The sequence below is a fragment of the Canis aureus genome, chromosome 4 (genome assembly GCF_053574225.1).
Source record: "Canis aureus isolate CA01 chromosome 4, VMU_Caureus_v.1.0, whole genome shotgun sequence".
In the NCBI taxonomy this organism is placed as follows: domain Eukaryota; kingdom Metazoa; phylum Chordata; class Mammalia; order Carnivora; family Canidae; genus Canis; species Canis aureus.
The window spans coordinates 63,913,666-64,490,381 of record NC_135614.1 but is presented as its reverse complement, the minus strand read 5'-3'; the positions used below and the strand labels follow the sequence as shown (position 1 = coordinate 64,490,381).

The 576,716-nt window shown below is 36.9% G+C and overlaps 6 protein-coding genes, 2 long non-coding RNA genes and 3 pseudogenes across 12 annotated transcripts; 4 read left to right on the top strand and 7 right to left on the bottom strand.

Moving 5' to 3' along the window:
- Positions 1–122,315: 122,315 nt before the first annotated feature.
- Positions 122,316–175,454, bottom strand: LOC144312876 (uncharacterized). The gene is made up of 3 exons (XR_013378519.1): positions 174,558–175,454; positions 149,965–150,073; positions 122,316–122,424 (listed from the first exon to the last, which is right to left on the bottom strand). It is a non-coding gene; the product is annotated as an uncharacterized LOC144312876 (long non-coding RNA).
- Positions 174,888–333,043, top strand: ITGA1 (integrin subunit alpha 1). The gene is made up of 29 exons (XM_077896008.1): positions 174,888–175,583; positions 228,336–228,456; positions 243,574–243,686; positions 246,313–246,401; positions 246,506–246,617; positions 247,231–247,358; positions 261,125–261,273; positions 264,989–265,139; positions 279,719–279,884; positions 283,999–284,072; positions 284,738–284,882; positions 290,079–290,221; positions 293,517–293,660; positions 294,936–295,193; positions 297,350–297,480; positions 299,852–300,018; positions 301,650–301,786; positions 303,237–303,347; positions 305,137–305,346; positions 307,321–307,401; positions 312,412–312,488; positions 314,595–314,684; positions 316,029–316,131; positions 319,485–319,598; positions 321,628–321,732; positions 321,895–321,999; positions 323,125–323,217; positions 325,341–325,457; positions 330,564–333,043. The coding sequence occupies exons 1-29, from the start codon at positions 175,523–175,525 to the stop codon at positions 330,606–330,608; spliced, it is 3,540 nt and encodes a 1,179-aa protein (XP_077752134.1). The 5' UTR covers positions 174,888–175,522; the 3' UTR covers positions 330,609–333,043.
- On the bottom strand, positions 183,620–213,380 carry LOC144312874 (uncharacterized). 2 transcript variants are annotated; one of them, XR_013378517.1, is made up of 2 exons: positions 213,298–213,380; positions 183,620–186,957 (listed from the first exon to the last, which is right to left on the bottom strand). It is a non-coding gene; the product is annotated as an uncharacterized LOC144312874 (long non-coding RNA). The 2 variants fall into 2 exon arrangements; XR_013378516.1 differs by lacking the exon at positions 213,298–213,380 and adding an exon at positions 187,163–187,420.
- PELO (pelota mRNA surveillance and ribosome rescue factor) lies at positions 187,340–189,189 on the top strand. Its single transcript, XM_077896009.1, has 2 exons — positions 187,340–188,278; positions 188,576–189,189. The coding sequence occupies exons 1-2, from the start codon at positions 187,553–187,555 to the stop codon at positions 189,005–189,007; spliced, it is 1,158 nt and encodes a 385-aa protein (XP_077752135.1). The 5' UTR covers positions 187,340–187,552; the 3' UTR covers positions 189,008–189,189.
- LOC144313107 (U2 spliceosomal RNA) lies at positions 298,884–299,020 on the bottom strand (annotated as a pseudogene).
- A 16,273-nt stretch (positions 333,044–349,316) lies between the features above and the next one.
- On the bottom strand, positions 349,317–349,916 carry LOC144311917 (large ribosomal subunit protein eL42-like). The gene is made up of 2 exons (XM_077894320.1): positions 349,697–349,916; positions 349,317–349,506 (listed from the first exon to the last, which is right to left on the bottom strand). Exons 1-2 carry the CDS (start codon positions 349,913–349,915, stop codon positions 349,381–349,383), a joined length of 345 nt encoding a protein of 114 aa, XP_077750446.1. The 5' UTR covers position 349,916; the 3' UTR covers positions 349,317–349,380.
- Positions 349,917–355,970: 6,054 nt separating this feature from the next.
- ITGA2 (integrin subunit alpha 2) lies at positions 355,971–458,343 on the top strand. The gene is made up of 30 exons (XM_077896003.1): positions 355,971–356,165; positions 382,657–382,777; positions 397,240–397,349; positions 399,813–399,904; positions 402,831–402,945; positions 403,115–403,242; positions 406,050–406,198; positions 410,986–411,136; positions 411,421–411,586; positions 413,614–413,690; positions 415,906–416,044; positions 417,530–417,675; positions 419,531–419,674; positions 426,153–426,356; positions 427,076–427,212; positions 429,836–429,975; positions 433,323–433,474; positions 435,205–435,315; positions 435,880–435,962; positions 436,370–436,511; positions 437,663–437,755; positions 438,369–438,445; positions 438,533–438,616; positions 442,065–442,167; positions 443,942–444,052; positions 445,045–445,149; positions 447,336–447,449; positions 450,892–450,981; positions 453,631–453,747; positions 454,436–458,343. Exons 1-30 carry the CDS (start codon positions 356,108–356,110, stop codon positions 454,514–454,516), a joined length of 3,540 nt encoding a protein of 1,179 aa, XP_077752129.1. The 5' UTR covers positions 355,971–356,107; the 3' UTR covers positions 454,517–458,343.
- On the bottom strand, positions 379,585–381,190 carry LOC144311916 (glyceraldehyde-3-phosphate dehydrogenase pseudogene; annotated as a pseudogene).
- Positions 458,344–460,971: 2,628 nt separating the features above from the next.
- Positions 460,972–470,958, bottom strand: MOCS2 (molybdenum cofactor synthesis 2). Of its 4 annotated transcripts, none has more exons than XM_077896007.1 (7): positions 470,641–470,958; positions 468,973–469,094; positions 467,409–467,562; positions 464,717–464,844; positions 464,006–464,156; positions 463,026–463,095; positions 460,972–461,088 (listed from the first exon to the last, which is right to left on the bottom strand). In XM_077896007.1, exons 3-7 carry the CDS (start codon positions 467,513–467,515, stop codon positions 461,023–461,025), a joined length of 522 nt encoding a protein of 173 aa, XP_077752133.1. In that variant the 5' UTR covers positions 467,516–467,562; positions 468,973–469,094; positions 470,641–470,958; the 3' UTR covers positions 460,972–461,022. The 4 variants fall into 4 exon arrangements, with proteins under 4 accessions (XP_077752133.1, XP_077752130.1, XP_077752132.1 ...); XM_077896004.1 differs by having other exon boundaries at positions 463,026–463,149; positions 470,641–470,947; XM_077896006.1 differs by having other exon boundaries at positions 463,026–463,149; positions 467,418–467,562; positions 470,641–470,937.
- An 18,737-nt stretch (positions 470,959–489,695) lies between these two features.
- Positions 489,696–489,948, bottom strand: MYOCOS (myocilin opposite strand). Its single transcript, XM_077894319.1, has one exon. The coding sequence runs from the start codon at positions 489,946–489,948 to the stop codon at positions 489,712–489,714; it is 237 nt and encodes a 78-aa protein (XP_077750445.1). The 3' UTR covers positions 489,696–489,711.
- A 36,297-nt stretch (positions 489,949–526,245) lies between these two features.
- LOC144311914 (SUMO-activating enzyme subunit 1-like) lies at positions 526,246–527,246 on the top strand (annotated as a pseudogene).
- The last annotated feature ends 49,470 nt before the right edge of the window (positions 527,247–576,716 follow it).

Below are 576,716 nucleotides of genomic sequence, written 5' to 3'. Positions count from 1 at the left end.
TCATGTGCCTCGTGCTAGAGGAAATAGATTCTCATCCAAAGGTAAATAATATGAAAGGCTCAAATGGGTAAGTATTATATACTGAGATTTCCACACCAATACATACGTGAGCCTGCCAAAATTTAGCTCCTTTTCTTTGGGAACTTGAGTTCCCCAACTTAGGGCATCAGATAGATTACAGGACTTTACAATGAAAAGGCAGAGTTTTAGTGGTAAACACGAGTATCTAAAATAGAGATTATAATGCACGAAGGACAGATGCTATATAAAAAGAAGGGACTAAAAGCAAAAAGGAGCTCATGGAGCTCAATGTAAAGAAGTTATAGCAACTGTCCTTTGGTCCTAGCATGGGCTGCTGGAGTCTCTGGGTCAAGAAAAGGGTTAAAAAAAAAAATGCCAGCCTTCTGCAGACCACTCCTTATGCTTTGTGATACCCAGAAGGATGCACTGGCAGCCTTATTACACCAAACACATTTTGTCCAGGCAATGACTAACCACCAACAAGTGGCAGGCACTCAGCCACTATGCAAAAAGCCTTATCTCTTTCTTTCTTGCTAAGAAAACCCCAGTTCAGTTTGTATGATGATGTAATCAGCCCCATGGATAAATCATTTTTAGTAGGTCTATTCTCTTTTCCCTGAAGATTTGTGCAGGAATATATGTATAACCTAACTATACTCAGTTAAACTAATGAGAAAGTTGACTGGATATACAGGGTAATGGATGTCATGAGAATACATTCTTTTTTCTATTTTTACCTTCACTCTTGTTTTCTACCCAGGATGCTGCTATAGGAAATTATGATGCTTAGAGCTCTGGCTACCACTGTGACCATGGGTGGACTGCTGTTATGCTGATCCACTGAATTGGAAAGAGTACAAAGACAGAAATAACCTGAGTCACTGTAACATCACTGAGCTGTTGCAACCAACTTGTATCACCAGACCTCTAATCACTTACGATAATTTAATGTCACTATTGTCTAGCCATTATTGTTAAAGCATTCTATTACCTAAAACGAAATTTAATCCTTACAGTTACATAACAGTGGTGCTGGAAGTTCAGGTAAAGTAGCATAAGTTATTGTTGTGAATGGGGGTATTCTGGTTTGGGCAAAGAATAAGGTTGTTGCAAGCCAACTCCTCAGAAAATAATTGACAGAATTGGGTGTGTTATTATTCTTAATGAGTCAGGAATACTGCCTTCTAACACCAGAATGCAATTTCAAGTCTGTTAGAGGAAACTAAGTGTTACGGCAACCTATGGACATGGACTCTGTAATAAGCAAAGTAGCAGTGATAGGACACAAGGGAGGCCCAGGTATAAGATGAAATCTGCCACTCTAATAAGTAATCCACCATTATCTACTGACAGATTCAACTGGAGATAAAGTCAACAAGTTGTTCCCCAGGCCAAACTAAATTTTAGTGAACTAAATTTTCTCAGGTCAAAGGATTTACCAAGATGAAAAAGCCTCCACAGACTTCTCATATTTCAGCCTTAGAAATAATAGGAACAAAAAGAAAAAAACAACAATAGCTACTGCTATTTGTTGAACAACTAGTATTTGCCAAACATTATATTAATTATCTTGATTAACCATAATAATAACCATAATAATAGTTACTACCCAGGAAAACACCAGGCAGATAATAGGTCTTTAGTAAACCTATGTTAATTGTAAAAATGAATATATGAATAAATGACATAACTCTTATTAACTCCATTTAACAGATGAGAAAATTAAGACTCAGAAAAATAAAGCAAATTACTCAGGACTACAGAGATAGCAAGTGGAAAGACTAAAATTTAAGATCACGTCTTCCTAATCCCCAAAGTCATACCCTTAAGAATCTGGTCCATAGTGTTGTTTCCAAGGTGTTTAGTGGATGACTAATTTTTACATTTAAAAGTACTCAGTGCACTTATCTTGTTGTGGGGTTTCCTGGGTTTGTGTTAGATGTCTGATCTCTGAGGGACTGAGCACTCAGTTACCTGGGTTATGGATGACTGAATATTGGACATTATTTTCTTGATATATTCTTCTTTCTTCTACCTAGATGGAAGTGGCTTCTTACATGGCATGGTCTCCAAGAGAGGTATTAAGTAGGAAGTGCCTTCTGCCAGAATGATGGACATTGGTTACCTGGATATCATAGTCAACTGAGCATGGCTTTGTCCATAGAAATTCTATAAATTAGAGTCTCAAATTGGAAGCAAGAGTCCACCAGTCCCAATTCCTTAGACAGAAAATGTCTCTCTGTTCCATACCTCTAATCATGGCCAATAGAGGTAAGATTATAGTTTTGTGGGCACTGATTTGTCCCCTAATATCCTGTAGCTTGGATGGGTTCTCACAACTAGAGTTAACATCAACTCTGGCCTGAAAGTCCGTTTCAGAGGGGTTGACGCTGTTATGTGCAAGGTCACCTGGGCTTCATTTTACTCTAAGATACTTATTGGGAGTACCTACTTATGAGTAGCTCTTATAAATGAGTGATACCTTTCACTGGGAAATAACTGAGATGTGTAACACACAAATAATAATCTATCTCCTTAATGTGAAATGCATTTAATATAATTGCTGATAACTTTGTACAATCATACAATCTTTGATATTTGAAATACATAAATTTTCTTCCCAATGGGATATCTCTAGAAATGCCTTATTGCTGTCTGAGAAAAAAATCATATTCATCATAAAAATAACAATTTTTATTAGTTATTAATGGTTAATCGGTAATTAATTCTAATTAAAAATAAAACACTATTAATGGTGACCAATAACTCACTATTAACTATTGGTATGAAAAGTTCTAATAAATAATAATTCTTACCTACTTAATATGAAATGCATATAATTGATAACAAATGTTTTCTGGAACAATCATGTGGTCATAAATCTCTTTAAGGTATAAACTGCTTAACACATAATAGTACGTCTTCATAAAATTATTAGTTTATTTTTAAAGGAAAATTCTATCAAATAGTAAACACTGAGTCACTTTTCACTGAGTGAAAGCTCTGTGTGTCTTGAGTTTACTTATTAGATTAGTGCTACATTTTGGTCTTTTATCTACCTAAAGACTGAAGACTCCTTTGATTCAGAATAGCTGAGAACAGAGAATTTGATAACAATTTCCAACTCTGTAAAGTTATGTAGTAGCTTGACCCATTTATTCATCACAGGTTGAAGAATTACTCTCTTTCAACTGACCTGAATTTATGTAATGATACTGATTGAATGATCAGAAATGCTTTTATTTTAAATTAAACAAATATTTATTGAGAACTTTCTATGTACCAGACACTGTACCAGATCCTAGACATATAAGGATAAATCACAGATCCTGGTATGGAGACAAAGGTGTGATGTTTAGTAGCAGATATATTTTTAAGTGTTTTTTTAAATTAAGTACAAAGTTCATACAGAAAAATGCAAAACTCATATAGATTGATGAATTTTTACAAAATGAAGAAACTAATATAAATAGCACCTGGAACACAAAATGGATCACTTCAGGACTAAATACATCTCTCATGTTTCCTTTCACTCATTGTACCGTCAAGGGTAAACACTACTCCCACTTTTCACACCTTAAATTTGTTTTACCTCATTTTAAACTTTATATAAGTAAAATCATATACTATATGTGTTTAACATTTTGCTTTTTAGACTCAACGCATCCTTGCATGTAGTTGTAATTCAGTTATTCTTACTGCTATATGGTATTTCATTAAATTAATATACCACAGGTGATTTATATATTTTACTGTAGACAGAAATTGTTTTATTTTCAAGTATAGGGTCATTATGAATTGTAAAACTTTGAAATTCTTGTTTGTGTCTTTTTATGAACATCTTATACATTTTGAGGGAATATATATATATATATATATATATATATATATATATAATCAAAGTAGACTTACTGGATCATAAAGTCCACACATGCTTAGCTTTAGTAAATACTACCAAAAATTTCTCCAAAGTAAGTGTATCAATTCACAATCCACCAATAACTTACAGGAGTTCCACTAACTTCAGATCCTCAACAATACTTAACATTGATTATTTCCATGTTAGGCATTCTGGTATATAGCAGCATCTTAAGATTTAATTTGCATTTTTCTGGTAATTAATGATGTCAAGGACTTTTTAATATGTTAATGGATCATTTTCTTTCATAAGCACTTGCTCAAATTCTTTGCCCATGTATCCCTCCTTCCCCACATTATTCCTACTGACTTTTAGGAGTTCTTTATATTCTGTGGATATAAACCTTGCATCAATATATTCTTCTCATACACTCTCAATTTGGTAGCTTGCTTTTTCACTCTCTTGTGACTTATCATAATAAATTACTAAGAACTTCTTAATTTTATAAATACTCCAATTTTTCAAAACTTATTTTATAATTAGTACTCTTAAGTCTTATTTAATATATATTTGTCTATTCCTAAGGTCTGGAAGACATTTTCTCTTCTAAAAGTTTTATCATTAAATTTTTTTTTATTTAGATCTGGAATGAATTTTGAATAGTTTAAGGTCAATATTTATTTATGTAGCATTGTATTCAGGGTCCAAACATTATTTCTTGAAAATATCATTTTTTTCTCTCTGCTCAGTCACCTTCAGCATAAACTAGATGCTTAATTTATGGGTGTGTTTCTACCCTCCTTATTTGTTCCATTTGTCTATTCATCTAACCTTACGTCAAGTAGTGTTAATTAACAGTTAATTCCTGTAACTTTACAATTGTTTTCTTTACTGAACTATAATTGACCTACAATATTATATTAATTTCACGTGTGCAATATAGTGATTTGGTATTTGTATACATTATGAAATGATCAAAATGATAGGTCTGGTTACTATCTGTCAAATACAAAGTTATTACAATATTATTGACTATATTCCCTATGCTGAACATTATATCCCCATGACTTACTTATTTTGTAACTGAAAGGCTATACCTCCTAACCCCCTTTACGTATTTCACCTGTTCCCAAACCTCCCTCCTCTCTGGAACCTACTAGTTTCTTCTCTATGACTATGAATCTATTTCTATTTTGTTTTGTTTGTTCATTTTTTTTTAATTCTACATATAAGTGAAATTATATGGTAGTTGTCCCTCTATGACTTAGTTCATTTAGCAGAATACTCTCTAGGTCCATCTATGTTGTCACAAATGGCAAGATTTCATTCTTTTTTATGGCTACATAATATTCCATTGGATATGTAAACCACATCTTTATGCATTCCTCTATCAATGTATACTTAAGATTTTTCATGGCTTAGCTATTGTAAATGATGTTGCAATGAACACAGGGGTGCCTATATCTTTCCAAATTAGTGTTTTGCTGGATCACATGGTAGTTCTATTCACAATAATTCTTAGTCTGGTGGTGTAAGGTATAGAATTCAAGCTTTGTTATTCTTCTTCAAGGTTTCCTCAGTTCTTCTTGGCATATTATATAGCAGAGATTTTTCTTTAAATACTCTGACAGCAGGGTAGAGGGATTAATTAACTGCTTTTAGGTTACATGAAGGTGACACAAAGGTGTAATTTGAGATGGGCCTTGAAGGTTGAGTAGCATTGTGATAGATGTGAATAAAAAAATATATATAAATGCATGACTGAATTTAAAGAAATTTATATTGCAGAGAGAATTTTCATTCATTTTCAAATAATATTTCCTAACAGATTTTGCCCTGTGGACCTCCTCTAATATTACCCAAACTTAAAATTAGAATCCAAATGAACATTACAAATATGTCAAATAATATATTCTGCAAATGTGAGAAAGAAATATTTCCTCTGACTTCACCATTGTTTTTTAGAATTGATAGTTATTGGACACTTATGGCTACTAATTTCCTAAAATTGAAATAATCTAGAAAATTGTGGGTGAACTAGCAGTAACTTTAGAGTAGGAGAACATATTTTATTCAACCCTGCACTCTCCTTGGTTTGCTTAGAAATGGAGGAAGTGATCATTGAGTGTGAAAGATGAAGAGCCTATAGTGGACAGTTTGTTCCTACTTACACACAAAAAAAGTTTAGCAAATACAGGTAAGATTACAAAACACCAAATCTGAGATTTCAGATTATTTCTAGATGGGATGACAAATCAGGAGAAATAAGATAATGAGAAAAACTTCTACTGGGAAATATGCAGTAAACATGATCCTATTGTTAGAACTTGTTTTATAATCTTAACCAGTCCTCATGTATAGGTCCTAAATAGAAAGTCATTAGATTCTGATTTGGGCTTTGATTTGGGCTCTTTTAGACCATTTGTCCAAGCCCTGATTTACATGATAGTTCTTATCCAAGAGAGCTTTCTAGGAGTTGGTAGGAAGGTGATCAGTATATTATCTACCATTCATTCAATAGACATTTCAATTATCTACAGCTCGGGGATTAGAAGACTACTAAAATGCACATCAAGCCCTGCACAATTTAAAAAGCCTCAGAAGGTCTACTAAGAGCTTTGGAGAGAAAAGTTCAGACATATGTATAAATCTGAAAGTTGAAGTTTTTTGTAATACCTACACTATTCAGAATGTATTCAACTTTTGTAAATAAAAGTTCTAAAACTTTTACTAGCCTGATCATAAATTATATGATTTATTTAAAGTCATTCCATTTTAAATATACTATAAATGAGGGATTGAAGAAAGTAATTTAATATACTATATAGTTAAAAACTGGAACAAGGTTGTTATAAGCATTTTGAACAGTAAAAAATGAAAACCTTTCCATGTTATTTATTTAAAAGAAGCCTGTGTCACTGGATAAATCACAGTTTAGATAACAGGCGTGTTCATGTACAAAACTAACATTTATAGATGATACTGACATTTTTTAGCATAGGACTAGAACCATACTTAATTATGGCAAATTTAATTATCTTTAAAGTTTGAATTCCATTTTTATGATAAAAATATTAATTAAAAAACATAAAGCAGATTCCAAGCGCAGAAAATATGCACAATAACAAAAAAAAACGTTCCTCAGAGTGATTTTCCACATCACAAAAATTCTGTATTTTAATGTTCTGCTATAACTCTGCTGAAATGTTCTTTAAAAGGCTGATTAGTTGGTGAAGCAGTGAAGAGATCACATATACACTGTCCAGTTAGAAACAGAACTTTCCATATTATAGATATATTTTAAAGGTAAAAGCATGTGCACGCTCACACAGCTCCACTTTGCTAGAATTATTAAATAGCTTTCTCAACATATTCATATGCTGAATAAGCTTTCAAAAGCTAAAAAGAATTTCTAGAAATCAAAGAAATTACTTATATGGGCTTTGTCTCTTTAAGGAAGAAGTTTAAATACTAGAGTTTTGGAGACTTGTCATAGATTCATTTTATAAATAATACAGTAGCATGGTATTAGGCATTGACTATTTAAAAATGAATACAGCATAGTTTCTACCTTCAAAAACTCTCAAGTAAGTAAGATAAGTAGAGATAAATTACTAGGCCAAGCGGCAAATGCTTTAACTGAACATAAACCAAATTGTGCAGCAACAGATACAGAATCACTAATTCAGCTTGAAGAATTCAAAGAACGCGTCCCAGAGAAATGTCAGTTGAGCTGTAGTCTCAAGCATAAATAGTATTTGCAAAATAAAGAAGAGAGGTGATAATTTCTGGTTCATGATGGAGTCTTGAGGATATAAGTTTGCTTCACTTCCCTCCCAAGAGCAGTAAAATGATTTTTAAAATTCAGCAGGCCAGAAATTTTTATGTATTTGTGAATGGTGGAAAGTTATTCCACTTATATTTAGAAATAACATAGAATAAAGGAAACAATGTTAGGGGCCATTCTCAGCAGAAGACTTCTTAAGTAGGTTCTACCCTGGACTGACCTAGAAAATATCCACAAGTATGATGCAAAAAATTTGTTGTTGGGCATCAAGGATGGTAATTATTAAAGAAGTATTTAGACAAGGCCTAGGTTAGGCACCCATTCTCTTCTGCCAACAGAGAAATTGACTGCAGTATTTATTCTATTGGGAAATAGGAAGTAGTGATCTCGCTGTGGGTACCTGACTGATGAGAGACAGAGCAGAGCCTAAGATAACTTCAGACTTCTGTATTGTACCCAGAGGAATAAAAGGAAAGAAACACCCAATTAGGAGTCAAAATCTATAAGGTACTTTAACCCCAGAGACAAGGTATCCTTACTGCGAACTAGCCTACCTCTTAACAGTAACCATGAGCTTCATAAAATCTACCTTCTCTTTGGGAGAATGGTATTTTAGGTACAAAGATTTCCCAACTAATACTCTGCTAATTAGCAATCTCTTCTAACATTATTTTCTTTTAAATTGAAAATAACAAAGAAAAAATGAATGGGGGATTCCTGGGTGGCACAGTGGTTTAGCGCCAGCCTTTGGCCCAGGGTGCCATCCTGGAGACCCGGGATCGAATCCCACGTCAGGCTCCCGGTGCATGGTGCCTCTCTCTCTCTCTCTCTCTCTGTGTGACTATCATAAAAAAATAAAAATAAAATAAAATAAAATAAAAATGAATGGAAAGAACATAAAAAGAAAAGAAAAAAGAACAACAAATTTACAAATCACATCTGAGGAGAAGTCAATAAATGAAAGAAATGAACAAACAAATTCACTCACTCCAGAGGAAATAGATTTAATATGAGGAGATAATAACTTAAGACACATTTTTAACTGCTATCCTCAAAGAGATGTGAAAGGATAATATATCCAAAAAGAACCACAGGCTGAAAAGGAAACCACCAGAGGAAAGGAAAGCTTCCTAAACATTTTTTTTAATGATATTTTTTAAAGGGGCTTTTTAGCTTGGACACATTGAAAAATACTACAGAAAATAAATCTAATTCATGCTAAATGACTCTAAAAAAGAGAGTGATGGACTTTTTTTATACATAAATTCTCAAGAGATAATAAAAGAAGACATAAACAAAAAATAGTTTAGAAGTTGGAAAAGTCCATAAATGAGTTTTGACAGATTTAAAAGATCTGACACCTACACAAACAATATGGAGAACCCAGAAGCAACTCTTTTGCCCTACAGAGCCCCCAGAAACTCAGGAATTAACAGCAAAATCAGGTTGAAGGTGAAGCTTAAAAATGGGCATTGGACGTCAACGTAAACAGCAGGTAAAAAATCTCAGACTTTCAACCCTATGCAGCTGTGAGATTTTCCCTGCCTCTCTCGTTAGTGAAAGGGAATAAAGGGAAAAGGAAAGAAAATGAGTGGAAATATGAGAGAGGGTGACAGAACATGAGAGACTCCTAACTCTGGGAAACGAGCAAGGAGTGGTGGAAAGGGAAGTGGGCAGGGGGTTGGGGTGACTGGTTGAGGGGCACTGAGGGGGGTACTTGATGGGATGAGCACTGGGTGTTATGCTATATGTTGGCAAATTGCACTCTAATAAAAAGAAATGTAAAAAAAAAAAAACAAAGTTTTGAGTTTATCCACCCTACAAGGATAAAGCAGAGGAATTCTTACTGAATGAATATTTAATCTACTCAAAAAAAAAAAAAATATTCCCAGGAAATGAGGCAATCCAGGTTGCTACCAGAGAGGTCAAATAGTGATAGTTGTCTCAGTATGTCCATTCCGTCCTTTCCAGCGACTAGGCTAAAAGCAAGGGTTCCCAATCAAACAAACAGAATGGGATACCTATTTTACTTGGTATGCAGACGCCTCCAAAAGGCTTCAAGATTCCAAAATAGCTGCATCGAAAGATCCATTGCAAAAGGCTAACGCAAATTGAAAGACACAAGAACTATCTACAAAAAGACTTGAAGGATGACAGATTATACTTTCCCCTCTAGGCTTCTTGAGTGAGTACTCACTGATGATGAGAGAACAGAGGCTAGCTGAGGAAAAATCACAAGCAGACACCCCACAATCGACCCCTTCCCCCCACCCAGACACCCAGGTGGGATATGTGTGACATTCCTCAGGTACTCCTGGCTACCCTAAAACAAAGGGAGAAGAAAAACAAATAGTTAACTTACAGAGATTATAGTCCTATAAACACGAGTTTCCCTCAGTTTACAAAATGTCTTAGTGATTTACAAGAAAAAAAAAAGCGTTCTCATCAATAACCTAACTTCCAGAAGGAAATGCCTAACAATCTTTTTTTTTATAATAAATTTATTTTTTATTGGTGTTCAATTTACCAACATACAGAATAACACCCAGTGCTCATCCTGTCAAGTGCCCCCATCAGTGCCCATCACCCATTCACCCCCATCCCCCGCCCTCCTCCCCTTCCACCACCCCTAGTTCATTTCCCAGAGTTAGGAGTCTTCATGTTCTGTCTCCCTTTCTGATATTTCCCACACATTTCTTCTCCCTTCCCTTATATTCCCTTTCACTATTATTTATATTCCCCAAATGAATGAGAACATATAATGTTTGTCCTTCTCCGATCGACTTATTTCACTCAGCATAATACCCTCCAGTTCCATCCACGTTGAAGCAAATGGTGGGTATTTGTCATTTCTAATAGCTGAGTAATATTCCATTGTATACATAGACCACATCTTCTTTATCCATTCATCTTTTGATGGACGCCGAGGCTCCTTCCACAGTTTGGCTATTGTGGACATTGCTGCTATAAACATCGGGGTGCAGGTGTCCCGGTGTTTCACTGCATCTGTATCTTTGGGGTAAATCCCCAACAGTGCAATTGCTGGGCCGTAGGGCAGTTTGGTAGGGTGGCAGGATACAAAATCAATGGCCAGAAATCAGTGGCATTTCTATACACTAACAATGAGACTGAAGAAAGAGAAATTAAGGAGTCAATCCCATTTACAATTGCACCCAAAAGCATAAGATACCTAGGAATAAACCTAACCAAACAGGTAAAGGATCTATACCCTAAAAACTATAGAACACTTCTGAAAGAAACTGAGGAAGACACAAAGAGATGGAAAAATATTCCATGCTCATGGATTGGCAGAATTAATATTGTGAAAATGTCAATGTTACCCAGGGCAATTTACATGTTTAATGCAATCCCTATCAAAATACCATGGACTTTCTTCAGAAAGTTAGAACAAATTATTTTAAGATTTGTGTGGAATCAGAAAAGACCCCGAATAGCCAGGGGAATTTTCAAAAAGAAAACCATATCTGGGGGCATCACAATGCCAGATCTCAGGTTGTACTACAAAGCTGTGGTCATCAAGACAGTGTGGTTCTGGCACGCTTAACAATCTTAATGCTTTACTAGAGGGAAAAACAACCTTACCTTGACAATGGCAAGGCCTCCAAAATCTTGTAGGTCCTCTTCAGCATGCAAAAATTCTTTTGAAAACCTCCCTTTTCAGTACCTCCCCCAAGTCCAAAGTACATAATCACAACCCCAGGGCAGCAGCTCTTCCTGCCCAGGCGTCCTGTCCCCACCATTTTGCATCAGAGACCTCTCAAGAATTCTTCCTTGGTCTTGTGCACTGGATCTCACCCCACCAAACCTCACCTGTGTTCCGAAACTACATCACTCCCAGTCTACTGATCCTCTCTCTGAATTGCCTTTCCACTCTGAAGAGGCCACAAGACCAGAAGCAAAAGTCTACGCAGTGACTGAACTTAGACTACAGTATCTCCAAGGCCAGAAGCCTAGAACAACACTTGGGTCTCCCCCATGGATGTAGGGGTCCATTATATCAACACTTTGGCCCACAGAAATTGGTGTCTCCTTTGCAACCAACCAACACACACACACACACAAGGCTGTCCTGTGAGGTTCTGTACAACATCCTTTTCACCAACTGGTATGGCCCCATATCTACCCTCAAAGGAGGGCCCGCCCCAGGGAAGGGAAGGGAAGGGAAGGGAAGGGAAGGGAAGGGAAGGGAAGGGAAGGGAAGGGAAGGGAAGGGAAGGTGTCACGGCGTTCCTGACCGGTTATCTGTCCTTTTTCTCTCCCTCAGGCATATATTGCCTCCGGTTTGTCTCACTTCGTCTCTCAGAACTTGGCTTGGCCTTCTGCGGGCCTGTGCACTCAGGTTGTCATTCCGGCTTCCGTTCAGGCCGGGAGCAACCATCTGCTCGGCACCAAAGGATGGCCGGACTGGAAAGGGTGCTGCACCCCAGCTGCGGCTAGATGTGGCCGGACGGAAAAGCGGGCTGCGCTGCCTCCGTGGATGAGTCTGTTCGCACAACTGAGTCCAAGATGGAGCCGACCTTGTCCTCGTTCTGAGAGCTCCAGCCACTCAGAGATTTGCATTTTTCTCGTGGTCATTTTTTTTATTCTTTACCCTATGACAGCTGCCTGTCTTCTGCCGCATTTTGCGGTTCTCCACAGGAGACTGCCACTTCGTGAAGTGTGAAACAGCGTCCTGTGTGTACCACCCAGATTGTCTTTTGACATCATTTGTTAACAGTTTTGGTGACTGACGGATTCTTTTTTTTTTTCCCCCAAAGATTCTAATTTATCTATTCATGAGAGACACACAGAAAGAGGCAGAGACACAGGCAGAGGGAGAAGCAGGCTCCACGCAGGGAGCCCGATGCTGGACTCGATCCCGGGACTCTGGGGTCACGCCCTGGGCCGAAGGGGGCGCTAAGCCGCTGAGCCACCCGGGCTGCCCTGACTAATGGATTCTAAAGCTGATTGCTCGGGCTGTGAGACAACTAGAGGCACAGGCGAGGCGCCTGCTGAATCACCCGCAAGCGTCAAGGCTCCTCTTGTCCGTATCTTCCCGGGGTTGTCGGTTAAGTCGTTGTCGGGTCTGGGCTCCACCCTTTTGTGCAGCTCTATGATCCAAGCAAACTAATATATTATTATATTATATTATATTATATTATATTATATTATATCATATCATATCATATCATATCATATCATATATCATATCATATATTTTATGATTGTAGGTACACGTATACATAGTTCCCAGAAAGGTTCTGGGATTTCAGAAATGTTCTAGGATTTATTAAAACTCCCAAAAAAAGCTTCTGCATCCCAGAAAGATTCAGGGGCTTATTAAAATTCCCAAAAAGGGGGATCCCTGGGTGGCTCAGCGGTTTAGCGCCTGCCTTTGGCCCAGGGCGCGATCTTGGAGGCCCAGGATTGAGTCCCTGCGTCGGGCTCCCAGCATGGAGCCTGCTTCTCCCTCCTCCTGTGTCTCTGCCTCTCTCTCTCTCTCTCTGTCTATCATAAATAGATAAAAATAAATAAATCTTTTTTAAAAATTCCCAGAAAGGTTCTGGAGTTCGAGAAACGGGAGTTCGAGAAATGCTCTAGTGTGGTCATATGGGAAGTCAACAATGGGTAACAGCCACTATGGGACTCACAACGTAGAAATTTCATGTCGCTCCTTCCTTTCCAAAGCCAGACTTTGTGAATTTAGTTCTGCGGTGCCCATTGGTTATCAATGACTTCTCTCCCAGGGATAGTTGTCGCCTTCTTGTTTGTCTTGTCTTGTGTCTGAGACCTTGGCTTTCTGCTGCCTGGGGCCTGAAGTTTGTCAGTTCTTGCCTACACAGGCAGCTTAACTATGAGGTTGGTGGTACAAAATTATTGCCAGACAGAAATGTGGGTTGCACTCCATTTGTGCCTAGGATCCTATGGACTGTTGTCAGCTATCTGGAAAATTGGCTTTCTTTTGATTGTCTTTGAGAATGGCTCTCGATCTTGGGAAGATGCACCCTTTTTTAAGGATACTTCTTTCATCCAGGGCGTCATTCAGTACCGCCCAGTTCTCCTCCGTTTACAGTTAGTTAAAGGTCACACGACTAGGCCTGGGCAATAGGCTGTGGGTGGAAGAGACATGAATTCCAAGGTAAAGCATAGAAAAGAAGAGGCAAGACCACCCTAGCTCTTCTGATGCATCAACTAAGAAGGCCCACAGATTCGGGGTGATCCATTACAATCGTACTATGTATAGGGAGAGGCAGGTGTGGGGAGACAGAGAAAGGGAGGAGGCCTTCTCATGTGTAACTAGTTGCTCTGGATAGTTATTTTGTCTGATAACCGACTTTGCATGAATAAGAAGTCACCTGCCATGGTAAGCAACTTATTTGGAGGCTTGTCTAAGACAGCAACAGAATCTAGCCTCTTCTGATATAATAGCTAATTGTGTAAAATGATCTGCATGACCAATTTTTAAATAAATAAATTCCCCCTCAGTACTGGGTGAAGGCCAACAAGGCCATTTCCAGTTATGTGAAGTTTATTTGGCCAAGCTAAACTAATGTTAAAATACTAGTGAATTGAATCTACACAAATTCTAAAACACAATCTCAAAATAAGATTTTAGAAAGCCTCATACATTCATTATAACCCTCTACAGTATGTCAATCAAAACATTTAATACTATTTTTTGCCAACATTTAACAAAGGAGGAAATGATCAGGATTTTTAATTTTCTGAAACATTTCTTATAAAGGATGAAAATTTCCTTCATAAAGAAGAGAATACAGAATAAGGGTGACATTTGTCATATTGAATAGCATTACAGGGTTTGCTTCTGGGCAAATTCCAAGTTTGGACTAGGAGCCTATTTGGTGCTAATAGCAGAGTAAAAGCCTAGCAGAAGCCTGTAACTTTTTACACAGGGTTTCTAAATGCCTACCATTTCATCATACTGTGTAGTATATGCTAAGTTTCTCTTCAGTAATGCTCATAATAGGAAGGTAAAAGTCAAAGGCCAGGGTTGGGTGGAGAGGTGATCCCCGGCCATCAGATATCTTACTATCAATTCCAGTTTCCTTAAGGGGTTTAAAACTGACATTCTGTTCAAAGGTTTAAGCATTTATGACAGCTTTGGGCAGGAGAAAGTAGACTTTCTGCTCTAATATTATAATAGCTCTTGTGTTGTAGTGAGATGTACTCACATGAAATCTGGATCTAGTGGGATATAATTCCCAGCGTGGCGACTTTACAATGACTATGTCTAGCCTTACCAGACTTATGATACATGGTTTTCAATATTTAGAAATAATATTTTCCCCATCTTTCACAGTGATGGCTTTATTTTTTTGTTTCTTTTGTTTTAAATGAAAGCAAGTATAGTTGCCTTTCTGAAATGTCTTAACACTGCTTAAGGAATTGGTGAATGGTGAAGGTCTGAATATGAAGATAATAAACATGTTTATATATTCTAAAATGTTATTTTTTTATTCTAAAAGAGTTATTCTGAATTTTCATTAAAATATAAGACTCTTTATAAATAGATTGAATACAATATACCTACTTAATTATTTGCATTTGCTTTCATGGAGTTTTATTATTTTAAATACAAATTATTATATACTTAGAGCTATGTTTCTGCTTTGATTTAATAATTATAAGCAAGAGACAGGCATTTAATGATGTCATATTTTATGATTAAATCTGTACTTCCCTGATAAATATCAAAGCTAAAAAGGAGAGCAGATATTTATAGAATTATAGCTAATCTTAAAGGTTTATATATATAAATATGATACCAGTTGGGAAAATTTAACTTTCTCCAGTAACTGGTGTAACCTGCAAGAATAAAGTAGTGTTAAATTATAAACCCTTGTCTGATAGTCTGTTAAATCTGTATGGTTTATAATCACAGAAATGTTTGCAAGACAGAACGAATAAACAAAAAGCAAGTAAGAAATAATGTCATTATAGAAAGCTGTACCTGTAAGTTATAAGATGAATTAGTTCCGGAAATCTAATATACAGCATGGTGATTATAGTTAATAATACTATATTACCATATAATATACATAAAATTTGCTAAAGGAGTAGATCTTGAGTGTTCTCAACAACAGGAAGAAAAAAAGGAAGAGAAAAAAGAGAGAAAGGCAAAAGAAAGAAAGAAAGAAAGAAAGAAAGAAAGAAAGAAAGAAAGAAAGAAAGAAGAAAGAAAGAAAGCTATGAAGTAATAGAAGTGTGGTTAACTTGACTGTAGTAATTATTTCACAATGTATACATATATTAAATCTTGAGATTTTACACCTATAAAAATTAATGTTGTATATGTGCTTTTGTGAATCATACATCAATAAAGCTGGAAAAATTAAACTGAAATAAAAGAAGGTATGTATATCATGAACATTTATAAGTTTCATTTGTTTTGAAAAGTAAATTCCTTTTTTTTAAAGATTTTATTCTTATAAAAGAATAAAATGAGAGATACACAGAGAGAGGCAGAGACACAGGCAGAGGGAGAAGCAGACTCCATGCAGGGAACCCCACGTGGGACTCAATCCGGGGTCTCCAGGATTACGCCCTAAATCAAAGGCAGGGATCAATTCCAGATCCCGGGATCACGCCCTGCCTTCAGCTCAGGATGTAATCCTGGAGACCCCGGATTGGGTGCCACATCAGGCTCCCTGCTGGAAGCATGGAGCCTGCTTCTCCCTCTGCCTGTGTCTCTGCCTCTCTCTCTCTCTCTCTGTATGTGTCTCTCAAGAATAAATAAATAAAATCTTTAAAAAAAAAGTTTTTATTTAATAAGCTTAAAAAATGGTCATCTGTTTAAATCAGGCTATTTGACAGGACAGTCAGTATAACCATTGTAAAGGTGTTTACTAGAAGTAAATATATTTGAATAAATGCATACAGTGACTATATCAAATCAGGAAATTGAAAGCAGAACAGAAAGAAAGATGTGGCTCATAAAAAGTGCAAAAATTATTATAAGCCACTTTTTCAAGCATTTAACTAGTTCCGAGACACTAGGCAAAACTCTTTATGAAAATCATCATTTAATCCTTACCCTGTGAATAAGGTACTAGTAATCATATTTTACAGCTGATATTTATAAAGCGCAATGCATTTTTTAAAATAATATATGTTACTTGTTTCTCATCATCATACTATAAAGCAGGTGCAATCACTTCATGAGGAATCTGAGAGCCATTTAGCCAGTTCATTTACCCACAATTGCTACTCTCCAAACAGAGGACTTTGCACCAACATCTCACATTGTTATTTCCATCAAATAAAAAATAATTCAAGAGCTGAAATCCTGGTGACCAAATAGGTCCCTGTGATTACTCATCATATTGAATTTAGTGGTAATTCAGCTTCTAGTCCACAGGACTTAAATTGCTTTTTTTTTTTTCTTGAGTCCAGTTACTATGTGATAATATAAAAAAATCATTAGTCAATAAGTGAGAAAATACAGATTTGCATCTAATAATCTCTAGCGAAATACACTAATTAAGGAAGCAGTATAGGGGGATGCCTGAGTGGCTCAGCAGTTTAGTGCCTGCCTTTGGCCGGAGGCATGATCCTGGAGTCCCTGGATTGAGTCCCTGCATGGAGCCTGCCTGGTCTCTGCCTCTCTCTCAGTCTGTGTCTCTCATGAATAAATAATTAAATCTTAAAAAAAAAAAAAAGAAAAGAAAAGGAAGCAGTATAGGGATCAAGAGCCTGAGCTCCAGGGTCAGAATCCCAGTCTGTGTGACCTTAGGAGTAACTTACTTGGCTGAATTTCAGTTTTAATAATACCTATATCATAGGGTTCCTACAAGGATTAAAAGGATTAGTCTATTCAAAGAACTTAGAACAGTGCTTAGCCCAAGCAGTTTCTTAGTAATTCTTAAGCACCATGCAAGTAGGTGGACATATCAATACATGTGCTCAGCTTCTGCTCTCAAGGATATTAGTACGAAGGATTGAGTTATAAAACAATTTCTTGAAACTGAGTGGTTAAAAGTACTAGTGCTTCAAAGACACCATGAAGAAAATGAAAAGATAATCCACAGACTGGGAGAAAATATTTCAAATCATATACCTGATGAAAGGTTTGTATTTAGAATATGTAAAGAACTCTGGCAACTTTATAATAAGAAGACAAACAGCTCATAAAATGAGCAAAGGTTTAAAGAGATATCTTACCAAAGAATGCCTAATAAGAACATGAAAATAGGGATGCCTGAGCATCTACCTTCAGCTCAGGGCATGATCCCGGGGTGCAGGATCAACTCCCTCGTTGGGCACCTTGCAGAGAGCCTGCTTCTCCCTCTGCCAGTGTCTCTGCCTCTCTCTCTGTCTCTCTCTGTGTGCCTCTCATGAACAAATAAGTAAAATCTTTTTTAAAAACATGAAAATAATGTTCAACAACATTATCCATTAAGGAAATGAATATTTAAACATACTACTTCACACTACTAAAAGAGTTATAATTAAAAGACAGACTAAAAACTATTGTCAAGGATGCAAAAACTGAAATTGTCATGCATTTCTTGTGGAAATATAAAATTATGCAGCCATTTTGCAAAAAACAATTTGAGGGATCCCTGGGTGGCGCAGCGGTTTGGCGCCTGCCTTTGGCTCAGGGCGTGATCCTGGAGACCCGGGATCGAATCCCACATCGGGCTCCTGGTGCATGGAGCCTGCTTCTCCCTCTGCCTGTGTCTCTGCCTCTCTTTCTCTCTCTGTGACTATCATAAATAAATAAAAATTTAAAAAAAAAAAACAATTTGACAGTTTCTTACAAAGTTAAACATAAACTTACCATATAACCCAACAATTCAAATCCTAGGTATCTATCCAAGAGAAATGAAAACTCATATCAACTCAAAGTTTGTATGTAAATGTTCATAGCAGTATTATTCACAGTAGCGTCAAAGTGGAAATAAATGTCCATCATCTGGTGAGTTGATAAAAAAAATGTGGTATACTTATTAATGGGATACTCTACAGCAATAAAAAAGAATGAACTACTCATACACACTACAACATGAGTGAACACTAAAAAATATTAAGTAAAAGAAGAGAGATGCAAAAAGCTTCATCTTGAATATGAAGTACAGAGGAGAGAAGTCAAATATGTAGAGACAGAAAGAGATCAGTCTAGACTGGGGGTATGTCCAGAAATTGGCAAAAAATGTAACAAAGAATTTTGGTGGGGGAGGATGGTAGAAACATTCTAAGCTGCATTGCAGTGATTATTGCACCTCTCTATAATCTACTAAAAATCATTGAATTGTATACTTACAATGTGTGAAGGTAAGGTATGCCACATAAACACAAAAATCTGTAAGAAATGTGCAAAGTTATATGTAGGTTAGAAAAAGTAGGATATTTAGAAAAGCATTGAAGCATATCATCTCACCCTATCAGGCTTTTTGCACAGGATGGTACCAGCACTGATAGTACAAGTGACCAAGAATCAGCAGCTGGATTGGAAGAAGGAAATCTAGTCAAGGAGACAGCATGAGCAACGGCATGAGGATTGGAAATGAATGTCCTAAGACACATGGATTTTGAGGCCAGAGATAAACCAGAGACCAGAGAAATCACCAGAATATGGTGTGAAATGCTAACTATTGGGAGTTTGCATCTTGGAATGTTAGGTGAACAGAGGGATAATGAAGTTATTTTTCTTTTCTTTGTATTAAGTTTGAAAGTGGATATATTAATAATGAGACCAAAGAAAGCCAACTCTGCCTTCAAATGACCCTCATGTTGGAAAGGTTAGTGCTATACTAAGGACTCAAACACATACTGTCTGCAGCCAAGGTACTTGTATATCCTAATCACAAATTAATAAAGAGCTGAGGCCTTATCCTTAGCTTATATGACTTTATTTTTTTGTGTTGCAAGAACTACCAAATCAAAACAGCATTATTTATATACTAAAACGTGAGAAATGACTACCAATATGTTGACATTATAATAATTTTTTATAGGTATTTGGAAAATCTTGGTGAATATAGTAATGGTCTTTCAAATAACACTTTCTTGCTGCATTTATTACCTAGAGTAATAATTCAAAATTTTTTTGAGATATGCCAAAAATAACTCCCTAAGTAGAGGCCTTTGGGACATTTTCCCTGGCCCTATTATTTCACCAAAGACCTTGTAAGAACTGACAGACCACCAAGAATCTTGGAGAATATTTGTTTTTACTATTGTTGCTGTGTTTCTAGTTCCCCAAAATATATCTGTCAAATAAATATGGTCCCCTCAGTGCAGTGGATTTTTGTTGGATACATGTTTAAATTAGAATGTATAAGAAATTTTCTGCCTTCTTCCTAATAAGATGAAAGTACTTTTGAAAAGGCATAAGGTGACTGATACATTTACTTCAGTAATACAATAAATAAGTCTTGATCATCTTCTGTGTACCACCTCTCAAGCCTCCCATGAGATCCTAGTATGATAAATAAAAACGATCCCTAAGACTTGGCCCATCAGTCTGTTTCCCTACTGGAGTTTAGCTGCAGTAAAAGGAGTCAGGAAATGGAAGGACTGACACTAAACTATGGCAAAATGTGGTAAGACACTCAGTGCCATGGACCTGAATTCTAGAAGTGTGTCATAGAGTGTCAAATGCAGGAAGGACTAATTTTACTTAGAGTAGGTCAAAGAGGGCATCAAGGAATAGATGCTATTTGAGTTGGGCCTTAAGTAATTAAGACCCTGGAGATAGGGAATAAAGGCAGAACACATATGCCTGCAGTCACTGTATATTTGGCACAGAAGTCATTCTCAAGAAGCAGTAATGATATATTCTCCCTAAAACTTCTTTCAAAGACCCTCCACGTTGTAACAGTTTCTGTCACTCCCATCCTTCCCCCTTGACACTCATCTTTATGCACACATTTTCAACTTCGTTACTGTACGCACTAGACTCTGAAGACTTTCTCTGAGCTCAGGAACACATTAGGCCTACAACCACAATGAGCAGGAATGCCAACTCAGTCCCACCAATAGCCCTCAACCCTAAGCTGAATTCCACTTGAGGGATAGAAGCTCAGTCATCCGCAGAACCTATTCATTAATGGATTCTGTATATTGACTTCCTTCCTCTTCCTCTCCTCCTTCCCTATACTCCTACCAGTGCTTCCTTTGATCATCACCTGTTTGAGTTACCAATCCTCATGTAACAAATTACCTCAGAATATAGTGGCTTAAAATAACAACCATTTTGTTTTGCACACAATTTTGTAGATCAGAAATTCAAGCAGGACCCCATTGGATGGTTCTTCGGTTTTGACTGAGCCCAATCAGTAGTCAGCTCATGGATTGGCTGGTCTATGGTAACTGAGATGGTTCCACTTACATGCTTGATGAATTGGCAGGGATGACTGAAAGGCTGGACTTAGCAGAGACTGTCAACTAAAATGCCAACTTTCGGTCTCTCCAACATCATGGTCTCCGGATATTCAGGCTTCTTACCTGACATTATAGGGCTCCCAGAGGGAGTGCTCCAAGATTCAGCTAGTGGAAGCTGACAATCTCTTAATATCTGGGCTCAGAAATTTACACAGAGTTACATCTGCAATATTGAGTTGACAAAGAAAACACCCTGATTCCAGAGGGCAGGACATGGACCACATCTAGAAATGATAAGGCAACAAAAATTCTAGGACAGCACAACCTGAAACATGACTGTTTGAATTATGCAGTGTATTAAGTACTAGTGTTCACAATTCACCTAATAGTCATATACTATCCTGTTTGAAAGCATGTGGGCAAGCAAGCATGGAGATGGAAATTATACACCTCTCAGAGAAATCCTGCTCAGTGGGGGAGATCCTACTCCTTTATAATCCCACGCCAACTCTCTTGAGGAGAAAATCCACACCTGTTTCCTAATGCACCCATTAGCATGCCAGCACCTTGCCCCAACCATGGGCCAGGCACGTCCTCAGGTCATTTTTCTCACGAGTCAACTGGTAGCCTTAAAAAACTCAATTCTCATTTCTACCTCAACTGTGCAGCTGACCTTATCATCTCATCTTGGGGAAGCCATTTGTCTTAGCTTATGATTGCTATCAGGTGAGTTATCTAGGGTGTGGGGAAATGGATGGGAGTATAGGCAGATTTGTTCAGAGCTTGCCTAGGCAGGGCTCAGCTAAGTTAGATTGTTTCAAATATGTAATAATATTTTAACTTGATTTTTGTTTTTTTTTTTCCTTCTTGTGTTTTTACATGAAGGAAGAGTGACTTCACACAAAGGGATTTAAGGCTGGCAGAGGCCTCATGCTATGTCTTATTGGGGGTATTGTTAATATCACTTGAGTGAAAATTGTCAATAGCTTCACTCTAGATTCCTAAAGATCTAGGAATTCTGTGTTTTGTTTCTAAGTCATTAGCTAAGTAAGTGTCTTCTAGAAAATAAGTCTTAGACAATTAAGTTTCTTATAACACATTTCTTCTAATCCTGCTATCCATCTCACAGGGTTGTGAAAAGATTAAATGAAGTAAGATAAGAAGTGACGTGAAAACCAGAAGGCACCTTTTCTTGAGAGCAAAGATCAATGCTGTGCCTGAGTCATACTAAATATGCAGTAGCTATTTGTTGAAATGAATAAATGCATTGTCATTAGTTCTGCAAAAACAAAATAATAGTAGCTTGTGAAATTATACAGAGAAGATGCTTTGATCTCATAGAATAAAAACCAGCAAGTAATTAGAACCAGTAAGAAGTATTATCAATTGTCCTAAAATCACAAGTTCAAAGAAATTGCGACTATACCACTTAGAAAAATACAAAGAATCCTTGCATAGTACGTTTCAAAGAAGGAAAATTTTGGTTGCATTGGAAAGAGGAAGTAGTGAGGAGAGAGAATTTTTCTGTGAACCAGATGGATTATTTTTTAGCTCTTAGGAAATACTGTAGCCAGCCACCATAAAAGCCTCTGGCTGAGATGTTTAAAGGTGAGCAGTTCCAGCCTTCAACCAGGCAGTCTGGGGGAGGGGTGAGTCACTGTGCAAAAAGAACAGGGAGTCATGTGGTCCAACTGTAAAATAGAAAAATTGCATGTAATTATTTTACAAGCAGAGTGCGATGATGTGAAAGGAAGAACTAATGATGATGCACTCAGCTTGTTAGAGGCTTTTCCTTCTGGGGAGCTCAAGGTTACAAGAAGTGCTGCTCACTGGAATTTTTTTCTTCCCTTCCCCTGGATACATAATGCTACAATAAAGCCTGCACACAGGGGGTTAATGCTGCAAGGATGTTTTTAAATAATTTCTGTGACCAAAGCCGGAGATACAAGCCTAGCAATAATTCTCCCTGACTTCAAGCATCCTGTATTGATTGATTAATTATTCCACCAATGAACTAACAGGTATTGACCTTATCTGGTTGAGTAGCATTTAGCCAAAAGTCAGTAATCTACATCGATCACTTAATGGAACATCAAAGCTCAGCATTCTGACAGGTTTGTGTCATTCAGCAAAAATCTGTCTATGTTTTGCTGATACCTTGACCTTTTGTATCAAGCAGTCTTTTTACAGAAAACGAAAAGCAATGACAAAATTAAATCTTGGAAATAATGTTTTGTTATGTAAAAGGAATCTCTTCTTGGAATACTGCAAATAGCTTCTTTTAAGATCTCATTGAGGGGTTTCTTTGCAAATTGAAAAGCTGTTTTCTGCATACTTGCAATGGATGGTATTCTGCTGAAGCGTGAAATTATCAAAACAACGAACTCTGAGATAATTAACACTATAGCAAAGCTTCACAGAGATAACACTGAATAAGTCAGATTCTCTAGGGAGAGGCTCATGTGAAGAAAACTTGGGCCAGTGAATCAGAATGGGCAGGATGGGGTACTATCTGCCCTTGCCCATTCTGAGTTCCAGAATCCTGATTCAAATACTTAGACAAATGCATTGATCCAATCAAATATCTATATATCTACCCCAAAGATGAGAAGTTTGTTATAAAAACAGAAGGATCGGTTGATAATATCTAAACCCACTTTTACAGTGAGAATTATATACTTTGATATCATATCTATGAACAATGATTATGACGATAGAGTCTTAGTACAGTTCCATTTCTTCCTCTCTAAGGAATTAGTTATGAAACCAACAAGCATGGCTCAGGCAGTGGTCTCTAGGATAGCTCCTCTTGAATCTTCTGTGACTCCAGTACTAATGTTGTCCCACTAGGCCTGGCTATATAAGGATGCCCACTTTTTGCTTCAGAAGCCTTATTTTTAATTATTGCTCATGCACTTAAGTATAGTTACTGAGTACTAAGGTTTGCCATCTAGGAAGATTCTGCTACCTTCTAATATGTTAAGATGGTAGTATCTTCCCAGACAGGGCTGTATCACAGTGCAATATACTCTTTCTGCATCTCTGCTTCTAGAGGCTGCTTTCCGTCTGGAGCATTCAGCTTCTAATACTGCTATGGTCCTTGCTAAGTAGTGAGCCTACTGGGTTTAAAGCTTTTTTAAAGGAAGCAGCTATTCTGCTTGGAGTCTCACTTAAAATGCTTCTCACAATTGACAAGCGCCATTTTAATTCATCAGTTGCAGTGCTCAATATCCCTTTCTGTTTGTATTTGAAGACAAGCCATGCACAGTGGCTCCACTGCAGTTTGATAAGCTTGATTTGTGCCCATGACTTACTAATTAGCTAAACCTTAGAATTTCCCTTTACCCATAATGTTTTTCAATGAGTGTTGACTATTTTCCACAACTAAGCTAATAAGTAGTATCTATCATAAAATGGTAAACAGATTTCAGCCTGAGTTCTTATCTTTCCAGTCTTCTGTTTTCATTACTCTGCAAAAAAATAATAGTAGCTTTAAAATTATACAGAAAAGATGCTTTGATCTCATAGAATAAAAACCAGCAAGTAATTAGAACCAGTTAAGCAATTAACTTTAGCAAGAAGTATTATCAATTGCACCAGACTCATAAGTTTGAAGTTCTATTTATTATTTCTGTATCACTCAGTCATGTGTCATCTATTTATTCTATTTATCTGTTCAATTTATTATTTCTGTGACACTAAGTCCTGTGTCATCAGTGTCATTATCAACAAAATACAGGAGTTAGAATAAATTTAAGTTCCAATCTATCACAGTTTATTATGCTTTTTTGAATATTAATAACTTATTTCAAAATATGTTGATAGGAAAGTTCACCAAAAGAGAAATCTAATATACTGAAGTATATTTTCTCTAAGCTAAAATGATATCAGAAAAGCTATGAATAGGAAAAACACTGCCCTAACCTTAAATGACCACATGGAGTGATTTGATTGATTACTATATAAAGTTCAATGCCTTTTGAACTGAAAGTTGGTTTCATTGAGAATATAACCTAATGGGCACAGCTCATGTGTCAGAATCATAAAGAAAAAGAAAAAGAGAAGGGGTAAGACATCTAGGATCTCTGAAGAAGGAAAGAGAACTCAGACTTTCATGTGGGCCTCATGTTCTTTTGTGATTCATCAACAATGACAAGGTTCAGAAAATTATTAAAAATCTTAAATGGATAGTTCTTACATTATATTTATGTCCCCTTTAAATATGAAATGATTAAATCAAGATGGCTAGAAAAAGCGTCCATCTTTTGTTATGATTTTGTAGAGTGTATGATGTATTTTGTCTAAAAATAGTTTTTTCTTTTGGCCAAGGCACACATATTAATACTGTTGACTGACTTTTTAGTCACTTGTTTGGATCTTATGTTGATTTTGTATAAACTGGGGAATTTTGTCTCCTTATGTATTTTGCTCCACAATATAAACCAGTGAATTGAATTTATATTATTGCTTATTTATCTTCACTAATATGCATAGGACCCCTATATGCTAAATGGAAGATACATCATTCTCCCAGAGAAATAAAGATAAAATTTATTTTTTCAAAAGCACTAACCAAAAAAAAAAAAAAAAATAGTACTAACCCTTGAATTTCATAATTTGAATAAGAAAAGCATGTATCTTCTTGACAAAACAAATTGGCAGAATAAACAGCCATAAAATTGGGTTGAACTTGCTTCAGGCAGCTTGGGAAACAAGTGAATTAAACATAGTCAGCCGAACTAAATTAGATCAACTCCTACTAATTGTTAAATTTCTACGAGTTCATTCATTAAGGAGAATGAGGAAAAAGGAATCTAAATACATGAAGTTCATTGAAGAAAATACACACTTTTGCCTAACACAAGAGACATTACTTGAGTTCAGGATCTCCCAAATGTTTTGGTATCAGGACACTTTTATACTCTTAATAATTATTGAGGACTCCAAAGAGCTTTGTTTTATGTGGGTTCTCTCAACGGATATATATATATATTTAAAGATGTTATTTATTAATGAGAGACACAGAGAGAGAGACAGAGAGAGAGAAAGAGGCAGAGGGAAAAGCAGGCTCCATGCAGGGAGCCCGACGCGGGACTCGATCCCGGGTCTCCAGGATCAGGCCCTGGGCTGAAGGCAGCACTAAACCGCTGAGGCACCTGGGCTGCCTACTGAATGGATATTTACCACATTAAAAATTAAAACTGAAACATTTAAAGAAATTATGCATTAGCTTAATTTTAAATGATAAACATTTTACATGTAATTTTTTTAAGAAACATAATTATACTTTTCAAAAAAAATAATGAAAAGAATGTTTTACCTTTTTTTCAAATTTAATGTGTCTAACCTGAAGATAGCTGGAATCTAACTTTACATTTAATCTGCTGCAGGATGTTATTTTGGTTGAAGTAAGTGACGAAAATCAGATCTCACAAGGATTTGTAGTTGGAAAAGGGAGAAGTATTTTAATAGATTTTTCACATAATTGTCTATGTTCTTTCTTAGTACTATAGCAAAACTCAATGAGTGGTAGTTTCCTAAAGATTCATTGTTATGTGGACTCTGTAATCATATTATTGAACTTTTTTGTACCTAATTCCATTAAAATTCTTTATCATCCATATGGAATTTTTTATTATGTATGGCATTTTGTATGAAATTTTTACACATAAGTGATTTTTAATAGACCTTATCTTTTGGAACAATTTGAGGTTCACAGGAGAATTAAGCAAAAAACTGTGTTCCCATTTACAGTTGACCCTTGAACAAGATGAGTTTGAGCTGCTCGGGTCCAATTATATGAGAGTGTTTTCAGTAAATACAGTACTATAAATGTATCTTCTCTTCCTTATGATTTTCTGAATAACATTTTCTTTTCTCTAGCTTACTTTGTTGTAAGAATGCAGTATATAATATATATGACACCCAAAATATATGTCAAGTAAGTGATTATGTTATCAAGAAGGCAGTCAGTCAACAGCAGGAGTAGTTAAGTTTTGGAGGAGTCGAGAGTTATACACAGATTTTCAAATGCTCAGGGCTTCAGCACCCCTAACCCATATTTTGTTCAAATCATCTGTATGTCCTGCCCTAAACAATCATAGTGTCCCCAACTATCAACATCCTGCACCAGAGTAGTATGTGTTACAATCGATGTACTCACATTGTCACATCATTATCATGCAAAGTCCATCATTTACATTAAGGTTTATTCTTGGTGTTCTACATTTTACATTTTGACAAACAGTGACATGAATCTACCAGTATAGTATCCTACAAAGTAGTTTCATTGTCCTGAAAATCCCCTTTGCTCTGCCTATTCATCCCCCTCCCCTACAACCTCTGACAACCACTGATCTTTTTACTGTCTTCATAAGTTTTGCCTTTTCCAGAATGCTATAAAATTGGAATCATATTATTTATAGCCTTTTCAGATTGATTTATTTCACGTAGTAATATGCATTTGAGTCCCTCCATGTCTTTTAATGTCCTGATAGCTCATTTCTTTTTATCGTTAGATAGTATCCCATTGCGTAGACGGACCATAGCTTATTTATCCATTCACCTACTGAAGGACATCTTAGTTGCCTCCCAAGTTTTGGCAACTAGGAAAAAAGCTGCTGTAAATATCCAAATGCAGCCTTTTATGTGAACAAAAATTTTCAACTACTTTGGGTTAATACCATGAAGAGCAATTACTAAATCAAAGGGTAACTAACAGGAGCGCCTGGGTGGTGCAGTCATTTAAATGACTGATTCTTGGTTTCCACAGATCAGGTAGTGATCTCAGGGTCCTGAGAACAAGCCCTGTGTTGGGCTTTGTGCTCAGCATGGTGTCTGTTTAAGATTCTCTCTCTCATTCTGCCCCTTCAGTCTGTGTGCACCCTCTCCCTCTCTCAAAAATACATTTTTAAAAAGAACAACAAAAACAGGGGTACCTGGGTGGCTTAGTCAGGTAAGTGTCTGCCTTGGGCTCAGGTCATGATCTGAGGATCCTGGGATAGAGCCCCACATCCATCTCTCTGCTCAGCAGGGAGTCTGCTTCTCCCTTTTCCTCTGCCTCTACCCCCAACTCATGCTCGCTCACTTTCTCTCTCTCAAATGAATAAAAATCTTTTTTGAAAAAAAGGACAACAAAAACAAAACACAAAAAACAAAGCATAATTAAACATTGGTCAGTTCTGTAAGGAACTGCCATATTGTCTTCCAGAGTGGCTGCACCATTTCACATTCCCACAGTTACGAATGAGAGTTCCTGTTGCTTCACATCCTTGCCAATATTTGTGAGTGCTTTGGATTTTCATCAACATAATATGTGTGTAGAGGTATCTGATTACTTTAATTTGCAATTCCGTACTGGCATGTGACATAAGCATCTTTTCATATACTTACTTACCATCTCTATATACTCTTTAATGAGGTGCATACATGATTTTTTACATCATGAATTTGTAAGTTAGAGGATATTGGCTCCCTGAGCCATACAGATCTTCCAAATATTGACACATTTCATTATATCAGTTTCATCAGATAAATTTTCACATACTGTCAAGCTCATTCTGACAAATATAAGGCACTCAAAATTCTAGTTTCCTTTCAATGTTCATATTTTATCATTGGCAACATATACCATCAGTTATTTCCTCTAATAGGATCATCTAATTCACTTTCTGGAAAGTATATGTCAGATACTTAAATCTAAATAACCATAGTCTGTCATTAATCCTTTAGACTAAAAATAGTGCTTTGGGGAGGAAATAAACCATCTAGTTGAGCTCTCTTCCCCACTAACTGTAAAAATGCTTTTCCTTGAGACAACCATCATATTTCTATATGCAGCAAAACCTGTTTTACACATACTTCCCACTTTGGCATATAGAGTATTAAAAAGACACATGGCCAATGGTCAAAATTCAATAAAATTAATTTTTACACTTCATCATTTGTAAGTTGAAATTTTTTTCTCTAATTGTGAGTGTATGGCAATGAAAACTATACTGACAATAGTATAGTTTTATGTAAATGCTTTGGTTTTGTACTAAGGAGCCATTTTACCCACTCAATTTTGTGCCATGCCACAGTGAAAGGTAAATAATATATTGGTATTATTATACAAATAGTTTTGAATTTTGGACCCACTTCCCCCCAAAAAATCTTAAGAGCCCCTAGAGTTTCATGAACAAGCCTTAAAAAACTGCAGCAGTATGTTTTTACCTGCTGGGTTCAGGAGTCTTGAGGAATTACTAAAATTTGTTCATCCTCATTCCAGACAAATGTACCTATACAAAAAACTTTGTATATGGTTTTAGGGGCTCATGGACAACTCAGAGCCATTTATGGACAATTAGATATAATTAATGAGCCCTACTTAACACACATGTCTTATATCAGTTGCCTATGTAGAATTTTCTATCACAAAACTCTGAGAAATATAAGTGCCTATTTTCAAATTTGAGATTCTAGTGTTCAGGAATCATGTGCTACACACAATGTCGTAAATAATTAAAGGGAAATCATTTAAATAATAATAATGATGTTTCTATAACCAAAGTTTACAAATGCAATTTATAAAAATCCCTAGTTCTGTCTCATTAATGTCTTCACTATTAGAAGAACTAAAATTATTTATAAAGATTGTTTAAATTTCGATGTGCTTGACCTTAAATGAACTGGCTAGATGTTTATTTTTTGGTGACTTCGGGCTTTTTTGTTTTTTGTTTTTTCCCACCATACTCACAGACAAGGAGTATAAATAAGGTTTTTCTAAATATGAGCTCATTGGTGCCAATGAAATCAGAAGAGTATCCTGGTTTATACACAACTTCAACTCAGTTTCAAAGATAATCACAGAAGAATAGCCACACTGATGCTGTACCCCTGGATCCACTGATATAGTAGACCATTATTGGTATCTGCAATTTTTAAAAACTGTCAGTTTGGTACTATTTTTCTCAGACATATAGACACACATACTCACACATTAATAGATGCATTTTCTGGGGAAAGGGAAAGTAGCCTTTTAGTACCTCATTGCACATAAACTGGGCTTTATGTACAGAAAGTTACTTTACATGGATAATAAACCTTACGTAAAACAGTTATTTCTGGCAGCTAATTTACCTTTATAGTTTATAGAGGTGCCTTCTTCATAATGGTACCTTCTGATTCTACTTTCCCTGAGTTCAGCAATCAGTGTCAATTACTGCTGTTTCCATAGAAACAAGACAACTAACGATTTTAAAATCTTCATTCATGGACTAGTTTTACAAATAATATAGAGTTTGGAATGACTGCTTACTAAAGACATATTGCTTGAAACAGATGCCAATAAATTTAACCCTTCAAATGATCTTTAAAGTTTTTTGTGTAGCTTTCAATAATCGTAGACCCATATATTTAAATATAGTAATCCATAGATCAAACACTAAGAAGGGATTAAGTGAACCTCCCCTGAAGGGATGTTGAATGAATTACATAATATGGAGACAGCTGTTGGGCAGTCATGAAAACTGACTTGTTAGTGCATATTGGCTTCAGTTTGTCAGGAGCTTATTTATTTTTACCAGTGCTAAAGAAAATCCAAATTTTCCTTAAAAAAATGATATTTAGAAAAACTTTATACACTCCTCCAAAAATTAGAGAAACACCATAACGTTAAATTAATATTATTAATTACATAGCTTTAAAATGCATTCATGTTGTCAAAGATCAACAATTGGCATCACTGCTTAATAACATGAATTAATTAATTAATACTAAGTAATTGCTTAGTATGCTGTCTTAGAACTTTCTATATTTGTAATATAAATTTAATGTGTGGAACTCTTTTGGTAATTATTTTCTTTATGCATGTTATACCTATACATAGATAATGTATTCACAATTCATTTATAGTTCTTATTTATTAATTTAGTAATTAAAATACAATCACTAAGAGCAACACAAATCAGAGATCCATCAATTAGTGTGTGTCATTAAAGCTAGGATTATTTTTCAGCTCTAGAATTTCCTTCAAACTATTACCAGTTTCTAATTTTGTTTTGTTGGCATTGCTTCACATTGTTGAGATTACAGCAAAGTGTGAGGTTTTCATATCACCTTTTCCATTAATGTGATATAGCAACAGAGCACTAATTTCATGTCAAACCGTTCAAGGAACTATGTAAGGTACACTAGCAAGGAGAAAGAGTACTTGTTTCCTGATTCTTTGAACGCCATATACATCTTGACTTAACTGTAAAGTTTCATATTCCTCTTCTTAAGCACATGTTACCTCTCTCCTTTCAGAACCAAATGTACTGGGGGTCCTCGGAAGTGCACCTCACACTTTGTTGCAGGATATAATTTACAGTCAAAAAGGATGCTTTATCTGTGACACTAAAGTTAATCCAAATCTCATTTACCCTTAGAGCAGATTATGCCTTTACTTGTAGTTTTGGTTTTGAGTGTTTGCATGGCCGTTATATGCCTGGGTGGGGTTACTTGTCCCACATTTGTTAATGTCAGAAGTTTGCCATAGATGGAGTTCACTTATGTAGCATTTCAAACACAAGTTTAAAGAAAAAAAAAAAAAAAAAAACAGCAGGGCCCAGCTGAAATATTTACTTTCAATACAACCAAGCTGCAGGCATAAAACACAATAGTAAAATATACAATAGAACCAAGTAAAAGGCCTTTATAACAGATCTTTGTCATAACATCAGCTACTGTTTTTCTCAATTGACATCATATAGATCTCAGTTAATGAAAAGAGACATGGAGCATATTGCATCAAATAGATGCTAGACAGGAAACAGAAAGTGGATCATGAATCTGGGCGCCCTAGCTAAAGCAGTCAAACCTCTGAATAGCAAAAGGACTAATGTGTTTTTAGCTGTCCTCCCTTCCAGCCATAAGCCCAAGAGCAACATTGAAAGCACTTTGTTTTCTAGGCTGCTCACCAACCCCCTACCCACCTCACCCACCATGAAAGCAAGTCCGTAAGGATCAAAAACATTTCCTTTTAAATGAATCATAGCAATCCAATAAAGATGCAACACACAGATTATGTTCAAATCAATGATGGAACCACAGCCAGTATCAGCAGGCCTCAAGGAACAAAAATTGCTCACAGTCAGGAGGGTGTCCGTCCAATAATGAGCTGTGAAACTAAACACAGAGCACATGCTATGGTCTGGGCAAAATCCCTCAAGCTGCTACTGTTCTGGCTTCTTTCAGCAGCTTTAGGGTGTTGTAGCATTGTTCTCTTTCTTACCATCCCCCGATGGGCCATGATGGCTTGGCTTAGTTTAGCCTTCTGAAGGGAGCCTTCAATGACAGGGTTATAACTGGGAAGCACAAGCAGACAACTACTATGCTACTATCTAGTGACAAATGTTCACATAAGTAGGGAACAGGACTGACTTAAAAGTGAATTACTATGAATGATTATTTAGAATCCTGAAAAATGAATATAAAAAAAGTTTTTAAACATTCAGTTATTAATATTGCCAATAATTACCTGTCAGTTTTTTAATTGCTGCTCATTGCAAATATTTGAGGGGGAAGAAGATATTTATCTATTTGAAAGGGTTGAACTTCTTTTTTTCTGGATATCTACCACAATCTTTCATTCTTTTAAAGTATTTTAATAGCATCAACCAATCCGCAGAGCTCTCTAGTTTCCTTATACATCTCTTCTCTGGCACTTGCTATTGTTCTTTTCATGTAACATGTAACACTGAAGGCTTATTTTAATATTGGCATGGCAAGGAGACAATGATAACACTAGGATCAGTTTGTTAAGGTAAGAATGAAGAGAAAAAGATGATCAAGGATCTGAAAAATCACAGAACATGTTTCAGAAGACTCAAGTTTTCATTCCAGAGGTACACTTACTAAACTTCAGACAAGCCATTTATCCTCCCAGAGCTTTAGTTTCTTCATCAGCCACATCTTTTCAGCTTTAAATTTTTATTTTTAGATCTAAGAGTGTGCTTTCAATGAAGAGAATCACAATCCTGAGTCTTTCACATTTAATCAAAAGAAAGTTTATGGCCTTCAGACCCTTTTAAGAGCATTTCATGTCTAATATAAAGATTTGACAAAAGTTGGTCTACCATGGACTATTTTTCTTCTTTCCTATTAAGGAAATTTTTACAAATATGAGCTACATTATTTAATCCATTACCTGCTAATAGCTTCCTTTATGATTAGCTTAAAGGTCTAAAATAATAACTAATGATCAGCTGGCTCATTAGAAAACTATCTGCTTCTGAGGATACTTCTACTTTTTTTCTAATTTTCAGCTCATTGTATTGCATGTTCATATTCCCAAGGTTTACTGGTTTCTGTGAAAAGTCAGGGCATATGGCCCAGTTATCTTCTCCAAGAGGATAGAACTAGTTTATTCCAAATAGGAAGAACTTATCAGATCTAGACAGATCTCTAAAACACCTGCAAGATAATTTGGATTCACAGCAGTAATAAAATAGCAAACAAATTTCCCTCTCCTAAAAATGAGAAATTATTGTATTTCATTGAGCAGATCTTTCCTTATCTGATTTGTTTTAAAAATGATAAATATGTTTCCATAAATCTGAAGGCAACCCAGGAGTCACCATCTACCTAATTGAATCAGAGCTTATATGATTCAAAGAGATAAGAACACATTAAACAAAAGAGGGTATTTTACATTGCAAAAGTGGATATAAAATTCACCTTTGAAAAATACAGGGTGAAACAAAATACTCAAAACAGATGAAGTATCAAAATTGAAGTGTAATTAGTGGAAACTGTCTCCATTTATGAATAAAACCCTGCTCAAAATCTGTTTTACTTTTGCAAATATTCTGACCAGTTTTATTATGATTTCCTTGTACATTTACCTGTTGATCACTCAGTTCTTTGCAGTTTATAATGAAGTCTTTGTCAGTAGACTTTCCTTTTTGTTCATGACCTTAGTGTTTCCATTTCCAACTATTAAACGTTTCATGGCTTTGATTTTCATCTTTTCAGGAAAAAAAAAATCCTCTTTGAGCTACACACTTATTTTTCAATACTTACCATCAGAGTTTAGCCTGCTTCCTCTTTCATTTTGCTCTCTTCTTAGGTTCTGCCCTCTTCTCCCTTATGGCTGCCCTCTAACTGAGACCTGCTTCATTTCCTCTGAACTCTTTGTCATTATTTTTTATTTTCTACTTTCTCTTCAGTTCTTCTTAAAGTAAGACTAGCTCCTCTGACCACTTCTGGACAAATGTTCTACTTCTGACTCTCTATTCCTGCCACATGGCAAGAGGAAATCTGAAAACTTACGGTGACTTTAAAGAAAAGAACTTGGTCTCTCTAGACAAGCAAAAAAATGAGTTTCAAATTGATTTTTATGAACAATGACACTAATACCATTTGGAATCAAGGATCTTTGACACAATCTCTTAAGATATAAAAACACAATCTATCTTTGGCATCAGAGTGGCAGGTAATTGTTTCATTTCATATCTGGAGACTTTTCAAAACAAAATGAAAATATTTCTTCTGAGATGGCTTAAGTGAAATCGGTGAATCTTTTTCAGTTTAAAAATATGTTCATATATCTCTTTAATTTAATGTAAATAAGGGGAAGAAAAAATAATGAGTTGAAAAAACGAAGTCTGAACAAACTAAGACATACGTGATTTATTGAAAAAGAAATTACCTCTGGATAGCCAGAAAAAGCTTTTGAAAATATAGATAATATCATAATACACCCCAGATCAAAATTCTCTAAGGACTTCCTCTCATATTTAAAATAAAATCCAAACTTCTTGTTACCATCTACTCAGTCCTACATTATCTGGTCCTTGCTAGTATCTTCAACCTATTTCTTCACTCTTTCCACCCCATAATCCAAACCTTGCTCCCTAGTGATTCCACTGGAGATTCACATGCATCTTTTAGTTTCTTGAGCAAGCTCATTTCCACCTTAGTATGGTAGCACTTCTTGTTCCTTTTTCTGGAATGCTCTACCTCCAAATCTACTCAAGGCTTTCTTCCTCCTATTAGTATATGACCTCTTCACAACACCTTCCCCAGTCTTTCTATTTAAAAAAAAAAAAAAATCACTTTTCCCTACTATTGTCCCCTTTTATGCCTCATTTTCTCCTAAAACACTATAAAAAATAGTGCTTTGGGGGCACCTGGGTGGCTCAGTGGATGAGCGTCTGCCTTTAGCTCAGATCATGATTCCCAGGACCTGGGATCAAGTCCTGCATCAGGTTCCCTGGAGGGAGCATGCTTCTCCCTCTGCCTATGTCTCTGCCTTCTCTCTGTGTCTCTCATGAATAAATAAATTAAATCTTTTAAAAAAATCATTTAAAAAATAGTACCTAGCACAAAATATATTATCAAAAATTATTTGTTAAATAAATGGATGGGACTAATATGTTTGTTTTAAGAGTAAGACAAAATAGTGTACACAGAGTTCTTAGTACAGTCCCTGGCACAAAATAAATGCTCAGAAATTATCTTCTACGATTACAACTTATGAAATCTATTTTTTCCCATCAGATAACTAAATTTCTCTAGCAGTGACTATGCATTTCTGTTTGCTTGCATGTTTTTCTGTTTTGTTCTTTTGTTTTTGTTTTTGTTTTGTTTTTGTTTTGTTTTTTGCTTACCACTCTATTATCAGAATCTAAGACCGTTCCCAGCTTATAAGAAGTACCCACTAAAGCTTTCTGGTCGAATGGATGGAAAGAATATTATATGCAAGGCAACACCTTAACATAGTTACTAATAAAAACAACAGTGAAGATTTGAATAATACTCCCAGCTCAAAAACCTAATGTATGAAATTAAGCAAGTATTTAAATTCCCTTTGTTCAATTATCTTTGTTGAGAACCTACTATACACAAAACTTGATGCTAAATGCAGCAGAAACAGCAAAGACAAATAGCAATAGATGCAGCCTCCACAAAGCTTGAGATAAGGCTAAGAAAACCTTACCTGGTGTATAAATGAGAAAGTGTGGTTAGACAAAAATAGCACAATTTTAAATTTGGATGCCTTGGAGAATTGCAGTATATCAATAACTAAATGGAGAAATAAAAATGAAACAAGTAAATATGGAGCTATAGTGTAAACAAGAGAGAAATGATTTAAAGTCCATTGATCATTTTTAGTTTTATGGTTTAATTAAGACACATCTATAGTTTTAACAATTTTTGGATGCAGTTATATCACATAGCAAGAAAAGTAGCCATGCCATTTTCATTAACTATTGTCTCCAAGACTGTGTGTAACACCTTCACCAAAATCTTCTAAATAATCAAGTTTAATAACAAATTTCCAGATAATAAAAAATACAAAGATGAAGTATTTTAACTAAAATTCTAAAGACACAATCCACAATATGAGACAAAAATATATGAAAAATAATGATTTTAGGGCACCAAGAATAAAATCTTCATGCAGACATCATAACCTACTTAAAGCCAGAGAGAAGAATTTTAAAGCACTTTTTGTATGTTTTCTTTTTAAAAGCCTGCTACATCAGTTTATAGCACAATAATGAATCCTAGTTTTCAAAATGTATGTGCTGAATTCGTGATTTTGAAGCAAACTACATCTGCAAAATTATTCCAGAAGCATGCACCAAATCTTCCCTTCAACTACAATAAAAACAAATAATTTTGTCTTATACTTACCAGTCTTTTCTAAATGTGCAAAAGCTTGAGGAAGCTTTTTTACATTAATTATCTACTCTTAAAAACAGGAATTACCTTCTCATGAAATAAGGATAAATTAACTTTTTAAACTGCTTTTATTAAAACGAGCTTTCACATCAATTACTACAATAGTTTCTTTTAACTAGTTCTCTTTGAATTATCATATTACATTATGTTCATGCAATAAATATGACATAATTCATAAATGTATTCACAGGACCTAAATTGGAAACTTCTGTAATTAGTTTGGAATTGATGGGTTTTTTTGTAGATAAAGAGCTAACTTGGAGTGCCTCACTCTCTACAGTTTAAGTTTAGTGGTGAATTAAAGGCATTAATATAAAATAGCTCTTTTACCTTGAAAAAAGGGAATTGCGCATTTCTACATACTTCGTTTACAGATATCTCTTACATCTGATATTAAACTTAAATAATCAGTTCTGCCGAAAAATGCACTAGAAAAACTAAAAATATGTCCTAAATTTAACACCAACTTTGAGGTACAAAAGTCTTATTCTAATGTGAATCAACAAGGTAGTGAATGAAAGAGTGTGCAAATCATCAGTACCACTCAGATGGCCAAGGGATTTCAGGTACTGCTAGTTTCATACTCATGGGGTAGGCCACTAGTTTAAAATACTTGAATTTGAATAAACTCTACATTATCTGAACTTTGCCAAGAATTTACTGTACTAACACAGAGGAAAATATTTTGATGGGAATAACTCATTTAAAAAAAATGACAACACCTGCAGGCTCACTTAGGAACCAATGCATTAATAAAAAATAAAGATTTACAAATATACCAGCAAATGAAAATAATCGGGTTGTTCTAAATGAGAGAACCACCTCCTTGCTAGGTAGGTATGGCTGATGTTTGCAAAAGCAGAATAGTGTCTCAATAGACCAAAGAACATGGTGGACCTCCTCATTAACCTGCAATTCCTCTTTGACAATGGTTCTTCTGGTCTCATAAATAACACAGAACAGAAAGAACTTGAGTATGAATACTGAACATTTTAGTATATATTTTATGACTCATTTGGAAGTACATATTGTCAGAATACTAAAATGCTTCATGTCAAACTACATTTTTAATGGAATTACTCCATTTTTAGTTATGATCTGATTATCTCTCACAGAACTTTAATTGAATGTTGCAAGAAAATTAAAGAAAATGAATTGACAACATTGTAATTCAAATCCCAGAATTCTATTTGTAGAAAATATTTCAGTAATGAATATAACCAGCATGTTAAATAAGTATGCTGTGGAACTATCATCAAAATGCCTTTAATTCTTTCTCTAATCATTTCTTTAAACTTTTCTCTGTGTCCCTGTAAAAATACTCATGAAGGTGTGTAAATTTTCTACTCACTCTTAGGTAATAGACAATCCTACAATTGATTTCTGTTGAAAATAGACTCAAGTCAGAAATTAGATTTTTCATCTCTCTGCAAAAATTAAAAAAAAAAAAAAAAAAAACTAACAAACTAACCTCAATTTGAACTTCTCTTCTGAAGGTTGAAACCTGAAGTGTGAGAGGGATTCCTGGTTGCCGCCTTCTGTCATCTCCCTACTTGCTGTCTCACCCTTGCCTCCAACTACTTTTGCACTCCTTCTAGGATGAAAAGTGGGAAAATTTAGAGAGATAAGGATAGCAGAGATCTTGCTGGGCTTGATAAGTCCTTTCTTTCCAGTTTGGAAGATGTTTAGAGTTAATCCAATGGTGAGCTTTCAAGTCTTCTTGGAGGTTCTCTGTTAAAATTCTCTTACATTCCCTTTGACTAAAATTGATGCTTCCTTAGATCCTGGGCATCCAGGAAATCCAGCCTCCTTATGATGAGACTTCCATGCCTCTTGCAGACTTTATGGAGGAAAGTCCAGGTTGATTTCTTCCTAGTTGTCTATGTAGTGTGGCCCACATCTGCATGGGGAACACTCATGCATTCTTTGACTCAACAAATTCTTAGACTATTTTTTTTTATGATAGTCACAGAGAGAGAGAGAGAGAGGCAGAGACACAGGCAGAGGGAGAAGCAGGCTCCATGCACCAGGAGCCCAATGTGGGATTCGATCCTGGGTCTCCAGGATCGCGCCCTGGGCCAAAGGCAGGCGCCAAACCGCTGCGCCACCCAGGGATCCTCTTAGACTATTAACGCTACACCGACTGTCCTGGTTTTTTCCAACAAAGTAGCTAAGTCAGCCCTTCCCTTGCTTTTTTATTTTCCAGGAAGACATCATCCTCTGTGTCCCCAGTTTTTCAGAAGCCCCTCAAAGCCCTTCTCTTTAAGGTTGGAGTTAGTATAACTCCACCCTGTCCTTACCTAAAGATGGGTCAGAAGTCTCACAGTACCACAACTGCTCTAAACTAAAGAAAATATACTTACTAGTTTTCCTTTTCACAAAATTCTGTCTGCCCCCCTCCTTTGAAAGACTTTTGAAAAAAAAAAAAAAGAAAGACTTTTGATCTTGCTAAGAGACTTAAGAGTTATGAAACAGAATCTCTCTTTGTTCTTTTTGTAAACTCTGCATATGTGGGTGGAGGGTAAAAAGGGATCTTGTCTCACAACACTTAGGTATCTCGATATCTGTCACACTGTGACCTGAAATGAAACTGAAGCTACTCCATATTGTGAGTTATAGTAGTAGCTTTGTTATTCCATACATGGGCAAATGGAAAAAAATAAACAGGAGAATAATAAACTCTGGTATGTTTATTAAACAACTAGAGCTGAATGCAGCTGCCCACTTTAGACAGGGCATGGATTTCTAGTTTGCCACAGTCACCACTACTTCTTCTTGTGCCCCAAGGCTGTGGCTAAAAATCAGTTGCTGTACTTGTGCTATTTTTCCCACATTAGACCTGTTTCAGGCTTTTAAGCACAAACCTGTCCCCTAAAAGTTTGAAATTTGCAACCTGTGGTGTAACATATTCCTAGATGAAGATATGTCTGTACTGGTTGTCAGACATTTTTCTGTGGAAGGATTCTTTAAAACCTAGACTTCTAGTGTGATGAGAGACTTTGACTGTGAGCCTCTTCTCACTGATCTAGCTACTAAATTGTGTAATTTCTGTCAGCAAACACCAGGCCCGTGTATGAATTACTTTCTGTGTGCTCCAAACTGTGTAACTCTAGACTATCTGTGTCAACAAAATTCTATCCATGAAGACTTTGATAGTGGTCTAAAAATGACAGTGTGGGCCTGGGTAACAATAAGAATTTAGCCTTTCCTTCCTCATACAGTTTTCCTAGCAACCTGAGCCTCTCCCCATCTTTTGCTGAATATTGCCACTAGAATAGAAAGGTCTCTAAAGAACTTTGGAAATACACCTTGCAGTATATACTTTTGTAATTTGAGATTGGATCACTTCTATATTGTAGAAGACAAAATCCATGTCCTTTGGGCAGACTCTATACAAAGGTCCATTTCAGCATTTGCAGACTTTGAAAGATTAGGCTGGATTGATCTGTTTGCAGTGCAATACCTCAAGCTCACCAGGGATAAAATTTCATAGATGAAAACCAAATCAAATCAATTTTTAGCTGTTCCTTAGCTAATCTTGCAAATAGCAAGTTTTTCATACTCTTTTAGTTCCCTCAGTGACTTTTGAGATTTTTGTATGCGAAGGTAGAAGAAAAGTAAAACGATTCCATAATCATGATTCAAAATGAAGCCCATTTCCTTCCCAACATGAGAAAAGAGGTTGGGGGAGATAGAAAGAGGGCAGTAAAGATGCAACAATGTTTCCCCTCCTTTTGTGTGAGCATTAGATGGTATTTAAAATGGTGTACACATGGTATAAGTTACAGAGTTTTCCAAGTGATAGCAATAGTTAGAACCAAAAGACTTAGCACAAAGTTTACGATAAAGTAAGATGATTGTCTAACTGTACTATTTTAATGATTAGTATAGCCTGTTCCTCAACTGGTGGAGAAAATATTAGTCTCATAACCTGATACAGCATAGGTCAAAAAACTGAGAGTTTTAAAACCACTGAAAGGGTTTCTGACTTCATCAATATTCCTTTAACCTTTGCTGGGAAAGCAACATGATTCATCACAATCTAGAGAGTTTCCATTACAATCAGCCTTTACCCTGAGACTTCAGACTCCTGGAATTTCTCTCCTATTAATTTGAAATAAACTTTGCTGATGAGAGAGATAATAAAGAGAATCTGTATTTGCTATTGTAATCACAAATTCATCTTGGTCTATAAATTCCTGACTCAAATATCAACTGTTTGCAGTAGCCTTCCATTGGTCAAACTACATTGTGTTAATATAGTTTGTCAGTGTGTCTACAAATACAAAATGTATGTTCAGCCCCATTTTACTTAAAAACAGTAAATAAATTTAAGCTCTAATTAATGGTGTATGTGTGGAAGTGCTTAAGGGTAAAGTCTGAAACTTACTTTTAAGAATATAAAAAAAAAACAAGGTGGATTGATGGATAACTGGAGGGATTTTGAATATGAATATATATATGATAAAGCAAATATAGCATAGTGTTAATTACAGAATCTAATTAGTGGGTATCTAGATGTACAATGTATTATTATTTAAACATTCTGTATATTTAAAAATTATAATAAAAATGTTAAAGGTTCCCTTAAGATATGATTAAAATATTTAACAACTGGAGTAGTATGGGGACTGACCAATCTGAACAAATGCTGGCATTTTAAACTGGCAGGGATAGGCCAGTTATCTGCATCAAATCACTCCTAGTATTAGTTCTGAAAACTAGGAACATGAGGGATACAAGAGATAGAAGATACTAGGCCCTGACCTCTGAGAGCTGACACTTTTATTGAGCTAAAGGTTTATACAGTAGTGTGGTCAAAAATAAAATTACCACAACATGAATATATTAGGGTTCTTCAGAGAGGCAGAACCAGTAGGATATATTTAGATATATTTACATGAGGCGATTTATTATAGATATTAACTCATGAGATGATGGATACCAAGATTTCCCAAAGTCTGTTGTCCACAAGCTAAAGAACTAGGAAAGCCAGTGGTGTAATTCAATCCAAGTCCAAAGGCCTAAGAATGAAGGGGTTAATGATGTTAAGTCTGACTTGAATCCAAAAGCTGAGAACCAGGAGCGCTAATGTCCAAGAACAGGAAGAGACGGACGCCCTAGCTGAGAGAGAAAATTCTCCCTTCCTCCACCTTTTTGATCTACCCAGGTTCTCAACAGATTGGATAATGCCACCTGCAGGTTGAAGACAATCTTCTTTGCTCAGTCTACTGATTCAAATGCTCATCTCTTACAGAGACATTCTCATGGACATACCCAGAAACAAATTTACTATCTACTGGGCATCCTTTAAATCATTCAAGTTAACAAATAAAATTAATCATCATAATGAGAAAATAAATTTTTAATTGATTTATCTTTCCTCTTGAGCCCCTAATTATTGGTAGCAGAATAGAAACAACTTTTGTCAGGTTCTTGACTTTATTATGGTCTGATTATTTAAATAGTTCCTTTAGGATGGTAAAGATTTAAAAAATACAAACAAACAAAATTTCTCAGTGTTCTATCTAGCTACTCTACAAAATTATTATATCTGAATGTATATGCCAAAGAGAGGGAGGTATGTGTTTCCTACCACCTCACAACAGAGAGAACAAGAGAGTCTGTGTCTGTGCACTGCCCTCTGGTCTCCAGTGCTGCCTGCTTTATTTGCATTTACATCTGAATTCCACAACTATGATAGCTCATAGTCTCTGCTCTGCTTGTTCAGGGTTCCAGAAAGTTTCCTGTGCCAATGAGCTCCACCTTGGCTTTCAGCTGCCCCTCAAACCCTGCAGTAGAGCTTGTAATCCTTGGTTTCACCTATACACATGGGAACCAACCACTGCCCAGCAAAATCCAACTTCAGGGCCTCCTCTTTCCTAAGCAAATGACACTGCTGAGTTTCCTTTCGTGAGAGGTAATGCACTGACACCTTCGTTGGTAGAATACTCTGTGCAGAGACCTCCCTTCAGTGGCCCTCCCTCTCCCAGCACATATCCCCTTCTGTGGTCTTTAGCCAGCCTCTGAGGACTTGGGAGGGTGAGGAGGACAGGTATTAGAGCCATGTGCTTTATTACCTCCTTCAGTATTTTTTTTTCCAAGAAAGCAAATTATACAAATTTCCTATCACTGCTTTAACAGATTATCACAAACCTATTGGCTCAAAACAATACCCATTAATTATCTCACAGTTACATAGATCAGAAGTCAGGGCACAGTGTGGCTCAGTGGTGGGGTCTGCTTAGAGTCTTAAAAGGACTTGATCAAAGTTTCTTTCTGGAGGCTCTAGAGAAAAATTTACTTCTAGACTCTTTCAGGTTATTGCATAAATTCAGTTCCTTGTCATGGTAAAACTGAGGTCCCAATTTCCTTGCTGGCTGTCAGCAAGAACAGGTCTTTGCTTCCATAGGCTGCCTGTGTTCCTGCTCATGTGTTGTCCCTTCAGCAACAACAGTGACTTTTCTCTCATGCTGCACATCTCTTCCCCTTCTGCTGCATTTTTCCACCTTCCTCTTTTTCTAGTCAGGGAAAGTTCTCTGCCTTTAAAGGTTCATGTGATGAAATTGAACCCGCTTATATAATCCAGGATAATCTCCTTATTTTCAGGTGGGCATATATTCATATTTCCAGGGATTAGTGTTTGGATGGCTTTGTCAGCTATTCTACCTACTATAGAGGGTTGTTAATGAGTTTCCTCTTCCTATATGGACCTTTCTTAGGTAAAACACTCTGATCTTATTAAATAAATCTACAATTTATATATTACATGAAAGCCAAACAAATTGGTATAACAGGTTTGACCTATTGTACAGAGGAGAAAATTGAGGCTCACAGAATTTGATTGCTCTGCTTTCACACTCTGAATATTTACAGTGTACAGTGATAAGTCGCATAAACAAAATGCGGGCTCCCCCCCACCCCCACCCTGTAGCACCACATTCTCCTTGTTTCAACTTGTGGAATATCTCTCTCTTTTTTTTTTTTTTTTAAGTTCTGATGACATTCCAGAGAAAGTCCCTAGGAACCAGGATATCTATTTTTAACACCTAGATCAATTTAGTTATGCAACATGTGCTTATAGCAGTCACTAACTTTTTAGGCTAACCATTTACCTGTGGTCTTAAGGTATTTAGGGACCCAGACATATACCCTGTCTATGATAGGCATAAAGATCAAAAAGTAAAGAGAAGTGAAGAGTCTTTGTAGTGAAAGCAGGAAAGTTTGTCACAAATCCAACTATTTGCTTCCTGAGTTTCCTCTTTCTTTAAGAGAGAGGTGTGCTAACAACCAAGAGGCTGAATTCTGGAGCATAAGTTCTAGTTTATATAATTCATCTTCTAACCTATTTTACAATATTAGAGGAGTCAGGCAATATGTAGAAAAATGTGATCGATTTAGACAGTATAGCAAAACATGCCATTTGGTCGCATTTATCATAATAGGGATTTAAAAGGATACTCATGAGCTATTTAGAACCTATGAGTTAGTTGAGCAGAAAAAGTGGTTTTGCATAAAATCTACCCTTAAATCGTTTAGTGCCTTGATGCATCATCAAAAGCATTTTTTTTTATCTGCAAGAGTCATAACAATTAACTTCTCAGAAGAACAATTTCACCACTTCTTAAACAGCTTGTAGGGGTCAACAGGAACACCTTTATTCTAAATCCCAATCCCTTTGAAACATCTCTGCATTTTTCTCCTGTGTGACAGGAAAATGGAACCTGCTTGGGCACCTCCCACTTCCTTTATAACAGTCTCCAGCTATAGTGTATTAACAGACTCTCTAGTACTCTCTCCAGCAGAAGAGAAAAGCCTACAGCCAATTTTGAGAAAAGAACACTGAACACAGAGCAAGAACAAAGGGGTCAGCTTTGTGCAGTGGGGCTGGTCCACACATTTGGACCTACTGGAACCAGATCTGGCCTCGTGCTCACAAGGGATCTGTCCTTTCATGGAAGTATACAGTGGAAAGTGATTCACATCTCCTACACACTGCCCGCTTGACATCAGAACAACAGACTGAGATATCTTAATGGGTCATGAAACAGTGTTCTTCTGTGAGCATAGGAGATTGACACCCACAATGAACAGACTTCTGAACACCAAGCAGTCAGCCAGACCTCTCCTAAAATGCAGAGACCCTTCTAATGGAACTCTCAAACCAATAAAGACTATGTCAACATCCTGCTTCAGAATCCGTGTGTCATATTATGAACCAGGGCTACAGAAGATACTGATGGCACATGAGAATTTTCACTGGAGTACCTCATCACAGCTACCATAACATAATCTTTGCTGACTGCTTTATAGCTCTTGTCACAATATATTAAAATTACTTTAATAACTGTAATAAGTTAATCTTTACATGTCTTATCTCAATTAATCCATACAGTAACCTGAAGAAAGAAGCATCATGATTGTCCTATGTTATAGATGAGGAAACTGAGCAGAGGTGAGATTAGGTCATTCCCCCTAGATCACACAGCAGCTGCTACTCCAGGTCTGACTCCAGAGCTTAGCCTTTAAATCCTATACCAATACTACCTGCAATGGCCTGCCTTTCCTGCTGGACATCAAGCTCCCTGAAGGCATAGGCTGCTTATTATACATCCCTGTATTTCCTTTTTTTTAATTTTTTTAAATTTATTTTATTTATGATAGTCACAGAGAGAGAGAGAGAGAGAGAGAGAGAGAGGCAGAGACACAGGCAGAGGGAGAAGCAGCCTCCATGCACCGGGAGCCTGACGTGGGACTCAATCCAGGGTCTCCAGGATCACGCCCTGGGCCAAAGGCAGGTGCCAAACTGCTGCGCCACGCAGGGATCCCTACATCCCTGTACTTCCTGATGACTAACATACATCAGCTGCTTAGACAATGATAAATAAAAGTGACATTAATCGTCTACATCTTGTCCAGTACACTCCACTGATACTACTAGCTAATATATACTTTATTTCATGTCATGGACAAAAAATTCATTCCTAGGAAAACAGATTAAGGAGCAGGAAGGGGGAATCTCTTCAAGTGGCCTGTAGCACTCCTTGAATTGGCTATAGTACTGATTACTTGTCCTTACTAAGCTATTGGAGACTATACTGACAAAGTTCCTTTGACTCAGTATTATTCTATTATATATATCATAAAAGTTATTAAACTATAATTTATTCACTTTTATACCAAAATAGTTAAGACCTACATAATCATTATCTAATAAATATTACAGTACTCTGTTTTTTTACCCAACTTAGAGATGAATTTTGAAAAAATAATCAAATTTAGAAGTATATACAGGAAAAGATCAAATCCCTCATATAGTCTCTCAGTTGGGTTTTCCTCTCAGAAGTAATAAGTGTAAACAATTGAGTATGTATCTTGCTTTGCATTTGTCTACAACTTTTCTCCCAAATAAATGATTTTGGGTAAGCTGTTCCTAGATCTGGTACACTGGAACTAGAGTAAGCCCTGTAACAAAATAAGAAAGAGGATGGAGGCTCAGCAAAGGTTGCTTGTAAAATAAGTAACTAGGTAGATGTTTGGGACTTATGCTCCCACCCACCACCCTCATCATTTATTTTCTATCCTATGAGATTCCCAGTTTCCCACAAATGTTGGTCATCTCCAGGGTTCGTGTAAGCTTCTATTAGGAAATTAGGAGCAGATTTATTCACTTATATATTCAATCTCTGGTACATCCTCCCGTCTCAGTTGTTGTGTGGGAAGTAACAGTGAGATTAATTTTATGTGAATGAATCCATAGTTTCAGAATTCAAACCAATCCTAAGAACTGTTCTACCTTGGGGGATCACATGGTACTTGTTTTCTAAACCTATGCTAATCTTGAACATATTTTTTCTACCTCTTTAAAAGTTTTTATTTTAATTCCAGTTAGTTAACATACAGTGTCATATTAGTTTCAGGTGTACGATATAGTGATTTAACCACTCCATACATAGTCTTGGACATCTTAACAATAGACTAGTATTTTCTGAGAAGACTATTCCATACTACAATTAGCTATTTCCCTTTTAGTAAAGGAAATTTAGGCTTTCCCTATTCTTTTGCTATTAGAAACACTACTATAATACATTTTCTATAAAGGTAGCTGGACTTACTACAGAAAAAAAGTGTGAGGTGTGTACAAAAATACCCACAAAATGTAACTCCAATGGGTTGCCTAGTTGCATTCCCACCAGAATTCATATGCTGAAACCAAATAAGATGGTGTTAGGAGATGGGGCCTTTGGGAGCTAAATAAGTTTAGATGAGGTCATGAAGGTAGAGCCCCCCAATGATGGGATTGGTGTCCTTATAAGAAAGAAGGAAACTAGAGTTCTCTCTCTCCCTCTCCCTCCCTCTCTCTCTCTCTCTCTCTCTCTCTTTGACACATGAGGATACAGCAAGAAAACATCCTTCTGCAAACCAGGAAGAGAGCTTTTGCCAGGAACCAACTGGACTGACACCTTGATCTTGGCTTTTCCAGACTCTAGAACTGTGAGGAATGAATTTCTGTTAAGTCACTTAGTGTAAAGTATTTTAGTTTTAGCAGCCTGATCTAAGAAGTGAATCTCTCCTTAAAAAGATAATCTCTGAAGCTATTCTGAAATGTCTACTTATTTTGAATAATTTTCCAAGTGTATAAAATATTATATATGTTTGTCTAATGCTATGTACTTCATTGTGTTTCTTGCTTTGTATTACCACTTAATCTTATGACATCTCAATCCATTATCTTTTAAAAAATTATTTTAAAGGTTGTCTATAGCATCACATGTATGCACCAAAATTTGTTACACATTACTCTATTTGGCCATTTGCATGGTTTCAAATTTTCAGTTATAAATGGTCAAATGATTATTATATAAAACACATTAATGAAGCAGGTAATGTTATAATGAAGATTTTATAGAGACCCTGAGCCACAGGAAGGCTAAGAAGCTTGCTAAATTGAAGTATATAGAATAAAGAAAAAGAGGAAAGAACAGTAATTGTTTTTTCACACGTTATTTACCCTTTCTGCCTCAATTATATTACTACCTTACCTCCTTATTACTACAAGTTATTAGGATCAAATTTTAAAAAGTTGAAATTATTTTGAAAAAATATTATCATGCAAATAAAAATAGTACTTATAATGTCCAGATATTAAGACAGAAATGCAGGTGAAACTCTACTCTGGGAAGAGGATCAAATATAATGTAACTGTTACTTAACCAATTTCTGTTTTGTGGCAGTTTGCCTAAAGATGAGAAAAATGTGTCTATCATATGAAAAAAGAAAAAAACAAACAAACACAAAAACTTGTATTGGGTTGTCAGAAAATTGACTATTCTTACTCTAATTTCATACTCCCTAGTAATTCTTTTTTGCATGTGAGTTGATTCCCTGGAAAAAATTGTGTTCTAGAGCTCTTATCTAATTAATTAACAGTTAATTGTGAATGAATATAAATTCATGTTTATATCAATGTCAGTGAGCTCTATGATTTTTAAATCTATTTGAGTCATTTATGAAAGGTAAATCTAAGGCTTTATTTATATAGAATTTTTTTTTAAATTTTATTTATGTATTCAAGAGAGACACAGAGAGAGAGAGGCAGAGACATAGGCAGAGGGAAAAGAGGGCTCCATGCAGGACGCCCGATGTGGGATTCGATCCCAGGTCTCCAGGATAATGTGCTGAGCCAAAGGCAGACACTTAACCGCTGACCCACCCAGGCATCCCTCATATGGAACTTAAATATGAGAACACAAACTACCAAAAACATGTTTCTTGAAATAAAAAAGAATTACTGTGGAATTAACATACAGTGAAATTTCTTGCCTAATACTAGCAGTAATACTAGGTCATACCTATGGTTGCCAACCATGGACACTATTGTCTGGTAAATTAAAATAAACAGAATAAAAAGAAAAGGGAAGGAGAAATATATAAGTATAAAAAAATGAGCAGCAAGGATTACTAAGGAGGTAGATACATGAATGAGATGTAAAAAAAAAAGCAGCAAGTAACATTTAATGTAACAAGGATTATATGTTTACCTGTTTTTCAGTAAAGATTTCAAGAAAAATGTCATTTTGGATTCAAAATTATAAAGCCTCATAATAAACTTCATAATATCTCTATAACAAGTGAGTCATGATCAGTAGTAGATCTTACACTTTATAATCAATTTCTTAACCCCATCTACCATAGCCATGATAGATCTTTCCTCAATTCTAAGGGTCCTTAGTAGGAAAACAAGTTGGCTTAAAAGTTGTTAACTCCTACCCATTCCCCAAAATGATGGTGTAGTTAGTTCTCCCTCTGAGGCCAAACATCCCACCTCCCATAAGTTGATTCTAACTCCTTATCCCAATTTCCACCCCATCTCAATCATCATTTTCCAAATCAGAAAATTATAAGAAATCAAAGCATTTCTTATATATGAAATCTCTACATGTAATTTTTTTTTTAGTTCCAAGGTATAGAAATTTTCAAACTAGCTTAGAAGTAAAATAGGTAAATAATTGGCTCATGTACTGAAAATCCAAAGGTTATTCTTAAACAAGAGACTGGAACCAGCAGTTCCAAGATCACAAAAACTGTTACTCTCTTTTTCTTTGCTCTCCTATCAGTGGTATTCACTTCATCCTCAGACTCCAAAGAGTCCTGGCAGTAGTTTGAGGCTCTGCTCTGATAATAGCCAGGTCACACCAATTCCAAACCATGCATGCTCATACCATATCAATCATGGAAAGAGGGAAAACATTTATGTTCCAGAATATCAGTAAATATTTCCTTGTGTCTCATGAACTCTGATTGGGTTGTTGCCAGCCTTTGAACTGGCCAGAAGAATGGGATTTGCTGATTAAGTTCAGTCATTTAGACCCAAAGCTGTAAGTAGGAGCAGAATGAGTGCTACTCAAAACAGGTGGCTATTATTAGGAGACATTCAGTGTCCCAAACCAAAATTGGCTCTTATTACATAAGACGGGGGTTGGAGGCCAGGCAACAATAGTAGCAACAATACCACAAATGCCTATTATATCTGCTGTGCATGACGTTTTAGAATAGGGAAGACAGGCAGGAGATAAAAGGTAATAATAACATGATGGCACATAAGACCCAGACGTGGTTGTAAGGTTGGTAAAATAAAAAAAGGATCCAGGAAGAATTCAGTCATACTACCTCACACATCAACAAATATAACTCAGGAAAAGTATTCTAACTTTCACTTTCTGGGTTGCATGTACCTATGAGAAATGTGTAATGCCATTTTCCTCATCATTACTGAAGTTAATTTTGAAAGAACACTTATTAAAAGTTACAAAAATTGGAAGAAAGATATGATCTTCAGAAAACATTTCAAATACATTAATATAGCAGCAAACCTTGTAAAAAGCAGATAGTAATACATAATGTAGACATTCTTAGTCTTTGAAGCGTGAGGGGAAAAAACATTCAGACCCACTCTAAATGGAATATGAATTTATTGTAGGAGGCAGATTTTAACGCTACTTTGAGTGAGCTGTTATAGTCTATTATGTCAGCTCTCGCACCTCCCATGGCACAGCTTTGTCACTGCACAGCCGTTCAAAATATGAAAAATCACAGACCTCAAAATGTTTAGATATCTGTGGTTTGTTGGCAGTGCATTAGAAGAAAACATATTTAATAAGACCAGAAAATCCAACAAAAGTCAGTAATTCTCTGAATCAGAGAACAGCAATGCTTTCCCCGCAGGGGAGCAGGTAGAGAGAGAGAGAGGTTGGCATCTCACCAATCAACCCTTAGGCTCAGGTGCCCCCAGGAATTGACTTAACAACAGTTTCTATCTATTACACTGCTCAGCTCTTTTCCTTCCTTGCAAACTGGCAATCTAACCTAAGGGCCAGAAAGGTTCATGATACAAGCATATAGGACTCAGCCTGCTGCCTCAGGGAAGGCTGACACAAGGGATTATGGGCTAAAAAATATGTGACACTGACTGCAAAAGATATCTCAACTAATTCAATTATCTAATTGACAATCATGAAATATATTTTTGTACAACATATGGTGATACATAACGGGAATATAAGCCACAGATAATAAAGTTTAGTGAAAGATGGTGGCAAAACCACTATGCGATGCAATCTAGATTTGTCATTGAGAATTGAAACATGGGCTCAGTCTATGGGATCACAAAGAAAGAAGTCAGTCCAGAATGGCCAGGTCTAGGATCAAAGAGAGGAAGTGGTACAAAAAATGAGGGACTTTGGAAAATACATCATGATGAGCATAAATTCAAGTTGAATACTTAAAGCATGCATATTCAAGACTCTGTAATTAGTTAATGTAAATAGGTAATTCCTAAAAGTGCATTTTCAAATCTCTATTCAAATAACCAAAACCTCTTAGGTATTTTATCTGGAGCAATCATTTGTCCCAGTCGGCCCGAAACAGCACTGATACATACTGGCTATTATATAGCAGATTTATTAATGGTGTCCCTTTCCATCCTCAAAATGGTATTCTATATAGCAACTTATTTTAAGAAAATATCAGTGGGATCTTGTTACTAGATTAAAGTAATTAAAGTAAAATTTGACTAGAGATTAAAGTAAATTTGACTAGAAGCCTCTCCCTTCTCTCACAGAATCATGGACTTTGGAAGCCCAAATTGCTCCCTGAGATTTTGACAAATTCCAGGGTCTTACATTAATCCAAATTTCTGGGCTTCCATAACCAAGCATTCTCTCTCTGGGATATCCTCATGACTCTGGGCAGAAAACTTATCCCTTCCAATTCCACAAAAAATACACTCCCACAATTAACATTGATATCCTTTATTAGTCACTTCAAGTGGAATACAGAATGGAATGTGTAACACTCATTGCCCAGAAAACTAATTTTATCTGTGAAGTGTGTATCTATCTTCTAATGAAAATGTTTCAGGAGATTTCTTCTTACCTGTCCAGTCTCACATTTTTCCAAATCATCCCCCTTCCCCATTTCCCCCTTTCTTTTTTTTTTTTTTCTTTCTTTTCTTCCAAGGAGTCAACTTAACCATTTTTCTCTTTGTTTTATTATTTTTTAAGATTTTTAAAGTTTATTCATGAGAGACAGAGAGAGAGAGAGAGAGAGAGAGGCAGAGACACAGGCAGAGGGAGAACAAGCTCTATGCAGGGAGCCTGACGCAGGACTCAATCCTGGGCCTCCAGGATCAGCCCCTGGGCTGAAGGCAGCACTAAACCGCTGAGCCACCCAGGCTGCCCTCTCTTTGTTTTAAATACTTTCAACATGATGTCTTAAAATCTGCTAATATCTATTCTCTCCTACCACAAGAGGACAGAGGCATTTCTCTCTAAATGCAGGTCTAGTGCCCATGGGAGTTGAGGCAGAAGAATGGCAGAAATGAACAGGAAATTAGAGGTAATATGTCTTGGCAATGACTGGGACAAGACATAGCATAGAAACCCAGAGAAACATGGAGCTCCTATTCTTATAGAGTCTTTTAAAAATAATTATCATAAATACCTACCTAAGATTCTTCTGCTCTTGATTTTTCTTTCCAAATAGATTTCCCTGCTGGAAAATTTTCTATTTTCTTTTCATTGCTGATTATTAAATTGTTTTCTTTTACATAAAATATTATTCCATATGTTTGAGTATGATACAGTCTTTCTTAAGATCTAATTATTTTATGTGCTTTTACTTACTTGTATCTATTGTTCTGAAAAAGAATTCATGACAGCTTCTCAATAAACAAACAATAAGATACTATATGCAGAAGGGAACTATAGAGGAAGGAAAAAAGTTTGATTAGTACATTTATTTAAAAATGCATTTAATGAACACATCTATATGCACTTGCTGGGCTGCACATTTGATTCAGTGCTTCCTAGAAATAAAAGCAAAAAATGATATAAAACTGAAAAACTTCGTGATATCCAGAAGAATTAAAACAACAACAGATGACTTCCTTCTTACTAAATCATAAAAAGAACTTTCTGGTGAATTTTCATTAGAAGGATACTCAGAGATGTAAGGAACCACTTCCTTGTTAATGTCCCTTTAAGAACTTTAAGTAAGTTTCCTTTCTTCCTAGCAAGTTAAAGGCCATATGCCCAATGTTTTTGATTGAAAACATTTTTAGAATAGGGTAACATTACAAAGTAAAAATATGTAACATTCTGATAGCTTGATACAAATTTTTTTATAAATGTATTTTTTATTGGTGTTCAATTTGTCAAGAGTGCCCCATCAAGTGCCCCCCTCAGTGCCCGTCACCCAGGACCCCACCCCCCCGCCCACCTCCCCTTCCAGCACCCCTAGTTCGTTTCCCAGAGTTAGGAGTCTTTCATGTTCTGTCTCCCTTTCTGATATTTCCCACTTATTTTTTCTCCTTTCTCCTTTATTCCCTTTCACTATTTTTTATATTCTTCAAATGAATGAGACCATATAATACCCACCATTTGCTTCGACGTGGATGGAACTGGAGGGTATTTTATTTTGATGAGTGAAACAAAATTTTTTTAAAGGATTTCATTTATTTATTCATGAGAGACACACAGAGAAAGAGGCAGAGACACAGGCAGAGAGAGAAGCAGGCTCCATGCAGGGAGCCTGGTGTGGGACTCGATCCCGGGACTCCAGGATCAGGCCCTGGGCTGCAGGCGGCACTAAACCGCTGAGCCACCCGGGTGCCCTCCTTGATACAAATTTTGTAAAGCATCTACAACATTTGGTGGTTTGCATAGCTTTCAGTCAATTCTCCTTGTGATTATAATTTCTCAAAACCAAGATTTCGATAGGAATTGAACAGCAAAGAATTCAAAATTATATTCTTTAGATAAAACTTATAGTGTGAATATGATATACTGCTGATTAAGGGCAAATCTATGTTTTTTGACAATCAGCTGAGCAGGTTCCTATGGCATTGAAATAGCCCAATCAAGACTTGTTGCTGAATAGATGGCTACCCTATGTACACATACAGGTGGATCAAGAAACTCCTATTGGCAGAGCAAAGAATTCCTCAAAACACAGTTCTGGGTCTGTTCCAACAAACTGAAAATAAGCAATCAAGACCCAAGAATTCTGTGCCATAGAGCATGGAATAATATAGCACCAATAGAAGTCCTACTTGAGCAATATATTTCCCCACTGTATTCTAGTTCTAGTTTGCAAAATGGGCTGTATGGTATTTGATCTGCTGAATAGAATTTGGTGGTCACAGGCTATTAAATATTAGGTGACATTTGCTGAAAACGGCAATTTAGGTTTTGAAACAGATTATCTTGAACCATTCACTATAACAATAGCTAACAGAACTTTCTTGAAGCTATTCATTACTCAGTATAGAAGATTTAGTTTCTATTTTCTCAGAATGCCATGAGAGAAAAAATAAGATTTTTTTTTTGAAAAGCTGAACAATCCCTTAAAGAAGTGGAAGATCTATGCTTGAAATACAGAGAGGTATCAGTTCTATTCCACTGGCGACACGCACAGTAGGAGAGGCACAAAAAGCCACAACCTAGAGGCAAGGATCTGGGTTTTGGCTGGAGTTCTGGTTGCAGTTCTACTTTTTACAGTATGTGATCCCAGTCCATCTCTCAACCTCTTTGAATCTTTGTTCTTCTTCTATAAAATACAGAGAAGGAAAGATACAGATTAGCAGTTCTCAAGTATTTTAGAAACAGAATTTCTTCAAATAAAACTTATCGGGAGGAGGGGCAAGATGTCTGAAGAGTAGGGTCCCCAAATCACCTGTCCCCACCAAATTACCTAAAAAACCTTCAAATTATCCTGAAAATCTACGAATTTGGCCTGAGGTTTAAAGAGAGAACACCTGGAATGCAACAGTGAGAAGAGTTCGCGCTTCTATCAAGGTAGGAAGACGGGGAAAAAGAAGTAAAGAAACAAAGGCCTCCAAGGGGGAGGGGCCCCGCGAGGAGCCGGGCTGAGGCCGGGGCGAGTGTCCCCAGGACAGGAGAGCCCCGTCCCGGAGACGCAGGAGCTGCACCGACCTTCCCGGGCGGAAAGGGGCTCGCAGGGAGGTGGAGCAGGACCCAGGAGGGCGGGGATGCCTCGGGCTACCTGGGACACTAACAGACACCTGCGCCCCGGGAGATGCGCCGAGCTCCCTAAGGGCTGCAGCGCACGGCGGGACCCGGAGAAGTTCGGAGGGGCTCGGGCAGAGGAAGAGGCTCCATGTGGAGGGGGCTGCGCGGCCCCGGGAGCAGCTCGGAGGGGCTTGGGTGGCGGCTCCGCGGAGGGGGCTGCACGGCCCTGGGAGCAGCTCGGGGGGCTTTGGCAGAGGCAGAGGCTCCGTGCGGAGGGGGCTGCGCGGCTCCGGGAGCAGCTGGGGGCGTGGGACGGCTCGGGCCGCGGCTCCGCGGAGGGGGCTGCCCGGCCGGGAGTGCGAATCCAACAGCGCAGACCCGGAGCACAGGGCGCCGGGACACAGCCCAGGATCCGGCCTCCCCTGGGACAGGCAGAGGCCGGGAGGGCCGAGGACAGCAAGGATGCTCCTGCCCCAGCTGAGCAGATCAGCGGCCCCGCCCCGAGCCTCCAGGCCCTGCAGATCGAGAGCTCCATAGTTACTGCGGGGGCTGAATCCAGGGCTCCAGAGCTGGCCCCGCCACTGCGGTTGTTCCTCCTGGGGCCTCACGCCAGGCAGGGGGCAGACCAGCTCCCCCAAGTGCTGACACCTGAAAATCAGCACAACAGGCTCCCCACCCCCCCAGAAGACCAGCTAGACGGACAAGTTCCAGGGGAAGTCAAGGGACTTAAAGTATACAGAATCAGAAGATACTCCTCCGTGTTTTTTTTTTTTTTTTTGGTTGTTTGTTTATTTTGTTCTGTTTTGTTTTGTTTTTGATTTTTTATTTATTTCCTTCCCCCACCCTTATTTTCCTTTCTTCCTTTTTATTTCTCTTTTTCTTCTTTTTTTCTTTTTTCTTCCTTTTTTTCTTTTTCTCTTTTCTTTCCTTCCTTCTCTCCTCTCTTTTTCTCCTTTTCCCAATACAACTTGCTTTTGGCCACTCTGCACTGAGCAAAATGACTAGAAGGAAAACCTCACCTCAAAAGAAAGAATCAGAAACAGTCCTCTCTCCCACAGAGTTACAAAATCTGGATTACAATCCAATGTCAGAAAGCCAATTCAGAAGCACTATTATACAGCTACTGGTGGCTCTAGAAAAAAGCATAAAGGACTCAAGAGACTTCATGACTGCAGAATTTAGATCCAATCAGGCAGAAATTAAAAATCAATTGAATGAGATGCAATCCAAATAGAAGTCCTAACGACGAGGGTTAATGAGGTGGAAGAACGAGTGAGTGACATAGAAAACAAGTTGATGGCAAAGAGAGAAACTGAGGAAAAAAGAGACAGACAATTAAAAGACCATGAAGACAGATTAAGGGAAATAAACGACAGCCTGAGGAAGAAAAACCTACGTTTAATTGGGGTTCCCGAGGGCACCGAAAGGGCCAGAGGGCCAGAATACGTATTTGAACAAATCATAGCTGAAAACTTTCCTAATCTGGGAAGGGAAACAGGCATTCAGATCCAGGAAATAGAGAGATCCCCCTCCCCCCAAATCAATAAAAACCGTCCAACACCTCGACATTTACTAGTGAAGCTTGCAAATTCCAAAGATAAAGAGAAGATCCTTAAAGCAGCAAGAGGCAAGAAATCCCTGACTTCTATGGGGAGGAATATTAGGGTAACAGCAGACCTCTCCACAGAGACCTGGCAGGCCAGAAAGGGCTGGCAGGATATATTCAGGGTCCTAAATGAGAAGAACATGCAACCAAGAATACTTTATCCAGCAAGGCTCTCATTCAAAATGGAAGGAGAGATAAAGAGCTTCCAAGACAGGCAGGAACTGAAAGAATATGTGACCTCCAAACCAGCTCTGCAAGAAATTTTAAGGGGGACTCTTTAAAATTCCCCTTTAAGAAGAAGTTCAGTGGAACAATCCACAAAAACAAGGACTGAATAGATATCATGGTGACACTAAACTCGTATCTCTCAATAGTAACTCTGAATGTGAACGGGCTTAATGACCCCATCAAAAGGCGCAGGGTTTCAGACTGGATAAAAAAGCAGGACCCATCTATTTGCTGTCTACAAGAGACTCATTTTAGATAGAAGGACACCTACAGCCTGAAAATAAAAGGTTGGAGAACCATTTACCATTCGAATGGTCCTTAAAAGAAAGCAGGGGTAGCCATCCTTATATCAGATAAACTAAAATTTACCCCAAAGACTGTAGTGAGAGATGAAGAGGGACACTATATCATACTTAAAGGATCTGTCCAACAAGAGGACTTAACAATCCTCAATATATATGCCCCGAATGTGGGAGCTGCCAAATATATATATCAATTAATAACCAAAGTGAAGAAATACTTAGATAATAATACACTTATACTTGGTGACTTCAATCTAGCTCTTTCTACCCTCGATAGGTCTTCTAAGCACAACATCTCCAAAGAAACGAGAGCTTTAAAATGGTCTTTTTTTTATTATTATTATTTATGATAGTCACACAGAGAGAGAGAGAGAGGCAGAGACACAGGCAGAGGGACAAGGAGGCTCCATGCACCGGGAGCCCGACGTGGGATTCGATCCGGGGTCTCCAGGATCGCGCCCTGGGCCAAAGGCAGGCGATAAACCACTGCGCCACCCAGATCCCTGAAACGAGAGCTTTAAATGATACGCTGGACCAGATGGATTTCACAGATATCTACAGAACTTTACATCCAAACTTAACTGAAGACACATTCTTCTCAAGTGCACATGGAACTTTCTCCAGAATAGACCACATACTGGGTCACAAATCGGGTCTGAACCGATACCAAAAGATTGGGATCGTCCCCTGCATATTCTCAGACCGTAATGCCTTGAAATTAGAACTAAATCACAACAAGAAGTTTGAAAGGACCTCAAACACGTGGAGGTTAAGGACCGTCCTACTAAAAGATGAAAGGATCAACCAGGAAATTAAGGAAGAATTAAAAAGATTCATGGAAACTAATGAGAACGAAGATACAACCATTCAAAATCTTTGGGATGCAGCAAAAGCAGTCCTAAGGGGGAAATACATCGCAATACAAGCATCCATTCAAAAACTGGAAAGAACTCAAATACAAAAGCTAACCTTACACATAAAGGAGCTAGAGAAAAAACAGCAAATAGATCCTACACCTAGGAGAAGAAGAGAGTTAATAAAGATTCGAGCAGAACTCAATGAAATCGAGACCAGAAGAACTGTGGAACAGATCAACAGAACCAGGAGTTAGTAAGATAGATAAACCATTAGCCAACCTTATTAAAAAGAAGAGAGAGAAGACTCAAATTAATAAAATCATGAATGAGAAAGGAGAGATCACTACCAACACCAAGGAAATACAAACCATTTTAAAAACATATTATGAACAGCTATACGCCAATAAATTAGGCAATCTAGAAGAAATGGACGCATTCCTGGAAAGCCACAAACTACCAAAACTGGAACAGGAAGAAATAGAAAACCTGAACAGGCCAATAACCAGGGAGGAAATTGAAGCAGTCATCAAAAACCTCCCAAGACACAAGAGTCCAGGGCCAGATGGCTTCCCTGGGGAATTCTATCAAACGTTTAAAGAAGAAACCATACCTATTCTCCTAAAGCTGTTTGGAAAGATAGAAAGAGATGGAGTACTTCCAAATTCATTCTATGAGGCCAGCATCACCTTAATTCCAAAACCAGACAAAGACCCCACCAAAAAGGAGAATTACAGACCAATATCCCTGATGAACATGGATGTAAAAATTCTCAACAAGATACTAGCCAATAGGATCCAACAATACATTAAGAAAATTATTCGCCATGACCAAGTAGGATTTATCCCCGGGACACAAGGCTGGTTCAACACCCATAAAACAATCAATGTGATTCATCATATCAGCAAGAGAAAAACCAAGAACCATATGATCCTCTCATTAGATGCAGAGAAAGAATTTGACCAAATACAGCATCCATTCCTGATCAAAACTCTTCAGAGTGTAGGCCTAGAGGGAACATTCCTCAACATCTTAAAAGCCATCTACGAAAAGCCCACAGCAAATATCATTCTCAATGGGGAAGCACTGGGAGCCTTTCCCCTAAGATCAGGAACAAGACAGGGATGTCCACTCTCACCACTGCTATTCAACATAGTACTGGAAGTCCTAGCCTCAGCAATCAGACAACAAAAAGACATTAAAGGCATTCAAATTGGCAAAGAAGAAGTCAAACTCTCCCTCTTCGCCGATGACATGATACTCTACATAGAAAACCCAAAAGTCTCCACCCCAAGATTGCTAGAACTCATACAGCAATTTGGTAGCGTGGCAGGATACAAAATCAATGCCCAGAAATCAATGGCATTTCTATACACTAACAATGAGACTGAAGAAAGAGAAATTAAGGAGTCAATCCCATTTACAATTGCACCCAAAAGCATAAGATACCTAGGAATAAACCTAACCAAACAGGTAAAGGATCTATACCCTAAAAACTATAGAACACTTCTGAAAGAAATTGAGGAAGACACAAAGAGATGGAAAAATATTCCATGCTCATAGATTGGCAGAATTAATATTGTGAAAATGTCAATGTTACCCAGGGCAATATACACGTTTAATGCAATCCCTATCAAAATACCATGGACTTTCTTCAGAGAGTTAGAACAAATTATTTTAAGATTTGTGTGGAATCAGAAAAGACCCCGAATAGCCAGGGGAATTTTAAAAAAGAAAACCATATCTGGGGGCATCACAATGCCAGATCTCAGGTTGTACTACAAAGCTGTTTTCATCAAGACAGTGTGGGACTGGCACAAAAACAGACACATGGATCAGTGGAACAGAATAGAGAACCCAGAAGTGGACCCTGAACTTTATGGTCAACTAATATTCAATAAAGGAGGAAAGACTATCCATTGGAAGAAAGACAGTCTCTTCAATAAATGGTGCTGGGAAAATTGGACATCCACATGCAGAACAATGAAACTAGACCACTCTCTTTCACCATACACAAAGATAAACTCAAAATGGATGAAAGATCTAAATGTGAGACAAGATTCCATCAAAATCCTAGAGGAGAACACAGGCAACACCCTTTTTGAACTCAGCCGCAGTAACTTCTTGCAAGATACATCCACGAAGGCAAAAGAAACAAAAGCAAAAATGAACTATTGGGACTTCATCAAGATAAGAAGCTTTTGCACAGCAAAGGATACAGTCAAGAAAACTAAAAGACAACCTACAGAATGAGAGAAGATAGTTGCAAATGACATATCAGACAAAGGGCTAGTTTCCAAGATCTATAAAGAATTATTAAACTCAACACCAAAGAAACAAACAATCCAATCATGAAATGGGCAAAAGACATGAAGAGAAATCTCACAGAGGAAGACATAGACATGGCCAACACGGACATGAGAAAGTGCTCCGCATCACTTGCCATCAGGGAAATACAAATCAAAACCACAATGAGATACCACCTCACACCAGTGAGAATGGGGAAAATTAACAAGGCAGGAAACAACAAATGTTGGAGAGGATGCGGAGAAAAGGGAACCCTCTTACACTGTTGGTGGGAATGTGAACTGGTGCAGCCACTCTGGAAAACTGTGTGGAGGTTCCTCAAAGAGTTAAAAATAGACCTGCCCTACGACCCAGCAATTGCACTGTTGGGGATTTACCCCAAAGATACAGATGCAATGAAACGCCGGGACACCTGCACCCTGATGTTTATAGCAGCAATGGCCACCTTAGCCAAACTGGAAGGAGCCTCGGTGTCCATCGAAAGATGAATGAATAAAGAAGATGTGGTCTGTGTATACAATGGAATATTACTCAGCCATTAGAAACGACAAATACCCACCATTTGCTTCAACGTGGATGGAACTGGAGGGTATTATGCTGAGTGAAATAAGTCAATCGGAGAAGGACAAACATTAAATGTTCTCATTCATTTGGGGAAAATAAATAATAGTGAAAGGGAATATAAGGGAAGGGAGAAGAAATGTGTGGGAAATATCAGAAAGGGAGACAGAACATAAAGACTCCTAACTCTGGGAAACGAACTAGGGGTGGTGGAAGGGGAGGAGGGCGGGAGGTGGGGGTGAATGGGTGATGGGCACTGGGGAGGGCACTTGACAGGATGAGCACTGGGTGTTATTCTGTATGTTGGTAAATTGAACACCAATAAAAATAAATTTATTAAAAAAAACAAATAAAACTTATTACTCCATTATGTAATATAGGTAATTGCATCAATATACCTTAATCAGAATTTTTATCAGAATTTTGAAGCAGTTTTTCTTTTTCAAAATTAATCTGTTTTCAATCAATTTAGAGTAATTAATATGCATAATATACATTCATCAAAGGAGAGCAGTATGAACTGTATATAAGATGTATCATATTCTCACCCATATACAGAATATACCAACAAAGTATATATTTTTCATTAATTAGTTGTATATACAATCTGTGGAATTTTATGGATGTGAGGAAAGCTACCAAATTGGAGTTTCTAAGTTCTCAACGGGGGAATTGTTAATCCAGAGTTCCTTCATTTGTATATTTTTATTTTAATGAAAACCATTTTCTTCAGTATTATTTATGAATAAACTTAATTGTAAAACACTTGCATTATTTTAATGCCATACAGATCAATATATATATATATATAAAGCCGTTCTCAGGACACAAAAATTCAGCTTATTTTTCATTAACATTGACATATGCTAGACAATGAAGCTATGCATGCATGTGATTCCCACATATTTCACTGGCAAATGTTTCCCTCTGAACCAAAGTAGATCTTTCAAATGCAATTGGAGCTGCCATAGGCAAGGAGTCTATTTTTTTGTTGTTGTTCTAATAAAACTTTATAAAGAAAAAAAAAAAACAGATGGTAGACTGCATTTGGTCTATGAGCCCTAGGACTCTATTTAAATAACTCAGCAATTTCAATTCTTTAGTTAGAAAGAGCTGACATTCCCATGTTAATGCTGTTTGAATCAAGTATTTCCATCCTGCACAATCATAAGAAAGCACACTTTTCCCCATTCAGTGCACATTTATAGATTTCAAATAAAGCTTTGAAGTAGAATTCCTCTTTCACATCTCTTTTAAGATTATATTTTCTAAAAAAAAAAAAAAAAAAAAGATTATATTTTCTAGGGGATCCCTGGGTCACTCAGTGGTTTAGCGCCTGCCATTGGTTCAGGGCGTGATTCTGGGGTCCTGGGATGGAGTCCCGCACCGGGATCCCTGCATGGAGCCTGCTTCTCCCTCTGCCTCTCTCTCTCTGTGTCTCTCATGAATGAATGAATGAATGAATGAATGAATAAATAAAATCTTTAAAAAAAACTATTTTTTAAAAAATTATATTTTCTAGCTAGTTACCTTTCATTTCATAAAAAAATAAAATTCTTACTTGAAAAATCAACCCAAGTTTTAGACTGTGTAATATACTATTCAGTCTATGCTTATCCAAAGTGCAAATTTTAAAATTTCATTTCTCACTTTTATTCTCATAAATAGGAAGGGTGAAGGCAAATCTATTACCTAGAGAAGCAGCAGGTCCACATAGAATGGAATCAAAATGGAATAAAAATTTTTCAGAAAAAAACATATAGTTAAGTGATAAACTTACCGAGATATGTGACCTTTACCAGCATTATAACTGGTATATGTAAAACAGATATGTGGCAAAACTCCTCATTTTATATGGAAAAATCACTTCTTCATTTGTTCTGCAGGGAAGTAGCTAAAGCAAAACAATTCCTTCAGCAATATAATTAGGAAAGGAAAAAAAAAAAAAAGAGAGAGAAAAAACAACTATAAAGGTAAATACTCCCATCTTGTGGCTGCTGTTGAAATAACATGTTTTAAATGAGGATTGGCTACTGTAGAGCATTTAATTTAAGAAAACAAAATCATCACTGCTTTATTGATCCTTCCTAAGTGTCAGGTACCATATTAGGTACTGTATGTAAACTATTTTATTTCATATTCACAACATAAAATTGAATGTTCCGTTTACATCTTGCAATAAATCTTGTAATTTTATAATATGAAAGTTACTCCTCCAATTCTACTTTTTTATTTCACTGATAAGAACAATTCATAGGCATTGATTAGTCATTTATCCTAACAGAACTTGGACCTCTTGCTTCACAGTGCTATGCTAAAATACTCTACCCATTCCCTCTTGTATTACGTTATTCTCAGGCAAATGTGAATGGAAAATACAAACAGACTTCAAGCTTAACACCATAATCATCATGATCATCAATTTATTTTTTATCAAAATAAAGAGTATGAATTTCATTTTTTTCTCATAGTTGGATAGTTAAAATGGATCTCTTATGAGGAAAAAAGATGTTACTTTTAATGACCTAATCCTGGATCAGGTCAAAATACTACTTGCAATTGGTCAAAGGTCACTGAAGAACTTCCAGAAGAAAAAACAAGTACAGCTGTTCTTCAGACAAATGACAGAAGAGAAAGCATAACATGAAATTCTATGACTAGAAATATAGTTTATTAACAAACTAATTTTATAGAAGGAATTATGAAACCTCCATGACATGGAGCCCATTTCACTGTATCATCTAATTCTAGCAAAACCAATGAGGGACACAAAGAGACAGAGACAAACAGTCAGAGAGACAAAGAAAAAGAGAGACAGAGATAGAGACACTCATTATATCCATATGTCTTTGAAAAAAAAGTAACATTATCTTGAACTGTTCCATAATGAGTATTTGTTAGTTTTAATCCACAGGCTTCCCAGTTGATGCAGTTGAACTGAAAACAAAGTTAGGAGTTATCCATTTTAGAGACCCTGCTTATTGGTTACTGGTTTGGAGGCCTCTACCTTAATTTATGGCAATGAGCAAGCTTAATAAGGATTTTCATTTTTAAAAGCTTTCTTAAGCTTGGAAAAGATAAGATTGGTCAGATAAAGCCATCTATCATAATCACTGTTGTGTGGTTATTTTCAGCCTATTGACAATGTACAGATTTTATTTTATGCAAGGAGTGGGGAACAGTTGCTCTCCCACACCCTTTGCCCCATCCCACAGTCATCTAATACAAACGATCAGATCTATGAAAACTAAGGGGAACTTTCTTCCATAAACTGACACAAGATGGAAGGATGGAGCTCTCTGATATATTTCCATATTAGTAGGAATGCATACCTTTTCTTATTTTAACTAATTTGAATAAGGTAAAATAAATATTTAAGTTAATTATGAAACTGATAGGACCTCTGTTCTTACTTTTAAAAAAAGGGCAAGAATGATACTAATGTCACGTACTAAATCTTATGTGATGATTTGGTTTTTAAGTTAATTTAGTGTTAAAAAATATACCTTAAATCTATCTAAGTAGTTTAATCTTTTTATATTAAAAACACTATAGCGTGGTGGAGTAAAAATAAAAAACACTTTAAACATTAGGGCAGGGCACCTGGGTGGCTCAATGGTTGAGCATCTGCCTTTGGCTCAGGTCATGATCCCAGGGTCTTTAGATCCAGTCCTGCATCAGGAGCCCGTGGGGAGCCTGCTTCTCCCTCTGCCTATGTCTCTCCCTCTCTCTCTCTGTGTCTCTCATGAAAAAAATAAATAAAATATTTAAAAAATAAATAAACCTCAGGGCAGAGTTTCTAGCCCAGCAAAATATGGGTTTGTTCTTCAAATGTATGCAATATTGTATCCCATACCAAAACAAATAATTGATTCATCTTCATATTTTTAAAATAAGCCCAAATGTTTAAAATGATCTTTTATTCTTCCATATTTTAAATGTGTAACAATCAACTACTCAGACTATCTATATATATCTGTTAATATATAAGACTATAGTATTATACATACATAGTTTTCTGTGTTCTAGCCCTCCAAAATTACCATTTATGACTTCTGAAATAAGTTATATCTAGAGACTAGCACTGCAAGTTGAGCATACCTTAGAAATTGTATTTTGCCACTCTTAGCCAATAAGCAGAAGATCATGTGTTCTGTATAAATTAGCTGCTCACTGGAGGGAGGAATGTCTCAGTAACAAAGTACACTAGGTATAATAGTCTTCACAGCCTGAAGGAGCCCCTGAGGTCATATCTTCAACATCTGTATGCATGATTTAGCACTTGAGCTACTGTTAAAATTGAGATACCAAGCTGGGATATGTACAATGACCAAATTAGCGCACCACTGCTTCTTGCTACTGTCAAATTCCACAAGGCTTTCTTTCTCCTGAATTATGTCATTAACTCCTTCCACTAAGAATAGCAATCGAATAAAATGGAAACATAAGCAGATAGTATCAAATCTGCAAGTACAGTCTAGATAAAGTTCTCTAAAATAATAGGATACCTATAGAACAGTTTGAAAACAGTGTGTAGAGAGTGGCCAAGATTAGACTTATAGAGGATTTATCCATTAATGAAACCTGTGGATTCTTGCTCACCCTCAGGGGAGAAAGAGAATGCTCCTTAATTCCCAATTTTTCATACACGTTGGAAGAAGACTGAGAGGCAGAAAATATGTAATAATTCTCTTAAGGCATCCCTCAGGGTCATTCCTCTAGAGAAGAACATTCCTTTTTCTAGTTTAAATTTTTTTTTTAATTTTTTATTTATTTATGATAGGCACACAGTGAGAGAGAGAGAGGCAGAGACACAGGCAGAGGGAGAAGCAGGCTCCATGCACCGGGAGCCCGACGTGGGACTCGATCCCGGGTCTCCAGGATCGCGCCCTGGGCCAACGGCAGGCGCCAAACCGCTGTGCCACCCAGGGATCCCCCTTTTTCTAGTTTAATATAAACTCTACACACCCAGGCCCTGTAATCCTGACAGTGCTTCAGGCTGCAAGCAAAGGAGGAAGAGACATCACAGCACATTTAGGACAAGAATAGCCAGGATGGAATATGTGGCTGCATGTATTTGCAGAATACCAGTGTCCTCAGAAATACCATGCTTTCTCTTTGAAAGCACTGAGTTGCCAGCATTCTAGATTCATTCCTTTAATTGAAAAGCCAGTACTTCTTGACTTTCAGGAATCCTTATTAAAAGGCCCTGTGCAGGGTAAAACCCCTCCACAGTTAACACTTAAATAAGGATAGTTGACCCTTTGGTGAAAAGTAGTTGAAGGAGAGGATAGTTAGTTGATGATTACCTAGCAGGAGAAAGACAGCAAATGGAGAAAGCATGAGTTTTGTAAAAACGTATTTTGTCTAGAATCTAATCTAATTTTTCCTAGGGTTGATAGGCACCCTGCTTTAATTCAAAATATCTGCTTTTGATGGCTTATTCAGGAGTAAATAGCTAGGATTTGTGCCTCTCAAAATAAACACAAAGGCTGTGGGAAATATCTCACATCCTTCCTAATTCACAGGCACAGGATCTGTTTTGCATTTGGAAAAACCTATATTCTGATCTCTATCACTAAAACTTCTACTAACCTGGTTCTCAGGAATAGCACATAATGCGGATATTTTATTACAAAAGAGAAGTGTATCAAAAAGCAAGGGAGAAGTTACTGACAGATCTGATCTCTTGATTCCTACTATACAACTCTTTGCCTCCATTTTATTAAGAGAGTTCTTAAGTATATTTTCATTCATTGGTAAACCTTTGTTCTCTAAGATTAATATATCACAAAACATAGCCTAGTTGCCTGTGTTCTGGTCAACTTTTCTGTCTTCTGTAAATGTGGGAAGAGATTATTTGAAGGAATAGAAATACCAGTCTGGAAAGATGCACTCAAAAGGAGAAGCTAAGACATCACTCTAGATTCCCTGTCTCTAAGGCTCAGCTTCTAGCTTTGCCTTAGCTCCCAGTGACAACATAGTTACACCATCCTTAAAGTTGTACCCTCTAGGAAAAACTTGACTTCAGCCAATTTCAAGGAGATAATCTATCAGTCCTAATCAGGACCATAATTCTCTCTTTGAGCCTCAAATTGAGACCAACCATTGGTGAAGTCAATGTCTTTAATATGAGGAAGAAAAAGTGCTTTCGTTGATTGAAGTATAAACTTCTTTCGCTGTTAGCATCTTTGCTGTCCTATTGTTGGAAGTCCTGTCTCACTCTTCTAGTAAAACCACTAAACTGATTTTAACATATCAACTTCCTTCATCTGATGCAAATATATTTATAGACATATATATTAAAATTCAAGTATTTTTCTTTTCCACTTTAGATTAAAATAATTCTCTATTTTTAACAGACTGAAGTAGTTCCTTTCTGTCCCTTTTGGTTAATCATGGACTATATTTTTTAGGTTAAGAATGAAGGCCGTAGATATGCATAGTGCATTGTATACAGTGTTAAATTTCTGAAACATTTTTAATAAGCTGTTCATATTAGGGAAGAAGTGCTGCACACTTCATAGTTCAAAGTGTTTTGTAGATTCTTACCAAAAGATAAACCAGAAAATAAGAAACAGATACTGAGCATTAGAGTGAGTTGATAAATATCTCTTCAATTAATATAAAAAGTATGTATCATATTCTTTTCATCCTAGCTGTGTGATGCTAAATTTGCTACATTTGAAGTTGTGGGTTCCTCCTTACAAAAGCAACCCTCTAGGCTTTGGTGCTCATTTTTGTTTACATTTGGCAAATAGTGTCTTCCTGCTTTTAGGAAAGGAAGGCTTAAGGAGGCTTATGACCACCTACACATCAAATAGTTGCTACAGACATCTTCCTTCTTAAATACAAGTTAGATATGTATGTAATAATTAGAAAGTTGAACTAAAATGGTCAGAACAAAATACAGGAGACCAGACCAATCGACTCTTACCTATTTGAAAGCTCTCTTGAAGTGTTTGTGAAATCAAAACTACAGCTGAATTACCACTTCCTTCCCATAAAACTATGTTGGCTATAAAAGCTTGGCTTACCTCCAACAGAGGATGTTTAGTGGACCAGTCCCAGAAAAACATAGTGAGCAAGCTCTGAACTTCATTCTCAAAGAATCCTGAAAGCCAGAGAGCAACCAAATGAGACCTCTTAAAGCTTAAAATGATTTTAAATGTGTATAGATTTATATAAACATTTAATTTGCAATCATACATATAAGCATTATATAGGAGTAATTTCTTATAAAGTTTGATAACTCTATGCTGAAAATATGTTAAAACTTTTAATTAATTCTTTGATCTTCTGCTCTTAAGTTCAATTCACCCTTTAAATATCTCACAGCTAGTAGGTACTTTCTAAGCCAAGACCTAAAACTTATCTATGTAGGTCTCTTGGGTCTCCATGGACAAATGTTCTAGAAGAAGGAAAACAAATGAAATCAGACATTGTTGCAGACCAATGAGCCAACTAAGTCTAAGAAAGAAGGCTGCTACCAGACTTTTACTTTTCCTTTAAACAATAAGATTGCCATCATTCAAACTTTGCACATTTAATTTTAATTTAAAAATTAAACCAGGAAAGTATGCCTGTGGTAGTTGCAGGCATTTCTATTAGTCCTGACAGAAAAAAAGAGGTCTAAGAAAATCTGAATAAATGAAAAAACTCAGTCAAACATGAATCTAAGAAGCTCTGAGCCTAGTGGCAGAAGAATTCCAGAAAGATCAGTAGCAACATCTAAAATCTTTTTATTCTCAATCAACAAGTTCATCCTACACCAATTTAATGAATTCTAAAACCTACAGTTATTTGGATTCAGTCCTAAGATGAAAAACTATCATGCAAACAAAGTGTTTTTCTCATTAATCTCATAGAAGAATATCAAACATAGCAGTCTAAAATGGACTACTTCCAATCCATCTGGAGTGATCAGACCATGGGAAGGATTTCAGTAATACAGTGAAGACCAGAAATTAAAGCTGTGTCAAAAAACATAGTCATATCAGAGGAGGAAGGAAGCCTCCTTCCTCCATACCTTTCCTGTCCACCCACTTCCTTACCCCATGACCTCAAATAATCCCCAAATCTGGGAAACATTAGTAGAGCTTCTCCAGCTGACCTCATCCCCATCCCAACTGTCCCCAGTAGGTGAAGAAAGTGTCTGAGATAGCAAATGCCAAGGTTTGGTAAGAAGGGTAATATTCATTTTCATCACAGAGATATTCTATATGAAATAAAGAGACCATTGATGGAGTCCTGTATAAATGTCTTAAAAGCATAGAACAATATCCTGGGTGAGGAAGTGATAAATAATAAGGCATTCTGACCACACCTGTTACTCGTTAAGAGACAGAAGCCTCTTGGACACCATTAATACTTTCAGCATCTGCCAGAGGAAATAGAGGGCTTTGTAAAAGACAAGATGTTTTTGGAAGGTGGCAGTAGGACTGAGCAGATGTGTGTCTATTCATTGATTATACTACAGTGAAATTTAATGAATAGAGGTTTAATAATTAAAACTCAGGCATAAACAACATACATCAAATACAACTTATCTAAGAAACTGAAGAGATTCAATTCAACTCAGAGAGACTTGGTTCCAGTACCCACTCTGCAATTAACACTGTAATTAAAAGTTCTTTCCTAACCATTGGGACAGCCTTCAGAGTTTCTATAAAAATGAGAATTCTTATAGATAGTTTTCAGAATTTTGGATTAAGGGGAAAAATTAACACTATAAACAGAAGTCAGTCCTTCCTTCACGAGATGATAGAGAAGTAAGTTGCTTGAAGGATTTATAGTAGTGACATGGATGGCCTTGGGCACTTTTGCAAGGCTCACAGTCTAAGGGGCAAAAGCAGCAGCTCAAGGACAAGCCCCCACATTTCCTCAGACCTAACAAGCTGCTCCAGGAATGGTCTCACAGTGCTTAGAAATGGGTGGAAAGGAATCAGCGAAACTATAGACCACTAGAAACACAGAAAATTGTATTTTTTTCTATTCTTACCTCTCTCTATCAGCAATGACTGCTATTTCCAAAATAAAGCACTGCACTGGGAAAAAAACCCACAAAACTGGGGTTCTTCCATCATCATAAATCTGCACCTACAGAATCCAGCTCTAACCCTGGTTTGAGTGTGAAAAAAAGGAAAATCAGTACTGAAGTGAATTAATTTCTTCATTAGAAAATCATTTGGTTTGAGTCTTCAGAGTCCAAGTTTCTGGGAGAAAATTAGGAGGAGCTTTATTCTTTAGAACTACTAAGAAATAATTTAAACCAATACTACTCAGCTACTATCTTGCTCTGGATACATCTCTAGTGGCTTTGCAGTGTGACTGACTTATTTCCAGAATCTGGCTGGACACTGAGGGGAAATGATTTGATAACTACTGAACTTTTTTTATTAAGATCAAGTGTTCTCTCATGGTACTTACCCCTCTCTTGGTGATCTGATTTTTTTTTCCCTATCTCAAAAGCTAAGCTTGAAGTATAACTCTTGAATACAGCTTTGCTATTTCAAATAGCAACCACAAGATAGCAGAATAACTTAATTTGAGCTCCATCTGGTTAGGTAATAGATTCTAAAACTGATTAAAGCAAATCAGGAAACATGTGAGGAATATGATTATGATGCAGTCCTGGGCAATATAAATTATATAAAATAAACTATTTTAAAAATAATTCTAGGAATTGAATGTATAAATATATTATTTCTAATAATCAAAAAGGAATATTATATAAAACTTTATAAATTACACAAAGTGAATACTTATTAATATAATCATGGTCATTAATATTAGAACCTCACTTTCAAGTCATTACAGATGAAAATGATACATATGTATATATGTAAATCTGTGTGTTTCTAAATGATTCCCAGCCCTTATTATTTTGAATATGTCTTTAAAATTTGTAGTTTAATTATAGAATGAACATTTTTAAAAAGGAAGAGAATATTGTGTTAAGGTTTTTTTTTTATTAACTACTTCAGCAATAAAATATTCTCTAAGAATATTTAAATAGAATAAAATATCTCATCTTAATAGTCATGGATGATTCTTCACAAAACTGTACTATAAACATGTCTCAAGAATCCTAGCCAGTCCCTGGAGATTCACAGAGCTTCCTTCACATCTCTCCAAGAGCAGAGCCTGAGAAAACAGATGGGTCTTCCTCTGTGCCCCTGAGGCCAGCAGTCCCAGCCTCTGGGAATAGTCAAGGGAAGAGTTTCAGGGCCAAGGGCCCCTCTCAAAAAATCTCCTTCTTCCTTTTACCCAGATTCAAAGTGAGACTATAATTCATGATCGCTGGATATGTTGCCTCTCAATAAGTTACTTAATAGCCCACCAGGATCAGTATAAAAGAAGAAAATGAAAAGATATATGTGGGGAAGGAGGCAAACCACTTATGGGACACATTTGTTAGCAGAAATCAAATACTTTATAAGATATATTGGTGCTCTATGCTATAATTAGGGAATGAAGTAAAATAAGTATCAAATCAAACAGTTTAGCCTTGGTTGATGCTAATAAAGGAGAGACACTAAACTGTAAGTATGCCTGTAAAAATGAATGCTTAATAACCACAGTTGGAGATAAAAGTATGAAAAAGGCACATTCTGGTGGGAAATAATGCAAAATATTTCTTAGTCTAAAGATTTTTGAAAATGATTTTTGAGAATGAGTAAATCTCAACACATTTATTAGGAACAAAGTAATAATTCAATAAATAAATGCAGGAATGACTATACTCATCTTCATTTCTATTTCTGTCTCCAAAAAGAGCTGATTTCCCCAAAATTAAACAAGAAGAGTTACAGAATCACAGTTGGGAGTGAGGCACCAAAAGATCTCATTCTGTTTTTAGTATTACATTTTATGAATACGTTATTCCTCAGATATACACTGACACAAATTGCCTTCAATTTTCAACTCATAATTATGAAAATTGATAAATATCATGATTATTCAAATATTTATAACAACTGTCTTCCTTCATAACTCTCCTTTCCTTTCCTACACAAATCGAGCATGAGAGATGAAATTAGTTTCTCTTAAGCATATATCTTTTCTTCACAACATAGAAAAAGATGAAAAATCACCGAAAAAAATGTTGGGCCTCTTTGTCCTTGATTCCTCTCCTAAAGCCATATTATATTTTCAGCTAAAATCTGATGAACCTCAAATTTTATCTCCATGTCAGACTGTTCTACTGACACCTATATTTCTATGTTTACCTGCCTCATGCACACGTCAGCCTAGATGGTCTAGATACTCCAGAACTTTAAGGAGCAAATGAATTTATGTTCTTACCAAAGCATTTCCTTTTCTTCATTAATTCCTTTATCATTTACTGACATGCATTGGGTTCTTTATTCTCATACTCTCTGCCATTGCTTTAATTTAGGACTTTATCTCTCTTGCTTAGGATACTGCAACAACTTTTCAAATTACCTTGCTGCTTCCAATATTGAATCTTTTTAATTTTCTACCAAAGAACTTTCTGAAAAATAAATCCAAAGAAGTTCTCCATCTACTTAAAACTCTTAATGGTTCCCCTCTAGGAGAAAGCCAAAACTTCTTAGGATTGCATACAAAGCCTTGAAGTTAAGGCTTCACATCTAACCCCTTCCCTTTCCACTCCTTACCTTTTTAATGTATTAATCACCTTGTGTTTTAGGAATTCAGAAATACATGTAGTTTTCCAGTAAGTTACAATAAGCCTCTAGGTCACTGCCCAAACTCTACATGCTCTTTAGGTATAAATACCATCTTAAGACTTCCGGGTAAATTCTTCCTTCCTACTTTAACATCTAGATCTCTAAAGATTTCTTGCTCTGCAATATTTTTCTAAAGTTACCCACTCAGATTTAATTGCTCTGTCCTTTGTGTAGATTGTATCTAGAAAAGAATTCTAATATGTATGTATAACATTTTATTTTAAAATAAAATAAAATGAGAATGTCTTAGAATGTCTTTAGAATGTCTTCTCTACTAGACTTTGAAATCTTTATAACAGAGAAACATGTTCTTTTTTACCCTTGTATTCACAAAGCTATAGAGAATGTCTGGTGTGAAAGAAGCATTACAAATTAAATTTAAAAGTAGTTAAGAATGGAATTAAAATTATATAAATGTTAAAGTTATTTAAGTATTATATTGAAGTTATATAAATGAATATAAATTATATAAATGCTTTATAAATTTCAATAAAAAACATGAACACCTGAGTGGATAAAGTAGTCCTTGGCAGGTTTTAGGCCAGAAAGTGAAAAAGGTCTTAGATTTTCAAGGGAACTCTAAGTACTCTTCCCTTAACTTTATAGGAGCAAGACCAAACTGCTTTTAAGTTTTGAAGGGCTAGATGTATTTCCTATGATGGGAACTGTGTCTTCATTTTCTTACTGGGTTGTTGATATTTTTAACAATTTGTAGGAGGTCATCTTTATGTTTGGGGACAATTACTTCTTTGTTCATAATATTAAATGTAAATATTTTTCCCAGTTTCTCTTGTAACTTTGCCTTCTGGTGGTTTTTTGGTTTTTTGTTTTTTGGGTTTTTTTTGTTTTGTTTTTGTTTTGTTTTTGTTTTTTGTTTTTTGTTTTTTTGAAATCTTCATTGTAAAATAAAACACACACATTACTCAAAATAATCAAATTGAATTTTTAAAATTATATAATTTTATATAAATTTATAAATGTTATAATATTATATATATTTTTAAGTCATCATTCTAGATACAAATATCTAAGGGTTACAAATACAAATACATGATGTTCAATACTTAAGGATCTAAGGGAAGTCCCAAGATGTGTATGTAAATAAAAATATAGCAAGATAGGAAGCAATATTGCTGCAGGAAATTGGGAACAGAAGTTTTTTTTTTTTTCTAAGAAAACAGGACTAGAAAAATCTCATAGGGAAGAGAAAATGAATATGAGAATTAAGAGAATCATGAAGCCAAAATCTAGACTGAAGTGCACAGGCTTTAATTAGAATAAATCAGGATCCTCAAAGCTTTGTAAGCATGAAAGTGAATGTTCAGACCAAGGCTTCAAAATGATTAATTTGATAGAAGTAAGAGAATTTGAATCAATGCAAGCTGGATACAGAGAGGCCATTTAGAGAATTATAGTAATATTCCAGACAAACTCTTCTGAAGGACTTGGTATTTGAATCTCAGAAATGGAGTTGCAGGTGGAAAAGCAAAGAAGTAATATACTTAGGATGTTTGCAAGATAGGATCAATGAAACATAGCAAATGATTTCATTCAGGGCCTAAGAGATACCCAAGAATGATTACAAGTCTTAAGTCAAAAAAAATAAAAGCATAGTGGTACCATTAATAGAAGGGGAATACATGAAGAAGAACTTTGAAAGGGAAGATTACTTCTGTTTCTGTCACATACTTGGAGACAGTGGTTCACCAAGAAGGGGATGTTCAGTAAGCAACTGAAAAGCTATCTAAAAATTCAGAGAAAGATTGTTCCTGAAAGTAAATATTTGTTCCTTCATCTAAGGAAGATATTTAAAGACACAAGAATGAGTAATAAATAAATAAATAAATAAATAAATAAATAAATAAATAAAATTAAAATTAAAAAATTAAAAAAAAAAGAATGAGTACTAATAAGAAGGGATAAAATGTAGGAAAAGAAGAGGTTGAGAAGGAAGGTTGGGGACAACTTACATACAGAAAACTAGAGGAAGAAAAGAACCCAAAAAATCAGAAAACAAGAAAACAATCATGACATCAGGATCATTGAAATGGAGGAAAAGCAAAGTATAAATATAAAGAAACTATTGACAAGACTTAATGACATTGAGGTTGAGGTATTAAAGTTGTGCTATCCACTAGGATAGCCTTTAGCAAACTAGACCTATTTACATTTAGATTAAATTAAATTTAAATGTAGTTTCTCAGTTACATTAGTCACATTTCAAGTGTTTGACACCCTATGTGGCAAGTGGCTTCCATAAGAAAAAAAATTAGTGTAAATATAGAACAAACCTATCATGGCAGAAAGTTCTTTTAGACACTCCTAGGTTGAGGAATAGAAAGACTGGAAAAAAAGTCTAAATGGAAGTGGTCTTTGAAGGCATTTAAGGGCATTGGCTTTATAGTTAGATCAGTTAATTCCTCCCTGTTCCATTTACTATCTATGTATCCTTCCATAAATCACTTAATCTCTTTATACCCAGTTTCTAGCACATACCCCCAGAGTTTTTTTCTAAGGGACCATATAGTACTATGCATGTATTTTACCACAATTCCTGGACCACAGTAAGTCCTCAATAAGGCAGAAATAATAACAGCAGCATCAATAGTAGAATGAAGAAGGGATGGAAGCCTGACTGCTAAAGATTACAAAAAATATAGGTGGTCTAATATATGGCTGCAGCAGACCTAGACCAGACCTTAATAAGACAGAAGGTAGTAGGAAGAAAGATTATGCAAGTAACAGTTTAGGAGGAGTTCTTTAAAAATAAGTGCCCTAGAGGATGCATGAGCATAAGGGATGGTATAGAGAAAACATGAAGAGGAAACAGGAAGAAAGCTGAAAGGATGTGTTAGCATTGATCTATACTTTCTAATTGTCGAAGGAGTCATTGTCAGAGATAATCTCACATAGCAGTGTAGAGATTAACTAAAGGAACTTTTATTGGGGAAGGGGAAGAGGAAATCAAAATAGAAGCAGAAGGGGATCCCTGGGTGGCGCAGCGGTTTAGCGCCTGCCTTTGGCCCAGGGCGCGATCCTGGAGACCCGGGATCGAATCCCACGTCAGGCTCCCGGTGCATGGAGCCTGCTTCTCCCTCTGCCTGTGTCTCTGCGCCTCTCTCTCTCTGTGTGTGTAACTATCATAAATAAATAAAAATTAAAAAAAAAAATAGAAGCAGAAGGTGTTTCCCTTCCTGTTATTGGAGCAAGGGTTGGTTTTATTTCTAAAATCCAAGTTCATTGATAGTTGCTGCGTGAGGTCCTATTTTGAAAAAGATTATGAAGCTGTATCTAAAACTCATTGGGGAAGAGTGCATGAATAAAGAGCACTTTTGCATGGACACAGAAATGTCACCTGAAAGTTAACACTGCATGTGAACTGGGTATAATTGGTTTCAGGAGGCTAAATTGTCATAACCAGAAAGAACGGTCCTTGACTTTTCTACCCCTGAAGGTCTCCTGCTTCTGGGACACATGGAGTAGAAGAGCTTAGATTCTGCCCCTGGAGAACTGTACTCTAGAGTCTCATGTCCATGTAACCAACAGGCCATGCCCTATTCCTTCCTTCACCAAACACAAAGTTTCCCAAGTGCTCATTCCCCACCCTTTTAGATGAGACCTTCCCAATGGTCACAATGCAAAATTAATCCCCATTTGCTCTCCAAGTCTCCCTGAGACACCTCTAGCCTCCACCTTGGTGAATGTTAACATTCTTTCCACATACCATTCACAGCCACTTGAACCTTGAAAGACAGAGAGTTACAGGCCCTATATGCTAATTCATTTTTATATGAACTTTGAGTATCTACCAATCATCAGCCAATGTATTTGGCATTGGTGATAAAATGAATAAGATTTCAATCTTATTGACTTTAGTCAATTAAGGTCTTGCACATAGTAGGCACACAATGATTTCTTTAGTGTGTACATAGATTAAGAAAAATAATGAAGGTTTTAACTATATAAAAGGGATATTAATTTCAGTCAGTATGCACTCTTTCACATATGTTATACTTAAAAACTTCCTAGAATGACAGTGACTATGCTCATTATTAAATATGTCAGAATAACTTAGTTATAAGATAGATGTATTTGATTAGATAAAAATGTATGAATTTTGCAGATTCCCTTAATATTTTTAGTCATAGTCCAGTAGCCTCCATACTTGAAAAAAAAAAAAAAGAATATTGCTCATGCCTTATTTCCCAATCAATTAAAATCCCAGTATAGTTGTTCATGTCCTATCCCCTTCTTGACATCCCAAACAAAAATACTGAATTTTGGAAGAGATGCAAATTCCTGGATTAGGTCAAGTTTTGCCAAAAATATAGTGGCCAGACATTACCACATGTTTAGCTGTTCACCTTTAATATTTTTCTGCCTTAAATTGAATCATTTATGACAAGTTTACAGAGAATTCAGAGAAATATGGGAGAATCTGTTTAAATGATCCTGTTCAGTAGGAAAAAGAACTGGAATGAGACCTTTTCTCCTTTTACCCGAAGTATGGCTAATCCTTAAGGTTTTATTCTCCATGATCAAATGACTTTGAAAAATTAAAGAGTTTGGGAAGTGAAACAAGGAGTGTTTAAGCTAAAACAGAGACCTCTCAGAAGTTCACTGAGCCATTCCAAAAAAACAGGGCAATGTGAAGTTGAAAGAAGTCTTACTCTTTAAATCTCAGTGTGTTGTACAGGAGCTATGAGGCTATTGGAGCCCAATAGAGTCTTTCATTTCTTACTGAAGCAAAATGTTTCTATGTAGATATAAGAGGTCTATAAATCAACCCAGCCTTCCAAATCAGTGCCTCAACTCTCTCTTTCTCTCTCTCTCTCTCTCTGTTTATATACACTAAGCATATACTTCCTGTGACCACTTCAAAAGAAATATAACTTTCTTAAATATTATTTAAGTGCAGCTCCATGGCTGTGAAAGAGAGAAAGTATAACTGACTTTGAATCTTTTACTACACGGGTGGAGAAAGAAGGAAGGAGTGATTGAAATGTTACGCTGACCAGTCTAGGAAATGGGTAATAACTTGTGATTAAATGCAGATGTTAACCTGAAAAATTCAGTCAATCACAGATATTAAACATGCCTGGAAGCTATAAAAAAGCAGAGAGTAAGCCAATGAATAACCTTTCATTGAAGTACTGTAGTGACACACAATTCACACTGGAAAAAAAAAGGTCTAAATTTAAATTACTTCAACTTTTCCATCTTGTATGAATGTTTATGTACAAATGAACAGACCATTACATGGACTAGTAACTAGGGAACACTGGCAAATTGAATAAATCAAAATCAGAATAGAAAGAACCATGAATGGCAGGTGTATAAGTAACACTTGGAAAGGAACAAGCTAAAAAAAAAAAAAAAAAAAAAAAAAAGGAAAGGAACAAGCTGAAAAATATTCCATTTGAATAAACGTAAACCACACTAGAAACATTATAGATAGGTTTAAAATTCAGAATACCTATTATAGCTAAAGATAGTACAATAGTATAAAAAGCATATTATAATTTGCAATAAGTGACATTTCATACCTAATGAACTAGGCATTTCGTAGCTAATGCTCCCCAGCCTAGCACTGGACTTGGCACATAATTGACACTCAATAAATGTTAGTTCTGATTTATTGTTAGTAGTGTTCCTCAAAATAAAAATCCACATGTTATAATAATAAGAGAATTTCAAATAGAAGTCAAATAAGTAAGCATAATTGTAATTATTTTATACACACACACACACACATACATATTACCAGCAGCCACCACTGTTTGCCATGTCTAGTACCAACCTAATATTGTTGAAAAGCACCTATATTTCAATTGGAGCTCCAATGAGTCTCTCATTCATCATTTCCAGCTGCTGATTTATCACTTTTAGCAGCAAGTTCTTCAAAGCTTAATTTTAAATGCAGTCAGGAGTTTGGTGATAGAATAGAATAATCTCAGGTTATCAAGTGGCTTTTTTGAAAACATAACTAAACTTTCCTACCGTATTTGCTTTCCAAAGCAGCTTTAAAGATGCACTCTATAGCAAAATGTAGGAATGTCCTATATCCATACAACAACAACAAAAAATATGTCCTGAGAGTCACAATGATGGTCAAATTCCATTAGGAATATTGGGAGAGATTGCATAGTTTTGAATAGTAAACAAGCAAAATTAAAGATTTGGATGTTAAAGAAACCACAACCACGGAGACTGAAAACTAAATTTTGGTGCCACTCATCCAATTGTTCATGTTTTTCTCCACCAGATTAAAGGATTGACACAGTGTTGTTGGTCTATAGGGAGAGTTTTGTTGAAAGACAAAGGGAAAGGATTAGGGTTAAGGTCAGGGTTAGGATGGAATTCGTGAAAAAACAAACAACTGACTGACCACGTAACCCAATATAGAAAATAGCCAGGAGGAGGTTTGTAAATGGAATAAAATGGAGTGAAAGGGTAAGAGTCTTGAGGAACAAGAGCAGTGGCTGTGTATGAGTATGTAGAGTATGTCAGGTCAGATTCTCTTACCATGAACCATGTGAAGCATGAACCACTAATCTACAGAGTCTTTCTGTGGTAGAAAGGGAGAGATAGAGAATATGAAAGTTGAAAAATCACCTCAAGTTTCATAGATACAGTCCTTAATAGTAATCAAAGAGGAAAATTCCAATGAATGTTGCAAATACAGATTCCATCAAATGTCATTTCTTGCCCATATTAGTTTTCATAGAATCCCACATTTTAATAGAAGAGTATATCACAAGACAACTGCTCTACAAAGCAGAGGTGAAAAACAGCTGGAAAACTAATCCCACAGGAAATGCCCTGTGTTGAACTGGGAAAATATGAATACCAGAGAGCAAAGATAGCCATCATCACAACTGGAGCCATTGTACAAATGTTGAAGTTTTATTTTTTTTTAAAGACTTTATTTATTTATTCATGAGAGACACAGAGAGAGAGAGGCAGAGACACAGTCAGAGGAAGAAGCAGGGAGCCTGACATGGGACTCGATCCCAAGTCTCCAGGATCACGCCCTGGGCCAAAGGCAGGTGCTCAACTGCTGAGCCACCCAGGAGTCCCTCAAATGTTGAAGTTTTATTTTCTCACTTGGGGATATATATCCATAAACATGGAAATATAAGTAAATATGTTCAATTAGAGAGAGACTATTTTCATATTTTTCTTCCTTTTTATTCCCCTCACGAATGCTCCAAAATGAAAATAGAATTAAACTTATCTTCTGTAATCCAATTTAAGTTTAAAATATGATTGGATATATCCAAGAATGAAATAATGAGCATATTTTAGGCTAAAAACAGTCTGTAATCTCTTAAGAATTTAGTGAAATGCATCTCTCATCAATTGTGGTTTACCCAAGCATCTTTGCCTGAAGATCTTTCTGATGAGGTGAGTCATTTTGTTTATTACCAACAGGCATTTTCAAAAGAACCACTTTTCTTGATTCATTAGTATTCTGTCTTGGTCACAAGATATATCTCTATGTTCCTTCAATTTACAAAATTTTGTGGAGCTTATTTTTAATCTTGAGATTTCTTTACCTGAAAGCAATGATTTGAAGGAATGCACTTGGATGCACCATAGCATAATTAAGATAATACCAATGAAATAGTCTGTAAATATGTGCAAACTAGACTACAAACTCAGCAGATACTTGTACACCACAAATGCTTTTCATTCAGGAAAATAAACATCATTAAAGCCAGGAAAAATTAATCACTTATAATTCTAGTCTCTACAAGGGCGCCTGATTCATAAAGGAGGTCAATAAAGATTCATTGACCAACAGAGTGAATAGGTGAATGACTGAAAAATAACTTAGGATTTAAAAGTGGATTCAGTTGAAGGATTAAAATGCATACATCATTTAATTTGATTTACTCGAGAACAGGGGGTGGGGTACAGTGAAGGTGCTAGATGATGATTTGTGGTCTTGTCCAAGACTACTAACTCAGGAGAAGATACAAAGTAAAACTCAAAACATTCAATTATGTTTCTACATGTCTTTTTAAAAACTTTTTATTTTGAAATAATTGTAGACTCACAAGCAGGTATAAGATAATACACAGGGATTCTGTGGACCCTTTACCTAGTGTCCTCCAGTGGTTACATCTTGTATAACTATAATACAAAACTTATGACCAAGAAAGTAACACTAATACTACTCATCAACCTTATAAATCTATGCACTTATAAAATTACGTACTGATTTGTATGTGTATGTGTATCTAGTTCCATGCAGTTTTATCACATATGTAGATTTATGTGATCTACTTAGATGTCTTTTATTATTTTAAATTCAGTTTTGTTTTATTTCAAAGAAATTTCTGCCAGAGAGTAGGTGAAGTGGGCCTTAAATGGAAATCAGGGAATCTACTACAGGACCTAGAAATATGAGTAAACCTAAAAGAAAAAATTAGGCTAGACTGTATGCAGCAGTATAAATTGAGGGAAATTCACACAGGAAGAAAATTTTGTGCCTAGAATTACATACATACATAAGAAGCTAGTAAGGGTCACATGAAGGAATCAAGTAAACGGCAGAGTACAAAAGAGAATAGGCACAAAAATCTACTATGAAAAAGGTGAAAGAGATAGGAACATATTCAGATGTTAATCAACATGGGAAGATATTCACGGAAAGATTGTAAGACAATGAAAAATATATATACATATATATGTGTGTTTTCTTTATGTTTTCCAAGCTCATCATCTTCCTTATCCTTTTTTTTTACTATTTATGATAGTCACACACAGAGAGAGGCAGAGACACAGGCACAGGGAGAAGCAGGCTCTACGCACCAGGAGCCCAACGCGGGACTCGATCCCAGGTCTCCAGGATCACCCGCTGGGTCAAAGGCAGGCGCCAAACCGCTGCGCCACCCAGAGATCACCTCATCTTCCTTATCCTCATAGTCCCTACTAATTTCACACCACGTTCATTATTATTAAAGACTTAGCAAAACCAGTGAGCATATTAAAATAATTAAGCATGGCATTTCATAACTATTCAAGGTATGAGTTCTATCTTTTTAAAGTTATTCGGGGATCCCTGGGTGGCGCAGCGATTTAGTGCCTGCCTTTGGCCCAGGGTGCGATCCTGGAGATCCAGGATCAAGTCCCACGTCAGGCTCCCTGCATGGAGCCTGCTTCTCTCTCTGCCTGTGTCTCTGCCTCTCTCTCTCTCTCTCTCTATGTCTATCATGAATAAATAAATAAAATCTTGAAAAAATAAAGTTATTCTTTCACACACATGCCCACACATACATACACACAAATTTGGAACTGACATCTACTTCTATAGGTAGAACAATAAACATATCATGTGTCAATGTCCTAAAATTACTGATGTCTTTTTTTAAGTTTTTATTTTAATTCCAGCTAATTAACATAGTATTACATTGATTTCGGGTATACAATATAGTGATTCAGTACTTCCCTAGATCATCTTGTGCTCATCATGGCAAGTGTACTCCTTAATCCCCATCACCTGTTTAACCAAATCACCAACCCCCTCCCCTCTGGTAACTAAACATCAGTTTGTTCTCTATAATTAAAAATATCTCCTCTCTCTCTCTCTCTCTCTCATTATTTTCCTTTTGCTTGTTTTGTTTCTTAAACACCACCTTTGAGTAAAATCATATGGTATGTCTTTATCTAACTTTACTTAAAATTATAATCTCTAGCTCCATCCATATCATTGCAAATGGCAAGAGTTTATTCTTTTTATAACTGAATAATAATAATGATAAATAATTTATGACTAATAATACATATTATGTATAATAATATACATAATATATTGTGTATATATAGCACATCTTTATCCATTCATCAGTTGATGGACATTTGAGCTGCTTGCATAGCTTGACTACTGTAAATCATGCTGCCATAAACATAGGAGTACATGTATCCCTTTGAATTAGTGTTTTTGTAGTTTTGAGTAATACCCAGTAGAGCAATTGCTGGATAATAAGGTAGTTCTATTTTAACTTTTTGAGGAAATGTTTTACTGTTTTCCACAGTGGCTGCACCAGTTTGCATTCCCAAGAGTGCATGAATGTTTCTTTTTCTCCACATCCTTGCCAACCCTTGTTATTTCTTGTGTTGTTGATTTTAGCCGTTCTGAAAGATATCTTATTGTAGTTTTGATTTGCATTTCCTTGATGATAAGTGATGATGAGCATCTTTTCATGTGTCTGTTGACTATCTATAGATCTTCTTTGGAGAAATGTTTGTTCATGTCCTCCACCCATTTTTAATTGGATTATTTGTTTTTTGGGGTGTTGAGTTTTGTAACTTCTTTATATATTTTATAACATATTTCTTTATCAAATATGTTATTTGCAAATATTTTCCCCCATTCCTTAGTTTTCCTTTTAGTTTTGTTGTTTCCTTCTCTCTGAAGAAGCTTTTTATTTTGATGTAGTCCTAATAGCTTATTTTTGCTTTTATTTCCCCTGGCCTCAGAAGACACATCCAGAAAGATGTTAGTATGGACAATGTCAAGAAGTTACTGTCTTGAATTCTAAAATTTTTATGCTTTCAGGTCTTTGATCCATTTTGAATTTGTTCTTGTATATGGTATAATAAATTTGTCCAGTTTCATTCTTCTGCATGTTGCTGTCCAGTTTTTCCAGCACCATTTGCTGAAGAGACTGTCTTTTTCCCATTGGCTATTCTTTCCTGCTTTGTCAAAGATTAACTGACCATGTAATTGTGGGTTCATTTCTGGATTTTCTATTCTATTCTATTCTATTCTATTCTATTCTATTCTATTCTATTCTATTCTAATCTATACATCTGTTTTTGTGCCAGTACTATACTATTTTACTAAGTCTTATTAGTCTCTCTTTATTTTCACATGCTCCAGAGGTAATAACGACCCCCCCACACCCCACCAGAATAGGCTACAAGAATTGGAAAAAGGGTATGTGATAGAAAAACACTCCAAAATACACTTGTTCCTTATACTATCATTGAATGTAAATATTAGTGATATCTCCTTATATTTTGGGTGCTTGAAGCCATGCCATTCCCTAGAATTTTTGTAATGTTTAGATATTCTGACTTCCTCTTCAATCTTGCATACTTGCTGTATAAGAACTTTGATATTCCTTCCTGGAAATTCTGTTCACTTTCTGCCCTTACCCAATCTTTCATGGCAACCGATATAAAGCATTTATTAACATTTTATCAATTTCTGCATTTTTTCTTTAAATTTCTTTCCCCTTTTTAAAATAGCTCTATCAACTCATAGTTCTGATCTCCAACCATATTTATAATTAACTATTCACATTCTTGAGGGATTAAGCATACAAATTCTTTGGAAGCTAGTACATAGTGCTCTCTTTATATTCCTAATTGAGCTATGAATAAAGAATTCTTATAAAAACAAGATTTGGCCCTGAGTTTAAAAGAAACCAAGATAGACAAAATGGTATTCAAAGAGTGAGTCACTAATTATAGTAATAATAATAATATATTGATATTCTGTTAATAATTTTGGCTCTCCTGATCCTACACACAAAGGAATTACACCTATGTATGTATAGCATTAAACTTTGAACAGATAAGAAAAAGAGAGGGAAATTGACACTAAAAGAAGATGCCATTCAGATAATATAGGAGAAATCAAAGCAAATCATAAAAATTGATTTAAAAAGTATACTGGAAAAAAAAAGTATACTGGACTCCTGATGTGTTTTTATGGTTTAAGACAGGTGAATCTAGAATAAAATGGTTTGTAGCAAAGTTTAATTAAACATTAAAACAGTCTGGTGGTTAAGTAAGCATGGAAGAAGGTGAAAAGATCTTACATGCTCTTGCCCAAATTTCATTAAACCTATGAAGCAAAGATTAGAAAAGGCTTTAAATGACATCCATTAGCCTGATAAAGTAGTCAGAATGTCTGCTGAAACCCAGAGCAATAAAGAGGGGAAAATTTTTAATTAAAAAATGTCAGAATAACAAAAAAAATGTCAGAACTCCAATCCTATTTTCTACATGGACTTAAAATTTAATTCACATCAGGCAGAAATTTTGTTAAATAAACTGGCCCATAATCAGAAAAAGTTCCCGGGGATCTAATATAGATAAATTTAAATCTACCTTTAAAAATGTTTGTACAGCCCTCGGTGCCAGCACTATGGAATCAGTTGGGGTTGAAGATGTAGCTGACTGCTAATGACTGCATTCCAGGCAAACATGGGGAGGGATAGGGGATCTGTTGGCTCAATAACAAAATTTTGCAGTCAAAGGACAAAAAGTAATTTAAAAAATCAGAAGCTTCAAATAAGTAATTTTAAAATGTTCTAAGAAATGAAAAGTAGAAGCAATTTTTTTTCATAGTAATAAGAGAATGTGAGAAAAAGACTAGTTAGAAAATAGACTATATAGAGTGGAATGGGTAGAAAAAAGGAAATATATTTTGTATCGGGAGTCCCCAACCCTGCTTTCAGGCTTAGTAACTCACCTGAAGGATCCACAGGACTTGGAAAAACTGTTATACTCACGGTTATAATTTGTTATAGCAAAAAGTTACAGATTAAAATGAGTAAAAGAAAAGGCACATGGGATGAAGTCCAGGAGAAACCAGATTCAAGTTTCCTGGTGTCCCCTCTCAGTGCACACAGTTGCATTTAGTTATGCCAAGAGCAATGTGTAATAACACATGTGAAGTATCACTCAGGGAAGATCACCTGAGCCTTCTTTCTAGGGGTTTTACTGAAGGTCAATCACATAGGCATGCAACACCTGTAGACTCACCTCAGCTCTTAGACCTCAGCCCCACAGAGCCAAAACAGAAGTTCACCATTCCTTATGACACTAATAAAGTTGCTTTTTTCAGACTAGAATGTTGTGATGCCCTGATCGTAACATGCTTCTTCCCTTTCCTCAGCTTCAAATGTAAATTCATCACTGGGCTCACTTCTAATAATCTCAGTGTTTCCTGCCTCGGGCTTCGCAACACCAGCCTTACAAAATAGTGTTTGCTTAGGCGGTAACTTGGACTTTACCTGATTTTTGATTACGACAGCGATGGCTATAGCTATAAGGTATAATTTTACTGTCTTATTTAAATTTTATGAATTTGAATGTTTTTTACACTAACTTTCCCCAATAAAGTCCCCTATGAAACCAAAAAAAAAAAAAATCACATTTGTTAGTATAAACTCTCTGATCAAATTGGTACTGTATGGCCTAACACTCCAAGCATACAAAAAATGCTCTTATCAGGAAGAATAGGACTCAGAGCTCCACTTTTAGGAACTCTTCAAGGGCCATTTTTGAAAACTGGCCATTCGTGGAAATATGAAGGGTTTGAGCAACTCATACCTGAAGAGTTAACCCTTTCCTGCAAAGATAAAATTTAAAAATATCAGTGATTTAGAATGGACACAAAGCAAATATAAATGAATACATTGAAAAACCGATTCAAGGAAATCACCCCAATTTAGTACAAAGTGACAAAGATAAATGTAAAGGCATGAAAGATAGAATAGGAAGGTCCAGTGGCTCACTAGGAAGGGTTGCATTAGGAAGAAATAGAATGAAAGGCTTTTATTCAAAAATATGTGGAATCTCAGGGCACCTGGGTGGCTTAGTTGGTTAAGTCACTGCCTTCAGCTCAGGTCATGATCCCAGGGTCCTGGGATGGAGCCCTGTGTCATAGGGCTCCCTGCTCAGCAGGGAATCTGTTTCTCCCTCTCCCTCTAACCCTCTGCCCACCTGTACACACTCACACTTTTTCTCTCTCTCAAATAAATAATAAATAATTTTCTAAAAAATGTGGAATCTTGAAGGAACACACCAAATCATCAGCTGGATTAGAAAATCAAGTCCATATCCAGACCCACCTAAATGCACCTGCAGACTATCAAATAAAAACCTTTAAACTCATCCCAAAAAATGAGATTCATTATCCTAGAAAGCAAGATAAAAAAATAATTATAAGACATATTTTTCAGCAGTGAATATCAGCTAAGGATAGAATTTTAGAGAAGCAGTAATTTTATCTTAAAAGCTACCTGTTGGTAGCTTTCACTATTGGTAGCTTTTAAGAATTTCCCAGTCTGAGAATTTATTTATCCATTCAGTGACTCAGGTTACTCACTTATAAGATGAAAGTAAAAAACAATAATGCTTACTTTATAAAATAAAATCTGGACATTTTCAAATATACATAGGTAAAGAGCTTATGTTTGGTAGGCCTTTGTTAAATAAACACTAAAATAGGTGATTTAACAAGAAGGAAATTGAAACCAGAAGGAAAAAAATGCAAGGAATTAAGGCTTTTTTGTTTGTTGGTAAATATGAAACTATTGGCTATAAAATATGTTAATAATGAAATGTGAGGCAATGTTAAAACATCTTGGAATTAAAATATCAGATAACTATAGTATAAGATAAATCAGAATAAATAGTTCTGAGATACTTGTATTATACAGATAGTATATAAAAGGGAGGAGGGGTAAAGATTCAGTTAAATATACAAATTAAAATTTATGATAAGCCACTATTTCAAATATTAAATGAAATGGATAAGCTACAAACCAGTAGATGACAGGAAAAGAAAGAAATTCTATCAATCAAAATTAAAACAAAAAAGGAACAAACTAAGGGGAAAAAAGGAGGGGAAGAAGTGTTCTACAATTACACAGTTGAATTAATTGTATTGAAAATATCCAAATAAATAAGTATCCATACAAATATTCAAAAAGGCAGTAATTTCAGACTATGAATTATATCCTCTAAAAATAGAATATCAAATGATTACAAATAAAATCTAGTTATATGCTGCTACTGAGTAAGTTTACATGACCCAGTTTGCACAAGACCATTATGAATTTCACCTATCATGCTGCCATATTAGGCCATCTCCTTTAGTCTCAAAAGTCCTGGTTCAGATGATAAATTGCACACTAAAAACATTATACAGTGTAAGTTGAAAATAAGTAGACAAAATAATAAACTGGACAAATATTTACCAAAATAATGCTGATATAAAAATACTGATAACAAAATGAAATTGAAGATAAAAATCACTAATAACCATGGAGGAACAGCTCATAAAACTAAAAGGAACAATTCACCAAGTATATTAGCAATCATATAGTTGTAAGCCTTCTACAACATTGTTCTAATATAATAGATATTATATTATATCTATAATTTATAGATAATTATAAATTATAAATTATAGATAATTATATAGATATATAGGTAATTATATAGATATATATCTATATATAGATAATTATAAATTATAATATATATAATTTATAATTATAATTATATTATAATAGATAAAACAAAAACTGACAGAAGTACAACCAAAATGGACAGGGTAGTAATAATGGTGGGAGTTTGTAATACCCTTCTGAAAAACTAATGGATAAATCAGAGGAAATACCAAGAGAATTTGGACAAGAAAATTAACAATCTTGATTTTTACATAAAATAAACATTATTTTTTTCTTTTTTTTTAAATAAACATTATTAAGTGTACTTGGAATGTTTACAGAAATCACCCTTGTATTACCATAAATGTCCTTCCCAATTTTGCTCTCTTGAGGCTGCTTGTGCCTCCAGTTCTGTCCATCCCAAACCCCACCTGGCTGTGCCAAAAGCTGAAGAAGGAAACACTTTGATATATCTGTAGTCTATTTGTGGTTGGAAAGCTCTATTTGATAAATCCCAAAGAATCAATTCTACATCATTTGTGTTCTCTGCCCAATATGCAACTAAGTCAGAAAGCACCAATGCAATGTATATGTATATAAAGTCACGTGAACAAAATGCATCAAAAAGAAAACTGCAGTGGAAATTGTGAAATGTTTAAACTGAATAATGATAGAAATCTGTTTTGAAATTCATATGATGGGATTAATATATCAAGAAATAACTATTGTCTTAATGTGTTTTTTAAAATATAAAATTTTAAATAAATGAATTACACATAAAAGAGCTAGAAAAAGAAGTAAATGAGGAAGACAGTGATAAAGATGAGAGCAGAAATTAATAATATAAAAAGCAGCTGAACAAAAGAATAGTAATGATTATAAAACAAAAGCAGATCTCTGAAAAGACTAATAAACTACAAAAAACATGTAAAAGAGCAACCAGAAATGGGACACACACACACACATATACACACATTCTTATGTGTGTATGGATTAAGGTTCTTCTTTATCCTTTGAAAGGAGAAGGTTCGATAAATTGTGGTACATTAATAGGATGGAATAATATGCAGAAAACTAAATAAATGGATTAGACCTGTAAATATCATGAGTAGATCGTCATAACATAACATAATGAAAAGAAAAAATTGCAGTGTTATCTATGATATGGTATTAAGTAAATATAAAAAAACATAAAACTATTGTTTATCAATATATATATATGCAGTAAAAGTATAATCACACAGATTGATTAGATTGACTAGATTGACATCTAATTCATGATAATATTTTCCCTGGAGACAGGAGAGACAGAGAGAAGAAAGGGGATTTCAGAGTAGGAAAATGGAGCTTCCACTTATTTATAGTGTTCTGTTTCTTTTGTTTTAAAAACCTGAGGCAATTAGGACAAATCTCTTTTTTTATTGTTGCTTTTCTTTTACATTATGTATGGGAGCTCAGTTTGTAAGGTATTAGGTTTCCTGTCTAGGATTCAAATACTTCTCCATTAACTATTCTGGTAAGGAAATATTACTAGAAACATGGGAACCAGATATATTTCTGAGATAAATATGGTGATCTTGAGTATCTCCAATATTCCCTACACTGAATTTGCAGGTTCTCATCAATCTCCTACAGCAGTGGTTCTCAATTCTATTAGACCCAATGTTCCACTGTCTTTTAAACAGACAATTGTGTAATGCGACTCTAAAATAAAATTGTTAAAAAACATAGCCTACCTTTGTGCAGTTTTTGTAAATCAATGTAAAACTTAACTGTAAACTGAGGAATAAATAAAAAATAATTTAAAATGAAACGATATATTTAAATACGTAAATGCTCAGGCACTATTATACCTAAAGAGATAAGGAAGTATTCAGTTACTTAAATCAATTAAGTTATAAAATAGATTGATGTACATGCACACAATATAATTGCAAATGTTATGCAATACCATCTAATAACATAAGCGGTGTTATTTTTTTAAGATTTATTTATTTATTTATTTATTTATTTATTTATTTATTTATTCATGAGAGACACAGAGAGAGACAGAGAGAGGCAGAGACACAGGCAGAGGAAGGAGCAGGCTCCATGCAGGGAACCCGACATGGGACTCGATACCAGGTCTCCAGGATCACGTCTTGGGCTGAAGTGGGCGCTAAACCACTGAGCCACCGGGGCTGCCTAGTAGTGTTATTTTCTAAAATGAATAATATTTCTTGGTAAAGTCCTGAACAAAATATTAGACAATCTTCTCTCAATGTATACAGCATTGACATTCTTGGGAAATTGGGTGTATACTGTAAACTCCGAGTTCTAAGCATAGATCAGCAGTTCTCACATGTTAATATGCAACAGAAGTCTTGATAAAACACAGATTTCTTGTTTCCATCCCTGAAAGTTTTATTCGTTAGGTCTAGAGTGGGGCCCAAAAATATGCATTAAATCAAGTTATCAGATAATACTGGTGCTGTTGGTCTGGAGGCCAGACTTCCAGAACTGCAACTTAGAAAATTTTTAATGTGCTTTTTCACATACATGGAATGCTTTATAGAACATTTGAAAGACACGTGTAATCATTTTCTCTTTGGTATGACTGCCCCACTAGTATCACTGGCATCCAGTCACTAAATGCCAGGGTAGTTAGCCTTCCCACATAATAGTTCAGGGTTCCAAGCACAAGTCTTTAAAGAGAGAGCACACAGAAGCTATCAATCTCCTTTTTGAAACTCATTAATTCCACATTAGTGCCCTAGTCAGTATATTTTAAACTATCTCAAACCTCTGTAGCCTCTCTGTGATTCTGATTTAGAGGATTGAGACACATGGCATTAACCTAAAGTATGAATATTTTGTATCCCTTTGTATCAGAGCTGCTTCTTTCTTTTTCTTTTCTTTTCTTTTCTTTTTTTTTCATCTAGAAGAATTCAGCTGAATCACGCATGTGGTTCACAAAAACAAACATAGGAAAAACAATTGGCAATTTTAAATCAGTTAGATGTTCAGAGAATTGTCTGTTCTTTGAACAAAGAAAAATCTTTGGTTTTTTACTGTTTATCTTTAATCATGTTCTACGCAATCCCAAGTATGAGCTCATCACTTGTGAATACAAAACTATGATGTAAATCTTCTTAGTTTTGGGGGAATCTTGTGAACTAACCAATATATTAATAATTTTATGAAAAATGGAATGTTAAAACATATCTACTTTTTTTGGTGAAACAGCAGATAAATTTTTAAGCCAAACCCAAATGAGGCACTTTCCAGAAAGTCACAAACTGTAATTATAATTTTATAATGGAATTTTATCTGTGCCAATTGGAGCTTGGAAGGAAATGGTGTCAAGTTACTTGTCTCTTTGTGCAGATCATGTTACAATGCTTCTAAAAAACTAATCCAATATTCAGTGTGTGTTGTACAGTAACATCTATAGTGAGAAACAGGGAAGAAAGGCTGAGCTGGTAAAATGTAATGTCCTGTTTCATGAGGTCAGCCAACAGGAATTGTAACAGCTAATATACTAGACAGTGGGAATGCAGTAAAGGGTTTTTTCTCTTCTTTCCCAGGAGAAAAAATAAATACAAAGGCAGTCGTTTTGAAATCTAGAAAAATCACAGCTGGTAACCCAAAATAAACCATCCTTAATCCTCAGATTCTGTCATTTGATCTATGATCTCCTTGAAAGTACAGCTAAAGTAGTACATTAACTTTATAAGGGGTGGCATTCTGATCTGCACCAGGGGATCCCAATTAGAAGTAACTTGCTATTTGGATTAAGATTACTGTACATCTTTAAAGTTTAATATCACTTATAACTATTTAATATAAATGATTCCTATCCATATACATCCTCTTTCAACAACTTGAATTTTATCATTATCTTCACCTTATCAAATAAACCTTTGTAAAGCATAACCTGGATGCTTCCCTGAATTATAGATTTCACTCCTTTACATGCCCAGCACATATGTGGCAGTTCACTTTTTTCGCCCTACTTAAAAAGGTTCCACTTCAACTCATCGTCTTGCCTGATGAAGTGGGAACGAGATGTATGTAGACTTTTTCAAAATCATTGCACAATCAACCAACTTTTCTTCAAAGCTATGTCAACTGCTCTTGTTGCCTTATTCCTATTTGGAAGCAAAAGGATAACAAAGAAAATGAGGGACCAAAAGACACATATGTCCAGGCTTTCGTATTACTAACAGCCTCGTAATAACTGATCAGGCATTTTATTCATAGGAATGTCGGCCATATAGTGAATAAGTGTGTCCAGTGATTGTGGCCTCAATCAAGTGAAATTGACAAGGTAAAGAGCAAATAGTAGAACTAAACCATCTCCACTGCCATCCTGTACCTGTTCTGAGCAACATCTGAAAATTCTTTTTAGCATTCCTATATATTTTACCAGTTAAATGAACATCATTAAAAGTCTGCCTCTTCTAAAGTATTGATGGAAGCTTACAGACAACATTATAAACTTGTTTTAATAAAATATTCTTTTTGTAATAGTAGTATAAAATTATTTGGCACTTTCTGCATACCAGGCACTGTTCTAAGTATTTCACATACCCAAATGCATTTGAGCCTTACCACATCCTGTGAGGTAAACACAGTTACACACTCATGTTCATGTTATGGTACAGATGAAAGAACTGAAGTACATAGAGGCCAAGTAACTTACCCACGCTTACAAAAGCAGTAAACAGCAGGGTTCGAACTCAGGAAGTATTGATTCCAGGTTTATGCTCCCAACTACTAAGGTATGCTGCCTATCTGGCCACCAGAGGTCAGCTTCCCTGAAGGAATCAATATCAACTAAGGTGTGGTACTTCCGCAAGGGAAAGCAGAGGAGGGTTTCTGGGAGTACCATGTGTTTTTAGCATCATAGTTCTATACATAAGGAGAACACTGGTAACAAATGAAAGAACACAAATATCCCGTGATTGAGAGATTTCTTATGCGTAGCTTTTCTGGGGTTTGTTTGTACTAGAAAGAAGCATAAAAGATTCCCCAGCCTGGGTGGCTCAGCAGTTTAGCGCCGCCTTCGGCCCAGGGCGTGATCCTGAAGACTGAGGATCGAGTCCCATGTTGGGCTCCCTGCATGGAGCCTGCTTTGCTTCTCCCTCTGCCTGTGTCTCTGTCTCTCTCTCTGTCTCTCATGAATAAATAAATAAAATCTTAAAAAAAAAAAAAAAGGAGATTCCCCCAGAGTATTAAAGACTTAAAGGCATTATGGGGTGCCCATGTATAAGAGGACTAGAGCTATACATATCATTATTCTGCTGCTCCTGAAGTTAATTCTCCAAACTGCATTAAACATCTGTTATGTATAAGACTAGACTAACAGAGGGGTACAAAGATGAGTGCTGTTTGGAGGCTGGAATGAATGAGCCTTGTTATCAAACCCACCTTGTAGAGCAATGGTTCTTAAACTTTGCCACATATTATAACTCCCTAGGAAGTTCCAATGAAAAATTTCAATGACCCAAACCAGTAAATTAAGAATCTCTAAGGTAGGATCCAGACATGGAGATTTTTTAATACTCCCCGATGATTCCAGTGTGAAACCAAGGTTGAGAATACTGAGAACTACTGCTGTAGGGAATCTACTGTGTCAGGACCTAAATGCCTTTAGTAACAGAGTCTCTCTTGCCTTTACATTTTCTTTTTTCTTTTCCTTTCCTCAACAGATAGATAATAGGCTGTAGTTTCCTTCTTGTATTTATTTAACCCATTTAGATTGCCTTTATCTGGAGCACTTCTTTGCTTCTAACTCAAAATAGGCAGCAGGGGGAATGGTATGGGAGTGGGGGTGGTCATTGCTATGTGCTTTATAGTTCAGAAGCTGAGAAATTCAATGGGAAGCAGTGTAGTATTGTGAAAATCCCTAGGCTCTAAAGAGATACATCTCATCTTACATCTCAGTTCTTCTGCTACATATTATGACCTCAGAGAAGTCGCTTTTAACTCTTGTGGTCTTGCTTTCCCTTTTTGTAAAAAGGGATGATGCCTGTTTGTGAGAGCTGAGCTACCTATTTATGTAAAGTGCCTGGTCTAGAGTAGGTACTCAATGAATATCATCTTCTACTCTAACATTATTATCTTGCTAATTAGAATAAATTCTGACCCTTGTTGAGGCCTTCTTTGCTAGGTTCTTCTTCCAACAGTCATGTTGTGTGATGAAGCCCAAGGGCTATTTTCCTCCATTCAGACAGAAATCTTTGAAGCTCTCTATTTCCTTTAGCAGCAATTTCCCACACTTGCCGGCTGAAGTCACATCTTGGCTTCATACTAACAGTTTTCAATTCTTCAGATTCTTTTGTCTCTTTTTTTTCCTCTCATCCTCAGACTTCCACTTTAAAAGTGGTCTTTGCTCTGAAGATCTTTCCATATACTTCCTTCCTGTTAGTTTTCTCTTCCCTGTGCTGAATCTCACTTTATCCTCTTACCATGCTTTCAAATACATAAAATGGACACTAAACCTCTTTATTCCACCTTTTTACTTCAGCTTTTACTTTTAAGATTAAGGCTATAAACCCAATGAATATTTCATGTAGAACACTTCTCATCCTTTATTTGCCAAGGTAGATGTAATAACCAGCAAAAAAGCCGTAATAAAATAAACTCAATAAAGATAAATTATAACATATTAAGAGACCCAAATTTATGACTGCTTGGTGAGTCAGAATGTTCTAGAAGATTTGTAAGCTCCCTTTTAATCTGACATTTCTTAATCTCTTTTCTCAGTGCTGGTTAGTATCATTCTTTGCACCTAACCTTTGCTGGCTTCCTTTTTTAAAAAATAAATGAGCATTTCTTATTCTTTATTCTAAGGACTATCCTTTCACTTTTATAGATTGTAGAATAGACTGAGAGTGGTGATTCACTGTGTCCTTCTTAGAGTTTTCTAAATATCACAGCCTTGGCCCCAGAGCTGCTTCATTTCATTTCCTATTTTGCCCACAAGTCTAGCCTAAGAATAGCTGAAAAAATCCCTATTACACATGGCTTCCTTTCAATTCATAGAGCAGAGTCCTATTTGGGAAGTTTGACTTAAACCTGTTGCCTTCCTCTTTTCACCAACCCAGTCATTCACTAAGGAGATGCCAAATGGGATTTGTGAGTGTTGTGGGTGCCAGACAGAAAGCAATGAGCTCATTTTCTCTCTTTTAAAGAAAGCCACATCAAACTACCTAATGCTATCTGGGTCATCCTTCTTCTACTTTCTAATTTAACCATCTTTTCCTGTTTTCTCTATGTTTTAATGTAGTTTGCAACCTTTCTCTGACTATTTATATCTCTGCTTCTTATCCATTGGTGTTTCTGCTAAGTTAGCTTTTCATCATAGGCTGTGAGTTAACATCTTGTAGATGATTATTTTCAAGTAATCTTTCTGTGTTATGCATCCTATAACCTAAAAATTCAAAAATCTTCTGAATTTTACTCCATGCTTTTTGGTCTTTTTCTCTTCCACTGGAAGACTGAAACATGTACATCACATCTTACTTTCTATGTATCTCCCTATCTATCTCCATATAATACACAGACACATATATATGAGGGGGAAGGGACTGAGGGAGCCTAAAAGCAGACTATCTTTGATGGAATGCCTGTTGCCATTGGTAGCTGTGAACCTTTCAATACGTGGTAGTTCTGTCAGTGTTCCTTAAACTCTTAAAAACTGTATTTCTTCACTAGTGGGTAATTTAAATTACTCTTAGTAAAGTCTGGGTAATATTGGTAAGGTATAATTTCTAAGACCCAGAGATTAATTTCCCAAGATTACCAGTCCTCCCCAGAGATTTTATAAGAAACACTACCCCTAAGACACACCTTTTGCTAAATGTATTTTTTATATCCTTGTACCACCACATTTTAAAGTAATAAAGATGCATACAATTTAAATATTCTATAATTCAGGCTTTTCACTAAATGCACTATATTTGTAAGTATAAATTTGGATTAACTTCACATTAAAGAAATGAATGGGAAATGTTATATGACTTTGATGATTACTATTGAAATATAATCATATAAATATTCCTCCATCCCATTGGAATTAGCCAAAGTACTATTTTTAATGTATGTACTTCCTGTTCTCATAGACTCTACATGTTTAAATAATTTAAACTAAATAAAAACAAATGTTTTTTGTATAGTCACAAAAATTTGACTCAGCATTCTCATGACAATAATGCCATTTTATACATTTTTAATCTTTCATTTCTACTAACCTGACTCATGATTTTACTAACAAGTTTTAAAGTTATTTTGATAGATTTTTATTACTATTGGTGAAACTAAGCCATAAATTTTATTTTGCATATACAATATTTATTTCTTAAGTAACATTCAAGTATATATTAAAATATGATAATGCCTGTGAACCCTATGGAGTTGGAGACCATTTATTCTCTTTCAAAGTTCAGTATGTACAATTCCAAGAGGACGTAAATTAAAGTAACTATTGGCCACTAATATTAATGAAGAGATTAGTTCTAGATACGTAAGAATCTTTTTTTTTAAAAGAAATTTGGCTAATAGTCTATAGTGAAATTGACTACAACTTCTCATTTCTTTTAAGAATTACACTAGTGGGGCAGACCCAGTGGTGCAGCAGTTTAGCGCGGCCTGCAGCCCAGGGTGTGATCTTGGAGACCCTGGATGGAGTCCCGCCTCGGGCTCTCTGCATGGGGCCTGCTTCTCCCTCTGCCTGTGTCTCTGCCTCTCTCTCTCTGTGTGTCTCTATGAATAAATAAATAAAAATCTTAAAAAAAAAAAAAAGAATTACACTAGTGTTTCACTAAGATGTTACTCTTGTTGAAAAAAAAGAATTACACTAGTGTTTCACTAAGATGTTACTCTTGTTGAGATGTTACTCTTGTTACTCACTGAGATGTTACTTTGGCCTTATTTTTCACTCTGCAAACTCAAACCTGGTAGGTCAAAGTATCTACATTCCAGGAAGATGACAAAGTAAGCTGTTACATAAATTCATGGACCATGTTTTAATAATAAAATAGTTCTTTTAGATTCTTTCATTGTCACAATCACTGGCAGAACCAATGTGGTATAGAAATTTTTAAACTTAGAGCCAATGTTTTATTTCAAAGAAATTTGGGAGTACGTGTCAAGTAACTAAACTATTCATATCCTTTGACTTAGTGTTTTTCTCTTAAGGCCCTATTTTTAAGTATTAAAATATTAGGTAATATTAAAACTAAGCTCTTTGCACAAAGATAGCCATTGGCATACTATTTATATTATAAACATCTGCAAAAATTCAACTGGTATGGCAAAATATTATGTCGTCCTAAAATGTGATATAAGGCCTAAAATCAAGGTCCAATATTATGTACTTCCTTGACATCTGGTGAAACCAGGAGGACCTCAAATGGTCACACAGCAAGTTTCCCTTCCCTCTCTGCTCCCACAGATAAGGTGTCCTCCCCGAGCAACCCTCTTCATTAAGGAAACCAAGGCCAGTTCCTGCTTAGCCCTGAGCAGTGAGTTTCAGTTCCTTGCCAGCCAATAGAATTATTCAAACAAGCCAGCCACTCCTGCAGAAGCCAGAAGGCAACCTACCCTCTTAATACTACAATGCCTGTTTCGCATAGCTCCTGGTTGTTCATTCCGTTCTTGAGTGAAACCCTCATATGGCCTTGTGAGATGCAGTGTCCTCTTCCATCAGGCTGTGAGTTTAAATGACTAATAAACATTGTCAGTCTCATCTCTCCAGTGTTGTCTTTGTTCAGCCATCCCCATAACCCTAGCTTGGAAATCTCTCCTTTACCAGGGGATGAATAGGAGGGGATCAAAACAAAATTTACATACATGAAGAATTTTTAGTTACAGGGGAAAAGAACAAGTTATAATAATATCTGGGAATGCAACACCAAAAATGTGCACAAAATACAAACCCAACTTCATTATTTAAAAAAATCTTTTTAAAGGACTAGAAGGAAACAACTAACATGTTAATAGTATTTTCCTTTCCATAGTGAAATTCTGTTTTTTTTCTACTAGTTTTATTTATCAATTATCTAACATTCAACATATAAAACATTTTAAATTAAAAAAAAAAACAAAAACATTTTAAATTAAGTAGTCCTATTTTTCCTTAACTACAAAAACTTGAACAAATGGTTAAACTTTCTTTATCCATTTTGTCCTCCAAGAAGGGGTATAATAGCACCTTCCAGAGTCATTACTAGACTCACTTCAAAATATTTTGAGTTATTTTGACTCAGCGTTCATTTTGTAAATTCTAATGTATAATAGATAAAGATTTCTACCTAGATTATGTTAGATAACAAAAGGTATTTTTGTTGTTAATTATCATAGTAATAAGCCAAATTCTTTCCTTTAAAAACAAATTTGAGTTGTTAAGTACACAGAGACAATTTCTGGTCTTTAGGCTCTGCTAGCTCTACAAAATATCCCATAGTTAAGTGAGTTGAATTCAGCTTTCCTCTCCTCTCCCACCTATTAAATTTTATCCTCTAGATGTCCAAGGCCTCCAGATCTCTCTCAGACAAACCACAAAGAGCCTCTCTCAATGATGTGGTTATTTTTTCTCCCTCTTCGTTCCCATTCCTTAACAAAATGTAAATTTTTTTCAAGTCTCAGTATATTCTCCTTTCTGCTTTTTAGGTAACAGTCAGAAAACTGTCTAAACCATCTTCATAGTGGGTTAAAATCTGTCAGTGGTTTATCTATCTCTGCAGGATATATGTATTTCAATAATGCCTTCTTACAACCTTAACCCAAAGAACAGACTCAAATGAGAGTAACTTATTTTATTCTAAAATGTCAGTCTATTATGTTCCTGATTACCTAATGTGAGGGATATATGGCACCAAAGTGATCAATGCAGCAAATAATTAAAGGTATCACAAAACTCCTATCCTGTTCATGGCCAAGGAATTACAAAGCCTCTCCAGGAGAAAAATCAGGATAAAAGTCTGAAACAAAGGGTGTGTCCAGGATTGGCCCACAACCTGCCTGAGGCTGACTGTAGTAAGAGGCCAAAGTGGTCAGACTTTTTAAATTATTACTATAAGTTATGTTTGCTGAGTAAATTTAGGAAAACAGACTGGGGAGGAGAGCCAAAAACAAAAACCTTCTGTGTGAATTTAGTCCTATACAAAACTATACCCTTATAAATAAATGTAATTTATATTCTCATTTTCATTTTTACTTGTTATGATGCCTTCATCTTGATGGTTGTTTGAAAGCCACATTTTTCAGGGAAGTTGCAATTGCTTCAGAACTCGAGCATCCACTGTGATTACACACTGCAGGGTCGAAAGCTGAAGCACTGAAAGCCCTTTTGAATGTTATGGGCAATGCTATTTCTCCCTTTTGTGACCAGAATTCAGGTGCTTGTATTCTGCCATAATTATTACTTGACATTTAGAATGGGCTGGGTTTATTTTTTTAAACTACTGATCATCAAAAGACTGCGTCAATGATAATTTTGAACATCTTAGGAGGCCTGTTTCCATCTAAACTGTTTGATCTTCTGTAATTATAGGTTAATACTCTATTTTGAAAGGCCTTGGCAACTATCATTCAAGGCATTCACAGATGTACGTGATGCATCATACAGGACAGCTCAGTTCTGGAAGAGCAAGGCTAATAATGATAGATAGTAAGTCAGAATATGGCTTGATTGATAATAAGATGTAGAGTAAAATTAAGTGAGTCAGGAGAAACAAACAACTTCTGGAAACTGTTCTGAAGTAAGCTACCACTAAACCACTAAGCTGTTTCTTTGACTTAAAAATAAAAATAAATGAATAAATAAACTTAAAAAATAAAAAGACGTCTCAGATCTGAGGGAAGTACCTGCTATCAGATATCAATTCTTTTCTGATTTTCTCTCCTGAATGGATGTTTGCTTTCATCCAGAGCTTAGAAATTATTTCCTTTCTATCTGGCATTATTGCTGTGGGCTGGGAACAGAGTCTCTTTCCCACCTGGACATCACCTACTATAACTTATGTAGGCAAAGAATCCAGTGGTATTTTTTTTTATTTTTTTATTTATTTATGATAGTCACAGAGAGAGAGAGAGAAAGAGAGAGAGGCAGAGATATAGGCAGAGGGAGAAGCAGGCTCCATGCACCGGGAGCCCGACGTGGGATTCGATCCTGGGTCTCCAGGATCGCGCCCTGGGCCAAAGGCAGGCGCCAAACCGCTGCACCACCCAGGGATCCCTCCAGTGGTATTTTAAAGAATATTTTGTCTGTGGACACCTGGGTAGCTCAGCGGTTAGGCATCTGCCTTCGGCCCAGGACATGATCCTGGGGTCCCGGATTGGGTCCCGCATCAGGATCCCTGCAAGGAGCCTGCTCCCTCTGCCTGTATCTCTCTCTGTGCTTCTCATAAATAAATAAATAAAATCTTTAAAAAAAAAGAATATTTTGTCTGATTTTCTTTTGTAAAATATTAGGGAAAATATCTAAAAATCCACAGAAACAATTTTGAAGGCATGCAAATATTTAATTCTATGACTTAAAAACAGCTCCAAGGAACAAGGCCAACCTCAAGATAACCTATATAATCTGATTAAGAGGGACCAGTCGTTCTCCTGACCCTTCATTTTCTTGTTCAAAACCCCAAACTCACCACTTTGCTCTCCACAAAAAGGCTTTCTACAGTTGTGTCCCAAATATTAGTGACATAAGTTTTATCAGCAGGTGGTTTGAGGATAATTACATAATAGGTACCACTGAGTTGGACTTTCAACTTAAAATAGAAGCTTAGAAAGAAGGAGAGAGTCCTGGATAAGGAAAATTATTGGGTCCCTATGGGTAAAAGAGATTTACTTTATTATTAACTTTGAAAAAATATCAATATCTTTTGTACAAGTTCAGAAATACACATTAAACCACACACAGAGGCAAACATTCTTGACATTAATTCGAGATATTTCTTCTTCACTAAGTTCATTTCTATTGGATCATATCAGCCTCTAATTATGAACTCACATTAAAATCTAGCTCTAAGCACAACACGTATTAAGGCACAAATACCTGTTACTTTTTCTCAGTCTCAGAAACTGGGACTAAATGTTAAAATTTTATCAGAGCCAGAAATAAGTCAACTTAGACTCATGCATTAACAAACCTTAACCAATTAATTTGAATATTTTTCCTTTTCTTTTCCCCCTTCATTTTCTTAGATCTGCAATGGCTTTAGAATTTGGTTTTGCTTCATCCGGTATATGCAGGTGCATCTATCTGAGTATTTCCTGAGGAAGCAACTGATAACATCCTTTTGCTACAACATCAGTTGTTAAATATTCTTATAAAGATTATCAGTACTGCCATATATTTTTGAGGCATACAAGCCCTAGAGAAACTTTAAGTCTCTATACACATGAATTTATTAGTTTCTCTTAAATTACTTAAATTCTAATTTATTCAGATGACAGAGCAACTAACTAAATCTAGAGGAAAAGCCATCAATAGAACCACATGTAAAATTTGAGTATTAATTGCAAATCCAAACTTTCACAAATCTCAAAAAATAACTCTAGCTCATGCTCATTATGGAAATCCTACATTTTTCTCACACCTCTGCACTTTGAGTTATCTTTAAGACTGAACATGGAAGTACTCAAATACCAGAGGCATGACTCTTTCATGTTATTTATGGCCTGACCGGGGCAGGAAGTATCAAAAACCTCATGAGGATTCCCTTTCTTGTGTTATTTTCAGCATCATGTTTCATGTTTTTAGAAGCCAACATAGTTTGAAGGTTGTTCTCAATGAACCTGAATCTTTTTTAAAAGCAAATCCTAACAGTCTTCATGGTTGTATTCTTTAAATTTTGTAAAAGCTAGGAGGAATATATCCCAGAAAGCTATTCCCTGACCTGCAATCTAGAGTCAATAAAAAGCAAGAGGTTCCCATATATTTAAAAGGTTTAATCTAAATCTTACTCAAAATAATCACAGTTATCTTATGTATGAATAATCCCAAGGACCCAAGTTGGATACCTAGCATACAACTCAATATCCTAATCACTGTTCCTGTCTGGCTAATAGCATGTTTCTTTGATTTCATTAAAAATAGCAAGTCATAAAGTTTCTAGTGAATAGAAGCTATGAAAGAGTAGAACCAAGTTTTACTATCCAAAATCATAAAGGCACAACAATAACTTAGCAAAAGAATAAGATAGAGTAATTCTAACCAAGACCACCACTAACATATATCTCCCCCTCCGGAGGGTTGTAATGAAAAAGGCATGTCTACCAGGAAAGACACATTGGTAAAAAGATGCCCTGCCTATAAGAAAGGCATTTTCATCCTAAGAAACATGATGTGGTGGGTATAATACAGTATTCTGTAGAATTCTACCCCAACCACCATCTTTAATACTACCTTCATACCCAACTACATAACCATAAAGCAGGATTTGCCTTTTATATGGAGCCCCGACTATTGTCATGGTTCACATACCCAGAATCTAAAACAAGTCAGCAAGTGCTGGATTTAAAAATTTGAGTCATTTTAAGTCTTCCATTTTATGTTTATTAGGAGGTAGAAACTCTAAAGTTGCTTTCTATTGGTCAGATCAGCATACTCTTATTCTTCTAAAGTAGGAAGCAATAGAAAGGCAAAAAGTAGGAAAGAAATAGAATAGCTCTTGTGTATGTAGGATTAGTGGAGGCTAAATGAATTTTAAGTGCCAAATACCACTTTTTAAAGCATATTAAATTTCATAAACTGTATACAAGTTTGATAAACAAAAAAAAATCTGCTGTGGGCTTTTCGTAGATGGCTTTTAAGATGTCGAGAAATGTTCCCTCTATCCCTACACTCTGAAGAGTTTTGATCAGGAATGGATGCTGTATTCTGTCAAATGCTTTCTCTGCATCTAATGAGAGGATCATATGGTTCTTGGTTTTTCTCTTGCTGATATGATGAATCACATTGATTGTTTTACGAGTGTTGAACCAGCCTTGTGTCCCGGGGATAAATCCTACTTGGTCATGGTGAATATTTTTCTTAATATACTGTTGGATCCTATTGGCTAGTATCTTGTTGAGAATTTTTGCATCCATATTCATCAGGGATATTGGTCTGTAATTCTCCTTTTTGGTGGGGTCTTTGTCTGGTTTTGGAATAAGGTGATGCTGGCCTCATAGAATGAATTTGGAAGTACTCCATCTCTTTCTATCTTTCCAAACAGCTTGAGTAGAATAGGTATGGTTTCTTCTTTAAACGTTTGATAGAATTTCCCTGGGAAGCCATCTGGCCCTGGACTTTTGTGTTGGGAGGTTTTTGATGACTGCTTCAATTTCCTCCCTGGTTATCGGCCTGTTCAGGTTTTCTATTTCTTCCTGTTCCAGTTTTGGTAGTTTGTGGCTTTCCAGGAATGCGTCCATTTCTTCTAGATTGCCTAATTTATTGGCATATAGCTGTTCATAATATGTTTTTAAAATGGTTTGTATTTCCTTGGTGTTGGTAGTGATCTCTCCTTTCTCATTCATGATTTTATTAATTTGAGTCTTCTCTCTCTTCTTTTTAATAAGGTTGGCTAATGGTTTATCTATCTTACTAATTCTTTCAAAGAACCAACTCCTGGTTCTGTTGATCTGTTCTACAGTTCTTCTGGTCTCGATTTCGTTGAGTTCTGCTCGAATCTTTATTAACTCTCTTCTTCTGCTGGGTGTAGGATCTATCTGCTGTTTTTTCTCTAGCTCCTTTAGGTGTAAGGTTAGCTTTTGTATTTGAGTTCTTTCCAGTTTTTGAATGGATGCTTGTATTGCGATGTATTTCCCCCTTAGGACTGCTTTTGCTGCATCCCAAAGATTTTGAACGGTTGTATCTTCATTCTCATTAGTTTGCATGAATCTTTTTAATTCTTCCTTAATTTCCTGGTTGATCCTTTCATCTTTTAGCAGGATGGTCCTTAACCTCCACGTGTTTGAGGTCCTTCCAATATCGTTCTCAATGGGGAAGCACTGGGAGCCTTTCCCCTAAGATCAGGAACAAGACAGGGATGTCCACTCTCACCACTGCTATTTAACATAGTACTGGCCTCAGCAATCAGACAAAAAAAAGACATTAAAGGCATTCAAATTGGCAAAGAAGAAGTCAAACTCTCCCTCTTTGCCAATGACATGATACCCTACATAGAAAACCCAAAAGCCTCCACCGCAAGATTGCTAGAATTCATACAGCAATTTGGTAGCATGGCAGGATACAAAATCAATGCCCAGAAATCAATGGCATTTCTATACACTAACAATGAGACTGAAGAAAGAGAAATTAAGGAGTCAATCCCATTTACAAATGCACCCAAAAGCATAAGATACCTAGGAATAAACCTAACCAAACAGGTAAAGGATCTATACCCTAAAAACTATAGAACACTTCTGAAAGAAATTGAGGAAGACACAAAGAGATGGAAAAATATTCCATGCTCATGGATTGGCAGAATTAATATTGTGAAAATGTCAATGTTACCCAAGGCAATTTACACGTTTAATGCAATCCCTATCAAAATACCATGGACTTTCTTCAGAGAGTTAGAACAAATTATTTTAAGATTTGCGTGGAATCAGAAAAGACCCCGAATAGCCAGCGGAATTTTATAAAGAAAACCATATCTGGGGGCATCACAATGCCAGATCTAAGGTTGTACTACAAAGCTGTGGTCATCAAGACAGTGTGGTACTGGCACAAAAACAGACACATAGATCAATGGAACAGAATAGAGAACCCAGAAGTGGACCCTGAACTTTATGGTCAACTAATATTCGATAAAGGAGGAAAGACTATCCATTGGAAGAAAGACAGTCTCTTCAATAAATGGTGCTGGGAAAATTGGACATCCACATGCAGAACAATGAAACTAGACCACTCTCTTTCACCATACACAAAGATAAACTCAAAATGGATGAAAGATCTAAATGTGAGACAAGATTCCATCAAAATCCTAGAGGAGAACACAGGCAACACCCTTTTTGAACTCAGCCACAGTAACTTCTTGCAAGATATATCCACAAAGGCAAAAGAAACAAAAGCAAAAATGAACTATTGGGACTTCATCAAGATAAGAAGCTTTTGCACAGCAAAGGATACAGTCAAGAAAACTAAAAGACAGCCTACAGAATGGGAGAAGATAGTTGCAAATGACATATCAGACAAAGGGCTAGTTTCCAAGATCTATAAAGAACTTCTTAAACTCAACACCAAAGAAACAAACAATCCAATCATGAAATGGGCAAAAGACATGAAGAGAAATCTCACAGAGGAAGACATAGACATGGCCAACATGCACATGAGAAAATGCTCCGCATCACTTGCCATCAGGGAAATACAAATCAAAACCACAATGAGATACCACCTCACACCAGTGAGAATGGGGAAAATTAACAAGGCAGGAAACCACAAATGTTGGAGAGGATGCGGAGAAAAGGGAACCCTCTTACACTGTTGGTGGGAATGTGAACTGGTGCAGCCACTCTGGAAAACTGTGTGGAGGTTCCTCAAAGAGTTAAAAATAGACCTGCCCTACGACCCAGCAATTGCACTGTTGGGGATTTGCCCCAAAGATACAGATGCAGTGAAACCCTGGGACACCTGCACCCTAATGTTTATAGCAGCAATGGCCACAATAGCCAACCTGGAAGGAGCCTCGGTGTCCATCGAAAGATGAATGAATAAAGAAGATGTGGTTTATGTATACAATGGAATATTACTCAGCCATTAGAAATGACAAATACCCACCATTTGCTTCAACGTGGGTGGAACTGGAGGGTATTATGCTGAGTGAAATAAGTCGATCGGAGAAGGACAAACATTAAATGTTCTCATTCATTTGGGGAAAATAAATAATAGTGAAAGGGAATATAAGGGAAGGGAGAAGAAATGTGTGGGAAATATCACAGAAAGGGAGACAGAACATAAAGACTCCTAACTCTGGGAAACAAACTAGGGGTGGTGGAAGGGGAGGAAGGCGGGGGTGGGGGTGAATGGGTGACGGGCACTGAGGGGGGCACTTGACAGGATGAGCACTGGGTGTTATTCTGTATGTTGGTAAATTGAACACCAATAAAAAATTAATTTATTAAAAAAATAAAAATAATAATAAAAAAACAAAAAAAATCTCTTACAAAGTGACCTGATGTTTGTCAAAATTTAGGATGTATGGCTTTCTTAAAAAATGGAGACAAATATCTTTGCCACAGACATTACTGATTACAGAATCTCACTGAGTTATGTAAGAATTCCATACAGCTGTAATCCAGCAAGAGTTATCATTCTCTTTGCTCTGTTCTCTGTTCTAACTTAGGTCATTGACTGGGTAGTTAGACTACAATTAAATGTTGAAAGGCATGTAAGCAGTTGTGTCAGATCTCTCCAAAAATAGGTTGACAGATGCAATGGTTCACTGCATTAGAGAATACATTATTTTATGACCAGAATGCACGTGGAAAAGATTTAAAACAACTCCTAGCATGCTGTGCTCTTAGCTTGCTTGTGAGTTGGTCTATTGTTTATGATTAGAGGGAAAATAATGCCTAACACACACAAGCGACCAAGATCATTTTGTTTCAAGAGCATCTCTCCCATATATTATATGGGATATTATATCCTAGCAATACTGAAGTTGACAACAATGCTGCAGAAAAACTTGAAGACATTTTTTCATATATTTCATCTTTAATATCAGTATAGCATAAGAGGGAATAAACCTCAATTCTAGACCTAGGTTTAGCAAATGATAGCCCACAGGCCAAATTAAGCCCATAGCCTATTTATACTAATAAAGCTTTATTAGAACACATACATAATCTATATGCCATTTTCACACTGCAACAGTCAATCTGGATTCAGAGACAATATGGCCCACAAATGCCAAAATATTTACCATCTGGTTCTTTACCAAAAAATGTTGGTGGATCCCTGTTTTAGATGCAGTTTGTTATTTATTATATCTGTGTGATATTTAGCAAGCTACCTGACCTACCTAATTCCTCCAGAAAATTAAAGCTACTGTCTTCATTCAGCTTTTGTATGGGTCACATGAGATAAAGCCAATGAAGCACTTATCCCAGGACTGGATGTGTAGTGAACTAGTATTACAAAGATGATGAAGAATCAATCTTGATTCTTTCAACATGTTGAACTCCATCAAAGAAGCTTTAGATAATATTTTGCATAGCAGCTACTGGCAATTAAATAAGGGTGAGGAGGAATCTTTAAAATCTTTGGTGTGTTTAGCCAGGAGGCAAAAGGCAGGAGCAGATGGGACATGTGGGAACAGAGGTATGTGTAATAGTGCTAGACTGAGATTTTTGTTGTTGTTGTTCTTCCTGAGTCACAAAATCATCCCTGTGACTTTTGTTTGTTACAATGTATCCTGAACAACACAGTACCAAGAAAGAGTACCCCAAACTGCCCATTTAAGAGTGTTTGTAAAGCTTTAGTGGTACAGATAGTGTTCATTACTAATGCCACTATAAAGTAGGAGAGAGTGGACAAATACTAGAAAGACACAGTTGTTTTATGATGGAAAGGGCATACAGGTATTTTTTTATCTTAAAACAAAAACTAAAACTATCATCCTAAACCAAAAACCACCTTTAATACAAATAGGAATTGCTCAACACATCCTCCTACACAAACAAATATCTCTGTGGTTCTCAAATAGGTTTTTCCCCACCCCTACCCCTGGCCCCCAGGGGCCATTTGGCTAAATCTGTAGATAATTTTGGCTGTCACAGCTGGGAGGATGGGAGACGTTACTGACATGTAGGCTGCTAAACATCCTACAGCACCCCCATCCCTCCCTCATACATACACATATATATACACACACACAAAGAATTATCCAGTCATAAGTGTCTTTAGTGCCAAGGTTGAGAAAACTTGATCTAACTGAAGTCATATAAAAAGAAACAGAAGCAGAAAGCTCATAGCAAAATAACCAGTCTATAACACCTGGGAAGTCCTCTAAAATGGACTCAAAATGGCTTGATTAAATTTAAAGTAGCTATTCTTACTCCTTATCTTAATCTCTAATACAAGAATGGTCAGTTCACACATTAAATCTCTCTTTACTGACTCACTTCTATGTGTTAAGCAGTGTGATAAACACCAAGGATAAATTAGGCATAGGGCTTATACTATATAGCAGGGGGCATTATTTATAAAATCAGTGTCTAGAATTATATTTACACTTCTTGTTTTTATTCTTTATTCAGTGTGTCATTATTTTGGACTTACCATATCCTAGATAGTGGACTGAATGCTGCTAAGGAAAATATAGAAGGTACATTCTCTATGAAGCTTATTAATAACTTATATGATGTGAAAAGTGTTACAGGGTGCTTTGGTGGCACAGGAAATTAGTCTTTGGGAATCGAGGGAGGTTGCCCAGAAGATGTGACATCTAAGTAAGAACTAAAAAATGCATATAAATTGGACAGGCTAGAAAAGTGGAGAATTAGGCAAGGGTGGGAGTGTGTGAGATAAGACAGTGTACCTGAAACATTAAGAGGTGAGCCTGACAGGTGAGCAGGGTCATGTTATAATGAAATTTATATCAGGTTTATATTTGAACTTTACTCTAAGGACATTTAGAGATATTGACAGGTGTTAGAGTGACATGATTTGGTGTGAACTCTGGCAAAGTCATTCTAAAAAAGAATAAAAGAGGGGGGCACTTGATGGAATGAGCACTGGGTGTTGTGCTGTACGTTGGCAAATCGAACTCCAATAAAAAATATACAAAAAAAGAAAAAATAAAAGACAATAAAAAGAAAAACGTTGGACACTGTAGATGAAAGGAAACTGTGTAATCCTAAATACAAGCAGTTGCATTAATTCAGTTAAACGAAGATTGTGACCTCGAGTAAGGTGATGAGAGAGGAAGGTGGAGATCACTAGACTTGAGGGGTGCTTAGGAGGTAAAATGGATAAGAATTGATTATTGCTTTAGATATAGTGAGTGAGGGCAGAATTTAAAGATAATGTCAGGGATCCCTGGGTGGTGCAGCGGTTTGGCGCCTGCCTTTGGCCCAGGGCGCGATCCTGGAGACCCGGGATCAAATCCCACGTCGGGCTCCCGGTGCATGGAGCCTGCTTCTCCCTCTGCCTGTGTCTCTGCCTCTCTCTCTCTCACTGTGTGCCTATCATAAATAAAAAAAAAAAATACAGATAATGTCATTTTTCTTTCATAGGCAAATGAGTAAATGGTTGCACAAGATCCCAAGTATAATGGGGGGACATATTCTGAAGTCACTGTAAGACAGATGTTTGAGAGGAGTTTGAATAAATATATGTGTCCTGTCCCCTTGTTTCTCTCCCCTCTCAGTCCAAGTTCAAATCTATACCTGTCCATTAGTATTTAACTATTTGGCATAGATGAGAAGTGGAAAAAGAGAACAAGCTAGCTTACACAACTACAAATGCATTGTATTCAATCTTTGCCTTAGGCCTAGCCCAGAAGTAGGATCAAGCTACATAGAACCAGGGGAATTGAGAAGGAGCTATGAAACTGGCTCAAGAAAAACATCTGATCTGTTGTAACAGGAGTTCTTCTATTATTCAAGAAGAAAAAATTATGTAAAAAGGTGTTTTATTGTTTACATTTATATATGATATTTAATTATACATAGCATACCATATGGCATTCCAGTGGCTGGTTGCAGAATGGCATTTTAGCTCATAATTTTAGAAAGTTCCCAGGGTTATGTTTCAAGACGTTTCATCTAAGATAGAGGTATATTCTGAGATTTACAGTTCACTACTTCAGAACTTCCTCTAGACAGATTCATATTGATCCACTAATGACTTTTTTACAGAAAGGTGGAATGGGAAAACCTTAAAAAAAAAAAAAAAAAAAAAAAAAAAAAAAAAAAACAGACGCCTGGGTTGCTCAGTGATTGAGTGTCTGCCTTTGGCTCGGGCGTGATCCTGGATTCCTGGGATCGAGTCCCGCATTGAGCTCCTTGCATGTAGCCTGCTTCTCCTCCCTCTGCCTGGGTCTCTGCCTCTCTTTCTGTGCCTCCCATGAATGAATAAATAAAATCTTGATTAAAGAAAAGGTGATGGCATGTCTGAGTGGCTCAATCAGTTAAATGCTGGTCTTTTGATTTGGGCTCAGGCTGTGATCTCAGGGTCGTGAGATGGAGCCCCACTGGTTCTGCACTCAGCGTGGAGTCTGCTTAAGATTCTCTCCCTCTCCCTCCACCTCTCCCTCCTATGCATGCCTTTTATCTCAAAGAAAGGAAGGAAGAAAGGAAGGAAGGAAACCCAATTATGTATTCCCTTAAAATAATAATAGCTCATAGTTGGGCACAGGGATAGCATGACATATTCTTAAAATCCTTCCTCCAAAACAAGAGATATAATGGCAATACCATCCTCTTAATATCCAGTTATAGAACCCTATCAAATAAAGGACATGAGGTTTAGTCCTCAGGTTTAGCATCGTTTAGTTTCTGGTGAAACTATGAGGCTTATGATAATTAACATTTTGATTTTGGAGTATGTCTAAAGTCTTTAGTTTATCTATCTAGGGTTTTGTCTTGGACTATCTTATTTTCTCACATCTAGCAAACTGTTTTTTTTCCTAGTGGCAGATTATCTGCTAGTAACTCAGCATTTTCTCCCTTGTATAGTCTCAATTTTTTTGAAATTTAAATTCAATTAATTATAGTGTATTATTAGTGTCAGAGGTAGAGTTTAGTGATTCATCAATTGCACACAACACCCAGTGCTCATTACCTCAAGTACTCTCCTTAATGTCCATTACCCAGTTACCTTATCCCCCTACCCACCATCCCTCCAGCAGCCCTCAGTTTGTTTCCTATAGTTAAGAGTCTCTTACGGTTTATCTCCCTCTGATTTCATCTTATTTTCCCTCCCTTCCCCTATGATTCTGTTTTGTTTCTTAAAATTCACATGAGTGCAATCATATAATCGTCTTTCTCTGAGTGACTTATTTTGCTTAGTATAATACCTTAATCAGAAGTCCCAGAAACCTGGGAACTATATTTCCAAGACTCCCTGCCAGCAGTTTCCATCTTAGACATTTAGGAGGAGAAAAAGAGGAGGGGGAAAAAAAGGAAGCAGAAGCCATATTTTTGGTCCTCTGGAGGCTGGAGTATAAGGCCCATGGACTTCAACAGACATGAGATTATAGCAAGCCTCTATTTCCCTGAAAACCACCCTTTTTGGTGCTAGAGACAGCTGTGATAATTGTCAGCAAGTTCTTGCAATTTCTTCAATTTCCTGACTTCCTAAAAGCAGCAAACCTGAGGTAACTTCTCCTCCTGCCTTTATAAGCACCTGATTTCTATTTTGAATGCCTTCATGCTTGAAATTCACAATGACTTCTGTTTTCCTGACTAATAAATTTCCTATTTAAAACAATGGGAGAGAGAGTATAACATGGTGATTAACAGCATGGGCAGGCTGTCTGGCTTGCTTGTTTCCTTCTTTCCTTCCCTCCCTCCCTCCCTCCCTCCCTCCCTCCCTCCCTCCCTCCCTCCCTCCCTCCCTCCCTCCCTCCCTCCCTTCCTTCCTTCCTTCCTTCCTTCCTTCCTTCCTTCCTTCCTTCCTTCCTTCCTTCTTCCTGAGTTTTTCCATCAGAAACTTTATTTTGCAGTGAATCAAAAGACATTTGGGATTGGTTAAGAGTAAGTAACTATTTATATAAGGGGAGAAATGTCACAAACAACTTTATTAGCAGTAATGGTGAAGATATTCAGTCTTTCACAGGCAAAAGGAAACATGACATTTTTTAAAAGTCACTTTTTCTTACAACATGGACATTTTGACAAAGATATAGGTGAATTACTGCCAGATTCTACTTAAAATGCCAACACCCAAGAATTGTTTGCTGCGTATTTCAGTGTGACTTCTATGCAAGTAACATTCTTCTTTGGAATGTCAGACTTAAGTCTTCATTCAGTGCTTGGAAAAACAAAAAAAATTACAGGAAGTTTCAAGGGAATCGGGGCAGAAAACATGATGATTCTCTGCCATTTAATTTTACTTTCCACTCTCAAATTCCCATTCTAAAAAGCAAAACATAAGTGAGATTTTGTGTTTTCCCATCAACATTTATCATCTTTGCACATCAAGAAAAACTGCAAAATGTGAAGGCAAATGGCTTACAAAGAGAGCTGAACAAAATCACTTATTTAAAAAGACCATGGTACATTTTGTGGTTTGGGTTTGCTAGTGTTCATTTCCTCCCTAAACATCATTTTCAACTAATCTTCTTGCATATTCTGTAAAGGGATTTTTTTTCAAAGAAGAAAAAAGGTATTAAGAATCAAAACACCAAGAAGTAATCGTTTTTTTAAAAATCAAATTATAATTGACATACAATATCCTGTTAGTTTCAGGTGTATATCATAATGATTTGATATTTTTATGTGTTACAAAATAATCTCCACAATAAGTCTAGTTACCATCTGTTACTATACAAAGTTATTATAATATTATTGCCTATATTTCTTGTGCTGTACAGTATATCATCATGACTTATTATTCTTATAACTGAAAGTTTATGTCTTTTAATCTCCTTTACCTCTTTCACTCTCCCACCCCCCTCATCTCTCTGCACTCTGGTAACCAATAGTTTACTTCCTATACCTATGATCCTTTTTCTGAAGAAGCAAACTGTATTTCTTGCTATTTGGTTATTTATTTTTATTCTTCTTTCAAAATAAATGAAAGATAATCTAACATATTAGATTTGCCTGCCTTTTTTTCTTTTTTTGCTCTGTTTTTTTCTTTTTCTTTTTTTTTTTTTTTAACTGGACTCTATGCCCAGCGTGAGGTTTGAACTCACATCCCTGAGATGATCAAGAATCACACACTCTAGTGGCTGAGCCAGCCAGATGCCCCTGCCCGCTTGTTTTTATTTATTTATTTATTTTTATTTATTTATTTTTTGCCTGCTTGTTTTTAAATAAAAGTTGTAGTTGTTGAATTTTATACTTGTTTGGACTAAGAGGCTTGATATATTTTTTGTGTCTATTGTTTCTAAAATAGCTTATTCAACTTGAAACAGATCATACTTATTAACTTGGAACAGATATTCATTACTCACAAGATTCAAGAAATGGTTATAATTACAGCTCTGGGTTAGATACAAATATGAATAAGTCATAATGCTTGAGCTACAAAAGCAGAGTTTGTCAATCTGAGCATGTCCCATGTTTCCTATGCCTTTTCTTCAGCAGTCTGGAGGAAAAGATACACCTAAGGATGAGAAATAAATTTCCTGGCCTAAAGTTGCATATATGTAAAGAAAGGGAACAAAAAAAGCATTGGACCCTTCAAAGCTTTAGAAGGTTCCCACAAAATTCATACTGTTTGATGCAGCAGCAAGAATGACTTATTAGAGGTAGTTAGCAAAACACTGGACATCCTGTCAGATCTTTCTTGTTGGCAGAGTTCACTACAAACCTCACAAGAATGCATACTATTTACTCAGGAGATGTCTGGTGTTTCCCTAGGAGTCACTGCCTGACTGGTCTGAAATGTTCATTTCCTCCTGCTACACAAGCCAGAAGCAGATGGCTTATTCTTCCATACAGTTCACCTGGGAGGATGCAGCAGCCAAGGACCTTGGCCTTCATTACTGATGAACAATTCCAGGACTGAACACTGCCCTTGTTATTTTTATCTTCACATTTTACTTAATCCATTACCTTCAGGACCATTGAAGTACATACTATGGGTTAAAATAGCAATGTGTGCTATTCTGGGAGTTTCTCCAAGGTTCCCCAGACATTTTCATGCAAAGCTGGTGGAGAATTTTAATTCACCTGGATCAGAGGAAGGCCTGCCACCTTCCAAATATTACCTTTCAATGGGGCTTTTCCTGCATCCCAACCTAAAACTGCTAACTCAGCATTTCCTATCCTTTCTTGCTCTATTTTATTTTCCTTTATAATACTTATTGCTTTCTAGCAGGTTATATGTCTTTTTTGTTATTGACTATTTTTGTCCACTAGAATGTAAGTGGTACATGGATGTTCTGTGTCTGTATCCTCAGCACCTAGACAAGTAAGTGCCTGCCTATAAGATTCTCCATAACATATCTGTTCAAGGACTCTTATAAATAATCTTATACTGAAAACCACTGTGGATGTATAACATATTGTTCATGAAAAAGAATAAATAACACCGTGAACCTTTTTCACGAACATATTTGGTTGAGGCAGTGGTATGGTGTAATTGTCAACTACATTGCCTATGAACTCAGATTGTTGAGTTCAAATTCCAGTTGTATGACTACGTGCTATTTACCTTATCTAAACTTGTGTTTTCTTTCTGTGAAATGATGGTGAGGATGCTATTAGGGCTTTCCCTGCAAGGTTGTTGTAAAGATTAAATGAAATACAGTTGACTTTTGAACAACATGGGTGTTGGGGGTGCAAACCCCCATGCAGCTGAAAATCCATATAAAATTTTGACTCCCTCAAAACTTAATCACTAATAGCCTACTATTGCCTGGAAGCCTTAGGATAATATACACAGTCAATTAACACCTATTTTGTATGATATATATATTGTATACTGTATTCTTACAATAAAGGAAATGAGAAAAGATCGTGTTATTAAGAAAATCATAAGAAAAAGAAAATACATTTATGATACTGTACTTACTGAAAAAACATCCGCATATAGACAGGGAGTGTAGCCCTAGGGATAGCCACTGGGCAGGCCCCCAGGTGATACCAGTGGCTTGGAGGCACAATGCAGCTGGAGGTGTACCACCAAACAGTGGCAGTCCACAGCTGCAGCTAAACATGAATGCAGCCTAGGGGCTAGGGCATAGCCACAGGGAGGGGCCTGACCTGGTGCAGGCTCCAGGCCTGCAGATGACTGGAGGTGGGGTACAATGTCAGAGTGCAGGGGCACAGGGCTCCTTGCACAGCACCATCCTTGCCCTTAGGGCACACTGTTCCACTTCAGCTCAGTCTCCTGCACACCAGTCCTAGATGCTGGATCCAAGGGGCACAAGGGATGGCTGCAGCTCTGACCTATTCCAGGGCCCCCAGGGGCTGCTGATAGCCTTGGTGGACCACCCCCAAGTACCCAGACAGCAGCAGCATGACCTCTGTGCCAGTCACCTTCAATTCGGTCCAGTGGAGACTGGGGTGAGCAGCTGTAAATAAATGCTTTGTGGCTTTTGCTGTCAACTCTTAAAACAAACAAAAATTGTATATAATTGGACCCGCACAGTTCAAACTGATATTGTTCAAGAGTCAACTGTACACATTGTGTGTATGATAGTATTTCTACCACATCTGCTTATTTCCACTTAATGCAATCTTAGTATGTGGCCAGGATGTATTTACAATAGCTTCTTCATTTCTGTAGGTCAAGTATTTTACTAGGTAATCTGTGAATCGTTACAGTGAGTGACGGCCTCCTATTCCTCATGTTTATCTCAATTGCCAGACTAACCTGTACATTCTGGGATCAATGATCAAACAGACAGTCTCTCTCTCATGGTGTCCTTTATAGATTCAGAAAAGAGTATACTTTCTTTCTAGTAACCACCTCTCCCAAGCCACCCCAACCCTGAAAAAAAAAAAAAAAAAGAACTAGAGTTATAGAATCTCATAAACAAAAGAAATTGCTTTTAGGTTTCATTGAGGTGAGGCCTCTCTCTCACCAACTACTGTTCTTCCTCCTTCTACCCTCAAGCTGGATCCCTTCCAAAATCTCTCTGAAAAGGTGGTCATGCAACTTCTGCTTCATTTCTTGCAGCTCCCCTCTAGCCCTTTACAAAAGAGTGCATCTCATATATGCCCAGAAACTGTTCTTCTAAGTCCTTTGCCCACACTGAATTAAATCTAGCCACTGGCTTAGTTCTGACCTCCAGAATTACCCAGAGTAAGATGGCTCTACTTACCATATTGTGCTCATATTTGACGACAACCTGGATTTCTCTTCCCTGGTTAAACGTCCCTCGTCCTTATGACTATTCTTCATATAGCCAGGTTTCCAGGTCCTTCTTCTTGTTGTCCACTTCCTTTAATTTTTTTTCACTCCAATTATGATCCCCATGACATGCCTCCCACAGGACTAAGTGTGGCATGACCTGTACTGTGCCCTGGAATTTGATCATCGAGGATATGAAAAATCAACTTCTTTAAAAGATATATGGGCTTATACACACAGTTTTAGAAATTACATCACACTCTTATCTCAGAGCAAGTTTGCGGTTGAGTAAAATCTCAAAGTCTATTTTATGAGCCACTATTAAGTCAGGTTTGTGGCTTCTTTATAAAGAGACCACTATTAAGTCAGGTTTGTGGCTTCTTTATAAAGTCAGCCAAACTGACTTGGGTCAGTACTCTGTTTCCTTCTGGTGGTCCAGAGATGTGCTGGACTCACACATGATTATCTTCTGACAAGCTTTGTACTAAGCTCCAGCCACAAGATTGCTTATTAGGAGCCCAAGGTATAGGTTTGGTGTCAGGAAGAGACAAACCTGAAATACATCTGAAGGAACTAAAAGGAAAGGTCTAAGTTAGCACAAAGAACTTATTAAGAATTATTCATAATCCTATGGTAATTTAAAACATTTTATCATTTAGAAATATAAAGTTCAAAACCTATTATGTCTGGTTGTTCTTACCCTCAAGCCCGTGATGTGTATGTACTTCAGGAAGCCAATGACCTTTTTCAAAAGCATACAAAATTTAGTGCAAATATGTGTTATTGATGTTTTCTGGGGAGAGTATCCATAGATTTCATCACACTCATAAAGGGGCCCAAAGCCAAAAAGAGATTAAGAAGCACTATCAACCCCCTATTTTAGAAAGGGCATATTTGAGCCCTGGGGTGTTAAGAAAATTGTCCAGGGTCACATAACTAATAGATAGTAGAGTCTGAACTATAATTAAGGTCCTTAAAATCCCATCTCAAGCTCTCTTCATTGCCACATGCAATTGCAGGAAAGCATTACTAAGTAGAAGAAAAAAATATGTATGTGTATTTGTATGTATGTATGTATGTAAGTAAATGAATGTGTATTTAATATATGTGTTTTAAATGTCTTAAAACATGCTGCTATATTATATTATTTCATATTTATATTCAAATATCAGTGAAAGGATCTTAGGCATTGCTAATTGACCACAGACATAGCTAAAAACATGGCAACTGACACAGGGTAGGAAATAATGTCTTCTCATAGATGCCATGTAATAGCCTTCTTTGTGCTTTGCAACTGATGGCTTGGACATTGTAAACTTCAAAGTAAAATCTGTGCTTCAAAAGATCAAAGGAATTCATACCAAAAGAGTATAAAAATAATCAGCTTTGTTTCACTTATATATATGGCAGACAGGACTGGGAACTATGAAAATAGATGTCACATTGTTCTAAGTTAAGGGCGGGTGCCTTTTCTACTGTGGAGGAGTGAATAACAATCCTGTTGTATTTGCAATTTACTAATTTAACAAATGCTATTCAAACAAGAGGGTAAATTTTGTATTTCTTAGTTTTATTTTTATTCTAGTTTCAGTTGTTTTTTTTTTTTAGTTTTTTTTTAGTTTCAGTTTTTAAATCATGTATCAAGTTCCATTGTAAACCTCATGTTTCTGTTACCTACTTTGAAAAGCTTAAGCACCAGTAATAGTCTCTAATGGCAACTTAAGACATGTTGGACTTCAAAATACTAAGTTGCAATATCATGTTAGAAAAAAAAAAACACTTCAGAAATGAATCAGAGAAATAAATAATCTTTTATTTGGGAAGGAGTGGGTAGATATTTGTAGCCTCATTTCATTAATGGAGAGACTGATACCTAAGAAAATAATATCACTTAATTTACAAAGATTTCAATGAAAATTAATATCAATAACAATATGGAAATTCAACCAGGTTGAAGCCCAGAAGTATGATAATTCTAACAATGCTAGCCCTTGGTCTTTCAGGATTTACCTGAAAAAAGGTATAAATAGAAATAATAATATCATTAGCACATATCTTATCTTAGTCTATTATTATTTTTGTGAGGTCAAAATTATCCAAGTCCTCAAAATGGGCTTCATTTTCAAAGGTATGTTCACCACAAATAGTTATTTTTTAAATCCTATTGATGTTGACTTGCACATATGTTCAAAGTTTCTGAAACATGAATGATCTTAGATCATATGGAGAATCACAGATTATCAGCATTGGAAAGAATGTAAGAGATTGATCATCCAAACCAAGGACTTCCATTTTTACAGATGTGGCAGTTGAAATGCCAAGCAATTTCCATCACAGGAGAAGTAACTTAAAGTCACTTTAGGAGTGACCTCTCTATCACTCCCAGTAATTTGTTTGTTGAATTTGTGCTTCTTGTCCCCTTAACCTAAGATCTATAGAAAAAGCTTCATCAGAATTTAAACTACAGCTGCCCCTGGTCACTCACCCTCCAGGTTTCAGGACACAGCAGGCAAGGAAATAAGTCATCATCCTGCAGGGGTATCTTATCCAAATCAACAAGAGCTGCTGTTACACAACGAGGGCGGGAAAGAATGTGTTTGTCACCCAGTCATCCTGGTCATCTCTTAGTATTCTCTTGTGCAATTGTGATGATAAATAGACAAGTGTATCAGCAATAGCCTGAAAGGAGCATGGTGATCTGGGTTCAGACCTTTCAGGAAGGAGAGTCTGGGTTACCAGTTAATCCACCAAGACCAGCAGAGATGAGAGCCAGGGATAAGGGGAATCTAGAATGAATAGTAGAAAGGGAAAAGGTTTCAGTTGGATCACTGCAATGGTGGAGATATCAATCAGAATCTCAAAGGAGGTATTCCCAAAATTCATATGAACCAGATGTATCTGAGGAGTTCAAGGGGTAGACTACAATGAAATATCTAGATCGTTCTTCAGGACTGAAACACTTGTTTCTCCAATTTCTGACACTGCAAGCCAAGTCTGCTCCAGATACTGCCCTGAAAGGAAGAGACCCAACTTGCTCAATGTAATTCCTCCTTCTCAAAAGCAGCACACATTCAATAAGTGGTTTGCAGAGGAGTATAAAGACCTCATTGCCTCTAACCCAAGTCAGAACTGTCCTGCAGAGTCATCCCAGTTCAGGTGCCACAGTGGATTGACTGAGGCCTTTGCTGAGACTTCATTGCAGTCCAATTTCTTCCTCTTCCCTCACCACTTCTTTATTTCTGCTGATTCTGACTCCACATGCCCTAAATTTCCTTTCTAGGGAAACTAACTTTCAAAAGTCACTGACCCACTACTAAGTCTAGTAGTTAGTATTAGAGAAGACGAAATACAAGTTTTATGATGCCCAGGCAAACCAATTTCTCTTTATATTGTCTCTATTGAATTTGAAATCTGGACTTTTGCACTCATGCATACAAAACTATACATAGTATAATTTTATCAGAAGTCTGTGTAACCTGAATATCTCAGACATATATGTATGCTTAACACATTGCTGACCACTTCTTTTTTTTTATAAATTTATTTTTTATTGGTGTTCAATTTGCCAACATATAGAATAACACCTAGTGCTCATCCCATCAAGTGCCCCCTCAGTGCCCATCATCCAGTCACCCTCACCCCCCGCCCACCTCCCCTTCCACCACCCCTAGTTTGTTTCCCAGAGTTAGGAGTCTCTCATGTTCTGTCTCCCTTTCTGATATTTCCCACTCACTTTTTCTCCTTTCCCCTTTATTCCCTTTCACTATTTTTTATATTCCCCAAATGAATGAGACCATATAATGTTTGTCCTTCTCCGATTGACTTACTTCACTCAGCATAATACCCTCCAGTTCCATCCACGTCAAAGCAAATGGTGGGTATTTGTTGTTTCTAATGGCTGAGTAATATTCCATTGTATACATAGACCACATCTTCTTTATCCATTCGTCTTTCGATGGACACCGAGGCTCCTTCCATAGTTTGGCTATGGTGGACATTGCTGCTATAAACATCGGGGTGCAGGTGTCCCGGCGTTTCACTGCATCTGTATCTTTGGGGTAAATCCCCAGCAGTGCAATTGCTGGGTCATATGGCAGATCTATTTTTAACTCTTTGAGGAGGGTATTATGCTGAGTGAAATAAGTCAATCGGAGAAGGACAAACATTATATGGTCTCATTCATTTGGGGAATATAAAAATAGTGAAAGGGATAAAGGGGAAAGGAGAAAAAATGAGTGGGAAATATCAGAAAGGGAGACAGAACATGAGAGACTTCTAACTCTGCTGACCACTTCTAATGGAATAGTGCAATAGAGGATCCTATGCATTGAGATGAGATGTTGTTGGGAGAGAAGCAGCAAGTAGTTAGGGACATCTGCATGGAAAAAATGACCATATGTAGATTTAAATAACACCCATTCGAATGATGGAAATTTGATTGAAATTAACATAGTCAAAGGATCTACTTTTGAGTAAATTTATCTAGAAACATTCAGGTAGACTGCTTAATTTCCTAAGGAATGTGTTTATGCCTATGTTCAGTTAAAATATATATGTACATGCACACACAAATACATACTACACAGCAAAATATCTCAAGCATTTGTTTCACTTACTCTAAACAACAAAAATGTGTCTTAATCTAACATAGGAATCAAGGTATCTGAGATGTTAGAGGTTTACTTTTTTAAGCATTTCCTGTCATAAAGTTCCTCTACCTAATATTTTAAAACATTTACATTTGATACTTAGTTGAGCAGTGTTCTTCAAGAGTTTTGATAATATGGTAACCACTGAAAATAACAATTGATCTTGTTTTACTTGTTTTAATGAGATATAAGAACAAAGTGGGATATTTTTTAGTAAACAATAATAATTCCAACCCCTCTGGTTAAAAACTTTCCGCTTCTTCATCCTACATTTTTTTTATACTCAATGGTAAGACCTTGGTCACATTGGACAATTAATAAGTGTTTGAGAACTTATTTAGAAATGATTGATATTTTTCTTTTCCCACATCTTCTCTTGCAAAAAGATCTGTTAAATTTAGACAGATGAACTGGGTGAAATTTAGAGATGAATGCAAAGAAAAATTAAGCTATTAGTTCTTTTTAAGATAGGAAATTAAAACAATTGAAATATTTTCTCTTTCATTCACAGAATAAGTCAGGATTCTGAGGGTCCCAGACACGGCAGCACATGGATGGAGACAAGATATAGCAGACTGAGAAATCCAAACAGTTTAATCCTGTATATTAGTCCATACAGACACATGCTTCTTCTCCTGCATGGGTAAGCCTCTTGCCCCTGACCAAAATCACTATAAGATAACAAGTTAAACTAGAATAGAGCCTGGTAATATATAGAAATGAGAGGAAAAGGGATAGAATGATAGAATGCAGTCTCTTATAATCATAAACATGCAGCCTGTAATACTTTTAAATTTTAACGTAAGTCAATGGAGCTCACCATCAACTGCATAATATGAATACCTGAATAAGAATATTACAAAAAGATAGATATAAGTTTTCCACTTAGTGCTTCTTTAGGGTACAAGTGTGAGCAAAGTATCTGTCATATACATACATATATATATATATATATATATATATATATATATATATATATATGTATATATTTGGGGTAATTTATCAACAGGAAATGGAATGGGAAGGCTGAAGAAAAAAGTGCAAGTATAGACAACAAAGCCCTTAAAGAATTGACTGAGTGCAATGGTTAATCTTCTTTTTTTTTTTTAAGATTTGATTTATTTATTCATGAGAGACCCAGAGAGAGAGAAAGAGAGAGAGAGAGAGAGAGAGGCAGAGACACAGGCAGAGGCAGAAGCAGGCTCCATGCAGGGAGCCTGACATGGAACTCGATCCCGGGTCTTCAGAATCACACCCTGGGCCTAAGGCGGCGCTAAACCGCTGAGCCACCCGGGCTACCCTGCAATGGTTAATTTTATTTGTCAATTTGACTGGTCCATGCTGTACCACATATTTGATTAAACATTATTCTAAGTGTGGTATAATTATAAAGTGTATTAAATACTTAATTATATATATCCTATTGGTTCTGTCTCTATGGAGAACCCTGACTAATACACTAAAGGAACAGGAAGGACTACATTGTACCCCATTATTCCCTCTCTCTTCAGAAAAGTTTAGTTGTGCACCTGAATAGTATGAGCTGGAACACAATGTACCATGTCAGACAAGGGACACTTTCCCAGAAATGAAGTAGAAGAAAAACCCAAAGCCAGAAGTTTGCTCTGAATATATACATATCCAGTTTCTACAACACTGTGGTAGAAACAACATCGGTGCTTAGTATTATAACATTTCTAGACCACTCACTGCTTGCTGTTTAACCCCAGCCATCAACAGCTTCCAGCAAAACTTCCTGTTGTTTCATTTGTCAGATGCAGTCTGATAAGAGCAAGGTGAGGAGTCAGGGTGGGCCACACTCTGCTTCTCATTTCTCATAAATAGGAATCCATCTGCGTACAGCATGCAGTGGTATATAAAACAAACCACAATGAAGGAGTTGTAGCAATCTTTTAACCTTCTGTATTTTGCAGAGTTCTCTCACCATATTTTGGAGTCAAGACAATAAATATTCGTTTCTTCTTTGTCTGCTCCTCTGTTCCAACTAGCCTGTAGGTCCTGGACCTTTAAGATAACATGGGCCTGTATGTAAGAGGTAGCACACCTGGGTTCTTGATCAGATTTAACAACATCTGTAATTGTAGAAATAGAACATTAAATAAAAGGAAGTTCATAAACAATGGGACCCTGGAAGGCAGCCAGGCCCTCAGTCTTGAAAAAAGTGCTTACCACAGCTTAATACTAATAGCTGGACACAGGTGGAGGACAAAGCTACCCAGCCATTCTGAAAGTTCAACTTGAGGGATGTATTCAGATTTTTCAGAAATTTCTGTGTCTTCCTGGGGAAAAAAAAACACGCATATTCTTTTCAAAAAGTGTAATAGACTACAGCTTAACAAATGAGTTCCAGCTGTTTAAAATTAGATTACTAAAATAATTCCATATAAGAATATTCCCTAGGAATATATCATTTTCATTAAGTTGGGATCTGGATGACTCATTCATTTAAGGTGCTAGTCTCCAAATTGAAGCCTAAGATAGTTAATAAGTATTAATAAGCATGCTGTTTGTAACAATCCTGTCTCCATTACTTAAATTGCCCATACTAAAAAAAAAAAAAAAAAAAAAATGCCATTTTTAAAAACAAAGTGCTTGAATCACCACCCAGAAGACACTAATCACACTAAAACTGTTTGACCCAGGGGAAAGCAACAGAATATAAACTTGAAGAATTCTGCACTGGGATGCAGAAAACATGAGTGATGATCTCTGTTTTACCACTTGTCAGTCACATGAATTTGGGCAACTTTCTTTTTTTTTAATATTTTTTTCTTTATTTATTTATGATAGTCACAGAGAGAGAGAGAGAGGCAGAGACACAGGCAGAGGGAGAAGCAGGCTCCATGCACCGGGAGCCCGACGTGGGATTCGATCCGGAGTCTCCAGGATCGCGCCCTGGGCCAAAGGCAGGCGCCAAACCGCTGCGCCACCCAGGGATCCCTGGGCAACTTTCTTTACCTTAGTTGTCCAACTATGATATGGAGATAGTGTTTATAATGATAAACTTGCTTGAAGCCCACTGTAGCTGAATAATTCCATGACTTTTCTGCTATAAATTGTGTTTTTAATACATGTCTAAAAATTGTATTTTTTAAGGTTTTTATTTATTTATTCATGGGAGACACAGAGAGAGAGAGAGAGGCAGAGACACAGGCAGAGGGAGAAGCAGGCTCCATGCAGGGAGCCCGATGTGGGACTCGATTCCAGGTCTCTAGGATCACGCCCTGGGCTGAAGGCGGCACTAAACCGCTAAGCCACCAGGGCTGCCCTAAAAATTGTATTTTTAATATATGCCTAAAAATCAAACATAGGCACGTGTAACTTGGCCCCTTAAATTGGTGGAAGTTTCCTCCATGATGTGCCTTATATTTCTTCCTAGGCCTTCTTAATCCTCCTTAATGTGAAAAAGTGACAAGGTCTTTTTTGGATTTTCTTTTCCTGGTCTTAGAGTGTGTTCTTATGGAGATGTTGCCCCTTTAATTACTAAACCCACCACTCTTGTTTCTTTCACCTATCAGTTCATATTATGATAATTCATATGAATTTAGAAGATTATTCAAACATTGAATATTCTGTAAGTTCTACTTATTTGTCAGAAAGTTTACAAAATGATGCAAATGTTACATATTAAATACTAGTAGTTAGACATTCAGTACATAAAAACATCATAATATATTTACAATGCATATAGCCCCTCCTGAGCAGAGTGACTAAAAGCAATTTCTTCTTTAAAAATAAAATGCCATTGTCAAATAACTTAGGACCCTACAACCTAAAGACTCTAGACTCTAGAACAATTCCATATATAGTCCTCCATATAGTCCTTTGTGCGAGTTTTTTTGTCCCTGTTTATCCTAGAAAGCAAACAAACAAAAAACCCTCCATCATCTAAGACCATGCTTTTGAAACAGCAACAAGTAAATGCACATAGATACATGTTGACAAATAAAGGGTGATTCAAGCCAAATAATAAGCCTGATGCATTTTCCTGGAATATCTTTTGAAGATCAAAATGAAAGTTTGTCTGATTTTCTAAAATAATAGGATACAAAACAATTCTCAAATTTCCTATATGCTTCTTGAGAAGATACTCCCCAAACCAGCTCCCCTACACTCTGAAGATATTTATTCTTACTCCTCTCCCATTTAGGAACACTTCAATGGAAGCATTTGAGGTAATTAGACCTAAGGAAATCTAAAAGTATCTCTTCTTTGAAATACAAAATGAACAATGTAGTAGAAAATACACATACCATTTTCTACAACAATATAGATAACTTGCATTCTAAGTTGGTATCTAAGTATATATTCTGAAATCCTTGGAAGTCTTTTTAGCATCAACAGTGTCACTGCCTGCAAGTAGAAATAGTTTTCAGAGGGAAGGGAATAAGAAAAATATAACAAGGAATTTACTCCCTGCCCCATCCTCACTCTCTGTCTTCTCATACAAGAACTAGCTTTCTCTAAAAACTATTTTGTTCACAGAATGTCATAGAAGGTCTGGTTTCCCTTTCACTCATCTCTTTCATATCAGTAAAGCTTAGGTCACAGACTTAACATGTCCTGTTCTTTGTTTGGAAAACAGTTCTGGAACACTAGGTATAGAGAGCAGAGAGGATTCCAGAGACCAGAGCCAGCTTCACTCTGAGTCAGAGACTACGGAAAAGACTGTGGGAAAAAGAGCTGGCCTCCAGGGACTTCCTGATCTGACTGCTCTTCGAAGTCACTCCTTTATCCCTGCAAGAAGGAGGGGGCTGAACCCTGTTCCCACCAGAGAATATCAACCACAAACCTCTTGGACAAGGACATGCACATACTCCACCCTGCCAAAGACAAAGGACAGTTTTCAAAGGGACAGATATAGCAGGTCACCAACAAATCAATCTACATGTTGTTTTTTACAGGGACAATAGCTTATGTTTTGTTAAATTAAAAAACTATCACATGCTTATTATACAAAATTCAGACAGCATATAAAAGCACAAGGAACAAAGTATAAGAAAATCATGTGAAATAGATATATGATTCTCTGATAATCTACTATGTGCCTGGCATTTTATAAAATGTATTAGTACTAATAAAGACACAGAGGCTGCTCTCAAGGAATTTATAACCTTATGGAAACTTTGCACTTGAGGCAGTCTCAAATAGGATGGCAAAAGAGATCACTGGATGTACAGATTTAAGCACTCAAGGTGATTGTTGGGTCCACAGAGTGTTGGCTGAATGCCAATGAAGAGGGGGCACTCTGGGCAGTTTCTCTTATTCCTCTCCAGGAGGACAAAGACTTATAGAAGGCCATGCTGAGAACAGAGGGCACACCAGGGCCTGTCGTATCTTTTTTTTTTTTTTTTTAATGACATTGAAGAAGCACTGACTCTGAGTTCAAAAAATAGCTCTGCCACACATAGTAATGTGGCCAACCCCTCTTAAAATGTCTTAGCTCGTATTTTAAAACAAGCTTAGTAATGTCCACCTCAACACTGTGGTAGTATGTTAAGCCATTTATCTTCATAACAGCTCTATGAAGTAGCTACTTGATTGACACCATTCTGTGTAGGAAACCGAGACACAGAAAATCTGTGTAACTGGCCCAAGATCACCTACATAGTAAGTGGTAGAGCCTGGATTTGAACGCAGGCAGCCAAGCTCCCGAGTACATGCTCTAGGCTCTGTAGTGGTTAGTCACTACTGCCTTTTTCATCTCCCCTGAATTAAGTGAAAGCCTAATAGCTGCCATTTAAATAATAATCTGGTGAAGAAGGAGGGAGTGATTTTTTAGAGCCTGGGGAACTGACACCAAAGACTATGCTTTATAAAGTCTTAGATATTATAAAAATAATAATAGTTGATTGTCTTATCAGCTGAAAAGCATTATAGCAAGTAGTAGAAGAGAGAGGGGGGTATGTGTGTATATAAATGGTCTCATGTAATCCTCACAATAATCTGTCACTTATGATTTATTCTCATCATTCTCATCATCTCTTGCAGCTGGGGCTCTGAGGCTTTAAGCAACTTTCTGAAATCACAAAGCTAATTTACAGTAATGCTGAAATTAGTATTAAGATCTGTCTGACCAGACACTCAACTCTTTAAATGAAATTTATTGAGTCAAAATGGTATGTAGATACTATGAAAAAGAAAAAATAGAGAAAATAAATGAAAAAATCATAGATTATCTCCCCTACAGTGTGAAATAGTGGCTAAGAGAGACACCAGGATGCCCGGGTGCTGATCCTAAATCAGTCACTACTGAATGAACTCCACTACAATAAGCAAATCACTCAGTGTCTGGGCTTTGGCTTCTTCATTGATCAGGTGAGCAGGGTGTAATAGGTTACTAGTTCGTAATCTCTTGGTGATCATAAACCACTTTCATGCGTTCAGTGAGCTCTCCCTCCCGAAAAATGCATATAGATACATAAGACAGAAAGCTTTGCATAAAATTCAGCTATGAAATTGTATTATGTTTAAGTGTCAAACTGAAATGTAATATCCATGAGGGCAAGGGACTGGTCCTTTTCATGTCTATATCCCCAGTTACTATAACAGTACTTGGCTCCCTCAAACTATCAATTGAATGTATAAATAGATGAGGACTCCTAGTCTCCTTGAAATCAACCCATATTAACCCCAGACTAAGAACCTTGGATTGAATTATTTTTAAGGCCTTTATTTTGGTTCTGAAAGATCTAAAGTTGAATCACATGAAATTCTCAATTCTCTGTTGCTTCTGACCAATAAAAATGGCAATTTCATGTCCTTCAACCTAACATATTAATTTAAAATTTTATTCACTCACCTAGTGACTATCTGTATGTTTTTGATATCTAGTGCTGTTTTAGTTCTAATCCTGTTGATCTGTGACAGCTGTTAGTCACCTTGCATCTACCACACAATGAAACCCAGGCAAGCAGATAAATATGTTACATTTCCTGCTTCTTGTGAACTGACTGTGAATGCCCATCTCTCTTTTAGGTACAATTCTTTTATACCTTAACTTTCAGTTTCTCCTTATATTACATTATTTGAAATTTATCAATACTTCTATAAATGCTTCCTTTAAGAGGTAGCAGCTACCTCTTACTCTTATAAGTCAGACTTCTGGAATAATTGTTAAAACAGAAGAAGTGTGTTCAACCAGAAGCAAAGCTTTTAAAAATGCTTGCCAAGTATAAACCTTGGGTTAATTAGAGTGTAAAATAGCTATTTCATTGTGCAGCTTCTGTGTTTGATCATAAAACATCCCAGCTAGCATTTATTCAGCATTATAGGTATCCTTTAACATCTAGTGTCCATTATTCAAGCATTGTGCATTGTGAATTTGAAAAGCCTCTGGAAATACTCTACTTTTGAAGACTCTTAGTATTAAATTTTTTAAATGCCTGAAACAAGTAGAATACACTTTTATGAGTTAACTTGATGCAGCTTAACTACTGTGGCAATATTTCTGAAATATGCTATGCATATGTTGCCTAACTCAGTCTTAACTATTACATACAGTGGCAATGATATTTGCAATTTTATTTGCATTTGTGAGGAAAGCAAAATGACAGTATATGGAAGTTCTATTGTGTGGTAAGGCCACTCCTTCCTCTTCTTAACCATAAAGATTTAATGAGTGGTATTTCAATGAGATTTCTACCAGCCTTCAGCTAAGCTGCCTCTTTTTCTTCTCTAAAAGAATGTTTCCATTAAGATGGGTTGAGGTCAGTTCAGGTAGAATTAAGATTAAAAAATAAACTAGAAAAACTTCCTGTGGAAAGGGTAAAAACTAAGAGAAGCCCAGTGCATAGCAATGTCAGCCAAATAAAGGGAACAGAAATAATGATATAGATATAGTTATAGTTATTATAACATTCAGTGTGTATTTCCCTAAACCATTCCTGCTGTCTGCTATATTTGTTATGAAGTCCAAAGTGGGGAAAAATTAGTAGAAGGTTTTTTTTTTTTTCTTACTTTACTAGTTGCATTTTTTAAATATTTGGCTTGCTCATTGCTAGTTGGAGTTGTCCAAAAAATGATAGAATTGGATGAAAGAAATGAACATCTGAATCCTAAAGCAACTCAAATTCCTGAATGGGGCGTGTGTGTGTGTGTGTGTGTGTGTGTGTGTGTAAGAGAGGGGGCATAAAACAAAATCAAAAAGGTAGGCAAAAAAAATTAAAATTAAATACATTGATTCCTCAGTTGAACTAATAATACTGAAATTATCACTTTTGAAAAGGTACTTAATAAAAAGGAAAAGGAAACCAAAGAGATTGACTCTTCCAACCCAGAATTACCAAACTTTGTAGTCCTTTAATTCTCTATAGACACTCCCCTCTCATTCAGTCATGGAAAAGCAAACCTGAATATATTTTCTAGAAAGTGGATTTTTATAAACAGCCCATATAACTCTTCACATGAACTCTTACTGAAAATAATATTATAACCATATAGACTCAAGCATCCATACTCAGGGAACTTTTAGAGAGAATGAGATGATTGGGGGTGGGGGGGGAATGAGAATCAGATCTACTTGTGAAGTATACTTATAAGAAAAACAATAGGGAGAAACTTGAAACTCCTGATGATGATAAAAGTTTGAGAATTCTTTATTAATTTTAGTTATTCTATCTTTATTCAGATGAAGTAAGTATCTATATCCAGCAAAAGTAAATCCAAATATTCTATTCAGAATTTAATGCTATATTTCCCCAATGAAATGTCTTTCATAGTAAATAAGAGGGTTCAGATTGTCAAATTATTTACAACTTTTACAGGTTTTGTGTTATCAAGTATCTAGTAAACAAGTGGCCCAGAATTCCTTTCTAACCTGTACTACTTCTCTCTGATCTCCTTTGAAAATTCCGGAGAAACATAATGAAATCAATTATTTTCTCTTTGAGCATATTAACTTTGAAAAAATAAAGAGAAGAGGGAAGAGAAAAATGGTAGATAGATTTTTTTTCTCCTCTTGGAGAAAGCCACAAGTACCATGAAGTTCTGCTTTTCTGAAGTTTTGTGTGAGAAGGGAGAGAGGGAAAGAGTTTGCAAAAATCCAACAATTGCAGAATCAGAAGCCAGAGCCAGAACCCAATCTGGGACAGTAATGTCCCTCCTCATTATCTTATCTCCAATGTGAAAGGAAGCAGAAGCAAAGGCCAGGGTCCTTTCCTAATCAGTAGCCAGAAAACCAGTTATAAAGGAAAAAAAAAAAAAAACACAATTACCCTGAAGGAAGATTTTTTTTTAAAGATAATGCATTGAGAGAAAGGTTACTGATCAGTATTCTTTACTTACAGTTTACATTTAAAAATAAAAGTAGCAAAAGTATCAAAGAAAGGAAAAGGAAAGGATACTAAAACCTAAGAAACAATCACATGGGCAAAAAATATATTTATTCCTCTACTGAACTAATAAAAAAGTGAAATTTCAAGGAGATACTAAATAAAAGGTAAAAGAAAACACAGAAATACAAAGATATAAAGAAAAAACCACTATTGAATCTTTTTCTCACAGTCAGATGGGAAAAAAAAAACTATAAAGAGGAAAACTATAAAGTCTCACAACAATGAAACAGCAACATAATCCTCAACTTGAAACTGCAAAACTCCATCAGAGAGAGCATGTCAGATAATACGAGAATGAGGTCTTCACTGGTTGACTGCAGTTGCTCCAGGTTCACCATTCCTTAGGGACTTACAGGAAAAACTTACTTCTTTCCCTCAGATCCATGATAATCAAGGTAAGCAAAGTATTTGCCAAAATAGTGAGCAAAAGAGCCACTAACAGAAGTTTTCTGATTTAGAGCGCCTTAGAATCACCTGGGACCTGGTTGAGAATTCTGATTCCCATAATCCTTCACTAGGAATGCGATTTCATTATCTGAGAATGAGGCCCAAGGATCCACATTTTTATTTAGCATCTAGAGTAACTCTAAAGCACCTTGCGAAGCACTGCATTGAAATTGCGGTATCAGATAAAGGGCTAGTTTCCAAGATCTATAAAGAACTTCTTAAACTCAACAGCAAAGAAGCAAACAATCCAATCGTGAAATGGGCAAAAGACATGAACAGAAATCTCACAGAGGAAGACATAGACATGGCCAACATGCACATGAGGAAATGCTCCGCATCACTTGCCATCAGGGAAATATAAATCAACACCACAATGAGATACCACCTCACACCAGTGAGAATGGGGAAAATTAACAAAGCAGGAAGCCACAAATGTTGGAGAGGATGTGGAGAAAAGGGAACCCTCCTGCCCTGCAGGTGGGAATGTGAACTGGTGCAGCCACTCTGGAAAACTGTGGAGGTTCCTCAAAGAGTTAAAAATAGATCTGCCCTAGACCCAGCAATTGCACTGCTGGGGATTTACCCCAAAGATACAGATGCAGTGAAACGCTGGGACACCTGCACCCCAATGTTTATAGCAGCAATGGCCACAATAGCCAAACTGTGGAAGGAGCCTCGGTGTCCATCGAAAGATGAATGGATAAAGAAGATGTGGTCTATGTATACAATGGAATATTACTCAGCCATTAGAAATGACAAATACCCACCATTTGCTTCAATGTGGATGGAACTGGAGGGTATTATGCTGAGTGAAGTAAGTCAATCGGAGAAGGACAAACATTATATGGTCTCATTCATTTGGGGAATATAAAAAATAGTGAAAGGGAATAAAGGGGAAAGGAGAAAAAGTGAGTGGGAAATATCAGAAAGGGAGACAGAACATGGGAGACTCCTAACTCTGGGAAACGAACTAGGAGTGGTGGAAGGGGAGGTGGACAGGGGGTTAGGGGTGACTGGGTGAAGGGCACTGAGGGGGGCACTTGACAGGATGAACACTGCGTGTTATTCTATATGTTGGCAAATTGAACACCAATAAAGCTAGGCATGCCTATGTGTTCAGTCAAAAAAAAAAAAAAAAAAAGAATTCCTCTGCTCATTTGCTGTCTATGTAGGTTGCCTTGGTGAATGTGAAACATCTTGGTTACCCCCTCCTCTAAAAAAGGGGCAGGCACAAGTTTTGTTGCTTGTGTTTGGGAAAAGGATAAAATTCAAGGTGTTTCCAGCAAACTTTGCAACTATCAGCAAGCCCTTTCCTTGTTAAAGCCAGAAATTTTGCTAAATTCATCAGACTCTTGTCTTCAAAGATCCAAAGAAATACTATATTTGAAAACCATTTTCAGATTATTTCTTAAGATCCTAAAAAAAAGGCAATCTATGTAAATATACATTTTTAGTAAGTACATGTTTTAGAAGGGAAGTATATGCTACTTGTCCAAATCACCAGATTGCATTTTAAATACATTTATTGACTTAATTTGAATGGAAATTGTTAGAAATAGGATTTTAAAAGTTATCTACAAAAATTAAGATCATACAGATACAAAAAAAAATGGAAATCCTATATGTCATTTCTGAGAGCTCTCATCTTTCTAAATTTTCTTACTGTTCTATAACCTCAGAGTTGGCTCGTAAAACTCCCCTGAAGTACAATGGGGTGCTTACAGGCACTTATATGTGTGAGAATCTTGGTACATTACAGACTGCAAATCAAACCTCCTAGAAAACTGTCTTGCTTTACTGCTTGGAATAGATTGTCCCTTTCAAAATGGGTTTCATGAGTTACTTTGCTCCTCCAACAGAGTTGAGATGTATTAATTCCTCAGGCAAATCTACATTTTTAATGATCAAAAGTGATTTTATTATAATCACTCTTCCCATGTATGTTTAATTGTGAATCAGTTTTTTTATTTTACTATTCTATGATCCATTGAGTACTCAGAGATAGATATTTTCTATAAAATAAAATGTAAAGTATTATTAGACTAATAAAGTCTATTTTTATGGCCACAATAGCCTACCCACGATTTCAATCTTGGTCTAATATACGATGTGTTACATTTTTTTATGTTGTTGTTGGAGCCTGAGTCACATTAATCACTTTTGTGGGAAACTGAAGCTTATATTTATAGTTCTTTATGCTATGTAAAATTTCTCTTCTCTCTCTCTCTCTCTTTTTTTTTTTTTTTTTTCCAATTCATAGTAACTATAGCAACTGTTTGGCCTGGATATTCTGAGAGTCCTAAATTAAATTCTTCTGTTGTCAGACTCTATTTCATAATGCCAAGCCACCAATGACCAATTATTCTTTGGAAAATATAATTACAAAGTCAATATATGCTTTAAAAACGACTGATTTAATTTGAACATCTCAGAGGGACCATCTGCCCCACCTACCCCTCTCCCACTCTTGGGATCTGTTAGGATGCTGACTTGTTGAGGATGGCATTGATGTTAGCTCTCAAGGCCTTGGGATGCTTTTACTCTGTAAATTATATCATCTGTTTCCTGCTTCAGCAAGAAAGAGGAGATTTCCTGCTGAATAGACTGTACCTTTGTTTTAAAGCTTTCTTATCTCTTGGGCATGTGTCTGCTGCTGTTCTCCCAGTAATTTTTCTAACTGTGACCTGGTCTTGACCTCTGGTTTTCACCTATTCTCTTGTTCTCTTAAAAAAAATATATATATATATATTTATTTATTTATTTATTTATTCACGAGAGACACAGAGAGAGGCAGTGAGAGAAGAAGGCATAGAGAGAAGAAGGCTCCCTGCAGGGAGCCCGATGAGGGACTCAATCCCAAGGATCCTGGGACGATAACCTGAGCCAAGACAGACGCTCAACCACTGAGCCATCCAGGCACCCCTCTCTTGTACCTCTTATTCAGCTAGTCTCCTGTTTTTGATCATCAGTTGTGTTTGACCCCATTATTCTGGTTCTACTAATCCAAGCTTATAGCATCCCTACCTGTGACTCAGCCCCATCACTTGCTTTCAAATTTGCCTCCACCCTAACCCCCACCCATTCCTTTCTTTATAGGCCCTACGCTAACTTGGGTTTCTCTCCCCTGCCACTTTCCCAATATTCTCCTGATAAGCTGGTTCCCTGACCATTAAAACTACTAGTAACAGAAGCAGAGATCCACTATAAGTCTTCTAAGAGAAATATATGTAAACCTGGCAGGAATGTTGACAGCAAACTTTGAGAAAAATCAGAGTTCAGCTTTAAAAACCAGGACACCTGGTTGACTAAGCAGTTGAGCGTCTGTCTTTGGCCCAGGGAGTGATCCTGGAGTCCTGGGATCGAGTCCCACATTGGGCTTCCTGCATGGAGCCTGCTTCTCCCTCTGCCTTTGTCTCTCCCTCTCTCTCTCTGTGTCACTCATGAAAAAATAAATAAAATCTTTAAAAAATAAAATAAATAAAATAAAAACCAGGACTACACGCATGAACAAATTGAGGGGTTTTTTTGTTTGTTCGTTTGTTTTTTGTTTTGTTTGTTTTTTTACCAGTTTAATTGTTTGATTTATTCTTTAGGAAAAATAAATATCAAGTTAGTAAAAGGATGGTAAAATTAATTAGTTAGCTGACTTATGGATTTGTTTTAAATCAATTTTGTGCAGGCATTTTGATTGAAATAGTCAAATTTGTTTGTACATATGTTTCTGTCTCAAAAATACATATAGCATAACTGAGAGTCTGATATAAAAGGTTTTTTTAAACTATTAAGTGTTAGATAAAATTATCAGCCAGCAGTAATCCAGGTATTTTCCAACTTTTCTAATTATAAATACATTCCTATGTTCAGTTATTTTATTGCTGTTTCATTTCCTAACAATATCTAGCGTAACCTGCATTTCTTGCAAAAAAAAAAAGAAAGACTACTTCCACCCCCCATTACTTTGCATACTCCCGTAGTTTTCTACCAGCTGTCTGCCAAAACAAAAAGTGACAAAATAGAGGAGAAGATGCCATTTCCAATGAAATAAACCACTCATAACAATGAGGAAGCAAATTACACTGAGAATAAATGAAGGAAAAAAATCAATCACCTTGCCTTGCTAATAGTCTGCTGAATACACTGGTTTCCTTTGAAATATGTGTTTTTGGATTGGGCTTTCTCTGGAGGGCTAGAAATATTGTTTGAGGAATTACTAATATATAGGTGGGGATTGAAGTCATGAGGTTTGAGGTATTTCTAAGAGACACTCTATAAGACATTTAAAAAATCCATATTGAATGAGTGAGAGAGAAATTTGGAATAAGCAGAGCCTTTCACGATCTCTCTAAAGTCAAGGCCAACACTTGAAGTCAAAAGGTCTGTCTCTAGCACACGCATGCACACACATACACACACACACACGTGAATTATCAACCATTTGAATTACTTACACACATAAAAAATGGCAGATTTATGCAAGACTATTAAGGAAAAAGGAAAAGTCAAGCCATCATAAACATGGGTGGAGTTAGGAGTAAGAATTTATTAAAATCCCTGTGGTAATTGTGATTGAAATTTTTGGACAACATAAAGAACCAAAAATAAATATTCTTGAATTTTATGGATTTTTTTATATGCTCTGTGGATACCACCCTCCCCCCTGCACACACAACACTGTACAACTATGTTCTTAGCTATACATAGATGTTTAATGGCCTTAGCCCTTAGTAAAATTATAATATGGTTAAAACATACCCTGGCACTTTAGAAATATAGAATTGAAACTACTTAGAAGTCATTTAGTCTAAAATATTAATTTTACAGATGAGCAAACAATATGAAACAATATCTCAAATCCCACACTGACCATTCCTTCCTCAAATCCTGTGACATTTTCTTGTTGATGACAATAAGCAACTTGTCTTTTGGGATTTTCCTCAGGGTAAAGGCTACATCTGCATGTGATTTGTATATGTTCCTCTAAGCTGAAGTGTTAGCTAATTTTAAAGTCCTGATTTGGTTTTCATAATGGCAAATGCCAAAGGTTCTCATTTTCCTCATGAATTTACTGGCATTAATTATACTAGGTATTGGACTAGGTACTTGATTTCTATCATCTCATTTCGTCCTTAGAACAATCTTATATATTGGGTATTCTTTTATAAGAAGAAAATGAAGTTGAGAAAATAGATATTATGGCCCTGGTAATATACTCAGTACATAATAAAAATCAAGATTTAAACCCAGGTCCATCTAATTACAAGCTTTTTCTGTGGTTCTTCCATCACTGGATTCTATTACCAGGTTCCAGGAATAATAGAGGGGGAAGCAGAGAAACAAAGTAAGTCAGAGTCAATACACAGAGTGCTCAAGGAGGAAACACCATAGGAGCCAACCTGGCACTGCTGCATGGTGAGTTTTCACCGTTAGGAGAATGATAGGTGATGTTGTGCCAGCACTAATGAACACATGCTTGATAGGAAGAATGGAAAAACACTACGATAAACTTTCATGATGTAATCACCAGGTTCAGTTTTACCAAAGAGTTCGGTGGCCTACTTCATCAACGTGATGGATAGAACAAAATATCCTGCCACATAGTTCCTCTAGTGATCCTGAAAAATAATAAATATTAATTTGGGATATTGCCTTATTGGAATGATATATCCTAATTTGAGTATTAAATCCAGCATGGATTTTTGTAACAAATTTCAAACCCCATAAGATTAGGAAATGTTGTCTACAAGTTGTTGGGGACAGCTGGAAAGAAATGACATTTTGGGCTTGAGCAACTTCTTTGATACTCCCTTACTTCCAGGAGTCTTGAGAATGGATTCCACCTTAATAAATACCAGTTGTCAACTTTACACAGAATCTGGAAAGTAATTAAGAATAGCTAGGATCAGATCCAATGAGTTATTTTAGTTTTGGTAGGAGTTTTGAATTTCAGTTTGCCAACATTCAAAAATATACCTTGGAATATGACCAAGAAAAGGAATGATGTTTGCCCCTTAGCCTTTCCACTGAACTCAAGAATCCAAATCTCTGTGAGAACATCATGCCAGCTGACATGCTAAATTCTGTCACTCCCTGGCTTAGAACCCTTCAATAGTTGCCCATGGCATTTAGAATAAAATTCAGAACTCTTAAACACAAACGTTATGCCTCTTCCTTATTGCCTCCTCTCCTTTATTTTTAGTCACTCCATTCATTCTACTGTCCAGTCATAGTCAGTTTCTTTCTAAATTCTGTCTCTTCTCCAAGCCTTAGCTCCTGCTATTCCCTCTTGCTAGAACAGTCCCTGCTTAAATGTTCCCCTTCCCCCATATTCTCTCTATTACACATATAGCCACCACTGGCTGGCTATGTACCACTTCATCTCAGTTCTCACTGTGACATCACTTTCTTAAGAGCTCCTCACTAAAAAAAAAAAAAAAAAAAAAAAAAAGCTCTTCATTAATTCTCCAAATCTGGGTTAAATGCCACCCATAAAGCCCCCATTTACCTCTGTATTTATAATATTTTATTATAATTTCTTATGATATGCTTTCTTTTGCCAACTTGGCTGTAAATTCTATGATGGCAAAGATGCATTACCAAAAATCAGATATTTGTTGGGTGTCCATTCTATGCTAGACATTGGGATACTGTGGCAAACTAGATGTGTAAGCTTGTATGTCTGCCTTGCCCAACATTGCATCCTAACATAAGAACATGCTTTTTCTCTCAGGAAAGATGTATTTACAACACAAATTGCTCATGAAATACCATGAATATTTTCATTCCTTGCATATATAGGATGCAGGACAATTTCTAGGTAATGAAATCTTGCTCTTTCAAGGTGGAATCAAAGTGGTCCAGAAGGCAACTATTAGAGACTGTGCCCTGCCTCAGCTAGATTAGGTAGTGCCAATGGTGGAATACTTTTGGGGGGTCTTTGGAATACTATCTCTCAAGCCCTGTGCTAGAAATATGAAAGATATTGCCCTTTCCTCCTAAAGCCAAGATGTATCAAAATACTCAGAGCATGAATTCTAGTGGTATTGATGACATTTCTTTTTTGATTAATAATGAAATTATTTACCAACACTATGTCATCATGAGGTTATTTTCCTGTATGTTAACAAGAACACTGGTATGGGATATACATGCCAAACAATCAGTAAAATTACAAACGAAGCAGTCTAGGAATATCAACTACAGAAGGCTGCCATTTCTACCAATAAGTTTAAATTGTGCTGAAGATTCCCAGTTTAGACTCCATCTCTAGCCTTATAGCACCTGGACTAACATAGGCATCTCACTAATTATTCAAATACAGTGATATGTAATTCAGGTCATTAGTGAGAATGAAGTGAGGTGATAAATTAGTCCCTCAATATTCTGAACTTTGAAAGCCCTTTCTCTCCCTGGTATAATTTCTGTTGCCTTATCAATTAAGAAAATATTTTATTTGTCATAGACATATTGAAGTAAGAAAAGTTATTACCATGTAGATGATTGACTCCCTAATTTTTTGTTAAAGTAACTGCAATTCATATATGTAAGAGTATTTACCCATTGAGCACATTATACTATTTGACATTTTCCCCTCAATCTAAGGACCACTGGTAAAGTGGAAGAGGTTGGGAAAGAGGGAGAGTTACAGAGAAGGTCAAGAAAGAAAATAGTGAATGTTTTATATCAGATGCTTGAGATGAGAATGAATGAGACTACCTTAGAGATAGCTTGGAGAAAGATGCCTGTTAGTCTCAAGTCCATAAGAAAGAAATATGTAATTTACTAAGAGAAGAATTTTGGACTTTTAAATATGCATGTTAAGTTTCTTTTCTTTCCTAAGTCTTTAAAAATTATTATGTAGGGGGTGCCTGGTTGGTTCAGTCCATTAAGCGTCAGACTCAGTTTCAACTCAGATCCTGATCTCATGGGTTGTGAGATTGAGCCAGTGCATCCGAGGTCTACTTGGATATCCTCTCCCTCTGCCCTTCCCCACACTCACTGTCTTCCTCTCTAAAATGGATAAATAAATCTTAAGAAAAACTAAAATATAGAAGAAGAAGTATTGATGCTACCAGGTAGGTATAAGCCTGGTTACTGACTGAATAGAACATAGGACATGACAGACTAAGTATCTGCAGGGATGAAGCCTTAACGAAAGTTAGTCAGGTCACTCTGCAGAACCTTTGAGGGTTCAGGGGTAGGGCCACTGGGCATCAGGTTAGGCAAGGCCATTGGAGAGACACCAGGCTGAAAGCAAGGGGATTATTCAAAGTCTGTACCCTAAACAGAGGGATCTGTCAAATAAGCAATTATTAATTATTAATTATTATAGAAAAGCCAAAAGTTGTCTGAGAAAGGAACTTAGAATAGCAATGTTTCTTATTTACATAATCACAACACTGCTAAAACATGGCTGTTTACTATAAAGCATGTGATAAAACTATTAGGAAGCTGAAGAGAATGAAGCTGATGTGCGGTGATGACAGGCAGTGCTAGGAAGGATGAAATTCTTAAGCACTACAACAGGAAGTCAATAAACCATACATAAAACTGATATGTCAGTTAGGAATATAAATATAGAAGAAGTAGCAGGGGCAAAAAGTTAAAAGTTGTTGCTTCTGGAGCATGGAATAGTGAGTGGCGTAAGAGAAAGGATCCAGCTTTTCATTTAGAAGCTTTTATTTTTTTATAATAAATTTATTTTTTATTGGTGTTCAATTTGCCAACTTACAGAATAACACCCAGTGCTCATCCCGTCAAGTACCCCCCTCAATGCCCATCACCCATTCACCCCCACCCCCCACCCTCCTCCCCTTCCATCACCCCTAGTTCGTTTCCCAGAGTTAGGAGTCTTTATGTTCTGTCTCCCTTTCTGATATTTCCCACACACTTCTTCTCTCTTCCCTTATATTCCCTTTCACTATTATTTATATTGAGAACATACACTGTTTGTCCTTCTCCGATTGACTTACTTCACTCAGCATAATACCCTCCAGTTCCATCCACGTTGAAGCAAATGGTGGGTATTTGTCATTTCTAATAGCTGAGTAATATTCCATTGTATTTATGTAAACCACATCTTCTTTATCCACTCATCTTTCGTTGGACACCGAGGCTCCTTCCACAGTTTGGCTATCGTGGCCATTGCTGCTATAAACATCGGGGTGCAGGTGTCTCGGCGTTTCATTGCATCTGTATCTTTGGGGTAAATCCCCAACAGTGCAATTGCTGGGTCGTAGGGCAGGTATATTTTTAACTGTTTGAGGAACCTCCACACAGTTTTCCAGAGTGGCTGCACCAGTTCACATTCCCACCAACATTGTGGTTTTGATTTGTATTTCCCTGATGGCAGGTGATGCAGAGCATTTCCTCATGTGCATGTTGGCCATGTCTGTCTTCCTCTGTGAGATTTCTCTTCATGTCTTTTGCCCATTTCATGATTGGATTGTTTGTTTCTTTGTTGTTGAGTTTAAGAAGTTCTTTATAGATCTTGGAAACTAGCCCTTTATCTGATATGTCATTTGCAAATATCTTCTCCCATTCTGTAGGTTGTCTTTTGGTTTTGTTGACTGTATCCTTTGCTGTGCAAAAGCTTCTTATCTTGATGAAGTCCCAATAGTTCATTAGCTTCACATGATTTCTTAAACTATGTGCATTTATTACTTGGAAAAAAACATAAAAATTTAACTAAAACAAAAAGAAATGAAATGAAAAAGAAAAAAGCAAGAAGTGCCTTGGATTGCCAAGATATTAGAGATATTCACCTGGAAGAAACATTGATTCCACATCTTTGTGTACCCAGGATGTCAGAATCCATTGGTGTGCATATAGAAGATATGTAATCATGTCTGTGTCAGGATATAATTAGAGTCACCATGATAGTTTTACAGCTCAAGAAGATAGTACAAAAATTTAGGATACAAAGTGTTATACTTTAACTCTTCTCAACCTCCACACAATGCTAAAGGGTTCTTTACAAGTCCTGTTCCTGTCTTGTTGACTGTTCTATTTCCAGTGCCCAGCATGGTGCCTGGTTAACATGGGTTCCTGAGGAGTAGTTGAAAGTATACAGGAAAATGTACTGAGACTGCAGAAATAGTAGTTAATAAGCTACAGCTGAATTAATTGGAAGGCATAGGGAGGAAGAGAGGAAGGAAGTTACAAGAAAGACTCAAGTTGTAAAAGGCCGAATATAACTGGTAGCCATGCCAAATTTTCTTCCTTTTAAGGAACCCAGACCAGGGTAAAGTTAAGGTCAAACCTAACTTCCCCTTCCCTAAAGGGGATTGAGAATAAGGTTAATTCAAGGTGATATTTCTGTTAATTTAACTTGCTTGGTAAATAAACACTTTGCATATGATGGGTTTGCAGCTTATGAACTATGAGGGCAATTCCATATCCCACATATGTCATTCTGGTTGCTCTTTTAAAATGCAGAAAAGTAGTAAAGTATTTATCATTCAAATTGGATAGTTGAAAAAAATGTATAAAAATCTATGTTGCATAAGACACAGCCAATCAGGGGTGCCTGCGTGGCTCAGTGGTTGAGCATCTGCCTTTGGCACAGGTCGTGATCCCAGGGTCCTGGAACCCAGTTCCCTATCAGGCTCCATGCAGGAAGCCTGCTTCTCCCTCTGCCTATGTCTCTGTCTCTCTCTGTGTGTCTCTCATGAATAGATGATTAAAATCTTAAAAAAAGAGAAAGACACAGCCAATCAAATTCAAAATATAATTTTGAAAAAGAGCAGTGGTCTTTTAAGTAAGAATACAGATTTCATGTTTAAGAACATATATTAGTTTGCTGGGTCTGCCATTACAAACCTCCACAAAAAGGGGGGGGGGAGGCTTAAACAACAGAAATTTATCGTTCCATATCCCAGAAGATGTATGGGACCTTATGTACCAAGACTAGTAAACCAAGTATCTTTTATCTTGATGAAAGTATTAAAAGCCAGGAAAAGTGTAAAATTTTGAATCAAGTGCATTAAGAAAGGAAAAGAGTCCAACAGCAGAGAATTCAGTTCATACATACAAATAACACAAAAATCAAAGAGGAGGTCCAAAAACTAATACATTGGACAAAATTAAAAAGCTAAAGCACTGAAGATCCAGTGGGAAGAGAACAGAACAGGATGAGCAAGCAAGTCAGAGAGCCTAGGAAGAAATACTTTAGTGTCAAGCTATTGCCTGCTATTGTCCTATATGTGCTATGGCATGAGGTATGGGCAGATTACGTAGAATTATAAGGAATTATAAGCCTTATAATTCTAAGACTAAGGGGCATAACAGTAATAACTTTATAATTTAACTATAAGATTTTTTATTTTCATATCAGCGTAATGTTTGAAATGTTTACTATAAAGCTGTATCTGAAGTTAACTTATGCCTTGTGATAAAAACAAGAAAGCAAGAATCACAATTTGCATGTTCTGTGTCCCAGGAAAACTTTGTGTGTTTCCATATAGGAGGAAAGCCAGACCTAAGGCATCACGACCCTTATTCACCAACATCTCTCAAATTTCACTACACTTTGAACTACATATAATCCTGTCCCCACATGAACATCAGGTTATTACAGATTTATGATGCACCAATTAGAAGTCATATCCAAATGAAGATTGCACTTCAAAGCCATCTTCCGAAGGAGCTGTTTTATTTCACAATAGTTCAGTATAGTTGAGCAGATCCTACTTTGTTATTTATATCAAAAATAGTATTCCAGGGGTAAATCTTATTCTATGAAGTACTCAGGTATCCCAGAAATGTCTCATGACTTTATTTTCTTTAAATTTAATTAATTCAAACTTGAATACCTTCCTGTAAGGGTTGATATGAATATCAGTATTAGTTATTATTGGAGGTTTCTTCTCATACCATTCCTTACTGACTTCCACAATCATATGTGAACTTAGAAATCCTACATACAATCCTATTTCTAGGCTTTCTCAAGTCTTTGGGACATCCTGATCACCATATTATTCTTATCGAAACACTCATGGTCTCTTAATATCCAATATCTCTTTGTTTTCACTAGGCAGAAGAATTTTCTAGAATCACCAATACCCATCACCCAGTCTCCATATGCACACTGTGAAACTGCCCCTTCTTCTGATGTCAGGAAGAACCTGGTCAATAATTTGTGCCACTTTTAATGAAATAGATCATAGGTCCCAACTCCCAGAAAAATCTGAACTTTTCATCCATTCACCAGTCTGGGGTTACTTTTTACTTTGAGTCCTTCTAGTTCCTTCTCCTACCTCTTTATCACCAGTACCCTTTAATATCATTAAGTAGTACATGCTTTTAAAACACAAATATACCAAAGCTAGAAAGAGTTCGTGTACAGAATACCTTGCTCAGTGAAGAAACAAAAAGTACCCTTAGAACAAAAGAACAAAAAGAACCTGTCCACTTTCTGGGAACTGGGAAGGAAAAAATATACCTAGAAGTAAGCACAAATTCATCTCTCAAGAAATCGTCACTACAATTTCCAATGTCCATTAAGAAAGTAACATTATTACATTATAGTTATATTTCATTTATTTTAATAAAGTAGTGATAATATTACTACACAACCACCATGGAGTGTTCCTAGGACCATATTAGGGTCCCCAAATGCAATTCTGAAACAAGAAGTTGAATAAAGTATCTGAACAATGCTAGTGCTATCATTGAATTTAATTCTCAAGAGCTATTGTACAAAAGGGAAAATTGTTGATTCAAGAACAAGTTACTTTCAAGTAGTTGAAGTTGTCATGAATTACTTATTCGTGAACTACTTAAGTTGTTTCAGTCATAAATAGAATTCCTTTTCCTATCTCTTAGTTTTTACCTGAAATTTCATTTTCTCTGTTCAGCCTCTCAATGCCTGCACTTCTTCTACCACTACTCTTAGCCCTCAAAACTGATTATACAATCGATGAATGATTTTTACATTCCCAGGACAGGTAGCAGCATGGCCTGAAGTTGGGCATATGGGCTATGGTATAGAAGAATTAGAGAAAAGGAAACTACAAAACATTGTTGAAAGTAATTAAAGAAGATATTTTAAAAATGGAAACACATCCTGTGTTGATGAATTGTAAGGCTTTATATTAAGATGTTAAGACCAGTATTTCCCAGTTGATCTACAAATGCAATACCAATCCTATGAAAATTCTAACTGCTTTTTTTTTGAAGGAATGAACAAAATGATCCTAAAATTAATATGGAAAGGCAAGGGATCCAGAATAGCCAAACCAATCTGAAAAATAACACAAATGGAGGAGTTTTGAGAAATTTCCTGATTTCTAAACATAGTACAAAGCTACATTAATCAAGATAGTATGATAAAACAAAAAAATAGACCAGTGGAACAGAATTAAATGTTCAGAAATAAACCTTGCCCGTATGGTCAATTAATTTTCAATAAGAATGCCAAGACCATTCACTGGGGGAGAAATAGTCTTTTCAACAAATAGTACTGAGAGAATTGGATATCCACATTTAAAAGAATGAAGTTGGACCTCACACCACATATAAAAATTAGCTCAAATGAATCATAGGCCTAAACAAAAGAGTTAAAACTATAAAACTCTTAGAATAAAACATGTAAATCTGCATGATCTTGGATTAGCAATTTCTTAGATGTAACACTAAAAACCCAACAACCAAAAGAAAAATAAATAAATTTGGGATGCTTGGGTGGCTCAGCGTCTTGGGTGGTTGAGCATCTGCCTTTGGCTCAGGGCATGATCCATGTTTCTGAAATGAAGTCCCAAATCAGGCTACTCAAAAGGAGCCTGCTTCTCCCTCTGATGATGTCTCTGCCTCTCTTCTGCTTCTCATGGATAAGTAAATAAAAACTTAAAAAAAGGAAAAGAAAAATAGATAAATTTGTCTTCATCAAAATCACAAACTTTTGTGCTTCAAAAGACTTATCAAGATAGTGAAAAGTCAACTCATCAAATGGGAGAAAATAATTGTAAATCATATACATGATATGAGACTAGTATCCAAAATATATGAAGAACTCTTACAACTCAACAGTAAAAAGACAACTCAATTTTAAAATGAGCCAAAGACTTAATAGATATTTCTCCAGAGAAAATAGACAAATGACCAATAAGCACATGATAAGGTGTTCACCATCATTAGTCATTAGGAAATTATAAATCAAAACCATAATGAGATACTATGTTATACACACTAGGATGGCTATAATCAAAAAGGTAATGATAATGATCTTTTGAGGAGTTTATTGAGACCTTTAGGTGCAGATAAAAACAGATTCAGAAGATAATAAAGAGGGATCCCTGGGTGGCGCAGCGGTTTAGCGCCTGCCTTTGGCCCAGGGCACGATCCTGGAGACCCGGGATTGAGTCCCACGTCGGGCTCCAGGTGCATGGAGCCTGCTTCTCCCTCTGCCTGTGTCTCTGCCTCTCTCTCTGTGACTATTCTAAATAAATAAAAATTTTAAAAAAAGAAGATAATAAAGAATCAAAGGATCTCTGGATCATCATTAGTCTTACAAAGAATCTTTAGGACATTCCAGGACCAGGACTTTGTACCCAGACATAAAAGTGTGAACTATGCATTCTATTAGCCTGTCTGTGGCTTTGATAGTTCCCAGCTCTGGGTTGTGCAGCCAGTGAAGCAGCTGCCTAGAGAAGCACTTGACAGACGGTCACTAGGAAAGGATTATGAGCCAAAATCCAAAGTACAACTTCTATCTTTAACTTCATTTTAGAAAAGGGAAGAGGGTGGAGTTGGAATGTATGGAAATAATCTTGCCTCTGTATGGACTGCACTCAGCATACTTAATTTCAATGTAAAGAAATGTACTAATATCTACTTAGAGTCCATTCTCTGATCATTTTTATGTTAAATATTTTAAAATATACAAGATCAGGAAATCATAGAAAACATTTAACATTGCTTTATCATTCTCTTATTTATTCAAAAATGTTTGTTATAGTTGTTTGGCTATTTTTGCTCTCCTCATTACAATATTTATTTCATCAAATAGATGTTCATCACTTTCCATTCCTGAAAGGCACTAGTGTAGTTTGTGCTCTTGTGCTCTGACCTTTGAAATAATTCATAATTGAACTAGTGAATGCTGTTCCCTCATTTTCCAACCTCAAAGCTAGCAAATAAGTGCTAGAATAGTCCATGACCTATAAGAAAGAATGCTAAAAAGCGTATAATTATTAGAGGATGGTACTGTTTTCTGCAAAGCAACTAGACACTGAATGTCTTGTTTTAGAGAAAATAAATAATAGGAATAAAAAATGATCCTTTATAAATTTTCTTATAATCCATTACTAAAGTTATACTTTAACTGAATCAGAAAACAGCTCATAATTTTTCAATTTGAATACATTCCTACTATTTGCTTGATAATCTGCTCAATATAGAGATTCAGAAGTTACTAAGCATCTCACAGCTTAGTGGTGAAAATAGATGTATAAATAAATACATTTAAATTCCTTTTAATCACTGTAACAATGGAACCATACACACAATATGGAGAAGGGAGTGTTTAATTCTGTAGAAATGTCAAGGAAATCTCCACAATGTCAGATTTCTTAATGACAGGCTCAGATAGTACCATGACTCTACCTTTGATAGCAGTTATAGCACAGATGCAACTCTCCATTTATTCAGTGATCATTTGATTAATGCCTATCTCCTCCATTAATATGTAAGTTCCACTTGGGCAGAGTATATCTGTTCTTGTCCACTATTAAATTCTCAACATCCAGGATACTTTGTACAAAAGGCTATTTTTTAGTACCTCTTAAATATTGATGAGTATACACAGGAAAAATATTCCTAAGGGAATACATTAGGATACCTGACTTGGCCATTGGAAACAGATTAGGAGTTTTACAAGCATAAAGAGGACATTGGAGGCAAAAGTACAGCAGTATGGGCAAAGAGATGAAGGCATGTGTGCTTGATGCTGAGATGTAAAATCTGAGACGGGATTTGGAGGAACATGTGAGAGAGGGCAAAAAAAAAAATGTGTACCCACATACTCACACATATATATGGTAAACTCACATAACCCAGTCACACGTAGTTACACTCATATATATACCCTTACACCCACTTATAAACATACTTATATAATATACAGTTTTTATTTGAGATATGTTTTAGCTGGCAATGAGTGAATCTAGAAGAAGGGCAAGAAATAGCAAAAACTGATCAAATATGTTAGATTAATTAGCTACTGGGTGACGAGCATTAAAAACTTTTTTTCAAAAAAGGCACAAAATTAAAATTCCAAATAACAATAATGAGGTGATGGAGGTGGAGGGATATTTAATGAATAATTAAGGACCCCTTATGATAGAAAGGATAGAAATATTGCAGAGTCACAAACTTTTAAAGATTGTCTTGTAATTGAATATGCATCCTCAAATTAGAAGTGCAAAGTAATTCAATATAAATTCAGTCATGAGCCAGAAGAGATTTGGCTAAGTTGGACCACTATCACAGAACAGCAAGTTTTCTCTAGATATGAAATTTCTCAAGGACAAAGTAGTGGTTGGATCATCCTTAATGAAACACTGGACTACCCATAGACTGACAATTTTTTTTTTTTTGTCAGAAGATAAGAAGCTTCAAGGGAGTGAATTTCTGTCTTTACCAATGAATATGAAGTTGGCCCTGGATTGCTGTAATTGACAATGTATTCTTTGCAAGGACTGTCACTGTAGATGCTACTATGGAATCTGTCATAGAGATTTCTTCAGGAAATGGGAATTCCCCTCTAGACCCAAAGTTCACAGCTCTTGGATCCTCTTTCAAAGCCATCTATCAAGGCATAGTTCAGCCCTTGGAATCGTAGATTGGGAGTGAACCATCTGCCACTGCACTAAGGGTCCCTCCCATTATCCTGAAATTTCCTCAGTAAAGTCAGCCCAAAATAGGTCTATCAGAGCTGTCCTACCCCCTGACCCATATCAACTGACCTAATATTTCTCTTATTGAAGCCTAACCTCAATGGTGCCAGGATGGCATCTATCCCTGCCTATGCCGTGCCACAGAGGGAAGAAAAGCACAAACTGGTTTCTGTCCAGGCTCAGGGAGACTCTCCCTGATGGCACTGCTGGCCTCATCTCATCCGAGGCAATAAGGGGGAAACTGAACATTTTGAAGGAAGCATTCTAAAGCATGGACTCTCTGTGGCCCAGGGTTCCTTCTTTCCCAAGTCTAAGGACAGTAGTGTGCAATGGAGACAGTGCTACAAGAATAATATTTAGCAATGAATTAAATCCAAGTTCCAAATTCTGATTGGGCTGAATGCCCCCAAGGCCCAAGTCTCAGATTTACAAGGACACTAGTTAGTATGTTCCTCCTTGAGGCCCAGTGGATATGAGATGGCATACAAGGCCAAAGTTTGGCTATAAAAAGAAAAAGAAGAGACTTCATCAAATTCACTGTTCCTATTTTTCATTATCATAGAATGTTGATTATTTCATTATTCATGTCCAAGATTCTACTGAATATAAGATAATTATTACCACATCAATAGCTACTTTTTACTTACTTTGCCTTTAAGAAATTTACAGGAAGATTTAATTAAGAAGACTTGACAAGGCAATATATTTCTAAGAAGCTGTTGCATGCTACAAATGGCAACATGAGGTCAAATACCAATGATTTTATCCTCAAATGAACTATAATAACTTCCCTGAAATGTACTCCTTGGAATTTTCAATTGTTATAAAATGGAATTTATCATTAGGGAAAGAAACTAACACAGTGTTTTGGACTAGAATAAAAATCAGAAAACTCTAAATTATTTTTTTTCTAAATTATTTTTAAATACAAATAAATACAAACAAGGTAAGAGAAGAGAGCTAACATCCTACACTCACAACCAGGCATTAAGATGACTAAAACTCGTCCAGCTACCTTGTCAGCTTGATGTGGCAGGTTCTGTTTGCTCTCCAATTATGATGACTCATACATACCTTGTTTCTGTTTCTATGTCTCCTTTGCTATTATCCAAATAACACTTTCTATAGGTTTTAAATTTAAACTCAAAGAAGGAGGGAATAGTATACTCTATTAAAAAGAGATCTGACATTGGAGTGAGAAAATTCTAAATGATCCTGCTTTTAGACATTATTTCCAGTAAACTGAACTTCAATTTACTCAACTAAAAATGGGTATATGGTATATTAATCTTTATCATGAAGAGTTGTTGTGCACCTTAAGCATAACTATGTTAAACTTTTGTCATAGTACTTCGCATAAGTCAAGATCACAGTGTATAGTATCACTTATTTTTATCACTATTTTTTGGGTCTGGTATTCTTGGCTAAATATCATCTATACAAGAGGTGAGTACCTTATGCCTGGATATCTCACAGATTATTAGCAACTTTTGGGCCAATTTAGGCCTGTCAACTGTGGCCAGAGTGATAGGGTAATAAGATGCACTGTGCTAGCAATGACTAACTGGGCTACTTAACAGAGTTCTGGAGAGTTTCAGATGTTATCCTAAAGTGGGTTGGCACTGCCTTGCAGTTTCGCTAGTTCAGTACAGCATCTCCCAAAAGACAACTGGTAGCAGGTTTGCCAAGTTCCACTTACTCCTTTGTAAAGGGTCTCAACAGAGTGTATGGTTTCCAGTTTACATTATTTCAAATTAAATGTTTTTAATGTAAATCATCCAACCTTGCCCTTTATCTTTTGAAAAAAAAATTCATTAATGGACTAAATCCCATGAATGACAGAGCATCTCTTGCCAAGTCTGGCTCTAAACTGATAAATCTGAGCTCTGGAGGAAAACTAAAACATTTGAGGTTTTGTGGTCATTTACCCATGACCAAACTTAACTTCCTATTTTGGAGAGAAAAAATTAATATTAATCCTCATTTGAAAATCCCCAAAGATTTTTCAGATACAAGTCTTCAAACCAGAAGCTGGGGAAAAAAAAAAAAAGCATAAATAAGTGAAAACATGTGAGAATCGTTTCCTTTAAAATGTACATTAACTTTTTAAGTTCAAGTAAAGGTCATTTGACCAAGTCAAAAGCTTTGTACCTCATGTACAAATACCTCTAAGGGCTGTGATTAGAAGTTCTTGATTTCCAGCTTATGCATACAATATTGTAACGGTATTCATTGCCTGTAAAAGATGTATCAAACAACAAAGGTAATCTGAAAGCCCTTAGAATCCCAGGGCATAGTCATTAGTATAAACAACCCCCAAATATTTCCAAGTAGGTTAGGAAGGACAGTTCACCTATGGTGAAACTCATCTGAATGGTATGTATAGTGATGTCCTCTCACTTCCTCTCCTCTGTAATAGTAGTAAGACAGGAACCATTCTCTCGAACTGTACTCACCAATAGAGCTGTCTACAATAATGTAAATTTCTGGATAGCCCAGGTGGCTTAGTGATTTAGCACCACCTTCCGCCCAGGGTGTGATCTTGGAGACTCGAGATCAAGTCCCACGTCAGGCTCCTGTCATGGAGCCTGCTTCTCCCTCTGCCTGTGTCTTTGCCTCTCTCTCTTTCTCTCTCTCTCTCTCTGTCTCTCTCTCTCTCTCTTTCTCTGTGTCTCTCATGAATAAATAAAAAAAAATCTTAAAAAAATATAATGTAAATTTCCCCATTCTGCAGTGTCCAATACCATAGCCACCAGCTACACAGGAGTAATTTAAATATGGCTGGGACTGAGGAACTGAATTTTTAATTTTATTTATTTTTAATTGACTTTAAATTTAGATAGCTACATGTAAATTAACAGTGGCTACCACAATTATCAGTGCAGGTCTACATAATAGGAATATACTACTCCTTGAACAAATATCTATAATAATAATAGCAAGTAGTAACAATAATAATAAATACCTAATATCGTTAAGCACTTAGGGCTTTACACGTTTATTCCTCACAGAGCCACCTCCTGTATCACCCATGCCCTGGGTGTTGATAGACTTGCTCTTGATAAGATGCTATCCTAATAACTAGAAGCAATGATTCTGTGTTAAATATAATGACAAGCATTGGACCCAGGAGAATAAAGCATACCATTTAGTAGAAGTACTGATGGATGAGCTCAGTGGAATATCATGATCCAATAGATTATAGATGATGTTGATGTGGGTCCCAGTCCTGGCTTTAATGATCTTGGCATCCTCTGAAAGGAGGAAAGAAAATTAGCAATTGACAATAAACTTTAAGGAATCCACTGTATTCTAATCATAAGCTGTTGGGGTTCAGATAGGAATATTTGCAAGTAGAGAAGAGTTTGTCTGTGGTGAGTTTGGAGTCATACTTGACTCCTCTCGTTCTTTCACACCACACATCTGATCTCTTCAACAAATACTATTATCTCTATCTTTAAAACATATCCAGAATCTAACCACCTTTCATCACCTCCATATAGGTCTGAGCCACCATCCTTTCACACCTAGATTATTGCAGTTGCCTTGTCACCACTCATTTCCCTTCCATACATGCCCCATTTTACTCTCATCTCAGAAAAGCATAGATTTTTTAAAAAAATAATCAAAATCTTCCACTGGCTTTCATCTCTGAATAAAAGACAAATTTTCTAAATGGCCTGTAAATCCCTACATTACTTGATCTCTTCTTTTACTGCACTCAGCTTCAGTCAATCCACTCCAAACAGACTGGATTTTTGAACATCACAGGGATGCTCCTTGCTCAGGGTCCTTGTACTCTAACTTTCTTACCCTGGATTCCCACACAGACTTTCTTCCCATCTTTGCTCTTTAGTCATCTTCACAGTGAAGCCTTTTCTGATTACCTTATCTTAAATTTTTGCTCTCCACCACGGCCACTACTATGCACTTTTTTCTCTATTTATGCTTCACTTTTCTTCATAAATCTTATCACTATCTAATATACTATTTTTAGTATTTTATGTATTTCATATTTCTTTCTGTTAATGTAGCTTCTTTAAGGTGGAAATTTTCAGGGCACCTGGGTGGCTCAGTGATTGAACATCTGCCTTTGGCTCAGGTTTTGATGCTGGAGTCCTGGGATCAGTCCCCCATCAGACTCCCTGCAGGTAGCCTGCTTCTCTCTCTGCCTATGTCTCTGCCTCTCTTCTTGTGTCCCTTATGAATAAATAAATAAAATCTTTTTTTAAAAAAAAGGTGGAAAAAATAAATAAATAAATAAATAAATAAATAAATAAATAAATATAGGTGGAAATTTTCTCCAGTTTTGTTCACTGCTATATTCTCAGCACATAGAAAATGTCCTAGTAGGCAGTAGCCACTGAAATAAATTAGTAAAATGAATTAATGGAGATTTCTGGATGAAGACTTGATTATAGATAAATTTGACAAATCTCTAAAAGTTTATTGTTGGAACACAGTTTGCATGCATTGAAACTATTTCACTTGTCTTCAAATGTCTGTTTTCTTAGTTTCAATTAACAGAAAGTAGCCCACAGCTATATTTTATTTTTAAAAAAATTCTCTCCAGCTAAGACCTTACTTGGCCACATTTGAAAAATGTAGATGCATGGAATGTTACAGCTCAGAGGGGCCCTAGAGAACTTACTCTAGTGTCCTAAAGTATGTTCCCACAATGGCTAGATCAACATTTCCCACTATAAAATTGAATAATGCAATTTTTTTCCCAATTTGTAGAAACAAAGTCAATAGAGAAAATATTCTCAAATAAATTTGTTTCTTACGATTTCTCTTAAGATATTGGTGCCACAGTCACTTAACTAACAAGTACCAACAGATGTTAAAAGTCAATAAGCAAGAAGCAAACAGATAAAAATATAAAAACCCAGAAACAGTCATTGCAAAAGCTTGATTTATCATGGCTATGTGCAAATGGTTGTGATTATATTTTTCTCCTGTCATAATTTCTACTAGTACAATTTCTCCTCTTTTGATAAATTAAAAATCAACTAGAATTTTAATTGCAGTTTCTCTAATATCAAACAAATTTGAGAACTTGTGATCTAGTCTAGCAGATCCACAGATTCAGCGATTTACACACAAGAGAAATGACTTGCCTGAAGTCACACAGTGACAAAAATAGGTACTTGATAAACCTTTTCTGATTGCCTCTTTCTTCTTTATTCCAACTCTCAAGGATTCAAGCTACTTTTTTTTTAAGTTTTCAAAATATACTTTATTATGTAGGGAACATCTACTCAAAAATCTGTCTGTTGAGTAGGGCAGAGGTTCCCTGGCATGCAACTCCCTTTCTATCCCCAAACAAGCCCATTTTTCTCATCACTATTAAAAAAAAAAAAAAAGAAAAAAAAAAAAAAGAAAAGAAAAGAAAAAAGAATAAGAAAGAAAGTTATTAAACTACTTGAAAATATAAAAAGAAAAGGAAATTTTTACCTCATCTTCTTCCAGACATAGTAACAAGCTAGAGACCTATGGACAGCCCCCAAATAGGTATTTCCTTGAATAATTTCCACTGAAGAATTGGAAGGGGGGGCAGCCAACATACAAAAATGAGATTATTTTTAATCTTTAAATATTCTGAATTCCTGACTTCTTTTAAAACACTGGAGAATATTGCTACACTAAGCCCATATTCTTGAATAACAATTATGAAATCTACATAGCACTAGTCCCTTTATACAAACTGGAGTTTCCTGTTCACCCCAGTTCTCTCCACCCTCTCACCAACACAGGTCAGCTTTCATTTATCATCTAATTCAATCTGAGTTTTTCATTTATTACAGCAAAATATTTCTATCTCCATGTCACCACCAAAAATTAGGAAAAAACTGAGACATAATGAATTCAAGGAAAGAAATTAGAAGAATCACATTTATTTTGAGGAAGAATATTCCTATATGTTTTAATAGGCACATGATGTGTATCTGTGTGAAAACAACTTGATAAATTTCTTTCATACTCTAGTACATGGCCTTGTTTGAGTTTGTGATATCTGTTTTATAGTCATGATTACTAACTCACTTCATAGATAGTAACTGAAACCCACTAGCTTCCTGTTTGCTTTTTCTTCTGAAGAGTATTTATTACTAAGACTTCTAACCCATAGTAGACATATGTGTCATACCTAATGTCTCAGAAACTTCCTTGGTCACCACTACGCTCCTTGTAAACACACACAAACATCCATAAACTACATGTTCAATAAAATAGCTCTAAGCTGTCCTTTGCAGAGAACTAGTCATTCTTGGGGACATTCCTGGGCACTTAACCTGAGGGTACTAGAACTTGGATTAGCCTTCGAGCCATGAATTAGTCTTAGTTTTCACTAAGACAACCAGACATACTCTCTTTCAAATGTTTGGTTTTTAAAAGATTTTTATTTTTATATTTGTAAAATCTCAATATTTTAGTTTTATGAGATTGGCTGGATAATAATAGAATAGAAGAAACAGCCAGAGAGAAACAGAGAAGTAAGATGAGACCATGTAGGCCTTTAAGAAAAGGTATTAGTATTCCCTAAAACTTTTTCTCTGGCCAAGTGATTGTTTTCTTTCTGAGTATATATATTAGCCCAAATTAGATTATGTTTTGTAATCAAAAGAGCCTCATTTACTTGTTCTACATCTTAGGGAACTGTCTTATGCAAGCAACTACTCCTGACTTAATGGCCTCTTGTTCCACATAGTGTTCTATAGCAGGTCTTATGACCAGAAATCCACAACGGTAGGCTTCATGAGTCCCTGAATGATAAGAGTTAGAATATAGCCCAATAAATGAGCAAAAGAAGCCAAAGTAATAAAAAAATGGTTTAATTAGTTTCTCAAATACAAAAGGTTTTTTCTTAATTGACCCAGTGCTACTAACTGATCAATTTTGACCAAATAGTGAGAACTCAGTGTTGGCATTTAAAGAATGGTTAATGACATTTTTTTTTCAGGGCTCATATCAAATTCTGAATTTTTAGGTTAACATCATCCATGGTGATTTTTCAGATACATTTTTGTAGTTTATGTTGTGTTTGCCCAGTTGGGTCACAAACTTAAATATTTTATTCATTTTAAGATTTATATACACATCTCCAAAATTCTAGGGTTTGTGTGTCACCTTGTTGAGAGAAGGTCACTACAGTGTCTTTAGTTACTGTGGATATTGAGGCATGTAGGTACACCAGATTTGTGATTATCTAGAAAGATCCTGAGGTTTATCTTCCAAGGATTTCTGCCATAACTTAAAGTGTGTTTCAAATTATTGTAACTTAAGAACTTCCTCTGGAATTGAACCTTCATTTACACTAACATATCTGCAAATCTGGGCAATAAATGACTCTAGAAAATTTAGAGCATATTAAAAAAAAAAAGACATTGATCTCCATTTACTCAACTCAAAACCCTGCTTTGAATCTTACTTTTTACTTTTTTACTTTCTTAGAGAAAAGTAGATTTGTCTTTATCTCATTTGGAATTTCCTTACAAATTAAGTTCAATTTGTCTTGTTATCTTCTACTATCACTTGAGAAACCACCGTACCATGATTGCTGAGAGTCTGACAAGTTGGTTCTCATAAATCTCCTTAACTGCAAAAATTCCGTGATATCGACATATAGTTTAAATTCTCTTCAAAAATGTTTTCACCTCTTATCCAGCTGACTGCACAAAAAATAAACACATTGAAAAAATAAACAAATTGTGCATATTTTGCTTGTAATTCCTGCAAACACTGGAAAGGTATTGTCATGAGTATAAAAACTATAACATGGGTCATTTCCTTTGTAATTGTATGAAATGAACCCAACTCGGAAAACTCACAGCAATACTTGCCTAATGAATGTGGACATTAGGCATACTAATATCCTTTTGGAACATGAATAAACCTATGAAAGCTTCTTTGATCTGTTTCACCACATCTCTTTATCACCTCTTTTAATCATCATCTCTTTGTTCAAACCTGTCAGCTTTTTGCTGGCAAATATTTATTTCATTATCCTATTCTTAAATTATTGCTAAAAATTTCAGACAGTCTGCACAGGGAGTCAGGTGGCCACAGTTGATCTGCCTTAGAATATTTCCTTCCAACCTCTAGCTCCTCTTATTTCCCACAAGCTTTTGTGGGCCAGTTTCTTGCATGCTGAAATTCTTACTCACCACAGTATAATGTCACCAACCTCACCTCACCCAAAATAGAAGTGACAGACAAAAGTGATACCTCATATGCCAGCATGGCTGGTATGTTGCTATGTGTGATCTAGGAATTCTGATTTCTCTATATTTTTTCTGGCTCATGACATGGCCCTCACCAAAACTATGTTATAATGTAGAAATTTATCTTATATGTTGGATCCTTACTTAATTTTTACGATTTTTCCTGTCTCTAGTGTAAATCATGTTTAATTTTCATCTTGTGAATTTCTTTACTATTTTATCTTTTGTTCTTTACTATTCCTTGAGTTCCCCTAACTACTGGCCCCAGCTCAAGAGGCATAGTTTGTAATTCCTATAATCCACTTTTGGAGGCTCTATGGAGAAGACCTGGAATGGACTTTAAGATTCTAAAGAGCAAAGATAAAGCAAATGTCAATTGACTTTTCTGTTTCCAAGATACCCCAAATCAGCAGTGTTTCTGGATTAACAGGAAATGATCTCATTTATCACCTTTAAGGCTTACTTTGTCAGCCAAAGAACAGAGATCTGACCAATTTCCTGGTATGGCTTTATAGGCATTGATTCCACAACTGAAATATAATCCTTATTCATTAATGATGAACTTGCTATGCCTTAGTAAACAAAATTATTCTCAAATATGGTACTCCAGAAAATGCAAGCAATTTGGTTCTATAATCAGTTTGTTCAAATATATCCTAAGAAAAGAAAGACAAATTTTATTGTACTTATACAAATACTGCATTATTATTAATATGGTAGAGAGAGGGAGAAAGAGAGAGAAAATGTAAAAAAAAAAAAAACCTTATTTCTGAATTCTGAAGGTCAGGGAGAAAAAAAAACTATTTGAAGAATGTTCTACTAAATTAATGGTTAAAAAGTATTAAGAATAAAGAGAAAGGACGTTCAACCTAGGTTATGTCTTTCTTCATCATATACAGATGGGTTTCTCAGGTCTCAGCTTGTATGCATCAGCCTAGAGGTTTAAGCTTCTAAGAAGTTTTAACTGACCTTCTGGACTGGGTTAAGTGTCCATCATGTGTGCTTTTATTGCACTGTTTTCTCCTGATTATATCCATTAGAACATTATTTTTAAAAACAAAAGTTGAAAATGTCTTAAGTCATTTCTAATGACTAATGGACTAATCGAAGAGGATGTGTACTTGATTTTGTGCAATAAAATGTAGTAATTCTTAAAAGATTTTATTTATTTATTTATTTATTTATTTATTTATTTAAAGAGAGAAAGCAGAGGGAGGGGCAGAGAGGGAGAGAGAGAATATCAAGCAGATTCCACGCTGAGCGCAGAGCCTGATGTTAGATTCAATCTCAGGACCTTGAGATCATTACCTGAGCAGAAACCAAGAATTGGATACTTATTACACTGAATCACCCAAGTGCCCCTAAAAGGTAGTAATTAAAAATGATGATGTCAGTATTTATTCAATGACATGAAAATATGTTCATAAAAAAGAAATCACATAGTGAAATTACATAAGGAAAAATAGATTATATGAACATGGTATTCATAGCATGATCCCAGTTTTATAAATATCCATGTACACACATAGGCATCAAAATCAGTCTTAAAGGCTCTAAACATTGCTAACCAGTTATCACTTAGTGGCAAGACTATGTACTATTTTATTTTTATTTACTGTCTAATTTATATACTTTACTATTGTCTAATTTTTTAATATTTATTTATTGTCTAATTTACACAGATTTCTTTTTTCATAAGGAGCACAATAAATGTGATTAAATTAAACATTTCCTGAGAAAAGATTGGTAATTTAAACAACAAAGCATGATGACATTCAATAAAAGCACATAAAGATGCTTTACTACCTATCACTCTAGGTGTAGCACAGCTTTAAAATGGAATACCACAAGATTTGTTTCTTCTGCTCATAATAATGCAATGTCTTTCCCTTCCCCCTTACTTCTTGAGAAAGCTAGATTAAAGGTAATCCTCATAAACAGACATTTTAAATTGAACCCACACATTCTCAAAATATGAATTTCATCCTCCATTTCTAAAGATCAGACATGGCTTTTATCGTGTGAACACTTCACATTAGTGTTTTGAATTCTGTCTGGCATGATGCTGAACTCTGAGCACCACTCAGTTTTACCTGGCTAATTGTTCCACAGTTTCAGTTTATGTATCACAAACAAGAAATTGGAAACAAATTGGTTCATGGATTTTCTTAATTAAATCTTAGGCATTCCATGTAACGATCAAATTCATTTATACAATTTTATTTTGTCAAGTTATAAAAAGCCATTTAGGTACAAATCTGAGCACTGATGGGGGCAGTTGAGGGAATGAGCACTGGGTGTTATGCTATATGTTGGCAAATCGAACTCCAATAAAAAAATAAACAAAAAAATAGATATAAATCTGAGATTTAAAAAAATGTATCCTAACGAAGCTTGGGGCTCCATATTTAGATAAATACAAAAGAAGAGAAGCCACAGTTTGAAAGAGAAACTAGTATTTTTATATAAGTACTAATACTGCCCCCCCAAAAATCTATTATGAAGGGAGAGAGATTATATAACTATATTCTTGCTATTCTTGTGGTTTAAAGATCGTTTAAGTCTTAGATACATGTAATTATGACTTTAAAGTTACTTTTTATAATGTAGAATATAGTGTCAGATTCTGAATAAAATGATGCTACTAATCATGGATGTAAATGACTTGAATCTCTTAGCAGTCCCCTCCTCTCCCTACACAAATAGCTCATGGTACTCAGGGCATGCTTTTGCTAATCCTTGGCATCTCTAGACCCATTTGGTAGAAATGAAGGAAATAAAAGGAAATTGCCCTTTAATTTTCTTATCCCAACATTCTCCTTTATACATCCTCCATGTATTCATGCCATGGTTCATTCTTACTTTATATCCACCTCTGCAAATAACTTACCTTTAATGCAACTTACTCCTGGATATATTTTTTCCGATACCACTTTTGTTCCATATCCACACACGTTCAGCAGTCTTCTTGACCAAAAGTGTGTATATTTGTGCAGGAGTGGGTAAGGAAAAATTTGTGGCACAAAAAGATTTTATTTGATTTAAGTTTTCTTTTAACTTTGCTTTTCATATTAACTTAGGTGATTACCTATGTGAACTTTGCAAGGCTGTCTTTATTCAAAAGCCACACTAAATCTCATTTTCTCAGACAGATCTTTTCTGACTATCCAAATAAAAGCAGCCACTCCATTATAATTATCTGTGTAATATTTATTACTATGTGATGTTTTCTTGTTTATTAATGTATTGTTTATTGTTTATCTCCTTCTAACAAATGCTAAGCTTCATGATGGCAGAGACTGTGTCTATCTTATTTACTATCTAAAAATGACTTGGTGTTCAATTTACTAACATACAGAATAACAACCAATAAAAAATAAATTTAAAAAATCTTTAAAATAATAATAAATAAATAAAGCTATTATGCAAATGGAATAAAAAAATAAAAATGACTTGGGATGTAGTAGGTGCTCAATAAATTCTGAAGATTAAATGAATGAATAGATGGATGGATGGATGGATTTGTATACAAACCTTCCTACCTGATAGCAGCAGTCACTTAGCTAATAGAATAATTTTCAGCGAATATAGCACATAAAGTTAAATAATCTTAAATCTGTACCCAAACTTGCCCTACAATTGTGGACTCAGTCAAAAACAAGAGGAGAATATATATGATTAATAATTTTTAGTAACTTCTGGTCCAAAAACCAAAACTACATCATAACATTAATATGTTACAGTAGATATTACATCTATAGAAGACAGTAGATATATTCACCAACAGCATGTAAAGTCTTGGTTCAAATATAAAATTTAATAAAATAACAACAAAATGTGACTTGAGTAAGCTGTTAGGTTAAAATGTGTTGTTGTTCTCTCACTAAGAAGGTCCACTGTTAAATGACAGCTCATTCTAGTAGAACTTATGTTAGAAGGCAATGATTAAATGAAATAGGATGATGGGTCTTAATTCTGATTCGTAGAAAGTGATTAACTCTGCATCTAGACTATGAATACAGAACTTTTAAAAAATAAAGCCATTCTTGGCATGTATGAAATACTAGTCTCTGTGCCTGAATAGTTAATTAAAAACTCTTAATTTATTTATTTGATATCAATATAGCATATATATTAAAAGATATTTGATTTCGTATAAATCTAGCTCTATAGAATGATCCAAATAATAAGCAACACATTCAGTAACTGCCAGTTATTTAGTGTCACACTGCATTTTAACAAAAGCTATTATATCCTGTGTGACAGGAAAATGGGCGGAGGACCTGATAAATCAAACTTCCAGAAATCCTTGTTTACAAGGCTGACTTTTTTGTGTTACTGTGTGGCTGTCCAAAAGTTTTTCAGCAGGTCATGGCTTTTTTCTAGAAAAATTATCTTTACAAAACACGTTGATAAGTCTTTCCATTTTTATATAACAAAACATCTGAAATATACACACACACGTACCACTCTTACAGGTTCTGGAGTAGAGAAAAAACTTATAGTAAGTGACAAATATTTTTATAATGTTTTATAATGCTTGGCATATAGTAGGTGCTTTATAAATATTTATTAAGCCACTGAATCAAGAAATTAAAGCACAGGCTTCTCATATATTCTCTGCTAAATTCTGAAGACCTCTTATAAGCTCCTGAATAATAAATATCTTTTTAAACATATGTGGTAGGTCCTACTGATAAACAGATTTAAAGGCTTTATTGAGATACATAATCAGTTTTAAATTTGCAAACTAAATTTAAATAAGGAAACCATTCTACCACCATCCTCTCTCTGTCACCAGCAGATTTTTGCCCTGATCCACTGACTTGCTCTGTGTTCTTCTATGTAATTTAGCTTCTTATCAGCCTTTTCAAGATAAAACAAAAGCATAGATTTTTATTCTCCTTGCCCATCCCCAGATTTTTCACAATTGAAACTGTAGCTCCAGATTCCTATTCCTGCATGTGAACATTTCATGACCCCACTTGTTCAGCTACTTAGAAAACACACTCATTGTTTTCTCCAGTATTTTGTGCTATGAGATAGCAGGTAGTGGGGCCATTAGGTAGCATGTGTTCTTTCTCACTTCCCTTGATTTGTCCAGACCTCCCTCCAACATGTCCCCACCCTTACTCTCTATGTCCCTAACCTTTTTCCTACTCCAGCACTTAAAAGAAGACCTCACAGTTTGTGTTGATACATGAGCTAATAAAAAATCTGAATTTAAAGACAAGAGGGTTGGGGCATCTGGGTGGCTCAGTAGTTGAGCCTCTGCCTTTGCCTCAGGTCGTGATTGAGTCCTGCTTTACACTCCCTGCTAGGAACCTGCTTTTCCCTCTGTTTGTGTCTCTGCCTCTCTCTGTGTGTCTCACATGAATAAATAAATAAAATCTTTTAAAAAATAAATAAAATAAAGACAAGAGGGTTTCAGCTGAGATTTTGTGATCCTTCCCTATGTAAATCTTGATAGACAAGATGATTTTTGATACATCAAGCCATCAAGCAGCAGAATCTCAAGGGTGGCTAATTCAATAGCAGTACAATCTAGTATCCTTATTTCCTTATTTGTATGTTTCAAAATTTCTTTTAAAGCATTTTCTTCTTGTAGTTCCCTCTTCAACTTCATCACTATATTTCTGACATAAGGGAAAGACTACAGAAGGACATTTTTTCAGTAATAACAATGATAGTATTGGTTATAATTGTCTTCATATTTGTGTGTGTTTTTTTATAAATTTATTTTTTATTGGTGTTCAATTTGCCAACATATAGAATAACACCCAGTGAATTGTCTTCATATTTTGAAAATATTTAATTCTTCAAGGGTCTCATTGGATTAATAGTGTCATTCAGTAGAATGTATCAGTTAATTCCATGTGTTGGTTATAATTTTCTCCCTGACTTGAAGTTAACTTGAAGTTAAACAACCTTTAAAACATGGGAAAATAAGATTCTTTAATAATATTTAATTATTTTCATATTAGTTCATGTTTACATGATACCTAACAGATGCATTTTTAAGGGTGATTCCAGTGTCTTTTGGCAAGAAGTTTTCTTTCCTAAAATGAGAATCAGAGCTGCACACAAATGTAACACAGGAAAGTTTATTTCAAATATATTTTTTACCACATTGAGGAGTGTATATGGTCTGAACCTCCAGTGTTAAACAAGACTGAATATTGAATTTGGTTTCAAAACATTTTTATTTTATAGAAACAATATTTCAGAGTTTTTGGACAAGGGCCCTTCTAGTCTATGTAGTTTCATCTAACTGGAATATGCCTGCTGGTGCTTTGAGCACAGCCAGAATCCCTGGGAGCCTCTGAGGAATGCTATCAGTCTCAAGATATGGGACAATATGACAATCAATGTCCTAATCTGATTAAAGTTAGCTGAGAGGGCTGTAGCCCATCAGAGCAAATCAACTCTGTATAAGGACCCCCAGGATCTCTGCTTCAAGATTATGGCCCTGACTTCAATTCTCATGAATTAACTCTGAGACATGGAAAGCCTAAAATTATAGGGACCTATTAGAAAATTCATCACCCCAAAACCCCACCACCAATAATTCGGATCCTAGGGCTTGAGAGCAGGGGCAGAAGGAGGCCTTGCATGCTCTAGTCAGGTGGCCCTACAGATAATCCATTGTCCCAGCCTTTGAGGAAGAAGTGCTCACTTAAGTAAGAGCACAACGCTGTAAGAGGTCAATTCACCTAGAAAGCTAGGCAGCCAGACTAAGAAAATGAAACATTGGAGATGGTGGTTGGTTATTCTCCATTTGCTACCCACCCCAGTTCTACTCTTTGTGCTTTTCCACTCTTCTATGTGTCCCAGGGGAGACTGACCCCTATGGATGGCACTATCCGTGTCCCTTGGCCCATTAGAGGGTTAGGCTTAAAGGAGCCTCTGGCAGGAGAGAGCATGAGAAGGGAGAAAGTAGGTGTTTCTTGGTGTCCTTTCTAGCTACCTCTCACCTAGGCTCTGTCTTCACCCCTACTCCACACCACTGGCTGCCTCCTTCTATAAGGGCAGCTTCTGTTGGATACTCTCTCCCTTCTAAGACTTTTGGTAATGTCATCTCCTTCCTTTGGACCTAGAGGCCTAAAAGCGGAAATAGTTCACGACCCCACATGCCTTGTTGGTTCCCCCAGCCCTAACTACATCTCTGTAAACAGTTATCTGTATTTGAACTCCCTGCTGGCTGTAAGTTCTATTATCTGCTGGGTCATGGCTGACAGAGTGGGAGATAAATACATGCATACATACACATATGTATATACATATATAGACATATATATACTTACATATGTGATAGAAAGGCCTTATTCCTAGTGAGGAACCCTTGATTTCTACAGAAAATAACCAGACTACAGAAACCTTCCTTTGAAGGAGGTAAGAAATGGAAGTAAGGGAAAGGAAAGGAGAGAGGCAATCTCTTCTTTGCCTTAGTACAATTTTTTTTTTTTTAGTTCTTGATGTCTGATGTGTGTTTAAAACTACAACTTAAGAGAATCTACAAAAAATATTATTGCAAATATTACACTGAAAGATAAAATGTTGCCTGCTTTCTCACTAATTATATATACTTTTAAAATTTAGAACAAAATTATATAAAAATTAGAAACACTGCAACACTACTATTGAAATTTTACAGAAAGTTTTAGCTTTTACAGAGAGGAAAAAAACAAAACAATAATAATGGTTGGAAAAAAGAAACTAATTTAGTTTTACTGATTTAGGAAGGTTCCCTAGCATAAGGTCAACATGTGAAAAATCCTAAGATAAACATACATACATATATATAAAAAAGACATATATATTCACACACACCTACATAAGAAGAAAAACTGAAATGAAAATATCAGTTACACTCATATACAAAAACATCAATATCAAATATCTGGAAATTATGTAATAAAAATAAGAAAGACCTTGAAATTGGAAAATCAGAAAATTACTGAGAGAAACTCAATAACTAATCAGTCTGCCTTTGGTTCAGGGCATGATCCTGGAGTTTCAGAATCGAGTCCCACATCAGGCTCCCTTCATGGAGCATGCTTCTCCCTCTGCCTATGTCCCTGCCTCTCCCTGTGTGTCTCTCATGAAAAATAAAAAAATAAAAATCTTAAAAAAAAAAAAAGAAATATTGGCATGTTTAAAAATCACTAAGTTCTTTGTTGAAACTCTTCTTTATCACTCTTGGTTTCAAGGTTTATCATCTCAAGTTTTATTTTATAGCTGAATATGTTCCAAAGTTTGCTTTATTTTATAAAAAGCTTTTGAGATAATCAGTTCCCACATTATCAGTAAGAGCCGAAAAACATCATCACTGCTACTATTGTCATTTCTTGAGGTTTTTAAATGCCACTTTTCATTCCAAAAACTTATAACTTGATGTGCACAATGAACAGGAAACAGATGTGTCCCAGAGATTTATTTGAATATTTTTTGTGTATTTACTACAAACAGACAAGAATTAAAATACCAGCTTAACATAAAGTAAATTCTCTAAAAATTCTTTTAAAAATGTTCCCAGATTGTGGGTACACAGAATTAAAAAAAAAAAAAAAAAAAACCTCCAGAGTTAGGTATCAATTTTGGCAATTCCATCTATTGTATGGCTCTGGACTCCTGAAAACTAAAGTAAATTACAGATACCTACCCGACCTTCCTAATTGGGAAATTATGAAAACCAAATATAATAAATAAATGAAATAATTCTCAGTAATTATAAAATGTCATATAAATGACACTTAAGATCTTTTTTAATGAATATTTATAATAGGTAATAACTCCTTAGACTCATTTTTTATTTTTATTTTTTTAAAGATTTATTTATTTGGGGAGTAGCAGAGGGAGAGAGAGAAAATCTCAAGCAGACTTCCTGTTGGGCGTCCTGTGATCATGACCTGAGACTAAAGCTTTGCAAAGATAGAAGATAATATTGCTTAGATGCCTATGAATCTATATAATGTAAAGTCAATTTAAAAAGCAAAAGATTAAAATATTGCAAAGAGCCACATATAACTAGATAGATGAGCATTCTTAACCTCAATGTGTGCTTCTGCATAGACCTGTGTCATATTGTGAATGATTTGCATGTGTATATGTATGTTTGTGTGTATTTATGTGTGTCCGCTTACTTGTGCATTCACAGTTGTACATGTGTTTTAAACATTAGGATACAACTAGACTTGCTTAATTTACTGACTTGATTAGTCTTTGAGTGAAGAACAATCAAGACTTCCCTTTTTTTTAACCATTGTAAGAAAATCCCTTAAAACTCCTATAGAATACAGAGTTAGTTCAAGTCTCTATTTCATTCTGTCAACTTTGATTCCATCTAATGTTTTTTAAATAAGAGTCGGAATAATTCTTAAAATATGCAACAGGGGTTAATGAGAGATCACTAGAAGTTGCTTCTTCGTTGAGATTTTATTGCCAGTATTTCTTCCTATGTTCAATTTTAGGACATCAAACCTTATTAAAATAGTTAAAAGCACAGATTCAATGACAGGAGTGGGAGCAAATGGAAGAACATTTCTCTGTAATGCTCATCTTGCCCATGGTCATATGTTGATTTCTAGAGATCTTTCCCACTGAATATACTCTGTGCTATTTGTTTTTCTCATCTACTTTATACAAGTGCCTTAAAGTTTTGTGATCAACAGAGATAATCTGGGTCAATTTTATATTGTTTAATACATTGTCCTAATTAATAGATATTATTGAATCAGCACTTCAACAAATAGTAAACCAATTACTAACATTTAAACAAACTATTTTGAAGAAGGCTGGTAGTTTTTCTGTTTGTTATCACTGTCCACATAATACTCCATGTTGCTCTCTAGAACTTTTACACGCAACAAATTGAGAAGAAAGAATGTATTAATTTTCATTTGTCTTGCATCTCTATGCATTGCAGCCAAATTACTGCAAAATATTTCATTTTTTTCTGCAAAATATTTTAGACTACAATTTGTAATCAAGATATTTTGCTCTCAAATCTCTACACATTACCAGAAAGTATAGCAAGCAGTGATTGTGAATCACTGATTATTCCTCATACTCCAGTGTAGATACGTAGCCTAAATGGTTTTACCAAAAGTTAAAGACGATACTACTCTTCAGACAAATACCCACCATTTGCTTCAATTTGGATGGAACTGGAGGGTATTATGCTGAGTGAAGTAAGTCCATCGGAGAAGGACAAATATTATATGTTCTCATTCATTTGGGGAATATAAATAATAGTGAAAGGGAATATAAGGGAAGGGAGAAGAAGGTGTGGGAAATATCAGAAAGGGAGACAGAACATAAAGATTCCTAACTCTGGGAAATGAACTAGAGGTGGTGGAAGGGGAGGAGGGAGGGGGGTGAGGGTGAATGGGTGACGGGCACTGAGGGGGGCACTTGACGGGATGAGCACTGGGTGTTATTCTGTATGTTGGCAAATTGAACACCAATAAAAAATAAATTTATTATAAAAAAAACAGTATCTTTCATGGAATAAAATTTTTTAATTTTAATGAAACTCAAAAAAAAGAAACTACTCTTCATTAATTCTACTACTGTACATGTAGACTAGACTTCTTAATCTCTTATTAGCACAGTATTATTTTTTAATATTATTTTCATTATTACATAAAATTCACTCTTTTAAAGTATACAGTTCCACTGGTTTCTGATATATTCACAGAGTTGAGAAACTACCACTACCATCTAATTTTAGAACATATTCATCATCCTAAAAAAAAAATCTCTTTCATATTAGCCGTCATTTTTGGTTCTCCTGTTCCTCCAGGCCCTGGAAACTACTAATCTACTTTTCTTTCTTTACGTGTTTGCCTCTTCGAGACATCTCAATATAAATGAAATCACACAATATGTGCAGTATGCAGCCTTTTGTGTCTATATTCTCTTAATTTGAGTGTTCTTGAAATTCACTTAGGCTGAATCATGTGTTAGTAGTTTATTCCTTTTTATGGCTGAGTAATATTCCCATGTATGGATATAGCACATTTTATTTATCCATTTAGCAATCAGTGAACATTTGAGTTGTTTCCATTGTTTTATTATTCTGAATACTGCTACTATGAGCATTTGTGTACAAGTTTTTGTGTGGAAATATGTTTTCAGATCCTTGGGTACACACACACACACACACACACACACACACCAAGGAGTGGCATTGCTGAGTCATAAGGTAACTTTGTGTTTAATGTTTTTTGAAGAAATACATATTTTCTAACCTGGCTTCACCATTTTACAACCTATGAGAGTGTTACTTTTTCCACATCCTTGCTAACACTTGTTACTGTCATAGTCATCCTAATGAGAGTGAAGTAATTACGGGTTTGGTTTACATTTTTCAGTAACTGAGGTTTAGCATCTTTTCATGTGTTTATTGGCTATGTTTCTCTCTTCTTAATATAAATGTGTATATAGGGGATCCCTGGGTGGCTCAGCGGTTTGGCGCCTGCCTTTGGCCCAGGGCCCGATCCTGGAGTCCCAGATTGAGTCCTCCGTCCAGCTTCCGGCATGGAGCCTGCTTCTCCCTCTGCCTGTGTCTCTGCCTCTCTCTCTCTATTTCTATCATTAAAATATATATATATATATATATATATATATATATATATATATATATATATAAAACTTTGTTTTTAGGTGAATTGATTCTTGCCTTTTTTTTATTGTTGAGTTCTTTATGTATTCTGGGTACTAGATCTTTATCAGATTTATGATTGGCAAATATTTTCTCCCATCATGTAGGTTGTCTTTTTACATTCTTGATAATGTCATTTGAAGTTTTAAAAAAAGTTTTAAAATGCAATAAGATCTAATCTATTTATCTTTTTTTTGTCTTTTATTACTTGTGCTATTGATGTCCACGTTTTTCTGTGGATATACGTTTTCAGTTCTCTTGGGTACATACACATACACACATACACATACCAAGGAGTGGCACAGCTGAGTCATATGGTAACTTTATGTTTAAGTTTTTTGAAGAAATACCTATTTCTAAGAAACCATTGCCTAAATCAAGGTCATAAAAATTTACTACTATATTTCTACTGTGTGATTTATATTTTTAGCTCTTACATTTAAGTTTCTGATCTCTTTTCAGTTAATTTCAGAAAACTTCCTTAATTCCTCCATTACTGCCTTTGTTGTTGTTAAAGATATTTTATAGCATACCATGATAATTCCTTTGTGTTTTCTTTTACTTTTTTTAAGTTAATATCTTCATGGTTTCCTGGTGATTACAATTAGCATCTTAACTTAACAATCTAGTTAAAGTTAATTTCAACAGTATACAAAAACTTTGCTCCAGTATAGTCCCCCTCCCCTTCTTTTGTTATACAAATTCCACCTTACTAACTATAAGCCCATCAACATAATAATTATTGCTCTCACATAGTTATCTTTAAAATATGATAAAAGAAAAGAAACAGAATGTATATGTATTTTCTTCCACAGTTACATATTTAATTATCTTTACTGGTGTTCTTTGTTTTTTCAAGTAAATTTGAGTTACAGTCTAGTATCTTTTCACTTCAGAATGAAGGACTCCTTTAGTGTATCTTGTAGGGTAGTTCTGCTAGCAATGACTTATCTCAGTATTTCTAAATTTGAGTATATCTAAATTTCTTTTTTGAAGGATAGTCTTGCTGGATATGGTTAATATCCTTTTCTTTCAACAATTAGAATATATCCTCCTACTCTATTCTGATCTTCATGATTTCTGAAGAAAAGTCATCAGTAAATATTATTGAGAGTCCCTTGTATATGATGAGTCCTTTTCTCTTACTTTCATTATTCTTTTTTTCTCTTTGGCTTCTGAAAGTTTACTATGATGAGTCAAGGTGTGAAACTCTTTGGATTTATCTTAGAGTTACTAAGCTTTTTGGATATGAATATTAATAGTTTTCACCAAATTTGGAAAGGTTTCAGACATTATTTCTGCAAATATGCTTTTTGGTCCTTTTGTTGTCTCTTCTCTGGAACTTCCATCATGCATATATTGGTGCACTTGATGGTGTCCCACAGGTCTCTGAACTTCTGTTTATTTTTCTCAAAGAATTAGGTAGTTTTTTTTTAATTCAGCTGTCTTTCTTGATTTAAAAAAAATTGCAACTCTTTGTTTAATTTCAGAGTTTTAAAAAGTTCATTTTGACAGTTTTTACCAATGTTGCCATGACTTTTATGGAGGAATGGATATTTGGAGGTGCAGTACTTAATTCATAATTCCAGAAATGTTTTTCCTATTGACAGGTATGTTGTACTCATGGGTAGTCATATGTGGGTTGACTCAAACCACCCCTAAGCCAACGCAATAACTGGCTATGGTTAATGATCCTGATACGGATGATATATTCTGCTTACTCAACAACTTGTAGGTCGATGAACGATAGGGAGGCACCGACTAGGCTCCTGTGCAACTACTATGTGCTAGCAAATGAAGTACTGCTCTAAGTGATTGGGCTTGTCAGAATGCTTTCCATCCTTGTCTTTGTAGTAGCTCTGGGTCCAGTTTGTCCACCTCAAGCTGCTTCTCTCTATTCTTACATCCTTTATGACTCTTTTTCACCTAAGGAATTCAACAACTTTCTATAGCTTCTGTGAAAATGAAAACTCATTCTTCTGGTCATATATTCTTACATTTTTCTTTTCTTCTCAGCATGAATTAAATTAAAAAACAAACAACAACAACAACAACAAAAAGTCGTTTCCAGGGGGAAAAAAAGAGGAGAGGGAAACACTGAATCATCTTTTTGTATATTGAGACTCAAAAGAAATGTAATACCATAAAAAGTTTCCTTTTTTATGTTTCTTATTTTTTGTGACTGGAATTCCCCCTGAGATATATAGTTGCTTAATTAATATTATCATTTTTATTAGCCTTGCTAATACACTAATATTAGAATTACTTGTCCTATTTACTTTTTATGGATCAGATTAATAGCTCCATAGTAGATATTTTAAACATTTCTCTTGTTCCCTGGTAGCACATTTGAGCCCACATGAAATAAAAATTCAGGCAGATCCTGGTATCTATGGCCTTAGTTTTCAATTTTCCCAGCCTCTGGTTCAAATCTTGCTGCAGAGTGCTTCCATCTGCATTGCCAAATCACACCTCACTTTTCATTCTCACTTTACCTGGCAGTTTTAGTGGGCTTTTGACTCCCAATCACTGGCTCTATCTTCTTAGTTGCCCAGTACTTTCCTTTTCTGGAGACAGATCACTTAATTACGGGTCTTTCATGAAAAGCCCCAGGATCTCCTCCTTGAGTGCAGGGCCTTTCAAATCAGTCCTTACCCTATAGAACAAAAACTTGAATAATTGACTGTCTTGGTATAGATTATGTTCTAGTAGAGCAGATGAAAAATAGCCACATAATTTGTACAACAAGCTATTTAAGTGTTATTTCAGAGCCAAATAATACACTTCCTTTCTCTTGACTTATTTATTTTTTATTAACTACAAAAGAGTATTTCCCCACATATATATTTAGTGACCCAGTACTACTACTATAAGCAATCTTCTTGGTTTAGTTACTAATAATTATTTATATAATATTTTTTTAAGTCTTGAGATTTTATAGCCCACCTACTTGCTTTAACTCTTTACAAGCAGGTTAAAGGAAAATAATTAAATCAACCTGCTAAAATAATCCTAGAATTGCCTAATAGCTTAAAAAATAATTAACTCACATTGCAAATTAAGGCATCAAGCAATGCATCTGAAATGTTACTGCTCATCTGTGATGGTTATTGTGAGTCAGAGTGCCATGACTTAAATATTCTTGCCAGGGCACCACCCTGGTACTCCATCCCACCCTGCAGCCCTAGTGTGTCACTCATGTTGAAGTCTGCCAGTAAGTTCTAGGAGTTTCCTACAGTATTAAGAACTGTCCTTCACCAGGATTCTAAATTCATTTTTTTTCCCTAAGTACCAATTGCCCAAATGTCTTTGGACCAGGTTTCTGGCATAGACCTAGTTCAGGAAATAGGGTGGGAGGAACACCTATTTTATATTTTAAGTGAAAAAACATTCACACAAGAACATTATGTAATAACAACAACAAAAAAAAGTTTGTTTGGTGGTGAAGTTTAAGCTCTACATTATTGACTTTGTTTTGGTCATAGAAAAAGCAATCACGGGTTCTCAAGTTGAAGTAACAACACTAATATGGTAATTCCACTAGACTGCTTAATTTAAGAGGCTTGAAATGAAACGTGTCAATGTTATAATTGGGAACAAACCTGCTTATTTTCTCTTCCTAGTACCAAATGAAAGAAATTAATGTGCAGCAGATTTTCAGTAGAAAAACAAATGTTTTGCCCATTTTTGCCTCTGCAGAACATAGCCCTGGAGTCCAGTACACAGCAGGAACTTAAGAATTATTCAACTGTGTTGCCTGGATGGCTCAGTTGCTTAAGCTTCTGACTCTTGATTTTTGTTCAGATCATGATCTCAGGGTCCTGAGATTGAGGCCATGTAGGGGCTCCAGGCTCAGCAGGAAGTTGGCTTGATACTCTCCCTCTCCCTCTGCCCATCCCCCCACTCATGCTCTCTCATACTCTCTCTCTCAAACAAATAAATAAGTTCTTTAAAACAAATAAAAATAATAAATAAATAAAAATTATTCAGCTAAGTTTATAACTGCCCATTTGAGTTACCTCTGTGAATTAGCCTCACTGTCTTGGAGAGCAACTGTCTGACTATATACAAAGTAAAATTCAAAAATCTGAATCTTAATGAAATCTTAACAAAAGCAGCTCTAGACATTACTACCTAGCCTTAACACCTCAGAGTGCAGGAGAGGGGAAGAAAGCACAATTTAATGCTATACTAAAATGTATTTTAAACCTCATATTTAACTTTTTTAAAACACTGTTTTACATTTTTCTTATAAGACTCTCTTATTTTAACATGAAACAATTTTAAACATACTTATTATTGAATAAAACCGACACTGCCCTTCTACTCAGGTGAAAGTGCCTTATTTATCCTGTGTCTTTGAGAACCCATGATCTAACTACCAAAGAACCCTGGCCTTCACCAGAAGCAGAACTCTAGACATTTTCCTATTCCCAACTTCTTCTTGAAATGTTCTTTTCTTGTTAAAAAAAAAATCCCGTTGACATCTAGCTAATTTGAAAAGTGAATCCTTGTTGATGTCATAATGGGTTCTGATGTCTTAATGTACCCATTTTGTTGGAATATCTTCAAGATAATTCCCAAATACAAAGTTAGGATTCCAGGAGAGGATTCCAGAAATAATAACAAGAGTTGATAGAGATGATTTTGGCCAAACACCAGAATTTTCTTTTGATGCCCATCAAATGACATCACTTCCTTTTTCTTTCTTTCTTTTTTTTTTTTACCACAACAAATGGAAATTTATTTCTTGAATGCAAGGAGAGTTCAACATGAGAAAAAAAAATAATCAGTGAACAGAATGAAAGACAAAAACTGTATGTTCACTGATGGATTTTGTGTGTGTGTGTGTGTGTGTGTGTGTGTGTGTGTGTGTGTTTTATTTTTTTTTTATTATTTATTGGAGTTCAATTTGCCAACATATAGCATATCACCCAGTGCTCATCCCGTCAAGTGCCCCACACTTCCTATGGCCCACCACACACCTGCCTTATATTCTCACTGTCTAATTCTAATTCTTCTACAACTGGGAAGAAGAATGATTCATTTCTATTTAATCTAGTCACTTTGCTAAATGCTTCATAGGCTTGTCTCATTTATTTTTTTTAAAGATTTTATTTATTTATTCATGAGAGACACAAAGAGAGAGAGAGAGAGAGAGAGAGAGAGGCAGAGACACAAGAGAAGCAGGCTCCAAGCGGGGAGCCCGATGTGGGACTGGATCCCGGGACTACAGGATCACACCCCCTGCTGAAGGCAGGCGCTAAACCATTGAGCCACCCAGGGATCCCGGCTTATCTCATTTAATTCTCACAATAGTCTTCAAAGAGAGGCAGTATTTTTATGCCTATTTTATGTTTGAAAAAAGGAAGGCTCACTGAAACTGTATAGCTTTTCCTAGATCACACAGCTGCCACAGGGTGGTTCCTGGGCATGAATCCAAGGAATTTAACCCAAGAACCTATTTACTCCATTAATTATACTCTTAATATATTAGATTACCTTTCAGGAAAACACTTTGTGCGAAATGTATGTTTTTATTTTTGAGATATTAACCAGTAATCTGAATTACTTTTGCCTCATTTTATAGACTCTATATTCTAAATTCTTCATCAGTTTAGTCTCTAACCTCTCAAGGTACTTCTGCTTTTCATTGAATGTTCCCAAACTGTTGAAGAGATCTGATCAGATTAGATCTCCTGTAAAATAGAAGAGGACAGCATACAATGTCTAGAGCTTAGCATTTTCTGTCCAGTGACCCCATGTAATGACTAGTTTGTGACCCTAGTTTTTATCTTCTCTAAGCCTCAGTTTACTCAATAATATGATTTCCTTTCAGGATAATATTGATTAAGAGAATAGTTTGCATGACATTAATTTATGTTTAGATTTGTTGAATGAAGTTCAGAAAATGAGCACTGATTTTAAATTTAATTCTCCAACAATAGCTATTTTCTATCTCTATATTTGCATTTATGTGAAATGAGGAAGATTAATAAATATTGCCATAATATTCATAAAACATATAGAAGTTAACTTTAACCACAACACCGGTAGTGCTGGTTATCACTATTAGTTTGCAAATCCTAAAGAAGATTTTCAAAACTTTAAATTCAAAATATTTATTTATTAATCCTCAAAGAGAAAGCTAAAGTTTTCAGTAATTATAACCTTGGTCATATTATAAGTATGTTTTAACCCTACTTTATTTCAATAAGATATAATTTTACAATTCCTTATTTCATTTATAATTAAGTAATATTATAATTTTCTAGAGCCACATATAGGATATGTATATAGGTATATACACATACATATATACACATATGTTTGTATATATATTTCATAATATATATGTATACATATATATGTACACATACATATAATACAGTATTGTATTACACTGAGCAATTTGAAGAGATACTTTAAGAAAAGTATCATGATTTTTAAATGAGTAAGCATTAACCAGTTAATCAGTATTTGACTATTGTGCAAAGGCCCATGGGCCATACCAAGACGCATAAGACATAACTGAGACTGTAGACAGGGAGATGAGATGTACAGATTACCTGTCAGATCTTTCCCAGGAAAAGGAATAGCAGGAGGCAGGACGATGATACAGGTTAATGAAGATGGGATGCAAAGCCAAATTGGGATATGAAATCACTGAATGCAGGCAAAGGAGCCTAAATCATGTCTGATGGGTTTGAACTGTGATCCAATATGAGATTTTTCTAGAGATTTATTTGTGCAATTTTTAAAGTACGATTAAGGGGGATCCCTGGGTGGCGCAGCGGTTTGGCGCCTGCCTTTGGCCCAGGGCGCGATCCTGGAGACCTGGGATCAAATCCCACATCGGGCTCCCGGTACATGGAGCCTGCTTCTCCCTCTGTCTAGGTCTCTGCCTCTCTCTCTCTCTCTCTCTGTGACTATCATAAATAAATAAAAATTAAAAAAATTAAAGTACGACTAAGAAATGAAAATATGAAAGCTAGAAATAGGGAATAACAGTGTTTTCAATATATTTATTAGGTAATCACTTCATACACATAAATTAGAAGAGGAATTCCTTAGCCAACGGGTCATTGTTACTGAGATTTGATGGTCTTTCTTCAACCTCCCAGAGCTGCCCATCCTATTTTTGATCTTCATTACATTTCTTTAGCTTTTGTCTTTTCCAGCTTTTAGGCCTTGCAATAATCATCTGTTTAGTAGCAATCTATTCAATCATCCCCATCGGCTTCTTCCTTCCCTTCTCCTGGGTTACCTATACTATGTCACCTGTATTGTGTTCCAGGCAGAGTCCTCCTTTGGGTGGCAGTCTTGTCCTGCCTAGCCCTAGTCCTGCTAGATAGAGATAATTAGTTGTTGCTTTGAATTGAACTGAATTGAATAGATTGGATTCCCCCCACCACCCATAAACACAAATCCACTCATCCACTTCTTCCCTTTCTTTGAAATTCTCAAAATCATTAAGACGCAGCTGCTTTAAACAAACAAACAATGAAGCTAACATGTGAATGTGGTTCTTGACTCAGAGAGGTTGTTACATCTCACCCAAAAAGAAACAGAAGCAGTGCAAATTCTTAAATGCCTTTTCTGGCCTGGGTCTCCCAGGATGGGGTAACTAACCATCTCCAGAATCTTGACCCATCCACTTAACTTCTCAAAATTTAGTTACTTAGAGAGTGGGAGTGGGGGAGGAAGGAGTAACATGAACATGATTTAATGGATTCTTATAAAAGTCTGTAACAAGAAGAAATAAAACAATGTCCCGAGTTCTTTATTAGCTTCAATTCCCAGCGTACAAACATCCTAATTCAACTTAAACAAAATAGCCCACACACATACCATTTCTAAGGAGACTGGCTTCCAACCTTCCTTAACCTCTCTTCCCTCTTGCATTTATCTTTCTCCTTCTTTTTCTTTCTTCCCATTCTTGTTTCTTTCTCCTTTTCTCTCACAGTCTTCCCAAGGAAAAGTTTAGCTGCAACCACCGTTTAACCCAAATCACCTTACAGGAAGCAAAGGCTCCATAAGTGAAAGCAAAATCTGTAGGGGCCTGTCAGAGTGGATGCCCCTCTCCACACACACACACACACACACACACACACACACACACACACACACACGGTGCCAGACAACAGCGGCACAGCGAAGTTCAAGTGTCTGCAGGAGAGGGAGGTGGGAATACCAGATGTGTTCGCTTTCAGACACAATCTTAATTTCTCCTGCGCAATCGGACCCAGCCTGCCCTTAAGGGCAAGGGCCCCGGCACTTTCCAAGTGCCCTCCCTGCCCAGACCCACGGATAAGTAAGTAGGGTGAAGGCGGGGCCGCTGGGCCGGCGACACCCTCCAGAAGGTCCAGCCCTGGCCCGCGTCCCTCCCACCTTAGGACGCCGACACGGAGAGCGGGATCACCCTCTCAATGAAAGGCAGATGTCCCTTTAAGGTCTGCTTTGCAGCCCAGCCCGTGGACTTTAGCCTAAACACGAACCCGCGAAGCTGGCTTTATTTGTCCATGTCTCGGACAGAGCCTGGGAGGCTGCCAGTGGGATTTCAGAGACCGAGCGCGGGAAGGGGCGGGCGATGGGGCAGTGAGTCGGGGATATGAAAAGCGTGGAGAGAACCTAGAGGCATTTGTCGAAAACACAGGAAATTCGCTCTCGGGCTGCTGGACGCCGTGACCGCCCGGGCCGAGACGGAGACCTCCCGCGGCAGAGGGGCCCGGAGCGCGCGGCCCCCGAGCGCCGTCCCGCCGCGTCCCGCCCCCGAGCCCGCGCCCCGCGCTGCCCGGCTCCGCGGCTCCCCGGCCATGGCCCCCCGACGCCGCGCCGGCCCAGGGGTCGCTGTCGCCTGCTGCTGGCTCCTCACCGGTGAGCGACCCTGCGTTTCTCCGAGCATCTGGGGGCGGGGGCGGGGGCTGCTCGTGGGGAGGGAGACGCGGGCGCTGCGGCCCCGGAGGTGGACCGAGCGCTGGTCCGCTCGGGACGCTCCGGGTGGTCCGGGCAGCTCTGAGCGCGGACCCGCGTTTCTGCGTTTTTTTTTGGTTACGAGTTTTGGTGTGTTACAAAACCTTCCCCCGCAATGGTAGGAGGGACACAGCGCTGGAAACTTTACAGAGTAGAAATGCTTTTACAATTAAAGTTGTTTTTGCAGTGTACATCGTATTTTAGGACTTTGCTGAAAGACATTTCCCCACTTTTCTTTTCTTTTTTTTTTAGAGGGAGGTAACTAGAGGGCCCGGATTTATATGCCAAGTTCCTACCTTCAGATTACTCAACAGTGGACATTATTGCATTTTCTTGCTGTCAAGTATTCAAAGATCTTTTCTGCTGTAGAACGAGGAAAGAAAGGAATGCAAGGCAAAATTGCTTTTCTTGTCTTGAAATGATGTTTCTATATAAGGAGGAGGGACATTTTGAAATTGAGAAAGGGGTAGTCACAGAGCATACTATTTTTTTAGATGCAAAATACACTATTGTTACTTGTGGATGAAAATTACTTAAAAATACACACTGGAAATGCAAAGTTATATCCAGTTTAGGAAAAGGTTGAATCATAGCATTTTCAAGATTTTCCAGATAATTAACCCATGGTCATATTTTGAAATGGTGAAAGAAAAAGGCAGATTGGCGAAGCTTTGTGCAAAAGAAAGTGACCTGACTAATGGTTAGGCTAATGGCTGGGTGTAGCATATCATCAATATTCCAGTGTTCAGTGTCCTTACTCCTGGCATGCTTATTGGTACTAGTTAATTTAGCATTTTGGCGTTTAAAACGGGTGATCCAGGCAGTTTACTCTGATTTAGATGCCCAAGCATAGTTACCTCTTATGAAGATTACTGAGAAATGAATTATTAGCAAGCAAAACATTTTTTCACAGTATGAAGAGAGTTAATTATGAGCTATTGACTTTTCATCCAGACATTTTCCACTACTTAGGAAGTGTCCAGTAATCCAAACAGTAGTAACTTCTGAACAGCTTTACAGCCAGCGGATGGTTTAACTTACCAGCAACCGTCACCGCCCTTTACACTTATTTGACCTATAATGGATGCCTCTTCAGTTCAGACGTTTTGAAGGTTGTTTGTGTTTTGTTGTTGTTGTACAAAATCTGAAGTTTTACAACTATTCAAGTTGTACCTTTTTCATTTTAGCAAATAAGCAGTCACTAGTACAGAAAGGATCAAATGCAGTTTGCATATCCTCTAAATAGACAAGAATGAAACTCAAAAAAATAGAGGTTAAGAGTTACAATTATATATATTTTTAGGTTTAACTACTTTATATACCCATAACAGTCACACTTGCATACTGTGAGTTTTCTGCAATTGTTGGCATAATATGTCTTGCTAAATGCAAAAGGGGGCTTAAAAATAATGCATAGATATTTCTAAACTATAACATTTAATTCCCTTTTGTGTGATGTGTGTGTGTGTTATTCAGTCATACTGAAATTTAGAATTTACTGTGTCACAACCGATATGTTCCTCATATGCGCTACATTTCTGCCCCTTTCACGACATAAGGATTTGAAATTTGACTTCTTCCTCTCCTTTGTTGGTTTTCAATTCAGTCATCATATTGTCAGATTTCCTGGAAACTTCTCAATTCATAGAATCCACACCTAACTTGGGGTCTTATCACCATACTCACTCTTTACCGTAGAGAGCTCTTCTTCCTGCCAGTCTTAACCCAACCCCTAATCTATCTTCTTAATAACTAATTTTCATTATATCCTAGTCTTTTTAGTAAAACAAACAAAAACAGTGTCTTCAGATGAAACCCAAAATTCTCTATTGAGGGCTCTGGGTTTGCCCTAGTCCAGCACTCTCCTTCTCCTCCTGCACCTATGTCAGTTTCCTATTTCTGTTGTATCAAATTGCAGATTTATTGGCTTAAACAAGACAAGTATATTATGTTACAATTTTGTAAGTTAGAAGTATCACTGGGCTAAAATCAAGGTGTGGACAGAGCTGTGTGTCTTCTGAAGGCTATGGGGAGGATCCATTTCCTTGCCTTTTCCAGCCTCTAGAGGCCACCTGCTTTCCTTAGCTTGTGGCTCCATCCATTTTCAAAGCCAGCAGAATAGCATCTTCAAATCCTCCCCTCTGACTCTGCTTCATCATCCATTTCCTTCTCTGACTCTGACCCTATTGCCTCTTTCTAATAAGGATCCTTCTAATTACATTGGACCTACTTGGATAATACAGGATAATCTCCTCATCTTGAGATCCTTAATTTAACCACATGTGCCAAGTCCCTTTTGCCATATAAGGTAACATATTCACAGGTTCTAGGGATCAGGACATGACATCTTTGGAAGACCATTATTCTGCCTACCAAAACCCTGAAATGAAAACTCCCCCATGATATCCAGTCACATTTCTTTACTTTCTACATAATCCTCATGCTCATTTTGCTTCTGTGAATATACTCTTGTTTTATATATCTAGAAAAGAACTCCACCCTTCCTTTCCACCACCCCCTACCATCTCTCTGGCCTTCAAAGCTGGGTTTGTATCACAACAAATCACACCCTCTCAATAAGCTTCCCACTGGATTAAGAATTGTGTTGTATTCACTTTTAACAATATTTTTAAATGATTGGTCAACAAAGATTATTTTATGTATGTCAAAGTCCCAGAAAATAAAAAAAACTAGTGACACAAAGGATTTAACTGAAGAAAGTTTAGTAAAGAGACTGTTTACAGAGGTGTTTGAAGAACTGACAAAAGATGGTGGCGCACCTAAGGACAAACAATAGTGAGAAGAAACATCTGAATCAACAGTAGGAAGAGAAGCCATTACCACTCTTAGGCCTGAGGAGGTAGCAATGTCAGGTTGACTGGGAACTCTAGCTATGGGAGAGGGGCTGTTGGGTAGGAGCTGGGACATAGGAAGAGGAATGCAGCTAGAGCCAAAATTGAAACCCAGACAGGAGGAAGCAGGAAAAATAAATACCCCTTCTTTTCCTCCCACCCTCTAATGTCTTAACCCAGCCCACTCATTGGCCAAGTCCAAATGGCAGAATTAAATCTCCTGGGAAATAGGGTTAAGACATACAATAACAGGAAAAAAAAAAAAAAAAACACAACGTAATCCTGAAAGGCACATATTTATTGGGAACATATTATGTGTGAGATCTTGTGCCAAAACTTTGCATGCATTATTTCACTTTAATCTAAAAAAAAAAAAGGACAATTTTAGAATGGTTATCCATATATTAGAGGTGAAGAAACCAAAATGATAAGAGATTAATTTGTCTAAAGTGTGATGACTAGTAAATGGCAAAGCCTGTGCTCAGCTTAGATCTCTGATCTCAAATATCATTCTGTGAAATAATATGCCATATAGTCTATCAAAATGCTAGTCCATTTCTTTCTTGCTCAACTCTCTGAATGTTAGAGCCACATATAATTGTCTAAAAGACTTTGATAAGGACCTAATTAATGATGTGTCTGATATTTTCATGACTTTTTGGTATATAATGAAATTAGTTGATGTCCCACCCTACATTAATCATAACTCAAAATAAGACTGTTTCTCTGGATATTAAGAATATACAGAATTGAATTATATGTCTCTCTTCCCTAGAAACATTTTAGTTAGCCTAAAAGCAAGGTGTCTTCCTTTGTGACTTTTTTCAGTTAGGATTTCCTATTCAAAATGAAGTCTAGGAGCACCTGTGTGGCTCAGTAGGTTAAGCATCTGCCTTTGGCTCAGGTCATGATCCCAGCACCCAAAAACACCACAAAACAAAATGAAGTCCAGTGAGGTGATGGCTGAATATGGAAATCAGACACTTACCGATGACAAAAAAATGACTTCCAGGGGCATACAATGGACTGTCAGAATTACTGAAGATGGTGAAACTCTTTAGTCATTATGATATTTGTAAAGGTAGCAGTAAATTTATAGGATGTTTGTTTAATAAATAGGCACTGAGAGTAGCAATGAAATATGTATGTTTAACTAGTGCCTGTTTTTCTTCCCTGCTGTTGTGATGCTGTTTTGATGTGTAAACTCTTGTGCCACAGCTTATAACTGTTGAGTTTACTTCCTTAAAAGGATGCTCCTCTGCCCATGCTCTTCCACCTCCAACCCAACAAACTTCCTATTAGATTTAGAACTTGCTTAATTTTCATATGCCCCTTAAAATATCTTATAAAGTAGCTCATGTTTAAAACATATCCAGAAAATTGGGGATCAAAATGCTTTTATTTACCTACACAATCCTTCTGTTGTATGAAACACAAAATAGTGTATTTGAATTCATTTTTAAAAATTGAGATGAAAGATATTTGGAATTGTTGCCACAATACTAAAATCAGAATACATTGCCTATACAGAGTGGTCTGTGACTGGAGAATTGTATTCATTCTCAAAGCAAGTACAGAAGAGTATCAAGAGATGTAAATGAGCTGAATATATTCCTGTCAAGATTACTGAGTTTCTTTTAGCTCTTCTGTTGTACCAGCTCTGCTGAAGTCTCCAGGCCTTTGCATAAGCAGTTACTCACACTTCTTGCTTACCCTCAAGTCCCCACAAGAGCATCATTTCCAAGAAACCCACTGGGATAAATTGGTCCTCCTCCCCCAGAAATATGTAAGTCCCTACCATGTTTGCTTTTATACCACATGATATGGTAATTAAATATCTAACTTCTGTCTTTCCAGCTTGCTATATGCTCTGTGAGGGTAGAGTTTATTATCCTTAGTATCTAAGCATAATAGGCACTTGAAAATTTGTTATTGAATGAATCCCAAAAGATATAGACAAACTCATAAAATACTTAAGAAATCAGATTGTCTCTTCTAACTGTATCCTCACCTAGAAAATATAAATATATATATATATTAGATATGCATATGCATATCTAATTGAATGAAAGACACCATCAATTGAATAATGCATCATTATTTTATTCACTCCTAAGGAAAAAAAGTGCTGCCAATCCAATTATAACTGTTAGATTGTTAGATACCTCCTAGTTTCAGAGATATTAAAAAGTGGGAAAATGTGTATCTGAAAGTTACAAACATAGCATACTACTATAAATCTACCTGCTAATTTTCTATCATATTTCTTTGTATTTTAAAAACCTGCATCATAAAATTTCAAACATACTTCTAGATACAAATGACACTCTTTTGGATACAACGATATGAATGAACATTGTCCCTCTCCTTGGTTTTTTTTCTGTCTCATGCAGGGGATAATTGCTCCTCTGTCATCAGCAGCCTCACTAGATCCCAAGAATGAGATACTCTGAATACTCTGCCTCAGAAGAAATGTGACAATAAAGTAATCAAAATGTTCCAGTTGCACAGGATCAATGACTAGTTTTGGCAAACCCTAAATTTATGTCGTAAATGGTGATTAGTGCTAGAGTTATACAGATATAAACGGACCTAGTTTTTACCGAAAGTCTTCAATTTAAAAGGAAACAATTTAAAAGGAAAATGAAAAAGTCAACTAAGTTTCTTTTTTTTAAGATTTTATTTATTCATGAGAAACACAGAGAGAGGCAGAGACATAGGCAGAGGGAGAAGCAGGCTCCCCGTGGGGAGCATGATGCAGGACTTGATCCCATAACCCTAGAATCATGACCTGAGCCAAAGGCAGATGCTCAACCACTGAGCCATCCAGGCACCCCAAAAGTCAATTAAGTCTTAAAAGGAAATTAAATATAGCACTGGTTGGTACTAAGAATTCACTTGATGTGCAAAAACATTAATATTGTTTTATCTGAATAGATTTCTATAAAAAACAAATGAGAAAGCTAATTTTTAAAATCACTATAATTAAAATAAATAAATAAATAATAAAATAAAATCACTATAATTCAAATAACTCAGATAAAAATAATAACTCATATTAAAAGTGACATATAAACTCATATAAAAGTGTTTTTTATATAAATTATATGAGATCTGCTGAAATAAATACAAATTCTTAAATTTGAGTAGGATACCTAGATCACATTAGAATGTCCAATGATTACAATAAATGGATTGCATATTTTATTATAAATCCTATAGTCTTAATATGAATTAAAAATTACAATATACTTTCAAAATTATTTTGCTGGCTATAACCTTACTTTGCCTTATACTAAAATTCGAAAACACATGGGTATTAATCAGTCCTTCAAATTACACATTTTATTGTAATATTATTGGTAAAATGATCCTGTATAGGGATACACACAAACAGAAACACACCCAATGCATGCACACTTTTTTTTTTTCATTTCCTTAAACATCGTTTACGTTAGCAGTAACTTACTTAACTTCTAAAATATCCGTTCTTTTCCATTTTTATTCATTATGATGATAGGCTACTCTTGGCTAATTGCACATTTCTATCCTTCATTGCCAGATCATGCTGCCTGAATCTTGACATGATTCAAAGGGGTAAAAGAAATCTACAAAAGCCCTTCCAGCTCCATGATTTTGGGTTTGTGAATTCCATATTGAAAGATTCTAAAAACAGGAAGCGTTTAGTTTTCCCTCATTTACTATCAAAACAGCTAACCTGCATAGCTTAATCATTGTATTTATATCCTTAGTTATTGCAGGGAATGAAAAGGTCTTCTCCTAATCAAGAAGCACCTTTCATTGTTTTTTTTTTAATTTATTTTATTTAATTAATTTATTTATTTATTCTTTTCATAAATTTATTTTTTATTGGTGTTAATTTGCCAACATATAGAATAACACCCAGTGCTCATCCCATCAAGTGCCCCCCTCAGTGCCCGTCACCCAGTCACCCCCACCCCCGCCCACCTCCCCTTCCTCCACCCCTAGTTCATTTCCCAGATTTAGGAGTCTCTCATGTTCTGTCTCCCTCCCTGACACTTTTGTTGATAAGATTTTGTTTATTTGATAGGAGGTTTTTTATTGTTTTGCGACAATTGCAAGTAAGTATTTTTAATCACAGGAACCTTAGATAGTAACAGTACAAGTTCCTTCAAAACAAAAACAACAACTTTCCCTTTTCCCTTCTCCCCTTTTCCCTGAATTAGCTGCATAGTTCTTCCAGTTGTCCACTTAGCTTTACTTATGGAGGTCACATGGGCATCTTTGTACAATGTGAGGTTAGCACATTCTCTTTACATAAATGATTGCATCTGTATTAGATATTCATAATCACAGCTCTGGCTTATTTTGCAAAGTTCATTTTCTAAACAGGCATAATAAAACTGTCATTATACATTATTTACAACATTTTAAGATCTTTTCCTTAGTAAGATGTGTTTAAAATAATTATTTTTCTCATCCAAGCATGGGTATCTCAAAAATTGAAATAGGTTTTTAGAAACTCACTGTAAAAGTAATCTGCTCTTTAAAATTTCAGTAATTTTATAAAACAGTGTTTTCCTAATTCTAAGATGCCTGTGATAGACAAGTTAAAAACTTTGCATTAAAGGAGAACTAACGATTACGCATTCTTTCATATAATAACTATGCTTATATATCCAACAGTTGCTGTACTGGGTTTCAGGAATACAGACAAATAAAATGTAGTCTCTGGCCTTAAGAGGCTCACAGTCTGAAAAAGACAACAGACAAGCAAAGAAAAAATGATGGGAGGAGCTTCCAACATGCTCTAAGCAGAGGAAAAAAAAATATTAGTATGTGTTGCAAGAAATTTAACTCTTGCAAAAAAAAAATACTAGAGAAAGAATATTTATACATCCCCTACTGTGTGCTAAGCCAGGGTATTCAAACAAGATTTCCATTTTTCTGGAGCCCGTACCCCTACTGCTGTCATACAAACCATTTCTATATAATAGGAAGAATTGTATTCCAGTTCACCAATGAGGTACATGAATTCATGCACTAGGGCTGACCTAAGGTTTCCCTGGAGAAGAGATGCCAGTATAAATAATGGTACCAAACAGATTATCCATCAGTCAACTTTATTGAATCAGTTATTTTTCTAAGGCTGAATAATTATGTTCATGTTAAAGTGAGTCCTTTCCCCTTGCTTTGTCTGATCCAGATTTCTAGCTTCAGGTCAGGCATTCTTAGAGATACACCACAGTATCTCACATGTTTATAGAACTCTACAGTTTACAAAGTATCATAATCTCATTAGAACCTTATAAGGGTTCTACAGTTTACAAAGTATCATAATCTCATTAGAACCTTATAAGGGTTATCAAATGAGAGTGGAAGGGCAAATAATCTAATTTACAACGTAGAATGAAAAGTTCAGGTTTGTAGATGTTAGGGGGCTTATCTAAAGTTGCTATAATCTAGCTAGAAAGATCAAGACTCATGACTGCTGACTCTTGGTGTGCAATTATTAAACTTGGTATTGATCTTTTACCACTGCAGTGGGCCTAAGGAACAATCAAATTCAAAAGGTACTATGAAAAATTGAAAGTAAATGTGATAGGCTCATATTATGAGTAGTGTTTTACTTTTTTAAAAATATTTTTACATCATAATGAGACAATTTTAATTATTGAATTCAATATTCTTAAGTAAAAGGAACAGCATTTCTAAGAGACTAAGGGCTGCCAAAAGTTAGAGTAAAAACAATTGACAGGGTAAGAATTACAGTCCAGGATGTTTGACTTCTAGCCCAGTTCTCTTTTTGAGACACTGAAATTATATCAAATAAATATTCTTAATTCTAGAGAGATTAATATAAATAAAATAGGAAAATATAAAGCTACTGATATAAATTCTATTTTCAGAGAGCCAGTAAGTAAATATAAAATTATAATTTAAAGTAACAGCTAAATCATGTTTTTTTTTCCTCATGATTTTGTGTATTTTGGTAAAGAATGAAAATGCTGCATACTGCTATTACATAACTGCTATAACTACAGCAGTTTTAAAATAGGATTACTTCTTACATACCATTATTAAGTGAACCATAGCTGATTACAAAATCATGACTTAAGAACTCTGTGATGATGTTCATATAGCTGCCACACTTTACACCTGATTCACTAAGCTTATCGTTGATACGTAAGTGCCTACTATGTGCAAAGGACTTTTCAAGATTCAGTGGAAGAATGAGGGTGAATCCACCAAGAGCTGAATACGAAAGAAAAAACTAATATTCCAATTAATATAATGCATGATTTCAAATGTGAGATAATATTTAAGCTAGTGCTTAAAAAGAAGTAGGATTTATGTCCTACTCTCACAAGAGTGAGAGGCAGTGACATTTTAAGCAGAGAGAATGGCAGAGTTAAGGGCAACAAGTAGACAGTTCCCAGGATATACGGGGAACAAAGATTACTCCTGTGGAATATAGGATGCTGGAGGGCCCAAGTGGAAAATAATGTTTGTAAGGCAAAATCATGGAGGCCTTGAATGCTAGAGAATTGAATTTTAATTAGTAGGGAATGAGAACTCCAAATAACTCCAAATAAAAATGTAATTAGTCTGGAAACAGTAAGTTACCACACAAAATCTGGGAGAAAACATCTGATTGTTCAACAGTAAGTTACAATTACTAAAAAATCGTTCCATTTCAGATCAAATAGTAATTCTATGAAAAATTTTGTAGTATGTTCAATCACTGAAGCCCATTTATGTTTAAAAAGACAGCTTAGGGGGATCCCTGGGTGGCTCAGCAGTTTAGCGCCTCCCGTAGGCCCAGGGCGTGATCCTGGAGACCCAGGATCAAGTGCCACATCAGGCTCCCTGCATGAAGCCTGCTTCTCTCTCTGCCTCTCTCTCTCTGTCATGAATAAATAAATAAAGTCTTAAAAAAAAAAAAAAAAGACAGCTCAAAGTAGTTTACCCTATGATTTAAATAAACTTTTTAAAAGAACCACAGAATTAACAGTTAATGGGGGTTTCCCACAGGTTTTAAAGTGTAGAAATATGTGCATAGTTTTCTAAAGTAGAATACTGGATTCTTCTCAAGGATTGTAATGGTGACCTAGACTGGACGGAAGGAAAACTATGTTGAATGGAGGAATATAAAGATTTTTTTAAAAGTAATGAAAGCAAGAAAGGGACTGTGCTTTTCAGATCCTCTGTTAGTTCCTAAACTGTGTGTCTTTAACTAGTAAAAGTGACAAGAAGTGGCAGTGAATGACAGCACATAATTTGTGATTGCAGAGATGATTTTGAGCATCCGTAATATAGTTTGCAGCACTGGATAGAGGAGAGGGTGTGGAGTTAAGCAGGTCTGAATTTAAAAGCTGGTTATGTGCTCTTGAATTCATTTATTTCCCCGTAATTCATTTTCTAATCCACAAAATGAGGATAACAAATATTTACAGAAGAGGATTAGAAGAGTATAGGAAAGTACCTGGTGAATATTCAATAAATGATAGCTCTTCAATAAAAACTTAACCCTTGTTAAGATCCTACTGTATGCCTGCCATATCTGAATCTGTGGTTTTTAATCTTTGTCAGGCTTTGCAGAGAGGTAAATTCTACTTTAAAAAAAAGTGATCAAAAAAAAAATAAATAAATAAATAAAAAGTGATCAAGGAGCAACTCAAAGTATTTCTCTTCCCTAGTTATTAGTAAATGTCCTTTGGAGAAGCAACCCATCTTTACGCTTTAGTGCAATCAGTTCCTTACTCAAAAGTTACTGGGTTTTCTTGGAAGTGGAAGAAGGGGGCTTTTTCTATTCAGTGATCTTGTTAAGAGGCAATCCTCACTTTTCAACCTCTCGCCACCATAAAACGCCAAGAGATTTACAGATTTTCTTTAAATCCTGTTGGTCCTAGTAAATCAGACGTTCCCCACTTCCAGTACCCTCAGCTCTCAGCTAGACGTTAGCAGTGAGGGTCAGGCCCTAAGCTTTTGCGACCCAACCCCCAACCTAAGTATTTCACAGGCTACTGAGCTGCGTGAAGCGGAGACTGCCAATTTTGGATTCTGGGATTCCCAGGACACCAGGGCAAGCAACTGAGCGGTCCACCCAGGGGTAAATTCCCCAGACGGTTTCTTGTGTCTCTGGGGCCAGCGCTTTAACGTCTGGGGAAGTCGGTCGGTGCAGACACGGTGACTAAGCGCGGCAAACAGCTGGGCAGATTGCTCGGAGCCCAGACCCATCGAGACCCGTCGTTGTTAGAAACCGGTTCTGGAAATAGCAACTCCAGCAGGTGGGCAGCGTTGGGGTGCGGATAAGGCGAAAGCACGTTTTAGAACTTTGGGAGCAAGTGTGCACTTCTGAGAATTCCTTTTACTTCTAGTTAAGGTTTGAAACCGGATTTAGCCCAAGGGGAGAGAAGGTAAACAGCGGCAACTTCACGCATCTGGAAAAAACAACAACAACAACAAAAAACCAGTTTGCATTCACATAGTCCCCAGAGTCTGCACAAACAGGTTCGGTATTAACATAAAAGACCCGCCGCCGCCGCCTCCGAGCGCTTCCCCCCGCGGGTTTCCTCCGAACGCGCCTCGCGACGGCGACGACTACGCCTGCGCCCCGGGGGCCTGCGACCCCTCGACCCCGCCTACCCCGTGGGGACGTAAGACGTGCGCCGAGGGGCGGGCTGCGCGCTGCGCATGCGCTCTGCTGGCGGCCGCCCTGGGTCCGCGCTGGCGGCTGGAGCCTCGGAGAAGCCGGCTGCTCTGTCTCTCGCGGGGTCCGGCGCGGCGCGCGCGGAGACCAGGAAAAGAAGGGCCAGCGTAAGTGTTCCCGTCGGCCGCTTGAGTCAGAACTAGAGCATTTCCTTCCCGCCGGGCTAGTGCCTGCGGGGACGCGGGCCCCGCCCCCTCCCCGGCCCAGACCCGCTTTCCCCTCCCTGCCCCCCTCCCACTGGGGACCTCCTCGTGGCCTCGCGTTCTGCCTGTGAACACCGCCCCCCAACCCCACCCCCACCCCCACCCCCACCCGCCGCCGGCGTCATGAAGCTCGTGAGGAAGGACATTGAGAAAGACAATGCGGGCCAGGTGACCCTCGTCCCCGAGGAACCTGAGGATATGTGGCACACCTACAATCTAGTGCAGGTGGGCGACAGCTTGCGTGCCTCCACCATCCGCAAGGTGCAGACCGAGTCCTCCACGGGCAGCGTAGGGAGCAACCGGGTGCGCACTACGCTCACTCTCTGCGTGGAGGCCATCGATTTTGACTCTCAAGCCTGCCAGCTGCGGGTTAAGGGGACCAACATCCAAGAAAATGAGTATGTCAAGATGGGGGCTTACCACACCATCGAGCTGGAGCCCAACCGCCAGTTCACCCTGGCCAAGAAACAGTGGGACAGTGTGGTTCTGGAGCGCATTGAGCAGGCCTGTGACCCGGCCTGGAGTGCAGATGTGGCGGCTGTGGTCATGCAGGAAGGCCTCGCCCATATCTGCTTAGTCACTCCCAGCATGACCCTCACTCGGGCCAAGGTGGAGGTGAACATCCCTAGAAAACGGAAAGGCAACTGTTCGCAGCATGACCGGGCCCTGGAGCGATTCTATGAACAGGTGGTCCAGGCTATCCAGCGCCACATAAACTTCGATGTAGTGAAGTGCATCCTGGTGGCCAGCCCAGGATTTGTGAGGGAGCAGTTCTGCGACTACATGTTTCAACAAGCAGTGAAGACCGACAACAAACTGCTCCTGGAAAACCGGTCCAAGTTCCTTCAGGTAAAAAGTCTTCTCCAAGGATAATTAAGAGTGGGCAGAGGGATTTGTATAAAACTCCTCTTTAAGTTTTAGAACCGGGAAAAGTACAAGAGGACAAGGGGTTCACCGGACTGTGATTGTAAATGAGACAATGAAATGAAAAGAGAGTTGTTAAAAGGCCTTGTGTATCTAGTAAACTTTGCTTAAGTCCTCAAACCTATAAAGCCTCAGTTGTGCTTTTGGCTCTAGGTCATCGCAGGCTGATTAATGGGTACTCTCAGAGATTCTTTTGTCTAACTTTCATAATTATGATTCTAGGTACATGCCTCCTCTGGACACAAGTACTCCCTGAAAGAGGCCCTTTGTGACCCTTCTGTAGCTAGCCGCCTTTCAGACACTAAAGCTGCTGGGGAAGTAAAAGCCTTGGATGACTTCTATAAAATGTTACAACATGAACCTGACCGAGCTTTTTATGGACTCAAGCAGGTGGAGAAAGCCAATGAGGCTATGGCAATTGATACATTGCTCATCAGCGATGAGCTTTTCAGGCACCAGGATGTTGCTACCCGGAGCCGGTATGTGAAGTTGGTGGACAGTGTGAAAGAGAATGCAGGCACGGTTAGGATATTCTCTAGTCTTCATGTATCGGGAGAACAGCTCAGTCAGTTGACTGGAGTAGCTGCCATTCTCCGCTTCCCCGTCCCTGAACTCTCTGATCAAGAGGATGATTCTAGTTCTGAAGAAGATTAATGATTGGACCTTATAATTGAGACAAGCTGTGTCTCTGTTGTTACATTTTCTTAGCATCCTGACAAAAAGCTGCAAGGCACTTTGTGGTTCTTACAGTGATTTCTCATGTATTTGGGCACACTAGGTATCTTGTGATTGGCAGGATATGTGTTAAAACTAAACAATAAATTAAAATGAAATAATCTCCATCTACTACCATCTGTATTAATTAGAATAATTTTTGAAGAAATTATGAGTTATTTGCAGAGCTTGAAAACATATCTTGTATTTAATAAAAAAAAAATGGCTGTATATTCTTTGGGATAGATCATAAAATCCCAAATGTCATACTTTGAATAAGTTTTCCTTAGAAAAAGCTGTTTAATACTTCATTATCCTAATAAGTTTACATTATTTTAATTCTACATAGTGTTCTTGCACTGTTTAAGATCCCTTTACTCCATTTCTTCACTTTTTTTTTTTAATTTGCTATTTTAAAGGATGGCCAAATGATAGACTTTTCTAGAAGACAAATTTAAAATGTCCAAAGAGACTTGTTAAATCAGTCATGTTACAAGTAAACTCTTGGTAGGTTTTTTTTTTTTTTTTCCTACTATTAATCTTACTTGCTTTAGAGGACCCCTTAATCAGTTATTTTTAGATATAGACTTTTGATCTAGAGATTCTCAAGATAAGCTATTTGAGGTATCTTTATTTTTAAAATGCAGTTAAGATACATGATTTGCTTGTTGTGTGACTAGTGCTAAAGCTGAAAATATTCATTTCTGGGCTCCATTTATTTGCACTGCCACACTATGTATTATTTGGCTTATCCTAGATATATGTAGTGCTATCTTATATTTCTATGTGGCATTAGTTTGTGCTTGCACATTCTTATTGGACTCTCTACACCTTATTTTAAGATGTGAGAAGGTCTACTGAGAAAGTTTGATTAAGTTACATCATTAGTAGCATGTGGTAGTTGACTTGTACTCCAGTACTCTTTACTGTAATGAGGGAGTTTCTGCTAATACCTGAGTTTAAAATATTTTCATTCGGTATTTTGGATGTGCATTTTAAGGGGTAGGGAGGGATCCTTAGAATGGAATTGCATCCTTACTTTTTACAGACCTCAGTTTAGCAAAAGAATTAGGAAAGGCGTTATGAAGAAAGAGTGATAATCAGTTTGTAACACATTGGTACCTACTTCGAGTATAAATACTAAGTAAACTTTTGCTAATCCTTTCTGTTTCTGGGCATTTCTCCTGGGATAAGTGCCAGGTCTGGGGATTATTTTTTATAAATTTAACTAATCTGAGTTTATTTTAATCTGTAATTAGAAATAGACACTTCCATATACTTTAAAATCACATTTTTACATATCTACCTCTTAATCTAAAAATAGATTGTCATTTTATTATAAGTCCATGAATATTTAACTTTAAAATACTATGAAAAACATGTTATTAAATTATTTGGTAGGAGTATAGAAATGAAACTGAGATTCTTGACATTAGAACCTGATTGATAATGATTTGTATTCTCAGTAAGAATTTGGAGAGTTGGGGCATATATTACTCTCATAACTTATGCAGTACTGGTTATTCCTAGATCTGTTATCTACTGTGATAGAAACAAGGAGAAATAAAACCTATGCATAAATCTGACCAATACATTTTAGGTCATAGGTTCTCAAATTTAGCTGCTTGTTAGCCTGATCTTGCGAGCTTTGGAAATTCATTACCCAGACTAGATCCCAGACTCAGTAACCTTTCACCCTAGAGATGGTTTTTTATAGCTCCTCAGGTGATTCCATTAGGTATCAAGACAGAACTACTGATTCAGGTCTCACTATTCAAAAGTGTGGTCCATGGACCACCAGCAAGACTATGGATTGAGACCTTGAGAGTTTGACAGAAACTAGAATCCAGGACCTATCATGGACCTTCTTGAATGTCAGTCTGTATCCTAACATCTCCAGTTGATTACTGTGCATAATAAAATCTAATAAACATAGATGATAGTTATTCTCCCTGTACTAGTAAAAGTCTCTGGCTGGGGTTGCCAGTCATAGAGAAAAACATTTGAGTTTCAAGGTCTTTCAAGAGAGTTCATTGACCAAAATTCAGCTTAACTATAAAACTTCTTGAAATAAAAGTGTATTTTTTTGGCTATAAGGTAGTCAAAATATCTTCAAGAATTCCTGGTTTTAAAAAGTTGCATTATGGGGGTGTCAGGGTAGCTCAGTTGGTTAAGCATTGTGATTTTGGCTCAGTCACAATCTCAGGGTCATGAGATTGAGACCCAAGTCCAACTCCCTGGACCCTGCTTAAATTCTTTCTCACCCTCTGCGCTTCCCTGCCCTACCACCACTCTCAAAAAAAAAAAAAAAAAAAAAGGAGGATGCCTGCAGGACATCCGAAATAGTCTTCTACCTGTTTCTGTATGCTCGCTTCCTTACTCTCAAGGTTTTTGCTAAAAATTCATCTCAGTGAGATCTTCCAAGCCAGTCTTTTTTTTTTTTAAATAACTTCTGCAAGATTTCCTTCTGAGCCCTTCGTTGTCTCAATTTTTTTTATATGTATTTCATTTCAGTGTTTTACTTATCTGTCTAGAATGTAAAGTCAATAAGGGCAGAGACTATTGTCTGTTAGGTTCATTGCTATATCCTTAATGTTAAAAAAAAAAAAAACACTGGCAAACAGTAGATGCTCAAAATATTGGGGGGCGGGGGAGTTAAATGAATGACTGAATGAATTCTTTCAGTCCTTAATAAGGTTCCCTAGTTAATTGTTCACACAGGCCTGAAGTTCAGGAAAAAGCAGTTGGCTGAGGTTAATGATAAAGAGTTGTCAACATATAAGTAAACCTGAAATCAGAGAAAAAATGGCCTAGCAAGAATTAGTAAAGCTATGAAAAAAGGCCAGGCACAGAAGCACGGGGAAACCTATTTAATCTCTTTAAATGTTCCTTGACTCTATTATCTACTAAAATCATTTAAAGTAGAGATGCTCCTATATTAAAGTAATTAATATGGTCAGATAACTTTTTCCCCTACAGAGCTCTACAGTGTTCTAGAGATATACAAGTAGAAGAGCCAAAGTGTTGATTGCATAGAAGTTGAGTTTTAAAAGTTCCTAAGATGGGGACACCTGGGTGGCTCAGAGGTTGAGTGTCTGTCTGCCTTTGGCTCCAGGCATAATCCCAGGTCTGGGGATCAAGTTCCACATTCCGCTCCCTGCAAGGAGCCTGCTTTTTCTTCTTCCTACATCTGTGTCTGCCTCTCACCTTGTGCCTTTCATGAATGAATAAATAATATGTTTTTTCTTTTTTAAAAAAAAGTTCCTAAGATAAAAAATTTCTAACTTTAAGGACAAAAACCAAATTACTTTTGAATATGGTTTAAGTGAGTCTCAGTATACATAAATATTTACAAATTTAGTATATCAAAGTTTCAGTTAAAAAAAAGGATATATTCGGGGGGTGATGATTCAGTTTGCTAGGACACTTTTTCAGGATTTCCATAGCACAGAAATTATTAGCAAGTTCTGTCTCATTCAAGTCAGGTTTATAGCCATGTTACTGCTATTGGACCCTTAGTTCTTGGGCTCCCTGTCCTAATGTGACATCTTTGATTTCCCTAAGCACATTTCCTCTTTTACTCCCTAAAGAACCACAAGTACCACAATTATGCATGAATTTTGCAATGTTTTATTTATATTTATTTTAAAAATTGAATTTTGGTCAGCCCATAATTTTATTGATACTGAAAGTGAATGAGTGTCCAAGTAGTAACCTTAGTGAGGACTTGAAGAGCAACTAGAAAAAGAATCACAGGTTCAGATAAAGTTTTTAACACCCTAAATAAAATAGTTGTCTTCATACTGATGTCAGCATCTTTAAGGTTTGTGTGGAGGTTCAATTTATGTATTCTAGAAGATGTAGTATTTTAGACAAGTGCTATTCAAGATAATCTTGTGTTATATGCACTGCTAATCAACTTAAAAGTTTAATGCAAAAGTGTCACTGAAAAGTCCTAATGATTTCTAAAGGAGTTTGAGACCTGAGTATAATACTTGTGTGTATTATGGATGCCTTATTTAGAAAAGATTCAAAAGTCAACAATGCAGATGGTTAAGATGTTGTGCTGTTAGATTCATAGTAATGGTCTTGGAACTTAGCAAGCACAGTCTGAGTCACTTAATATAGTCATCAAGTAGCAGGTAAACTTCACTAAAAAGAAAAATAAATTGGCCAAATTCTTTTTTTTTTTTTTTTTTTAAGATTTTATTTATTTACTCATGAGAGACAGAGAGAGGCAGAGACATAGGCAGAGGGAGAAGCAGGCTCCCTGCGGGGAGCCCAGTGCAGGACTTGATCCTAGGACCCCGGGATCACTACCTGAGCCAAAGGCAGACACTCAACCACTGAGCCATCCAGGTGCCCCAAAGTGGCCGAATTCAATAAGGAACTAGTTAGATTAGGAAAATTATAAAACACATTAACAAAAGATACTTGTTAAGCTGAAGTAGAGATGATAACATTTTTAGAGAGTATTTGATTTAGTAACACCATCTGTATTCTCATCCATATTTTAGAGTGTTATTTATAGATTTCTGAGTGTAATAATTTATAAGATAACCCATTTATTTTGCAGTATTTCTCTATTTTAAGAAACATTTCAGTATATTCTGTTGTGATAAATAACACTGAGAAAGAGATTGGGATGTTGTGAACTTATTCATTTAAATTGAGGTAAAAGTAATGCATTTACTCAAGGAAAATCCACTCTTGCGTGCAATACTTTAGTTGCAAACAAATTTGAGCCTGTCGTTTTTGCTCTTAACAGTGAATATTTTAATTCTATAAGAAGCAGCATCAATATAGGCAAGGTATTATATTTCTAGTGCCAGTCACTAAAGATTGTGACATTTATGATAAATTGTGGGAACTTGAAGTACTGCCTTCTTTTAAGTTGCCTTTCTTTAGTGGTTAACATTACCCGCCTTAAAATCCCATCATTTAGAATACTAGTATGATGGAAATGTGCCTATTTTCTATACTGAAGGACAGTTAAGGGTGCCACATTTGGTTCAGAACAGCCAAGACTGAGGCGGCGCAGTATCTGGCAGGCTGCAAACATGAGAGAAAAATGCCTTTGCAGACACATTGCCAGGCCACGCACAGGGCTGCCTCTACTGTCCCAAATCCAGGAACAGACAACATATGACAATAAAAGTAACTACATACTTACTGAGGGCCAGATCTATGGTAAAGTACGTTAGAATGAATTATTTAATTTTTTGAAGATTCCTGCAAGAAAGGTTTTTGTCATTACTATTTTCAAATTAGAAAACAAATTTAGAAGAGGTTAAATCATTTGTCCCAAATTATGTAGCTAGTGGGTGTGATGAGGTGCCTACTCAAGCTATACCCTAAAAAATGTAGGAATGCCAGTTCATTCCTCAGTTTTCTGTTTGGAGTAGGTCACATGTGCCTAGAAATAGAAGAATTATTTGATAACACTGAATTTATATAATCAAGCCAAAGTTTAAGCAATTCATTTTATATGTTTTTATTTACCTACCTACCACTATTATTTTTCATCTGTTTGTGAGTCTCAGGAGCTCATACCTCTGGCACTCTATCTAGAATATGAGAAGTCAAAAGTGTATGGAAAATGTCCCAAGGCTATGTAATTTAACCAAGCCCCTCAAGCCTTAGTTAACCTCTATTATTATTTCACACCCAGTTTTAGCAAGCTTGTTTAAAAAAAATTTTTTAACCTACTATGTTAATTCATCCATTATTTCAACAAACATTTATGTATTTACTAAGCATCTTCAGTAGCAGAAACTAGGCTACTCTTGTGTATACAAAAATGAATTGAGAATTTTTTCCCTGCCTTGATCAGCAAATTAAATATCAGGGAGAGATGATCACAAGTGTCCAAGCTGATGGCAGTCACAGTAGTCAGAAATGAGAGCCGACAGCTCAGGTGAATTCTGAAGCACCATCAAAAGAAGAAAGTCTAGGATGTAGAGTGCTTCACTGGGGTCTGAGGACATTACTGTGTTATAGTAACTGATGTTAACACTGAGGAAAAGATTGAATTACACTCTGTATTCTGTTTTTAAAAAATCAAGGAAATACAATGTCTTTCAAGACTATTTTCCTCCAAAACTATTAAAAGATAGTGGTACTTAAAGAAATCTATGGCTGTGTCATACCTAGAATGACAGTTCCAGATAGCAAGTGTTTTACTAAACCGTAATAGTCTCAACAATAAAACTCAACTGTTGAAAGATGAATTCTTGTTAAGGAAAAAACCCCAGTAGATTTTAGTTGTTAAATTTATCAGACAAAGATGGGAGGTCCTGTGAGTTCAAGTCTAAGTTCCAGAAGTTTTATGTCTGGAATTTTTCATCAAGTTCTAGTATAAACATTGACTAGAACTTTTTGTTTGACACTCTTGTGAAAAATTGCTCTATGAATATAAAGCATGTTTTAATCTTGTGTTTCACCTCATTGATCCTGTGACCATAATTTATAGTTTTTTCCTCTTCTCCAAATGTACTGTTGACAATGATAGGAGTCCCTTTTTTTAGAGGGAGAGGTTCGAGATGGAGGAGAGGAAGATTGAAAATACATTGCAGTACAAACCTCTGAATCATTTAGAATCATGAAAGTTTGGTATTGTAAGGAACCTTTTGTGTCATCTGACCTACTCACTTCATAGTATAGATGTAAGCTTGAGGCCTAGAGAGGGTTGGTGACTTGTTCAAAGTCACATGAACAGGAGCTTTTCATAGGGTCCACATTCCTGTTTGATCTATCCTGTTCCAATTTCTTCCCCATTTTCTCGTCACCAATGCATATTGGGAGGTGGTTATGGTTGAGAAGCAAAGAGCAAAGTAGGATCTTAGAATGCTTTAAACTCTCATTATTAAATAATTCATCTTGGGGCAAAGCAACTTCTTTCTCAGCAGCATCACTGAGACCCAAATTTAGCTTTGAAGTTCAGTTGTTCATTCCTTTGAGGAGTATTCACCTTCTGCTAGAAAAAGACTCTGCCTCCTACCTTTTTTCTTCTGAGAAGCATTTCATTCTTCTGACAACCATTTACCAAGTGCCTACTATATGCCAGGCACTCTGCCAGCCCCTAGCAATATAAGGTGAGTAGAAAAGATTGCAGTCCCTTCCTCATAGGGAAAGCCAGTCTAGGATGGGGAACAGACAGTAAACAAAGTAAACAAGCTATGATGGCACTGCAATTGGTGCAGGAATAAGAAATGTAATAGAATAAGGACTCAGAGGGTGCTCTTCACTCAGCCTGAGGAGGTGCTATCGGAACTTAAACTGATAAATTCCAGAAGCCCACACTGATCTGCCATTATTTTTCAGAGAGATGAAGCAAAGGGAACTGAGCCCCTTGAATTTATTTGGCGCCTTTTTCTTCTCTGTAGTGGTCCCTGCAATCCCTAAGCTTTCTAGATGTTAAATATTTACAGGAAAAAGTCAACAAACCTAAGAAGAAACATCATGGAGAAAGGAGATCGCCTTCTACCCTCAAAACTGAGTAGAAAAGGCACAAGTGGAATGGGAAATACGGAGCTGGGACCGTGACTGAAATGACTTTGTGATCCTGGAGCCTTTATAGTTTCCACATTTTTGTTATCTCCTGCATCTCTGTCATGACTAACAGCAAAACAGTCCAGAAAAGACAGTGTTGCTTTTTTCAGGACAGCAAAGAAGGGGATGGTGAGAGGGGGAGCATGGGACATTATGTCCTACTCTATAGCCATTCTTGGAAGAGAGAATGTCTAAGAGAAGATTATGGCAGCTACCCCAGGGAAAGGAAAGCCAACTGCTGGGCCGGCTGTCAAAAAAGAAGTGACAGGGAGCTCTCTTGGGCCTGGGGGAGGTAGGGGGAAGGCCCAGTGGGTGGACAGTAGGAAGACCTGCTAGAGTCTTTCCTCTCTATTCATCATTTTATCCTCTGTAAAATTCAAGGAAACACCCTTGATAAATAATAACTTCTTTCTTAAGTAGCCTGCTTCACTAAATGGCAACATGGCTGGGATGTGGTGGAAGGAAAGGAAATTTTCTGCAGAAGAGAGAAAACAATATAAGAGGAGGAATGTCTCTGGGAACAGTGCTCTGACCCTTTGTGTCTCAGTGGTATTCTTAACTGAGTGAAAGGAAATGGAATAACATGTGGAATGTGGAGAAGTAGGAAGAGCTGAGGCAAAATTAGCTGCCTCATTAAGTGTCATATATTTTTTTTTAAATTTGTATCATTGAAATTCAGATACTAAATTTCTCACTCTGGGCCTATCTCCTTGCCTAGAAGTTCAGAAAGCATAATAAGTCTTAGATTTTTTTCTTGTCCTTCCCGAAATCATCTTCACCTTTATCTGGGACTCATATTTGCCCTACGTCACAGTAAAATATAGTGGGAAATGGGGTGAATAGATAAGAAATACAGAAAAAGACAAGACCTCTTTGCTTTAAAAAAATTTTTTTTTAATTTATTTATCCATGAGAGACACACAGAGAGAGGCAGAGACAGAAGGAGAGGGAGAAGCAGGCTCCCTGCGGGGAGCCCAATATAGGACTGGATCCCAGGACTCCCGGGATCTCGCCCTGCAGCTGAAGGCAGAGGCTCAACCACTGGGCCACCCAGGCGTCCCAAGACAAGACCTTTTGATGATGGTTTGTTATGGATTTAAAGCTCCTAGATTTGCATTTGATGCATGTGTTGACATATATCCTTCTGGATGAATTAGAAACTTTAATTGTCAGAATCACAAGTGCAGTACAACCAGATTTTATACTTGAGACTGTGGAAAGGATGTTACATACCAAAAATTACAATGTGATTTGCATGCTATTTGCTACAGTTACTGAAGATCATGTATAAGCATTTGCAAAAACATTGCATTTGTGAATAACCAAAATGAATCACAGCAGAAGAAATCATTTGGCCATTTTCAGATGACTCTGTGGCAATGGCAGGGCAAACATGAGAATTGGCCTGTGAGTCAGGAGATCAGGATGTACCCAGGCCCTACCACTAGGATATGTGACTTGAGGAAATCATTTTATTCTTTTGAGTCTCTGCTTTTTCATCAATAGAATGAGAAAAGACAGGCGGCCCTTGATTTCTTAGTTGCTCAGATCTCTGATTCTAAGTGGTACAGTAGCAACAACTGCTTGTTATTTTTAAAAGATGTATCTTTCCAGCAAAATAAATCTTCAGTGATTTTCAGGTTTAAAAAGAATCTATTTTGCACCATATCCCAAAAGCTGCCAAATTTTGGGTTTGGCTGACTGCTAAAGAGAGCAGCCCGCTAGGAGCAAATTCCAGAGCTCAGGGTCATTTATTTGGAATGCTTTGCCAAATACTCCCATATTTTCAAAGTTGTTGGGGCCTTTAAACTTGAGCATCAGGGGAGAAACAGTTTCAATAGGTGCACGAAAATTTTGAAGTTAAATATTTTTGAATCGTTTGCAATGTTCTAATGGCATACCAAGTTTCATAGTCCTGCCACTTTTCTCCTTGTTATTTTCCTTCCCTATCAACTATTTGCTGTCCCAAAGAATTGGACAATGAGAAAACACAGGTCTTATTTCTTCTGGAATGTTCTTTCAGTTTGGCCAGTGAGTCTCAAACCAGACTGCACATTAAAATCAATGAGGGAGTTTTAAAATTACACTGCTAACTGGGTTCCCACCACAACACAATTAAGTCAGAACACTTGGGAGAGGAGCCCAGGCATGTTTATGTTTAGAAAGCTCCCCAGGGGTTTCTTATCTGCACCCAGGTTAAACTATGACATGTCATCACCAAGCCAGTTGGCTTTAATATATGTTCTCTGGCCACAATGCCAGTCAGCTGTCTGGACGAGAAAAAGAGATGGAGCATAGAAAAAAAAAATGTGAAATTGCAGATTAACTATCTCTGCTACTGAAAAAGCCACTTCAAGGATGCCTGTGTGGCTCAGTGGTTGAGCACCTGCCTTTGGCCCAGGGCATGATCCTAGAGTCCCAGGATCAAGTCTCACATAGGGCTCCCTGCAAGGAGCCTGTTTCTCCCTTTGCCTATATCTCGGCCTCTCTCTCTCTCTCTCTCTCTGTATCTCTCATGAATAAATAAATAAAATATTTTTAAAAAGTAAAAAAGCCACTTCAAAAAGTTGATGAGGGGAATTTATGTCTTTAGCTTTAGTGGCTTGGTATGGGATTTTTCTGTATCTTTATGTATTGACTTGCTATATTAAATCCACAGGACTACTACTGACCAATTTGTGAATATTTATTGATGCCTTTTACATGTGTATATGTTGCTAGATACAGTAGGAGAGGGTACAAAAAAGTTGAGAACTTGATTCCCAGTTCTTGAAGGATGGAGTGTCTAAATCTTGGGATGCAAGAATTGTGTCAGAACCAAGAAGGAAAAATCATATATTGTACAGAGAGTAAAGCTAAAACTGTTGATAACAGGAAAATAGCACAATTGGCTAGACTCACTTGGGAAGATGACTTTTAAGTATGGGCCACCTTTTTTTGTTTCTGATTGATTGATTTTTTTTTTTTTTTTTTTTTTTTTTTGAGAGAGAGGGAGAGCGCAGTGGGAGAGGCAGAGAGAGAAAGAGAGGTGATCAGACGCACTATTGAGTGAGGAGCCCAATGAGGGACTCAATCCCAGGATCTTGAGATCATGACTTGAGCTGAAATCAAGAGTCAGCTGCCTAACTGAACCAGGGTATGGGCCACCTTCTGAATATCTTCTTTCACTCAGATGGCAGGCAGCAGTGGTAAGAACATTGACCCTGAACTTGAAAATTTTTACTACCATAAATGAGCTCCCACATGAGGCTCAGACAGGAAGAGAAAGAGGAAGCCACTGTCAAATCCCTGCTACAGAAATGATCTGTGTAGGACAACACAGCTGAGGAAATTGCCATCCCCAGATGGCTACCACCAATTCACTGGACTTAAAACTCAACCAGAGCTTCTGAGAACAATCTCTAGTGGACAGGAATCACATATGGGTGGTCCCAAGGTCGCATTCCACAATCTGTGAATCAGAAGGCAGGAAAAAGGACCATTGTATATTTCTATCCCTATCTCCTATGTACTCTGGAATTGTACCCCTTCCCTCAACTAGGAAGAGTGTGGAGAGTCAAAACAACAATAACAAAATAACCACTAATCATTGCAGAACAGTGAAAGTAGGAGAACAAACATTTACTAAAACCCTTACCAAGGTAGCTACAATACTGGTGGTACGGATACAGGCCCTCAGCCAGACTGGCATCGTTCACATCCTAACTTACCCACTTGCTGGTGCTGAGCCCATGCTGCATCCCATGTCAGTCTGACATCAGGGCCTGAGGCCCCATCACTAGTTCACTTAGTCCATTTGGGAAATGTTTAACTCCTGTTCTTCCGCAGAACAAAGATGCCAATTTGATTGGAAAATCTTAGCATCTTTTTAGGCTTCCTATCTGCTTGGGAAAAAAATCACCTAATCATATAACTTAGTAGTATAATTGACACATTTTTTTCCCTTTTTCTTACCTTCTCTTCTTAAAAAATAACCCTGAATCTTGACTTCAGTTTTCTCCTGGGCTCCTGATATTGGAATGGAAGTCTGATTTACCAGCAAACATTTAAGAACCAGACTTACTGGTAGATTTAAAAACGTGAATCATTTAAATACTCAAAATCAATCTCTCTAAATTTTCAGCCTGAGGAATTCTCAACAAGAGATTCAGTATCAGTCCTGAAGTATGATGGAAATGCAAGAGACTTAGAGGATGCTTGGCTTCTCTAGTCTCCCGTCTTCTTGAGGTTGCCTCAGGACACTTACACCTCTTTGTTTTTCCCTGGTTAATATTCAGTTCTGGAAGGAAATGAAATCCAGGAAAGAAAAAGGTGATACTTCACCTCCCCACTCCCAGCACACATGTGTCCTTAGCCTAAACATTGTTTTTCAACGCATCTGTCAAAATTCCAGCATGAAAGAGGAGGAGTTAGCAAGTACATCCAGATTTCACATTGGGCACCAAATGCTAAGGAGAGTAGGCCACAGAAATTTAAAAGAACAAGGTCCATCAGGTTTTTTACTCTCCTACAGTTAAATCTAAATGTGGAGCTGAGCTAAAAATTAAAAATATAAAGCATGCAACAGGTGTTCCTCTTACACCTGTCTAAGGTTTGTAGATTTAGAAAATAGAACAGTGAATAGGTACATACTTTTTCTAAAAAGTTATTCTTTGTTTATCTGAAATTGAAACTTAACTGGGTATCCAACAACCTTGCGCTCTGTTTAGCACTTCTGGTCATAGTGGCTTGAGTAGGAGAGATCTGTGTTTGGGTGGATGTTGGGAGAAGCACCGGTGAGCGTATTCCTGTCCTGGACTGGTTTTTGCCCTAGTTTTAGAGCTTTGTTGGAAGGATGGGGAAGGCCTGGTCTCTTCTCCTGTGTTTGGTAAACACCTATCTAAGACTTTCAACAACAGCTTTGAATGTAAGTACATGTCTACTTAGTAGTCATCTTTTCCAGATGATTCTTATTTCCTAAAATAACAAGATCATCACTTTTCTCAATTAAGGCACCTGAGACTGTTACTTCAAGGAGGTACATCAGTGTAAGACATCTTTACAGCAGTAATATTAATGATGCAGTCTGATAATATGAGATTCTCCTACAAAGTAAATTGCTGATTACAAGTGGGCTTATACTCTTAACAAATTAAGGAGGATTCATTGAAAATTTATCGCTAGACAGAAACTGAGTCACAAAATCTTTGTAAAAGCAGGAACAGCATATTATAGGGAGACAATGGCAATGGGTAAAAGATCCAAGGTTTATTATCTCTAATACTGACTACTTCAGTGACCAAGTCCAGTTTCCTCACTGGCAAACTAAGTGACAACCTAATAGGGTTTTTTGAAAATTAAGTGAGATTACTGACACTTTTTTTATAATGCTTGGTCCATAGCAAATGCTCAAGACATTTTACCTGCTTTATATGGGGCATCTAAAATTTATCTCCTTGGGATTCAATAAATATCAATGAACACTATACACGATTTCAGTTCCAGAAAGAAATCAATCTGCCAGCAGAATCAAAAACAGATACCCTTTTTTTCAATAAAGACAATTTATATGAAAAATGAAAATTAATGATGTCTTACAGACAGTTGAACATATCAGCCATGCATAGATGGGAACTTACATCATGAAGTTAGTGTTTATTTCTATTAATCTTAAAGAATTCTTCCTGAACCATGGCATAAAGTTTTGATGTTGCCTTCCACCCGACTTAAACAGACTAGAAACTGTCATTCATAGGGAAGGATAGAGAATGGGGGAGGGGTAGCTATTGAATGAACTGTTCTATGAATTAGGTAAGCAATTAAGAACTGAAAGAGAGTTGAGTAGTTCCATCCTCAGCCACCCTGCCATTCTTCTCTTAGGGACCAGGGTCCTGGCTGTGAGCAAGAAAGGACCATGTGGCCATGTTCCATGTGGAGGGACAAGTCTCAGGACCTATTGCCTTTAATACCATTAGCTAGAGTCTTAAAGGTGTAACACTCCTAGAGAGATAGCAAAGCTCTTTTCTAATGCTCCATATTTCTGAAAAGTGTTTACTCACTTGCAGGTGTTTTCACTTTTATTCTGAATCACAGGAAAAAATAATAAATATCTGTATTATCACTGGCTATAGCAGATGAGGGTTTTCTTCAAAGTAACATTTTCAAGTAGTATCACCTAGCATTCAGATTCTCTGGATGGAATTGGCACCCTTAAGCAAAAAGATTAGAAGTACTTGAGGTGAGGGGCACCCAGGTAGGTCCGTTGGTTAAGCGTCCAGCTCTTAATTTTGGCGCAAGTTGTAATCTCAAACATATCCCTGCATGAGGCTTCATGCTCAATGCAGAGTCGGGTTGATTCCCTTTCTCCTTCTGCTCCTCCACTCAGCTCTGACACATACATACATACATACATACATACATACATACATACATAAATAAATAAAATATTTTAAAGAAATAAGTACTTGGCCTGATAATCTTGTGTCAGTTTGGAATCAGTTTAGAACAGTTTAAAATCTCTCAAACCTAACACATTCTAGAGCTTTAAATACTACTCACTAACAATCCACATCTGTGGAATTTTTTCCATTAAACCCTTAGTCTGATTCAAACCTAATAAGATGCTAATCTTTGCGAAACTTGTTTTCCCTTACTTGGCTCTCTTATTTTTATAAAAGTCAGTCATAGTTTAACACACCAGAATTGCTTCATGTGGAAGAAGGTTAGAATTGCTGTGGGCTTGGTTTCAGGAGAACTAGGTCCAAACCTGGATTCCGCAACTAAGTGATTTTGTGACCTTGGACATCACTAAGCTATCAGGAGCCTCATCTATAAAGTGAGGATAATACCATTTGGAAATGTGGGGACAAATAAATTATGGAAACTTCATGTAAGCACTCAGCTCACATAGGAGGTGTTTGATAAATGTTGAATATGTGGCCTATTATAAGGGATTGAATAGCAAGCTTTGTTAGAGCTGTTTCTTTAATTAAATACAAAATGAATGTTAAAGTTTTTATGTCCTGACCAAATAGAGATTATCGTCCTCTCAAAGAAACTAAAAGTTTCTTAAGTTTCTGGTTTGAGAAAGCAGATATCATTCTAGGTTAATAATAGAAATCTGCAGAAATATGAAATTGTGCAATTGTGCAAAGATTAAAAGCAGTGCAAAGTCAGAATAACATTTTACCTTATTTCTTGCTTTTGATTTGTTTAACTATAGGAGATTAAACTGGTACAAACATGAATATCTAAAATATTTATAAATATGTATTTTCACATGCAGATTATAATATACATATTATAAAAAGCTGTTTCAGCTTTATTTGTAGCAGAGATCAGCAACCTTTTTTTCTGTAAGGGGTCAAGATTGTAAATTTTTTCAGCATTGCAGGAAACAAAGTCTCTTTAGTGATTAGTTAATTCTGCCACTGTAGTGCAAAAGCAGCCATAGATAACAGTAAGCTAAAGGACATGGCTGTGTTCCAGTAAAACTTTATTTTCAAAAATCGGTGATGTGTGGCATTTGGCTCAGAGGACAGTTTGCTGACCCCTGGCCTAGAGCATAATATAGAGTGTATTTTCTAATTAAACATAATTAAGGTAACTTATTGATGGGAAAAATTTTATGAATTTACATTCATAAGTTAATAATCAGCAATTGTATAAAAATAAGCTAAGTAAATGCAAGTGCATTCCTTTAACATCATAACTTGCTAAGTTTAAAAAAATAATGTAGTTTTCCAAGTATTAGGTAAATTACATGGTAAATCAGCTTACATTTCACTAGTACTTCTTGAAGTTCTAACATAGAACCATGTGTATATGCACAATAGGCTTTATTATTTTTCTGTGTTAGACAAGTTTCAAAATTGGACTCAAACCCATTATTACGTGAATGTCCAGGACAGGATTTCCTTCTGCTGCACAAGAATATTTTGTGAATTTCCTGGGAAGTGCATTCAACAGTGGCTTACCTGACAGCATCACAGCCATTGTGTTCTAAGGAATTTCCTGCAGGGATTAAATCTGTTTGGCTTTGGCCTTGGTGTTTTCTAACTATCTCCAAAAATCACCTTAAACAATGTCTTTCGGGAATGTTTTTGTGTGATTCCTTCCTCCAGGAAGAAATTGAAAGTAATGAAATGCCTAGATTGTTGGAGAATTTTGAGAATTAGAGAAGGCCACTGCATCTCTTTTTGCAATAATGTAAGAAACCAGCTCAATCCTCAGTGTCTTAACAAAGCGTCCAGCATTTACATGTACATTAGAAGGGCATCTAATCACTCACCATTTAGAGATTCCAATTCTAATTTTATAAATTTGAATTCTCTTGTATATTGAGAATTTCTAGGAATCAGAACTTCTATTACACCAGAGTAATAACAGGATAAATACAATTAGCTGTCAAAAAAACCCAAAATATAAATGGCTCACCACTGACTTTATTTCTTCCTTCTATCTCAATCCAGTGTGGGTTTGAATGGTCCCACTCCACCTTGTACAATGCCATCAGGAACACATACCTCTAAGAACACAGTGGAAGGGAAGAGAGAGGTTTAGGTAGGGAACAGCACCATTTTGGCTGGTGGAGACACACTATTCCTGTTGCTCAGCACTCATTGACCAGAAATGGCCCACATGGCTCCCACCTAAGTGCAGGGAAGGCTAGCAGAGATGGAGGATAATAGGGACGTTTGGTGGTAATTGGTGAGCCCTGCCACAGAAAAAAACAATTAGAGCATTGGGTTTTGAGCTGAGTCCAAAAATCAAAAAGATAAGAAATTTATAATATTATTTCAGCTTCATTCACTTGGTTGTGACAAGAACATACGCTGATAAGATATTTGCTACAGTCTTATGGTTTCCCTTGTTTAAAGTAGTTGTGTTTCAAATTCTCTGTCGTTTAACTTAATGAACAGAGGAAACTCTTGTCTAACTATACAATCCTTAACATCTATATCATGAAATATATCCCTTTGCATTGATAGCCTACTTACTAAGTGTATGTGTGTATGTGTGTGTGTGTGGCTTGTTCCAATTACACTCACTGCAGAAAAAAAATTCTATATCAGTATGTACTGAATAAATAAGTGTTGGTTGATAAATAGATAAACTCTATTTGTCTACACTGGTATACACTGGTGAATTTGAAGACTTGTGTTCAGTAAACTTTGGTAGCATTCAGTAACATGAAGACGACAAGTGACTGACTTTATTGTGCATTTCTAGACTGCCTAGGATTTTAGTTTGGATCAGTGTTCTTCAAAGTATGTTCAATGGACTAAACTGGAAAGTCTGTTGTGGTGTCCAGGAGCCTACATTCACAAACTTATGTGTTTATGCTGCTTTTCTCCCTCCCCCATTCTAAGTGAAAATGGCCCTATTGAAACTTTCAAAAGAAAAATTAAGTTATTCTGTTTAGGTATGTGTAGCTGTAATCAAATTAGCTCATACATAGTTGGTAAATAGGACAATGGTATCACTACAACACATGTCACTATAGTGCAGTTTCCCCACCACCTCAAATGTTTATGCCACCAAGCACTGGCACCTGAATGCCAAGAACACTAGAAGTCGGACATAGCAAGCATGGACTAATACAATCTGTGCATAGTCTGTTCTCCTTCCATTCTTCTTCTTGGCTTACTTTTGCCATATGTGTGATTTCTTGGAAGGACCTATTAATGGTCGGCCCCACACTCAGTTCATTTTCCCCTTGTTCCCATAACTTTACAAACTTAACATTTTCTTACTCCCCTCCATTGAAGCCCTTATATTTATCATAGCATTTATTTGTTAGAAATATAACACGCCTTTAAAATCATGCTAGTATTTTTATCTGGGTTGTTACTGGTTTTGTTTGTACTTTGGTTAAAAAGTCGTGAGGATTTTGAGTAGGCTGCTCCAGATACATTTTTACCACAATCTCTATTATTTTATCATGAGACTTTGTAGAAAACATGGGGTTGTTTTTAGGAATGGCTATGTCACATTATAATAGACATGCCTGTATTCTTACAACTTCGATTGCATACATCTTGTGGAATAGAAGAATGTTAACAAAATTTGCTCTGGGCCTATTTGAGAAGTTTCCATATGGAGGCAGTTTTCCAGTCTTTTATCCTTTATATTTTAGAGTGATTTAGAGTTTCCAAATGGTATTCACATAGAAAATTTCATTTCAATCCCAGAACAATAACACAGGGATCATTATTAGCATTCTACTTGACAGACTTGGAAATTGAGGCTCAGAAGAGAGAAATGTTTTGCCTAAAGTAGAATGGTCACAAAATTTTGGCTCTAATTAGTTGTTATATTCAAAGAAACATATTTTGAGCACCTGTTTTATGCAAGGCACTGGAGATACAGGTATAAATAAGATGAAACCTAGCCCTCCTCTAGTGGCTTTCTCCCCTCTTCCTCCCTTTGACGTACGGACTGTTTTTAGCTTGGGCTAAGTGGGACCAAGCAATTTACTCCATCCCAGAGAGGCAACAACCTTGTTCGTTTCTCGTTGGCAGCTCTAGATGTACAACATAGTATTTATATATTTGTATTTAACCATTTTAAACAATCATACATTTTTAAAAAACATTTTAAAAACTATTATAGAAAGTACAGAGTTGTTTAAAATACAGAGATATTAATAAAGAGGATAAATATTTTTAAGACCAGTTCAGGGACGCCTGGGTGGCTCAGAGGTAAGCACCTGCCTTTGACTCAGGGCATGATCCTGGAATCCCGGGATCGAGTCCCACGTTGGGGTCCTTGCATGGAGCCTGCTTTTCTCTCTGTGTGTGTCTCTCATGAATAAATAAATAAATATTTTTTTAAAAAAAGAAAGACCAGTTCAAACTATTTTTGATAAATAAAGTATTAGAGAAGACAATTATTTTCAAAATTAATAAAAGGCCTATATGTAATAATACAATACTACCAGTTTCATTACTTGATTAATGATATTTAGTCACAAATAAGCATTTAACTGTATGCATTTATAGTGAGTGACACATGGCTATTTAATTCTCTCTGACACCCCAGTCTTTTCTTGTTGTAAGAAAACAGAGCTCACATATCTCCAGAGATCTCTTCTACTTGTAGTTTTGATCCCATGACCCTGCTTAGGCATAACCCACAACCGGTTAAATGTTTATTTACTTGGTCAATGTTTAGCCTGTGGTTGGGCATTTATATCCCAATGGGAACTGAGAAAGCGATACAGAATGGTGAAATAAGGCAAAGGAAGAAAAATAATTGGAAACCAGGAGAAAACATGGGAAAAGGAAGGGGAAATGATGAATAGTGCCTTTCTTATTTCTTTTTCATTTCTCTTGCATGCTTAGAAAATAGAATACACTTTTGTATGTCTGTAGTAGCTTTACAAAGAAATTAAACAGATCGTCAGGACTTGCCGATTTATTTCAGAAATATACAAAATATCATTAACATGTTCTACACTTCCCAGATAGATGGTTTGTCAGATGTTTGAAGAAAATGTACCTGACCTTGAGTGCTGTATTTGCTTTATATTTTCATGCTTAATGGTCTGTGACCTAATTTCCTTTAGCCTTGACCATGCTTTGTTCTATGGGTTAAAAAAAATATATACATATATACACATACACACAACTATAAATCATGTATCAAAATACATTTGAATATGTACCTGAATCATCCAAATTTTAACACCTTAGCCTTATTTTTGTTCCTTTTGTCTCCCATTAAAGGTAAAATAGCTGAGAAAATTGTTCTCTCTTAATGGGCTGATAAGTAACCAAGTAAAACATACTGTACTTTTACCTAATGCAATGGCAGGAATCCCAATTTACAGAATGTCCAATTACACGATCCTATATCGGTCACCAAGAAAAAAGTATGAATATTTTATTACCTTACATAGGAAAAATAAGGATGGAAGATTACTTAGGAAACTGAATAAAAGGTACATAGGAACTTTATGTATTGTTACAATGGCATGTGAATCTACAAGTACTTCAAAATAAAAGGTTTAATTTAAAGTATATTGTATGTTTAGGGTGAGTAATTGAGATGCTTTGTATTTCGTTTCTTATGGTAAAGTGTATATAAAATTAAATTTACAATTTAATCATTTTATTTTTTTAAGATTTTATTTATTAGAGAGAACAAGCAAGGGGTAGGGCAAAAGGAGAGGGAGAGAGTAGACTCCCCTCTGACTGCAGAGCCCCACACAGGCTGGATTCCAGGACCGTGAGATCATGACCTGAACCAAAGTCAGACATTTAACTGACTGAGCCATACAGGTACCTCTACCATTTAACCATTTTGAAGTTAGAATTCACTGGCATTAAGTACATCCACAATGTTGTGCAACTGTTAACCACTATCTATCCAGTTTGAGAACTTTCTCACCACCCCAAATAGAAATCCCATATACATGAAGCAATAACTCCCTATTCTTCCCTCCCCTCAGGCCTTGGAAACCACAAATCTTGTTGATTCATGTAGTAATGTATGTTGGTAGTTCATTCCTTTTTATGGCTGAATAATATTTTATTTTATGGATATATCATATTTTGTGTATCCATTCATCAGTTGGTAGACATTTGGATTATTTCCACTTTTTGGCTGTCATGAATAGTACTGCTATGAACAATCGTGTACAAGTTTTTGTGTAAACCTACCCTTGGAGTATTATACTTGGAGGTGGAATTGTTGGGCCATATGGTAGATCTATGGTTAATTTTTCAAGGAACTGCCAAACTCTTTTCCATAGCAGCTATTCCATGTTATGTTTCCATCAGCAATATATGAGGGTTCTGATTACTATAAATCCCTGCCAAAACTTATTTTCTATTTTGTATTTTCGTATTATAACCATTCTGCTGGGTGTAAGTGGTATCCCATTGTGTTTTTGGTTTGCTTTTCCCTAATAATTAATGATGTTGAGCATATTTTTATGTGTATATTGGCCACTTGCATAAATTATTTAGAGAAATGTCTATTAAAGTCTTTTGCCCATTTTTAATTGGGTTGTTTGTCTCTTTGTTGTTGAATTGCTCCTTATTTTTAAAGGAAATGGACCCAAAGGGGCATCAGTTGTGCTGAAAATGTTCCTTTTCCGAATTTGGATGACAGTTACATGAGTGTGTTGCTTTGTGCCCTTTACATTTGTAAAAAATGAGGATGTGTGCCCTTTTCTGAATGTATTTGTTTCCTAGGACTACTGTAACAAATTACCATAAACATACTGGCTTAAATAAAAACAGACATTTTGGCTAGTATCAAAAGGACAAGAGATAATAAAGTTTGGTGAGAAAAAAAAATAAAGTTTGGTGAGAAGTGGAAGAAGTGGAGAAAAGAGAACTTGTGCAGTGTTGGTGGGAATGTAAATTGGTACAGTCAGTATAAAAAACAGTATGGAGTTTCCTCCAGAAATTAAAAATAGAACTACCATATGATCCAGCAATTCTACCTCTGGGAATATAGCCAGAGAAAATGAAAACACGATGTCAGATATCTGTACCCCCATGTTCAGATTAATGTAGCAGCATTATCTATAATAGCCAAGAAATGGAAGCAACCTGTGTCCATTGACAAAGGAATGGGTAAAGATGTCACACACACACACTCTGAAGTATTTTTCAGCTATAGAAAAAGAAAGAAATTCTGCTATTTGTGACAACATGTATGAACCTAAAGGGCATACTAAGTCAGTGAAATAAGTCAGATTAAGGAAGACAAATACTGTAGGCTCTCACATGTGGAATATTAAATAAAACAAAATCTAACTCATAGAAAAGAGTTGAGATTTGTGGTTACTAGGGGTAGGGAGTGGGGGAGAAAGGATTAGATGAAGATGGTCAAAAGGTGCAAACTTCCACTTATAAGTACTGGAGATGTAATGTACAACATAATGATTATACCTAACACTGCTGTAGGGTGTATATGAAAATTGTTAAGAGAGTAAATCAAATCCTATGAATTCTCATCACAATAAAAACATTTTTTTCTTTTCTCTCTCCCTCTGTTTCATTCTCTCTGTGTCCATATATTTATATAACGAATGTTAACTAAATCTGTACCCGTTTCAAAGTCAAATCATTATGCTATGCAGCTTAAATGTATACAGTGCTATATGTCAATCCTATGTCAATAAAACTGGAAAGGAAAAAAAAATAAGAACAAAAACCCAGAAATTTATTCTCTCACAGTTCTGGAAGCCAGAAGTCCAAAATAAGTTATTCTCCCTCTGAAGGATTTAGGGAAGAATCTTTCCTTGCCTTTTCTAGTTTCTGGTAGCTCCTAGAATTTCTTGGCATTTTATAACTTGTAAACACATTTCTTTAGTCTCTACTTGTCTTCACATAGTCTTCTACTCTGTGTTTCTGGTTCTAGGTGTCCCAAATTTCTCTCTCCTTTCTTTTATGAGGATACCAATCAGTGAATTTTATGCCCACTGTAAATACAAGATGATCTCATCTCAAGATCTTAACCTAATTACATCTGCCCAGAATCCTCCTTCCAAATAAGGTCACATTCACAGACACCAGGGATTGGGACTACAGACATGTTTTTGAGGGGACACAATTCATCCCTCTATACTGAATGTATGTCATACTTAAAAAAAAAATTTAAGTCTTTATTTGACAGAGCACAAGCAGGGGGAGCAGCAGGCAGAGGATGACTGACTGACTGACTGAATGAATGAATGAATGAATGAATGAATAAATAAGTGCCTAGGGGGCTCAGTTGGTTAAGCATCTGCCTTTGGGTCAGATCATGATCCCAGGGTCCTGGGATGAAGCCCCATATCAAACTCCATGCTCAGGAGGGAACATGCTTCTCCCTCTGTTTGCTGCTCCCCCTGCTTGTGCTCTCTCTCTATTAAATAAATAAATAAATACAGAAATACAGAATTTTAAAAATGTCTTTAAGAAAAGAAGTGATAAAAAAAAGAAAAGAAGTGGTAAATAAATTTTTTTAATGTGGTAATCTGAGTTTTGTGACAAAAGATCTATAGGTTAGGGAGAGAAAGATTCATACAAACTTGCCACCCTATAAAGGAGAATTTTTTTTAAGATTATTTATTTATTTATTCATGAGAGACACAGAAAGAGAGGCAGAGACACAGGCAGAGGGAGGAGAAGTAGGCTTCATGCAAGGAGCCCGATGCGGGACTCAATCCCAGGACTCTGGGATCAGGCCCTGAGCCAAAGACAGACACTCAATCCCTAAGCCACTCAGGCGTCCCTAAAGGAGAAATTCTTAATCAGTTTTTGAAAACTGTCTTTACAAATTATGATTCTGAAAAGAACTTTTCAAATAAGGTTTTCAAACATTTATGTGTTTTTTTTTCTTTTTTTGAGAGAAAGCTAATGAGAACAGTACCATATTCATATATGGAGAGAATACCTTTTAAGATACTAAAGAATTTTGTTTTTTTCAGTATTGCCAAATACAGGACTCTATTAAAATGTCCAGAAGACATACTGTTACACAAGATGATACACTCTTGGGGGTTTTGTTATTTTTTGTTTGTTTTTGCTTTTGTCAATTATGAATAATTAAATGATTGCCTTTGTTAAAATTTCGGCCTTGGATCATTGTGATCCTCAACTTTGGTCTGGTTTGCAATTGGCTGAGGATTCTGGTCATAAAAGGCATATTATCCTAACACAGCCCCAGCACCTTTGTATTTTAGTATGACATGTAGCTTATGACCAACTTTGTTGGGGTCTCACTTCATGCATCAGTTAAATAAGTATGTAAATGAAGTAATACTTTCTTCTTAAGAATGACATTTGACCCAATATAGTAAAAGTTATTTGAGTTTCAAAAAAAAAAAAAAAAACTGATATAAGTGGTAGTAGTTCTGTGAAAAGGCTGTTTTAGTATAGAACATAAAAATTTAAGAATTCAGACAATAGGGATCCCTGGGTGGTGCAGCGGTTTGGCGCCTGCCTTTGGCCCAGGGCGCGATCCTGGAGACCTGGGATCGAATCCCACGTCGGGCTCCCGGTGCATGGAGCCTGCTTCTCCCTCTGCCTGTGTCTCTGCCTCTCTCTCTCTCTGTGTGACTATCATAAATAAATAAAAATTAAAAAAAAAAAAAAAGAATTCAGACAATAGCTTATTCAGAAGACTAAAAGCTTCTTAGAAGCCTATTTTCTGGACCCTCATGCTATTCTGCAATTTTTCTTTTTTCCCCTCTTTTTGGATAGTACTATCTGTTAAGAAATAGATGACAAAGCTTTGATTCATCACCTTCTCAAATTATCTCCACTATATAAAACATGTCTTCAAAGGTAAATATTGGTAGCTTTTATGTGCCTAGTTGTATGAACTTTTTGAATAAGTCCTAATTATTCACCAGGAGTCTATCTTTTAAAAAAACAAAATCCATTTTTTTCTGCGCTTTCTTTGATGTGTATTAAAAAAATAATAACAGTCATTTTTAGGTTGATTGGAGTTCATCAAGAAAATCATTACTTGGTACAAAGTTAAAAATTAAGGAAATCCAATTTTTAAATTTTTTCACAAAGTTCTTTTTATATATTTAAAGTAGTAAAAGGCCACGTATTTTATAAAGTGTCCACATAAATTATATTACTGGTCTTTCATCATAGTATAGAATAGTAGTTGCACTCAAGATTTGAAGGAAAAATATGCTTCAGGGTTTGGCTGGGAAATAACTGACATACAACAGAATCACTCACCCTCATAGTTTTTCCCTGTAGGCGCCAGTCAGAGTGTCAGTCTGTGGAGGGGCAAGCTGGTGCCTCATTCAGCTCTGCCTTCCTAGTAAGATCAGCCTGACACAAAGCTGCAATTATTCTGTAGTGACATCACCACCATCCTGCCCTTTTGCCTGTATTTAAATGAATTATTCTTACGTTGCATAATGGAAGATTTCAACTTTGACTCTGAACGGGCAACAAAATTCAGTGTGAGTTCTGTGTCATGTTTTCATCTGTCTTTATTTTTAACTTCTGGTGGAGCCTCAAGCACAGACCTAAAGTACTGAAAGCATTTTTCTAATGTGAAATGTAGAGTCTTCCCAGGGATTACCCAAATTAAGTCCCAAGATATCTATTCCCTATTCTCTTTTTTTTTAGATAGCACAGACCTGGGACTCCTGGGTGGCTCATTTGGTTAAACGTCCCTTGACTTTGGCTCAGGTCATGATCTCAGGGTTGTGAGATTGAGTCTGGCATCAGGCACTGCGCTCAGCACTAGGGTCTCCTTGTCCCTTCTCCCTCTGTTCTTCTCCCTCCCCACTGTTCTTGCTCTCTCTCTCTCACTCTCTCAAATAAATAAATAAATAAATAAATAAATAAATAAATAAATAAAATCTTGGCACAGACTTTCTCAATGATTAAATAAGAAAGAAAGAAAAAACAAAACTAGGATTGTAGGATTTATAAAATTGGCATACAAAGGAGTCATATTATAATAAATAATTATGGTCCCTGAGATTTTTTTTTCTTTTTTAACCTCATAAGGTTAATTATTTTATTATGCTTTACATCTCACAAGTAACTAAAGCTCTTTGAAGGCATGGCTAATGTTTATTTTGCATTTTAATCACTCATAGCTCTTCCACACTACCTTGCACATGATAGGTGTGTGCTGAGTGAATGTCACACATGCAGAATGTTGTCACATATAGACATTTATATACATATTTGTAACCTACATACAAAACGGACCAGTCACTTTGTCTCTCTTACTCTTTTTGAAGTTTTTAATGGCTTTTTGGGGGAAAATAAGAAGGAAGCATTGAGTCAGGTCATGGAAGCCATCTGTTTCTCTTAGCTACTCTGCTTCATGCTTCTTTCCCAGCCTTCCCCCAGCCACATTGGAGCAATGAAGCTTAAGGGGGACCACTAACTGGACTAGACAGTATCTCATTTCCCTTCTGTATGTTAGAATTCTCTCTTTCCTCCTTCTGGATTTCATTCTCACACTATAAACTACCTTCTTGGCAAGAATGAAGGCTGTGTCTGTTATGGAGTGTCCTGTTCCATGAACTTCACCACCTGGATAGGGGCCTGTGAAAGGTATAAACCTGATATCAGAGAGTTGATTACTTGGATTGGTCCCCTTCGAGTTAATCAGCTGTGGCCAGGAGAGTGAGACACTAGGTAGTTCATTTTAAATCTGATGCTCATTCTCAAACCAGTCAGCTGTAGTCTGGATGTCAGTGTCACTTAAAAACATGGCAGCACCTTGAAACCCTTAGTTAGAGTAAGATAGTTGCCAAAAGAAGGTAGTTACTGGCTCCTGATCAAATGGAAGGGCCAATTTAGATAATAGATAAGGTGTCTCATACTTAGTATAATATTTTATGATTTATCACTATAGCAGTCGAATATTAGGAAGTCATAATTCATTTTGTGTAGTTTGACCAAGGATCAAATAGATTTTTCTTGCAGGAAATACAATAAATAAACACCACCTACAGTATGTTAGAATAGAGAATGAACACTATCACTAGAAACCTGGAAGCACAATTAAATACAAATATTATAGATATTGAAAAGACCTTTTCTGTTCTAACAGAAATACCTAAAACTAGACAGAGATATATAGATAGAGAGAGAGAGAGAGAGAGAGATAGATTAGAGATAGAGATAGAGATAGAGATAGATAGAGATAGGGAGATCCCTGGGTGGCTCAGGGGTTTAGCTCCTACCTTTGGCCCAGGGCGTGGTCCTGGAGTCCCAGGATCCAGTCCCACATCAGGCTCTCTGAATGGGGCCTGCTTCTCCCTCTGCCTGTGTCTCTGCCACACTCTCTCTCTCTCTATGGGTCTCTCATGAATAAATAAATAAAATCTTTTTTTAAAAAGAGATAGAGATATCTCCCCCCTCTCACAAATCCCATTGCTCAAAGAATTTAGTTTTGATTGGTTTGGGTTGTTCTTCCTAAACTTTTTGTTTTGGTAAACCATCAAAACTTTAAAATTGCAGTGTTAACTATGTTCAGTATCACTAGATGGAAAAGACTATCTTTGAAAAGACAGTAAAATGGCCTTTCATTAGGATGAGCTACTACATAGAACCCTCTAGATCCTATTTCCTTATAAAAAAAGTGTATCCAGTCTAATGCCAATTATCTTTACATTTTTATAAGGCATAAATTTTCTTTAACTCTAAGGTCTTAAAAATCTCCATGTAACATTCTGTAATGTATCATGGGCTCCCTTCTGAGGAAATGTGGTATTAGATTCCATTGATCTCAATGGGTGTGGCCTTTATTGTTGCTATTGATTTGGTTGTGTTAATTTCTGCCTCTTTAATGCTCCAAATAATAATTTAAGATTAGAGAGTTGCAAGAATACACAGAATGATGAGAAATGATGAAGTCAGCAAGCTTTCCAAAGTTGCAGTACTTGAGAAAAATAGTCAAATACGCATTCTCATTCATCTGCCATAGTCCTGCTCTATCCTGTTTAACCCTGCTGATAGGTGAACAACTCCTTGGAATTTTTCCTTCTATCTTTATATGTTTACATTTTCAGAAGTAATGTTCAATACACCTCTGGCATGCTGGACAGTTCTAAATTGAATGATGACCTTTTTCTTTTACATCTTCCTTGAGTGCCTAGTGTTTGTGAAATAAAGATGGCCAGTGGAAAGTCAGTGTTACTTGACTTACTTCCATATTTCTTAGTTAAACCTATCCCAGAGTAAGGAATTATGAGTTCCTGGAGCAGCACCTGTGTCTCTTTCTTAATATAACTCTCAATTCCATGATTTGGTTTGTCTGCAGTTGTCTCAAGAGGCAGACAAAGCCATATACATAGCATAGTCCTAGAAACTAGACTGTGGACAAGTACTGGAAAGGAAATAATGACAATTCTAGCAGTCAGTTCCTTTTCAGACAAATGTATTTGTTAAGCAAATTGTGAACTGTGGCAAATCATAGTATTAATCTCATTTCTAAAATCTTTTATTTCTTTTGCCCTTCAAGTTGACCCCCAGTGATGTCCACCAGAGTATGAGTGTAAGATGCAGCTGCCATAGCAAACCGTCCTGGTCAGATCTCCACCATGCCCTTTTTTACCTTGCCTGCCTCTGAAATTATTGTATCTCCCCTTATCCTGATCATGCATCTTTATATCTTCTTTTACTGACCCGCACCTCTTACTCTCATGTCATTGATAGTGAAGGGATTGTAGAAAATAGGAAATGGGTAAAGATAATTAAGATGATATATTCAAATTATTTTATTTTGTGTCTCCTTGCAGCTCCTAGAAACAAGAATAGCATTGTGTTTGTTCTAATTTTGTGTTTAGATATGAAATTTTAAAAATTAAAATGTAAAAGAATTAGAAAAGATATATCATGTCAACACATCTTCAACCATAATGATAATTATACAAAAAATGTATATGTTCTTTTTCCTCATGAAATACTTTAAACTTATAAGAAAATTAAAGGAATAACAACAAACATAGATGTGCCTAGTACCCAGATTTGCAAAATCTAAACATTGTCCCATAATTGTTTATTTTTCATAAGAAATAAAACATTATTAAGATTTTCTAGGAAGCCAAATAATGAACAAATCTCTTCCTCATTGAGCTAGAACTAATTGATGACCAAGAATCAGAATGGAGCAGGGCAGATGAATGAAATTCCCACTATTCTCCCTTAGATAATGCTGACTTATCTTCCACCTCCAACTCAGAGTCTGACACTAGAGAAATAGAGCAAAGCATTGTGTTTTTTGTTTTTTTTTTTTTCCTGTAAGCAGGCTCACTTCTGAGAGAAAATGAATAAGGGAAGACTGGGCTACCCATATAAGCTTCTCTTTCCAAACTCACCAATCACTTAAGTGTGAATGGAGACAGGCATAGATACAGACAAGGAGGATTATAGCTTACAGAGCTCTCTCCCATCAGGAATGGGAAGTAAGCATTTTCCTCTAGAAACATATAAAGTTAAAACCACGTTTTTATTTCCTTTTGGATCCTATTCTCTTCCTTCTTATCCACTCCCCCGCCCCCACTCCGTCCACAGGTAATCTCTACCTGAATTTCAAGATCCTTGTAAATAACGAATACTTGGTCACCAGAATTGTGATTCTAAGTACCAGCATGCTTCCATTTAAGGAAAATATTGGCTGCCAATTCTTGGGGATCTTGATTATAACATCTGTATTTACTTCAATTACCAGAGACTCTAGAAGACTAATGGAAAGAATGTAAAAGATGATACTGCTAGATAGGAATAGAGTTTGAATCCAAGGATGTTACTGCTCAACTAATGTTCTAAGTGCTGAAAGATCATCATGGTCTCAGCAACAACAATTATAGCTAAGAAAACAAAATTTAGAGCTATCTTAAAACAGAAAAGAAAGCATCATTAAGTTATCTCTTTTCCCTGAAAAGAAAACAAGCATTCTACTGACCCTTGCCTTCTGAAATATTTCAACATTCCAGGCTACTGAGATTTTTCTTCATCTCTTATAAACAAACCCCAGTGTCCTTTAAAATACTTTCTGGTTTACTTTACGATTTTTTCAGATGAATAAGTTATTTGCACTTGACTTCCATTATTTTTCTCTTGATAAACTGAACAAGTTTTAAATTGAGGTGAGGTACAAGAAGCCTTTTGAATAAAGAGAATGTGTGCTAGTGAATGATAAAATGAAAACTCACTATAATAATTAGCTAAGAAGGGAAATAAATATTATGAAAAATCATTTTAGTCTAAGTGATAGTATATTATTAGGGACATCTAGAAAAATTAGCCTATTACATGGTATACTAGAATCACTAAGACATCTCTTAGTCTATGCAATTTGAAATTGCCAATTAAAACTACTGGATAACTCTAGGACAAGCAATTGTTTTCTTTTTTTAATATTTTTATTTATTTATTCATGAGAGACACACAAAGAGAGAGGTAGAGACATAGCAGAGAGAGAAGCAGGTTCCATGCAGGGAGCCTGATGTGAGACTTAATCCCGGGACTCCAGGATGTCGCCATGGGCCGAAGGCAGGCGCTTAACCACTGAGCCACCCAGGGGTCCCAAGCAATTGTTTTCTTATAGACTTTTTTTTTTTGATTGGGATATACTGTTGGGGTTTTGCATTGTATTTTATTTTGTTACTTAGCTTTATGAAGCCCTTAATTTATTAATGTTAATGATTGACCACTTGTGTATTAAATCAGAAAATATTTAGATAGCCTTATTCCATCAAAAGAGAAATGTTATAAATCTGTATACTTTGCCTCCTGCTTCAGAGCAATATGGCAAATAAAAAATATGATACCTTAAGGCAAGTTAAAGCTAATACCCCTTTGTAGTCCATGGCAAAACAAAATATAGGTAGACTTCATTTTATATGTTGATTGTGTTCTGAAAACCATGCATAAAAATCAAGACGTAAAAAAAAAAAAAATCAAGACGTTTTTAAAAGTCCAGGCATACTTAGTCCTTGAAAAAATATAGTTGATTCAAAATGCCAGTAATTACTTTCCAATCAAAATAATCACAATTTAACTGATTTTTTTTCACGTTGGAATTTTTCCATTCATTTCTATTTTATTTTTCATTACACGTAAGTGTGTTTTCATTTAAACAATTTTAGCTTCAAACTACGAATTGTACAATTAAGAGAGAATGACTTTTGGCTCTATTTTTTATATTTATGTATTTATTTTAGGGAAAGGGGGGGCATAGGGGTAGGGAGGGAGAGACTTAAGCAGACTTCTCAAGGAATCTGATGCGGGGCTCCATTTCAGGACCCTGAGATCATGATCTGAGCCAAAACCAGGAGTTGATGTTTAACTGACGACACCACCCAGGTGCCCCACTTTTGGCTCTTTTTATACCATTTGTACATTAGGTAACTGGATAATCTTTTGCATGTATTCGAGACTCTATTGTTTTAATCTCAGAGTCATATCTTACCCAGGTACCAAATGCATTGTATTCATAGATGCCTGAGAAGAAAAACCTGAATAAGAAGTTCTACCTGTATTTATAAATTTTTTCCAATGAATTGTATTACTTTACGTATAACTTCTTCTCTGTGATATACCTGAGCCAGTAACACATTGCCTGTCCTAAGGTTATTTTTGCTAATGTGCACAAGAGGTAGTTTCATGGATCAGGAAAACAAAGAGGTAGTATACACAGTGATATGAATTATTTTAAATTTCCTAATTTCCTTTGGAGTTATTAAATATACAAACAAAAAATAAATATAATTCACAGTCCCCAGTGAAGCAATAGAAGTATCTGAAGTAGTAATCATATCTCACACCCTCCTCTGACATGTTTATGGATTTCAAAATCCAATACCCAAGCTATCCAGAAAAATTGTCCTATTGAATCTGTAGGAGAATCAGTAACAGAACCTGTTAGTGCCTGGAATTGGAAATTGCCAGTTAAAGCCATTAGGTAAATTGAAAACCATTTATTTTACAGTGCGTACTACCTCTTTGCTTTCCTGGCCCTCAAAAGTTCCTGTTATGCATACTAACAAAAATAACCTAAAACTGACAATGTCTTACTATCTCAACAAGAAGAAATTATATGTAAATTAATAAAATCTACTGAAAAGTTTTTGTTGACAAAAGTACAACTTTTATTTACTCTTTTACACATCCAAAGACTTTGTATCTCACATTTCTGTGTAAATACTTGAATAGGATGCAACCCTGATCTGTTCTGAAGTGTAATATGCCTTTCCCCATGCAGTACTCCATGCTGTGTAGTCACAGAAATTAATGAGTTCAGCTCCCAGGATGCCAGGGCAGCTGGAGAACAGAGTTCTGTGCTCACGTTGCTTGCACAAACACATGAGTTGTGTTTCCCACAATGGGGTCCAGGGCCCCCTGAGGTTCTACAGCTTTTTTATCCTGTAAAACACAGAGCCAGAAGATGATGCTGATAGGGTGGAGGCGTTGGGAGACCGAGACTGTTTAAGAATTTCAAGAGAAGGGACAGCCTGAGAGGAGCTTGGCAGAGCAGGCAATTATTTGTGGTGGGAGGATATGGGAAAAGAGCAGATGTCTGTAGATACTACAAAGGAAAATAAACACTGTGGAAGAACAAACTTATGTAGAAAAATTTTAAAGGGGGATTTTTAACAAAGGATGTTTGGGAAACACTCCATTGGAGTTTAATATTCTGGGCAGCACTTACAAAAGGGTATAAGTTCTTACAGCCAGAATGACCTTTATATGAGAAATCTCAATTTCTCAGTTTATTCCATCCTGTTTCATTTAACAAACTTGTATTAAACACCTACTATGTGCCAAGAAATAGACCTCCTTGCCCCCTTCCCACTAGTCATATACAGATATACACATAAACACACACTCACTTTGAAGTTCAAATACCGTGTGTATTAACTGGAGGCCCACAGGGCATTAGCACTAAAGTCAAAACAATTCACTTACTACAGCATGCTGCAGTTAAAAAGCAACCTCCCAGGATGAAACTTGGAAAATGCTTGAACATGGAGGTGTTTATTTGGATTGGCTGTTCTGGACTTGCTGATAGAGGTAGATATCATGCTGACATATTACATCATTTCTGATGAAAGAACTCTGAATGGTGGGATTGATGGAGCAGACTTTCCTCTTACATAACTGTATAGGGAAGTTTCAATTGCTTGGAGACAATGAGTTGGATATGGTATTTTTTCCCAGAAAATATAGATTCCTATATTTGAGATTATGATACCATTTCCAAACACTATTGTTTATTCTACATCAAGGCTCAAAGCTCTAATGTTTGTTTTATTGTTTTTTTTTTCTGTTGTCTTCACCATGGGAATTCTTTGTCTCATCCTTTTCAAGATTGCAGTGCTATAAAAATAATCATTTCAGACTTCAAATCAACTAGAATTATATAGTGTGATATTTTTGGATAGATCTAGTTACACTATTAATCAAATTTTATCTTTTTTAAAAAATATTTTTATTTATTTATTAGAGAGAGAGCACAAAAAAATGGGGAGAGGGCAGGGGAAAAGGAAGAGGGAGAGAAACAGACTCCCTGCTGATGTGCTTAAGCCCAAGACCCTGAGATCATGACCTGAGCTGAAACCAACAGTCAGATGTTCAACCGACTGAGCCACCAGGGTACCCCTCAATTTTTATCTTTTAAGGTAATTATGTCCACCAAAATTGATATCCAACTCACTTAGCCATCAAGAGTAATTGAACTAATTAAAATTTCACATTTATAGCATTGATATTATAAAGATACTTCATTATACATTAAAAGTGAGTAAAAGGGCTTTCACTTCCACCAAATCTTATCATTAAAATGTTTTTCTTCTAACTCCCTGAAGTCTCTCAAAGTTGAATATATTTTATTTGAATTTAAGGAGAAGGTAAAGAAAATTTGAAGTGACATAAAATACCTAATGTATCACATCATTAGTTATAGTGAGCATTTACAACTTGAGGAGTTTATATTCATTTGAACAGGAGTGGATGAACTCTTTCCATCAAGAGGCTTCTGCACAACAAGAAATATGAGGCACCAGGATGTACCAGCATTCAGGTTGGGGGAGCATGGGGGCTCTGCAGCTTTGTATTACAGAGGCTGCACTGCCTAGATATTTTCTCTGATTCTCAGGTGGGCTTAAGACTGTGGCTCAGTTAGTATGACCTGCGTATAGAAGAAGAGTCACTTCAGGCTTAACCTGTCCTTGCAATAGACTTGTAATCTTTGAAGTAGGTTAGAGGAGAGTAGATTGTCATTGAAGTAAGAGAAGCCCTGACTTGCTATTGACTGAGAACCTGGATGGTACCATAAATATTCACCACCTGTTGAGGGACTGAAATGAGAATCCAAGATATTTAAGTGGAAGGACATGAGTCACCTGCACTTCTTTTCCTTGGCCAGTTCTTTCACCTGGAAGGCCTGGTTCCCTCATCTTAGATTTTCTTTACACATGTCATTGCAGCCAGGTTTAGAAACAGGAAATTTTCTATGGAAATGAGTCCATTAACCCACTGTCCTGTCCCACTGATATAACATCTGTATCATTTTTTGAGATACAAATGGTCATTAGGATGGGGGTGGGGGATCCTCTTCCAAAAGAAATCTCTACTGCCAGATGGTAAACTGATTCTTTGGATTCTACTTATGAGCACAGCTAACTCATTTATTGATTATTCTTTATTGCTACATGCATAAGTTGTATTTCTCACAGCAATTAATACCTATGAAGCATTTGTAAGCTCATTTTAAATATGATAATCTGAGGCCCATAGAAGTTAAATCACTACTGTATTTTTTTCCCAGCTAGGCTATTAGATCTTGAAAACAGACTTTTTAAATGATTTTTTATGCCTATAGCTCTAAGACCTAGCATATATTCAACCCAAAGTAAAGCTTCAATTAATATATGTGGAGTAGTTGAATAAATGTGAATGATTACATATATGATATAAGTAAAAGGGCTCTACTTAAGCCTAAGTTCATATATCTCTAAAGATTACCATCTTTCCATACAATCAAAGAATTTGCTTTAAAAACCATTAACTATAGGGGTGCCTGGGTGGTCAGTTGGTGGGGCGTCTGACTCTTGGTTTCGGCTCAGGTCATGATTTCAGGATCCTGGGTTTGAGTCTCCCATTGAGCTCTGAGTCGGGCTTCACACTCTATGCAGAGTCTGCCTCAGATTCTTTTTCCCTCCCCGCTCACATTCACACTCTCTCTCTCTCTCAAATAAATAAATCTTTAAAAATAAATAAAAATAAAAATCATTAACTATAATAACAGTTACTATTTCCTATCTTAATATTATGCCATTTCACTCTTTATAAATAATGAATATATTAATTCTGTGATTTCTCCTATGTCCAGATTGGATAAATGTGTAGGAAGTTGTTGAAAGAAAACAATAGCATTTTAATATCTATCCCAAGTTACCATTTATTTGATATCCTTTTTACTTGGGCTTAGACTTTTAAATATTCAAAATTCCACTGGCTATTAAGTGCTTCAATCTGGATATTACTAAATCAGAATTTCTGGGCCACCCTGTGAAAGACAGACTTTCTTCATTAAAAAGCAAAAAAATCAAACAGGCTGCAGTGACTTTTCTTGGAACTCAGAGGATGTGTGGAGGAAGGAAGGTTTTCTTTGACAGGAGAATCAGTGCTCACAGGAGATGCCGAGACTTTGCCCCCTTCATTCAGCTTTTCCTGCCATCCTACCATCAGCTACTCCGAAGCTACAAGATGATTAAGAGCTCTCATAGGCCATTTGAGGATTCCATTGACCTGGGTTATTATTTTTATTTTTATTAGTCAGACCACCTCAATGGCACTGTTGTCACGGAAGTCTATGATTTGACCTCGGAAGCCCAGTGCTGAATTCCCTCTCTGCCACTCACATAGCCTAACATTAGGCCAATCACTTAACCCCTCTAAGCTCCAGTTTCCTAACATACAAGAAGAGAATAGTGGCTGCCCAACCGCCACAGTTTGTTGCCTAGTTCAACACCCTTTTTATATGAATATGTTTATAAGTGGCAAATGATTTTTAAAGATTTATTGAGTTATTTATTTGAGAGAAAGAGAGTGAGGGGAGGGACAGAAGGAGAGGGAGAGAGAGAAAATCTTGAAGCCAACTCTCTGCTGTACCTTGGAGTTGACAGCCACAGTGGGGCTCAATCCCAGAAATCCAAGATCATCACCTGAGCTGAAATCAAGAGTCAGCTGCTTAACTGATGGAGCCAGTCAGGTGCCCCATGGCAAAATGTTTATGAGCAGAAAATACTATACAATTTTAGGTTATTTCTCCCTCTCTTTATCTCTCTCTCTCATTTAGTTGTCTTACAAGTCAAATTCCATACTGAGGCAAATAAATCATCAAAATTATCTCTTTCTATAAGAAATACCCTTCAGTACCAACAATCCCATCTTCCTCCTCAGTTTTTAGCCCTTAAATATATAACACATATAGTCATATTTGAAAGAGAGCAAGCCTTTCCATTTCTTTTCTACCTGAACATGAATGTTTTGGCTGAAACCTCTCATGATGCATGATGCTTTATCTAGAGCTCTGGAGCCATGACTTCTCTCCTTACTCCACTCATCTCCCCCTTTCGCATTTCCCTAGCCCTGGCCACCCTAGAAGGGCCTCCTCCCCAATTTTGCTTCTCAGATTTAATTACATAGACTAATAGTAGTGTCACGTTCTACTAGCACTTTTCAGATTTAGGGTAAGATGTAGAAATCAAATGTTTGGGAATCCTGGGGAAATGTGGGAAAATTTCTCTGCTTTCCTGAGCTTCTTTCTCTTCATTTGCACAGTGATGATAATGACACTATTTGATTATAGTGTTGGGCAAATTATATGGGAAAGAGCATGTGAAGAGTAACACATAGTTAAGTGTGCTGTTATTTCTTTTTTTTTATTTTTTTAAGATCTTTATTTATTTATGATAGTCAGAGAGAGAGAGAGAGAGAGAGATAGAGATAGAGATAGAGAGAGAGAGAGAGAGAGAGATTGAGAGACAGACATAGGCAGGGGGAGAAGCAGGCTCCATGCACCGGGAGCCCGACGTGGGATTCGATCCCAGGTCTCCAGGATCGCGCCCTGGGCCAAAGGCAGGCGCCAAACCGCTGCGCCACCCAGGGATCCCTGTGCTGTTATTTCTAAGGAAAAAATCCCTCTTTTGCTGGTACATGTGAAATCACAACTTTACTTTGACATCTGACTATTGTCTATGGTTTATTTCCCTTCATTTTCATCCTGTATGTCCCTTTAAGCCACCTTAGCTTTGTTTTTATTTTTGTTTTTTTACTTTGATGGAGAATAAGTATTATTTTTGCTTTACCTCTGGTACATAAAGTTCCAAGACAACTTAGTATAACAAAATGAACATCAAACTCAAAGTTACAAGAAGCTGCTTTCACTGTTTGTGCACTCCATTAAATCAAAAGAACAAGATGTAAACTATTTTTTTTTATGTCATCTCCTGTGCTCCAGGCTCCTTGGTGCTTTAGCAAACATGAAAGAGACTGATTTACAATCACTTTGGGCAAATTGCCTGTAGAATTCTGAGGACAGGAAATGAAAAAAAAAAGTGCAGCACACCCCCCGGACATTCCACATAACATGTGGAATAAACAAGCCTAAAAAGGAAACCAAAAGCTCTTGGTCTTATATTGAGGAGTATCATGAATGGTCTTTGAGAGAACATATACTAAAGACAATAAAGGGCTGGAAAAATAATTCAAGAGCAGTGAACTTGAATCTGATTAGTGGTAATCCCTTTCCCCTTTAGTCTAAAAGATGGTGAGTACTTTTAATTTAGGTAAATTATGTTATCTGCATCAACATTATGAAAGAGGGCTACCATATTACAGACTTACACCTCTCAAATCTTAACAGTAATTGGACTTCCTGGGGATTTTCGTGGGATGGAGATACTGATTCAGGAAATCTGAGTGGAACCTGAGATTCTGGATTCCTCATAGGCTCTGGGTGATGCAGATGCTAGTGGTCTGCAGACCAATTGTTTTCATGTATCTTCTTCAACAAAATCATTGGTGATGGTATTCTGGTCCTTATCTATCGAATAGTCATTTTCAACTTGGACAATTTTGGTCCCAAGGGAAATTGTCAGTATCTGGAGACATTTTTGATCTTTATAATTCAGGGAGTACTACTGGCATCATGTGGACAGACCAGAGATGCTGTATAATACACAGTACAGACTTTCATAACAAATAATTTTCTGGCTCAAAGTGTCAATAACACTAGAGTTGAGAAATCCTGTTGTAGACATAATACTTTGTGTATATCTCATATTAAAAATAATCTGTTGAAAGTTTTCAAAAAAATAAATAAAGAAGCTGTGAGAAAAGGGTAGGAGCATGTAGTATTTAGTTTAGAGGAGAGAGAACAGTGTTTAAAACTGTCTTCAAATATATGAAAGGCAATTATGCAAAAGATGGTAACCAGCTGTTCTCCATCCCACTTGAAGTAGGAGCAGGAAATATACATAAATGGACCTATGCTAACCATTCTTTTTCTGCATCTTCCACACCAGCCAGGAAAATCTCTCTATGATTTTGCAACCATATTTGTTTGTCCCATCCTGTGTCTTATTACTTGTAGAGACTCTCCCAAATCCTTGGGACATGCTATCTTCTTACTGCCAAGTTGAATCTCTCCCTCCCTTTAAAAACCTAACTTGAAAATTTCCATCTTCATTGTCTTTCTTAACTAAAATGAAATAATTGGCAGTTCATCTGTAACTTCAATTGGTACACTTTCTCCTTCATTATATTTGTTCTACAAATATGTTATTGCCCATCTGTGTACAAGGAGCTTTGCTAGCTTTTGAGAAGGGATAAGAAAGATGAGTAAGAGAGTCCCTGCTTTTAAGAATTTTCCAAACTGGGGGAAAAAGTCACACACAGATAATTATAATGTAAATAAAAGTCTTAAAAATTATTTCTATGAGAGATATTCAAAAAACAAAGGAGGAGAGTTTAGTAGTTTAAAAATTATTTTCAGTTGGAAAGATCAAGGAAGACTTTATAAATAGGTATACATAGTATCTTTTTTCATAAATAAATATACATAAATATCTTTTTTTAAGAACAAAATTTTTCTCTGAATTAGGTACAATCCTGTGCAACAAAGAAACAAAAATGTTAAAATTGAAGATAATGAATTAGAGCATAGAATGAATTTCAGTCTGGATTTAGACTATATTTATGGAAGAGTTTATAATGAGTAAGGAAAGAGATTTTTTTCAGGATATGTATAGCTGTATCATGGTTTTAACAAAGGACAGTGAATTTACTCACCTCTGAAGGTACCTTATGATGCTTGTAATTTTACAGGGGGAATGCTCTTTGGGAAGAATTCTTAGTTACATCTAGGAGAGGAATGCTTTGTAACTTCACAAGTATACTTTAAAAACTAGTACCAAACGTGGAATTTAGCGCCATCCATTTGACAGAATTTGGCACCCTTCTGAACCCTTTTAGGAGAGAGTCTCACTTGTACAAGGTTTTCATTACCTAAAGAAAGGTAATTGAAGAAAATTGAAGAGAATTAATCCTCATTGAATATCTAGTATATGTCAAGCGCTGAGTAAACTCTTTAGATGTGTCATCTGATTGTCAACAGCAACCGTGAGGTTATCACCACCAACAGTATAAGGAAGTTCTAGTGTATTAGTATAAGTTTCTGTCCACTGCATGATTGAGAGGGAAGCCGACCAAATCTCAGGCCTGATTAGGAAGCCATTTCTGGGTAGAGGCAATCAGCTTGCATTCCCTTTGGAAGTAGCAAGGAGAAAGCTTCCTCTCCTGAAGATTTAAATGGTGATTCTTGCATGCTTCATAGTCAAAACAGGAAACTGAAGTTGTTTACATTTCATTAGTGCCATGATTTGCTGTAGGGCTCACTATTGGAAAGCTATCTGTAACCATAGTAGGCATATACAGCGTGTTTCTGCTACCTTGCTCTCTCTCACCTTCTGAAGTCATAAGCTCTAGGAATGATACAGCTACTAAATCATTATAGGATTTTGTTTGAATATTAATATTTGTATTCTTCAGTCATTATATTGATTTTCAGTCAGTAATACAATTAATATCATAGACCTTTCTTGCAGTTCTCGTTTTTTGAGCATCATTACTCTTTTTAACAAGAGCAGTTTTAAATCATGCCTTCCATAATTCTAAACATGATGGAATCTTAGTTAACTCTGTGTAACTGGACCTTGTTTTCCTTCTTAAAGTTGTTCTAGGCTTCTGCGTATCATTCAATGTTGATGTGAAAAATTCAATGACTTTCAGTGGCCCCGTGGAAGACATGTTTGGATACACTGTTCAACAATATGAAAATGAAGAAGGAAAATGGTAAGCCAGTCGATTGTGTTGCATCGTTGTTTAGTCTTCTTACAAGATGATGCAAAATATTATTTGGTTACAGTTTGTTTTATGAATGAGACTTCAATGGAATGAATCATGTGTGGTAGAAAATGCAGTCTAATCATTTGGAAATGGAAAATGACAGAGTAAAAAAAGGAAAATTCTTTGGCAGTACTAAAGGAAGTGGTTAGTGATTTCTGTTGAAGCCTGTGTTGACCTCAGGGAAGGTCTATGTCCAAAATAGTCATTGTTCTGTGATTATGTTATTCTGGCAAAAGTTCTTTAATTGTTCTTATTTTAGAATAGCTGAAATTCAGCTGAAAGACTGGAGACAGATGAGATACTGTGTTGCTAATATCACTTCCATAAGATATTATTAGGCTTACGTTATTGGTAATTTACTGATCTAAGTTTGCTTTACTGTTTATAATGAACCTTACTGAATTCCCTTTATACACTTTTAAACCCTTTAATAATGATTCTGTTTACTGCAGGTATTATTTTTAAAGCATATTTAATGTGTTGAAACTTACACAAAATTAATATTAAAGCTCTTTATATTTAACATAATTTTTAGTACTTCTTTTTTATTGAAAAAAAAGAACAAGAATTTGTTAAACTTTGCTTCAGTTTAATAACTTAAATAAAACTAAACTATTCTAGTAATTAAAATAAACAAAAAAGGGATTTATGCCTCCTAGGAAAACCGTAATTTATCACTCTACTATGTTTCACAAATGAGAAGAATTGGACTTTCTGATGTTTCACTTTGCCCTTTTTTTAAAACTTTTTTTAAAGATTTTATTTATTTATTCATGAGAGACACATTGAGAGAGAGAAAGAGCCCAGAGACACAGGCAGAGGGAGAAGCACGCTCCATGCAGGAAGCCTGACATGGGACTCAATCCTGGGTCTCCAGGATCAGGCCTTGGGCTGAAGGCGGCGCTAAACCGCTGAGCCACCTAGGCTGCCCTCACTTTACCTTTTAGACTTAATTTGATCATAATCCAAAATAATTAAATTTAAGAATTTCAGTTCTTGGGGTACCTGGGTGGCTCAGTGGTTGAGTGTCTGCCTTAGGCTCGGGACCCTGGGTTCGAGTCCCACATCAGGCTCCCTACAGGGAGCCTGCTTCTCCCTCTGCCTATGTCTCTGCCTCTGTGTGTGTGTGTGTCTCTCATGAATAAAAAAAAATAAAAATCTTTAAAAAATAAAAAATAATTTTTTGCGTACAAATTTTATCCAAGGTACAAACTAGAATTTGTGGAGGTATTTCACTCTCTACTCTCCTTACAAATATCTTAGATGAGAATTCTAATAATAGAGTATGAGTGTTATATATTTTGTCCTTCAAACCTATGTTCTCACTTACCACCCCACCCCCACCCCATTTAAGGCTAAACAGGTGAAGTTATCCCTCTAGATACCAGTTTTATTCTTTTAGGCATTATGCCTGTAATTCAAGAAACTCTGCCTCTCAGAGAATAATGTGTGCCCCAAGCATAAACTATAATAAACTGAAACTCAATGGAGTTTCTAGAAGTCTCAGTCGACTAAGCATCCAACTCTTGATTTAGGCTTAGGTCATGATCTCAGGGTTGTGGGATTGAGCCCTGCGTGGAAACCTGAGTTGGGCTCTGCAATGGATACGGAGCCAGCTAGGAATTCACTCTCCCTCTACTCCTCCCCGCTCCCTCTCTTTAAAAAAGAAAAATTGCTTAAACTGAAACTCACTATGTATTTTTCCTGAAAAGCTAAATTTCTAAGTAAAAAATATATATATATGAAAGTTTTCAGTAATTACTATTAGTCACATAGTTTTAAAGAAAAATATAATAAATAACAACCCTTAAAGACTTAACCTATTTAGAATGAACTTAAGAGAATCAGATGTTTTTAACCTATTTTATGAAAGTCTGATTTTCATTTTCTAATGTGGACAAACCCTTCAAGCTTCCTCTCTCATCCAGTCCAGTCTCTCTGATTTTAGACAAATCTGGTATCAGCAGTCCTTAATTATCTAAATGAATCTTAGTTGAGTAATAAAGAGTTTTTCTTTCCCCTCAGGAGCCATAGTACACATATGTGATCTCTTCAGTTTCTTTCTGTCCCTTATTATAAGCCCATCCTATTGTGAGTTTCCTGCCCTCTAAATTCTCTAATTAATATCTTTCAAGATATATTAAGGTGAAGAAATGAGAAAATGAGAAATCAAGTCTTTTTCTTTTAAAGATTTTATGTATTCATGAGAGGCACACACACACACACAGAGAGAGAGAGAGAGAGAGAGAGGCAGAGACACAGGCAGAGGGAGAAGCAGGCTCCATGCAGGGATCACAACGTGGGCTGAAGGCTGCGCTAAACTGCTGAGCCACCCGGGCTGCCCAAGAGAAATCAAGTCTTAATGAAGTGCTAATGTCATGATGAATTTCCTTCCCAAAGCCACTTTATCTTTGAAGAAGGTGAATGTGTAGGTGAGAAAATAAAGATAGCCAGACCAACATTTGGAAAGAAACAAAAGTGCACAGAGTAGATAGGAAGAATATGGTTGAAAAAAAAAAAAGTTGCTAATGGTCTGTCTGAATGACCCTACACTGAATTGAACTTTAAGCAGACCATTCAGGATTCTGTACACTTGTGTGAGATAACGTTAATAATAAGATATTAAACTTTTTATGTTAGAGATTGTGCCTTATACATTTTGCTTCACTTACAAAATATAGCCTAGTTGTCCGTGTACAAATGTTTATTGGTGAGTTATTTAGAATTTTTCCTTAACCGTAACATAAATGTGGGCCAATTGAGTAGATATTTGTTGTGTCTAGCATTATTATGCTAAACTCTATGGGAGATATAAGACAAATACAAAACCTTATAATCTAGTAGAAGGTATTTATGAAATAATTGAAGATAATGCAAACTGGTGCAGCCACTCTGGGAAAAAGTATGGAGGTCCCTCAAAAAGCTAAAAATAGAACTACCCTCCAACCTGGGAATTTCTCTACTAGGTATTCGCCCAAAGGATACAAAAATACTGATTCAAAGGGGCACATGCTCTCCATCTGATGTTTGTAATAGCAACAGTCAATGAGAGCCAAATTATGGAAAGAGCCCGAATGTCCATCTATATATAGAGAGAGAGCCCAAATGTCCATATATATAATGGAATATTACTCAGCCATCAAAAGGAATGAAATCTTGCCATTTGCAACAACATGGATGGATCTAGAATATATTATGCTAAATGAAATTAGAGAAAGACAAATACCATATGATTTCACTAATATGTGGAATTTAAGAAATGAAACAGATGAACATAAGTGAAATTAAAAGAAAAAGAGAGAGAGAGAGAGGCAAACCATAAGAGCCTCTTAGAAACTATACCAAACAATCTGAAGGTTGCTGGAGGGGAGGTGGACAGGGAATGGGTTAAATGGGTGATGGTATTGAAGAAGGCACTTGTGATGAGTGCAACATTATATGTCAGTGATGAATCATTGAATTCTACTCCTGAAAATAGTGTTACACTATACATCAACTAAGATTTAAATAAAAACTTGAAATATTAAAAAAAAGAATAGTGCTAATCAGTATAATATAGACTATAGATTCAGTGAGAGTTAACAGAAAAAGGAATTTATTTTTGGCTCTTGAGCTGAATCTTGAAAGATATTCAATTGGGCAGCCCAGGTGGCTCAGCAGTTTAGTGCCGCCTTCAGCCCAGGGTGTGATCCTGAAGACCCGGGATTGTGTCCCACATCGGGCTCCCTGCATGGAGCCTGCTTCTCCCTCTGCCTGTGTCTCTGCCTCTCTCTCTCTCTCTCTCTCTCTCCCTCTCATGAATAAATAAATAAAATCTTTAAAAAAATAAAAAAATAAAAAGAATGAAAGGTATTTATTAAGAAGAAAAAAAGAATGCCATTCCAGCCTGGAAAGCCACATAAGCAAGGGCATAGATTTGAGAAGTGAGTGTGCTAGTAAGCAAATAGGACTGACACAGGAATGGTATAGGAGAAAACATAATGTCAGACCTTAGAACCAGACAAAGGAGCTCGGACCTAAGTCGAGGGCATTTAGAACCATTATAGGTCGTTTTTATGAACCTTAGTTTAGGAAATTACATAAAGATTGGATTAGAGAGAAAAAAGTACCTGAAAACTGGGGAATCGATAGGTAAACAAGAACAGCCATCTGATACTTAAGAAATGAGGTCCCAGGCTCGATTAGAGAGAACTTGAATGAAAGAAAAGTGTATCCATGATAAATTTATTTTTTTGAGGTTCTTTTTAAAATTTTATATATTTTTTATTGGAGATCAATTTGCCAACATATAGCATAACACCCAGTGCTCATCCTGCCAAGTGCCCCCCTCAGTGCCCATCACCCAGTCACCCCAATCCCCCACCCACCTCCCCTTCCACTACCCTTGTTCATTTCCCAGAGTTAGGTGTCTCTCATGTTTTGTCATCCTCACTGATATTTTCACTCATTTTCTTTCCTTTCTCTTTATTCCCTTTCACTAATTTTTATATTCCCTAAATGAATGAGACCATATAATGTTTGTCTTTCTCTGATTGACTTATTTCACTAAGCATAATACCCTCCAATTCCACCCACGTCTAAGCATATGGTGGGTATTTGTCGTTTCTAATGGCTGAGTAATATTCCATTGTATACATAGACCACATCTTCTTTATCCATTCATCTTTCGATGGACACCGAGGCTCCTTCCACAGTTTGGCTATTGTGGACATTGCTGCTAGATACATCGGGGTGCAGGTGTTCCGGCATTTCACTGCATCTGTATATTTGGGGTAAATCCCCAGCAGTGCAATTGCTGGGTCGTAGGGCAGATTTTTTTTTTTTTTAATTTATGATAGTCACACACACAGAGAGAGAGAGAGAGAGAGAGGCAGAGACACAGGCAGAGGGAGAAGCAGGCTCCATGCACCGGGAGCCCGTCGTGGGATTCGATCCCGGGTCTCCAGGATCACGCCCTGGGCCAAAGGCAGGCGCTAAACCACTGCGCCACCCAGGGATCCTGGCAGATCTATTTTTAACTCCAGGATAAATTTAGGTGAATCATTAAGGTTTAGTGGAAGTTTGGAAAGGCCAAATGGAGGTGGGGAGGAGTCAAATACATTTTAAATTTTCTTTTTTTTTTTTTTTTCCATTTCAAAATTTCTACATTGGATTTTTGGAAAATGGGTAGCCATTCAGAGACAAATTTACAGGAAAGGAAAATAAGTTTTACCAGGAAGTTTTTAAGTATGGTTTTAGACAGCTTGAGTAATGTCTGGATAGTTGGAAACCTGAAATGGAATACAGATAAAAGGGAGAAGTTAATACATTAGTGGAAATGTTTAGAGAGTGAGAACTGGTTTTGGTTTCCACTTGTAACCCTGTGCATTGCCCAGAAATTCGCACTAGGCCTTAAACATAAATAATATACATTCAAAGATTATTTGTTGGCTGAACAAATAATCTAGTTTAACTCCCTGTTATCATTAATGAAAAACATTTGTTCACTGTTGGTGGGAATGAAAATTGATGCAGCCACTTTGGAAAGGGGCAAGTATAGAGGTTCCTCAGAAAATTAAAACTAGAACCACCATATGATCTAGCATCCCATGTCTGGGTAAATATCCAAAGTAGTGGGAATCAGAATCTTGAAGAGATAGCTGCACTCCCATGTTCACTGCAACATTATTCACAATAAGCAAGACTTGAAAGCAATCTAAATGTCCACTGATGGATGAACAGATTTTAAAAATGGGTCACACACATACAATCAAATATTATCCAGCCTTAAAAAAGAAGATCTTGCCATTTGAGACAACATGGATGAACCTGGAGGCCATTTTGCTGCATGAGATAAGCCAGATACAGAAACAATTCTACATGATCTCACTCATATAAGAAATCTAAAATAATCAAAGTCATAGAATGTAGAAAGTAGAGTGATGACTACCATGGGCTGGGGGAAGGGAAAACAAGGAAGTATTAATCAAAGGCTATAAAGCTTTAGTTATGCAAGTTGAATGAGTACTGGAGATTTACCATACAGCATAGTGCCTGTAGTTAACAATACTGTATTGTATATTTAAAAATTTACTAAGAAAGTAGATCTTATGTTAAGTGTTCTTATCATGAAGTAATAATAATGATAATAACTAAAGAGGTTTGGAGGAAACTTTTAGAGGCAACAGATAGGTTTATGGCATAGACTGTGGTGATGGTTTTACAGGTGCATGCTTATCTCCAAACTCATCAAGTTGTATACACTGTGTACAACTTTTAATATCAATCATAATTCAATAAAGTATTTTTTGCTTTTTGTAAGTGACTTCCAAAGACAAATGTTAACTACGCAGGACCAGAGCTGAAAATAGAAGTCGTGTCTCTCCACTCTGTTACTTTTTTTCTTAATTAGAACTATGTTAAAAAATAAATGCTGATAACTGTCTTTGCAGCTTTCAACTTTACATATTAGTGTACATGTGAAAATTTGTGAGCATTTGAATGCATAAGGATGTCAGATAATTTAATTCCATTTTGACATTCCATATTTATAATGATTTTATATAAAAGGTGTGAAAAGTCAGAACAGCAAAAGCAATGTGGCCAACTGAATTTAAAAGTAAGCAAACTGGGAAGCCTGGGTGGCTCAGCAGTTTAGCGCTGCCTTCAGCCCAGGGCCTGATCCTGGAGACCTGGGATCAAGTCCCACGTCAGGTTCCCTGTGTGGAGCCTGCTTCTTTCTCTGTTATGTCTCTGCCTTTCTCTCTCTCTCTCTTTCTCTCTCTCTCTGTCTCTCATGAATAAGTAAATAAAATCTTTAAAATAAATAAATAAATAAATAAATAAATAAATAAATAAATAAATGTAAGCAAACTACAAAAATCTAAACGTCCAAACCTTTAAAGATGGCATCATAGCAGCATATTGTTCTAAAGAGGTCCAGGCACTTGTAATGTAAAATAAATTTTATAAACATGTTTGGATATTCTGTGTTTATAAAATCAAATAGTCCATTAAGAAATGGACTACGGAGTAATTGACATATCCGGGAGAACATGGATTTTGTTACTCAGTTTTTCTCCAGAGTTGGGCACCTTTATAAATCATATTTGCTACTCAGCTTTTGGAAACCCATCAACCTCAGATTTTTAAAAAATCACCCTGACCCATACTACATCTTGGCTAAAGACTGCCTAAAGAAGTACTTGTTGGTCCACTACAAGTGCAATCTGTGCATTTGAAAAGGATTACTTTCATTCTTTGGAAAGAATTAGAAGTTAACAGAAAAGGTGGCCTTATGCCCCCCTTTACTTTTCAGAAGTTTACGGTGAAGTGCAACTTACTTTATATCTCTGGCTCAGAAACCACATGTTTTCTCAGGAGTACAACACATTATACCTCTGATTAAGATCAGCCGTTGTTCATTATGGCTAGCATGAGCTGAAATATCCAAGTAATTGCACTGTGGTTTGGAAAAATTCACAAAGAACACAATTAGTTTAGTAATTTTTCTTTGAAGAGAAGAAACTTAAATGTGCTCAGCATTACACAAGCTTTCCAGATTTAGTGGTAATCACCAGTATGGCAAAGTTTCTGCCAAATGGGAAAATATGAGATTCTCAAGGCTTTCCATTCTGCGGCTCCTTTGCCTCATTCTTTTTAATATGTGCATCAACCCTTTTAAAAAAAATATTTTTATTTACTTGTTCATGGGAGACACAGAGAGAGAGGCAGAGACACAGGCAGAGGGAGAAGCAGGCTTCCCACAGGGAGCCTGATGTGAGACTCAATCCCAGGACCCTGGGATCACGATCTGAGCCAAAGGCAGACACTCAGCCACTGAGCCACCCAGGCGTCCCAGTGCATCAACCCTTTTAACTGCTGTTTCCCAAGCCAATCTTGGGGGCTTCAGTGACTTCAGTGGGCCTGCCTTTTGTAGGTTTCATGATGCAGATGCCTCCCTAGTCAATCCTCCACCTAATATATATATCAAAATATGTTGGCTTCACACCTTTTCCCTAGAGGATCCTGCTTTATGCCAAGTAAGGTTTACTAGCAAACTCATGTGATTGATGCTCTGTTTCCAATGATGTATGTTTTAAGTAAAGGCTATTCAAGCTTGGGGTAAAAAGACTTTTCAAAGGTTCTATCATATATTCTCTTACAATCTTAATATAATATTTATTTTCCATTGTGTATAATATCTTTTGAAGTTGAAATTTCCTCCTTACTAAACTTGTCATTTCTTTGGCTCACCTCATTTCCACCCCTATACCTTGCATGACTGAAAGCACTGAAGCTAATGGAGCCACTATAAAACTTCATTCTCCAAGATGACCAAACACTCCATTCATTAAAAAAAAAAAAAAAAAAAAAAAAAGGCTGGCGGGTGTACTTGGCATCTGATAATGACTTTGGCTTGGACATCAGAAAGAGTTAGGTGAAAAGAGTGTTCATGAAGTGATATAAATATGAGAAAACAATCTCTAGAAAAATATCTTTTATAGAGGAAAAAACATAAATACGAAGCAGAGAAGTAACAGACCAGCTACTCTTCAAATAAGTAAAATAATGGTCATAGTGACAAGAATGACTATTATGAATAGCAAACATTTCTCAGGTTACTAAATTTTATTATGACTGGAGCTTTTTTCCATGGAAAAGAACAGTATAGAATTAACTTTTAGAATGAGTGAATGAGAATCAGAATTAGTCATTTTAGAATGAATGTAGAGAGAATCATAATTAGCCATTATAGAATGAATGTAGAAAAAAATATTTCTTTCACCTTGATGATCTTGGAGTTCATCGGGTATTTCTCTAGAGATCAGTAATGAGATCTAGAAGATTCTTTAATCCTCTTAATCTGCACACAAATCATTGCAATAATGCCATCGAAAAAGCCAAAATCTAATAGAAATAAAATGTAATGAGGTAAAGGAAACTTGCATTACAATTTGAAACAACAATAACCCATAGTTCGTGACATAATGTGCCTTGGCTCTTCATAGTGACCCTGTGGGTTTAGGTAGATATGATTGTTACCATCCTCATTTTCTAGACAGGAAACTGGGACTCAGAGAATGAACTGCCAAAGGTTTAATACAGCAAGTATGCGTCAGGGCCAGGACGTGGAACACCAGCCTTCTGACTTTCAGCCAATTCTGTCCTGTAACAACAAGGATTCTCTGGAACCTTGACCTGTGGAAATGCCTCCTGTGTCACTCAAAGGCATATATAGCATTTGGTTTATGCAAAATATTCAGCCTCTAAGATGGGAAAAAAGACTTCACGATTAGGACCTTTTTAGCTGGTCACATGAGTCATGAATTCCCAGGACTGTCTTATTCAGATTCTTAGAGTATTAGATGCAATCATTAATTCATTCACTTAGTAAATACAGAATACCTATTTTGTTTCTGCCTATTTTGTTATAGGCATTAAGGGTATATGAGTGAAACGAAATAGATGAAAACTCCTGCTAATGTGAAGGTTGTATTTTACTGGGAAAGGAGAGAACAAAAAATAAATAAACGTAATAAACAGGTAGGTTATATCAAATGTCAGGATGTGATAAGTTTCTGAGAAAAAATAGAGCAAGATAATGGGGATTGAGAATGCTGGAGATTCCTGAAATTCCATAAACACTATGCTGATACTTTTCTAGGATCTTGTTATTTTTATGCAACTTGGGAAAAGTGAGACCTACTCAGATTAAGTGGTAAATATATGTACTTTCAGAGCTGCAAGCTTGATGTCAAAACAAATAGCTCCTAGGAAAATACACAAAATCATCTTAGATCATATTCCTGCTAACTGATTCTTTACCACTCATCACAACTCTCATGCTCCCTGTCTTGACCCTGGCCTGCTAAACTACCACTTTCTGAGCTCTCACACCTCAGGGCTTACTTATCCAGAATACACATTAGGCCATGGTTCCAGTTGCTATTTCAGGTTATTTCCAGTGATCACCATACAGTAGGGGTTTCTATTGCCCTAGAAATCAAATATAAACTACAGAGCCTTTCCTTTAAAGTCTGCTGTGTGCCACTCAACCTTCCTGCTCCAATTTACAGAAGCTCTACACTGTGTTCCCAACACCTGTACCGCCTCATCATCCTCATTTTCAGCACTTGCTCTTCTGTTTCCACTTTTTTCCTAGGATATCCACTATCTCTCTTCTCTCCTGTTTTAGAATTCACAATAACTTTACTATTAACATGCCATTCAGAACTTACTTTTCATCAATTATCCTAAATTCTCCCCAGTTAGTGGTACATGTTTTCTAAACTAATAAGTATTCTTCTACACACTTACAATTGGTCTATTTGGATGATGGAATCTTAAAATTGGAAGGATCTTTGGAGGCCTAGCTCACATCTACAGCAGTAACAACCTCCAAAACATCCCTGACCTCATTTTGGACTGAGGGCTGCCTCACTGGCCTATGTATGCCCTGTCGGATTAAATCTTCATTAAATCTCCACAAGCCCACCACTCAACTGCCTCTCTACCTAAATCTCATGAGATGACTATTGATACTATTTTCAAAGAAGGAAGGAAGGAAGTTGAGAAAGGAAAGAGGGGAGGAACAGGGGCAGGCAGAGGGAGGGGCCCTAGATGAAAACTTTATCCTCCCTTCTTGTTTCAGTTAGCTCTTGATATATAGCAAATCATCTCAAAATCTAGTGAGTCAAAACAGTATTTTTTATTATTTCTCAAGATTTTGAGGGTTGGATTGGTGTTCCCCTGCTACATGGGGAACTGCACGAATACTCATCTGGTACCTCACTTGAGGCTGGAGGGTCTAAGATAGTTTAACTCACATGCCTGGCAGTTCATGCAGTTGGCTCAGCATTGCTTCTCCTCCACGTGGCCTGTCGTCTTCCATCAGGCTAGATTGGGCTACATCACAGCATGTGATCTCAGATTTCCAAAAAGGATGAAATGGAATCTGTAATGCTTTTTTTTTTTAATTTTTGAAGCATAGTTGACATACAATGTTACATTAGCTCCAGGTGTACAGTGTATTGATTTGACAATTCTACACATTACTCAAGCCTCAGGAGTCACAGTGCCATTTCTGCTGCCTTCTATTTATCAATTAAGTCCCAGTTTCAACAGGAGGAAAAACAGATTTTGCCTTGGTGAAGGACATTGAAGGACAAGTTCACATTACAAAGAATGCAAAAAATTCCAAAGCATCTACTACAGTTTCTAACCTCTGTAAACTGGGTCATCCAGATTAAGGAATCAGCCTAGGGAATCAGTGGCCTTTCCTCACGTCTAAGGCAAATTTGTCCTTCTCGATCCATCCCGTCGATCAGCTCATGGGTTCTACTCTCTCTTCTGTATAATATTTACCTTTCTCTTGTTACTAGTTCTTTCTTAACATCATTTATCCAATACAGATGCTTTCCATAATAAATTTAAACTTACCTCAAACCGTTAATGGTTTGCCTGAAAAAAACAAAAGGCCCACACACAATGCCATGGCCCATCTCCTTCATTCTTAGCCAAACTTATATATATACATATATATATATATATATTTTACTACCTTTCTGTAAACTATCTTAACTATAATATCTATAAGTATTTACTTATTTATTTATTTATTGAAGTTTGATTTGCAAACATACAGTATGCAGTGCTCATCCTGTCAAGTGCCCTCCTCAGTGCCTGTCACCCAATTACCCCATCCCCCTGCCTGCCTCCCAAACTTCTTGAAGTCTGCTCATGGCTCCCATTTTTTTATATTCTTCCCTCTTTGGCTTTTGAGATACTACTGTTTCCTGATTCTCTCTCCTTCTTTGGACACTCCTACCAGTTTTCTTCCTTTGCTCATTAAAATCTTAAGTGTTACTTTTTCCTTCAGCTCTCTTCTTACTTTGTACCTTCTTCAGGCAGTAGTATTTACTCTTAGGGCCTTAGCCATGCTTGAAGCATGCTCATATATGTTCCACATGGTTTCTGAGATGATCAGCAGCAAGGCTGAGCCCAGAGGCCTACCGAAGTAACCCATTATCAGTGCACTCTATTGGCCTTTCTTCCATCCCTCTATCACTTTTCCCACCTCCACATTTGTGCGTGCTTGAAATTGCCTCCCCTAAATCTACCTGCAACCAAAGTTCTTGTCTAGGGTCTGCTTTTGGGGAAACCCAAACTAAGACAGCTTATATTCTATTTGTAGAATTGGTTCTCCCTTCCTCTCCACTTCTTAAATTCAGATCCTCCTCTCTCATCTAGGTCTAGAAACTGTTACCTTCACTATCTGAGTCTAATTTGCCCCTTTCCCCAATTTATTCGTGACACTGCAAGAAAATAAGTTTCATAAAGCATTTGATCATATCATATCCCTCTTTAAAAGCATTGGTGGTTCTCGACTCTCCCCTCCCTAAAAATCTGAAATTCTTATATTGGACTATAGGAAAATTCATAATCTGGACCCTGTTTAGCTTGACAGGCTCGATTTCTACTCCAGCTACCCTGAGCTACTTGAACTTATTAAAAGAGTTGTTTCTTCTTGCTTCTTAGACCTTGGTGAAGTTGCACCAAGTTCTGACCTGTTTGGTATTATAATAGTCCTTTTATAGTTCTGCTTCCCCCCTAAGTTTTAAGCCACCTAAAAAAATTGTGGTTTATTCATTTCATATTCCCAGGGCCTGCTGTACATGCTGGGCTTGTAGAATGTTCTTACTAAACATTAATCAATCTATCCAGCCTCCACTTAAATACTTTCCATAATAGTAGGCTCACTACCTTTCTGTAAACTATCTTAACTATAGAACCAATTTAATCAATCACAGTACAAAATTCTTCGAAAACGTTGAGGAAAGAATAATAACCATAAATTCCTTAATATAATTTGTTTTTTGATGAACTCTCATTTAATCTAAGTTTTGCATAGATATACTGGTTCTGTTTTACAAATGAAGAAACTAAGGCAGAGGGTAAGTAACTTGTCCTAAATCATACAACTAAGTAAGTGACAAAACCGTGATTTGAATGCATGAAGTCTGGCTCCAAAGTTCATGTTATATTTGATGGAAAGAATTAAATTACTTAGTATAAAAAGCACTTAGGACAGTATATGGCATAAGGTATAGATTTAATAAGTGCCAGCTATTATTGTCATTGCCATTATGATGAGTACATTCAATATAATTTGGTATCGTTCACTTTGAATTGTCATAGGTTTTCACTAAATGAGGGAGATTTTTGTTTGAATTAGATCATAAATAATTTTTAATACCACCATCCAATCGTATTAACTATTGTTTTTTATGACTGCAATATTCTTTTTTTTTGACTGCAATATTCTATAGAATGGCCCTGCAATAATTAGTTCTTGCTGTTGACTATATTTCTTTTAATTTTTCATATTATATATAACACTATGGGCATTATTTTTATGCATTAAGCTTTTTCTCTTAAATTAGGCCATTTTTTTTAGGATGGATTTCCAGAAATAAGAGTTATGTATTAAAAAGTCTAAACATTTTTATGGTTATTTATGCATATCAAAAATGACTTTACAAGGGCATTATGTCATAGCTATGTTTTAGGGAGTCTGTTCAACAATTCAATACTTGTAATTGTTATAAAACCTTCACATTAATACTAGCTTTACCCAAAGAATTTACACAAAATAAATCCCATCCCTTTTCAATATGACAGATTTTCAAATATTTAGATTTTTAAAATTTTCTTTCTTTTTTAAATATTTTACTTAAATACAATTTTATATATATATTTTTAATATATGCCTTCAACACCTTCATTCCAATGGAACCTCTCAGCGTCATTCAGATTTTTTTCCTTTTCTAAACATCCCCAACTTTCCCTCAAGCATCTCTGGTCTGACAAAAGTATCAGGTGCTTAACCATCTGAGTCATAATTCCTAAATACATTCCGTTGTGCCTATGTCCCTCTTAATTTGGAGATTACAGACATGGCCTGTAGTCTAGAGCACACAGGGTCACTTTCCTTGACCAGGGCATCTCTTTCCAGCAGTGCAGCCTAAGGACACATTAGCATTTTATGTACTAAAAAACACTGTTGGCTCATGTTTACTTGCTATCAGCAAATCCCCCATGTCTTTTTTTACATGAACTCCTATTAAGTCAGGTTGCCCACATCCTGATGTCAGTAATAGTATTCAAATAGAAGTTTTTTTTTTTACATAGGTCCATATTAAATTTTAACTGGTTTATTAAGTTTCTTGTTCCAGAATGTTGAGATACTTCTGATTTCCCAAATATATTGATTAATTTGATACATTCCTTTATGCTTTCTGCGTCTTCACAAAAGTCATAAACAAAGATATAGGCTAAGACAATCCCAATAAGTACAGTCTTATGGTACAAAATTCAAGTCCTTTGGTTGACAGTAATCAGCATCTTTGTATATAAGTTTTCAGCCAGCAGTAAATCAATAGCTGTGAATCCACCCAAATGCCTTAACACTCAACCACATTCATCCACCTTATTCCCAAAGATATCACAGGGGACCTTGTTAAATGGCTTCCTAGGACTAAAATAAGTCATGACTATATTTTTCATTAATTATTATTAAACTCATTCTATAATTCTGTCTAAAAAGATATTAAGTGATTTTAACCTGGGTCTCATGAATATCCCTATTTTCTAAGTGCTTACAAACTAGTCTATACTAAGATTAAATCTTATGATAATAAAATGTTTATGTTTGCTAACTTTTCTATGCAATTATCAGTTCCTCATAGGAAAAAATCATTTATACTTCCATGTGTTTTGTAAACTAACACAGCAGGCTTAACCAATAATTATTATTTCAGCCCCCAAGTAAAAAATATAATAAAGAAATGTTTAATACAATAAATAAAATATTCTGAAATCCTCTATATATTTTATGGCTCTTTAATGCAAATCAATCTGCAATTTGAAGATACTCAGCTTATTTTGAATAACATTCCATTACTAACAGAGAGGGACTGTCTGATGATGTCTACTGTTATTGCCTTAGAACTAGTCATAAAATAACTAAAATAAAATGTTTCCTTTTCTTCAAAAGTGTTAATTGAGTTATTTAACTTCCAGGGTGCTAATTGGTTCCCCTTTAGTTGGTCAACCCAAGAACAAAACTGGAGATGTCTATAAGTGTCCAGTTGGGAGAGGCAAACCATTACCTTGCATAAAGTTGGATCTACCAGGTATGTAAAATCAAAATGTTAAAGTCTAATCCTAAATTATACTCAGTATTCTCATTAAAAATAAATCTTAACTCAAAAAAATATTACAAGAATCTATAAACATTCTTCAGTTCTTACCATCCATGTTCACATAAAATAACATTTTGATTCTGTCTGCCCTTTATTTGCTTCAGAATTCAGGATAAAATATCCATAGATTTAGAAATAAAAAACCTTTCCAAATAACCCCACCCATTACATTGCCTCCACAAAATTTAACTGTTTATTTTTTTTTAAAGAATTTACCACAGGAGGGATCCCTGGGTGGCGCAGCGGTTTGGTGCCTGCCTTTGGCCCAGGGCGCGATCCTGGAGACCCGGGATCGAATCCCATATCAGGCTCCCGGTGCATGGAGCCTGCTTCTCCCTCGGCCTATGTCTCTGCCTCTCTCTCTCTCTCTCTCTCTCTCTCTCTGCGACTATCATAAATAAATAAAAATTAAAAAAAAAAGAATTTACCACAGGAATTGTAATACAAGAATTCTTTTAAAGAGAATAGCACAAGGTAAACTTTGATAGAAATGAATCTGTTTGATAGAAATATCACTAATATTAGAATATGACTAGAAAATTCCTACTAGAACTATCCAATAATTAGAATCCTATTGGTCTTCTATACAGTATTAAATACCATTAAATTAACATATACTTTATAGGTTTATTTCAAATGTATTTTTCAGTTCTCTGTTTTTCAATTTCCTATTTGTTTATTATGAACATTTTTCCTTTATGTTTATGGGCATAGTTACAATAGCTGCTTTAATATCCTTGCCTGATAATTACAACATCTGGAGTATCTCAGCATCACTTTCCATTTATTACCTTTCTCTTGAGGTTGAGTCACATTTTCCTGTTTTATCTTGTGTTTAGTAATTTTGGATTGTATCCTGGATTATACTTTTGAGTTACAAGCATGAAGATTCTAGATCTTTTATGTGTCTTTGAATAGTCTTAACTTTTTGTTTTAGGAGACAGTTTACTTGGCTGAACTCAATTTCCAAACTTCAGTAGGAAGCAGTTAAAATCTCTATTCACTTCTTCTGGTTGTAGCTGAGCTGTTTGAAGTTTACTCTGCACATATACAGTTCAAGTCCTTCAGATATTTGGACAGAATATACATGTATATGTTAGAACTCTCTTTTTGTGGCTCTACTTTCCAAGATATACCCCCTCACTTTGTAGATGCTATCATTACCCCAATTTCTATCCTTTGTTTCTTTAGAACAGTTAAGACTTTGAGTTTTATTTCAAATTTAGCCACTGATGAAGGCCCTCCCTTGGGAGAAAACAAACATGTAGACAGGAAATTCACCCAATACTAATCTCCTCTTACAAGTACAGACTTTCCCCGTGCCCCCAGTTTCTGTTTTTGGTTGCTTTCTAGGGTCTTCAGATGGTTGTTTCATTTTTTTCTCCTTTCCCTAGAGTTATGGTTGTTATTTGCAAAAGACTTGCTCTGATAGGAGCTACTCTTTCATTATTGGAAACTTTAATAGCATTTTAACATTAGCAAGGAGATTTTTAACTATACCAACAACAGTGAAGTTTCTTCTGCTATAGTCCCTAGTGTCCCAAGAATGCTCATTCTGGATCAACCCTAGTACAAAAAATCTAATCCAGATTATTCAAGACCAGTGTAGATAATAGCCCAGTTCCAGGTGCTTTCAAGGAAAACCAGACTAAATTCTGGGACCAAGACCATTGCTCAAACTAGGAAGGCAGCATGACCATTCAGGAATCTCTGCTTCCATTCCCCACTTTAAGCTATAGATGGTCTTAAGGTAGGAAAAACTTCTGGGCATGAACAGTGAGATAAATCTTTGAACCTGAGATTTGCCACTTTCAAATATTTTATCACTCTGCTAAGCAGAGTTTAGAAGATTTGGATTTTTCCTGTCCAATCTTTTTTTGCTCTTTCCAATATAAATAACTAGAACTTCTTGCCAATTTTGCCAGGTTGGCATGCTTCAAGACCCAGTGTTCCTACCTGGAATATCAAGTGGCGTCCCTTCATTGTATTTCTTATATCCAAACTTCCTGACCACTGCTCAGTCTTCCTCCAGTTTTCTTTGCTAGCCTCATGATGTCCCCATGATGGTGAAAATAATGGTCAAAAACGTATATTTGAGAAGGTTTTTTTTTTTTTTTCCTGCTCTACTGCTCATTTTCCCTCCTATCAGAAATCATCTTTTATCATTGGCCACTTATAACATATAGATATAACATGCAAGGTATGTGTGTAAGTTTATATTATACCTATAATATTATGAGAGTAAATGTTTTGTTTTAGTTAGAAAAAAATGTGTGAAAGGCTATCCCACATTCTCTCATTGCCCCAATAGTTCTGCATTCTTTTACAGTTCAGCAAAACTATTTGAGACAGTTATCCAGACAAAGTTTCTGGGACATAAGCCAAGTTTTCAGCCTTAGCTTATTCATTATATCCTTTAATAATACTTTGAAGACTATTTAGTTGAATCATAGGAAGAATGTGCTATGATATGAGCAAAGCAAATAGAATGTCTTAATGAGAAGACACTTAATTTTACTTCATTTTCCACCCTTATAAAGTTTTGTTCTATTTTTAGTTAATACATCAATTCCCAATGTCACGGAAGTAAAGGAGAACATGACATTTGGATCAACTTTAGTCACCAACCCAAATGGAGGGTTTCTGGTAAGAAAGCAAAGAGTTGATTAATGAACCAGGAATGCTATCATTATGTCTTTATAAAATCTGTTCTATAATTTTTAATCTTATGGTTTTTAATTTTTTAAAAGGCATGTGGCCCCTTATATGCATATAGATGTGGACATTTGCATTACACAACTGGAATCTGTTCTGATGTCAGCCCCACATTTCAAGTCGTGAACTCCATTGCTCCTGTACGAGGTACACATTTTATGCAATGTTCTTACATGCTTGAAAAGTGTAAGCAATGAATGAGACATATGTATACACAGGAGCATACCAAAAAGCTTGAAGTATTGTGTCAGCTACCAGCATTACCAATTTAGGTAAATGTTTGCTTTGCCAATATATAACCAAACCGTACTGCTATTTTTGGAGTTGATATTAGTGTAAATAACCTTTAACAGAGTCTTGTTTAAACATCATCACTAAAGCTGTCACATTGTTTTTATTTAAAGAGTGAGTCTCTTTGAAGAGAGTAATCTCATTTGAAGTACACATAGAATGAGAATAGTTACATAAAATTCATATTGAGAAAATTTCCAAAGATAACTCATACAATGTCGATTAAAATTAAGTAGAGATGAGTTTTACTTGATAAGAATTTCAAACCAATTGCTATGGAATGCAACAGTATTTATCACCTTTATTTTTCTAAAACTGTTTTCTGATTATAAAAGCAATGTGTCCACTATGTGGACTATCAGCTTATCTTTTAAAACGAGCTTATTTCAGCCATGAAGACACTTCATACACCTTCGTACTGTCTAAAAAGATAAATTCAAATGTGCGCAATTGACTCCTTTTATTATAGAATGCAGTACCCAGCTGGACATAGTCATAGTGCTGGATGGCTCCAACAGTATTTACCCTTGGGAAAGTGTTACAGCTTTTTTAAATGACCTTCTTGAAAGAATGGATATTGGTCCCAAACAGACACAGGTATGTGACTAAGCATTTTGATTTCTGTTGTTCTAAAGATAAAAATGCATAGATTTTTAATAATAAAAATATTCTGAAAATAAACTAACCAATAAAGCTAATATTCAGGATGAATGTTATATTCTATATCCCTGCTTTTCTCCTGATGAAAAAGACATTACTGGAAGATCCTGTTATTTTCTAAATAGAAAATATTATGAAAGCTGCCATTTCTAATGCTCTTGGAAAATATCCCCTACAAATCTCTGTAAAATCATAATTGATTCTTACTTATAAGGTAACTGTAGCTACCTCTGATAATATCAGAGAAGGGTTTCAGAATCTGTGGAAACTAATCTCACAACCCAAAGAACACCTAACATTACAATCTCCTTTCTCATACTATACAGAGTAAATTTGTGAGTGACCACAAAATATCACTTAAAATCCATTTTTTTCTCATATTTAAGAATTTCTTTTTCTTAATGAGGTTTCACTTCATTTAATGGCAATAAAGGCGATGTGTTTAGAAATAGGTACTCATGGGGAGAAATTTCTAAAAAAACAACTATTCGACTTAACTGTAGCTAAAACATGGGGCATGTGCTCAACTTGTTCTGCTGCAATTTTGATGTTTCTATCCACTAGAACTGTAATTAATTTTCTATTTCTATAGTGAAAGTCCTAATAGAGGAGCTATTCTCCCAGCCACCAGCAGAACTCTAGCCTGCGGGGTGAGATATATGGAGTCCTAGGTCTTTCTTAAAAGGAACAATTACTCTATTCAGAGGAATGGGCTCAACCCTTAGGGTGCAGATGCTACTAGCAAATGCGAGGGAAATGAGGCAGAAGAGTCAGGTCACATTTACTCAGTTCCAGGACCCCATTCCACAGAGGAGAAAATTTCAGAATGCAACCCTGCACACAGTCATTTGTGATATCTGCTGATTTCACCGGAGACAATCTTCTTCGTAGGGAGAAGCTCCCTAAATGGCTGAATTTTTCTGTCACATTTTGCCTGTATAATTCATTGTGGAATCTAGTCATACTTCTTAATTCATTTACTCAAATATTTTTCCTGAGGGTTTACAGTGTACCAGGCTCTGTGCTAGGGCTGGGATAATTGTAGACAATATGACAGACACCGCCACTGCCCTCATAGGGCTTCTGATAATGAGATGTTTCTCCAAAAGTAGCTCACAGAATTTCTTTTTCCAAATCCCTGAGGTGCTTGTGCGATGCCCCAGATTTTCAGAATCAGAGTCTCTCAAAGTAGAGCTATAGAGCCTACATTTTAAGTAAGCAAGCTACACGATTCTTAAACATGGTAAAGTTTCAGAAACACAGGACTAATGCATTATTGTATAATGATGTGTATGTGTGTCTGCTGCATCTCTAGATATAGACTTTGTATCACCTTTTTAATCCTTTTTAGTAGCCAGCCAGTGCTTTGACATGACATAGTGGGCCCTTAATAAGACTCTGTGGAATAAATGTGTATGTCATAATTGATGCTTTTAAAAATCTTTCTCTGATAGGTGGACACTTAATGAGACACTATTTCTACAACTGGCATTTTAATATTCTTTTAAGTATATTACTTTATACTCTGGGCTTTAGTGTTTAGTATTTTCTAATCTTTTTCTATTTTGGCTTAAGTTGTATTCATGACTATTTTGTAAGTAATTCTCTAAATGAAATGGATCAGAAAGGACATATTTACTAAACCATCAATTTTGCTAAACTGTATTTAACAGGGTTTTAAATGTTTACATGCGTAACATGTAACATTTAAACAAGTTAAATGTAACGCATTTAAACTCCCTTTAAAATTTGACCTTCTTTGGATTCAGAATGGAAATTTATTCATAGAAATTTTGGAAAAATACTTCCTCTTCAAAGAAAATGTGTATGGTTGTCTTTCATGTGGTATTACAGTAATTCTCTCCAAAAACATAAACAATTTATTTTAACAACCATTTTTTTCCCTGACTGGTTGTAACAATTTAAATAAGTTTGGTTTTTTTGTCTTTTTCTTTTTGCTTGTTTTCAATTAGAGCACCCAGTTCTGCCCTAAGATTGGCAGAATTTCCTTCTGGAATTTTTCCTCCCAAGTATTTATCCTTGCTGCCTTCATTCCTGAAAGGGGGATATATAAACATAAATTGTGAGAGAGACTACAGATAGGAAGCTAAGAGCTGGATGGGAAACTCAGAGTCCTCAACCACATCAAGGGCATAAAGGTATTAAGAATGGAGTTAAGAGGATTTATGAAGATTTCTCTGTAAAAAGAGCCTAGTGAGAAAGGCTTCAGTGGGATCATACAGTGAGCTTGGTGTGTCCACTGAGGTTGGGACACACAGTTGACTAGAGTCTGACTCCTGCCCGAAATACCTAACCGGCCAGATAACAGCTAACCAGCTCCTGACAGGCAATCAGATGAGAGGAAGCCACAGTCGAATTGGCCTGCAGGCCCAGGGTCAGTCGTCAGTACAAAGAATGTGTATGTTTACGAATTATCACAGAATCATGCTAGGTCCTGTCCATGGACTTCCCTTAAGGTGAGCAGAGGCTTCTGCACAGAAAGTCAGAAGACATCCCTGATATCCAGGGACAGCAATAGTGAAATGTATTCACCCAGACAAGGTTGCAGGTAAAGGGACATCTGCAGAGAATCCACAAGAAGGCTGTTAGCACTGGATCCATCTCAAGATAGCACCAGTCAAGTAAGAATTCCTGTATCCTTTATTCATCTTCCCTCCCCCTGTCCCTGTGGAGGTCAGAAACTACAGTTAACAAGCAAGGGAAGATAAGAAGATAAGTAAAGAAACAAAGAAAGAAACAACTAGTTGTTCCCCTTTCTCAACTGCATGCTTCTCACCCACTGTAAGCCTTACTTAGTAAGGGAAGGAGAGAAGATTTAACTGTAAATCAACTTTGATATTTTGTCTTCTTGATTTTGTTTTAATTTAAGTTGAACCCCATGAAATTGTTGCTGTATGATAATTTTGTTGACCTACAAATACAGCAGTTTCTGTGGTACAACCTAAATTCAAATACATTTGACCCTAGGACAATGTGAAGGTTAGAGACAATGACTTTCTGAAGAGTTAAAAATCTGCATATAACTTTTGATTCCCTGAGAACTTAACTACTCATAGCCTGCTGTTGACTGGAAGCCCTTCCAATAACATAAGCAGTGGATTATCATATATTGTATATGTTATACATGTTATATACTGTATTCTTACAATAAAGTAATCTAGAAAAAAGAAAAGGTTATTAGTAAAATCATAAGCAAGAGAAAACACATCTGTATACTACATTGTATTTACCAAGAAAAAAAAAAAAAAAGTCATGTTATCAGTGGACTGACCCACACAGTTCAAATTTGTGTTGCCTAAAGGTCAATTTTATTGGTCTCTCTTTTTTTTAACAGATCTTTCAAAACAAAGAATAAGACCTTTATCTTTCTATCCAAGGGGAATGGAAAAACTTCACACTAAATAAGTTTTAAAGAGATCATTGGGCCCCAAAAAATTTACATTATGACTATACCGCATGAGTTCTTGTTTACTATATTAATTACAGTTATACACCTAGTAACAACAAGTAAAAATCGAATATGATGGCCTATTCTCTGCAGTCGTAGATTTGTCATTCAGTAACTGCACGTATTGGAAGATAGTTGCAAAGATGTGAGAGTAACTATCAACACAACAAAGAAAAAACCTTCGAAAGGAAGGAAGGGGGGAAGGAAGGAAAACAAAAAAGCTTGCATTAAGAATGAACTTGTGTAAAAGATATGTCTGGACAGGGCACCTTCTCCATTCCATTTACATTTGGGACCCAAAAAGCAGTGACAAGTGCTTCGAGGAACTTGGGAAATCAAAGAGTTGAGAGCTTCTTGGTGGGTCTGGGCACTCAGGTCTTACAACATTTTTGACATCCACTAGTTAACACGAGAAATGTCACTGGTGAACAGTAGTTCACCAATCTTGTGTCCTCTGTGAGAAGGTAATATCACTCCTTTGTAAGGATGTGGAAATTTGCATCCATGACATCATCTTCAGAAGTTAGGGATGTAACTTGAACCTGCCTAATTTGCCCTTACTGAAGTGCTGAGGTTCTATGATCCATGAAATGATCCAAATTCTCCCTGAGCACATTCACCTTCTCATCCTTCCCAGCTTTGATATTTGACCATGTGACACATTCACGCGTTCAGGCAAACCATGGGAGCTACATGTGTTCCTTAAATCTGAACCTTAACATCATGGTAGGTTCCTATCAAGAGCTCTGAAGCTGTAAGATAGGATTTTTGTGACAATTTTAACTAGTGTAAATTGATTGCATTAAATCGTGGGATTTTTTTTAACCATAGTCTGCCCATGTGTGGAGATGAATAAACGTATGTCTTAATGTAAAAAAAAAAAAAAAAAAAAAAAGAATGAACTTGTGATGAGCACAGAATGATGTATAGAAATGTTGAATCACACCATATTATACATCTGAAACTACTATAACACTGTATGTTAATTAAGTGTAACTAAAATTTAAAAAACTTTGAAAAAATAAGTTTTCTGTATGACAATTAGTATACATTAAGAGAATGCAACACAATTACAAAAAGATCAACTCCAAATAGTTATTCAAAATTTCTTCCATGTTCCTGTGTGGTCCCATTAAGACTTTTGAAAACATAGTGAAAAAATTTTTGTAAACCATTTTTTTTACCCAAGACAGAGTAAAGGCTGTAAAATTGCCTTTTAAAAAAACCACCTATAAAAAAAAAACCTGAAACACTCTGAGCTTGCCATAAAAGATATGATGGTATAAACATTATGGAGGTCTTATTGATCCTCAATACCTAAACATAACATTGCTTTTAATAATAAATGAGAATGATATAAATATGCCAAATACAAGTGCATTACCCTAAATAAAACCAGTAAATTGTGAGGCTTGATATAAAAGTGAAATATACTAATGGAACAATGTCTAGATTGTTGCTATCAAGAGTGTAGAATAACATTAAACCAGCCAAAATGAAAGAGAGAAATTAATTAAATTTTAGGAATATTATTTATCTTTCTTTTTACTGCACATTTTATGGTTATTTCCCTAGAAGCCTTAAATATTAGGCCCGATTCATTGTTTTGAAGTCTGAAAAGAAGCCTGACTGCACCTTGCAGCCATATCCTTGTCAATCAGGCTATAGTTTCTGACAGTGGTATTGTGAATGAGGTGAATCTTCTCTATCAATAGCTACCCGTTCTCCATTTTCCCCCCTTCCTCCATCCATAACTCACCTGAGTTATCCTTCCAAGGTAAAGTTCAGACCATAGCATTTCCCTGGATAAAAGAAATCTCCTATCTTTGCCTGCTGAATAAGATCCAAGCTCTCCAGGGGACTATGTGGCATTTCTCACCTGGCACCAGTCATTCCCACTGCCCCCTGCCTCCCTGGTGCCCTAGCCTCCCCTGGCCTTCCCTGAACACATCATCTGTGTCTGCATGAGCCCCCCTGCCCAGAGTGCCCTTCTCTACCCCAGGCCCTAGGTGCTAGGTATACTTCATAGACTTACCTCCAATGTCACTTGCTCTGGCACTTTCCATGATCTTTCCACCCCTGCTTCCCATGAACAGTTCTTTCCCTTCCCATGTTTCCATACCTTTTGCTCACCCTTCACTTATTGCTCTCATCATTGGTAGCACTACTTTTTGTATCACGTATCTGCCTCTCCTAGCAGACTACAAACTCTACTTTGACAGCATTGTACCTTAATCCTTTTATTTATGGGATACAATTTAGAGTTTTATGTCTTTCCAACCACAGAGGAGATGAATTATTTGGTTTGGAAAAATGTCATTACTGGGATTTTTCTCCTTGTGTTAAAAATCATTGTTGTGGGGCACCTGGGTGGCTCAGTGGTTGAGTGTCTGCCTTTGGCTCAGGTTGTGATCCCGGAGTCCTGGGATCAAATCCTGCATTGGGTTCTCTGCAGCAGGCCTGCTTCTCCTTCTGCCTATTGTCTCTGTCTCTCTCTGTGTGTCTCTCATGAATAAATTTAAAAAAATAAAATCTTTAAAAAAATCATTGTTGTAATAACCTCCTTCTTTCACTCTACTTCATGAAATCATTGAGTTAGAAGTATGTGTTTGTGGGACTCCCCCGAGACATCCCCTTCACATTAGGTTTCAGGCTTTGCAGGTGTTCCCTCCCTGGCTCCATTCACCTCTCTTCCTGATTTTTCCCATAGTCTTCTCTTTCCTCAGAACTTTACTTTCACTCTCCTATCCTTGCATTTTTGAATTTGGATCAGCTTCATTGCAGCAGTATCTAAGAGGGCAGTTAAATATATCCCTTTCCCGGGACCTATATTTATCATCATTTAACTTTATATTTCTGAGGACTCATTTCATCTGAAAGCCAGGCTCATCTATGTCCCTCTCCATAGTGACAAAAGGTTAAGCCTGGTTTCAGCTAACATTGCATCAGAATGACCCATGCTGACAGTTCAATTGGACTGCAATCTATATTATTACCACATTCATACTCTGACTTCTAATTACATTAGAAGCACATTATAGGGTAGGGCTTTTGTACCATAGTTTGGTAAAAGGAAATATAAAACTGGCCAGACACAAAGCCTGAGCTCTTTTCACGTTAAGCAATTGTGCATCTTACACAGAAAACTTCATTATTTTATAATAGCTATTTTGCATATTTCTCTTTCTTAAACTTCTTTGTCATGCTGTTGCGACTTGAAGTTTCATGAGAGAAAAATCAGAATGCCTTCCTTTCGGTGATTTCTTTTCTATTTCTCACATTCACTTTCCTTCTCTTTCTTCTCTATTCCCCAGAAGAAATGAAACCGCTTAGATAACTAATTCATTGTAATTTGGCAGATACATATGAAATATCTTACTGATCAAGTATTATGCTAGATGTCATGGGCAATTTAAAAATTACAAAAACTAAAACTTTGTCCCTGAACCTAAAAGACTTCCAACTTAGAAATGAAGTAAAATCTTATATTTGGATAACTGCAGTACATGATATTGTATCATGAATATATCAAAGGTGAATGAGGCAAAAACAATTAATTGATATTTACAAGTAGGTAAGTCAGTATTATAAGGCAATTTTGTCCAAACTGTGTTGCTTGAGATGTTGAATATGTTTCTCCCAAAAAATATTCCCTTAAATAAGAATAAAATATACCAGGTCTTCCAATTCATGATTCACAATGCATGCTGTCATATTAGAGATTCTGAGAGCACTTTCATTTTTTAAAAAAGATGTATTTATTATTTTAGAGAGGAGGGGATGGGCCTGAGGGAAAGAGAGAATCTCAAGCAGACTCCCAGCTGAGTGTAGAGCGCAAAGCAGGGCTCAATCTCACAGCCCCCAAATCAGGACCCAGCTGAAATCAAGAGTCCATCACCCAACTGACTGAGCCACCCAGGTGCCCCTCTGAGAGCACTTTCAAGAGAATTTGCTTATGAGACGGAGTAGAGCAAATAAGGACAAGAGTAACAAAAAAGCCTTGGTCTTTTGCATTTGAAATTTGTAGCTTTTTTCTTTTATCTTTTATCTTTTTCTTTTTTAGTTAATATAAATAGCAGTGGGAGAAAAAAAGGCAGACAGAAGAGATAAAGGCAGAAAGACAGAGAGGATGTGGAAGGGGGTCCCGCTGTAAAGATAAATGTTAACTTTGTGTTATTCATCATTTTCCAAGATTACTTGACCATGGAACTCTTTAAAAATCATACCTAGTAACACACAAAAGGATGATAGTACTCCCTAGGAAAGGAGTAAGGGAATATTAGTTTGTGGCTTAGCTGAAGAAGGATTATAAATCTCATGTTTAAATGGAGGGTTTGAATAAGTGTTACAAACCTCTGGCTCATGTAAAAGAATCCTCAGGCATTTGTGTTCCTGATTTATGCCATAGCCTGAATCTTAGTTCTCTTTGGCCTTAGAATATAATTACATACCTATATCTTTTGTTCTACTTACTCAGGAAGTACAAACTGTATCTTTCTAGAAAGTAAAGGCTTCCTTTCCAGTTGCCTCTGAAAAGTGACTGAAGTTCTACTTGTGATTCATCTATCCCTTGTGAGTGTTGTTACTATCTTCCTGTACTGTGTTACGGATGCCATAAGCTACTCTTTTTTCATTTTCTTTTAAAGAGAACCTACATCTAACCTGTTGCTTCTTTTAGCTGTCATCCCTGTCTGTTTATTTCCATTCAGCAAACATGCCGAGAACTTATCCATCTCCATTACTCCTCAACAGTGTTCTACTTAATTTCTACCCTCTGGATCTTGTATCATTCCAACAATGGAAGCAACTGGCTGCTTCAAGTCACATATGATGATTATTGGCTGTTTTTATTTTTCTCAGTTCCTAGAATGATTTCAATTCCTCCTCATTTTTGACATATTTTCCAAGTTCCAGACAGCATTGCTTTTTCCCATTCTACATTTGTAACTGATTGTTCTTTACCTGAGTATCTCACTCAGAAGGCTGCATCTTCCTCCCTCCATGAGGCCTTTCAACATAAGACAATAAATATATTTGTGCTTCTTTTCTCCAGCCTCCTTACAATTTGTATTTATCACTTGGCTCACTTTTTATCTTGTTATTTAATCATCACCCTTACTTGGTTCTGTTGCATTTGCATATACACACAGTGTGCTAGAATGAATCTGTTTTACTTGCCTTAAATTATACACTAAGCTAGGACTGACTCTGTTTTTATTCACTAGGTCTTATCAATAGTCAGCAAAGCATTACTTATGTTTGTTTTGGGATTTGACCATTTTCCTGTGATGAAAATCAATAAATGGCACCCCTTTCTGGAGAAGACACAGCAAGCCTTATTCTGTCTGGTTCCTAAGGAAATATGCAGCCCAGTATCAGCCAGGGGCCTACACTGAGTGTCACTTCCCTGAGATCTAAGTTTCTACTGCCCAGTCTTCTCATTTCCCACACTACTTTATGTCTTTTTCTGCTTATCATTATTTCTCTGCTATCTCCATATTCTACTTGCTTATGTGAAATGTTACAGTCATTTAGTAAGAATGTATGAGGGTCAACTCTAAGCAAAGCAAAACAGTGGCATGGGATAAGAGAATACCAAAAGCTATGACATAGTCCATGCTCTTTACCCCTCCTTGGCCCTCTAGAACATATAATTTAGTTGGAGAGATAAAGCATGCATACAAAGCAGTTGAGAAGAGTGCAGTACTCACAGGAGCAAAATAGACAAGTTTGCCTCAAAACTTAGAGAAGGGGAAGATCAGTATGCGCTACATTGGCTAGGTGGGGAAATTTTTGCAGAGAAAGTGAAACTTATCTCCTGGAATGGGTAGAATGTATCTTTGTTGGAGGGATGAGAAAGGGTAGGGGCAACATTTGAACTGGGGAATCCTAAAGATGAAGGAGAACAAATAAGATACAGTCAGGCTTTGAGTAACTGCAAGTCAGGGGAAGAAAACTGAATTTTATCCTATAGGTCTAGTATTTCCAGGAGCACCTTGAAGATCTATCTGTTTTCTATCTTAATTAGAATAAAAATTATCTTCTAAAGTGTACTGTGTATTTCAAAGTCATTGATATACTAAGCAGTGGAGAGCCATTAGAGATTTTTGAACAAGTTATATGATGAAAGAATTTCAAGATAGTAAATCTTTCATTAATATGTAGAAGAAGCTGAGGAGAATGGAAATAGGAGGGAGAGCAAGAGCAGAGAGACCAACTATTGCCACAGTCCAGGTTCAAGGCAGTGAAATCTGGCCTGAGCCAATGAAGAAATGCAGAAAGAGGGATAATAGCTCACATGAAAAGAAGTAGAATATATGCCAGTTAAACAAGGCTGCTTTGTGCCATCATATTTGACATTTGTGATGTACTTTACATACCTTATAAAACCTTCTATGAAAATATTGGGTTACTTGGACACTAGGAATAGCAGAAAAATTGTATCCTCTTGCAAAGTCCAAAATCAGTGCTTTGAAGCTTCTCTTTCTCTCCCTTAGGTCTGGTTTCCCAGATACAAACCCTGAGAAAATGAGCCAAGTGATAGTGATTTACTAAGGGAGTGCTTTTAGAGAAAATAGTAAGATATTTGGAGAAGCAAAACAGTAGCAACTGAGGACAAGCAAGGGTGTGATTTCAGGGTAAATCAAGACTCAGGCTGATCTGGAAGGGGAGCTCCCAGTTGAGTCAATGTGCTGGTCTTTCACTGCCTGCACTGAAGCGTCGCCTATGGAACATGGTAATAGGCAAGGAGGGAGAAAACTCCTGGGCACTCCTGGCTTTTTGAGCCCCTGGGGCAAAACACTTCTAGCAGTCCAAGGACAGTCAGTCATCTGAAGAGATGCTCAGGTGGAGTTAGAAGCAAAGTATAAAGAAAGCAACTGGCATTTGTAAATTCTCTAGAGAATAAACTTAAGAAAGCGATATATATGTTAAGTCGATAGAGAAAGAGAGAAAGATATAAAGCACTGATTTTTTTACTTACCAAGGGCTAAAATTTTTCTATCCCTAGTGTTCAGATAATCCATAGTTTATAGAAGGTTTTATAAGATATGTAAAGCATGTTGCAAATATCAAATGTTATGGCACAAAGCAGCCTTGTTTAATTGGGATAAATTCTACCTCTTTTCCTGTGAACTCCTCCCCATGTATCAGTGTGATACTCTCTTTTTCCTGAGCAGTTAATGGCTTATGACAGTTAATGGCTTATGACCATTTGCTCTCAAGTGGGAGCAAAGTGCACTTGTTGGTAAAAAGGAGTAGGACTGTTGGGCTGTGTTATGTGCAACCACATTAGAGATTCATGGCCATAACTTTAAAGTGAGACCAGTCTACAAGTTGTGTGATTTCTGTCTAAAAACATTTAGTGTCACAGAAGCACACAAAGAAAAGGGAGATATTTGGATTTAACCAGATTTGGAAGTTAGCCAAGCGAGTTAATGGAGGGGAAAAATGGTTAAAGGAGTTAAAGTTTGCAAGTAAATGATTATGGTGATGGACCATGGGATCTAGGCTAGGTTAAAAAAAAAAAAAAAAGTAGGATCTCTGAATTAATAGGAAGTCTTGATATGGTGAAGGAATTGATGAATTAAATATACTAGGTAAATGAGCTGAAGTTAATGGGCATACAGAAGAACACTTGAATGGAGTTGGAGGTGCTGCAGTTTTTCCAGTTGACAAGGTCAAGGATAAGACCTTGAGAGTGAATAACAGGTGAGCTATAGGAAAAGATTATGAAGGGCAGCCCCGGTGGCCCAGCAGTTTATCACCGCCTTCGGCCCAGGGTGTGATCTTGGAGATCTGGGATCAAGTCCCACATCGGGCTCCCTGCATGGAGCCTGCTTCTCCCTCTGCCTGTGTCTCTGCCTCTCTCTCTCTCTCTGTCTCTCGTGAATAGATAAAATCTTAAAAAAAAAAAAGAGGAAAAGATTATGAAGATGAGGAAGTCAAAGAAACAAGAGACTAGACCGTTCAATAGATTATCCAAATAAGAGACTAGGGTGTTCAGTAGATTCACCCAAGTAGTAAAATGTAAATGTCCAAGAATAATGACAGGAATGACAGTTCTCAGAATTCTTTGGTCTCCTGCTTAGTCAAATAAAAACAAAGGGAAATAAAAACAAACAACTCCATAAGATGTCCTAAATGGATGAGCAATTAACTTTCACAACAATATTTATTCATCTTGATACCTAAAAATAGGCATAATGTTTAAGTGCCAACATCATTTTACCTTTATTTACAGTGAATATTTATATAAACAAAGACAGTATCAAACCTTCATGGTTTCCCTTAATAATTATTTAGTGTCTCCCTGGATTATTAATTAAAAGCTATAAAGGTCATTGGGAAAATAATTTTAAATCTATGTAGAGAGTAATAGATAACTATCCATTTCATTATAATTCAAGGAAATAACTTGAACTGGAGTTATTGGTATGTCCCCATTCATTTATTATTTTTTGCATAATTAGTTCATTGTAGTCTACTTTATTTCCAAAGGGACTTCTGGTCATCTTTATTCCAATTATAACAGTGCATAGTCTTGGTACTTATGGTGACAAATATTCAGTGAAAGATATATTCTTAGAAGAACAGGGCACAAATTGAGCAGATTGCATGTTCACTCAGCTTATTATGTACTTTATCTTACACTTGTATATGATCTCTAGTTGTTTCTTATTTATCCTATACCTAACTAAGCAACTCTAAGGAAGAATTAATATGTTCTATTTCTATTTTTAAAATATAATTTTTTTGCTTTGCTTTATTATATTCTCCAGTCCCTGAAGATTAGGTAGCTAACTCATTAAATTCATCAAGTAGCAATGAAATGGTAGCAGCATTTAGCAGAAACTAGCAGGATGAGGTGACAGAGAATGCAGGGACTTTAGGAAGTTGTATTTTTGTAGAGAAGAAATAGAGTGATGGAAAGAGCTGTGGGATAAGGGATTCACATTTTAGACTAGACCCTCATCTGCCCCTTCACTATGAGGAGTAAACTTAAATTACTCATTTATAAAATGTGATACTATAATCTGAATAAATTAGGAAAAAAAGTTTTTATAAAGCATTAAAAATATAGGATACAGGATGCTTGGTGGCTCAGTGGTTGAGTACCTACCTGTCTTTAGCTCAGGTCGTGATCCTGGGGTCCTGTGATCGAGTTCCACATCAGGTTCACTGCAGAGAGCCTGCTTCTTCCTCTGCCTATGTCTTTGCCTCTCTCTGTGCATCTCTCATGAATAAATACAATCTTTTAAAAATACATATTTATATAAGGCACTATTCTTATTTAAGTATGGTGGCATAATTGCTCCAAGATGTCTAATGTCCTCTATTTTTAAAAAAGATTTTAATTATTTAACATTATCCTGTCTGTGCTAAAGACAGAGTGAAAGGAGGGAGGCAAAAAAGGGAAGACAGAGAACATGAAAAGGGGGGGTGGGGAGAAGGGCTGGCATAAGAGAAATGAAGCTATGCCTGAACTAGATACAGCCTGAAGCAAAAGTGTGCTCCCCCAGAAACATGCCCCACTTATTACTCATCCAGCCTCATCTTGTTTCACTTCCCCTCACAGCCTGGTCCAGGCTCACTGACTTCTTTTTGGTTCTCAGGACATCCCTGCTTTTTGCTCATCTCAGCTTCTTTACACACAGATTCCCCTTGTGTGGATCCTGTCCTCCCACTCAATCTTTATCCAGGACAGATCTCCACCCTCCTTGAACCTTTCAGCCTCAACTTGAATATCACTCTTAAGAGGCTTTCTCTGAGCCCCCATTTTGAAGTAGAGCCTTAGGTCCTACTTGCTAAACAGCTTTTCCATTACAGCCCTCTCCACAGTTGAACATGCATTGGAAGGATCATGTGTTCAATCTCTCTCTCTCTCTCTCTCTCTCTCTCTCTCTCTACTAGTTAGAAGCTCCATGAAGGCAGAGAGCATGTCAGTGTGTTGCACTTTCTACCCTCCAAGGCCTGCCAGAGTCATTAAGTAGAAACTGGTGAAGAGATAAACCAATCACTTGAGAAATTTAATAAGAGTATTGTCATTCTTATTCTTTGGGCTACAAATATCCACAAGTGGAAATGGTTATTGCTGTCAGAATAGAAAGATTTGTGTGCTGATGAATTTTTTAACTCATCTGAAAGACAAAAACGTATATCTGATCCACACGTTTAAGAAAACTGAAAACCAAACATTGCTAGATGGTTAACTCACAGTGGCTTGGTATTTCAGGTTGGAATTGTACAGTATGGAGAAAATGTAACCCATGAGTTCAACCTTAATAAGTACTCATCAACAGAAGAAGTACTTGTTGCAGCAAATCAAATAATTCAGAGAGGTGGCCGCCAGACTATGACAGCCCTTGGAATAGACACAGCCAGGTATGTGGATTAAAAAAATAAACCAAAGTAAAAGACTATGAAAAAATAACTGCTCACAATCAAGCCTTCTGGAGTGTTGATTGAACATTTACCTTGACAATATTTAACTGTCTTTTTAAAAAATCTTTTTTAAAACTAGGTCCCACTGGCTAACTAATAGTTATAGGATCAAGTTTTTCTACAATATGGTCTCCCCTCACTTCTTATCTTTCCTCTTATTCCAAAGGTTGAAATGATGGAAATGATGGAAAGTCAGTCACAAAAATTACTGTAGTCTTCTCTATCATATTCCTTATTACTAAGACATAATATTAGTGAATATTTTTCCCTTTGTTCTTTGTTTACAGCTTCTAGGAATCTCATTTTTTAAAAAAGGATTAATATTCATTTATTTCTACTCAATATATATTTATATCTTAGTATGTTCATAACTTTACAGTACCTGATATAGGGTTATTGAAGCTCTCAAGATTTTTTAAGAGGCTAAATTCAATACTGCTGTATTTGAAATCATTTGAAAGCCTAATCAATTGCAAAGATTAAAAGAAGTTGTAAGAACATCATCATTTTTTTGCTTTTTCTTCCTTTTTCCAAATTCCCTCTTAATTACATCCCTTCCTTATTCTTACACTTCCATGGAGAACACATAATCCACTCTGGTTGAATTTGATTCTACGAGAAACTAAGAACTATTCTTTGATTACAGTGTGGAACAATTTTTTTTTCTGTTTTTTTTCCCCAACTGCACTCAACCCTTATCTCCTGCTATTTTCTTCCTGAGTTGCCTTTAAAGCTAGTAAGGTTCTGAACAAAAACTAAACAATACCAAAATCTTGAGAAATCTAGTAAGTAGTTGGATTAAGGATCCTTCTGTTAAGTGTCTTCAACTTCTCAACTGACTTTATTTTACTTTATTTTTATTTATTTATTTATGAATGATAGTCACACACACAGAGAGAGAGAGAGACAGAGACACAGGCAGAGGGAGAAGCAGGCTCCATGCACCGGGAGCCCGACGTGGGATTCGATTCGATCCCGGGTCTCCAGGATCGCTCCCTGGGCCAAAGGCAGGCGCCAAACCGCTGCGCCACCCAGGGATCCCTCAACTGACTTTAAAGAGCTAACTATCCATGCTCTCATCTTACCTGCCTGCTAAGATCAGTATTTTATGGGGGTTAAAATAATTAATATGGATATTAAAGAATGAGTTGGATATTTAAAAATTTAAAATTTCATGTGCAGCATTAGATTCATAAGTGTTAGAGAAGCATGTGGTTCTAGTTATATGGGGCTCAAGAGAAAATAACCACAAACAGATGGGGTAATTTTACATTTACCTGCCTGTAGGATCACCAATTTGCATGCACAAAGAGTGCACATATTGAGGTGTAGTGAATGTACCCTCTTAAATAATTGCTAAGTGTGATTGCACAAAGTAAATCAAAGTGTTCTTTGAAAGCTCTGAGGCTGTAGGGAGCTGTGTATTTTCCACAGGCAACCACTTAAGAATGAATATTCGTCTTTGAAAACCAACTGAAGAAATATTCTGGCTGCTTTGCTCTTGCATAAATACACTCTAAATACCATGACCCTATATGGTTTTTGCCTACATGTTTCACAAAGGGCCTAGCTGTAGAACGCACAGTTTATTGAGTTTTGTATATAAATACAACTCCGTAATGGTATTACTAAGTATCCTCCTTGTACATTAGTTTTTCACATTAAAGCATATTTTTAATTGCTCTTTATTCCTTTTAGGCAGGGACAGTTACAAACAATATTTTTAATTTGTTAGAATCCTTGACTTCTATTTTCATTGGATGATAGTATTTGGGGTAAAGGGCAATTTGCTGAAGATATTTGAAACAGAAAAAGTGTGCTCGGAAGTTCTGCCAGTGGCTACTCTTACATTATATAAAACCAACCCTTGTTTAGATCTACCAGATTTTCTTTAAGAAATGTCTTTCAGGATGCCTGGGTGGCTCAGTGGTTAAGCGTCTGCCTTCGGCTCAGTGTATGATCCCAGAGTCCCAGAGTCCCGGCATTGAGCCCCACATCAGTTCCCTGCATGGAGCCTGCCTCTCCCTCTGCCTGTGTCTTTGCCTCTGTGTGTGTGTGTGTCTCTCATGAATAAATAAATAAATAAAATCTTAAAAAAAATAAATGTCTTTTAATCATCTCCATCAGTTGAGGTTCATTCAATAAGGGATTTAGGAAGTTTTGGTGATCCTGTAAGGATCAAGTCTTATATAATATCCATGTCTAAACTTCATTTAAAGACTAGCCTTTAACATCTGTTTTCACCTTTGTTTGTGCATATAAAGAAGTCAGAAAATCTATCTGTATAGTGTAGAAGGCAGAGATACACAGCTCCCTAGTGATCATTTTTTAATAGCTTCTTTATTTTGAAAATTTTAAGAAAAATCAAAAAAATAGTACAACAAAATCCTGTGTACTCAACCAAACAAATCAACAATTGTTAACATCTTGTCATACTGGATTCAGTCCTTTTAAAGGAAAATAATCACAGATGAAATCTCTTTGTCCATATCACTAGGATCTTCTCTCCCGTTCACAAGATGCCTACTATTGTGCACTTACTGTGTATCTACAGTAAAACTAGTATGTATTGTGAAAATCCTTTGAAAGTTTAGCTTAAGAAAAAAAAATTTTAACATATCCCAAACTAGGGCTATCTGTCCTCTTAACCAAATAAAACTATTGAAATGGACCATTCACTATAATGAATGCTACATTTTATGCCAAAATCTAAAAAATATTATATGAAATCCTTTCAATGTTTCATTCCTAAGTAAAATTTACTTGACTCCAGAGGGGAAAGTGAATTGAGTGAAAGAAAATAATAGAGGAGAAATGTGCCTCTGTGTGTGTGTGTGTGTGTGTGTGTGTGTGTGTGTAGAAGCACAAAACAAATAAAAATTGTTAATTTCCCCTCTCTTCCATCTCTTTCCATAAATGCTTTTTGAATTAAATAAAAAATTCCTTTCTTTGCAGTTAGGTTATAGAATTTTCCCTTTCTCTCCATGCCACTTTCTTCCACTCCAGCCCCAGGAGCCTATGTCCTAAAACCTCATTCAGACCAAATGTTTCATACCTACTCCATCTGCTCTTAATCCCCAAAGCCCTGCTCTGTCACTGACTCAGATCACAGTGATCTGCAGTCTTTTATTACTACGTCTGATTTTCCCCCATACCCAAGAACACTCTCAAATACTATCAGCCATACAAAATTCTCCTCAGCTTAGAAGATTTCCATACTCTTCTATAAATGTCAGACTAGATGTGGTGGAAGTGATTATAAAGTAAAAGCTTCTGCCAAAAGCAGATAAAAGGAGTGTTTATAGAGAAAGGAGTGGCAGAGAGAGTATTTAAGATATGACCTTTTCTAGGTCTGATGTGTGTGCTCCAGTCACACCTTCCCTGAGAAGTTTTTAAAGAATGAAATACTGCTGCCCTTTGTAGATGGGAGATGTGATGATTAGCAAAATGGTGACCTCTTCATCATCTGGGAGAAATCTAAAACTATTACAAATAGCGATCATTATGCCTCCCAGCTTGAATGATGGTTGTCAATGTTGATCTTGGAAGGACAACACTGGTCTAACTAAGTTGACAGTGTTTTTCTTTTGTTTATTGCTTTGCCTAACCTTGGGGTGGTGTTTTATTTGCTTTTTTTTCCTTGTGATCACTTCAGGAAGGAAGCTTTCACTGAAGCCCGGGGTGCCCGAAGGGGAGTTAAAAAAGTCATGGTAATTGTGACTGATGGGGAGTCCCATGACAACCATCTACTGAATAAAGTCATCCAAGACTGTGAGGATGAAAACATTCAGCGGTTTTCCATAGCTGTAAGTACATGGTTAACATGGTTTTCAAACTCTGGTGCAGAGACAAGAGATGTGTACATATCATGGTTATTTTATTAAATTTACACAAACAATGTTGAAAAGGAAAAACTTCTCCATTTGAAGGTAAACTCTGTGGGGGTAGGATTGGGTCGTGCTCCCTTTGTATCCTAGGGAAGAAAGGACAATAAAAGAGACAGAAGTAGGAGAGGAAAAGGAAGAAAAGAAAAGGAGGAGAAGAGGATGCCCCAGCAAGGGGAAGAATGCTGGAGGGATATAGGGAGGAATGGAGGAAGGGAAGAAAAGAGTGAGAGAAGGAAGGAGAAAGTAGAAGGTAGGAATAAAAAGGAAGGGAGGGAAGAAAGGGGAAAACTGAAGGTATGCTAGAAATAAATTCATTGCCTGGAGAATAGTCCAAGCTGATAGAGGGGTAGAAGACCTTAATTTTGTCTCGTCCCAGGAATTCAGCTAGATAGCTATCAAAGCATTCTGAATACCTGCAAACTCAACCAAAGATGTAAGAAAAGTATAGCTGCAACTCTCAAATAGAAGAGCGATCACTTTCTGCAAGAATAACAAGATGGAAAAACTCACCTCAAAAAAGAGAACAAGAGGCAGTACTGACTGCCAGGGACTTATTCAGTATGGGTATAAGTAAGACATTGAACCTAGAGTTCAGAATAATAATTATAAAGATACTAGCTGGGCTTGAAAAAAGCATAGAAGACACTAGAGAATCCCTTTCTGGAGAAATAAAGGACTAAAATCTAATCAAGTTGAAATTAAAAAAGGCTATTAGTGAGATGCAATAAAAATGGAGGCTCTTACTGCTAGGATAAATGAGGCAGAAGAGAGAATTAGTGATATAGAGGACAAAATGACAGAGAATAAAGAAGCTGAGAAAAAGAGAAATAAACAACTACTGAATCACAAATGAAGAATTTGAGAGGTAAATGATACCATAAAAAGAAACAATATTAGAGTTGGGATCCCAGAAGAAGAGGAAAGTGGGTGAGGGAGGGGCAGAGGGTATATTGGACCAAATTATAGCAGAGAATTCCCTAATCTGAGGAAAGAAACATATAATTCTAGAAAGCACATAGAAACCCCTCTCAAAATCAATAAAAAAAAAATAGATCAACACCTCAACATATAATAGTGAAGCTTACAAATCTCAGAGACAAAGAGAAAATCCTGAAAGCAGCTCAGGACAAGAGGTCCATAACCTGCAAGGGTAGAAACATTAGACTGGCAGCAGTCCTATCCGCAAAGACCTGGCAGGCAGAAAGGACTGGCATGACATATTCAGGTGCTAAATGAGAAAAATACGCAGCCAAGAATACTGTATCCAGCCAGGCTGTCATTCAAAATTGAAGGAGAGAGAAAAAGCTTCCAGGACAAACAGAAACTAAAAGCATTTGTGGTCACTAAGCCAGCCCTAGGGGATCCTTTAAGTGAAGAGAGAGCCCAAAAGTAACATAGATCAGAAAGAACAGAAACAATATACAGAAACAGTGACTTTTAAGATTTAATACAGAAGGTAATAATGGAACAAAATTCATCTTTAAATAGTTTCTCTGAATGTAAAAGGGCTAAATGACCCCAAAAAGACACAGGATATCAGATTGGATAAAAAGGCAAGACCCATTGATATGCTGTGTGGAAGAGACCCATTTTAGACCCAAAGACACCTCCAGATTAAAAGTGAGGGGATGGAAAACCATTTATCATGCTAATGAACATCAAAAGAAAGCTGGAGTGACAATCCTTATATCAGACAAATTAGATTTTAAAGTGAAGACTAATAAAAGATGAGAAAGGACACTATATAATAATAAAAGGATCTATCAATAAGAAGAGTAACAATTGTAAATATTTATGTCCCTAACATGGGAGCAGCCAATTATATAAACCAATTGGCAACAAAATTACAGAAACACGCTGATAATAATATAATAATAGTAGGGAACTTTAACACACCAATCACTGAAATGTATGGATCAGATCATCTAAGCAGAAGATCAATAAGGAAACAAGAGCTTTGAATAACACACTGGACCAGATGGACTTCACAAATCTATTCAGAGCATTCCATACTAAAGCAACAGAATACACACTCTCCTTGAGTGCACATAGCACATTCTCCAGAATAGATCACATACTGGGTCACAAATCAGGTCTCAACAACTGCCAAAAGATTGGGATCATTCCCTGCATATTCTCAGATCAGAATGCTTGGATACTTGAACTCAATCACAAGAAGAAATTTGAAAAAACTCAAATACATGGAAGCTAAAGAGCATCCTACTAAAGAAGGAATAGGTCAACCAGGAAATTAAAGAGGAATTTTTAAAAATTCATGGAAACAAATGAAAATGAAAACACATCTGTTCAAGATTTGGGGAATGCAGCAAAAGTGGTCCTAAGAGGGAAGTATACAGCAATATAAGCCTTTTTCAAGAAACAGGAAAGATCTCAAATATATAACCTAATCTTACACCTGAAGAAGCTGGAGAAAGAACAGCAAATAAAGCCTAAACCCAGCAGAAGAGATTTAATACAGATTAGAGCAGAAATCAATGAAATATAAACCAAAAGAGCAGTAGAACAGATCACAAAACTAGGAGCTGGTTCTTTGAAAGAATTAATAACATTGATAAACTCCTGGCCAGATGTATCAAAAAGAGAAAGGACCCAAACAAATAATATCATGAATGAAAGAGGAGAGATCACAACCAACACTGAAGAAATACAAACAATTATAAGAGCAACTATATGCCAACAAATTAGGCAATCTGGAAGAAATGGATGCATTCCTGGAGACGTATAAACTAACAAAATTGAAACAGGAAGAAAAAGAAAACCTAAATAGAGCCATAACCAGCAAAGAAATTGAAGTAGTAATCAAAAATCTCCCAACAAACAAGAGTCCAGGGCCAGATGGCTTCCCAGGGGAATTCTACCAAACATTTAAAGAAGAATTAATATCTATTCTTCTGAAGTTGTTTCAAAAAATAAAACTGAAAGGAAAACTTCCAAACTCTTTCTTTGAGGTCAACATTACCTTAATCCCAAAACCAGACAGAGACCCCACCAAAAAGGAGAATTACAGACCAATATCCCTGATGAACATGGATGCAAAAATTCTCACCAAGATACTAGCCAATAGGATCCAAGAGTATATTTAAAGGGTTATTCACCATGACCAAATGGGATTTATTCCTGTGCTGCAAGGATGGTTTAACACCTGCAAATCAGTCAATGTGATACACTACATTAATAAAAGAAAGGACAAGCACCACATGATTCTCTCAATAGATGCAGAAAAAGCATTTGACAAAGTACATCATTATTTCTTGATTAAAACTCTTCACTGTGTAGGGATAAAAGGAACATGCCTCAATATCCTAAAAAAAAAACATATACAAAAAGCCCACAGCAAATATCATTGTCAGTGGGAAAAATTGAGAGCTTTTCCCCTGAGGTCAGGAACACAGCAGTGATGTCCACTATCACCAGGGTTGTTCACCATAGTACTAGAATTCCTAGCCTCAGCAATCAGACAACACAAAGAAATAAAAGGCATCCAAATTGGCAAAGAAGAAGGCAAACTCTCACTCTTCACAGATGACATGATATTCTATGTTGAAAACCCAAAAGACTCCACCCTAAAATTGCTAGAACTCATACAAGAATTCAGCAAAGTGTCAGGATATAAAATCAATGCACAGTAATCAGTTGCATTTCTATTCGTTAACAATGAGACAGGAGAAAGAGAAATTAAGGAGTCAATCCCATTTACAATGGATGAAAAAAATAAGATACCTAGGAATAAACCTAACCAAGGAGGCAAAATATCTATACTCAGAAAGCTATAGAACACTCATGAAACAAATTGAGTAAGACACAAAGAAATGGAAAAATGTTATATTCTCATGGATTGGAAGAACAAATATTGTTAAAATTTCTGTTCTACCTAGAACAATCTATACATTCAATGCCATCCCTATCAAAATATCATCAACCTTTTTCACAGAGCTATAACAAATAATCCTAAAATTTGTAGGGAACCAGAAAAGACCCTGAATAGCCAAAGGAATGTTGAAAAAGAAAACCAAAGCTGGTGGTATCACAATCCTGGACTTCAAGTTCTATTACAAAGCTGTAAACATCAAGACAGTATAATACTGGCACATAGATCAATGGAACAGAATAGAGAACCCAGAAATGGACCCTCAACTCTACGGCCACTAATCTTCAACAAAGCAGGAAAGAATATCCAATGGAAAAAGACTCTTCAACAAATGGTGTTGGGAAAACTGGACAGCCACATGCAGAAGAATGAAACTGGACCATTTCCTTACACCATACACAAAAATAGACTCAAAATGGATGAAAGGCCTAAATGTGAGAACAAATCCATCAAAATCCTAGAGGAGAACACAGGCAGCAATCTCTGTGACTTTGGCCACAGCAACTTCTTGCTAGGCACTTCTCCAAAGGCAAAGGAAACAAAGGCAAAAATGAACTATTAGGACTTCATCAAAATAAAAAGCGTTTGCACAACAAAGGAAACAGTCAACGAAACCAAAAGACAGAATGGGAGGAGATATTTGCAAATGTCTTATCATATAAAGGGCCAGTATCCAAAACCTATAAAGAACTTATCAAACTCAACACCCAAAGAACAAATAATCCAATCAAGAAATGGGCAGAAGATATGAATGGACATTTCTCCGAAGAAGACATACAAATGGCCAACAGACACGTGAAAAGATGCTCAACATCACTCAGCATCAGGGAAATACAAATCAAAACCACAATGAGATACCACCTCACACCAATCAGAATGGCTAAAATTAACCACTCAGGAAACAACAAATTGTGAGGATACAGAGAAAGGTGAACCCTTTTATGCTATTGGTGGGAATGCAAGCTGGTGCAGCCACTCTGGAAAACAGTAGGGAGGTTCCTCTAAAAGTTGAAAATAGAGCTACCCTATGACTCAGCAATTGCAGTGCTAGGGATTTACCCCAGAGATACAAATGTAGTGATCTGAAGGGGCACCTGCATCCCAATTTATAACAGCAATGTCCACAATAACCAAACTATGGAAAGAGCCCAGATGTCCATTGACAGACGAATAGATAAAGAAGATGTGATATATATTACATATGTATATATATGTAACAAATAGATAAAGATGTTATATATAATATATATTATATATATATGTAACACAATGGAATACTACTCAGCTACCAACAAAAAAAGAAATCTTGCACTTGCAAAGACATGGATGGCACTAGAGTATATTATGCTAAGTGAAATATATCAATAAGAGAAAGATAATCATATGATTCTACTTATATATAGAGTTTAAGAAACAAAACAGAAAATCATAGGGGAAGAGAGGAAAACAAGACAAAAACCAAAGAAGGAGAAAAACCATAGGAGACTCTTAATCATAGGAAACACACTGAGGGTTGCTAGAGAGGAGGAGGGTTGGGGGACGGGGTAACTGGGTGATGGACATTAAGGAGAGCACGTGGCGTAATGAGCACTGTGTTATATAAGACTGATGAATCAGGGATCCCTGGGTGGCGCAGCGGTTTGGCGCCTGCCTTTGGCCTAGGGCGTGATCCTGGAGACCCGGGATCGAATCCCATGTCGGGCTCCCGGTGCATGGAGCCTGCTTCTCCCTCTGCCTATGTCTCTGCCTCTCTCTCTCTCTCTCTCTGTGACTATCATAAATAAATAAAAAAAAAAAAGATTTAAAAAAAAAAAAAAAAGACTGATGAATCAATCACTGCCCTCTACCTCTGAAACTAATGATTTTTGTTAATTAATTGAATTTAAATGAAAACAAATAAAGTAAATACTTTTCATACTAATTAATAATTCTTCCCACAATTTGGGAAGGTAGAAAATCAGGACATGACTTACAATAATCTACTAAAAGTGAATAGTGGTATTACCATACCTATAACTCTTTGAGCTGCAGAAAAGAAACAAAAGGTCACCTCATTTTTTGTCTATTCTGGACAGTCTATACTGAGACTTAGGAGTAAAGTCCCTCCAATGGCAAGACTTCTTATGTGATTCTATAGAATATGGGTGCTCCTCTGTGCAAGTCACTTCTTGGCATTACCAGTAGAATGGGGAGAACTCAGAAGACATATCCTTGCTTATGTGGTCCATGCAGAGCCATTTCCTCCCTACTTCATAGCTGCTAACACTGCAGCCAAAGTGAAGCAACCAGAAGCTATAAAATGTTTTCTGTAATTGCATTTAAACTGGACAAGAAGGGAGAAATTATCAGAAAAGAAGAAATTTCCTTTAGTTCCAAGGAAAAACCTAGCCTGCTATTGATGATGGAGAAGATATTACAAAGTACTTTAACTTTTTGTGAACAAATCTGTATCAATATAAAAGCAATCTGTTATTAATAACATTTGTCTCTCACAATCCAAAAAGAGAGAGAAAGAGAGAGAGACTGTCAGAGTGCTTTTTACCCCTTATTAGTGATTTTTTTTTTCTAAATCCATCTTACTACCTCCATGAGCTGAGATGACTCAATTTCGTGGTGCCACCCCATGGAGCATTCAGAAAAAGAGAAATAAAAATTCCATCTTTCAAATGGAAATATGGAGAATAATTTAAATTATCATGCATAAAGCACTCTGTAATGTACAATAGTTTTTTCTGTGTTCTAGATTTTTTTTTTTTTGTCCTTTGTGGCGTCCCAAAGAGAGCAGGGCAACTTTCATTTTCCCATTTATGAATGAGGAAACCAAGGGACAGCAGGCTCCACGGCTATAGGCCACATGACCAAGGCTGCAGACCCCCTTGACTGACCATATGTACCACTGCTCTGGGCTGTTCTTCCTCACACCCTAATCTCTCTTTCTTGCTGCTCCAGATCTCTGGAAGGTGCTGCAAGACTATCCTAACATGTTTTCCCTCAATTCCCCAGACTCCCAAATTCTCTCCAGCCCCTGTACCAGAGCAAAAAGACCCAGTAGAGACACTAAGCATGTCCCATCATGCCGTAACCTTAAACAACAACAGACACATGGGCACTTTCCAAAAGTGAGAAGAAGGCGGTGGGGGGAGGGTAGAGAAGAGTATATTTTTGGAACTAGAAAGACCTTCGTTCAAATTCTGCCTTTGTGACAGTAGATAAGTGCTTAATACTCCAAGCTTCAGCATCTTTATTTATAAGTAAGGGTAAATATTGTTTCTCTCTTTCTCTTTCTGTTTCTCTTTCTTTTCTCTCAGATAAAAAATCAGTGAGAAGGTAACTATAAACATCTAGCACAATAGCAGGCTAGGCAACCAATAAATATTTTTCTTAAGGGTCTTTAACTAGAGTAGTTTACAACCGTGAAATAATAAAATTCATGGTACCTCAGAGCTAGAAGGAATCTTAGAGATTCTTAGGAATCTTAGAGCAATTGTGTTGCCGCCTTGCACAAAAACCTTCAGAGATTCCCCCTGGACTATCAAACCTTATCTCAGATACAACTGTGTCCAGCCTTCCTTTCTAGTTGTTTGCTCTCATTTCCATAGCATGTGCCCTTCGCCCAGGAGGAGGGAGTCTTAATACAAACTGACTTTTTAAATAAGTCAGGAAGCAAAAATTTCAGAACTATAAGAGTTTAGCCTAAATTGTTTTTCAATAGAATCTCTCTTTTTCATTGTAAGTATCAGATATTACCCATAGTGGTTTTTCAGCATCTCATCAGTGAGATTTCCTCCTTTCCATTCAAAAGTATGAACAGTGAAGGACACCCCACACCCTTGTAACAATGAAAGAAGAAGATTCATCCCTGATAAACTCCCAGAACACAATTTTTTTTAAAAAATTTTATTTATTTATTCATGAGAGACACACAGAAAAAGAGAGGCAGAAATACAGACAGAGGGAGAAACAGACTTCATCCAGGGAGCCGGATGTGGGACTCAATCCTGGGACCCCAGGATCATGCCCTGAGCCAAAGGCAGACTGAACCACCAACCCACCCAGGTGTCCCCCCAGAACACAAAATTGATTCACTGCTTCCCAGGGGCAAGGTGACTCTACCTATTTTATAACCAAGATGACTTTCTTATAAGACAGAACAAAATGTTCTTTTGTTTTCTTTTCCAATTTTAATTTAAATTCTAGTTAGTTAACAAACAGTGCAATATTGGTTTCAAGAGTAGAATTCTGTGATTCATCATTTACATATAACACCCAGTGCTCATCACAAGTGCCCTACTTAATCACCATCACCCATCTAGCCCATCCCACCTACATCCCTCTATCACCCCTTAGTGTGTTCTCTATCTTTAAAAGCCTCTTATGGTTTGTTTCCCTCTTTCTTTTCCCCCCCCTCATATGTTCATATGTTTTTTTTCTTTAATTCCACACATGAGTGAAATCATGTAGTATTTTTCTCTGATTTATTTCATTTACCATAATACACTTTAGCTCTATCTACATTGTTGCGAATTGCAAGTTTCATTCTTTTTGATGGCTGAGTAATACTCTATTATGTATATATAATCTAATATATATTATTATACATATAATATAATCTTGTATATATATATTTATACATCATCATTTTCCCCATTGAATTTTACCTAATATATTTATACATCATATATATATATATATATATATATATATCTTTATTTATGTCATCTTCTTTATCCAAAGAGGTTAGTATCCAAAATCTATAAAGAACTTATCAACTAAACACCCAAAACACAAATAATCCAGTTAATAAATGAGCAAAAGACATGAATACTTCCCCAAAGAAGACTTCCAGATGGCTAACAGACACATGAAAAGATGCTAAATTTCACTCATCATCAGAGAAATACAAATCCAAACCATGATGAGATACCATCTCGCAGCTGTCAGAATGGATAAAATTAACAACGCAAGAAACAACAGGTGTTGGCAAGGTTGCAGGGAAAGGGGAACCCTCTTGCACCATTGATGGGAGTGCAAATTCTGGAGAACAGTATGGAGGTTCCTCAAAAGTTAAAAATAGAACTACCTATGATCCAGCAATTGCACTACTAGGTATTTACCCAAAAGATACGGAAATACAGGTTCAAAGGGGTACATGCAGCATTATCAACAATAGTCAAATTATGCAGACAGCCCAAATATCCAGCAATGTCCTTTTTTATTTGGGATACAGATATGAAAAATAAAAACACCTCATTATTTCTGTCTTTTCCCTTGTTAGTTCTTTTTTTTTTCCCTTGTTAGTTCTATAAATTATCTCTTGCCTATTACTATTAATCCATTATTACTTCTCCTTACAATAATAGTTACTATAACTATTTTGATCTCTTTTGTGGTTGAGAATAATTCCATAGATCCTGGCTTCGCTCAGCAATACTGGCCACAGTTATCTCTATGGCTGGTCTTTTCAATTGCGTAAGCCAATGTATGCCCAGTTTGTCCCAGACAATTGGATATCAGAAGTGCTATCATTTGTTCAGCTTCCCCCCAGAGAATATAGTCTGGCTTTCCAGGTGCCACTGAGCAGGCAATGATCTGAATAAACCATCAGCAGCATTAACAACATTAAAAATAAACCAGTGGAAAGCAGATACTGTATCTATCAATGAATGACTTCTTAATTTTAAGTAAAGCTTATAACATTTTTACATGATATCTAGCTACATATTTAGTATTTCTTGTCCTTAAGTCACTATGTTTCCCTTGGTTGGATCCCTAGTTGATAATTCATACTTTGCCTCCCATCTGGTCAAAAAGGGTTCTCATAATTACATTAGTTTTCCTGGAGAATCATAAAATCATGAGCTCCTTTCTTATTTTAATCAATGAATTGTCAAATTGCTCTTCAAAAATGTTATAAATAATGTCTAGAAAAATTTCACTTCAGCAAGAATTTCTATTTTCCCAATTCATATTTCTTTTCCCCAGTGAAACTTTCATTTTTTAGTTTGTGCCAAACTGGGAAATAAGGCAGTTATTTTATTTTATTTCTTCTCCTTGTACATTCACACAGAAAGGCTTTAGACATTTCTGAAGCTCCATTCATGCTTCACATGGATAAAATATACCTGAGGCTCTACCTGTATTACCACTTGGGCTCTTCCTCCTAATCCTTTTTTTTTTTTTTAACCTACCAATTGATCTTGAAAACCACAAAGATGTGTTTTGGGGAAGACAATGCCCCCCCCCAAAAAAATTGACCATTGAAAAGTTAAGCACTCTGTGGTAAAACTGCAAACATGACCCATTAAACTCTCAGATTTGGTGAGGATCCTAAGCTGGTATGATTCTGTATGGTCTATACTTTGTCACTTGAGGATGCTACACACTGCCAGCAGGAGCCTGTTCTACATTCATATTCTAATCTAAAATGATAATGGCTGGGATTATAATGACTGTGAAATATGTATCATCTACAGCATTCAAATGAAAATAAGAGAAGTTAGAAAGTATCTTAACATTTCATTCATTTGCACACAAAAAGCACCGTAGTACATGTAAATGAATTGTACACTTAACATTTGATACATCTGCCTCAAGGGAGCTTCAATTCTGAATGTCTACTTCAGGTAAATATTACCAATATCAAATGCCTGGTCTTGACATATTTGTATAAAGTAAAACAGAAGTAATTTATAAGTGTTATTTTGTATTTTTTCTCATTCATAGAAAATAATGTTTCCACAAGCACCAGATCCTTGGGTGAAGAATCAAAATACTTTCCTACATTTTTTTTATTCCGTAATACAAAATAGTTCAAGATGGATGCAAGTCACAGTACTTCCTGGGAATTTTTTCCTCTTATATTTTCTTCCAAATATATACTCTCATGTTCCATTTATATGTTTTATTTTTATTATTTAAGTACATCACTTGGGCATTTTCCCCCATTGAATTTTACCTAATTGTCTCTTGTCTGTCACACAGTGTACTAAATGTCTAATAACATTACATCACAACTAAGAACCTCAACCATGCATGGTCTAAGCATCTTTACAATTTGAATGTGAATTTTCAAATGCATCACTTTATAAGTGAAATGGAAGTTAACATGACAACATGATGGTGAATCTAGAATGTGTTCAATAGGGACTAAGGAGGAAGGATGGTAACTTTCCAGATGAGGGTGTCATATAACTTCTAGGATGAATTAGGTAAAACAATGGGGACTCAGAGGGCTTCACATGATGTAGAATTTGTGTGAATCTAAAAGAAATCCATGTGTAGCAAAATTGCTGACCGAAGAATCTAGCAGTGTGTGAGAAGAATACCAGGTATAGAGGGAGGTGTTGAGCAAGACCCCAGTGATCCTGAAACCAACACAAAGGTGTGATGGAGGCTCTAGGGGCTGGAGACTTTCATCTACCCTTCTCCATGCTTTCTCTGGAGCATGTCCTTTGAGATGTGGGAAGACCATCTTAATTGTTTTTAAGTACAAGAGACAATTGTTCCATGTCATAAGAACAAGTGACCCTTGGGTTTCCCTCCCTGTCTGAACAGTTCTCTACATTCATTTCCGTTAGTTCTCTTCCCCATCAAATAGCTAAAGTGAAAAAAGCACCAGTGGCCTCTGTTCAAATATAAACCATTTCTAATGGTTGGAATTTATTTTTCAGACAAATAGACAGGATCTGAGTTTTTGTGTTCTGGTGTAATTTTGCAAACTCCTGGTCTTGACCTTCCCACCCAAATCTGGGCAAATAGTAGAGAGTTAGGTTCAAAAATAAAAAAGCTACCGAAATAGTATACCGATTTCCTTAGAGCCAGCTCTTGTTTTCCTAAATTTCGCACTTTTTCAAAGCAGCACAAAGTTCTTCACAAACTTTAGGGCAGTTGTGTCTCATGAACACATTTTGTAGGTAGACACAGAGGTAAAGAGCAGACAAGGACCTCAATGAAGACCTGTATGTGCAGATATGTGATATTGCTCAGGACCTCTCCTAGGTATTCTGTGGGAAAGGGATGAGGGCGTGAGTCAAGCAAGGAGAAGAAACCACGAATAAATCCCCCAGCGCCTTCTCACTAGGAAGGAAAACTCCAGAACTGCCTTACTAGCTGGGACACAACTCTTCTGCTCACATTAATATTTAGTGTACATTTTAATGATTCAGTTACTAATCTAAGCCCTTGTATTTTATGATACAAATAAACAAGTGTATGGTAGATCATAAACAGCAACACCTAAAACAGTAATTTTAGATTTTTTCCTAACTGTAAGTGGAAAGTTGTACCCTTCTTAATAAAACTCTCTGACATAAAAAAAAAAAAAAATACATGCAGCTGCCTAGAACTGAAGGAGAGTGGGGTTGGATATGGGTGCTCAGAAGAGAGAGGCAGGGGATCCATGGCCAGAAGACCCAGTGAGGACAGGACTGACTAGCGCCTCCCCCTTTGCCCGCCCACCCATGTGTCTGGGACCCACACAGTGCACAATGCTGAACTGTGGTTGGGAACTCTTGCAGATCTATGTTGCAACAGGACTTTGAAGGCACCATAGAGTCCCAGTTTAATGATGCCAGACAAATCTATGCATATGATTTAAAAATGGAAAATGAAGCTAGAAATTTCTGGTATCTTTGTGGTCACCAAATGTTCTGATTTTTCTTGTCCCTAGGGAGTAGGATATTATAAAATTCAAGCAATAGCACAGAGCTTGGGATCTTACCTTTATTTTTTGGATTCCAGGAGCACAGAATTGAATTAATGATCCTTAGTTCAGGAGACCCCATCATTTGTGAAAGCGTGACCCACTTTATAAGTTTCTATGTTTATTATTGTATTTATACAAGTACATGTATTTTAAGTATGCACTATAAGCATCTATGGGCCTGACCACATTCACCACCTGGTGTCCTTTACCTGATACACATCAGCCCAAATCCTATACTCATCTCTTGCTCTCCTTTTCTAATCTCTTGGTATCTATACGTATCTAAAACAAAAAAAATTCTAGGGATGCCTGGGTGGCTCAGTGGTTAACTGTCTGCCTTTGGCTCAGGGCCTGATCCTGGGGTCCTGAGATCGAGTCCCACATTAGGCTCCTTGCAGGGAGTCTGCTTCCTCCTCTGCCTATGTCTCTGCCTCTCTCTCTGTGTGTCTCTCAGGAATAAATAAATAAAATCTTTAAAAAATAAAAATTAAAAATATAGTAACACATACAGTGAAATGCAAGATTTCAATGTGAAAATTATGTACAAGGTTTAGATAATTGCATACACGCATGTAACTGACACCTCCATCAGAATATAGAACATTTCCATCACCCCCAGGAAGTTCCTGAACTTTCATTTTTCTAATACTCACTTCTGTAGTAACTAATGTTATGACTTATACCACCATAGCTTAAGTTGCCTATTCTGTTTTATGTAAATTAAATTATACAGTATTACTCTTTTGTGTTTAACTTTTCACTCAACATAACGATTACCCATGATATTTTGTGCCTTAGTAATTCATTTTTTTATTATACATTGCATGAATCTACCACAATTTGTTCCATACTTTACTGTTTGTAGACATTTGGACTCTATCCAGTTTGGGTGCATCCATCCAGTGGGATCCTACTAGCAATAAAAACACTGAACTTCTGATACATGAGGCAACATGAATGACTCTCAGAAGTATTAGGCAAAGTGAAAGGTGTCAGACACAACAGGCTACGTGCTATATGGTTTCATAAATATAACATTCTTGAAAAAGCAAAGCCTTAAGAACAGAAAATATATCAGTGGTTGTAAGGGTTAGGAGAAGGAAGGGATTGACTACAAAGGGGCAAGAAAGAACACTGATAGAAATGTTCTACATCTTGAAGTGGTAGTAACATCTGTGTGGGTTTGTCAAAACTCAGAATTGTATATCTAAAAAGGGTGGGTTTCACCGTATATAAATTATATCTCAATAAACCTTACTTTAAAAAATAAAATAGATGTTTGAGAAAATCTGCTAAGAAATCTAAATAACTGCGGTTAACCATAATAGATAATTCCTGCCTCTCCCTTTTCTCTAAAAAGTCTTGAGCATTTGGTTTCAAACAGGAATATCCTGATTATCTGTTTTCTAGATTGCCAAATTAGATTACTATTTAGTTTAATATCTGTTTAAAAAAATGTGTAATGGGACTGGGCTCTTGGTAAGATTATCAAGAAGAACTTCCTATTCAAGATCAAGTAACTCATGCTAATTGCTTTTGCCAGCAAATGGTGGTGGCATGGGCTGGAATAATGCCAAAGACATTCAGAAACTATAACATTACTTTTGAACTGTCAGGCTTTAGAGATAGAGCTGTTCATAAAGAGGGACACAGAATGCAGGAGAAGAAACTTTCACAAACATACAAGATTGCCCTTTATATTTTCCTACACTAATTACAGTATGTAACAGTTAATATTAGGGAATCTACATAATCTGAAGATTGTTCTTCCAAGAATGTGGAAATACATAAAAATTGCATTGTATTAAGGTATTATACACTCTCCTGTTTATTGACAAAAATTCTTGAGATCCTTATTTAACACATAGAATTTAAGTATATTCTTGCCATTTTGTCATGTCTTAGATTCTTGGGAGCTATAACAGAGGAAATCTAAGCACTGAAAAATTTGTGGAAGAAATAAAATCAATTGCAAGTGAACCCACTGAGAAGCATTTCTTCAATGTCTCTGATGAATTGGCTCTAGTCACTATTGTTGAAGCTCTGGGAGAAAGAATATTTGCCTTGGAAGGTAGGACGAGTTCTTATAAGTCTGCATGTTTTCTCTACAACTTAAAGTCAATGTAATGGGTTTTTGGTATTTATTACTACTACACGGCTCATGCACTTTTAGTGTGTACAATAGCCAGCATGGAACAATGCCCTTTAATGTAAATCTGTCCCTGAGATGGCTATCTTACACAACACTGACTCTGTTGGCAGCTCTCTCTGTAAGGATGTAAGGACTGGGGGAAGGCAATGGTCAGTGTAGACTCACCAGAACAAAAATGTGCCCACGCGATTTAGCCTTTTTCTGTGACACAGGTTTAGAAAATGGAGACATAGCTCAAGTTTTCTTTTTTAATTTGTTATTATTATTATTATTATTATTATTATTATTATTATTTTGGGCTTCTATGGAACTGTTCTTGTTTGCAGTCACTTCGTTGTTCATTTATTTTCTTCTATTTTGCTTCTTGCCCACTTTAAAGGTCTTCATGGAACTCTGCCTCAACTCTCATGGCAGCTTCACTATATTTGTCTAAGTCATAATTCTTTTTTGTAGATTTTTTCTTCAATTTTGTAATGGTGATCGGCTACTGAGGATAGTGAGTCATGGCATTCCTTCCTCTGCCTTTGGTAGATGTCAAGTAACAAATTACTTTGAAACTAGCCCTTGCCTTGCAAAAAAATGTCTTTAGAATTGTTATGCCAGAAAAACTGAAAAGGCCTCTTTCTTCATGTTCTCTGATAACTGGAGCCTAAGAGAACATGTCTCTTTCCCTCTTTCCAGAGAGTTCTGCACTTATGCCTCATTTGAATCCAGTGGACCCTATCCTTGTGAGGACACACAGAAGGACAGTTGTTTTCACATTTAAACGTAGGAGTTTAAAAGCATCTTCTCAGTCACCGTGATATGACCTGATAATGGAAAACAGAAAGATAAAATGAGAAACAGACATAAGTAAAACAAGTACACCATTTTGACTGAGTATCAAATGATGAGGAAAATGCATAAAAGTGACTGACAACAGAATGTTAAAATATATAGAAAGGAAAGAAATTATTTTAGAGTAGTGGCTTTTAAGCTTTATTTGACAGTGACCCATGATAATAAATATATTATGCCTCACAACTAAAGGGGAGTAAAATAGGCCATCCCAAAATATGTCACTTTGGCATATAGATTATTTTGAGCTAAAGGCAATCAAGACCCAGCAGACTCAGGAAATACTTTTACCTCTTCCTTAAATACCTAAAAGAATTTACAGAGCAGCTGGCCCAGAAAACGAGCTATAACCAACGATAACTTTTTAATCTTAAAGACCTATCTGCATGGCATAGCAAACTTCTAATTGCCAAACATCTGTTCTTATATCCTATAAACTTCCCTCCTCCCTTTGAAGCCCCCGGTCCTTATGTCGGGATGGCGTATAAGTTTCAATTGCCCCCACTTGTCCTTCAATCTCATATTTGGGGGAGGAGAGCTCTCATATGAAGTTAAATTTGTTTTAATTTCCTCCTGCTAATCTGTTTTAGGTCAGTTTACTTATTAAACCAGCCAAGGAACCTGGAAGGGAAGAAGAGAAAATTTTTTCACTTCTGTATGACCCCATAACCCTTATTATGTACAAAGCACTCTGATAATTTCTCATTTTCATTCTGTCTTCTCTTTCAATTAAAAAAATGCTGGTGGTGACTTACCTTGCTGTAAGTGACAGATTTAGTTTAGATTTGATGAGCATTTTAAGTCCATGCACACTTCCATTTCTCTCCTTCCCTTTTGCCTGGCTGCTTTTCCCCTGCACCTTTAGAACCTGAACACTTGAATTACTTATCCCTCTGGAGTCACAGCTGCTTCTGAAGAACTTAACTATCCTACATTTTGTGCACAAGTCACTTTTAAGTGGCTTTGCTCTCACAGCAGCTATCCCAGTGTCATTTACTAATAGGCCAGACTGTACGCTTTGCTGGCCTCAAGGAAATATACAAAGATTTCCAAGTCATTGTGCACTCTTAATGTTTAATAATGTGATATGTTATGTCAATAGTGTGATATGATAGAAACAATCTCTAAAGACCATTTAAATGAAATGACTTAGTTACATTAGATAGTTAAGCATGATACAATACAGTTTCCATTTTAAACCTCCCCTAAGTAAACAAATAAATATAACCTTGTAGAACTTGTAGAAATGAAGCCTTTATCAGCTGTTGGGGAAAGAGGAGCCCAATTTGCCTTAAATGAAATTTTTGTGTTACTCCTAAACTAACCACACCATGAGTTACACGTTACACGTTGTTACACGTTGGAATGCCCAGACACTAAAAAGACGTCTGTGTATTTAAAAGCAAAATTATTTTTTAAATATCCTCAGATTAAAATGTCTCCTGCATCTTTACTGGTAAACTTTCAGGCCTAACCAAACTCAGTGCTTTGACTAGCCTTTTTCGGGTTTTTTTGTTTTTTTGTTTTTCTCATAATGAAAGCAGAAAGGGCTTCACTTTCTTGTTCCTTGGGAAGTGGTCACTTCTTATCAACATTTATATTTAGATGGTAAATAGGAACAATTATGAAATTCCTGCTTGCCACGGTCAGCGCCACCTAGTGACGAGAACAGGCCGTGAACTTACCCAATCAAAAGAAGAGTCTGTCTTCCTTTCCCAGCAAATGGGAGAAATGCTGAGATTTCTAACCAGACGCTGAGCAGTGGGGAGAGTGATTATCTCAGTACTCATGAACGGTCTGGGGAGGAGTTAACAGCAAGAAGTTTAGAGATGTACAAGGAGCTATTACCATGAGGACAATTTAGGCAGACTATCACGTAGCTCCCTAAGCAGAACCCCAGAAGATTCTAGAAATAGGCAGCAGGTCTTTGCTGCTGCGCTCTTAAAATTGGCCTTGCAAAGATAATTTTAAAAAGACACCATAAAGCATTGTGGATTTAAAACCTCAAAGTTAAAGTACACCTCAGTCATTTAAATTAGATGATAATTCATATGTGAGGTTAAAATGATATATTTGAATTCTTGATTGATATCCTCATTTAACCTAGTCCTAAAAGAAGGCAACCACAGATATATTTGTTAATAAATTTATAACAGTAAATAACTAGTAAATGAGTTTGATTTCACAAATTTAATTATTATCATGCCTCAATAGGCATGACTGACTCCTAAAATTATGCACTATTTTTAACTTATTTGCAAAGCCAAATAAATCAGTAACTCCCAACTGAAAGCAAATGAATCAACATTCTCTCAATCCCCTTAGGAGGTTGTGGCTTTGGGTTGGTGAATATTTTGAGAATAGCACATTTTCCATGGAATGCTCTGGATTGTCTCTGTATTTCAGTAAAGGGCCTAAAAGTGAGTATAGAATCTTGCCCATAGAAATCCTCATTAGAACTGTTCATATTCATGGAGCTCTTGGAAAGATAAAAAGACTTAATGGTTGCTATTGAACCTCATACAGACCATTGACTTTAAAAATGGGTACAGATTCTATTAAAAAAATACGATTAAAAAATTTTTTCTTAAATATGACCTAGAGACCATCCAAAAGTCTCTTCCCAATCTGTGACTGATACCTACCACCAGAAATTAGAGCAAATACAAACCCAGAATCCCTGCACCCTTTATCAAATAATGGTATTCTGAGGGGATCTATAGCTGGAAATATAGGTGAGGCTGGTAGAAACAAGAGACCTCTTTAAATGTGTGAATAAAATTTGTTTAGCCCTGGAACATAACAGGTAAGTTTAGCCCAGTGTCTGAGCAGGATTCCCATGGTGTGAAGGGAAGACAGGTGTCCAACTTCAGTACTTTCAACTTTAATTCTGTGGATCCAAAGTGCCATATCATCCATGGGCATGATGGAATATAAGATCAGAAGCATGAATGGAGATTTCTCAACTTCTCCAGCAAGGATGGGGAAGCCATCAGTCAAGAATTTAGTCATGGCCTTCTGCTAATCTTCTCTTTCCTCCACCCAGCCCTACCTAGGAATTTTGGGTTGAGAAATGTGTAGCTGAACACAACTCAAAAGAAGTTGGAAGTTCTGGTTGGTTAAAAGCCCAGACTCTAATTAGCCTGTCTTCTCCAAGTCAACCGTGTGCTAATAGGCATTTATCTTTCTGTTATAGCTACAGCTGACCAGTCAGCAGCTTCGTTTGAAATGGAAATGTCTCAGACGGGCTTCAGTGCTCATTATTCACAGGTACATTGACCAATTGGTAGAAAATGAAGTTTCTTTTTTTTTTTAAGGTTTTCACTCCCAAAAGCAATGCCCAAGCATCAACATTATAAATGCAACTAGCAGTTTATGGCTTGAGCCGTTATTCTGACCGTGATGACTTTCTAATCCAAATAGGAAAATGGCATCTCACAAATTTACTAGGAAAACAACTTATTTCACACAGTTCACTATATTGTACTAATAATTGTGAATCAAACATTTTGAGGTCTGCCCAATGTAATTATACATCTGGCTAAATGAAATACTTAAAATAGTTGCTAATGATATGGAATGTATCTTTTTCCCAATTTCAGTGTTTTCAAATATCTTGCTAGAATTCCATGTTCAAGACCTAGGATTCTTGGCACCCAGAATTAAGCAGAAAGACAAGATTAGGAAATATATCATTTGTGGTTGGTGAAAGAAAATGCATCAGAATTCATGCAAAGGAATATTGACATTTCAATGGGCTATTGTACTGTATAACTTAGGGCAAGTTACTTACTCTGCCAAGTTACTGTCGTGTTATTTTGAAAATTATAGGAGTTAATATATGTAAAGCACTTTAAATAGAATTTATCATATTGTTAATGCTACATTCTTACTATTTTGTTAAACATCATTTGTTTTCTTTATTTGGTTATAAGGACTGGGTCATGCTTGGAGCAGTAGGAGCCTATGATTGGAATGGAACTGTCGTCATGCAAAAGGCTAATCAAATCATAATCCCCCACAACACAACCTTTAATGTTGAGTCTACCAAAAAGAATGAACCTCTTGCTTCTTATTTAGGTAAAGTTTGGATGTAATCGATAGAAAATTATTATGTTTTTATTTTTGGTTTTGTTTTTATTTTTAGCATTGTTTGCTTTTGTTTTTTATTTTTAGCATTATTTGCTTATATTTATATAGACTTACTTATAACCATGTAACTCACTTCCAAGAGTTAGACATTTTATGGACCCATGCAAGTTCCTAAGCAGACTTAGTTTCTGAGCAGTAATCAGAATAATAGAACATGGAGGTCACACTCTCTCAAAAGGGCTCTCTAGTGCAAGAATGATTTAGGCTGATATGTGCACATTTTGAGGTCTCTTTGTGTCTGATATTCTCATTAACTTCAAGAAGAGCTTTGTACCTGGTGGACAGGAAATGATGATAAAAAAGAGAAACCTTGATTCAGCTAATATTGTCAAGATTAGACTCCCATTTTCTCTAAAATATTCTATATCATAAGTTTCTTTCTATGGGTCCTAATTTTGGAAGAGAAAATTTTAATTTGTCTTGTCATATAGCTTCTTTAATAGTTCCATTAAATCAGACAAATATTGAGGTGTAATGTCATCTTATTTTTCAAAGACTTGTCTGGAATGACAAAGTATATGTCAGGTATCACCTTATTCTCAATCTGTACCCAGCTGCCTAGGAGATAGCAGGGAACTATTCTATCACTAAATGATCCTTTAAACAATTAGGAGGGCCTAGGATGAAAAAAAAAAAAAAAAAAAAAAACTCAGGCTATAGTTTCCCAACTCTTTAGTCACTCAGCAAATATTTGACCAATACCTATTTTACCCCAGGCATTGTTCTTGGTGCTGGGGGTGCAGTGGTAAAGAAAACAAATACCTTTCATTGTTCATATTTTACTATGTTAGCATTCCTTTACGGGATCTTTCTGTCCTGGAGGCAAGTCTTTTTTCTCTCTATTCAAGTTACTTTCTATTTTACAAGAAAGGTAAGAGGTCTTTACTAGTAGATCCACACATCTCCTGTCTTAAAACTGTAGAGGCGGCAGGACTTAAGAAAAATGAAAGGCCTGAAGGTTTTAGATAATTAAAAATATGTCTGTAATAAATAAATAAATAAATAAAAATAAAAAATAAAAATAAAAATAAAAATATGTCTGTAAGCAGCAAATATAATGTGAGTGCTCAAACCCCTTAATACAAGTTGAACTGCATTTATGGAAGCTAGTTTATTTCTTATAAAAGTCCTATTACATTCTGCTGTGGTCAAAGAGCAACTAGAGTATTCCATTATTCTAAACATCACACATTACAAAAGAAAATGCCAAACTAGGATTATCTAAAGGATACCGATCTGGAAACAATTTCTTTCTCCCCTTCCCCACCCCCTGCAAAATTTGAAGAAATTGATGGTTAGGAAACAAAATGTACACTGAATATCTTTTAAATATTTGGAGGATTATGCTATAACATAAAGAGGTTGGGCTTAAGATTCATATACATTTAAAAGAGATCTTAGCATATAGTAAACATCCAACTTTCCAAGTTAAGATATTAAGGAATAGAAGAATGTCATAGCTACCTATGACAGATCTGGACTAGAATCTAGATCTCTTGATTCTTACTCCAGTGTTCATTTCAAAATTAAAGACATTTACAAATTAAAGATATAGCATGAAGTCCACAAAGATGTGTGTGACATTTTAAGAAGTTCACAAATTTGGGGGCACCTGGGTTGATTAAGCATCCAACTCTTGGTTTCAGCTCAAGGTCCTGGAATTGAGTCCTAAATCAGGTTTCATGCTCAGTTCCGAGTCTGCTTCAGATTCTCCCTCCCTCTTGCTCTCCCTCTCCCTCTCAAACGACCCCATCCCTACCTTACATTCTGGTGTACACTCTAAAATAAATAAAATCTTTTTAAAAAACCTCACACATTTTGATAACACTATAGTTCTTTTAGTATTCTGAGTTATTATGTGATAAAATTCCTTAAAACCGAATAGTTTTAAGAATCCTAAATCTATTCCCTGAAAGCTTGGATTCATGGTTGCTTAAAGCAGGCTTAGTGAATTTAAAACTTAAAGATACTACTGTGAGCAAGAAAAAACTAAGAACCTTCATTCTTAACCACAGTATTTATAACATATGATTTCTTTCCGCCCAGAAAAGGAAATTTGAGGTATATTGTCCACAATGTGCTTAAATGATTTTATATCTTAGAAATAATTTCATTAGCTTAATCACACATTAGCACATAGGATATTTTGCCAACATAAAGTTTACAGTCGAATTCTTTTAAAACAAAAAAGCACACAGAAAGAGGCCAGAGAAGAAAAATAGCTTTATACCCCAAATATTATTCCAAATCTGAAATGGGGTTTTCAAAATATCTGCTTGTGTGATTTAAAAATTAAGAAGAGTTTGAATGCGTTAGTCTGAAATCTGTGTGGACTGCAAGTTGTTAGGCTGTGGAAAGTCTTATGGAGGGAACAAAGTGAGAGGTAGATGCTGTTTTAAAAAAAAAAATCTCATACTAATCAGTAATTATGAGAAAGAAGTAGAAATAGAAGCTGTTGAAGCTGTCAGGGGACAGCCGCTCACCCATCTTTCCACTAGGATAATATGCATTTAGCAAGTGGTTTTGATGGTGAGAACATGTTTGAAGTCTCGTTCTCTGCCTCCTCCACCCACGGCCTGCCCCTTTCTAATCATGCCAGACATATTCAAGAGAAAAAGTAAAGATATGAGACAAATGCATGAAATCAAAGCAGAACATACCTATTTCCCATTACCTCACCAGATCGTAGCACTTTCCCCAAGGAGTAAATTATGAAAGCTGACAGGATCTATTTCTAAATCCATGCAGCAGACTATGCTATGAATTTTCCTTTCTCTTCAATTTTGTACTTTTTTTCTCTTCAGAAAGCAAGATTAAAATTGGATGTTTATAATTATTTTCCTTTCAAGAAAATTAGATGTTACATGGCCTTCTTTCTCTCTCCCTCTTCATTGTCTTTAGACACCTGAGCTTTAACCAGCAACTACCTCACGGGTAGGTACTGTCTTTCTGAAGACTTCAGTTAATAGCTGTAGTTACCAAGTTCAAATTATTGAAATTAATTAACCAAATAATGATACAACCCCAAGCCTCAAACATAATTTGAAACTTTTTTTAAAAGTTCTTTTATCAGTTGGCATTCATAGCTTTGTAAGTTAAAAAAAAATTAAAGTATACTAACACTCTTAGGCCTATCCCGTCTTAATATTTTTTAGTAGAGTGACATAAAATAAAACAGCTTTGTTTTTCAGATTCTCCTTTTTTATTTTATTTATGTATAAACATGACCTTAAAGCTTTTATTTTTTAAGCAATATTGTGGTTCGTAACATCAGCACTTGTTTAGTAAAATTTCTTGTTTGAAAAAGAATAGTTTACAATTTATTATGTGCAATTTTTTTAGAAGCTCAAAGAAAGATGAAGAAATGACAATGTGAGAAAAATATTCATGAAGGAAAAATGCCTGAGGAATTGTGTGCCTTTAGCACTTGTGAGAATCAAACATGTTTTAGTACAAAAACCTCTGCTCCTTTACAAAAATGTAAGAAAGTGAAAACTATAAACTTGTAGTAAAACACTTGGAAAAAAAATTTCAAAATAATCTTTTTCTTAGTAAGAAATACTAGTCTGTGCTATTTGGAAAAATAATCTGCCTCTGCTCCGCTGATGGGCAGATCTGGTTACTAGAACATTTCTTCCTTCTGTAGAGTTGAAATGTGCACATGGCAATTTTTATTCATTGATTGAGCTTTGTTCTCTATGGACACAAAGAATAAATTTAATTCTTCACGTAAAAATTAAGAATTATCTGACACAAAAAATGAAAGCCCAATTAAAAAGAGGAATGTCAAAGCTCACTTTTTAAATTTAAATTCCAATTAGTTAACATATAGTATATATTAGTTTCAGATGTACAGTATAGTGATTCAGCACTTCCTTACATCACCTGGTTCTCATCACAAGTGCCCTCCTTAATGCCTATCACCTGTTTCACCCATCACCCCATCTACTTCCTTTTAACCAAACAAATGCAAATTAAATTCACAGCAAAATATTATTGTTAGATTATGTTTAACATCTATTAGAACATTCACAAAGTTAAATAACAGTAATGATACCCAATGTTTGGGGGGAATTTGATGAAATTAGTCTGTCCTTTGGCTGTTCGTAGAATAAATTAGTACAAATGTTCTGGAAACAATTTGCTAGACACTGAAGGAATTGAAAATTTGATCCAGTAATTTTTCCTTGAATTTTATCACCATAAAAATCCAAAAGAAGGAAAAAAATTAAATGTTCAAGGATGTCTTTGCAGGCTTAGGTATAATAACAAAAAATTTAAAACCACCTAAAAAATCCTTCCATATTATTGGGGAATGGTCCTTTGGTAGAAATGTAATGCCCTTATGCCTTAACTTAGAGAAATAAACGTCAGCTACTTAAAATTACTACTTAAAAATCTACAGCAGCAAGGGTATCTGGGTGGCTTAGTCGATTAAGTATCTGATTCTTGATTTCAGCTCAGGTCATGATCTTAGGGTTGAGAGATCAAGCCCTGTGTGGGGCTCAATGCTAGGCATGGAGCCTGCTTAAGATTCTCTCTCTCCCTTTCCCTCTGCTCTTCCCCCTGCCTCAGGAGCAGGCTCGCACCTTAGCTTTCAAATAAATAAATAAATATATATATAGATAAATAGATAATAAATAAATAATCTAGAGCAGCAACACAGAAAAGGCTTACATTTCCTGTGATTCGAACTATATAAAATTATTTTTATCATATAAAATAATAAAATAAATTAATAATTATCAAAATTATCAGTCTTTATAATATGTCCAGATAAAGTACAATTGATTTATTACAAAGTGGTGAATTGGGATTATGAGGGATTTTTTTGTGGAGTTTTTTTTTTCCTTCTTCTGTCATCACTGTTACATCATTTTTGCCTTTAAACAATGAAAAACAGGGGTGGGGAAGTGGACAAAGCAGTCGCAATAGATAATCAGAAAGCATGCTAAAAGCTTCTACCAAGACAAACTTAAATTAATATTTTCAAAAACAAGATAAATCTATATAAAGACATAAAAAATAATTCTCACTGTCACTTAAAATGGTTCTTAATTTATTCTGTACAGATTTTAAGGGGTCAGGTAGTACATCTGACATCTGGCATCTCTCTTTTGTTAGGCTACACAGTGAACTCTGCCACTGTTTCTGGAGCTGTGCTGTACATTGCTGGACAGCCACGGTATAATCATACAGGCCAGGTTGTCATCTACAGGATGGACGATGGAGACATCAAGATTCTCCAGACGCTCAGTGGAGAACAGGTAAGCTTGAAAATTATTGTTTTAAATTAATCCATTTATACTCTCTGCAGATTTAAATGAATCATCTATTGTCCTAAACTTTGAAAGAAAAAATTCTCTCATAGTCAATATCAACTTTATTAAACAGGGCTCCATGTTAGCTTCCTTGTGGGGATGTAAAATGCCTGCATCTTTGGCCTCAGGAATATTTCAGTTACATGGAAGTGGAGATAAGATGTATAGATGATTATATAGATACAGATATACAAATATATACATAAAAAAATATCTAAAACATCAAGAGGCTTGAAAATGCCAGTGGCATATACAGTAAACTCAGAAGATGGGAAGATTTTTTAAGCTAGAATTGGTGCCAAAAGTCTCAATACAAGATAAGATTTGTGCTAGTCTAGAAGGAAAAATAGACTGGATAGGTAGAAAAAGCAGAAGAGCCAGTTAAAAAGATAATGTGAACCCCAATTGTGTAAGGCTTCAAACGGCAAACTAAAGAAATTGGATTTTCTCCTGGTGGTCATGGGAAGTTATAACATGTAAAATCCAAACATTCTCATTAGGTGATACTGAGAAATATTGAGAAATACTAAAAAGAGTTTAAGAAATTATACATGCAATATGCAAACATAAATATATGTAAATACTTTTAAACTGAAACATCTATGCTGTTGGTTAGTATTGTGTTGCAATCATTAGGGCTTCACTACATATCCCAGCTCATCAGACTGCCCCTCTACACTCCTCCCATCACTGACTACTCCAAAAGGCGGGGAAGCATCAGCCTTCATCCCCTGCAGGTGTACTCACAGCGGCCCAACAGAACAGCTTGGGTGAGAGGAGACAGATACATTGGGCAAGTACAGAGCTGTCCTCTCTTTAACGCCCCACAGGAGCCAATACCTTTCATAACAACACCATAGATATTAGCTTCCAGGGCTCCATTAGCTTAAGGACATGCAGTAGTCAGAGTCATCCTGATAAGCTTACACTGTGTTATCTCAATCACGTATTTATAGTTCCCCACAGCCTAAATGCAGTGTCCCAATGAGACATTATTTTTACCACTCTCAATATTGCTTAGTAATATAATTGAAATCCTTTCCCCATAGATGTCCAGAGGAACAGAGTTAGAGTGAACCAAAAGTAGGAGTCTCATATATAAAAATTATCATATATATAAAATAATAAAACCTGGTGAAAGAGTTTTATTAGCCCTTTGCCCACATTTGTAATCAGAAAATGCATCAACAATTTTTAAAAGGCTATTGCTGTAGCAAGGATAAGGTGAGGAGAGCCTAAAATAATGTATCACCAATAAAAATGGAAAAGGAAGGAGTATAGTAGACATAAATACCGAGGAACTGACAAGATTGTAAAATGAAGCATTTTGTATGACATCTTAGGTCTGATATCACTCTATTAATTGTCTACAAGACAGGAAGTGAAAATTTTGTGAAAATTGCTCATGAAAGTTACAAATGATTTAAATTATGAATAATTTAAGTTTCAAGCCTGGTAATCTGGGAGAAAGGTGGCACCATTATTAGAATGTCATCAACTCCAGCAGTGTAGATATTTTTTTTAATGGTATTTGGTTTTGCATGTTTCCTGTAACAGTAAGCACAAATTCAAATGGTTATGGGTGCCAGGAAGGTAAAGTAAATAAATAAAGCTACTGCACAGAAAACAACAGGAAATGGTGGGAACCATGGCCTGGACAGCTCATGAGCCACCTAAACATTTAGTGCCCACTCAGCTCCAGATAGCTATTGTCATGGGAGCATGAAGTCCCAAGATTGCTAGATCTTACAGCATTTTATTTATGTTTGTAATTAATTCAACTTAAAAAAAAAACTTTTAAACCCTTCATAACCTATGAGGAAAGAACATTCGAAAGTCAGTGTCTAGCAGTTGTCTAAGTGTCTAGCAATGTCTAGGAATGTAGAACTGGAGCCTTGAGAGGAGGATAGAATGAAATTTGCAACTTTCAGTAATAGAAATGTTTGGAAGGATTACCCATCTAGGAGAGGAGAAGGGGGGGAAAGTTCAGGTCTTAGTTTAGGGGATGCCAAAATCTAGGGCATGGGAGGAGGAAAAGGAGCTAGCAGAGATGAAAGCAAAGAATGGCCTATGATATTATGGCAGAATCAGGAGAGCAAAATTAAAATCATGGAAGCCAAGACAGGAAGTTTCAATAAGAGAATTATCAAAAGCATCAAATATTAAACATAGGTCAATATTTGGTAAGGTTATTGCATTTAGATAATGAAGTGTTAGTCTCCTGCATTTCTCTAAAATGCGTCCATATCTTTAAAAGAAAAAAAACATTGCTGCAAGGGGATGGTCTCCCTGCAATCCTTTTATATTTTTCTATCTTCCACAGATGCTAAGACAAGACTTAGCCTTTTTTTTTTTTTTGTCTCTTAGCACTGATAGGTTTTTTTAATTTAAATTCAATAAGCCAACATATAGTACATCATTAGTTTCAGAGGTAGAGGTCAGTGATTTATCAGTTTGCATATAACACCCAGTGCTCATCATATCACATCCCCTCCTTAATGCTTATCACCCAGTTGCCCCAAACTCCTACCCCGCTCCTCTCCAGCAACCTTCAGTTTGTGTCCTATGACTAAGAGTCTCTTACGGTTTGTCTCCCTCTCTGATCTCTTTCCATTCTGTTTTCCCTCCCTTCCCCTATGATCCTCTGCGCTGTTTCTTACATTCCACATATGAGTAAAGGCATATGATAATTGTCTTTCTGACTGATTTATTTCACTCACATAAGACTTAGCCATTTTGTTGAGTAAACTTCGAAGTCTACAAGGTGAAATACACTGTACCAGTATTCCAAGACAAATCAATTCTTCATATTGTATTTTATTTCATATTTTCATACTATGGTATATAAACATATATTGAAGCCAACCTAGAATGCCTATTATTGTTCAATCTCATTTTATTTCCCTAAAAAAAATCATGGTGGCATTCATTATCCTTTCTGCTTTTTGAAGAAGTAAGAGATGCTAGGATGAAATCTAAAGGAAGCCATTTCTCTTACTTTCAAGCTGCAGAATCTGGGACAGCTGCTCATCCTGAAGGATGGGTCTGATTATTAGCCTCCCACAAAAGCCAATAAAGAGCTCTCAGGTAGAATCCATTTCTATATTTTATTTCTATTTCTATATCTATCTGAATCTCAATTACTCTTCTAGATTAGTATAAGTAAAAGAAATGCAGGCTTTTAGCTATCTTGAGAATTTCTGATGTTCATCAGATTATTTTGTTTTGTTTTGTACCCTAGATCGGTTCCTATTTTGGCAGTGTTTTAACAACAATTGACATTGATAAAGATTCTAACACTGACATTCTTCTGGTCGGGGCTCCCATGTACATGGGAACGGAGAAAGAGGAACAAGGAAAAGTGTATGTGTATGCTCTGAATCAGGTAATGGTACCTCTGGGCCTAGTAGAATGTTGAGAGTATCTCTTCCTTTCTTTCAATTTCAAATAAATAATGCAGTTCCAATTTGGTACTCACTTTAGAAAAAGGAGCAAAGAATCTTTCAGGACCTCTTTACCCCCACCAACTCCTCAGTTTCTAAATGAACATTTTAGAATTCTAATAAGGTAGTTCAAGCCGTTAGGCATTCTCTGCTTGGAAATGTGAAATATTTTTTTTAGCATAAAATATAAAGATAAATATAAATCTGTTTAAAATGCTAAATAAACTCACAGGGCAGCCATTCATACCTCTGGCCTAGGGGTGTTGGGAATATTAGCAGTTAAAATGCATTAACTGTCAAAAACAGGTAAAGCTGGGAAAGCAGAGACTGAAATAGTAAACTATATGTCGGTGACACCAGACAGTTTCAGCAAACTACTACAGTCTTTGGAATACTTCATTGGGCTGGAGTGAGATTTTGTTTTCAACTCCTGACCTTAGACATCATTTATTAGGTGAAATAATTTTTGATCTTCATTAGAAGAGTTTTGGGTTTGGGGGTTGGTGTTTTGGGCAGTTTGGGGGGTTTGTTTTGTTTTGTTGTTGTTTACAGAAAAGTCAATATTCATCTGGTTAGCTTTTTAAATTCTTAGAGTCTGTCCAATTAATTGTTTTAATCCATAAGTTGCATATCTTTCTTCCTATCATTTTGTTCCCTTTTTCCCATCAATATTTTTTGGTCCTGTGCTTTTTTTCCCTTTTTTTCTAGAAAATGTGTTCCTGACCATCATTACTAATACTTTCTGTTCCTTATTGAGTTTTTTGTTTTGCTTTGTTTTGTTTTCACTCTATATAGCTTTGGGGAAAGTTTGCTTTTTGAAAAAAAGTCAATTTCCTCTTTGCCCTATAGGGGAGACTATATAGAGACTTTCCAAAGAAGCAAATTTTGGATGAAGGAAAGAGAGAGACCTGAATTGAGGATTTAAAAATTCAGTTATTCGGCTTTAAAAACATACTGTGAGTTATATACTCACTTGGTTGCATTAAAAAGAGAATCCATTAAAATCCTCAATATGTCTTCCTCCCCATACTTCTGCAATCTGTTCTTTAAAATCTTTATCTTTGCTCTCAGAAAGCACCCTTTTTAAGAAATTTTACAAACTTTACCATTGATATACAAATGGTTTTTAATAGCACTGATTTAGCATGTACTTAAAAATTTCACTGTGCTGCAGTAATGATAGAAATCCATAAGTATCCTGTTTATCTTTCTTCCAGACAAGGTTTGAATATCAAATGAGCCTGGAACCCATTAAGCAGACTTGCTGCTCATCTCTAAAGCATAATTCATGCACAAAAGAAAACAAAAATGAGCCATGTGGGGCTCGTTTCGGAACAGCTATTGCTGCTGTGAGAGACCTCAATCTTGATGGATTTGATGACATTGTGATTGGAGCTCCCCTGGAAGATGATCATGGGGGAGCTGTGTACATTTATCACGGGAGTGGCAAGACTATAAGGAAAGAGTATGCACAAGTAAGAAGTTAAACCTACACATTCCTACCCTTAAATGATAAGTGGGTTCAATGCTAGGCTCGCTTCTTGTCTTCATGAATTAATTGATTTTTTTCCTCTATCTCTCTTGGGAAACTAGATTTAATTCTCTTTTAAGTTTTCTTTACAGAAGCATTATTTTGTATTTTATCCTTTTATCTAGTTTCTTTTTTCTGTTATTTGCCATGTCATCATGATCTGAGCTCTCAGAATAGTAAAAAAAACAAAAACAAAAAAAACAAAAAAACACTTTTTAACAATGTTATCTGACCTTGCATTGTGGCTGGTGCTAAACAGAGGATACCTGTTTCTGAATAAGAGAACAATAACAGTATTTAGTCAATAAAGAATATGAGATTATTGTTTTTATATTCAATATCCACGTTGTTATAATGAAGTTGCATTACATTTATATTTATGAATTAAATTGGTATATTTTTGTCAAATGAATTTGGGTTCCTGAGGTTTATAATTCTTTCACAACTAACCCCTCTTGGAAAAAAAATCTGAATAACTAAGCTTAACCTGCAGGGGATTTCTGTTGTTGTTTAACATTTATTGTCAGTTAATGTTTCTAAACCATAAATGTAATTTTTTCCTACATGAGAAAAATATCTATCCGTTCACAAAAGTGTTTAATGTACCATAAAAGTAGGAGAGTTTAAAGGAATTCTTCTAATGTAATTGTCTGTTTTTAAGTAACCATAAGTAGTTAGGCATTGAACTACTTATATAACATGAAAAGAAAGAGTACCAATTATTTCTTTTTATATTTGACTTCTTTTTGTACTGTGGTCAACAGAATTCTCAAAATCCATTCATGTATTGTGAAATCATGCTTAATTTTTCATAAAGTCATAATGACATTAGTGAAACAATAAAGTAAAGGACATATTTCAGTAACAGCACTTCCATCCATTTAGTAAATTATTTGTTTTCAAATAATTCAAAAATCTTCATGGCATTGCTTAACTGAAAACAGGCAATATTTACCATGGGAGTGTGATGGAATCAAGAATTGAAGGGAAGAGTTTCTTTTCTTTTTTTTTAAGATTTTATTTATTTATTCATGAGCGACACACAGAGAGAGAGAGAGAGAGAGGCAGAGACACACAGGCAGAGGGAGAAACAGGCTCCATGCAGGGAGCCCGACGTGGGACTCGATCCTGGTCTCCAGGATCACGCCCTGGGACAAAGGCGGCACTAAACCACTGAGCCACCTAGGCTGCCCAAGGGAAGAGTTTCTTTCTTATGTTCTATCACTTTATTCCTTCACTATTAATCCTGATGATTTAGTGAAACGGCATTTTCACTGTAGAAAAAAGAGAATATTTAAATCATTAATAATAAAATAGATTGTCTTAAGAAATGTTTATGCATGGAAAATGTTTCCATTTGATTGCCTTGTTTGGCTTCTTAATTTATAGTTTTTAAGTGAAGAACAGGAGGATTAGAAGACCCCAAGTTTAGGGAAGGTCTGTCAGTCCCATCTCCTTGCCATCAGGTCCTATTAAAATATTACCAGCTGGAACCAAAGCCAAATCAGGAAGTATGAATATTAAACACATTATGTTTGGGTATATGCGCAAATCAGTCTTGGAGAACTCCACATTCATTCTTGCCTTTTGAGTTTAGAGTGCCCTTGACTTTTAGCAAAGATCATATACTGGAAAATGTATTTGGTGGAATGTTCTATTTATAACCAGCCATCAAATTCAGTGAGCCCCCAACTGACCCCTAGGACAAACTTCCACTCCCTCTCTTGCTTGTCTGATGTGTTTTCAAGGTTCCAGCATCTTTAAATATCTTGGTATTATGGGATTGAGTGGGAACCAGAAAGGAGAGCCAATTACTCACAATGTTTTCCTTGAGCATTAGACAAGATGACGTTATAAAATTTTTTTCCCTCTCTCTGGTGTCAGTAACCCTGAAATTATTTTGTCTGTACTATAAAAAGAATAAGCTTTGGTAACATCTGAGTAATTCATCTTGTCACCACATGAGGGGCTTCTTAGGCAGATTTCCAAAATATCTTTAATTCTAATTTTGTGTTAACCAATCCAAGTTCTCAGATTTATTTAAAACTGTTTTTGAAGAGACACTTCTGGCATAAAAACTCTCTGTTGGGACTTTCACAGCGTATTCCATCAGGTGGAGATGGCAAGACACTAAAATTTTTTGGCCAGTCTATCCATGGAGAAATGGATTTAAATGGTGATGGTCTGACTGATGTGACTATTGGGGGCCTTGGTGGTGCTGCCCTCTTCTGGTATGTATTTTAATAACATCCAATTAATCTGAATATTTCACAAATAGTTCCAGAGCTCAGAGGATGATTGGAGCCCGTATTATACCAAATATCTGTTTTCTTTTGTACCCCATTATTTTTTCATGCCCCATTATTTAGATAGAAGCTACATAGTTTAAGAATCTGGAGGAGTAAATAAGTCTTAAAATTGAGAAACCATATTAAATAACAAGTAGAGCCAACTCTTAATTTGGGGTATTTATTATGTGCTTGGCACTAAGATAGGTATTCTGTTTTAGATGACAGCATAAGGTAGAAGAGGGCCCCATAGAGAACAAGAAAACATCCCTAACTTTGAGTTGTTCACAAGCTTTTAGGGGTAATTGACTCTTTCCTCATTTACTTAATATGGATAATTAGACAATTGTGCATTATTGTCTGTATTTATATTGTTGGCCAAGCATAGAAGCATCTTCAGTAATATCTATGGTCAGCCTTTAAAATGTCTGCATCTCAAATTAATTTCATTTAATTGTAAAATTCTAATCAATGATCAGATATATAAATACCATTCTACTTTTAACTTGTTAATAAAATAATGTATTAATAATATTAATAATTCCAGTTTTAACTAGTTAGGAAGCCCAACTTCAAAAAAGCATTCTATTTGGGAAAAAAAGAGTGACTAAAATATCAAGGATATGAATTTTGTGTGATAATTTTTTTAAATGTTACAAACTTAATTAAGAAATATAATGAAAGAGGGGGACACCTGAGTGACTCAGTCAGTTAAGCATCTGACTCTTGATTTCGGCTCAGGTAATGATCTCATGGTTGTGAGATGAAGCCCCATGTCTGGCTCCTTACTCAGCATGGAGTCCGCTTGAGATTTTCTTTTGCTCTCCCTCTGCCCCTCCCCCTGCTCACTCACTTTCTCTCCAAAGGAAAAAAAAGAAAGATGAAAAAGAAATATAATGAAAGGATTTAATATATTAAAAATATATTTATGCCATGTGCTTTGGTGAAAAGTCCACGTATTGATTCTTCCAAATCAAGCATTGACTTAAAGTAATTTAGATGGAAACAAACCTCAAAGGTCTTTTTCTAGAAGGAATTTATCTAGAAAAGTAGTAAAGATAGAGACCTGAAAGTAGATGACTTTGTCATAATTTAAGACAATTAATTGCAATTATAATTACAATTGATAACATTGTAAATAGCATTGTGTGGTGGCAGATGGTAACTGCACTTATTGTGGTGAACATAGCATAATGAATACCATTATTGAATCACTGTTACACACCTGAAACTAATATGTCAACTATACTGAAACTTAAAAATTTGAAAAAAAAATTAAAAATTAAAAATAGAGATAATGTTTAAAATGTTTAAGACATAATGTTTAAAAACTTATTGTCAAATAAAAATTGTACACTAAACTGTGCACAGAAAATAGCCATTATATTAAAAAAATGTTTTAGCCATATAATAGGGAGAAAAAAACTGTAAGGTGGTGCCTAGGATACTACACTTGATCTTAGCCAAAAGGCCGAGAAGCGATAGGGTGGTGCCTAGGAAAGGAGAATTCTGGGCAGCAGGTAGCTGTGACTTTGGGGAGGGCACGCCCAGAAGCAGGCCTCCAAACAGAAGTCACCAGTGTCAGCCAGAAAGGATACATTTAGTCTTTGTTTAAACTGTTAATCCTGGATTAATTTATTATGATAACCTTAATTTAAAAATATTTAGCATATTGACTCTCATAATAAAAATATATACAGGGCAGCCCGGGTGGCTTGGCGGTTTGGCACCCCCTTCAGCCTAGGGTGTAATCCTGGAGACCCAGGATCGAGTCCTGTGTGGGGCTCCCTGCATGGAGCCTACTTCTCCCTCTGCCTGTGTCTCTGCCTCTCTCTCTCTCTCTCTCTCTCTCTGACTCTCATGAATGAATGAATAAAATCTTTAAATATATATATATATATATATATATATATATATATATATATATACACATACATACGTACATACATAAGGGCAATTTATACTCTCCGGTTTTGTTTCAAAGTTTTCTTACAAAGCTCGGAAGACTTATTTATGGCTGACATGGGGCTCAATCCCAGGACCCTGCTCAATGGGGAATCTACTTCTCTCTCTTCTTCTGCCCCTCCCCTCCAGCTCATGCACACACACATGCACTTTCTCGCAAATAAATAAAATCTTTAAAAATAATTTTAAAAATAAATGTTTTTTAAAAGTCACCAAAGAAATGGAATCCTGAGAGCCCAACTATACACAAAGGAGAATCCCCATCAGTGCATTCCCATTGCATTCCCATATTGATGGCATTCATTAAATGTGAAAAGGTGTGAATAATCATCATTGTGTATGTTTGTAGGTCCCGAGATGTGGCTGTAGTTAAAGTGACTATGAATTTTGAACCCAATAAAGTGAATATCCAAAAGAAAAACTGCCGTGTGGAAGGAAAGGAAACAGTATGCATAAATGCTACAGTGTGTTTTGATGTGAAATTAAAGTCCAAAGAAGACACAATTTACATAGCTGGTAAGTGTCATATGTATACCAAGTACTTCGGGGCAGGAGGACAATACACATGAGGAAACTCAGGAAGATACTGTATTTTCCCCCTTGATAGGGATCTGCATCTCACATTTGCCCCTGTGTACATGTTGAACCTTGAAAAAAAATCTACTAAAGAAAGAATATGTTATGGAACCCAATAAATTCTGGAGCAGAAACTGTAATGCTTATATGCAATGGCTCTCCCATTTACCACAAACAACCAGGTGCTAAAAACAACAACAATAATAATAATAATACAATTAAGAAGTAGAATTTGAAAATTGGGCTCCAAAAGAGCCCAGTTTTCCTTCCCATAGGTTTTCACAAACCCTCTCTTGCTTCTCCTACCCTATTTGGTAAGACTGGTATCGCAAAGGACCTGAATGTTTTGCCACCCCTACTTCCTGAGATCTCTTTGCTCAACTCAGAAGATAACCCTGGTTTTTGAGATTCGGACATGTCCCATGTGTACGCTCTCAGGCACAGTCTGAGTATCTCCTCCTACCTACATGTACACTATCTAAGGTGGTTTTTTAATGATATTGAAATATGTTGGAGTCAAGACTGTGGAGGCCATTGGCTGCAAAAGAGTAGTTTACTCTATAAAACAAACGTAAGTAGAATATGAAAAATCATTAATCCTTAAAATCTATTTTTCTTAGTTTTCTCTACACATGCATACTTAGGCTCTGCAATAGCCCTCTGACTAGAAGATGAATTAGGTATAGAAATGTAAAATGAGCTACATTTTCATATACAGCATTATTTCAGTCTCATTTAATTTTTATAAAGTAACTAAGTGATAAAACTAAGTAGGATTGGGGATCCCTAGGTGGCTCAGCGGTTTGGCGCGCGCCTTTGGCCCAGGGCGTGATCCTGCCGTCCCGGGATCGAGTCCCGTGTCAGGCTCCCGGCGTGGAGCCTGCTTCTCCCTCTGCCTGTGTCTCTGCCTCTCTCTCTCTCTCTCTCTCTCTATGTCTATCGTGAATAAATTAAAAAAAAAAAATCTAAAAAAAAAAAAAACTAAGGATTGTTGCCTTTTTAGAGAGTGTAAGGTTTAACTTGTTTTTTTTTTAATTTTGGTATGCCTATTTTATTAAATTCATTTATTAAGCTTATTTTATTATGTGTTTGAACAGTCTGAAGTGACTTTTTCATAAAATAGGCAAAAATACATTCATGTATATTTTTGTGTCTATTGAAATATAATCAATATTCTAAATAGGACTTCAACATTACTAAACTAAAAAATATAATTTAAGTGAAAACCCAATAAATACATGCATGGTCAGAAAATTCATTTACATGTAGGTGTACATGCATATGAGTGTGTGGGTGTGCATATGTACATATACATTATAAGTGTGATTAAACATTAAAGGCATAGTGAACTCAGAAAGTGATTCTGAGATTGTCTTTATGGTTATCCTACAGGTTATCATAAAGGTTATCTTTATGACTAGGACTACCATTGTACTACAGTAGTGTGGATAGCTGAGTAATAGAAACTGTTATTGATTTACTGCTCAAGAGCTTTTTCTATAATGCTAATTTGATGAACTAGACCATATGAAAATTAGTGCAAGTAAATATTTCTGTCATTTTATTTCCAGATATGCAGTACCGTGTCACACTAGATTCACTAAGACAGATATCACGAAGCTTTTTCTCTGGAACTCAAGAAAGAAAGATTCAAAGAAACATCACAGTTGAAGAATCAGAATGCACTAAGCTTTCCTTCTACATGTTGGCAAGTAAATCATATATGTTATAACTGCTTTATTCCAAATCAAGAATAAAGCATAGATGTCTTATTTCAAGTCATTCATGATATTATTTCAAAATGCACATCACAAAGCAAACTTCATCTTAGTCACTTTTATCAGAAAATCACAGGCCTGATCTTCTAATTTCCAAATGCATTTCATAAAACTATCTTTCATCTTCCCTGTGTGTTATCAGTCATCCGTATATTATGGAATAGTAGAAAGCACAGTATACTAGTTTATAAGATACCTTCTGCCTTCATTCATTCATTCATTCATTCAGTTTTTACAGTCATTCATTTATTCTTTTAAACTGAAAACATCATTTAACTTTTGTGGGCCTTATCTGTCAAATGTGGATAAGTGGTTACATGCCCTGAGAGCAAACTGTTGGCCCATGTGATTTCTGGGGTCCCTTCTTGTCCACTGTGCTATATATATTTCACTCTTTAAATTGAAGGGGAAGAAATCAAGTATTTTCTATCATCCATAAGCTTTGTGCTTATATAACTTGTATAAAATTTGAAAGGGCATGTAACCAGATGTGCCAGATGTGCCACTGCCTCCAACCTGCTAGAAATCACTGTAGTGTATATTTGTCCAAAATGTAGACTCTAGCTATGTGTAGGCACTTGGTATTAAAAGGAATTAACTAGTTTCAAAATTTCCAAATTCTTTTTGGATTTTAATAGATACATTAACATTTGTTCTGGAGTCAGCCAGGATGGAATTTGTCTCAAAACTTCCCCACATTCCAAGTGATTTTAACCAAGTTGTTTAGTCTCTTAGAGGCTGAATTTTTCATCTGTAAAATAATGACTATAATAGTTACTCATCTTGGAGGACTGTTGAAATACTTCTCAATAATGTGTGTAAAGCTCATAATTCTGGACATGCCATAAGGGATGGCTGTTACTGGTGATAGTATGAAACAACATTGATTACATTCATATCACATATCATTTTGCATTATAAAATTCTTGCAACTCAAGGCATATATTATACTAATGAAATCTAACTCAATTTAAAGAAAGTTTGCTTTTTTGAAATTGGGAGACTTTCCTAGAAGTATTACATGGCAGTGGTTGGCTCAACGTCTCAAGAGAAAAGATACTGTTATACAAGCAGCCCAGAGTAGAATATCCTGACATGGCAAAGTATGGCACATCCTATTACTCCAGCAGGGCCCCGGAGAAACTGGAAGTGAATCAACTGATCATACTCTGAAGCCTCTGCATTCCAGCAGTGTCCCCTATCAAGGCAGAAGGCAGTCTCTCTCCAGTGAAGCAAAAGCCTGATGATCATATGTCAGATCAGGTGCACAAGAATGTTCCAGTAAGCCTGAACCACAGAGGCAGATGGAAGCCATAACAAGGTCAGAACATCCAGGAAATATAATACCAATGATAAAATATGTTATGTTTCAACCTGTAGGACAAGCATGACTTTCGGGATTCTGTAAGGATAACTTTGGATTTTAATCTTACCGATCCAGAAAATGGGCCTGTTCTTGATGATTCTCTACCAAATTCAGTACATGAATATGTAAGTCAGATTTTTTTTTAATTCAGATAACCTATATGTGAACATATTGGGAGAAAATAAAGCCCTGAAACACATACACACACACACACACACACACACACACACACACACAACCTTAAATCAATTTTTTTAAAAAAACAATGAAATTCTAGAGTTTTCTCAACTCTTCTGTTTCCTATTATTGGAGGGAACTCTTCAATTTCCTATTGTTGGAGGGAACTTATAAATAACAACTGTTTTTATGTCTCCTAAATTTAGGACCAGTTGAAAGAAAGACATGGGTTGGCCTACTGGAACTCCCTTTTATTACTAATGAACACTGGGTTCCAGGGCACAGCTTAGACATATTGAGTGTATCCTACTGAACAAGACTTAGACCACAGATAACCAAGTATGTCATCAGCAGTGCTCATCAGGTCATTTTCAGGGGGGCCTACATCATAAAACTTGCAGAATAGAGATATAGAGCTTCCCATGGTCACACTGCTGCCCTAAGAGCAGAAGAGGTGGGAAGGGACTGATCCTCCTTCCAAATTCACAAAGTTCAATGTCCCACCCCTGAGAAAGAGTGAGCAAGTAGAATGATGGAGTGGAGGAATTGTTAGAGATGGGCAATTAGTTTTCCCCATACACATATCCTTCATTCTGTCTTTCTTCCTTTCAAGTATATTTATTGGGCGTCTTAAACATATAGGCTTTGTGGTTTATGGTCTAACCTAGGAAGCAGATATTAGGTAGGAATTAAAGCGTGTACCCTGGAGGAGAACTTAATTGTTTTATGGGAACTTCTGCCTAGGTAGAGAGTCAGGGGGGCATTCCCCTGAAATTGTGACATTTAAGTATTCTCAGGAGTGGAGGGAGCAATGTTTCATGCACAGGGAATATGTGTAAAGGTTCTGAGGCATTAAGGGACTAAATTAAACTCTCTAATGTGGCTGACACTGAAGAGCAAGGTGGGAAGGTGATATGGGATGAGGCGGAGGCACAGGCAGGAACCAGATCATTCCAGCCTTTGTGCTAGTGTGCAGGTATTTTGAAGAGCAATGGAATGCTATTGATGGCCTTAATTGGTTCAGTGATACTGGTTTATATTTTCTAAGGATTACTCTGGCTGCAATGTGGAGAATAATTAGAGGAACAATGATTGGAACAAGAGTGGGTGCAGGAGATCACTTAGGAAGCTATTGCATTAGTTCAGGGAGGAAATGAGGATAGCTAGACTAGAAGTGATGGTGAAAATGGAGAGGCAAGAAGATAGTTGAGAGATTCTTAGAAAAGAAGTGGAATAGACAGCTCTTAATGAAGGTTTAGATAAGGGAGTAGGACTTCATGAGAAGAGAAATCAAGGAAAACTCCTAGTTATGTGGCTTCACCACTTTCTACCCTCTGAGCTCTAATACATTCCTAAGTATTTGATTCTTTTCAAAAGAAAATCTCATAATTGGAGTTGAGTGTTAAAGTGTTCTCTCATAGATTTTGATCTTAGAGTACTTGACTTGATTTTTTTGAAACTGTTCTACTCTGGCACACTAAAGCCAGTGAAAAACATCTGTGAAAATTGTGCATTCTTTAAAAGGCTGGAAGAATTTATACCCAGAAGTTTATTATTTTCCCTATAAATTACGGGAATAAATCTAAAATTCCTTAAGATTTCTGCAGTGGAATCTGTTCTCTTTATGAGTTGCTTAACTTAGTTTGGCAATATGTCATTTCACAAAGCGGGTTAATAAGTAATTTTCAATCATGTTTAACTAAATTTTGAAAAAATGTTTTCCTATGGCCATTTCAGATTCCCTTTGCCAAAGATTGTGGAAACAAGGAAAAATGTATCTCGGACCTCGCCCTGAAAGTATCCACCACAGAAAAAGGCCTGCTTATTGTCAGGTCCCATAACGATAAGTTCAATGTTAGTCTCACGGTCAAAAACAAAAAGGACAGCGCCTATAACACCAGAACCATAGTGCACTATTCTCCAAATCTAATTTTTTCAGGAATTGAGGTAAATTTTTAGCTTTAATATTTATTAATTCTAGTAGTAATCATTTCTTGAGTCTCCTTTTCCTGCTACTCAACTAATTGTTTTTATTGGGTTTAGAACAATAGAGAACATTTTGTACAAATTATTAGTATTCACTAATGGTGAAAGTACCAAACTTTTTAAAAAGGTTCTGTTTTGATGAATGTCTTTAGAGATTTGTGACTTTTCTTAGATTTAGTATGAGGAAAGAATCACCGATGTATCAAAATCATATGTTTCATAGAAGCATTACACAGCTGAAATTGAGACAAAATCAAAGAAATATTAAAACATAAAGTCAAGACAGTGGAACAGAGGTGCAGAGAGAGTATTGCATGTATGGAACAAAAAATATGTTTACATAAAGAAACATTAAGATATCATTTCTCATTTTCTATGTAAAACCCTTACATTGGCCAGAGAGGTATTAAATTACAAAGTCTCATTGTCAAAACAGAATTCTTTTTTATTTTGGCAATAACATATAGTTGCATAAGATGCTGTATCAGGAATAATTAGTACTTCCAAATTTGAACGTTGCTTTCTAATTCAGGTCTCTGAATGAATCTGCTTTATTTACAATTCTATCTATAAATATCCGAATTAATAATATGTATGATTCATATTTAAAACAATACCCTTATTAATATAATATTAAAACTCTATTGTCTAGTTTTCTAATTTCTGTAAATTCAGACTTTCAGTGACATTTCTCTCTATTTATTAGGATATTGCTTAAGGACATGATGACTAACAGAGGCTTAAAAGAAATGTCCTCCATTACTACCACGTATTTTAGATCCAGTAAAAAATGTTCATTATAAATCTAAATGTTCAAAGTGATTCTGGAAAAATATTATCACTGAATTTTTCTCTGGAAAGGGAACTATATTAAAAATCATTGCTGGGATGCCTGGGTGGCTCAGTTGAGCATCTGCCTTTGGCTCAGGGCGTGATCCTAGAGTCCCAGGATCGAGTCTCACATTGAGCTTCCCACATGGAGCCTGCTTCTCCCTCTGCCTATGTCTCTGCCTCTGTGTGTGTATGTATCTCATGAATAAATAAATAAAATCTTAAAAAAAATATTGCCAGTATCCTCTTCAACTAAGTTCATGGCCTTGGTAGAGAGGCAGAAGTATAAAAATCAACAGTGCATCTCCTCTATTTCTATTAACAATTGAAACAGTAATAATAATGACGTCTTTTCCTGAGTCATATGATGTTCCAGGCTCTGTTCTAAGCATTCCACTTACTCAATTCTCATTAAGGAAATAGGTGTTATTGTACTATAGAGATTCTAAGCTAAACCCTTTCTGTCACATTTTAACCTTTCTGTAACTGCATTTTACAACTGATATGTTTACTTAACTGGCAGCATTTTCCCTCTCTTATTGGTACACAAAATAATGGAGAGTCTCAGATTCAGTGGCATTTTCAATTTGATGAAATAAAGTATGACTAGCCTCACTGGGCAGAAAATCAGGCTCAGAGAAGTGAGGAGTCTTGACAAGAAGATTGCTTAGAGTGACAGAGTCAGAATTTAACTCCTGGTGGCCTCATCAGAACTCATGCTCTTACCACCGGGCTAAACTCTTCTCATGGCAACCACTCACTGTGGGCTTCCACGTGGCAGTCTAGTATGTGTGAATTATTTCATCCAGCCACCTAATCAGTTTATGATTAATGGCACATTGCTGTTAGAACATCCATTGTACAGTGTTCCACTAGACAAGATATGTGATGTGCTCTGCCCTTCAGTCTCCCTTAAGGAATGTTTTTGTATTTTCCATGGAGGGTCAGACAGGTGATCCCAGAATGCTATGACTCCCCCAACTAAGTTGAGAGACAAATCTTAGTAAGGCAGAGTCCAAGACATGGCTGGGAAAACTCTGGAAAACCAAGCTCAAGCATTTCACCTGTGTGTCTGCTCTAATTCTGTTTACTTTTTCTTCAAAGGCTATCCAAAAAGACAGTTGTGAATCCAATCATAATCTCACATGTAAAGTTGGATATCCTTTCCTGAGAAGAGGAGAAGAGGTAAGATTATAAAACATCCATGTGGCAATTGGGTATGAAAAATGCTATGCTCAAAGTTAAATATATAAATCCTTCTAATGGAAAAAAATAAATAAATAAATAAATAAAATCCTTCTAATGGTATTTTAGGGTGATGTAGATGAAGAAGGTTGATTTCAAAATTTTGAAATACTGGAATCAAAAGCCGATTATTGCAGGAGTCAAACTAAAATGCTGAGACAAAATTAAAAATCTATACTTGATAATTTATCAATTTATCTGATTGTAGTAGGCTTCTCTGGCCTGTAGAGAAAACAAATCTTCCAAGCAGATTGGTTTAGAACTTTGTATAGAAACTCTTTTTTCACTTCTCCTTCTAAAATAATATCCTTATTGAGATATAATTCACATACCATAAGATTCACTTATTTAAACTGTACAATTCAGTGGGTTTTTGTATATTCACCAAATAGTGGATTGTACAGTCATCACCACAATCAATCTCAGAACATTTTAACATCCCCAAAAGAAACTCAGCCCACATTACCAGTTACTTCTCTTTTTTCCCCTTTAGTCCCTCCCCAGCCTCAGGCAACCAATAATCTACTTTCTTTCTTTAAGAATCTACTTATTCTGGACATTTCATATAAATAGAGTCATATAATCTGTGGTCTTTTTGTAACAAGCTTTTTTCATTTAGCATAATGTTTTTTTAAAGGTCATCAGTAGTTCCCTTTTATCTCCAAATAAAATTCCATTTTGTGGATGTATCATATTTTATTTATTCACCTATCAGGTGACGGGCATTTGTGTTGTTTCCGCTTTTTGGCTACTATGAATAATACTATGAATATCTGTGTACAGGTTTTGGTGTGGGCATATTTTCCATTCTCTTATGGTGGAATTCCTGGGCTATATAACTACGTATAACATTTTGGGAAGCTGCAAAACTTCCTTCCAAAGTGACTGCACCATTTTTCATTCTTACCAGTCTTTCTTCACATTGTTACTGTCTTTTTTATTATAGCCATCCTCGTGGGTGTGAAATAATATCTCATTGTGATATTGATTTGCATTTCCTTAATGGCTAATGATTTGCATAATCTTTTCATGTGCCTACTGACCATGTGTATATCTTCTTTTCAGATCCTTTACCTATTTTTTAATTGGGATGTCTTTTTTTTTATTATTGAATTGTGAGAGCTCTTCATATATTCTGCTTTCAAGTCACTTATTATATATGATTTGCAAATATTCCCATTCCACCTTTTCACTTTCTTGATGATGTCCTTTGAAACATAAAAGTGCTTACTTTGATGAAGTTCAGTTAATCTATTTATTCTTTTTCATTCATGCTTTGCCAACTGAAGGTCACAAGATTCACTTCTATATTTCCTTCCAAGAGCTGGATAGTTTTAGCTGTTACATTTGGGTTTATAATCCATTTTGATGAACTTTTGTGTATTGTGTAAGAAGAAAGGGTCCAATTTCATTCTTTCTGTGTGGATATCCAGCAGCCCTACACCATCTGTCAAAAAGGTTTTCATTCCCCCATTGAATTGTCTTGGCACTTTTTTTTGAAAGTCAGTTGAGCATAAACATATGGGTTTTTTCTTGACTCTTAATTGTAATCCATTGATGTATATGTCTATCTTTATGTCAGCACACACTTTTGATTATTGTAGCTTTTTTGAAAGTTTTGCAATCTGAAAATGTAAGTCTTTCAACTGTGTTTTCTTTTTCAAAATCGTTTAGCTCCTCGGGTCCCCTGTATCTTTATTTGTATTTTAGGGTCAGCTTGTCATTTTCTAAAAAAAAAAAAAAAAAAAAAAAAAAAAACTGGGAGTTTGATAGGGATCACATTGAATCTGCAGATCAATTTGGGGAGTATTACCACCTTAAAGATATTAAGTCTTTGATCTGTGACCATAGGGTGTCTTTTTATTTATTTAGATTTTCTTTAATTATTTTCAAAAATGTTTTGTGTTTTTCAGAATACAAATTTTACACTTTCTTTGTTAAATGTATTCCTATGTATTCATTCTTTTTTAATGCTATTTTATTTTTATTTAATTTTTTGAAAGAGAGAGAGCACGCTCATGTGCACAAACTCATGGGGGAAGGGGCAGATGGAGAGGGAGAGAGAGAGAGAGAGAGAGAATCTTGGGCAGGTTCCACATTCAGTGCAGAGCCAAACTTGGGACTCAATCCCATAACCCTGAGATCATGACCTAAGCTGAAATCAAGAGTCTGATGCTTAACTGACTGTGCCACTCAGGAGCCCCTTTTAATGCTATTTAGATGAAACTCTTAAATTTATCTTCAGATTGTTTATTGCTAGTGTATAGAAATACAAATGATGTTTTAATATTGATCTCTTTCCTGAAATCTTGCTGAAATTATTTATTAGTTCTAATAGTTCTTTAGAGGATTCCTTAGGATATTCTATATACAAGATCATGTCATCTGCAAATAGATGCATCCTTCCCAAGGCAATGCCTTTTATTTCTTTTTCTTGCCCAAATGCCCTCGCTAGAACCTACAATAGTAGCTGAACAGAAGTGAGGGAGTGCTTTCATGTATTCTTAAAACCAGTATTTGTTTCCATGAAAAACAAAGAATAGTTATCTCATTTAATGATAAACAACATATTAGCCTATATTTTCATTGAAGGTTGCTTTTCAGTATGAATATTTGCTCCTCTATTCATATTGAGTTAATGAGAGAAATATTTAGTCAATCAAAGTGAGATAAGAAGATACTTTATTTACTTACTTGAAAAGATAGAAATACTATCCCAAATATTTATTTCAACTTCTTTACATTATGATATTTTATAATATAAGACTTCAAAATAGATCTTTGTCATCTTAATCCCACATCCTAAAAAGTTGATAAACACTGGGTTGGATATCTGGAAATGGCAGAGTCACATATCTATAATGAAGTCTTCTGGCTCCTCATTTTGCAAATGAGAATTCAGAAAGGCCTTTTCCCTTAATACATGTGGCATGACTACTAGTGACTGTAGTGACTGAAGAAACTATGAATGACAATAATTATCACTCAATTGAATAAACCATTTTAGCTATGAAACTAACTAGATATACCAATCTACTTTTGGAACCTCATTATTAAGCCCATTTCTTGACTATCTCAAATGAAATTTATTGTAAGATTGCATTTCTTCCTTAATTATCTATAAAACACACATAATATTTGAAAAAAACCATAATTCCTCTATTTTGACATGGAAATAGTGAATGTCAACTCAAGTCCACACCTTCCTCTGACCATTTTAATTAACCATGTAATTATCTTCACTTCATAAAGAATAATGATACAGTCCGTGTTACATTTCAACCATGTAGAGATACTAAGTCCAATCTTAATTATTTTTAACCACTTTTTTTTCTTTCTTTTGCAATTCCTTGCTGCTTAGGGTAAAAGCTTAAATCATAGCATCTCACACCATCAATAGAGAGATGGGAAGATAATTTACTAAGGATTTTTGCATGTGCTTTACACTTAGAATATATTTTGACTTCAAGATCTAGATTCATAGCATTTCAGGATCAGGTCAATATGGAATAGGCACCTTCTTCAGTCCCACTCTCTGCTAGATACTCTCTGCTAGTATCTTCCCAAGGTCTGAAAGCTCATCAGAAAAGCCAAGACTTATATATCCAGGCCAGTCAGGAAACTAAGGAAAGACAGGAAACAAGGCACCTACTGAGACTGGCAACTTGACCTTTGTAAACTATTGTAGTTCAAACCCACCCAGTAAATATCCTATTAGAATTATGATTACTATTTCAAACCAAGAAAGACGCTACAGATCAGCAGATTCTTAAGAAAAATGTGGTTTTTTTAATGTAACTCAAAATATATGTGGAAAAAGAAAATACAAAAGAAAATTCCACACATAATATGGTATAACCTTGCAAATGTCATGACACCTGAATTCTAGTCATCCCTTCTGTGAATGGGCCTAAATTCATTAAAAGAACTTTAAATATCAAATTCTGTCTTATCTGGCACTTAATCCCAAAGGTAAAATTTTAGGTAGTTTCTATTAATTGTGCATTTTGAGCCATCTATGTAGCTGGCCAAATTCTAAAACATCCTAGTTAGCACAAACTAGGTTTAGTTCCCAGAATAGGAAATACAACTTTCCAAAGATTATCATGAGTCTTGGGCTAGGACTATGCTGAGGACCTATTTCTTCAAATAAGGACCTATTTCAAATAAGGACCTATTTCAAATAAGGACCTATTGGGCTAGGACTATGCTGAGGACCTATTTCTCCAGTTTCTGGCCTGCCTATTGGTGTTTATGAAGATTTCTGGATTATATAGTTTATCTGCTCAAGCATAGTTTTTAAAAATAAGTTATGTGTATCAGAGTGTTAATATAACAAAAACATTTTTCAGGTTTTCTTAGGTATTGTAAACAAAACTTACTGCATTATTATTAATATTATTATAATTACTCTTTATTATAAATAAGCTTTTTATTTTTTTATTTTGTTTTTATTCCTGAAAGGCCAAAAACTTTCTTATATTATCAAATTAATGGAACCAAGTAGGTTTTCCCATATTTTATAATGAACATGTATAGATGGTTACTGATACTTGAAGTTTACATATAAAAGAGGCTTTAAGTATGATAATTTCATAATTACATTGTTTATTATTGTGATATGTAGATTATGGTAATATACATAGGATGTACCTTCATGGTAATAGTTTATATAATACAAATTATTCTTATTAATATAATTTGAATAAAGTTTTGAAACTCAATATTAATATGCAAAAAATATTACATAGTCATATTTAAAAGTACACGTATATTATATCTTATTCTGTTTTTGAGATGTGATTAGGTTTTATTTTGTAAGCTAATATTTCTTAAATAACTTTGCAGTTTCAGTCTAGGCAATATCATTAAAATAATTAAGCATTTTGATCAAAGTAAACATTCTACTTCTTTATCTGTTACTAAACTAAAAATATTTTTATTTCATAGGTTACTTTCAAAATATTATTTCAGTTTAATACATCTTATCTCATGGAAAATGTGGTCATTCATTTAAGTGCAACAAGGTCGGTTGATATGTATGCATGAGTGTATGTGTATGTAAGCAATTAAGTATATAATTTCATGTATTTAGAATATTTTGCTTTATGGACTTACTGGAATTTCTTACAGCTTTTATGAATCAGTAAAAGTAAAAGGCAATGAACCCCTTTACACCACAAAAACATCCTTATGAATAACTAAAACTAAAGAAATTTTTATTTAATAGAATTAAGGCACCTCCCAAACAAGATTAAACCATTGGTTCTAAGAGCTGTAAAGCATGTTGTAATCACACATCACTTATATCTGCCAAATTGCACTTACATTTATTTAAAATTTTACAGGATTGCTAATTTAACTTTTACTGGCTGCGCATCAAAGTCAACTGAATCATCAGATGAATTTAAAGTTTTATGATGCCCTTTTGTAGTTTAATACATTTTATCCAAGTCAGTCAGAGCTTCTGAAAGATATAGAATACCCAGACTAAAAATAACAAAAGACTAATAAGGAAATTGAAATAGTGTCTTAACTTTCTTCTAAGTGTAATAATCCACTGGACAATAAACTCCTTGAGATATCTTTGTTGCCTTATCCCCCAGTAAATAACATGGTGCCTTGCATCTAATAATCACTGAACAAATGTAGGATGAATGGATAAATGAGAAAATAAATTAATGGGTAAATGAGTTCCGTATGCTCAATTTAATCCAGCTCAATAAATATTTATTTGACATCTACTACAGACGAGATATTACATTAGTCATTATAGGGAATATAAAAATTAATAAGGACATGAACTTCCTGGAGTAAACATTACAGTAGGGGGCTTAAGACTAATGTATAAATTATTATAACATAAGGTACAACAAGGAAAATTCATTAGAGGAATATAAACTATGTATGAGACTTAATAGAGGTTGAAATTATATCTACATGGCAATGAGCCCCCAAGAAAACTTTATCAAGGAGATTATAATTGACAAGGACCTTAAAGGTGTTAGAAATTCATAGAGAGGTTGAAAAATAGAATTAGATGGTGCATCTATAGCAAAATCTCAGTCATACAAATATCTATAACCCAAAGCAGGGTGCTGCTTTCACTATCCTCCAGCTCACAGCGAACCACTTAGTACACTTGGGAACAGCAGAATCATTAAAAGGTCCTTATATCCCATTCTGTGAGACCAAATTGCTAAATGCTTGGTCACTTGGTGGAGAGGGTGTGTGATAAAAATAACGAAAGCTAGCACTCATTATTTCCTACATCTAGGCATAATGTTAAAGGCACTTTACATGTGTTAGAATCATCATTTATTTAACACTTAATGATAAACCCCCATTTTATAGATGAAGAAACCAAGGCACAGAAAAATTAAATAACTTTCCCAAAGTATGTTAATGTTCTAGACCAATCCCATGCATGCTGGCCCCAGAGCCAGTGTTGGTAAGTGTTATATCCTTCACATGTGCTTTTTTTTTAAACACATGGAAGTATGATATGCCAATGCATATATAAACATGTATGCACTTACATATCATTAAAATGACAATTTCAATCAAGGGAATAAATAAATGTTTAACAAATAACATTAGCACTAAACAATAGCATGGAAAAACAAGAAGACCAGAAACTTAATATTGACTTTCTGCCACATAACCCCAGTCACATCTTTTTGTGAGGTCCTCATCCATGAGGAATAAATAAGAATCACTACCTGATTTGTGTTAAAAACACAAATTCCTAGGTGCTAACTCAAATCTACTAAATCTGTATTTCAAGGATAGAAAGCCAGTAATCTCTGTATTTAACAATTGGCCCAAGGTTACTTATCCATAATCCTCATAGAAGTTTGAGAAACCTTGGACTAAATTACTGTGATTTTCAACCCTAACTGCAATTCAGAATCAATTTGGGAAATTTAATAATATCTATCTCTGACCTCCCTCCTCATCCCGATTTAAAAACAAAAACAACAAAACAAACCAAAAAAACCACAAAAATAAGAATTCTAGTCTTTTATGCTTTCATTTAATTGCTCAGATAAGCTTCTCTTTCAAATGCTCAGAAATGTCTCTAAATAATCAATGGTTTCATGATTTGTCTGAACATGCTGTGTATTTTCTAGTGACAGTGAAGAACCTCCTGAAGCCCTTTCTGATAATGAAGTAAACATTTCTATCCCAGTAAAATATGAAGTTGGACTTCAGTTTTACAGGTAGGAGGAAACTGCATTTTTATGTTGACGCCTTTTTACAAACCCAGTGCTTCTCAAAGTGTGGTCACTGGCCAAGGGCGCCAGAAGCACCTAAGAACTTAGGCAAATTCTTGGCCCCACTCCAATCTACTGAATCAGGAACTCTGAGGCCCGGAAATTGGCCTACAAGTTAAATAAGCGCTGTGAGTAATTTTCATGCACTCTAAAGTCTGAGACCCAGCATGCTAAATAATCTTAAATGTGAGGTGCTGATTATCCTGGATTGCATTAGCAGTCCAGCCTAAACTCATAAATGCAAGCTGCAGACCTAGAAGGAATATTTTACAAATGGCAGTGTTCTTAGAGGTCACCAGCATATTTCTCAGCCATCATTTCTCATTGATGAGGGTTGTTTATTTCTTGCATTATTCATAAACTGTCCTTTCCCTTATGATCTATCCAAACACAAATCATATTGGCAATGTTATCCACTATAAATTTCCTTGCTTAAGCAAGACTCCAAGCTTTTGCTAAAAAAAAAAAAAAAAAAAAAAAAAAAAAGTGCAATGTATACAAAAAGCATAAGAATCAGAGGCAAGTTTAGTCTAAAAATCTTATCATTTTATTAATTTATTTCCTATAGCACTTTGTTTTTTCTGATAACAAACAACAAAAATGAGAGGATTATAGGGTATATACAGATACAGAGTATATCTGTACAGATATCTATACAGATTCTGTGTATATTACTTAGCCTCCAAATTCTATTCACTGTTTTCTATCTTGCCATTATCCACTTCTCTTGGTACAATGGCTTTTTCCAAGAACTTTTCATTTTATTAAAATCAAATTTTGGCAAACACCTATATATTTTTATTATTCATTTCACCAAGTTCATCCAATGAACATGGAGAAGTTGTATGTGAAAGCTTGAATTTTTAAGTTTAGCAGTAAATATAGGCCTTTAATATGAAAAGGTTAGCAATTTTTTAAAAATCTATTTGAAATTCAGCACTTCTAAAAATACCGAGTTTAAGCTTCATTATTCACAAAATGTAAATGACATTAGTGAATTAATGGGAAATTTTCACTTGGTTATAATGAAACTTTTATTTTAAAATATATGTATTTTGGCATTTTAAGGCTAAATAAGCATCAGGGACTTATTGAGCTAAATTATATAATCTTTCTCACCCTCCTCAAAGATTTAATTGTAAATCTCAGGGTAAAAGAATTTTCCTCTGATTTGAAATCTCTACATGTACTTTTTGTGGAATTACCTGGTATAAAGAAAGAAAAGGAGTAAAGTCAAATAAAAGTTAAACTTTGTTATGGTTTGTTTTTCTTGTTCCAATTAATTCTAAGCTCTGCAAGTGAATACCATATTTCAATTGCGGCCAATGAGACTGTCCCTGAAGTTATTAATTCTACTGAGGACATTGGAGATGAAATTAATATCTTCTACTTGGTAAGAAACTAACTGTAAATTAGTATTGTCAAGGAGTAATTTATAAGTTTATAAATTAAAGTATTAAGAGATACTTAGGAACATGTTGATTCAATAGTTAATCCTATGTTCCAGAATTTTTTTATAATTTCATTATTTTGAAGTAATTTTATTTAAAGAAGTATTTACAATTATACTTGAAACAATATTGAAAACCTAAGTCTCTAATTCCTTCCTAAGACATGCTTAGAATGAATCCCTAGAAAAAATAAACCTGTAAAACCAAAGAAGCACTACCTATAAGCCTATAGACTTTATTTACATTATTTTTTCAGTATGAATGAGAAAAGCACTTTTAAAAAATAATTATGACTCTTTCAGGAACTAATAACTTCAAATGCCTTGCTAATATTTTCCTTTACTCAGCAATATGTATCTCAGATATTTACTCAGATATTTACTCAGGTATTTACTCATATTTACTCAGAAATATGTATCTCATTCTACTCATTGCTACCTTCCATATATATCATACTATAACTTATGTTCCTCCTACCTCATCCTTAAGTGATGTTTCCTGTTACAACATCTAGTTTTCTCTTTGAATTCCTCATAATGAACTTTTCCTAACCATATAGCAAACAATTATGGAATTGAACCAGACTTTCATTTTAGGTAATGCCTATTTACAGACACAGACTTGGGTTAATATTACTCAAGTAAATGAGGGTCCGATTCAAATGATGGGCTTAAATGTATATTCAGAAGTATGAAATAATGCAACATTATTATGGGTGAAAATAGTCTCAATCTCTTTGGGAATTGCCAACAGTGGAAAAAGAAGTTCTCTTACAAAGTGAAATAAATGTATGCTCTCAAGATTCATTCCATTGTTTTTATCTGTACTCCTTGCTAAAATTTCTATGACAAGCATGAATGCCAATCACTTCATTACTGAGATAAATTTTTGAAATTTAGGCTGTCAAGTTCTTCTGGCTCCATTTGCTTTTCCCAGATTAAAGAATTCAGCAAAACATAAGGAGGGAGAGAGGGGAGGGGAGGGAGGGAGGAGGGAGGAGGAAGGAAAGGAAGGAAGGAAGGAAGGAAGGAAGGAAGGAAGGAAGGGAGGGAGGGAGGGAGGGAGGGAGGAAGGAAGGAAGGAAGGAAGGAAGGAAGGAAGGAAGGAAGGGAGGAAGAAATTAATTTTGAATATTATAAATCTTCATATGTTGTTACTAAGGTCCAAACTTGAAACAGGTACTCTCAAACTATTATAAATAATGTTAATATAAATAATACTGTTAAAAATATCTCTGACCATAACCTTTTGTATCTTATTATTTTGCTGGTATAAAATCTGAAATTGGAGTAATGAAATTGAAAAACCATGTGAACATTTTCTTAGGTGAGACTCATTGAATGAATTTACTGCTAGAAATGTACCATAGAAAATTATAGGTAATACAAAGATTTATTCTCAGAGATATTCTATTTTTTTAGTTAGTTAGTTAGTTTATTTATTTATTTATTTATTTATTTATTTATTTATTTATTTATTTTTCATCTTTACAGCCATCATGGGGCTCCAACTCACTACCCAAAAATCAAGAGTCATATGCTCTTCTGAATGAGCCAACCAGGCACCCCTAGCTTATACTGTTCAGTGTCATTTATAGTAGTTTTAAAATTGAAACCTAGGCACAATTGAAAAGTTAACCATATAAAATTGCTTAATAAATGATCAGATATTAATCAATGGAGAGACTGCTAAAGAGGGCGCATTTTAGATTTAAAAAAAGACCTTAATTCTGCTATTTACTAGCTCTGTGATCTTGGAAATTCTTTATTCTCATTCTAACCTTGTTTCCTTATAGGTTATATAGGTATATTAAGAGAATCTACCTTATTGGGCTGTTAACAGGATTAAAGGCAATAATACAAATAAGAAAATTAGCACAGTGTATAGAATATAGTAAGTGTTGAACATAAATAAATATTGATATTGTGGTTACTAGTAAGCCACTAATGAAAGTCATATTCTCAAAGAATTTCTCAGTTTATGGGGAAACACCATAGCAATACATTTTACAGGTGAGGTGCCAAATTTTGTATTTTATATGATGCAGATTTTATAATATATGCAAACAGGTAAGTTGTATGCTAAAGTGTTACCAGTGTGGTAGAATTATAGAACACTTACTTCTTGTTTATTTTCAGTATTTTTCCAATGTTTCAGTAAAGAACCTTGTTTTTAATCAGAAAAAAATAAATGTTAATTAGAGATTACATGATTTTTTACTATTTAGTAAGAAACATGGAATTAGACTGGGAGGCCATGGCAGGCAAGTTTAAGGCATATTACAATAAGAAGTGGCAAGAGTCTAGGAGCATGATTAAGAGGCCAGGCACAGCTGGTCAGGAATTCCTAGAATTCCAAGATTAAAGGATGCATTTAGTGTTTGGCAACCACAGGGAATGCTTCAAATCTGTGTAACTCTCATTCCAGAAGACTCAGTTAGATCAGTTGAATTTTCTGGCATCTGTAGATTAAGGAGGTCCCTACTCACCTAAGAATTCAGCCCAGGGAGGGTGTGAAGGCCATGGCACCTGGCTGCTCCAATTCGATTGCACCTCTAATACCTGTGGAGACTTTTGAATAGTAAATTCAGCTTCCTGCTGAATTTCATCCTGCCTAGGTTTCCTTCCCTATGAGATACACTCACCTCTGGTGGCATGATGTGATAGTAAGTGGGAATTGTAGTTTAGTGGATAAAAGCAGATGGGCATCAAGAGGAGAGTCAATGTGACTCTCATCCAATTAGATTATCAATCATTATTGACACAGTAGCCCTAGCTGGAGTTAGGATAGTGAAGGGAAGAAGATAGATATCTGGTTTGCCTGTGCAGAGTGATAGAAGATCTCAGGTAACTGGGCTGAGAAATGATTTGTGGGCCTAAGGGGTTATGGCAAACTGGTTGAGGCAAACAAAATATGATCACCTGTTCTGAGTGGATCAAGTAAATGTCCTCCCTCCTTCCCAAGACTAGTATGTCCAAAAAGATATAAGCATAGTAAATTGACACAAAATTTTAATTCTGATATTCCTTAATCCCAGTCCTATTTTGGGAGTGGGAGGATGAAGGAACAATATACATTGTAGCTGATACATATGGCCACTATTAAACACCCCTATTTTTTGCTTTTGTAATTGTGCCAGGTCTCTGTCCAGCCCCATAAACTGTCTGCATTCACTTTCAGATTCAAAATATTACACAACTTAATTTATCAATTAAGAACAGATGTCCTACCTAATACAGAAAGGATGCTGTTGGAAGAGGAAGAGGGAATTACCTTTTAAATTTTTTTCCTGTAGATTAGAAAGAGTGGACATTTTCCAATGCCAGAACTTAAGCTGTCAATTTCATTTCCCAACTTGACCTCAGATGGTTATCCTGTGCTATACCCAAGTGGATGGTCATCTTCTAATGTAAGTCATGTGTGCCTTGGAATTACATCATTATTGCTATTTTTTCCAATTTGTATTTAAAGCCTTTTGTTCCGCATGCCGCTTGTGATAAAAGAGCTTTACCAAAGTGACCTGGAGAAGCATTTAGAAAATTTTAAATAATAACTTCCACTGGCTACTTGGTAGATGTGTTAGCTTCCTACAACTGCTATGGTAATAAATTATCCCAAGTGGGTGGCTAGAAACAACAGAATTTATTCTTTAACAGTCCTGGAGGCCAGAGTCTACAATCCGTGTCAACAATGTTCATTCCCCCTGTGAGGAGGCTCACAGGGACATCTGTTCCATGCCTCTCTCTTAGCTTCTGGTGGCTACTATCAGCCCTTGGCATGCCGTAGCTTCTGGCAACATAACTGCAGTCTCTGCCTCTGTCTTCACATGCCTGTCTTCCTTGTGTTTCTGTGTCTTTGCCTCTTTTTTTATAGCACATTCATCAGTGAATTTGAGAGCCCATCCTAAGTCCAGGACAACCTCATCTGGAGATCCTTAATTACATATGAATGACCCTGTTTCCTTTTACTTTATCTATATGTCTGAGAGGGAGAGAAAGAGAGAGCACAGGAGCAGGGCAGAGGGAGAAGCAGACTCCCCGCCGATCAGGGAGCCTGACTCAGGGCTTGATCCTAGAACCTGGACATCATGACCTGAGCTGAAGGCAGACACTTAACTAACTGAGCAACCCAGGTGTCCCGAAATGACCCTGTTTCCAAACAAGGTCATATTCGCAGGTTCCAGGTCCTTGGACTTGGGCATGTCTTTTTGGAATACTGTTCAATCCACTAGAGTAGACTTTAGACAACTACTTGTTGACTGATGCCTTAAAATGTTTGTTACAGCTTTAATTTGAGGTGATCAAACAGCTCTATAAGGAGACTTCTTAGTTGCTCCTAAGCACACACACACACACAGCTGCACATAAAACAGTCCAGTACTATTTTTTCACGTATCCCAAATAATAGCAGTATCACACCCACTTTGTACCTATAATTTTGAATGAGTCAGTGTGGTAAATTGTTATGGTTCAGTCTCTCAGACATAGAAAATCACAACAAATATCGAAGTAATATATGCATATCATCAGCATTTGACAATCTGTCTTCTCTTTAGAGATTTTTTAAGTTAATATATTCTCAGAAGTCAAGAATATTTGCTGTTAGAAGAGGAACAGTGACAGTTGGATTATAATATTTAAATGTCTCCCTAAAAGCAAAGAAAAATTAAACCTCTACCATTGCTCTCTAATCCAAAAAAGCAGGTTTGTGAGGATGTAGAAAGACTGTACTTTTCCTATTGTGCTTTTCCTATTACTTGTGAACTTTATCCTTATTACCTTCTATCAAGGATGTAGAGTGTCTTGATACATTATCTTATTAGAGTAAGTCTAGTAAAACCACCCAAGAATGAGCTGTCTTATTAACATGGCATTTTAACATTTATAGAACTGCCTACTTACATCTTCCTCCCACAAAGACCATGTATCTTACCCTTGATGTTTAGAGACTCCTAAAATATTATTGGATGGGTACATAAATACAGATGAAAGCCCCTCTTTTTTTTTTTTGCTTGTTTCACAAACCATCATATAAGCCATCATATTGAGTAATAAATGCTAACCCCTTTTTTTTTTCAGTATAGTTTTAATTTCTTTTCTCTTTCTGTGTTATGGGAAATTACAACTAATGTTTGATGAAAACAATAAAATAATGAGTGTATTACTGACTCAATATTAAGTTCCACTAGCATCCTTACTTTTTTATAACAACCTCACTGATATCTATGACAATTTAAAAGTAGCATGCTAACAGTAATGATTATCTGGGAGTGAGTGTATATGACTGCCACAGAATGGCTTCTTCCATATCGCACACTCCCAAAGATGGATCTATCATCTGTGACAATAGCTGTCACTCACAGATTCACGTTGTTACACAAGTCATTTTTCCCTCTGACATCTGGCATTGTCTGATAAAAAAATATTTTCATTTCTTAGAATGCAAACTGCAGACCCAGTAGTCTTCAGGACCCTCTTGGTGTCAACTCTGGGAAGAAAACAATTATATCCAAATCTGAAGATCTCAAACGAGGCACAATTCCGGTAAATTCAGATAACCAAGACAAGTGCTAGTTTTATCTCATGTTTTTTAACTGAATATATTCACTATAAACCTAAAAATAGCTATCTTATAGAATATTTTAATATGGTATCTTTTTATCAAATGGCAAAGATATTAATATATACTTCTGAACATTTAAACAGGACTGCAGTACATGTAAATTTGCTACCATTACATGTAATTTGATTCCTTCTGACATGAGCCAAATCAATGTTTCACTTATCGTATGGAAACCAACTTTTATAAAAGTAAGTGATTGCATTTTTCTCTGCAATTATTGAATTATTGAATTCAAATTATTGAATTTGTTCATTACTTAGTATATGCAAAACAGAATGCCTTTGTAGAAAGAACTAGAAGTATAAGAAAATATGGTCTAAGTCCTAGCTCTACTTAACCAACTATTTGGGTCTCATCTTGTTTGTTAGTAACTAAGTTATCTCCAAGGTCCCCTTCCAGATGTATACTTTTTTTTGTCTCTCTTATTCTTTTTTTTTTTTTTGCACCTCTAGAAATAAACACTGATACAGTATAAAAGTTTATATTTATCTTAATACTGTAGAAATCAGTTAAGAGACAAAGAACTGTAGAGAGACAATGCTTGACTCCTTGACACCATTATTAGCAAATAGAGCTAACCTGTATTATGGACTCATTGTATTAGATCAGACTTTATATACATATATATACATCCTATATATAGGATGTATATATACACACATCCTATATATAGGATGTATATGTACACACACATTTATATATACTATATATACACATGCATTTATATATACTATATTTATATATATACACACATATAAAATAGGAAGATTATTTTTTTAGCCCCTAATAGTCAAATCTGTCTGACAACAAGTTACTTTAAAACTTAATCCTTTGTATTTTATATGACTTCTTTCTCTCTTAGAAGTGTTTGGTTAATTATATGAGATTTCCATTTTTTAGGTTTGATCATATGAAAGTTGCTATTTTTATAAGTCACAGACTGTTGGATATTGGCAATTTCATGTATAATGTGTAATCCTACACAAGCTCCTATATAAAGTTCATTACTAGAGTGTACCTAGCTATATGAAAGGGAGGCAGGGTTTGAGGTTTATTTTTGCTAATGATAAATCTGAAGGAAATGATTTAGAAAATTGTTCCGTTCTATAACAAGGATCTAAGTGACAATTTGAGTGGAGAAAAGAGGGATGGGTCATCATTTGAAACCACCAGTTCCATTAGAATGTTAACAAAACCAGTGTTTTTAAATCTCTCAGGTAAATCCGAATTTTAAAAATTGTACTACTCACACATGACTAGCTCTCACTGTGATTAGCATAATATATTGAAAATATATCCTGTTTTCTTTTCAGGCACGTTTTTCCAGCTTAAATCTTACTGTAAGAGCAGACCTTCAAAGTGAAAATACATCCCTGATTTTAAGTACTGGCAATCAAAAAAGAGAAGTAAGTGCAGCTCTAAGTTTTGAAAAACATTATACATTTCACTCTGAATTTTGTGACATAATGTATTATAATTGCTTATAGAACCTAAAGCAATGACTAGCTAGTCACTAAGTAACAGACACTTTTTGCTTCAAATTATACTTAATTAGCTTCGAGTGTGATTTCAGTTTTCTTTGTAAGAAACTGGGAAAAATCATGATATTTACAATTAACATGTGATGTTTGACTTTACTGCTTGTAACTATCACAATAAATTGATGTTTTTACTTTTACCTTGATAACAAATGATGCATTTGTGATTTTCCTCCTTAAAAAACTGACATTATAAAATGCAGTTGACATCTGAAGAGCAGACTTGAAAAACACTTTACAGAAAATGACTGTACCCTGTACAGAAATAAATGTAAATTTTGAAAGGTTTCCTTCATTTAGTCATTGGGAAATCTGAAGCAAAAATGAAATATTACTCCCTCATACAAATGCTTGCTTCAGTCCTTGGTAAAAATAAAATGATTTGAGATCTTTTCTCCTGTTTTATTACAAAATAAAGCCAGAGACTTATTATAGATGTGGATTATATAAGCATTTCTCCTCTTATCATGCGGAGGCTTAAATATCCCATGTGGATAGTATGACTTATATAATTTTTTTTTGGAAGCTACCTAACATTCAGGTGTTGTTTAAAAATTTCTTATTTCAAATTAATACTTATTTCAAATAATTCCAATGTTTTTGACCCCTGGTAAGTATTAACCTTTAAATAATATATTCATATAATGTTTACTTACATTTTAAAGAGCACTGATAGATGCAAAGTTGTTCCACATGCAGAGAAGCCAAAATTTTACCAGTAAGCACCCCTCCTCCCCCAAAATGAGAATATATTATATTGGAAAAGAGTACCTTTGATTCCTAGATACGTTTTGTTGAAATGCTATAATTAGCTTTATTTTCCCTAAATGTTAGTGTAAAATTCCCCATGGAATTATTATTCAGCATCTTACCATAAAGGAAAATTATACCTACATTGTTAAAATTACTAAAAGTGATCATTTTGTAATTGCGTGATCTTAGAGAAGTCACTGATCTCATCCAGATTTCAGTTTCTGTATCTGTAAGTTCAGGGAATTGTTTCAGTTGTATTTAAAATCTGTCTTGAAAGATCTTACTCTGTATGATGTACACTCATGCCAGCTCTGTGTTCCCAGAGCATCAGCAGTGACCCACACAGAGCGATCTGAGTTTGTATCATTATCCAACATTTGTAAATATCTCCCCTGTTCATTTTCTTTCTTACCTCCAATCTTCCCTCTAGCTTTAGGAATTGAGATGTTCCCTGTTACAAGCAAATACAAAAACTTGAGCTATCATCAGTCATTGATATCTAAACTGAATTAGTTTTTTTTCTCAGAAACCTAGGGATGGGACACAAGGCAGACAAGTTTCACTGTGATTTGGATGCCATGCTGAGTAGCTAGAACACCAAAAGCTGTTTACTTCAAAGTTTCGCTTCAGTTAAGACATAATTTATAGACTAAAGTCGATTGGCAGAGACAGTGTGTTATGATAAAAAGTATATGGGAGTGAATATATGCACAAAAATTCATGTTATCTGTACACTTGAGATTTGTGCATTTTACTATATGAAAATCATATGTAAATTTGTAGACAAAAAATAAAGCACATTAAAATTAGAATTAGAAAAAGACCTACTCAGGTTTTTATGTCAACAACCTGTGGTAATGCTCCAGCCTAAACTTTAATCATCATGATAATGCAGTAAAGTCCATCAATAAATCTTTAAAATATATAATACTCTTGGTTCTTACTGAGTTAAATTCACCTCTGCTCCTGAGCATTCTGATTCATAGATGGTTTATTCTTTATGTATACATTTTTAGAGCACACAATTATAAATATTTGGGGTAATAATAAATTTGACATGCTTAGAGATTTTGAATAGATGGAGGGCATTTTTAAATATAAACTCATTTTTTTCTCTGTATGTAGTAATCAGATTAAGTACATTGTTTGCTAGAAAATTATAGCCTGCAAGAACTCAACATACCAGGAGTTATAACAGGTGTTTATCAATATTAACAGTCTTGTTTAATAAATTTCAGTTTGCCATTCAAATATCCAAAGATGGGCTGCCAGGCAGAGTGCCATTATGGGTCATCCTGTTGAGTGCCTTTGCTGGATTATTGCTATTAATGCTGCTTATATTAGCACTGTGGAAGGTAAGAACCAAAGTTCCTTTGACTTCCTATTTCAACTATCAACAGCAAATTGGTGACATAAATTATTATTTATCCATGCTGTGTAATATAGTAGTATACACCCATTAAAAATATTGAAGTGGTGACCAAGACAAAAGAAAAAATGTGTATCTCAAACGTTGTGCACAACTTAATCTCAGTTTTATAAAAGAAAAAATAAATCAACAAATCCAAAAATCATGATGAGTCTCTCTGGATGTTAGGATTGTAAAAGACCTTTATATGTCTATTACCTTGAGAATTATAAAGAGAACTAAGACAATAGCATTTATACTAAATTTAATAAAGAATAAAATCCCATTGAAAAGTTGAATTTAATGTTTTTCTAATGAAACATCAAATTGGTGTTTATACTAACATAATACCACTCTGTGTTTTACCAAGTTGTTTTATTGAATAGCTAAACTTTGTTAAACCAAGTTGTGGTTACATATTTATTTTTCCAATACCAGAGCAGCAGAATTCTCTTTTAATCAAATAGTTTCAATAAAAAATTTCTGTCCCACAAAATTGCCAACTATTCCTATCCTTTTTGACTCTCTTACAGTAACTAACTTTCTTTGGGGAGGGGTGGATTACACTCATAGAGGATGATAAACAAAGCCAAGTTAAAGATGTAGGTCAGTAGCACTTAGTTCAGTAAATAGCTTTCTCCAGCAAAGTCTCTAAGACAGAATTCCTTGCTTTCTCAAACCTCCAGCTCCTCCTCTCACTTTACAGGATTATCAATGCTGTGTGTGTAATACCTGGTTTTGCCACAACGTGGTACCCAAGACCTGGCTTAGTGGGGTTGAGGCTGTGCTTGAAGTAAAGAATGGTTTCTTCACTTATCTGCACCTCTATTACAGAGAGCATTTTATTGTTGATTTCTTCCAGTGTGCTCTTCTATTCTGAGCACTGCACTTGCCCATATAGTTTTAGGAGGGAAAAGGAAAGCCAGACCTGGTACTCAGATAGGTTTTCTCTGGTGGCATATCTCTGCTTAAAACAAATATGGTTTATTCCACTGGTTTTTTGGTCACCAGCCTGAAGGAGCATAAAGGTAAAAACAAACACATTCTTCCATCCAGTAAATGTTTTGTTGATACATTCTGCTGGCTTCTTGGATCTCTTCTGGCCCAGGAAGGAAGGTCATTTAGCAACGTTTGGACTGCTCTGACCATCTGACCAGGAGAGGTGGTTAGTTCAACCACTTCAGTGAGAGACCCAGCAATCAGAACTGTGACTTTACAGTAGACAGGAAGAGAATTAGAACAGACTGCGGGCCTTCCGCATATAAGAACTATTTAAACTTTTCCACTTTAATGTTAACATCAACCTTCTGAGAAAGACATGGCCCTGAGCCTCATTTTGTTAATGAGGACACTGACATGTACAAGAGTTAAATATGTTCCCTGAAGCCACATGATTTATCAGGTTCAGAGCAAGGACCTAAATCCAGACCATTTTACTTCGGTGCCAACACCGTTAATGAAACCCTTACTTTGTGTTCTCTCTTCCTTTTATTTGCTCTTGCTTTCCTTACAACCTTTCCAACTATGTATTTTAACTGTATCTCATATTTGATGACATTAAAACAAAGAGTAGTTAAGTAACTCCCAAGATTACCAGCTAGTAAAGGACTGGATGCAAGAGACGATCTGTCAGCGAAGCCCATCCGTTTTCAGTATCTCCCACTGCTAGAGGCTATGGGCAGTGCTCTTTATTCTGGAACTCCAGGAATTGGGTTTTGTTCAAGAGGTTCATGAACTTTCTGAAATGTATAAGAATATTTTGTTTTGGAATGAGAGTCCCTGATTGGATTCAGACTTTCAGCAGCTCCATTATACTAAAAAAGAATTAATTGCCCCTCCTCCTGCTTCAAATCCATGTTGAACTTCCCTGAAGCATGCATGTATTTGGTCTGCAATAGACTCAAAAGAGCTACTCTCATCCCCAGGGATCTTTTTAAACTAATTTGACCTGGAGCAGAAACCTCAGGACTATCCTTTCTTCTTGCTTCTTCCAAATCTGACCACTTTGGAAATTCATTGGAACTTTCAGGCTCCATACAGGGGACAGGCCAGATTCTTCCTGGAGCTATGAGTCTATTTCAAAAAACACAGTCTTTATATAATTTATCCTTGCAGTACACATGGTAGAAATTAAAGTTTTTCAAAATCTTAGTAGTAGCTTAATATACTTACTATTGAAGAGAGAAGGCTTGGGATGCCTGGGTGGCTCAGTGGTTGAGTGGCTGTTGTTTGGCTCAGGTCGTGCCCCCGGTATCCTGGGATTGAATCCCACACTGGGCTCCCCACAGGGAGCCTGCTTCTCCTTCTGCCTATGTTCCTGCCTCTCTCTCTCACTCTCTCTCTCTCTCTCTCTGTCTCTCTGTGTGTCTCATGAATAAATAAATAAAATCTTTAAAAAGAAGAAGGAAGAAGGGAGAAAAGAAGAAGAAGAAGAAGAAGAAGAAGAAGAAGAAGAAGAAGAAGAAGAAGAAGAAGAAGAAGAAGGAGGAGGAGGAGGAGGAGAGAAGAAGAAGAAGGGAGAAGGCTTTTAGGGGGCACAGGTTTAAATAGATTGAGAAACATGTTCTGGAATATAGTACCACACATTGAGGGAGAAGTCCAGTCAGGCCAATATAACCAAGAGAATGGAATGAGACTCAGCCCACAGAGGAACTCTAAGAAAGCAGAACATTTTTCTCTCTTAACTTGATTTCATACTGATGCCTAAAGTTCCATCTCTGATGATTTATTTACTAATCTTAAAGCTTTATTCTTCATCCAATATGTATATCCTTGGTTGACGTGGATGGGGAATAACACCACCATTTTTTAGTCTTTTATATATTAGTTAAATTTATTCATTCAACATTTATTCCATATTATAGTCAGTAAGCACATAATTTCTACCAGGTACTGTTAAATCTGACCCTTTGCCATAGGGTTTTGAACTAAGGAAGCATAAATAAGATCTATTACTTACCAATAAGTAAATATGGAAAAGCAAAGAAGGAAAGTGAAAGTTGTAAGTCTGGACACTGAAAACAAACTTAACTTGTTTTTAATTTTGGCTGGTATCAGCCCCAGCCAGTTTTAAGCTATGTACTGTTTTACCTAGTCTCCACTCTTATGACCTGATTTCCACTAACAACCTTGTTAATAGAATTAGTTTAGTGGAAAAGTTCAGATAACACAATTAAGTTTTAAAATAGAGCACTAAGTGGATCAGTCAGTTGAGCATCCAACTATTGATTTCAGCCCAGATCTGAGTTATGAGATTGAGCCCTACATCTCCATGCTCATCAGGGAGTCTGCTTGGGATTCATCTCTCTCCTTCTCCCTCTGCACCTCCCCCCTGCTAGCTCTCTCTTTCTCTCTCTCTCTTTCTCTCAAATAAATAAATAAATCTGAAAGAAGAAGGACAAGAGAGAAAGAAAAGTCTTACAATTTACCACCTGTTTCTGTAAAAAGCCTTGTCCGATTTATTTTCAATTCAGAACATTGTAGGCCTGATAGTTTATGAATCCAGAACTTTTATTGTTGGCTTAAAGAGAAAAATTCTGAGACATAGAACTGCAGGACAAATTTATTGTTTTTTCATATTTTTTCATGTTTGTCTGTTGTCACCTTTTCCTCATCTGCCACCAACTAGGTTCTGATATGATGGAAGACATAAAGCCCTGCCATGGTGGAAGACATAAGGAAGTTACCATCTTTAACTTAAAACTGCATTTTTGACCATTTATCCCATCTGAGCAGTTACTCAGTAATGATTTTTTTAAAATATATCATTCCCTTGCATAATTTACCATAATTTCATGATTAAAATTATATGGAGGTACCATACTTTCAAAGAATTAACTCATTGTCTGAACTATTATAATCTGCTCTCTAATTAAAAAAAAATACACAGACTTTAAAAAAAACTCTTGAGGACCCTTATTTTCTTTTATTTAAAATACCCACATTTTATTTTTTAAAGATTTTATTTATTTATTTGAGAGAGAAATAGATATAGCAACAGAGAATGAGTGGGGAGGAGAGCCAGATGCTGAGCTTGATGGATTCCCAGGACCCTGGGATCATGACCTCAGCCAAAGGCAGATGCTTAACCAACTGAGCCATCCAGGTTTTAGATGAGATTATTACAAAGGTCACTTCCAGCCCCTATACTTATTTTTATTATAATGTACAATAGGAAATAAATAAAGCACATAATTTTTATAATGCCCCAAATTACAAAGTATAATGAAAAGTTACCCACATTCACCTTTAGGTGAAATGTCTTCTATGTTCAGTGAGATCCTTTTCATATTCAAATGATACAGCATGTTTTTCAAGAGGTACTTCCTGTCAAACCTATAAAGGCAGATGTTCTAACACATTTAAAGTTAATCCAGACAATATCTCCCCCACCTCTCAAGCCATAGTACATGTGCCAAATTCCCCACCAGCTCTAATGACCTCAATTTATGACCATCAGTGATTTGATGGAATTTCTCTGCCATATCTGTGAGAAAAAAGATGGTGGGAAAGTGCCATTTAATGCCAGCTAACTGTAGTTTGTATGTCTTCCCAAATGTCTTTCCAGAACCTTTTAAAGTTAGTTCACTCGGGCAGCCTGGGTGGCTCAGCGGTTTAGCGCTGCCTTCGGCCCAGGGCCTGATCTTGGAGACCCGCGGTCAAGTCCCACATCGGGCTCCTTGCATGGAGGCTGCTTCTCCCTCTGCCTGTGTCTCTACCTCTCTGTCTCTCTGTTTCTCATGAATAAATAAATAAAATCTTTAAAAAATAATAATAAAGTTAGTTCACTCCATGTACTAGTTTTTACTAGGAGACATGATTATATTTAACCAACAAAAAAGTTTAAGATGAAATAGCAATTTGATAAATGTCATTTCTTGACATTCAGTATTACTTAATAGGTCAATGAAAAAAAATCCTCTCAATTATATTAATTATTTGTATGCCCAGAATCACTAACATAGTATTAAATTAAATTTTATCCAAGTAAATTAGTATTTATTACATAAATTCAAATAATTAATTGTGTTACTATTTGGTATTTTCTCAACAGATTGGATTCTTCAAAAGACCACTAAAGAAGAAAATGGAGAAATGACATAATTAATAGGAGAAAAAAATAATAATTATTCGATGATCTATCCTCAGGTTTGCCTCAAATATGTGACAAGAAATTTATTAATACAATTAAAGACATAGTCACGTAACTTTACATAATCCATCAGGGATTAATCACTTGGAAAATAACAGATCAAAGAAGATCCAAAAACAATACCATAAAGATATATTTTATAAAATGATGAAAAATATTTTTAAATAGTCATTTGTGTTATTTAAGTAAAATTACAAAGTGTTTTGAAGATGAAGAATAACATGTACACCTATATTTATATATTAAATCAGCATTCAGAGTATTTAAGGAATGCATAAAAAGATTTTTATGATCATTGATAAATTAAGCTTTTTCCATTGATTCCTGATGGATAGCCACATTCAGCATGATAGTTAACATATGTAAATGACAAGAAAGGAATTAACCGAAAACAATCACTTCTCCCTGTTCAAATGAGAAAATTGTTCTGATTAACGTATATATAAAATATGGACTGAAAATAGAATTAAGTCACAAAGAATACATTCAACATCTTTGTGTTGGGTTCTGTACTTGGGAAGTGTGAGTTTGTTTTTTTCCTAAAGTGTTTGGAAACTGTTGAGCTGATGGAAAAATCAAGCTAGACTTGCTTGAAAGCAGCTCACTGAATGGATTAATTTAAGCTTTCATAGAACATGCTTAATTTTGACATGAGCCCTAAAACTCAAAACTTTATGCTGAAAACACTTCACAGCAGTTTTGTGGGGCGTACCAGCGATTTGACATGACAAGCCATGGTATGTGTGGAATATGCTACGACGGCTTCTGAACAGAACGGGACAGCGCAGGCTGATGCCCCGGAAACGCTGAAGTCACCTTTGCTGAGAGGCATTTGAACGTTAGGGGTCCCAGGATGTAACCAAAAGTAGGACTTTTCTCAACTCCTTGGCACATGGTTCATTTAAACCCTCAAGCTGTGAGAGTATGTTTATTCTTAATTTTTTTAAAAGGTATTTAATTTTCCAAACACATTTCTTTTTTTTATGAAAGGCACATTCCATTTCAGTATTGCATTTTACCAAGAAGCCACTGCTTTTTAGTGTGGCATAATCATATTTAAATAGAACGCCAGAAATGTATTTTAAACAATCTTAGGCTTGAAACTTTGCCCCGACAGAGAGATATCACACCTCTGTATGAGCTTCTTTGCTCCTGAAGTAATCACTATGGTGCATCAGACTCTACTGTAGCATAATAAGCTCCTAGGTGGCTCTGTTTCTTAGGAAAGTAACAATGAATGAATGTATCATAGCTGCATGTGTGAACTACTGCTGTAAAATTTGCTGATACTTCTGCCACAACTCCATCTCACCACCTGGCTGACCATCGCAAGACCAGCACCTGTCCAGCACCTCATCCAGAAAGTCCTGTATTCTACTTTTCTCAAAAGCATCAAATCAAGGGAGAAATTAAATGCTATGGATTTCACTTTTAAAACTAATTTCCAAGGAATTCTCCGAGGACTCAGAGTTGGCCTACCTCATGGTTCTCCACATCTATGTCTAAGATCCAACGACCAAAGCCATGCACCTAGGGAATGCCAAGGTCATCAATACTAGAAGGCTCAATCTTCCAGAGATTTGATATCCTCCTGCTGGCCTGTCAGTGTTCAGAAATGTCCATTTTGGGAATTTCCTTCATTCCCATTACCTATCTCCAGGTTCAGAAATCATTCTTCCCATATGTTCTTTCTTTTCCCAACAGAATTCAGGTCTCTCTTACTCAGAGTCACCATGTCGCACAACTCCGGTGCACAGCCTGTATGGCAGCATTGCTCCAATCTCAGCACATTCTTAGAAGTTAATCTAACAGGTGAATTTAAATTCACACTTGGCCTCTATGACTGCTTGGCAAAGAATTCACATGCATTTAAACCAAATATATTAACCAGAGGGGAAAGATGGAAACAACGGCATTTTAAACTTGTTAGAAAAGACAGCCATGGGGACAGATGAAATAACTACTGATAAGCCTGGCATAATTTTTAACATAAGCCGTTCCCAGTTTTCAAGTAGAATGTTTAATGAACCAGATATCACTTTTCCCTAATACTATTATTTGTTGAGCTTTATGTGTGTATATATGTGAGCACCTGTATGTCTATGTAAACACACATGTACACACACACATGAATGCACAAACACAAATCAAATACAAAATACCTCAAAAATACCAAATGACAGCATTTGACAAAAGTGACCAAAATAAACACAAAAGCTACACCAATAAGAAAAATTTGATTCATCCATTTTCATTCATTCATTCATTCATTCACTCATTCATTTTCAATAATATTTAGTTTTAGTGCATAGCTCTGCAACTATCTAAAAGATGTATATGTGGATGTTTTGATTAAAATAAAAGTCAACAGTACAAATGTTCAGTACTAATACATAGTCAATGATTTAGAAATATACTAAACTCTATTATTTTATACTAAAGTACATATTAATAAGAAAAGTGAGTGCTATTTAAGACTGAGCTTATGCCAAAAACTTTTAACTTTGGTAATTTACAAAATTGATTATTTCTTCTACTGTGAACTAAAATATGTATGAAGTCCCTTTCCAGACCAAACTTAGAATGGTATATTGGTAAATTATTCAACAGCTGGGTCTCCAGGAGGAAAAATAACCCCCAATTTGTATCATTTGCCAAGTTCCATGATTTAAATAGTCTTGCCATAGCCATATTCAAGCTACCAAAATAATGCTAACCAGCTTGCAAAACTCCTGAAAATTGATCTGTCAGCTCTCATGAACCAGTATAAACTGGCTTCAGCACACTATTGAAATAGATTAGGTGATAATAATAGACAATAGATAGATGATAGATATACAGAGATACATGTTAGATATATATATACATACATAAATACACACAATATAATCATATTTCAAATTATGCTTTAAAGTCTCATCTCAAGCCCAGAAGATATAATGCTACATAGTCCCTCATTCTTCAATTTCAATTTCTAGAATTATAGCCTTTCTTTAATATTAAGAAAATGATATAAACGTTCAGGAGAAGCAAGGAGTTGAAAGTAAGAAAATATAAAGGGTGACAGAATGAAAGTCTGACTTTAAAAAAAAAAAAAAAAAAAAGAAAGTCTGACTTTTACAGCCACAGAGAATCTATTTTACTTTCTCTAGGAATCCAGAGCTCTAGAGCAAGATTATGAAAGTTCATCCTTTGCAAATATTTGTCATTTGTGTGATCCAACTTGAAATTCAGTTGTCCAGTTTATTCGATTATTTTATCTAAGCCTTAGAGTCATGGGCAATTTAATCTCTGAATATTTCCATGTCATGAGTATGCTTAAAATGAGGCTTGTAAGGGGAGATTTTTTTTTTTTTGCAAAATTTGATGCTTAGTCAATCATAATAAATGTACCTACACATGCAAATACCTATAAATATATCTATTCTCTTTTCCTTTTACAAAACCAATATCTAGACTCAATTGGAAAACAAATATCTACACCAAAAGCCAAAGATGGTTGCACAGTGTTTGCCTAAGCTGGGTTGTAGTGGCTGTGAAAAGCTGTGCGCACATTCTCTCCCAGCATCCCCTGAAAAGGCCACAGTTTATGGAGTGAACAGCCACTCCTCCAGCTTCCATGCAGTGTGGTAGAGGGTAATGTCTTTGTCAGACCTGTGGTAATCTGCACCGTGTGAAAAAACTATCTAGCTTCGCACAACACTGAGAAAACTAGGGAAGACCCAGGCTCAGAACATGACTCATGCTCTAGGTGCGGTCACATTATTGTTCAAATGAAGAGGCTTCTGGCAAATCTTTTTTTTTACAAAATAATATCCTATGCATCCTTCATTTACTTTCAGTGCTTCTCACGTCCTCTGCATTAGTCATCCCCCCACTGCCACCAAGGGAGATTTTTCAAGACTATTGGAGAAAAATCTGTTCACATGTGCTCTCTGTTTGCTGTGAATATCAGCTTCAGTGAACTGATCATTTATATGTGATTTCAGGCCTTGGTTCTCCGACACTCTAAAGGCATAACATGATATAGGCATAACGTAATGGGGACAAAATGCCTTGTACTTCAAAGAAGGAATATCTTTACCCGATTTACAACCCTTTGTGGGAGACTGTCAACAACTACACCAAAGGTTACAGGAAGGACTGGTAGGATGTGGCCATCAACACCCCACAATCCCCATCCTCAGCCATGGATTTAATAATCCAAAAAATTAAAAGAGGGCTATAAAGCCTTCAGACTGATGCTATCTTTTAATTTAATTTAATAGCAGATTTTTTAATTCAAACACAGTTTCAAGGAGAGTCCACTGGGCAACCCCTTTCATATCAAACTACTCTCCCTAAACCTTTCCTACACAGAACTTCTGAAACCACCCCTAGATGTTAATTCTGCAGTACATTGCAAAACACTCAATTCTGCTGTTTCCCAAATGGAAGCACTATTGTGCAACATCTTATGTAAAACAATAAAAATAGAGCAAATGTCTAGCATTATAATCTGGTGAACAAATCAGCATCTTTGATCCTCATATTAAAATTTAATCTTGAATTTAGAAATTCCAACTACAGCCTTTTACCATCGACCTTAAGGAAACCTGAAGGAGCATATGTTGGCTCTTAAGCCCCAGCCCCATTGTCTTCTTCACATCTGACACCAGGAGGTCCAGTTCTTAACTCATGGGAATGTATAATTCTTCCTCTATAAATGTCCTGAGCTTAACCCCTGAATTCACTACACCCCAGATCAGCTTGGCCCCACCCCATATCACATAAGCACTTCTTGCCAAAAATTTACCATACTGAAAAATATGGAAGGGTGAGTTAGCACTTCAAATGTACTCTGCTTTCAGATCAGTTTTTCTTTTTAAATATATTAAAACATTTTCCCCAAAACTAATGAGTTCAGAACTTTATGTAAGACTTCCTTGCATTTCCCTCCTGCCACTGGTTGGAGGATTTCAGTGCTGTGAGGACTAGGCAGGAGAAGTCAGAGCCCATTTGCAGAATCTCTCTGCCTTCTGCCTTCCAGTTGGTATCTTCTCTTCTCAAGTGCACAGTGGGGATGTTTTGTTTTGATTTGGAACTTCCTTGGCAAGGCCATTATAAGCCCTGTGCGTCTTGCAGGACTTTGGGTGGTTGCGTGTTTTTCTGCTGAATTGAGGTTTGGAAATCCTTTAATTCTCTGACACACCATGGAACTCATGACAGTAAACTAGGGACCAGTGACACTCCTAACTATGATATTTGATTTTACCATATTTCAAGTCACATCTTCATGGAAAAAAAAAAGACTAAGTGGAATTTTAGAAGCTCTTCTGCAAAAGACTGAGACTCAATGCTTAATCTTTTATTCAATCTGTGCATATAGACTGAGGACAACATTTTAAAGAGAGATCTTCCAGATAACACAGAATGAAAGCCAGGTATCCTCTTGAACAATTCCCAGTAGACATTACTTTTTCCCACCCCCCATTTTTTAAGAGAGAGATGGAATGAAGAAAACTGACATATTGTTCCTCCACAGCAGAACCCAGCAGAAGGTAAGCCCCACACGGAAACTGATCGTGGCTTTCTGAGAGATAGAGAGTAGCATGGTAGGTCCAGTGCCAGGTGGCAGTCTTCCTGTCATGCCCTCCGCGCCCCCCCCCCCCCCCCCCGCCGGCCCCTGGCCAACCCCGGCAGCTTGCATCTTGAGAGAAAAGAAAATGGAGCAGGAGAGAGGAAATGAAGCTACTTATCTTTTATATATATACCCTTCCTCCTCAAAATACCACAAGCTCCCTTAGACCACATCATACCCACACACAATACTAACACATGTAAATTGTTGATTAAATAAAAGTATATTCTTACTTGCTTATTAGCTGGGGCTAATTTCCTGGAGTTTAATATACTTTGTCTCAAGTAAAAACAGTCATTTGAAGCAGCAACACATCAGGTCTTCTTCATACTGGAATAATTTCACACAGGATATCCTGATCCTTCGCATTTAATTCTGACACCTCCTGGCCTTCTTTCAGGATGCAACAGCTGTCTCTCTGCTTTCTTCATAGGAAACATTGGCCTGTGGAGAGAATGGTGTACTGTGTATTACTACTGTGAGGCTGTAAAATTGTTAGCAGACAGTATGAAGAATCGTTTCCATTTGATTAAAAAGAAAACTATTGTGTATAATAACTACTGCCCTGAAACATGTATCATATCACTCCAATAAAGTTTTCAGCATAGTCTGACATAAGATATATTGCATTGTGTATTTATTTACCTCAGAATAAACTTACTAAAATGAATAACTTAAAGGTATGTGCATTTCTATAAGACTTTTATTGGACAAATATATTAGAATAAAATGCTTTAATCTCCTTCAAAGACAAATGAAGTGCAACCTTGTAGACTCTAGTAATTTATGAGATGCCTAACTTAAACCCATTTTTAAAGATCATTTATCAGGTCATAGTCATCAAACTGATATAATTAGAAATAGATGAGATAATAAAAGAGTATTTTGAATATCCAAGATATGTTGTATCCTGCACACTGATTTGAGGTCAGAGGTTTGGTATTTTTGGTATAATTCTTTCTTATCTTGTGCATCAGCTGCATATCATACGTCAAAGATAAAGGAGCATCCTGTCTTATCTATTAGTTTTTTTAAATGACTCAAAGAAGAATGGGATTGCTGTGATTTTAAGTACATAAACTGTATCCAAGATCAGTATTTCTTCCAAAGCTCCAACTTTTTTTAGCTCCTTAGTAGGTTTTCACTTTGATAGACTAAAAGGAAAAAACAAGCAAACTAAGTATGTCTGTGGTGTTTCCTGTACACAATACAGCAATGTGATTAGTCTTTTGCAAACTTGACACAAAAACCACAGAATCCATATTACTACATATCTCTTTCTAATGAGATGTTTTAATAATAAATAGTCTGTTGTATAACAATAGATTGGACTACATGGTGAGAAACAAAAAATACTAAGAAGTGAGGGGAAAAGGGTTATTTTTTTATTTAACTTATAATTCAAAAAAATAAAATTATTTAACATATAAGGGCTAGAAGAAAATATAGGAAGGAGTTTTAGTAGTAATCACACATGTTCATCTTATACATGTTTTCATCTTCAAACCATGCTGTAGGGTGACGGAGGTATTTTTGCAGAAGAAACAAGCTGAGTTATGAAGAGGTTATTTAGAAGGTCTTGTACTAATTTGTGTCAGCACATGTCCCCAATGCCCTGTCTTTTCTCTCCCAAGATGAGAATACACAGGGAAGGTACTAGAAAAGAATCTGGATATATTTGCTATAAAATAAATGACATACATCAGAATTTGTTATTCGTAAGATCCAGAGCATAGGCGCAACATTCGCTTTCCTATGCTTTGTGGTGCCTCTTTTTACTTTTATAAAATTAATGTAATAATTCATAGGCAGATGTCAAGAAAAATGTTCACCAAATAGCAGTGATCAATGAGGACTACAGGTGACTTCTATCTTCTTCTCCAGAATAGTTATATTATTTGACATGTTTTTAAATAAGTGAGTATCCATTTTTAAATCAGGAAAGAAATAGGGTAAAAGGAAACATATACACATTGTAGACACTCTGAAAAACAGAAAAATAATTTAAAAACAGTCATTACACTAGAAAATACTAACATCAAATTGTCCTTTTTCTGAGCATACATGCTTATTTTTTACTTATTTCTATTTTGATATACTTGATATCATAGAGAACATGGTACCCTGTACCTTTTAAAAATGTAACATCCTATTTTTAATTTTTTTAGTATTAAAATGGTGATAGCCATCAAAATCTTTCCCTTACTCTGGAGCTGACAATAAGAAGAAAAACTATTCCCTCTCACATTCTAATTTAATAATCTTTATACATGCCATACTAGAATTTTCCATAGTCTAGATGTCAAATAATCACTTTTTTACCTAATTCTTCAAGCAGGGGTGAGATGGGCTGGACAGCAAGGAGTCCATAGGGGAAGATGGAAAAGACAGTCTTATCCAATAGCAAGTATGGCTTCAATGATTATGCAAAATCAACTGGGATATTTTATTAACAATCCTTGAAAAAGAAAGATTTTTTCCAGAAACAAGACCTGTCATCATTATATCAAAAGTATTACAAGCAAATGAAGTCAGTGAAGGGGAAACAGGACCAAACAAAACGTGAGACATAGAAAACACACAACAACTTGGCAAATGTTATTCCATCCATATCACTAGTTATGTTGAAGGTGAATTGTCTAAACACTCAAATAAAAAAAAAACAGAGATTGTCAGCCTGATAAAAGAATAAAGTCCATTTATGCGCCCTCTAGAAGAGAAAGACTTTAGATTCAAAGGTACAAATCAGTTGAAAGGGAAATGAAGGAAACAAAGATACTGTGCAAACAGGTACCATAAGAAGACTGGAGATGGCTGTATGAATATCAAACAAAATGAACTTTAAGATGTATGCAATTCCAGACTTGGAAAGAATCTAATTCTGTGAAAAAGAAGGAGATCCCTAGAATTCTTCTAAGTGTACAGAAATCCAAGTGTATACTTGAATTGAATTTGATGTATTGCAGATTTTCAAGAACACATTGGTGGCTGAAATGAAACTTTCTGTGTGGATTAGAGCAGAATCATGGAGCCATTCCACTCTGAGAATTGAGTCTTAAATCAATGGGTAGGGTCCCTGACCTGCACAAATTCCAGCTACAATGGTCCAATTCCTCCCTTATGGCAGAAATAATAGGGCAAGCACCATTGTCTGTAGGCACCCAGGCTGCCAGCCACTTCACAGATGAATGCAGTTTGGTCATGTGCCAGTGCTCCAGTTAGTACTTGACTGGCAAGAACTGGCTTGAATTAATAAAAGCAGCATTGAAACATCTGCAGGTTTGGTCTTTAGCTTCCACTTTGCTCAGCTATTTTTTTGTTTTGTTTTGTTTTTGTAGTATCTTTCAACCAAGCATGTGTGGCATGAATTCATTTAGATACCACAATCCTGAATGGCATTCCAAAAACAAGAGTGGAAATGCCTCAACCTGGTAAATAAAGAATCATATCCAGAATTGGTCATCAGACTGTAATTAGTGGAGCTGGAAGTTAGCCATACCCCAGACTCTAACCATCCTCGATGAAATGCCCTTGGCTCTTTAGTTTCACATGCTGAGTCTCTCATTTTCTATTTTCTTCCTTCCTTTGCTCTCAGACTTTTATATTCTATTAGCACCCAAGTACCATCTGCTATTCCTTTTCATTCACTTTTCAAACACTTCTTTCATTCCTACCCATTCTGCATACTTCATCATTATAGGATGGGTAAATCTGCAAAGATTCCAATTAGTGTATTATTTGACAGCACAGCAGTTTTCCACCTTCTAAGATGGACCATATCTTCATGAGTGAAGATTATATGTTTAAATGAAGAGTCATTTGTATTCTATAAGAGCTATAAGAATTGGCACAAGTGAAGCAGGTAATTTTGAGTGGAACTGATGGGGCTGGGTGAAGTATCCCATTTTTCTAAGAGGAGAGAAAAAAAGGGAAGATCAACATTTATTGCCTACATGCCACATAACAGACAATTCTCTAACATGTCATTTCATCTTATCACTAACACTGTGGTGATACTATTATTATTTTTGTTTTACAGGTGATATAACTGAAACTCACAGGAGTTAAGGGGCTACTTCAAAGTTATAAAGCTAGTAAGTGGTGATGCTGAAATAAAAACCAAGTTCTATCTGGTTCCAAAATCATTTCCCCCAACTTCAAAGGCTTCAGAAGTCATGGGAATAGAAATGAAAACACAGAGGTGCAAAAGAACACATATCAATATTTGTAGTAACTGGTGCATAGTAGATACTCAGAAAATATTTGTTTATTATTAAATGAATGCAAGAATTGATAATCTGAGTAAAGTTTTATTTATCTAGCTATTTTATCTCTTTGGGAGGAAAACTGTGAACATATAATATGGTCACTAATCGTAGACTCTTAGATTTGAAGGCAATTTAAAAGTCATCTAGTACTGGAAATTTCTGTACAACCTCGCTGATAGTGCGATACATATTATATAGTATGATAGCAAAATACAACATAGCTATGATGCATTTTGCAATCTAACAATCATTATTCATAGTGACAATACAAATGGGTTCTTGATAGAATTATGAGAGTTTATAAAGTGAAAGAATGCATTTTAGATAGACTATATTAGCTCACGTATGGCACTGCAAGGGTCAAGAAATCAGTACCACTTATTTAAGATTTTAGATACAATAGCCAGTTCTTGGAAATTCTAATTCTCTTGGCTTTTTTGCTGGCCTTAGTCACAAGCCAGTTTATTGCCCTTTACAGAAGGACATCTGTGTCCCATGCTTGAAGAAGTTGGGTAGAAAGTCAATCTGTCCTTCTTTTTAAAAAATCAGAATTATAAAAATGTCCCAGAATTCCTTCCTCCCAGCAGACTTCCACTTACATCTTATCTGTCATAACAGTGTTACATGACCATTCCAAATTGCAAGGGAAATCGAATATTTAACTTCTAGCCTCTATAACAGAAGTAAGAGATGAGTTGGGAGGAATTGGGTATTAAATGATTAAACTCATAATGTCCATTCAAATGGTATTTCAAATATAATCAACATGATTACTATCAAATTTATTCTTATATGAATGGAACTGAGGCCAGGAAGGATCTCTGAGAGCCTTTCAACTCCCAAGTGCTATGAAAGTACAAAGGAAAAATTTTAAATATTTTTCAAGATGATTTAACACATGTTCCTCATAATATATCATGAATCTATATAGTATCTTTGTAAGATTTATCTAACATTTAAAATTCTAAAGCCGTACATTGTTTTAAAATTAAGACTTTATTCATTTATAAAATATTAATTTAACAAACATGTATTAAGTATCTACTGTATGCAAGTAATTCACTTGAAAACTGAGGAGCAGTCCCCATTCTCTCAAAGAGACACCAAAAGACGGTTTTTATCTGAAAGCCATTCTTTGCTGACAATTCTTTGGAAAATGCTTTTGGCAGAGTTGTGAGTTAAAGGTGTTGACTTTCAAGCTCCAGTCTCTCTTTCTCAAGGAAGTCCTACTGAATGGCTCACTATGATTTCTCCCTTCTCTAAATTCCCTCAGTAATTATAGTCTGTCCCTGTCTTTTTGGCACTAAATGACATTTTAATTTTATGCATACACATTTACCCATATATACCTGTTCCAAGCTCTTCTGTAGATAAAACTGGCCTTCCATTAACAGTTACAAATATCCTTGGATGTATCCAACCCTTTGTTCTTTGACCTTCAGTCTACCTATTCCTGGCCTTTAAAAATACACTCCCTCCAATTCTTTCTGGAATACCCAAAGACTGTCTCATGTTCATGAGTACAACTTCTTGGTTATCAAGTGGTGTCTGTCATTTTCTTCCCCTAGTTCTTGCCAGTGTCATCTTTTGCTGATGGCATCCTCAATACAAAAAGTGCCTTGCTATCATCTCTTCTGAAATGGGGATGAGAATACCTTCCTTTTGTCTATATTTCTCTCAGATACCCTTGTGGTCCCAATCCTAAAGACAAAAACCCATGCTTTCTATTTTAATCCACCAACAGGAGCCAGGACAGACACTTTTCTGTAATGGAAGTTGCCCTCCTTTCAGATGCCAGGTCTTGCTTTATATATCTCTTCCATTAAGGTGACTCCATTTATAAAACTCCTCAACCCTGAATGCAAACAGACTTCCAATGAATTCTCCCATAGGTCCTTCAGACTTGCACAGGCAAAGTCCAAGCAGAGGCCCTTATTACCTGAGTATGTCTTACCCTACAAGTCTTCCATCAACTTCCAGAGGTCAGGAAGCATTGTACTTCTGTTTTGCCCTGCCTCTGCTTTCTGTGCAGTAATTAGCCACAGTAGGTACTCCATAAACATGTGCTGGGTTGAATGTGACCAGATCTACTTAGCATAAAGAGAGTAACTTTTCTGACTGCGCAGAATTCAGAAGTTAGCTAAAGGCAGAAATGAAAATGAATGCAAGATTTTCCCAGAAATGTTGATTGAATTGCATTTGATGGCATTGGCAGGAAGGCATCCTTGAACTGATACAAATAATAGAGGAAGAGGCATCCTAGGGCTACCTACCTCTCCAATGAAGCATTTGCTTTATGTTTAAGTATTATTTACACTGACTATAAAAAGAAACATCCATTCTCTTTAATCAATTTTTAGTCAAGTCAGGCAAATGTGCTTACATTGAAAGTGCCTTTTTAAAGATGTAATTAAATATGAAGAATTAGTCTCTCTTCTTTCCTTTCCTAGACATTGTAGCATAAACATTGGCATTTTGTTTCCTTAACTCACATTCTAATTTCACTTCCCCCAGAGCTCTTTCCCCAGATGGCGTTTCTATAGCCCAGACTTTACCCCACCTATGTCTTTCTATAAACCTCTCTTTTTACTTTGGGTTTTAAAAGTTTTAAGTCATGATAGTTCAGATACTTACATATAGCAGTTTATCCTTTTCAAACCAGCAGTTCTACAGGTTGTGAAAAATGTACAAAATCATGTAACCACCCCACAATCAAGATATAAAATATTTCTATCCTCTAAAAGTTTCATTATGCACCTTTCAGTCCTTTCCTCTCCTTGTCCCCAGCGCCCTTAATGGATCTGAGTTCTCTGTCGATTTACTTTTGCTTTTTTCAAGGTCATATCAAAGAATTCATAAAGTATCTGCCTTTTCTCATTCAGCAAAATGTGTTTGTGATTTATCCCTGTTGTTTATATATCATTGCATTCCTTTTTACTGCTGAAGAGTATTCCATTGTATGGATGTATTTTGTATTTATTAGTTTTTATTGTCTTTGAAAGTTACAGTCATGCTGGGCTGGAGGGCACTGTGATTGTATTAGAGTTGGCTGTTTTTGTTTTGTATTTCCTATGAGACAATCTGGCCTTGAAAGAGAAAAATGCCTAGTACTCAAAATAGTTTTATGCCTTGTAGTGCCTGAGCTGAAATGTATTCAGATTTTATATGCTGCATAAAAAACCTGATACATGTATATGATTCCTATCCTTATAAAGCAGTTTTGAAGAGTGCCATCTGAAATTTTGTATCTCAAAGTATAATTTGCCACCTAATATAGTGGAAAGACAATGAACTACGGAGTCAGAGTCTTGGGTCAGCATGCCCACTCTGGCACTGCTAGCAGCATTTGCTTGGACAACTGTCCTGACCTTGGCTTTCTAAGAATGAGCCTCTTCACTCACACAGTGGAGAACATAATACCAGCTCATAAGTTGTGATGAGTAGCTAAAATAAGATAAATTTGAAATAACAATGCATGTGCATTCTTAGCACTTGGTACACAGTAGTTATCTTACTCCGCTCTTCTCAGCTCCTCATCCTGAGTAGTCTCTTTAATATATATAGATTTTTAATTTAGGCTAACAGTTTAGGCCTTTTCCTTTAAATTTTTTAATTTAGGCTAACAATTTAGGCCTTTTCCTTTAAATTCCGAATAACTTATTTAAACTATCTTAAATGATTTTTTTGTAATTCTTACTGTGGATGGCAATAACAAATGATTACTTTTTACAAATAAAAACATGCTCATTTTATTTTTGCCACAGTTTATAGAACTTACATCTATATTCTAAACATGTAAAATAGCAACAACCAGGTTTTGTTTTGGTTCAAATTAAGTCATATATTAATGTACAGAAAATGACTCCGGAACTGGTTGATCTAATCTTTTCTGATCAGCCTTTATGTTTGTCACTTATCTTCTTCTTCATCCACCTATTCATTTCTGCAACCTACAACCCAAAGATGATAAATACAGGAAGTTCTGCTGCTTTGCTACAAATATGGAGAGCCAGTAAGAGGAGCATTTAAGGTAACACAAATTTGGGGGTGGGGATAGAAATAGACTATAATAAAAAATAAAAGGCAATCTTTATGCAGTAATGTATAATGTGTCTCAGCCAGAAGATTCTCTGCCTGAGGCATGCAGTAGTTAGCTTATAGCATTACAATAATGTTTCTCTGGCTCAAGTCCTACTTAGAGATGTATAGGAACTCCAGGCCTAACGCTTTGCTTCTGATCTCCTACGGGTTACTAGAATGTGTATCTTGCAGATATCAATTAGCAGCAACACTGTTTTCCTATCATCCTTTTCCTCGGCTCCTCTAACTACCATGATGGTCCCAACTTTCAACCCAGATGGCATGGCATGGTGCCCTAGTCATTGTGGTTTTCTCCTGCTCTTGGTTTTGATCACTTGTATATGCTTGGTGGTTTGGGGAAGGAAAAAACTTTTCTCTCTGCTCTCCTAGGTGTTAGGGCTAGGGCCCTATGATGCACAAAGAACAGATTAACAAAAAACAAAACAGAAGCTTAATAACATATTCATTAAGCATACACATGGGAAACTCAGTGATGGTAACTCAAAAGGGTGGTTGGAAGTTGGAGATTATAGAGCATCTTAACAAAGAACAATTTTATAAACAAATAACAAGACAAAGAAAAAGTGGTTTAGGCTTTTAGGGGCAGCACATATGGAAAGAAATATATGGAGAAACTCATGAAGGTTAAGGGCCAGTGCATAAGGTTTGTTTTGCAGATTTCTCTGGTGTGCTCTCCAATCTAGAGTTGTCGCTGGTGACTAAGAATTAACCTGCCTTTCTTTTAGAAAGGAAAAAGGAGAGAGATTTTCTTGCATCTGCTTAGTCTCTATCTCTTTTAGCTAAAAAAATATAAAAAAATATGCCACATATTTTGGGCATATTTTGGGATAACGTACTCTGAACACTTTCGGTGGCTTCTAACTTCTAGTCATTCCCGCCTCTGGTTTATGATCCAGTAATGCTTGTATTGAAATGAGAAGAGTATTTACCACTCCACTTGTGTTATAATTTAGCCAAAACTGTATCACTATCTTTTACTCTATCCCTAGAATGTTAGTACCATTTTTACCATTTTGCTTTGTAAGCCTTTTAATATCCACCCACACACAGTCTAGGATTTAGAACTGACACCTTACTTTACTCAAATTAATCTTGCCCCTTGAAAACCTGTTTCTTGGATTAATGTTTTATACCTTACACTCCCTCCCTGGAAGTCTAATACCTCAAATAGATGTATGAGTCTACCAGGCTAACCCTCCAGTCTTTGTTTAGGGGAAGGACACACAAATATGCATGCGTACATGAATACACACACACACACACACACACACACACACACAAACCCCTACACAACTATCTGTATTTTTAAAAATCTTTTAATAGTATTTAAAAGTATCTTAAAATATAAATATGTAATGCCAAGACATATCAAATTGAACAACTTAAATATGTACAGTTTATTGTGTGTCAGTAATACCTCAATGCAGCTGTTAAAGAAAATACAAACATAATCACCATTAAAATCTTATACTAAAAAATATATATATAAACATATGGAAGAAGTTTGTACTAGGGCTGGAGATGAGTTTTAGTCATATATGTCATGTGGAAATAGGTAGTTAGGGAAGGAGAAAGTGGAAAATGGGAAAGAACAGAAGCCAAATTGCATGGAAATATGGTGGAAAATTTTCTGAGCCAGACTCAAAAGCAGAGCCGAAGATCAAGAGGAAATAGTGTTTCCGGATACAATGTCGTAACTTGTTTGAACACTTCGTGACCTTTCTACCCTGGACGCAGTTATGCTTCCTGGGAGGGATTGGAGAGGGAAGAATGGGCTACAGGTAGATCTGACTGGATCTTGTAATGCACTGGGGCATAAGCAAGCCTTCTGGGGATTCCCTCTAAGAGAATGTCAGTCTACAGGGAGGTAGCAGCCTCCTTATTTTAAGGCAGAGTCTTAAACCTGCCTTAAAGTAAACCTGGCAACATGAAGTCTGAAGTCATCATTAGTTGACAAAATGGAAAGGAATCTATGCTTATTTAGTGATTATGGAGGGCACGGCCTGCCAGGGGCCAATAGCAACACGCACTGACCTCCCAGTGCATATGTGTAAGTCATAATCCATGGACACAAAAAATAGCTCATGGGTGAAGGGCCCTACTTACATAAGTGGAAACAGTGAAAGGAGGACACTTGGGCATTTGAATGAGATCTCTTCAGAGACTGGCGGGGCTGTTGAGTTTGTTTATCTGTGTGAAAGCCACTACCTCTATGTGTATGTCATGGGGCACAACTCTAAGTAGTAAGTGAACTACATTGCCATACTATACCATATGGAAGTGTACGGTTTTATAGGCTTTAAAAATATTGGGCCTCCACAAATTTAAGCCTTGAAACATCTTCATTTACCTTTGAATCTAGAAGTTTTTGATGGAAAATGCCATTTTCCATATAACTGTACTTTTATAAAGGTTCATAACAAATCTAAAGAAAAATGTGCCTAAAGTTTCTTTCATTCCACTATATGGCATAAACTAGACCAAACTCCCATATTCTCTACTTATATATTTCATATGATTTCATCTATAGCAAGACTCTGGAGATAATATTTGGTAATGAGATTTCAAGCTCACAAAGACAGCCAAATAGCATATTGTTCCCACCATAGTGCCTAGTCTATTACTTTGCATGTGGTAGATATGTGTTAGATAAATGAATAAATGGCAAAAGTGATGTTTTTACAAGATTCCCAACTTAATCCAAGTGAAGGATCATGTTAGAAATTTTAAAAATGTAAGAGAGAGAGAGCTAAGAAGTCTAGAGGAGAATTAATGCAGGAAACTTCAAGACAAATACTAGAAGACCATAAGGTGAACCAAATTTATGAGCCAGGAATAGATGTTTCACTTTCTCCTATAGCATAATAAAGGATGTAGAAGCAGAAAAGATTTAATGATTAAGACAGAGGTTCCTGGCAAATCTAATTTCCTAATCCATTGAGTCTCTCCCATCTTCACTGATTTCATTCTTTTGATGTGTAAACAAAGCTCATTCTCATTGACCTGCTAGTCAAAGAAATCGTAATGGCAAAATTGGCTCCGTTTGACTTTTTTATGTTAAACGTTCAAAATATGTTTCCGTCTAAAAAGACAGATTCCAACCTAACTGGCTAATCAAAATTACTTCAAATAAAACAAGAGTTACTGTGATTCATAGGATGTACTATAAGTTAAATTGCAAAATGACTGAGAAAGGAAGGGTCTTGGCTTCAGAAAAGAATAAAAGCTACCTGCAGGGGACGCCTGGGTGGCTTAGCGGTTCAGCATCTACCTTCAGCTCAGGGTGTTATCCAGGGGTCTTAGGATCGAGTCCCACCTCAGGCTCCCTGCAAGGGATCTACTTCTCCCTCTGCCTATGTCTCTGCCTCTCTCTGTGTGTGTGTCTCTCATGAATAAATAAATAAAATCTTAAAAAAAAAAAAAGCTACCTGCAGGATCAAAGATTGTGTATTCTTGGCAGAGGACCTAAGAAAAAAGATTGTCATGGTGAGTGGTCTTATGAGTGTGTCAAATTGAAGAAGATCATGTACTGAGTTAAAATTAGGTCTCCTAGAATCAGGACTAGAGACATGCCATGGAAACTACAGGCGCTTACAGTTTGAAGATTTAGGGTCATGGAAGTGATGAGGAATTAAAGGGGAAATAAGTCCACAATGAGGAGGATGGAGCATGAGGAGGTACATGAGGGAGGCAAAGAGGAGGTACATACAGGGAGGCAAAGCCAACAACTCACACCATTGCTCAAAGTTATATAAAATGAACTGTGTTCTTGCTTTTTCTAGGCTCCACTTTAGGTCCCTTAGACCAGGCTGTAATTAATTCACATCTTTGGGTTCTCTGAAATTTCCTCATATCCTTTCATTTCTTTGACTTAGGCTAGTTTAAGTAAGTTTGCTCTTTCCTCCTTGAAAAATACATTCATTACTATCTATATCTCTAACTGAAACACCCAAGTTTTCCAGAGACAGCAGAGTGACAAATAGCCATAGAGCTGGCTTGATTCATCATAAGATACATTTCTTGAAGGGCACCTGGGTGGCTCATTGGTTAAATGTCTGCCTTGAGCTCAGGTCATGATCCCAGGGTCCTGGGATTGAGCCTGTATTGGGCTCTCCACTCAGCTGGGAGCTTGCTTCTCCCTCTCTCTCTGCCTGCTGCTCCCCCTGCTCATTCTCTCTCTCTTTCTCTCCATCTCTCCACCAAATAAATAAGTAAAATCTTTTTAAAAAATCCCTGAAGTACAACTGAATAAAGTTTTCCCTTTATTGAGCTTTTCCATGTTCTAAGAGACAAACTTCCTAACTTCTTCTTTTCTCTGGTTCATTTTAATAGTTAGATGTTAGTTGAATAAATGTGTTTATTCATTACTGGAAGAAACACTTACTGAGCAACAACTCTGTGTCAGGCCCTATTTTGGAGACTGTGAGTAAAGTTAATGAGACATGATCACTGTCCTAAAGGATGTCCAATAAGAAAAAAGAAAATATTAGGAGGATACAGGGAATTAATTTCATGTAATGGTCAGCCAGGTCTCTCAAATGACTGGAAACAGAAAACAGAAAGATAAAAAGAACTAAAGCAATCCCTCTCTCTCTCTAATGTATTCATGCTTCAGTGACTTGGTCTCTCCTTTCTGTTTTCTTTTTTCTTTTTCTTTTCTTTTCTTTTTTTTTTTTTTGAAGTGGACATAACATCAAGACTTTATTGTCTTCATAACAAAATATGAAGTTTAGAACTGGATCATTTGGCCCTTTCTCTTCTTATCTCCTCCCAGTTCAAAATGCTTGCATCTCTTAATAGGCAGCATTCTCTTAGATCTGCAGTTGGGCTCAACACATTCAAGCCTCAGCACAATCTTCTTTGTAGTTTTATTTTTTTTTCTTTTTTTTTTTAAAGATTTTATTTATTTATTCATAGAGACACAGCTAGAGAGAGAGAGGCAGAGACACAGGCAGAGGGAGAAGCAGGCACTATGCAGGGAGCCTGATGTGGGACTCGATCCCGAGTCTCCAGGATCACACCCCGGGCTGCAGGCGGCGCTAAACCGCTGCGCCACTGGGGCTGCCCTTCTTTGTAGTTTTAGCCTTTTTCCGGAAAATCGGCTTAGTCTGCCCACCATAGCCACTCTGCTTCCGGTCATGACGCTGCTTTCCCTGGGCATAAAGAGAATCTTTGCCTTTCTTGTACTGTGTCACTTTGTGGGGTTGGTGCTTACCACACTTCTTGCAGTAAGTCTGGCTGGTTTTAGGAACATTCACCATCATTACAAGACGATGTGGTCAGCAAAGATCCTCTAGAATCTCTGTACTATGAATACAACTTTCTAGGAGAAAATCTAATCAATGCAGTTTGGGCCAGGTGTCTCTCCATGTCACTAGGAGGCAGGATGACTTCCAGAAGGAAATCAGTGGACAGAGCTGGCAGGTTGCTTTGCGTGTCTGCCACACACATGAAAACAAAGACAGCTAATGCTTGTAATGCTAGAACAGAAGTATGAATAAAATGCATAGATGGATTGATGGTTCCAGGGACTAAGGAACGTAGAATTATTTTAGTTTTATTTGTTTTCTTTTTAAGTTGAAAGTATCTGTTTTATTTTTGGATGTCACGCAACTCAAGAGATGCCGGGAGACCTGTTGGTGAATCAAATGCAATGGATTCTGAATTTTACTCAGTCTTGTCATGGATTTACTGGGTAACATTTGAGGAGTCACTGGTTACTTCTTTGCAAATTTTCTAAGAGTTACATAGAATTTCACATTCCCTACCCTTTTCAGGTATAGGGAGAAGAATGTAGAACTCTTCAGAAATTCAATTTAGTGATAATTTTTAGGAACTACTTGCCAGGTACAGGACTAGACTCTGGTGATGGAAACGGAAGTTTCAGAGATCCAGCATTTAAGTGAGAAGGTAGAGTATACACCCATAACTAAATTCAAGTCATACCATAATACACGCAAAAGAAAGAGTTTTGGTATGAGCGATAGCAGGGGCAGGTCGAGGTTCAACTGGGAGCTTAAACACTAAGGTGCTTGGACTTCATCCTGTAGACTTCCCAAGATTTTCAGCAAATTAATCCTGCATTTTGGAAAAAATAACTGTGATGATGGTATAGAGTATATCGCAGATAGGAGGGGAGGAAGCAGAGAGAGATTGCATAGGAGACTGACACTGTGAGGAAAGAGCAAAAGGGCTTGAACTAAACAGAGCAGCATTGGCAGAGGAAGTAGGAAATGGATAGACCACCACGTTAAGGTTAAGGACAGAGCTGAGATGGTGTGGTGGCAGGAAGGCCTGATGGTAGTCCTAAGGATGGAAAGCAGAGGCTTCTAGTTTAGGTGATTGTACATGTCGGAATGAGATAAGCAAACACCTGGATTTGAAGATAAAAAAAGGTCATAGAAAATGCTGGGGAAAATTCTTTCAAGCCTCCTCTCCAAAAGACTCCAGCCTAGAGTTGGAAAGAAAAGAGTGGGGAGGCCTTACTCTATCCCTTAGCAGTTCTCAGAATGTGGCCCCTCGATGTCGCAAGACCCTTTTGGTGGTCAGTAGGTCCAAAATATGTTTATACTAATACTGAGATATTATCTGCATTTTTCACTGTGTTCACATTTACCCTATGGTACAAGAACAATGATTAGTAAGAGTAATTATTGCATTCTTCACCACTGGATACTCAGAGAAAAAATGAGAGGGAGAGGGTAAGGGGAAGGGGAAGAAAGGAAGGAGGAATTATGGGGGAAGAGGACAGAGTAGGGGAGGAGGAAAGGTGGGAGGAAGGAGAGAGCTAGTTTCACTTAGAATGTCTGTAACAGGGCACGTGGGTGGCTCAGTCAGTTAAGCATCTGACTCTTGATTTCAGCTCAGGTCATGTTCTCAGGGTTATGAGATCGAGCTCTGCATTGGGCACTATGCTAAGCATGTAGCCTGCTTGGGATTCTATCTCTCCCTCTCCCTCTGTCCTGACCCCCCATTGTGTTCCTGTGTGTGAGCTATCTCTCTCTAACAACAAAAAGGATGTCCTTGACAAAGCAGTAAAAATTAACTACCTTTATTAAATCTCAACCCTTGAGTACATGTCCTTTAAATATTTTGCATGAGTAAACCTGGGAATACACATTAAGCACTTGTGTTGCACCCGGAGTCAAGATGGTTGTCTCAATGATTCATCAACCAAACTAGCCATGTTTTTTTCATGGAACACCCATTTTACCTGAAAGAACAATTGATAGACAGACTATGATTATTCAGGCTGGGGTATTGGGTAGACATTTCTCAAAAATGAATGAAATGGTCTTTTATTCACATAGAACCACTGATAGTATGTGTTGCCAATGATCAAATCCAAGCTTTCAAATGAAAATTGAAATTTTGGAAAATGTGTATGTGCTAGCATGAGTCTGACAGCTTCCCAAAATGTAAAGACTTTTGTGATGAGCTAGGTGATATGATTCTTTTTTTATATTGTGTGCTGAAATGCATCAACAATTGGAAAATCTGCACAACTCAGTGAACCAATATTTTTTAAATGACCAGTGTATGAGGGGACAAAACTTTTGCAGGGGTAAAAGATCTACTCAAAGTGCTCAGCAGGCCGATGAATTTTAATGCACAACATGTTGGAGGAGGTTATGACTGATTGATCTGCAAATTGGACTCAGGACATTGGAGGCTCCTTATCCCCTCCCCTATCCTTGAAATGTAGAAGCAACATTAGGGACATGGCTTTGAGAAAATAATGTGTTATTGAGACTATATGAACTGTATATATGACTAAATCCTGCCTGTTAGGGGCTCTACATAAACTTAGGATGCTGGCAGCAATGTGGAGAGTCACTCATCTTGCGGCCACAGACAAACCTAGCGTGTAAGTTCCCTTGCTTGTTAAAACTGCAACCCCTCAATCTGAAGATGTCTGCCTCATTCCTCTCTCTCCTTGCCCTCCATGTATGGGGGCCAGCTTCAAATTTCAACCCCAGGGACTCCTGAGGTTGCAAATCGACACACTAGGGTAGGCAAAGGTTATTGATGTGGTTTCAGATTCCACATTGGAACTAGTCTTTAAGAAGCTACCACTTGTTGCATTTGGGGACAGTATCAGGTGTATCCACAATTATGTTCTGTTTTTTCATCTGCATCTGTGTGATACCAGATTAATTCCAAATTATTACCAAATTAATATAATTTCACTGAAACTACACATCAGAACATATTGGATGCAGGAGCAGATATGAGAAATCAAGTGTTTATTTTTTAAGCCAGACATTAAAAAGATTGGCAAAAATGTAAGACAAAGCCATTCTTCTCATGATTTATTTACTTGGGGGAAATATGGGTTTTTTTGTAGAATATGTTATTTATGTTAATACATAAGACCCTTATTGTTGAATTAATACATAAATACATAATATATAAATATTAGAGAACGTATCTGTTCCAATTTCTTGCATGGTAAATACAGGTAGCAATAATCCACATAAACAAAACTTCTTTGGGATCCTCCATATTTTTTCCAGCCTTAATAAGGTATAATTGACAATTACAGTTTGTATATATGTGTATAAATATGTGTATATACACCATTAGGGAAAAAATAGATAAAATGATCTGATTATCACAATCAAGATAATTAGCATATCCATCACTTCACATGGTCACCATTTTTTTGTTTTCGTTGTGAGAACACTTAAGATCTACTCTCTCAGCAAATGTCAAATATACAATACAATATTATTGACTGTAGTCACCAGGCACCCAGGACTTATTCATCTTATAACTGAAAGTTTGTACCCTTTTACCAACATCTCCTCATTTTCTTCACCTCCAGGCCCTGGTAACCACTATTCTAGTCTCTGTACTATGAGATGGCTTTTTTAGATTCCACATGTAAGTGAGATCATGCAGTATTCGTCTTTCTCTGTCTGGCTTATTTCACTTAGCATAATGTCCTCCGGTTTCATCCATCATTGCAAATGGCAAAATGTCCTTTTTTGCAGCTGAATAATATTCCAACATCTTGGTCCTTGTGCACAGAGGTGAACTACCATGGTGCCACAAGCATGGTTGCTGAGGAGGCATTGTGGCTGGGGCCACCATCCACTTGGTGTATGACTAGAAGTTGCTGGGGCCTAGCGAAAGAGCCAGACTGTCCTTCAGAAGTCTAAGGAGGTAGCCCCACCCCAGTCATGAGCCAATTCACCCAGTACAGGCGTGAGCAGACCAGTCTCAAGACAACCCAAACCCCAGTCCCTCCGAAGTTTAACTCTCACATCTAATAAGTCTTAGAATTCAGGCATTATTCTGCTGATGTTGGCTTTCTCGGTAGCCCCCTCCAAGGCCCCTAAGTACTCCAAGGAGGGCTGAGAATACCTGAAGGAGCAAATCAAGTAGCCTGTCAGAGGAGGCCACCTGCCCCAGAGGCACCATAGACCTGGAGACTCCAGAGTGGGACTGGGACTCCACCCCAAGGGCAGTAAAGGACTTTGGAAGTGTTAGAAAATATCTATTTCACCATCTTTTTATCCATTCATCTGAGATTCTCAAAAATTTTAAGTATAAAGGGCTCCTTGAGACCAAAGAGTTCAAAAAGCCCTGCCTTGATCTTATTTCCTCCGAATGTGTGTCCAGCACAGTTATACCTAGGCAGAATAGTTCCTAGGAAGATTAAGGCATGAGTTCTCCAACTATTTTGTCCCAGGAACATTTTATACTTTTAAGATTAATGTGGGGCAGGAGTCAACTCTTTGTTTCTTGAACTTTGAAATTTTTGCCTACTCTGGAAAAATTTAGCTCCTGATTTATTCTCTACCTCATGCTGGCATAATGCTAATTTGTCCCGTTGTGAGCACAACAGCAAAGAAGGGAGCATTTGCCTCCCCAGCACCCAGAGACAAAGCACAGATCCTCCTCTCACATGAAGGGAACTACATCGCCTCCCAAACAAGGGTCTGTTCCAAACACTTACTCACATTTCAGTGAGTCAGAAGGAAACAGACAGATATTCATCTCCCTCAAACTGGCTGACTTCCTGTAAGAAGCCTGTGAGGAGAGTCAAGGTTGGGTGTCAGGGTTAGTAAACCGCCACCTGAGAGCTCTCAGGTGTTAGCGGGAGTCTTAGTAAGCAGGTGAGTACCACAGACAGGTCAGGAAAAAAATGCCTTCAAGTGTTTCTCAGGATTAGTAAGCAGGATTAGTAAGTGATAAGTAAGAAAACAGGAAAGAACCAGCAGCTATACAGTTTGAATTCAAAGCTCTAAAGTTTATAGTCATGAGGATAAGCAGTAGCACCTGATGAATACCAATTTAGTGTTTTAAAAATTCAAGACTCTGGACTCCGCTATGGTAAAGGAAAGCATTTGATTTAGACCAATCAATTAAGTCCTCCCATGGTAAACTACTTTACTTCCGAGTGGCAGTATCCTAGACATCCCATAGTGCTCTATTACCTGCCCCATAAAGATTTGGAATGGTGATAATAATAATAATGATTAGTCTAATAGCTCCTTAAGTTTGATTTATTAAAACATCTGATTATTTCATAAAAATAGTCACTGGAAGAATTCTGGTTTCAGCAACATGCTGGGAATTTGTAGGCTTTTGGAGGGAAAAAAAGATTCAAAGAAAAGTGAATATCCTATTTCTTAGGTTGGTATGTAAAAATCCCAGATATGGTTACAGAATGTTGTTTTTTCCAGATCTGAGACTAAAAAAAACAAAAAAAAAAAGGAATAAAATGGTCATGGTGTAATACAGACAAAGAGGAAGAGTCACAAGTTCATATATGGGCTCTCACTCCTCTCTTTGTCTTGAAGTGAATCGCTTAAACTTAGTAATCAAATCAGCTGCTTATTATCTTGGAGGAGAGGAATGAATGGGGATTCATCTCACACACACACGCACACACACGCACACACACGGTGCTCTCGCAACAGGTCTTGCTTAAATATACCTCGGATAATCATAACTTGTGAGCAGATCTTCTTTCTTTCCTAACCTGGTCATTCTGCACTTATTTTTGGCCGTTCCCCCACCCACTTGGGAAGGGCTCGGAGAACGGGGCACTGCGCCGCCTGGGGGGGCGCCCCCCCCCCAGGAGCCCGGAGCCTGCAGAAGGGCGGAGGCCTCGGGGGCGGGGTAGTGACCGGCCCCCAGTCTGGTTCTGGGCACCCACGGGGCGGGGCCGGGGAGCGGCGGAGCGCAGGTGCCCGGGGCGGGGCGGGGGGTGCAGGGACCCGGCTGGCGGGGCGGGGCGGGGCAGATCCGGTGTGCCGGGCCGGGGGGCGGGCCGGGGCGGGCCTTGGAGCCCCGGGAGCTGCCGGGCGACTTTTCCCTGGCCTGGGCCTGGCGGGACGAGGGAGCCCTCGGGACGGCGGCTGGAGCCCGCGGTCCGGACTCCTGTGCACGGAGCGAGCAGTGCTGCCCCCCGCCCCCCGCCCCCCGCCCGGGGCAGGCTCAGGATGCGGCCGGGACGCGCAGGGGGCGCGCCGCTGCGGCTGCTGCTGGTGCTCGGTCAAGGTAAGCGGGAGTCCGCGCCGCAGCCGCCGCCGCCGCGGGAGGGACCTGCGCGGGGCCCGGGGCCGGGGCAGGCGGCTCGCGGCTCTGCTCGGGTCCCACGTGGGCCGGGGCTGCCCGGCATCCAGAGCCGAATAGGGAGAGGCTCCCCGCTCCTCCCCGCCGGGTTCGCACGGGGCACGTCCCACCCTGCGGCTGAGGCGCCTTCGCAGCCGGGCCCCGCGCGCCCTCGCTGCACGCGCGGAGCGGGGACTCGGGGTGCGCGGAGCCGGCCGAGCCCTGCACCCCGGCGTGGGCAGCAGGTGCTGCCCCGAGCCCGCCCCGCAGGGCTCTTGGGGTGCGGGGGTCCGGCTCCGGGAGGCGGCGTGCACCGCCCCAGCGCGATGCCGACGCGCCCCCGGGAGCCCCCGACGCCCGGTTGCACCCGCGGGTGTGAATTGCGCCCCCGCGTCTTCGGGCTGCAGCCCGGATGTCTCCAAGCCTAGAGGACACAGGAAAACCTAGCGCTTCTTCAACACTTGGCAGAGGGCATTTCTTCCTTCCCTTCTGCCTTCCTCTGATTGTTGTAGCGCTGCTGTCCGACTTAACATCGACTCAGGCCGGGAAAAGTTCCTTTTTTTTTTTTTTTTTTACTTTCTTGAGCTTTGCCGCTGCCAACGAGAGGATTAACGAAGCGGCACCCCCGGCTGCGGGCGCTGGGCGTGAGGCCCACCCGCCGCCTTTTGCACCAAGTCGTGCGACCCTCGTCCCTGGAGCGCAGCCTCCTCGGAGCCGGGGTGCGCTCAGTCTAAGAACTTCAGCGGGAGGAGGGGCGGGAGAGGTCACGTTCTATGCTGTGGCTTGAACAGCTCTCAAAACAAAAAATGGTCTCTGTTTTTCAAGTGTTTTTACAAAGAAAATAAATATTTCCTAATACATATAAATATTTCGTATCTTCCTTTAAGGGATGTAGCTGAGCTCTTCTTTACTACGGAAGAAACCTAACCCAGAGAACCCTGTAGCATTTTCTCCCAGGCAGAGTTAAGAATAGCGCCACCATCCCCACTCCCAGGAGAAAGGAAGCATCATTAGGTTTTCAGTCTAACCTTTTAGACAAAGGTGCCTCGTGGGTATTCTGTGCCGGTGCCCCAAGAGTCTTTTGAGGGACAGCCAGCCCTAACTGAGGAGTTGCCAGTAAAGTTGGATTCACTTGAAAATCAGTCTCTGGAACAGCACAACCTTCCCAAGAACTAATACACATTTAAATCCGAGCTTTTCATCTCTCTTTAATTACCCATTATTAACAGAAGCTATGGAAACATAACATCATTTTCTTATCTTTGAAGTGTTGAGGCTTGTTTTTTCAAGAGCGGTGAGAAATACTTCAGTGGAATGTGTTGCTGCCAGGCATAAAGTCAGGTATAGAGATTTTTAACCTGGAGGGAGTTAATAAGGACAAATCTGTGCAAGAAAGCAGAGGTGATTTGAAATGACATGTGTACAAATGATTTTTTTTATATTTATTCCTTCCTTTCGTTCCAGTTATCTGCACACCCAAGAAACAAGTTTTCTCTTAACTCAGGATGATCATAATCAAGCTCTGTCGTTTGTGGTATCAATCCAGGTTCCTAGGGAAGCAATATCATTTTCTGATACCATGAATATCCCAGATTAACATGAATAATTAAGCCTCTAGGTCAGTGATAGCTGAATCTTTTTGGCATTACCCTATGTATGTAAAATTTTTGAGTATTCATCATTACTCTCCACATACACATATAGATGTTTATAAATCATATACAGGTACAACTGTGTAATACCAAAAATGGGAACGTAAAAAGCAATATGTGTGTGTGTGTTTATACATCTCACATCCTCTCCAGCATACATGCAACCAATGTAGACACTTAAAACTCTCAAATCTCATTTTAACATTTAGAGTCAAATTTACTTTCTATAAACCTTCCCATGGGTATTTAAGAAAAAGCAGTGTCCAAAAAGAAAAAAAGAAAAAGCAGTGTCCAAAGTTCAGTTTCCTATATATCACCTTGCATTGATCACTTCTTGGTTTAAGTGCCTAGAGTCGTCGAAATGGTAACTGGCAGATGAAGGATGGAAGAGAAAGACCCAAAGGGGCCTATTTCATCCTTAATCTAAACAATAGATACATAGAGGAAAGGAAAATGTAATTTTAAAATGCATGATGGCACTTACATTCTACAGTGTGCTGCCAAGCCACAGACGATCCTCACCTTCTCTCCCTATCTCTGGCACCTTGGCCTAGAGTCACCGCCTCTTTAATGAATACCTTCAAATCCTCTCCCTAGCTCCTGTCAAGCTGTAAATACTCTAATTTCTCTCAGAATAAGTTAATCCTTCTTTTAACATGTAATTTGGCAGCTCTGTCCTCCTGGAACACCCTCCACCTCTGTCTTCTATTCTCCCTATTTTTCTCCTGCTTTCCAGGCAGTTCTTCCTCACTCTCTTTCACAGGCTCATCTGTTTTGCCCAGTCCTAGGTGTTTTGGGTTCCATCCTGAATCCTAGTCTTCATCTTTACCAGTTCTCTCTCTCTGGGTTAGTTCCCCCCTCAAGTCAGGATCTCCAGCCAGGCTTCTCTCCTGGTTCCAGATCAGTATTTTCATCTGCTACCAACAATCTTCACCCAGATGTCAAATAAGCATGGCCTCAATGCGTCCTCAACTGAAGTCAACAAGTGCCCCCCAAAATTCTCTCCCGTATCGTCCACTGTTGTTTACCAGCAGCAGTATTAGCATGAAGATGCTAAAACCAGGAATCTTATCCCTTGTTTCAACCTCACAGCCCATTTCCAAGTTTTATCCATCCTCCCCACCTTATGCAGCTCTGCCACCACCAAGTTCAGACCCTTACTTTCTTTGCGTCTGGACAATGGTACACTGGTTTTCCTGTTTTTATCTCTTACCCCTCTAATCCATTCTTGTCATTGTCACCAATGTTATCTTTCTGGACACTTAGTTGTATCCAATCAGCCCCTTGCTTCAAACGTTTGGTGGTTCCCCACCTCGTATTGGGTGAGGTCCACATTTCTCGGCAAAGGTTCTTTGCCATCTGGCTGCAGCCTGGCCTGCCCATTTGGGCTTTTCTCTGCTACACTCCTCATGCACACACATAGACACAAGTACACCTACTGCACATAAACACAGACATGGCACACACACCTCAAAGCCATATCTATACACCTGTGTACACCCTTCTGTGTTCTGACTGCACTTGATCAGACCATATTAAGTGCAATTTTCCAGGCTATTCCCTTTGCCTTCGCTGCCTTCATGATTTTCCCCATTTCTTCTTATCCCTTTGCAACTCACAATTTTCCTACATTAAAAGAGACAACCCCAGGCAAAATTATAAAGTAGAAAAAATTTTCTTTTCTGACTAAAAGGGAAGTTTGAGATAATCTTTCATTTCTGGGACCAACCCTAAAGTGCCTCTTCCCTCTTATCCTCAGCACCTGTGCAGCTGTAAACCACCCTTTTAAAAAGTAACTCCCCACCCCATGGCTCTCCAGCTATACCTACCCGACTTCAAGGACGCTTTGCTCTCTTAAGTCCTGGTTCATGAACCTCTGTTTGATTTAAATTCATGCACCAGGGCTCAGGATCACTATTTAAAAACAATTATTCATGCACTTCTGACATGCAGCCAGATTTGCAAGTAATTGCTTAAATATTAGAGCTGTATCTTGTCTTTCCTAACAAATTAAAATTCCGGTATTGCCTGTACCACCTTGTTGTGAGATGACCACCAAGACAGGTATGTTTCAACACCAAGACAGGCAGTGAATGCGTCAGTTCAAATGAATTCCCTCTAAGGTGGGTGATGACTAGTCCTGTCTTAATGTGTTAATAGCCATGGGCCTATCAGAAGGGAGAGAAGCCTGTTAATGTAAAGAGATGAGCTTCTAGTGATGGAATTTTAGACATTCCGTGAAATAAAAACAAATTCAAGTCAGTATGTCAAAAATAAAGTATTTCAGGAAAGATGGCAAAGGACCAAAATATCATCCTGGTGTCATGTGAATGTTACCACTTAAGTCAAAAGCTTTTGTCTGGACTATCAGCCTTGGGATGTTACTGAAAGATTCAGCACAGCACAAAAGAGGAAGAACCACATAAGGCTGTCATTCTAATTGGCAAGTCAAAGATCGGAGGATTTTTGTGTTTGTTTGTTTGTTTCATTTATTATGGTGACTAATGATTAACCTGAACACACAAGTCCTGAAACAACAATAGATTCTGTATGTGAAAGTGATTCCTTTGATGCCTCTTCAGATGATCCATTGCTGTTTGCTTTGTTCATCCAGCTGTGGTGAATTCCATAATACTAGTATTTGAACATTTTTTTATGGAGTAACCATTTTAGGTAAGGCAATGTGCTAGGCCCGGCCATAGGAAACTTGAAACATGGTCCAGAGAGTTTATAGTCTATTTGGAAACCAGTTCAAATATGAGATGATGACATTGTCTCAGTCCCTGGAAGGTACCAAACCAATTTCAGACCCTGCCGTCCTCCTTTCTGACAGAAGTCCAGTTATGGGGCCGCCTCTTCCTCTACACAGCTAAGAGAGTGGAGTGAGAGGCAGGGAACCTCGAGCTGTGATTGCACTGGGCCATTCCTGATGGTCTCATACTTCTCTCCAGGGTTTGTGTTAGACATGGGCATGTGACTACAATGAGACATGGAGGGAGATAGGCTTGGAGACTTTTGGGAAAGAATTTTCATTCGTAAGAGAGACATTGGTTAAGAAACATACTTCCAGGTTGAAATGTGGAGCTTGGGATAACTGTAGCCATCTGATAGCCTTAATGTCAGCTATCTGGAGGATAAAGCCAGTACACTGGCCCAGTGGAAAGACAGAAAGCAGGTCTTTGATATTCTCTTTGAGTTTCTGAATTATTGATATTTAGAGCCATCTCCTTGTGCCTAAAAAAAAATGTGTAATTTAAAACTTGGTTATGTTGTTTTCGTCATATTGTTTTGTTGTCTATGCTTATAACATATATATGTAATATAAGTTTCTATAACATAATAAATATCATTTGGTTATATATAATTAATTGCTAAATGAGTGGTACAGAACTTAATATTGAGTTCAGAGGATGGAGAAATGTCACTGTGATGCATTTAAGTATTAAGCCTCCCCGCACATCTTCATGGGAACAGGAAAGAATCTTTACAGTTCAAATCTACTGTGAAGGACCTCAAGGGTCAGGGTCCAGTTTTCACCTTGTAAACAGGCTATTAGTGACAATATAAGATAGAAAGTAACATAACCAGGAATGGGACACAAGTCTCCTAGATCCTAGATCAATTGTTTTAGATGCTTGAATGGGAAGGGAGAAGGTCATTGTGTCCAGAACATACTGGTCAAGGTATTCACAGAGGGTGAAAGCTGAGAGTTAGCAGGCATCTGACCCGAAATGGCCTTATAAACTGCAGCAAGAAAAATGGACTATTTAGGACAATTGGATAGTTTTGAAAGGCCTTAAGCGGGGGAGTGACATGATCAGATTGGCTCCTTGCATAGATCACTGGAGGCAGGGAGGATGGTGGATTGAATAGAGGCCATACTGAAGGCCCCAAAAGCACTAAGGATAAAGAACTGGTTCTGGTCTTAGTTTTAGCTTAGTACACAATTGGGGGACGATGGTGCCAAAGCTCAGTAGCAGTAGAGAAAGGTAACAGGGGACAGGTTTGTAAAGTAGTTAGGGAGAACAGACAGGATTTGGCAAAAGATTTACTGTGGTGCAGCAACTGAAGGAGAGGAAAAGACTGAGGCCTAGGTTTTGGATGTAGAGAACCCAGGAGCGGCTATTGACTGAGACAGGGGGAGATGAGGAAAAAAGGCAACTTATTATTATAACATAATATACATATTATTACATATAACATAATAATCTAATATAGACATATATAGACATGTTTTATAGACATGCTATGTAATAGCATGTATTATTAACATATGCTAATATAATTATTATTATCTATTAATCTATGTTAATATGGACATGTTATATTGTACATTATATAATTATAATATATAATATAATAATATAATACTGCTGTATATACAACTGTCTACTACCTAGACATGTGCATCTAGGTTGTTTGAGACCTCCAAGTGCATGTCTAGGTAGGAGATAGTTGCATATACAGCAGTATTAGAAGCAGGAGACAGAACAACAGGGGATAGAGATTTAGGAGTCAGAGGAGACTAGAGTCACTGAAGACATGCCATGGGTGAGTCAGGCAGAGACCAGCAGATGGCTTCGGTGACAACACGAGGGATTACCTGAGAGGGTCAGGTGAGGAAGAGGAGATGCCAGGGGCAGAGGAGCGGTGGGAGTAGTAAACAGAAAAAAGATCGCAGGAAGTGGGGCGCCACACAAATATTTTGAGAGGGAAGAGTTGGTCAGTTGGATCATCTTCCTCACAGAAGTCAAGCATGTTGGACAGCCTTGATGAGGGCAGTCTCCATGGGGTTCCAGGGTCTGACATGGAGAAGACATGAACTGATGAGTCAAGGGTGAAACTGATGACTTTGAGGACTGCAGAGGGAGGCAGCCAAGCTGTGGGCATAGGTACCTCCCCACCCCCCAGTGTGGCTGCTTGGATTGATGAGGGAGCCCTTTTATATATTTGTTTCAGAACAGATTTACCACACTAAAATAGCTGTAATTAATAAGCTTCGCATGGTTTTTAGGGTGTGTAATATATAAGAGAATTCAAATTCTGGTCCCAGAATTAATATCTGTGCTTTAGTCAGATTTCCTAACAAAGAAGGGTTCTTTGGAGTTATAGGTAGGTTTCTCCAGTTAAACTTTTAGTTCTTTATTTCTATCCAGTATAATAAAGATCCTCAAAGTCATTTCAGAAGTCATAGTCCCATATAACACAGAGAATTAGAGCTGGCTTTGAAAAGCTCTGTTAGTAAAATATTAAGGCCTTTTATTCTGTGTAACTCAGGGTGTTTTCAAAGTGTTTTAAAACATTTTCATTTAATCATATAAATTAGAAAAGAAATTAAGGCCAGTGCTTAATTTTGTTAAACTTACAATTAGTTCAAAGTGCTTATATACAAGTATTTTTTTCCAGTCTGTGCCTGCTGACTCTTGTACATATAAATGACACTAACCAGTATAAACTTGAACTGCATATTTTGCTAATGTTTTCAGGTCCACAGAATATTGGGACTGTTAATAGTTTTCAAATATATCGTTCTTCCTTTGAAAGAATTGTCTGTTCTTGTTGTCCAAACAGTTCACGGCAACTGTGCAATTTTGTCGGTGAAGATTCCTGCATTATTATTCTATGTTCTGAAAGAATAACCGCAATACTTCCTTTTAGGAGTTTAAAGTGACTAGAGATGGTTTTTCTACAGAAGCCATACATAACTCCTGAGCATTGAAAGGCTTTCTGTATAAAAATGAGGTTGGTGTTTAAACAGAGCAATGGAAATAAAGGAGTGATGGACACTGTATTGTCAGCGTAAGAGATTATTTCATTGTGTTTTGAAAAGCATGAGCAAAGCTCTTGTGCCCATGGATGCCTTGAACATTGGCAGTTGTCATTCCCTCTCATTCATTCGAAGGTGGCCTTTGTTTGTCTTTGTGCACGCCTGATCTCATTCCCATGGATACCGTGTCCAAATACAGACTGAATGCAAGCTGGCCTCTGGTCAGCTCAGTCAGATAACTCTATTCCAAACTGTGTACCAGTTACCTTCAGGTCCTGACCAAATAGCTTCATGGACACTTGTTAGAATATGGACACTGAATCTTCTGGATTTTATAACCTTTCTAAAGTCATATTCCAAATGCTACTGTATAAACAGATCTTTCAGAACAATTGACTTAATTTTTCTGTGTACCTATTAACATGGTTGAGGAGAAAAAAGAATAATTTAGTCTTGAAAATTGGGATACTTATATGCAATGTCTATCTTCTTTTCAGCATAAAAATGTAATAAATAGCCTGAATTAAAAAGCCTTAATGAAAAATTAAAAGATGATTAAATAAATAATTTATGTAAATGTCAAAGTGTCTTAGTCCATTTGGACTGCTGTAACAAAATACCACAGACTGGGCGGTTTATAAACAACAAAAATTTATTGCTCATGATTCTAGAGGATGGAAGTCCAAGATCAGGCGCCAGCATGGTCACATGCTGGCAAGAGGCCTCCTCCTGGTTCATAGCTGGTGGAAGGGGCTGGAGTCTCTCTGGAGCTTCTTTTATAAGCCACCAATCCCATCCATGAGGGTGAAGCCTAAGCACCTCTCAAAGGCCCCACTCCTTAATACCATCATCTTGCGGGGGGGGTTAGGATTTCAAGATATGAAATTGGGGAGGGGCAGGGGACACAAGTATTCAGACCATAGCACATAGTAATTAAAAACCCCTTTATTATGACAGTATTTAATTTTTGCCCCCAAATTATCAGACATCATTTTATCATTACTTTTTTGTTATGGTCTAGGTGAGATATGACCCTAACCCTTCTTAAGAGTACAGTTTCATGCCTTTGTCTGTGCTTTCTCTTTCTGAAATACTCTCTATCCCCACCCCTATTCCGCACATCATTTATGTGTCAATTTCATTCCCAACCCCAATCCGAGTGTCCTCTACACGTTCATAGCACTTGTCACTTTCTATTTCAAGAATCCATTTACTCAGCTCTAACCCCCATTGATTGCAAACTCTGAGAAGACAGGGCCCATGTCCTTGTCATCTGTGCCCAGTTGAATTCTGTTGAATTGAGTGATGACAGCATGAGACATGTATGACAGCCACTGTAACCCGGGGCAAAAACGTTCTAAATAAGGCCAAGCCAAAAACTTCCTAGTTCTTTCCAATTAGAATATGCCAAAAAAAAAAAAAAAAAAAGTCTCTATTTGTTGATTTATCTGAATTGGCTAAAATATTAAAATATTACTTTCATTGATCTTTTTTCTTCACTTCTTTGACAGAGTTTGTTTGCTTTTAAGATATCTCTTCTTTGCCTTGAAATGTCCAATTAGAGTATTGACAAGTAACAAGATCAATAAAAGCATGAGGGCAGTGTAGACATCTTTTTTTCCCCAACGTGCTGTCTGGGTTTCCCTGTTCTGTTCTCATAAAGCTAGCACCCATAATTTAGCTTCAGTTGGACTATTTCTCTCACTGAACACATTCTTCTAAATCACCTTCAATCTTATTTATCACAGTATTCCCAGGACCTGGCATATAGTAAGTGCTCAGAAAAATGACTGGTAAAAAAATTAAAAAAATAAACATAAAATGAACATTCAGATAACTGTGAGGTATATATGTCCATTGAAATACTAAGCGTGATTAATAATTTCAGAATATTAAAGCAGAGTGTTTTAATATCCTTATAGAAAAATGACACATACTAAAATAGTCACCTTAACAGAAAAAATATTTGTATTTCTCTCTTTTGACATTTATAAGTGTGAAAGTAATTTTTATAGATATACTTACCATTTATATGAATATGAACAAGTTACTTTTTTTCACTTAATATCTTTGTACATTTCTATATGGGCTTTGTATTTACAGCTTTGAATTAATGCATCCTGCCATATCATGGCTAACTATTGTTTCGTTGTTGGATATTTAGGTTGTTTCCTGTGGGCTTTTTCCCCTACTGTAAATAATGTGGCTATAAATATCATTGTGCAAGAAGCTTTTTCTTTCCTTTTTCCTTTTGGACAGTTTCCAGAGGAGGCATTACTGGGTCAAAGATTATGTGTATTTTTTAGCTCTTGTTCCATATTGAACAGTTTAGTTCTCAATAATGTGTGAATTTACAAATTTCACCAATATTAGGTTCTAATTTACTTGCTGTAGTTTTTTTTTTTTTTAGCTTTTTGTAGTTTGATGGATGTAAGGTGATTCTTCATATTTATTTTAATCTTCATTCTTCATATTCATTAGGGTGCACTTTTTATGTTACAATTTAAAAATGCCTATCTTTTGAAAACTATGCATAGATTAGGATAGTCTAGAATCTAGGCCTGGGACAACATCAAGAGATCATCTAGTAAATGCCTCAGTTTTATAATAATCAGTTTTCAAAATGACTAAGGCCCAAGACTCCAACCTGCAGTGTGTTCTCCATAATTTCAAAATGTTCTTCAGAACTTCTGTAAACCTATTTAACAAACTACCCCTTGGTGACCTATTTTCCATAGGCTGATTATAATCCATTTCACTTGAGGAGTGGCAGTTCTCTAGTTAAGATTTCATTCTTTCAGACGGTTTAGAGGGAGAGAGGATATTCTGTTTACTAGAGCATTTGATTTCAAGTAACTGAATTTGGAGATTGTTCTGGTTAGCTATTGCCATGTAACCCCTCACCCTAAAACTTAGTGGCTTGAAATGACAACCACCATTTGTCATCTCTGATGGTTTCTTCAGTAGGACTTTGGGAATAGCTTGTCTGGGCAGTTCTGGCTTGTGGTTTCTCATGTGCTTACTATAAGAGGGTAGGCAGTTCTCTCTTTGTGTGGCCCCATCAAATGGCCTTGCTCTCATGGCACCCTCTGATAGCCTGACTTCCTGCAGGATGACTCAGGGATCCAAAGACATATGTTTCCCCCCCCCCCTTCCACCAAACTGGCAGAAACCATATGGCCTTTTGTAACATAGACTCAGAAATCATGCAACTGCCTCTCTGCATCAAAGCAATCACAAAGTCTCACCTAGATTCTGAGGGAGAAGACTTTTTTTCTTGAGAGGAAGAGTATCAAATAATTCCCAGACAGATTTTAAAACCACCACAGTAACCTAATCAACTTAATTGTGCTTACAGGGCAGTTCATTGTTTACATCAGAGTTGCTCAACATGGACATTATTGACATTGGGCCAGATGATTCCTTCGGTCAGGGGGATAAGGTGGGGGTGGGTGGAGGTATTGTCCTGTCCACTGTAAGATGTTGAGCAGCATCAATGGCCTTCACCCACTAGATGCTAGAAGCCGCCCCCCTTCAAGTGTGACAACCAAAAATATGTCCAGGCCTTACAAAATACCCATGAGGAACAAAGTTTTCCCAGCTGAGATCCATTACACTAAACAAACATGTATAGATAGATGTACCTCAGAGATCATAAGGCTTCAGCTCTAGACCACCACGATAAAGCAAACACTGCAATAAAGTGAGTTAAGTAATTTTCCAGTTTCCCTGTGTATATAGAGTTATATTTATACTATAATCTATTAAATGTGAGATAGGGGATCCCTGAATGGCTCAGCGGTTTAGCACCTGCCTTTGGCCCAGGGCACTGATTCTGGAGTCCCGGGATCAAGTCCCACGTACCCGCGTCGGGCTCCCTGCATGGAGCCTGCTTCTCCCTCTGCTTGTGTCTCTGCCTCTCTCTCTCTCTCTCTCTCTCTCTCTCTCTCTATGTCTATCATGAATAAATAAATAAATCCTTAAAAAAAAGGTGTGAGATAGCATTACATCCAAAAAAGTACATACCTTAATTTAAAAATACTTCATTGCTAAAAAGTGCTAATCATCATCTGAGCTTTCAGCAAGTCATATCACTGACCACAGATCATAACAAATATAATAATAATGGGAAAGTTTGAATCAATATTGCAATATTGATTATTGCAATAATCACCGAAATATGACACAGAGATATGAAGTGAGCAAATGCCATTGGAAAAATGTACCAAATAGACTTGCTAGACACAGGGTTGTCACAATCCTTCAATTTGTTTGTTTTTTTTTTTAGATTATTTATTTCTTTATTCATGAGACAGAGACAGAGAGAGGCAGAGACACAGGCAGAGGGAGAAGCAGGCTCCATGCAGGGAGCCTGACGTGGGACTCGATTCCTGGTCTCCAGGATCACGCCCTGGGCTGAAGGTGGCACTAAACCTCTGAGCCACCCAGGCTGCCGACAATCCTTCAGTTTGTAAGAAACACAACATAAAGCTCAATAAAGTAAAGTGCAATACAACAAAGTGCCAGTATTAAGCACATTTAATGTTCATGGCTTCATGGAAGAACTCCAGCCCTGAAGAGTAAACTAATTGCCATTTTTCCCAGTGACTTTGCATATCACAGGCAAACTCTTCCCTACCTTTCTGGGCCAATGGGAGGATCAAAGGGGATGATGAATGGCAAAGTAATTTGCAGACTGGAAAAGTATATATGATGCTGTTTTTAAAATATCCATATACTTGGTATTCATCCATTTTTATCATCATCCATTTATTGAAGAGATCTGTTTTAAGGAACATTTATGTAGTGCCTGTCCTGTGGCAGCTGCATCAGACCCTGGGGGAATTGGAGGATTCAAGGCATCCCCTCAGGAGCTCTGCTTTTCATTTCTAAAATCACCTGTGGAGGAAAAGGGTAGCATCTAGATCCTTACTGATTATAAAATTTAACACTCAAAGTCCTTCAGAGAAAAATTGCATTTTTCTTTCCTAATGAAAGCAGGAAGATGTTATGCCACTATAATCCAAAAGCAGTTGTAAAGGTCATCTTATGCTTTTGGATTTTGCACTACCTTTTTTCTTTTTTTTTAAGCAGTATAGCTATAAGCCAACCATCATAGTGCTTAAATCTGTGTATGATATATGGTCATTTCTAGAGGGCCGGTAATTTCTAAGTTTACTTGCTTTGTGTTTTTTTAGGAACAGAAGAGGACTTTCTACATTATTTCTGCATTTTTGTCCTCTTATCATGAAGACAATGCTATTGAAAATGAGTTCCTGTAGTTGTGTATGTGTTCAAATTATCTAATGTAACCTATGACCATTTTTCATTGTCATACGTATTCTAAGTAATGATTAGCTACACTTTAGAGTTTGAAGTCTGTTTTCAAAGTGTAAAGTCAGGATCTGAGTAACCCCACTTCCTGATTGTGTTACTTCCTGGAGAATCCACCAACTGATAATGTTTTCTTGGCTTTCCTGGTATACTTTGAGTATGCCTCAGCAAAATGGAACAATGTGTCGTCCCCTTACCTAATACACATCAACTCTCAGAAACTTAAATGGAAATTCAGTTAGAATATGCTTTTCATGATAGAGGTGAAGGTGGGATCACAAATTAGTATGCCTTTATAAATTTCACAAAAATTGTGCTATCCTTGGTAATATATAATGACATTAATAGTGAACAAAACACAACCAACGAAATCAGCTGTCTTTACTAAGTGCTCATCATTTACTAGGCACTGGGTCGAAGTTTTTTGGTTCTTTTTTTTTTTTTAAGATTTTATTTATTTACTCATGAGAGACACAAAGAGAGAGGCAGAGACATAAGCAGAGTGAGAAGCAGGCTCCCTGCAGGGAGCCTGATGCAGGACTCAATCCCAGGACCTGGGATCACGACCTGAGCCAAAGGCAGAAGCTCAAACACTGAGGCATCCAGGCGTCCCTGGGTTGAGAGTTTTAAATGCATTGTCTGATCACAATGAGGTAGATTTATGTATTATATCTATTTCACAGGTGAAAGCTTATGTAGGATGAGAAACTTGCACAAGGTCACAGAGCATTCACACCCTAAGTTCTTAGGTACTGTGAGATACTATTAGACTTGCCCAGCATGTGGATTTTTCAATTTAAAAAAAATCCTCATACTTCTAGCAATGGCATACTTCTGCTACTCCATCACCCTCCCAAAATAGTCCACCTCTTCTTTATAGGGTTCACCTATAACTAGATAAAAAACAAAGTTAAATGTTCTCTAAAATTCTTTATTGATCTCCCATTATATGTTATTCTTAGAGAGAAAGGTGAAACAAGGGGCACCTGGGTGGCTGAGTGGTTAAGCATCTGCCTTTGGCTCAGATCGTGATCCTGGGGTCCTGGGATCAAGTCCTGCACCAGGCACCCTGAAGGAAGCCTGCCTCTCCCTCTGCCTTAGTCTCTGCCTCTCTCTGTGTCTCTCATGAATAAACAAATAAAATATTTTTTTAAAAAAAGAAAGGTGAAACAATCAGCAGTTTCTTGATTCAGTTTATTGACAACCATGTCTTGGACATTCTTATGAATACTGAGGAATATAGCAGTAAAGAAAATAGGCAGATTCCCTATTCTCAGGGACAAAATAGATTTACTATTAAACAAGAGAAGCTTAAGTTTCAAGGACTCTCACTCTGCAGGCACCTTCCGAAGTGTCTACACAGCCTGACATGCAAAAGTTGAGGTCACTGTCTCTTTTGTACCCTAACATAGCATGTTTCAACAAAGATGTCAACAACAAACTGGTTGAGAAATGTCACCAATTCAAAGGTTTTCAGGATTAATCCTTGTAAAGAAAACTTGAGGGAACTTAAAATATTATAGCTCCTTTATGATACTGGAAAACAGTCCTAAATATTCACATGACATTACAGATAAGAGATATAAAAATGAAAAGAACTCTTAACTATAAATAATAAATATTTTTCAAAATTCAACTTACCATGCCTGGGCATCTGGGTGATGGAGTTGGTTGAGTATCCTACTTTTAGTTTTGGCTCAGGTCGTGATCTTGGGGTCATGGGATCAAACCCTGAGTAGGGCTTAAGACTCTCTCACCCTCTGCTCCTCCCCGCCCCCCCTTCTAATTAATTAGTTAGTTAATATTTTTTAAAAAGATTCAATTTACCATGCCAAAAAATATTGAATACTTTTTAGGCAATATGATTTTATAAATTGTCAAATGAAAAGGTCATTAAAAGGTATAGAGCCAAAAACTGTAGGAAAAAGATATTACAAAAGTATGTTAGACAATCAGTAAAGTGTATATTGTTTTTTCAGGTTTTTCAGCTTTTAAAAGTATGTAATTTGCTAGGATTGCTTTTCTCATCCTAATTAAGTATTGTTTTTTAAAAAAATATTTTATTTATTTATTCATGAGAGACAGAGAGAGAGAGAGAGAGAGGCAGAGACACAGGCAGAGGGAGATGCAGGCTCCATGCAGGGAACCTGACGTGAGACTAGATCCTGGGTCTCCAGGATCACGCCCTGGGCTGAAGGCATCACTAAACCACTGAGCCACCTGGGCTGCCCCTAATTAAGTATTTAATACCTGAATTTTGTTTCATAATTTTGTAATTTTTTCCTTAAAGAGTCACTCTGCCCTAAATTGTAGAATTTTCAATTCCACAAAACTTAGATCTTCCTGTATAGATTCTAATAAGGGAGGCAGACAAATACAAGAGATAGATTTATAACATGTGAGGTAGTGATGCCTCACTAGGGGATAGAGATTGCTGGACAGAGGGTGATAAATAGGCAGTTATTGTTTTACATGGGGTTATTTATTAGTTATCTATTACTACATAACAAGTTACCATGCAGGCAATGACTTAAAATAATATACCTTTATTATCTTACAATTTCTATGGGTCAGGAATTCGGGCCTGGCTTCACTAGATGCTCTGCATCAGGGTATCTCTTAAAGCTGTACTCAAGGTATGAGCTAGGGCTGAGGCCTCATCTAAATGACCAGCTAAGGAATGATCCATTTCTGTTCACTTTGATTGTTGGCCGAATTAATTTTCTCTAGGGCTGTTGTACTCAGGGCCTCAGTTCCTCTCTGGCTTCCACTGGAGGCTGCCTTGAGTTCCTTGCCCTGTGGACTTCTTTGCTTTATCAAAGACAGAGAGCATCTGCTAGCAAGACAGAAGTTACAGTCTTATGTAATATAATAACAGAAGTGATTTACCCCAAACTTCAATTCTATGTTTTGAATCTCCAGTTCTATTGGTTTGAAGTCACAGGGAAGAGAATCACACAAAGACATGAATAATAGGAGATGGGGATCATTGGGAACCCCCTGCCCATCACAGGTAGTGAGGAAAGACAGCTCTGATGGATTGATTTTTGATGCAAACAGAAGGGCAGTGAGAGTGAACATGACCCTTTTTGGGAAAAGAATATTCCATGCCAAGGGAATGAATGCAAAAGGCTGGGGATCAGTGTGTTTAAGGAAGAATCAGCTGAATTGGGCTGAGAGAATAGGCCAGGAGGTAAGACACAGGTAGGGGAGAAAATGATGACAGCTCTCCAGGAGAATGAATATATGAGAAGAGAGGAGTAACATTTCAAGGCAGTACACCACAATAAGAGCTGCAAATGGTGAGTATCAAGGAAGTTAGAAGAGTGTGGTGTGTGCAGGCTGGAATGGGAGGGGAAGAACCAAAGTTTATAGAGAAGTGGCCTGTGAACAGAGATTTAATAGAGGAAATATTCACTTCAGTTATGCCTGTTATTTCCATATATTGCCTCAGGATATGTGAGGCATATCTTGTTACTGAGCAAGTTATTCAGCAGGCATTGACTTGCTAAATGCACAAAAAAATGCTATTCTGTGTGTGAGAGAATGACACACAGAGAGAGACAGAGAGACAGAGAGAGAGGTGGGGGGGAAAGGAGAATTTCTTCTTTCATAAAGAGGAAATTTAGGAATAAAGTGTGAAACTAGAAAGTGGATTGATAAGTGGGTATTCCCAGTCCTCTTGGCCACTAGGAGACAGTGAGTCTGCCAGATGGCATCTTTATGAAAAAAGAGAGAGAGAGAGAGAGAATCTATCGAGTTATCAAGAGGCACTAAATCATAATAAATGAATTTAAGAAGAATTCTGAAGATGTTCATAGCCTATAAGATCAAAAAATATGAAAGGATCTCAAAATCATCTAACTACATGCCACAGTAGCCCAAGACTTGATGCAGTTACTTTGTCAGGAAGAAACTTGGATTTATTTTTTCTACAAAAAATATGAACTTTATATGACATAAGTGGAATTAGTGTATATCTCTCCTGTATTTGTATATGCACATATATTAATTGACAGAATTATCTTTCAAACTCAGAATAGTAAATTGAAATTTTCTGATATAATCTGATTGTTCCCTGTTTTAGTCTACTGGGGCCACTATTAACAAAATATCACAGACTGTGTGGCTTTAACAACAGAAATTTATTTTCTCACAGTTCTGGAGACTGGTCATCCAAGACCAAGGGGCCATCAGAGCTGGTTTGTGGTGAAACCTCTCTTCCTGGCTTGTGGACTGCTGTCTTCTTATTGTGTCCTCACATGGCCTTATCTCAGTGATCACACAGTGAGAGAACTCTCTGGTATTTTTCCTCTTATATGGACACTGATCTTATCAGATAAGGGTCCTACCCAATGTCCTCTTTTAATCTTAATTACCTCCTTAAATGCCCTATCTTTAGATATAATCACATTGAGACTTAGGATTTCAATAGAGGAATTTGAAGGGATGCAATTTATCTATAAGGCTACCCCTATAGCCTTAATATTCTATTAATGAATTTATCTCTGGCCATGGAATTGATGCACATGTTTCTTTAATATGAACACAGAGTAATTGCTAAATAAATGATACATGCATACACTGTTTTCTTTTTTCTTTTTTTGTTTTTGTTTTTTTTAAAGATAGACACAAACCATGAGGCAGGGAATTATTACTCAGATGTCAGCTGGAGTCTCTCTGCTTCTTCAAACTGATATAAGACTCCTTCAAATTTCTATTCCACCCTTGTAGGAAAATACAATGCTCTCCCAAGATTTCTCTGAACTCTCAGGAGGTATCCATTTTCATTGTCATTCAACCTCCAACTTCCCAACTGTGGCGTTTTTGTTCTCCATTCTCTCAGGTCCAGTATTTGATTGCACCCCAAGTACAAGCTAATACATTAGCCTGTTACTGTTTCATTGATGCTGACAGATGACACAAGATAGATTCCTGAGTCAGAGACAAAGAACGTTATTACCACACAACATGCACCATGCACATGAGCGTGTTTACATAATTAACTCTTTTGCTTCTCCATGAAGTCGTATGGGGACTATGTGAAGGGGTCCAAATGTATGCCTGCATTCACACTAGGTTGCATTACAAGAGAGGAACCTGCTATTTTACAGCAAGAAGTCAGCAAACTTATTCTTTGCCCTGGAGAGAGATCTTACCTCAACCATCAAGGCTGCTCCCTGTAAACACAACCCCGAGAAATGGCCCAGGTAAACAGCAGTTAGGATCTTACATTCTTGGCCTACCCACTGTATGAAGCTGACTGCTGCCCCAAGAAAAGATATGTCTACATCCTTGCCCCCCAAAATCTGTGTATATTACCTTATTTGGATAGAGAGTCTTTGAAGATTATCTTGTGGAAAGTGTTGGTAGAAACATGAATATTGAAACTGCTTCTGGTGAAGTTCTCAAGAAAGAAATGAGAAACATGCTATTGAAAACTTGAGGGCAGGTAATTCTTTTTACGGTGGCAGAAAATGTGGACTAATTGTGCCCTGTAGTTGTGTGGAAAGCAGAACTTTCAAGCAATGAATTTGGATGTTTAGCTGAAAATTTTCCCAGCAAAATGTTGAAAGTGATGCTTGCTTTTTCCTTGCTGAATGTAGTAAAGTGCAAGAGGAATGAGATAAATTGAGAAATTCAGCAAAACAGAACAGTACCTAATGATGAGACACTCTCAGCCTATACAGATTGCAAAAATGAAAGTTAATATTAGGAGACTCATTGTTAAGAAAGTGTTGTTCTAACGAAAAGGCCAAGGGTGTGGTTGGTAAACTTTGCATAACAGATTAGGCATGTGATTCATGGATCCTCTCAACCATCTCAGCAGAGGTCAGCAATAGAGATGAGGTTATCCAGGAAAGGTCTGTGGAGAACTCTCTTGTGTAATGGCGCAGAACCCCATGATGTACACAGGAGACCTATGAGCTTTTAGGACTATTGTTTCAGCAGCAATGCTGCCACCTTGGACTAATGGGACAGAGAAGTAGAGGCCAGTAGAGCTGTTGTAGGCTCAGGGGACAGAGCCTTGAGCCACAGAGGATTATTCTCAGGCCCTTAAACCTAATGGAATTTGACCTGCTATGTTAAACTTTCTTGGTACCTATGACCCATCATTCCTTCTAATTTCTTCCTTTTGAATTGGAAATGTCAGTCCCATACCTGTTACACCACTATATTCTAGCAGCAGACAACTCATTTTCAAGCTTAGACTTGAAGATGGAGAGACCCACAGATGGAGAGAAATTTCGCCCCAGAACAGACCAGCCCTGGAGTCTCACCTGTCCCTGATTTAGATAAGAGTGTTTCTCCTGGTCTCTTAAGCACAATTTTCCTGGGAAATGTGGCTTTCCCCTAAGAGCGTTCCCCAGGGTCTTGGTGATTGCTAGAACTTCCTGCTGCCCCTGCAATCCCTGGTTCACTAACCTATGCCTCTGCTCCTGGCAGTCCCCTGTGGCTTCTGAGGAGGACCATTTTATATATCTTTATCTAGATTTAGATATAGATATAATGATTAATTTGGATTTTTTTATTGAGATGTAATTAACATGACATTAAGTTACTTTCAGGTGTACAACATAATGATTCTATGTATGTATGTATTGTGAAATGATCACAATGAGTCTAGTTGATATCCATCACTACATGTAATTTTTTCTTATGATGATAACTTTTAAGATACACTTTCTTAGCAACTTTCAAATATACAATACGATGTTTTTAACTGAACTCACTGTGCTGTGCATTATATCTCTATGACTTATTTATTTTTTAACTGGAAGAGTTATTAGGTTTTTATTTACTGGTTCGCAGAGCTATTTCCCCCCTAAAATGCCAGCATACATCTGCAGGAATGGGCCAGAGTATAATCTGAGCATCCTAGTTAAAAACACCATGCTCTTCCCAAATCTACCTCCTGTTACTGACCTTGAGTCTCTTCTCTTAAAATGAATTTCTTCCCCTATATTTCCCTGGACCTTTTTGCAAATGAACCCCTTCCATGAAAAGTGGGCCCCACCAGCCCTTCAACACATGTAGACATTCTTAAATTTTGCATTGACCACACAAATTAGACCCTCCTTCTGCCATCTTTTACTACAAACATGGGTCATTTGGAAGTCAATAAACTTCCCCTGACAAATTTTTGTTGGCAAATATAGAATGATCTGTTTTGTTTTATACATTTATTTCTGCTCTTGTTTTCAAAAGATTTCTTTCCTATCTGAGCTTCACTACATTTGAGAACAAAACTGGATTAACTATATCTAATCCCCAAACATATATTTCTCTTTTGAATTATCTCATAACTTAAAATTGGGTTCCAGAATAAAGTGGGAGAACAAATTTCATATTTGCTGAAATTAATTCTTAAATTATTAAGACTCCCCAAACATCATTTTCAGAGATGAGCAGGAACTCTCAGGGCAGGAGGTTCTCTAAAAATTTTTTAAACGAATGCAAGAAAAAATAATTCTATATTAATCAAGGTGTGCTTATCTATCTGGTTTGCCTATGGATATTAAAATGATAACAAGCCAAGTTATAATCAATTATTTTGGGCATAGAGGAAATGAGTTAGACTTCCAGAGGATACAATGCTTAAATTTGCAGTAAATTCCAGTGAGATTCACTGGAATACTTCGACTGAATTACTGTCAACAAATGCACATCAAGGTCACCTTTGATCAATACTCTGAGTTTGCTGCACTGTTATTGTATTCACAGACATTCACGTAAGGACACAAAGGGAAGATTTACATTTTGGGTAATAATATGTCCCTGGCAGGACAAAGCTCAAGTCACCTTGAAACTCACTATGTCCAATGCAGAACTGCAAACATATAAATTAATAAAACAATCTATGATTTTCTGTGCCAATTTTTTTTATCCCCTCCTCTTCTCTTTCACATCTCTATACTGCTGAGCAGGATGTCCCTTGTGCCCTATGACTTTTGCCTTTCTCTTTATATTATGAATTTCAGCTTGTCCTTCAAGGTCCAGATTAATTACCACCTCTTCTGTGAAGCCTTCAAACTTAGATTTACCCTCTTTTCAACTTTTGGTTCAGGGTTCTTTGTAGTTCTCTGAAATTTAATATTCATCCCATTATGATGTAATTTTTTGGTTGTCCTCAAATTATCAGGAAGAAGCTCAAAGACAGTAGAGATCTTGTCTGTTTTGTGCCAAGCATTTTCTAGTTCCTGAAGATATAGCAATGAACAAAAGGGCTAGATAAATATGTTTTGAATGATCCATTTACTGGATAATTCAGTGGGTACAGACATATGGGCTTGGTTGTAGGGGAAGGGATAATATGGTTGTTATTTTCCACATTAGCCAGTTAAGTTATGAGAACAGATATAGAAACATATTTCTATGCATAATGGGACTTCAAAGAAAGGATAGATATTGAATTAGACATAATACTTACATCAAATTTACATAAGCTAATTAGTTATCATAGGCTAAGTGTGAAATGATGACATTGTTAGTGAGTTAGTTGTAGGTATGTATTTAAAATGATATAAGTGATCTTCTGTCCCTTAAACTTCCCTATATTCCAAATTATCATTGAAGAGCATATTAATTAAAAATTCATTTCATTCAACAAATATACTAGATGCTGAGATAATAAGAATGAATAAAAGAAATAAAATCTGAGCTCTCAAGGAGTTTAGGTCTTACTAGGCAGGAAAAGACACAAAATAATGCAGATACAGAAGATAATTTCAGATAATTAGTGCTGGGATAGTGGTATATTAATGAAGTAGAGTGTTGCTGCTAGAGAGAAGAGTCAGGGGAAGTCTCTATGAGGAAAGCAGAGACCTAAATAATGAATAGGTGCCAAGACATAGATGCTGAGTTGGGAGGAAATGTGGTAGGCGGTGGGTCAAGCAGTTGCTAAGGCCATAAGCAGAATGAACTGCTTGTGCTCAAAGGACAGAAGGAAAGCTAGTGTGGCTGGAACATAGTGACAAAGGAGGGTAGTAAAACTGAAGTCACCAATAATATAAGGTCAGATAATGAATAACATTTGAAACCATGGTAAGAAAATTGGATTTTATTCTTGGTGCATGGATAAGATACTGGGATATTTCTATGACCAAAGGAAGCAAGAACATAAAATAGGAAAAGGACAGTCTCTTCAACAAATGGTGTTGGAAAAACTGAACAGATGCATGCACAAGAATGAATCTGAACCATTTTCTTATACCATACACAAAAATAAACTCAAAATGGATGAAAGATCTAAATGTGAGATCTGAAACAATAAAATTCCTAGAAGAAAATATAGGCAACAATTTGTTTGACATCACTGTACAAACATTTTTCTAGGTATGTGTCCTCTGGGAAAGGAAATAAAAGCAAAATTAAACTATTGGGACTAAACCAAACTAAAATGCTTCTGCACAGTGAAAGAAACCATCAACGAAACAAAAAGACAGCCCACTGACTAGGAGAAGATATTTACAAGCAATATATCCAATAATGGGTTAATATCCAAAATATATAAAAAACCGAGAGGGTGCCTGGGTGGCTCAGTCACTTAAGCATCTGCCTTCAGCTCAGATCATGATCCCAGGGTTCTGGGATCGAGTCCCACATGAGGCTCTATGCTCTGCAGGGTGATTGCTTCTTCCTTTTTCTCTGCCTACTACTCCCTCTGCTTGTGCTCCCTCTCTCTGTCAAATAAATAAATAAAATCTTTTTAAAAAATCTTATAAAACTCCACACCAGAAAAACAATCCAATTAAAAATCATCAGAAGACACGAACAGACACTTCTCCAAAGATGACATCCAGATGGCCAACAGACAAGTGAAAAGATGCTCAACATCACTCATCATCAGGGAAATGAAAATCAAAACCACATTGACATACCACCTCACACCTGTCAGAATGGCTAAAATCAAAAACACAAGAAACAACAAGGGTTGGTGAGAATGCGGAGGAAAAAGAACCCTTATGCACTTTATGGGAATGTAATTTTGTGCAGCCGCTGTGGAAAACAGTATGGGGATTCCTCAAAAAATTAAAAATAGAGTTACCATTGACCCAGTAGTTCCACTACTGGTATTTATCCAAAGAATACAAAAACACAAATTCAAAAACATGTAAGTACCCCAATGTTGCAGCATTATTTACAATAGCCAAGATACGGAAGCAACCCAAGTGTTCATCAATTGATGAATGGATAAAGAAAATGTGGTACATGTGAATATGTATATAATATTTGAAAAAAATAAATGAATAAATAAAAGACACTGAGATATTTTTAGCAGAGAAATTAAATGATCTGAAATGATCTAATTTATATTTTTGAATAATAGTTTATATGCATGTATTTACATGTACTTATGTGTGACATACATATGTATGTATAACATGTATATATTAATGTAATATATAAATATGTATTTATATGTAACATATATAAATTGAAATTTAGCTGCTAGATGATAAAATGAATTCCAATGTGATTTTATGTCATGTGATCTGCTGAAGTCTAATTAATAGTCTAATTAATCAAAATGACATCATTACAGTCATATGTGGCCTTTCCAGTGTTAGATATTAGAAAAGTAGGGGCATTTGACATCATCTCCCCAAGATTTTGCTGGTATGTTGGAGCTTTGGTAACATATTTAAATAGCATTTATTAAGTTCTGCACCATGAGGTGAAGTTAAACTGGGTTTTTTTTGTTTGTTTTTTGGCTGGGTACAGTATACTTTATTGATGATACATGACAAGGTAGGGCTCCCCAAGCCCCTCCCCTTCCTCGGGGTCTGGGATGTAAATTGGAGGTCAGGAGATTCTCAGTGTGTTGGGGGATTAAGTTGGGGCAGGGACTCCCCAGCAGCTGAGGGCCTCTCTTCCTCTTGTTCTTGCTGGGGCTGGTGGTCCAGGAGGCCCTTACTCCTTGGACGCCATGTAGACAATGAGGTCCACCACCCAGTTGCCGTAGCCGAATTCATTGTCATACCAGGAATTGAGCTTGACGAAGTGGTCATTGAGGGCAATGCCAGCCCCGGCGTCGAAGGTGGAAGAGTGGTGTCACTGTTGAAGTCACAGGAGACAGCCTGGTCCTCAGTGTAGCCCAGGATGCCCTTGAGGGGGCCCTCCGATGCCTTCTTCACCACCTTCTAGATGTCGCATATTTGGCAGCTTTCTCCAGGCGGCAGGTCAGATCCACAACTGACATGTTGGGGGTGGGGACACGGAAGGCGATGCCAGTGAGCTTCCCGTTCAGCTCAGGGATGACCTTGCCCCCAGCCTTGGCGGTGCCAGTGGAAGCAGGGATGATGTTCTGGGCAGCCCCTCGGCCGCCACACCACAGCTTCTCAGAGGGGCCGTCCACGGTCTTCTGGGTGGCAGTGATGGCCTGGACGGTGGTCATGAGGCCCTCCACGATGCCGAAGGGGTCATGGATTACTTTGGCTAGAGGAGCCAAGCAGTCGGTGGTGCAGGAGGCGTTGCTGACAATCTTGAGGGAGTTGTCCTACTTCTTGTGGCTCCCGCCCATCGCAAACATGGGGGCATCAGCAGAAGGAGCAGAGATGATGACCCTCTTGGCCCTGCCCTTCAAGTGAGCCCCAGCCTTCTCCATGGTGGCAAAGACCCCAATGGACTCCACAACATACTCAGCACCAGCATCACCCCATTTGATGTTGGCGGGATCTCGCTCCTGGAAGATGGAGATGGCCTTCCCGTTGATGCCAAGTCTCCCGTTCTCAGCCTTGACCGTGCCATGGAATTTGCTGTGGGTAGAATCATACTGGAACAGGTACACCATGTAGTTGAGATCAATGAAGAGGTCATTGATGGCGACAGTATCCACTTTGCCAGAGTTAACAGCAGCCCTGGTGACCAAGCACCCGGTAGGGCCCGATCTGTCCACTCTGCCCTTCATCAGCGTGTCTCCTGCCGGGCTGACCCTGCGCCGGCAGGTGCGACTGTCTGTCCAACAGGGAGGAGCCCAGAGCCTGAAGTTAAACTGTTGATTGAGGGCCGCCTGGGTGGCTCAGTGGTTGAGCATCTGCCTTCCGCTCAGGGTATGATCCTGGAGTCCTGGGATCGAGTCCCACTTTGGGCTCCCCTTGGGGAGCCTGCTTCTCCCTCTGCCTGTGTGTCTCTGCCTCTCTGTCTCTCATAAATAAATAAATAACATCTTTAAACTGTTGATTGAAAACACTCATGTTCTGAATGTCAATTCTGTTTCCATGATTAATTTGCTATGTTGTTTTCCTCTGCATTTTATTTCCTGAAAAATAAGAAGGAGCAGTGGTACATGTGAAAAATAGATGTAAGAGAAATTTTGCGAAAGTACAGCCATGTGGATTTTGCTATAGCGTATTTCAAAGTTGCTATTTGTCCTTCTATTGCCAGCAGACTACATTTCTAAGAAATAATGAGCCGAGCTCTCTTGAATGAACAGATCCGTGGTAGAATGACTTTGGCACGTAGAGAAGCACAGTAACTACCTTAAGTCCCCCAAGCTCTATCGCGGGCTTCATAATGCTCTGGCCACTGCGCAGAATCAGCTCCCAGGACTATGCAGCACAATGAAGAGCAAGTCCTCTTCTCTCAGTCTTTCAGTGCCTGAAACAATAAATTTATGAACTGTGTGCTTTCATTGCTGCCCAGAAAGTGGGCTATTCTTCCGTGAAAACACATATTAATAGATCGTGGAGGTCAGTTTTAAAGAACCCCCTCTGCCTTCAGTGTCTGCAAAGATAAACCCTGATGTCAAACAGCATGAAGCGCACTCCCATCCCCACAGACAGCACTAGTATCCACGCACGGCTTGCTCTCTCTAGAATGAAGGACTGACAGGCATCAGCCTCACTCCTTCCCCTCTTCCCTTTCCATCACAAATAAGGTTTTTCAAAAAAAGGCTCTCAGAGCTTTAGCCTATCAAAGTCTTTGTTGTTTGTGAAAATGATTATTGTTTCTTGAGCCTTCAGAAAGAAGCATCAAAAACCAAAACCACTTTTGACAGTTCACAGTGGAATAAAAGTGATAGGACACCATCCCCTACATTTTCATCCTCAAAAATGAGCTCCTCTGAAAGAAAATGATGTAGTTTTCAAGGAGCTGTGATTTTTCTTCCTCCTTTTATGTAGTCAGCAGTGCTTTTCCACCATATATTTCATACAGAATCCATGTCAAAAATCTTCAGGGGAATTTAGAAAAGGTAGATAGCCTTCAGCCTCTGCCCTTGGGCAGCTAGGAGTCTCATTGTGTTAGGAAGGACAAAGAGAACTGAAGTTACTTAAGAGTCCCTAGAGGTTTAACAATTCAAACTTGAAATCAGACAGCCCTGTGTTCAAATTCTTCCCTTACCCTTATTCCTTTAGACTTGTATGACATGCTGATCTCCAGAAACCTTAGAAATCTTGGCAAAACAAATGTAATATTAATCATCTCCTAGGGATGCTATGAGGATGAATGAGGTAATGAATCATGCATAGAAAGTATTGAGCATGGTACCAGAGCCCCAAATAAGAACTTAAAAAGCATTAGCTAGTGAAAAAAAAAAAGCATTAGCTATTATTTCTTAGTAAACAGTAATAAGGAGAATAAATGTTATATAAAACAAATTTTTAAGTGGCCCATGAGAATTATATTACAAACTTATATTCACAAATTATAAATATGGACTATGTTTTCATTTTTTTTATAGGCATTTTAAATTGTTGTATGGCATACAATGTTGGTCTCCTAGAAGCAAAGATATTTTCCGGTCCTTCAAGTGAACAGTTTGGCTATGCAGTCCAGCAGTTTATAAATCCAAAAGGCAACTGGTAAGAATATTCTCTTTATGATTTCAATAAGAATACTGTATAAATTTAATATTCAATTCCAATTACTTGTTCGGATTAGTACATAAGTATATTATTAATAGATAGCCCCCAAATATCCTTAAATGATGGCTCTTTCCTTCAGAGTTGATAAATTTGAGATTGATAATTAATGAGATGGTGTAATGGTACTTTTTAAAACCTAGATAGAAAACTTTTCCTAAATATTTTGTAGTACATTTATTGTAGTAGTTTTGACCATTTAATTAATGGATGGAGGGATGGAGGGAGGGAAAGGAAGGGAGGGACAATGGGCTGGTGGATGAATGGATAGAGAGATCGATAGATATATAGATAGGTTTGTTTTCATTTCTTATTCTGTAAACAGGTATCCACCATTGAGCTTTTGTAAATGGTCAACTAGCTAATGCTGCCTCTTGGCCAGATGGTAGAATTTTCTCCTAAATTTTTTCCTTCAGCAAGGCTGTATCTACTGGGTCATTCTAAGTCAATCTTCCCTCCTCTGTGTGGCACAGGATTCTCAGAAGACTTCATGCAAAATTTACAGTTAGCTTTCTCTAGTGCATTTTTATCATTTGTTTTTGCCTGAAAGTGCACCTGGTTTTTTAATGCTGTGTAATGGTTACATTTAAACCATGGTTACATTTATATGCACTATCTTCATGTATATGGAAATATATACCCCCACAGCTGGTTTAAATTTCTCATAGAAATAATGAAAATAATGTAGGGGAATTCAGATGATTCTGAAAGTTGTCTTTAAGTTGAAGAACTGTAGCTCCTCCCTTGCCAGTCCTGCTGTTCACTGGTCACAAGAGTCCTGCCACTGGAACCTTATCTCCCTGTTGCAGCGGAAGGTTCCAGACTTACCCTATAGCTTGCAAAGTGGATCCTTTAGCGTTCTTTCCAATGATTGAATGGGCTATTGTTGGCTTATCAAGTAAAAGCTATAATTAATAGTATTTTTTCTGTGTGAACTTATGTTTGATGCTCAAAAATTAAATTTAAGGAAACATTTAAAATCCAGATTATCCACATTTTGAAGCATGCCTATCTGTGTGATAAGGAAATAAAATGAAATTATCACTCAAGAGGGCACTATGTGTCAGAAGGCATCTTGAAGGAAGTGACTCATGAGGTGGGTCTCAAGGGGAGGAAATGAATAGTCAGGAGAAAAGCATTAACTAATATGAGGAGACTTGGAAAGCAAGGTGCATTGCAGTTTGTCAGTCATTTGGAAGGATTAAGAATGGTCTGGTTAAAAACCCAAAGAGTAGTAATTATTGACATCGTTTGGGGTATGAGAGCACATGTCTAACAATTATCTTATTATGCTTTGTTAATCATAAACTGTAGTCAAGAGCGTAGGAAGATGTTATGGTTGGAATAGTTTGACCTTGGAATCTAGCACATAAAGTTGCTGATGACCCACAATTTTACATGTCCAGCCCCGATTCTTTCCTGAACTGTAGATACCCAGAACAACCATCACGGCATTGATGCCTACATACCAAACTTAACATACCAAACTTAAATAAATATTTGAAAAATAAATAAATACATAAATAAATAAATAAATAAATATTTGATTTTCTGTACCAGTGATGAGACCAAAAATCCTTGACTCCTCTCTTTCTGTCACCTCCCCCCATATCTCATCCATTAGTCAGTGCCATTGATACCACCACCAAAATACATGTGATAACAGACTGCTGGTTAACCCTATCTTCCCTGCAGTCCCTGCTCAAACCAACGTGAGTCCTTGCTGCAACCACTTCTTAACCCACCTTCTGCTTCCCTTCTTACCCCTCAGGACAGGCTCATGAACGCTTAAATACATGATTCAAATAATGTCACTCCCTAGATTAAAACCTTCTGTGGCTTCCAACTGCAATTAGAATACATTAAAACTATTTAAAGGATCTTCCATGATCTGGTCTCAGTGTACCTATCCTGTCTCATGATTTACCCCCTCACTCTTGCACCCCATGAATTGTGTCTTCTGTCCGTCCCTTGAACACACTAAACTCATTACTATGTCAAAGCTTCTGCAAATGCTTTTCTCCTGGAAGGAGAAGTCTCCCCAGGATCTTCACTTGCTTGCTTGGTTCCCGTTGTTCAGTCTCTGCTCAAATGTCTTCTCTTCATAGAAACTTTTCAGAGCATGTCTACCTAAATGAGCACTTCAGCACACCTCGCGGCCATTCTCCTACCTTCTGTGTAAATTTATTTTATGTAGATTAGTCATTACTATCTGAAATCACCTTTGTCTGCATGCTCATCGTCTGTCTTCTGCCCTGAAGAGACAGAAGTGCATTGTTTTTTTCCAGTGGCATGTACTCAGAAGCCAGAGTGCTATCTGGCACCAAGTTAGGGGATCAATAATTATTTGCTGAATGATTGAATGAAAGCCCTATTTCCAAATGACTCACCTGAGGTACTCCATGAAGTGAACTATAGTAGTTTGACTTAAGTATGAGCTGAACAAGACCTTTGGAGGGACTCTGAAGTTCTGTTTCATAAGTGTGGCCTTGCTGAGGATAATCTGCAATCAAGCTTGAGGTTCTTTTTAAATGACAAGGTAAAGATTGTTCTTTCCGGGACAAGGTATATCTAAAATAAAGAGCCACCATCAGTAGTAGATGCTATTAGAGATGATAAACCCATCAAGGGTTGGAGGGCAACTCAACTACTGGCCACACTGCAGGTTGGAAGTTGAATAAGACAAACCAGGACAAAATGTTGACAGGGATCTAGCAAGCAGAGTCCCAGGAAAGTGAGAGGCAGCCATACATCCTTTCTCTCTCCACTATTCTCTCTGAGCATACAAAACATTGTTAAAAGATGAATGTCTTAGCAACTATGATAAGATTCTGGTGCTGATCAGGTTATGTCCAGACCAACGACACGAGACATTCTTAAGTCCCTCTGTGGCCTTCTTATGACATTCCTGAAAGATGTATAAACACAGGACAATTACTACTGGGAAACAAGTCACCGCTCTGTTATTGGCTGGTCTAATGCCTTTAACTCCAGTATAGAGCTTTCTGGTAAGGTGTAATGTCAGGCTTATCAAGGCCTTACTTCCCTCAAGCCTGTCTATAACACCAGCTGCTACGAGCGTACCCTGGCACACAAGAAGAGAAAGGCTTCCTGAGAGGCTAATCCGATGGCAGGACACAGCTGGAAGGAAAGAGAGCCGAAGCCAGCCTGGCATGCCCGTCTGCCCTTCCACCCTGCTGGCCTTGTTAAAGCAAAGCAGCAGAAGAGGTCGAGTCATGGACGTGATCTGCGAATCCACCACAGGCGGAACACAGGGTGAGGTACAGCGTAGGAAACGTCGACCATACCTTTAAGGAGTGTGGAGTAGAGCCAAAGAGGAAGATCGATATGTAGAGCTTGCAACCATGAGTAATACCAGAGATATAGTAAGGGCCAACCCCAGGTGCTTAATAGCGCTGGTGTTCCCTCAGTGTCACTAACTGTATGATCTTACTGTGAAGAGTTCATTTTTTCCTCCCACGGCCTGGGACACTTGATGGACAAGATTTGCTCCTGGCCCCACTCTCATGAGCCTGGCCCTGCCAAGGTGCCTGGCTGCAGAGGTGCCTGGCAGAGGCAGCCAATGGCTTTTCCCACTTGCTGGAGCAGGCCACAGCTAGGACCAGCGGCCCTCACGGCTCTCAGGCTCAAGGAAAATAGTATGAAACTTGAAATCCAGAATCGCCTATTTGTTTTGACGATTGGCACTATGCCGGTCTCCACTCCTAATTTATGAAACTGCACAGACGTTATAGAAGTAGCAGATGTGAGAAGGACTGTTTAAACATTAACTTTCCTCCTGATACTAATCAAGTTAGCTTTGGGCACAGAAAGTGGGATTACTGTGAATTCCTTTAATAACTGAGTCTTTTTCTCTTGGATTTATATAACACACACACACACACACACACACACACACACTCACACACTCTTTTGTTTTCTTTACTCTCTTACTGCTTGTTCTGAAGCTTTCTTTGACTTTCTTTACCATCTGTATTGTTGAGCCCCAACTCTATCTCTCAGCCCTTTCCTTCCTTCTGACAACTTGCTTATGGCTCTAGTCTGTTTTCTTTTTTTTTTTTTTTTAGTCTAAGTTTTCTTAAACCATGCTCCTTATTTTTCAAGTACCGCTTCAACTGTTCCATATGTCCCATGTTTCTTTCCTTTTAAAAAAAAAAAAAAGATTTTATTTATTCATGAAGGACACAGAGAGAGAGAGGCAGAGACACAGGCAGAGGGAGAAGCAGGCTCCATGCAGGGAGCCTGATATGGGACTTGATCCCACGTCTCCAGGATCACACCCTGGAGTGAAGGCAGCACTAAACTGCTGAGCCACCCGGGCTGCCCATGTCCCATGTTTCTAAGAATTTATAGGCGTAGTCTACACTGGATTGTACAAGAGCTTAACAAAATTATCTTGATGCTTTTGTTTGTTTTATTTATTATACTTTTACTGCACTGTGGACTTTTACTCTGGAAATAGTAGTGATGTGGCTTTGAGAATTCTAGAGTTTTTTTTAAGTTTCAAATAAGCTATCTATAGGCAAGATTACCTCCCAAGCAGAGCAGCAGTGTGCCCCTCTGTAAGTAAAGCTGTGGTCTGCTCTCCCTTCAATGTCACTTTGAGGCCTCCATCATACACACAGGATGTTCCAATGTAGATGATGCAGTTCTTATCAGAAGCAATTATACAAAGGATTGAGATATGTTTAAAGTCATTTCCTGGAAGCTTATAGTGCTATGTACTGTCTCTGTCTAATCCGAAGGCCTGCCGCATGAATAGTCTGAGCTCATTATATGACTCAAAAACCTTAGAACAGTCACTTGTGTAACCAAAACTGTCTGGCAGTAAGGGGTATTTCCAGTGGAAGAGATGTAATTTCTTGTGTCAGCAAGGACTAGTGCATGCTTGTTTAAGAAAAGAAGAGAAATATAATGAACATATATTATGGCCAATAAAAAATTCCATTTATATATGAGCTTATATTATAGTTCTAACTTTCTAACTAAGAAAAATATGAATAAAGCTCTAAGTGTGTTACAAATGTACCAACTTGTCTATAGGATATATGGAAGAGAATTTTAGATAAATAAGAAACATTCAATTCAATACACATATCAAAGATTATGTCATATATAGGTTGGAATAACAGTATTTGGTATTTACTGATATTTACAATATTTAAAAGTACTGAGGACTCTTTCTTTGCCAAATGCATAATGCTCACAATGGCTGTATTATTACTCCTTTTACAAATGAGGGGACCCGGACTTAGAAAGTTTGAGTAGTGTGCCTAAGATTACAGAGCTAAGAAGTAATATGCATACAGTAGATTAATGCAAAACAAAGATGAAATGTTCCAAGCATACATATTTTTTTAAATATCCAAGGAGGAGAGTGGCAGAAAATAATTGGAATTTATAAAAAATATTAAATTATAATTGTCATATAAACTTTATAAAGTAATATCAACTTCATTCAGTATTTTGAATGAAAATCTCTGTTACAAAACAGCATTGCATGGACAGAGATGACAGTCACCATCTATCTTTTCATTCTCTCATAGATAGATATTTGTCATATTAGGAGCCAGAGCACAAGGGTTTTACCCTCAGCTTCCCCACTGCTAGCTGGGTGACTTAGAGAAAGTCTACAACCTCTCTGGAGTACAGAGAGGGCCATCCCTATCAAACTGGAATGTTTTGAGCACCTTGTGAAAGAATAAAAGTAAAGCACTTCACTGGTAAAATCCAAATAAAATCTGTAGTTTAGTTGAAAAAAAAAAAAGGTAACGTACTTCAAAAACAAAAGTGCTCTAGGAATAAATCTAACCAAAGAGGTGAAAGACCTGTACTTGGAAAACTATAAAACACTAATGAAAGAAATTGAAGAAGACTCAAAGAAAGGGAAGGATATTCCAGGTCGTAAGTTGGAGGAACAAAGATTGTTAAAGTATCTATACTACCCAAAGCAATTTACACATTTAGTGCAATCCCTATCAAAATATCAACAGCATTCTTCACAGAGCTAGAACACAGAATCCTAAAATTTGTGTAGAACCCCAGAAGGCCCTGAATTGTCAAAGCAATCTTGAAAAAGAAAAGCAAAGCTGGAGGCATCACAATTCTGGACTTAAAGTTATATTACAAAGCTGTAATAATCAAAATAGTATGATATTGGTACAAAGACACATAGATCAATGGAACAGAATAAAAAATGAGAAATAAGCCCACAACTATACAATTAATCCTCAGTAAAGCAGGAAAAAGTCTCTTCAAAAAATGATGTGGGGAAAACTGGACAGCTACATGCAAAAGTAAGAAACTTTCTTACGTCATATACAAAAATAAATTCAAAACGGATTAAAATCCTAAATGTGAGACCTGAAACCATCAAAATCCTAGAAGAGAGCATAGGCAGTAAGCTCTTTAAGCCATAGCATTTTTTTACACAGCTCCTGAGACAAGGGAAACAAAAGCAAAAATAAACTATTAGGACTTCATCAAAATAAAAAGTTTCTTTATAATAAAAGAAATCATCAAAAAAACCAAAAGGCAACCTACTAGATGGGAAAAGACATTTGCAAATGACATATTTAATAAAGGGTTAGTATGCAAAATATATAAAGAACTTACAAAACTCAGGGTGCCTAGTGGCTCAGTCAGGTAAGCATCTGACTGTTGATTTCAGCTCAGGTCCTGATCTCAGGGTTATGAGTTCAAGCCCCACTTTGGGCTCCAACTGGGAATGGGGCTACTAAAACAAAAACAAAAACTTATGGAACGCAACACCCCCCCAAAAAATCCAGTTTAAAATGGGCAGAAGACATGAACAACTATTTCTCAAAAAAAGGCATCCTGATGACCAACAGACACATGAAAAAGATATTCATCATCACTTACCTTCGGGGAAATGCAAATCAAAACTATTATGAGATATCACCTTAAACCTGGTTAGCTAAAATCAATAGCATGAGAAACAACAGGTGTTGGCAAGGATGCAGAAAAAGGGGAACCCTCTTGCACTATTGGTAGGAATGCAAACTGTTGCAGCCACCGTGGAAAATAGTATAGAGGTTCTTCAAAAGGTTAAAAATAAAAGTACCCTATGATCTAGTAATTGCACTACTGGGTATTTACCCAAAGAATACAAAAACGCTAATTCAGAGGGATGTGTGCACCCCTGGGTTTATAGCAGCATAAACTGCAATAGTCAAGACATGCAAGCAACTCAAGTATCCATCTATTGACGAGAGGGTAAAGAAGATGTAGTTTATATATAATGGAATATTATTCAGTCACAAAAAATGAAATCTTACCATTTGCAATGACATTTTTGGGTGATAGAGAGTATAAGGCTAAGTGAAATAACTCAGAGAAAGACAAATACTATGATTTCACTATCATGTGGAGTTTAAGAAACAAAACAAACAAGCAAAGGGGAAAAAAAGAGAGAAAGAGAGAGAAACAAATCAAAAAACAGACTCTAATTATAGAGAACAAACTGATGGTTACCAGAAGGAATGTGAGGGCAGAGGGTTGGGTGAAATAGGTGATGGGGATTAAGGAGTGCACTTGTGATGAGCACCAGGTGTCATATGGAAGTGTTGAAACACTATATTATACACCTGAAACTCCTATTACACTGTATGTTAACTGACTGAAATTAAAATAAAAACTGAAAAAACAGAAATAAACTATATCCAGTTTTTTTAAAAAATGAATAAATTATGTCCACTGTTAAAAAAAACAAAATCACTATGCATATAAGGAGGCACTCTCCTTAGCACTGTGTAAAAATACATAGGAAGAAAAATCAGGATTTTTAATAACAAGTTCCTCCCTACCTCCCTCCACTGCCTGTTTCTCAACCAGTTCTCATCTGTCATCTATTAGCTTCCATGCATATTGGATTAGCTTCAGTCCATTTCTTCTTCTTCTTGGCCAAGAATGCTATTCTGATCCCTTTTCCAAAATAATCATGTCTTTGTCTTTCATTATGGCCTTTAAATATTAGCCAATATCATCCTTTATGTCTTTTTCCAAAGATAAAATTCTCTTGCCATTAGGTTATCCTGGCGGTGCCATTTAACATGCTTACTTTGTTTATTCTCAGGGTTTGCTTTTATTTTAAACCCATGACATATAATTCCTTTTTGTTCTTTCATTCCATTTTATTTTCACTAACTTGTAAGAGTCCAATTTTTGATTTTGGAAAGGCATTAGAAGTCTGACTAGTCTTACACTTTTAAATTTAAAAACTTATATTCTTATAAATAACTATTATGTTATTGCCATATAATTAAACTATCACTCAACACTGTTAATATAGGTGTGCAAAATGGCACGTCTCCTATCAACAAGAACCTTCTCTAGGCAGAGAGTAGGGGGAGAATAAATAGTGAACCAAGTACCTTTTAAAACCCCACGGACCACCCTGGTGTTGATCCACCTATATTTGTTATGCCATAGTTGTTCATTTCTTTTCCACTAAGTTTAAATAATCTGTATGGCTAAATTTTTCCATGGTCTCTGTTATCATAAGTAAAAAATCTATAATAGAAAAGGCACTTTAAATATCCCCTGCTCTGACTTGCTTCTCCCTTTGCCCCTGGACACAAATTTGTGTTATACCTACAAACATACACACACACACACACACACACACACACACACACACCCATCTTTTGTGACTTGCATCGGGGATAGATCTGCTACTCCCAAATATCTGGAGACCTTCAATGATCTGTGAAAATTCTCCATGCCTCACTAGCTTGTCTTACAATTTAAAGCTTTCCACTGTGTTAACGGCTGAATGTCTGTTCCTGGAACAAAGTTCATTTACACAAGTGAATGGGGCTAATATATGCACACCTTCCTGGTGGCCAGTTGTTTGAAACTTTTCCACTGGGCTGTATCCAAAGAGGGATTTGAGGAATACAAAGTGGCACAAGTGGAAACTGTTTAATTTGTTTATGGCCAATAAGATGGGCAAATAAGGAGTACTTCTCTAGAAGAGTTCTAAGCAGAACTTACTATGATAGAATCAGAGTTTTGGAATGAAAGGACATGAGTGCAGATCTAGACTTTGTTGCCAATTAGACAGTTAGACTTGGTTTTTATAGGAAAACAGGAATAGTTGTAATACTTGACCTCTATAAGGATCAAAGAGAAGAGTGTACATAAAAAGTACTTTATAAACTGTTTAATTGTTTATAAATGTTGCTTTTCCATATTTTATCATTAATAAAACAACCATCTGCCTTGTTGAAAGGTACTATCTCAGAGCTTCAACTTATAAAAATGTGGTGGTCTTAAAATTATTCCTTCCCTTCCAAAGATGTGGGAGTTATATTAGCACAAGGCTTTAAATTGAATATATCAACTTTTGGTTTTAACTCTAGGAAAACCACGTGTTGGGTGAGTCAACATAACAGAATCAGCTTTTATTTGATTCATTTGCTTCCAGTGCAAAAGCTAATTTCCAGGCTTTTTATGAAACAGAACAATAGGCTTAAGATGTTTTAGCAATAATGAGGTTGGTGGACTCCACATCAGTGAACTGAAAGACCTTGAGGGTTTAGCCATCCCCTTATTTAAGGAAGCAATCTGGCAGCCGAAGGAGTCAGAGGTAGCATAATGAAGCTTAGAAACTAAAATTGCCTTTCAACACATGCCAAAGGGTTTAGCAATTAAATTTATAACAACAGTATTTCCCAACCAGGAGCTAAAAATGAATTATCTTTATCTGTCTTCCTCCTTCCTGAAGACTTGATGTCTTCACAGGTGACTTCTTTGCATCATAAACTCCTTTTACATTACAAGCAGGAAGCAAGTACCCATAGAGAACTCACAAGACCCCTTGTGATTTCAGTGACTTGGAACTAAACAACATAAGGAATAGTATTTATATTTAGATACTATAGACTTTGAAATTTCTTACATTAATGTGTACAATAAGCTTCTAATCCTAAGTAAAATATCCCCTTGGATGTCTGATAGTATCTCAAACTTAAAATACCTCATACTGAGCTCTTGAGCTCACTTCATTTCAAAATCTTGCTCTATTGATAGTATCCCCCTTATCTGATCATGACCACTGGTTTCCTTTAGTTTCTTAGGGAAGAAAACTTGGAGCCATCCTTGACTGTGTGTGTGTGTGTGTGTGTGTGTGTGTGTGTGTGTGTTTAAAAACTGACCTCTCAAGAAATCCAGCTGACCCGACCTTCAAAATATATCTAACATAAGATCACTTCTCACCAGCCCTGTAGGAGCCCCCAAATCTTGCCTGGATTTTGCATTTGCCTCTGAAGTGTTTTATCTCTTTCACCTTTACCCTAGTGCAATAATTCTCAACAGAGCAGTCTTCAGAATCCTACTAAAATATGTCAGATCACATCACTACTGGGCTAAAAACTCTCCAATGGCTTTCTCATGTCACTCAGAGGCAAAGCCAAATTCTTAGAATGTTATACCAATCTTATGCGATCTGGCCCCATTACCGATCTGACCACATTTCTTCCCACATTCTTCCTCATACACTGAGGTTCGACCACAGGGCTTTTGCACTTGCTGTTCCCACGGCCTAGTAATCTTCCACCAGAGTCTTATAGTTTACTCCTTCACCTCCTTCAATTCTTTGCTTAAATGACACCTTCTCAGGGAAGCCCTCCCTGACCGTTCTAATAAAGATTACAACACCCTCTACACCACACTCCCAACTATCCTCATTTTTCCCAAAAATCACTGATCACCATCAGGATATGTTTTATTTACTTATTAAGTTTTATTTTCTATCTTTTACCACTAGGATGTAAGCTCCAGGAGAACAGAAATTTTTGACTGACTTATTCACTGACGTATCCCCAGTGCCTAGAATCAAGTCTGGTGCATAGTAGGTCTGGACACCATGTACAGCCTCACAGGTTGCATACTTAACAAGACCAGAGCACACTATTTATATGGAAATGGTATCCCCTGGAGTTGTGCAAAATTTCAGCCCCACGGGATCTCAATAAGCGTTTGTTGAATCAAAGAAAACATGTTTTGCCCTACTATTTTAAGTACACCTCTGTCAGTCATCTCTAGAAAAATTGCTAGCATTAAAGGAACACTTGGGAGAGTTTATAGACTCACAGACCAAAGGAAGATATTTATAACAGCCCCTGGATTGTGGGTTTAAAACTACCTACACCACCATAAATACTGTTTACTAACTAAACAAAGTATTTTGAATTCCACTGGAGGTGGGCAAATTGGCTATGTTTTGGAACTCTACATAATCACTATTTCCCCCACAAGATAATTGAACAGTAAGTGTTATTTTAAGTCATCTTGGAAGAATTCCCAGTTTCACTGTATGAAAGAGAGTTTATATCTTGGGATTTTATTTTGTTTTGAGAATCAGCACACACGATTGTTCATGCAACTCTTTTGTCTGGTTGTGATTAAGTTATATCCATTACTTCAAAGAAGCTTTACCATACTTAGCAGGGTTTACTCACTAACCTCCACCTTTGTAACATTCTCTCTTGGCATGTTTCTTCCTGTTACAGCTGATTACATAAGATTTTGTAAATAAATATACCAGCCTCCCTTGTCTTCCTCTCTGATTAATGTAAGAGTGTCACAGTTCACTTGGAGTAGCCACTGGTGATGTCATAGCCTTTCCTTATAAGGGTGAATTGTCAGGAACCACAATTTCACTGGGCCTTTGGGTAGAAGTGGGGAGAGTCTACTGGAAATGTTGCCAATAAAGGAGTTAGCAATGGTCTTTGAAACATTCTCTGTAGTCACTGGCATGACCTGTAGGCTACTTACTAATGTTGTTCATCATGTTTAAAGAATGAGTCATATGTGATGAGGAGGACGCCCTTGTTCTTAACCAGTCACCAAAATGATCTGGTTTTCCAGTGTTATCTATTGTTTACTGTGTTATGAGTTTAATATGGCATAATGCTGCCAGAGATTCATATGTATTCTTTGAGAGAATTACAAATACTCTCACATCCTTTTTATTGAAAGGCACACAATTGTGCAGATGCTTCTTTTTCTCTCTTCTTTACATTTGATTAACGTAGGAGGCCACAGCTCTCACAGCAGTAGTGGAGATGTCATACCCCTTCCTGAATGTGAGATTATCAAATCCTGAATGATTTGGTGAGGTTGAATGAAGCAAGGCAGGGGTGGGGGGAGCAGCCAGGGAACACTGAGACAATAAGAAACAGCAAGTAGCCTTGAGATTTCTCATTAAGAAATAGGTAGCTGTGGATGCTTTACTGCTGAAGGCTCTAAAGAGTAAGATGGTTAAATTAGATGAGAAACACTTAAACTTTTATCCTTCAATGTGTTCCTTGAGGATGGATGATGAGGATAGTGAGGAAAATGTGTACAATAGAGGTCCCCCAAATTACCACATTTAGTACTATTTGAATATAATCTGATCTTACCTAAATTATGAATAGTACAGCCTGGGCCCACAGAATGGATGTGCTCTTACAAGATGACCTTGGCTGGTGTCCTTCCAGCCCATAGCCTCCTTATATACCACACAGCCACACCCTCATCACGGTAGGTGTGGCCTAACCATCAGTTTCCAGTACTTGATTATTCTGGAACCCAGCCCATTTGTCCAGATGGTTTTCCCAATCTGGGTCCTATGCCAGGCCCTCTTGCATCTAAGAAGAAGGAGAATAACCTGAGGGTTAAGCACCTGGGCTTTAGGATCAGTTATACTTCACTCTCACTAACTGTGTGAATCATTAACTGTCTTTCAAAATACTCTGTATTTTCCTCTTTCCGTGATTATTCATACTCTTCCTCTGCTGATAATGATGACTGCCACCTTCATCCATTTTTGCATCCTCTGATCATTTTAATGTTTGTTCCAGAGGTGAATGTATTCGTATCTTTCTGTTCATTTGTATTGTTATTGTTTTAGTTGTTATATATTTTAAACAGTTTTACTAGGTTTAGTAGATAGGCATGCACCTTAGTTTTTTTTTTTGGTTTTGTTTTTTTTTTTTTTTTATGATAGTCACACACAGAGAGAGAGAGAGAGGCAGAGACATAGGCAGAGGGAGAAGCAGGCTCCATACACTGGGAGCCCGACGTGGGATTCGATCCCGGGTCTCCAGGATCACGCCCTGGGCCAAAGGCAGGCACCAAACCGCTGCGCCACCCAGGGATCCCACCTTAGTTTTTTTTGTTGTTGTTTTGTTTTGTTTTGTTTTGTTTTGTTTGTATCCACTGTAGCATTTCATGTGAGGCACATGTTGTTTAATCAATCATGACAAACTATTCATACAGAGGGCTTATGAAAGAATTTAAGTTTAATCTAATCTTCCAACCTTGACAAGGAAAAAAATATTGAATCAGATATGCGTCCTTAGTAACTGGATGCTGCTGAGCAATTAGCCTACTAAAGATTCTAAAGATCAGACTGTTATATGGGCTCTTCCTGTCAATTCTTCTGTGACCAGAGATGTTAGATGAATATTTCCACCAGGAAACCCTTAGTGTCTAGTTGGAGAAGTTCTGTAGGCAATGAAACTAACCAAAAGGGGAAGGTGAGCACCAATCTCCAACCTCTGCATCCTGTGTTCTGGCTACAAACATGTTACACGTAAGGAGAGCTCTACAGTATATTTGCTCTATTTTTGCTAAGAATCCTCTTATATAGGCAATAAACAGTAAAACCACTTAGATAACTCATATGCTAAGTAAATTAACATATGAAATTTGTAAATTAACGTCTGAAAGTAAATTAATATATGAAAGTAAATTAACATATGAAATTAACCTAAGTAAGTTAACATATGAAAACACTTAAGATGAAAAAAGTTCTCAATAAATGTTAGTTTTTGCTTTTGACTTTAATATTGTTTCATTCTTTAAAGTTGTGCTGACTATGATGGCAGCCACTAGCCATGTGTGGCTACTGAGCCCTTGAAACGTTAATGTCCTCCAGGTACGAAATGCACACTGAATTTCAAAGACTTAGTATGGAAAAAAGAATGTCAAATAGCTCATTAATAATTTTTATTTATAACGATTGCATACTAGTTTGGATATAGCAAGTTAGATAAAATATATTATTTAAGTTAATTTCACTTTTGCTTTTTATTGTATTAATGCGACTACTAGAAAATTTAAAATTACATATGCAGATCACATTTATGGCCTGCATTCTATTTCTATAATGTATTGCAGATATTCATCAAGAATCTCGATCAGCTAAGAGAAAAGGTAAAAGGACAAATTATAGTTGAACAAATATGAACTATTTTCTTATTAAAAATTGAAATTAAATGTGGGGAGTCTTTTCATTGTTTTGTGGTCAGTTTAACCTTTAAGAAACTATAGCTAACATTTATGTCTAATAAAAAAATTCCTATTTCTAGGTTACTGGTTGGTTCACCTTGGAGTGGCTTTCCTGAAAACCGAATGGGAGATGTGTATAAATGTCCTATTGATTTGTCCGCTGCTACATGTGAAAAACTGAATTTGGAAAGTAAGTGGTAATTAGCAATATGATTTTTTACAAATAACAAGATCTCTTTTGTTATAAATATAACTAAAAATAACAACAAAATCAACCATAGTGTGTCTTAAAGAAATATAGATAGCTTTTTGGCCTTTATATCTTTAGTCATGTGGGATCGAATTGTATACAAATTTCCAACACAACTGAAAGACCTAATGCATGGGAAATGTACTGCCTCTTGGACCATCTACTCCTAGACTGTGGACCAGTTTCCATCAATGGTTAGGATTATTTTGCTGATTATTTACAGAAATCTAAGCCCATCCATACCTCTCTCCCTCCTCCAAACAAACCATTCGGTATAGACCTGTCAATACTAGTGTTGCATTTAGAGATGCTGAGAAACACTGTTTCTAGTCTTGTGTAATTGATTGCATTTGAATAAAAAAAACTGTCACTATTTGGAATATTTTGTAATTGTTTGGAATTGCTGTTTTACTTATCCGTATCTCAGATGCTTTCTATTAATGCAAAAAATTATCAGAGGTGCAAGACTGAAAAGCTAAATAGGTCATATTTCCATGCAGTATTTCCCAATGCATCTAAAAAATTATTCAACTGAATCATCATCATCATGAAAAAATAAAACTGCACTGAGGAGTTCTAGAGTTCTGAAAAACTAAAGTATGGATTAGGAAAATATGGTGTTAAGAAATCAAGGGAAAGTAGAGATTCAAAAACAGTGATTAAGACTTAGAAGTAAGGGCATGTGTCTTATATGTCTCTGTATACTTAATTTCTAGCATCATTTCTGGCATATAATAAGAGCTTAATAAACATGAGGTGGAAGGAGTATCAGTGCTATCAAATGCTGCAGAGGTTGAAGAGTATGAAGACTGAGTACAGATCATAAGCTTATATAAGGAGATAATGGGGGAACTAGATCAGTGCTCTCCAAACATTTTGAACACTCATCTATATAAAACATAAGTAAGATATATGATAAACATATATACATCTATATAACATTTCTAAAAATAATAAAAATATAGACATTAAGGGTGAATTCTCAAAGGTTTTATTATGTAGTTTGAATATTTTATCACCCCAATGAATCATATCACCTCTAACTTTTGAATACTCATGTCAATGTATATATTTTTTATTTTTAAAAAATTATATGCATGTGCTGACGTATTACTAAATAAAAATAAATTTAAAAGAATACGCATTGGTGTTATATATAAGTGATAAATCACTAAATTCTAATCCTGAAACTAATTATTTATTTATTTATTTATTTATTTTTAATTAAATAAAAACATGCACAGAGCAGCTCCATCATTTTCTTTCTGCACTCCAGCAGATTATACTTTGCAACTATCTTGCCTAGAGTATGAATCTAGTAGTGTTGAGGGGAGAAAATAGGTCACAAAGAATTCAGGAGCATGTGAGGCTATAAATAAGTTCTATGAGTAAAGGTAGGCCTATGTTTCCAGAAGTTGAAGAGTGCAGGAGAATTGGGAAAATAGTTCTGTAGAGTAGCAGGGTTGAGTGAAGATTTTCCTCATAAAAAGAAAATTATTTTATTTGTAGGGAGAGTAGAAGGAGGTGATGAAAGGGAGTAACTATTAGTTAAGAATAGAATTAACTGGTTGGAATTAACATCACTGGTCCATGAGAAAATTAGTCTTAGAAAAATTACTCCCTTCTTGAAGACACAAAGGAAAGAGAACAAGGAAGAGTTCCAAGAATGACCTTTAGATAAAGGTAATAAAACAATCACCCTGGATCAAGAGAGATAAAAAAGTTATTTAAAAAACCCCAAAACATTGCCATTAAAAGTGGCAATGTTGGCTTGGCAGGGAGTTGAATAAATAACACTATTGAAGAGAATTGCATAAATAACACTATTGAAGAGAATTGCAGTGTTCCATAGCTCAAGAATGGATACAGTGGATGACACCCTAGTTCAGTGGAGGAGAGGAGGTTGGGGAAGTATTTATTATTTTACACAGCTAGTCTCAGGATTTCCATTTAAAATACACACTCACTAATGCTTTGGGACAGATTCTACTGTATGGCATTTTGGGGTAACACTTTAAGGATATATTTTTTTCTGATCCAGAATAAAGCATTAGATGGAGTAGTCGTGACCTTGGAAAGAGTGGGTTGACAAATTGGAGACCAAATAGTATCCTCAGACATGTTTCTTTGGGCAGCACTTTGTTTTTAAAAAAATTAAATTTAAATGCCTATAAGCAGACACCACTCTCTGATCCCTTACATTCTGTAACCTCACACATTTAAATGTACAAACTGCTGGATCACTGAAGGCCCCTCAGTTTTTCACATCTAATTATATAATGTGAGCTTCTGGATATATGACACTAAATTCAATGCTACACATAAACATGAGTGTGGGGGAGGGGGGAATTTAACAAGTTTAAATAAATGATTCACTTTTTAAAATCTTTTTCCCTTTGAAAGCTGCCACAAGCATTCCCAATGTTACCGAAATGAAAACCAACATGAGCCTTGGCTTGACACTCACAAGGAACATGGGAACCGGAGGATTTCTTGTGAGTGTTTACCTTTCAAATTCTCATCCAGTTCAAGAAAGTATCAAGTTAGTGTCTTCTTACCACCCCACCTATCAAATCAAATCTTGACATTTAAATATTAGAGTAAATATTAGAGTTTTATAAATGATGCAAAGTGGATATCCAACTTGAAATACTGTCGATGTATAGAATTCTTACGATATTCAGCAAAACCATTGCCATAGAACCTCCTAGAAAAAAGTAACACAAGGAACACCAACTCTTTGCCTTTGGAAAGTGTGCTTAACATTTGTTGATAATAGCAGAATTCCAGGCCTTGTTTCTCCTTGTAGGAATATTCGAGATAGTTACTGCTAATTCCAAGAGTGGATTTCAAAGCTGAAGGGTATTCCTGTCTTTAATCCTTTCCTATAACTATTGATGACCCTGATATCATTTAACTCATGACTTGGCTCTCATCTTATTTCAGGTTAGTATTTACTCTCAGTCTCTAGAATGCTGTGAAAAGACATCACAAGTCAGTGAGATAGAATACCTTCTTTAACAAGTGCTCTGGGGACAATTAATTAGTTAATAACTTGTATATCCAAATATACTTTCAAGTGAATTAAAGAGTTCATATAAAAAACTGGAAGAAAATGGAAATTTTCTGATGGAAGAATTTCTGAGCTTAGAACTAACAGAAGAAATAATATAGGAAATTGTTGAAAAGATTTGACTATATAAAAAAATGAAAACCATCATGTACCAAAAAAAAAAGTTTTTAAGGCAAATAAAAACCCAATCTTACTGACATTTCCACCAGCTCATAGATAATCCTAGTTACGTTGCTCTGTTAAAATAAACATAGAACACTTAATTTAACTGTACATTAGTTATGCCTATACCATTGACATATTGACTTAAAAGCCTATTGTATAACTGAATTATTCTAAAAATATCAATTTTTAACAATGTTATTCTATTTTTACTAGTAGATATTAGTATTCAGACATTGGTATTCAGACATCTGGTATTGCTTATAATATGTGTTATTCAAAGCATAAATGAATATTGCAATGAATCTTCATGGTTTATGATATTCTAAAGTCTTTTTTTTTGTTTGTTTGTTTTTAAGGTTGAATAAATTCAGGAAGAGGAACATTGAGATATAGGGATTACAGAATGTACTTCAAAATTCTTATTGTGTAACTCCAGATAAAGTAAATTAAAAATTGCTAGAGAACCCAAGAGATTAACTTAATAACCAACGTAGCAAGCAGAGAAGAAGGAAAAGGGGAGGGAGGGAGAGAGAAGGGAAAAAAGAAAGAAACAAAAAAAGCCAAAGCTTCCTTTACATACCTAAAAGGTCAAAATCTTAAGATATTCTTAAGAATTATGTGGAAAAGACTGACAATCATCACATTTAAAAAAAAAAACTTATTAAGCTCTGGGCTTAAAGCAGGAATGTAGTTCTGGCATTAACAATTGGCATTCTAATTTCAACTTCTAAATGCTGTTTTCCATTGCTTTAAAAAAAGTCTTGAATACTTCATGAGTTACTGTTTTTCAAGGTGATTTAAAAAACAATTTGGGGATGGGGATATAAGAATCAATCATTGCTATCCATTATTTGGTAAACTAACCAAAGGCATCAATTGTGATTTTCCCCTAATTGGCAAAATGAACCAGTTTTATAGGGGAAAAATTATGGCTTATTCATTGAGATGAAATATGAACACAGCTGCTTTTCCTTTGAGCAACCAACAATTAAACTGGGTCAAACAAGTTCCCTTTTATTCTTCCAATTGCTTTTTGCAAGTTCACACTTTTGTGTTAAGTTTTAATAATTAATCCACAGCTTTACAAAATCTTAAACTTTGTAGACGCCCTTTAAGATCTAGTGTCCTTTTACATCTGGCAATTTTAATATTATTTAATGTAACATTTCCTGTGCAATTTAATCACAACTTAAGCAGGAGTTCTTGGCATTCAAGGGCTGCTGAAAAGGAGAGATTTGAGGTGGGGCTAATGGGAATATTAAGAATTGTAGTGTGTCTGATGTGGGCAGGGAGACAAGTGCCAGCCTGGAATGACTGAACATTTTAGGAAATACAAGTAGGGAAGATCAGAAGTCCTCAAATAAATACTTTATAACAAAGTTAAAACTGGCAGTTCATGAGCCTCATTGTGTTTGTTTAGCCCAGAGAGTGTGGTTTTTTTTTTTTTTTTTTTTTTTAACTGGCTTTTCACAAAGCATTTGTCCTCTCAGGCTCTCCCTGAAAATGTGAACGAACTGTCAGGGCTGGCAGTGGGTAGGGACCTGCACCTGCATGTGAGGCCCGAATGCCTCATTCATCACGGTGTCTGTACCAGCCCAGAACATGGCCAGGGTCCCGCCTGACCCTGGGGCTTGTGGGCTTCTGGTTTCTGCTGGAGAGTATGACTGGTAGCCTAGAGAGAGCATAATAGTATAGGTGAAGAGTATAATCTCTGTTCAAGAATAACCACAGCGATGATGCTGTCTTGTAATTATGTACCATTTGCTATTTACCTTGCATTGTCCTAAATGTTTCATATCTATAGACTCATTTAGTCTTTACAACAACCTTAAAAGATAGCAGGTATGATTATCCTCCATTACAGAGACAGCCCCTGAGGCCCAGGCCCTGAGAGACCAAAGATGAAGGCACATACCCTCTTTCTCTAGCTTGGTGGGTGACCAGAGGGCTCCTCCCTGCACCCTTCTTTCTCCTGCCTCCCGCCCCTTATTCCTCCCATACTTCTCACTCTTCTGTCTTTCTGAGACACTTCCTCTCAGAGGCTTTATTGGTCTGTTAGTTTCAACCGCTGACGATTCCTAGGATCCTGTAACATTATGGAGATGATGTCTGAGTTTCACAAATGGAGCAGTAGAGGACTAAAATTTTCTGTATGTTTTGTCACTGCTCTCATTTCTTTGAAGACGTGTGGTCCCCTGTGGGCACAGCAGTGTGGAAGCCAATACTACGCCACCGGTGTTTGTTCTGATGTCAGTCCCGATTTTCAGATCTTGACCAGCTTTGCACCTGCAGCCCAGAGTAAGTGATGAATATGCACAGGTCTGAGCAATGCCTCACATGAAGGGGGAAGGCGGGATTTGTCAAGCACCCCCGCCCCTCAACTCCTCAAGTCCATTTTACTTTGTGCCATTTGTGTGAAGATTGACTTACCTATGGAAACCTATTTTTTTCATCTTTTCCTGTGTAGCTTGCCCTTCCCTCATAGATGTTGTGGTTGTATGTGATGAATCAAACAGTATCTATCCCTGGGAAGCAGTAAAGAATTTTTTGGAAAAATTTGTCCAAGGCCTGGATATAGGCCCCAAAAAAACACAGGTATGGATTTGGATAATACCTACACTAACCCACAGCTTTCTTTCTGAGAAAATATTATTAGATATGAGGTCTTAAGTTTTACATTTGTCAGATCCCCACATTAAATGCATTTAATGGTAATCCTAACAGTTAATTGAAACTTGTATTACATTGAGTTGTTCTATGACTTTGCCCAATGCTGGTTTTTGAGCTGTGAGGTTTCTATTTCTGACACAAGCATCAGATATGGGATATAGAATTTTTTGTGCATGAGAGAGAGAGAGAGAGAAAGAGTGGGGCTGAGGAGAGGGGCAGTGGGAGAGAGAGAGAGAGAATCTCAAGCAGGCTCCACATCCAGCACAGAACCTGACATGGGGCTCAATCGCACAACTCTGAGATCATGATCTGAGCTTAAATCAAGAGTTGGACACTTAACTGACTGAGCCACCCAGGTACCCTGGGATATAGCATTTTAATCCTCTTTAGTTGCTTATTTTTCCCTCCTGTAACTCATGAATTTATTAATATATTTTAAAATCCAGTATGTATTTTTTCTTGACAGCCACATGGACTAATAATTTATTTTGTTTACTGTTTGCTAGTAAAACAATTGTCCTTGAATTCTGGGATTTTTTTTAATAAAGAAGTCCATAGACAGCATAATCCTGTCTTTTATTATTTTTAGTGTTTTATCATAGTTTATTCTTCCTTTTTTACAGAGGACAAGTCTTTTCAATAATTTTGTTTAGCTGTCTGTGTTTTAATGAGTCTTTAATTTGCTCTTTTATCTTCTTGAGATACATTCAAAACTCAGGAACAGAAACTTCCCACTTTCATAAAACTGAATAGCATTTGTTGTTAAATTTCGGGTCTTTTTTCTTTCTTTCTTATTGGATTTGCCATTTTATGGGTCATTCTAGTTGTAGAAGCACATTGAACCAATATCAACAAGGACCTGTTCATAGTTACCAGTCTATGTTCCTAGGTTGTTCCTATCATCCAATGCCTTAGCATCCAACATCTAGTAACAATTGTTGTAACATTTCCCCTAAATACTCTGAAATTTGATTTTCTGCTTTCCTGTACAATATTACAAAATATGTTTTCCCCATTGACATTGTTTTTCAAGAACAAAAAGACAACAATGTCCACTGAAACTTTGGAGTTTTCACTGTAGGATTTTACCAGAAAATTCTATGAATAAGACTAGGTATGGGGCACCTGGGTGGCTCATTTGATTAAGTGTCTGACTTTAGCTCAGTCATGATCTCAGGGTCCTGGGATCAAACTCAAGTCAAGCCCCATGTCAGGCTCCATGCCTAGCGGGGAGTCTCCTTGTCCCTCTCCTTCTGCTCCTCCTCCAGTTTATGCTCTCTCTCTCTCTCTCTCAAATAAATACAATATTTTTTTAAAAAAAAGATTAAGTATAGCACTGATCTCTGTATAGCAGAATGTTAAGGCCCATCATAAGAGAATTTTTCATAAATATCTGCTTATTTTATCTGTCTCTAAGTGGATTATCCCCAAAATGAGATCTGCTGTATTTAATAGTTTCTTGAATGGAATTTATGGCCTTCCTCTCCTTATCTCCCTTCCCCAATGCATCCTGTTCATCTCTAGAGGTGCTTTACACAGCCTCTTTTTTCTTACAACCTAAATTTGAACTTTCTGCAAGTCCTAATATAATACATTTCTTTAAGTCTTCTATTTGTCATTCCCCTTTCTCACACAGAATTTCTGGGGCTGTCATGGGAGTTACCAACATCATCCTCTCATATTAGACTTTAAATCTGTAGAGTTATTTTTGATCCTTTCCTCTTTCTCAAATCTTCCATCCTATCCTAAAGAGAGGGACCCAGCAATATCATATTTTTCACATCTTCCCAGTGCCTATTTGATTGCTTCCTAGCAAAAGTAGCTGATTGAACTCAGAAATCCTTGCCCCTCACATCTTCCTTATATACTGACCTTTGTTTTAGAGACCTTTTTATCACTGATCTCCTATTGCTACTTCCTGTTCTGAAAGCTACCCAACACATAGGCATAGAGGTGATTTCAGTACTGAGAACAAGGGTGCTAATAGAAATGTTTGGCTTTCTTGATCTAAAGGATCAGGATATATACTCCAGCATCTTGTTCAGAAGTTGTTGTCTTCAGACCTTTCAGATAAGACTCTCTCTAGTGGCATTTTCTCCAAAGGCCAGAAACTTCCTGCCCACATGCTCTTATAGCAGCTTTCTTCCAAGCATACTGAAATCTGTGATTAGAGGAAATCCAGAACAATAAATACGTCCAAATTGACTGTGTTGATTAGCTTACTGTTTTTTTATTCAAGTCTAATTCTTTGTTTAATATGCATTTATTCTCAATTAATGAGCTATTATCTTCCATCTGTGACTGCTTATAATTGTTTGCATGCTTATATCCATTGTTAATTAGAAAATTTATATCATATTAATCTTATTGTTATGAACTTTATTCTAATATTTATCCATATTAAAATATTATGACAGTGCTTTAAAATCTATTACCAGATAATCTAGAACTATTATAGTTGAAAATCTATAACTATTACTCTTGAGAACCAATTCATACCTGAGAGGACATCATTTTGCTTATCAACAAGTACTACTGTTAAATAGTGACAGCCTCTAACAAAGAAGTCATTATTCCATTGGAAGAAAAATAACTATTCTTAAGAACAAAATTAGAAGTCGTTCCCTTATACTATCAGCCCAGATCCAAATGCACTTTTGATTTGATTATATTGGTTATTTAGAAACTATTTATAACAATGACAAATCTAATGAACTTCTGCTCTCTTGAAGGTGGGGTTAATTCAGTATGCCAACAAACCAAGAGTTGTATTTAACCTGAACACTTTCAAAACCAAAGCTGAAATGACTGAAGCAACATCCCAGACATACCAATATGGTGGAGACCTCACAAATACATTCAAAGCAATTCAATATGCAAAGTAAGTTATGATGACAATAACCCAATATTTTGATAAAATAGAAGTGCTTATAAGTAAGAAAGAAGGAAAAAAAGACAAAAATGACATACTTGGTACCCACTCTTAAGTCAGTAATGAAGAAGGAAAGTTCAAACCTTCTGTCACTTGAATACTTTGAGAAAGCAATAGGAAATGAAATTTTAAAATCTTTGATTTCTAGAACTTTTATAAGATATTCCATGATTTTTTAAAAAGATTTATTTGAAGTAGATGAAACAATGTTAAAAGACCTTAGGTTAAGTAGGAAATGGAGCAATCTGCAATTATTTGTTAATATTTATCAAGGGCACAGATGACTTGAGCTAATGGAGCACTTCATGCATATTAAGAAAGGTCATAGAATCTTAAATGTTAATGACCTAGGAGTCTGAATTGAATGGAATGGGTTCATTATGTTTATTACATCCAGAGCAATATGAATGTTACAACTATATAACACTCTTAATTTTTAGCCCAGTTTCTCTATTTTCTCAGCACTCCTGCTTTTATCTTCACTGTTTTAATCATATACCTTTAAAAAATGCTAAATATTCTCCTATTGTTATTTTTTTTAGATTCTCCTATTGTTAAATAATAAATGAGAACAATAACTTCACCTTCCCTTAAACCTACTTCCCGCTTTTGTCACTGTGTTGTGCATTTCTTCCTTCCACTACCATATCCTTGAAAAATTGTCTTTACTCCCTTCCTCCACTTCCTTGAAACATATGGCTTGCCACCAGGTAAACATGGCTCTCTTCATCAGCCAGTAACCCAGTGGTCCTGCCTCAAACCTCATCCTCTAGCTTCCCTTACCATTTGCTGCTGAGGAGCACACACTGCTATTCCAGCCCCAGTTGCCATGACATCAGAAACTTTTAGAATCACTGCCAACATTTAGTCAACAGTTTTAGCTCTTTAGTGTCTCCTTTTCCTATTTTTTCTTCACTAAAAGTCCTCTTTTTTTTTTTTTTTAATCTCCCTTTTCTCTTAGGCCTTGTCTTCACTCTCATAACATCTGCATTAGCCCTGTGTAGGTCACTGCATTGCTATGTGGTCTGCTCTGAACTCTTTCTGAAAATTCACACAGATATCCAGCTGACACTGGATATCTTAAATTTGGAGTGTTGACTCACTTATCAAATTCAACATATCCTAAACCAGCCTCATTCTTTTCCTTACCCATGCTCATGACTTTTCCATTTTGATTCATGCCACCACCTTCCCCCCACCCTCTCAGTCATTCAAAGTAAGCATTTGCTGGTTTTCTTTATTCATTCTACTCTTCCTTAATAGTACACATCTGGTCAGTCACCACATCCTGTCTTTTCTATTTCTGCATTTCCTATTGTATTCTTACCTCCTTTTTTCTGGGTGTATATTCTAGTTGCTGTTTCTATCAACTGGTGACTTTCTCTGTATGTCTCAGAAGTGAATATCCTATAAGAGAAGATATGAATGGTTTGGTTAATCTCTGTTGTCCCTATTGAGATGTCCTTTTGGGATATGCTATCTCACAGGAAGCTGGTCAGTTGCCATTTGGCAAAGTGCCCCTTATGGTCTGGTAAGCTAGACTCAGAGGAGCAGTAGGTTGACATAGAAAATGGCCTAGAAAGAACTACAAACTGCAGAGGGACTGTATTTTCAGCAGGAAGTATAGATGCGCTATTTTTTCCTGAAAGGAGCCGAGGGGTAAGCTCTCCTCTCAAAAAGAATGGCAACTGTCTGTTAAGATGTGACTTTCTTTGCCTTTTCAGAACTTTGGTTTTCTCTCCTGTGCCATCATCTCACTCTTACCACTAGTTCCCAAGCTGGTAGAAGTCCTTCCATTGTTCAGAGAATCACCTAACCTCTTACACTTTCCAGAAGTTAATTCCCTTTCTTTATCTTTTTTTGGGGGGGCAGGGTGGGGGAGGAAGAATCTGTTTCTTTATAACATCAAATAGAATTCTGACACTCTTTTAGTAAATCTTGCCATTTTCCATTTATCCTATTTCATGGAGTGCTTATGGTTATGATATAATATTCCAAGACCTGAAGGTAATCAGAACAAATGAGGCAGTTTCTACCCTCAGAAATCTTATAATCACACACGATGAATTCTAAATATGTCATAAAGAGTATAATTCACTCAGCAAATATTTAATGTGAGTACTGTATTCAAATTTTTCTGGTGACAAATATGAAATATTTTTCTATACTTCTACATTCTGCTATGTAGAATACAGGAAAGTTATAGGGAATAAAATGATATTCTCAGTTTAAACATGTTGCTATTAAAGTGTCCCTTACACATTCAGATGAAAATATTCAGCAGACATTGAATACATAAATTTGAAATAGGAGAATGAGTGGAAATAGATGTAGACTTTAAGGTGTCATCATATAGGTGATAGGTAGTCCAAAGGAGTGGGTGGCATTTCCCAGAAAGAATGTCCAAGAAGAAAATCCAATAGACAGGGAAAAATTATTAGACAATTGGAAACCCATCTAGAAACAAAATAAAGCTGAATCCCTGAATCACTCCTTGAATCAAAATAAATTTCAGCTACACCAAAAAATTAAATCTAAGAAAATGGAATTATTAAAGGACTATGAGAAACTTGTGTGATTAAAGAAACAAGTCTTAGAAATAAGAAGTTCTTTTAAAATACCATGTCAAATATAAAGACACACATAAAAAGCTAATGAAGTTGATGTCAAAATATACAATTTCGGGATGCCTGGGTGGGTCAGTGGTTGAGCATCTGCCTTCGGCTCAGGGCATGATCCTGGGGTCCCAGGATCGAGTCCCACATCAGGCTCCTTGTGGGGAGCCTGCTTCTCCCTCTGCCTATGTATCTGTCTCTCTCTCTCTCTCTTTGTGTGTGTGTCTCTCATGAATAAATAAATAAAATCTCTTTAAAATACATATATATTCAATTTCTATACAGGAGTAATAGAAGTAATACCACTAAAATTTAAAAGATTAATGAACTGAGAAAAATATTTATGATACATATGACAAAAGATCATGTTCTTGACTAACAAAGATATCTTACTAAATAGAAAAATTAGAAAATGAACAAAACAAAGAAAAATGGGCAAAGGTAAAGAAAAATCAAGAGTTCAGAGAGAAAAAATACAAATGGTTAATAAACATAAAATGCTTCTTATCTCTTCATAATGAAAAAATGCATATTAGAACAGTTATATATTCTCACTTATCAGAGTGTCCCTAATTTAAAGTTTAATAATCTTCATTGTTAAGGAAAGGATATGGAGAAACTTGCATTTTTTTACATTATGGTAATATAAATTGGTAGAAAATTTTATTTTATTTTAATGTTTTTTAAAGATTTTATTTATTCATAGAGACAGAGAGAAGGGGGCAGAGACACAGGCAGAGGGAGAAGCAGGCTCCATACAGAAAGCCTGACATGGGACTTGATCCCGGGTTTCCAGGATCACACTCCAGGCTGCAGGTGGCACTAAACCACTGCACCACCACGGCTGCCCTGGTAGAAAATTTTAGAGTTCAATTTGGCAATATCTTTCAAAGTTTGAAATGTATAAATCCTTTGTTCCAGTAATCTCACTACTAAGATTTGATCCTACTGATACATTTGGAAAAGTATGCCAAAGTCTATACATAAGGACATTTTTTATGGCATTACTTATAAAATTCAAAATAACCTAAATGCACAATCATGGAGAATTGGTTAAACTATGGTTACCCCCAAATAATGAAATATTATCCAGCCATTAAAAAGGAGAGCTTTGGGGGCACCTAGGTGGCTTAGTCAGTTAAGCATCTACCTTCGGCTCAGGTCATGATCTCAGGGTCCTGGGATCAAGCCACACACCTGGCTCCCTGCTCAGTGGGGAGTCTGCTTCTCCCTCTCCTTTTCCTCTTCCCTTCTCCCCTACTTGTGTGTTCTTTCTCACTCTTTCTCTCAAATAAAGTCTTTAAAAAATATATTGCACATATTTATATGTGCAATATGGAAAGATTTCCATCAAAATGAAAAATAACTGTATAGACCATGCCCCCATTTTCATGAATATTTGAGGAGTAGACTATGTACATACATCTAATTAAATGATTTCTATAAGGAAACAAAGTGATAAAGGTGGTTACCTTTGGAAAAAAAAAAGGTGGTTACCTTTGGAACAGTGGCTTGATGTCACATTTTTATTTTCTTTTTTTTTTAAGATTTAACTTATTTATTCATGAGAGACAGAGAGAGAGAGAGAGACAGAGACACAGGCAGAGGGAGAAGCAGGCTCCATGCAGAGAGCCTGACATGGGACTCGATCCTGGGTCTCCAGATTCACTCCCTGGGCCGAAGGCGGCGCTAACAATGCTTTGAAATTCTTTTACCAAGTATATTTCTTACTTTTTAAAAAACAATTTCATATTGAGAAAGTAAATGCAGATCCAGTGAGTAAAACTGGTGATAGGACTGAATATCTTTGCTCTGTTGATTAATATTAATGAATTTAATTTTCTTATCTATCAGAAAATAATTCTAAGGATTCTTGATGTAAATACATAAACACACATACTATGGAAACTATGGAAATTATTGTTAATGCCAGGTGAGATTTATATATTTCCCTATAAGCTGCAAATAGAATGTAGGTAAATATGTCACCAGACCTGACAGAAATTTTAAGTCACAGTAGGTCATGTTCAAAGAAGTTAGTTTCACATTTATATTTCTAGCCAGAGGTCCACATACTAGCTTCATCTTTTGATATTGAGTCTTTAATCTTATCTGCCACAGAGATTTTGCTTATGCAGCAGCTGCTGGAGGACGACCAGGTGCCACCAAAGTAATGGTGGTTGTAACTGATGGTGAATCACATGATGGTTCAATGTTGAAAGCGGTGATTGATCAATGCAACAATGACAATATACTGAGGTTTGGCATAGCAGTAAGTAGATTTTCTTTTTAGTTGTCTTTCAGTTGATGGGTAAGTGCTGCTTTATAGCATCACTTCCCAAGACTGCACTTTCTCATTTGCTGCTCACAGCTTTATAGAAAAGATATTCATTCTGTCTCTACTTCTTGCTGATTTTCAATCCTGTTGACTAAGGGGGTGTGGATTTACTTTTCCAAGGGCTCTATTGTGTTCAGAAATACAATACTAGAAAGTGCTAGTAGGGATATTAGAGTACAGTAGAATGACTCCCCCCGCCCCATTCCTCTGTTTTCAAGGTTCTTGGGTACTTAAACAGAAATGCCCTTGATACTAAGAATTTAATAAAAGAAATTAAAGCAATTGCCAGTATTCCAACAGAAAGATATTTTTTCAACGTGTCTGATGAAGCAGCTCTATTAGAAAAGGCTGGAACACTGGGAGAACAAATTTTTAGCATTGAAGGTAAGAGAACTCCATCTTTCAAAAACTTTTCTCAAGAATTCTTGATTTTATTGCCGTAATCTTGCTCTATTAATGTTCACTTGCCTATGCCTTATATGAAAAGAACTCTTATGACTCAGTAAGGAAAACAGGCAACATGAATAAGTAGTTTATAAATGATAAGATACAAATGGCTAATAAAAATAAGAAAATATTCCCAATTTCAGTAATTATTCTAAATTATAAATTGAATCAATGTCACTTTGTGACTAAAAAATAATGAAGATTAGTAACATAAGCTTGGAGATATTATGGCGAAGCAAAGAAGCTCATACAGTCTTGATAAGATTATAAATTGTATAGCTTTTTGGGGAAAGTAATTTAGTAATATCTATTATCATTGTAAATAAATTTACCTTTTAACATTGCATAGTTTTTATAATGATAAGAAGTTTTACCTTTTTATACTGTTATATGATTTCTGAAATTCTTGAATTCATTTACAACAAATGTGTATACTTTTAAAATTAGAAAAATATAGTGAAGACTTTTAGTAGTTCATATTTCAAGGAAACATGTTATTTACCAGATCTACAATAATATACTTATATGGCCTTGGAAGGTCTAGTCAGTGTATAAATACCACATGTTCAAGAAGTCACTGTATAGCACACATTTTCCAGTTGGTAAAAAGTCCCACATGGCCCAAATTCTGATAGTTAACCCAAATAGCTCTCAGCAACAAAGAGCCTATTTTATTGAGCACCTACTATATGTCAGGTCCTCTTTCAGAAGCTGGGTCCAAGGGCATTGCATAAATTAAGTAGTAAATCCTCAGTCTTATCTTCTCCTGGTTTTCCACTGGAGACTTCTATCCAAAAAATATTATTGCTTCTTTAAACCTCCAGTGGTGCTTCTAAGTTGTTGAAAACATTATCAAAATCTAATGTGCCCTGAGATAATATAAAGTTATTTGTCTACCTGTGGTATGACTTATGCTTGTTTGTGATGGTGTGAACATGAATAATCACAGTGCAACCTAGATGATGATTAGAAATGATTTTGTGCCTTATCTGCTATTCTGGATTTTGGGAAAGCACTGCTCTACATTATTAAAAATTATCTTGGGACACCTAGCTGGCTTGATCAGTGGAGTGTGTAACTCTTGATCTCAAGGTTGTGAGTTGAAGCCCCATGTTGGGTATAGAGATTACTTAAAAATAAAATCTTTTTAAAAAAATATCTCTTCTCATCCTGGGTGAGTTATTACATCTTCTAAACAAGTAACTGTATTATATAGTTTACATTATATATATCACTCTCTATATCAAAGTGGTAGTCCAGGAATTTATTCCTTTTTTTGAGAAGATTAATGAAATACAACCACTTTGACTGCACTGTATGGAAAGTGAATATGAATGGAGTCCTACGATTTGAGTGTCAGAGGCAAGCACGTATGTAGAAGTAGGACAAACTTCCCTATTGGTAAAATTCCTACTCAGTCTTGAAGCCTGGATCCTGAAACCCAACCCAGGTACCTCTGTTTGGTCTTCGCTACATATCAACTGTCTGGCTCTTCGAACTGCATCTGAGATGTGTGTGCACTTATTAGTAACAATATTTAAAAGCTGAAAATTCAGTTTCTTGGCTGGTAATAATAACTTTTTTTTTTTAAAAGGCCATCACTTCAGTTTTTATTTTACCTCATCCCCTTATGTTTTTGGTATTAGGATCATCATGAGCATACCAATAAATATATGAATGCATATTAAAAATTAACACCAACTTCAAACACTACCTTGGGAGTATCGTGGGTTGTTGTTAACAACAACAACTTTGTTGTATTTCTTAGTGATTTCTCCCTCCCAGAATTTGCCAGCTCTATATTCTTGAGCAAACATCCGAACATTGTGGGTATATGTGGTTGTGTATATATATGCATATGTACATGTGTGCATGTGTTCATGTGTGTATGTGCATGAACATGTGTTTGAAAGTTTGATTTAAAAATTAACAGTGATAGAATTCTTGAAATGACCATCTCCCAGGTACTATTCAAGGAGGAGACAACTTCCAGATGGAAATGTCACAAGTGGGATTCAGTGCAGATTACTCTCCTCAAAAGGTGTGTATATCAGATAACTTCCAGCCATGCTATCATTTGGCTGAACACTACTAGGCACAGTAGCTTTATATATAGAATAGAAAAAATAGCCATCCAGTGATCAACTGTTCTGATTCCCAATCATAGTCATTCAGTTTCTTTGTGCTGATGATTTATCATCTGAAAGATGAAGGATAATAATGCCTTTTCTTTCCTGTTTCATGGGGATTTTTTTATGGAAAAAAAATGATAATATGCAAGAAAATTATGAGTGCTCCAAGGGACAGGTACTGTATTAATTCAAGGGATTATCTTTGCAGGAATTTCCTTTAAATCAACTATTGGAGAAGTTTATTAAAAACACAAACTCTAAAAAAAAAAAAAAAAAACACAAACTCTTAGGGCGCCTGGGTGGCTTTGTTGGTCAAGTGTCTGACTATTAATTTTGGCTTAGGTCATAATCTCAGGGTATTGGGATTGGGTCTCTCTCAGTGGAGAGTCTGCTTGAGATCCTCTCTGTCTCTCACCCTCTCCCTTTTCCCACCCCCAGCTCGCATCCACACACGCTCACTCGCTCTCATATAAATAAATATTTAAGAAAGCAAAAAACACAAACTCTTGTCATCAGTGCCACTGTTGAATTCTAAGCTGCTCGAGTCTCTCTCTCTCTTTTTTTTTTAAAGATTTTATTTATTCATGAGAGACAGAGAGAGAGAGGCAGAGACAGAGGCAGAGGGAGAAGCAGGCTCCCTGCAGGGAGCCTGATGTGGAACTTGATCCCAAGCCCGCAGCAGTATTACACCCTGAGCTGAAGGCAGATGCTCAATCGCTGAGCCACCCAGGCACCCCTGGAGTATCTCTTCTAAGTGCAGAGACAGAAGATAGCTGAAAAAAAGTGAGAAGTTAGGGACCATGTGAGACGGTCCCTAAGCTTTCTTAGCCCAGAAAAATCCATTCTTCCTTCTCATAAATACCCACCTCCTCCTGCTCTGATTCCAGCTCTGCTCAGAGTCTCAGTGGAGTAGCAGAGGGATACAGAGACAGGTGACACTGGAAACACTTAGGGAACAGTATGAACAAAGAGGATTTGATTGCCAGAATGAAGGACCAGGGATGGCATGGTTTTTTTCCTCTCGAATAAAAGATGCTAATTTTGTCTGGATCACCAATCCTTAGGAATGCTCATAAAAGTTACGGGATTTTCCCTCAGAAAGAATATTAATGAACCCACACACGGAGAATTTTAACACAACTTCCTGAGGTTTTTGTCCACTTCCTAAAGTCCCTTCCTGCACCCCTGATTCAGAGTCCCAAGTTTATGACAATCATTCACATAATTTCATGGTCTCTAGTCCTCAAAGTGGGACACATTTTCTTATTTGCTCTATTTTTAATAGGTTATATTTTTCGATCCAAAATCCCTATCTTTGATGTTTTCTAAGATCTAAGATCAAAAACTTAAAAATAATAAGTCCCATCCCAACAAACCCTGCCTTCTACAATGACTTACAATTTTGACTATGCAGGTAGGACTTTGAGTCCCTCCAGAGCAGCCTTTCCTTGATTGTGCACCACCCCCTCCTGGCGTGACCTGACCAATGGGCCTGACCAATGGCTCAGATTGAACATCACACTGTATAGTTGGTTACCTTTTGTAGCGGTGCTATTTTCCTATTGAAAGGATATAGGTATCTATAGCCTATGGGATAGGAAAGAGATGATGGAGAAACGTCTGAGAAGGAGTCAAGAGGAAAGAGGAAGAATGTTAAAAATAGAATAGATCAGAAGAGAGCCTCCCACGATGACATGCCTGGATAGCAGTGCAGCCCCACCTCTCCCCCTCTGCCAGCTGCACTTCCTATTTCTCAAGCATGCCTCACATCCTCCGCTGTGAGCTTTTCTTACAAATACGTGAGGCTGGAGGCTCACAAGTGTTCAGCATTTGCAGATGTGTGCTTTTGAATGGGAATTGGAAGATGGCTATCTGCTCCTCCTGTAGTATAGTAGGGATTTATCTATAGAATCTATCAAGGTAACATGGCCTGGGGGAAGGCTTGTTTTCCAGCGCAAAATTTATTAAAACAATTTGGACATATATCAACATGCATTGATAAGCATTTTACTTCATCATTTTCTCCTTAAATCTAGACCATTTATTTCAGTCTTTTGCCTACTCTGCATTCTTGTGCTTTAAAGGTAGTTTGTCTTCATGATCTTCATTTTTCAATTATTTTAGGATATTCTGATGCTGGGTGCAGTAGGAGCTTATGGCTGGAGCGGGACTGTTGTCCAGCAGACATCTCATGGACATTTTATCTTTCCTAAACAAGCCTTTGACCAAATTCTGCAAGATAAAAATCACAGTTCATATTTAGGTAAGGCATAGCAGCATTTGACTTGGCAAATTTAAGTTCCCTTCTTTTTAAACTGGCTCCTTGCTGAATCTCAGGATCGGTTCAGCAAAACACTTGAAGTGTCATATAGTGATTATATTTACTACACATGTTTATGTTGCCTCTTTGAAAATCAGCGCTTATCCTAAAACTGTTTACTGATACACTGTATTACACCTGCTGATCTCTTCTGGTTATTCAAGCAGCTGTGATTGTGCTAAAATGGAAGTCATTTCTAAAAGCCGATACAGTAAGTGGTAGTCTTATATTACTATAGAGTTCTTAGTCTTTTTGTTCCTATAATAAACAGCTTGATTTATTGGTCCGATTCTGATCACCTACTATGGGACAGTTCGTGAGCTCCTGCCTGAGTTCCTGGCAATTCTATTTACATCCTTCCAGGGGCGTCTGGGTGGCTTATTTGGTTGAGTGTTTGACTCTTGATCTCAGTTCAGGTCTTGACCTCAGCGTCATGAGTTCAAGCCCCGCATTAGGTCCCATGGTGGGCATGGAGCCTAACTTAAAAAAAAAAAAATCTTTCCAACAACCCTTTGAAGAAAGTATCATTACCCCATTTTACCTTTGAGAGCCAGTGAGGTTAATAACATTCCCAAAGGTAAACAACTCTCAAAAAACAAAAAAAAAAGTGGCAAATCCAGAATTTGAACTGGGGACTGTCTGACTCCAAAATCTATGTTCTTTCCACTATGCAACATTGCCTTTTAAACTCATGTAGTTATTCATTCAAGAAATACTTGTTCAGTGCCAAGTTCATGAGTGGCCGATGGGACAACCCAGAATCTAGGGCCTGCTTTAGATTTAGGTATCCCACCCAGGCCAGGCATGCTGCCAGTCAAAGGACAGGAGCAGTTCATCTTAGAAGAAGGAAGATGTGCCCTCTTTCATATGCCTGGGCACACTAGGAACTGTGCATCCCCATGAAGGAGTGCTCACAGCACTGACTTCATCGTTGGCCCTGTCTGGTTCTCCCCTCTGGCACACTTTAGATAATCAACAGGGAGCCCTCTGGCACAGGTGGTAGCACTTTAGACAACTAGTAGTGAGCCTCTGGCATACAGATGGCACCACTTTAAATAACTACCCTGTGATGTCACCGCCATGCCTGTCACTCCATAAGTGCTGGAGATGAAGGTCTGAGGAGAGGTGGAGAATAGTTGCTTGTTGTCCTGGGTTGCCTGCCTGCCTGCCTGCCCACCTGCCTGCCTGCCGGATTGCCCTTGTCAGTAAATTACCCTGAATAAAACTCTGTAAATGATATAGAGTGGCTTGCTTTGTTTTTCAGAATTAAAATGCCTTCTCAGCCTGGAGGATTCATTACTGACCCTCCTCCACCTTCTAACACCACCCTGCCCAACAAAAAAGGACCTCTGGTCAAGTCTACTAACTTTGCCAGCCATCTGGCTGAGCTCTTCAATAGTACCTACTCTGTAACTCCTTTTCTCCTAGGTTACTCGGTGGCTGCAATTTCTACTGGAAAAGACATCCACTTTGTTGCTGGTGCTCCTCGGGCAAATTATACTGGCCAGATAGTGCTATACAGTGTTGATGAGAATGGCAATGTCACAGTTATTCAGGCTCACCGAGGTGACCAGGTAAATTCCATCGTGTAGCAGGTGAAATTACTCGTACAGACAATTGGGACATAGGAGTAGGAGTTGATAGAACTGGAAGCTAGCATTTATTGAGTGCCTACCCTGTGGCTGGTTCTGTATTTGAATATTCCTTAAATCAATAACTGAGTGATGGGTATTAAGGAGGGCACTTGATGTAGTGAGCACTGGGTGTTATATGCAACCGATGAATCACTGAACTCTTCCTCTGAAACTAATAATACATACACTATGTGTTCATTGCACTTAAGTAAAATTTTAAAAAATAGTCCTTAAATCTTCACAATACTGAGACCTACCACCCCCTTGGATGAGCATTTACTGAGCATTTACTGAGCATTTGCTGAGCATTTACCTTCCTAAGGTCAAATAGCTTTCATGGGGTTGAGTTGTCACTAAAACCCAGTCCTATGTATCCTCAAAGCCTGTGCTGTTTGGTCATATCCAACTGCATATTTTTGACTCTCCAGATTAATAATACATGGGTTTTATTTAGTCCTAATGACAGGCACCTCACCACAGCTTTGTTGGCAAGCTCCTACCAGGAGCCAATGATCTAGAGGAAAAATGAGAAGGAAGCAGTATAGCATTGTCAAGACTAAGCTACTACATCTGGGTCTGTCAAGGTGTTCTGTGGCTTTAAGGTTTCTAAAATTAAAGCAACTCTGTTTTCTGCCACTTTCTTCTCAGCATGACTGTTTGGTAGTCAGAACCTATGATAACTCCCACTCATGGCCTACTAGAGCAAAGACCAGCCAACAGAATCCTATTTCCTTACTAAGAAGATTTGACCCATGAGCTTGGCACATATTTAAAATGGGCAACCCTGATCTCTGACAACCAAGAGAAATTTTCTGTCCTTGAGTCAGAGAAACCAACTATTTAGATTTCCCTTCTCCAGGATTAAGTGTGATCCTACTGTGTCTATGGATCTTCCAGGAGTAAGAGGACCTGAGTCGTTGACTTCCTTGACCACAAATCCGCTTTGGTCACATATTTTTCTCTCTTCTTTAATATTTTAAAGAAGGGTGCTTTTTTTTTTTTTTTTTGAGGAAAACAATGACCGTGTTATAGAACGAATCCTTTCTTACTCATTTCTGAATCCTGAAGAGGTATTCATGTAGGCATGCACTGAACAATCAGCTCGCCAGCCTCTCTTGCTTCACTCTATCTCACCTGATCATCTGTCCCAGTCTATGGGAGAACGTCCCTCCTGTCCAGCATCATGCCACAGATACTTCCATCACAATGCTTGTCCACTCTTCTCCACCTAGAAAACTTCTTGTTTTTTTAAGATGCCATTTAAATAACACTTAATCTTAGTGAGCTTTCCAGCTCCTCTGCACTCTGCTCACACAGCATTAGCCCTTGCCTCTACTATAACTTATCTGACTACGCATGCACAGACATTTGTCTTCCCTCTTCCCTTCCTGCCTTTCTCTACAACACACCTCACAGACCTTCTAAGTGTTTCATCTTTAAATGTGGTCTTTGACCCCACACACACACACCAGCATCAGAAACACTTAGAGTACTTATTTAAAATACTGTTGTCTGGATTGCACCCATTCTGAGTCTCTGGAAATGGGTCTCTGGAATCTGGATTTTAAAGACACATTCTTGGTGATTTATGTGCACGCTAACTTTGTTTTAACAACCAAGTGTTATATCATGATACAAACTGAGAGGCACTAGGTTATTCATCTTACTGTTTCTAGCACCTTACAAGTAGGAAGCACTCAATTCTTGTTTGTTGAGTGAGTAAATGAAAGTACAGTGTAACGTTAGGAGTGTATGAGTCCTAGAATTCTAAGGTTAATATGCTCTATCATTCCAGATTGGCTCCTATTTTGGCAGTGTGCTGTGCTCAGTCGATGTGAATAAAGACACCATTACAGATGTACTCTTGGTGGGTGCACCAATGTACATGAATGACCTAAAGAAAGAAGAAGGAAAAGTCTACCTGTTTACTATAACAAAGGTACTATCACAAGGGTAAAGAAAATTGTTAAACTGACTTAGTTTACTTTCCTTCAGTATTGGTAAATTAATCTTCATTTTTGCAGAATAAAGAATTATTTAATGATCATTTTCATATGTAGTATGGTTTATATTTCATCACTTTGAGGATGTAACCATTAATTTATAATCTTAAAAATCACATTAAAAAGCGTAACCTTTAGAGAAAGAGCTAAATGTATGGTGCACTGCTGTTTTCCATGAAGGGTCTTTGAATATATATTATACAAAGTCAGTATAAATGCACATCATTTTTGAAATACATGCACATCTGTATATTTTCCAAGTATCTCCTTCAATTTTTCTTCTTCACTGTAAAGAGATCATAATACAGAACAAACTATCTTGTTAACATTTTACAGTGAAAAAGACAAATTGTACCAGGGACTTTGCAAATGTTTGGATGCTTTCTACATCAGTTTGTCAGGAAATGCTGTTGCTTAGTTCAGCAGTTAGGCATGTATACATGTAGCTCTTGGGATTTTTAGTTCTTGAACATAAAACTTCGCATACTCTAATTAGACGGAGCTCTCTAAATCAATGCCCATACTATAATGATCTTGGAGCTGAAAACTGGAATTAAAGGCACAAGTTGACATAGAAAATTTGAGAAAGGATGGGAAAAAAGGGAAGCTGGTATTGATAGAGTAAATTTTACATTTTGCTGTTGTGATAATTTGTTCTACCTTATTTATTTAAATGAATGTAAAAATTAGCTCTCAAACAGAGGCAATTAAAACAATTCTAAAGCAGGGGTGCCTGGGTGGCTCAGTTGGTTCAGTATCCAACTCTTGATTTTGGCTCAGGTAGTGACCTCAGGGCCAGGAATTTAAGCCCCAAGTCTGGCTCCTCGCTGAACAGATTTTTCAGATTTTTCTATATACAGCATCATGTTGTCTGCAAATTGTAACAGTTTAATTTCTTCTTTACCAACATAGATGCCTCTTATTTCTTTGTGTCTGATTGTTGTGGCTAGGACTTCCAGTATCATGTTGAATAAAAATGATGAGTGAACATCCTTATTCTGTTCCTAACCTCAGAAGGAAAGCTCTCAGTTTTTCCCCATTGAGTATATATGTCAGCTACATGTGTTTCATATGTGGCCTATGTTGAAGTATATTCCCTCTAACCCCACTTTGTTGAGAGTTTTTTTTATCGTGAATTGAGGTTGAATCTTGTCACATGATTTTTCTGCACCTATTGAAATCCTAATTTTTATCCTTTGTTTTGTTGCAGTGATGTGATTGATTGATTGATTTGTCCCATTTGCTAGTATATGCTTTTTTTAGTATTCTCTTATAATCCTTTGTATTTCTGTGATATCAGTTGTTACTTCCCATTTCTGATTTATTTTTTAATTTGGGTCCTCTTTTTTTTTTTCTTGAATCCAGCTAAAGGTTTATCAATTTTGTTTATCTTTTCAAAGTACCAACTCTATTTCATTAATTTTTCTTTTTGTTTGTTTGTTTCTAAGTCATTTATTTCTGCTCTGGTCTTTTTTTCCTTTTCTTTTTTTTTTTAATTGGAATTCAATTTGCCAACATATAGCATAACACCCAGTGCTCATCCCGCCAAGTGCCCCCGCTCAGTGCCCATCACCCAGTCACCCCAACCCCCCACCCACCTCCCCTTCCACTACCCTTGTTCATTTCCCAGAGTTAGGTGTCTCTCATGTTTTGTCACCCTCACTGATATTTTCACTCATTTTCTCTCCTTTGCCTTTATTCCCTTTCACTAATTTTTATATTCCCCAAATGAATGAGACCATATACTGTTTGTCCTTCTCCGATTGACTTTTTTCACTCAGCATAGTACCCTCCAGGTCCATCCACGTCAAAGCAAATGGTGGGTATTTGTCGTTTCTAATGGCTGAGTAATATTCCATTGTATACATAGACCACATCTTCTTTATCCATTCATCTTTCGATGGACACCGAGGCTCCTTCCACAGTTTGGCTATTGTGGACATTGCTGCTATAAACATCAGGGTGCAGGGGTCCTGGCGTTTCACTGCATCTGTATCTTTGGGGTAAATCCCCAGCAGTGCAATTGCTGGGTCGTAGGGCCAACAAGCACATGAGAAAATGCTCCGCATCACTGGCCATCAGGGAATACAAATCAAAACCACATTGAGATACCACCTCACACCAGTGAGAATAGTGAAAATTAGCAAGACAGGAAACAACAAATGTTGGAGAGGATGTGGAGAAAGGGGAACCCCCTTGCACTGTTAGTAGGAATGTGAACTGGTACAGCCACTCTGGAAAACTGTGTGGAGGTTCCTCAAAGAGTTAAAAATAGATCTGGTCTTTTATTCTTATTTCCTTTATTCTACTCTCCTTTGATTTTGTTTGTTCTTCTTTCTCGTTCCTTTAGGTGTAAGGTTAGATTGTTTATTCGAGCTTTTTCTTATTTCTTAAGATAGGACTGTATCACTATATTCTGTATACTTTCCTCTTAGAACCACTTTTGCTGCATCCCAAAGATATTGGACTATTGTATTTTCATTTTCATTCATCTCTATGTTTTTTATTTCTTTTTTGACTAATTGCTTCATTGACCTATTGGTTGTTTGGTATCATGATGTATAGTCTCCATGTTTGTGTTTTCTCCTTTTTTTTCTCGATATATAATAACTTATTTCTAGTTTCATACTGTTATCAGGATGCATGGTATGATTCCAATCTTTCTAAGTTTATTGAGGCTTGTTTTATGGCCTGATAGGTGATCTACTTTGGAGAATGTTTCATGTGCACTTGAAAAGAATGTGTATTCTCTTTTGAGGATGGAATGCTCCATGTCCATCTGGTCCAATGTGTCATTTAAAATATTGTTTCGTTATTAATTTTTCTGTCTGGATGATCTATCCATGGACGTAGTAGGGTGTTAAAGTCCCCTACTATTTGTAGAATCATAAATTTCTCTTTTTATTTCCATTTATGTTTGCTTTATGTATTTAGATGCTCTAGTGTTGGATGTGTAGATATTTATAATTGTTATATCCCCTTGTTGGATTTATCATTATGTAATGATTATTGTTACAGTCTTTGTTTTAAAGTCTATTTCATCTGATATAAGTATTGCTACCCCAGCTTTTTCTTTTTCACTTCCATTTGTATGATGAATGTTTCTCTGTCTGTATGTCTTTAGGTCTGAGATGTGAGTGTCTTATAGGCAGCATATAGATGGGTCTTGTTTTTTATTCACTCTGTCACCCTATGTCCCTGGTTGGAGCATTTAGGCCATATACATTTAAAGTGCTTATTGATAGGTATGTCTTTTTGCCATTTTTAAAATTTTCTAGTTGTCTTATTATTCCTTTTCATTCTCTTTGTGATCAGTGAGTTTCTATAGTGTTATATTTGGCTTCTTTCTTTTTTGTGTGTCTATCATAGGTTTTAGGTTTGTGATTACCATGAAGTTCATATATAGCATTCCAAGTAAATAGCAGTATTAATTTGATGATCATTTAAGTTCAAAGACATTCCAAAGGTGGTTCAAAGGTGGCAAATGGGAGAACGTTTTTCTTTTCTCCCTTCTCTTCCCTGTTACTCCCTTCTCTACATTTTATGAGTATGTTATATTTTACATCTTTTATTCATAATTTTCTTATGTCTAATTATGACCATTCCTCTCCACTTAAAGAAATCCCTTTAATATTTCTTGTAAGGCCAATTTAGTGGTGATGAACTCCTTTATCTTTCATTTGGGAAACTTTATCTTTCCTTCGAATCTGAATGATAATATTGCGTGGTAGAGTATTCTTGGGTATAAGGTATTTTTGTTTGTTTCTTTGTTTTTTCCCCTTTCAGCACTTTGAATATGTCCTGCCACTTTCTTCTGGCTTGCAGAGTTTCTGCTGAAAAATCAACTGATAGGCTTATAGATTTTTGCCTTCTAAGTAACTTTTTGTTTCTTTCTTTCTGCTTTTAAGATTCTCTCTTTATCTTTAAACTTTGACATTTTAATTACTATGTGCCATGGTGTGGACCTCCTTGGGTTCATCTTGTTTAGAACTCTCTGTGCTTATTGGACTTAGATGTCTATTTCCTTTCCTAGGTTAGGGAAGTTTTCAGTTATTATTTCATCAAATAAGTTTTCTCCACCTTTCTCTCTTTTTCTGGGGCCCCAATAATGCAAATGTTTGTTTGCTTTAAGTTGTCCATGATATCTCTTAACCTGTCTTTTTAAAAAATTTTCTCTTTCTGCTATTCAGCTGCTGTTTCTCTCCATTACCCCATCATCCAGGTTGCTGATATGTTCTTTTGCATCCTCAACTCCATTGATCCCCTGCTATTTCAGCTATTGTATTCTTCAACTCTGATGGATTCTTTTTAATATTTTCTATGCTTTTATTGAAAGTCTCACTGAGATCTTCCCCTTTTTTTTCTAGCCCAGTACCCTCACAATCATTAAATTTTTTATCAGGCATGTTTCTTATCTGTTTCATTTAGTTCTTTTTCTGAGTTTTTTTCTTTCTTTTGGAGCATATTCCTCTGTCTCTGCATTTTTCTTGACTTTCTGTATTTCTATGGATTAGGAAGAACAGCTAAGAATGGTGCCCCTTTGCAGACTATGTGTGCTTGATGACTTTTTGGCTGGCTGGCTGGAGCTGTGGCTGTTTTAGAAGTTACTCTTCTAAAACTGTGGCTTTTGTGGGGGCTCCTGGGTAGCTCAGTCAGTTAGGCATCTGCCTTTGGCTCGGGTCATGATCCCAGGGTCCTGGGATCGAGCCCTGGTACTGAGCCCTGCATTGGGCTCCCTGCTCCACAAGGAGTCTGCTTCTCTCTCTTCCTCTGCCCCTCCCTCTGATTGTGCTTTCTCTCTCAAATAAATAAAATCTTAAAAATAAACCGTGGCTTTTTGCAAAAAAGAAGAAAAAAATAAAATTGGAAAGGAAAAAAAAGAAGAAATAAAACAAGACATTTTTAATTTAAAAATAATACTTGCTTTGCTTTAATTAAAAAATTTAAAACAGAAACAAACAAACAAAAAAACAAAAACCCTAGATTCCACAGCTTATTTGCTGTGCCCTGGCACCACAGAAGCTGGTATGGGCCTATAGACCCTGGGCTTGGCTGATGTTGCAAGCATCCTATGATGACTGGACTTTGCCATTTATAGGGTTGGGACCTGCCTGTTATGGCATCTGAACCCACTACTTTTGGTGTTTGGACCGTGCTCCAATCTGGGCTATAGAGGTAGATGAGGAGAGAGTGTTCCTACCACTCCTTGGCCCTTTTAAACTGTGACTTCTTTTTTTTTTTTTTTTGTATCCCAGCATCACTGACACTGGTGTGGGCCTGAGGACCTTGAGCTTGTTGAGGTCAGTGAGGTCTCACTGAGATAACCAGATCTGACCAGACCCTGCTCTGACCTAGGCTTTTAAGGTGGGATGGTAATAATGTAAACCAATCCCTCTGACTTGGAGGGCTTTCCCTGTTGCTCCTCCACCATGTGGCAGAGTTCTAGAGTTGCCTCTTTTAAATGCTAATCGCTCTTTTTAAATTGTGGCTTATTTTCTGTGCCTAAGGACAGTGGAATCTGTTCCTGCCCTCTCAGTCCTCTGCATCCTCACTGTGTCAGTTTCCCTGTGTTACTTTGTCTTCATCTCTCTTGGTGTTCTCTTGCCATTTTCTCTGTCTGTGGTTGTTCAGTAGCTGTCCAATCAGCCCTCAGTACTTTTTCAGGAGGAATTGTCCTATTAATAGGTGTAATCTGATGTGTTCCAGGCAAGAGGAGAATTCAGGGTTGCTGTCTTGGATCGGAACTTAGTGGTCTCATTTTCTACTTCCTATACCATTATAATTATGCCATTGTTCAGTAAGTTTTAAGGTCTAAAATTTTTTTTTTAATTTTTATTTATTTATGATAGCCACAGAGAGAGAGAAAGAGAGGCAAAGACATAGGCAGAGGGAGAAGCAGGCTCCATGTACCGGGAGCCCGACGTGGGATTCGATCCCGGGTCTCCAGGATCACGCCCTGGGCCCAAGGCAGGCGCCAAACCGCTGCGCCACCCAGGGATCCCAGTTTTAAGGTCTAAATTAAGATATTGTGTTTTCTGTTGTGTCTCTACCTTAATTTTATTCAAGATATTATATTTTTATCAACAAACTTTAAATCAAAAGTTTTAGAAAGAAGTAAAGATTCTAATATTAAGGGGGAAAGGAGACATAGATATGGATAGTGTGGTATGTAGGTGGTACAGCCACAGTAAAGAGAATCCATCCCTTTCATCTCAGTTTGTGAGCACATATCCTTTGAGCTTACTTGCTAGAATTCTCATTTATAATTCTCATCCTAGAGAATTTTGAAATCAAGGTTTGAAATCTTGCCTACTTTTAACAGTTTACAAATTGGTTTGAGCATCATTTGCTGTGAATTTTCAAGGTGGAGGTTGGAAAGTTTGCTTTAATCATCCTTCTCTTCCCCCTTGCAAGGGCGTTTTGAATTGGCACCAGTTTCTCGAAGGCCCCAATGGTGTTGAAAATGCTCGGTTTGGTTCAGCAATTGCAGCTCTTTCAGATATCAATATGGATGGCTTTAATGATGTAATAGTTGGTTCGCCTTTGGAAAATCAGAACTCTGGGGCTGTGTATATCTACAATGGTCACGAGGGCACCATTCGCATGAGATATTCCCAGGTAATCCTGAGTTCCATAGTGATGCATTTACATGTGAGTATCATCATATTAGAGCTACCATGCAGGTAATCTGACCCATCCCACCTAGTGTAGAACCTTATTCATTCACTAAGCAAACATTTAGTAAACCTCCTGTTGTGTGTCAAGCACTGTTCTAGGTTCTGGAGATGCTGTAAAGAACAGGACAGATAAAATTCTGCCCTTTATGGATCTTACATTTTTGTGGAGGAGACGGGGGGGGAGGGGGGGGAAATAAGATAAGTGAGATAAAGTGTTCCAGATCATAATAAATAAGGTATTTTTTTAATTTAATGTTCAGGGATGGGAGTTATTAAGTACTTTAAAGGGTGACCAAGGGGCCTCATTGATCAGGCAACTTTCCATTAAAGTCATGAAAGATGTGGGCTAGGAGAATAACCATGACCTGAGCTTGCTTCAAATCCTGCTCAGTCCACTGATCTGCTGCTGCATTGTGATTTTTTTTTTTTTTATGTTAAAAGAGTCATGGTGATGACTTGGTGATTTTCTGTGATGATGTGGCTGCAAGAATAATAAACAGATGAGAAAAGCTGTGATTGAAAAATCAATGGAATTTTGTGGAGAATAAAAGAACCTGAGAAGTGGCTATGTAGAGAATCTAACTATGCAATGTAGAAGCTCCCTTTTTTTCTATCTCAGTTGTTATACATTATCATTTCATGTAAAACTTGCTCTTACAGAAAATCTTGGGATCCAATGGAGCCTTTAGGAGCCAGCTCCAGTACTTTGGGAGATCTTTGGATGGCTATGGTGATTTAAATGGGGATTCCATCACTGACGTGTCCATTGGTGCCTTTGGGCAAGTGGTTCAGCTCTGGTGAGTCAATTGAAAGCCAGACACAAACTAGCTAATTAAAAAGTGACCTGCTAAGTAGAGCAGATAATTGTGCTGAAATTGTGGAAATGCTACCTGCGTTCTAGAAGACTCCAGGACAATTATGTGTCATAATTTATGTGTCAAAGGAAGAAAAGTATTTTTCCTTACAGGAGAAAAAAAAATATTTGCTTACCATTGCTATCACCATTCTCTATATGATGAGCAGAAAAAGGACATAGACGAGACAGAGCCTTTGAAATGGTATCCAAGATATTTCTGAATATTATCTTCCAAATAACCTTACCTCCGCTCACAGAAAGGAAGCCTCATGAGAATGCCCTAAAAATACTGAAAACTCAGACCACACAAGTAAAGTGTAACTTCTCATGCGGTTATGAAGTAACTTTTGAAATTATTAGTCATAAACAAGAAGCCATTATTTAGGTTTAGCTGACTTCTCATTGACCTCAGTAGCAGTTGAAGAGCAAGAGGGAACAATAAGGAATTCAAGGGCTGTGATTCAAAGACAAAGACAAATATATTGGTTGGAATTAGAAAGAAATTGAGAATTAGATTAAGAGTCTTCCCCCACCAAAAAAATATATTTCATTCGTTCATTTGTCTCTGTTGAAAAATGTACTTTAAATGTCCAAATACTTCAAGAACAGAGAAACATTACATATTGGTGTATTGTTTCTGAGTTTCATTAAACTATTTACAATATTTCACGTGTACTTTTAAAAGATGAAATGCATTGGTTTTTTTTTAAGATTTTATTTATTTATTCATGAGAGACACAGAGAGAAAGAGGCAGAGACACAGGCAGAGGGAGAAGTAGGCTCCATGCAGGGAGCCCGATGCGAGACTCGATCCCGGGACCCCAGGATCACGCCCTGGGCTGAAGGCAGACACTCAACGGCTGAGCCACCCAAAATGCATTATTTTAGGTGTATCATTTTAATGAAAACTTCACGTGGGGGGAAACTCACAGATCACACTTAAGACTGACAGATTCAAAAATATATTTACTGAATAAAATCAGTTAAGAGTATCATGCCATTAGAAAAATACAAAGTATATGGTGGCATAGTCACAGAACTTTTTTTTTTTTTTAATTTCTAAGAAATCCGACCTTTCAGTGAACATCCCCCTGTAGCCATCTTGGTAGGCTTCATCCTTCATAGTCAATATAATTGCTATACTGTGACACTCCCTTTTTTTAATTTTAAAGGTTTGATAAGTAATCTCCACACACATCTTGGATTTTGAACCCACACTGCAAGGTCAAGAGTCACATTCTCCACTGACTGAACCAGTCAGGCACCCCGATACCTTTTAATATAGCCAATGATGGCCAGACTTTTTTCTTTGAAAGTGGATTTGATTCTTCAAAAAGTCAAGACACATGGAATCAGATCAATTTATTGAGGTATCAGTCAAGCTAGTTTTATGCCATTTTGTGGTCACATTCCTATAAGGTGCAGAGACTGGATTTTCTGGGAAACTTGCTAAGAATAATTTCTAAAAAACAAGTTAACAAAATCATTTCAATCAATACCACCATCTCCAATGGGATAAAAGATGCTCTTAAAAGATATTAACTTACAGAAAACATTCACTTGACATTTTAGTTCTTGTAGGTTTGAGAACATGTTGTTAGATGTTTTATGACTACTTATTAGGGGGCCTTGTAGGTATACAATTAACTGACAAAATAATTTTTCAATTGACTCAAGTCCTTTAAAAGATGATACCTGAAATTAAAGAAAAAATTTTTTCTGCGGTGGTACTTTTCAAAGCAGTGAAATTACTAATTACTACCTGCTGCTCTGTAAATAATGCAGCATGTGCACAAGGATCGTTATGATGAAGTACAAAATTTTACTGACAGAGGAACTAGGAGAACATGAATTCTAACTCTTCACTTGCTATTACTCAGTAAATTGATAAGTTACCAAATATCTTTGGTTTCAGACTTTTTCATCAGAAGGGAGACAATATTTGTTCTATTTCACAGGAGTGTTCTAGGGGCAAATGAGACCACGTGTATGTGAAAGCTTTCCAGATATATAAAGGGCTGTGCCAGAGTCAGAGGTCTTTAGCTCCCTGCCTGAGAGGCTCCTCGGCCATTTTCTGGTGTCAGGCTAGTTGCCACCATCATATCATGGTCACATACCACACATCAAAGAATTGTTGCCAACCATTAAGGGAGGCAACAGGGAGACAGCCTCGGCCATGCTCCTCGGCCGCAGCCACACCCACCTTGCCATCTGCTCTCTCCCTTCTTTTTGTGAGAAGAGCAAATGTCACTTTCTATAGCTGGCAAAACATGGCCAGGACCATGACTTTGTACTTCATTTGCAAAGAGATTGTAAACTCACATCCTGCACTTACACATGCATTACACACGAAAAAAATTAAATGTGGATTGGGCTGGTAATAGAGTCACAACACAGAAGACATAATTCCTACCTGCCACTTTAGAGCTTTCATATATGAAATACTGCTCAAGTGCTTAGATTGTGCAGAGAATAATTTGATAATGCTGGCCCTGGGTCCCTTAGGTGAAGGTAATAACATGTACACTTGGCAGTAACTACCTACTTCCATTTATGTCTTTCAGGTCACAAAGCATTGCTGATGTATCTGTGGATGCTTCATTCACACCAGATAAAATTACTTTGTTCAACAAGAATGCTGACATAACACTCAAGCTCTGTTTCAGTGCCAAGTTTAGACCTACTAAGCAGAACGATCAAGTGGGTGGGTTGACCTGAAGTAATCTGTGTGGAGATAGGTTTGCTTGTAGAGTCTTAGTTGTGAACATAACCTACACTTTGGGTTTATAGACCAAAAGAAGGAAGGGTCTTGCAGACATTTAAATTGACACACATTTGAGGTGTGTGAGAATGGTTAATTACGCATGGAAGGTATGGTTAGATCTTCCCCAGTTGTCTCTAGAAGGTAACATTCTGCCACAGAAAGTTACTGTCTCTGTGACCTAGTCTCGGGCTCTCCCAACTCTATCCAAGTTTCTTTACCCATGGGTTCTTTACCTCAAATCTTGGGCACACACGGATGATACTAGTGTCTGCCTATATTAGTATAGGCATAGTATAGTATAGTATAGTATAGTATAGTATATTAGTATAGTATTAGTATAGTCGGTTATGGCATGATCTAGATACGGTGTGTTCAGCACAAGTAGCAAATATTCCTATTCTTGAGGAATTAACATGCATGAAATAAGAGAAAATATAAAACAATAGGTGGTTTGTGCCCCAGTGTTTAAAATGCTCTAAACAATCCAGAGAAGAGAATAAAAATCTGAAATGTGTTCTGTCAGCAGGAAAGAGTAAGGAAAACTGGACAAATGTCACCAGGAATTGTCATCTCTCTCTCGGACCAGCTGAGTCCCCTTTCAGGGTGTGGCCAGGTCCTTCCTAACCACCACCCCTCACTTTCATCTCTCCTGTTCCAGTGCCTGCAGAGCATGGCAATGGACTTAGTACTTGATGCAACACAGCCTTCTTTCTCTTGCTGTTTTTTTCATGGGTTCTCATCCCCCTTCCATCAGATTTTGGCTCTAACCTTCAGACACCTGTAGTTCCTATAAGTGATTCATTAAGCGGTTAACAAACCAACTTTAACCTGCCCCTTTATTTCCAGCCTTTGTCATGATTCATACCAAGAAATACATAGGTTAAAATCCTAAAGCAGAAGTTAGATCCACATCTTGGCATGCTTTCCATGGTTTCCTACTTTTCATATCTATCTGGCATTTTTCCTTTCAGGCTTTCAAACACTGACCCGACTCTGAGTAGCACATCTCACGGCTTGCCTTGTAGCAGGTGCATTTGAGTAGCCAGGAGAGTTGAGTCAAAAACCATTTCTGTATAAATACTAAGTGACTAGATGTGATGCACAGCATGATGACCGCAGCTAACAATACTGTGTTGTATATTTGATGGTTGCTAAGAAAGTATATTTTAAAAGTTCTCACCAGGGATCCCTGGGTGGCGCAGCGGTTTGGCGCCTGCCTTTGGCCCAGGGCGTGATCCTGGAGACCCGGGATCGAATCCCACATCGGGCTCCCAGTGCATGGAGCCTGCTTCTCCCTCTGCCTGTGTCTCTGCCTCTCTCTTTCTCTCTGTTTCTCTCATGAATAAATAAATAAAATTAAAAAAAAAAAAAAAAAGTTCTCACCATACATATAGATATACACACAGAATTGCAACTGTGTGAGGTGATGATCTGTTAATGAACCTTATTGTAATCATTTTCTAATATTTACATATATAAATTAACATACATTGTTACATACATAACAATATGCATTGTATACCCCAAATTGATACAATATTATATCTCCAGTACATCTTTAAAAAGCTGGGGGAAAAACATTAAGTGGCTAGTCTGCCTAAAACATTAATTTGGGAAATAGATTAGTTGGCAGAAATGGCTGGCTGGTTAGCTCTCCAGGCCTGAAAGCCTGGATTTATCCCCTAAATCTTCCTCTTTTTGATGGGGCTTCAACCCTTCTCTTGCTATAACTTGAAAGCAGCTTTCTGACTTCAGGGAATGTCCTTCCCTGGGCTTCCTTTCCATTGGGCACCTTTTCCTTGATGTCTTCAGGTCCACACAGACAAGCCAGTCATGATCCTTTGTCACTTAATTGCTTGGCAATAAAAGTATGTAAGACAAGAATCCCATCTTCACAACTTTGTAAATTTATAAAGCATATGGTCTTTATTATTTATTGTATCGGGTGTTCACTCTGGTTTAAAGTTAATAACCCCCCCAAAATTAGTATATTGCTTAGGAGGCTATCCTTTTCATGAGACTACTTGAGAAAAATGAACTAGTATTACCATGTGTACTAACTATGTCTGGCTGTGTTCACCTTCCTGTCATTGTGTTTCCTTTGTATTAGTTTCCTCATTTGTTTTTAGTCCATTTGATTCACTTGCATTTTATCTTTGTTAACTTCACTAAGTCATTGGAGCAAGAAAAATTATCCAATATCTCTAAGAGGTATTTTAAAGGTTATCTGTAGAATTAATCTATTTTGGGAGTCTATTCACCTTTAAAATCTTGAAAAGAGTAAAATAAGACGGAGTAAGGCCAGATAAAGCAGCTGATGCTTTGAATATCATCAGATCACCTTCCTCAGTTTTGGGCAGCAGACTCTAGTTAAAGGCTCTGATACTTTGTATATTGGCTACTGGCATCAATTTTTATTGCATTTTTTTTTCATTTTCATTTCCCTGGGTTAGTAGTAGTATTCTGTTTTTTTTTTATTTTTTTTTTTTCTCATTTTCATTTCTCTGGGGTAGTAGTTTATCTCTGTTTTATAGATGAGGAAATGGAGGTTCAAAGAGGTTGCACAAATTGCCTAAAGCCATTGAGCTCATAAATGGTGGAATTAGAATTCAAACCAAGTATGTCTGATTCCAAACTTATGACTGCATAGTTGCGTGCCTTCCCTTCATATAAGCATCTAGAGTGTTCTCTCAAAGTATGTCAGTTAATCCTCAAATAGCAGTTAATCCTCACAACTGCATGGAAGCTGAAAGAACATGAGTTCTGATTTCAAAATCACCCCAGTTTTATTTCTGACCATGCTTTGTGAATGGAGCCGGTTTATTTTACCCCTTTTATTCTATTATCTGAAAAATGAGATAATATCCATTTTCCAGGTTGATAGCAAAACTTTTATAAGGTAACATATGAGAATGTGTTCAATTGCGGGCACTCAGTAACTGCTTCTTTATCATATCACCATGTTAGGGATGATGAAACCAATGCTTGAGGAAGTGAGTAATTTGCCCAAATTCACTCAGTAGATTTCCTGGTGGCAAATCTGCTTTGCTCCACACTGCTTCAAACCATGCTTTGAATCCCATCTGTCTGTATCCACAGTCACCTACATCATACCAGAGCCTGAATTACAAATGTCATGGTTGGTCACTGCTCACAATGCAGTGTAAAGACTGCTTTTATATTTTCTCAAAGTCCTTGAATTCACCCAGTAAGATACAATAAGGCAGGGATGGTTTTTCTGTAAAGGTTTATTTGTAATAACATTTCTTTATGATTTTTTTTCATAGCCATTATATACAATATCACAATTGATGCAAACTTATATTCATCCAGAGTAACCTCCAGAGGTTTATTTAAAGAAAATAATGAAAGGTGTTTGCAGAAGAATATGCTCATAAGTCAAGCACAGAGTTGCGCTGAGTACACCATCAACATACAGGTGGGGCCACAGTCCTCTTTCCTCTTTTCCTCTGAGTAACTAATGAATGGTCTACGTCTAAAAAGAAAACTCGGGAGTTAGAAAATGCTTGCCCTTCTAGTTAATGCTTTTCTTGTTTAATTTTATGGGGGGAAATAATATTTTTTCTGCTAGTACATGGTCACATTCAATGAAAATGTTACTAGTATGAAATTTTATTTAGGATTACAACTGAAAGTCTAAAAAATGATATTTTTAAAGAAATCTTTAAGATTTCTTTCTTAAATGTTTAACAGGATGGGCTTTTAGTAGACAGTTTTATTTTAGTATTTTCTTATCAGGGAAAATTTTTATTTTCAAGCTGCTAAAAGGACAATTCCAATTGTGATTTCCACTATTGGATTTAAGTTAACATAGGTGAAGGATGAGGTAAAAATTATTTGCTCCAATCTTATGCCACAGTTACTATAGTTGACATGAGTTTTGAAAATCTCACAAGTAGGAAAAATGCTTCTTGAAGGAAAATTTCCAACAGGAAATGGATTTTATAAATTATAGGACTATTTTCCCCTAGGAACTATGTAATGGTATTTGAAAGTGTGATTTCCTCAGGAAAGCATTTTTAAAAGAGCTGCTTAAGAACTTCCCTAGAACATGGTTCTCAGAGTTTAAGATACATAAAAACTGCCAAGAGAACTTTTATAAAATGCATATTCTGGGTTCCCACCATCAGAAATTTGGATTTGAAGGTCTGAGGTATATGCCGATTTAAGGAGTACTCCGAGATATTCCTGATATTAGATGAATGATACAAAGTTCACATCTCAAAAACTACTAAGTATGATTGGGAGGAATTAAAATCAATTGCATTGCTTAATTTCTTGTTCATGTTTAAGGAGACTTACTTATGAAGGCCTGGACCTTTTTGTCGTTAAGATGCACAATTATCCAGATTCTTTAAAGGGCTAGAAGCTGGATCTCCTTCTCTCCAATTTTTGTGCTAAGTCATAGATCAAATGAAACATGCATTCCATTCTGGGGGAATGAAGTCAGCCAAGCTATTGTTCACACATAATCCTTTTCATGCTGATGTGTGCTGTGAAGTTCTTAAGAAGGCATATGTGCCTTGGGTCAGCGAAGAGATCTCATTCGGTTAAGATACACCATATTGGATATCAATACTAAGCCCATCCTGTGTGCCAGCCTTGCAGCCAGCTAAGGAAATCTATCTAATTTTGTAGAGTGAGTTAGGTTTTGACTAAAGAAGGGAGTTCTCTTGTCATTGCCCAGTAGCCAGCCCTGAGCAACCTTCCCCTCTCAGTTACAATATTTCCTCCCAGAAATTTGGTCAGGATACCTAAGAACTCTTAAGTCTTGGCGGTAGGAACTGAAAAGACCTAGCCAACAACCCAAGAGCTGTGTACTGACAGGTCTTTTAAATATTAAAACTGGGCATATCCTCTAAATATTCATAAATTGTGTATGGATAACAAGATTTCTGGTGAGCTCAACTAAGAATTGCTGCTTCAGATCTTTACTGAACCCCAAGTCTCTAAGTGTCTTGCTGGTGGAGAGGCTAAAAACAGAATTAGGACAGAAAAGAAGAAGCAAGAGTCTTGAGAATTCAAAATGAGGATATTCTCCATAATTGAGAGGGGACTGTGTTGTTAATTGTGAACTCATTGTGGTCATTTTCTTGTTTGGGAACTACCGTGCCCTAGTAAACTGCCTCACTGTGTCTGTGTGTTTAGAAGCCCTCTGATGTTGTCAACTCTTTGGATCTGTATGTGAACATCAGCCTGGAACACCCTGGCACCAGCCCTGCCCTCGAAGCCTACTCTGAAAAGGCCAAAGTCTTCAGTGTAAGTGTGGTTTACCCTTCCTGGAATTCAGACTGGCTAGGAAAGCTTCATAGTCACTGCAGTCGTGTTCAAAAGCTACCTAGGACATAACTTTCAAATTGTTAGTTTTCTAAGTGAAATATGTGTAAAGTTCACCAACATGCAAGTTCCGTGAAGGATGGAGATTTTTGTCTTCTTCACTGCTGTATTCCCAGACCCTTGAACGGTGCCTGGTCCACCATAGGTGTCCAATAAATATTTGTTGAGGAAATAAATAACCATAAAGTTAAACACCTTGTTCTTACCACCTTTAAGAAATGTAACAAATAGCTATGTTCTCTGTATCCCTCCCTACTTTTATCACATTCATCTTCATCTTGCTCCTTCAGGCAAATCATCACCTCAAATTTTGCTTTTATTGATGCTTCCCTTCCTATGTTGCTAATCATGCATATATTCCTAAAATATTGTGTAGTTTTGCATGTTTTTGAGCTTTATATAGATGGAATGATACTACATGGATCCTTCCACAATGATTTCTAACTCAAGAGCACATGTGTGGGATTATTTTTCCTTTTTTTGTAGATCCCTTTCTACAAGGACTGTGGGGATGATGGAGTTTGCATCTCAGATCTAGTTCTGAAAGTCCAACATCTGTCAGCTGCTCAGTAAGTCTGCTTTAGAGCTCAGTGTAAAGTGTGGAAATAAGATACATTGATCACTTTATTCAAATGAATGTTTATGGAGTTTTTTTCTATGAAAGAAACATCCATAACTAATAAAGACCCTTAAAATCTGAATTTTAATTTCTACCATCTATAAGGGGGAAAACAAGAAATCTAAAACCATTTGTATTGGGATGGTTCTTCTCCCTGCAATGTAATTAAAATAAGTGAAGAAGAAAATCTAATAGCATTGACTTATTTGTTATCCATATCATTTTACTATGAGATGATTTATTAAACAACTTTCTCAGTCCTCCAAATCTAAAGTTTTATCTTTTAATTTTTTAAATGAGTGAAGTATTTGAACACTGACCTTTGTAACTTTAATAATTCTTTTTTCCTTTTAACAGAGATCAACCTTTTATTGTCAGCAACCAAAACAGAAGGTTAACATTTTCAATAACCCTGAAAAACAAAAGGGAAAGTGCATACAACACTAGAATTGTTGTGGATTTTTCAGAAAATTTGTTTTTTGCTTCCTGGTCCATGCCGGTAGGTGGTAACACTCTGAGCTCACTGCTCTTGTGTTTTTGTTGTTAGTGGCCATCTTGCTCACACTCACATCCCCGAGTCCTGTATGCTGTCTGAAGAAGCACCTGACTTCTGGGTGTGATCAGTCCTAACTTTGGGGGCTCCCAACTAGTTAGACCACATGAGAGTGTAGGCTGATTCTGTAGCGAGCCCAGTTCTGCTTCACAGCTTGGTCAGTTTTTCCTTTGCCCTAAGTCTTGGCCAGACACTACCATAAGTCTTCTCAAGCCATCTGTGTGAGGAGGCTGCGTAGTGCCGCACAGATACTTCAAGCTGCACTTGCTCTGAGAAATTCGAGTCCCATTGCCCAGTCCAAGCTTTGTAACCACAAGTCTTGCGACTGCCAAGATGATGCATTCCAGCAAGGTCAGTTAATCATGTAGACTCGATCACTATACCAGGAACACACTTGGCCGTGAATGCCCCTCTGGCCCTTCCCCTGCCACCAAGCAATGAGAGGGAGAAGAGGGAAAAGCTGAGATTTCCCAAATTCACTACTTGATAAAAGGATTAAAAATGGTTCCATCCAAGTTAAAGTCAACACGAACTTAACAGATTTAGTGTTCTAAATCTATTCTGTCTTCGGTGCTTCAATTTCCTGTGCCAAATGAGAACTTCTTATTTTAAAAAGAAAAAAAAAGCACCAAGGAGAACTAAAAAAGATTCTTTAAATTATTTAAAATGCAAACACCAACATATGATTTTGTTTTCTTCTCTCGAAACTACAAATTTCAAACACATTGAGAGAAAGGTATGTATTAAAGACAGCATTTCTGAATATTGGATTGCAGTTATTTTGTGCTTCTGAAATATAAGAACTAGGATTTACTTCTGGGGGGAAATTCCAGTATTTGACCTCACTTTTGGCTCATTGGGTGTCCTGCTTGGCAATAAAAGTAGTATAATAGCTACCTGGATGATCTAAGATTTTCAAGTCTTGGGGGACAATAAATTACTTCATTGTGAACCAGCTCTGCTGCTAAAATGCCCCTGTGGTTTATACATCTCTCAGCATGTATGTGCTCACACATGCACATGTGCACACGCACACACACACACACACACACGCACACTATATGCCAATCAGTCATTGTTTCCTTGGTCTCTTTTAGGTTGATGGGACAGAAGTAACATGCCAGATTGCTTCATCTCAGAAGACTGTCACCTGTGATGTAGGCTACCCTGCTTTGAAGAGGGAGCAACAGGTACAACTTCATTACATTCTTAAATCCACACTAGCCCCTCCTTGGCACTCATGTTCATTCACCACCATTCCACCTTCTTCGTTACGTAACACCATTTGACAGGTATCACAAAATAACTAGGTGAATATTTAAAGGAAGTTTTTTAAAAATCTGAATGTTTTAAGTTATTAATAAAAGTGAGATTTCCTCCCCCCTCCATGCAATTCATTTCAAAAGCATATACAATAAGGAGGGGTTTCCGTTTTGTTTTGTTTTGGTTTCTGAATACATTGACCAACACTGGTCAGAATGCTGTAGAAAGCCACAGATAGTATATGTTAACCCCTGACAAGCAAATTTCACATCGGCACAAAACTTTCCAATTCTGACACGTAGATATGCCTGTGATGTGATGATCTGCACATGTCACTTGAAAGGTGAACCCTCTGATTCTAAAGGTGTGGCAGGCTAAATAAAGCAAGGTGGATGAACAGATATTATACAAGTGTAAAAGCTTAAGGCATATAAAATTCACAATCAAACTGGAGTGAGTTTACTTTTCTGGGGAACTTTTTGTTAATTGGTCCCTGAGTATAAACCATCCTGGATTAATGAATTTTAATTTTGTGCATAGGTGACTTTCACTATTAACTTTGACTTCAATCTTCAAAACCTTCAGAATCAGGCATCTGTCAGTTTCCAAGCCTTAAGGTAAAACGTAATGAAATCATGAATTGATGATAGGTGAGCTTTAATAATATTCCTCTTTAAGTAGTTTCCTAATGTTTGTTTCAATAGCGAAAGCTATGAAGAGAACAAGGCAGATAATTTGGTCAACTTCAAAACTCCCCTGCGGTACGACGCCGATATTCACATAACAAGGTGAGTGAAACAGTGAGTCACCTGTGGCCACTGAGGTCAGTTGGTTTGTAACACATTTGGCTCAGGACTGAAGAAATCCTCCATATGTTCATTCTTAACTGGAAAATTTGAATTAAATATTTCCCCCCTGTCAACTAAAACAGAAACCCAGGGATGCGTCAGTCCTTAGGAGAATCTTGAGTGACTATCTGGGTTTACAGACAGAGGGCAATATCAGAAAGCCAGAGGAGCAGCCCTTCTGCCCAGGCCACAGTGAGAGTCCTCTGCAGCCCTTCAGAGGAGATGCACACTTTCCCAAGGGGTCAAAGCAGGACTCCCCGGGCCCTGAGGAGTTGCCACCACTTTCTTCTCCATATCGGCTCCCTACCATCCACATGAGCACTCAAGCAATAGCCCCATCTCTAAACACTGAAGTGCCAGGCACAACGCTTTACACATAGTAGGTCCACCACAAATATGACATCTAGTCATGGAAAATTAGTTTCTGGGTGGAAAATTCCTGACATAACATATTAGAGTTTTTTTCCCAACCAACTGGAAATGAGGCATTTGCCAAAGGAGATCATTTATGAAGAAATGCTGTATTCTCTTTTTTTGCTTGGCCAGAGCAAGCATAGCTGAAGGCAGTGGAAATAGGATACTGGTTGGTACCAGCTATCTTGAATTGTTCAGCAGGGCAGGTGTCTTGAGAAGTAGCTACGTGGAACACCATAGGCATGAATAGGGTGATGCATCACCTTTAACTCCCATCAAGAAATGAGTCAGGTTCATGGGTGCAGACACACTGGAGCACAGCTATGCAGGTACACAGGCTGAAGGTGATGCTCAACCCCCAGCCCAGGAACCAGAGTTCTCCATTTAGTGAGGCATGCTGGGAGCTTCTGAGCACACATGTCCTGTGGTATATTGCCAACAAGCCATGCTGCAAACAGTGTTTAGGGAGAATGGATTTCTCTGACTTGCCACATCACCCAACCCCTAAAAGCATGGAACACAGGTCATGCAGTAGATCACTGAGTAAAAACAAAAAGGAAAATGTGTCATTATGTCTAGAGCTCAAGATATATGAGCAAAGATGAAAGAATCCTTCTATATCAAGTGAGCTGCAAACAGCCAAAGCAGAACAAAATATAGCACAAGTCATCCATCCCTGAAAAACTAATCACTAACTGCAGATTCCGAAAGGACCCATGGTGCTAAAAGGATTGAAGGCCAATGCATCCAGAGAGATTGATATTACCACATTACCTGTCTTTTCTTCCTATCTACATTGATTCTTATCATAAATGCTTTTTCTTAATACAGCCTTTATAGGATTCTACTCTGCACCATGGCCAATATTTCCAGATACTTTAACATGAAATAAATATAAGATTGAAGTGAGACTTCACTTTCAATAAGGTCTTAGCTCTGTATTTTTGTGATAGTATACTGGATTTTAAGACTGTCTAATGCTCTTTAAAATATACCAAAAAGGGTTTTTTTAATTAATATGGAGAATTATGATGTATAAACACTAAAAATCCTACTATCCAGATAGTTCCTCTTGATGTTTTTGTTGTGTTTTGTTTCTTTAAAGAAAGACATGGATATAAAATCTAAAACACTATAGAAAGATAGACAATGGAAAGCGAAGTCATCCCTCCCACCCTCTGGCCATTCCAGAGATGACTTCCCTATTTTCAGAATATCTTCCAGACTGGAAGTTTGTTCATCTACCAGGATATATGCATGTAACACACTCACACACACACATATTTACCCAAATAGAATAATAAAATCCTTCTCTAACCTTGCTTTTTATGTAATCTTAGATAAGTTTTTGTATCAGGACATACAGATCTAACATCCTATTCCTGGCTGGATCATAATTAATGTAACCAATTCAAAATTAATGAGATATTTGGTTGTTTTGCATATTTATTTTGTTAACTATCACAAGTACTATAAAAAATAACATTTTTGCAATTTTTTTGAAAAAGTCCTACCCAATCATTGAATGTATCCCTTAGCAACCATTTTGATAAATGTGCAGTTATATTATGTAAATATTATGGGTGGAAATCATGATTGAATTACTTCTAAAATAGGAGACCCCTGAGGATAGCTAACTGCCTATAAATACATTGATCATGCACACTTAAGTAACTTAAGGAAAACTTAAGTAACACATGGAAAAATGTCAGCTCTCTTTAAAATGCAAAAACAGAGCATACTAATTTAGAAACTGACTCTTTTTAGGGGCTCATACAAAGGTCTTTTGGAAGGTAAGGGAATAATTCATGCATATACGGCCAGTCTCTCTCTTTTGAATTCTCGTCAGCATTCCCATTTTCCATGTAAGGCTGACAAATCATTGTTTCCTTTCATCTACATAACCTTGACAAATGCCACATCTATTTGAGTCTCCTAGGACATATTTTCCTTCTGAGAATTTGGAAAAGTTTGTGGGTTTTCTTTTAAGTATAAAAAAAGACAGGAGTTCCATAAAGAAGCCCAAAAATTATCTCAGAAAAGATCCAGTTCAATTTTTTTTAGGAAATAGAATCAACATACTAGAATTATGATAAATTGTCCAGGGGGAAGAAATATTGCTTTTCAGACTCCTATTCCTGCTACTAACCCCCCTACAGTCCCAGTGAAGCTATCCTGGTTGGAATCCAGCCTCAGCCTTAGAGATGAGTGAGGAGCATAGGGAAGGGTGTCCAGCTATGTTCCAGTCTGAGTGGTCCTGTGGGGATTCCTCTGACCTGGATTCCTCACTTCACTTGCAAACCCTAGTTGGCAACCCCAAGCAAACAGATCGTATCATCTGATACCTCTATGTCTAGTCTAATAAAACCTCTAGGTCAGTCATCATAAACATGGTCCCTACACTAGTCATGGAAACAGACTGACCAAACTCAATTCAAACCAAAGCATTAGAGTTGGTTTGGAACTAGAGAAGGATAGGGAGAAGGAATAACAGGGAAAATGTATGCCCTACTTTACAGGCATCCAGTATAAAATACTGCAGGATCTAAAACCCAGCACCCTATCATTGCATTTCAGCCACCCAAGTGGAAAATCCTCTGGCTTTTAAATCCATTCATCCAATCAACAAGGACTAAGTGTGCACTGCATTAACATGGCAGCCAGTATATTAGCAATCTTGAGTTCTATCAGTTCTAAAGTAATATATTTGTACTTATTTTAGAAACTTTACAACTGGTAAATATTTAATAGAGAATCTTGCAGAAAGATCAGGAAGGGAAATGTTTTTAAAGGAATTTGTTTTAGCCTTGGAAACATTAGCCTATAAGTAGCATTTGTTTTCATTAGGTTTTTATAACTAAATATAAACTTTTACTTGTAATATGAGCTAGAAGATATTTAAATAAAAGAAGTATTATGCTTCAAAAACAACAGCAAAACTAAAATATTTGGCTTTACAAACATCATCCAACAGATCCACCAACATAAATTTTTATGAAGTCTCTTCAGATGGGAATGTTCCTTCTATCGTGCACAGTTATGAAGAAATTGGTCCAAAATTCATCTTCTCCATTAAGGTTAGTAAGCCTGTCATAAGAATACTAAATCAGGGGGGCACCTGTGTGGCTCAGTCATTTAAGTGTCTGGCTTTGACTCAGATCATGATCTCAGGGTCCTGGGATCAAGCCCCGCCTAGGGGCTCATCAGGGAATCTGCTTCTCCCTCTCCCCCTGCCTGGTGCTTCCCCTGCTCCTGCTCTCTTTCTCTCTCTCTCTCTCTGTCAAATATATAAATAAAATCTTTTTTAAAAAATACTAAATCAGGAAGAAAGGAAGGGGAAAAAGGAGAGCAGGAAGAGAAGAAAGTAAAAAGTTGAAAGGTACCAGTGGTTCTCAAACTTGAGCATGCATTAGAATCACCTGGGGGAACATTAAGATACATGTCACCTGGCTCCATCCTCAGGGTTTGATTCAGTAGGTCTATGGTGAGACTAAAAATGCGCATTTCTAACAAGTTTCCAGATGTTGGTGGTGCAGGTGCTATACTTTGAGAACCACTAAGGCTCAATAAGTAAACAGCTGGGTTTTGTGCATAGCTATGTGTTCTGGATAAAAAAAATAATTGATTTATTTTGGAAGCAAATGTTCAACATTAATCAATCAATTAATCAACAACATTAATCAATTAATGTATTAACATAATGGTATTTCTATGGGCAAAAGTCTCTGGAATATAATTAACATACCAGTTTATCATGGGGAGATCACTTTTATTTGAGAAACCATTTATATACAAATATCTTTCAGTAAGTTTACATTGGCTATTAGTAAGCAATTATAATCTAAAGGTTATCAATTATATAAAAAGAAATTTGTGAAAATGGCTATTTTATAATAAATTATTGAAAATTTGGAAAGTAAAAAGAATTCATTCACTACCTTAAATGAATACCTTTTTTTTTTTTTTTTTTTTACGTTTCCTACTAGTGAGTTACATGGTTATAACCCTACAATTTGGTGATTTAAAAAAGAAAGAAATCTTTAAAATTCCTGATTTGTGATTCTGATACTGGAATTTATAACATGTGGCTAGTATTTAGCAACTACTTCCTTAATAGCATATTTAATCAGTTAGTAGTAACAAAATAACATTCATAGGGTATAATAAGTTATCAAATATGTTATCTATATTAACTCATTTAATTCCCAGGTTAGTTACAAAATTGGTGGGATTATTGTTCGTATAGTTATTTTATTTTTAAGATTTTATTTTTGAGTAGTTTCTACACCCAATGTGGGACTCAAACTCACAACCCCAAAATCTAGAGTTGCAAGCTCTACGGACTGAGCCAGCCAGATGCCCCCCTATGGTTATCTAAAATGTTAACAGCCAGTATAAGACTTGAGCATTGCCCAGTTAGAACAGACTCCCCACCAATAAGAACAGATGCTGTACCTGCACACATCCACTAAGTTACTCATTATTTTTGATTTACAAATGAGGAAAACTAAAGCATATAGAGGTCAAGTATCTTGCCCAAACTACACTGTTAGTCAGGGACAGAGTGGAATGTCAGCCCTGGTAGCCCAACTCAACAGACAGTAAGTGTCTTTAACCAACTGCTAATTCACAAATCATTTACCAGTTTAAATTGTAAATGTTAATTTCTCCATGAAGAGGTGAGACACAGAGACCTGGGTGTGACTCTAAAGTAACAATGCTTACTTTCCAATGGACTCAATCTTACCACTTAATAGTCGCCCTCCATTAACAAAGACGTTATTGAGCATTTCCTTGGCAATAGGTGCATGATGTAGCAATAACCAGAATGTTTTCTTCCATACTTCACAGGTAACAACAGGAAGTGTTCCAGTAAGCATGGCATCTATAATCATCCACATCCCTCAATACACCAAAGAAAAGAACCCATTAATGTATCTGACTGAGGTGCACACAGATCAGGTAAGGACAACTGAATTGCCTATAAAAGTGTGCACTTCTGATATTTCAATACAGAAATATCCCATGAGGTTGTGGTGATCATGTCTGATATCATATGGATGGAAAGATGAGAAGATTAATGCCATGCATCCTGAGTGCCAATTAATTAGCCATCAGTTTCATATTAGAAGCAGGATATTGTTATAAGGAAGCAATTACAGATGGCAGAAATTATTCCTAAAGCTCTGTTTTGGCCAGGTGAAGATCTGATTCTGTTAGAGTCCTGTTCTTAGAGTAGTCGACTGGAAGTATGAGGTTGAACCCACCATGGGAAACTAGTTGGTCTATGCAGCCACAGTTAGTAGCTGGTCTTTAAGATGTCAGCCTGGGCTTTCACCTGCTAGTGATCAACCCTGGCTCCTCATTTTTATCAGCTGTTTCCAGCCCAGGCCCAGGCCCACTCCCATTTACTCAAATCAGAATCTTCAAGACGAAGGCTCTAGTACCAAAGATTCCTTAAAAGCCCCCACCCCTAGGTGGTTCTAACATGCAGCCTGGATTGAGAAGCCCTGTCTAGCCAAAACCCTTGACACCGGCTCAGCCTTAGACTGGCACTCATCAAAAAAAAAAAAAAAAAAAAAAGACTGGCACTCAGAGCAAATTCTACGGTAGCGTTACTCCTGTGATGTGTATAGGTGACTACAGGAAATCAAAATTTTAAAATGTTCCACAGAAAACCCTGAATTCAGTCAGTCACAGCCTATTATTTCAAACAGTCTTCTACGTATCAGGCTGTAAGAACCAGTGCCACCCTACCAGGTTGCATCAGGGACATTTGAATATTTCAAAGTTTACATTAGTAATTACAAGAAGTGTGGCAGGTTCAGTAATGTGAAAGAAGCCTAACAGTCCCTCCTCCATCCCGACATGTGACCACAGGATTTCCTAACATGTTAAAAGGAACATCATAATGATTTTGCTTCCTGAAATTGATTTTATGTCCTTCTTTATAGGCCGGTGACATCAGTTGTAATGCCAAAATAAATCCACTGAAAATCGGACATACATCTCCTTCTGTGTATTTCAAGAATGAAAATTTCCGGCACATAAAAGACTTGGTGAGGATAGGTTAACGGGGTGACTTTGGGTGATGCATTATTTGTTTTACCTGGAAATCAATGCACTTCTCTGCTCCTATCACCTCATATTATAGATTTTTCTTGCTTTGGCTTTGATGGCCTGTATGAATTAAGATTTCGAAAATAAATCCTCAAATCTAGGTTTTGAGATTATTACTTATGCCAGTAATGTAAAAGTACTGGATTTCATGAAATCAAAAGTATTCCATGTGAAACTACTGTTTTGTATCAGGCACTTTGCAAGCATTGCAAAGAACTGAGAGGGAACTGGGCAGGCACTCTGAAGGGGAAATGCCTTGCATCCTTCATCCACATAATCACTGAGGTCTTATTTAGCTACTAAGATGCTTCTCCGGCCACCCTTCTTGGTTTTCCAATATTTTATTATCTCCTGCTCCAGAGTGATGTGCCTTTCTTTGAGAAAGAGGCTAGTCTAGCATCTGGTATGATGCTTAGCATATATTTCTTTTAATATTTCCCAATTCTAGCTTTCATGGTTTCTTTTTTTTTTAAGATTTATTTATTCATTCATCCAGAGAGACCAAAGAGAGAGGCAGAGACACAGGCTGAGGGAGAAGCAGGCTCCATGCAGGGAGCCCGATGTGGGACTCGATCCCAGGGTCTCCAGGATCACACCCCAGGCTGCAGGCAGCGCTAAACCGCTGCGCCACGGGGGCTGCCCGATGCTTAGCACATATAAGTACTCAAATAACAAACATTTAGCAAACAGTAACCCTAAACAAACAGTAGTTCTCCTCTAAGCACGACATGGAAATTCTGGTTTTCTTTTATTGAAATTATTTTATTTTGTGATGGATCAGGGTGTGGATATAGGAAACAGAATGAAATAGTTTCTTTTTTTATGGTCTAATTACAATGTATGGCTTAAATCTAAACAGTAGTACATAAAAATGCCCAGGAGAAACTCATCTCAGGGTATGCCAAAATATACCTCTGAGCATTTTCCTTAATTTGAAAATACTTTGATTTTGTAAAAATGGCAAGTGTTCACTGTGAACATAAAACACAAACAACAAACTAACGTCCTCTAGAAAGCTAATAGCCAACCACTCAGTATTGAGTGAACATCCTTCTCTATACCTCTAAGAATTAACCACATCTAGATATATGTATACTGTTATATAAATGGACCATGCCACCTTTTTTATTAGGTCAATATGTCATTGACTTTTTTTTTAAAAAATAGACTTTTTTTGGAGCAGTTTTAGGTTCACACAAATTTGATTGTAAAGTACAGAAGTTTCACAACTACCTTTTGCCCCCCACATATGGACAGCCTCTCCCACTCTCAAACCCCCTCCCACATCAGAGCAGTACATTTGATGAACCTACAGTGGCACATCATAATCATCCAAAGCCCATAGTTTATATTAGCATTCACTCTCAGATGTCATTCTATAGATTTTCACAAATCTATAATAACCTGTATCCACAATGATAGTATCATACAGAATAGTTTCACTGCCTTTAAAACTCCTCTGCACTCCACCGATTCATCCTTCCCTCCTCCCTAACCCTTGGCAAACACTGATTCTTTTACTGTCAATTTTTTTTCATCTAAGGAATGCACCTTTATCAATTATGTTTAAAGACTAAATTGCAGGGGCACCTGGGTTGGCTCAGTGGTTGAGCATCTACCTTTGGCTCAGGTCGTGATGCTGGGGTTCTGGGATTGAGTCTCACATCAGGCTGCCTGTGGGGCACCTGCTTCTCCCTCTGCCTATGTCTCTGCCTCTCTCCTTCTCTCATGAATAAATAAATAAAATCTTTAAAAAAAAGGCTAAATTGCACTGCACTTTGTGCATGTATATTCAATAACTTATCTAACTAGTACATTGGGGATAAAAATGAATTATTTCGTAGGGGGGGTGTTTTTACTCTCAGAAATAGTAATGCAATAAACAGGTGTGATATACTCCTCTCCACGCATTTCCAATTATCATCCATAGAGATGGGAAATGGCTGGGCCAAACGGTGTGCACTTTTTACCTTTTGGAGCATTAGTGCCACAGTCTCCCTTTTCATGAGACTGCCTATTTCCCTAAGTCCTTCCCAGCACGGGGTTTTATCTTTGTAAAATCTTAGCATTTATTTTTTAAGCTCATACTAACTCTTTCCTTTTATCCTTGACTCCAACCTGAAAGAACTGCAGAACTGCTTCATGTAGCAATGTTACCTGCTGGCTGAAAGACCTCCAGGTCAAAGGAGAGTACTTCCTTAACGTGTCTACCAGAATTTGGAACGGGACTTTTGCAGCAGTAAGTATAAGCTTTATTTGTTGGGCTTATCAATAGTAACGATGCATAAGGCTTCACTGTCAATAAATTCATACCTGTCAACAAGTATTCCGGCTAATATCAGCAATGCCCAAATGACTCAGAGCGATTTTTACCCTGGAAGACAATACATTTCTGATCCCTTTCCAAAGCTTGCCCAGATTCTGGTTGTGCCTCAGAATCACTGGGGTGCTTATAAAGCATTAGCTGCAGAGACTCCATGATACCCTAGTATATCAGAATCTTTGGGACGTCCTCAAGATCCCATGCTGTCCTGGGGAACCATGGGTCACCTAGTTTGTCTTTGTCCTCATGCTCCTGATATTCCTGACTTCCTAGTCACTTCTAACATGACCAAATCCAAGTACAGTCTGTCTCCATCCTTGAGCTCCCAGCTAATTGATTGATCTCAGCTCACCATGTAGATGAAGCCAACATAAGGATCCATCTTCCTATATTCAAACCTTGGAGCCACTCTGCTCTCCTGTTTTACCCTTTCCCTGGTGAAAGCCCAGGGTACATACACTTTTTTTTCCCCAGTCCTTCCAATCTCACGAAAAGTTTGAAGAAAGTGTCAAAACTATGTCAGTGTTTTTTCCATTTGGCAGATGTGACTCGGCAGTAGTCATATCTGCTTCTCGCAGAGATTTTGGTAGCCAGAATCTCAGTCTGGCATGAAAAATAGGACGGACAGGGCTCCTTAAATCTGCGTAAGTAGCTAGCTATTCATTTTATCAACACTGGCTTTGTTCAAGGCAGGAAAATAATTAGTCTGAAACTTCCAAGAGTCCTTGTGGTTCTTGTGGATTTTTTTTTTAAACAGATCATCAATCCTCAAGGTGCCAACCATCTATACTCTATTCCCTATACTCTAACCATTTCATGATCTCTCCAAGAACCCCATACCCTGCCATGGAGTTTTAAGATTAGAGAACTAAGTTCTCTCCAAACTTGTCCCTGGAACCAAAATATAAGCAATATTCTTGGATAAAGACATAACAGAAAGAGGAATAGTGAAAGGCAGGGCGGGGAACAGAGAAGTGGGAGAGTGCAGGAGTGAGGAATTGGGTTTTCTTCTTGTCTGTGTTTATTTTATTGTTAGTTATGTTTGGTTTCAAGCCTTTCAGATCCGTCTAAATCCTATAAGATGGGAAGCATGCAGAGAGCTATACCACCATCCCAGCTGATGCAGTTTGGCCAGATTTCACCAGTTGGTTCTTGTCTCCTTGGATTTGAGGAACAAATGTTTTCCTAGCAACCTTTGCCAGCTGGGAAGGAAAACTGACTGTTGGAAATCAAAATGCAATCATACTGGCTCTGTAAAAAGCATTTGGGTTTTCTTGAGTTTGTTTAAAAACTACATTATTAACTGTTAAGACTTTTAAAAGTACCTTCCCAAAGGTGGTCAGGAGCAGCAGTTTCATTTCTGGGAGTAAATTTCTGATGATGTGTATTTATGCTTTTTCAATGGTTCTGGATAAGCTGGAAAACCCCCATGAGAATTATCTGAGTCCCACACATCTTCCTCTACCATAAAAGGTCAAATATTTATCCCCACCTTGTTTCCAGCTATTTCAACAGCCAAATGGATGTTCTCAGGCCACCTAGGAGATCCAGTCTGAAATACAACTCTCATTCCCTGTATTTGAGTCCATTAGCATACTTCCTTCACCCTTCTTCTGATGCAGTGCAAGTGTACATGTCAAGTAATTTCATCATAAAGTGATTGCTCAGGCCTCCAAATCAATGGCATTGTTGGCTGCCGTTTGTAAGGCAAAGCCTTGCTGAGTGCTAGCAGGTGTGTTACTTCACTCTCCTGGGTATGTGTGGTGTACCTACCACTATAAACCCTGCGTGATATCATGTGCACAGCTGTGCAAAGGGGCAGGCTGGGAGGATAGATCAGTGTTGTCAAGAAATTTTAGTCTACAGGGACTATGAAAATAGCATCACTTAATTGCTATATTTTTTAAGGAAACCATTATCGATACTGTGAATGTTTCCCCAATAATATGTGTTTAAGACACAAGTGATCAGGCTTAACTTCTGATGCAACCTTCCATCTTGAGAAAATTAAAACTAATCAGAGACTGAGCTGGGGGAAAGGAAATAAACTGCTCATTTTTTGGATATGTATTTTCTTTCTGGCTCCCAGATATGATTTAGCAAATTACCTCATGAAGTATGTTGAAACATGTGCCTTGGTAACCAGAAAAACTGGAATCCTAGTAGCCAGAGCATATGAAGGCAGTTCTTAAATCTGGGCATTGTACGCTATTTCAAAGTAAGCATCAGTCCCAACACTTGCTTTACACAAATAAAATATGCATCAATAATGTATCCACCAAAAAATGATTATTTTTTCTGTAGCTAGATCCAGGAATACATGTAAAGTTATATTATGTGGTTACTATTAACAATATAAAATATGTGTCCTTCCTATATGCCTGCCCCAAATCCAGTAACTTTTTAAATAGAAACACTTAGATTAGGAAACCTGAAATTATTAATCATGGCAGCATGACAAAACGTTCAGGGTGTCTGCTACTGACATGTATAGCCCAGTTTAAGTATACTTTTACTGTTTTTTTTTTAAGATTTTATTTATTTATTCATGAGAAACAGAGGAGAGAGAGGCAGAGACACAGGCAGAGGGAGAAGCAGGCTCCATGCAGGGAGCCCGATGTGGGACTCGATCCGGGGACTCCAGGATCACGCCCTGGGCTGAAGGCGGCGCTAAACCGCTGAGCCAACCGGGCTGCCCCACTTTTACTGTTTTAATTGGATCTTCCATTCCATTATTTGGCTTGTTCAGATAAATATATGAAACAAGCTTGCAATTTTCCCTCATGATGCAAACATTATAAAGTTTTTAAAAATCTGAACCATGAGCTTTCCCAATTAAAAAACTTCACTTCTAAATCCTTGTTTTTCAACCCTGTTTTCAAGTTAGAATTACCTGGAAGTGGTTTTAACCTGCTGATGCCTGAACTTCAGCCCCTAAGTTTTGGTTTAATTTGCTCTTATGGCCCAGGTGTCCACACGTTTTAAGTTTCCTCAGGCACTTTCCATGTGTGGTCCTACATGTAGCACCAATTTAGGAACACAAAGATTCTTGAGGCCTCATAGGTGCCATTTGCTCTTGTCATTTTCCACAAGGAAATAAATAACATGCCAATTTTTTTTAAAGATTTCATTTCTTTATTCACGAGAGACACACAGAGAGAAGCAGAAACATATATGCAGAAGGAGAAGCAGGTTCCCCGTGGAGAGCCTGATGTGGGACTCAATCCCAGCACCCCGGGATCACGACCTGAGCCAAATGCAGATGCTCAACCACCAAGCACCCAGGTGTCCCAACATGCCAAATTTTATGTGTTAATTTCTGCCAGGGTAAAACATATTCTTTGTTCTTATGTTCCAGTCAACTTTCCAGACTGTTCAGCTGACAGCATCTGCAGAAATCGACACCTATAACCCTCAGATATATGTGATCGAAGAAAACACAGTCACGGTGAGTGTATCCTATCACCTCAGTGAGCACTAGTCTTTTGACAGGCATTCACTTCTGAAAACTAAAGAGTAGTGGTTCTTCTCACCTATACATCTGTACCAGCATCTTAGAGAAACTCTAAAAACCTGAGGTTTGTTTTTCGTTAGGCTTGTTGGCAAAGGTGTTGGCTACCCAAAAAGAGTTCACTGATATGCTCATCCTCCACTCCCTCCACCGCCCCCAACCGATGTTGGCAAAGCTGGATCAGAAGGGACAGTCCAATGGAAGGCACAACGAAAGGGGCTCTTGTCTGTGGCTCCCTAGTCCATATCCCTACCCCAGCAGCACCCACTCTTCCTTTCTCTTCTTGCTTTCACAGAACAGTCTAGATCTTAGGCTATAACATTCAAGTCATGCTTATTTGAATTATTTATTTTTTAAAGATAAGTACTTAAGTATGCTTGATAGGGTACTTATTAAAGGGTTTAAGTATTCCTTATAGCTAGATACTGGCACTATGTGAAGTGTCCATTCATTAGTTCTTATAGTCTAGAAAACTATAAATGTTCTCCTTGATTTAAAAAAAAAAAAAAGTCTAACAAAGAAATGTACTTTCAGAGAAAACAAAGGCTCACTGTGCTAAGGGCTGGCACAGGACAACTTTCCTTTGCAGTGAACTCTGCTTGGAATATGCCATATTTAGATATAGCAGGATTTCCATGCTCAGCTAATCAGCTGGCAGAGCCCCGAGCATTTTCCTCCCAATGCTTTTGTTAAAAACTGGAAGCCTCAGTTTAAGACTCTGCCCCCAAGACCAGCCTGGCAGCTGGCCTTAGTCCACTGCTGGAGCCATTAAAAAGCCAATGGCCCTGTGAACTCTGGACCTCTCTCAATACTTGGGAGTAGGACTCCCCGCCCTGGTGTCCCACTGGTCTCAGGGGAAATGATTCCAAGAAAGGATGCTGTTCGTCCCCTGGCTTAGGACCCTCAGCAAAGGCCCACACCCTCTCTTCAGAGGCTGGGGCATGGAAAATCAGAAATGGAGCCAAAGGAAATGTGGACTTAAAATTCAAAGTATTATGAACTTACCAGTACTATAGATATTTTAAAAGTTCATTTTAGAAAAATGTACTGTTCAGACTCTCGGAACATCTGAGATTTTTTTTCAGAAACCACTATTAATTTCAATTTTTAATCAATACATTTATCTAAGAATTTTAATGATAGCTTTAGATTTTTTTTCTTGGTATTTTCTTATCAATACAGATAAATAACAAAAGTCAACTATTGTCTATGAAAATATATTTTGAATCCAAATAATCTGGATAATTTTTGAATAATATTTGGAATCCACGGGAAACCCTGGGTGGCGCAGCGGTTTGGCGCCTGCCTTTGGCCCGGGGCGCGATCCTGGAGACCCGGGATCGAATCCCGCATCTGGCTCCCGGTGCATGGAGCCTGCTTTTCCCTCTGCCTATGTCTCTGCCTCTCTCTCTCTCTCTCTCTCTCTGTGACTATCACAAATAAATAAAAATTTAAATAATAATAATAATAATATTTGGAATCCAGATAATAGATTAAATAAACATATATAAATATATATCCCAATAGGTAGCTGAGTTATCCTTAAATTTATTTGAATACCAGTCCATTTAAAAATCTAATACAAAAATTTTTATATTCACGGATCCCTCTGGATCCATGAACCCCAGACTAGGAAATTCTGGAATGCAGAGTACAGGTTTGACTGACATTAAGCAGCGGACTATATGAATTTAGTTACTTTATTCCTCAATTATAAAGCCTTATTTTAGCTTTTGAAAATATAAATGAAAAGAAATATAATTACCAAAAGGCAAGACAAAGTTCAGTCCAACTCATAAATTCTGCGATTAGAAGATCATCTACCACTGTAGTATTAAATCAATCAATAAATTAGGTTCTGAGGACTGGTTTTGCCCAAAATGCAGCTCTTAATATTAATACACTTTGTAGAGGAAACAGTAGTGATTCTTTCTGCAATTAAAAAAAAAATATATATATATATATGTAATACGTACATAAAAGATATCATTTTACCATTAGAACTCTTAAGGCAGAAATTCTATTACAAGGTCACAAAGATTCCCAGGAAGTGGGTATAAAGAATTACAAGTAGCCTCAAGGAATAGTTTATCACTGAAAAGGTTAGCTTGAGCCCTAAGCTGTTACTTCTACTTTTTAACAATCCACATCAAGTACTCTTGAGAGTTAAGTGAAACCAATATTAAGGAAACTGCTGCTGCTTAATCACAAGGGATCTGGGTGGTTAATTTGTTTGGTCTTTGACTCCCCTCTCCAAGTCTGGATCCAAATGCTATCACTTGACGATGAGCCTCTATGCCCAACTTTGAAGTTCCTATCTCATAAATAAAGCATCGGAGGTTGTCAGAGGTGACATATCCACCAAATATGGACACAGTTAAAGGAAACTAGAAAACTTGTATTCCTTGCCTGTAATTTGCAGAAGCATTTTATCTCATGACATTTAGTTGAGGAATGAGATCGTGAGTGAGTCACATCACCTCTCTGGACCAGCATTTATAAAATTGGGAGAATTTGACTAGACCACCTCACTTTTTCTGGGTGCTACAATTAGTTAACTCAACTGTTACATATATACATTTACAGATTCCCATCACGATAATGAAACCCCATGAGAAAGCTGAAGTACCTACTGGAGTTATAATAGGAAGTGTAATTGCTGGAATAATTTTGCTATTAGCTCTGGTTGCAGTTTTATGGAAGGTAAGAAAATTTTCATGTTTAAACCACAGAGTTCCAGGACGCCTGGGTGGCTCTGTGGTTGAGGGTCTGCCTTTGGCTCAGGTCGTGATCCCGGGGTCCAGGGATGGAATCCCACATCGTGTTCCCCGCAGGGAGCCTGCTTCTCCCTCTGCCTATGTCTCTGTGTCTCTCATGAATAAGTAAAATCTTTACAAAAACAAAAACAAAAAAAAACCATGGATCTCCTAAAGACATCTGCCTTGAATTTCCTTTTCAAATGGTAACTCTAAGTTTCATAAGGTATCTCCTCCATCATAAGAGAAAAGGAAACGCAAATTTATTTGCAAATTCTCACTTATGTCCTTGAAGACACTCAGTAAAGATTTTATATCCTTGGTCATGGTCCCTATATACTTTTATTTTTTTTAACCTGCTTTACATCCAGACCTCTGTTTTCGTTCAGCTGCAAATACGTAGACCCTGGGAACTATTAATTCAGTTCAACTCTCTGGGTATTATTTCCTCTAAGACTATGACCTAATATCAGCTTAGATCCTAATGACCTAATAAGCTGCTATTAGGTCATAGTCTGTACCCCATCCTCTTCAGAGCCCCAGGGATTCCCAGAGGTGCTTTAGTGGGCGGCCAAGGGGGGACAAAGACGCCATAACTAGCCCATAGGTGGTAAAATTTTTACATCATCTTACAGCTTGGCTTCTTCAAAAGAAAATATGAAAAAATGTCCAAAAATGCAGATGAGATTGATGAGACCACAGAACTCAACAGCTGAGCCCCGGCCAACTCCCTGCAGTGCAAGCTAGCAGCACCGCAACCCAGGGTTTGCGATTCGCATAAGTGGATTTTATTTTTAATCCCAGTGTTTAATGTGTAATTGGGTAAACTAGCCTGTTATTTTACGAAAACTGCAGGTCAGTTTGGAAAGAAGAAATTGGGGGATTGGGGGTGGCTAGAAGTATAACGGGTAAAAGATTTATTTTATATTGGGGGGGAGGGAAAGTGATCTTTCCACTGGCTGGTCCAGAGTTTACATTATAACGTGCATTGTGTCAGAAACATGAAATGCTTCCAAACATGAGAAGTCTTAAAGAAAAATATACCCTTTCTTCTTAGATTTGGTGGGGGGGGGGGGGGCACTCCAACCATTGAAAGTGATTGTTTTTAAACAGTAACAACAAAAGTGGAAGGACCTGACATAGATACAGAATTAGTTTGGATATTGATGTAGAAAAAAAAAAAAAAAAACAGGTCTTCAACTTATGCTGCTCATCTAAACCTGCCACAGGTTATTTCAAGTGATAATTTTGTTAATAAAGCAGGGTGAAACTTGCTGTTGTCAGCCTGGAGCTGCCTCCTCAGTCCCTTGTTTGGTAGGACGTACTTATCAAAACATGCTTGGTTGGATACCTGGTAGTAACCCAGGGTATGCTTCCTAGAGAAGAAACCTCTGTTTAAGGCGGGGGGTGGGGAGGGTAGTTTTGAAGTCAAAGCACAAATTTTTGTTTAAAATCTTTAATATCACAACACTTATAGTAAAATCCTAGCTGCTAGAGGATGTAGGAAGTTTCCTTTCTCCTTCAGGATGTCCACCTGACTGATGTGACTGGATGGTAGGGACCTAGTTTGAATTTTTGGAAGAGGAATAATTTCTTTGCCATCCTTCCTCCTTCCATACTAAGCCACTCTCCCGCCTCCTGGTGTGCCTGTCTTCCAGAAGCCACCTGAGGCATGCCTTTCTCTCCAAGCAATTCAGAGTTAGCCACCTTCCCTTGGCCCTCGTCCAAATCTCCCATTCGTTGGAGCAGCTGCTCTACACCAGGTGTGAGGAAGAGAAATCCTCTCACATATTTACATGAATAATCCCCTTGACTCCAGGGAGCTATTTTCATTTACTGCTAAACAGGTAAGAAATATAAGCCAGAGTTAATTTCTAATTATTGAAGTTTAGACAGTGTAAACAAGTTTAAAAAAGCCTCAGGAATTTGCAAGCAACTACAAGGAGACATTGAAAACCACCAAATTAACAGGTACACCCTCTGTGTTTGTGTGTTGTTGGAGGACTTATATGTCCAGAATGACTCCCCCCGGGCAAGTTTGCTCAGTAGGTAGCTTGCTACATCCCAACTCCTGAGACATTTGGTCAGACAGGGATGACATGCACTACTAGTCCGTATTTTAACAAGCATCCTAGTCACTGATGGGAATGAACTATCTTGGGAAACACCACCGATTTCTCCTTCTACACTTTCTTTTGTTTCTGAGCCCATACATTCTCCAGGAGGGAGAAGGGCCCAAGCAAAGCCAGTAGAGGGTTATTTTATGTCAGAAACTGCAAACCTAAAGCTTTGGTCAAGTCACTTGGCCTCTTTACACTGCAGTGTCCTCATTATAAAATAGGAATGAGGGATCCCTGGGTGGCGCAGTGGTTTAGCACCTGCCTTTGGCCCAGGGAGCGATCCTGGAGACCCAGGATCGAGTCCCACGTCGGGCTCCCGGTGCATGGAGCCTGCTTCTCCCTCTGCCTGTGTCTCTGCCTCTCTCTATGTGTGACTATCATAAATAAATAAATCAAAAAAATTAAAATAGGAAGGCTGTGTTGGAGCTCAGCAGCAATGCTTCTAGCTTTAAAAGTCTATGATCTGGATTTCCTATAACTAGACAATCCTCCAAAAACCTGACTTTGAAAACAGGTCTATGCTTGTGTGCCTCTGGCCCCGACAGCCTTCCTGGCCCCAACTCCTATAAGCTATCTAGAGCTACCTGCACTGTTTAGTGATTTATTTTGTATTTGACAAAGCAAAACGAGGGGAAAAAGTTAGCCATAAAATATCAGGGGTTTGTAGCAAAAACACAGTATCCTCTAGATGGGCTAGAGCCCAATTCTTAAAACAGCTGTGTGGACACTGAGTCCAAAACTTCTTTTAAAAAGAGTGGAGGAAAAACATCACTAAGTCGATAAAGAATATTTCATAAACCATGTAACTACTGTATACATAAACACACTAGTTCTTCAGGGTGCTATAAAAGAACTCCAACAGGTCTTTCATCTTATTTTGCCTCACCTTTCTTACTGAACTTGGTCACATACCCACGGTGAGCAGCAGAGTCTTAGCCATGCCACGGCTTAGGTAATCTACCTTGTTGGCATTGTCTCCATGAAGTAGTTGTATTACTATAAACCAAAAAATTAGCCACTTGTCTCTGTACCATTTATTACACTAGCACAGGGTTTCTCAGCCTTGGCACTACTGACTCAAGGGCCTAGGTAATTCATTCTGGCAAGGGACGACTGTCCTTCGCATGATAGAATGATTACCATCCCTGGCACTTCTAAGTTGTGACAATCAAAAAATATCTCCAGATGCTGTATCACGTCTCCTGGGAGGCAAAATCCCCCCAATTGAGAACCCTGCTGCACTATAAGCGAGTGCTCTAAGTACACAACTTCTGTCATCAGATCACAAGTTTGAGGCAGAGGCTCTAATGAGTATTTCTCAAGCCCTTTTAAGCAAAGGCAAATACTTATCCAAGCAATTTAAAGAAAAACAAAATCCAATGCTTGAAAAAAAGTTATGTATTCCTGTTCAGCCATACTTTTAAAAGTATGATATGGGGTCTAAAAGATACCATCTTAAAGTTTCCATTTCATAAATGGCATATAGACAAGATCTGTAGAATGTAATTAAAAACAGAGTTGCTTCATGCATAGCTGCCCCACAAGCCATTTGTAAAATACTGTGTATCATTCATTTTAGCAGCAAAAGGAGAACTCCCAACTGGAAAGAAATTTTTCTGGCTGGCAGTGTTTTTATAAAATAGAAGTTATCTATTAACTGTGAAAACTAAAACCAATCTATCATAATCACATAAGTGATTATACTAAAAGTTATTATAAAAGGTATAAATTTATAATGTATTTATCTATTCTGATATACAGCTATAAGTTAATATATTTAAAATCTCATCAGTTAAGACATTAAATAGAAAGCAAGATCCCTCAAACTGAGCACCCTGGCCCATCTTTGCTATTTCAGTTTGCACACAGAAAATACCTGCATCCACGACTATTCAGGACTCTGCCCTTCATGTACATTAATGCAGATCCATTTTAAACAATTTTAGAGACTAAACATCTAGAGGTAAAAGATAAACACGAGGGTAAAGTTTAAAATAACTTTAAACCTTAAATAATGAAAATGTAGCCATATGTAAATATAAAAAGATGGTTTCATCTGTACCAGGTTTATCTTGGCAGATAAAGTCAAAATAAAAATGTATATATATTGCACAACTATGTTAGAATTGTATATTTCTTAAAGAACAATGGTCTTGGTATTTTCTTTCATGTAAAGTATAAATCTTTAAGATGTAATAAGTATATTTGCTTTTTGTAACTGGTTTTTGCCTTTTTTTCCCTCTCCTCCAAAAATATAAAAATGTATGCATGTTCATCAAGTTGCACATTTCTGAAAAACGAACTGGAAAAGTAATCAACATTAGTATGAGAAAAACTCAACTATGAAAATCAAAAGTGTTATTTAATTGTAAACCACTCTTCATACATCAATAAATTATAATTAAAATTGTTTTAAAAACAAAGCTACATTACTTTGTGGAGTTTTAATTTTATGGCTCGTATATTTCACTGTATTTATCTTACGCACTCACTTTGCTTCTGAACATGTTCAAGACTCAATGTAAGAGTGAGGATGTATCTAATCCTACAGTGGTAAGACTACACTAGCAGTGACCACAGGATGTTTTGTAAAAACCTGAAACTACCTTCATGGTTTAGGGACTAAGTATAAAACCTAGACTCTAAATGTGTCCACACATAGCACTGCATCACCTGGAAGCCTGTCACAAAATGCATACTTTAGATGCCATCCGGAACTACTGAATTTGAACAGGATGTTTAACAATCGCTAGATGATTCATACATTACATATTAAAGTTTGAGAAGTACTGCTCTAAACACAATTTATCTCTTGAAATAAAATGTGTGCTTGGAGAGAGGAAAAGAAAGTTACTCCAACTGTTGGAACTTGCCAAGGCACTCATCTGCAAGGTTTTCTTTTTTGTTTTTGTTTGTTTTAGTAGTAAGCAGGAGGGTTTAAATACATTAAGGATTAAATATGCTGAAGTTATTATGTGTCATCAAGCTTACTGACATTTAAATTACAGTTAATACAAAGCTTGATGGCATGTGTTTCCATCTACAGTGATGCACAAACATCTCCCATTCCCAGATCAAGTGATCTTTCAAACACCCTCAACTCTGCCCATCCCAATTGTGGTGAACTAAGTTGTAAGAGCAGCTTACTGCAGAACTGCCACCAGTTAGTGTGTCTGGTATGCATCATAAACTTCAACTATGAAAAAAAAAGAACGTTAGCTCTATCACAGATAGATCTATATATTAAGGCCACAATTTTGCCCCAAATTGGAAAATCTTGTATTTACTCATTTTTTAAAAGTAATTCCTCTTACTATTCTACGTCAGTTTTTAAAAACTATAAACAGCATTTTTAAAAATTCTATCCTCATCCTAACTCCTTAATAAACTCAGATACTAATTAAACATTGGAAATAATCTTATTCAAAGTCAGACACTACTTTTCATCGAAGAGCCACTCCAACTTAACTTAAAAAGGCTAACTATATTTTACTTTTTAGTTCTATGCCAAAGAAATGGACTGGAGTGCCTGGGTGGCTCAGTCTGTTAAGTGTCTGCCTTTGGCTCAAGTCATGATCTCCGGGTCCTGGGATGGAGCTCCACATCAGGGTTTCTGCTTAGCAGGGAGTCTGCTTCTCCTGTTCCGTCTGCCCCTTCCCCCTCATGTGTGTGCGCACTGTCTCTCAATAAATACAATCTTTAAGAAAGAAAGAAAAGTAATGGACTAAAAATTTGACTCAAGTTGCTCTTGCTGTAGCCCTGGCTCTACTGCCCTCTGCTGGGTCAGCTACCAACTACATCACAAATCATTCAGGCCTTAAGAGACCTCTCTTGCAAACTCGTTGCTAGTAAGTAGCTAGGTAAGATGTCAGGATGGGAATTCGGGAGGGACTAGAGGGGAAAACCTGCCCACTCATGCAGTTAGCCTGATACCTTTACACAACTGTGAGCGTGACAACTACACATGTTTAGGTGTATTTAATTGGGGGCACAATTCTTAACACCAACATCACTTTTCAGTGCATGGTGGTAGCTAAGGCATTGCACTGACCTCAGGAAGTCCATAGTCTAAACTCGTAGATATGGTATATCAGGTAGCATAAAGGTCCACAGCAAGACAGAAGGCAGAGTAAGGGAACAGGATTCCAGTTTGAAATAGGATAGTCAGAGAAGGCTCTCTGAGGAGATAACATTTAACTGGGGGCTGAAATAAAGTGGGGAAATAGACTGGAAATATCTGGAGGAAGAGCATTCCAGATAAAGGTACAAGTAAGGACCCTATGACAAAATAAACTTGTTACACACCAGCCACAGCAAAGAGGGTTCGGGGGTGGGGTAGGGGCTGGAGCCCAATCACAGACTGAAGGCCACAGTGAGGACAGTGGGTTCTAGGATGGAATTAGCTCTCAGAAGGCTCCAAGGAGGATGAAGTGACCTCAGTGGGAGATAGAAGAATGGCAGCGGGGGGACTGTCAGCAGGCCACATCAGCAGTCCAAGAGCAGTGGAGTGGAGACCCAGCAGCAGAAAACCGAAGTAGCAGCTGGATTCAGACATCAAATCTGTTTTCAAATTCTCCATTAAGTTCATTCAGGGATCTGAGGTCAAGACTCAAAGTACTGGCTTCTTGACCACTATTCCTCACAACAAACCGAAATATATTGTGACTCCAATATCATTACCAAAGAATGAAAATATTCACAAAATCACAAAATACTTCACTTGTTGACCATCTATTACTTTAAAAAAATCCTTTTCATTTTGCTTACTGAAAAATACTTAAAATATAAGTAATCTGAATTTCCTACTTCATAGCATAGTATGTCTACCACAGGCATCTTTCCTCACATGTAAATTAGACTTCCATTTTTTCCTTAAATTACACTTCTGTTTTTTCCTTACAGCGTTTCCTGTATCTCTGGTTCCTGCAAAAACCCTCATCCCAGACACACACTTATTTTTTTTCTCCCTTTTGTCCCACTGGTGTAACATAAGAAGATATTGTGCTTCAGTAAACTATCTTAACTTCTGGAGAAGAAAAATCAAAATGTGATAAAGGCAGTTGTTCACCAAATTTAATTTTAGTACTCTTAAAAAATGTGACTTAATCATCAGTTGCCCAAAAACATTCTTTGTTTCTTTTCCAAGATGATGATTCTTCATACATTTCCTGAAAAACAGAACCATAACAGGTTCAAAACAGAGTGAATTCAACTACATCTGAAGAATTCAGGTAAATGAGTATCACGTCTATTTAAATCTGTTACTCTTCTAACAATCCAACACTGAAGGTAGAAAAATAAATAAATATGTTCCCTATACTTAAGGACTTCCAATCACGTGGGAGAAACAATAGACAAGACAAGGCACAACCAAAGAATAGAATAAACAATTCCATCTGGGACCATGTCAGGGGACAGCCTGAGCAAGGTCATGCAGGGAGGATGGAACCTCTAGTTTTAAGCATTTTTTTTTTCTTTCTAAACACACCTACTACTTCAACATTTCTAAATATGCCTTTTTCTGTATATTAAGGCTATCATTTTGTCCCAAATTTAAAAATCTTATATTTACTCATTTCCATAGGCAGAAGGGGGATTTCCACTAGGTGTGAAATTAAGTGACCACACATCTAATTCCTAAGTAGGTTTGGGCTGCACCCTAGTGACAACTGCTCTGTGAGTGTGGGCCCCATCCACCTGCCTACATCTTGCCTAGATCACCAATGATCTCAAAGTACAGATGGGACTAGAACTCACAAGAATTTAGATACTTCTTGGAAGGGAGGGGAATAAAAATGTATTGTTCTTTCTTCTCACTCTCCTATCAGATTCTATTTCTGAGGGACAGAAATCTAAATTTGACTTTCCTCTGAATACCTGTACACACTTCTCAACCTCCTCAGGCAGAAAAGTAAAACAGAAAGCTCAGCTAGCTCTCAAAGTGTAAAAATGAGAGAATGTCCCAGCTCCTGCTCACTCCCTTATCCTGGGCGCCTACCTTCTTCATCTGCTATCAGCTAGCTAGCCTTTCTTCCTCCCTGGTAAAGAAAGTTACCTCTGCTGCACAGGCTCACAACTCAATGTAGGATGCCCTCCCTACCCCACTCTAGTCAGGAAACTGCCTCAGGTAGTCCATCAACATTGTGGCAGCTCTGTTCATAGCAAAGCCACCATCTATCTGAGCTTCACTAAGGCAGTTTTCTCTCAGATACCCTAACTTCAAATCCCAAAGTATACCCTTCTATGAAAGGGTTTCATTTTTTATTCAGAAAACACGGTCCCTGAATTTCACAAGCCCTTTGTCAGGGTCCCATTTGCTTATCTCCACTACTGGCTGAGGTGGTAGGCTCCTGGGAAAGACTCACCTTCTGGTCCTTTGCTCTGGCCTTCTAATCTGAGCAGTTAATTCAATTCATTCCTCAGTTTTGCTACCAGCCAAAATGCTGTGGGTAATTCTAGACTCTTGAGTGCAATCACAAGTTTGAGAATTCAGAACAATCCCACCGTTGTTGGAAGAAATTAGGGAGTGGGGTCTTCTCATCCCTTCAGAATGTCCTCTTTAACCAGAGATTTGCTCTTATTGACAGATGTATTGGCAGAATATGAGTTAAAATTTCCTATTTATATTTTAATATCCATTCACTATGCATTTTCTTAGAAGAGGCAATACCCCACCCTTTTCTTTTCCTAAAAAGAAATTCTAGAATGTTCTTTGCTGTTTTGCCTTGAAAAATCTTTTTAAGCTATTGCCTAAATAGCCATGCATTATTCCCACTCAGCAAAAGAAATTCAAGGGAATTCTAATCCAAAGAAAATGAATTCGTACATGAACCAATGGAACAGTCCAGACCAGGAGATCTAGTTGTTACCATCTAGTGAGGCCTAATTTGTGCCATGCATTCTTTGAAGCATGTACTTTTCAGGTTTAGCAAACCTTGGAAAGGAGACATTACATAAACAGCCTATTTCACAGATAAAAAGAACATGATTCTATACAGTCAGGGAAGACCCATGAATACAAGTTCTATACGTAACCTTACTCCTTATCTTTTAAAAATCTATGAGAAAAATCATGTTCAAATGGCAATATTAGATGTTCTCTTACCTTTTTCCATATGGGCACCTTGGCTTTTAAAGTATCAATGGCATAGCTCACAGCCTGGAGGGATGAGGCCCTATGGACCGAGGACACAGCAATGATAACGCTCGCTTCTGATACTGGAACTAAGCTTTAACAAAATGAAGAAACCAAAATGCCATCTCTTTTGAATCTAGTTAAGTAATCTACTGAACAGATGAAAAAAAATTCCAGTAAAGAATTCTTACAACATTCAGTTCTGTTTTTACATAAATTTCCAGATTAGTTAAAAAAAAAACAGTAATTTATCCCAACTGCACTCAGCAGAGGGGATGCTGAGGTTGTAGCTACTTTGTTATCATTGACCCACTAGACCAGTCTGATGGGCACTGAGAAAAAGGCCTACTGATTCTGATTCAAACAAGGCACAGTGCCAGGTAATACCCAGAGACACAAACTTACTGCATGATGAGTATAATGTGGATTTTAAAATATCAAACAGAAATAAATATAAAATAATTGATAAAAATTATAATTAATAATAAAATAGCAAACTAATGGAATATAACAGAGATGGAACCTCAATTGTTAGGTTCTTTTTGAAGCCTGGAACTCCACTCTTTTTAGCAGTACGAAAAGGCAAACTAATTTAATAACATTCAAAGGCATTTACATTAAAAAAAAAAAAAAATCTACTAACAGACTTGTCATACAAACTGAGTCCAGACTATGAAACAATTCTTAAAAAGCCTTAAGGACTTTAGCACACATTAGCACTGCTGTCTGTTTACATTTGGACTTTGTTACAGCATCAGCCACTCTCCAAATGTTACAATGCAACACACAGCCCTAGAGGCACCCAGTGTCTCCACTCTGTGGGCCAGAATAATTCACAAACCTTCCTTGCTTGGTAATATAGGATTGCTATGGAAGGTTCTAGAATCAGAATCAGTACAAAAATGGGAAACAGCAGCAATTAACTTTTAAATTGCTAAAGAAAATCATACCCAAGTCTATGAAACACTGCTATGTGTTTGACTGGCCATTTCTGCCTAATGTCACTACAGATCTTTCTGATTTCATTTTCTGCCATCGGTAGATATGCTTCATATTCTAAACTAATGACTTTTTTCCCTTCAAAGTTGTTTCTTGTAGTCCCTAAAAAGAAAACAGAAAGAAAAAGAAAAATATTACAATAAGGTTTTTCCTTACAATAGAAGTAACATATTAATAGAAAAGAGGATTATTTTTGAATAGACAAGAACATAACCATTTGTCTAAAAATTGCTATCAAACTTTCTCAAAACAAAAACTTGGTTAGAAAAATAAAAAAAAATTATCACAAAGATAAGGAAATAAAATGACACTGATTAGGCAAGTATACCAAAAATATTCATTGGACAAACCAGGAAGGGAAACATGCTCCTAGGATTATCATTAAGTTAGTATCATCACCATATTTCCCCTCAATATTTGGAAAATACAGAATTCTCCCTGCTAATAATGACTTTTAATCCTGCCCTTCAAAGCCTTTAACATATGCTAATTTGAAGATTACTAAAACAAAATAAGAACTAAAAAAATTTCTACCCACCACCATGGGTAATCTTGGCTTACTGTTCTCAGTATCTTTAAATCCTCTATTAACACTGAACATGGGAAACACTAATTTTTCCTGTCTTGTGCAGTCTACAGATAATGTGAAAATGACAACTCACCTACAAATAGGGAGACTGCACCACAGAGTGGAGAAATCACCAACTGTGAGACTTCATCTACAGAGAGTTTCTCAGCAGTGAATTTTATTATATCTTTAGGTTTCTCTTCAATTTCATTCAGATCTTTCCTACAAGATAATAATAAACCTTAACAATAGTACTATAGGCAAACACCCAACGTACAGATTATGTTTCAATTTCTGTTTTTTGTACATTAGACCTGAGAGAATGATAAAAAATAAGCAGGTGTAAAATTTTAGCAAAACTCAGCATATTTGTATATATCCCTAATGAATCAAGCACGATATAAAGAGGAATTTACCACTAACATGATCACTTAAAATATAATCTATCTCATATGCCACTTTATGCCAAATTTTTGAACTGCTGCTCTTATCTTCCAGCATGATATGGGTCAGACATCAAAATCTCCATGCACATTACCTCTAACCACTTCATGTCCACACACCAAACCTTTTTCTTTATCCAAAAAGGAGAGAGGGAGAACAGAAACCATGGTGACTCCACAGGAACTGGGCTTATTTCATACTGGACATAATCCCAGTTAAGTAACTGAGGAAATAAGGAAATGAACAGTGTGCCTACCACCAGATGTCATACAAAGCCCTTTGCCTTGCACTTCTCATTTCCTTCATCATGCATCTATTACATACTAAGAGAACAACCCCATGCACTAGACAAGGACCAGGGAACAAAAAAATCTAGCTCCTGCCCTCAGGGTACCTACACAGGAATGGGAGAAGCAAAGCAATAAAGAAAAATTATAAATAGGAGTAACTTATCAAAATAAACAGCGTTCAGAGACAGAGCATGGGTGCTAGGGGAGGGGTTGTATAAGAGGGTCAAGGAATGCCTGTCTCAAGAGATAGTATTTAGAGGTGAGAACTGATAGATAAAAGAGCAGTACTGTAAAAAAAAAAAACAGGGGAACATGCCTGTGATCTCCGGCACAGACAGAGAGAAGGGCAAATAGAAAGCCTCTGGGACAGGAAAGACAGAAGTGTGCTCCAGAACCTACAGGGAGGCTGGAACTCAGGGCTCGAGGGAGAAAACAGATGGGCTGAGACTGGGCACGCAGGTTGGACCGAGAAGGATGAGGAGTCTGTATATAATCATAAATCCTGCAAGATTTCATTCACATTGAAAGACAAGAGAAAGAAGGCTCAGAGCAGTTAAGGACTCATCCAAGGTGATTCCAATCCAACGTTCTCTTCCCTATGCTTCCAGCTACTAAAAAGAAAGAAAAGCATAAATATTCACATTCCACCGGATTATAGGATGTTTCAATCTTCTGTACACACCACCTGAGTTTCTTACAATAACTTAACAGGTAATCCAAATGTGGTCTATGGCTTATGAACTTCAAACCATACCAAATTCCACAACTCGATTCTATAAGGACATGGATTCTAAAACCACGTTACAAATCCTGTCAAACACTTTCTAACAATACATAATGCAGTTGAGTAATCTTCCTAATCTTTCCAAAGAACACCTTTAATCCTCTCTCTCTCTATCTCTCTCTCTCTCTCACACTCACACACACACACACACCTTTAATGGTAGCATACTATTTCTGAATAAATTCCAAACTCAAAAAAATGGCATTTTTCTAAAATCATGGTGGTGATATGGTGACCAGTTTTTCAGTAAAACTGAGATACGTATCTAACAAGAAACACTTATTTCCAAATTGTAGGACTAACAAAGATCCAGTATTTATCAGTATGATGGGCAATTTGCTTCGCAATATATATTCTTTACTTTTGGGGCCACTGCCCTCCAGCAGACTAGAGAAAAAAAAAAAAACAAGTGAAAAAAACAAACTGGTATCCTTATATGTTCCTTTCTTCAATGAAACCAAGGTTTTATCATTGAGTATAGTATTTACTCTTGATTTGGGAGAAAAGCCCTATCACATTAAGAAAGTTTTAGTTCATTCTTTAAAAATAAAAAAAAAGTTTTCGTTCATTCTTAAATTTTTAATTAGAGATAATCATTAATTTCTACATGATTTGTTCTTCAGTTGACAGTAAATTAAGCCTTATTCTCTCTCTCCAGACTATACCAAGAGATACCCTTAGATAAAAACTATGCTGTTTGGGAAGATGCCATGGATCTCAGAGCTACCTATTTCTTCATACCTGGAAAATGGTAACTTTCTTGTTAGGCACAGTGATCTTTTTTACTTCCTGGCTGTGTAATTTTTCTATATTTCTCTGTGCCCAGGAGAGCTTTTATACTGTAATAATACACATATTTGTGAGAAAGTACAGAGAATCCAATAATCTGAATTCAAACACTGGCTCTGCCACTTATTAGCTGTGTGATCATAAACAAGTCTTTTCTCGAATTTGTTTTCCTTTCTGCAAAATAGGAATATTAATACTCCAGGATTCAGCACTGTGCCTGACACAAAATAAAATTTCAATAAGTCATTTTAAGTGGAGAGAATGAACATGACAAACTGACACAAAACTAAACTGCTTACAAGAGAACAGAAGTAGAGGTAATACGCAGATTCGTGTTAAGTGTGTCTGCATCAATTCTTCTATTATAGCAATAACTACTGGTGCAGACAGACTTACAAAAAGCATATACTTAAAGCAAATCATACACAACTTGTCACCTATGTGATCCACTTCCACAAAATTGATTAAGAAAAATATACCTCACACACCTAAATGGCTCCAGAGCACTACCCTCCACTAATGGGGGGGATGATGGCAATTTCATCTCCTGACTGAAGGTGGAGGAGCTGATCTCCAAGCTCGACATATTCTTGACGGACAGCAAATATCACCTGATTTCTGACATCAGCCAATCTAAAGGGGAAAAAGTATAATTAAAAGTATCAATGTTGTGTTTAGACCTCAAATCTCTTCAGCTACAAAAATACATTAAATATTACATTATTTCATGAAGTGCCATCTGCAAAGTTACTAATTAAACCAACTTATATTATGCAGAGAAAATACAGATCCCCTCAAGAACATACTTATTCACCACAAAGAACACAGTAAACTGCTAACAACTCTTTAATAAGATTTATGTTTGGGGATTTAAACAAACAACTCTCCCATCCTCAAAAAAAAAAAAAAAAAAAAAAAAAAGGAGTCTAGACTATGCAATATTTAGATTGGGTCAAGAAAAAGAGAACAAGGGGTGGGGGGGAGAAATTTCCTAATTGGTACATGCCCTTCCCAGGAAATCTTCTCAGCATACAACCAAACTAAGTATATCTCAGAATTTTCCCACAAGACCAGGTATTTTCCAATAGGTAAAAGGTTAAAAATAAAGCAGGACAGAGGCCCCACCTCATTTCATGGATTATCAGGGTACTTTAAAAGCAACTCAAAGGGGCAGCTGGCTGGCTCAGTCCATTAACCACTCGACTTAATTTTCCACTCAGGTCATGATATCAGGGTTGTGAGATCCAGCCTCAGGTCAGGCTCCATGATGAGCACAGAACCTGCTTAAGATTCTCTTTCCCTCTCTCTCTGCCCCTTCCCCACACTCACTCTCTCTTAAAAAAAAAAAAAAAAAAAAAAAAACCTTAAAACATATGAAATCAAGAAATAGTTTTCCCTTTAAACCAACACTGTGGAGTATCTTTTATGATGCACTAAGACTTCCAAATCTATACTGAGTTAAGTGACACAATTAATATTCCTGGAACCCCTTCAAATAAGCCATAATTATACCTTGTTGCAAAAAGGTCTTGAGGTAGGAACAGCAGCAGCAAATTAAAGATTTTCAAGAACCAGAAAAAATCAAATATTATGAAAACTCAATTCAGCAGTAGTAGCTAAGGTTTGTGAGTTTTCATTTTTCTGTTAATCTTAGAAATTCCTAGTTTGAGTTCTCCAAAGAAGGGGCGGAACATAAAATTTAAAGCACAGGTCTTCAACCTAATTTATAACAATTCCATTTAATGTCATAAAAATGCGGAACCCACATTTTCAGTATTTTGTAAATTATAAAAGCAAATACAATCATGTCCCTTTGGCAGTATTCCAGCTCACTGTAGTTTTTCTTAGTAATATATCTTTAGCCTTCTTTAGGAAATTGTGTATTTTTAGACACCAGAATTTATTAGTAGTTCCAGAAAAATGTCTGACCCTTTTTGACATTAAGCACGGAAATAAAAATTAGGTTTTTTTCCTCTAATCATTTCCACACTTTTCAATGTTTAAAAAGTGTTAATCATATGCATTCTACAAAATTTTAACTACCCAGGATGTCGTGCTTCTATCTCATTCCACAGCTGCAATGCTTTTATTTCTTGTGGAACAGAAATGGTCTCCGAGCGAATCCCTGCTATTTCAGCACTTTTTGCAAAATACAACACTTCAACCTGAAAAGGAGAGAAAATGCCTTTAACGATAACAGTAATAGACCTTATCTGTCTCGGTGGGCTTTCTTTCTTTCCAATTACTTTTTATTTATTTTTGAGAAAGATTTTATTTATTTATTCATGAGACACACAGAGGGAGAAGCAGGCTCCCCCTGGGGACCCCGATGCTGGACTCCATCCTGAGACTCCAGGGTCAGGGCCCTGAGCCCAAGGCAGGTGCTCAACCACTGAGCCACTGCAGGCGTCCTTCTTCCCAATTACTTTAATCAAAGGCAAATTTTATGAGTTAGAGATAATTAAATCGCCCACAAAAAGTTGGTATAATTGCAAGTTCAAATGTTGAAAGCTCTTTGTTTGGAGCACAATTCAGACTAATCTCCAAGCCTGCCACAACAGAACCTTAACGGTATCTTCTAAAAGACCACGAAGCTGTTCTTGACACAAAATGACGGCACCTTTTATAAACACTGAAGCAGGGAACTAATGTCTGAGTTCGGAGAGAAATTACACAAATAAAATAACCAAAGAGAGAGAGAGAGAGAGGACACGTGTCTCACGGCTGTCACAGGACCTTTGATTCCTGTCCACATCGCAGGGAACCCGGCTGCCAAGGACTCGGTTATGCAACATACGAACCCGAACGTTTGCAAAGGCAGGTGGGCTTGACAACAGGTTCAACTGGTATTTCCTAGAACACACCTATTCCGTCAGCCTGGTACCTAAGAAATGCGGGCAAGTGAACTAACGCACCTGTCGCTCGCGGTGCAAATCATTCTCTACCAAACAGTCAAGGGGTCTGCACATAATCAAGAGTTTGCAAACGTCTCCAGGAAGCCCCTTTTCTTCTCGGGGACTCGGGAGTTAAACGCATGGGCTTGGAAGCTGTCTCTGCCAAAACGCAGAGCCAGAGAAGCGCGGGGGCGAGGGCGAGGGCGAGGGCGAGGGCGCCCTCCGAGGCCTCAGCGGCCGTCACCTCGGAGACCCCGAGCTCGCGGGGGGCCCCGCCCTCCCGGCTGCGGCAGCGCCCGAGGGCGACGCTGGGGGCGCTGGGCGCGGACGTCAGGCTCGACGAAAGTCGCCTCGGAGCAAGGCCGGGCCTGTGGAGCGGAGGAAAGGGGGGCCGATGCGACCGCGAGGGCGCGCCGCCCTTACCTGACACCGCAGCACCATCCCGCCGCGGCCCCCGCTCCGGTGTCCCGGCCGCGGAGGCGGAGCAAGGTCGGCGGAGTGCGCAGGCGCAGCCCCTCGGCCTCTTCCGCCCGCGCCCTCGCGGGGCCTGCGCAGAGCTCGCCCCGCCCCGCCCCGCCGCGCCCCGCCCCGCCCCGCCCCGCGCAGGGTTGCAGCCGCGGGGGCTTCCGGCTGCGCACCTGCTCCGCGCGAAGTTCAGGGGTCCCTCGCGGGCGGGGAGCGGCGGGAGCTCCCGCTCTAGGTGTCACGGGCCGCGGGGAGGCCTGGCAGCTCGCGTCCGCCTTCTTAGATGCGGGGACGACGTGCGGGAGAGGGGACACCTGGCCGTCACCTGCGTTCCGCTCCGCCGCTTGCTCACCTGTAGGCTTGCCCTTGACGTCCCGTGTATGGTCGACGTCCCTCAAAGGCCGAGTGTTCGCACTGTGTCAGATTTACACTTTCCCGGTTCACTAGCTGCTCAGGAATTTGTCCGATTGCTAATCTATCCATCCAGCATTTCCAACTTTTTATGAACAAGAACTCTGTTTTAAATCGCTTACAGGGATCCCTGGGTGGCGCAGCGCTCTAGCGCCTGCCTTTGGCCCAGGGCGCGATCCTGGAGACCCGGGATCGAGTCCCACGTCGGGCTCCTGGTGCATGGAGCCTGCTCCTCCCTCTGCCTCTCTCTCTCTCTCTCTCTCTCACTGTGTGACTATCATAAATAAATTTTAAAAAAATTGCTTACACAGTTTTGTGGATATAAGCCAGGCATGCTTCCCCTTGGAACTCAGTGCTGATTGGGAGACAGTCGTAACCCATAAACGTTAAGTCCGTGTACTAAAATGCGATACTAGAGGCACATGTGACATTTCATGCAAGTGGTAAGGGAAAGGTGGCTGGTCCCCTGAGGAGTATAGGATGTCTTCACAGAGGCATGCTTGAGCTCAATCCGCTAGATTGAGGAGCAGGGGATGTCAGAGTGAGGGTAGGGATGAGGGAATTTCACTAAGGTGTGCCAAGCTAGCGGGATATCAAGCAGCATTATGAGGTCACAGAAGGGCAAATAGTTGGCAGAGTAGACATGACCCCTGCAAGGAAGTATTGGAAATGAGGCTAGATACCAGGTAGTAGCCCGTGGCAAGAAAAATGGACAAGAATTGACTGACACTGACATATATTTTTGTAAAGTTGCTTAACATCAAGGATAAGGAATTATATTCACAAACAGGAAAGCAGGGGGATGATGACAACAGCCTTAGACTTCTCTGTGAGATCTAATGCCAGAGGATGGTGCAATATCTAAAAGCGACTAAGAACAAAAGCATGACCCAAAATGTTACATTGGGTGTAACATTTGCCAAGGGGGTGTTGTAAAAGGCCAATGGCTAATACTCCTAAATCTGCAAAACCTCAAAAAATGCAATATTCAAGAGCCCTTCTTATAAAATGTTGTCAGACAAAAATCCAGTCAATCAAGAGAGTAATCAAACTAAAAACTCAGTAATAAAGAAGTTAATGGTAAAAAACAAAGAAACTGAAGATGAGATTTTAATCCATTTAAATTTTTATAAAACAAAGACAATTGTGGGATTATGGTTATGGAATAAATGTAAAATAACATTGAAATAATAAAAAATGGTTATAGAAACTGTCCCAAATTGGAACATGTAGTTACAAAATACAACTCAAGCCTCTTAGTATTTTTCCATAATCTTGTTTCTTAATTTTAGAAGGATCTTTTAGGGGCAGCTATGTCTTATGAATAAATAATCTGATGATTTGTAATTCCTTCAATTATTTTGTTGTTAAATTCAAGTAAAAGAAAGATCTAAAAAAGAAAAATAGTACAAAGTATAATTGCATTTAAAAATTATATATATATATATATATATATATATATAACTTTAATGCCCAGAGAAAAGGCATGCAATAACATTCACCAAATGATAATTGTTACCATATCTAGGTAATGGAATTATAGATGATTTAAAAAACATTTTTGCTTTTTTCTTTGAAAGTTTCTGTGCTGCTTGATTTTTAGAAACCATTTGTTTATTCTATAAATATTTATTGAGTATTCATTGTTATTTAAGCACCAGGGACACATCTGTGAACTAGAAAAGCAAGATCCTTGCCTCATGGAACTTACATTCTAGTTTGGAAGACACTATATGTAAAACAACAACAGCAACAAATAAGAACAGTTTGTGATGAATGCTTAGAAGGAAATGGGTAGAGAAGGAGCAGGATGCAGGTTTGTGCAGGGGGAAATGAACATCGCCTGACCTGAGCTGAGATCTGAAGGATGAGAGGAGCCAGACTTGTGCAGTGCTGCAGGAAGAGGCAACCTGGCTTTGGGTAGGAAAGACTCAGCATGTTTGAAGGATTAAGAGAGGTCAGTGTGGCTGAATGTAAATAGTAAAAATAAAAATAAAAATAAGAGAGCAAGTAGGAAAGCAAGCCTGGTGAGATGATTTTGAAAAGAATAAAGGGAACCTGGGAGGTTCTGAAAGCCAAAGTAGATCTTCACTTTCAGTAGAAAGCTACACACAAAGACACACATGCATACACATGTGTACACACACACACACATGCACTTTTGAAGATATGATTCTGAATCTACTCTGGGCCATTTTGAGGAGCTTGAGCACAAATAAGTCTAAAAAGGAATCCAGTGAAGCCTTATCCATGGACTTTTTAATTGTGTGATATAATAAATTCCTTACTTTTCCCAAATATTTTCTGCCATAGTTTTTCAGCTATTAAATAGTATCTAGTATTGTTGTCTAGTATAAGTTGAAGATTATACTCATACTATGTTAACAAATGGAAGGAATATATTTCAAGTCTCAGTCCATATGCAGGCCCTTATTATTAAGTGTAGTCGAACTTGAGAAAAGTGAAAATCTCTCTCTCTGAGGAAATCTCAACTGTGTGGTGTAAGATCTGTAGACACATGGCTAATGTCTTTAATATATTTTGGGTGGTATTTGAACTCCTCACTTAAAAAATGGATAATACAACAGTTTTTTTTTTTAACTAGCTCAGCATAAACTCTCATCCGGAATTACTCATTTTAACAGGTTGCCCAAAGAATAAAGAGCTTGCCAGAGTGCCTTGTACCTTGTAGGTATGCAAAATATTGTTGATGCAGTTTTGCAATTGAATGAAATTATTTACAAAATAACACATTTTTCTTGTATAATTTTATTCATTGGTCGTTTTCAATGAAAACATGAAAACCAGGATACACTAGGTATACATTAGTTTATTCAAAGAAATGAAAATCAAAAGAAACACGCCCCCTTGTGGTTAGCTATTCCATTTGCAAATCCTTCACCTAAGTGGGAAGTAAATACAGAAGAGGTTTTTTTTTTTTTGCAAATGGTCAGCTTTTCACTAACCATATTCTGAAGCCAATATACAATCTTCCAGTTTTGGATGGCAGAGAAAAATTGGATCTCAAAATTTCATGTCTGCATAATCTAAGATAAGCACACAAATAGATTAAAGAAAAAAAAAACAAACAGAAAAATACACCACACATGGGTTGGTGTATTTTTATACCAATAAAAAAATACAATTACACAAAAGTTTTGCTGACCCCTGAGGTACAGAGAAGGAAGCATCTATAGCCTGAGGGCATGGCGTGGGCTGAGTAAAGTATTGGAAGAGATTTTTCTCAGCTAGGTCTGAGAAAAAGAAGGAAAAATACAAATAGAAAATACCAGGCTCTTTTAAGGAGCATGGTGTGGGCTCTAGAAAGCTCTTACTATTCCTTAATATTCTTAATATTCTTAAGAGGGAGAACTTAGGAAAACAAAAACCTGAAAAATCTTACCAAAGGAGAGTTGGTGACACAGAAATCTTTATAAAAATAGGAAATAAGGAAATATTTCCCTTCAGAAATAAAAAAAATTAACTTGAGGCAGTTGCAAGAGCAAGGAGAGGCAGAACCCAGAACCCTTAGTGTCAGCCTTGGAAAAGTCCTCTTTGCCTTAAAGGTGCTCACGAAAGGAGTCAACCCCACTTATCACATCCCTGTCAGCAATTTTAGAGTAGAAACAACAGATGCCTGAATACAAGATAAGACCACAGGTGGTGCTGCCTCTCCTTAAAAGTGGCAAAAAAGTCCCATATTTCCAAATCCAACTAGAAGTGGAGGAGGATCTGAAGCCCAAGTTTATCCCTGGATGTAAAGGGATATAACAGATATTATGAAGTTAACCCAGATGAAGACCTTTAACTAAAATACAAAAGAGAACAGATCCTAGTTTGGCCAACAGAGGCTGCACACAGACCTAGCTGAGGAAAATCTCTTCCAATACTTTACTCAGCCCACCCGATGCCCTCAGGCTATAGATGCTTCCTTCTCTGTACCTCTGGAGTCAGCAATCCTTTTCTGTAAAGGGCCAGATGGTAAATATTTAGATACCCCAAGCCTGTGATCTGTCACAGCTACCCAGCTCTGCACCATGAAAGCAGCCAATGACGCTACGTAAATGGCTGTGTTTCAATAAAATTATTTACAGAAATAGGAGATGGACCCATTTGTAGTATGTGCCATATTTGCTGACCCTCCCAGTATCACTCATAAAATAAAGGAAAGGGACAGAGGTGGAGAAAGGGGGAATTCAGCCACATTGTAATCAGCATAAATGCATTTAGACAAATCTTTACATGTTAAGTATCAGTGAATTGAGAAACAGAAAGTAAAGTATAAAAAAGGGAAAATACATGTCAGCAAAAATTGATTAAAACTAATATGAAAAAACGGGACATAAAATATAAATACATTTTAATTTAAGAGGTAAATACTACCATATAATAAAATACCTTAGGGGCAGCCCTGGTGGCGCAGCAGTTTGGCGCCGCCTGCAGCCTGGGGTGTGATCCTGGTGACCGCGGATCGAGTCCCACGTCGGGCTCCCTGCACGGAGCCTGCCTCTGCCTCTGCCTGTGTCTCTGCTTCTCTCTCTGTGTGTGTCTATGAATAAATAAATAAAATATTTTTAAAATTTTTTAAAAAATACCTTAGGCCTGGTTCCCCAGAAGCACAAGCTGAAATGAGGACGCAAATACACCTGTATTTATTAAGGAAATGATCTTAGGGAACTATTGGTTAGGAAGTGGGGGAAAATAGGGATAGGGAAGAAACCAAGCATGCAAGAAACCAATTTCTGGTAAAACTGCAGCATAAAATAGATGAGAGTGTCTTATTAAACCTGGCAGGATTGAACATGTATGTTTACTTCTTCTCCCTCTGAAAGTATGGGGAAAGGAAGAAGACATAAACCCATAAGGTTGAGAAGAATAGGAAAAACAACTAAAGAAAAATGTTGGAAGCTAGACAGTAGATGAGACATTTCCAGTTCTGGTTATGATTGAGTAGCCAGATTGGGGCTTACCTTCTCACAAAAAAATTAAAATCTGGAAAGATATATCAAACAACTATCTGTACACACTGGATTGCATTGAGGGAAAGAAAGCGCATGTGGTAAGCCTCACCTTCATTCCAGCTTTCTCTTTAAGGGTATTTTTCAGACCTTGGTACAGGGAAAGACACACCAAGAGAGAAGGCAGATTGGAAAGAAAAGAATGAAGACAAGATATACTGTGCAAGCACTAACCAAAAGAAAGCTCATGTGACTATATTCACAAAGAACAAAATGGGTTTTAAAGTAAGAACTATAAGAGATAAAGAAAGATATCACATCATAAATTAAAGATCAATTCAAGGAGCGCCTGGGTGGCTCAGTTGGCTAAGCATCTGACTCTTGAAATCAGGTCAGGTCATGAACACAAGGTTGTGCAATTGAGCCCTGAGTTAGGCTCCACTCTGGGTGAGAAATCTGCTTAAGATTCCCTCTCTCCCTCTGCCTCTGCCCCTCCTCACCCCCCAAAAATGGTCAATTCAAGAGGAAGGTATAACATTTTTAAATCACTATATACCAAAAATAAATAAATAAATAAATTAGTTAAAAAAATGAATTAGTATATACCATATAACATGGCTTTAAAATACATAAAGCTAATATTGACAGAACTAAAAGAAAGATAGATAAATCCACAATCACATTTAAATCCACAATCCCAACTGTGATTGTAGATTTAAACACATGTCTATTGATACATGTCTATCAATTGATAGACAAGCAGACAAAAAATCAGTAGGAATAGAGAAGATTTGGATACAACAATTAATCAATTTGATCTCTCTCTCATTGACATATAGAACACAATATTAAATAACTGCATAATTCTAAGTTGAGTTTTTTTTTTTTTTGTACTTTGAAGCTGTTTCTCCATGGCATTCTAGTTTTTATTTTCTCTTCTGTTACCTTATCTTTGTTTCTCTACACCTACTGTGGCTTTTTCTCCTCTCTGTCTGTGTTTTTAAGATTTTCTCAATATCCTAAAAACTGTTATTTCATGTATTTTGTCCACTTTTTTTAGCTGTCTCAGTTGGAAGGGTAAATATTGTCCATATTACTCATCTTAGCCAGAAGAAGAGGCTTTTCCATAGCATTTTGGAATAGAAACTGGAAAGATACATTCCAACTTGTTTCTGGAGGCATAAGCTTCTGACTGCCTAGAGTTGTGTGCCTACAGTGAGGGTTGTGACTGGGAGTTTAGGGGTCAACCTAAGTATAGATTTTAATTTAAAAATCCTGTATTTGCTGTATGTTCTTATTTCCACACACCTTTGGGCTTTTGCTCCAGCCCCAGTTTTCTGAGACCTAAACTTTCTCCATTGTATCCTTCTCCTTAGACATCCTAGACAATGTTACAACTCCCTCTAACCTCATTAGTTACAAGTCCTCCAACTGCACTTTTTCTTCCAAGTATTCATTGATACCTCATTCATTCATTCTCTATCTCTGTCTCTCTCATTGAGGATATATCCTGTTGAAATTCCAACAATTTTATGTAGTCAGCCTGCCATATTGACCACAAAATCTGGCCTTTATATTTTTTATGCTGGTCAATTCTCTTAGCACTCTATATATTTATTTTTACTCAGGGAATCAATCAAATTATTTAGTAGAGTCTTAAGCAAAGCAAAGCAATCTAATATTTAACATTATTCAGATCCAGACTTCATGCTTCACTTAGCTTCAGGAGTCAAATTTACCACTTATTGTCCACATTGGGTTCAGACCACAGAAATTAAATCAAAAGGCTTTTACATTTTATGTACATTTGAATTATGTGTGTTTAAAGTCATCCAAATAAAAAATAATAAAGTTTCATTTTATATAGTATCTGAAATACATTATTTTTTAAAGATTTTTTTTATTTATTTAAGAGAGAGACAGAGAGCATGAGCAGGGGGAGGGGCAGAGGAAGAGGGAGAGGGAGAGAGGCAGACTCCCTGCTGAACATGGAGTTTGACCCTGGACTTAATCTCTCATAATGAGATCATGACCTGAGCAAAAACCAAAAGGCAGACATTCAAACCACTAGGCCACACAGATGCCCCTGAAGTACACTATTTTAAATTGAAATTAACTAATTAAAATCAATTAATTCAATTATCAAAATCAATTGATTAAAAATCAATTAAAAAATTGCTACTTCAGAATTGGCTGGGTACATGCTATTTTTGCTCTTGCCACATGATGGCACCATTTTAGCTAATAATTACAAATACCATCCACCGATAGAATTTTTCTTCAGTTTTACATCCTTTGAATGCTACTAAGTTTCATGAAATTATTCTCAATTGAATAAAATGTAATCACCAATTTATAGACCTGACCAATATTATAATTTGAATTGAACTAAAGAATAGTCAGGACTCATCTATCAAGGTTCTCCATAGGTCTCCCACTGTGGGGACCTAAAAGCTGTAATTTCCTGAAAGGTTTTGCTGTCAGGTTTCAGAGATGCCCTAATGAAAAGCCAAGTTAGGTACATATTACAGTGTTCTGCTTGTACAGAACAGTCAGCTAAGAGTGTTTATACTGTGTGAATCCAAATGCTGAGAGATTAAAATATGCCCCAGTCAATAATCAAAGATAAAATATTTGGGAAGATGAAGAGATGGTTTGCTGATTCAAGAAGTAAGCCTATTAGAGATCTTCAATGAACATAATTTAATTATATACAAGAAACATTTATTTAGTGTTTTTTCTCCATGCTTATTAAAGCCTTGAACATCAAGGACCCTTTCTGGCTATGACTTCACCTTTTATAGTATTTCTTCCCCTTAATAAGAAGAACCAATGTTTTTCAAGAGCCTTCTATGTGCTAAATACCATGCTCTGTGCTTTGCATTTTTATGTCATTTACTTCTTACCACAAGCCTTCAAGGTAAGTATACTCATTATTTTAAGATGAAGGAAGCTCGGACATTTACCTAGTATCATTCATCTAATAACCAACAGCTAGGGTTTGTATCTGGGTCCTTTGTGCCCAAAGCCCACATTCAACCTTCACCCCTTTGAATATATGCACCTGCACTTTCTGTGTTTTCCTTTTTCCCATATGAATCAGCATCCCACCTATAATTATGCCTGACAGTTGCCTGCTAGAGATAATTTATACATTCCTTGATTATTTATAGCTTTAAAAATAATAGTGAAAGGGCTTATATCTCTATTATAGCCCACTGACTTGATTAATGTACACTCTGATTGGCCCTGTGAAGGTTCTGGGGGTTTACTTGATAGAGCAACTCCACAGGAACGTACAGACTGATGCTGTGAGGAGCAGGTTCAAGTCTACACAGACATCTTGAAGAGGAGCCACTGAAGTGGTTGGTTTATTTGGTGGGACTGGCCATAAGGTTAAAAAGAAGAGCTTTAGAATCTCAGAGTTGAAAGAGACCATGAAGATCATCACTAAGTCCAAATAACCAAGCTTAAATTCATTCTGCCAAATGCCTGCTCAGCAGCTGGCCAGCTACTCCTTGAGTATCAGAGAATTCTATAGAATAGAATTCTATAGAATTCTATAGCTCAGGAATCACTTTTAGTCTTGGGCCAGTCTAACTGTTCTTCATATGACACATATAGCAAGGATGACCAGCCACTAAGGAGATGGAGGTGGCCATTGCCATGAAGTTGGTAGAGGCTTTCCCACTTGATCCGAACTTGCTCAGGAGATGGGTCAGCTATCCCAGAGATCCCCAGAGGAAAACCATCAAGAGAAGCTTTGGTAGGGCAGAGGCTGGAAGAAAAAAATCTGATGGAGTCACAACAGGGTTAAAGCCTGTGAAAGTATATTTATCTGTATTTTAATATATTTATTTGGTTCAACTTTTTGAGGTAAAATGTGAATGTACGTAAATGAACTCTGATTAAAGTTCTTAGAACAGTTGGATCAGATGATAAATCAAATCTACTCAAGAAGTCTTACAGCGCAAATCTGTGAAGACCATAATTATGCTTCATGCTAAAATCTTCTCCTGGACTTCACATGTAAACAAAACTACATATTAACTTGAAGTCATCAAAAGTGCCTGGAAAAAACACATCTATGGCAGGTATAACACATTACATAGATTTTCTTTTTTAGCACAGAAAATAATTACTTCCACAAGAGGGCACCAATTGACATCTTATTCTCAATAAATGGAAGGCCATTTGAAATAATGGGCTGTTGTTTCATTTTATATTTATATAGTTATACCAAATATTTCAACATAATTCACACAGTATATTTGGGAAAATCACCTTCATTGTTACTGTTCCTCAAGAAAATAACATTTTAGTTTTCAGGAAGATGTATTCCTAGTCCATGGAAAAAAGAAACCTTTCATGTTAAACTTTAGTACTGCTTAATTTTTTTTAATAAATATTAAAATGCATTTTAGAAAACTGAATTCATGCTATCAATATTTTTAGTTTGCTTCAAATGTGAAATCTGGCAAGACTGCTATGCTTTAAATGAAAAAAAACAACAACAACAACAACAATGCTTCGATTTTTCTCCTGTTTATGAGGATAAATCTAAAAGTAGAAGGCCTCAGCAGTGTCTCGGGAGTGTTGCTAAATTCATAGGGGAATTACCATGCCACAATGTATCCTATGTTGCTCTATGGAAATGATCAGTAAATCGCTATTAGCTTAATCCTAGCATGAGCTTCCTAGTACATACACAAACACAATACACATTCACGTGCACACATACACTCAGTACTTAAGACATTTTACATACTTAGGTCTCTTCCACCCTTCATCTTTCAATGGAGTTATCTACTTGCTGTATGCAAAGAATAATAGGAGAATTGGCAGAAAAATCTGTTTACCCCCTGGGATAATAGTGTCAAATTAGTACCTTCCAGACACTGCTGAAAACTTCCATAAGTTAACATGTTTTTCCAAGTGTTGGTTTCTCTACACAAAGGAGGAAGTATTTAGCAATAAAAATTATATTTTAAAAAAGTGATATTTTGAGCACCTAATTGTCCCAGGCATTATACAATAATAATTGTACCATGCATATTTTATTTTATCCTCTTAACAACCCAATAACTTAGGTATTATCAATACTCCCATTTTATAGTTAAGAAGACTGAGTTGCAGAGAAGTTAAGTACTCCCCAAGTTTTCTTGCCCTAGTACAACCATGATTTAGATGCAGGTCTATCTGATTCCCAGGCCCCAAACTTTTAACCACTATTCTTCATGCCTCTCTGAAACCCAGCAATAACTCCATAATATTACCTGCCTTACACCTTGGAATTAGGTCCTAGAGTGTATCTAATGCCCTCAGGCTATGTTTGGACAAGGGTGAATCTAGAAAATCCATAGTCTCATTTGATGGATATCATAGGAAGTGGGAGAGATGAAGAAAAGTTATTTCCAAATTTTAAGTGGTTCTTGAAGCGTCATCAGCCATCTCTGAACACTGTAATTAGGTCAAGGATAGGCACATGAGCCAAGGTACATTTCGGGATTTTTATCTGAACAACTGGGAAAGTAGATGGCATGAATCTTGAGTGGGGCTGCATAAGAACCCTGAGACTCTTCCACCTACCAGTTATTACCCAGAGAAAACAGAGTGGAGATAGTGACCCTGGGGATATCATTGGGCCAAGAATCAACAGGGCTTGAAGCCAGGTCTTTCCACTTGACATTTTTTAATTATGTAAGACAATATACTTCCTACTGGCAGAGCCATTTTGTGTCGAGTTCTCAGTCACTCATAACTGGAGTTACCCTAGCTGATTCAGCCAGCTCAAATACAACAGTGTAGCAGGATATTGAGCAGGCTTTCCCTAACTTGGCAGCAAGTCTCAAAACAGAGAACAACACATGTGAAATCATGAAGTCCCTGCATTCTGAAAAGAGCAGTCAGACACCTCCCTCAGGACTTACAAGAAGTCCACAGAACTGACCCTCCCACATGTGACTGCCTCCTTCCTCCAATCTGATGGGAAGAGGTTAGGGTGAAAGTCAATCGATGCCTTTCACTCAGGGAAACTATAGGGTTTAGATGACAGATGATTTGCTTCTCTTTCACCAGGGAGAAGAGAAGGGTGTTCCCATCACCAAGGCAAGTGACTGGGAGGCTCCAAGAAAATAGCTCAGAGCATGGGACCAAATGGATGGATGCCCTGGTCACATGTCTGCTTAGGCAGTTAACTGGTTGATTTGTCCTTGTGCCTATCTGGGTGGGAAGAAAGCATGTAAAGAGAAAGAACAGAAGGGAGAAAGACGAAGGTTTCCTCTACTGTTGTTTGGTGGCAAAGATGAGAAAGTTGACTGTGGGTCAAGTGGGTACTGCAGAAAGTAGCAGATTTAGGCATCTGGCCATGCCCACAATGATGTCCTCCAGACAAAGGGATTCCATTAACAAAAAGCTGTAGAGTGATGATACAAGTGAATGGGAAGTGGGAGAGGTGGAGTTCAAGCTCGCTCTCCTGGTCAGGGAACTGCAGAGTGGATGGGTCCCAGAGGACCCTCTGAAGGACTCATACAGGGACCACACAAGAAAGATCACAAAGGAAGGAAGGGATTTAAATCAAATTTGAGAGTGATACTTTAAAATAACTGAGTTTTAATGGCTCAGAGTGACTGGAAATTTATGGGATCTATCCCAGATGGTATTAAGTGACAAGAAATGGAAAATGAATGAGGCATGGTTGAAGGCAGTGACTGGAAGAAATAAAACCTTTATATATTTATACCCCACTGAGTAGAGATTGCTCAGTAACTCTGGTGGGATATTAGAGAATCCCTCCTTCACCATACAGATACCTGAAAATGGATCAAGGGGCAATAAAATCTTTGGCAATAGGTCAGAAGTAGCAAATCCAGCACCAGTAGCTCTGTCTACAGTTACATTGCATTGTCGATCTTTCTATAAATCTTATTTCAGAAGACTTTGCTAGAATGGGGCAGGGAATGGCTGGGCCAAAGGGAAGGTCAAGGTGTTTATCCAATGATTATACAGGATGCATTAAACTGGACAAGTAGCCAGTTATCAATTTGGATTATTATTTTTGAGGAGATATAAGAAACTAGTCACTTTCCTATGTGAAATTGTATCTTATTCTTCCTATATGGCAGGAGATGTTAATTTTATTTCAAGTGTAATTTTATTTTTTTATTTTATATTTTTGGAGGGAGAGAGAGAATCTTAAGCAGGCTTCATGCCCAGGGTAGAGCCCAAAGTGGGACTCAATCTCACAACTCTGAGATCATGACCTGAGCCAAAATCAAGAATCAGACACTTAATTGACTAAGCCACCCAGACATCCCTTAAAGTACAATTTTAAATGATTACTCTCATCTTTAAAAATTCTTCAAGGGCATTGGAGACCTCTAGAATAATTTTGGAAAGGCTAGTGAAGTATGAGAGAATGAGAGGCTTTGCACTTAAATATCTAGAGGGACCAGCAGGCAGAGAATATGACCAATAAAATTGGGAGTCAGAGCAGAGTGCATGCCCCTGTCAAATGATGCAGCTGCTACTCAACCCCAGTTTACATTTGCTATGTGAGTGTGCATATCTAGTTTAGCCAAGTCTTCCAATTTTTCAAGAGAAATGAAAATTTCAGTTTTTTATATAAATCTCATCATTTCTAAGTGTTGGCAATTATCCAAAATTTTTAAGCAGCACTGTATGGGCCAAATGAAACACATCTGGGAGCTGATATGGCTGGTGGGTTGCCAGCAACCTCTGGCATAGGTAATGGGAAAAGGTGGTCAGAACTGAAAAATAGAATGAAGGCTCAGGGCCTGTCAGTCACTACTGTGCCGAAAATGAGCTTTGGACCAGAGGCATCTCTCACACTAGAAATAGGAACTTTGTAGGAAGTCTGAGGGATAGAGGAAGCAGGACAAATTCTGCTAATGCTAAAGAATGAGGCACTGGTGCCCCTAGGATGATGTCACTTGCCATAGAACACACATCACCTCAGACTCATTTCAGGCACCACTGAGAACAAGTAAATAGAGTAAAAACCAACTAAAGCCAGAACCAGCTTTAGTAACATATAGCCTAATGTGGTATGAGTAAGACCAAGAGGACTTTTAAAAAATGGACCAAATAATGAAAGAGGTATCAAAACAGGAGGTAGCAGAGATAGCTGGGAAGAGGAGAAAGATACAAATGCAAGATTGTTCAAAAACATTTAAGGCCCAGAGGAAGAAACTCTGAGAGCCATAAAGCTGAGTATCTTCCTTCCCTAGGATAGTATCACAGGGCTGACTTGAATGTAGATAGATTAAAGAGATGTTGGTCCATGTGCAGAAATGAGATCAGGGCAGGTTATGAATGGTTGTGAGGAAATGCTATAACCAGAAGCTGGCTCTGAGGTGAGCATCTTGGTTAAACACCCAATGCAAAAAATAAAAAAATAAAAAAAAAAACCACCCAATGCAGACAGGGCTAGATATATAAATTTTTATGACAAGAGCCCATCTAGAATTTGAATTATTGTAGTAGTCTCCTAACTGTTCTCCTTGCTGAACTCTCCTAAACTTGACCCCCACAGTTCACTCTCAACAAAGTGACTCTTTAAGACTTAAACCTGATCATACCACTCTTCCCCTAAAAATTCTTCTATGGCTTCCTTTCTTGCTTAGAGTAGATGCCAGAACCCTTCAAATGGATGATAAGGCTTTGATCTGGCCTCAGCTATGTCACATCTAATGTCATTTCCTCCACAAATTTTTCCCATTCTGCTCCAGTCATGTGGCTTCCAGCCCATCTCTGAACACATCAACATATTCAGATCTTTGCACTTTCTGTTTGCTCTGCCAGAGGGTTCTTCTCCCAGATATTTGCATAGTGTACCCCTCATTTCCTCCTTGGTGCACATTATCAGAACATTCTTTACTGACTACACAATGCAAATAGCAGTCCTCCCACCTAGCTTTCTCTTTTTCCATAATTCTGCTTGTTTTTTTCACATTACTAATCATTATCTGGCATATTGGGGTTTTTTTTATTTGCTTATAATTATCTCTTTCCATTAGAATGCAAACTCCATTAGTATTCTGTCCCCTGATGTATTCTCAGAGTCCAGAACAGTGCCTGCTGCATAGGAGGTGCTTGATAAATATTTGATGAATAAAGAAGTGAATGAAAGAATGAATGAATGAATGAATGAATGAACAAAGTAAAAAACAATTCTTTTTTATTTTTATAAATTTATTTTTTATTGGTGTTCAATTTGCCAACATATGGAATAACACCCAGTGCTCATCCCATCAAGTGCCCACCTCAGTGCCCATTACCCAGTCACCCCCAACCCCCGCCCATCTCCCCTTCCACCACCCCTAGTTCGTTTCCCAGAGTTAGGAGTCTTTCATGTTGTGTCTCCCTTTCTGAAATTTCCCACTCATTTTTTCTCCTTTCCCCTTTACCATCCACGACCATCCACGTCGAAGCAAATGGTGTGTATTTGTCGTTTCTAATGGCTAATATTCCATTGTATACATAAACCACATCTTTTTTATCTGTTCATCTTTCAACGGACAACGAGGCTCCTTCCATAGTTTGGCTATTGTGGACACTGCTGCTATAAACATCGGGGTACAGGTGTCCCAGCATAAAAAACAATTATAATAACCCCTGAAAAAACTGAGAGTCACAGACCAGAGAGCTACTTAGATTATTTTGAAAGAAATTTGGAACCTTGGGCAGTTTCCAAAATACAAAAAAAAAAAAAAAAAAGATTGCCCTTGTCTATTTCTTCTCTGTGATGAGTAATGTTAGTGACATGAAGTTGAAAGAATGGGTGGTTGCTTTCTGGAAAGAAGGAAGGCTGACTCCTTGAAAACTGTTGAAAGATCTGAAAGGAGTAGATAGAGTTCCAAGCTTGCATGAAGAGATTGACTCTGAAGTTGGCCAGTAAAGGACCCCATATGTGGGTTTACAACTAAGAGGACACTATGTCTAAAAACTGTTACTTAGCTCATGCCAGAATCTGTAATCAGGACTTATGACTTTTCTGGATGTCTTAACTTTAAAAAGTCCATGATTTAACTATATTTCTTTAGAATGCTGGCTGTTATCAAGATCTAGTAGTGACAGCAGTCCTTAGGGAGTGCTGACGGGCTTCCCTTATTTGCTAAGCATTTTTGTTTCTTCTGTAATACGTATTTACGAAACATGATGGAGACAGAGAGGCAAATATTTGAAAGCTTTTTTCTCATAGCTTTTCTCTTCCTTTCTCTTTCTTCAAGGTCATGGATATGTCTGTCTGTACACATAAGTATATTTATTTCCACTCACATAATTGTTTATCCTTAACCACCCTTTGCTGCTACAAGTGGGTGGGAAGGGGCTAGGTACAGGATGAGTAACTTAATTCATTACTTAATATTAGGCATTTAACATCACATTAATCAACCTCGACTGGAAAAGACCAAGAAACAAAATGACTCCCATGTTACTGTAATAAATGCCTATATTTGAGATGGGCAAGGCCTTTGCATTTCTAAGACTTATAGTTGCTTAGTGTTTTGAATTTTAACTTTATTTAGTTTCAAAAGTTTTTGAAGTTCCAGTGTAGAAAACAGAGCCTTGTTTTTAGAATAATTTTAATTCAAGTTTAATAAACTCAAGATGGATAAATGACTCAAAAACAATGAAATGTGTTTTTCTAAGCAAGCATATTAGGTTATAATACAAAGAAAACATGTGAATAAAACCACAAAGAATAAAATTTTTAATTAGAATATTTTATGGGCCCAGTTTCCCTTGTAGAATATATAGAATCATGTGCCAAATTCTCATTAAATGTAACAAAAACTATGCAGAAAAGCACAACCACCCAACAGTCAAAATATTACTTGAGACCAAAGAGTTGCTTCATTTCTTGCAATTGACCAAAACCTCATTTAGGTTGTCCTGTAATTGATAGGATTTTTTGTGGCCTCTACACTGAGAGAATACTCTGCTCTTTGGCTTTATCTAGGGAGTCCTCTCTATATCACCACTTCTCAATTCACTTACTCCACACTACTTTATATTTTAGAGACTTAGAATCCATTTCCTTTATTCATTCATCAACTCATTTAGGAAAAAAAATTGAACACTGAAGTTCAAAGTCCCCCACCTCAGGGGAAATAATGATATATGGGTCAAATTTTAGTCAAAGATTACAGTTTAGAAGATGAAATGACATGTATACATGTCATTATATTCTGCGTTTTGGTATGATTTTTGTTACATGGTTAAGTTCCATGGGAATTTAAAGAAAGGAACTATCATCTCTAGAAAGATCAGGAAGGCTTTCATGGAGAAGGTGACACATAAGCTGGACATCTAAAACTAGATAGAATATATAGCAAGACTAAAGACAAAAAAAGGAAGGAGGGTGTCGGTGGAAGAATGCAAAAAAGGAATTCCAAGTGGAAGAAATAACATGAGCTAAGTCACTGAAGCAGGAAAGGCCAGGAAGTGTTCTGGAAATGGAAACTAGTAGAGATTTTTTGAAACACGTAAAAAAGGTGAGTGTATATGGAAGGACAGTTTTAAATCAGATAGTGTGCTTGAATGCCAAGCTGTGTTAGTTAGGAATGATGAAAGAGAAAACCTGACAAAAACATATGGACGTTTACTATTTTCTTAACAAGAAATCTAGAAGCAGGTAATCTCAGAGTTGTATCAGCAGTTCAATAGTTCTCATGGACCGGGATCTTTCTACTTCTGCTCTACCGTCTTTAGGGACTTTTTATCTTTATATCTATCTCCTCTTGGTCACAAGATGGATGCAAAAGTTCCAGGCACTATACTTATGATGAAGACACAAAACAAAGAGATAGAATAGTAACCACCACATATGTTCTTTTAATCAGAAAAGCAATCTTTCTCAGGATCCCCGCTAGTCTTATGTCTCATTGTCCAAAAATGAGGCAATGGCCACTTGCAGCTGAAAGAGAGGCAGAGAAAAAGGTTTCTGCTTTTCAGCCTTTATAAGGGGAATAGCAAAGAAGAAAAGTGTTGGGGATGGCTGATGCCTTAGTTAGCCATCTGCCCAAGCTAGGGGAGCATTGTATGGGTCTTATAGGTAATAGATAGTTGTTAAAGATTTTCAGGAAAGAAACACAGAGTGAGGCTTTAATATGACTGATCTGGTGGTAGTGAAAAGAATGAATTTAAGAGCAGAGAAACTAGAGGCAACAAGAGAGATTAAGAACATGTCTCATTTTAAACATGTATTCACTTCCAAATGTGGCAGTTTGATGACAGAAATGTGAGTTTGCATCAGTTTTTTCTTTCTCCTGTGTTCAAATGGGTTTAAAATCACACTTAGTTTACCACACTGTGCTTTAGGTGGATAACACTGAACCAAGGTCTTAGATGCTAGCCTACCTGCTTACAGACTTCTCTACTTAGATATCCCACCATCACCTCTGCTTTATTACTTCCAACAGTGGATTTAAATGACCACTATGACAAAAATAATTTAGGCTGAAGGCATATTTTTGTACTGTGTCAAAGCATTGTATATTAATAGAAAGAATAGGAAGTGTGTTAGTATCATTCTTAGAGAAACTTGAAATAGATAGAAGTGATTCTAAGGCCAAATTTGAATAGGAAAAAAAACATTATTCTTTATGTTATTCACAATTATAATGAGTCTATAATTCAAAGATAATATTTTCATTAAATAAGGCACAAAAAGCTTGACATGCTGCTGATACTTAATAATAAAGGACATTTACCATTCATGCTATGAAAAACATGGACAATTAAGAAAGAGCTTATCAAATTTACATATTACCTTCTTAATCTGGTTGCGAAGCAAATTTTATCATTTCCCTACCAGAATTATGTCAGGTATTAGAAGGATCTATGGAAGCAAAGTGTCTGCCCAAGCCCATCACTTATTCTTTAGTTATGCTAGATAATTTGTACAAGCTACTTCAAACTGGTTTTAGGTTGAAGTGGAGATAATTAAGTAAATAAATAAGAGCAAGGTATGCTAGAAGAATGGTTATAGGACCAGGAGCATGGCTTTCATAGTAAATGATGATTGGATCCGATGCCTAAAATGTAATGTGTTGTAACCCCAGAACTAAGGAGGCCACTGCTCCTACTTCCTGAGTGTCAGTATAGCAGAGTGGTGAGGGGAAAGGCTCTGGAATCATAATGTCTGAACATGTGACTTCTGGAGTCATCACATACTGGCTGTGTGATTCTAGAAAAGTTAGTTTCCTTTCTGTGACTCATTTTCCTCATTCATAAAGAAAAGGATTATTGTGAAGATTCAATAATAATCCACATGAAGTATGTGGAACAGTGCTTGGAGCATACCATTGTTGCTGCTGTGGCTATGACAACTACTACTACACTATGTTACTCCTACTGCTGCTGCTACACACTACCACTACCACCACCACCACCACTATTACTTGTACTACTGCTTCTATACTACAACTATTGCCCGGCTGCTGCTATTATTATACTACTACCACCATTGCTACTACTACTACTACGTTACTACTATGACCACCAGTACACTGCCCTCTTTTAGTATGTTTTTTCCTCATGTCACTCTCTGTTCCTTCTCAGCCTCCATTATCAGTTCTTGCTCTTCTTCTTGAACTCCTATCATATTAGGAGCATCATATTAGTATTAGAATCAGTATTGTATTAGTATTAGTATATTAGTTCTAGGGCTCAAGCCTTTGTTCTTTCCTTTTATCTTAAATCATTCCTGAGGTGATACTGGTCAGTCCCATGGTTTTAAATATTAGCTACATGTTGAATCACTCCAGCTTTAAGCTTTTTTTTTTAATTCCAATATAATTTACTACGTTCTATAGAAGGACACAAATTAAAGACCAAATGTGGACACATATCAGAGACTTGACTTGAACGACCAAAGATGGCTCTATATAAACTAGTGAGGATAAACAACACTCAGCGGTGATTGACAAGAAAAATAGGAAAGAAAGAAGAAAGATGTTTCAAGACTGTCGTCAAAGACACCCCCCAAGACATCAGGGGAACTTTGCTAGAATGATATAGAAGCCCACTTAGATTCTGCAGTCTTCTACTGGTGAAGGAGGAGGGGCCGGAGGTTCTGTAGGGCTGGCCACACTAGAAGGGACTTGCTCCAGATCCAGAGTGGAGGATATCGCCCTGGCTTCATCACTTTTCTTAGTAAATCGCTCTTTTCTGGTGGCCATGGTGACTCTGCGTCTGCTCACCTTGGAGGCCAGGTCTCCATGGGGCAGGTTGTTGCCATTGATTGTGGGGCTCTTCTGAGCCATGGCCCTGCATGCAGAGGACTCAAGGAATTTGGGTTCACCGCACCTGTGAATCTTTTGATCCCAGTTCAGCTCGGCATAGGACCCCTTCCACACTTCAGCTCATGGTCCCGGGAAGGAATGCCCCATACAGACTCCGTACCCACAGGGCAGCTACACCTCCTCCTATCTGTCAAATGTTCTTATTATCAAATTGTCTATTTCACATTTCTACTTAGATGTCTAACAGACATTTTAAATAATATGGCCAGAATGAAAGTCCTGATCTTCTCTCAGAAATCTGTCCCACATACAATCTCCTCTATTTCTGTTTATGGCAACTTCATCATTCCAGTTATTTAAGCTGAAAACCTCAGACTCACCCTTGACTCTTTTCTTCTCTCTACCATCCATCAAGAAATCATGTTCCCTCAATGTTGAAAACATACATGGGTTTTGACCAGTTCACACCATTTCCACTGCTACAATTCTAGTCTAAGCAACCATCATCTTTCACCTGGACATCCAAAATAGCCTCCATAGTAGACTGCTTGCAAAAATTGCAGCAATTATTCCCCTTGGTATAGCATACCCCATTGTAATTTACTTTTGGAGCTTCTCCTGTCAAGATGTGGAATTTATTCCTCTGGTTCTTTGATTTGTATAAACCTCATAACACACTTCAACTAATATAATATACCCGCAAGTGATGGCAGGCCAGTTTTGAGCGTAGGCTTCAAGAGATCTTGCACACTACTGCTTGTTCTCTTGAAACCCTGCAGCCATCATGTGAATAATCACTTGGCCCAGTCATCCCTAGTCCAAGCCATCAGCTAAGCAGCTCCCTGAGGCAGAGCCACCCAGCAGACCTGTAGCCAAATGCAAGCAAGACCAGTAGAACTGCCACTTCAGCCCGTTCTAATTTGCCAATCCACATAATTGTGAATTAAATAATAGTTCTTATTTTCAGACACTAAAAACTAAAAAATGGGTGGTTTTCACTAAGCAATAGCTGGTGGATACAGCTTCCTAACACATGTCCCTGCTGCTACTCCTGACCTCTAAAGTCTATTCTCAGGACAGCCGACAAAAATAACTTTTTAAAAAACATAAATCAGAATCATATCACTCTTTTTCTCAACACTCTACAATGGCTCACTTTACAGGGGACTGTAAGACTCTAATTTATATGGCTTTCTGTTATCACTCTGCCCACATCTCCTACTACTCAATCTTTTGTGTTTTCCATTCCAGCCATATTAACTTTCTTGCTATTTCTTGAATACACTGGACACACTCTTGACTTAGGAATTTGCTCTAGTTGATCACTCTGCCTGACATGCTCTTTCTTTCTAGAACCCTTTGGCTAACTCTCCCTGTATCTTCAGATGTTTTCTCAAATCTCATGTTCACAATGAGGCTTTCTCTACTTAATAAAACAGCCTGATTCTCATCCCCAACATTCCCAGTCCTCCTTTTCCTGCTCTACTTTTTTTCTATGTTTTTCTTTCACATCATCTTCTAATATAATATATAATTTACTTAATTATTATGTTTATTATTTGTTGTATGTATCTCTATTATTCAAGGTTCTCCAGAGAAGCAAAATCAATTGAGCGTGTGTGTGTGTGTGTGTGTGTGTGTGTGTGTGTAGAGAAAGAGAGACTTATTTTAAAGAATTGGCTCACCTGATTGTGGGCACTGGCAAGTTTGAATTCTGCAAAGCAGGCCAACAGGTTAAAGATGCAGGGAGGGATCCCTGGCTGGCGCAGCGGTTTAGCGCCTGCCTTTGGCTCAGGGCGCGATCCTGGAGACCCGGGATCGAATCCCACATCGGGCTCCCGGTGCATGGAGCCTGCTTCTCCCTCTGCCTATGTCTCTGCCTCTCTCTCTCTCTCTCTCTCTCTCTCTCTGTGACTATCATAAATAAAAAAAAATTAAAGATGCAGGGAAGAGTTGATGTTGCAGCTGATGTACAAAGGCAATCTGAAAACATACATCCTTCAGGAGATCTCAGTCTTTTTCTCTTAAGTCCTACAAATATTGGATGAGTCCCATTTAAATTATGGAAGGTAACTTGCTTTAATCAAAGACCAAATAATCTCATTATAAAAGTACCTCCACAGTAACATCTAGACTGGGATTTAATGAAATATCTAGGTGCCATGGTCTACCCAAAGTAATAGATAAAATTAATCACCACACTCTCTTTTGGTGAAATATAAGTTTCTTGAGGAATTAAATCTTTTTTTTTTGTCTACTAATATATCTCAAGTGCCTAGAACTATGCCTAGCACAGAGTTGCTGCATATATTAAATGAATCAATGAATGAATGATTGAGTCTTTAAAAATAAAAATAAAACTCAACAGGAATATTATGAGAGTGAGTGGAACTTGGTGAGGTTAGTCCAGAAAGGTTCCTGAAGGATGTGTGTTTTACAAATAGTTTTGAAAGGAGACTGGGATATTATTTGGCAGAAGGAGGAGTGAAGAAACTTCAGGAAATCAGAGTGATGTGTATGTTGGCTCAAAGTAGGGAGAAAGCAAACACTGAGTGCCCTCTAAGATAACCACATCATATGTAAATAAAGGGACGTTTTTCAGTTATCCCTGAAAAACTAAACACTTCCTTATTATCTCTTGAAGTTCCAGAGCCTCATTTGTCTGTCTATAATATTCAAAAATCATGGTCACTCAAAAATTTGAACTTTTTCCAAGTGAAATAAAGCATTTATACAAAGCAGATGCACGCAACATAACCTTCAATCATGATTTTCCTGTAGTCACAATAAGATTACTACAAATAAAAGAAGCCATGCCTTAGATCAAACTAGCACTTAAAAACCAGGTATAATTTGATGACTGTATTAAAGGTACCAACCAAACCTAGGCAGTTTTCTGTAGAGACAAGAATTCCTGGTGCAGATCTACCACCAACTTTACTTAGGTGCAAGATTTTCCTAATATCTGACAATCATTAGGGCACAGGGAAGTCCCAGGCACCTATTATTTCTGCCCAAATCCAGAAATTACAGATTGGCTGGAGAAGCCATTTTTAAAAAATAATTATTTCTCACTGTGGTGAATTAAATCAATGTCACAAAAATCATCTCTGGCAATCTCTGTTCATCCATACATCTCTTTACCTGTCTACCAATCTTTCTCCACATCCTCTACCAAGTTCCAATGTTTTGCACACTAAAATGATCCACTGGCATCCAAATTACATTATAAATGCCAGTCAGTCTGCTGGTCTTTGAGTCAAGGTCAGTGTGGGCTGTCTGCTAAATTCAGAATAGGGAGAGTCTGCTAATCAAGGCACATCAATTCAAACTGCCCTTCAGACTTGAGTGGTTGCAAATCTTTCTGTGAGCACAGTTTAGAAAGTGGTATTTATTTTATTTGTTTTTGAGAGGCTGCAAAGGCCATAACCTCCTCATGGGATAAACTGCCAGAATTGTATATAACCTTCAAGAACAAAAATCTCCAAAAGTCAGGCCATCTGGGGAAGGCAATGACATTTCTGAATATTCATTGTTCTCTTTTGACAGTAGCACAAAATATTGGAGCAGATTATAAGACTATGGCAAAACTTTTAAAAATAAGATATAAACAGCAATTCATTTATCCATTCATGATACATTTTTATTTAAACTATCTGTAGATTTTTTAAATCTAAATATTAATACATAAGCATATACTTAAACATTAATTTCAAAGTTGGATATTTATTCTTTGGATAGAAGGGACACAACTCAGGACATACTGATTTCCATATAAAATTCAAATGAATTTAGAACATATTTACAGAGTTGATTACTGTCATCTGCCAATGGTTAGCGACTCTTTTATTGCTAATTGAAGGAAGTAACAATGAGTATTCTGGAGCAAAGAGATACCTGAGGGCCTCTTTAGAGATTTTTCTGTATCTCAATAAAAATATCAATGTATATTAGTAGTGAACACAAAGTGTTAGTTACCCATTGCTAGTAGCATAATCCAAATTTATTCCAGAATCCCTAAAAATCTAAGATATATTTTCAAATCCTCTGGGTAGTCTAAAGTATTAAAATAAATTCTCTGGCTGGCTTTTGCAATTCATCTCCATGTTTGGAGCACATTACATTTTTTGATCACATATTGCTAGAGTCAGAAAAGTGAAGCCCATAAAAGAAAAAAGTAAAAGAAATCACATTTAAAGAAGGGGAAATGGTGAGTATTTTATTGGCGCTTATAATAAGTTTCCTGTTCTTTTTTTTTTTTTTTTTTCACTTTAACTTGCTTGGATATCAGATATCAACCCTGGTAATTTTCTTTCTGGAAATTTGTTCTACATAACAAAAGAATATCACCAATAATCTTTTAGAAATAATTTATGGACTCCCAAGCTCGTACAGTGTAATTTGTAGCTAGGTAGCCTCCCCACCCAATATTCATGAAAAATAGCAACTACTTTCACAGACTTTGTCTAGAAGTTCACTGTGAAGATATTGAATTTCTTCCAAGTTAACTTATGTTTGGGTTAGTATATGATTTCATCTAAAGTTAGATGAATTCTGGCTATTTCTTCTCCTTACTGGGCATAAAAGTTTTAGGAGGCTAAAAACATTTTTTTTAATAGAGTAGCTTGAATATTAGTGAGAATAGTAATATTTCTGAAAGCTTTTACCCCATTAGTGGAAGGCATTGTAAAAAGAATCTCTTTCTAGGCCTACCCTAAGTGGTTGAAGGAAGTGTATTTCTGATACCAGAAAAAATACCTAATTTACCCTGAAGTTAGCATCTGGTTAAGAAAAGCAGAAATGGGAACACCTGGGTGGCTCAGCGGTTGAGGGGGTCCAGGATCGAGTCCCCTATCATGCTCCCCATGGGGAGCCTGCTTCTCCCTCTGCCTATATCTCTGCCTTTCTCTATGTCTCTCATGAATAAATAAATAAAATCTTTTTTAAAAAAGCATAAGTGGTAAAGCTGTGTTCTAAACTCATCTACCCCATAAAACTACAAGTAACTTGACTCTCCTAGTGGAAAAACAGAAGTAATGAACTAATCTATACCATGCAGTCATTCATAGGATGTTAAAGTTTCAATGGTCCTTGTATATTATTCGCTTTATTCTCTTCATTTTTCATATGCTAAAAATGAAATCTGGAGGGGTGATATAACTTGTCCAAAGTTAACAGCAAGTAAACTCTTAATCCATCATCATTTATTAATTTTTCACTATTGCCTTGTACTGTCACAGGAAATATAGTATTAAATATATAGTATTCAATGTAATATTGAATTTTCATTGCCATATTAATTATAGCACTCATATTGTGCAAGTAAAAAACAAGATAAGAATAAAGTAAAACCAGGGCAGCCCTGGTGGCTCAGTGGTTTAGTGCCGCCTTCACCCCAGAGCCTGATCCTGGAGACCTGGGATCAAGTCCCACATCGGGCTACCTGCATGGAGCCTGCTTCTACGTCTGTCTATGTCTCTGCCTCTCTCTCTCTCTCTCTCTCTCTCTCTCGTCTCTCGTGAATAAATAAAATCTTAAAAAAAAAAAAAAGAATAAAGTAAAACCAGAGTCTGTCAGGTACCCTTTTTATTTTCTCAAAGTATAAGTAAGAGTTGCCAGCAAATAAAAAGCAAAAAGAAAAAAGAAGCAAAAAGAATACAAACAGAAGGCAGCCAGTAACACCCATAAACTTGTCGATAAATAAGAGGAGCCCAGAGATAAATACAGCCTGTGTGCTTATTCGTCAGGGCACCTGCCTCCTTTGTTCCCTTATAAAAGAGCAAAAATAATAATCCATTACCATATAAATGTATAGAATGATTGTTGCTGGACTGGGAAAATATTCATAAAATGATAGATCTAAAATGTTCTTAATTCAATGTGAATTGTTGATATTTGAAGACTTAAAAGGGTCATCTATTAATCTGTAAAGAGTATCAAATGTGAATCATTCCATCTAGCCTTAATTCTAAACCATTCTATCTCTTTTGAAAGACAATCAGTACAGTTCTTATCTATAGAAGCCTTTCTTCTTTGTACACTCCATTGTCAAGCTGTCTCAGCAGGAATAAATTCAACAAATGTTGGTCACTTACAATATCAGGAACTGCTAGGTACTGCTGGAGAAATAAAGATGGCTATGATACTCTCTGGCCCCAAAGATTGAAACTATCTAGTTAGGACAAATGAAGGAGTAAAGAAATATTTAGCTAATTATTCAAGTCAACTGAATAGTTTGCTCTTTTTAGAGCAAAATGGGTTATAAATTATTTTGAACTTAGTAAGTCAATAATCATTTCATATTTTTAACTTACAAATTATGTATCATGAAACTGTCCACAAAATGCTAAGTATATTTTCTGGCTCCATGTCTGCCTTCTAGAACACTTTGTTGTCATCCGAGTCCTAAAGGAATCTAGAAAAGAATATTTTATGGAAGAGAACCCATATTAAGAAGATGACATTTTGGTGGTGCCTGGGTGGCTCAGTTGGTTAAGTGTCCAACTCTTGATCTCAGCTCAGGTCTTGATCTCACGGTCATGAGTTCAGTCCCTGCATTGGGCTCTCACACTAGGCATGGAGACTATTTTTTAATGACATTTTCATATAATTAAATATTAAATCTTACTTACAGAAAGAATCTGCTTGAACAATTAAATGCCTAATGCAGAGACTTTAATTTGCTTTCAGGGAATTTGGCACTTTGCGGGGGGGGGCAATATAATACATTCAGACTTTGAAGCCAGATCCAGATTCAATCAATCAGCTCTCCTACCATTATATGTATGACTTGAGCAAATCTCATAATGTATTAACTTCTTGGATATTTAGTTTCCTTATAAACCCGGATAAATCCAGATAAAACTCCTTATGATGTTGTTGTAAGACTAAATAAGAGTAAATACATAGTGGGTAAATAAGAGTAAATAAGAGTAAATAAATAAGAGTAAATAAAATAAATAAGAGTAAATACATAGTGGGTATTCAATGAATGGAACTTATTCCACTCAACGTACTTCCACAAAACTCTCAAAACAACACCAAGTGACAAAGATTCTTATGTAGAAAAAGGAAAAATGCATTTTAAGTATCTTTCCATCTTCATGTCCCCCACCCTAGCCAGAGTAAATAAATGATAATAATCAGCCTAATAGGTTAGTGATAATAGGTGAAGTGATATCTAATTGTGGTTTTTACTTGCATTTCCCTGATGCTACATGATACTGAGCATGTTTTCATACTTCTGTTGGCCATTTTTATGTCTTTTTTGGAAAAATGTCTATTCAGGTATTTTGCTCATTTTAAAATCAGATTATGTATTTTTTTGCTAATGAGTTGTATGAGTTTCTTATATATTTTGGATATTAACCCCTTATCAGATACATGGTTTGCAAATATTTTTTCCCATTCTATAGGTTGCCTTTTTATAGGTCGATGGCTTCCTTCTATCATTATAAAAGGGCTTCCTTCGCCTCCTCTTCTATTTACCTACCACCTGAATTTACCTTCTTTTTTTTCTCCCCCGTCCTTCTTCCTGCAGGGTTTCCAGTAACATATATTGGTACTTATGAACCTGTTCCCAGTTAGCCACCTATTATTAAAATTTTTCTAATCTTGGCAGAAATCTCAAAAACCCTGGAACATTGTCAATTATTGGAATAAGACTGTCATTTATCCTGATGCATTTCTGCTCTTTAGCCTTAGGTTATTCATGCTGGGTCAGAAGAGTCCAATCCATCCCTTAGACAGCTGGCAGTTTTGGTGAAAGTGTTCCTAGTGAGATAAGAAGGCATTGTGACAATCTCACAGACTGTATTTTTCACATTTCTCTAGTTAATAGTTTCCCTTTTAAAAAAGAGAAATATATTAAAATAGAGGGAAAAATCTGAAATAAGGTCCTGTTGAATATAACTTTCCAGGATACACAAGATATTCAAGGGTGATTTGTACACCAGCCTTCATATTTCAGAACTGTAAGGGGATGAGCTCAGATCCTGTTCTCTCACATAGCATGTGCTGCAATACTTTGGCACAGATGCCCAAGATCCACTTGAAGCAAGGAGCATTAGTCTTTAATTTGTCTCAAACTGGTCTTTCATGACACTTTAATGTCATCCTTGTGCTTTTATTTGTATTAATACAAAGAAAGGCTCATTTATGAGGCCCTTTGTTTTCCTATCAGCTGGAAGAGAGGATCTGAGTAATTTAGGAAGGCGAGGTTTGTTTAGCTGGAATAAAAAGGGAAATGGTCAAAGCTGAAATTGTTTAATTCTTTCTCGCCGAGTAACTGCAGAATTACAGATGTCTCTTGAATGCAATAAATTAATTTCAGTCATGCTTGTTTATTTGTACACATGTTGCCAAAGTAAAGGCCTAATCCAAAAATTAATGATTTGAGAGTCTGTTGGGTATTCTTCTGGACCAGTTCCATTATTTTTCACAGACAGACTCTCCTACAGTACAATGTGTAGTCAGCTGAGTGATTGATTAGGCAGCTAATGCATATCAAGGCACAGTTGAACTCACAGTTTCAAGCTAAGGCAAAGTTCAGCTACTTAACTCAAGTCATCTTTAAATATTATTAAGTCTATTGGGCTCCAGTTACGTGGAACCAGAAACTAGAAAAGTTGGGTTAGTCAATGGAAATAACAACTGGTTATAAGTCCACAATCAAAAGTAATGAAAGTATTCAAGGGAAGAAACTTTTTTAACAAGAATCAGATGTTGTGTTATTGACTTTTTAAAAAATATAACAAACTTTTTCATAATTTGCCAAATAGCATCCACCTACATAAGTTAATAAAAGTACCACTGATTAGTTGGGGAGGAGGGAGTGTGATTAGTGCAAGAGTTGAAAGCAATATGTACTTGGCTAATAGGTAGATTTTGTCTTCATTACAGCACCCTTTAGTTGCTTATCTATCCTAATACCTTAGGAGGGAACACCACTACTCTCCAAGCACATGTGCACCCTGCAAACAGTATCAAGTATTGCTGCAATGGTAGTCCCTAAAAAGATTGTTCTAGTTATAAAACTGGAAAAATCATTTGCCCCCTACCAGTTCTTCTAAGAATTGTAGCTATAGGGAATCCCTGGGTGGCGCAGCGGTTTGACGCCTGCCTCTGGCCCAGGGCGCGATCCTGGAGACCCGGGATCGAATCCCACGTCGGGCTCCCAGTGCATGGAGCCTGCTTCTCTCTCTGCCTGTGTCTCTGCCTCTCTCTCTCTCTCTCTCTGATGACTATCATAAATAAATTTTAAAAAAATAATAAAAAAAGAATTGTAGCTATAATTACTGTATCTAGTGAAGTTCTCTTGCCCCATAGCAAATTTTTATTATGCCAAAACACAGCACCTTCAGTCTGCCCCTCTCCTTTTCAGGTTAGACAGGAGAATAGTATGGCCTATAAATAGATGGGCCTATAAATCCCCCTTTTAGTAACAAAATGATATATATATATATATATATATATATATATATATATATATATATATATAAAGACATATATGTCATATATATATGATGTATATATGTCTTCAAATAATAGGTACAAACTTCCTACTTACAGACAAGGACTTTCCTGTTTGCATTACCAAGTGATTAAAGGAAAGTTGACAAAGCTGGATATCATCATGATCATGATGAAGGTTTAGAGTTTAGAAACACTAAATTTTAGAGTTGACAAGCAAAACTTTATTTAGGCTATGTCCTGGCTCTCTTGAGATGGCATTCTATGTGCTATCTCTTGATTTTCCACCCATTATATGCTGTAAATTATAAGTTTTGACTCAGAAAGAATAGTTAATTTGAGAAATTTCTTTGTTGTTGTCTTACTAGCAAAAACTGCAGGAAACATTGATTTTCACTTTGGTGTTAAAATGGTGTAGGTGAGTGAGAAATCTAAGAGTTAGGGGAAACTAAGGAAATGGAAACCATCTGTAGAATCAGAAGACATTCTTGGAAAGTTTTTGAATCCCCATAGACCACAGAATTTTGTTTAAGCAGCAGAGAGACTTTTGAAGACATCTTAGCCACATGATTGGCATCCTATCTGCACATCCCTACCACTATCTTTTGGGGACATAAAGAAAACAGCGATTTTACACTTTGACTAATTAGAAAAGAAGATAAGAGCATTTGTAGTTGCTGGACATGGTAGGAGTAATAGTGGTCCTCTCCTAGCCTGTTACAGAACTCAGGTTCTGTTCCTGGAGCAATGCCATACTTCATCTGAGTCATACCTCAAGTTATTCACCAAATCATTATTTCCAGAATTTAGCATCTCTTCAGATCAATATAATACTTTCTTTAAGAAGATAAGAACTAAATAAGATCATGAATCTCCCATTGTGCCTTAGCTGCTGAGATGTTCAAAGCTAATTACTATCACTATTCTGGGTGACCTCAACATCTATGATGAAGACATATTCAACTTCTGTTGACTTCCTTACTTCTAACAATTTTAAAATTCATTGTGCTTTAACCATTGGCTACCCAGGCTGGTGATCCATCAAAGGTTCTACTTCATGATATACTGTTGTCTCAAGGTAGACACTACCATAAACTAAAACTGAATGGCCTATAAAACCATAAACCCCAGTGTATCACATCTGCCCATAACCACTAATTCTTCTATCTTCTTTCACTCCCTAGCTTCCAGAATTCTTGGTCTTACACATTTGGATCTCTCTGCTTCCTAGACCATCACCTCTTCATGGTTTCCTTTCTTTTTTTCCATCATGATGAATCATACTATAATCTTACTTGCCAGGATACTGAACACTGTAGCTCATTTTTCCCACTGTTAAACTTTGACCTTTATGCTAGTTCCTAGATCAATCCAACTATGTGCCTTCTGGACCCCACCTTTAGAAGCCAAGCACCCGTGAAAAAGCATATAAATCAAATTGGTGCCAATGCAGACTTGTGGACTTCAACTTTGGCTTGGCTTTAGCACTGCTTGACTCTTTGTGTACATGGTTGGCCAACTTATTTTTCTATAGCTGCTATTTCAAATACTACTTTCCTCTTTATGTACCACCTATCTGTTCTCCCACAGTAGTACATTGCTTTAAAAACTCAACTAACACCCATTGTATTCCTTTCTTCAGTTCCCGACCACATTTCAAGTCCCCTGTTCTCAAGATTCCTTTGAAATTGCTCTAGTCAAAAATTTTAATGTCTTCTTTGTTGCTAAAACCAATGGGTATTTTCTAAACCACATCTTACTTAATCTGTTCATACTTCTTTCTATATGAAGCTCTCCTCCCTTGGCTCTTGACTTATTTTTCTTCTATCTAACAGCTCCTTCTCAACTTCCCTTCAAAATTTTTCTTCCTTTGCCTGACCTTTAACTACTGTTATTTCCTAAGTTTTATCATCTTCTCTCCCCTTGATCATAGCCTATAACATACTAATCCTATACTAATAAAGTACCAAATGTATACCACCATCTTACCCTTTTTTCCTAGGTTCCAGACACATATATCTCACAATTTGTTGGCAATTCAGCACTGGTCTTTGTTATTAGCAATAGTTAGTTCAGCCTCAAAAGCTCATGCTATTGGGCCCACACATACCCTTTAACCTTGAGAACATTGCTACTCCATTCACATGTCCATTTTGACAGCACTGGGGAGTCAATGGCACACTCTGGCTGATATCTACTGTCAAGTCATTTAGATTAACTGATATTTAGTGTCTCTTCTGTGATTTTTGGTAGATACCATAAGATATAAAGATATTCACACTTCATGTTCACTCCCATAGGTCCACTATCTATAGTTTGAAACTTTCTCATTTCCAGGTTCCTGAAGATGAAGCCAAATCATTTGGTGCTGCCAGTTAAGTCTGTGTATACTATATATATTCCAACCTCAGGCTTCTTCTCTTTCTAAATAAGGTAAATAATGAGATCTGCTGCTTGTAGCTCTGTTTGTTATGAAGACTTTCCTTTACCGTTGACTTTCAAAGCCACACTTGAGTGAGGATATAGTGCAGCCATCATCCATTTTTGACTTGCATTCACATTCCTAACATGATCTATCTGGAAAACAAGTTTGGACTTTTTTTTTCTTCCTTTATTCCGTGGTCATAAAGGATTCTCCCATAGATGTAAACTGAGGAAGGCACAAGTGCAACAGTAGTAGATGACATGGAGGTCTGGGCTACCAGCTCATAGCACCTTCATTTCCTCTACTGATCCTACTTGTGCTTTTCTTGAAAGCCCACTTCCATCTTAAGATTTACTGATGTTAGGCCCACTTGACTTTTTGGGTTTGATAGGTTTGACAATACTCATGAGAGTAGTTCTGGCAATATGGTCATTTGATGTCCCATGGTGAAGTGCTCTATCTCCACCAGGGCCCAATAGTATACCTTAAGCTATTTTTGAAAGGTATATAATTTCATACTATAGATGGCATGGCTGAATTGAAGAGGTCTGCACTATGATTTCCCCAGTGAGGCTTGCCATAAACTCCATACAGTGTCTTTTCCCATCAGCTATTCTTCTAATAACATACTGTCTTACAGATCATATGGTCAGTGCAGTAGATCTTTTGCACTGTAACTTGGAACTAATGACAAGTCTTTTCCTGCTCTGGACCCCTTTCAAACCTGGCAGTCTTAGTGTCACAAACCATATTAGTTGGGGCAATATTAGTAGGATTGGAATTGCTACTTGTGTGGGAGGTACAATAAGCAATAAATGCACCTTTGAAGGGGATTTCCCAGCATGCCCTAGATAACCAGCTACGTAAATGGTGGTGGGACCCTGAATTTCTAGAAGTTTTATCTCCCATCCTCTGAAGTGCTTGTATCTTACCAGGCCTTCAAATGTACTTCTACTTTGTACTCATGTGATCTGATTGGTATGATGTCATTGATGTGATATTCTGCAAAATGTCTAGTGAACTCATGTTTTTTAGACTATATGATGACAAAGACCAGCTATATCTCTGAGGGAAGACTGAAGATATATATTGTGGTTTGTTCCAAATAAGACAGACTCATCTTGAACCCCTTTTCTGATAGGGATAAAAAATGATTCGTTCAGCAAATGAATGGCAAATCACCACATTCTCAGATTTGTGTTATTCTGATCCAGTAATAGGTACTACATCTGACACAATAGCTTTGATAGGGGCTATTCTCTGGTAGATTTCACAGTAATCTATTGTTATCCTCTTGATTTGTCTGAGTTTTGCAGGAGCCAGTATCCTGAATTAAGCAGGGATGTGACAAGAGGTACCAATACCTCTGTACCTTTTAGGTCTTTAAATATATCTTTGGTTTAACCTCTAGATATGATATTGTTTTTTATTTACTCTTGAATTAAGTAGAGACAGCTTCAAGGCTCCACTTGACCTTTATCACTATGGCTCTTACTCCAGAGGCCCAGGACCAATACGGGTTGTCACAAGTACCAATTAATTTATTTCAGTTATGCATTTGGGTCTAGCAAAATGGCAACATGATAGCCTATGGATCCAATAGACCCACTGGGAGCCAGATGAGGACCAGATCTCCATTTATCACCTACTCCTTACATTCTCCCACTCTAACCAGGGCCCATGAAGACTACTTCAGGTTAGTAGATATCAGCATCAACTCAGACCGTGTGTCCAAAAGTTCTCAAAATATATGTGTATTTCTCTTACCCCAGAGTACATTTACCTGAGTAAATGGCTATAGATCCCTTTGAGAAGGACTAGCGAATTACGATTGTGCATGTTTGTTATACTATTCCAAATCCTTCTTCCTGGCTACCTGACTCTTCAGTTAGAGGATTCTAGCTCTAAGAACTGCCTCAGATCTGAAAACTAGTAAATTGCCCAGTTTTGTGATTACCTGTCCTTGATTTCTTTTGCCATTAGGGAGGCCATGTACTTTTAACCCTATCCATAACTCTCTGTTAGCTGCCTCCATGCCTCCTTGCCACTCATTATTGTCATTGCATGCACTTGGGGTCTCTTGGTAAAGTGGTGCCACCTGGTCTCTATTGTTTCAGAGTCTTATCATCTACATTACTGTTTTAAGCTTAGTTCTACAACAGTATCTCTTACCATCCCCCTGCCACCAATGGAGCTTCTGAGTGATGTTAGTACCCTGCTCACCAGCACATGCTTTATTGCTCGAATAAGTGGTATATCCTCCAAGCTTTCCTGTGTAACACAGTCTTAGTGGGTTTTCTGCCTTATGGCATACGCATTCCAGCATGCCCACTTCTCTGAACCTTCCAAAATCTTCCTTTCCATCAGCCATAGCATTTTAGCACTCCAGCTCACTTAGAGTAATATGGCCTCACTTAGAGTAGGCCATAACTTTCCCTTGCTTTTAGGGGGAAAACTAGTGTGCACCATCTCCAGGGTGTTAAATGCTGTACCCTAGCAATGTGATCCCAAATTAATAACCTCTCCATTTTTCAACCTATGCTCCTTCTCTCTTGATCAGTACCCTAAGAATCCAGTCCAATGCATATTCTCCAAGCTCAGGTCATTGGTGGGCGACCCAGCCCCAAAATCATATTCCAGCATCTGCTTTCTCAGAGCACTCTTGGCACCAACTACTGAAGTTTGTATTCCCTGGGAAGCAGCCTCCAAGACAAAGATTGGCATGTAGGATGTTAGTAGGTATTGTTCTTGGGATCAAGACCTGTGGAAAGGATGGGAAGAAGAAAGATCAGTCAAGGGAAAAAGCAATGTGGGATACAGCCTCAGGAGAGGCCTCAGCTGATCCTCTGGGTTATTCTGAAGGTGAGATCATTCTGTAGAGGTCCCAAGTTGAGGAGAAGGGACAAAGGCTTTATAGCTCCTTCACGTTGAATATTGGCCACCGTCGAAAGGGATTATGGCACTGAGTAAGGCTGTTCTCTTCAGCTGAGGCAAACCCTGAAGAAGGCTGACAGCCAAAACTATTTTTGATAGCATATCCAACAGCCAAGGTAATAAATCGTTCATTCCTGAAGGGGAATCTGGGTGGGGCATTGCAGCCTCCACTACACATAGTGTTAGAGTATACTCATACTAGACAAGGCATGTCTGCAAGATCTTCCATTTATCACCTTTCCAAAATTAGATGAGGTTAAAAAATCTCTGGAGGGCATCTGACAATCTGATCCAAGGGCTTATGAATCAGGGAAATTGATACCAGTTAAAAGCGTATGACTAGGTTTAAGCCATAGTCTATTTCCAGAAAAGAGCTTCACGAACTTTTTCTTCACACAAAATACTATGTCTCTCACAATTGTAGTTGGGAGCATCATAAGTTCTGTCTTAAATTTGTGTCAGTGAAATTGCAAAAGCTTAAAAGAAGTTGATTAAACAATGTGTTATCTTCTTGCCCTGAAGATGGACCCGAGGTCAATCAAAGTTTTACTCATGATGAAAATAGGGGTAAGAAGACCAGAATTGGGATATATGCTACTTTATAAGTGGCATGTTTATTTAGAACCTGTGGCCCAGGGATTACATGGGCTTTGAGGAGAACCTAGACAATGTTAACAGGATAATTCTGAAGAAAAGCAGAAGGTATAGCTCATTTATAAGAAGAGCAAGTTAGGGACTTCTAGCCAGATGGTGAAGACTGAAGTATGATGTGGGAAACACATGAACAATGGTCCTGTTATCTCAGAATTTTCCTGCATCTTTCAATAAATGTGGTCTCCTAAGTCACTAATCCAAAAAACAGTGAGAATATTCTTGAAAATCTCAAATGCTAGAGCCTTGGGCTAGATAGTGAACCTGATCTACTAATCAAAGTTCAGCCCATCCCAATGAATTTATTACTGTCACAACCTGGAGCAAATTACTATCTTCAGGAAATCCACTAGAATTTTAACTCCCCCTTCAGAGATCTGAACCTTAACATGTAGCAGAATAAGTTCCAGGATTTGAGGAGCAAGGAGAGGGTGGGCCAGAATCACCAGCATCAAGAAATACTCTTCCTCTTGGTAGGGATGGGAGAGATGATAAGTGAAATGTGATCCTTCTGCCAGTCTCATCTCTGACATCAAGGCAAAGCACCAGCCTATAGAAGCAGTGTTTTTAGTTTTTATTATGCATTCATTGCATAGAACAATCCTAAGATTTTCCCAGAGCAGCAGTCACTACATAATTCAGCTTCTTTCCCAAAGAAGCTGAATTATGTAGTGTAACTGAGACTTGACCTCTACAAAACTCTTTCATGGTATTGATAGCCAACTTCAGAACTATTAGTATGTGACTTAGTGTGGCTGAAAAATAAACTGATCACTTTGTTACCCTTTCTGAGCACAAAACCAAGAGAGCTATAAGGTGCTGAGCACAAAACCAAGGTTACTATGAATGCAGAATTTGGTTCATCCTAAAATAAGCGCATCCTCATAAGAAGGTACAAAACATTCTTCAGGTTATCAGGATCCCTCTGAGATTGGTAGTAGTAGAGATCAGGGTTTTGATGAGGTTGGCTAAAGTAATATTGAAATGAGTGATGAAAAAAAATGAAATGAGTGATGACTTCCTCCTACATTTGATCTATGTCACTAATAGTCAAGCCCAAGGATCAATCCAGTGACTTTCAAAGTGGGAGCTTGAAAAGATTTCTTATGACAACAGTACCCAGGGGTGGGAAGGAAGTAATAAGGGGACTTTTGTGTCTCCCAACTCTGAACCCTTGGGGCAAGAGGAAAAAGTTAAAGGCTCTGAATAGATTTATATAAATCTTTGTCTTAAATTTCTTCACAAGGACTCCATCTTCTAGAGTAATGGTTCTTAATCCTCCCATTTTTATAACAAATATTTTTCCATGTCCTTTTTATTATCCTCATATATAATTTACATAAAACATAACCTTCCTATACACATTTAAAACAAAACAAAGCAAAAAAACCTAGAATTCTCTTCTAGCCGTATTATAGAGAAAATTTTTAAAGTAACATAATAAAAAAGTAACATAATAAAGTATCTTTCAAAAGTAAATACCTAGACACAAAACCACTAAAAGACCTAATAAAGTAGACATATGTTTACACCTATATGTTAAGACACCACACATGTGACAATTACAAATGCTGACTGCTATACGTCTACGAACTGCAAAGACAAATATCAAGAATGGTTTTATTGTGGCAAGTTTTTCTGCAATTGTGCATAATGTCTGTACATTTTAAAAATACTTTTTCTCTCAATTTACAGGGTAATGACCTTCCTGAAATTTCAGTTTATGTTAAATTGCATAAAAATGCTTGGTATTTTTATGTTTGGTTCTGGAGATTGGTTCTGGACCCAGATAACGATAAATAGGTTTTTCACCTACATAAATGTTTCTTGGATGTGGGACATTTCTTCATCACATAGAAATGCTCCATGAAGAAGAAGACATCTAGCACCACTGGCCCCTACCCAGTAAATGCCAATAGCACTTAGCAATCATTGTGACAACCAAAAAATAACACCCTCTCTCAAATTTCCAAAATGCCCCTGGCAGCCGCACTTCTCTGTAAAGAATCCCTGGTCTGTAGAATGAAGTCCAAACTCCCTAGTTGTCTTATCTCAGGCTGCCATAACAAAATACCAGAGAGTAAGGCAACTTAAGCAACAGGAACTTATTTTCTCAAAGCTCTGGAAGGTAGAAGTCTGAGATCAGAGATCAGGGTGTCAGCATAATCAAGTTCTAGTGAATATATTCTTCTAGCTTACAAATGGTTGCCTTCTCAACTGTGTCCTCACATGGTACAGAGAAAAAGAGAACAATCTCTGGTGTTTCTTCTTATAAAGGCAAAAATCCTATTAGATCAGGACCCTACCCTTATAGCTTCATCTATTTTAGGTAGTATTTTAGGTAGTATTCAAGAAATCTATAGACAACTGGTTCCTAGACTATAGAAAATTCAGGGAATTAAGATACATGAAATAACATCAGGTCTTTTAAAAGGACAAATCATTGGTAACATCAGAGTTGGGTTGAAAAGGAACAAGTAGTGGAGGTTTAGGAAGAGATCAAAGGGATGGAAATGGAAGTACTCATCATGAACCACAAGCTCAAAATTCTGTAGATACCTGAAAGCTAGCCCTGTACTAATATTTCTCAAAGTTACTAACTTTGTCTTTTTAAAGCAAAAAATAATAATTTTTACTTATGCTGTTTAAACCTTACATGAGGGGGATTCCTGGGTGGCACAGCAGTTTGGCGCCTGCCTTTGGCCCAGAGCACGATCCTGAGGTCCCAGGACCGAGTCCCGCGTCAGGCTCCCTGCATGGAGCCTGCTTCTCCCTCCTCCTGTGTCTCTGCCTCTCTCTTTCTCTCTCTACATCTATCATGAATAAATAAATAAATAAATAAATAAATAAATAAATAAATCTATAAATAAATAAATAAATAAATAAATAAATAATAAACCATACATGAAAAGTTTAAAGAGAAAGTAAAAATTACCAAAATTTAAAAACCCTGAGGTAAACACTTTATATTTTGGTTAGCATTCTCCCAGTAATTCTTCTACGCAATTATACATTTTTAATAAAAATGAGTGATTAGGCAGGAAACAACAGATGTTGGAGAAGATGTGGAGAAAGGGGAACCCTCCTGCACTGTAGGTGGGAAAGTGAACTGCTGCAGCCACTCTGGAAAACTGTGTGGAGGTTCCTCAAAGAGTTAAAAATAGATCTGCCCTACGACCCAGCAATTGCACTGCTGGGGATTTACCCCAAAGATACAGATGCAGTGAAATGCCGGACCACCTGCACCCTGATGTTTCTAGCAGCAATGTCCACAATAGCCAAACTGTGGAAGGAGCCTCGGTGTCCATCGAAAGACGAATGGATAAAGAAGATGTGGTCTATGTATACAATGGAATATTACTCAGCCATTAGAAACAACGAATACTCACCATTTGCTTTGACGTGGATGGAACTGAAGGGTATTTTGCTGAGTGAAATAAGTCAATTGGAGGACAAACATTATATGGTCTCATTCATTTGGGGAATATAAAAAACAGTGAAAGGGAATAAAGGGGAAAGGAGAAAAAATGAGTGGGAAATATCAGAAAGGGTGACAAAACATGAGAGACTCCTAACTCTGGGAAACGAACTAGGGGTGGTGGAAGGGGAGGTGGAAGGGGTGTGGGGGTGATTGGGTGACGGGCACTGAGGGGGGCACTTGATGGGATGAGCACTGGGTGTTATGCTATACGTTGGCAAATTGAACTCCAATTAAAAAAATATGTAAAAAATAAATAAATAAATATAAATAAATAAATAAATAAATAAATAAAATGGGTGATTATTTTTCTTTTTCTAGTTAGCATGTAAAATGGTTTTTAAGATCCAGTGATTGCAAAATGGACATAATTTACTCTGGGAAACTTGGCTTTCAAATAGCATGCATTTGATTAAATAAAGTATAGACTCTCCTTTGGTTTTATTGCCTTTGTGAATAAATAGCCTTGCAACTCTTGTGCTTTGGTTGGGGGTGGAGAGTGAGCATGCCCCCTTAAGTTTTTGGTTCACCTTTGTTTTCACTGAACTATAAACCTGGGAGAAATATTAGGGTGAGAAGTCATGGCCACTTGTCTTTTCTTTAAATCGTGAATTAAAACTTCATGAAAACCCAAAGACAAAGCCCTCTGCTCTGATTTTGGGGTTGGGTGGGGTTGGTTGACCCTGCCATTCTTCCCTACTTCTTCTCAGTGCTTGAGGCATCTCCTTGTGCCTCTTGCTTACCCAGCTACCTGTAGCAGGTCCTCAGCTCCTGTTCCAAGTGAAACTTGAAGGTAAGGTCACTCCTTGGTTATAAACCCTTGGTTTCTGTCCCTTTCATGCAGAGGAAATAGCCCTACACTGAGAGTTGTAATAAGTTAGGTCTCCTAAAATGAGGACCTGGATAGTTGACTTACAAATATGCTCCCAGATCTAAGAGTCTGTGAGTTTCTAAGGCAGAAAAGCTCTGCAAAGGCAAAGAAGTTTCTGTTTTGTTCTCAGGAACCCTTAGGAGCAAACTTAGAAGTGAATCTTCCAGACCAGGGTATGTAATGCAGCTCATCTGTTCTACCAATAATGGTATTGGCAACTCCCCCTACTTCTTCCTGTTGTGTAGTTTAGTTCCAGAGTCAAATATTTTCTGCTAATATGCCAAGAAAGCCCAAATCTCCTAATCTGGTGCTGGGGGGGGGGGGGAAAGACACAGACTCAGATGTAACACATCATTTTCCCCAGGCTATCTCAAAGGACGGTTGTTTGCCCTGATACTAAAATAGAAGATAAATGAAAGGATATGCAATAATATGTTTAGATGCCACATTGGACATTAGAAATATTTATGACCTACCCAGACATTTCACAAATAAAGAAACTGAGATTTCATAAGATCATTGTCTTAAATTGGATCAACTAGCTATATAGCTATTTGAACCTAAAGTAGAAGAAATCTCTTGACAACTTGGTTAGTGCTTTCCCTCCTGAAGAGTTCTGCTTCACACACAACTATATGCTCTCTCAGATAACATATATGAATACATACATATATATAAACTCATATATGTGAATATATATTCAAAATACACATATGTTTATAGTCAGCAACCATTTCTGGCATTTATGTACACATAATGGGGTGTCTGGGAATATTTTACTTTCCTCATCAAAAGTACCCATAACTGCTTATTCTGAACATCTGGAATAAAGAAATTCTAAACAAAAGGCAGTGTGCATAATGCCAGGCACACTTAATCCCTCTTTGAATGAATTACCAAGATCAGTGTGAAGGAAAGAATTCAGTAGACCTAATAGAACTGATCTTCAATATCACAGCTAATATATTGCAACACAAAAATCTCCCTTGAATTAGATTTATCATAAGGAAGCCCTGTCAGATGGGCTGAAAATAAGCCAGAGCAACACATTCCAAAAGCGTGATAAATGGCCATCCCTGGACAGGGGAAGGTGTCCAGTAAGGGCTCTGTGGTATTGGAGTGGAACCAGGTTATTTTAATATCTTTATTCATGGTCTGGTAAAGGGCAGGGAGTAAACCATATCCCCTGCTAGTTTGATAAATGTGTTAAGTTGGCAGCTGTTTAAAATTGCAGTGATAGATGATATAATGCACCACGAAAAAGAGGGGCTAGAAATATGGCAAAAAAAAATGTGAAATGAAATTCAACTTGGAAATATGAATGCCGATACAATTGGGAATTATAATATGAAACAGAAAAAGGGTCCAAAATCTGGCCTGAAGGGAGAAAAAAAAAAAGAGCAAGTGACAAAAATCACAATACTTTTTATTCCCAAATAGGATCTGCCACTTCCAAGAGTGGAGATTAAAATTTAATGTATTTGCAAATATTATCAAACCAGAATGTGTTGCCAAGAGAGGTAGTGTCACAGAGGGGCACATCAGGTCAATAATCATGTGAGGCCAATCTAATAGCATCATGAAATGAACTGGTTGCGCTTCCAGAAAAGCCAGGAGAATTGCATTAACAGATCTATTAAGTGGCCTCAGGTGACTAGACACCGTTCACAGTAGAAAGATTTTTGGACTCCAGGAAGATGAAGTGGGTGGAAGGTGACATGCATTTTAATGGTCTGCCTGTGACAGTCAACCTGTGTGTGATTAAGACTCAAAGCATTAAAATGAACAATATAATCCCTCAAATAAAATAAAATGCTAATGCCATGACTAAGTATGATCACTAGGCATAAATCAATCATTCCAATAAATATTTTCTTATGATTCAAACACTACATCTCCCAAATAGTACTGCTAATGAGCAGAAGTGATGTGAAGACCTCAAGTGAAACCCTGGATGAATGGACTTGCCAGAGGATGAGGGGTTTTTATTAAATCTCTCTTTTAAGTTATTTTGGGGGATTGATTGATTACTTGTTAGTGAAGTATATTTGGCATACAATATCTATTAGTTTCAGGTGTACATCACAGTGATTCAATATTTGTATACATTACAAAATGATCCCCATAATAAATATATCATCTGACAGCATATGAAGTTATCACAATGTTATTAACTATTGTCCCTGTGCTGTACATTATATCCTCATGACTTCTTTATTTTATAATTGGAAGTTTGTGCCTTTTAATTCCCTTCACCTCTTTCACTCACCCTCTAACCTCTCTCCTCTCTAGTAACCAATAGTTTCTTTCCTGTATCTGTGAGCCTGTTTCTGCTTAGTTTTGTTTGTTTTGTTTTTTAGATTCTACATACAATTAAATTTATAAGGTATTTGTCTTTCTCTGTCTGACATTTCACTTAGTATAACACCCTCTAGTTCTATCCATGTTGCTGCCAATGGCAGTATTCTCAGCTTTTTTGTGGCTGAGAAATATTCCATCATGTTATATACCATATCTTTGTTAGTCATTTATCTGTTGATGAACACTTAGGTAGCTTCCATTTCTTGACAAATAATGGTTTGGTTTCCTGTAAGTAATGCTACAATGAACATAGGGATGCATATATCCCCTCAAATTTGTGTTTTTTGTTTTCTTCAGATACATACACATAAGTGGAATTGCTGGATCACAGTAGTTCTATTTTTAATTTTTTGAAGAACCTCCATAGTGTTTTCACAGTGGATGCACCAATTTACATTCCCACTGACAGTGCAGAAGGAGTCTCTTTTCTCCACATCCTCACCAACACTTGTTATTTTTTGTCTTTTTTTTCCCCCTTGTAAACAGCAGATTGTTTGTTACAAGACTGGTTGTATGTGTTGGGGGACAACTATTCATGTGTCTCTAATGTTTCTTCATATTTTGCAAGGGGGACATGATCTTTTCAAGACTGTGTCAATAGCCAATCTGAGAGGAGTGAGATGATACCTCATTGTGGTTTTGATTTGCATTTCTCTGATGATGAGTGATGTTGAGCATCTTTCACGTTCTTGTTAGCCATCTGTATGTCTTCTTTGGAAAAATTTCACTCCCTCTGCCCATGTTTTAATTGAGTTGTTAGGGTTTTTTTTTAATATTAAATTGTGTAAGTCCCTTTTATATTTTGGATATTAATCCCTTTTTGGATGTATGATTTGCAAATATCTTTCCCATTCAATAGGTTGTCTTTTATTTTCTTGATAGTTTCCTTTGCTATGCAAAAGCTATTTAGTCTGATATAATCCCATTTTTTTAATCTTTTGTTGCCCTTACCTGAAGAAACTGGTTGGAAAAAAACAACTAAGGAGGTAGGGAGAGAGAGGGGAAGAGGGAGAGAATGGGAGCCAAGACTGATGTCAAAGAGTTTATTGCCTGTGTTTTCTTCTGGAAGTTTTATGGTTTCAGGTCTTACATTCAAGTCTTTAATTCATGTTGAATTCATTTTTGTATATGGTATAACACAGTAATCCAGTTTCATTCTTTCTTTCAAAAAGATTTTATTTATTTATTTGAGAGAGAGTAAGTGAAGGAGAGAAAGCACAAATGAAGGAGGAGCCGACGGAGAAGTAGACTCCTCATTGAGCAGGGACCCCAATGCAGGGCTCCTTCTAAGGACTCTGAGATCATGACCTGAGCTGAAGGCAGATGATATAACCAACTAAACCACTCAGGCACCCCTCCAGTTTCATTCTTTTGCATGTGGCTGTCCATTTTCCCCATCACCATTTATTGAAGAGACATTTTCCCCATTGTATATTTTCACCTCCATTGTCTTAGATTAATTGGCCATATATGTGTGGGTTAATTTCCAAGTTCTCCACTCTATTTCATCAATGTACATGTCTGTTTTCATGTCAGTAAAACCAGAGTGGTTTTTATTTACTACATCTTTGAGGTATAGTTTGAAGTCAGGGAGAATGATAATTGCAGCTTTATTCTTTATCAAGATTCCTTTGGCAATTCAGGGTCTCTCGTGATTCCACACAAATTTTAGGATTCTTTGCTCTAACTCTGTCAAAAATGCTCTTGGTATTTTGACGAATATTTCATTGAATTTGTAGATTACTTTGGGGAGTATGAACATTTGAAAATATTAATTCTTCCAATCCATGAGCACAAATATGTTTCCACTTATTTGTATTGTCTTCAATTTCTTTCATCAACAATATAGTTTTCAGAACATAGCTATTTCACCTTCTTGGTTAAATTATTAAAAATCAGATTGTTGGGGATCCCTGGATGGCTCAGCAGTTTAACGCCTGCCTTTGGCCTAGGGCGTGATCCTGGAGTCTCGGAATCGAGTCCGCATCGGGCTCCCTGCGTGGAGCCTGCTTCTCCCTCTGCCCCTCTCTCTCTATCCTGAATAAGTAAATAAAATCTTTAGGAAAAAAAGAGTGTTCTCTCAATTCCTTTTTCTGATAGCTTATTGTTATATAAAAATCCAACCAATTTTTCTATGTAGAGACTTTACTGAATTCATGTCTTAGTTCTAATAGTTTTTTTAGTGTTTTCAGAGTTTTCTATATTCTATATTATAGAGTTTATATTTTCTATATCATTTCCAAATAGTGACAATTTTACTTCTTCCCTTCCAACTTTTTATTTCTTTTCCTTGCCAAATTGCTATGGCAAAGACTTCCAAAATTATGTTAAATAAAAGTGGTAAGAGTGGGCAACCTTGTGTTGTTCCTGATCTTAGAGGAAAAGATTTCATCTTTTTGCCACTGAGTATAATATTAGCTAAAGGTTTGTCACATATAGCCTTTAATATATTGAGGTACATTCCTTCCAAATGCACTTTGTTGAGAGTTTTTGTCATAAAGAGATGCTGAATTTTCTCAAATGCTCTTTCTGTTTCCATTGAAATGATCACAGAATTTTTATCCTTCATTTTGTTAAGTGATGTATCACATTGATTGATTGGCAGATGTTGAGCCATACTTGCATCCCCAGAATAAGTCCCACTTGATTATGGTGTATGATCCTTTTACTATATTGTTGAATTCACTTTGCTGATATTTTGTTAAGGATTTTTGCATCTATGTTCATCAGGGGTATTGGCTTGTACTTTTCTTATTTTGTGTCTCTCTGGTTTTGGTATCATGGTAACACATAAAATGCATTTGGAAACATTCTTTCCTCTTCAATTTTTGGAATAATTTGAAAGGATAGGTACTAATTCTTTTAATTTGGGTAGAATTGGGGATCCCTGGGTGGCGCAGCGGTTTGGCGCCTGCCTTTGGCCCAGGGCACGATCCTGGAGACCCGGGATCGAATCCCACATCGGGCTCCCGGTGCATGGAGCCTGCTTCTCCCTCTGCCTGTGTCTCTGCCTCTCTCTCTCTCTGTGACTATCATAAATAAATAAAAATTAAAAAATAAAAAATAAAAAATAATAATAATAATTTGGGTAGAATTCATCTGTGAAGCTGTCTGGTTTTAGACTTTTGTTTTTGGGAGTTTTAAAATCACTGATTCAATTTCATTCCTGTAATTAATCTATTCGGATTTTGTTTCTTCATGATTTAGTCTTCTAGGTTGTATGTTTCTAGGAATTTATCCATTTCTTCTAGGTTTTCCAATTTGTCAACATATAATTTTTAGTAGTCTCTTCTGATCCTCTCTGCATTTCTGTGGTGTCAGTTGTAATTTCTCTTTCATTTCTGATTTTATTTTGGAGAGCTTTCTCTTTTTTTCCCCATAGTCTGGCTAGAGATTTTTTTTCTTTTCTTTTCTTTTTTTCTTTTTTTTATTTATTTATTTATTTATTTATTTATTTATTTATTTATTTTTTTGCCTTTTTCTCTCTGCAAATTCCTTTTTTTTTTTTTTTTTGGCTTTATTTTTTTAATTAATTTTTTTTATTGGAGTTCAACTTGCCAACATATAGCATAACACCCAGTGCTCATCCCACCAAGTGCCCCCTCAGTGCCCATCACCAGTCGCCCCAACCCCAACCCCCCCCACCTCCCCTTCCACTACCCCTTGTTCATTTCCCAGAGTTAGGTGTCTCTCATGTTCTTGACTTTGTTTGTCTTCTCTAAGAACTAGCTTTTAGTTTTATTAATCTTTTCTATTAATCTTTTCCCCTTCTATTTTATTTATTTCTGCTCTAACTAATGTCTTCCTTCTACTCACTTTGGGCTTTGTTTACTCTTCTTTTTCTAATTCTTTTAGATGTAAAATAATTTAGAATTTTTGTTTCTTGAGGTAAGCCTGTATTACTATGAACTTTTCTGTTAGAACAGCTTTTGCTATGTCCCAAAGATTTAAAACTGTTGTGTTTTCATTTTTATTTGTCCAAAGTTATTTTACTTCCTCTTTAATTCCTTCCTTGACTCATTGGTTGTTTAGTTGCATGTTGTTTAGTCTCCGTGTTTATGATTTTTTAGTTTCTTCTAGTAGTTGATTTCTACTTCTAGTAGAAGTTTCTACTTCTACTTCTAGAGTAAAAATAGTATTGATTTTCTGACTGGATGATCTATCCATTGGTATACGTGGTGTATTAAAGTCCCCTATTATTATTGAATTACTGGCAACTTTTCCCTTTATGTCTGTTAATATTTGCTTTATATATCTGGGTGCTCAAATTGGGTACATAAATATGTAGAAATGTTATATCCTTCTCTTGGATTTTCTTTATCATTATGTAATGCCCTTTATTGTCTTTTGTTACAATATTTGTTTTAAAGTCTATTTTGTTTGATATAAGTATTGCTACTCCAGCTTTTGCTTCATTCCCATTTGCATAAAATACATTTTTCCGTCCCTTCACTTTTAGTCTGTGTAAGTCTTAGATCTGAAGTGAGTTTCCTATAGGAAGCATATAGATAGGTCAATTTTTTTAATCCATTGAGCCACCCTTTGTCTTTTTATTGGAGCATTTACCCATTTACATTAAAATAAATTATTGATAGGTATGTACTTATTGCCATTTAGCTAATTGTTTTCTGGCTGTGTTTGTAGTTCTTTGTTCCTTTCTTCTCTTCCCTTGTGATGTGATGATTACCTTTAGTTTTACATTTGAATTCCTTTCTCCTTATTTTTTGTGTATATATTGTAGGTTTTTGGTTCATGGTTACCATGAAGTATGTATGTATGTATGTATGTATGTATGTATCTATCTATCATCTATCTCAATCTACTTTAAACTGATAGTCACCTAACTGTGACACATTCCAAAACTACTACATTTTTACTCTACCACTCCACATTTTGTTTTTTATGTCATATTTTACATCTTTATATTTTGTATATCCCTTAACTGCTTATTGTAGTTATAGTTGATTTTAGTATTTTTGGCCTTTGAACCTTCATACTAGCTTGTAAGTGACACATCCACTGTCTACTATACAGTTGCCTTTATCTGTAAGACTTTTTTCATATACTTTCTTATTTCTAGTTTTGGGCTTTTCTTTTGTGCTTAAAGATCATTTAACATTTCATAAGACTGGTTTGATGGTAATGAACTCCCTTAGTTTATGCTTATCTGGGAAATTCTTTCTCTCTCCTTCAATTCTGTATGATAGTTTTGCCAGGTAGAGTGTTCTTGGTTTTAAGTTTTTCCCTTCTGCATTTTATTTTCTACCACTTTCTTGTGACCTGCAAATTTTCTACTGAAAAATCAGTGATAGTTTTATGGGGTTTCCCTTGCATGTGACTATTTTTCTTTTGTTAATTTTAAGATTCTCTCTTTGTCTTTAACTTTTTGCCATTTTAATTGCACTAGCTTTTGGTATTATATCAGTTATATATATCAGTTATTGTATTCTTCAACTCTGATGGGTTCTTTCATATATTTTCTAACTTTTTTTGAAGTTCTCACTGTGTCCTTCCACTCTTCTCCTGAGTTTGGTGAGCATCTCTATAACCATTACTTTGAACTTTTTATCAAGTAAATTATTTATCTCCATTTCATCAGCATATTTTTCTGAGGTTTTATCTTATTCTTTCATCCAAAACGTATTTGGTTTTCATTTTACTTGAGCTTCTATGTTTCTCTGAATTAGATGAAACATCTACCTCTCCTGTCTTGAAGAAGTGGCCTTGTGTAGGGGTGTCATCTGTGTAGACTGTGTGTGCCTGGTAGCTTTGGCAGGATGTCTGGAGCTGAAGCTGTTATGGGCTAGGGATTCCTGGAGCAGGCCATGCCAGGTCTGCCTTAACAGGATAGCAAGAGCTGAAGTAGGTACAGGCCAGGGCATCTCTGGGCATGCTGCACTGGGGACACCCTGGCAGGATGGCTGAAGTTAGAGTGGGCTTGGGCCAAGAGTTCCCAGGGTGCGTTGTCCTTGGGCCACCTTGGCAAAATGTCTGGAGCTGTTGTGGGCCAATCATCCAGGGCATGCCTGGATGCCTGGCCTAGCAGGCTACTTAGACCACCTGTATGCTGTTCCTGCTGGCACTATCAAGGTAGAAGGAGAGCATAAAAAGTGACCCTCACCAGCATCTTTGACCCCAAAGAGAGTTCTAACACTTCCCCAATCATTTGGCTGATGTACTAAGGTTAGTAAATGGATTTCTTTCACTTATAGTCTAGTTATTTTCCAAACTACTGTTTTTCTATTGTACCCCAAAGTGAGTGAGTCTGTGCAGGGGCCCCACAATGATATCCCTCCCTACTGCAGAGTGCCATGTCAAAGGTGGGGTTCCCATTGTTCCATGTCTCCATCTATCATTCTCTACATGATCCCTCTATCATTTATTGTGCACAAGCTATTTAATCAACCCTTAGTTCTTCAGAAGGAATTGCTTTATATATAGGTATAGATTTGATGTGTCCATGGGAAGAAGTGAATTCAAGGTCTGCTATCTCACCATTTTGAACTATCCTCTTATTTTTCAGATTATTTCCCATAAGCATCAGTTTTTAATCAATCAGATCTATGTTCAAATCCTAGTTCTACTACTTCTTACCATTACATCACTAAAAGTCTCTTATCTTTGTTTTCTTTAGCTGAAGAAAGTAGATAATAATATCACCTCTTTAGGTTTATATGAGGACTCAATGCATAATACATAAACAACATTTTGTATAATATCTACTCTTAGGAAGCATTTATAATGGAAGCCATAAAATTCTATCAGAAGTGGTAAAAGTATAGGCGGTAGGAAATACCTAGCTCAACTCTCAGTTCTTCCCAACATTCTGATTTGGGGCAAATTATTTAAACATATTGTGCCTCTGTTTTCAATTTTTTCCAGTGGAAAGAATAATAGTACCTGCCTTTCTACATGTTGGTTATGAGACTTAAATGAGAAAATACATGTCATATACCTTGCCCTAGCACACAATCACTACACAAAAATATGAACTACTATATATTCATACATTAAATTCAAGAGGCTCTAAGCTCTAAACTCCAAATATATTAAACAAAATATAATTGATTAGGTCATTTGTGCCACATTTCACTTGCTTAGCTGGTAAAACTGAATATCGTAGATGCTGTTTATACATTTGAGTGTCTAGAATGCAATGACCTATAGTGATTAAGAGCCTGATTCTCAGAGATAGGTGCAACTAGATTCAAATCCTGGTTCACTTACCAGTTGTGCCATTGTAAGTGTGAAGTTTAACCTCTTGAAATTTCATTTTCCTTATCTGTAAAAGAATTATCTACTTTATAGAGTTGTTATGAAGATTCAAGGGACTAATGCTGATAATGAGAATGGAAAGGCATTGCTAGAACTTGACATGCTCCTATGACCACAGCAGCTCTCAGATCCAAAGAATTGAGAGAGCTGAGAAATCTCTCTTCTATTTCTCTCATCTTGTGGGTCAGCTTCTCTTGGCTAGTTCCTAAAACTGGGAATAGTTCCAGGGACAAGCTTCAGCTGAGGACACAGAGAACAGAACTGAGAGGAGAAATCAGGGACAGTTGGAAGAATAAGCTATGGGCAAACCCAGATCCTTGTGGATGGAAGTTGGCTGGACCTGGTGTCATTGGGCAATGACCATGGGAAGGAACAGACAAACAAGAAACATTGCATGGTCTTAAAGATACAGAAAAAGTCTCAGAATCAAAAAAAGGATAAGGTGATGTCTATGAGTGCATCTTTGGAGAGTGGAAGATAAGTGTGGCTCTGGAGATAGATACTCTAAATGTTTTCATTTTGTTACTAAAAGTAAATATAAAATATGACATAATTTTTGAAATACCGCTATTCTCTCATTAGTTAGTTGTGTTCTTTTGCCCATTTATAAAGGACTGATTTATTAAAAGAATCCAAAAGTTCTTTTTATCCTCCCAAATAATCATTTTTTTTATATACTGTCCAAATTAGAAAGTCCAGATGAGGTCACAAAATAGAAATCTTTTCACATTAAATATTTCTCCCCCATAGAGCACTTTGTTTTCTCAGTCCACTGGAAGGGAGAATAACAGATATAAATTTTGTCAAAAGAAAACAAAATATCTCCCTTAAAAGGATTTACAAAAGTAGAAGAAAAACAGAAGGTTCTACAAACAGTGGATATATAATTGATGTTATTAATGATAGAGTCAACGTTAGAGATAATAGGAAAAAATTAGGCAAATTGAATTAACTCTACTCCTGTAATCATGAACAGTCCATGAAAATCCAAAATGTGAACAGTCTATGAAGATATTTATTTGTCCACTTACCTTCTGATCTACAGAGTAGGCCCCACACAGATCAAAACCAGTAACTTTCTGTTCATAAATTACTATCTGGGAGTCAGTTGGGCAATTTTAGAAAGTTCTTCACTCCAAGGGCATTTGAGAGCTATTACTGTAAAAGTGAATTTTTTAACTGGTACCCTTAGGAACTTGTAAGAATTAAAATGGAATTGATTTCTGCACTTGGAGAATATGGCCAAGAGTAAGATAAATAGAGAGTAGGACAGATGCACAGGGTCAAGATTCATAAGCACATCTCCAATGATTCTCAATCCCAGTGAATTGCAAGTGAGACACAAGAGCTCTATCTTGAGTAGGTATCTAGATTCCACCGTAGCCCTTTAGCAACATCCTTTAAGACAAATTTATTAATAAGGATCTAGCAGAGCAACTGCATTCCCATCTGTTTATTTTGTCATTAGTGTATCTCTATGCATCTTGTATAGATAAGGCATTTATAACTTTTTTTTAGTAGAGTACCTTATCATTATTAAAGTATTCTGATTTGATCATGGAAACTTTCTGCTGGCTAAAAGATGCTATCTTTGGCATAATTTTTGTAAAATATGTAATATTTATTTTTTAATGGAGCAGTAATTTTCAATTATAGCAACAGTGTACTAATTCACTTGGTGATCAATTGATATAATGTTCCATCACTTTTGCCTCCATGTTTGTCACTTTCTGACACTTCAATAAATAGAAAAACTCTGCAAAGACTACATGAAGCATAGCTTCAATCACTTGTTCAGAAGATGTATACAAGAAATTTACCATAACATTTTTCATTAAACCAATTTAATCTCTCTTATCACACTTCATAGTAATTTAAATAGTCACATAATATGCATTATTAGGTAATTATTCTCTTTGGAGACTTGGGTGTTAAGGTAATCAAATGATAAATTCAGTAATGCGGTTGCTTAGAGAATGTTGCAGCATGCCCAAAATGATACTACTAAGCTCAGATCTTTTTAACAGCTATAGTTAAAAAAAAGTTCTGTTAGCCAACGTATAATACATCATTAGTTTCAAATGTAAATTTTTTTTTAATTAAAAAAAAGAAGTTCTGGCTCCTATGTGCCGGGGTCCCTGCCAACACCCCAAACCCTCTGCTACTTTGGCCTATGCGAAAAATGGAAGTGGTACTTTGAACATAAAGAGCCTCATAGCAACATTATCACTGAACTGGAAATTACTTTAACTTTTACTGAATGATAGATTTTCTAAATAAAGCAAAACTCTGCATCAACACATCTTTTTATTTAAAAACCTGCCATGGGACAATATTCTCAAGTTCTAGGTCAATAAAAATGTGAAAATGCCTATTTAACATATTTAAGAAAGCACCTAGCATAAGTCTTTTTAAGAACTTTGGAGGTGAATTACATTTTTTTCCTCTTTAAGTACTTTTTGTCAGAGGCTTGAACAATGGCATTGAAAATGTAATTGTGAAGGTGGAAGGGACCATAAGGGACATTCTAATCCATACCTCTTCTTGAGCAGTCAGAACTCTTTACAAACTACCCGTGATACATAAGAACCAGATTCAATGAAAAATGAAACAAAACAAAAAACAAAAAACAAAATAGAAGGATCAAGCTGAAAATTTGGAGACCTGCAGCCTGGAAGACCTGTAGTTTATTCCAGTGTTTTTTTTCCCCCAGCCTCAATTTTTCATGATACAACTTCTACATAACACAAAAAGGTTATATTAGCATATTAGTAATGTTTCTAAGAAATAGTCACTTTTACTTGATATCACTAAGATATTTATAGGCAATTTCACTATTTCACTATAGTCCCCTCAGATCAGATTTTGAGTAAGGCTTTTCCCCCCCTGGGTTTACAGAAAAAAATAGTTTTACCTAAAGTTCACCATCTGTCCCTCCCCTAGGGCAATCCAGTGCATTCTAAACCCAAAAACCTACCACACGGAATGATTTGCACATTGTATTATTTCCACAAAAGGATGTATGGTCTCTGAACCTACACACTGGTGCCATTGGGGCACATCTCCATTGGGTGGCAGTACATGTTCAGAACAACCTAATACTGCTAGTTTAAAACATTTTTGAAATGGAATTTTTATCTCATTTACTTAAATTCTAATAACAATCTTATCATAAAGGCAATTTATTGCCCGTATAATTGATCAAAGATCAATTGTCTTTCAGATATTTATATATTAATGATTATGGATAATATATATTTTATTCACTAATGTATATTATACACTGATGTATAATATATGTAATATACATTAATATAACATATAATGATGTGTCATATGTATTTTGTTCCCTCATTTTAGCTCAGTGCTTCATAAACAGTAGGCACTCAGGGCATTTTTTTAAATGCCTTCATGCTGATATAAAAATCTAAAGATACAGTTGTGAGTGTAGAAAAATTAATTTTTCTGCCTATTCAACCAACTGTTCAGAGTTTTAGCCAAAACTATTCAATACTTGGTAATCTCGACTGTATTAAACTCAGTGATCAGTTTAATCTGGTACAGTTTAGAGAGATGTGTAAGATCCTGTTTTTAACATAGCACAAATGGCAGCCCTTCAAGTAACTGTGTCACATTAAATCATGTGTATAGTCACACAATTGATTTTCTGATTCTTACACGTTTGGATTCTAGATTAATTAAAAAAAAAAAAACTAGGGCTAGTGAGGTGCAAATAGCCAAGTATGATGCTCATAGGGATTTTGATTCTTGTTCATCTGTTTTGACTGTTTTAATTGAAGATGCTTTTTAAACTAGTTTTTTGAGCTAAGGTGCATCTTGGAAAGTATTTTTGGCTATAGACAAATACCATCTGTAATAAAGTAAACTTTCAATTATTTGTAAAAAAAAATTATTAGTATAAACCAAAAACAGAAATTGGTCCTTAGAGAAAATCAAGAATATACAAGTTTTGTTGAAAACATATACAGCAAATGCATTTTTCAACATGTATTATTTTTGTATTCTTTTCACAAACAACACAATTTATGTCTTATAATAACATTTAAGGTAATTTTTCAAATACAATATTTGGTCAACTGATTGCTACAAAGTAACACTAATACAACATATGGGAAGTGAGTAATTTAAGACTTCAATCGCTTAAAGATCTGCCATGAAAGCAACCCTTCCCTGCCCATGAACTCAGCCCATTTATATCACTATGATGCTATTAATGATTACACTGGGAAAAGAGTGAATCAATCAAGTAAATCATGTTTATTGTGGTATTTAGTAGTTCTCTCTGTTCACCTCCCTGCACAGAGATAATGAAAATGGGGTGTGGTTGAATAAATGTGGAAAAATTTCAGTGTTTCACATTCCCCATTCCTGCCTTAGAGCACATCTCAACCACGGTCCACTGGGAGCTGCTGCTTGAGTAAACAGTGGAGAGCTGCAGGGAGCACCCATAAGTTTTTGCTGACATGTGATGTCAAATATTTTTCAGTTGACTTAGTCTGAAATTAAGAATTTCCATGTATATCAGCCAATGAGAACTTTAGAACTGTCTAAGGAATTTTCCTTCATGGTAATGTTTTTAAATTGCCATCAGTGGAACAGCCATATAGCTATTGAATACTTAATAAAATGTCCTAAGAAGTCATCTTCCATTGAGATGGCTCTTAAGTGAACCAGTCTCAGGGAGAGGTATTAGTTTTGGATTGGAAATAAAGTGGCAATTTCCACCTGCCTATAATTGGCTGCTGCTTTTTGTATTCTTTCTGTCCTTGTTGAAATGCCAATTTCAAATGCTGGTAGAGTGACTTTTGAATAGAAATACAAAGATGTCAGGTCTAATTGTAAAGTCTCACCTCCAACCAGGATTGGAATAGGTAGATTTACTTTTTCTCCTGATAATCCAAAACTCCAGTACTTGAAGATGTCCTATGTCCATGGGCTCCCTCTAACTATAATGCTCTTTTTCTTATTTATATGGTTGGCCCCACCTCAAACCTCAGATCCTCAGATGCCACCTCTATAGAGCAGCCTTCCCAATCTTCCTGTGGATTGAATTGTATCTCCACCTACCCAATTTTATGCAGGGAAGTCTTAATTCCAATATTACTATTGGTGATAGGGCCTGTAAATAGGTAAAGTTAAATGGTTATAAGGGCCCTAACCTGATAGGACTGACAGGTGTCTTTACAAGAAGAGATACAGCAGTATGCTCCCTGCCCCCTATCCTGCATGAAAGCCTAGGTAAAACACAGCAAATAATAATAATAATAATAATCATAATCATCTCTCTACATACAAAAGAGAGGTTTCACCAGAAACCAACCCTGAGGTAACCTTGACCTTAGACTACCAGCCTCCAGAACTGTGAGAAAGTAAGTTTTTGTTGTTCAAGCCACCCAGTCTGTGGTATTTTGTTAGGACAACCCAAGCTTACTTATATAGTCTTTATCTACAAGAGGCAAGTAGCCTCCTTTCTGTTTATCAAATCACTGTATTGATGCCCTTCATTGTATTTATTACAGTTAATAATGGTTGTTTTCATTTATTTATTCATATGTTTATTTTGTCTTCTCCACTAGGACACAAGCTCCACGAAGATCACTCTGTTTTATAATTTGTCTGTAGGGGAGAAAAGAAGTAAGGAAATCAGGAGGCATCAGTAGTATAGGAGAGAAAATGGCATCTTGGAATAGGATGGCCATGGAATAGGGACATAGATGAATTGAGACCTGTTTGGGAGGTATGAACCAATAGAACTTGCAGATATGATCTTGGAGGAAGGGGTGAGAAAAAGGGAAAAATCAAGGATAACACCTAAGTTGGAGACTTGAGGACCTAATCAATGGTAAAATCACTTTAAGAGATGTGAACTAATAAGAGATCATTTTTATTGTAGATTAAGACCATTCATTCTCATTCTAGCTTAATGCTTCTCAAAATTGAATGTACTTGTGAATCACCTATGAATCTTATTAAAATGCAGATTCTCACTTAATGCATCTGGATTCTCTATTATGTTCATTTGCTCTATATGTCTATTCTTTCTCTAATATCATACTGTTTTTATTACTGTAGCTTTCATATTAAATTTTAAATTCAGGCAGCATATCTCCTTTGACTTTGTTCTTTTGCATAATTGTGTGCTGACCTTGCTAATGTCACCTATTAGTTCTAATTCTTTTCATAAATTCCTTAGATTTTCCACACAGATAATGAGGTCATTTTTATATAAAGACTTTTTTCTTTCTTTCCTACCTGTATGCCTTTGTGGACATCCTTGCTTTGTGTCCTATCTTAGAGAGAAAGCATTTATTCTTTCATGATTTGATATGATGTTATCTGCAAGTATTTTATGCCATTTATCAGGTTGTGGAAGTTTTCTATATTCTAATGACTCTATCACTGATGGTTGTTCAACTTAGTCAAATGTTCTCCTGCCTCCATGGAGATGAGCATAATGGTTTTTCTTATTAGTTAGTATATGGAGATGGTAAATTACACTGATTGATTATTTAATTAGAACCAACTTTACATACCTGGGATAAGTCCATCTCATTATAGTATATATAGTAGGATTTGGCTTACTAATATTTTAAAGATTTTTTTTCTTTGTGCATGAAGAATATTGATCTGTGGTTTGTTGTCAGAGTAATGCTGACCTCATAAATAAACTGTGATGGGAGGGGTTCACTCTTCTATGTTCTAAAAGATTTTACACAAAGTTGGTATTATTTCCTCCTTAAATGTTTAACAAAATAGGTTGGCAGCACATGGTGGGGCTGATAGGCGGTTGCTGTGGACAGAACCTGAGTACAGGCAGCTGGAGCTCATGGTATGGTGCAGAAGGAGAAGGCTGGCAGCAACATCACCCAGGAGGAGGTAGCACAGTCCGTGGGGATTGGAGGCCTAGAAACGGCTGCCAGGGTGCTCCTTGTTGGCATGAAAGGACTTGGGGCTAACTTTGCCAAGAATCTCATTCTGGCAGGAGTGAAAGGACTGACCATGTTGGATCCTAAACAGGTATCTCCAGAAGACCCTGAAGCTCAGTTCCTTATCCATACTGGATCTGTTGGCTGTAACAAGGGCTGAAGCCTCTTTGGAACAAGCCCAAAATCTCAACCCAGTGGTGGATATGAAGGTGGACACCCAGAATACAGAGAAGAAACCTGAGTCATTTTTCACTCTGTTTGACATGACTTGTCTGACTTGCTGCTCCAGGGATGTCAAAGTCAAAGTTGACCAGATCTGTCACAAAAATAATATCAAGTTTTTTAGAGGAGATGATGTTTTTGGCTACAATGGGTATACATTTGCCAATCTTGGAGAGCATGAATTTGTAGAGTAGAAAACCAAAGTTGCCAAAGTTAGCCAATGGGTAGAAGAAGATGGACCTGATACCAAGAGCAAAACTTGATTCATCTGAAACAACTAGGTCAAAAAGAAGGTGGTCTTTTGCTCTATTAAGGAAAGGCCACAAGTGGACTGGAGCAGTGATAAAGCAAAAGTAGCTCTGAAGTTCACAACTTTGGGTTACTTTCTCCTTCAAGAGCTCCTGAAGTTCTGCACAAGTAAAGGAAGAGATACTAGTTCTGTTGCCTTTGGGGAAGATTCTGAGTTGTTGCTCCAGATTTGAAACAACATGCTTGACTCCCTGGTTGTTAGTCCTGACCTGCTCCCTGAAGACACTATTCTCCTAGATGGCCCCAGTGTGTGTGCAGTGGTTGGAGGGATCCTGGCCCAGGAAACTGTGAAGGCTCTGTCTCAAAGGGACCCTCCTCACAACAACTTCTTCGTTTTTGATGGCATGAAGGGGAATGGGTTTGTGGAATGCCTCCACTCCAGTGAACCTAAGACTTGGCTGCTCTGAGGATGCTGACCTGCAGGCTGCCCACATGTGTGCCCTGTCCCCTTACCCCCAGGCAGGCAGCTCCAGGTGGGGAAAAAGTGAAGCCATTGGACCAGTACAAACCATTTCCTGTGAGCAATAGCTTGTACAGATGTGCAACTTCCAAGCACCAGCAGCTGCTCAGCAAAGGGCACAGGGACTGGCTATCTCCATTGCAGCACTATCGAGAGCTGTTTGCCAGCCATCACCTGAATGCCCCCGCTGATGCATCCCTCTGTCCTGGTGCCACCGCAGCATCGCCAGCCTTCTGAGGTCCCACAGGAGATGCCTGCCAGGAACCAACACCCTTGTTGCTTAGGATCCTCTTGCCACCTTCTTGGACTTACTCCCCGTCTGCTGTCATACAGAAAAGAGCATGACTCCAGGTGGGGAATAAGGCCTGGCCCGATGAAACACTAGAGGAGCCACAGTTTCAAATGCAGACAGGTGCCCTAGAGAGGAAAAGACATGGCAGACAGAATGCATTTCCTCCAGAGCTTGAGACCCTGAAAAACAACAGGTGGCATCTGGTGTGCTGTTCTTGAGTTTTAGTTCAGGATTAGTTTGGGTTTCAGCCTGGATTTTGGAAGAGAGGAAATGTTACGAAAGTTCCCTTGGGCATTAGGGCAGACTTTGCCACTATTAGTGGGAAAACTTGTTTTATAAAGGCAGACTCCAGGGTCCCACCCCATAAGGATTTTGATTTGGGCCCAAGCTAGGACATAGGAGCCTGTCTTCTCAGGGACCCCACCCCTGATGTGGTTCAGGCCATCCCAGAGGTTGCTTTCAAGGGCTGTGCCATTCCTTCATTTACCCACCCACTCCCAATTGCAGCTGTTTGTGTTGTTTCATATTTTCTATATTTCCTTGGTTCTTGAAAAAGGGATGATAGAAACAAGATTTTTGTTTTAGGGGAAAAAGTGTTTAGCAAAATACACCAATAAGAAAGTTTTTAAAATATGAATTCAATGTATTTAAGATGTATAAGGCTATTCAAATTACCTATTTTTTTTTCTTGCAAAAGCTTGGGAATTTGTGCCTTTAGTGAATTTGTCCTTTTATCTAAGGTGTCAAATCTATGTACATGAAGTAGAAATGGAGAAGACAGAAAATAGTCTCTATTATCCTTTTAATGTCTGTAGTATCTAAACCAATGACTTCTCTTTCATTATTGATCTTCATAATTTGTAATTTGTGTCTTCTCTAGCTTGAGAAGTTCCCCCCTCCTTTCAGTACTTAAAAGATCACTCCAGTACTTAAAAGACAATGCTCCATTGTCTTCTGATATACACAGCTACTGACAAGAAGTTTACTATTATTCTTCTCTTATTTGCCAAATGCAGTGAATCCTTTCATTCTGGCTACCTTTAAGATGTTCTGTTTATTTTTGGTTTACAGCAGTTTGATTAAGATGTGTCTGATTGTGTTTTCTTTGTATGTATCTTCTGTGTGTTTTTTGAGTTGCATGGATCTGTGGTTTGTTGTCTTCATTAATCTGGGGGAAATTCTTGCCAGTAACTCTTCTAATATTTCTTCCACCTCACCTTCTCTCTTTTCTCCTTCTGAGATTCCATTTACACGTTACCCCATTTGATGGTGATCAAGAGCTCTTTGATGCACTGTTCTACTTTTTGGCTGTGTTTTTTTTCTCTTTCTGTTTCAATTTGCATAACTTCTATTGACTATCCCTGTTCTTTTTTTTTTTTCCCTGCTGTGTCTGGTCTGCTAATTAACCTGTCAAAAGACTTATTCAATATCTGAATTATTCAGAGGATTTCCATTTAATTTTTAAGTTTCCTCTCTTTGCTGCAACTTCTTATATGTTCATTAAATTTATTCATCTTTTCCATAAGGCTTTTAACATATTGATTATAATTACTTTAAAGTTTTTGATAGTTCTAACATGTAAGTCATCTTTTCATCTGCTTCTATTGACTACTTTTTCTCTTGACAATAAGTCAACTTTTCTTCTCCTTGCTTTTTAAATATGTCTCATAATTTTCTGTCAGTCTTTTAATATTTTGTGTAAAAACAAACAAAAATGAAAACCAGTAAAGATGAAGTAAGTGCTACTTGTAGTTGGAACATGACATATCTCTTCTGAAACACTATTGTGTAGGGAGCTAAGTCAATTTACTTAATACTTGAACTGAGTTTGGTTTGCCATTGATTGAATTACTTATAATGCACCACAGACTTCAATTTCCTCCAGTGGTGGTCAGCTGCTATCTTATACCTAATTCATGACCTGTAGCATTGTTGGATTTTTCTTATTCTATGTTCCTGATCAACCAATGCCTTTCAGCAAGTCCTATACACCTATATCACACAGAGTGTCTCTTTGTAGGCAGTTGTCTCTCCTCACCTAGTAGATTGCTACTGCTGGTACTTGGTACAAGGCTTGTGGTGAGCTCTATTGTTCCAGTCCAGCCTCAGTATAGGTGGGCTCTGTACATCTGGATCTCAGAAGAGGGACTTACTCAGCATTTCTGTCCCTTCCCCTATCACAGCCTAATAATTCTTGTATAGTTGAAAGGTATTACACAACAAGAACTTATTAGTCCTCACTCAGTGGTAGTAGATCTCTATTTTGTTTAAATACAAAATCCAGAGCATAAGAGTGTTTCCTTACACTCTAACAGCAATAGATGCCTTTTGCTTCTACCTCTTCTTCAGTGAGGACCAGAGACTGGTGAAGTAGAAGAGTTTTCCGTTATGCTTCTAGCGTCAGAAGCTTTTACTTCTACCCTTCCCTAAAAGATGTTGACTCTTTTCCTGAGCTAGAGAGTGGAAAGATTTCCTGGAACTCCCCTGGCACTTGCCTTTGCCTCAAATCAGAGAAGGTTCTGGGGAAGTGGAAGTAGTTTTATGTCTGTATATCACCAAGGGACTTTTCTGTTCCACTGCCCATCCCCTATCTTTCTTATAAGAACATGGTAGAGACTTGGCATGGAAAAGAGCTGGCAAGTAAGTGCAACTTCAGTGTATCCTGGGCTCATAGGGCTCTAAATCAGGGGTCAAAAAATGTAGAGGTCCTGCTAGTGACTATTTTAGGCTCTGCAGAACATACAATCTATTGCAACTAATGAACTCTGCCATTGTAGTACAAAGAACAAACATAGACAATAAGTAAACAATGTGGTGGCTGTGTTCTAAAAACGTATTTATAAACATTAAAATTTGAATTTCATATAATTTTCATATGTCACAAATTATTTCTCTTTTGAGTTTTTCCCAGTGATTTAAAAATATAAAAAGTAAGCAGAAAGCTGGATTTGGCTCATGGGTTAAAACTTGTTGACCTCTGCTCTAAACCATCAAATTAACTTGGACTCTGCCACTGCAAATTTGTTGAATTTTCAGCTGTTTTCCTCTTACCCTTTTTTATGTTGGCTGTCCCTTCCTCCAGTGCTCTGCCAAAGGTGAAATACTTCTTATGTCCATCTTTCACAGGAGGGGCTTGTCACCCTCTGGAATCCAATCCACCTAGTTGCCTTGCAATCTCACTCTGTGATAAGCTGAAGAAAAGTTGTGAGCTTGTAGATTGTACAGATTTTTCTCATTGTTAGTTGAGGTTAATGTTTTCTTGCATCTTGCTACATTCTGAGTGGGAACAGAATTTGAGTCATATTTTTGCAAAACTTTCAGAATTAAGATATTTTAATCAAAATCAATTAGAATCACGGACTCTTTCCACTTAAATTTCCTCCCTGTCTTAGTTTGCTAGGACTGCTATAACAAAATATCACTGACTGGGTGGCTTAAACAATAGGAATTTGTTTTCTCACAATTCTGTAGGCTAGAAATCCAAGATCAAGGTGTTGGCAGGTTTGGTTCCTCCTAACTCCACTCTCTCTGGCTTGTTGATGATCACTTTCTCATTATGTCCTCACATGGCCTTTCTTCTATATATACACAAGTATCACTGGTATCTCTTTCTCTTCTTTTAAGGACATCAGTCCTAATGGATTGGGACCCTATCCTTATGGCCTTATTTTATCTTAATTACCTCTTCATAAATCTTATCTTCAAGTATAGTTGTCACAATGGGGGTTAAGGCTTCAGTATACAGATTTTGGAGAGACACAATTCAGTCCATGATATCCTCTGTCACATTTATCTTTGTGTTGCATGGAGCTAGAGTGGGCCCAGGCATACTTGAGATCTAACTAAGGGGAACCCAACTTGATGATACACTTAGTTTGGGTTTAGTGGTATATATTTATGTAGTTAATAATTACTTGTATGAGAGGATCATAGGGGAAGGGAGGGAAAAATAAAACAAGACAAAAATCAGAGAAGGAGACAAACCATAAGAGACTCTTAATCATAGGAAACGAACTGAGGGTCGTTGGAAGGGAGGGGGTTGGGGACATGGAGTAACTGGGTGATGGACATTCAGGAAGGCATGTGATGTAATGAGCACTGAATACTATATAAAACTGATGAATCACTGAACTCTACCTCTGAAACTAATAATACACTATATGTTAATTGAATTTAAATAAAAATTTTTGTTTACAAAAATTTAAAAATTAAAAAAATTACTTCTATGTAGTTAAATTGTTTCTACATATCTTAGTATAGTAATGGTTTCTAGGGACTCCTGGGTGGCTCAGCGGTTGAGCATCTGCCTTTGGCTCAGGGTGTGATCCTGGGGTCCTGGAATCAAGTCCCACATCAGGCTCCCTGCATGGAGCCTGCTTCTCCTTCTGCCTGTGTCTCTGCCTCTTTCTCTCTGTGTCTCTCATGAATGAATGAATGAATGAATGAATGAATGAATACATAAATGATTTTTTAAAAAGAAATGGTTTTTTGGAACATTCCGACCATCTGACATCATAGTAGGAAGGTCCAGGCCAAAGACTACCATAATATGAGTTTTTCATGTGAGTATCCTTTTAGGGTAAAAATATTTATGTTGAACAAATAAATGTAAGCTTCTCATCTTACATATTTATCCTCCTGTATTCTCAAGTAGGTCAATTTCACATACTTCCAATAGCAGTTGGAAGTATATGGACAATGGAGGAGGACCAAGAAGCTAGCCTATGGAAAATATTTCTAATCATTGTACGTATAAATTGGAAAAAGGATTTGGTTCTTATCAATGCCTTTTGCAAAGGGAAGTTCTTTACTTTAGGAATACATTGAATAATATAGTGAATACAGTGATAAATGTGTCATACTTAAACATTTTTTGTTAGAAATCATGCAAAACAAAATTTCCCAGAATTCTTATAAGGCACAACTTGTAGCAATGCAACAAAAAGCAAGTATATATGGAACAGTTTATATGTAAAAGAAACTGCATGTGACCGGTATTTTCCCAAATTTGACCATAGTACTAAGTACTTGCACTACACAACCAATAATAAGTTTTAAAGCTAAAAATTTTCTAAACTCTTAATAGTAAAAACATAATTTTAATCAATTACATTTTAAAACAATTTTTACTAATCATAGAATCACAGAATATGTGAGCAGCCAGGGAATTTAGAAATCACTTCCTAGTCTTATTTTAAGTAAAGAAACTCAGAAGTTAAGTAATTTGACATTGGTCGTCCTGCTATTTAGTGGGCAGAGATATGTCTATCTTGTTGTTTTAAGAGGTCAATATTACTATCCTTCTCTTATCCATTCAAGTCTAGAACCAAGTAAGAAGAAACTTAGGAGTCAGGCAGATAAAGTGCTAACTTTTCTAATAATGAGAATGTTTGGAAGAAAAATATCTTAGGCATAAGACCAAACAGGTATGCTGACACTTCATTCCAGAATCAAGAATCTTACTCATCTAGTAATTAGGTGGGAAACTTCAGGCCTCCCTGTTGAGGGAAGGCCCCTACTACCTCATGGCAAAAGGTTGATCATAAAATATGCTCTCTGACAGGAGGATGACTCCAAATAGAAGAAAGCATTGACGGGGATCCCTGGGTGGCTCAGAGGTTTGGCGCCTGCCTTTGGCCCAGGGCACGGTCCCAGAGTCCGGGGATGGAGTCCTGCGTCGGGCTCCTGGCATGGAGCCTGCTTCTCCCACTGCCTGTGTCTCTGCCTCTCTCTCTCTCTCTCTCATAAATAAATAAATAAATCTTAAAAAAGAAAGAAAGAAAGCATTGAGTTTGCTGTGCCTGATTCTTTCTTACAAATTTATAAAACAGATTACAACCTCATTGACTAGGGTAGGGATCTCCTCTTCTTTATCCCCCTCATTCACTACCCTATACCCATCACTTAACATAGTGCCTAGTACATAATAGACTCTCAATAAATATGCACTGAATGAATACATGGGTTATAATTTCTTAAATAGTAATCTGTACACCAGATGATGAGTCAACATGGTACCAAGCCTTAACAAGTCCACATTTACTTTAAGAAACCAGTATATAACCAAAGAAAAATAAAATTGCTCAATAATCTAACAAAAGTCCCGAGTTTACTCTTCCATTTACTTGCCATTCACGTAGCACATCATTTCAAACTTAGAAATACTATGTTGAAAATAGATGCTTCTATTTTACTTCCTGAATAAATAAGTGTATGTGCAAGCATCGGTGTGTGACTGGTGTCCTGGTTATGATCACAAGTTGTTGTTTGACTTCTACTTACATTTGCTCCCTGTGGTTCTGTGGTAATTTGCATACCTTTCTCTTCCTCATAAGCAGAAAGAATTTGGTTCAAACTAGGTCACCATAGTGTTAGTCATTATGTATCCACTGCTGTTCTACAGCAATATGCTTTAGGTAAAAGTAAAATTACATAGTTACATATTGATATTCTTTTTTAAAACTAGAAAAAGTTACCAAAGTAGAGAAAATCTATTCCAGTCTTAAAAGGAAAGGCATAATCTTATTCTCACTTATAAAGAAAAACACATTAAATGAAACTATTTGAAAATAAGAGTAGGATTCTGTATCTATCATCATTCAAACACGAAATCCTTCCTCTATAAAATATGCTGAAATTATCTGAGGCAATATCTCATGCTTATTTTTTTTAACTCCAGAAACTCCTCTTTAAAAAAAAAAAAAAAACTCTATTTGTGGGTCTCAAGGGTTGGTAGGGGGGAAAAAGATGGAGAAATGTGCCTTTATATACTTTGGAGAAAGGCAGACTTTTATTTTTCCTAAGTAAATTTTCACTTCTTTACCAAAGTAGTTTACTTTGCTGGATATACAAACTTTATTATTTCAGTGAGCTTAAAATAGCGCTATTTGAGATGTGAAAATCAAATTGTAATGCAGTATTTGTTGTTGTTGTTGTTGTTGTTGTTGTTGTTGTTGTTGTTTCTGTCACCGTGAAGCTACGAGGGCAGGAACTTGGATGGGAATCATTTTGATGTAAGAGTTAAGTAGATAAAATCCAGGTCATTTTTGTAGGGACTTCAGTTAATATTTGTACAACTTATGTTTGAGGCCAACATGTATTGTCAGAACATACACGCAACCCTCACTGATGTTCCGTGTGAGTGAATGAGGACACTGGTTGGACCTCTGTCAGTAAACAGATGTGCTCCAGAGACACATGGGGAGGTGTGGATATGGTTCAGTAGGAAGGTGACAGCTTTTACAGAGTTGCTTTTCTAACTCTAATCATGCTTTCAGGTTAATATGGCCAAACATGGGACTCAGGAGTTAACAAAGTCAAACTTGTCTCAGATATAGTGATATGTCACACCAGAAAAGATTCAAGCTATTGGTGAGCAATTTTAAATAGCCAAATCATCTTTAAAATGATTCCCTATGTGAAGATGGTATTTCTGATAATCTAAACCAAGCCAAAATAAATCCAAATATTTTTGTTTAACCAAGCCACCTCCTCATTAGTTCAGAGCAACGATTCTTTGTTCTGTTAGAGAGAAACATGCTATTTGATTTCATAAACTTCAATTTTTTAAAAAAAGATTTTATTTATTTATTCATGAGAGACAGAGAGAGAGAGGCAGAGGCACAGGCAGAGGAAGAAGCAAGTTCCTCATAGGGAACCCAATGCAGGACTTGATCCCAGAACCCCAGAATCAAGACCTGAGCTAAAGACAGACGCTCAACCTCTGAGCCACCCAGGCATCCCATAAACTTCAATTTTTATACCAAGTACTGCATAGCTTTCCTTTTTTTTTTTTTTTCTGCTCTGTTTCAGAAATCATTTCTTGTTCATACTGGTATAACTGGATATATAGTAGACATACCTATAGATATACAGATATCAATATATATCAATATCGATATATTGATGGAGCTGCCTTCCACTGAGCAACCTAAATCAACATGGTCATGGCCAATTTCCTTCCTAGGGCTTCTACTCAGCTCTATTTGAAATGCTATTTGCATCTCAGGTTTACTTTTTTATGTTTACTATAGACTGTGAGGTATAATGTCAGATGTGACCATTCAACCTTTTAGATTTTTGATGCTCAACTGTGCTAGAAGCTAGTAAGTGATGGGCAGATCCAATAAATATAATAAATAAGTAAATAGCCATCTCATTGTTTAGAAGTTTTCCTAGCATCAGGATACATTTTTTTTTTTTTTTTTTGGCAAATTCATCTTCACTTTTCTTGTGTCCTGCTTGGAACTGTAGGTTGTTCAGAGACAGTCTGGTTTAGACTCTTGGTTAATATTGCAACCTTAGCAGTTTTCATATAAAGCCAATAACAAATTTATAAGGTCACTGCAGGCAGATGGAGAAAGATACTATAGTTTTACTGATCCTTTCTTCTATATGATTGATCTACAAGATACTTATAAATATGACGTGCACACAGATCTGTCTGCCACGTTACGCAATTAAACTTCCAAGTCACACTTTACCTACCTCTACCCTATTTTGATTCTTTATGTTTTGAAAATAGTCCCTTCTCTTTTTTAATTCTCAAGGAAGAAAACACTGGAATAATTACAATTAAAGCTAAAAATTGAATAAATTATAGAGAAGATGAAAGTGCCTAAAAGTTACCTGAGTTATAAGATTTGTTGCTGTTTTTATTGTTGGGGGCAACTGAAAATCCATCTAAACCTGACTTAAATAGAAAAAGGAGATTATTGGTTCATATATTTGAAAAATCCAAGGAACTTCTGGCTTCAAGTACTACATGAGGCAGGGACTCAAACATCTTCTCTGTCTGGGTCTTAGTGTCTCTCTTTCTTTACTCCACCTCCTCAGGCAGCCTCACCCTCAAAGGAACAGATTAATTATAGCAATTCTACACCTTGCATCATCTTGGCTTTAAATCTAGCAAATAAGAGGAAATCTCTTGCCTAGAATTTCAGGAAACGTCTCATTTCATTATAACTGCTCTTATATTCAATCCCAGTGGCCAGGGAGCACCATGATCTGATTTGCATTGGCTCCTGTCATATGTTCTACCCCTGGCCTAGAGGAAGCTAAAGCATATGGACTAAGGGAAAAGGAGGAGTCATTCTTTTTTTATTATTTTTTTAATTTTTATTTACTTATGATAGTCACACACAGAGAGAGAGAGAGAGAGGCAGAGACACAGGCAGAGGGAGAAGCAGGCTCCATGCACAGGGAGCCCTATATGGGACTGATCCCGGGTCTCCAGGATCGCTCCCTGGGCCAAAGGCAGGCGCTAAACAGCTGCGCCACCCAGGGATCCCCAGGAGGAGTCATTCTTTAAAGATAATTCTATTTGGTTACCAGAAGAAGGACAAGTGGACACTGAGTGGAAAACCAACTAATGTCCACCATGTTACTCCTTCAAGTACTAAACTAAAACCCACCCTTTTCAGTTAAACTTTTTTGAACATCCAGTCCCAAAAACCTGTATCATAAACCCCCAAATATACTTTCTGTATCTATTACTCCTTTGGTAATAACTTCTGCATAGCCCGGGATATTGTGTACCTAACTGTCATATACTACTGTTTATACTTTGCACTCATAGCTTTCTATGTAGGCATTGGACATAATGCCCAGCCTCATATTTTCATGGCCTATCTTTTCAGTCCAGACACTGGTGCAGCGATCACCTATGGCCAGTTGGCACTTGGCGGTACCTCATCCATCTCAGCTAAGAGGACTAACTCTCTCATTTTCTGCCCCAATGCTTTTGTGCTACCATCACTTGGGATCCCTGCTTCAGGGAGCCACTCAGGCAATCGGAAGCATGAAAACACTAAAGTACAAGGACCCCTTGACCAATGGGGGACAGGAACCAATGAATAAATATTTTCCTTTACTATCTCCTGAGCCAAAATTTTCAAGACACATTCTATATGAATTTTCAGGATTGAGACTCAATTGGCCACAGCAATAATTAGCTTAATCGCAACTCTTGGACTGGGTTTCCCTCTGTTTCTATTTTAACTTCTCAATACAACACTTCTGTTCCTTGGGATCAATTGCTCAAACAAACCACTCATCCTTAAGTACTTACCCTAATTTCTGCTTTTTTTGGGAGAAACTCAAGTTAAGACTCAAAGTTCCTTGGAGGTAAACTTAATGTCTCCAGCACCTGAAGGTATCCAAGATATATTTATTGATATAATCTGAGTAAAAGAAAAAAAGGGAGCAATAAAGATGACTACCAATATGGAACAAATATACTGGTAGCTAGTGTACTAGTTTTAAGTAAAGAGATGACTTTTAAAGTGCTAATGTGCAAAGTTATGACCAGTGGCCAAAGTAAAAGAATTTCAAGTCAGCCAAACCTTGGAACCTGGAGTGGGTCACATCCTTGACATTATATGTTCTTATAGTCATTATTTGTTTCAGGTACCCAATTGCTTCTTTACTCCATTACCAGTAATTTTATAAGTGAATTCAAATTTTTACTTTTTCAGGGCAATAAATATTTTATCTCAAATCCTCTTGAGTTAGGGTTGGTGAGTTATGAAAATATTTGTCTCTTTATCAAAATAAATGTAAGAGTTGATGGGTCTGTGTAAAGTTGAGCATTATCCCAAAGCTCATAGCCTAGTGCTTCGACTCTTAAATTGTTCCTAAGTGCTACTTGAGCTGTTGGGCAAAGAAGAATGAGTAATGCTTAGAGAAAAAAGATCAATATATATCTACTCTAATCATATCCAAAGCCCATTGCCATGCCTGGCAAAATGAAACATGGAAGAAAAGCCCTCTCTGAAATGTACCACTGGGTCCTCAACATAATCATCTTAATGGTTTGGACCGCATTAGCAAAATAAAAAAGAATTATTTCCTGCATTAACACAAAGCTATTCATCTTTGTGTTCCTTTTATTTTTATAGTGACAGGCTTATCTGGGAAGCCAAAGTTGTTTAACCTTTGTAGAAATAGAAAGGCCAGCAGGTACAAGAGACTAGGACCCATCAACGGCCCAGGTTTACTTGAGATGGTAGCGATGGTAGCAATGGTAGGGATGGTAGGGAAGGTAGGAATTAGCATGCACTGAGGGCCTCTGATGTGCCAGTATCTTTTACATATTGTAGTAGGCTGAATATTGACAGTCTAAAGATCAGATCCTAAAACCTAGAACCTGTAAATGTTAGCCTTATATGGAAAAGGAGTCTTTGCAGATGAAATTCAAGTAATGATCTTGAGGTGAGGAGATTATCCAGGAAAGCCTTAAATGCAATCAGAAGAGTCCTCATAAGAGAGAGCCAGAGGGAAATGATACAGAAGAGGAGAAAAAATGTGGCCATGGAAGTAGAGACTGAAGTGATGTGGCCAAAAGCCATGGAAAATCAGCAGCTCCAAAAGTTGGAAGAGATAAGTAATGGATTCTCCTGTAGAGCTTTTGGAAAAAGTACAGCCCTGCTAACACCTAGATTTCAGTCCAGTGATCATGCTTTCAAACTACTGGCCTCCAGAACCATGAAGGAATAAATCTCTGTGGTTCTAAGCCATCAAATTTGTGGTAACTTCTTACAACAGCCATATGAAACAAGTATACATTTGTTATCTCATTTAATCCTCATGACTTTTTAAGATAGGTATTAACCCTATTTTATTAAAGATAAGAAAACTGAGGGTCAGAATAAGTGTCCTAAGTCACCTGTCAAACAGTAGAAAGTTAAGTTCAGTTGAATCCCAGAGCTCAAGCTCTTTTCTCACACCCTATACTCTAGCCACACAGATCTACTCAAATCCCTTTTCCCATCTCCATGCTGTCTGCAGTCTGCTCCTAGCACCAGATGTCTACCCATACTTGATCTCAAGGACTCAGGTCACTCTTTCTTTCCTGACCTCCTTCCCTGGCTTCAGGGTCCCATTATACCTTTACTCTTGTCTCACCCATGCAGTCATCCTTTAGCTTGTCTTTCTTCTTACTAGACTATGAGCTCTTCTATGGCAGCATCTGTGCCATTATCTTTGTTCACCAGATCTTTCTGATGGCTCAGTCTGTGCTTAAAAATATTTGTAGAATGAATGAATGACATCGCAATAACTCCTAAGTAAAGAAAGGACTAAATAAATATAGTAAGTAAGTCTGAGGGTCTTTGGAGTTTCATGTTGGAACAAGATGAGATGGAAGATGGGAAGTCATTTTTCCATTTTTTTATGCTGCCTCAGTTTCCTCATAAGTAATTGGGTAAAATAATGGTGTCTACTTTATACAGTGACTATTAAATGACTTAACATATGTAAAGGGCTTAGAAAATGACCAGCACAGAGTCCGAGCTATGTAAGTATTCTCTTTTAAAAGGGAGGGTTTTTGGAAAGTAAATAATCTAAGTTTTAAAGCAATAACTACTTTTTATAATTTTGTGATTTGGTAGAAAACAAAACCAATCTCATGATTATGAATTTAACCTTGAAATGAAATCTTAGTTCAATAGCCTCATATAAAACTGGAAAGGTCAGTGCCTTTCAGTATAATCTTTACTTGAACGAAAGTAGAAGAAAGCATTTCAGAAGTACTAAGATGCACCATTGTGGAAGATCTCAAGTGAATTTCCAGGAAAAGAAACTTATCAACTCTGAGTCTTGATGTTGTATTAATCTTTCAATACTTTGATATTCTAGATTAGCCTCTGCCAGGAATTCAGTCTACTGCTTTATTTCTCACTGATGAACAAACTGAATTAATTTGAAACACGTGGAGAAAAAAAGAGCAATTCTTCTGTTTGCATGTGAGACTTGATGTTGTTTTTAATTGATTCACAAGTTTTTGTTAAATAAATGAAAAATGAGAGTTTTTAGGAGACATACAGATGAAGGATAAACATAACAAAAAGTTTTGAAGCTGGCTTTTGTTTTATCTTCATTTGTTTCTGGTCTCACAAAGTAAACACAGATTTTTTTTTTTTGCCATGAATACATATTTCAGGATACAGAAATGCACAGCTTGAGATGTAGAATGTAGAGACCACTGCCTGAACTTAAGAAACCAAAAATCCCATTGTAATTCATGGATTAGCAACTCGGAAAAAAGTGACACCAGTAGAATTCTGTAGCACTGCTGCCATCCCATAATTGTTGTCCTTGTTTGCAGGTGAGATTTTGGTTGCACTAAGGGAATACACCAGCCCATTTCTTCTCTCAGAAGATTCACCGTGCACCAAATTCCCTGGACCAGGGCATCAAGGATGCCTCTGTATATTATTTAAGGGAATATATTTCTGTTGGCTGAAATATATTATGACTGCAGACTCTGAGGCACATAGTGATATCAGAAAAAAATGAAATACCAGGTCTATCTTATATTGCACATATTGTGTCTACAAGCACTGATCCTCTCCCATAGCATGCTATAATTGCTAGAGATAATACACTGTCGATAGATAGAAAGAAAAAAGATCAGAATCTGAATAGGACAAAAGACTGGCAACCGTCTGAAGGAAATGGTGGGTGTATTCAAGAGACATTTTAGGGGAAGAATCCACAAGATATATAAACTGTTTGCAGAAGCAAGTATGAAAATTCAATAAAAAAATGGGTTACAGATGCCCTTGAGCCTCTTGATTAAGAAAAACGAGTGGATGGTAATGCCTAAACTCACCGGGGAAATGCAGGAGGCAGAGGACAAAGGAAAGGGAAATCCCATGGGAAGAAAACAGAAAATTTACTACTGGAAATGGTGAATTTGAGGTGCCTGGAAGACAACCATGTGGAGATAAATGTCCAGCAAAAAGATGCAAATTCAGAACTGGTGTAAGGAAAGTAGTCAGGGCTATAGTTTTATATTTATTTTAGAGTGATTTTTTAAAAGATTTTATTTATTTGTTTGTTTATTTATTTATTTATTTATTTATTTATGATAGTCACACACAGAGAGAGAGAGAGAGGCAGAGACATAGGCAGAGGGAGAAGCAGGCTCCATGCAGGGAGCCTGATGTGGGACTCGATCCTGGGACTCCAGGATCATGCCCTGAGCCAAAGGCAGGTGCTAAACCGCTGAGCCACCCAGGAGTCCCTAGAGTGATGTTTTTAATAGTTCTGTACATTAAACCAAGTACTTTCTCACCACTTCTGTGTTTTACCTGTACTACAGCTCTGCAAAAGTAAGCAGAGCAAATTTTATTCCCATTTTACATGAAAGAAAACTTGGAGAAGGTAAATAATCTGTTTGAAGTCCATGTTGTGAGATAATTACAAGGCCACACTTATGCCTTCTGAAATTTAGGCTGATATCTCCTGGACGCTGAGCACTAGGAGACTGGAATTCTTCACTTATCACTTGTAAATATAGTTTGGATCTGTTGCAGAAAGGCAACACATAAAACCATGCAAGTTGATAAACTTCCCTTGGGGACTATATTAAATGAGAAGTTGGAGGAAGAGGAGCTATGAAAAGAAATAGGAAAAGTGGTTAGAGAGGTAAGAGGAAAAAACAGGAAAGAGAGTCACAAAAGAAAAGAGAGGAATAAGTTCAAAGACCAAGGGGTTAAGAGCTGTTCAACAATATCAAAGATTGTTTCTTCCCTAATTCCCTTCCACTTCCCATGTCAGTCCCATACAGAGTGGGCACAGATGAAGTCCTCTAATGGTTAGATGCTCCAAAAGTCCTGCAACCCACATGAAATACCTTTGCCCATGTGTTTTAGAACAAATATGTGTTTTTATCTCCAGCTCTTTGCACACAACCTCAAAAATTCAGCTTGAGAGTTACTTGAATGAATTTTATGTGCTACCTCCCAGTGATAAAGCCATCAGTAAATTTCACAAGATTCCATGTGTGACCTTTAGTCATAGATCAATATGTAATAACATATTTTTAAATGTGGATCACATCGGGGAGGCCATGTCTACACGATCACAAACAGATGTTTTGGCAAAGAGAAGAGCCTCCATATGCTTATGAGTGGCAGTGTCTGATGGTGAAAACCAGTTCCCACCCTTTCCTCATCTTTTTTTTTTTTTTTCGGTTTTATTTTTTTTTAAGATTTTATTTATCTATTCATGAGAGACAGAGAGAGAGATAGAGAGAGAGAGAGAGGCAGAGGGAGAAGGAGGCTCCACGCAGGAAGCCTGACGTGGGACTGGATCCCAGGTCTCCAGGATCAGGCCCTGGACCGACGTCAGCGCTAAACCGCTGAGCCACCCGGGCTGCCCTTTTTCAGTTTTATTTTTAGACATTTGTTTCTGATACACAGAGGTAAGTTTTCCAGACATACACCTCACTTTCAAAAATTCAGGTTTCCTCTTAGAGTAGGCAAGCAATATACAAAAATATAGCAAAAAGAGTCAAGTCAAACCACTCGAAAGTCAATATGACAAACATTTATTGCGTGTTTTCTACGTATAGAGCACTATGCTTGGCACTGTAGAGATATAAATATATAAAAATATGGCCCTGAAGGATCTTTTCTTTGACAGAGGTAATGGTGCCCACAAAACATTTAGGCTGCTTTCCTGCACTTCTCAGACCTCTTGGAATTAGACAAGACCATGTGGCTTATTCTACCAGAGATCTGTCAGTTAAAGAAAGGCCAAAGCATAGAAAGTGTTGGCTCATTACTTAGCTTGTTGCTCTTCCCCTTCTTTGACAATCAAGAAAACTATTTTAGGTGGTACAGTGCCACAATAGAGCCTCTGCCAGCTGGAATTCTGAGTAACTGTATGGACCAGTCTTCCTACTGTCTCACGCTGGACGTAGTGTGATAATTTTTCTTAATGAAGCCACTTAAATTTTAGAATTGTTCGTTATTGAAGTATATACTTGACTAATCCTGACCAATATACTTGCCTTTTTCTGGAGCTCACATTCTAGTGGGAGCAGATAGGCACACATCTAAAAATCTCTGATCAGTTGATGACACATTTCACTTGTTTCATTATGAAATAATGTTTCAGTTGATGTCATCAGCCGATGACACATTTCACTTGTTTCATTATGAACAATTAACATCTGTTAATTATTTTCAGCACATCATTTCAGTTTCAAAAGTATCTTGATTTGGGTAATAAATTACATGGTTACCCACAAACTAGAGAGAAAATAGTCTATGATAAATAGGAAACACGGAAATATGGCATTAGAAAAGGAGAAGATAATCCTACTAGAAGAATTTGATCACTTGAACTGGAATTTATACAGTTCTGCTAGGCAGGTATTAGCGCAGATGAGGTTTGGAGTGAAGGGCATTCTAGTATCTCTCATTTTTATCACTTCTACCAATGTAGAAGTGAGTAGGATAGTTTGGAAGTTGGTAGGCAGATTAAGGTAAGGGTGGTAAAGGCATTGTTGAAACTACATTGATAATGATTTATTGCCTAGATTTGTTTATGTTTTCTTATTCTGGTAGATACATGGTTTGCAGCCAGTAGAACCAGCAACAAAGAATGCAGTGATGTGCGCTGCTCAGTCTGGTTTCAGCCTTCATTCACCATGTAAAACTCTGCTTCACTGCACAGCAAATAGTACAAACTTCTGATGGCACTTTTTCAGTGTTTGCTGTTTATCAATCCTGTAAGCATTATTATAGGAAACTATTCCTAAGATCTTACTGTGTGAAGCTCATTTATAATATTCTTTTCACTTTTGTTTTTAATTATTGCTAATGATTTTCATTGCATTCTGAGCAATGTGTTTAGCATGGTGGTAGAGATGGTACCCATGTTGCCATAAAGTTCAAGGTCTCAGACAAAATTTTAGAGAAATTTCTGGATATTCTAATTGGGTTCTATATAAGTCATTGTATTCGGTGATTTCAGAATGAACAGAAACTGTTAATTCAAATAAATCACTTTAAAATTTTTTTAAAAGCCTGTGGTAAAGGCAGGGGCAGAGGAGTCAAGAGAACAGAGAAGCAGGAGGAACACTGGCTAGTTGGATACGTTATCAAGGGCTTTGAAGACCCAGCTGGATAGTGAGCATTTAGGAGTTCATTTGGGAGAGCTGTGTATTATACTTGACTTCACTGATTAGCTTTTCCTTTCACTTTTAATTTTCAGACCCACATTTTAGATATCCCAATGTATAAAATAGACTAAAGCACATACTGCTGAGGTGGAAGGACACTTGATAAACTTTAAATAGAAATAAAGGATGACCCAGCAAGAAGATAGCTGTTCAATTGAGCCTGTGGTGGTTGATGCTCAGGGAATTAGTTTTATAAATTATACAAATGCATGAGTGAAATAGGTATTATATTCTATATATGGTAATGGATTTGCTACCAAACTCTAAAATACTGTGCAAAGATAAACAAATATGGATACGGCAGATGTGAGCTGCACTCCTAATTTGCTTGGGACACACAGAGTTCATGCCTACAGTAATAGAATGCCCTTTTACCTTCAAAAGGATCTCAGCTTGGATTACAAATTCTGTGGCCCTCCCTTCCTATGATATTCAGGATAGAGGCAATTTCACATTCCTTCATTTCCTTCTCTGATTTAATTAAAACCAACTTGAAACTAAGTCTGTCAGAAATTGGTATGGAGTGCAATACCAGTCATTTGAGAGGCCTCCTTATCCTGCCTGTACATTTGGAAAACTCCAAGGGGTTTTGTGCCTTAGAGCTCCTACCTCAAACTCTCTACTCACACCAACAAGATCCTTCAAGCAAGCTGAGTACCACCTCCTATTGACTCTTGTGAAAGTTGCCCAGACTTCAAATTTAATACCTAATTCTTACCCAGACTCCTACACCCATACCTTCTTCCTGCTTAGAGAAGAAGGAAGGTGTGGATTGAAGCCATGAGTGACAAGTACATGTGAAAAAGGCATAAAATAAATGTTAATTCAAAAGATCACCAATTAACAAATAAGATCAGGGGAGCCCTTGAGAGCTTTGAAAAACATTTGAGCTGTTTCTATAGATGTGCTGATGATATGCTACACAACTGTCATATGTACATAGGCTTATGTTGCATTGTATACCATAAGTAAACCCAGTTCAGTATCTGTCCACCTCAAGAAATAACAAGCACATGACTGATATTGATATATTGCTATTTTCACTCGGTTCATAATGCCAATATTTTAATGTAAGTCCTTCTGACTTGTGCTAGAACTGCTGAGTCATAGAGTTGCTTGCCAAGCCTATATGCCTACTATAAAATACATACTAAGACTATGACATCAGACCTGGTAAAGCCAGGCAGTGTAGCCAGATGGTGATACCTGTGGTCACTGCCTCAGTTAAAACTTAGGCTCTAACATTTAGCAGCTGGGGACCTTGGGTAAGTTACTGAACTCTTTTAAATATCAATTTCCCTATCTGTAAAATGAGGATGACATGAAAAGCAATTTCCTCATAGAGTGTTTTGAGGATCATTTGAGCAAGTACATGTCAAATTCTTAGCATAATGTCTGGCATTTCTTGATTTTCTCAGATTTAATTAGAACTGGCTTGAACCTCCATCTGCCAACATGTGGTGGAAAGTCTGATATCAGGCATCTGGAAAGTCCTCTCCTTCTCTCTTGGAGAGCACATGAAACTCAGGAACTCATACACTTTAGAAAGAAGCCTCTGCTTCTCAATAAATGATATCCAGGGTTATCTTGAGCCATGCTTAGCAAGACCCAAGTGGACTTACATGTTTTGAAATAAAATCAAAATTTCTTACTTAGAGTAGAAACCCAGTCTTCCTCTCCACTGTATTTTTTAACTTCTCTGGGTTTCTATCCCAAGTTTATATCACATTTCCCATATTTACTAAATGTAAATAATAACATTGTGCTCTAGCTATTGCCTATCATTCTTCCCAACTTCAGTGAACAGTCCTGAAAGGAAGGTAGAAACAAGACCCTGTATATTGCTGCTCAGGTCATGCCAAACAGGTGCCCAGCTGAAGGCTGAGCAGGGGCTGAAATCTGGCCTGTGCTCTGCCCTCCAGCTTTGGGCCCTAAAGCAGGGCTGTAGCTGCCAGGGGAAGGGGTGTCTTTTTCAAATTTGCACAAAGAATCTTTACAGGCTATAGGCAGCCCCAATAGGAAACACAGTTTTAATTCTATTAGATTTTCTCAGTGTCTAACAGATTTGCAAACACAGACTGGAGGGGTGAGGGATCTACAGAGAGTGCCTCAAAAAAATAGCAATCTTAATTTATTGTTTGAGATATTTTCTGGTGAAGAGTGAAAAAAAGTATATATAATAAAGGAAACTGCTCTTAGGAAATGTTTGTGTTCACCCAAATTTACATATTGAAATCTAATCCCCAGTGTAATGTTATTTGGAGATAAGGCCAGTGAGAGGTGATTAGATGATTAGGTTGGAGCTCTCATGAGTGAGATTAGTGACCTTGTAATAGAGACCCTAGGGAACTCCCCTGTGAGGACACAGCAAGAAGAGAACCATCAGAAGGTAGACTCACGAGACACAGAATCTTCCTGCACCCTGATCTCAGACTTCCCAGCCTCCTGAACTATAACAAAAGTTTGTTGCTTAAGCCCCTCCAGTCTATGGTATTTTTGTTATAGCAGCCCAAGCAGACTAAGACAGGGATTGAAGACAGAGTATTAGAGAAGTAGTGGATGTTATTCCTCAACTCCAGTGCACAAAGACAGAAAAGCATTCAGGTTTTAAGGAAAAAGCAAACCAAAATGTGCAATAATATGAAATGTGTTTTTAATGTATCTCACATCTGCAACATATAAGCTGACCACTGAAATTGTGAATGATTAAAGGTAATTAAGTTATTTGTCACCTAACATGACATTATCATATGATTCATTATTAGACAAAGCCTTTGTAGTCTTCCTTGCCAACACTGAATCATCAGCAATATAGGAGTTTTCTCTTTTTTATGTTAGGGTTCTTGGAAATGAAATATTTTCTTAGTGATTTGGTAGTGAAATTATGGTCATCAGTAAATCTTTTTTTCCTCTTCCCCCCACAGACACTGATTATAGGGGGTAGGAGGCTCACTTCACCCAACTTATCTGGCATTTCCCTGCATGCAAAAAAAAAAAAAAAAAGGTGCAGGTGTGGGGAAATGACACAGATATGGTACTGCAACATCCAGTGAAGAAATAGATTATTTGAATTTAGTAGATGTAAAAAAGTTACACATTTTTAAATGTTGCCCTCACACCTGATAAAACTTAATAGACAAGTGATTTCTATTTATCATTCACTTCCTCCATTCTGAAACTATCCTCTAACAATGTTCCCCTGCCTCCTATAGTCCCATTACAATTTAAGCTAATGAAAATATAAGCCAAATACTTAAATAAAAGTCATCTCCCAATGCCCTATAGCATGCAAGCTTCTGATTTTTGATCTGGCATTTAATCTGTAGTTTTGATCTGTAATTAATTGATATGATCTTTTCATTCTCTTTGTCTTTATAAGGATTAATGACTATAACAACTATATGTATTGTAACTAGATGAACAGACCTAAATGTATAGTGGACAAAACTTTCCCTTACATATACTTTGTCAATCTAAGCAGAGGAATGTACACTCCAAACTAAATTATTATTTCTAACTTTTCAAATATTTTAACTAAGAACAGACTGCTGGTTGATAAAAGTTTTTAAGTAGCCTAGATTGCAGAGATAATAGAGATATAAAGGAATCAGTTCATGCAAACTATAAATTGGAGGAAATACAGTACTTTTCTCCATCAAGGATGATTTTTTTCTTAAATATCAGCAGCATTCAAACTAAAAATAAAGATACTTAAAGTCCACATCTAAAGAAATAAAGTAGAAAAAATAATTGAGACCAAATCTGCTATAGGGAAGTTGTGAAAAAACAGATTATCTGGCTTAAATTTATATCCAAGATTATTCTGTGGTTTGAGAAGTCTTGAATTTAACTATGACTCTGTTTTAGAAGTTATTTTAAATAACTACATGCATATTGGGCATACTAACATCCAGAATATGTTTAAAATAAAATCTTAGAAAGCTTAAGGACTTCAAAATGCAATATAAAGTTTTTATTCATGCATACATATTTAGTGTTTAATAAAATAAGGAAAAGCCTTATGTAGAAGATTTGACATTTGCAAAGACATTAAGTATAGTTCTGAAGACAAAGATTGTGAGACTATTTCAAAACCAAAACAAATATTTTAGTCTTTGAAATATAAAGATTACTATTGAGGGAGGTTTTGCATAAATCATTTCAAATGAAGCACAGAAGGGGAAAAATTTTTATTTAGTTTGGCATTGCCCAAGGATATTTTAAATATATATTCTAGATATAACACAAATCAGAATTTGTGAGTTATCATTTGTTTTTCAAATACAACATACTGTTGGGAGGGTTGCAGAAAATGAGAAAAGAGGGGAAAAAATGAGCAAAGAAATAAGTGGTCTTCACCCAGCCAGCTTACCAAGCATTTTGTGTATCAATAAGTCTAGGCCAGATGCAGAAGAGCTTACACCTGTCACAGTTTAACTCAAACTCACAAGGACCCAGTTCCTGAACATCTAAAGCAGATGTATCATGACTGAGACACATCCTGAAGAGTTCATGCTTCCTGGGATCAGGAATGTTCCCAGAAAAGCTTTTATTGGCTTCATTTTACTTTTCTTCCTAGTCCTAAAAAGGGTATTGGTATTTAGGTGAGAGGATTCCTGGACTAGCTAATTATGATTTCCAAGGAGTTGACATGCATGTTGTTGGCATTTCAGTCCACATTGATTTCCCAGCTTAAAAATGAAAAGGAGAGGGAGAAAGAGACTTAAAATTCATCATCATATAATGATTGTCCTCCAATTGACTTGCTTCACTCACTCATATAGGGAATATAAAAAATAGTGAAAGGGATTAAAGGGGAAAGGAGAGAAAATGAGTGGGAAAAATCAGAGAGGGTGACAAAGCATGAAAGACTCCTAACTCTGGGAAATGAATAAGGGGTAGTGGAAGGAGAGGTGGGCAGGGGGTTGGGGTGACTGGGTGAAGGGCACTGAGCCGGGACACTTGACGGGATGAGCACTGGGTATTATACTATATGTTGGCAAGTCGAACTCCAATCAATCAATCAAAAATTTAATCATCAAGTAACTAAAAACAAAATGAAGTCCATTTCCATAAATATCTGCTATGTGCATAAACCAGCTATTAATTGATTCATTAATTGCTTGACACCGATAGCAATGTTCTACGTGTGATTTGTGGTGGTGACTATAATGTACCAACCAGATGCCCTTTCAAAGAAGGGCCTATAGTTCCACCTGCTAAGGGTTCCATCAGCTGATGCCTATAGCTGTGAGTCTCTTTAGGGACTGTCTCACCTGCAGAAAATCTCCTTACCCAGGGTTAACTGGAACAACTGACATCTCATAATTTATTGATGTGGGAGTATAAAGGATTGGACATCTTGGCCTAATGGGGAACAACTCTGAAGGGCCCTTCTAATTGCAGAGCTCCTCTGCAGTCAGCCATGGCTTCCTCAGGCCTGTAGCGCAGCTTGACTTCCACAGGTGTTCATCATCAGTAAATATGCCACATACTAAAGTCAGTCTCGGAGTCTCTTTCCAGAAAAACCAAATGTGTTACCATATTAGATTCACATGGACCTTTGTCTAACTCAACCAGAGAATTGTGGGAAATGTGCCTCTTAAGGACAGCCCATCTTATCTATGAAAATTCTGTAATATTCTTAAATTCATCAGCCACTCCAAGCTCCCAGTGCCTCTAATTTATGTTTCTGTTTAAGTAATGTAACAGAGAAAGCCATTACTTAAAGTGGAACTTTCTTCCAACTTAGGAAGAGGAAATGGAGATACCTTTGTCACTACCGTCATAATAAAAGTTGTATTTTAATATCATACAGAAGGAGATAAATCCCCCTGATCTGTATGGGAAGCTACACTGGGAGTTTCTGTACGTATCACCTTACCCAAATTGGTCTATACTAACCCAAAAATAAAGGAATTAATGAGCCTAAATCCAGTCTCTGAATTTGAGCTAATTAAGTGATAAACACAAATTTGCAAACAAAAAGAAAATGAAAGAAAAGAAAAAGGGAAGAACAGAAAGGAGGATGGGAATAAAGGAACAAAAGAGAAATGGCAAGGGAAAAAAGACAATACCAGTAATTCTGATAAACTCAAATTTTCAAAATAAGTCATAAATTCAAATGCCTATAGGATGTATGACATCTTTGCAGGCCAGATGTTGATCTGGAGCTGCCAGTTTGCAATTCCTTTCAGAATATAACTTTTTTTCATATATCTCTTATGGTATATCCAAACCAACTTTTGTGAATATCATCATATTTTAAATTACAAGAATCTCACTGTTTAATGGAAACCCTATGAAAATGAATGACAATGAATCATCCTAAAGGTTTACCTATTGTATAATCTTTTTTAAAAAGAAAAAGTATTCATGTTATGTTGGGATACCTGGATAGACCAATCCGAAAAGAATTATATTATGTGTAGTGGAAGTATAATACAAAGTCTGTATAGGTGTAGGGTAGGGGTTGAAGAGATACTTAACAAACAAAGTTTGCCTTAAACAGAACATTTCCCTCACTCTCTAGTTCTAGGTTTAACATCATCTCTAAAAATTCATTAACAGTAACTCATCAGGGACTCCTGGGTAGCTCAGCGATCATCTGCCTTCTGCTCAGGGCGTGATCCCGGAGTCCCGCAATTGAGTTCCGCATCATCAGGCTCCTTGCGTGGAGCCTGCTTCTCCCTCTGCCTGTGTCTCTGCCTCTCTCTCTCTCTCTCTCTCATGAATAAATAAATAAAATCTTTAAAAAAAAACAATAACTCATCAATCTTGAACTAAAACCAAATTATCCAATGACTCAAAGCAACAAAATATATTTTTTAATTGATATGTAATTCACATACCATAAAATTCACCCTATAAAAGTATACAATTCAGTGTTTTTTTGTATATTCACAAAGTTGTGCAACCATCACCACTATCTATTTCCAGAAAACTTCATCACTTCCCAAGAAAATCATGCTTATTAGCAGTCACTCCCCACTTCCTCTCCTCCCACCCCCTGGAAATAACTAAATTACTTTCTGTCTCTGTATACTTGCTTATTCTGAACATTTCATATAAATGAAATCATGACAATATTTTTCCATTTGTGTCTGGCTTCTTTCACTTAACACAATGTTTTCAAGGTTCATCCACGTTGTAGCATATATCAGTACTTTGTTCTTATTTATGACTGAATAATATTCCATTAAATAGTCTATATTTAATCTATCCACTCATAAATTGATGTTCACTTGGATTGTTTCTACTCTTTAGCTATTACTAATAATCTTCTATGAACATTTGCATACATGCTTTTGTATGGACATAAATTTTTATTTTTCTTGGGTATTGCTGGGCCATATGGTAATTCTAAATTTTAACTTTTGAGAAACTGTCAAATTGTTCTTTAATCTGGCTACACCATTTTACAATCCCACCAGCAATGTATAAGGGTTCCAATTTTCTCATATCCTTACCAACACTTGTCTGGGTTTTATTATTATTATTATTATTTTATTATTATTACTGCCATCCTAATGAGTATGAGTTGTGTCTTGTTGTGGTTTTGATTTGCATGTCCATAACGACTAATGATGCTGAGCATCTTTTCATCATACTTATTGGCCACTCATACGACTTTGAAGAAATGTTTATTCAAATCTTTTGCCAATTTTTAATTGGGTTATTTATCTTTTCATTGTTAAGTAGTATAATATTTTAAATGAGAAAAGTTGATCTTTTATTGTCCTATGAAGCATCACATGAGTGGATGACCCTCTTGCTTATTGTTCTTGAGAACAAGACATTCATTGCTCCAGGATTAGCTATTACAAAATCTTTTGGGGCTTTGTCAAAACTGTTACATCATGTAAGAGAACTGGTGTGAGAAGTTAACCACAAAGGTTGTGATAGATCAATTTCCACAATGAGTCCAGAGGTTTTTAGGGTAGAGGCTCCAAACCTGGTTTTAAAACTAGGGAGACCAACTGGGGTAGATCAAGACCTCAGGGCCAGTAGCGATAAGAGGAGCAAGGAGATCTCTGATATAACACTATCCTTAGAAAGAGAGGAGTGTAAGCTTGTGGTTCAGGCTCAAGCAAATATCTAAGGTTCTGAGGTAAAGGTTAATGTAATTGATGCTGGCAGCTCTCTGGAAAGAACAACTCGAGTTAAGTGAGTACAATTTGAGGAGAAATAGGTGCAGTGGAAACGGATAGTACATTAACCTTAAATCTAAGGAGGCTGTGTAATTCCTTTTAAACCATGATGCTTTTAAATAGAAAAGGAGTATTATTAACAATTCACCATGACAGTAGAAAAAAACTTGTCATCTTGCAGTGATACTCCTTCTAGGCTGAGACATTTCTACTTATAAGGTGCTTCATGCTTGAGACATCATTGTAAGATAACAAGCCGTTGGCAATCATTGAAGAAACACTGGCAGCATGTGGAGATAAGCAGCAATGGCTGTCATAAACTTATTCATCTGGCATTTGAAAGCAGAAAAGACTGGGCTTCCTGCTCAAAGGACAAATAAATATTTGTCCACTTAATGGTACCTGAGTTTGTGAATCGGATCACATTGGTTATAAACACATACGCTGAAGTCATAGTTTAAAAAATACTTGTTGCCTTTACAGTAGTTCCTGATGTCTATAAAATGTTTGTATTCTATATATCACTTTCTATTTTGCTAACTTTTGAGCATTTCAAAGTAATTGGGTCAATTAATCCAAAAGCATGCCCCTTAATTTCCTATTTTTAATATATATTTCTCAATGTAAAAACTTTATATGTCATTTATCAAATTTTGCCTCTTTTGGATACAATTCTCTCCATTTTAATGATTACTTTCTTATTAGCTATCTAAAATACAACATTTATTATTGTTTCTCTAGTTTTATTAACATATAGTTGACTTATAACAGTGTGTAAGTTTAGGTGTATAATGTGATGGTTTGATATATGTATATATCATAAAAAACTACCACAACAAGGTTAATTAACACCTCCATTGACTCACATAGTAACTTTTCTTTTTTGTGGTTATGAACATTTAAGATCTATTCTCTTAGTAATTTTCAACTATATAATACAGTATTGTTAACAATAGTTATCATGCTATACATTAGATCCCCAGAACCTATTCATCTTATAATTAGAAGTTAGTACACTTTGACCAACACCTCCCCATTTCCCCACCCACCCAGCCCCTGATAATTACTGTTCTACTCTATTTTTATGAGTTTGGATTTTTTTAGATCCCACATATAAGTAAGACATCATAGTATTTGTCTTTCTCTGATTTATTTAAATTAGCATAATGCCTTCAAGGTCCATACACACTGTCACAGAAGGCAGTATTTTATTGTTTTTTTTATGGTTGGATAATATTTTATTGTCTCTATATTTAACACTTTTTCTGTCCATCTATGGATACTTAGATTGTTATTATTGTGATATATTATATAAAAGTAAATATTTCCTGTATACATTTGCAATACTTTTTACAGTAAATACTCTATATCTCTGAAATTCAAAAGTGACTGACTTATAGCAGAATTCTTAAGTTTAATTAATTTTTTTTAAATTTCTAGTTGATACTTCGATTTACCTGATCTTGAGACTATTCATTTTACCTAATTCTCCTTGAATAATGCAATTTACCTAACTAATGAAATTTGTCCTCAACCATTCGGCTTTTCTGTTTTATTTTTTTAATTTAAATTCAATTAGCCAACACATAGTACATTATTAATTTCAGATGTAGTGTTCAATAATTCATCAGTTGCATATAACACCCAGCACTCATCACTCACGTGCCCTCCTTAATGCCTGTCCCCCAGTTACTTCATCCCCCAATCCACCTCCCCTTCAGCAACCCTCAGTTTGTTTCCCAGAGTTAAGAGGCCTTCATGGTTTTTCTCCCTCTCTGATGACTTACCATTCAGTTTTCCCTCCCTTCCTTTAGGATCCTCTGCACTATTTCTTATATTCTACATATGAGTGAGACTATATAATTGTCTTTCTCTGATTGACTTATTTCACTTAGCATAATATTCTCCAGTTCCATCCAATGTAAATGGTAAGTATTCATCCTTTCTGATGGCTGAGTAATATTTGTATATATACACACAAATCACATTTTCTCTATCCATTCATCTGTCAAAGGACATCTCAGCTCCTTCCACACTGGCTATTGTAGACATTGCTGCTATGAACATGCAGGCGCTCCTTGTTTCACTACATCTGTTTCTTTGGGGTAAATACCCAATAGTGCAATTACTGGGTCATAGGGTAGCTCTATTTTTAACTTCTTGAGGAACCTCCATACTGTTTTCCAAAATGGCTGTACTAGCTTGCATTCCCACCACAGTTGAAGAGGGTTCTCCTTTCTCCAAATCCCCAGCGACATTTGTTGTTTCCTGTCATGTTAATTTTAGACATTCTAACTGGTATAAAGTTGTATCTCATTATGGTTTTGATTTGTACTTCCCTGATGCCAAGTGATGTGGAGAATTTTTTCATGTGTCTGTTGGCCATGTGTATGTATTCTTTGGAGAACTGTCAGTTCATGTCTTCTGCCTATTTCTTAACAGATTATTTGTTTTTTTGGGTGTTGAGTTTAACAAGTTCTTTATAGATCTTAGATACTAGCCTTTTATCTGATATGTCATTTGCAAATATCTTCTCTCGTTTCATAGGTTGCCTTTTAATATTGTTGACTGCTTTCTTTGCTGTGCAGAAACTTTTTATCTTGATGAAGTCCTAATAGTTCATTTTTTGCCTTTGTTTCGCTTGCCTTTGGAGACATGTCTTGCAAGAAGTTGCTGTGGCCAAGATCAAAGATGTTGCTGCCTGTGTTCTCCTGTAGGAGTCTGATGGTTTCCTGTCTCACATTTAGGTCTTTCATCCATTTTGAGTTTATCTTTGTGTATGGTGTAAGAGAATGGTCCAGTTTCATTCTTCTACATGTGGCTGTCCAATTTTCCCAGCACCATTTGTTGAAGAGACTGTCCTTTTTCCATTGGATATTCTTTACTGCTTTGTTGAAGATTAGCTGACCATAGGGTTAAGGGTTCATTTCTGGGTTCTCTATTCTGTTTCATTGATCTATGTGTCTCTTTTTGTGCCAGTGCCATACTGTCTTGATGATCACAGCTTTGTAAGAGACCTTGAGGTCTGGAATTGTGATGCCACCAGTTTTCGTTTCCTTTTTCAACATTCCTCTGGCTATTTGGGGTCTTTTGTGATTCCATACAAATTTTAGGATTATTTGGTCCAGCTCTGTGGAAAAAGGTCATTAGTATTTTGATAGGGATTGCATTGAATGTGTAAATTGCTCTGGATAGCATAGACATTCTAAAAATATTTATTCTTCCAATCCTTGACATGGAATGTTTTTCCATCTCTTTGTGTCTTCCTCCATTTCTTTCATAAGTGTTCTGTAGTTTCTAGAGTACAGATCCTTTACCTCTTTGGTTAAGTTTATTCCAAGGTATCTTATGGGTTTTGGTGCAATTGTAAATGAGATCAATTCCTAGAAATTAAGTCTTGAGAACATCTTTTTTTTTTCCAGAGATCCCAGGAAAAAATAAACATAATTGACTTTAGTCTCAGAGACAATTTTTTTAATAAATTAATTTTTTATTGGTGTTCAATTTACCAACATACAGAATAACACCCAGTGCTCAACCCATCAAGTGCCCATAACCCATTCACCCCCACCTCCCACCCTCCTCCCCTTCCATCACCCCTAGTTCGTTTCCCAGAGTTAGGAGTCTTTATGTTCTGTCTCCCTTTCTGATATTTCCCACACATTTCTTCTCCCTTCCCTTATATTCCCTTTCACTATTATTTATATTCCCCAAATGAATGAGAACATACACTGTTTGTCTATCTCCAATTGACTTACTTCACTCAGCATAATACCCTCCAGTTCCATCCACGATGAAGCAAATGGTGGGTATTTGTCATTTCTAATGGCTGAGTAATATTCCATTGTATACATAAACCACATCTTCTTTATCCATTCATCTTTCGATGGACACCGAGGCTCCTTCCACAGTTTGGCTATTGTGGACATTGCTGCTAGAAACATCGGGGTGAAGGTGTCCCGGTGTTTAATTCCATCTGAATCTTTGAGGTAAATCCCCAACAGTGCAATTGCTGGGTCGTGGGGCAGATCTATTTTTAACTCTTTGAGGAACCTCCACACAGTTTTCCAGAGTGGCTGCACCATTTCACATTCCCACCAACAGTGTAAGAGGGTTCCCTTTTCTCCACATCCTCTCCAACATTTGTGGCTTCCTGCCTTGTTAATTTTCCCCATTCTCACTGGTGTGAGGTGGCATCTCATTGTGGTTTTGATTTGTATTTCCCTGATGGCAAGTGATGCAGAGCATTTTCTCATGTGCATGTTGGCCATGTCTATGTCTTCCTCTGTGAGATTTCTCTTCATGTCTTTTGCCCATTTCATGATTGGATTGTTTGTTTCTTTGCTGTTGAGTTTAACAAGTTCTTTATAGATCTTGGAAACTAGCCCTTTATCTGATATGTCATTTGCAAATATCTTCTCCCATTCTGTAGGTTGTCTTTTAGTTTTGTTGACTGTATCCTTTGCTGTGCAAAAGCTTCTTATCTTGATGAAGTCCCAATAGTTCATTTTTGCTTTTGTTTCTTTTGCCTTCGTGGATGTATCTTGCAAGAAGTTACTGTGGCCAAGTTCAAAAAGGGTGTTGCCTGTGTTCTCCTCTAGGATTTTGATGGAGTCTTGTCTCACATTTAGATCTTTCATCCATTTTGAGTTTATCTTTGTGTATGGTGAAAGAGAGTGGTCTAGTTTCATTCTTCTGCATGCGGATGTCCAATTTTCCCAGCACCATTTATTGAAGAGACTGTCTTTCTTCCAATGGATAGTCTCCTCCTTTATCAAATATTAGTTGACCATAAAGTTCAGGGTCCACTTCTGGGTTCTCTATTCTGTCCATTGATCTATGTGTCTGTTTTTTGTGCCAGTACCACACTGTCTTGATGACCACAGCTTTGTAGTACAACCTGAAATCTGGCATTGTGATGCCCCCAGATATGGTTTTCTTTTTTAAAATTCCCCTGGCTATTCGGGGTCTTTTCTGATTCCACACAAATCTTAAAATAATTTGTTCTAACTCTCTGAAGAAAGTCCATGGTATTTTGATAGGGATTGCATTAAACGTGTATATTGCTCTGGGTAACATTGACATTTCCACAATATTAATTCTGCCAATCCATGATCATGGAATATTTTTCCATCTCTTTGTGACTTCCTCAATTTCTTTCAGAAGTGTTCTATAGTTTTTAGGGTATAGATCCTTTACCTCTTTGGTTAGGTTTATCCTAGGTGTCTTATGCTTTTGGGTGCAATTGTAAATGGGATTGACTCCTTAATTCTCTTTCTTCAGTCTCATTGTTAGTGTATAGACATGCCACTGACTTCTGGGCATTGATTTTGTATCCTGCCATGCTGTCAAATTGCTGTATGAGTTCTAGCAATCTTGGAGTGGAGGCTTTTGGGTTTTCTATGTAGAGTATCACGTCATTGGCGAAGAGAGAGAGTTTGACTTCTTCTTTGCCAATTTGAATGCCTTTAATGTCTTTTTGTTGTCTGATTGCTGAGGGTAGGACTTCCAGTACTATGTTGAATAGCAGTGGTGAGAGTGGACATCCCTGTCTTATTCCTGATCTTAGGGGAAAGGCTCCCAGTGCTTCCCCATTGAGAATGATATTTGCTGTGGGCTTTTCATAGATGGCTTTTAAGATGTTGAGGAATGTTCCCTCTATCCCTACACTCTGAAGACTTTTGATCAGGAATGGATGCTGTATTTTGTCAAATGCTTTCTCTGCATCTAATGAAAGGATCATATGGTTCTTGGTTTTTCTCTTGCTGATATGATGAATCACATTGATTGTTTTACGGGTGTTGAACCAGCCTTGTGTCCTGGGGATAAATCCTACTTGGTCTTGGTGAATAATTTTCTTAATGTATTGTTGGATCCTATTGGCTAGTATCTTGTTGAGAATTTTTGCATCCATGTTCATCAGGGATATTGGTCTCTAATTCTCCTTTTTGGTGGGGTCTTTGTCAGGTTTTGGAATTAAGGTGATGCTGGCCTCATAGAACAAATTTGGAAGTACTCCATCTCTTTCTATCTTTCCAAACAGCTTGAGTAGAATAGGTATGGTTTCTTCTTTAAACGTTTGATAGAATTTCCCTGGGAAGCCATATAGCCCTGGACTTTTGTGTTGGGAGGTTTTTGATGACTGCTTCAATTTCCTCCCTGGTTATTGGCCTGTTCAGGTTTCTATTTCTTCCTGTTGCAGTTTTGGTAGTTTGTGGCTTTCCAGGAATGTGTCCATTTCTTCTAGATTGCCTAATTTATTGGCGTATAGCTGTTCATAATATGTTTTTAAAATCGTTTGTATTTCCTTGGTGTTGGTAGTGATCTCTCCTTTCTCATTCATGATTTTATTAATTTGAGTCTACTCTCTCTTCTTTTTAATAAGGCTGGCTAATGGTTTATCTATCTTATTAATTCTTTCAAAGAACCAACTCCTGGTTCTGTTGATCTGTTCCACAGTTCTTCTGGTCTCGATTTCGTTGAGTTCTACTCGAATCTTTATTAACTCTCTTCTTCTGCTGGGTGTAGGATATATCTGCTGTTTTTTCTCTAGCTCCTTTATGTGTAAGGTTAGCTTCTGTATTTGAGTTCTTTCCAGTTTTTGAATGGATGCTTGTATTGCGATGTATTTCCCCCTTAGGACTGCTTTTGCTGCATCCCAAAGATTTTGAACGGTTGTATCTTCATTCTCATTAGTTTCCATGAATCTTTTTAATTCTTCCTTAATTTCCTGGTTGACCCTTTTATCTTTTAGCAGGATGGTCCTTAACCTCCACGTGTTTGAGGTCCTTCCAAACTTCTTGTTGTGATTTAGTTCTAATTTCAAGGCATTATGGTCTGAGAACGTGCAGGGGACGATCCCAATCTTTTGGTATCGGTTCAGACCCGATTTGTGACCCAATATGTGGTCTATTCTGGAGAAAGTTCCGTGTGCACTTGAGAAGAATGTGTATTCAGTTGAGTTTGGATGTAAAGTTCTGTAGATATCTGTGAAATCCATCTGGTCCAGCGTATCATTTAAAGCTCTCGTTTCTTTGGAGATGTTGTGCTAGAAGACCTATCGAGGGTAGAAAGAGCTACCAAGTATTGTGTATTGTACCAAGTACTGAAGTCACCAAGTATAAGTGTATTATTATATAAGTATTTCTTCACTTTGGTTATTAATTGGTTTAAATATTTGGCAGCTCCCACATTCGGGGCATATATATTGAGGATTGTTAAGCCCTCTTGTTGGATAGATCCTTTCAGTATGATATAGTGTCCCTCTTCATCTCTCACTACAGTCTTCGGGGTAAATTTTAGTTTACCTGATATAAGGATGGCTACCCCTGCTTTCTTTTGAGGACCATTCGAATGGTAAATGGTTCTCCAACCTTTTATTTTCAGGCTGTAGGTGTCCTTCTGTCTAAAATGAGTCTCTTGTAGACAGCAAATAGATGGGTCCTGCTTTTTTATCCAGTCAGACACCCTGCGCCTTTTGATGGGGTCATTAAGCCTGTTCACGTTCAGAGTTACTATTGACAGATATGAGTTTAGTGTCATCATGATATCTATTCAGTCCTTGTTTTTGTGGAATGTTCCACTGAACTTCTTCTTAAAGGGGAATTTTAAGAGTCCCCCTTAAAATATCTTGCAGAGCTGGTTTGGAGGTCACATATTCTTTCAGTTCCTGCCTGTCTTGGAAGCTCTTTATCTCTCCTTCCATTTTGAATGAGAGCCTTGCTGGATAAAGTATTCTTGGTTGCATATTCTTCTCATTTAGTACCCTGAATATATCCTGCCAGCCCTTTCTGGCCTGCCAGGTCTCTGTGGAGAGGTCTGCTGTTACCCTAATATTCCTCCCCATAAAAGTCAGGGATTTCTTGTCTCTTGCTGCTTTAAGGATCTCTTTATCTTTGGAATTTGCAAGCTTCACTATTAAATGTCGAGGTGTTGGACGGCTTTTATTGATTTTAGGGGGGAATCTCTCTATTTCCTGGATCTGAATGCCTGTTTCCCTTCCCAGATTAGGAAAGTTTTCATCTATGATTTGTTCAAATACGTATTCTGGCCCTCTGGTCCTTTCGGTGCCCTCGGGAACCCCAATTAAAGGTAGGTTTTTCTTCCTCAGGCTGTCGTTTATTTCCCTTAATTTGTCTTAATGGTTTTTTAATTGTCTGTCTCTTTTTTCCTCAGTTTCCCTCTTTGCCATCAACTTGTCTTCTATGTCACTCACTCGTTCTTCCCCCTCGTTAACCCTCGTCATTAGGACTTCTATTTGGATTGCATCTCATTCGATTGATTTTTAATTTCTGCCTGATTGGATCTAAATTCTGCAGTCATGAAGTCTCTTGAGTCCTTTATGCTTTTTTCTAGAGCCACCAGTAGCTGTGTAATAGTGCTTCTGAATTGGCTTTCTGACATTGAATTGTAATCCGGATTTTGTAACTCTGTGGGAGAGAGGATTGTTTCTGATTCTTTCTTTTGAGGTGAGGTTTTCCTTCTAGTCATTTTGCTCAGTGCAGAGTGGCCTTGCAAGTTGTATTGGGAAAAGGAGAAAAAGAGAGGAGAGAAAGAAGGAAAGAAAAGAGAAAAAAAGAAAAAAGGAAGAACAAAAGGAAAAAAGAGAAGAAAAAGAGAAATAAAAAGAAAGGGGAAAGAACGGTGGGGGAAGCAATCAGAAATAAAAAAAAAAAAAACACGGGGGAGTATCTTCTGATTCTGTGTGCTTTAAGTCCCTTGACTTCCCCTGGAACTTGTCCGTCTAGCTGGTCTTCTGGGGGAGGGGCCTGTTGTGCTGATTTTCAGGTGTTAGCATTTGGGGGATCTGCTGTGCCCCTGCCTGGTGCAGGGCTCAGTGGGGGTTGTTTACCCCGTGAGGCCCCAGGAGGAATAGCCCCAGTGGCGGGGCCAGCTCTGGAAACCTGGATTCAGCCCCCGCAGTAACCACGGAGCTCTCCGTCTGCAGGGCCTGGAGGCTCCGGGGCGGGGCCGCTGATCTGCTCAGCTGGGGCAGGAGCGTCCTCGCTGTCCTGGGCCCTCCCGGCCTCTGCCTGTCCCGGGGGGAGTCGGGATCCTGGGCTGTGTCCCCGCGCCCTGTGCTCCGGGGCCTGCACTGGTGGATTCGCGCTCCCGCTCCGCAGCCCCCTCCGCGGAGCCGCCGCCCGAGCCCCTCCGAGCTGCTCCGGATCCCGCCGTGCGCGCTGCAGCCCTTAGGGAGCTCGGCGCACTCTCCCGGGGCGCCGGTGTCTGTTACTGTCCCGGGGAGCCCGAGGGCATCCCCGCCCTCCTGGGGTCCTGCTCCAACTCCCTGCGAGCCCCTTTCCGCCCGGGAAGGTCGGTGCAGCTCCTGCTTCTCCGGGCTGGGGCTCTCCTGTCCTGGGGACACTCGCCCCGGCCTCAGCCCGGCTCCTCGCAGGGCCCCTCCCCCTTGGAGGCCTTTTGTTTCTTTATTTCTTTTTTCCTGTCTTTCTACCTTGACAGAATCGCGAACTCTTCTCACTATAGCATTCCAGGTGTTCTCTCTTTAAATCTCAGGCCGAAATCGTAGATTTTCGGGATGATTTGAAGGTTATCTGGGTAATTTGGTGGGGACAGGTGATTTGGGGACCCTACTCTTCCGCCTTCTTGGCCCTCCTATCTCTCAGAGACAATTTAATCCTCAATTTGCAATCTAAAAAGCCTACAAGAGAGTAGGCAAGTACATAAATTTGTGAATCATACTTAAGGCTATAAGGAGTCATCAGGCCAGTGTCTAAACTGGCCACCATAAAGAAATTCAAATTTAATACAACTCATTGCCCCAAAAAACTAAACCAAAACAAATATGCAGCTCAAACAAAACAATACTGTGGACTTCAAGTATTCTTTAGGCCACCAATATGCAATCACTGATCTGGTCCATACCCTCATTTTTAAAATTTTATTGAGATATAATTGTATTCACTTCAGGTGTACAACATAATGATTTGATGTATGTATATATATTTTGAAATGATCAATATAATAAGTTTAGTTAACATCCATCACCACAGGCATCTATTCTCCTAAACAACTTTCATATATACAGTATGGTTGGATACATCCCTATCTACTTAGTACAGATTGCTATAAATTGAAATCCTGGTGCTAAAGCTATCATTTTGAATGCATTTTGAATGGTAATATATATTACCATTTCCAAAATGCTGGTACCACTTTATGTTTTCATGAATGGTATATGAGTGTGTTTATTATGCTTTTGTTAATTATAATCTTAAACTTAGTTGCTAACAAAGACAAAAAATTTTCATATTATTAATTTAATATGTATTTATTTTATTATTATTTATTTTATTACTATTTAGTGCTGTGCTCCTGGCACCCAGAACAATGTCTGGCATAAAGCAAATAATTGATAAGATAAAAAAATGTATGTACAGGTTTATTAAATATATGCATATATATGTATATGTACACATGTTTATACACACACAGAGTATATGGATTGTCTGTTCCTGTTTTTATGCTTCTTTTTAGTAATGGGCATGTCAGAACTTTGGAGTACCAGCTGAGTACTTCTAGCTTCAGGAGAGGAAACAACTCACTCAAGTGGATTCATAAATAGCTGCCATTAACCTCTTTTTATATGTGTAGCTTTGTTTAAGTGGCCATGTCCTTTGGCTCTCAACATTGGTGTCCATTACCTTAGGAGTCCCATAATGAAAAAAAACTATGTTACCTTATTTAACTCACAGTATACCATTTATTCTTGCATAATCTTGGACAAATTAAATATTCCCTTGGAATTTCAGTCTTCCATCTGTAAAATTTTGAAAAATAACACTTGACCCATCTATGTTTCACTTATTGTGAAGTGAGAGTCTTGGAAAAGTATGAACTGCTTTGGAAATGTATTAACATCCCATTTTGCCTTAAAGGATCATTAATTATCTCCTGTGCCTTGCTTTATTCAAGGACAATGACAGAGTTGGATACCTTCCCTTGTCTTCCAGATCATTGGGCAGGCAATAAGTGTTTTAAAAAATTATAACAATGTTAAATTGAGTTAACTGATGACATTTTGGCCTTTTATTTTAAACCTCCAGTACTTTGACTCAAGCTACTTCTAGGACTTAATTTTGTCACAAGCTAATTGATAAACTGTAGCCAGACATTGATATTCAGTCTGAATAGATAAGATATTTCAGTCTTTTTCTTCAACCTTCAGACATTATTTCCTGTGGGGCTATTTCCATATCCTAATATTTCAAAAATGAATTGATATAGAGGAACCAAAATGGTCTCAAAAAAAGTAGTACAATTCTGGGTGGTGGGGGAAAGTTGCAGATAAAATAATATATTGCTCAAGTATTTACTATGAACTTTTAAAAATCATGCTGTCACTTGTCATATCATCACACAACACTGGGACTTAATCTTATTTTCCTCTTGTGTATGTTTTTCTAAAATATTATGCTCTAAACTTTAAGAAATATTCAAATCTGAAACCATGAAAGAATAAGATGAAATAAGATGAAAACCTGAGCCAATTCCAAATATTCAAATATTCAAATCAAATCTGAAACCATGAAAGAATAAGATGAAATAAGATGAAAACCTGAGCCAATTCCAAACTGGTCGAGTTTGCCCACTCCTTATGTAATTGACCTTTTAGTTATTGAATTTTAGCCCATTTAGCTATTGAATTTTAGCCAGCTTCACAGTGAATTGCAATTAAAGTTAACAAATAGTCTTAAAACTAGAAAACATGGTAGTTTTGAAAGGTACATGCCAAGTAAATGAGGTTTCCAGATACCCAAAGCCCCCCTGTTGGGAACCTTTTCCAACATGTCTGTCTTCTGTGGTATAGGTCTTAGGTAGGAAAAGGATTTTTGTTCATGAAAGAAATGAACAAGCAAGATTTTTCTAAAAGTGAGTTACTCTGTTCTATTCATAAGCAGGCTCCACACTCAGGCAGACAAACACATTATCTTGTCATTTGTTCACCAGAAAGGATTGCTGTAATATCACTGAGCAGAACAGTAGGGACAATGCTACTAACAGCCAACATATGGCTGCTGCTGTAATGGCAACATCCTAAGACAGGATTATGGAAAAATGCCTTTTACTCTCCTTTCTTTTGCCTCTTCCTCCCCATTCAACTTTCCCATCCCTAGGTTCTTCTTGAAAACCTATCTAAAGAGAAAAAAATAGAAATACACAGTGTTCTAGTATTATATTTCTTTCAGTTTGGCTAACATCCTAACACCTCAAGCCATGGGCTGTTCAGAATGGATCAACTATGAAAGGTCAGTTCTGGCCAATACTGAAATGGGACTTATCCAACAACAATAGTAATGTGATCAAGTGCTATCTGGAAGAATTGAATATTTCTCAGGATCTATACTATACAGCAGTGTTTAGGGTCACTGTGTCATGAAAAGTGCTGTCTTTCCAATGAGAATAAAAGTCAAAGTATTTTTTTAGTTGCTAGCTTTCCTTCCCAGCCTTATGCACAATGACTGTTGATTAGTTTGTGAAATTATCAGAAACAGGTTTGATCTTGAGAGGTAGGAAGAGTCTAAGAAAAGAAATTAGAGAAAAGGTGGCTGACTCAGACAAGTCTTTGAAGAGGGAGGTGGGACAACTTGTCAGGGCAAACAAAAAATAACCAACTCTTCTCAACTGGCCAAGAGTACACACTGTCTTTATTCTTAGGGTGTTCAGAACCTCATGTCCAATTGAGAACATTCACTCAGAACTGCTCTAAATTATGTGTGGGAAGAAACACACATCCAAAGTCTTCAAGTAGTTTTAAGTTGTTTCAGATAGAGGAATACACATATGCACTTTGTTTGCATATCCCAGTTCTTTTTCATAAAAGCATATATAAGTTTGAGCTTTAAGAACAGGTAATTATTAATGTCCTTGCATCTTAGCCGAATTTTAAATTTATTTTGGGCAATTGATGGCAAGCTGTATTTATATAAAATTGTGTCTGTGGAATCCTTGGGAAATCTCAGAATACAGATAGCAACCTAAAGCACAAGTTGGCACACTTTTCCTATAAAGAGCTAGATGGTAAATATTTTAGACTTTGTGGGTTATATAGTCTCTGTTACAAGTATTTAACTCTTCTTTGTGGCACAAAAGCAAAAATGGCATGTAAGCAAATAAGCATGACTATATTTCAATAAAACTTAATTTGTGGTCCCCGGGGGACAAAAGAGAAAATCTCTATTTCTCAAATAGAGATGAGCCCTGAATATTTATGAATGATGTAACATCCTTTTGTACCAGATAAGTGGTTTTAGTCAATCTTTCCTAAATTGCACACTAGTTTTTTGCTCGTTAGTTTGCTATCATTTCCAGTGTGTGTGTGTGGGGGGGGGAGATTATATTAATCTAAAAGCATAATATTAAAACTTTGTGGTTTCATTAGGAATGACTGATTGCAAGGCAATCCAAGAAAAAATAAATAATCAATCTTTTAATGGGGGGATGGGGATGCTATGTTTTTCTATAACTTTCAGCCTTGTAGATTACCAGGAATTCTTCAAAGCTTCAAATAAGATTGAGGTTCTCCCATACCAGATCTAGTTTATGAGCTTGCCCAGATTTTCTTGGCTCACCCAGCCATCTGGGCCTCAGTCACTTGCTGAATGGAGTCCTCAGTTGTTCCCGCCCTGGCCTATAGTCTAATGCTCTCTCACGGTTCCCCCAAGTGAGAACTAGGTGTCAACACCACCTTTAGTCAGCATACTATGTCAGAATCAATAGTGGATATAGACCAGTCAGACCAAACCCATGGTGGGTTCTGACTTTTCCCACAACTTCCAGATGCAGATGATGAGAGAGAGATCTTCCCATACAGACCAGATAACTTACCCTGGAGAGGTTGAACTTTGACCTTTGGGTATCTCAGTGAGGTAACAGAAAGTGACCAGGAGATAAACTCCTTTGTCTTCAAGTCCCTAACAGACTGTTCCAGGTACAGTGTGCATAAGAAGATGCCCTGTATGCCTGAGTAACTAGCTCTGTGTGTGTGTATGTGTGTGTGTGTGTGCATGTTGTGTGTCTGGGTGTGTGTTAAGCTGTGGCAAGCTCAGAAATTTATAATCTAGTATTTGTTTCTCTTTCTTCCCTGCTTCACTTCGCCTATTCCCTTATTCATGTTATTCTGAGATGTCATCTCCCAATTAAACCAAAGGCATTAGTGTTCATAAGACCTTAACTATATTTTCAATTTCTGCATCATGGGAAAATACATGTTGCTAAACTACATTAGATTCAGTTATGTTTTTAAATGCATTAGTGCTTCACCTAAGCTTATAGAAAATAATAACATGAATCATGAAATTGCTAATATCTGCATGTTCTCAGCCTATACAAATGGCAATTTCATTCAACCTAATAATATTTATACTGGAAATTATGGATTAAGAGTTTGGGAGAACTGACACTGAAAAGTTACCAAATCACTCTAAGTCCCAGATACCACATTTATATCATGGAGATGAAATCTAGGCTTGTTGTGAGAATTAAATCATACAATTCATTAGGTAATCGTTTAATAAAGATCAGCCATTTTTAATACAAAGTAAAATATTTATCGCATCTATAGATAATGACTGGTGTATATATGAACTTAAGGGCCATTTTCTCTAAATCTACTCTTGCACTCCCATGTCTTCAGGCCAGGCAACCTTGACCCTCAGGTTGGAAAGAATGAACACAAAATATATACTTAAAAGTCACAGGTAAACAAAATAATAAAAAACATAAGAAAAGAGCATATTTGTTAACAATTGTTTTTATGCCTCCACTTCTCAATCACTAATCTCAGTTCTACTAGTTGATGTTTTTATATATGAAGATTTAGGATCTCCACTAATTCTCTCAGTTTATTATATTATTAGATTTTTGCCAATCGCTTCCAAAAATATAGATGACAAAATTTATTTGGCTTAAAAATGTTAAATTAGGCAATTCCAATTTTTCAGGGCTACTTTTCTTCAATTCTAGGCCAAATTTATTCTTACTTCTCTCTTTAACTGGAAATGGTAGAGCAATAGCTATCTACACCGCACATAGTTCAGGGCACCTGGGTGACTCAGTTGGTTGAGCAACCAACTCTTAATTTTGGCTGAGGTCCTGATCTCAGGGTTGTGAGAAAGAGCTCTGAGTCAGGCTCTGTGCTCAGCATGGAGTCTCCTAAGATTCTTTCTCTCCCTCTCCCTCTGCTCCTCCCCCTGTTCTCTCTCTCTCTCTCTAAATAAATAAATAAATAAATAAATAAACAATAAAATCTTTTAAAAATATATTTATATAAAAAATGTATATATATATATATATGTATATAGTTCAGTATGGTTTTACAAAGGCTCCTAAATATTATTTGATCCTCATAGCACACCTATGATGGCTTAGTCAAGGCTTCTTGTAGCAAATAAAAGAAACCCAGATCGAATATTAAGAAAAAAAAATCATCATCATCATCATTATCATCATCACCATCATCATCACCATCATCATTATCTCATGAAACCCAAACGGCAACCAGTCTCAAAAATGGCTGGAACCAGGACCTGGGAAGGCCAGGAGGATCTGAGGGTCTCACTCTTCATCTCTGGCTCTGTTTCTCTCTGTACATCTGTTTCATTATGCCCAACTTGACGATCAAGACTCCCAGTTTATTCCTCCTCTGATCAAGTGACCAGCCCAGCTAAATTATAACTACTCAGTATCAATTCAAGTTCCCAGGAGAGTATACTCTGATCAGCCCAGTTGGAAAAGATATCCTTTCCTGATCCAATCATTTTTGGCTGGCAGGCTGGGGCTAGGTACTGAAAACATGGCTGCCATAGCCCACCTATGGGCAATGGGAAATTTCAGAGCAATTGGTTTGTAATAAGTTATGCAGATAACCCCAAAATGTATCCATTATGTCTGAGGCAAGTATAAGTGTATTGGATTTTTCAAAATTTATTTTAATTTTATTTTTATTGTTTTAAGAACACTTAGCATGAGATCTATTCTCTTAATAGATTTTTAAGTATATAATACAGTATTGTTATCTATAGGCATTATGCTGTACAACAGATCTCTAGAACTTATTCATTTTATATAAGTGAAACTTTATACTTGTTAGCAACCCCCCATTTCATCTTTCCTCAGCCTCTGGCAACTATCACTCCACTCACTGCTCTATAAGTTTGAATATTTTAGGTACCTCATATAAGTGGAACCATTTGATATTTATCCTTCTGTTACTGGTATATTTAACCTTATATAATGCCCTGCGGTTTCATCCATATTATGACATATTGCAGGATTTTCTTTGTGTTTCTATTTTATAGATGAAAAATTAAAGTTCTGGAAGATTCACTGTCTAGGATTAAGTAGAAAAATCAGAATTTGACCCAAATATTTTCATTACAAATTCTATATTCCTTTCTGTTGTACTACACAACCAGTCTGAAAGCTGATATAGAAAGAATCATCATTAAAATTTTACAAAGAGGGCAGCCCAGGTGGCTCCATGTTTTAGTGCCACTTTCAGCCCAGGGCGTGATCCTAGAGACCTGGAATCGAGTCCCACGTCGGGCTCCCAGCCTGCTTCTCCCTCTGCCTGTGTCTCTGCCCCTCTCTCTCTTTTCTGTGTATTCTCATGAATAAATAAATAAAATCTCTAAAAAATAATAAAATAAAATAAAATTTTACAAAGAGCTTAACTGGAAAGGATAATGTATCAATATACTAGTGTTAATATGAGTAATCAACTTAAGTTTTTTATTATCTCTCCAAGTTTTTATTAGAATTCCAGTTAGTTAATATACAGAGTAATATTAGTTTTAGGTATAGAATTGAGTGGTTCATCACTTAAATACAACACCCAGCGCACATCACAAGCCCTCCTTAATACTCATCAACTATTTGACCCATTCTCCCCCCAAACTCCCCTCCAACAATCCTCAGTTTGTTCTATATAGTTAAGAGTCTGTTTTATGGTTTACCTCTCTTTTTTCCCTTATGTTCATCTGTTACATTTCTTAAAATCTACCTATGAGTAAAATCATATGGTATTTTTCTTTCTCTGATTGACTTATTTCACGTAGCATAATACTCTTTAGCTCCATTCATGTCATTGCAAATGGCAAGATTTCATTCTTTTTGATGGCTGAGTACTATTCGAATATATATATATATGTATATATATATATATATAACCTCTTCTTTACCCATTCATCAATCAATGGACATTTAGGCTCTTTCCGTAATTTGACTATTGTTGATAATGCTGATATAAACATTGGGGTGCATGTATCCCTTTGAATCAGTATTTTTGTATCCTTTGGGTAAGTATCTATAGTGCAATTGCTGGATTGCGTAGTTCTATTTTAAACTTTTTGAGGAACCTCCACACTGTTTTCCAGAGTGGCTGCACCAGTTTGCATTTCCACCAACAGTGTAAGGGGGCTCCTCTTTCTCTACATAATCGCTACCACTTGTTTTTTCCTGTGTTGTTCATTTTAGCCATTTTGATGGGTGCTAAGTGATTTCTCATTGTAGTTTTGATTGGATTTCCCTGATGATGAGTGATGAGTACTTTTCATGTGTCGATTAGCCATCTGTATGTATCAGTTTAAGTTCTTTAAGAGAGCCTAGATTTGAAACCTAAAGAAATACACCGTAATTGGTTCTCTAAGTTTGGATGATAGAATAGAGCAGATATATCCAATGAAACTTGATGAAGGGGAGATAGAAAGAGAGGAAGGCAAGAGTAATAAAAAGAGACAGTTATTTAAAAAAAGAAAAGTAAGACAAGTCGTCATATATTTATCATTGAATGGAACTTAGTCCAAGAAAGTACTAGTATCTATGGCTAACAATAGCAGTTTGTGTCTCTTTCAAATGTAAAATCCCATGTTTAGGTAATGATGAGAGTCTACTTTATGTGTCTAAGGCATAACACCTGATTTCCATTAAATGCATTGCCCAACTCCCTTAAGCATATGCTGGGCAAAGTCCTGGGCAAAGCCTGGGCAAGGCCATTTGTGGATGAATGCTTATTTTCATAGTTAACATAGATCATACCTACCTGCCTTCAAACATTAGGATAAGAGTTCTCTACAAAAATATCAAGGGGTTTTAAGGTATAATGCCAAACATATGGGTATCTGGATATATTCAGCTGATTCTTTTAAATTTTGGGCCTTCAAATTTTAGAAAATATTACTAACACAATCTCAAGGAAGTGCCCTGATACATTTTTTTAAATATGGAATATTGTTTGAAACATGTGAGCAACAGCCTAAGACTTGATAAATAGGATTTTGGCTGTCAGTGCTTTGCATGTCAAAACAGTACTTTACTAAATTGTACCTTAGCAATTTGTATACTTACATAGAATATATTCATTACTATCTAAAGATTAATTGATCCTTTAAAATCAGTGTGTTGTGTAAATACATGTTGATCTTCTAAAGAGGCAAATATATATATACAATATATATGCATACGTGCATCCACATACACACATGAGTTAGCCAAACTCCCTTGACTATTCAGTGCTAGAACAAGATAACAGTCCTACATCTTTGGCAGATGTCATCATAATCATGAGTTTGGGGTGCCCTCAAGTAATGAGGAAAGGTCATTGTTACCCCAAAGTGGGGAAAGAATGCTGAGTGAGCCTTCTGTTCTCATTTAGGAAGTCCTGAGGTTGAATCATACAAGAGAGTGACTGGAAGACTCTCTAAACTGCTGGAATGAAATATCACAGAGGCACAGATTATGAAAGCAAATTGCTGTTTAAAGGCTTGTACTGTAAGACTTGCTAAAATAATACAACTGAGCAAAAATAAATGCTTCCTGGTACTACTGAGCATGTTTGAAATCAGTACATAAGAATTAGTGATGATATTAGAAATGAGAGTATTAGTTTGAGAACCAGAAAAAACTTCTTTTAGATAAAAAAGACTTGGTTTTTAAAAATGGAGCTATCAATGTATGATGTGGTATGGCATAGTTATTGTTTAATTTATAAGTTGAAGAATTAATCATCTTATGTTTGCCTAGCCAGCATATAGTTGTTTTTATAATTAAATTTGCTTCCAACATAATAAGGTGAATACAGGCCTAATGTTATACAGCTGATTTTACTAGCAGTTCTATGTAGAAACTGCTTTTAGGATTTCCTCCTAATTATAAAAATAGATGGGACTGTACACACAGACAACACAATGTGAATTATGAGTAAAAAAGTACAATATAAAGGAATGTTTCCATTTAAATTGTTATGCCTTTTAGATACTCAAAAGCAATAGAAGACCCTTGACTTCATTTCTATTTCAAAGCACAATTACCACTTAACATCTGTTTTGCTGGGCAGCTAGAACTGTCTTGCTGACTGCATGACTTTGGATGAATGTTTAAAAGACCATCCAGTGATGTGCAATTTCATTTGAGACAGGTACTATCATGTTAGTTTGAGGCAATTATGAATAGTCTTTCCTAAATATTTCTAATGCCATTTGATAGGTGTCATTGACTTTTATGAAAACTACTGAGCCACTTCCTTTTTTGATTGTGTTTGGAATTACTACAGATCTCTTTCCTGGCCTCTGGCAGAGGCTTGTGATGTAAATAAATTCATATGGCTGGCTGGAAAGGAAGAAGGTGTGTATTACTAGACCCAGTACATCAAAGAGGTGTTCATGGTTTCAACAAAAATTAAGAACAGGAGTGCCTTTGAGAGATACCTCAGAGATATTTTTGCAGATCATGGCCTGCCTTGAAGAATGCTTTCTCTCTCAGTTAATACTGCTCCTTCCTGTCTCCATCTCCACCCCCATTCCAAGAATGTAGTAAACCAGTGTTAACTATGGAAATAGTTATGAGAGTTTGAATAACCAGGAAAGGAAATTTGGGTAAAGGGCATGATGATATATTCACATCACAACAAAATCCTAACAAATATCTCTCTATCTCTCCATCTAGAAGCCTTTAGTTACAACTTCTAAATTCTCTCAAATGGATGACTTTATGCCTTAAAACCTCACCTTTGATAGTTTCCTTAACTATAAGATATAACGGATTTTTAGAATACGTTGCTCAATATCTTGCAAAACTGATACAGTGCATAGTCTGATTCAAGTCTCTGTGCCTAACTTAAGGTTTTTTTTGTTTTTAGAAGCAGTTATTAATTCTCAAAATTCTATTATTACAGAAATACTTAACACAAATGATGAAAACTTCCTAATCCTCCCCCAGGAGAACCACTCTCAACATACACTACATTCACTATTTTCCACCCAAAATATTTTTCCTATACTTATACAAGGATATATCATTACATTATCTTCCTACAAAAGTATTCTTTGACCAAGATTTTTACCAAAAATCTAGAAGCACAAGATTATTTTTACCCTTTTTCCTTTTCAATTTTCAAGCAGAAGACAAGGTCCACATTCTTTCTCTTGTGCTTTTTTTTTCTTTATCTGATTCCTTTGTTTGATGGAGCAGAGTGTTTGGTGATGGAATTCATAGAAATCTCTTGGCATTCTCCAAAAATGCCATTCAATTTTAAACTATAGCATTCACCACTGGCATTTCTTTTTTCATTTAGGAGATTTTAATGAACATTCTAACAAAGTTTGCCGTAAAGAAAATTGTTCATAAGTGAATCAAGCTCTCTTGTGATTTTCATTTAAAATTAAACATGCACAGCAAAAGATTAAAATTTTATGAAACTTTTAAAATTATGTTTAAAGGAAAAAGATTGACTTTGTGATTAATAAAATTGAATAATGCTCAATATAACATTAAAAAAATATATATTGACTAGTTTAGTACTAATATGATGTTTAAGTAAGAAATGCTATTGCAGTTCTCTACCTAATAATGCTTCCAAAAGCATGCCATAGATAAATATTTTAAATTTAGAATTTATCACCAAAAGGAGAAAGCTGGACTAGAGGACTGGAGCTCTAGTATCTATCTCTGGTTCCTGCTAGCAGCTATTTACATTTACATGAAAAAGTAATTTAGGTGCCAAGACTTTGATTTCCTCATCTGTAAAATCAGAGTATAGATTCAATTTTTTTTAAAGATTACAGACAGTCTGTTACAGAGTTTGGTGAAAGCTGTTAGAGCAGGCTAGTTATATAACAATGACATTTCCCAGATTTAGAGGCTTAACACGAGAAGTTTATTTACTGGTCATTACACGACCAAGTTCCATAAGCACATTACAGGTAGCTTTCTTCCATGTGTCAATTGGGGAACTGAGATTTCCTCCATCTTGTGTCTCTATTGTTTCCTAAGCTTTGGATCTCTCTACACCTGACCCACAAAAGAGTAAAGAAGCAGTGGGCAGCCTGGGTGGCTCAGTGGTTTAGCGCTGCCTTCAGCCCAGGGCCTGATCCTGGAGACCTGGGATCAAGTCCCACATCAGGCTCCCTGCATGGAGCCTGCTTCTCCCTCTCCCTGTGTCTCTGCCTCTCTCTCTCTCTCTCTGTGTGTGTGTGTGTGTGTCTCTCATGAATAAATAAATAAAATCTTTTAAAAAAGAGTAAAGAAGCAGCAAGAAAAGTACGCCCATTTCTTAAACTCCTTTGCCTAGAAATGACATCCGATTTTCATTATTTGTATTCTACTGGCCAGATCACATGATCCTATTTAGCATTAAGAGGGACTAGGAAATGTAGTCCCTGGCTGGGTTGCCACTTTGCAGTGATAACTACATTTTGGAAGGTGGAACACAAGTTTTGGTAGACAACCTCACAAACACCATCCGAATTATATAAAAAATCTTGGGAAAATTCATTAAGTGTCAAAATATTCAAATGGCCCCTATATTCAAGCAACGCTCCATGCTACAATTGATGGAAGGATTCATTTTCCCAAAAAAATGAAAGTTCCATAAATATACTATTAAAGTCATGGCTTGAAATGCCATACCATAGAATCCTAGCGGCATCCTGTGCTCTGCAGCACTTTATCCACTCAAAGTAATTCTGTCATCTCCAGCAGTAAAGCATCTTGAGTGCATTTCCATCTCAAGCCTGAATCCATTTCTACAAGCCTTCTCCCTTCTTCTATCAATGACGTCTAATAAATTTCTCTCGTAGGGCAGCCTGGGTGGTTCAGTGGTTTAGCGCCACCTTCAGCCCAGGGTGTGATACTGGAGACCCGAGATTGAGTCCCACATCCGGCTCCCTACGTGGAGCCTGCTTCTCCCTCTGCCTGTGTCTCTGCCTCTCTCTCTCTGTGTGTGACTATCATAAATAAATAAAAAATTAAAAAAAAAAAAAAAAAAACTCTGCACCAGGAATAGCTCAGTTCATGAATCAGAGTGGGCAGGAGGCTGTACTCTGCTGTGTCATTTAATGCTCCATATTATTGACATTAGGACAGCTGCCACTAGGCCCCACTCCCAAACATGGCCTGACTCCAACTAGCTCACTTTTATGCCCATGCTCTGTTGTTCCATGAGACCTCACTTACAAAACACAAATTCGATGTGATGTGATGAGCACTGGGTGTTAATGCAATCAATGAATTATTGAAAACTACATCTCAAACTAATGATGTACTATATATTGGCTAATTGAATTTAAATTTTAAAAATCTTTTCAGTAACTAAAAAAAAAAATCCACAAATTCTGAGGTAGAATTATCAAGAATTTCAGACTACATTTGGCAAACATGGGGTTCTATGTGTACAGGGACCTGTGCCATTGCACGCGCTGCATACCCATGAAGCCAGGCCCAAACTTACTTCAAATAAATGAATTTTCAGGAACAATGTGTCTTTCCTCCAACTGTGATCCAAATAAATCCCAGGGCTTCAAGTGACTTAACCTTGCCAAGGTGTCTCACTCAAAGAAACACAATCCAGTAAAGTAGCTAAGTGTAATTAAAATAATTCTACTCTTTGCTTGCATTATGCAAAGACCAATAAAGAGAATCTAATTCATAACACAGAGTTATAATTTTTAAACTCCTTGTTTCTGTTCTCTGGTCCTCCCTTATGGAAGCTGCTCTAGAATCTTTTATCCTTTGCTTCTCATTTGGCATTTTATAGCAAAACATGTCCTCCCTGATAAAAAGCCCATAAGGAGGGGCACCTGGGTGGTTCAGTTGGTTAAGTGTCTGCCTTCGGCTCAGGTCCTGATCCTGGGGTCCTGGGATCAAGCCCCATGAAGCCTGCTTCTCCTTCTCCCTCTGTCATTCCCCCTGCTTGCATTCTCTTGCTCTCTCTCTCTCTCTCTCTCTCTCACACACACACACACAAATAAATAAATAAAATCTGTTTTAAAAAGTCCATAAAAGTTTTTGCTCTCCCCTTCGCCACCCCCACTCCTAGTTCTTAGGTAAATCAACTCAACCTCTTGGATTTCTCTTTAATTTTTTTCTCTCCTCTGCCCATTACTAATGTTCTCTACCCCAAAGGAGACCCCAGAATCTGATGGAGAGGGCAAGAATCTTTCCCTCTGATGAAAGTGAAAGGAGGGAACAGATGTAAATATACATTTAGCAATGTTTTGTGTCCAGATTACACATTAATAATATTATTCCTCTTATAAATCAAGGGTCTACTCAGTCATATTGATTTGATTTTTCCCCTAGAATAGCTCTTGATGCTGTAGCAATTTAGTTTAAAGTGGCTCTCCTTCTGTGGTAGAGAAGCAAAACACACAAGCACCTGCTCCCCTTGGGACACTGAATGAGTCACTTAATCTCAGCCTTCCGTTTTCTCTGTAGAGTACCTAAACTATGATTTGGGGCAATCCAACACTCTGAGAATTGGACTCTTTCTCAGCTCTGTGAATTAATTATGTATTATGTATTAATTAGATTATTAATCTAATAGATTAATATTAGATTATGTATTAATCAATAATATTAGCTGGATTATGTATTAATCAATAATATTAGCTAGATTATGTATTAATCAATAATATTAGCTAGATCTTAAGAAAACATTTGTCAAGGAAAAGAG

Coding starts and splice junctions, on each gene's coding strand:
- ITGA1 (XM_077896008.1), top strand. CDS start 175,523: ATGGCCCCCCGACGCCGCGCCGGCCCAGGGGTCGCTGTCGCCTGCTGC. Junction 261,274..264,988: donor CTTGGAATAGACACAGCCAG/GTATGTGGATTA, acceptor TGATCACTTCAG/GAAGGAAGCTTTCACTGAAG. Junction 325,458..330,563: donor TTATATTAGCACTGTGGAAG/GTAAGAACCAAA, acceptor TTTTCTCAACAG/ATTGGATTCTTCAAAAGACC.
- LOC144311917 (XM_077894320.1), bottom strand. CDS start 349,915: ATGATGGTGAATGTTCCTAAAACCAGCCAGACTTACTGCAAGAAGTGT. Junction 349,507..349,696: donor GCAGCCCCAGTGGCGCAGCG/GTTTAGCGCCGC, acceptor ACTACAAAGAAG/ATTGTGCTGAGGCTTGAATG.
- ITGA2 (XM_077896003.1), top strand. CDS start 356,108: ATGCGGCCGGGACGCGCAGGGGGCGCGCCGCTGCGGCTGCTGCTGGTG. Junction 417,676..419,530: donor AGGCTCACCGAGGTGACCAG/GTAAATTCCATC, acceptor CTATCATTCCAG/ATTGGCTCCTATTTTGGCAG. Junction 445,150..447,335: donor TCCGGCACATAAAAGACTTG/GTGAGGATAGGT, acceptor CCAACCTGAAAG/AACTGCAGAACTGCTTCATG.
- PELO (XM_077896009.1), top strand. CDS start 187,553: ATGAAGCTCGTGAGGAAGGACATTGAGAAAGACAATGCGGGCCAGGTG. Junction 188,279..188,575: donor ACCGGTCCAAGTTCCTTCAG/GTAAAAAGTCTT, acceptor TTATGATTCTAG/GTACATGCCTCCTCTGGACA.
- MOCS2 (XM_077896004.1), bottom strand. CDS start 467,515: ATGTCGAGCTTGGAGATCAGCTCCTCCACCTTCAGTCAGGAGATGAAA. Junction 464,157..464,716: donor TGCAGTCTCCCTATTTGTAG/GTGAGTTGTCAT, acceptor TTTTCTTTTTAG/GGACTACAAGAAACAACTTT. Junction 461,089..463,025: donor AGGTGCCCATATGGAAAAAG/GTAAGAGAACAT, acceptor TCTGTTTTTCAG/GAAATGTATGAAGAATCATC.
- MYOCOS (XM_077894319.1), bottom strand. CDS start 489,948: ATGGCTCAGAAGAGCCCCACAATCAATGGCAACAACCTGCCCCATGGA.